A 576,716-nucleotide genomic window follows, 5' to 3' on the forward strand; every position below is an offset into this window, starting at 1 on the left:
GATCCATCTGTATACATATTCAGAGTTCCGAAAGGTATCCTCCTTTCCTCCCATTCTTCCATACTTGGTGTAATATATTTTGGCTTATCGTGATAAATATCCTCACGCTCGCCATATAATGCGTTTCTCTGTAACGCTTGGCAAGAAGTTCCTTATGACTGCAAACAGTGATTTCCAGTGTATCTAAGTCTTACAAGTGTCACCTCTGGTGTTTCTTTATGCGCAAATCGAGTGGGCAGACTCCCTCCTCATAGCGCTTGCCGTATAATAAATGCTATTTAATTTTGATATCGGATTTTGATGGTTCGCGATTGGTCATCAAATGTGGCAGCCATATGTAGCCACAGGTCTTATCACCGCAGTAAAAAGCCAACTAAAAGGGAACGAACGCATTCCCCATCGTTCCCCGACAAATTTTTGACAAGTGTACAATACCGCATAGGCTATCTTTATGCGGTATTTTCCATCCAGTTAAGTTTAGAGTGTAAGAGAACTGCCAAGTGTATTCTATCCTATCCCTCCCCCTCCCGCTAGCAATCCCTATCATTTTCCTATTTCTATTCCTATCCAATCCCTATTCTATCCCTATCCTATCCCTATCCTTTCCCTATCCTATCCCTATTCTATCCCTATCCTATCCCTATCCTATCCCTATCCTATTCCTATCCTATTCCTATCCTATTCCAACCCTATTCCTATCCTATCCCTATCCTATTCCAACCCTATTCCTATCCCTATCCTATTCGACCCTATTCCTATCCTATCCCTATCATATCCCTATCCTATCCCTATCCTATCCCTATCCTATCCTATCCTGTCCTATCCTGTCCTATCCTATCACATTCCTATCCTATCCTATCCCTATCCTATCCCTATCCCTATCCCTATCCCTATCCCTATCCCTATCCCTATCCTATCCCTATCCTATCCCTATCCTATCCCTATCCTATCCCTATCCTATCCCTATCCTATCCCTATCCTATCCCTATCCTATCCCTATCCTATCCCTATCCTATCCCTATCCTATCCCTATCCTATCCCTATCCTATCCCTATCCTATCCCTATCCTATCCCTATCCTATCCTATCCCTATCCTATCCCTATCCTATCCCTATCCTATCCCTATCCTATCCCTATCCTATCCCTATCCTATCCCTATCCTATCCCTATCCTATCCTATCCCTATCCTATCCCTATCCTATCCCTATCCTATCCCTATCCTATCCCTATCCTATCCCTATCCTATCCCTATCCTATCCCTATCCCTATCCTATCCCTATCCTATCCCTATCCTATCCCTATCCTATCCCTATCCTATCCCTATCCTATCCCTATCCTATCCCTATCCTATCCCTATCCTATCCCTATCCTATCCCTATCCTATCCCTATCCTATCCCTATCCTATCCCTATCCTATCCCTATCCTATCCCTATCCTATCCCTATCCTATCCCTATCCTATCCCTATCCTATCACTATCACTACCCTATCCCTATCACTACCCTATCCCTATCATATCCTATCCCTATCCTATCCCTATCCTATCCCTATCCTTTCCCTATCCTATCCTATGTCTATCCTATCCCTATCCTATCCCTATCCTATCCCTATCCGTATCCCTATCCTTTCCCTATCCTATCCTATCCCTATCCTATCTTATCCCTATCCTATCCCTATCCTATCCCTATCCTATCCCTATCCTATCCCTATCCTGTCCCTATCCTATCCCTATCCTATCCCTATCCTATCCCTATCCTATCCCTATCCTATCCCTATCCTATCCCTATCCTATCCCTATCCTATCCCTATCCTATCCCTATCCTATCCCTATCCTATCCCTATCCTATCCCTATCCTATCCCTATCCTATCCCTATCCTATCCCCATCCTATCCCTATCCTATCCCTATTCTATGCCTATCCTATCCCTATCCTATACTATCCATATCCTATCCTTTCCTATCTCAATGCTATTCCTATTTATCTCCTTTCGTATTTCTATGCTATCCCTATCCTATCCTACGTTAGGTTAGGTTAGGTTAGGTGGCAGCCCGATGTATCAGGCTCACTTAGACTATTCAGTCCATTGTGATACCACATTGGTGAACTTCTCTCTTATCACTGAGTGCTGCCCGATTCCACCTCTAACCTATCCCCAGCAAAAAAGCGTCGCCCAAAAAAGTAGTGAAAGTGTTCTTTTTGGATCCGGAAGTGGTGCAAAATTGGCGCAGAAGCGATGAATTTAACATGGGTTTGTCATAGGGCAGATGTCCACCATTTCAACAGCCGTTGCACTGAATTTGCATCATTTCCTAAGGTGTTATTCGAATTCAGTGTTTTGGATGTGAATTAAGCAAATTTGCTATATCTGTTTTTAACCAATTTGAAATAAAAAAATTTTGAATTTCCCATTAAAAATATGAAAAAAGCGAGTTATAAAAAATTGACTTAAATGAACTTAAAATAAAGAACTTCTTTGGGAGAACATTTTTGGAAGTGCTTTTAAAGTTGTCCCTTTAGAAGAACTTCCAAATTTTTTGCTGGGATCCCTATCATTTCCCTATCCTATCTCGATCCTAACCCTATCCTATCGCCATGCTATCTCTATTCTGACTCTATCTTATTCCTATCCTATCCTATCTCTATCATATCCAAATAGCGTATTTCCTAAGACTTGGATGGAGGATCCCAGGGAGTGCTTAAAATTATTGTTTGTGGTACAATTTCACATTTCAACGGTAGCCACCGTGATGCAATGGTTAGTATGCCCCCCTTACATACAAGTAATCTCTGGTTGAAGTTTGCATGTGAATATCTTGACCAATGGTTGGGAAAAGTTAGCTAGGTGGCAGTTTTGTTTCCACATACTCAACATTTCCCTTTTTTAATTGAATTTAGATCACTAATCTCTCACTCAATAAATCGAACCATATTTGTACTCGTCTCAAAGACCAAAAAACAACTATCGAATTGATGTAACCACTTACCGTCACATATATGGAAAAAGTTATGCTTTATTTTTTTTTTGTTTTGTTTTGTTTTGTTTTGTTTTGTTTTTTTTTTTTTAAGAAAAACACCATAGCCATTTAAATAAATGACAAATTTATGTAAATTACCCATCTAAAGCATACCAAACTGTCAAAGCGTTATATATAGCTGTCACTTATGAAATGTCACCATCATCGAATGTTGTCACATTAACAAAAAGGTTAATGGTTGCGAGTAATCTAGAAAAACAAATCTACCACACACAATGCGCATGTGCGCACACGCGCTTTTCCCACACTGACTGACTGTGTACAAATCGAAATATTTAAATCAAATTGAATTAATAAAAAATGTCAAAAATTTGTTTTTTTCGGTATGATGGTATGTTGAGGTTGATCTGGTATTTCAATTTTATGGTTTGGTTTCCCCTGGAAGGAGTGGTGAAAGATATCGAAAGCGAATCGATAGGAGAAGACCATAAGATCAAAAAATAGTTTTTCCCTTAAATACCTGGATTGGGGAGATATCAACCAAAGGTAAACGAGACAATATCACGATAATGGAGTTGGAGAAAAACTTCATCTCACATAAGTGCAACTCAATCATTTTGCTATCAATAATAATAAATTTCGTGTATGGGCACATATAAAAGTTAAGCCGTAAATCCATGCAAATGCATGGATTATGGAGTTAGTTTGCTGTTAGTATTGCGGGAGAAGTGTGGTAATAGAGGAGAAGGTGGAGCAGCGTTGGATATATGTATTTAAAAGGCGAACAAACCTTTTCATTAAGAAACACTTTGTATAAATTATTCCCTCCGATTATTATCGCCATCATCATCATCATCATCGCAGCAAGCTGATCACAATCACCATAAAAGTGAATGATCGTATGCTCTGTCGCTTGGGTTAGTTGGAGCTTTTGCCGGGAATTAGGATGGGGAAAAAATCAAAACACCAAAAAAACATAAATTAAAATGTATTTGGCGTTATCATTTGTATCGAAATGTGATCAATTACAGGCACTTTGTCAAAATCTAAGACAAGAAAACTTATGCAGCGACAATGAACTCTGAAGACGAAAAACAAGTTTGACCAAATACAATCCAACGCTTTTTGTGGGAGAATTTCTTCGAATCGACTGCATTTCGTTTCATTTTCTTTATTGGGCAGATTAATCGTGGAGAAAGGTGCAACAGTGTCTTTAAATTGGGGAAGGATCCTAATAGCGTATACTGATGGACGAGGACCTAACACTGGCAGGAAAAAGGTTTTTTAGGAATCCTAAAAGATGGGTTCTCAATTTTTGGGATAATTTCTTCGAATCGACTGCATTTTGTTTCATTGCCTTTATTGGACAGATTAATCGTGGAGAAAGGTGCGACAGTGTCTTTAATATGGGGAAGGATCCTAATAGCGTATACTGATGGACGGGGACCTAACAGTGGCTGGAAGAAGGCTTTTTAGGAATCCTAAAAGAGGGGTTCTCAATTTTTGGGAGAATTTCTTCGAATCGACTGCATTTCGTTTCATTTCCTTTATTGGACAGATTAATCGTGGAGAAAGGTGCGACAGTGTTTTTAATATGGGGAAGGATCCTAATAGCGTATACTAATGGACGGGGACCTAACAGTGGCTGGAAAAAGGCTTTTTAAGAATCCTAAAAGATGGGTTCTCAATTTTTTATACCCACAATCATAGTGGCTACTCTATAGGTAGTGTCTCTCTTTATGACATGCAAAGTGAATAAAAGCTGTATTTTCCTTGATAGTTCGCTTATCATTCTTCCTTCATGAATATGACTTTACTATTGAACTCTGATGGGCTTTATGCCTGGATAGGGATAGGATATGGATAGGATTGATATAGGATAGGGATAGGATACGGGTAGGGATATGATAGGAATAGTATAAAGATAGGGAGAGGATAGGTATAAAATAGGGAGAGTATAGGCATCGGATGAGAATATGAGAGGAAAGAATATGGCTATGATAGCGATAGGATAGTGATATTATAGGGATCAGATAAGAGTTGAATAGAGATAAAATGGGATATCATGGGGATATGATAGGGATAGGAGAGCGATAGGATAGGGATAGGAAAAGCTTCTTACGAATCATATGGGTTCACAAAGTTTTATACCCACAATCATAGTGGCTTCTCTACAGGTGACTTCATGATAGCTCCTGTACATGAAGTGACTCTGTCACTTTTCATGCCCTAAGAAAAGTGACCACAGCTATCTCTTCCTAGGTAGTTCGCTTATCATTATCCCTTGATTAATATGTAGAGTTGATCATGTCTTTACTATTCAACTCGGATGGGCTTTATATTTGGAAAACCCGCAGTTCATAGCCACGTATTGCGTCTTCATTACAGATGCCTAGTTTATGTATTGTGGTTGCCGTATAACCATGCCAATAGTTTGAAAGCAACAATGAATCAATACTGGTTCTATGGTAGGTTAGGTTAAGGTATAGTGGCTGTCCGTTAATTTTGACAAACTTCTTGGTGTTGAACCCATGACCCTTTGTATGCAAGGCGGCATGTTAAGCATTGTATCACGGTGACTTCTGGATGTTGTCTAGGGAATTGCCCTGTTTACATAGCTTTAAATGTTACATTTCCCTAGAGTGACTAAAATCAGTCTCGGCATTGGGAGTTCGTCTATCAGTCTCCGTATTCCTTGATTAACATTTAGATTTGATAATGCATTTATTATTGAACTTGGGTGGGTTTTATTCCTGTAAAAGCCACAGTCGTAATCATAGATAGGTAATGCACCATCTTCATAGCTGCCCCGTTCATGCAATGAGGTCGCAATATAACTTTCCCAAAAGTTTGCATGTTGTCAGTTTGGAAGCAACCATACAGAAACACCAGAGTCTGAAGAAGGAATAATGATTAATCTGAAGTCCTCCGCTTCCAAGTGACACTCCACATAGCTTTACAATGAACTACATATATAGAAATAAGACATTAGCAATTCAAAATCAATCATAGGAATGACTTCCATTACTAAGTTCTTGGGAATTGCAATTCTTTGGAACTATAGTTCCCCCCTCTGAGTTCGTCGTATCTACAGTTCTACATCTGAGTTCTTGGCATTTACAGTTCCAACACTGATTCCTTTGAAATTGCAGTCTCACCAATGAGTTCATGAAATCTACAATTCCATCACTGAGGTCTTCCGATTTACAGTCACTCCATTGTGTTCTTTCTCGGATTAATGTAATTTCACCTCTTATTTGTTTCCAAGCTGCAGTTCCACCATTGAGTTCGTCGGAACCCTAGTATCAGCACTAAGATTGCCGAATATAAGGTTCCATCATTTGAGACCTATAGTTTGATAACTTAGTTCTCAAAAACTCAATGCCTTCTGATGTATCTGAGTCCTTCGGATGTATGTTTCCACCACTGGAGAACCACTTCTACGGGAAATTGGTGCAAATTGCCATTGACAAACCTATCACAGGACTGGTATCGGTGCTACAGTTTGTCGCAATTTTTAAATAGTCATAATTTATTGATTTCCATACTCGCTTGATACTAAAATTTTATTGCATCTACACTTTTAATGAAATAGAATTATCATCAGATCATGTTTAAAGGATGCTCCTACTAAATTGTTCCAGGACCTGTCCTTTGGAATGTGTCCAAGACGTTACCTAAAGTGTAAATTTACCCCGTCAATAAAAAGCCCTTGTTAAAATGGCCGGTCTCCGCCCTACGTTAGGTTAGATTCGGTTAGGTTATGTGGCAGCTTTATGTATCAGGCTCACTTAGACTATTAAGTCCATTGTGATACCACAGTGGTGAACTTCTCTCTTATCACTGAGTGCTGCCCGATTCCATGTTAAGCTCAATGATAAGGGACCTCCTTTTTATAGCCGAGTCCGAACGCCGTTCCACATTGCAGTGAAACCACTTAGAGAAGCTTTGAAACCCTCAGAAATGTCACCAGCATTACTGAGGTGGGATAATCCACCGCTGAAATACTTTTTGGTGTTCGGTCGTAGCAGGAATCGAACCCACGACTTTGTGTATGCAAGGCGGGCATGCTAACCATTGCACCACGGTGGCCCCCCGCTTGATACTAAAATTTTATTGCATCTACACTTTTAATGAAGTAGAATTATCATCAGATCATGTTTATAGGATGCTCCTACTAAATTGTTCCAGGACATGCTCTTTGGTATGTATCCAAGACGTTACCTAAAGTGTAAATTTACCCCGTCAATAAAAAGCCCTTGTTAAAATGGTCGGTCCCCGCCCTACTTTAGGTTAGATTAGGTTATGTTATGTTAGGTTAGGTTGCAGGCCCATGTATAAGGCTCACTTGGACTATTCAGTCCGGCGGGTATGCTTACCATTGCACCACGGTGGCTCCCTTCCCAACGTTTCGAGCATAACTGGGACTGGTCCATATACACCAGGGACTAGTCTTGTACCGGTCTTGTGATTGATCCATTTCCCGTAGGGACCGTTCTTCAATCTCCAGATCATCACATATACCTGAGTTCCTCGGATTTAAAGTTCTGTTTGAATCATTCGTATTTACAGTTCCGCCACGAAGTCCCTTGAAATTTCAGTTCCACCACTCAAGGTCTTCTGATATACCTGAGTCCTTCGGATCCGTCACTTGAGAACTACCGTCCTTCAAAACTTCAGATCTTCGGATAAACAGTTACACTTCGGAATCCTTCGGATTTACAATTCCATCACTGAGTCCCATGGAATTTAATCTCAATCACTGAGTTCTTTGGAATAATAGTGCAATCACTTTAATTTTCTTATTTGCATCTCCACTGCTGAGTCCTTCTTCAAATATACCTGATATACCATATGAACTACATATACTTTGTGAACCACAGTTCTACATCAGAGTTCTTCGGATTTCCAATTCCACCAATGTTTTTTTCGCATCTACTGCTCTACCACTGAGTCTTTGGGAACTATAATTCCACCACTGGGTTCTCGGGATACAATCCCATCACTTGAGTTCTTCAGGTATACCTGAGTTCATGGGAACTATAGTTACCCCACAGGATACTTCGGATCTACAGTCCTACCACTGAGTCCTTCGGATCTGCAGTTCCACCATTGAGTCGGTCGTAACAATAGTGCCAGCTATGAGATTTCGAATATAACGTTGAGAGTTACAGCTTGACTACGGAGTTCTTCGAAATACCAGCTCTGAAAGTGACATTCGCATCCATAGTTCCATCACTTGAGAACTACAGTTGCAACACTGAGTTCCTCTTATATACAGTTCTACCTCTGAGTCCTCCATCATGGAGTTATTCGGAATTTTAGTGCCGCCACTGTGTTTTTCTTACCTTCAACTCCACTGTTGAGTCCTTTGGAACTACAGAGTCCTTTGGATCTATATTTCCACTACAAAGTTTTTCGAATCTACTGCTCTATTACTGAGTCCATCGGAACTATAGTTCCACCAATGAATTCTTCGAATAAAATTTCACCACTTGGGTTCTTCAAAAGTGAAGTTCTTCAGATATACTCGAGTTCTTGTGAACTATATTTGCCCCACTGAGATCTTGGAATTTAAACTCTTACCACTGAGTCACTGGGATCTACATATCCATAGACGCAACGTCTATCGGAACTAAAGTGCCAGCATTAAGATAGATCCTCAACCGAGTTCTTCGTATCTATAATGCCAGCACTGAGATTTTCGGATCTAAAAAACCATCACTTGAGAACTACAGTTTCACCACTGCGTTCTTCAAAACCCTAGTTTACATTTATATCTTAACCGCCGCCGAGTTTTTCGGAATTATAGTTCCAGTCGGAGATTTGTAGTTCCACTCCTGAGTTTTTTTTTCGGACCTACAGTTCCACCTTTGATTTCTTCGGAACTATAGCGCCAGCACAGAGATTTACGAATCTAAAGTTCCACTACTTGAAAACTACAGTATGGCCATGGAATTCTTTATAACACCAGCCCTTCAGATATACAAATCTCAGAACTGGCCAATTTTCTTCAGATATATCTGAGTTATTTAGAGCTATAGTTGCACCACAGTTATCTTCTGAATTACAGTTTTGCATCTGATTCCAGCTCTACAGATATACAAAACTCAGTACTCTGTGGCGAGTTTTCTTCAGATATATCTGAGTTCTTTGGAACTTTAGTTATCTTCGAAACTGCAGTTCTACATCTGAGTTTTGAAGGTCCCTGGGAATTGCAGTTCCACCACTGAATGTTTCGGATCTACAGCTCCACAACTGAGTCCTACGGAACTATAGTTCTCCTACTGAATTCTCGCTCGAATTTGTAGTTCCACCACTGATTTTTTTCTTCGGGTCTCTTTTTAAACCACTACGTTCTTCGGAAACATTGTGAAAGCATCGAGATTATTGTATCTAAAGTTCTGCCTCTTCAGAACTACAGTTTTACCACGGAGTTCCTTAAAACTCGAGCTCTTCAGATAGTTTGAAGTCGGAACTATTCTTGCATCGCAGAGTTCTGCCTCTGAGTTCTTCGGTATTTCCCTTACTGAGTTCCTCAGAATTGCAGTTCCACCAATGAGGACTTCGGCACTATAAAGGGTGATACGGTCAAAATTTGGTCAATATAAATTTGACGTATTTCTTTCAATTTTGCATTTAAAAATCCTGAACACCCCTCATTTTGAAGGTGTGTGTGTAGAATGTTGCTCCTATTTTGATTTTGGAATTCACTCTTCAGTTGTCAAAATGCCGTCCAAGCAAGAAGAGCAGCGTATCAAAATTTTGCTCACGCATCGCGAAAATCCGAGCTACTCGCACGCAAAGCTGGCAAATCGCTAAAAGTTGCCAAATCAACCGTTACAAATGTAATTAAAGTGTTTGGGGAACGTTTGTCGACAGCCAGGAAGTCTGGATCGGGGGGAAATCGGAAACCGGAAGCCGCTGAGACGACAAAGAGAGTTGCCGGTAGTTTCAAGCGAAACCCTAACCTCTCTCTCCGAGATGCCGCAAATAAGCTGGGTGTATCGTCTACAATCGTGCATCGAGCCAAAAACGAGCCGGACTATCGACTTACAAGAAGGTAGTGACTCCAAATCTCGATGATAAACAAAATACGACGGCCAAAGCACGATCCCGGAGGCTGTACACGACGATGCTGACGAAGTTGGACTGCGTGGTAATGGACGACGAAACATACGTCAAAGCCGACTACAAGCAGCTTCCGGGACAGGAGTTTTATACGGCAAAAGGAAGGGGAAAGGTAGCAGATATTTTCAAGCACATAAAACTGTCAAAGTTCGCAAAGAAATATCTGGTTTGGCAAGCCATCTGTACCTGTGGCTTGAAAAGCAGCATTTTCATAGCTTCCGGGACTATCAACCAAGAAATTTACGTGAAAGAGTGTTTGAATAAACGTCTGCTGCCTTTACTGAAGAAACACGGTTGTTCCGTACTGTTTTGACCGGATTTGGCATCTTGTCATTACGGTAAAAAGGCCATGGAGTGGTACGCCGCCAACAACGTGCAGGCGGTTCCCAAGGACAAGAACCCTCCCAACGCGCCAGAGCTCCGCCCATTTGGGAAAAACTGGGCTATTGTCAAGCGGAACCTAAAGAAGACCAAAAAACTGCTAAGGACGAGCAGCAGTTCAAGGCAAACTGGCTTTCTGCGGCGAAGAAGGTGGACAAGGTGGCTGTACAAAATCTGATGGCAGGTGTCAAGCGTGAGGCCCGGCAATTCGGATTTGGAAAAGCGAAAGCCTAACTGAATATTTTTCCTGAATTTTATACTAATTGAACTTGAAAAAGAAATTTAATTTGATTTTTTAAATAAACGATTTCACCGATTTACACGCGTTTTCCCTTGACCAAATTTTGACCGTATCACCCTTTAGTACCACCATAAAGTTTTTGGGATCTACATCTCTACTACTGATCTTAGGAACTATAGTTCCCCCACCGAGTTGTTCGGATCTACAATTCCACCACTTGGAGTTCTTTCGATATACCTGAGATATTCGGAAATGTAGTTACACAACTGATATCTTCGGATCTACAACCTGTGAGTCCTTCGGGTTCACTACTGAGTTCTTCGGATGAAGATTTCGATCACTTTTATTTTAAGCACAGACAGTTACTTTATTACTCTCGGATTTTAGACTGCAGCTATAGGTGTGTGGTTTCCCACCACTTACCACCTTATATTTCTTTGCAACTAAATTGAGTATTTTATTTTTTCTCATCAATAAATATAACTCACATTAGCCTCTACTGATGTCGGAATGAACCATATTTCCATGAAAACTTTTACAGCAATCTCTGATTTCAATACAAGTGGTGATAATATTAAATAAAAATAAGCATAAATATATGGCTTTTGCAAAATTCGCCTCTGTGTTCCTCGCAAGGGCTAGCCTATTGGCAGGCTTATGGAAAATGAATTGAAATCGTAAAAGATTACACGAACCGAAAGGGCATCGCTAGTAATAAAAATTAAACCTTCAATGTTTTGTTTAATGAAGCTAAAGAACGCCCAGAGAGATTCATTTATTGACAGGCAATGCGCCACTCTCCAAATGGATGGAATTTCGAGGGGTCCTTTATATGGTATTCACATATATGTCGCAACCATCATAAAGAGACCAAAATGAAAACAAAACTCTAGTGATGATGGCGGTGGAGCTGCTGCAGCTGTCGTTGGGCCTTTAAAACTTGGCACAACGAAATGCAACAAATAGACCAGAATTCTATCTGTCCATGGAGCCATTGGTGTTCGATTGTTAATCAGGATTAACATAAAAATCGAAAATCTGGAGTATGATGACCATTGACCAACAAGGAATAACAACAGAAATCGTCAAAAGAATAAAAAAAAACGAATGGGCAATTAAATAGCAAAGCCTTGCTATGTTTAGAATCAGAATGAAGTCCATTAATTTCTCATGAGTTCATGGGTAGACCCACAACAAAAAAAAACACCTGGTTTCATATGAACCAAATGAGTGAGTAGCTTGACTTAATATGCCGCCAATATTCCAAGCCCCACATATAGACCTCAATCTACCTCCTTTACTGCCAGAATTTTTGTGGTTTTTATTTCTTGGGCTCTATCATTTCGTTTCGCATATAAAAATTCTTAGTTTTGGAATTTGTCTCCTGCTGCTTTCTGGAGCATGAAATGTTCAAGTTTCTCACTTAAATGAAGTTATCATTGGCGTTAACAACGAGGATGCTGCCATATATCTTTCTTGGCATTCTTCATGGGCAGTTTTTGTTTTTGTGTGTTTGTAGCGCAATTCTCCTTTTGCCTCATGTTCTTGTTTATGGTATCGATATCATTTTGTTTGTGGTGCCGTTTTTTGTCTTTGGTGACCCTAGTTATGTCTCATAATAAGGCGGAGTGGGATATTATGATGACATGGATACTGAAATGGAGCCTATGCATATGCATCCAATCGTAACAAATGATGTCGTTTAAATGTGGCCTATAATTTAGAGATAGGTTAATCGAAATTTTAGAAAATACACAGAAAAATATTTGGGAATTAGTAGGTAGGTAGTATGTAGACAAAAAAAAGTCGAAAACTTTTGGGAAAGGTTAGAACCATTTGATATTTACTTTTTTTTTTGGGAGTAGTTAACATCATACTCGTGGACTCTATTGAAATGACATTCTGTCAGTTTACCTACTGAGCAGGGATAGAGCAAATCATCCAAAATTCCCCCTGTCCACTGGTCTCCCTGTCTCGGCAATTGTTGACATTTTTGAATTTTCTGCTGCGCCAGACTATCTATGCACCTCTCTTTTGTGTATTTTTCTGGACTTTATCCCATTTGTCCTCCTCTCTATTTGCCCCATCACCATTTCCATGGCCAGTTTCCTAATTTCAACTTTTTCGTGCTTCTTTTTAGTGTACTTTTGACCGTCTCGCTGTCCCATATCCCTTTCTAAATGGTGAGATATGTATCTTATGAAGGAATGCTTCAAGGCATCCTTATATCGCTCGTGGTTAGTCTTGAGTTACTTCGACCGTCTTGCTTTATTGACCTTCCCGTTTATCTCTAAAAGCTTCTAGTAAATTCGGGCTCGATATCACGTCTCTTGTTTCACAGTATTCTTGTCATCCTCTCGACTGGTATTTGCCCCATTACAATTTCCATGGCTAGTTTGCTGATTTCACCACTTTCGGGTCCCTGCTTTTAGTATACTTTCGACCGGCTTGCTATTTCATGTTCCCATGACTTAAACCTTTTTGTGGATTTTATTAACCATTCGTTGTACCCGACGAGACCAGGCTTGCCATCATGTCATTTTCTAAATCACGAGATCTGTACCTTATAGAGGAATGCTTCGAAGCATCATTATGTAGCTTTTGGTTACACTTCTGTTCCTACGCCCGTCTTACTTTATTGACCTCCCCGTTTAATTCCTACAGTTCCCAAGTAAGTACAGACTCGGTATCTCCTCCCAATTGACGAGATTCTATGTATTGGAAGAAAGAGCCAAGTCAAAAGTTCTAGTCGCAAACGTTAGTCAGGCTTATTTATACCAATGCGATCTCTTTCGTCCTGTCCCAAAGAGTCCTTGTCATCCTTTCGTCAGGTCTCTTTGTCGCGGCAATTGTTGAAGTTGTTTGAATTTTCTGCTCCGTCAGACAATTTATGTACCTCCCTTTTAAGTGTTTTCCTGGATTTGATCCCTTTTTTTCCTCCTTACCACATCACCATTTCCATGGTCAGTTTCTCGACTTTACCTCTTTCGGAATCCATTTTAGTGTACCTTCGACCTTATGACTGTTCTATGTTCTAAGGAATAACTTCTCGTGGATTTTATTAATCCTCCTTTTATCTTCTGTTACACCCGACGGGCCCAGGCTCAGCATTATGTCTCTATCTAAATGACGAGATCTGTCTCATATGATAGAACGACAGTATTCTTGTCGTCCTATCGACTGGACTCTCTGTCGACGGACTCGCTTGATTTGAATACCCTCCACCATAGGATGGGGGGTATATTAACATTGTCATTCCGTTTGTAACACATCGAAATATTGCTCTAAGACCCCATAAAGTATATATTCTGGGTCGCGGTGAAATTCTGAGTCGATCTGAGCATGTCCGTCCGTCCGTCTGTTGAAATCACGCTAACTTTCGAACGAAACAAGCTATCGACATGAAACTTGGCACAAGTAGTTGTTATTGATGTAGGTCGGATGGTATTGCAAATGGGCCATATCGGTCCACTTTTACGTATAGCCCCCATATAAACTGACCCCCAAATTTGGCTTGCGATGCCTCTAAGAGAAGCAAATTTCATCCGATCCGGTTGAAATTTGGTACATGGTGTTAGTATATGGTCTCTAACAACCATGTAAAAATTGGGTGACATCGGTCCTTAATTATATATAGCCCCCATATAAACCGATCCCCCGATTTGGCTTGCGAAGCTTCTAAGAGAAGCAAATTTCATCCGATCCGGCTGAAATTTGGTACATGATGTTGGTATATGGTCTCTAATAACCATGCAAAAATTGGGTGACATCGGTCCATAATTATGTATAGCCCCCATATAAACCGTTCCCCCGATTTGGCTTGTGGAGCCTCTTGGAAGACCAAAATTCATCTGATTCAGTTGAAATTTGGTACGTGGTGTTAATATACGGCCTCAAACTCCCATGCAAAAATTGGTTGATATCGGTCCATAATTATATATAGGCCCCATATAAACCGATCCCCAGATTTGACCTCTGGAGCCCCTTGGAAGAGCAAAATTCTTCCCATTCGGTTGAAATTTGGTACGTGATGTTAATATATGGTATCCAACATCCATGCAGGAATTGGTTCCTATCAGTCCATAATTATATATAGCTCCCATATAAACCGATCCCCAGATTTGAACTCCAGTGCCTTTTGGAGAAGCAAAATTCATCCGAGTGAGTTGAAATTTGGTACATTGTGCTAGTATATGGCCGTTAACAACCATGCCTAACTAGGTCCATAGCCCTCAGATAAATCGATCCCCAATCACACAAAAAATGGTCCATATCAAGTTCATAATTGTATATAGCCCCCATATAAGCGATCCCCATATTTCAATTTTGGCTCTCTACGTACCGTGCAAAAAGTCCATATCGATTCGTAATTATTTGTAGACTTAACTATACATAACTTTTTGTCTAATATATACCACGTATGGACTAACTCACAATTTAGAAAACGATGTTAAGAAGTTTTAAGATACCACAACCCAAGTAATTCGATTGTGAATGACAGTCTTTCGTAGAAGTTTCTACGCAATCCATGGTGGAGGGTACATAAGATTCGGCCTGGCCGAACTTACGGCCGTATATACTTGTTCTTCTCTCTATTTGCCCCATCACCATTTCCATGGTCAGTTTCTCGATTTCATCTCTTTCGGAATCCATTTTCGTGTACTTTCGACCGTATGACTGTTCTATGTGCACATTCCTTAAACTTCTCGTGAATTTTATTAATCCCCCATCTATCTTCTGTTACACCCGACAGGTCCAGGCTCGGCATCATGTCTCTGTTTAAATGACGAGATCTGTCTCATATGATAGAACGACAGAATTCTTACGTCTTATCGACTGGACTCTCTGTCGACGGACTCGCTTGATTTTTTTAAGTTTCTGCTCCATCAGACTATCGCGCCACGTATATTAGGGAATATATATTTTAGCTTACTCCAGAGTTATGTTTTTGAAGATCCCACGTTGGGCCTTGAATCCTTTGGCGTAGAAGACGCTTATAAGTCCTAGTATCTTAAATTGTCTGAAGTTTCTTGTGGCATACTTTCGACCCACTTTGTCTGGCTTTATATCATAGAGGTGAAGGTTTATTATTTTAGGTCTTAATGACACGATGCATTTTAGTATCCATCGAAAGTCTGTCGGATTCCCATATCTTTGGAAGGGTTTAGATTGGCAGTTCGGGAGCTTCGAGAACTTCTTCGTTGTGGACGTTGCGTTACCTCAATCCACCGAATCCACAAACTGATTTATGGAAAGATTTAGTGCCAAACTTCGGAAGCATTACAAAGTTTTTCTTATCAATTCAGTGACAGATTTATTTTAGGGATCCCATCGAATAGCGTTAGTCCGACTTTGTAGTTCTGATGAATTAGGTTAGGTTGAAGTCAGTATTCAGCAGTATTGTGCACTCTAACTTCTTCTTTCCATCCTACAATCCATTATTTTCTTCCACGAACTTTGTCTTTAATGAATTTCCCTAATTTGCTTCCAGTCCCTGTTTCCCAGCTGGACCAGCTCCTAAATCACCTCTTCATCGATATCGTTAACTCTTCGCCTACTAATCATTAATTTGCCTTCACGTTTCCTCTTATTCCGGTATTTCCCTGCACATGTATGATGCGGATACTACCGTATACCGAGTATTCGTTTATCATGCTTTTGCATTCCAAATTACCTTCATTGCCCTCGGGAAATGTGGGAAAATATTGTAATTTTCGACCCATTTAACATATTCCTTTATAGCACCCACTTCTGCCTGCAGGATTGTGCTGTGGTCAAGTAATGGTATCTGGGTCATCCACAATAGAGGTGTGCGCGTGACTGAAATTTCACTCACACTCACGCACATTCACGAAGCAAAACGACTTTCAAAGACTCACGCACGATTCATGATAATTCACGCCATTCACGACTCTTTCCAAACGGGAATCAGCAAAGGTAACAAAATTCAAAAATATAATCTAGTTCGTGAGCTAAAATAATTTCAGTTAACAAACGCGTATGAATTAAATCTTGATTTTTTCGTGAGCGTGATTTTGCATAAATTTTATTCACACACATTCATGAAGCTATTTTATTTCTCACGCACGACATATTTATTTTAGTCCCATTCACACACATTCACGAAAGTTGCTTTGGATTTTGTTCACGACTCAAGTGATTCACGTATGAATCACGCGTGCCACGGGAATTTCGTGTCACGCGCACACCACTACTCCACATATACCTCCAGTCTCGTCCACTCCATCTTCCATTTTCGATCCATCTGTTCTGGGGTCCCATTCTACCAGTACCATCTTACTGGCATGGGAATGTCACACTCGGCAGCCATGGTCACATAAGATATACGATCATGGATTGTTGCTGCATCCGCCATTTTACTCACCGTCTCCCTATTATCCTTTGATGGCTCTTCATGTTTCGTATTTCCATCCATTCTACCAACATCTTCAATCTCATCGCAGCTTTCGATCTGAACCTATATAGGTCTTAAGTCGTTTTTACTTCGACTTGGTGTTTCTTGATCTAGTTATTCACATACAACATGTCCGTTGGGCCCGTTATAAAATTTCTATGTTACAGGTATGTCAGGATTGGCCTTATTACGCTCCCATATATCCAGTGCGTCACCTTGGATTCAGTACTATCTAGAGCTCTCATATAGCTAGTGCGTTCCCATGTAGAGCCCACCGCTCTTCTGCACATTGCCCACCATTTGTAGCCTACAGTCCTACCGTAGTGACTCAATTTAATTGTCATTCTAAGGTTACTCCTTTAGTACTTTATTTTACCTGTCACTGGTATCGACTCACCCCAAAACCTCGGCTCGATATATTGGGCAATTTATCGAAGCTTTCTTTCCCTGGTTAACATCCAGGGACTTGAATGTTAACCCGGGAAATAAAGGTTCGATCTTGCCCAGCCATATGCCATCCTCAGGACTCCACATCTCTACTCCACATATACATCCAGTCTCGCCCACTCCATATTCCATTTTCGATCCATCTGTTCTGTGGTCCCATTATGCCAGTACCATCTTACTGGCATGAGAATGTCACACTCGGCAGCCATGGTCACATCAGATATGCGATCATGAATTGAATCTTATCACAGCTTTCGATCTGAACCTCTATAGGTCTTAAGTCGTTTCCGCTTTGACTTGGTGTTCCTTGATCTAGTTATTCTAAGACAACATGCCCGTTGGACTCGTTACAAAATTTCTATGTTGCACTTCCTCTCCATTGATGTTCACCAGACTATCGACGGGTATGGCCGGATTGGCCTTATTACGCTCTCATATATCCAGTACGTCACCTTGAATTCGGTACCATGTAGAGCTCTCATATAGCCAGTGCGTCCCCATGTAGCTCTTCTGCACAGTGCTCACCATTTATAGCCTACAGTCCTCCCTTAGTGGCTCAATTCAGTTGTCAGTCTAAGGTTACTCCTTTAGTACTTTATTTTACCTGACACTGGTATCGACTCACCCCAAAACCTCGGCTCGATATATTGGGCAATTTTATCGAACTTTTCTTTTCCGGGTTAACATTCAGGCGCTTTAATGTTAAACCGGGAAAGAAAGATTCGATCTTGCCCAGCCATATGCCATCCTCAGGACTCTTTTTGCTCTCCTGCAGAGTCTGTTAGGATCCATTCCCTGGCGTATTCATTGAGCCTTGCATGCAAAATGTTTACTATTCATTTTAGGGACATAGTTTACGATTCGTGTTTCGCCTTCCATGTATTTATGGTAAAAATTCTTCTCAGTGTACGTAGTATACTTAACTGAAAGTGTGCCTTTTTCAGCAGTGACCTTATATGTTTTCTTTTCGGACCTTTCCTGCGAAAGTGAAACCATATTTTATGAGGTTGGCTTCGCGGTCTATACCGCGGAATGCTGACGCTTTGGGAAACATACCTTTTCGCACTTAATTAAGAGTATGGATATTCATTTCAAATATTTTTTAATGACCTAAGCATAATCCTTTTTGTATTCCGTTTGATATATTCGTTTATGGCTATGGTCACAGAATACACTAGGAGCTGTCATCTTAAGAGTGATTAACTGTTTCATAACATGAATGGCCATTTAAAATGCCTCAAATGGCAAATGTCTCCCACCACACGTTTTTTGTTTGTCTGTGCGGCTTGTGCCTTAAAGGAATTTGGGTTTTCTTAAAATTCTAATGGATTTGGTCATCAAAATACAAATCAGTAAACATTTAAATCTTTGATATATTTCACGTCATTGATACCTTTAAAAATAATAAACATCATAATCGTCGTCACTTGCAGGACGTCCATTTTGGCTTCTCTCCATCTAGGATGTATGTCCTGCCATCCTTTGCTTCCCGTGTTTTTTTCGATTCACTTTTGAGAGGCGTTAAACTGTTGCTATTCTGCTTTAATTTGTTTGTAATTGAATTTGATTTGATGGATAAAGGCATGCCCATGTCAATGTCCTTTGAGTCCACTAGGCTAGACACTGGCTGTCTAACAGAATAGCTGAGCAGTTTGAGCTGTTAATATGATTATGCTGACAGGCGACAAATTGTATAGCATATTTTAATATAAATAGAATCATTTATGATAGAACGATAAAATGCTGGAGTAGAGGTTGGAAGCTGATGTGAATGACATCATGAAGTCCGTTTAGATGGAAAGGAGTTATTTTTCAGGATCATGCGTGAGGAATGGGGCATTCTAGGTGCTTGAATAGACCTTCGGCATAAGGATTTTACGGTGGGAGCCACCGTGGTGCAATGATTAGCATGCCCGCCTTGCATACACAAGGTCGTGGGTTCGATTCCTGCTTCGACCGAACACCAAAAAAGTTTTTCAGCGGTGGATTATCCCACCTCAGTAATGCTGGTGACATTTCTGAGGGTTTCAAAGCTTCTCTAAGTGGTTTCACTGCAATGTGGAACGCAGTTCGGACTCGGCTATAAAATGAGCTTAACATGGAATCGGGCAGCACTCAGTGATAAGAGAGAAGTTCACCAATGTGGTATCACAATGGACTGAATAGTCTAAGTGAGCCTGATACATCGGGCTGCCACCTAACCTAACCTAGTACTTCGCAATAGTCGCTAGTTCCTTTAATAAGTCTGCGTTGTAGCTTCCTGGCATTTCTTTTGAATAAAGTTCTGACTTAGTCATCTCCTTAAGGAATTTCCATCAAGAATGTAAATGGGAACCGCGAGAAAACGAAATTCCTAAATACATCCAATATTTCTATGCAAGATTTCTATGCACTTATATAGGATGGTAACTCCTAAGACTGGGAGATGATTAGAAAGGCCCTACGAAGGAGAGAACTGTAACGACGTAGAGATTCTGGGCTATGCACTGAAGGGACTATATCAGAAGTTAGGGAGATGTGCCTAGATAATGAAAAGTCTGTACCATGAGAAGATATTGGGGGTGATACTAGGGGATGATATAGATTCCACGGAGCTTCCAACCGAAGTCTGATGAACTAGATGATGTGCAATATGAAGTTTCTCAGAAAGAAGAACGACTTGAGTGTGTCATTTCAGAGAGTAAGCGGGCTGACTCTACTGGATGAATCCAGAGTGAAGTTTGTGTCAGATCTCTTTGGTTCGCAGGGCACACAAAGATATGAGTCGCGATGTGAGGTAAATATCCACATATCGGGAATTCATCTGAAATTGGTGGTCTATATCTGATTTCTCTTGCTTCCAGTACAATGTTGCACTGAAAGGAAGGAATTGCTTTCTGAACAGACGCCGTGGGCAATGTAGCCTCCAATGCCCAAAACCAATCTCGCATCACTGTCATCACCGTTCACCGTTGATCCAACCGAAGTCCCTTCTGAAATCCAACCTGATGGGCTTGGCTGTTGGAAGTGAGATGGTTCGGTGGTTTGCCCTGCATTTTATTCGATGGTTTGACCTGTATTTTATTCGACTCATGCTGCAGATACTGTATCTTAGAATGACATCCAGTATTCTGCATCGTTTGGAGGTACCTCCATTGGGTTTGACATCTTAGGTGTCTCCATCCATTTCGATGAAACGGGTTGCCTCTATTGGATGACTCTAGATGGATGTTGAGTACGCAGGCCATACAACGAGATGCGTTGTAATGTGATTCGAATGGCCTCACTTCGGGATTTCAGCTTGGATTGCTAGTCTACCTCTGAAAGTAGCTGTGGTTGGGTTTCTCTAGCCAGTCGTTTCTTGTCGTCCCTGATAGATGGAGACTTTCCTACCATTACAATGCTGCTCTGAGATTGTCTTCTAACCGTTTATGTGTGCATGGCTTCTAATGCCGCCCTTATTCCCTCATCATTGTCATCGCCGACCACGTTACTAATTGATTGTAAGTCCCATCGGAAATCGAACCGGATGGTCGTGACTCTTTTAAAGGGCATGCCTCTTTTGTAAGAGTCCAGTGTGATGTTGAGTTCACAATCCTCGCGAAGAGATGGCTCGTAAGGTTAGGCGAATGTTCTCACTTCGAGCTTTCATGATGAATTGCTGGGTTCGGAAGTGTTCATATGCCAGAACGGAGCTGAGATAGCAACGATCTGGCCTCTCGAGGTAAACGTCACTGATCGTCGCTAATAGGTGGCAGTCTTATTCTTAGTAAACTACTGCATTGATAGGTAGATATCTGCTTCTGAACCGTTGCCGTGTTCCCAGGCTCCAATACGGCACATATTCCCTCATCACTGTCATAGCCGATTAGGTTACTAATTAATAGTAAGTCTGTGTAATGTTCACAGGCCAAGCGAAAAGATGCCACATGATGTGAGTCAAATGGCCACTCTTCGGGCTTTCATTGGATTTCTGGGTTCAGAAGTGTTCAGATACCGGAGCGGAGCTGGGATAGCACCGATCTGGTCTCTCTAGGCAAACGTCACTCATCGTCGCTGGCGGCCTTGTTTCGAACCGAATGGACTTGACTCTTTCAGATGGTCGGGTGGTTTATCCCCTGCATTATGTGAGGTGCTGTGAGGAGGTCGCAGTCTTGTCTCACCGGAAACACTCATTTGGATTCATGCTGCAGATGCTGTTCCGGTGGCAATACGCATCTCAGCTGCACCGTCGGAGGAGGTGCCAGGTCTTGATTATACTATCAGCCATCATAGCAGTATAATCGATTCGATTCGTACGTTTTTTGAATCGTTCTTTCTTATCTTTCCCCCGAATGCTAGGTTAGGTGGCAGCCCGATATATTAGGCTCACTTAGACTATTCAGTCCATTGTGATACCACAGTGTTGAACTTCTCTCTTATCACTGAGTGCTGCCCGATTCCATACTAAGCTCAATGACAAGGGACCTTCTTTTTATAGCCGCGTCCGAACGGAGTTCAACATTGCAGTGAAACCACTTGGAGAAGCTTTGAAACACTCGGAAACGTCACCAGCATTACTGAGGTGGGATAATCCACCGCTGAAAAACTTTTTGGTGTTCGGTCGAAGCAGGAATCAAACCCACGACCTTGTATATGCAAGGCGGGAATGCTAACCATTGCATCGCGGTGGCTCCCGAATGCTAACAGGCAATGCAATTAAGGATATTGTCTCTACTCCATTTCCGCAAGTTTATCAACGAGGAACAGGCTATCAAACGACACGCCAAGAGCCTTTAGGTTCTTGTTCGTGGGAATATTCTGTCCAAAAACGTAGATGTCGAGCCTCTGATTCACCCCTTTGGTCGATGTTAAAGTGGTTGCTGTCGATTTGGGGGAAGAAAGATTCAGAGACCTGCCGTCAAAGAAGTCTCTAAGTGCTCAAGGATCTAGACATCTCTACCTGATATAACTATGGAAGAATCGTCCAAATAGATAGACGTATATAACCTGTCAGGTTATAGTCAAAATGGAGGGGAATAGTACACATCAGTACATGGTCGTCGTTTTTTGGTTTTGTACTCCTTTGAAGTTCCGTAGCATAGTTTATCCGTTTCGAGGTGCCACAATTGGAGTTCGCTTATACTGTGAGTTAAAATGGGAGTCGCGTAAGCACTAAGGGGGCGACCAATCGACTTTTCAATCGTTATTTCTTATTCTTCCCCCAGGGGGAGCCAACTTGGTGCAATGGTCGTGGGTTCGATTCCTGCTTCGACCGAACACCAACAAGTTTTTCAGCGGTGGATTATCCCACCTCAGTAATGCTGGGGACATTTCTGAGAGTTTCATTGCACTGGGGAACGCCGTCCGGACTCGGCTATAAAATGAAGGTCCCTTGTCATTGACCTTAACATGGAATGGGGCAGCACTTAATGATAAGAGAGAAGTTCACTACTGTGGTATCACAATGGTAAGTGAGCCTGAGACATCGGGCTGCCACCTAACCTAACCTTCCCCAGGTTCTGCTGGCTATGACCTTGAGGATCTTGTTTCTAATCCCAACGTTCTTAGCAACCATTTCCGCGTGTTTACCTATGTGACATTTCTGAGAGTTTCATTGCAATTGGGAACGCCGTTCGGACTCGTCTATAAAATGGAGGTCCCTTGTCATTGAGCTTAACATGGAATCGGGCAGCAATCAATGATAAGAGAGAAGTTCACTACTGTGGTATCACAATGGACTGAATAGTCTAAGTGAGAACATCGGGCTGCCACCGAACCTAACCTTCCCTCCAGGTTCTGCTCGCTATGGCCTTGAGGATCTTGTTTCTAATCCCAACGTTCTTAGCAACCATTTCTGCGTGTTTACCTAAGAAGAACATGTTGTTCTCAATTGTTATTCTAAGAAATTTGGGGTTCTTGCACGTGGATATGTTCTGGTTACGATTAGTCTACAACGTGAAAATGGTTGTTATCGATTTGGGGGCAGAAAGATTTCGATTCCTGCCGATAAAAGAGTCCCTAAGTGTGCGAAGATAGTCATTAATCTTCAACTCAAGCTCCTTGACACCTCTACTCGACGTAACTATGGAACAATGGTCGACATTGGTTATCAGATGAATGTCTAGTGGTGGGACCCCTGTCAAGTAAAAATTAAATCGAAAGGTGACTGTACCCAGTCTACATGAAGTTCACGGGCGCCTTTTTTTAAACCCTCTGATGGAGAATGTGAACCTTGACATACCGGACATACCAGTACCTTCTATCCGGAAGAAGAAGTGGAATAGCACTGTGTGTGGCATGGAATAAAATCGGGTGCCACTTAGTGATAAACCAGAAATTCTACAACTACGGCACCTTAATTGACTTGTCAGTCTAATGGACGGCTTCTCATCCTTCGAGGATAAACAACCGCTTAGAGAAATTTTTGTATAGGATCAGCTGTTTTATCGACAACATTAACTATAGCATGATATGGAGAATTTGGCCAGTTCGGAAGTCGGGTATCTCTTCTAACCTTATAAAACTTATATAGGTTTTTGGAATCCATGGATTGTCTTCTGTGGGTCCTCATAGTATATCCTTCATTAAACTTTGGACACAATGACAACTAGCTAAACAAAAAACAATCACAATAGCCATAACCTGCTATCCACAGATCTTTTTAATCTCTTCTGCTTGGTAGTCGCTCCGTCCGTCCGTCCGTTCATTCATTGGACTAGCCAAAGGCTAAACGGTTCTTGAAAGGAATTCAAAGAAACCCATTGGAATGGATAATAAATGACCACAGCATAATAAAATGCTGTAATGAATTGCTATTTAGGAAAGATTAAACCAATTTCATATTGTTGACCGCATTGTTGTTACCTGCATAATGCCAGGACATAAATCACAATATCACAAAAGTGATTAAATTCCTCATTACAAAGCTTATGGGGGACATCATCATATTTGTGATGGCGAAGGAGTTGTGGGGGAATACATTGAATGCATACACCTATAAATTAAACTTTTACATATACCCAAAGCCATACACAGACATTCCCCATGCGGGAGAGGGAGCATAAAAACGAGATTATATAGGCCTAAGTACTGTAGTAGAAAAATCCTTGTGACATTTTCGTTTTTTTTTTTCAAAAACCCTGTGGTATGGAATTTTGTGACCATACCATTGGCATCATATAATGCGTTTAAAAGGCAATATCGTCTTTTTTGTAATTTGCGTGAATTAATGCTGTAAATCATTATCTTAAGTGGTGGTGGTGGTGCCCTTAAAAGCCTTAAATACTGGGCATTTATATTATTTTTGAACTTGAGAGGTGAATTTTATATGGGGCTTGACAAAGAGAGAGAGAGAAAGAGAGTGGGGAAAAGGTGCAATTGGACATCTTTCCTTTAAGACAGATACCTGAATTCCTATATATATCATTCATAGCTAGATTGAAGGAGTAGGTCGTATATAAGCCATATAACTTTGTCTTTGCAGTAGTAGTTGCCATCATCAGTGCCATTGTCGTCAGTTTCTACTTCTTCTTCACTTCAGTAACTTTTCTTGTTGTCCCTATCTCTCATGCATGTGGAGGAGCCTATCTACCTTGCTTTGGTATCGCTTTGCCTCCGTTCGAAGCTATTGTGACATTTATGTATGAATTCTTAATATTTTGTATTTTAATGTCATATTTTCTGTATTATACGCCTTGGGCGACAATCATTTCTGACAACATGATGCTGCTGCTGCTCCATATAGGTTTTGAGTATTTATATGGATATTAAGGTGGGTACGAAACAAAATATATATTTGCCAGCTTTATCATACAAGCAATAGTCATATCGCTCGAATACTGTTTCCGAATTACTTTGAGTTGTAGACATTCCCAAACTGAAATCGAACCGGATGGTCTTGGCTCTTTCAAAGGGTTTCCTCAAGTGCTGCTGCGTGAGGAGGTTGCAGTGTTGCCTCACTGGAAGCAGTTTGGGCTCATTCTGCAGATGTTGTCCCGGTGGCAATCCGCAGTGCAGCTCCAACGTCTGGAGTTGCTACCTGCGTGTCTTGCCTATACCACGAGTCAAAATGTGAGCCGCGTATTAGATACAGCAATGACCAATTCGTCTCGTGAATGGTTTTTTGATATCTTGCCTCTACTCCAATTCCGCATGTTTACCAACGAGGAACAAGCTATGAAACGATACGTCTTTGGGTTCTTGTATGCCGCTAAATCTGCATAGACTTGTAGCCACGTAGCTTCTAAGAGAAGTCTGCTGAACTGGATGATGTGCACTTGGATGTGGAGAAAGAAGAACTACTTGAGTTTGATATTTTAAGTGTTTTCATCCATTTCAAGGATTTGGGCTGCCTCTATTGGATGAGTCCAGAGTGAGGCTTATATCAGATATATTGAGTTCGCAGGACACGCGAAGAGATGTGATGCCATGTGAGGCGAATGTCCACACTTCGGACATTAATCTTAGGTTAGGTTAAAGTGGCAGCCCGATTAAGATTCAGGCTCACTTAGACTAACCTTCTCGATTATTTTCTTCTGTTGAACCAACCAGATTGTTCCAAAAACATTAGCTGCTTAAGTTAACGTTTTCCACCAGTAATCTGAAGCTATATGCCCCTAAAATTTGCTTACTCCTTACACAAAATGCAGGACACTCACACAAGAAGTGTTTTATTGATTCCTTTTCCTCCGCATCATGACAGCTCATACAATAGCCATTATACTTCGCACCAATAGTTTTTGCAAAATCGCCTATCAGGCAGCGACCCGTTATAGCAGATATCAGGAGTGATATCTGGCGTCTCGAGAAAACTAGCATATCTAGTGTGCGGTTTAAGTTTAAATGGGGTCATATTTGCTTGGTGTCGTTACAACCCTTACAATTCTCCCATCGAACATTTGCCATCATGACAGCCTTCTCACGCTTGCAGGTAGCCAGAGGCATACCAACAGATTCTAGTTCCCCTGGAATATGTAAGGTAGTTCCTAGCCTTGCTAGCTCATCTGCTTCGCAGTTCCCCGGTATGTTCCTATGGCCAGGCACCCATATTAGGTGAATATTGTGCTGCTCAGCCATCTCATTGAGAGATTTTCGGCAGTCGATGGCCGTTTTCGAGTTGAGGAACACAGAGTCCAAGCATTTTATTGCAGGTTGACTGTCTGAGTATATATTAATGCCAATATTGCTTGGAGCATTACTTCTCAGCCAATTCACCACTTCTCTTATTGCTAATATTTCAGCCTGAAAAACACTACAGTGATCAGGTAATCTTTTCGCTATTCGAAGTTCCAGATCTTTAGGATATACTCCGAAACCCACTTGGCCATCCAATTTGGAGCCATCAGTGTAGAAATCTATATATCTTTTATTCCCCGGGGTCCGTGTACACCACGCCTCACTGTTGGAAATTAGAGTCTCAAACTTTTTGTCGAAAAGTGGACTCGACATTAATCTTGAATTGACATTTCTGAGGGTTTCAAAGCTTATCTAAGTGGTTTCACTGCAATGTGGAACGCCGTTCGGACTCGACTATAAAAATGAGGTCCCTTGTCATTGAGCTTAACATGGAATCGGGCAGCACTCAGTGATAAGAGAGAAGTTCACCACTGTGGTATCACAATGGACTGAATAGTCTAAGTGAGCCTGATACATCGGGCTGCCACCTAATCTAACCTAACCTTAGCACCACGGCGGCTTCTGTCCTCATTGAGTTTCATAACTAGTAGAAATCTCAGTTTGTGGACTACAAATCCAAATCCCAGCGACTGAACAACAAGGCGAAACCTGATTATTTCAAATCTAGAGCCAACCCTGTGGGACTGAACTGCGGAGTCTCTTTGGTTGTGTTACCGAGAGAAACCGCAGTAAATGAACTGCCGGTAGAACTCTGTGTTAATGGATATATCGAAATCTCATCGACTAAACAGCAGCGCGTGACCTGTTTATTTCAAATGCAGAACCAAAACTGAGTGACTAAACAGCGAAGTCTCAGGTAATGAAGGGCTGGTAGAAACTGAAGTGAATGGGCTTCAGATCCAGATCTGAGCGACTGAAAAGCAGGGCGGAACCCAATTGTTTCAAATACAGATCCAAATCTGCGTTGCTGAACTGAGGCGTCTCAGTTGTTGAACTGCCGGTAGAAATCTCAGTGTATGGACAGCAGATCCAAATCCCAGCGACTGAACAACAGAGCGAGACCTGATTATTTCAAATGCAGACCCAAATCTGAGTACCTGAACTGCGGCGTCTCATTGATTGAACTGCCGATAGAAACCGCAGTGAATGTATTGCTGGTAGAACTCTGTGTATATGGACAGCGCGTGACCTGTTTATTTCAAATGCAGAACCAAAACTTAGTGACTAAACTGCGAAGTCTCAGGTAATGAAGGGCTGGTAGAAACTGAAGTGAATGGACTTCAGATCCAAATCTAAGCGACTGAACAAATCACACCAACTGAACAACAGTTCGAGACCTGATAGTTTCAAATGCAGTCCATAACCTGAGTTGCAGAGAGTGAACAGCGGGGAATGACTTGATTGTTTCAGTCCTAAACCAGAGTTCTTGGACTGTGGAGTCTCGGTGATTGACTCCGACATCTGAGTTATTTAATTGTGAAAAAGATCAGCGATTGTACTGCAATAGGCCAAAACCTGAGCCTTTCAACTTTAGATCAAAGTCCCAGGATTGAATTTTTAGTAAAAGCCCCTGCGATTGGACTGCAGATAAAAATCTCTGCATGCGCATCAGATCCAAATCACAGAGACTGAACAGCAGGGCGAAGGTAGATTGTTTGAAATGCAGACTCAACTCAAAGACTCGGCGACTTAGTTGCCTTATTAAGTTGCAGTCCAATACCTGAGTAGTTGAACTTCAGACCAAAGGCTTGAGGTTTGAATTGTTTGAAAAATCCTCAGTGCCTCAACTGAAGGTCATAAGGGGTGATACGGTCAAAATTTGGTCAAGGGAAAACGAGTGTAAATCGGTGAAATCGTTTATATGTAAAAAATCAAATTAAATTTCTTTTTCAAGTTCAATTAGTATAAAATTCAGGAAAAATATTCAGTTAGGCTTTCGCTTTTCCAAATCCGAATTGCCGGGCCTCACGCTTGACACCTGCCATCAGATTTTGTACAGCCACCTTGTCCACCTTCTTCGCCGCAGAAAGCCAGTTTGCCTTGAACTGCTGCTCGTCCTTAGCAGTTTTTTTGGTCTTCTTTAGGTTCCGCTTGACAATAGCCCAGTATTTCTCAATTGGGCGGAGCTCTGGCGTGTTGGGAGGGTTCTTGTCCTTGGGAACCACCTGCACGATGTTGGCGGCGTTCCACTCCATGGCCTTTTTACCGTAATGGCAAGATGCCAAATCCGGCCAAAACAGTACGGAACAACCGTGTTTCTTCAGGAAAGGCAGCAGACGTTTATTCAAACACTCCTTCACGTAAATTTCTTGGTTGACCGTCCCGGAAGCTATGAAAATGCTGCTTTTCAAGCCACAGGTACCACATATTTCTTTGCGAACTTTGACAGTTTTATGTGCTTGAAAATATCTGCTACCTTTCCCCTTCTTTTTGCCGTATAAAACTCCTGTCCCGGAAGCTGCTTTTGGTCGGCTTTGACGTAGGTTTCGTCGTCCATTACCACGCAGTCAAACTTCGTCAGCATCGTCGTGTACAGCCTCCGGGATCGCGCTTTGGCCGTCGTATTTTGTTTATCATCGCGATTTGGAGTCACTACCTTCTTGTAAGTCGATAGTCCGGCTCGTTTTTTGGCTGGATGCACGGTTGTAGACGATACACCCAGCTTATTTGCGGCACCTCGGAGAGAGAGGTTAGGGTTTCGCTTGAAACTACCGGCAACTCTCTTTGTCGTCTCAGCGGCTTCCGGTTTTCGATTTCTCCCCGATCCAGACTTCCTGGCTGTCGACAAGCGTTCCCCAAACACTTTAATTACATTTGTAACGGTTGATTTGGCAACTTTTAGCGATTTTGCCAGCTTTGCGTGCGAGTAGCTCGGATTTTCGCGATGCGCGAGCAAAATTTTGATACGCTGCTCTTCTTGCTTGGACGGCATTTTGACAACTGAAGAGTGAATTCCAAAATCAAAATAGGAGCAACATTCTACACACACACACACACCTTCAAAATGAGGGGTGTTTAGGTTTTTTAAATGCAAAATTGAAAGAAATACGTCAAGTTTATATTGACCAAATTTTGACCGTATCACCCTTTACGTTCTCATTGGTCCTTCTCTGTGGTCCATCACGGTTAAATTGGCATTATTGAATCGAATCTACTTTCTTTGCTCCAAATGACTATTGAGTGACAATTTTACTAACCCACATTAATATTCTCCAACCTGCGGTAAAAGTATCCATTGATTCATGCCATGCCACCAGGACGACACGTACGTGTTTATCGTCCATATTCTAGGAACTTTATTAACCAACAACAACAACATCCACATATGCCAGTACTCATGGTCTTCATTTCGTATCTCCAATATCGAAGGCAAACTCAATTTTATTCCCCCTCCCCCCAACGACCCCTATCTCTTTCCCTTAACCACTTACAATGTAGTCAATTATCAATTATTGTTAATATCTTCTTTAAATGACGGTAGCAGCTTCCCATTATGCCATGCTATGGCATTTTACCCCCCTAAAACGCAATCATTCGAAATGAAGATAACACGTAAAGGGAACATGATTTGACTCCTTTCTTGTAATTAAAGTTGAAATGAAATGACATTGCTTTCGATTATGCACTCGTCATCAATAATGTCAAGCTTACGTCCTAGGTGTCCTGCAAATGGGGGGTCTAAAAGTTTTTATATGGCAATAAAAATTGACATTGGCAGAGTATTTAATTGGATTTGAATGGTGACAAATGGAAATGGATGATTGGTGGTCAGGGAGACTAGGATTTTCAATTTAATTTTATTAATTTAAAAAGCAAAATATGAAAATAAACGAAGACTATTTATATTTCCTATATAAATAGTCTTCGTTTATTTTCATCTTTTGCTTTTTAAATTTTCTAAAAATTATTTTTTTTGGAAATTTTCAGAAAATTTTAAAATATATTATAGGAAATTCGTTTTTACAAGAAATTTTGTCACAACACCATTTCTAAGGAAACTTTGGCAAAATTTCATTTCTACAGGAAATTTTCTGAAAATTCCATTTTTTATTGGAACAGTTTTTGAAAAATTTATTCTTATAGGAAATTTTCTAAAAATTTCATTTTTTAGTAAATTTTCTGAAATTTTCATTTCAATGAGAAATTTTCTTAAAAAATCATTTCTATAGGAAGTTTTCTAAATTTCATTTCTATAGGAATTTTTGTCAAAATTTCATTTCTATAGAAAAATTCTCTAAAATGTTCACTGTCATAGGTAATTTGGTGAAAACTTTATTTCTATATAAAAATTTTCTCAAAATTTCATTTTTGTAGGAAATTTTCTGAAATGTTCATTGCCATAGGAAATTTGGTCAAAATTTGATTTCAATATAAGATGTGAAAATTTCATTTCTAAAGGAAATTTTGTCAAAATTTCATTTCTATACGAAATCTTTTCAAAATTTCATTTCTATAGGACATCTTGTAAAAATTTCATGTCTGTAGGAAATTTTGTCAAAATTTCTTTTCTATAGGAAATTTTCTGAAAATTTCATTTCTATAGGAAATTTTCTAAAAATTTCATTTCCATCGCAAATTTTGTCAAAATTTTATTTCTGTAGCAAATTTTCACAAAATTTCACTTCCATAGGAAAATTTGCCAAAATTTAATTTTTATAGGAAAATTTGCTAAAATTTCATTTCAATTTTGTCAAAATTTTTCTTAAAATTTTATTTCAATAAGAAATTTTCTTAAAATTTCAGTTCTATAAGAAATTTTGTCAAAATTTCATTTCTATAGGAAATTTTCTGAAACTTTAATTTCTATAGGAAATTTTCTGAAAATTTCATTTCTATAGGAAATTTTCTAAAAATTTAATTTCTATAAGAAATTTTCTGAAAATTTAATTCCTATTGGTAATTTTTTAAAATTTCATATGCCCAAAGTAATATTATGAAACTTTCATTTCTATAGGAAATTTTCTGAAAATTTCATTTCTATCGCAAATTTTGTCAAAATTTTATTGCTGTAGCAAATTTCCACAAAATTTCATTTCCATAGGAAAATTTGCCAACATTTCATTTTTATAGGAAAATTTGCCAAAATTTCATTTCAATTTTGTCAAAATTTCATTTCTATAGGATATTTTCTTAAAATTTCATTTCAATAAGAAATTTTCTTAAAATTTCAGTTCTATAAGAAATTTTGTCAAAATTTTATTTCTATAGGAAATTTTCTGAAAATTTCATTTCTATAGGAAATTTTCTGAAACTTTAATTTCTATAGGAAATTTTCTGAAAATTTCATTTCTATTGGAAATTTTCTAAAAATTTCATTTCTATAGGACATTTTCTTAAAATGTCTATAGGAAATTTTTTAAAAATTTCATTTTTATAGGAAATTTTCTGAAAATTTAATTTTTTTTTAAATTTCATATATCCAAAGTAATATTATGAAACTTTCATTTCTATAGGAAATTTTCTGAAAATTTCATTTCTATCGCAAATTTTGTCAAAATTTTATTTCTGTAGGAAATTTTGACAAAATTTCATTTCCATCGGAAATTTTGTCAAAATTTCATTTCTATAGTTTTTTTTTTTTTTTTTAATTCATTTCTATAGGAAATTTTCTGAAAATTTCATTCCTATAGGAAATTTTCTGAAAATTTCATTCCTATAGGAAATTTTCTGAAAATTTAATTTCTATTGGAAATTTTCTTAAAATGTCTATTTAAAATTTTATTGCTGTAGCAAATTTTCACAAAATTTCATTTCCATAGGAAAATTTGCCAACATTTCATTTTTATAGGAAAATTTGCCAAAATTTCATTTCAATTTTGTCAAAATTTCATTTCTATGGGATATTTTCTTACAATTTCATTTCAATAAGAAATTTTCTTAAAATTTCAGTTCTATAAGAAATTTTGTCAAAATTTTATTTCTATAGGAAATTTTCTGAAAATTTAATTTCTATAGGAAATTTTCTGAAAATTTCATTTCTATAGGAAATTTTCTGAAAATTTCATTTCTATAGGAAATTTTCTGAAAATTTCATTTCTATAGGAAATTTTCTGAAACCTTAATTTCTATAGGAAATTGTGTGAAAATTTCATTTCTATAGGAAATTTTCTAAAAATTTCATTTCTATAGGACATTTTCTTAAAATGTCTATAGGAAATTTTCTGAAAATTTAATTTTTTTTTTTAAATTTCATATATCCAAAGTAATATTATGAAGCTTTCATTTCTATAGGAAATTTTCTGAAAATCCTATTTCTATAGGAAATTTTCTGAAAATTTCATTTCTATCCCAAATTTTGTCAAAATTTTATTTCTGTAGGAAATTTTGACAAAATTTCATTTCCATAGGAAATTTTGTCAAAATTTCATTTCTATAGGTTGTTTTTTTTAAATTCATTTCTATAGGAAATTTTCTGAAAATTTCATTCCTATAGGAAATTTTCTGAAAATTTAATTTCTATTGGAAATTTTCTTAAAATGTCAATAGGAAATTTTCTAAAAATTTCATTTCTATAGGAAAATTTCATTTCTATAGGAAATTTTCTGAAAATTTAATTCCTATAGGTAATTTTTTTTTTAAATTTCATTTCCAAAGGAAATTTTGTCAAAATTTCATTTCTATAGGATTTTGTTTTTATACCCTCCACCATAGGATGGGGGTATATTAACTTTGTCATTCCGTTTGTAACACATCGAAATATTGCTCTAAGACCCCAGAAAGTATATATATTCTGGGTCGTGGTGAAATTCTGAGTCGATCTGAGCATGTCCGTCCGTCCGTCCATCTGTTGAAATCACGATAACTTCCGAACGAAACAAGCTATCGACTTGAAACTTGGCATACGTAGTTGTTATTGATGTAGGTCGGATGGTATTGGGCCATATCGGTCCACTTTTACGTATAGCCCCCATATAAACGGACCCCCAAATTTGGCTTGCGATTGCTCTAAGAAAAGCAAATTTCATCCGATCCGTCTGAAATTTGGTACGTGGTGTAAGTATATGGTCTCTAATAACCATGCAAAAATTGGTCCACATCGGTCCATAATTACATATAGCCCCCATATAAACGGATTCCAAATTTGGTTTGCGATTGCTTTAAGAGAAGCAAATTTCATCCGATCTGGCTGAAATTTGGTACATGATGTAAGTATATGGTCTCTAACAACCATGCAAAAATTGGTCCACATCGGTCCATAATTACATATAACCCCCATATAAACCGATCCCCCGATTTGGCTTGCGGAGCCTCTAAGAGAAGCAAATTTCATCCGATCCGGCTGAAATTTAGTATATGATGTTAGTATATGGTCTCTAATGACCATGCAAAAATTGGTCCACATCGGTCCATAATTATATAGCCCCCATATAAACCGATCCCCAGATTTGTCCTCCGGATCCGTTTGGAGGAACAAAATTCATCCGATCCGGTTAAAATTTGGTACGTGGTGTTAGTATATGGCCGCTAATAACCATGCCAAAATTGGTCCATATCGGTCTATAGTTATATATAGCTGATCCCCAATCACACAAAAATTGGTCCATATCAGTTTATATCATGGTTGCCGCTCGAGCCAAAAATAATCTACAAAAATTTTATTTCTATAGAAAATTTTTTCAACATTTAATTTCTAAAGAAAATGTTGTCAAACTGAATTATAAACGTATTTAATCGGTAATGTTTTAAAGGACAACGTATGGACTTACTTACAATTTAGAAGACGGTGTTAGGAGGTTTTAAGATACCTTGCCATCGGCAAGTTTTACCGCAACTCAAGTAATTCGATTGTGGATGGCAGTGTTTAGAAGAAGTTTCTACGCAATCCATGGTGGAGGGTATAATATGCGTCCAAGAGCCAAAAGGACCTTAATTCGTGACCACCCCCAAAAAATCAAAATTTCGATGAAAATCCTGAAAAAATTGAAATTTTTATATGAAAAACTTATTTTGGCCATAACTCCTTAAATATGCGTCCTAGAGCCAAAAGGAACTTAATTCGTGACCGCCCCCAAAAATTCAAAATTTCGATGAAAATCCTGAAAAAATTTTAAATTTTTATATGAAAAACTTATTTTGGCAATAACTCCTTAAATATGCGTCCTATAGCCAAAAGGACCTTAATTCGTGACCACCCCCAAAAAATCAAAATTTCGATGAAAATCCTGCAAAAAATTGAAATTTTTGTATGAAAAATTTATTTTGGCCATAACTCCTTAAATATGCGTCCTAGAGCCAAAAGGACCTTAATTCGTGACCACCCCCAAAAAGTCAAAATTTCGAAAAATCCTAAAAAAATTGAAATTTTTATATGAAAAACTTATTTTGACCATAACTCCTTAAATATGCGTCCTAGAGCCAAAAGGACCTAATTCGTGACCACCCCCAAAAAGTCAAAATTTCGATGAAAATCCTGAAAAATTTGAATTTTTTATATGAAAAACTTATTTTGGCCATAACTCCTTAAATATGCGTCCTAGAGCCAAAAGGAACTTAGTTCGTGACCACCCCCAAAAAGTCAAAATTTCGATGAAAATCCTGAAAAATTTGAAATTTTTATATGAAAAACTTATTTTGGCAATAACTCCTTAAATATGCGTCCTAGAGCCAAAAGGACCTTAATTCGTGACCACCTTCAAAAAATCAAAATTTCGATGAAAATCCTAAAACTTACGGCCGTATATAATTGTTTTTCTTTTTTTCAAATTTCAATTCTATAGGAAATTTTTTACAAATTTCATTTCAAAAGAAATTTTCTTAAAATTTCATTTCTATAAGAAATTTTGTCAAAATTTCATTTCAATAGGAAATTTTCTCAAATGTTTATTTTCATAGGAAATTTTGTAAAAATTTGATTTCTATAGGAAATTTTATCAAAATTTCATTGCTATAGAAATGATATTTTGACAATGTTTCCTTTAGCAATGAAATTTTGATAAAATTTCTGATAATTTCATTTCCATAGGAAATTTTTTAAAAATTGATTTCTATAGAAAATTTTATCAAAATTTCCTTGCTATAGGAAATTTTGTCAAATTTTCATTTATATAGGATTTTTTTTAAATTTCATTCCAATAAGATATTTTCTTAAAAATTCATTTCAATAAGAAATTTTCTTAAAACTACATTTCTGTGGGAAATTTTCTAAATTTCATTTCTAAAGGAAATTTAGTCAAAATTTAATTTCTACAGGAAATTTTCTGAAATGTTCATTGCCATAGGAAATGTGGTCAATATTTGATTTCTACATAAAAATTTCGTCAAAATTTGATTTCTCTATAATTTTTTTTTTCAATATTTGATTTCTCTATAAAAATTTTGTCAAAATTTCATTTCTATAGGAGATCTTGTCAAAACTTCATTTCTATAGGAAATCTTATAAAAATTTCATTTCTATAGGATAGTTTGTCAAAATTTCTTGTTTGTAAGAAATTTTTTCAAAATTTATTTTCTATAGAAAATTTTGCCTAAATTTCATTTCTATAGATAATTTTCCCAACATTTCATTTCTATAAGAAATTTTACCAAAATTTAAGTTTTATAGAAAATTTTATCTAAATTTCATTTCTTAGTAAATTTTGTGTAAAATCCATTTCAACAAGAAAATGGTTATCAATATATCCATTTAATTTGAACCATAATAATTTTTGAAACTAGTAGCCAAATCCTGCCAATAAAACATTATTTTTATCCATCTAAAACCCCATGTGATTCCGTTTCTTCATTTGGTGAAAACTAAACCAAAGGGTTTAGTTTTCAAGCAGCAGGTGCCAGCGCTAGTATGAAAATTATTTTTAGCTTCCTTAACAGGAAATAATTATTGGCAGAGTCATGCAAGGGCATATATATGGCATTAACAACCCAAATAAACGTCTAAGAATACTACCGGCAAGCCTGTCTCAAGATTCTGACTCAATTTAAGGGACATTCAGCTATACAACGCAACACACTGATAGCTGTGTCCATTCTATGTCGCTTTACGACATGGATATGAGGATGTGATTTTCTTTTCAAATTTACCGCATCTTATAAACACACAAAAATCAATGCATCCAAAATAACGAAAGTGTTGCTTATAGGCCGGTACTCTGTTCGGTTTTCGCGTTGAAACTCCATACAAAACCACAAAATGCGAAAAACTAGCGAAATTTTTCTATGTGCGAACTAATGGTTTCTATAAAAATTCTTCGCAAGAATGAACATAGTACCGGCCTTATACCATAAATGGCCCAAATGATTCAACATCATTTTCAAAAATGTCACATGCCGACGGTCGGCGTCCTATTATCCCATCCTTATACCCATGAAATGTGAGTTAATTTCTTTGTGGTCACTAAAACGCCAAGTTATGACAGAATCACAGCATCGTGTCGGGCCAAGAGGTATGCCGGTCAACCAAGTTTGCATTTCCTTTCGATTTTCCACAGAAACGGAAAAAAATCCCATAGGAATGAAATTTTGACAAATTTCACATAGAAATGAAATTTTGAGAAAATTTTCATAAAACTTTCCTATATCAATAGGTCTGTTCGCGTACTTTTCCGGTAAAAAAATATCCTGTAAAAACTAGCAAGAGAGTAAGAGTGTATTTTACTCTCTTTGCTTAAAATTGCTGAAAAGTACGCGAACGACATCCAGTAACTATTTGCAAATTCAGAATTTCTGCCTCTAAAACACTAAAAGCAACAAACGAAATCCTGCTTGTTTAACTTCCAATTGTAATTGCGGAACATGTACATTGTATTGGTGCTTTGTTTTTTTTTTAATCAAAAAAACCAGCTGCTAACGTATGCTATGGCTTGCAAGATTTTACTGGGGGAAAAAATCTCTAGCAAAAACTTGCAATTACTCTATCTCATAGTTGTCAAATGTAGTCTCTCTCCGGCTCTCTTTTACTGGCTTTTTGGTGTAAACGGAAGACTTCCAGTAAAAAATTGTGATAATTATCAAAAATTATCGGGTTCTCGAACGGAGCTAATAAAATTTCAGAAAATTTCCTACAGAAATGAAAATTTCAGAAAATTTCCTATAGAATTTAAATTTCCAGAAAATTTTCTATCGAAATAAAATTTTCAGAAAATTTCCCTATGAAATTAAATTTTCAGATAATTTCCAATAGAAATGAATTTTTCAAAAAATAGAAGTAAAATTATGACAAAATTTTCTAAAGAAAAGTAATTGTGATAAAATTTCCTATAGATAAGAAATTTTGATAAAATTTCCTATAGTAAAGAAATTGTGACAAAATTTTTTATAGAAAAGAAATTTTCAGCAAATTTTCTATAGAAATAAAATTTTCAGAAAAATTTCTATAGAAGTGAAAATTTGCATAACTTCCTTTAGAAAGGAATATTTCCTATTCCAGCAAAAAAAGCGTCACCAAAAAAGTAATGAAAATGTTCTTTTTGGATCCGGAAGTGGTGCAAAATTGATGCAGAAGCGATGAATTTAACATGGGCTTGTCATAGGGCGGATGTCCACCATTTCAACAGCCGTTGCATCACTTCTTTAGGTGTGATCCGAATTCAATCTTTTGGATGTAAATTAAAAAATTCTGTGATATTTAGTCAAATAAATAATTTATATAATTTTTGATAATTTTTAATGGATTCTAAGACTATGGTCACACTAGGCAAATATTTGACCAAAATGAGTGTCAAACATTTTCCAGAAGCATTTTCCACATAATTTGATACGGGTTTTGTAAAATAATCCAACCATGATGTTATATATCCAATATTAGCTAAATATCTTTTTTTTTTGGTTTGGCTGTGGCGACGGATTCTTTTTTGATTTCTGTCAAATATTTGCCCATTGTGACCATAGCATAACGCTTGTCTGAAACGTTTGACTTCAAATATTTTCAAAACTTCACAATTTTTTCAGATTGGATTTAGCATTTTTTTTCGACAAAATTTAAATAATTTGTATCATTTTATTAATTCTTAAACAATTTGAAATAAAAAAAAGTTAAAATTACCCATTAACAAGTATATACGGCCGTAAGTTCGACCAGGCCGAATCTTATGTACCCTCCACCATGAATTGCGTAGAAACTTCTAAGAATGACTGTCATCCACAATCGAATTACTTGGGTTGTGGTATCTTAAAACTTCTTAACATCGTTTTCTAAATTGTGAGTTAGTCCATACGTGATATATATTAGACAAAAAAGGTATGTACAGGTAAGTCTACAAATAATTACGAACGATATGGACCTAGTTAGGCATGGTTGTTAACGGTCATATACTAGCACAATGTACCAAATTTTAACTGACTCGGATGAAATTTGCTCCTTCAAGTGGCCCCAAAACCAAATCTCGGGATCGGTTTATATGGGGGCTATATATGATTATGGACTGATAAGGACCACTTTTGGTATGGTTGTTAAATACCATATACTACCACCACGTACTAAATTTCAACTAGATCGGATGAATTTTGCTTCTCCAAACGGCACCGGAGGTCACATCTGGGGATCAGTTTATATGGGGGCTACATATAATTATGGACTGATATGAACCAATTCCTGCATGGTTGTTGGATACCATATACTAACATCACGTACCAAATTTCAACCGAATCGGATGAATTTTGCTCTTCCAAGGGGCTCCGGAGTCAAATCTGGGGATCGGTTTATATGGGGGCTGTATATAATTATGGACCGATTTCGACCAATTTTTGCATGGGTGTTTGAGGCCATATACTAACACCATGTACCACATTTCAGCCGGATAGGATGAAATTTGCTTCTCTTAGAGGCCCTGCAAGCCAAATCGGGGGATCGGATTATATGGGGGCTATATATAATTATGGACCGATTGTGACCAATTTTTGCATGGTCATTAGAGACCATATACTAACACCATGTACCACATTTCAGCCGGATCGGATGAAATTTGCTTCTCTTAGAGGCTCCGCAAGGCAAATCGGGGGATCGGTTTATATGGGGGCTATATATAATTATGGACCGATGTGGACCAATTTTTGCATGGTTGTTAGAGACCATATACTAACACCATGTACAAAATTTCAGCCGGATCGGATGAAATTTCTTTCTCTTAGAGGATCTGCAAGCCAAATTTGGGGTCCGTTTATATGGGGGCTATACGTAGAAGTGGACCGATATGGCCCATTTGCAATTCCATCTGATCTACATCAATAACAACTACTTGTGCCAAGATTAAGTGGACCGATATGGCCCATTTGCAATACCATCCGACCTACATCAATAACAACTACTTGTGCCAAATTTCAAGTCGATAGCTTGTTTCGTTCGGAAGTTAGCGTGATTTCAACAGACGGACGGACGGATGGACATGCTCAGATCGACTCAGAATTTCACCACGACCCAGAATATATATACTTTATGGGGTCTTAGAGCAATATTTCGATGTGTTACAAACGGAATGACAAAGTTAATATACCCCCCATCCTATGGTGGAGGGTATAACAACATTTCCTGTAGACAAGAAAGTTTGATAAAATTTCCTATAGACAAGAAATTTTGACAAAATGTCCTATAGTCTAGAAATTGTGACAACATTTTCTATAGAAAAGAAATTTTCGGAAAATTGTCTATAGGAATAAAATTTTCAGAAAACTTCCTATAGAAGTGAAGATTTGACAATATTTCCTAGAGAAAGGGAAATTTGATAAAATGTCCTATAGAAATGAAATTTTCAAAAAATTTCTAACAGTAATGACATTTTAATTTCATCGTATAGAGATGAAATTTTGAGAAAACTTTTTTATAAAAATAAAATTTTCAGAAAATTTCCTTTAAAAATGGAATTTTGAGAAAGTTTCCTATGGAGATAAAAATTTCCTATAGAAAGTAAATTTTCAGAAACTTTTCCATCCAAAAATTAAATTTTCAGAAAATTTCCTATAGAAATGGAGTTCTCGGAATATTTTCTATAGAAATGAAATTTGTAGAAAATTTTCTACAAACAAGTAATATTAAAAAAAAAATCCTATAGACAAGTGAGTTTGACAAAATTTCCTATAGACAAGAAAATTTGACAAAAATCATATAGACAACAAATTTTGACAAAATTTTCTATAGAAAAAAATTTTCAGCAAAATTTCTATAGGAATGAATTTTTCAGAAAAAAATCCTATAAAAGTGAAAACTTGATAAAATTTCCTATAGAAACGAAAATTTCCTCTAGTAATGGCATTTTAAGAAAATTTCCTACAGAATGAAGTTTTGAGAAACTTTCCTATAGAAATGAAATTTAGAAAATTTTTTTTATAAAAATTACATTTTCAGAAAATTTCCTATAAACATGGAATTTTGAGAAAGTTTCCTATAGCGATGCAATTTTCAGAAAATTACCTATGGAAATGGAATTTTCAAAAAATTTCCTATAGAAATCAAATTTGCAGAAAATTTCCTACAGACAAATAATTTTAACGAAATTTCCTATAGGCAAGAAAGTTTGACAAAATTTCTTATAGACAAGAAAATTTGACAAAAATCATATAGACAAGAAATTTTGACAAAATTTCTTATGGACAAGATATTGTGACAAAATTTTCATACAGTCAAGAAAATTTGACAAAATTTTTTATAGACAAGAAATTTTGATGAAACTTCCTATAGTCAAGAAATTGTGACAAAATTTTCTATAGAAAAGAAATTATGACAAAATGTTCTATAGAAAAGAAAGTTTCAATAATTTTTTTACCTATGGAAATGGAATTTTCACCAATGGAAATGGAATTTTCACCTATGGAAATGGAATTTTCACCTATGGAAATATTTACCTATGGAAATGGAATTTTCAAAAAATTTCCTATAGAAATCAAATTTGCAGAAAAATTCCTACAGACAAGTAATTTTAACGAAATTTCCTATAGGCAAGAAAGTTTGACAAAATTTCTTATAGACAAGAAAATTTGACAAAAATCATATAGACAAGAAATTTTGACAAAATTTCTTATGGACAAGATATTGTGACAAAATTTTCATACAGTCAAGAAAATTTGACAAAATTTTTTATAGACAAGAAATTTTGATGAAACTTTCTATAGTCAAGAAATTGTGACAAAATTTTCTATAGAAAAGAAATTGTGACAAAATGTTCTATAGAAAAGAAATTTTCAATAATTTTTTTACCTATGGAAATGGAATTTTCACCTATGGAAATTTTTACCTATGGAAATGGAATTTTCAAAAAATTTCCTATAGAAATCAAATTTGCAGAAAATTTCCTACAGACAAGTAATTTTAACGAAATTTCCTATAGGCAAGAAAGTTTGACAAAATTTCTTATAGACAAGAAAGTTTGACAAAAATCATATAGACAAGAAATTTTGACAAAATTTCTTATGGACAAGAATTGTGACAAAATTTTCATACAGTCAAGAAAATTTGATAAAATTTTTTATAGAAAAAATTTTGATGAAACTTCCTATAGTCAAGAAATTGTGACAAAATTTTCTATAGAAAAGAAATTGTGACAAAATGTTCTATAGAAAAGAAATTTTCAATAATTTTTTTTTTTAAAAAAAAAAACTCCTATAGAATTGAAAATTTGACAAAATTTCCTATAGAAAAGAAAATTTCCTATAGTAATAGGAATTTGAGAACATATTCTACAGAATTGAAGTTTTGGGAAAGTTTCCTATAGAGATGAAATTTTGAGAAAATTTTTTATAAAAATGAAATTTTCAAAAATTTCCCATAAAAATGGAATTTTGAGAAAATCTTCTATAGGAATGAAATCTTCAGAAAATTTTTTATAGAAATTAAATTTTCAGAAAATGTCCTATCAAAAAATGAAATTTTCAGAAAATTTGTTATAGAAATGAAATTTTTAAAAAATTTTCCCACAGACAAGTAATTTTAACAAAATTTTCTGTAGACAAGAAAGTTTGATAAAATTTCCTATAGACAAGAAATTTTGACAAAATGTCCTATAGTTTAGAAATTGTGGCAAGATTTTCTATAGAAAATAAATTTTCGGAATACAATTTTCAAAAAGAATCATATAGAAGTGAAAATTTGATAAAATTTCCCCTAGAAATGAAATTTTTAGAAAATTTCCTATAGAAATGAAATTTTTAGAAAATTTCCTACAGAATGAAGTTTTGAGAAATTTTCCTATAGAAATGAAATTAAGAGAAAATTTTCTATAAAAATTTAATTTTCAGAAAATTTCCTATAAAAATGGAATTTTGAGAGAGTTTCCTATAGAGATGAAATTTTCAGAAAAATTCCTGCATGAATTAAATTTTCAGAAATTTTCCTACAGACTAGTTATTTTAAAAAAATTTTCTATTGACAAGAAAGTTTGACAAAAATTTCTATAGACAAGAAAAAAAACAAAATCCTGTGGACAAGATATTGTGACAAAATTTTGAATAGGAAAGAAATTTTCAGCAAATTTTTAATAGGAATTAAATTTTCAGAGAAATTCCTATAGAAGTGAAAATTTGACAAAGTTTCCTATGGAAAAGAAAATTTCCTATAGTAATGGCATTTTGAGAAAATATTCTACAGAATTGGAGTTTTGAAAAAGTTTACTATAGAAATGACATTTTCAGAAATTTTCTTGTAGACAAGTAATTTTAACAAAATTTCCTGTAGACAAGAAATTTTGACAAAATTTCCTATAGACAAGAAATTATGATAAAATTTTTTGTAGACAAGAAATTTTGACAAAACTTTCTACAGAAATGAAATTTTGTTCAAATTTTCTAAACATATAAAATTTGGTAAAATTTCCTACCGAAATGAAAATTTCGTCAAAATTTCCTACCGACATAAAATTGTGTTTAAATATCTTCAACAAATATTTTTTAATATCCTAAATGAAATTTGAAAAATTGAAATGAATTCAAATTTGACATTTGTCTTTTTGATACTAAATATATAAAATTTGGTAAAATTTCCTACCGAAAGAAAATTTCGTCAAAATTTCCTACCGACATAAAAATGTGTTTAAATTTCTTCAACAAATATTTTTGTAATATCCTAAATGAATTTTGAAAAATTGAAATGAATTCAAATTTGACATTTGTCTTTTTGATACTAAATATATAAAATTTGGTAAAATTTTCTAACGAAATGATAATTTCCTCAAAATTTCCTACCGACATGAAATTGTGTTTAAATTTCTTAAACACATATTTTTTTGAATATCTATATATATAAAATTCAATCTATGTTTGTTTATTTATTTGTTTGTTTGTTTGTTTGTTTGTTTGTATGAACCGAGTTGGCTCCGAAACGGCTGAACCGATTTACTTGAAACTTTCAGAGATCATAGGGGACGTTCATGTAGTGAAAATAGGGTACCTCATTTTTTGACACCTGGTCGCGGAGGGGGACCTCCCCTTTGTCTGACTTTTTGAAAATTGGACCAAAGTTGACCGATTTGCTTGAAATTTTCATTGAAGGTTGGGGTTGGCAACCAGACAAAGATCCGCTACTTTATATTTCGATATTTGGCGGCGGAGGGGGACCTCCCCTTTGTTCGACTTTTTTTAAAGTACAGTGAAAAAACTAAAATTCTCTAAATTATCTGAGATTTAAAGAGAACATGCGGTGAGGTTATGGAATTAATATGGGGTACCTGATGATTTCATATGCGGACGGGGAGGTGGACCTCCCCCTTGCCTTACTTCTTGAAACTTGGAACAAAATTATGCGATTTGCATGAAATGTTAGGGTTGGCATCTAGACAAAAATCCGCTACATTATTTTTCGATATTTGGTCGGGGAGGGGGGGCACCCCTTTGCCCGACTTTTTTTAAAGTACAGTGAAAACAAAACTAAACTCCCCCGACTGAAATTTTACGGAAAAATGGGTGAGGTTATGAAATTTATATCAGGTTCCTGATTTTTTAATAAAAATAAAAGGGCATAGGGAGACATCCGCTTCTCTTAAGTACATACAGAGAAACAGTTAAACTTTACCGAGTTACTTGCAATTTACAGAGGACTGGGGAGAGATCGTAACCTCTGTCAACCGTAATAGTTGATACCTGATTTTGTGATTTTTGGACGGAAGAGAGGCCGCCCCTTTAGGCTTATAATTTGCTTGACATTTTCTGGGACGTTTACAAAAGATACGCTTTTCGACATTTGGTCGGGGAGGAGGTCCTCCTCTAAAACTGCAAAAAAAATGGCTCTATTAACCATGTTCCTTAATCTATATCTGTCCATAAAGCTCGAAAAATAATTGTATAATTAGATATAATGCATTTGGACGTCAATTGCCTGTTTCGGTCAGGCTAACATGAAATATAAAAAAATTTAAGTTTTCTTGAAATTTACAAAGGAAGCGGGGGAAAATGTTATAAATGAAGAGGCAACCTTCATTGCCCCACACTTGAAGGAAAGTTTCAAGAATTTTCAGGGAAGGTTAGGGGTGCTATTCACTACGGTGTTTGTCGATATTGTATCGGGGAAAGTGACGTCCCTTTAAAACAATAGAGCAAAAATTAAACATCTCCGATCTACTTGAAATTTACAGGGAACGTGGGAGGAGGTGATGAAATTTATACATGATTTTTAAATTAATATATGATTTTTCGATATCTGGTTGGGGAAGGGGAAAATTGAAATAAACTTTGTCGATTTACTTCGATAGAATTTATAGGGACCATTGAGTAGTTGCGAAATTAATATAGGGTACGTGATAGTCCGATATCAGGTCAGAGTGGAGCGAAGGTGGGGAGAGAGTTCCCTTTTGTCGGTTTTTTCTCTTAAATTAAAAGTGGAGGGTTGTCCGTAAATGGGAACTCGGTATATAATTTTATGATTTTTGCACAGGCTTCTTTCTTCCAGACTTCTTATTAGTAAAGAGAGGGTTCCCTTTTGTCAGTTTTTTTTTTCTTAAGTTGAAAGTAGAGGGTTGTCCGTAAATGGGAACTCGGTACATAATTTTATGATTTTTGCACGGGCTTCTGCCAGACTTCTTTTTAGTAAAGAACTTAAATTTACATGAAATTGGCAGCCAACGTAGAGGGTGCATTATTTCCCAACATTTTAGCAAATGTTAATGTGGTAAAATTTTTTACTTCTTTTGCCTTTTCCGATTTATTGGATGGGAAACAGTAATTCTTTGTATGTTATTATAATATAACGCTTAATTTTCAGATATGTTTAGGAGAAGGATACCTTTCCTTGACAAACCACACTTAAAATTCACAAGAAATATAGAAGAAGGTACACCCTCTCCCGCCGTATTTGTACCTATAAACGAAAAATCAAGTAGTCCGATTTGTTTAAAAGAATTCAAATCTTTTCGAATTTGTTTTCAGCACGAAGGATATAGTTGACTAAGTTAACGCAAAATGTTCCTCCAAATACGCTTCGGAAGGCGCAGCGAAGCGGGCCGGGTTACGCTAGTCCTAAATAAAATTTTGAGAAATTGAAGTGAATTCAATTTTGACATTTGCCTTTTTATACCCTCCACCATAGGATGGGGGGTATATTAATTTTGTCATTCCGTTTGTAACACATCGAAATATTGATCTAAGACCCCATAAAGTCTATATATTCTGGGTCGTGGTGAAATTCTGAGTCGATCTGAGCATGTCCGTCCGTCCGTCTGTTGAAATCACGCTAACTTCCGAACGAAACAAGCTATCGACTTGAAACTTGGCACAAGTAGTTGTTATTGCTGTAGGTCGGATGGTATTGCAAATGGGCGATATCGGTCCACTTTTACGTATAGCCCCCATATAAACGGACCCCCAAATTTGGATTGCGATTGCTCTAAGAGAAGCAAATTTCATCCGATCCGGCTGAAATTTGAGACATAGTGTTAGTATATGGTCTCTAACAACCATGCAAAAATTGATCCATATCGGTCCTCTTGTACGTATAGCCCCCATATAAACGGACCCCCAAATTTGGCTTGTGATTGCTCTAAGAGAAGCAAATTTCATCCAATCCGGCTGAAATTTGGTACATGGTAATAGTATATGGTCTCTAACAACCATGCAAAAATTTGTCCATATCGGTCCATAATTACATATAGCCCCCATATAAACCGATCCCCCGATTTGGCTTGCGGAGCCTCTAAGAGAACCAAATTTCATCCGATCCGGCTGAAATTTGGTACATGGTGTAAATATATGGTCTCTAACAACCAATGAAAAATTGGTCCACATCGGTCCATAATTATATATAGCCCTCATATAAACCGATCCCCCGATTTGGCTTGCGGAGCCTCTAAGAGAAGCAAATTTCATCCGATTCGGCTGAAATTTGGTACATGGTATTGATATATGTTCTCTAATGACCATGTAAAAATTGGTCCACATCGGTCCATAATTATATATAGCCCCCATATAAACCGATCCCCCGATTTGGCTTGCGGAGCCTCTAAGAAACGAAAATTTCATCCGTTCCGGCTGAAATTTGGTACATGGTGTTGGTATATGTTCTCTAATGACCATGTAAAAATTGGTCCATATCGGTCCATAATTATATATAGCCCCCATATAAACCGTTCCCCAGATTTGATCTCCGGAGCCTCTTGGAGGAGCAAAATTCATCCGATCCGGTTGAAATTTGCAACGTGGTGTTAGTATAAGGCCGCTAATATCCATGCCAAAATTGGTCCATATCGGTCTATAGTTATATATAGCCGATCCCCAATCACACAAAAATTGGTCCATATCGGTCATCATATCATATTCATGGCTGCCACTCGAGCCAAAAAAAAAAAATCTACCAAAATTTTATTTTTATGGAAAACATTGCCAAAATATTATTTCTATAGAAAATTTTGTCAAAATTTTATTTCTATAGAAAATTTTGTCAAAATTTTATTTCTATAGAAAATTTTGTCAAAATTTTATTTCTATAGAACATTGTTTACAAATTTTGTTTCTATAGAAAATTTTTTTAAAATTTTACTTCCATAGAAAATGTTGTCAAAATTTTATTTCTATAGAAAATTTTGTCAAAATTTTATTTCTATAGAACATTGTTTACAAATTTTATTTCTATAGAAAATTTTCTCAAAATTTTACTTCTATAGAAAATGTTGTCAAAATTTTATTTCTATAGAAACTTTAAACTTAATTATATACGTATTTAATCGGCCTTTTTTAGTTTAATATATACTACGTATGGACTACCTTGTAATTTAGAAGACGGTGTTAGGAAGTTTTAAGATACCTTGCCATCGGCAAGTGTTACCGCAACCCAAGTAATTCGATTGTGGATGACAGTCTCCAGTAGAAGTTTCTACGTAATCCATGGTGGAGGGTACATAAGCTTCGGCCTGGCCGAACTTATGGCCGTTTTTTTTTCAAATTCAATTTAAAATTTTAAATGGAAAATTTTGGTTGTTATTTTTTACAGTGTATGAAAATATAAGTTTAACACTAGAATAGAAATAATAAAATATATTTCTATTCTAGTATAAAAAAACTCAATCAGATGTTCTAGTAATACTACCTTGTTGATACTTACCATCTCCTCCCTCCAATTTAGTAATAAAAAACTATTTATTTTGGTTTAATATTCAGTTTAAATATTGCATTTATTTTTTGAATTTTCATTTATAGTTTTTTTTTCTTCATTTTCTTTTACTCTGTTTATTATTTTAAATTATATAGTTTATTTTAAATCTCGTTTTGTTTGTTTACTATTTTAAATTTGATTTGAGACGTTGAATAGGAAATTATTGATTTATTGATTTTTATTTTAAATTCTCGTTCTTAAGTAGGTTGGTTTGTTTGTTGTGTTTTATTGTTGTTCATATTATTTTATTATTATTATTTTTTAATTGTTATTATAAGACTTAGAGGATTACATTTTATTTAGTATTTTTAATGATTAGCATTTATTTGTTTAGTTTTTATTATACATTGTTTTTTCGGTTTAAGTTTAATGGTATTATTGCTGTTTGGTTTGTTGTTTTCATTATCAATTGCAAAAATTTCCTAGACGAATGAAAGTTATTTTATTTTTTTTTTTTGTTTGAATATTTATTCAATTTATTTATTATTAAATATTTTGTTTTTTTATTTTAATCATTTAATACTGTGTGTATCTCTCTTTCTGTGTATCGGCGTGTGTCTCAATGCATTATAGTTAGAATAATAATATTAGGTTAAAATTCAATTAAACCCATTTGTTGTTATAAGTAATAGAAATAGTAATTAATCATTTAAGTACAGGTAGTTGTTATATATTTGTTTTAGATATTCTTCTGGGGATATTTGTTTCCCTTTTTGGGGATAGGTAAGAAATAGAAGCATGGGTGAAGTTATAAAGATAATGAGAGTTAAAAGGCTTTTCAAAGAAATCTATAGAAAAAAATTATAAAACTCAGTTTTGTTGCATCTTTTCCATGAGAATGAGAATTCAAAGATATAATTTCTAGTTTTATTTAAGTAGTTCTCGTTTCATATCCATTTGATTTTATTATACATTAAAAAAATAAATACATTTTTTTTTTGAAAATAAATGTTTTTTCTTTTCGTTTTTTAAGTTTATTATTATAATTATAGGTATCTAATATATAAGAGCGTTTAACATACTCGTTGAGTATGTAACAAGACTATATGGTGGCAATTTGATTATACAAAATATTTGCATGTGTGAGTAAACTAAAAATAAATAAAAATACATACATACATACATACAAACATAAGTATTACATAAAAAAAATATTATCTACAAAAAATAACTTAATATTAAAGACTAATATAAAAATTTAAAATTACTTAGACTGATCTTTCTATGTATATTGTATATTTATATAGTAGTATAGTTAATTGTATTAAGCAGATGTAAGAAGAGAATAGATAAGTAACAAACATATTGTTTTTGAAATAGAATTTACAAAAGAAAATCGTGTTTTATATTTTTAAAATTTATTTTAAAGGAAAAAAATGTTTGGTTTTTAGTATGGGGGTTTTTTAATGGGTCTTTAGTTTTTAATTTTTTTTTTATAATTAGAACGTTTGTTAAATTTTTCAAATAAAAACGACCCATTTCATTTTATCAAAACGTTCTTTAGCCATTAAAAATAAAAATGTTTGAATTCAATTTGCTTTCAAATATCCAGTGTTTGAAAGAGATTTGAATCCATATATCTCTTTAGTTGTTAACATTAATTCAGTTTTTCAATCAGCTTAATCCAGAGACCTGTGATTATATTCACCTCTCATAAATTAAGAGATCAAATGGCTCTTCATATTCGAGTGTATTGTGAGAGAGCAATGTATGCTAGTATGCAAGTGTTATTACAAGGGAGTCTAGAGATTTGTTGTCTATCTCTTGGGGTTTACAGTACCATAACATTGTAGTTGTAAATAATTGAGTAGTCAATAACGGTATATCGTTGATTATTAGACATTTCTGGGTTTTCTGGTAGTTCTTGTGTTTGGTGGCCATTTTTAAAATCATTTCTTTTAATTGCCATTATTACTTTTGAAATTTTGATATATTTTTATTGATCTGTATGTATAGATAAGATTTTTCTTTATTTTTTTTTTTAATATTTCCCATTTTCAAATTTATTTTTGTGCTATTCCATTCGAATTTTTATATTTATCTTTAGGCTTTTAGTCATTAATACAATTTGTTGATTAAGTTATTTTATTCGAAAGGCACTAATTTTATTTTTTTATATATATATATATTTTTTTTAATCCCTTATTTTATCTCATTATAGTGGTTGGGGTAGCAGCTTAAGTTTTTAATCGATATGTTAAAATGAAAATTTAAAAGACCATTAATATTTAAAATTCATTTAGAACCATTTGTATATAAAAAAAAATAAAAAGTTAAAAATCTATTTGGGCTATTGTAATTGGAATTTTGGATTTTTAAAGGCCATAGATGTAGACCCTAGGAGTCTTAAATTTAATTTAAATTAAATTTAAATTCTCTGTGGACAATATTTATAAAATCGAAAATAATATAAATAATAATAATTATAAATTTAAAAAATATATTTTGCCTATTGTAATTGGTATTTGGGAATTTTGTTTATAAACCTATGGTCCTAAGAGTCTTGAATTTAAATTGTTTACATTTAAAAAAGGGAAATTTACGTCAATTGTTATTGTTTTTTAATACATTTGATAAATTCTGAAAATATTGCTTATTTAAATTTCCCCGTATCAATATTAATTAATTTTCAATTAAACATTTGGAGAATGTTTCAACCTAGCATAACAGCTGAATCGGTCTAATCGATGCTTTCCACCATGTGGTGAAAATAGAGTATTTGGCTTTGTGTATGCATGGGTGTTGCCAGCCGTTGAAAAAAATAAATAGAGTTCTCCGAATTGCTTAAATTATTATGGGAGTGAAAATACACTTGGAAAGAGAATATGATTATCTAATTCAATTCAGAATGACAAATTTATATATGAGAGTTATTTGTATGGATTTCATTGATTTTTTGTTTTTAAATGTATAGCTCGTTTTATTACTTTTTTTTTTAATTAGTTCCTATGTGGATTTTTTGGTGTTCCATCTCATTTTTTTTTTTTAATTTTATAACTGGGGTATATATTTTGTTTTGGTTTTTGCTAATTCCTAATATTTGTCAGCCTAAATATTTTTCGTCTGTAAGTAGTTTAATTTTTGTTCTATTTCCATTTACTTTTATAGAAATTCTAATTTGTTTTTTTTTTGTATTTAAGTTATTATATGTTTAATTTTTTAACTAATTATCATCTGCTATTTTAAATATATTTGTTTATAGTTAATAATTAATTATACAGAATAATAGGAATTTGTTTTGTTATATAATTTTAGCCTGCATGCATTTTTTTATTTTATTTTCTTTTTAATTTTTAAATAATTTCATATAAATTTAGCTCTTGTTTATTGATTGGATTTTATAGGGCCTATTTGATTTTTTCCCCTTATGTGGATAATCATTGTTACTCTCATTTGCTGTTGTATTGTAAATTTATTTAATCAAATTTGTTTGTTCTATTGTTATTTTAATTAATATTTTTTTTCTATATAATTTTTTTCCTCTTTGTTTTAATTCTCATAAAAAATGTAACAACTGGAAGTGGTGTTCAGTGTGCGAATTGTTTTTAATTGATTTTTTTTTCATATATATATTTTTTATATAAACTATTTATGTAAAAAATTCCCATAGTACTTATATTGATAAAATTTAATTGATTTAATTTAATCTCCTATGTTTGTTTCAAAAAATCTATATTTTGTTTGAATATTGAATTAAGAATTTCATAATGAATTCTGATTAAATCGTTGCCAAGTTAAACAGTTTTATATAGCTTTCCAATTATAGAAATGAAAAAACAAAACAAAAATCATAAAAATATAGAGAAATTTTTAAGTAAAAAATATAATTTATTAACATATGTTTTATAATTTTATTTATTTTTTTTATAATTTATGCATGATGATGTTATTGTCTTTGATTTTTATGGCCACCTTTTTTGGTAATTTTGAAATTAAAAAAGTAAATAAATAAAATTATAATAAAAACAAAACTAATAAATAAACACACTCCCACTCAATTTGCTTAAATATTGTATTACAATCTTGATTCCATTTAAAGTCGTATTTTTCCACCCAGTTTTTCAATGCCTGTTTTAGAATGCCTTGACCAGTTTCTTGTCTATACAATGTAGTTTTAGGATCTTTTTGATTTCTATGTAATTTTGTTTTGTTTTTTTTTGTTTCAAATGAATTTTTCTCGATTTTAAAATTCGTTTCGTTTATCAAATTGATGGATATCATGACGATATCTATTCGTTTAATCTAACTAAATAAGTTGTTTTGCCACTAAGTATAAAGGCAGGCAACCCAGACCCAAACGTCTGGCAGATAGCAAGCTAGCAGGTGTGGACTTAATCAATGTTTATTTAATTTATTTTAGTTTAAATATTTTTACGATAGGGGAAAAAAGAAATAATAAAAAAAAATAATGAAATGTGTTATGCGATTCGTAAGAGGATATGCCATGGGAATAAAATTCAAAATGGAATGCTACAAAAAAAAAACAAGAAAATGCCATACTTTTCCACTCTATAGAAATTAATTTAAATATTAATAAAAGATATTTAAAAATCGAATTTTTTTTTCAAAATCGTTTGGCCTATTGCAATAACGGTTACCACAATCTACCAAAAATTGTAGATTTGGTGGATTTGTAGAATGAGATTTTCCAAAATATTCCACCTCAATTAAGAGGTGCTTACATTTTTTATAGAAATAAAATGTTGACCAAATTTTGTAAAGAAATAAAATTGTAAGTAAATTTCCTATAGAAAACACATTTTGTCAAATTCTTTTACAGAAATAAAATTCTGGTAAAATTTCCAGAGAAATAAAATTTTTGTAAAATTCCCATAGAAATTATATTTTGGCAAATTTTCTATAGAGATAAAATTTTGACATTATTTTTGATAGAACTAAAATTTTGGCAAAATCGTCTATAGAAATAAAATTTTGGCAAAATCTTCTACAGAAGTAAAATTTTGGCAGAATATTTTACAAAAATAAAATTTTCCATAGAAATTAAATTTTAGCAAAATTTTCTACAGAAATAAAATTTTGGCAAAACCTTATACAAAAATAAAATTTTGGCATACTTGCCCATAGAAATAAAATCTAAGCAAAATTTTCTATATAAATAAAATTTTGACAAAATTTTCTGTAGAAATAAAATTTTAGCGAAATTTTCTATAGAAATAAAATTTTGGCAAAATTTTCTATAGAAATAAAATTTTATCAAAATTTGCTATAGAAATTAAATTTTGATTTTTTTTATTGAATTAAAATTTTCTAAAAATTTCTATAGAAATAAAATTATGACCAAATTTGTTATAGATATAAAATTTTAGTAAAATTTTCCACAGAAATAAAATTTTAGCAAAATTTTCTATAGAAATAAAATTTTGGTAAAATTTTCCATAGAACTAAAATTTTAGCAAAATCGTTTATAGAAATAACATTTTGGCAAAATCTTCTACAGAAATAAAATTCAGGCGGAATATTTTACAAAAATAAAATTTTGCAAAATTTTCCATAGAAATAAAATTTAGCAAAATTTTCCATAGAAATTAAATTTTGGCAAAATCTTCTACAGAAATAAAATTTTGGCAAAATAAAATCTAAGCAAAATTTTCTATTTAATAAAAATTTTGACAAAATTTTCTATAGAAATAAAATTTTTGCAAAATTTTCTATAGAAATAAAATCTTTGCAAAATTTTCTATAGAAATAAAATTTTAGCAAAATTTTCTATAGAAATAAAATTTTGGTAAAATTTTACCATAGAACTAAAGTTTTAGCAAAACCAGCTATAGAAATAACATTTTGGCAAAATTTTCAACAGAAGTAAAATTTTGGCGGAATATTTTACAAAAATAAAATTTTGCAAAATTTTCCATAGAAATAAAATTTTGAGAAAATTTTTTATAGGAATACAATTTTTGCAAATTTTCCCATAAAAAAAAATAGCAAATTTTTCTATAGAAGTACAATGTTGACACAATTTCCTATAGAAATAAAATTGTGATAAGATTTTCTATGGAACTAAAATTTTGGCAAAATAATCTATAGAAATAAAATTTTGGCAAAATTGTAATAAAATCTAATCAAAATTTTTTATAGATATAACATTTTGACAAAGTTTTCTATAGAAATAAAATTTTGGCAAAATTTTCTATAGAAATAAAATTTTGAAAAAATTTTCGATAGAACTAACATTTTGGCAAAATCTTCTACAGAAATAAAACTTTGGCAGAATATTTTACAAAAATAAAATTTTTGCAAAATTGTCCATAGAAATAAAATTTTAGCAAAAGTTTTCCATAGAAATTAAATTTTGGTAAATTTTTCTACAGAAATAATATTTTGGCAAAATTGACCATAGAAATAAAATCTAAGCAAAATTTTCTATAGAAATAAAATTTTGACAAAGTTTTCTATAGAAATAAAATTTTGACAAAATTTTCTACAGAAATATAATTTTGACAAAATTTTCTATAGACATAAAATTTTGACAAAATTTTCTATAGAAATATATATAAAAATTTTCTATAGAAATTAAATTTTGATTTTTTTGTATTGAAATAAAATTTTCTAAAAATTTCTATAGAAATAAAATTATGGCCAAATTTGTTATAGATATAAAATTTTAGTAAAATTTTCCACCGAAATAAAATCTTAGCAAAATTTTCTATAGAAATAAAATTTTGGTAAAATTTTCCACAGAACTAAAATTTTAGCAAAATCGTCTATAGAAATAACATTTTGCAAAATATTCTACAGAAATAAAATTTTGGCGGAATAATTTACAAAAATAAAATTTTGCAAAGTTTTCCATAGAAATAAAATTTTAGCAAAATTTTCCATAGAAATTAAATTTTGGCAAAATCTTCTACAGAAATTAAATTTAGGCAAAACCTTTAACAAAAATAAAGTTTTGGCAAAATTGTCTATGGAAATAAAATCTAAGCCAAATTTTCTATATAAATTAAATTTTGACAAAATGTTTTTATAGAAATAAAATTTTGACTAAATTATCTATAGAAATAAAATTATGACCAAATTTGTTGTAGAAATAAATTTTAGTAAATTTTTTATAGAACTAGAATTTAAGTAAAATTTTTTATAGAAATAAAATTTTGGCAAAATTTTCCATAGAAATAAAATTATAAGCAAATTGTCTATAGAAAACAAATTTTGGCACAATCTTCTATAGAAATAAAAATTTGGCAAAATTTTCTGTAGAAATAAAATTTTGGCAAAATTTTCGATAGAACTAAAATTTTGGGAAAACTTTCAATGGAATTAAAATTTTGGCAAAATCATCCATAGAAATAAAATTTTGGCAAAATCGTATACAGAAATAAAATTTTGGCCGAATATTTTACAAACATAAAATTTTCCATAGAAATTAAATTTTGGCAAAATTTTCTACAGAAATAAAATTTTGGCAAAATCTTTTACAATAAGAAAATTTAGGCAAAATAAAATATAAGCAAAATTTTCTATATAATAAAAATTTTGACAAAATTTTCTATAGTAATAAAATTTTGGCGAAAATTTCTATAGAAATAAAATTTTTGCAAAATTTTCTATAGAAATAAAATTTTGGCAAAAGTTTGTATAGAAATAAAATTTTGGCAAAATTTTCTATAGAAATAAAATCTTGAGAAATTTTTTATAGGAATACAATTTTTGCAAATTTTCCCACAGAAATAAAATTTTAGCAAATTATTCTATAAAAGTACAATGTTGACACATTTTCCTATAGAACTAAAATTTTGGCAAAATCATCTATAGAAATAAAATTTTGGCAAAATCTTCTATATATTAAAAATTTTGACAAAATGTTCTATAAAAATAAAATTTGGGCAAAATTTTCTATAGAAATAAAGTTTTGGCAAAATTTTCGATAGAACTAAAATTTTGGCAAAATCATCTATAGAAATAAAATTTTGACAAAATCTTCTACAGAAATAAAACTTTGGCAGAATGTTTTACAAAAATAAAATTTTCCATAGAAATAAAATTTTAGCAAAATTTTCCATAGAAATTAAATTTTGGCAAAATTTTCTACAGAAATAAAATGTTGGCAAAATCTTTTACAAAAAGAAAATTTAGGCAAAATTGTCCAAAGAAATAAAATCTAAGCAAAATTTTCTTTACAATAAAAATTTTGGCAAAATTTTCTATAGAAATAAAATTTTGGCAAAATTTTCTATAGAAAGAAAAATGTTTATAGAAATACAATTTTGGCAAATTTTCCCATAGAAATAAAATTTTAGCAAATTATTCTATAGAAGTAAAATGTTGATAAAATTTCCTATAGAAATAAAATTTTAGCAAAATTTTCTATAGAAATAAAATTTTAGCAAAATTTTCTATAAAAATAAAATTTTAGGAAAATTTTCCTAAAATTTCATTTCTATAGAAAATTTTCCACAGAAATAAAATTTTGACGAAATCTTCTATAGAAATAAAATTTTGGCGAAATTTTCTATTAAAATAAAATTTTGGCGAAATCTTCTATAGAAATAAAATCTAAGCAAAATTTTCTTTAGAAATTAAATTTTCACAAAATGTTTTACAGAAATATAATTTTGGCAAAATCTTTTACAAAAATGAAATTTTGGCAAAATTTTCAGTAAAAATAAAATTTTAAAAAAATTTTCTATAGAAATTAAATTTTGACAATTTTTTTTATAGAAATAAAATTTTGACCAAATTTTCTACAGAAATAAAATTATAACCAAATTGCTTTAGAAATAAATTTTTAATAAATTTTTTATTGAAATACGATTTTGGCAACATTTTCTATAGAAATAAAATTTTGACAGAATTTTCTATAGAAATAAAATTTAGCAAAATCTATCACAAAAATAAAATTTTTCTTAGAAATAAAATTTTAGCAAAATTTTCCATAGAAAGTAAATTTTGACAATTTTTTTTTTATAGAAATAAAATTTTAGGAAAATTTTCTATAGAACTAAAATTTTGGTAAAATTTTCTACTGAAATAAAATGTTAGCAAAAAATTCAAAATAAGATTTTTTTTAAGTTGGTAGATTTTTGGTAAAATTCACATCAAATTTTGGTAAATTATTCTTGGGAAGAGTGGCAATCGTGATTGCATTTCAAATAAAAATTTATCATCGAAGTTTAGAATAAATCATCAAAATTTTTGTAATTGAAATTTTTAATACAACTATGACCCTAGGTTAGGTTAGGTAAAAGTGGCAGACCGATTTGATTCAGGCTCACTTAGACTATTCAGTCCATTGTGATACCACATTAACTAAAAGTACCTATTACATATAGGCACTTCTAGTTTTTGTTTGTCGTTGAACCCACCCGATTATTTTCTTCTGTTGAACCAACCTGATTGTTCCAAAAACATATGAGCCTAACCCCCATTTTAATGAAACTCCGTTAGTGCTACATTAGCTACCGAACTTTTAAACTCTATGAACATATCTGTCATCTTCCCTATATATTCCATATGACAGTTAGGAACTTAACAGTTGAAAATTGTTAAGTTAAAGTTAACGGGAATGATGATATTTGCAATTTAATTTCTGTTAACTTGTAGTTAAAGACTAAAGGAGCTACATGAAAATGGTCGTAAGAGTCTTACACTTAAACTGTTTGTATTTTGAAGAAGGAAATGTAAGTCGCTTGTTTTTATTTGTTAATACGGTTGGTAAATGCTAAAAATATTGCCAAATTAATTTTTTTTCTCGGTTTAATATACATTCTTTAAAAATTTAGAGAATAGTTTGCAAATATTTTAACTTAGCATAACAGCTGAATCGGTTTAATAAACTTTTCCCACCATGTGGTGAGGATAGAATATTTGATTTTGTTTATATCAGGGAGTTGCCAGCCTTTGAAAAAGTAAAATAAAGTTCTCCGATAGCCATAAAATGTCAGGGTATGAAAATATTGTAAACTTTCTATTAAATATTAAGAACAAATTGGATTTTACTACTATTAACATAAGGCCTATTATCTTTTATGATTCGACTCAACATTCGAATAAGCTATTCAGAAATTTCGTTGCACTCGTTTTCTATCTAGAACTTCTCATTCGTGAACATCGCGACGGTGTTGCCAGATTGCAATTTGACGTTTCTTTGATTCACAATAGCAATTTATTCCTCCCTGTTCTGGTTTACGAATTCGCAAAACGCAAAATTTTCAATTCCCAATAACTCCTCAACCAATTCGTGTTTAGACATGAAATTTTTACAAATTAGATTCCTTATTGATTGGGACAGTTTTGCGAAAATTTCGTATTATAGTCGTTCGGAAAATAAAGATTAAGAAAATTTTGCGTTTCGCGAATTCGTAAATCAGAACAGGAGGGATTGTGATTAATTTGTCGAATAACATGAAAGTAAATATTAATTACAGTGCATATTAATTACTATTTGAGCAATTCATACAATAAAAATATAAGATTTCCCTTGTTTTCTGTGATTGTCTTTAAACAGCTGATGCCAGTGTTGCACATTTTAGGTCATGTCCAGGATAAAGGCGTACTCAGTTTTCTTTTAGTTCGTAATGGCTAGGGTATTCAGTACTAAAAGGAAACAAGCGTATAGAAACAATTGAAAATTGGTAAACAATGGCAACACTATGACATTAACCGCTAACATATCAAGAAGATCAAATATTAGTTACAATTTTCGCAAGGCAGCCCATAGGATCCACAGCTTTTTCCATATTATCCAGCATTACAATGTTTTCATGTGTGATATAGAATCTGTAAGTAAAGGAATTTTAAGTAAAATGTAAGTTATCGGATGTTAAAAAAATATATATGAGTATTTTCACTTCAAATGAAATCTTTTATAAATCAAAGGAATCCTGTTTCAAATTAAATGAAACCCTTTTCGAATTAAATGAAACCTTTTTTAAATTAAGTGAAACCACATTTGATTTAAAAAAGCTTCGTTTGAAGTGAAAATGCTTTAAATAAAATCTCTAATGCTAGTATACATATGAAAGATTACTTACTTCATTGGATAAATTCCATAGTTGAAAATGATGATACATTATAGCCTTTGGATGGATATATATTTGGATCCACATTCGAATTGCATTAATTGTTGACAATATGCCAAATTTAGTTGTATCCTTATTCTGACGAGGTTGGTGTATACATTCATTACAGATTCCATAAAGTGATGCTCGTATTCCTAGGTTCAGTATCATGGAAAGTTTTCGTCGTCTTGCTAGTAACAGATTCCATATATTGATGCTCATATTCCAAGATATGCACTGACTGCCTTGGAACAAAATGTTTTGATCTTCTTGACGCATGACAAGCTCTTGAAATCAACCAGCTGTTAATTCTAATTATAATCATAGGAGGTGTCTACAGAGCTATTATATTTTAGTGTCAACTACTGGTCGACGTAACGTAAGGGATGACTATATTTCCATTTTTAGGGCTGTTTTCTTTTAGCACTGGATACCCTAAGCCGTGAAGGACTAAAAGAAAACAGAGTACTCGTTTATCCAGGACATCTCCAAAAATATGCAACACTGTCATCAGCTGTTTAAAAACTATCACAGAAAAGAGGTGAAATTTTGCATTTTTAATGTATCAAGTGCCCAAATAGTAATAAATATTTACTACTGGGATTATTTATGACACTGTACCACTTTGAATTTCATGTTTTTCGATAAATTAGTCACAATAAATTGCTATTGTGAATCGAAGAAGCGTCACTTTATCAAAATACAATCTGGCAATATCGGCGCGACTTGCACTGATGAGATGTTCTGGATAGAACACCAGTGCAACGATGTTCTGGATAGCCCATACAAATGTTGCATTCAATGCTGAAAGAAAACAGCCCTTTTGATAATTGTTTTTAATGGAAGTTACGTACAACTACAAAACTAGTAAAAGAGACCAAATTTAACATTTGAGAAATATCTAACAACATACTATTGTGATAAAACAATAATATATTTGGGAAAAATTTTGTTTGCGATCAGGTGTTTTGCATAATAAAATCAATCTGAGTTATTGTGATTTAAGACAAAAAATGTAAAATTCATAATCAGAAAACAGTTTAGACCATTGTTTTTATATGCAGTCGTTGAAATACTTTTTGTTTTAAATATTTTTGATGGACACATAATTCACAATAACATCCTATTGCGTTTCAATTGCAGACGAAAAAGAGCCCTCTACGGTGTGCAGACAAACTACAGCGCTGTGAATTCACTTGAAATGTCTATACTAGAGGTCTGCATCGAATAACCTTTCACTACATGTATGCAATTCGCTGTCGAATATAGTACATACACTGTCTTTCTCTCAGAGCGCAAGTAGTGAAGTGAAGAGAACACTTGCTTGTCAAATACCACCAAGTACTTATCCGAAACAGTATGTGTTCCGAAAAAAAGGAACAATAAAAATGTAAGTACTTGAGAAAAAGTACAACATGGATTCTCTTCACTTCACGTGGTACCACAAGTATTGCTCAGTTATGTACGAAGCAAAACTTTCCATTATTATTAATCATAGATATGTATGTATGTCACATATTTCATATATTTATGTATGTCACACACTTACCTTAACGTTTGCCGTTCTTTATATCAATCTGAAAACATATGTTATGGAGAGAAACTGTTTTCTTGTATTTCTGAAACTGCACGTGGTACATGGAGTACTCTATGAAGTTCTGTTCTCGCAACATACTCGACGTGATCACTCTGAGTACACTTCAATAAGAGAGAAAGAGGAATATGTATTTGTTGGTAGTGAAGATATCAGAGTAGCAACAAGAAGTTACTCGTGGCTTTTGGTGTTCATTAAAATGTGCACCAATTGTTTTGCGACTCTCTCAAATAGATGTACTCATTTAGCAAGTACACGTGTACTCTGCACTTACAAATGGAATTGTGCAGACCTCTAGTCTATACCTTAATTGGTCTATGAACGAACACTCAATCAGATGTTGTAGTAATGCTACCTTATCATTGAGTACAAAAACAAAACCAGGCCTATTATAACAGTTGTTTTATATGACAATAGGGCTGTTTTCTTTTAGGACTGGATATGATAAGCGGTCATGGACTAAAAGAAAACAGAGTACTCGTTTATCCAGGACATCTCCAAAAAATATGCAATACTGTAATCAGCTGTTTAAAAACAATCACCGAAAAGAAGTGAAATCTTGCATTTTTTTAAATATACGAAATGCTCCAATTAGTAATAAATATTTACCGCTGCTATTATTTATGATACTGTGCCACTTTGAATTTCATGTTTTTCGAAAAATTTGTCACAATAAATTGCTATTGTGAATCGATGGAGCGTCACTTTATCAAAATACAATCTGGCAACATCGGCGCGACTTGCACCAGAGAGTATTAAGAAAACAAGAGAACGAAAATTTCTCATCTACAAAAACAACAAATGTCAACCGTATAGATGTCGCAAAATGCCTGCAGTTTTGGTATAACCAACGTTGCGGTCGAAGCGCTGTTTTGAGAAATTCTTTATTAAGGCATCGGCAGTTATAATTTCAAATTGTCTGCCAAAAAAATGAATAGAATGAAAAGATTTATATAAAAGAACATTTGTTACTACAAAGTAGGTAGTATTTTTCTTACGTTTCTTAAGGCCGGCAGAGAACTGAACTGGGTGACGCCGACGCAAAGTGTATGATATTTGAGAGAAGCGCCGACAACAACTGCATGACATTATAAACAAATTTCCTCATGACTGCCGCCTACTGTCGCAGTTTCGCTTGACAGTTTCGTTCTCTTGTTTTCTTAATACTCTCTGCTTGCACTGATGAGATGTTCTGGATAGAACACCAATGCAACGATGTTCTGGATAGCCCATACAAATGTTGCATCCAGTGCAAAAAGAAAACAACCCTAATGTAAATATCATACTAGAATAAAATCGCTTTTGAAAATATTTCTGGAAGAAATCACTAAATAAAGTAGTTTAGTAATCCTACTTTGCCATTCAATACGAAAACTAAAACAGGCCTATTAAAGCAGTTGTTTTATATGAAAAGTAAAATTTTAATACTAGAACAAATTCGCCCTTTAAGATTTTGAAAATATTTATGGAAGAAACACTCTAGTAATACATTTATAGAAATTATAATATCAATTAAAAACATCAATAAAAAAATTTAATTAATACAATTAATTTTTGTGATCGATTTTTGTTTTAATTAAAAATTTGGTTCAATTAATCTTTTCATTAATTTTTTTTTTCAAAATAAATTAAAATTTTAAATAGAAAATTTTGATTGATATTTTTTACAGTGTATGAAAATATAAGTTTAACACTAGAATAGAAATAATAAAATGTATTTCTATTCTAGTATAAAAAAAAAACTCAATCAGATGTTCTAGTAATAATACTACCTTGTTACTGCAGCATTTATTCACCATACCAATCACAGTTGTGGTTAATATGGGAGGTTGCCATTAACTATAACTCACTATGGGTCCTTGCCATGTTTTGAAATAAAATTTAAGAAATTTTAAGGGAAACAATAACTGCAATAGCGAAGGTTATGGTTATATATAACTCTCAAGGAGTCCTTGAGACTATGAAATATATTTTTAGAGATGTTAGGAAAAACATGATTAAATTTTTTTAGGTATTTAAAAAAATATTTTTTAGGCATTTTTTAGGTATTTTAAAAAATATTATAACACCTACTATGATAAGAGAGGATAGGAATTTTCTATTATCTTGAACTGAATATCAAAAAAATAAAATTGTTTACATTTTGATAAGAAATAAAATTTTCGGGTTTTGTTTTTAATATTCTATTACAGATTTGAGGGCAGCAGTTTTAGACCAAGTTTTTTCCAAGTTTGTGTCTTTCTAAATTTTCTTGGTTTCTTCAAATATTTCATCATCGATTTGTATGAAAACTTTTTTTTTCATAAATGTCTAAAGTCTATACAGCTATGTACTTTTGTTACTTGATTTTCTTATTTTCGTTTTTAGTTAATTATATTATGTAAAGTTCGTTTTGGTAATACTTCAGAGTTTAAACAACTTTTTTCTCTTTTCCCTTTTTTTTGTGTGTTTTTGTTTGTCATCATACTTCATTTAACAGTCATATATTATTTACATACATACAATAGATATTCGGAAATTTTTGGTGTTCGATTCGATTTTAAATGGCGTTTGTTTGGCGTTACGCTACATTGACTGACATTACGTTGCGGTTACGTTTACGTTTTAACCTAAATAATAATAGAGATATTTGGAATAGAAGTTTTGCTTTGTTTGCTAAAAAATAAAAACAAAGCAAAAACAAAAATTCAATCAACATCAGTTTTGTTCAATTACCCTAGTTACGCATTATAGCCACCAATATTACGTAAACGTAACATACGTTTACGTTCGCGATTAATTTTAATTTTTGCTATACGTATTGACTCTGGCAATGCCGATGTTGCCGACGATGAGGGAAAATAACCACTAATCATATGAAAACGACTTGTGGGTTTTACTCTATGCAAGTCATCATCTTTGCCATGGCCAGAGGCTGGGGCATTGCCATCATTGTCCATTAGATCGGGATACATGCTTATGTTATCGAGATTATCGATATCAACAATATCACCTCCACCCTCATTGCGAACAAAGGTGAGTTGATGAAATGGTGTTGCCAACAGTCTTTGGGTAGATTTGCGTAATGATTTCCGTGTAGTCGTACTGGAAGGCCATGGAGATGTCGATGTTGTGGTTGCTGTGGTGTGGGTGAGGCTACTTGTGGCCGTGGCGGCCAGTGTGGGTTCAGCATTATCGATATCGCTTACGGTATTATGACTATGTTTGGTATGGACATTTTTTAGAGCTGTCAAAAGTAATTCATCACGTTGATATTCCGTAGGATCTGTGGGACTTATATCGAGCAAGGGATCTTCAGCTCTGACAGTACTTGCTGTTGTTGTGGATGTTGAAGATGTCGCTGTTGTCGCTAAAGATTTTCCCAGATTTCTGGCCGAACTTAAGGATTTCAATTTGTGATGAGGTATCCCTCCTTCCTTTTTACCATTATGATGATGCTGATTATGTTTTCCCGCCGTTGATATATTACCATGGTGACCGTTTCCCTGTCTATGCCTACTTACTTTATGGTGACCAGTATTGGAGTCTGGTGTTCGAGAGGCATTAATATTATCAGTCATGGGATTATTCGTTGCTTGAGGCTCAGTACTTTTTGTGGGTGTTGCCACATTTAAGGCAGACAGGGTTGCATCGCTTACCACTTGGCCAGATGATTCCCAGCTATTGCTCTCTTCCTCTGAATCGTTATCACCAAGGGATTCATCGCTTTCCATGAAAGAAGGAAGGGTGGCTGGGGCCCTAACATTTTCGTTATCTCTAGAGGTTCCATTATTTCTTTCCGGAGAATTTAATTTCCCCCTAAGCTGATGTTCGGAATCTGCCTCGCTGAGAGTTCTGCTATTAGCTGAGGTATTTGTTGTTTTCACTTTCGAATTGTCGTCCATTATCGTTGTTGCAGCCGTCGGCAACGCCGCCACCGTAGCAATTGTCTTTGTTGTAAAACTAGGCAATATGGCAACATTGTGCTGGTTACTAGCTTGCATTTCCATAGATGTAGCTTCGGACCACAATGTCGATGTGGGTAATGGCAGTGGCATTGAGGGCCCCTTCGATTCTTTACTTATATCATAATGTGAAGGCAATGTGGAACCAGAACCAGATGACGAGGATAATGATGATGACGACGATGACGCTGAGGCTGAGGCTATAGAGGAAGTTTCGGTTTCCTCTCGGTTTCCCAAGTTATGGCTCCAACTGGATGACCCTTCCGTTTCCGTAGAACTTGAGGGTGATGTACGGATATTTTCTTCTTCTGCGATTTGTGTTACAGTGGTAGACATCGAGGGATACCAACTTTCCCATGTGGGCAAAGTGGCTGAAGTGGGTTTCACAGATTCTTCGGGCATTGATGGTGATAAATCCCCACTGGTGCCTGTGGAATAATCCGTGGTCATAAATTCACTCTCATCATCGTAGGAGGGTAATGGGGCACTATGACTCTCGCTATGATGTCTCTGATTCGTTTCGCCATTTTTATGATAAGAATGTTTGCGATGAGTTTTTCTTCGTCGGCCTTTACGTTTATGAGTGGTTCTGGTAGAGGCCTCGGTATCATGGGGACCCATAGAGGTTGTCGTCGTCGTCGTCGAGGCTGTTGAGCTAGTACTGGATGTTATGGTTGAGGAATATCTTGATGTCTCAAATTTAGATGTGGAAGTTTTTGTGGTTCGTGGAGTTGTTGTAGGAGCTATAGTTGTTGTTGTTGCTGCTGCTGTGGATGTTGATGTTGTTGGACTAGTTATACGACCCCTATGATGGACTCGATTATTTCGTAGCTTGGCCTCATAATGTTGATGTAGTCTTCTGGAGTCGTTGTTGTGATGATGGCGATTTCCATGATGATATTGAGGTTGTGAATGGTTGTTGTTGTGATGTCTTCCCGTATGACTATTATGGCCACTTAGATGTTGTTGTTGCTGTTGATGACCCGCATTACTATTACCATATTGACTTAATTCTAAAGTTTGCCTAGAACTATTTTTGGGATCTAAAACGTCAACGTTACTGCCACTAATGTGGCCACCACCACCACCACCACGCATCTGTTGCAAACGTTGGCGTTTACGGCTTCCACCATTGCCATTGCCACTACCACCCCCACCACCACCACCACCACTACCATGGACTTTGGTTTTGGATTTGTTATGTTGGCGTCCCCCTTCTTCATTGCGATTATGATTACGATGACGATTGGGTCTAGCACCTGAACCTGAACCGCGACCTCCTAAATGCTGTCCACCGCCGCCACCGCCACCATTGTGCTGATCATCTTCATGCGGCGTTTTTGTAGATGCCACTGTGCCAGCCGAAAAGTGATTGTGTTGATGGAAAAATTGATCTGTTGGAATTTTGGTAAACATATAACAGGCATCGTTTACGGTTTTCTTGGGACCCACAGCTCTACCTCGTTGCGTGAAGCCTATGCGTCGATGTTGATCGACAACAGATCTGAAAACGAAATAACCGTGGCGTATGGCTTCGTTGAAATAGCAGGTATCTTGAAGTTCTTTCTGTAAATACATAACAGAAAAAGAAGGAAAAAAATTAAAGATAAATCAAAGCAAGGAGGTAAGAAAAAAAATAAAATAAAATAAAAAAAAATAGAGGACACGTGTGATTGTTTTAAGAAAATATTTTTTATCAAAACTATAGTACGAGGTTATTTATACTTCCTCCCTTTGTTCCCTTCCTTCCCTCAAACTACAAAAAAAATCATGGAGTGTTGTGTTTTCTGCTTGTCGTCGCTTGCGTTAATTTGAAGAGCGTCTGCGTGAACATTTCAAGTGTCAAAATAGCGCTTGCGTGTTGTTTTTGAGTGATCTAGTCTGGCAACATCACCACCACCACCCATAACACATTTAACTTTGACACTAAACATTCACTGTCAAATTCCCTCTGAATGCATTCCAATACGCACGCAATACGCATGCTAGTTCTTAGGCCTCGTGGAGTGTTTATTTACAATAAAAACACTCAAGAGTTTCCAACAGTTTAGTTTACATAATAGCCCACCATGCACCATCACCCCTCCCCCCATCCCCATCTGAAAACCACAACAAGTAACATCTTGAATAGGCCTCTTAGTTCCTTCCCTAGATTTGTCCTATGTCTTTATGGGAATTGCTCTTGTAACTTTTCCAAATATTTTGATACTGTTTTCGAGTGGCCATAATGAATGAATGAATGAATGAAGAAGAAGCAGAAAAAATCAATAAAAAAAAACTAACCAAAGTACTTAGTTTAGGGCTCATTAGTAGGTAGAAAAGGGTTTCCATACCATCAATTTGAATATTCAATGCTGACTTATCCACTTGCCTTGGGAATATAAGCAAAACAATATTGCTCAAATTCTCCCCTCCCTCCTCTAACGCTATATTAAAAAAACAACAATTGAAACATTATAGGGCTATGGAATGTTAAGGTTTTTTAAATACAATTTGGATTTTTATTATTGGCAACTAGGCTTACATATTTAGTTCAGACCTCTTTGCCATTCGTTTGGGTAATATTTTCAGGCAGAGAAGGTTTTTTTTTAGATGTTTCCTTTTTGAGGGGATGAGAGATATAAACTTTTTCCTTTCATCGAGATTAAATTGTAGAGAGAAATGGGTTGAAGAAATTGTTTCCCCAGAATGTAAATGTCTAGCAGATTTTGCTTCTTCTGTGAAAAAAATCAGCCCTTGAAGTCATGGATAAAGTAAAAGCTTTAAATTGAATTGTATTGTGTGGTTGGTTGGCCCTTATTAAAATGTTAACCAAGCGAAACGATCCATGCAGACCACTAAGTAGAGGGCTTGTTAATAATTCATCCTAAATGTTTAAAGCAATTTTCCGCATCAACTGCCAGATCCCTCAAAAAAAGGGGATACTGATGTCAAATTGTGATTATACATTACGATTGCTATAAGAAAATTATTCTTATCATTGATTAAAAAAAAAAACACAGCATTTTGTGATAATAAAAAAAGGTCAATATGTGAATTGTGAGATCCTATGTCCAATATTTCCATTCTATTTTAAATCAAAGAATTCTGCTTTGTTTTATTTTAAGGAACTCTATCAAAAAGTGAGACTATTTTCGGGGACATAACATATTCAAGTATTTGTCACATTCGGGGACATACCATATTCGGGGACATGCCATATTCAAGGACATATAAATTTCTTTAGATCCTATGGGCATTAATTCAATTGATGTAGATACCTGGTTTTATATTTATGAATCCTATCAAAAAATGAAATTATTTTCGGAGACATATCATAATGGCGAATGTGTCACATTCGGGGACATGTCATATTCCGAGACACATAATTTACCGCAAGGAATTATACTCGGGGACATTTCATATCCGATGATTAAAGACATGTAAGCTACGATATGATAAAACATACTTTTAAGATTTCATTATAGCTGAGTATATTTTCCAATTGTGAATAGATTATATTCGTGCCTGAAAATCAATTTTAGAACATATATTATTCTTGGCGATATGCGGGAAGAGTAATGTGATAAGAGTGTGGTGATTTATCATAATATGGGTAATATATTGAAGGACTTAGCTTACTTAGGGTCATGCCACATTCGGGGACATGTCACATTCGGGGACATGACACATTCGAGGACATGTCATATAGAGAATATGGGGATATTTGCGAGGACAAATTACACGAGAATTCCACATTTTAGCAACGCCCCGAATAAATTGTATTCTTCAACATTTTCAAATTGATAAATTTAGATTTTAAACAATTAGTGAATATAAAGTATTTCATATATTTTAAATTAAATTAATTATCAGTGGCTATCATTTGACCATTTAAAGTTTCAATTGGGTAATAATATGAGACATCCATTCTCACAAAAGAAATGGCCTTAATTTTGGTTTTATATTTTGGTATTGATAGCTTTTAAACTTTTTCAAATTGGAGAGACTTCCACGTTGGAAACTATCAAAGCAAAAATTTTTTTTACAATTCGGGGACATGTTCTATTTTGGTAAAGTATGATTAGGATACCGTTCATATTCATATTCTTATTCATATTCGGCATAATAAATATTTTTTGAATAGAATTAGAGGCAATTTGTTTGTGGAAATGAGTAAATTGTTTTTGAAGTGAATGGGATGAAGTCGCTTTATGATATGTATTGATATTATTTGGAAACATGTCTCCAAAATAATGCGAAAAAAACATGTTCGGGGACATATCATAATCGAGGACATAATTGGTTTCCAAAGACATAAGGCCAAACCATTATGCAAATGAATTTTGTTAGATAAAATCAAAACTGATTTTGATTAATTAAAAAAAATCGAAAATCGATTACTTACATTTGAAGATCATGAAAAATTTTGATTTTTGTTGAGAAAAACTTGCATTTTTTATTGTTAAATTGTGTCTTTTGCCACCATATATTTTACGATAAAGCAAATTTCTTTGGGGATATATGATTTTTGAGAATCTTACTTGTTATATTACTACAATATTGTGGGAAATTCGGGGACATCATCGGCGATGTGTCATATTCGAGGACATGTCACATTTAGACACGTACATTAAGTCCTCTTTTGTGGCTTAATGCCACCATATTTTTTTACGATATAGCTAATTTCTTTGGGGACATATGATTTCTGAGAATCTTATTTGTTAAATTACTATAATACTGTGGGAAATTCGGGAACATATTCAGCGATATGTCATATTCGGGGACATGTCACATTCAGGCACATACATTACTGGGGAGAATTAAATTCGGGGACATGCCTAATTTGAGGGAATGCATTATTTTGGGGACATGTCATATTCGAGAATATATACATTGCTTTAGAGTACAAAATTCTAGAACTTATTTTTTCATTATAGTTAAGTGTATTTGCTAATCGTGAACATTTTATAATAGTTTACAAGTGCCGGCTTTACATCTTAGTATACTATATCCAATTTTTGAGTAGGTTATATTTGGGGACATGCTTTATTTCGGAAAAAGATGAAAAACTTATTCGACAATATAAATATTTTAAAAATGAGGTAGACACAAAATTATTCTTGAAGTGTATGAGTGTAATTCGCTCTTGAAGTGAATAAAATGAAGTCGTTTTATGACATAAACTATTTTTAATTAGGGGACATGTCTTACCCCTTGAAAACCAGTTCTGAGGCAAATCAAATGATATTCGGGGACATAATTTTTTTCCAAATAAATAAGAGTATATCGCTATGCAATATATTATGTTAGATACAGTTAAATATGGTTTCGCACAATACTTAAAATCAATATTTAAAATCGGACTTCTTTAATTAAAATTAAAATAATCAAAACTCAATTACTCATATTTGAAGATCACGAAAAGACGATTTACATTTTTATTGAGAAAAATTCGACTTTCTTTAATTTCGAAATTGTGTTATTGTGTCTTCGGTGATATAGAAAATTTTTTTGGGGACATATGATTTCTGAGAATTATTTGGTATGAACTGATATTATTTGGGAACATGTCCCCAAAGTAATACGAGAAAACACTTTCGGGGACATATTATATTCATATTACATAATTTTTTACCAAATTAATAAGAGTAAATCGCCATGCAATAGACGATTTTTTTCCCATATTTACATTGTCTCTATATTGTATTTTTATGTCTTTGGTGGTCTAATAACGCAATTTTATTATATTGAATTTAATTTAATTATATTGAATTTTTTGCTTACCATTCCAACTAGTTTCCAATGATCGTTGAAACACAGGTACCTTTGTGTTTCCTTCGCATACAGAGCTATTTTGAAATTGTCGTTCACAAAATCCGGGCGGCCGAGTATTGTTATATTTTCTGAAAAAGACAAAAAATAAAACAAAAAATTAAAGTAAAAATTTGAGAAAAGAATTGAAACCAAGACTTTAGATAAGAGAGTTACCAAACTAAACAAAAACTTTAGATACAACGTTACCAAACTTTAAGGTAGATTTTATGTTGTCATTGTAATGTGTCTACATTTCTAAATATTAACATATTTTCTAAATATTGACAATAAAATGTCAGTTTTACCCATTTCCCAAAATGGTTTTGCTAATTTTTATACCAGCTTGCAAGGAGTAAATAACAAAGAGGAAAAATTTACCATTGCGTATCAAATAGTTCACATTCTTAATTTTTCATATTTGAGAATTTTATGGCCTGAGGCATTATTTCTATGGTCCTGTAGTAAGTTTCACCTTATTTTAACCTAACCTATTATCATCGTCAGTAGGATTCATTTCTTTGACCACTTCATAATTTATGTGATCGTCATTTATGCTGTCTAATTTACTTCTTCAGGGGTTATTCATAAATTTTTGAAAAATTACTATTTAATAACTCTATTAATATATAAAATTTATAACTTTTATATGCAAATATCACTCACAAAGATTATGACATTGAAGAGCAAAAAATGCTGCAAGAGGTTTTCTTTGGGGTTCTAGCGTTTGGGTTAACCAAACTTAAAACCAGCAGACCTAAGACCCTAGGAATTAATTCAAACAAAACTGAGCATAGGCCATGGCCAGAAACAGAACAGACCGCAAGTAATTAAATTGTAAAATGTAAATTTACTTTTAAGTTAACATGCATTAAAAACACCAATCTTGGGGAGGCAGAAAAAACAACCATGGCATAGAAAAAACGAAACGAAACCACCAAACTAAAGATGTCTCTGGCACATTGATGTTATGGAAGATGAAAACCTGATACTCTTGTAATACATCGAGTAGAAATCGATGACAACAACTACTACAATTTAATTTGGCTTTCAATAGTTTATTGATCTCTCATAGATCACCAAGTAACCAAGTTAGTCAATCAGTCAGTCAGCCAGCCATATACCCCTGCACTGAGTCAGTTACCCATAGAAACATTTGGTATGTAAAGATCAACTGAGCGAGCATCTCTGTTTTTTTTTTGTTTGGAAGGACAGAGTTCCTCTGCTCCATCCCTACGTCCCTCTTAAATGGCCATATTACTTACACTTATTCACTCAGAAGAAAAAAAAGAGACATGGCAAGAGCTTCAATTTTGCTAAATGGAAGATAAATATTTGTGTTTTTGAAACTGTAGAAATATGCAAATAATTCCATTTTTTTCTACTTAGCCCCTAACATACATACAACGCATGCGCAACTAGTGGTGATCATTATCACAAGTCTCATGATCATGATAGGAATGCTTGGTGTCTCCAAAATATATTCACTTCACAGAGAACGCAAGTGTGTATGGACGATGGGGCCCACCAGAGTAATATGTTGTAGATATCGCCTATGCTTGCCGGCTGGGTTGGGTTGCCTCACTGACCACCCATCGATGTTGGGGCGCAAAAAAATCATTTACGCATGCGCAGTAACACTTACGCGCCCGGCTCGCGTTTTTAACAAGTAATGGGTGGACAGACACATTGGACAACAAATTGTATAGTCAAGCGTCTGTCCGCATACGACCAGAGATACTGGCTTTAGGTTTGGTTTGTTTTATTTTTTTTTTCGATAGCATCAGTAGGCGCGCAACTAGTAAATACCGATGTTGCTGATAATGATGATGATCACTTTGAAGATTGTCATGGATGCCTGGTGTTGTCAATGCTAGTCTCATGATGATGACGGCTGTCTTTTGTGTATGATATGGTGTTGTTGTTGTTGTTGTTGTTAACTTTGGCCCGTTTGCTAGTTGGTTATTGGTCTTAAATAAATAAATAAATACTATAACATGCTGTAGCGGCACACCAGATTCAGCAACCATAATTCATATTTAAATAAAACACATCAACATGCTTTTGAGATAGCCAAAGCCAAAACATTAAAGAAACAAACTGAAATATTGACAGTTGGCAGCTTACAACATATGGGCTATACAGTAGAAAACCGAAAATAATGATCGTAGGATACGAAAGAGATGATATATTTTTTCTATTGAATTTAAAAAAGAGTATCAATGTTAAAAACTTATTTAATAAAATAGTTTTTGATTATATATGCTTAGCATTATATATTTAGCCATCCTACCGTATGATTGATATTAATAGAATATATTGGAAATGTTATAACGTATACGCCTACGGGCTAGCAAATAGAAAAGTGAGAGATATTTTATTAAATTATCTTAGATTAAATTAAGTTAACTAAATTTTAATAAATAACATAAAAATAAATAAAGTAAATAAATTTATGTAGAAATAAATATCAATATATTAAGTGATGTTTAATATTAATAGAACAAAAATTGAAAATGTTATGTTACATTGTAGAATATAAACATGCTGATTTTTTATGAAGCAAATTTACTTAGATAAATTATATAAAGTGAAATAAAATAAATTATATAAAAAATTATCAATTATATAAAATTAACCTATATCGTATAAATCGAAATTAAAAAAATATGTATATTGAGTTAAACGTAAATAAATTAAATTGGAAAATTTATTACGTATACGCCTAAGGGTTATTAAATTGACAAGTAGGAGATGTTTTACTTAAAAAATTTATTTAGATTATAATTAAATAATTAATTGAATTTAAATAAATAAAATCAAACTAAAATAAACTATGGGATAGCAACATTGTATTTGACTAAATTAAATAAATTGAATTTAAATACATAAAATTAATGTGAATAAAATCAAGATAAAAAAATTAATTTGTATTGAACTAAATATAAATAGATGAAATGATGGTTGACATTAATAAAAAAAAAAACAAGTAAGGAAAGTCTAAAGTCGGGCGGGGCCGACTATATTATACCCTGCACCACTTTGTAGATCTAAATTTTCGATACCATGAAGGTTTGTCCCAAATACATACATTTAAATATCACTCGATTTGGACAGAATTTGATAGACTTTTACAAAATCTATAGACTCAAAATTTAAGTCGGCTAATCCACTAGGGTGGAACACAATTTTAGTAAAAAAAATATGGGAAACATTTAAATCTGAAGCAATTTTAAGGAAACTTGGCAAAAGTTTATTTATGATTTATCGCTCGATATATATGTATTAGAAGTTTAGGAAAATTAGAGTAAGTTTTACAACTTTTCGACTAAGCAGTGGCGATTTTACAAGGAAAATGTTGGTATTTTAACCATTTTTGTCGAAATCAGAAAAACATATATATGGGAGCTATATCTAAATCTGAACCGATTTCAACCAAATTTGGCACGCATAGCTACAAGGCTAATTATACTCCCTGTGCAAAATTTCAACTAAATCGGAGTTAAAAATTGGCCTCTGTGGTCATATGAGTGTAAATCGGGCGAAAGCTATATATGGGAGATATATCCAAATCTGAACCGATTTCAACCAAATTTGGCACGCATAGTTACAATGCTAATTCTACTCCCTATGCAAAATTCAACTAAATCGGAGCAAAAAATTGGCCTCTGTGGGCAAATGAGTGTAAATCGGGCGAAAGCTATATATGGGAGCTATATCTAAATCTGAACTGATTTGGCTGATATTTTGCAAGTTTATCGAGACTCATAAAATATTCGGATGTACGGCATTTGAAGAAGATCGGTTGATATACACGCCAATTATGACCAGATCGGTGAAAAATATATATGGCAGCTATATCTAAATCTGAACCGATTTTCTCCAAAATCAATAGGGATCGTCTTTGAGCCGAGGCAAGACCCTATACCAAATTTTAGGACAGTCGGACTAAAACTGCGAGCTTTACTTTGCACACAAAAATACATCAACAGACAGGCAGACAGACGGACGGACAGACAGAATTTAATTCTAAGCCGATCCGTATACTAAAAGGTTGGTCTATGATTACTCCTTCTTGGCGTTACATACAAATGCACAAACTTATTATACCCTGTACCACAGTAGTGGTGAAGGGTATAAAAACAAGTATAAACGGCCGTAAGTTCGGCCAGGTCGAATCTTATGTACCCTCCACCATAGATTGGGTAGAAACTTCTACGAAATCGAATTACTTGGGTTGTGGTATCTTAAATCGTTTTCTAAATTGTGAGTTAGTCCATACGTGGTATACATTAGACAAAAAAAGTATGTGTAGGTAAGTCTACAAATAATTACGAATCGATATGGACTTTTGCACGGTACGTAGGGAGCCAGAATTGAAATATGGGGGTCGCTTATATGGGGGCTATATAGAATTATTGATATGGATCTGAGGTCTATATATAACTATAGACCGATATGGACCTAGTTAGGCATGGTTGTTAACGGCCATATACTAGTACAATGTACAAAATTTCAACTGACTCTGATGAAATTTGCTCCTCCAAGAGGCTCCAAAACCAAATCTCGGGATCGGTTTATATGGGGGCTATATGTGATTATGGACTGATATGGACCACTTTTGGCATGGTTGTTAAATATCATATTCATATCATATATTCATATCATATCATATCATATTCAGCGATGAGGCTCATTTCTGGTTGAATGGCTACGTAAATAAGCAAAATTGCCGCATTTGGAGTGAAGAGCAACCAGAAGCCGTTCAAGAACTGCCCATGCATCCCGAAAAATGCACTGTTTGGTGTGGTTTGTACGCTGGTGGAATCATTGGACCGTATTTTTTCAAAGATGCTGTTGGACGCAACGTTACGGTGAATGGCGATCGCTATCGTTCGATGCTAACAAACTTTTTGTTGCCAAAAATGGAAGAACTGAACTTGGTTGACATGTGGTTTCAACAAGATGGCGCTACATGCCACACAGCTCGCGATGCTATGGCCATTTTGAGGGAAAACTTCGGAGAACAATTCATCTCAAGAAATGGACCGGTAAGTTGGCCACCAAGATCATGCGATTTGACGCCTTTAGACTATTTTTTGTGGGGCTACGTCAAGTCTAAAGTCTACAGAAATAAGCCAGCATCTATTCCAGCTTTGGAAGACAACATTTCCGAAGAAATTCGGGCTATTCCGGCCGAAATGCTCGAAAAAGTTGCCCAAAATTGGACTTTCCGAATGGACCACCTAAGACGCAGCCGCGGTCAACATTTAAATGAAATTATCTTCAAAAAGTAAATGTCATGGACCAATCTAACGTTTCAAATAAAGAACCGATGAGATTTTGCAATTTTTATGCGTTTTTTTAAAAAAAAAAGTTATCAAGCTCTTAACAAATCACCCTTTACTACTACCACGTACAAAATTTCAACCAGATCGGATAAATTTTGCTTCTCCAAAAGGCACCGGAGGTCAAATCTGGGCATCGGTTTATATGGGTGCTATATATAATTATGGACTGATATGAACCAATTCCTGCATGGTTGTTGGATATCATATACTAACATCACGTACCAAATTTCAACCGAATCGGATGAATTTTGCTCTTCCAAGGGGCTCCGGAGGACAAATCTGGGGATCGGTTTATATGGGGGCTATATATAATTATGGGCCGATGTGAACCAATTTTTGCATGGTCATTAGAGAACATATACTAACACCATATACCAAATTTCAGACGGATCGGATGAAATTTGGTTCTCTTAGAGGCTCCGCAAGCCAAATCGGGGGATTGGTTTATATGGGGGCTATATGTAATTATGGACCGATATGGACCAATTTTTGCATGGTTGTTAGAGACCATATACTAACACCATGTACCAAATTTCAGCCGGATCGGATGAAATTTGCTTCTTTTAGAGGCCTCGCAAGCCAAATTTGGGGATCCGTTTATATGGGGGCTATACGTAAAAGTGGACCGATATGGCCCATTTACAATACCATCTGACCTACATCAATAACAACTACTTGTGCCAAGTTTCAAGTCGATAGTTTGTTTCGTGATTTCAGCAGACGGACGGACATGCTCAGATCGACTCAGAATTTCACCACGACCCAGAATATATATAGTTTATGGGGTGTTAGAGCAATATTTCGATGTGTTACAAACGGAATGACAAAGTTAATATACCCCCCATCATATGGTGGAGGGTATAATAATGAAATTAATATTAATTATTGGCATAGAGGGTCCAAATGTAAAATGGCAATATTACCTTAATTAATTTTCTATAGAGTCCTAAGGTAAAATTACCAATTAACTTTTTTTTTCAAGATTTATTAAACTTTTATTATTTATTCTCATAAAAAAACATTTAAATCATTCCATTTCTGTACTACAAAATTAAAAATAATAACTAAATATATTTTCTAAAAGAAGTAAAAAATTCCACATAAATTGACGATTGATTGATTTATAATAACAGAGAAAATCATTAACAATGTGCAGGGTGTCGTATGAGCAACATCATGTCGTATACGTTGCCGTATTAGTAATATAAATAAAATTATTCAAATTGTTATTACTTATACGCAAAGAGGATCCAAATATTAAATTGCTCTACAGAGACCCTTAGTACAAACTCCCCATTAACTCTTTAAGATTTACTCTTTAACTCTTTACTCTTTAACTCTTTAAGATTTTTTGGGATGTCCCGATTTAAATTTATAAGAAATTGTGTGTGTTATTTTGGCTCTGATAATTTTGTTTTGTAGTATTTTTGGGCATTCACTGATTGTTATTAAATAAATTAAAAAATACGATATTTTCCAAATAAAAATTTGAAATTTTAATCATAATGAAAAATTAAGTTTTTTTTTAAAGTTTACTAATTGTTTAATTAATAAAAATTATTTGTATTTTTTTAATTTCTAAATTTATTTTTATTTATTATTATTTTATTAATCCCTTTAATATTTTTTTATTCTACTCTTCCCAATTTCCTAGCCTAAGACTGTAATGTGTCAAACCATGTCTTAGCAAATTAACTAACAGAGCTTCTATGTCATGTAAGTAAATATCAAAGTATCGCTCACAGCAAGTACTCTGGTAAATCTTCATAATACTATTATTCAATAGATGGAAAAAAGCGATAGAGCTCTCAATATCCATGTGCACGTTCGTCTGTTTGTCTGTATGTCCGTCTGTTTGTCAATATGCCTATCACATATAGTGGAGAAAATCCATCGATGATATGTGTCATGGTGTTGAGTTGACAATCTTGCAAATTGCTGCTAACAAATTGGCCTCAAGCTAAGTAAACGAACGTTAGATATTTATAAGAGATTGTGTGTTAGGATATTGTAAATAAACACACACACACAAACAAACACATGGATCTTAACATATTTACTAATACACATATATGTAATGATTTTAAATATCCGTATTATTTATTCCTGTTGAGGTATTTGTGTTGTTTACTTATTACATTGACTTATCAATGCAATAGAAAATCTTTCAATCTTATCTGAGTCTTAATCTTCGATTGATTTTTTTTTATTTTACTTAACAAATTGAAAATTGACGTTATAGTATTTAATGAATCATATTACAAGTGTTGACATATATTTTTGTAGGAAGTTTATGATGATATGATGATGGTGGCATTGAAATTGTTTTAGGAAATTTAATAGAGTTGTGCATATATTAGCATTGTAAAAAAATAATAAAAAAAATGCTATCAGGAAATTTTATAAATTGGGGAATCAAGCTATGTTTGAAGGGCTATGATTTTAATGTGGGAAATATATTCACAATATTCTTAGAAAATATAAAGATTAATTAAATTAGTATATTATTCCTGGAAAATTTTTAAATTAGGATATTCTTCCTGGAACATGTTCAAAGAAATAAAGAAATTCCTTTTATATAAAAGTTGTTTTGAATTTTTCATAATAAATAACAAATGAATTGATAATTGAAAAATGTTTTCACAACTAATCTGCTTAAAGTACCCTTTACAAAGGCATTCGTAAGTCTATTATGTGTGCAATAGCTTTTGGCTTGATTATAAAAATTATTAAACTATGGTATTTGTACTGAAAATTTTCCTCAATGGCCCTTGGCATTATGCTCAAAGAAATGAAGAAATTTTTTACATACGCTGAAACAAAACTAGCACCAATATTTTTTCAATCTAAATCTGGAATTTGAAAAATTATTCAATTAAAAATTTCATTGTTTTAATTATATTTTTTTTAATCAAAATAAAGTTCTATCAAAAACAGTATCAATTAAATTTTTAATTGAAACCACTAATTATACCCTGCGCCACACTGTGGAACAGGGTATTATAAGTTAGTGCATATGTTTGCAACACCCAGAAGGAGAGGAGATAGACACATGGTGTCTTTGGCAAAAATGCTCAGGGTGGGCTCCTGAGTCGATATAGCCATGTCCGTCTGTCCGTCCCTTGACCCAATTTTTCCCCTGACCAAATTTTGACCGTATCACCCTTTAATCTGATCTTTTTAAAACACTAGTTAATGCCGATGTGTGCAATTGATCGTCTGTAAATACACGATCGTCAAATGTTGTCACTTTAATCTTATGTTTTTAGTCTGCTTTTCACTTTAAGCTTCGCGGTAGCTGTTTTCGGATACTTTTCCATGGCTTCTCAAAAACTGAAGTGTGTCCACAATTTTTTACGATACCAATCGAAAGAGAAGTGTAAAAACAGAGGGATCACTGACCGATATTGATTGCATCCGCAAACATTTCAGTTTCCCCACGAGGTATGCACCTAGGTTAGGTTATGTGGCAGCCCGATGTATCAGGCTCACTTAGACTATTCACTCCTTTGTGATACCACATTGGCGAACTTCTCCCTTATCACTGAGTACTGCCCGATTCCATGTTAAGCTCAATGACAAGGGACCTCCGTTTTATAGCCGAGTCCGAACGGCGTTCGACATTGCATTGAGACCACTTAGAGAAGCTTTGAAACCCTCAGAAATGTCACCAGCATTACTGAGGTGGGATAATCCAGCGCTGAAAAACTTTTTGGAGTTCGGTCGAAGCAGGAATCGAACCCACGACCTTGTGTCTGCAAGGCGGGCATGCTAACCATTGCACCACGGTGGCTCCCTAGCGGACCACACTCCTATTTACTAATTGCAATTTTTTATACCCTCCACCATAGGATGGGGGTATATTAACTTTGTCATTCCCTTTGTAACACATCGAAATATTGCTCTAAGACCCCATACAGTATATATATTCTGGGTCGTGGTGAAATTCTGAGTCGATCTGAACATGTCCGTCCGTCCGTCTGTTGAAATCACGCTAACTTCCGAACGAAACAAGGTATCGACTTGAAACTTGGCACAAGTAGTTGTTATTGATGTAGGTCGGATGTTATTGCAAATGGGCCATATCGGTCCACTTTTACGTATAGCCCCCATATAAACGGACCCCCAAATTTGGCTTGCGATTGTTCTAAGAGAAGCAAATTTCATCCGATCCGTCTGAAATTTGGTACATGGTGTTAGTATATGGTCTCTAATAACCATGCAAAAATTGGTCCACATCGGTCCATAATAATATATAGCCCCCATATAAACCGATCCCCCGATTTGGCTTGCGGAGCCTCTAAGAGAAGCGAATTTCATCCGATCCGGTAGAAATTTGGTACTTGGTGTTGGTATATGTTCTCTAATGACCATACAGAAATTGGTCCACATCGACCCATAAATATATATAGCCCCCATATAAGCCGATCCCCAGATTTGACCTCCGGAGCCTCTTAGAGGAGCAAAATTCATCCGAGCCGGTTTAAATTTGGTACATGGTGTTAGTATATGGTCTCTAACAACCATGCAAGAATTGGTCCATATCGGTCCATAATTATATATAGCCCCCATATTAATCGATCCCCAGGTTTGTCCTCCGGAGCCTCTTGGAGGAGCAAAATTCATCCGATCCGGTTGAAATTTGGAACATGGTGTTAGAATGTGGTCTCTAACAAACACGCGAGAATTGGTCCATATCGGTCCATAATTATATATAGACCCCATATAAACCGTTCCCCAGATTTGATCTCCGGAGCCTCTTGGAGGAGCAAAATTCATCCGATCCGGTTGAAATTTGCAACGTGGTGTTAGTATAAGGCCGCTAATAACCATGCCGAAATTGGTCCATATCGGTCTATAGTTATATATTGCCGATCCCCAATTACACAAAAATTGGTCCATATCGGTTCATAATCATGGTTGCCACTCGAGCCAAAAATAATCTACCAAAATTTTATTTTTATAGAAAATATTGTCAAAATGTTATTTCTATAGAAAATTTTGTCAAAATTTTATTTCTATAGAAAATTTTGACAAAATTTTATTTCTATAGAAAATTTTATTAAAATTTTTTTTCTATAGAAACATATGTTAAAATTTTATTTCTATAGAAAATTTGTTCCAAATTTTATTTCTATAGAAAATTTTGTCAAAATTTTACTTCTATAGAAAATGTTGTCAAAATTTTATTTTGTCAAAATTTTATTTCTATAGAAATTTTAAACTTAATTATATACGTATTTAATCGGCCCTTTTGTAGTTTAATATATACCACGTATGGACTATGTGGTATATATTACGTTGTTAGGAAGTTTTAAGATACCATTTTGACAAAATTTTATTTCTATAGAAAATTTTGTTAAAATTTTATCCATTTGTTTTGTTTTGTTATTGTTGGTTTTGTTCTTTAAGCATTGTTGTTGTCTTTTATTGCAGCTTAAAACCATACATTGACTAAACTACCAGTGTAGCTTAACCAACAGAGGAAAAGAATGTTTGTCAAATTTATTTGGGCAAAGCCCTATAGACTGCAAGATGGTTGGATTATTACTATAGAAAATTTTTTCCAAATTTTATTTCTATAGAAAATTTCGTCAAAATTTTAATTCTATAGAGAATGTTGTCAAAATTTTATTTTGTCAAAATTTTATTTCTATAGAAACTTTAAACTTAATTATATACGTATTTAATAGGACCTTTTGTATTTTAATATATACCACGCATGGACTATGTGGTATATATTACGTTGTTAGGAAGTTTTAAGATACCATACCATCGGCTTCAGTAGAAGTTTCTACGCAATCCATGGTGGAGGGTACATAAGCATCGGCCTGGCCGAACTTACGGCCGTGTATACTTGTTTATGCTGAGGATTTGTGATTGTGAGCAGGTGAGAATGGAATTTTCATTACTGCCGATTTGTGAGTATCGATACCAATTTTAAGTTTCCTAAGTTTATGGAATTGATGTAAGGAAATTTTTAGCAATTCTTGTTGTCCTATAATCTTATCTTTTTGAAAAAGTAACACATGTTTATGTGTGCAATGGGTGGTCTGTAAATACACGAACTTGAATTTGTGCCATTTTTGAGTATTCTGGATCTATGGAGGTTCTCTACAAGTAAGACCTAACTTCAACTAGAACAAGGAGGCTTCTTATCATTGAGAAAAAAGAAATGAGCTCCTCTGGAATACAAGGAGGCTCCCTTATCATTGAGAAAAAAGAAATGAGCTCCTCTGGAATACACACTTCATATCTGGGAGTTTATTAACATTTTTCTTATACCCTTTCGAATCTACAAAAACTTTCTCTTCCATCCTCGTTGTTATTATCCTCATCTATCTTTTTTTTCGAAATTGCATAAAACTATTCATTTTATTTACTTTTCTTGATGATCTAGGTCACACTATCCATTGGATGAATTTAATATATTTTGTTCGTTGTTGTTTCCAACTATTAGAGGTCTGATTTTCAACGGCATTCAATTGCATTTCAGTTCAGTTCAGTTTTTGTGATTGCAACTGTCCATCATATATACGGCAACGAAAGACGTACATACTGACCGTACCATTGTCGACAAAACAATCAGTCAAACAAAACTGAACTCTTGAAAAAAAAAAAACAAAGCGGGATATTGAACCTTTAAAAAGATATTTTTGACGAGTGGAAAATTATACTCTCAAGTGGTAAACGAGGTAGTTGTAGGCTCTAGAAGCAATTTTTGCTATTCATTTGTGCTATTGCCATTGACATCGATGGCAATGTGGAATGGAACGGAACAAAAAGCGAAAATACTCGGGAAAAAAGGCTACAGTACAGTAACAACATCAGCAGTAATATTAATAACAACATCGTTTCAATACCAACATTATCAAGAGTTTTCGGTTGGTTAACCGATGGGTGGAGGGAGGCAGGGAGTTCGGGTGGATGGCTGGCACGAAATAAATGAACAGAAAAAAAAACGGCAGCTATTACGGCAGCAACATGGTCAGCACCCCATACTCGAGGTATTCTCATCCTCATTGCCACAGTCAATTATTGTACTAATAAATGAGTGAAATACTTGAAAGCCCCCACTCGAAATGCCTGGCCTGCCTGGTGGATTGATGGTTGCTGCTGCTGCTGACTCGTTCACGCGTTCAAAATCCAAGTCCAAAGCCGAGTACATCAAAAAAACCTGGCCATCTCTTCACTTCAAATATCCAAATGTGCTTAGCTAGCATGATGTTCTGTGATGTGAAGCTCTTGGCGTCAGAAATTTAGAAGCATTTATACATTGTAACAGGGGGCAAATATAACTTGAATGCTCTCATAATATTTCATATTGTGCCATTTGAGGTGGATAGATGGATGGGATGGATGCGATGGATGAATGGATGTTTGGTTGGTTTGTTGGTTGGTCGATTCGCTCAAACAGGTCTTTTAACAGGAGCACCAATAGTAATTCCCTCCAAACCACCAGCTATACGTATTCTAGCTGGACATTGGACATCATTTTTAGAAGAGTTGTTCAATTTATACTTCGTTTAGAGTTTTTAGTCCATCACTTTTATTCGGAGGATTTTTTCCGTCTGTCCCTCGGTCCATCCAACTTCTGTCGTTTGTTATTTTGAGCTTTTGTGGTATTCATAAATGCGGAACAGCAGTAAGGAATAGCATCAGCATCGCAAACCATAGAAATATCGTTGTATATTTTATTTGCAATTGAGAATGCTAGCAAATATTGTACGCACTCAATACTTTGGGCTCGTACATATATCCAAGTATATGATGACTTTTAGCCATTCTGATGGTCTCTTTTGTGGTCTTTGGGACTATGGAGTAGGAAGTAATCTTGAGGACAGTGGTTCGGAATCAAGAGTCATGAAGATAGTTTTAAGAAAAAACAAGTATATACGGCCGTAAGTTCGGCCAGGCCGAAGCTTATGTACCCTCTACCATGGATTGCGTAGAAACTTTTTCTAAACACTGCCATCCACAATCGAATTGAACCGGATCGGATGAATTTTGCTCCTCCAAGAGGCTCCGGGGTTCAAATCTGGAGAATGGTTTATATGGGGGCTATATAAAATTATGCACCGATATGGACCAATTCTGGCACGGTTGTTAGAGACAATATACTAACACCATGTTCCAAATTTCAACCGGATCGGATGAAATATGCTTCTCTTAGAGGCTTCGCAAGCCAAATCTGGGGATCTGTTTATATGGGGGCTATATATAATTGTGAACCGATGTGGACCAATTTTCGCATGGATGTTAGAGACCATATACTAACACCACGTTCCACATTTCAACCAGATCGGATGAATTTTGCTTCTCCAAAAGGCACCGGAGGTCAAATCTGGAGATCGGTTTATATGGGGGCTATATATAATTATAAACTGATATGAACCAATTCCTGCATGGTTGTTGGATTCCATATACTAACATCACGTACCAAATTTCAACCGAATCGGATGAATTTTGCTCTTCCAAGGGGCTCCGTAGGTCAAATCTGGGGATCGGTTTATATGCGGGCTATATATAATTGTAGACCGATTTCGGCCAATTTTTGCATGGGTATTTGATACCATATACTAACACTACGTACCAAATTTCAACTGAATCAGATGAATTTTGGTCTTCCAAGAGGCTCCGGAGGTCAAATCTGGTGATCGGTTTATATGGGGGCTATATATAATTATGCACAGATGTGGACCAATTTTTGCATAGTTGTTAGAGACCATATACACACACCATGTACCAAATTTCAGCCGGATTGGATGAAGTATGCTTCTCTTAGAGGCTCCACAAGCCAAATCGGGGGATCGGTTTATATGGGGACTATATATAATTATGGACCGATGTGGACCAATTTTTGCATGGTTGTTAGAGACCATACACCAACACCATATACCAAATTTCAGCCGGATCGGATGAAGTATGCCTCTCTTAGACGCTCCGCAAGCCAAATCTGAGGGTCCCTTATATGGGGGCTATACGTAAAAGTGGACCGATATGGCCCATTTGCAATACCATCCGACCTACATCAATAACAACTACTTGTGCCAAGTTTCAAGTCGATAGCTTGTTTCATTCGGAAGTTAGCGGGAGCCACCGTGGTGCAATGGTTAGCATGCCCGCCTTGCATACACAATGTTGTGGGTTCGATTCCAGCTTCGACCGAACACCAAAAAAGTTATTCAGCGTTGGATTATCCCACCTCAGTAATGCTGGTAATATTTCTGAGGGTTTCAAAGCTTCTCTAAGTGGTTTCACTGCAATGTGGAACGCCGTTCCGACTCGGCTATAAAAAGGAGGTCCCTTGTCATTGAGCTTAACATGGAATCGGTCAGCACTCAGTGATAAGAGAGAAGTTCACCAATGTGGTATCACAATGGACTGGATAGTCTAAGTGAGCCTGATATATCGGGCTGCCACCTAACCTAACCTAACATGATTTCAACAGACGGGCGGACATGCTTAGATCGACTCAGAATTTCACCACGACCCAGAATATACTTTATGGGGTCTTAGAGCGATATTTCGATGTGTTACAAACGGAATGACAAAGTTAATATACCCCCATCCTATGGTGGAGGGTATAACAATTGCTGGTATATTCTTGGAAAGAATTAGAAGAAAGAGAATGTTAAGCATTCAAGCTTCAAATTTTCTTTTAATAATTTTTTAATAAGGTTAACTGAAGACGAAAATTAATTTTGGTGATGCATATAATGGTCGAGAGTTTCAATATGTGGGACTTCAGAGGGACATGCAATTTTATTGTATCTAGGCGATATCAGCCTCTTCATCGACAATAAAGCAGCTAGAAAGGCCTTGGGTAATGTAGACCTTAGATCTAAGGTAGTCAGCAGCTGTCGTAGAGAAATTAGGGTTCAACATAATGTAACTCTTTGCTGGGTAACTGTGGAATAATGGCAAATGAAGAAGCAGATATACTGGCTAAAGAGGGCGATCTTTGCGGACGTTCTTCCTTCGCTGTCTTTATATCTCTATATGATTCTTGTCAAATATAAGGAACTATAGCGAGGACGTTGGGTTGATATGGGTCGGAAAGAACCGTAGGAATTGCTAAGTTCTGATGGCTTTTCAGCGCCAGGAATTGTGGAAGCAGAAGAGTTCGCGGATTATAAAACAAGAGAAGGTAAATCGCGCAGCATAGTCAGAGAGTTTTTATATGATATCTGCAGAGAGTTTTCTCCATCGATGGCTACCTTAACAAATGGGTCTACGTCTCTTAATAATGATCGAGTGGGTGGGATATCCTGCAGAATTTTTAGGAATGAAAAATATATCGGCACGAAGAGCGCGATGGACTGCACCCGGCTAACTTTGCAGCGACAATCTTATGTCGCTTAGGTTATGTGGCAGCCCGATGTATCAGGCTCACTTAGACTATTCAGTCCATTGTGATACCACAGTGGTGAACTTCTCTCTTATCACTGAGTGCTGCCCGATTCCATGTTAAGCTCAATGACAAGGTACCTCCTTTTTATAGCCGGGTCCGAACGGCGTTCCACATTGCAGTGAAACCACTTAGAGAAGGTCCAGAGCTAAAGGTCCAGAGCTACAATATGTGGGACTTTAGAGGGACATGCAATTTTATTGCATCTAGGCGATATCAGCTTCTTCATCGACAATAAAGCAGCTAGAAAGGCCTTGGGCAATGTAGACCTTAGATCTGAGGTAGTCAGCAGCTGTCGTAGAGAATTTAGGGTTCAGCAAAATGTAACTTTTTGCTGGGTAACTGTGGAATAATAGGAAATGAAGAAGCAGATGTATTGGCTAAGGAAGGCGATCTTTGCGGACGTTCTTCCTTCGCTGTCTTTATATCTCTATATGATTCACGTCAAATATAAGGAACTATAGCGAGGACGTTTGGTCCTTCGGAGAGTTGCGAGCAAACCAAGTTGATATGGGACGAAAAGAACCATAGGAATTGCTAAATTCTGATGGCGTTGAAAAGACAGGAATTGTGGAAGCAGAAGAGTTCGCGGATTATAAAACAAGAGAAGGTAAATCGCGCAGCATAGTCAGAGAGGTTTTATATGTTATCTACAGGGAGTTTTCTCCATCGATGGCTACCTTAACAAATGGGTTTACTTCTCTTAATAATGATCGAGTGGGTGGGATATCCTGCAGAATTTTTAGGAATGAAAAATATATCGACACGAAGAGTGCGATGGACTGCATCCGGCTAACTTTGCGGCGACAATCTTAGTTGCTGAAATGGTGGTTACTATTTTCTGGAATTTACAACATCCAGTCAGACTATAGTTGTCACGATGGAGATGTCTAGTCCAACATCAGGTTTCCTGGCCATCATCAACAAAGTAGCCGCTTGCTTCATACCTGCTGGTCAAATTCTTGAATTTGTAGTTCAAAAAGATAGTCGGAACACCTTAAGTAGTATAACATAGGCTCAGATCAATACTTAGTTGTCGCGCTATTAGGTACAGTGGAAGCTCGGTATTTCAGACACAGGTAGAGTGTCTGAAATATCTTTCTGCCCGATCGTATCCTTAGCTCAATACAGTCTTTATATAAACGGGTCCCAACGGAAACACATCATATTACGGTAAGACTTGGGAGCCACCACGGTGCAATGGTTAGCATGCCCGCCTTGCATACACAAGGTCGATTCCTGCTTCGACCGAACACCAAAAAGTTTTTCAGCGGTGGATTATCCCACCTCAGTAATGCTGGTGACATTTCTGAGGGTTTCAAAGCTTCTCTAAGATGTTTCACTGCAATGTGGAACGCCGTTCGGACTCGGCTATAAAAAGGAGGTCCCTTGCCATTGAGCCTAACATGGAATCGGGCAGCACTCAGTGATAAGAAAGAAGTTCACCACTGTGGTATCACAATGGACTGAATAAAGGGTGATACGGTCAAAATTTGATCAAGGGGAAACGCGTGTAAATCGGTGAAATCGTTTATTTCAAAAATCAAATTAAATTTCTTTTTCAAGTTCAATTAGTATAAAATTCAGGAAAAATATTCAGTTAGGCTTTCGCTTTTCCAAATCCGAATTGCCGGGCCTCACGCTTGACACCTGCCATCAGATTTTGTACAGCCACCTTGTCCACCTTCTTCGCCGCAGAAAGCCAGTTTGCCTTGAACTGAACTAAAGAAGACAGTTTTTTGGTCTTCTTTAGGTTCCGCTTGACAATAGCCCAGTATTTCTCAATTGGGCGGAACTCTGGCGTGTTGGGAGGGTTCTTGTCCTTGGGAACCACCTGCACGTTGTTGGCGGCGTACCACTCCATGACATTTTTACCGTAATGGCAAGATGCCAAATCCGGCCAAAACAGTACGGAACAACCGTGTTTCTTCAGGAAAGGCAGCAGACGTTTATTCAAACACTCTTTCACGTAAATTTCTTGGTTGACAGTCCCGGAAGCTATGAAAATGCTGCTTTTCAAGCCACAGGTACAGATGGCTTGCCAAACCAGATATTTCTTTGCGAACTTTGACAGTTTTATGTGCTTGAAAATATCTGCTACCTTTCCCCTTCCTTTTGCCGTATAAAACTCCTGTCTCGGAAGATGCTTGTAGTCGGCTTTGACGTAGATTTCGCAGTCAAACTTCGTCAGCATCTCTACTATCGACTAAAGGAAATCTCATAAGTTCCCAAGCAATTTGTACGAGCTCTTTGCAAACTTCTTATCATAGAAATTTGCACATTCATTTCTTTTTGTAATTTCGCAACACTGTCCTATCAACCACTAATACACTCCAGACTTAATAAAACTTTTACTATGGAGTTTATGGTAATGGTGAGGGCGGTTAGCTATAAATAGGTAGGCAGAGATTGTGATTATGATGGCTTTTGGTCGATTGTGGTTATATGGTGGGCTATCAAGAAAGGTGTTACTCAAAGTCGTTTACTTAACTATTTACTTATTGGAGTTCATGTTTGAGACTTTATGCTTACAGCGGCAAGCGAATTCTGGAACGCTTCGCTATAACCGCAGTTGAAGCTTCACGCATTAGGACTTGTGGTGGTGGTAATTAAATTTATACTCTTTGGCGCATAAATGTTATATACAAACATACAGAGAGGCCGACATAGGAGTATAAGAACAAGAACAAGCGATCAACCATCCAAGCAAAGAACCTTTCCGCCTGCCAACTATTCCAGTCAGCTATTCATCCATCTATCCAGTTTTGTTGTTGACTCTATGTATATGTAAACATAAGTATGTTCATTACTCTGTCCACATCCATGTATTCCAATATATTTTTTTATTGCCGGTCTTTTTATTGTTGTTGGCGTTGCTGGCTATGCAATGTTGTCGAGTGTTTAAACTAAAAAGTCAGTATTGTAATTGTTTGCACATATCCATAACTATAGGAAGAAGTCTAGATTATGAGATTTTTAGAAGATGACGATGATGATGAGTTGGGAAAGTACACGAGAAGAAATGGTTCCACGGGATAAGGATTTTAAGATATTTTTATAAAAACAAAATCTTGAAAGGAAAAGTTAGGGACAAGTACTCCATCAGCAAGAAATTCTGGATTAAAAGTTCTGTAAACGACTTTTGCGAAAGAATCCTTCAGATTCTCAATCCAAAGTGTTGGAATTGGAATTTAAATTTGTTCACTAGAAGGTATTTTCACTGATCGTTCTTATGTGGGATCCTGAATACTTTCGATAAAAATTTGTGTATTTTTCAAAGTTTTCTTGCCTTAATTCATAGCTTAGGAGTCCGCTGTATAAAAATATGTGTAAGTTTTTTTCCTACATGGTAACTTACGATATAGTTTCTTTAGAATAATTTTGAAAAAATTGAGAGGTCTAATTTTCTAAATTGGATGTTGTTCCACAAACATTTCTTTTAAAGCCTATCCCAGAATCCCCATCGATTTTTACAACGTCCGATGCAGTCCATAAACAGTTCTTCTAAAGCGCATCTTGGGATCACCCAATGATTTTTTTCTACTTCCGATGCAGTCCTTGTGGACAAGTATTAGAAAGTACGCAATCAGGCTATTTTAAGTGCAAATTTGGACAATTAAAAAAAAATAGAAAATTAATAAAAAAGTAAAAATATAATAATAAAAATCCCCGCTGGGATTTGAACCTGTGCCGTTTGACTTTTTCGCTTCCATGGAAGTTCTTTTGGGAAGGTTTTGCAAATTACGAGAATTTTTAATTTTTTTTGTTGATTTTTAATAGAAAAAAATATATTTATACGAAAATATATGCCGAAAATAAAAAATAAAAACGATGCATAACATAATAAAATATTTTTTTTAGAAAAAGTAAATTAAAAATTGCCGCTGGCGAGATTTGGACCTGCGTTTTTTATTTTTTCGTTCATACTAATAAAGAACATCTTGAGAATCAATTAGAATGTTATTTCTTGGTGTCGTATTACGATCATATCACAAACATTTGAATTGACCTTTCGACGCTCAATGGCGTTTGTGGCTGAGTGTGCTAAGGCGTTCTGTTATGGTGCCAGCAAACCCAGGTTCAACCCCTGGTCGGAGCGAAAAAGTTGTAAAAAATTAGATAATAGGAAAATAATAGTGTAATTAAAAATGTGGTCAAAAAAATGAAATTGGTTGAAAATTTTTTTTTTAATTTCTTCATTCAAATTAACTTCCAGGGCACAACTTCTAAAGCAATGCAAAGGATCCAAAAAGGGAGTACTTCCTTCCTATGACAAGCCCATGTAAAATTCATTGGAGATGATCCAAGTTTGAACTACTTCCGGATCACAGATTGGCGATCCAAACTACTATTTTGGAAGCTCTTTTTGTGCTGGGTAGATCCGAAGAATGGTAAGATCTAATCACATCTTATTACTATGGAATTCTGTCTCATCATATCTAGGTAAATCTGCTTAAATTTAAAGTGGCCAATTTTGAGATCTAATTAGATCCCCCAAATTTTACACGGGAAGTTCAAATTTGTTCACCACCTGAGTATCATATTTACGGATCATCCTTATCCTGCCCGATAACTCTTTAAATATGTGTGGACTTCTCCAATGCTGCTTTGAAAAATAAAATCGTGGATGTTTCCTTACATCATATCATCGCTCGGGAGTCGGCTGTATAAAATTGTCGGAATTTAAATTTGTTCTATGGTACACTGAAGGCATTTTCAAATGGAACTGAACGGACGACCATTTCATAATAAAATTAAATATATTTACCATAATATGTACTTATTACGATTTTCAAGTGGGGCGTTAGATCAAGCCACCATGCAGCGAAATACAACGTCGTCCTCTGGGCTGCCAACTTCAGTGTCCAGTGGACGGGTTTTGACTGAAATTGTTAATCTATGATTTGACCAAGAGTTAGGTCCTATTAGTCGACCTGTACACCGGTGGACAGATTGCGACACCTCTTTGGCAAATGGAACCTTTCCTAAGGTACCGACATCAAAAGGTTGTAATCCCTCAAGAAAGAGGTTTAACGAGCGCAGCAATGTTGTGTACATATAAAGAAAGTAGGTTAGGTATAGGCACATTTAGACTATTCAGACCATTGTGATACCACATTGGTGAACTTCTCTTCTCCCGATTTCATGTTAAGCTCAATGACAAGAGACCTCCTTTCTATAGCCGAGTCCGAACGGAGTTCCACATTGCAGTGAAACCACTTAGAGAAGCTTTGAAATCCTCAGAAATGTCACCAGCATTACTGAGGTGGGATAATCCACAGCTGAATAACTTTTTGGTGTTCGGTCGAAGTAGGAATCGAACCCACGACCTTGTGTATGCAAGGCGGGCATGCTAACCATTGTACCACGGTGGCTTCCTTAGGTCAGGCTAAATTATTCAGTACAGCAGGCATATATAATGATATATGCGGAGAGTTCTTTTGGCGACCTAAGGGTTCATGGGATGATCCTTTTATCAAGAGACCTAAGAAAGTCATTAAACGAACTGAGAGATTTTTCAAGGTGAAATTTTCGATTTTTTGGAATTTTCCGATCACATAACAAAGCTCGGCATTCCTTAGCCACAAAATATATCTCTCACATCTATGATCCTATCTTTGATCCTAAGCAACACCGTTTTAGGTGTTTTAAATTCCCTATTCTCTTACTGATTGCTAGCTTCAAATCTCGAAAATTATGATCAGCAACGTTATTGTGAGAGTTCCTGAATCCTGGTTGTATATTTCAAAAAATTGATGGGTTATCAGGCTAACTTATTTAGCCTACCAGACACGCATACGGAATTATTTGGAGAGGCTTTTTGGTGATTCAAGGGTTCATGAATATTCCATTAATATTCCAAGTTATTCAAGAACATGCGAGAAAGTCCTTAAACGACCTGCTTGCTTACGGATTGCTAGTTACAGAACTCTGAGGCTTTGATCAGCAGCGTTATTGTGAGAGTTCCAGACTCCTGGATTTATACTCCGGAAAATTGCTAGCTTATCCGGGTTGTTGTTGTAACAGTTTTTAATGTAGTTTCATCAATTTTGTTCTATGCTTGTGTAGTTCAACTAGTAGCCAGATCAAGGAACCCTGCGACAACGATGGGGTGTGTCAAGAGTGATCTGGTGGTGAGACGGGCAAGCAAAAAGGTGACGAGTGTCATGTGGCCCTTGACTACAGACGGGACACACGTCAGCTACGCTGCTGTCAATCACTGATAAGTATGAATTGAGGCGGCTGCACTTGCCTGATCTTAGTTGGGCCAAAACTACCCTGGTCTGCCGTGGGAGGTCTCTCTCCTCCGTTGCTATGGGCGGCGATCGGACTCCGAGAACATAATTAACATTGTAGCTTCTCACCGCTTCAGCTACAGTATCCTCATGAATCCTGTTCAGACCTGGTCTGCCGTGAGAGTTCTCTCTCCTCCGGTGCTATGGGCGGCGGTCGGACTCCGAGAACAGGATTAACCTTGTAGCTTCTCACCGCTTCAGCTACAGTATCCTCACGAATCCTGTTCAGACCTGTCTGGTATGCTGCCTGATTTAGTGGCTCTCTTTTGTAACGCTGGATCTCGGGCTCTAGAAGGTGAAGATCAACCCTTACATTCCTGGGTGGGGGCTGTCTATCCACAAGATGGTGATTTGGATGACAACTTCGATAGCAACCCAAGAGGTACTGCTTTGACAACATGTAATTGGTCTCCGCATAAAGGTGATCCAGGGGTGTACTGCGGAGACATCCTGTTGTGGTTCTAAGGGCAGCGTTCTGACAGGTCTGTATGTTATTCCACTGCATATCACTCGTTTGAGGTGTCCACACTGTCGCTGCATAGTTTACCACTGACCGGCCAATTGCATTATATGTAGTCAACGAGGTTTCTTTGTCCGCACCCCAAGTACTGCCGGCAAGCGACTTGAGGACCATGTTTCTACCGCGGAGCTTATATTAAAATACAGTGGCATGGGCGGACGACTTAAAAAGGCTGTAGAATGTGAATCTTGGGGTAATTTGAGGGCGGAATTATTTCACCGTCGACTCTGACATTCTAGTGCCTGCGTACTTCCGCCGTCCATGTAGTGAATAGTGTGGCTGAGGATTTGGTGGGAGATATCCTCAAATTTCTTGCAGTGAAATAACTGGTACGATCAGCGAGGTAGACATTCAATCGACCGCAAATGTCATCAACATGGGCTCCGATGACATGATTGTGCAATTGTCTGAAAATTATACAATCTCGACGCCGTAAGGAGGGGATGGAATCGATGACAGGTAGAGATAAAACAGTGCCGGAGATATCACTCCACCCTGGGGAACTCCCTGTTTAACTTTACGGGGTTTTGGCTTCCTGTCCCTGAATTCCACGTACGACTGGCGTCCACACAAATAATTCAGAAACCAACGCTGGGTTCCTGCCGGTAGGGACGTATTCTCAATGTCCTCGAATAGTGTGGCATGGTTAACCATATCAAATGCCTTCGATAGGTCAAGCGCCACGAGGACCGTCCTGTGACATGGCTTGGGCTGTTTGAGTCCCATATTGATGTGTACTGAAATGGCATGCAAGGCTGTCGTTGTGATATGTACCTTACGGAATCCATGTTGATGATGGGCAGCTGGAAATTTCTCCACAAGGCTGGGGAGGAGTATCAGGGAGGGTTATCAGGGTAACTTATTTAGCCTACCAGACGTACATAATGATATATTTGGGGAGGCCTTTTTGTGATTCAAAGGTTCATGAGATGACCCGTTAATATTCCAAATGATTGGAGAACTCGCAAAAAAGTCCCTGGAATTCCCCAGCGAAGTGAAATTTTCTAGTTTTTTGGAATTTTCAAAGCTCTGCAACAAAAAATATTTCTTTTATCTATGTCTACCTCTGATACTAGGTATCATCGTTTCAGGTGTTCCAAATACATTGCTCTCTTACTGATCCTTAGTTTGCGATCTCAGAGTTGAATTCCAGAAAATTTGCCAGGCAGTCAAGTCATCTTAATCTGCAGGCGAGTCCCTGGTCCCTGGTCTTCTCCATTGATATTTTAGAATGAAATTTGTAAGTTTTTGGAATTTTCTGATAACATATCAAAGCTCTGCAATCCGCAGTCACAAAATATATCTTTCCTATATCTACGATAGTCTAAACCATAATAGTGACAGACTAAAGAAAAAAATATTTATCTCCATAAAATATCCAGTTTCTTATCACAAAAAAAAAAATCATTAAATCTCCAAAGAAAAGTCTTAAATAAAACTACAGCCTACTAACATAATTTCTTGATTACACCGCAAAACAAAAAAAAAGAAACAAGAAAAAAAAATACTTTTTATAAATAAAAGTTTAATGATCTTGCTAACAAGTATAATCCTATCAAGCATTTATTTATATACATTTCCGCAACGTCAAATATATTTCATTCATTATCATTTATATTGAATTTATGTTAAAGACGCATTGCTGTGCAAGCCATTGGTGTAGAAACGGTGGCAGAAACAGTGGCGTAGGCCAGTAAGGGGGGGAGATTGGTACGACTGGCATAAAAAAAAAAACTAATTTATTGTGAGTTTTCCTTCACTTTTTGTCCCCCTTAGAAATTCTATTTCTATATATGCCTCTGGTGTTTACCCTCCTTGCGGGAGACCTTTCGTGGACCACATCAACTTTACCAACTACTTAGAGCCGGACTTAGGTGAATAAATAACGGCTTCACGCATTTAAATGTCCAAATTCAAAGACAACAAAGTTGCCACATTACACAATACCGCAGTCGCTTGCAACCACAACATGCTTGCAGAATTTGGGGTGATTTGGCAGCGATCAATTCATACCTGTCAGATTTGGAACATATTTGTGTGCATTTGCAGACAAATCGTCTCAGCTTAACGCCTGACGCCATAAAATTAATTGTCAACTTTGTTTGTTGGAGTACCCAGTGGTGGTGGTGTGATGGTGATTGTCGAGACAGACAGACATACGGATGGATGGATAGTTAGATGGAAAATTGGCTGCCAAAAAAAACTAAAACACATCCAAGTGGAAACAGTTGGTGGTGATTGTGGTAGTAAAAAAGCGGGAAAAACAGAAACCCCTCGGCGAAACTCCTAAAATTATCCCCAAAATGCCACAGTTGCCACATTAATTTACTTTTTCTAAGTGTTTCAAAGAGACAGCACCGCTGTTTTGGGGCCAAAGCCTGTGATAAAGATAGACTAGAAATCACCAAGTATTTGCACACCATAACTTTGAATTGTATGTCTGTCCGTCTGTCCATCAGTTTGTAGGTTCATCTGTCTGTGTAAAAGTTTTACTGGTTGACTGATAACTTGCATTGCAGATTGTTTATGGACAGTCCAAGTGTTGGCAAAAACCGTGCGTAAATGCTTGAAAGGTATCTGCCCGAGTATTAACTTCAACTCCAATCCTGCCATAACAAATAATGCCAGTGTCATATCTGCTGTGCCGCCACATACTTTGAAAGTGTAGATTTGCCTGTAAAATTGATGGACTCATTTTTTTCTTTTTTGTTGACTTTTATGAATTTTTATGTAAGCTTCCATTTCGTTGCATTTAGCGTATGTATGTATGTGTAGCCACATATTTCCCTTGAATTCTTCAATTTCCATTCAATTTTTGTTTGCTTCCCTTTTTTCGCAATCACTGAGCTCATATTTCATAAAAAAAAAAAACATTTTTCTTAGACCCATATGAGGTATTTATTCTTTTTCAATGTGTCATAATAACCAGCACAACCACCATCATTGCTGGATTGACAGACGGAGTAAATGTCACTAACTGAAATGTCAGTCGATTGGCGGCTTATTGTGAATGGGTGCAGGAAAGTAAAAGGGGGTAAAGTCTTAGTATGTTTGAATTTCAAAAAAAAAAAAAAAACCTAGGGAGGAATAAAATTGCAGGGACCTTGTTTCTAAAAATAAGCAAAATAAAATTAATGGAGAAAATACAGAAAATTTCCCATAGCAAAGGAAATTTTTAGAAAAATTCTTATAATAATTATATTTTCACAAAATTTCCTATAGAAATTAAATTTTGACAATATTTCCTAAAAAATTAAATTTTCAGAAAATTTCTTATAAAAATGAAATTTTGAGACATTTTCCTATAAAAATGAAATTTTTAGAAAATTTCCTATTGAAATGAAATTTTCAGAAAATTTCCTATAAAAATGAAATTTTCATAAAATTTCCTATAAAAATGAAATTTTCAGAATATTTGCTAGAGAAATTAAATTTTTAGAACATTTCCTATAGAAACGAAGATTTGAGAAAATTCTCTATAGAAATTAAAATTTTTCTAAATAAATTAAATTTGTTGAAAATTTCCCATAGAACTGAAATTTTGAAAATAAATCATACAAAAATTACATTTTCCGAAAATTCTCAATAGAAATTACATTTTCAGAAAATTTCCTATAGAAAACAAATTAAATAAAACTTCTTAGAAGATACATTTTGAGAAAATTTCCAATCAAAAATAAATTTTCAAAAAATTTACTATAGAAGAAAAAATTAAGAAATATTCCTATAGAAATAAAATTTTGAAAACAAAAATCCTATAAGGACACTTACATATTACGATTTTTTACGAATGAAACTCTTAAAAAATTTTGTATAGAAATAAATTTTCGGAAAATTTCCTACCAAAAAACTTCAGAAAATTTGCCATAGATAGGAAATTTTGAGAAAATTCATTGTAGCACTTAAAACTTGACAAAATTCCATATAGCGATTAAAAACGAGGATATCCTATGGAAATGAAAATTTCCGAAAAATTCGTATTGATAGAAAATTTTCAGAAAATTTCCTTTTTTGGGAGAATTTTGCCTATTGAAATATTTCCTGTAGAAATAAAATTTTGAGAATTTTTTTTCGTTTTTTACAGATTCCTTTGAAGATAAATCTTCAGAAAATTTCCTATAGAAGACAAATTTTCAGAAATATTCAGATAGAAATAACATTTTCAGAAAAATTCCTATATAAATTAAATTTTCAGAAAAATTCCTATAGAAATGAAATATTCAGAAAATTTTCCAATAGAAATGAAATTTTCAGATAATTTCCCATAGAAATAAAATTTTCAGAAAAATTCCTATATAAATTAAATTTTCAGAAAAATTCCTATAGAAATGAAATATTCAGAAAATTTTCCAATAGAAATGAAATTTTCTGAAAATTTCCCATAGAAATAAAATTTTCAGAAAAATTCCTATATAAATTATATTTTCAGAAAAATCCTAAAGAAATGAAATTTTCAGAAAATTTCTTATAGAAATTAAATTTTCAGAAAAATTCCTATAGAATTGAAATATTTAGAAAATTTTCCAATAGAAATGAAATTTTCAGAAAATTTCCCACAGAAATAAAATTTTCAGAAAAATTCCTATATAAATTAAATTTTCAGAAAAATTCCTATAGAAATGAAATATTCAGAAAATTTTCCAATAGAAATGAAATTTTCAGAAAATTTCCCATAGAAATAAAATTTTCAGAAAAATTCCTATATAAATTAAATTTTCAGAAAAATTCCTATAGAAATGAAATATTCAGAAAATTTTCCAATAGAAATGAAATTTTCTGAAAAATTCCCATAGAAATAAAATTTTCAGAAAAATTCCTATATAAATTATATTTTCAGAAAAATCCTAAAGAAATGAAATTTTCAGAAAATTTCTGATAGAAATTAAATTTTCAGAAAAATTCTTATAGAAATGAAATGTTCAGAAAATTTTCCAATAGAAATGAAATTTTCAGAAAATTTCCCACAGAAATAAAATTTTCAGAAAAATTCCTATATAAATTAAATTTTCAGAAAAATTCCTATAGAAATGAAATATTCAGAAAATTTTCCAATAGAAATGACATTTTCTGAAAATTTCCCATAGAAATAAAATTTTCAGAAAAATTCCTATATAAATTATATTTTCAGAAAAATCCTAAAGAAATGAAATTTTCAGAAAATTTCTTATAGAAATTAAATTTTCAGAAAAGTTCCTATAGAAATGAAATATTCAGAAATTTTTCCAATAGAAATGAAATTTTTAAAAAATGTCCTACAAAAATGAAATTTTCACAAAATTTTCTATTAAAATGAAATTTTAAGAAAATTAAAAAATATAAAAATTAAATTTTCAGAAAACTTTCTATAGAAATGAAAATTTGCGAAACTTTTCCTTGAACACACATTTTCCCAATAAATTTTCCCAATCTTTAGTGTCAACCTCATACTCATTATCATTGTTCCGTTTGCTTTATATTTCCATATTTTCCTCTTAACACTCGATTTCTTTGAACGAACTTGGTGGTAACCTCTCGGAAATCTTGTAAGTTGAGTACTCATTGGACTATTTGACTGACTGCATGAGAGAATGATAAGGGCTTTTTGCCGCCTTTGTCTGGATAGGTTTCTTCCAAGCAGACCAAACAAAAATCAATTGAACCAACAAACCAACCGACCGTCAAAGTGATTTTCTTTGAAGGAATTTAGTCTCCGACAGGTAATAAAGATGTGGCCTGGTCTAAAGTGAATCATAGTTGACAATAGACGGTAAAAGTTTATGACTTGCAAGCAAGTACTCGCTTCATATCCACATTCACATTCATGTCGATAACTAAGACTAAACCTCAATGGCCGATGTTGAATGCAAAAAATATTCAGGCTCATTCATTTTTTCTTTACGTGGTAAGTGAGCTTTTTTTTTGCCTTATGATGGTGTATGCGGTCATTTATGATCCCTCATGGGGCTTGTCGTCTGTCATGTATGACACTTCTGTTATGCCTCTTCGTACTAATAAACGTATATTTTTCATTCATTAATCCTATTGATTACGGAGTTTCTTTTTATTTGAGTTTTTGTAATATATCCAAAACTACATAAAAATTTCAAAAAGCTGTGGCCTGGAGAAGAGATTTCCGATACAAAGTAAAATATTACAATTATATTATGGATTTCTAAGAGGGTAACGCAAGTTGAATTTCTATAGGAAAATTTCTTTGCTACAGGCAGTTTTCTGCAGATTTCTTTACTATAGGAAATTTTCTAAAAAATTAATTTCTATAGGAAACCTTCTACAAATATGACATGTATAGGAAATTTTCGGAAAAGTTCATTTCTAGAGGATATTTTCTGAAAATGTAATTTCTATAGAAAGTTTTCTGAAAATTTAATTACTATAGAAAAATTTCTGAAAATCGCATTTCTATAGAAAATTTTCAAAAAACGTTTTTTAAAATTTTTTTTTTTAAATTTTTTTGAAAAATTGTTTGCCACAGGATATTTTCTGAAAATTACTTTGCTATAGGAGATTTTCTGAAAATTTCTTTGCTATAAGAAATTTTCTAAAAATATCTTTGTTTAAAAAATATTGTGAAAATTTTCTATAGCAAAGTCTTTGGAAATATTATGAAAATTTCTTTGCTAAGGAAATTTTCTGAAAATTTTATTTCTATAGGAAATTTTCTGAAAATTTAATTACTATAGAAAATTTTCTGAAAATCGCATTTCTATCGGAAATTTTCAGAAAATTTCTTTGCAATAGGAAATTTTCAGAAAATTTCTTTGCAATAGGAAATTTTCCTAAATTTTTTTTGCCATAGGAAATTTTCTGAAAATTTCATTTCTATAGAAAATTTTATGAAAATTACTTTGTTATAGGAAATTCTCTGAAAATTTCTTTGCTATAGGAAAATTTCTGAAAATTTCTTTGCTGTGGAAAATTTTCTAATTTTTTTTTGAATAGAAAATTTTCTGAAAATTTCCTTGCTATAGAAAATTTTTTAAAAATATATCTTTGTTATAAAAACTATTCTGAACATTTGCCATAGCAAAGTCTTTGCTGTAGAAAATATTCTCTAAATTTCTTTGCTATAAGAAATTTTCTGAAAATTTCTATGCTATAGAAAAGTTGTTGAAAATTTCTTTGCTATAGGACATTTTCTGAAAATTTTATGTCTATAGGAAATTTTCTGAAAATTTTATGTCTATAGGAAATTTTCTGAAGATTTCATTTCTATAAGAAATTTTCTGAAAATTACTTTGCTTTAGGAAATTTTCTAAAAAGTTCATTGATTTAGGACATTTTCTGAAAATGTCTGCTTTAGGAAATATTCTGAAAATTTCTTTGCTTTGGGAATTTTCTAAAAGTTTTAGTTTGATAGGAAATTTTCCGAAAATTTTCTTTACTATAGGAAATTTTCTGAAAAATTTCTTTGCTATAGAATATTTTCTGAAAAATTTCTTTACTATAGAAATTTTCTGAAAATTACTTTGCTGTAGGAAATTTTCTGAAAAGTTCTTTGCTTTAGAACATTTTTTGATAATTTTATTTCTATAGAAATTTTCAGAAAATTTCATTTCAATAAGAAATTTTCTGAAAATTACTTTGCTTTAGGAAATTTTCTAAAAATTACTTTGCCATAGGAAATACTCTGAAAATTTCTTTGCTATAGGAAATTTTCTGAAAAGTTCTTTGCTTTAGGAAATTTTTTGATAATTTTATTTCTATAGAAATTTTCAGAAAATTTCATTTTAATAAGAAATTTTCTGAAAATTACTTTGCTTTAGGAAATTTTCTGAAAATTACTTTGCTATACGAAATTCTCTGAAAATTTCTTTGCTATAGGAAATTTTTTGAAAAGTTCTTTGCTGTGGGAAATTTTCTATATTTTTTTTTATTATAGAAAAATTTCTGAAAATTTCTTTGAGATAGGAAAATGTTCTAAAATTCCTTTCTTTGCTATAGGAAATTTTCTGAAAATTCCTTTGCTATAGGAAATTTTCTGAAAATTTTCTTTGCTATAGAATATTTTCTGAAAAATTTCTTTACTATAGGAAATTTTCTGAAAATTTCATTTCTATAAGAAATTTTCTGAAAATTACTTTGCTGTAGGAAATTTTCTGAAAAGTTCTTTGCTTTAGGAAATTTTTTGATAATTTTATTTCTATAGAAATTTTCAGAAAATTTCATTTCAATAAGAAATTTTCTGAAAATTACTTTGCTTTAGGAAATTTTCTAAAATTTTTTTTGCTATAGGAAATTTTCTGAAAATTTCTCCGCTATAGGAAATTTTCTGAAAATTGTATTTCTATAGGAAATTTTCTGAAAATTTCATTTCTATAAGAATTTTTCTGAAAATTACTTTGCTATAGGAAATTATCTGAAAAGTTCTTTTCTGTGGGATATTTTCTATAATTTTTTTTTTTATTATAATTTTCTGAAAATTTCTTTGAGATAGGAAAATTTTCTAAAATTCCTTTCTTTGCTATAGGAAATTTTCTGAAAATTCCTTTGCTATAGGAAATTTTCTGAAACATTTATTTGTTATAGGAAATTTTCTGAAAAATTTCTTTGCTATAGAATATTTTCTGAAAATTTCATTGTTATAAAAAATTTTTGCAAATTTCTTTGCTATAGGAAATATTTTGAAAATTTCTTTCCTAAGAAATTTTTTAAAAACATCTTTGGTATATGACATTTTCTGAAAATTTGTTTGGTATAGAAAATTTTCTGAAAATTTCCTTGCAACAGGAAATTTTTCTGAATTTTTTGTTTTGCTATAGGAAATTTTCTGAAAGTTCCTTTGCGATAGGAAATTTGCTGAGTTTTTTTTGTTTGCGATAGAAGATTTTCTGAAAATTTCTTTGCTATAGGAAATTTTTTCAATATTGGTTTGTTATAGGAAATTTTCTGAAAAGTTCTTTGCTTTAGGAAATTTTCTAGAAGATTTATTTCTGTAGGAAATTTTCTGAAAATTTTATTTCTATAAGAAATTTTCTGAAAATTACTTTCCTATAGAAAAATTTCTGAAAATTACTTTGCTATAGGAAATTCTCTGAAAATGTCTTCTGAAAATTTCTTTGCTATAGGAAATTTTCTGGAAATTTTATGTCTATAGGAAATTTTCTGAAAATTTTATGTTTTTAGGATATTTTCTGAAAATTTCATTTCTATAAGAAATTTTCTGAAAATTACTTTGCTATAGGAAATTTTCTGAAAAGTTCTTTACTTTAGGAAATTTTCTAAAAATGTCTTCTGAACATTTCTTTGCTATAGGAAATTTTCTAAAAAATTTATTTCTGTAGGAAATTTTCTGAAAATTTTATTTCTATAAGAAATTTTCTGAAAATTACTTTCCTATAGGAAAATTTCTGAAAATTACTTTGCTATAGGAAAATCTCTTAAAATGTCTTCTGAAAATTTTTTTGCTATAGGAAATTTTCTGAAAATTTGATGTCTACAGGAAATTTTCTGAAAATTTCATTTCTATAAGAAATTTTCTGAAAATTTCTTTGAGATAGGAAAATTTTCTACAATTCCTTTCTTTGCTATAGGAAATTTTCTGAAAATTCCTTTTCTATAGGAAATTTTCTGAAACATTTATTTGCTATAGGAAATTTTCTGAAAAATTTCTTTGCTATAGGAAATATTTTTAAAATTTCTTTGCTAAGAAATTTTTTAGAAACATCTTTGGTATATAATATTTTCTGAAAATTTGTTTGGTATAGAAAATTTTCTGAAAATTTCTTTGCAACAGGAAATTTTTCTGAATTTTTTGTTTTGCTTTTGGAAATTTTCTTAAAATTCCTTTGTGATAGTAAATTTTCTGAGTTTTGTTTTTGCTATAGAATATTTTGTTTGCTATAGGAAATTTTTTCAATATTGGTTTGTTATAGGAAATTTCCTGAAAATTTCTTTGCTATAGGAAATTTTCTGAAATTTTTTTGTTTGCTATAGAAAATTTTATAGGAAATTTTCTAAAAATTTTTGTTTTGTTTTTTTTTTTCTTTGCTATATGATATTTTCTGAAACTTTCATTATTATAAGAAACGTTTTGAAAACTTCATTTCTGTAAAAAATATTCTAAAAAATTTAATTTTCATAGGAAATTTCCTAAAAATTTCATTTATATAAGAAATTTTCTGAAAATTTAATATTTTTTCCTAAAGAAAATAGAAAATTGTCTGATTTTTTAGTTTGCTATAGAAAATGTTCTAAATATTTGTTTGTTATAGGTGATTTTCTGAAAATTCTTTCCTATAGAAAATTTTGTGAATTTTTTTGCGTTAGGAAATTTTCTGAAGTTTTTTTGCCATAGGATATTTTTTTTTTTTGAAAATTTCTCTGTTATAGGAAAGTTTCCTATAACAAGGAAATTTTCTGAAAATTCCTTTGCTATAGAAAATTTTCTGAAAATTTCTCTGCTATAGGAAATTTTCTGAACATTTCTTTGCTGTAGGAAATTTTGTGAATTTTTTTTGCCATAGGATATTTTTTTTTTTTTTTGAAAATTTCTCTGTTATAGGAAATTTTCTTAAAATTTCCTTGTTATAGGGAATTTTCTGAAAATTTCTTTGGTATAGGAAATTTTCTGAAAATTCCTTAGCGATAGAAAATTTTCTAAAAATTTCTCTTCTATAGGAAATTTTCGAAACATTTCATTTTGTGATATTTTTTTGCCATAGGATATTTTTTTTTGAAAATTTTCTTAAAATTTCTTTGTTATAGAAAATTTTCTGAAAATTTCCTTGTTATAGGAAATTTTCTGAAAATTCCTTTGTTATAGGAAATTTTCTGAAAATTTCCTTGTTATAGGAAATTTTCTGAAAATTTCCTTGTTATAGGAAATTTTCTAAAAATTTCTCTGCTATAGGAAATTTTCGGAACATTTCATTGCCATAGGAAATTTTCTCAAAGTTTCTTTACTATAGGAAGTTTTCTGAAAATTTCGTGCCTATCAGAAATTTCATTTCTAGGATTCGTTTATTAATTTAATTTCATTCGATTTTGTAATTTTTTCTCTTTTTGTGGTTGTTTTTTTTTATATTTTAATTTATAGTTGTATTTTTTATTTTTCGGTGCACCCTATTATTATGGCCATTATTTGTTGTTTTATTTCATATTTATTACAAACTTTGCAAAATTTTCATTTCAAAGAATTTCATTAAAACTCCGATTATCCATAACGTTTTCCCGGAAATACGGTTTCGATACACACAGACTGGCTTATTTATTTCCCAACCATCGGGTTTTTTAAGGTACGAAAAAGTCACTGGTATGGCAAAAGATGGGCGGCGATAAAACATTCCGTTGCAAAACTACAGCCAAATACCAAATAAATTAAATGAATTAAGTTCTTGTTCCTTTTGTGTTTGATATTTCGCTCTCGTTTGCTTATGCCTCCCATATGTCCAATTGATTGCCATTGACCGACGATCATTGGTCATTTGGGCAAACGTTTGTCACGTCTGTTTCTTAGAACAGATCTTGGCAATTGGTTTTGTGTGTTCTCTCAAGAGGTTTTCGTTTTCCAATTTAAAATTCGATACACCAAACTGGCGGCAGTCAGTGCAATCAGTAGCCGCACCATCAGTAGCAAAAAACTAAAACTTTTGCACTGAAATTCAATATCGTCCGGGAGATATGCTCCATAGCCCAGATACTTTGGGCCCGTTCGTTGTGTCCGTCCACCCTCAATATACAAACATCTGTTAAATGGAAATCAATTTGGAATGAATTCTCTGATTTGACTTGGTGGTCAACAAGCGTCGCAGACTACAACACCCCCCACACCCAGCACACCCCTAAGTGGCTGCAGTCACATGCTAATTAGTTTTACACGTTCCCTCCTTACACGCAAAGAAAAAAAACGTTTGGAAAACGTGTACCGAAAACGTTTTTCTTTTGTTAGAGTTTTTTGAATTGCTTCGAAAATTTTAAACTTTTATCACCAAAAAAATTCGTTTGTTACAAAATTTTTATTTTTTCAATTAAAAAAGTTATTTGTGAAACAACAACAGAGTCCATTTCGTTTATATCAAACACTGTTCTTTTCTGACTTTTGGTCTTTAATAAAACACATTTTACAGTTCAAAATATAATATAGTACAATGTAATGTTGAACATTTTTTTCGGAATCTTCCGAACATATGTAGAATGTGTGTAAAAAAAAAAAAAAAAAAAAAAACTTTGGTCGAAGCAGGGATCGAACCCACGACCCTTGGCATGAGAGTCAGACGTAGCAACCACTGCTCCACGGTGCCAAACTAAATGTTTGTTTCTGTTAAATAAACTTTGTTTATTCGGTTCGTGGGCGCCGCAAGCTATGCTATATAAATATAACTTATATGGATATTTATCTATTGATGACCATAACAGGTACATAGCTCAGTGGTTAGTGCGTTGGCTTACAAAGTGCATGGTCCGCGGTTCGATTCTCCGTCCAGGCGAAAGGTAAAAAAATTTTAAAAATTTATAAAATCGTATAATTTCTTCTACATTGTTTGTATTACAGAGAAAGGTGCTAAGAACTAAAAATCTTCGTGGAAGTGAGAAAGATGTGAGGGAAAATGCAATTAGCCAGAAAAAAATTTTTTTTGAGTTAGTCTTTATGAAATTGTTTTTACATCCTGGAAAAGAATAAACGTTTATCACAAAAAGTATATACTTTTCTTCCAAATACACTTCCTTACAGCGAAAAGCAAATGAGAAACGAACCTTGTTTGTCTAAAATTTCGTTTGGGAGGAAAGAATTATTTTTTTGCGTGTACTTACTGATGGGGGGAGGGCCCCAAAAGAATGGACTAGAGAATGTGTGACTCAAACAAAAACATGTACAACAATTCTTTCTACTTTCTTAATGTCTCGATGGAGAAATAAATGGTCTGACTGAAGGTGCTGGTTTTCTGTGTTTTATGCCCCCAGTTCGTTTAACACTAAATTAGTACTATTTAAAGTGGAGTATTTGAGCTGGAGGCAAGCGATCGATCGATCCATTCGTCGATCCACTTACCATGATGAATAGTTACAGCCTGGGTGGACAACCTATGGCTTCAACAAATTTTCACGCACGATTCTTTGGGGGAGTTGTAGAGATTTGTCTTTGAGGTGGTCATCAAAGTCATGCTGACTTTGTTGACTCCATGATTTGTATTTAACCCCGCAAAACAGGGGCGCAACAGTTAGGGAATGAAAAAGAAATTAATGAAATTAGGACTTAGGCCTATAGAATAAATAGGAACAACATTTTCAAATAATTTTCTTTCGATATGTATTTTTTCTAATTTTCTTATACATAAAAAAAAAATTTGAAACAAAAATTCCCTAGAAAAGAAATCTTCACAAAATATTCAAAACCAAAAAAAAAAATGGAAATTTCTGTAAAATAATAAATTTCCTATAAAAATGAAATTTCTACAATAGCTTTGGAATTTTTTAGAAAATAAATTTTAGGAACATCCTTACAGAAATAAAATTCCCGATTTGTTTTCTAAATCCATTAGAAATTTAACTGTCGAAAAAAAAAATCTATAGATGAAAATACTTAAGAATATTGCCAAAGAAACAAAAAATTCAGAAATTCTACTAAATTTCAGAAAATTTCTTATATAAATAGCATTTGTAGAAAATTTTCTAAAGAAATAAAATTTATAGTAATTTACATTTTATAGTAAGTTTTTTAAGAAATTCCCATTCAGCAGTGAAAATTTTCGAAAATTTCCTGTATGAATGAAATTTTTATTAATGGTGAAATTTAGTGACCCTAACCAACTGGGAAAGTGGCTTAATAGAAAACTCCGAGGTAGTAGACATACGACCAGAATTTTGGAAATACGATTTAAGGGCTTGAGACTTTGCAGTTGGATAGTCTATAGCAGTGGGCATCTGATTTAAAGTTATGAGCGTGATCGGTCAAGTTGATGTTGTCCTTATGGAAAATATTTCTTTTTAATGTTCTATCGAATGCGCAAAACACAGTAGAAGGCTTAACAACGTATTGAAGGTGTCATACAACCAACCTCAATTATATAGAATTGAAATTTTCTGAAAATTGTTTATATAAATGAAATGTTCAAATGTTTTTATAGAATAAAACAAATATAAAGATTTGCTTATTAAATATAATTGAATGCAAAATTTTCCCAACAGAAACTAAATTTCCAGATGTATTTTCTATTGAATAGAAATTTTCAGAAAATTTTCTATAGAAATAAAATTTTTTCGAAAATTTGCCATATCAATAACATTTTCAGAAAATTTTCTATAAAAATAATTTTTTTTAATGGAAAATTTCCTATAGAAAATGAAAATTTTTCAAAATTTTCTAAAAAAAATTTAAAAAAATTAGCATAGAAACGAAACATTTAGTATATTTCGTATAGAAATAATAGAGATGAAAATTTTCAAAAAGTATCCTATAGAAATGATATTTCCTGCAAATTTTCTCATTCCATTTTTACTTTTTTAACGATTCTCCTATGAAGAAAGAATTTTTGAAGAAGAATTTTCTCTAGAAATTAAATTTTCAGAAATTTTCCTATAAAACTAAATTTTCAGAATTTTTTGTTGTATAGAAATTAAATTTAAAAAAAAATTCCTATAGAAATAAAATTTTCCGAAAAATTCCTACTGAAATGAAAGCAACGAAATTTTCAGAAAATTTCCTATATAAATGAAATTTCCATAAAATTTCTTATAGAAATAAAAGTTTTAGAAAATTTCTCATAGAAATAAAATTTTGAGAAAATTTTCTAAAGAAATTCAATTTTACAAAGTAAAATTGTTTACCCTGCAGAAATGGAATTTTCCTATAGAAATGAGTTTTCTAAAATTTTTCCATAGAAATTTAATTTTCAGAAAACTTTTATAGAATAAAATTTTTCTAAATTTTTCCCTATTATGTTAAATAAAACTAAAAGCAAAATTTTCTAATATAAACGAAATTTTCAGAAGAATTTTTTATAGAACTTTTATAGAATAAAATTTTCTAAATTTTTCCCCATTAAATAAAAATACATGCAAAATTTTCTAATAGAAACGAAATTTCCAGAATAATTTTTTATAGAACTTAAAATTTCAGAGAATTTTCGATAGAAATGAAATTTTGAGAAAATTTTCTATAGAAATTAAATTTTCAGAATATTTTCTAAAAAAATGAAATTTTTAGAAAATTTTCTGTAGAAATGAAATGTTCAGAAAGTTTCTGACAGAAATGAAAATTTCAAATAGAAATTTTTAGAAAACTTCCAATAGAAACGAAATTTTCAGAATATTTGCTATAGAAGTGAAATTTTCTGAAAATTTCCTATAGAAATTAAAATTTCAGAAAACTTCCTATAGAAATTAAAATTTTCATAAATCTTTTAATAGAATAAAATTTTCTTAAGTTTTCCCCATTAAATAAAACTAAATGCAAAATTTTCGAATAGAAACAAAATTGTCAGAAGAATTTTCGATAGAACTGAAATTTTCAAAGAATTTTCGATAGAAATGAAATTTTTAGAACATTTTCTAAAACAAATGAAATTTTTAGAAATTTTTCTGTAGAAATGAAATGTTCAGAAAATTTCTTACAGAAATGAAAATTTCCCAAAATTTCCTATAAAAATTTTTTTTTTGAGAAAACTTCCTATAAAAACGAAGTTTTCAGAATATATGCTATAGAAGTGAATTTTCATAAAATTTCCTAAAAAAATTAAAATTTCAGAAAACTTCCTATTGAATTAAAATTTTCAGAAATCTTTTAATAGAATAACATTTTCTAAATTTTTCCCTATTATGTTAAATAAAACTAAATGCAAAATTTTCTAATATAAACGAAATTTTCAGAAGAATTTTTTATAGAACTTTTATAGAATAAAATTTTCTAAATTTTTCCCCATTAAATAAAAATAAATGCAAAATTTTCTAATAGAAACGAAATTTCCAGAATAATTTTTTTTAGAACTTAAAATTTCAGAGAATTTTCGATAGAAATGAAATTTTGAGAAAATTTTCTATAGAAGTTAAATTTTTAGAAAATTTTCTAAAAAAATGAAATTTTTAGAAAATTTCTTACAGAAATGAAATTTTCCCAAAATTTCCTATAAAATAGAAATTTTTAGAAAACTTCCTATAGAAACGAAATTTTCCGAATATTTGCTATAGAAGTGAAATTTTCAGAAAATTACCTATAGAAATTAAAATTTCAGAAAACTTCCTATAGAAATTTAATTTTCAGAAAACTTTTCTACATTTTTCCCCATTAAATAGAACTAAATGCAAAATTTTCTAATAGAAACGAAATTTTCAGAAGAATTTTTTATAGAACTGAAATTCTCAGAGAATTTCCGATAGTAATGAAATCTTGAGAAAATTTTCTATAGAAATGAAATTTTTAGAAAATTTTCTAAAAAAATGAAATTTTCAGAAAATTTTCTGTAGAAATGAAATTTTCAGAAAATTTCCTACAGAAATGAAATTTTCCCAAAATTTCCTATACAAAAGAAATTTTCAGAAAATTTCCTATAGAAATTAAAATTTCAGAAAACTTCCTATAGAAATTTAAATTTCAGAAAACTTTTAATTGAATAAAATTTTACCCATTAAATAAAACGAAATGCAAGATTTTCTAATAGAAACGAAATTTTCAGAAAAAATTTTTATAGAACTTTTATGGAATAAAATTTTCTAAATTTTTCCCCATTAAATAAAACTAAATGCAAAATCTTCTAATAGAAACGAAATTTTCGGAAGAATTTTTATATAGAATTGACAATTTCAGAAAATTTTCTATAGAAATGAAATTTTGAGAAAATTTTCTTTATAGAAATGAAATTTTTAGAAAATTTTCTAAAAAAATGAAATTTCCAGAAAATTTTCTGTAGAAATGAAATGTTCAGAAAATTTCTTACAGAAATGAAATTTTCACAAAATTTCCTATAAAAAAGAAATTTTGAGAAAACTTCCTATAGAAATGAAGTTTTCAGAATATTTGCTATAGAAGTGAAATTTTCGGAAAAATTCAGAAAAATTATATTAATAATTAAAATTTCAGAAAACTTCCTATAGAAATTAAAATTTTCAGAAATCTTTTAATAAAATTTTCTAAATTTTCCCCCATTAAATAAAACTAAATGCAAAATTTTCTAATAGAAACGAAATTTTTAGAAGAATTTTCGATAGAACTGAAATTTTCAAAGAATTTTTGATAGAAATGAAATTTTGAGAAAAATTTCTATAGAAATGAAATTTTTAGAAAATTTTCTAAAAAAATGAAATTTCCAGAAAATTTTCTGTAGAAATGAAATGTTCAGAAAATTTCTTACAGAAATGAAATTTTCACAAAATTTCCTATAAAAAAGAAATTTTTAGAAAACTTCCTATAGAAACGAAATTTTCAGAATATTTGCTGTAGAAGTGAAATTTTCAGAAAAATTCCTATAGAAATTAGAATTTCATAAAACTTCCTATAGAAATTGAAATTTTCAGAAATCTTTTAATAGAATACAATTTTCTAAATTTTCCCCCATTAAATAAAACTAAATGCAAAATTTTCTAATAGAAACGAAATTTTCAGAAGAATTTTTGATAGAACTGAAATTTTCAGATAATTTCCGATAGAAATGAAATTTTGAGAACATTTTCTATAGAAATGAAATTTTTAGAAAATTTTCTAAAAAAAATTAAATTTCCAGAAAATTTTCTGTAGAAATGAAATGTTCAGAAAATTTCCTACAGAAATAAAATTTTCCCAAAATTTCCTATAAAAAAGAAATTTTGAGAAAACTTCCTATAGGAAGAAAATTTTTAGAATATTTGCTATAGAAGTGAACATTTTAGAAAATTTCCTATAGAAATTAAAATTTTCAGAAGTCTTTTAATAGAATAAAATTTTCTAAAGTTTTCTCCATTAAATAAAACTAAATGCAAAATTTGCTAATAGAAACGAAATTTTCAGAAACATTTTTTATAGAACTGAATTTTTAAGAAGAATTTTTATAGAAATGAAATTTTCAGAGAATTTCCGATAGAAATGAAGTTTCCAGAAAACTTTCTATAGAAATTCAATTTTTAAACAATTTTCTAAAGCAAATAAATTTTCAGGGAATTTTCTGTAGAAATTAATTTTTTAGAAAATTTCCTGCAGAAATGAAATTTTCCTAAAATTCCTATAGAAAGAACATTTTCAGAAAATTCCTATAGAAATAAAATTTTCAGGAAAATTCTTAAAGAAATTCAGTGTTTCAAAAATTCCTTATAGAAATTAAAATTTCACAAAATTTTCTGTAGAAATGAATTTTTCTAATAAAAATGAAATATTTAGAAAAATACCCTAGACCAAACGGTTTTTTCATACAAGAAGAATTTTTAGAATTTTCGCCTATCGAAATGAAAGTTTCAAAGAATTTCCGGTAAAAATGCCCAATTTTAAATTGATTTGAAATTTTTAGAAAATTTCAAAGCGAAATAAAATATTGAAAAACAAATCCTTCAGAAAGCAATTAAAAAAACTATTCTACAGAAATTAAAAATAACTTTCTAATTAAACGAATTAAGACAAAGACTACTGCCTATAATGAAATATTGAGAACATTTCGTATAGAATTATTTTTTTATTAAATATTTCCTAAAGAATAACAATTTAAAATAAAATAAAATATTGAAAAAAATCCTTCAGAAAGCAATTTTTCAAAAAAAAAAACTATTCTACAGAAATTATAAATAATTTTATAATTAAACGAATTGAAACAAAGACTTTACTGCCTATAATGAAATATTGAGAAAATTTCGTATAGAATTATTTTTTTATTAAATATTTCCTAAAGAATAACAATTTAAAATAAAATTTTCCAAAAGACGTTCCTAAAATAAAAAAATAGAAATTAAATTTTCAGAATATTTACTATCAAAATAAAATTTGCTTAAATTTTTCTATAGAAATAAAATTGTTAGAAAATTTCCAATGGAAAAAAATTCAAAGCTTTCACCAAAAATTAATTTTTTTGATATAAAAATTTCCATAGGCGTTCGTTTTTTAGTTTTTTTTCGGTACTGTCCTTTTGTGTTTCCTTTGATTTTTATATCTTCCATATGCTCTTCATTTTTAATTGGTTATCCCATGCATCAACCGTCTGATCCTTATCGCATTTAAAAAAAAAACATTTCTACAAAATTTCCTTTATTGATAATGATCTTGCACACACCACGCAGTGAGTGAGTGAGTAGTGACCTACTTGAAAAACATCTCTTGCAAAAATTGTTCCCCCATTAATTTCCACTCACAAATCCGGCTCTGTCAATGAATTCAAATCAATTATAGATATTTTCTGCTCTTTTTTTGTGTTACAAAGTGAATTTTGTGATCTTGTGAAGTCTGATGATGTTTTCGACATCATTCCAAGATCGTGGCGAATGCGTGTTATGGACGTTTGTAGAAATTGGGCGCCATCAATTAATGGGTTACACTACACTTAGCACTCCAAAACATGACTTGGACAATAATGGGCATTTTGTAAAGGCATGCCTCTTTTTCATGTAATATCGTATACCTCTCACAGTGTGTGGGAGTCCAGTTGGATGGATACAATGCAATCCATGTTGGTGGAGCTTATACATCGCTGAGGAGCTGAGGAATATGAGACCGATCTATATGAGTTATGGGTGGCTATGACAATCATCGTTTAGTCGATTGTTCATTTTCTTAGTTGGCCATTAAGCATAAAGTCTATACCAATTAAAGTGGCTAGAGGGGGAGGGGACTGATGAGGAATTCCTCCCTCTAGCTCCTTTGATTGGCTGTGAGGGATTTATGAGCTAAAGGCATGTAGTGTTTTATACTCTAAGATTTAAATAGTTTTAAGGCTTTTAGTCTCGTATTTTTAGCATTGGAATATTTTTTTTTTTTGCTATCCGCTTCCCACTTTGCCCCATTGGGGTGTTCCATTTATATTGTCTTTGGTCATGACATGGTTGACGATAGCTATTGTTATACTCGTTGCTTAGGTTGATATTATTGTTAGCGCATGGCATACAGTGGGAATACTCTAAAAAGTTTTTTTATTTTTAAGAAATTTCCCATAATAAAGACATTTGTAAAAAATCTTTATAAACAATTTTTGAAAAATTTCTTATAATAATGAAATTATAAAAAAAAATCCTATAATAAAAAAATTTCTTATAATAAAGAATTTTTTAAAACATTTCCTATAGTAAAGAATCTTTTTTTTCTATATTAAAAAGAAATTAAATTTCCTGTAGTAAAGAAATTTAAAAAAATATAACAAAATTTACAAAAATTCCTATAGAAAAGACATTTTTAAAAAAATTCCTACAATAAAAAAAATTTTGATAAAATTTTCTAAAACAAAGAAAAATTTCCTCAAATATGACAACATTTTTTATAAAAATAAAATTTTGACAAAATTTCCTACAGAAATGAAATTTTGACAAAATTTCCAATAGCAAAGAAATTCTGATGAAATTTCCCGTAATAAAGAAATTTGTGAAAAAATTCTATATAAAAATTTTTTGAAAAATTGCTTATAATAATGAAATTATTAAAAAATTTCCTATAATAAAAAAATTTCTTATAATAATGAAAAATTTCTTATAATAATGAAATTATAAAAAAAAATTCTATAATAAAAAAATTTCTTATAATAAAGATTTTTTTAAAACATTTCCTATAGTAAAGAATTTTTTTCCTATATTAAAAAGAAATTAAATTTCCTGTAGTAAAGAAATTTAAAAAAATATAACAAAATTTACAAAAATTCCTATAGAAAAGACATTTTTAAAAAAATTCCTACAATAAAAAAATTTTGCTAAAATTTTCTAAAACAAAGAAAAATTTCCTCAAATATGACAAAATTTTTTATAAAAATAAAATTTTGACAAAATTTCCTACAGAAATGAAATTTTGACAAAATTTCCAATAGCAAAGAAATTCTGATGAAATTTCCCGTAATAAAGAAATTTGTGAAAAAATTCTATATAATTTTTTTTTGAAAAATTGCTTATAATAATGAAATTATTAAAAAATTTCCTATAATAAAAAAATTTCTTATAATAATGAAATTATTAAAAAATTTCCTATAGTAAAGTAATTTTTTTCCTATATTAAAAAAATTTTAAATTTCCTATAGTAAAGAAATAAACAAAAAAAAAATTTTTTTAATTCCTATAGAAAAGAATTTTTTTAAAAAATTCCTACAATAAAAAAGAAAAATTGATAAAATCTTCTAAAACAAAGAAAAATTTCCTAAAATATGACAAAATTTCTTATAGAAATAAAATTTTGACAAAATTTCCCACAGAAATGATATTTTGACCAAATTTCCAATAGCAAAGAAATTCTGACAAAATTTCCCATAATAAAGAAATTTGTGAAAAATTCTATGTAAAAAATTTTTGAAAAAATGCTTATAATAATGAAATTATTAAAAAAGTTCCTATAATAAAAAAATGTCTTATAATAAAGAATTTTTTAAAACATTTCCCATAGTAAAGTAATTTTTTTCCTATATTAAAAAAATCAAAGTTCCTATTAAAAAAAATTAATTTCCTATAGAAAAGAAATTTTTAAAAAAATTTCCTACAATAAAAAAATTTTGATACAATTTTCTAAAATAACGAAAAATTTCCTAAAATATGACAAAATTTCCTATAGAAATACAATTTTGACAAAATTTCCTATAGAAATGAAATTTTTAGAAAAATTCCTATAGAAATGAAATATTGCCAAAATTTCTCACATAGAAGAAATTTTGACAATATTTCCCATAGAAACGACATTTTGTGACAAAAATTTCCTATAGACATGAAATTTGCAGAAAATTTCTTCTAGAAATGAAATGAAGTTTCCTTAGAAATGAATTTAAAAAAAATTCATACGAATGACGTTTTGAGGAAATTTCTTTTAGAAATGACATTTTAGAAAATTTTCTATAAAAATAAAATTTTTGAAAATTTTCTATAAAAATGAAATTTTCAGAAATTTTTCTATAAAAATGAATGGAAATGAAAATATTTTAAATTTTCACAAAATTTTCTGTAGAAATGAGGTTTTCAGAAAATTTCCTCTAGAAATGAGATTTTGACAAAATTATCTCTAAAATATAAATTTCCAGAAAATTTTCTATAAAAATTAACTATAAAAAATTAGTTTTCAGAAATTTTCTATAAAAATTAAATTTTCAAAAATTTTTTTAAAAATTTAATTTTTAAAAAATTTTCATATAAAAACGAAATTTTCAGAAAATTTCCTATAAAAATGAAATTTTCTGAAAATTTCCTATAAAAATTAAAATTTTAGAAAACTTTCTAAGAAATTTTTTTTGGGTCAACAAAAACACACACCGCGGTACGGCCTCCCTTCCTATTTGAAAGGAGATTGATTGGACCATGTAGTTTATTGGTTTATTTGGAAAGATATTATGTCTGTCTATTTTAAAATCTTGAGAAATGAGATTTTTACAAAATTTTCTATAAGATACAAATTTCCAGAAATTTTTCTATGAAAATTAACTATAAAAAATTAGTTTTCAGAAAATTTCCTATAAAAATTAAATTTTCCAAAATTTCTTATAAAAATTAAATTTTCAAAAAATTTCATATAAAAATTAAATTTTCAGAAAATTTTTTATAAAAATGAAATTTTCTGAAAATTTCCTATAAAAATTAAAATTTTAGAAAACTTTCTAAGAAATTATTTTTTTAGAAATTTTCCAAAGTTTTGCTATATAAATAGTTTTGCTATATAAATATAGAAATAATTTTTTTAAAAAAACATTTCATACCAATGACGTTTTGAGGAAATTTCTTTTAGAAATGAAATTTTAGAAAATTTTCTATAAAAATGAAATTTTCAGAAATTTTTCTATAAATGAATGGAAGTGAACATTTCAGAAATTTTCCTATAGAATAGAATTTTCACAAAATTTCTTTTAGAAATGAGATTTCCAGAAATTTTTTGTATGAAAATTAACTATATAAAATTAGTTTTCAGAATATTTCCTATAAAAATGAAATTTTCAAAAAATTTCTTATAAAAATGAAATTTTCAAAAAATTTCTTATAAAAATGAAATTTTCAAAAATGTTCATACAAAAACGAAAATTTCAGAAAATTTCTTATAAAAATTAACTTTTCTAAAAATTTCCTATAAAAATTAAAATTTTCTGAAAATTTCCTATAAAAATTTAAATTTTAGAAAACTTTCTAAGAAATTATTTTTTTAGAAATTTTCCTAAGTTTTGCTATATAAATATAGAAATGAATTAACAAAAATTCATACGAATGACGTTTTGAGGAAATTTCTTTTAGAAATTAAATTTTAGAAAATTTTCTGTAAAAATGAAATTTTCAGAAATTTTTCTATAAAAATGAATGGAAATGAACATTTCAGAAATTTTCCTGTAGAAATGAGATTTTCAGAAAACTTCCTCAAGAAATGAGATTTGGACAAAATTTTCTATAAAATATAAATTTCCAGAAATTTTTCTATGAAAATTAGCTATAAAAAATTAGTTTTCAGTAAATGTCCTATAAAAATTAAATTTTCAAAAAATTTCTTATTAAAATTAAATTTAAAAAAAAAATCATATAAAAATTAAAATTTCAGGAAATTTCTTATAAAAATTACATGTTCAGAAAATTTTCTATAAAAATTAAATTTTAGAAAACTTTCTAAGAAAATATTTTTTTTAGAAATTTTCCAAAGTTTTGCTACATAAAAAATTCATACGAATGACGTTTTGAGGAAATTTCTGCTAGAAAAGAAATTTTAGAAAATTTTCTATAAAGATGAAATTTTCAGAAATTTTTCTATAAAAATGAATGGCAATGAACATTTCAGAAATTTTCCTATAGAATAGAATTTTCACAAAATTTCCTGTAGAAATGAGATTTTCAGAAAATTTCCTCTAGAAATGAGATTTTGACAAAATTTCCTAAAGAAATGATTTCTTTAAACATTTTGATTTTGTTAACAATTCCTACAATTCTACAGTGCATTATTGAAATTGTCTTATTTTATAGTAATTTCGGCAGTTTGTAATGATCTTGCCGTGTCGTATGCCATGGCATGGCTATAGGTTGAGGGAATGACATGTGTGGGTGTTTTGCTTAACTATTACTGACACACTGACTAGTGACTGGGGTGCTGGTGGCGGCTGCTTGTTCGACTCTATGGAATGAGGGACTGCCTAGATGGCTGGCTGATCTGACACTTCTAAATCAATGTCTCAACACTACGTTGATATTATATGGTCTCATTTATGTTGGTATAATAGGTGTGTGTTTTGTCTCCAAATGATTTAGACAAAATAAAATGAAATTGGACATTATCAGCAACTTTACACTGAAATTAATTTTCTTGAAAAAAATCAAAAAAAAAAAAATCCAAAGCAAAGGAGATGTAAAGGCATCACACGTCATTTGGGATGGGGGTGGAGCGGACATTGTATGGATAAGTGGGGTGGCTAAACAATCTATCGCTCCATTGAGATTGGCCTTTCGTCTGTCACATTGGGTAGTATGACAAATTTTGGGTCAACAAAAACACACACACCGCGGTACGGCCGCCCTCCCTATTTGAAAGGAGATTGATTGGGCCATGTAATTTATTGGGTTATTTGGAAAGATATTATGCCTGTCTATTTTAAAATCTTAGCCAACATGGATGACTAACAAACTCGAAGTTGGGTAAAAATATTTGTCCCTATATGAACGAAATGAAGCACGACAAATATTTTTTTTTTAATCTCATGGGCCTGTGCATGTCAATAATTCAGAAACTAATAAAGATAGCCCAGGGGGAACTAATAAAATTGATTTGAATATACTTCGATGGCAAGAACAATTTTGGTAACCCTAAAAACAGTTTCCATGAAATTTCGAAGAGATATGGAACTGTAAGAAATTAATTTTTTCCCTATTTTTTTGACTATCATAATTTGTTTCTTTACGAAAAATTTGTTTGGTCCAGATTCCTTGTCTATGAGAAATATTGCCAAATATCCTTATTTATAGGAAACTTTGTCAAAATTTCCTGTCTATAGAAATATTTTTTAAAAATTGTTTTATTGTAGGAATTTTTTCAATATCTATGGGAAATTTTGTCCAAATTTCTTGTCTATGAGAAATTTTGTCAAAATTATGACGGAAATTATGAACAATTTTTTTGTCCGTGGAAATTTTGGAAAAATGTCTTATACGTACGAAATTTTGTGAAAATGTTTTATCTGTAAAAGATTTTGTCAAAACCTATAAACAAGGTTTTTTCATGTCTATAGAAATAAAATTCTTGGAATTTTGGCAACTCTTCCAGTTTGAAGGATTTTGTTCAAAATTTTTTGTCTATAGAAAAATTTTCTGTTTTGAAATAAATTTTTAAACATTTTTCGTCTGCAGGACATTTTTCAAAAATTTTTGTCTATAGGAAATTTTGTAATTTTTTTTTGTATATGGGGAATTTTGCCAAAATTCCATGTCGTTTTAAATTTTTTTTCTGAAGCTGTTTTCTTTATAGGAAATTTTCTGAAAATCTTTTTATCTATAGAAAATTTTGTCTGCATTTCCTGCCTGAAGGAAATTTTATAAAAACTATTGATTATAGAAAATTTTGTTATAAATTCTTGGTGTTTTCTGAAAATTTCTTCTGCATAGGAAATTTTCTTTAAATTTTTTCTCCGAAAAAGTTTTGTCAACATTTTATGTTGTATAGTAAATTGGGTCACAAAATTCTTGTCATTAACAAATTTTCTGAAAATTTTTTCTCCATAAAAAACATTTTGTATAAATTTGCAAAATTGCCTGTTCCAAAAATTTCATTTCTATAGGAAATTTTGTCAAAACTTTTGCAAAATATTTGTGTCAAGAAAAATGTTGTCAAAATTTAATTTCTTTAGAAAATTTTGTCAAAATTTCCTATCCACAGGAAATTTTGTCAAAATTTATTTATAGGAAATTTTGCCAATTTTTTTTTTTAATTTCTATAGGAGATTTTCTGAAAATTTGATTTTTATAGGAAATTTTGTCAAAATTTCATTTCTATAGGAAATTTTGTCAAAATTTCATTTATATATGAAATTTTGTCAAAATTTCATTTATATAGGATATTTTGTCAAAATTTCATTTCTATAGGAAATTTTGTCAAAATTTCATTTCTATAGGAAATTTTGTCAAAATTTCATATCTACAGGAAATTTTGTCAAAATTTCATTTGTATAGGAAAATTAGTAAAATTTCATTCCTATAGGAAATTTTGTGAAATTTTCATTTATTTAGGAAATTTTGTCAAAATTTCATTTCTATAGGAAATTTTGTCAAAATTTCATTTCTATAGGAAATTTTTTCAAAATTTCATTTTTATAGGAAATTTTATCAAAATTTCATTTCTACAGGAAATTTTCTGAAAATTTCATTACTATAGGAAATTTTGTCAAAATTTCATTTCTATAGGAAATTTTGTCAAAATTTCATTTCTATAGGAAATTTTGTCAAAATTTCATTTCTATAGGAAATTTTGTCAAAATTTCATTTCTACAGGAAATTTTGTCAAAATTTCCTTTCTATAGGAAAGTTTGTCAAAATTTCATTTCTATAGGAAATTTTGTCAAAATTTCATTTACGTAGGAAATTTTGTCAAAATTTCATTTCGATAGGAAATTTTCTGAAAATTTCATTTCTATAGGAAATTTTGTCAAAATTTCATTTCTATAGGAAATTTTGTCAAAATTTCATTTCTATAGGAAATTTTGTCAAAATTTCATTTCTATAGGAAATTTTGTCAAAATTTCATTTCTATAGGAAATTTTGTCAAAATTTCATTTCTACAGGAAATTTTGTCAAAATTTCATTTCTATAGGAAATTTTGTCAAAATTTCATTTCTATAGGAAATTTTGTCAAAATTTCATTTCTATAGGAAATTTTGTCAAAATTTCATTTCTACAGGAAATTTTGTCAAAATTTCATTTCTACAGGAAATTTTGTCAAAATTTCCTTTCTATAGGAAAGTTTGTCAAAATTTCATTTCTATAGGAAATTTTGTCAAAATTTCATTTACGTAGGAAATTTTGTCAAAATTTCATTTTTATAGGAAATTTTGTCAAAATTTCATTTATATAGCATATTTTGTCAAAATTTCATTTCTATAGGAAATTTTGTCAAAACTTCAATTCTATAGGAAATTTTGTCAAAATTTCATATCTATAGGAAATTTTATCAAAATTTCATTTCTATAGGAAATTTTGTCAAAATTTCATTTTTATAGGAAATTTTGTCAAAATTTCATTTCTATAGGAAATTTTCTGAAAATTTCATTACTATAGGAAATTTTGTCAACATTTCATTTATATAGGAAATTTTGTCAAAATTTCATTTCTATAGGAAATTTTGTCAAAATTTCATTTCTATAGGAAATTTTGTCAAAATTTCATTTCTACAGGAAATTTTGTCAAAATTTCATTTCTATAGGAAATTTTGTCAAAATTTCATTTCTATAGGAAATTTTGTCAAAATTTCATTTCTATAGGAAATTTTGTCAAAATTTCATTTCTACAGGAAATTTTGTCAAAATTTCATTTCTACAGGAAATTTTGTCAAAATTTCCTTTCTATAGGAAAGTTTGTCAAAATTTCATTTCTATAGGAAATTTTGTCAAAATTTCATTTACGTAGGAAATTTTGTCAAAATTTCATTTTTATAGGAAATTTTGTCAAAATTTCATTTATATAGCATATTTTGTCAAAATTTCATTTCTATAGGAAATTTTGTCAAAACTTCAATTCTATAGGAAATTTTGTCAAAATTTCATATCTATAGGAAATTTTATCAAAATTTCATTTCTATAGGAAATTTTGTCAAAATTTCATTTTTATAGGAAATTTTGTCAAAATTTCATTTCTATAGGAAATTTTCTGAAAATTTCATTACTATAGGAAATTTTGTCAACATTTCATTTATATAGGAAATTTTGTCAAAATTTCATTTCTATAGGAAATTTTGTCAAAATTTCATTTCTATAGGAAATTTTGTCAAAATTTCATTTCTATAGGAAATTTTGTCAAAATTTTATTTCTATAGGAAATTTTGTCAAAATTTCATTTCTATAGGAAATTTTGTCAAAATTTCATTTCTACAGGAAATTTTGTCAAAATTTCATTTCTACAGGAAATTTTGTCAAAATTTCCTTTCTATAGGAAAGTTTGTCAAAATTTCATTTCTATAGGAAATTTTGTCAAAATTTCATTTACGTAGGAAATTTTGTCAAAATTTCATTTTTATAGGAAATTTTGTCAAAATTTCATTTATATAGCATATTTTGTCAAAATTTCATTTCTATAGGAAATTTTGTCAAAACTTCAATTCTATAGGAAATTTTGTCAAAATTTCATATCTATAGGAAATTTTATCAAAATTTCATTTCTATAGGAAATTTTGTCAAAATTTCATTTTTATAGGAAATTTTGTCAAAATTTCATTTCTATAGGAAATTTTCTGAAAATTTCATTACTATAGGAAATTTTGTCAACATTTCATTTATATAGGAAATTTTGTCAAAATTTCATTTCTATAGGAAATTTTGTCAAAATTTCATTTCTATAGGAAATTTTGTCAAAATTTCATTTCTACAGGAAATTTTGTCAAAATTTCATTTCTACAGGAAATTTTGTCAAAATTTCATTTCTATAGGAAATTTTGTCAAAATTTCATTTCTATAGGAAATTTTGTCAAAATTTCATTTCTACAGGAAATTTTGTCAAAATTTCATTTCTACAGGAAATTTTGTCAAAATTTCCTTTCTATAGGAAAGTTTGTCAAAATTTCATTTCTATAGGAAATTTTGTCAAAATTTCATTTACGTAGGAAATTTTGTCAAAATTTCATTTTTATAGGAAATTTTGTCAAAATTTCATTTATATAGCATATTTTGTCAAAATTTCATTTCTATAGGAAATTTTGTCAAAACTTCAATTCTATAGGAAATTTTGTCAAAATTTCATATCTATAGGAAATTTTATCAAAATTTCATTTCTATAGGAAATTTTGTCAAAATTTCATTTTTATAGGAAATTTTGTCAAAATTTCATTTCTATAGGAAATTTTCTGAAAATTTCATTACTATAGGAAATTTTGTCAACATTTCATTTATATAGGAAATTTTGTCAAAATTTCATTTCTATAGGAAATTTTGTCAAAATTTCATTTCTATAGGAAATTTTGTCAAAATTTCATTTCTATAGGAAATTTTTGTCAAAATTTCATTTCCTTAGGAAATTTTTGTCAAAACTTTTGGTTTATAGGAATTTTTTTTCAAAATTTCTGGTTTATAGGAAATTTTGTAAAATTTTCTGGTCTATAAGAAATTTTGACGAAATATATTGTATATAGGAAATTTTGTTAAAATTTTATGTGTGTTGGAAATTTTGTTTAATTTGTACTTTTTTAGGAAATATACTGAAATTTTCATTTCTATAGGAAATTTTGTCAAAATTTCTTGTCCATAGTAAATTTTGTCTGTAGGAAATCATTTTTAAAGAAAATTTTGCCAAAAGATATTTTAACATTGTTTCCAAAATTAAATTTCTATTCTGCCAATGAACATCGAATTGTCTTGCATGTCAAATAAGGTGAGCCAATAAAGCCCGCCTAAAAGTAATTTGCAACACCCCAAGGTAGTGATGTTGCCAACACCATTATCAGCCTCATCATTTCATGACTACTCATTTCCATTACGAAAATTTCTTTAGCTCCCTACTCCTGTGCTTCCATTGTGTTTCATGTTTTGGCCAATTAATATGTAAAAATTCGAAATTTTACTTAAGTTTTCTTTGGTATTCAAATTTTAATGTGTTGTTTTATTTTTCCTTTTTTTGGATGTTTTTGTTTTAACATTCTCGGGTGGTTTTATTCAGATATGCGTGTTATGGCTTTTAAATTCCAGTTTCCAATGGATTTTGCCCTCGAGTAGCGTGATGCCGTGATACCGCCTTTTAAGACTTCCCCAAAAGCAAAATAAAAAAAAAAAAGAAGAAAAATGCCCTACCTTCCCTCTCTTGACTCAAGTACTTAGGGTCCGTTGGATAGCCATCGTCATCACGCTGTGATCCTTTACGTTTTGTCTGACCATTTGGATATGTGTGATTATAACCTTTGCTTTTTTGAATGGCCTGTAGGGAACCTTGTCAATTACTTACGCCGTTTGCGTGTTAATTTGTCTCGCAAAAGTGTTTTTTGCCATTGGTTATTTTGCAAAGAAAAAAGGAAAAAACAAAAAAAAACTCAAATTTGCCTGAGTTTAGTGTAGAGTTTAGTACACTTTTGCTTTAACAGTTAGTTTGCCTTCATTATGAATAATTATGGTGGGTTTTTATGGGGACATTTAATGTTCTTAAAAGTGATTGGTATCTCTCACATTTGAAGAATGTGAAAAAAACGAACGAAAAGTAAATTAATCATTGAGTACAAAAATCCATAGATTTGGTATTAAATGAGATACCGAATTGCGCCAAACTGGATGAATAATTAAAAAATCTTAATGAAATTTTCCTATGTTACTATGCTCGAAATCTTGTTTTTCGAAGATTGCGAGACTTTCGTACAAAAGCGAGATTTTCAATATCAAACAAGCAAAAGTTGTAATTCTCAACACTCTACAAAGACTTTTATTGCACTACGCTGACTTCACAAAGTATTTCTCTATTTGGAGAAAAATCACTTTAAAAAAGCATGGATATCTCTATAGTGAGAGTACATCAGAGCACCACGGTGGTGCTAAACATACCACGGTGGCACTCAACATACCACGGTGCCTCTCTAAACACCACGAGTACATTCCTTGGACTAGGGTGGTTTGTGTAGTCAGCACATTTCTCCGATTGGAGAAAAACATTTAAAGAAAACTTGCTTCACTTCCAAATACTGCCAGCTATATTGAGAGCACGGTTGCCACAGTTGGTATAATTCTACTAAAAATGGTAGATTTTTAGTAGAATAATTTTCTATAGAAATAAAATTTTGACTAAATTTTCAATAGAAATAAAATTTTGAAAAAATTATCTATAGATATAAAATTTTGACAAAATTTTCTATAGAAATAAAATTTTGACAAAATTTTCTATAGAAATAAAATATTGACAAAATTTTCCATAGAAATAAAATTTTGACAAAATTTTCTATAGATATAAAATTTTGACAAAATGTTCTATAGAAATAAATATATAACACAATTTTCTATAGAAATAAAATCTTGACAAAATTTTTCTATAAAAATACAATTTTGACAAAATTTTCTACAGAAATGAAATTTTGACAAAATGTTCTATAGAAATAAAATTTTGACAAAATGTTCTATAGAAATAAAATTTTGACAAAATTTTCTATAGAAATACAATTTTGACAAAATTTTCTATAGAAATAAAATTTTGACAAATTTTTCTATAGAAATAAAATGTTGACAACATTTTCTATAGAAATAAAATTTTGATAAAATTTTGACAAAATAGATATATAGATATAAAATTTTGACAAAATTTTCTATAGATATAAAATTTTGACAAAATTTTCTATAGAAATAAAATTTTGACAAAATTTTCTATAGAAATAAAATTTTGACAAAATTTTCTATAGAAATAAAATTTTGACAAAATTTTCTATAGAAATAAAATTTTGACAAAATTTTCTATAGAAATAAAATTTTGACAAAATTTTCTATAGAAATAAAATTTTGAAAAAAATTTCTATGAAAACAAAATTTTGACAAAGTTTTCTATAGAAATAAAATTTTGACAAAATTTTCTATAAAAATAAAATGTTGATAAAATTTGCTATAGAAAGTAAATTTTGACAAAATTTTCCATAGAAATAAAATTTTGCTAAAATTTTCCATAAATATAAAATTATGACAAAATTTTCCATAAATATAAAATTTTGACAAAATTTTCCATAAATATAAAATTTTGACAAAATTTTCTATAGAAATAAAATTTTGAAAAAATTTTCTATAGAAATAAAAGTTTGACAAAAATTTCTATAGAAATAAGATTTTGACAAAAATTTCCATAGAAATACAATTTTGACAAAGTTTTCTATAGAAATAAATTTTGACAATACTTTCTATAGAAATAAAATTTTGACAAAATTTGCTATAGAAATTAAATTTTGACAAAATTTTCCATAGAAATAAAATTTTGACAAAATTTTCCATATATATAAAATTTTGACAAAATTTTCCATATATATAAAATTTTGACAAAATTTTCCATAAATATAAAATTTTAAAAATCTTTTTATAAATATAAAATTTTGACAATATTTTCTATAGACATAAAATTTTGAGAAACTTTTCTATAGAAATAAAATGTTGACAAAATTTTCTATAGAAATCAAATTTTGACAAAATTTTCTATAGAAAAAGTTTGACAAAAATGTCTATAGAAATAAGATTTTGACAAAATTTTCCATAGAAATACAATTTTGACAAAGTTTTCTACAGAAATAAAATTTTGACAAAACTTTCTATAGAAATAAAATTTTGACAAAATTTTCTTTAGAAATAAAATTTTGACAAAATTTTCTATAGATATAAAATTTTGACAAAATTTTCTATAGAAATAAAATTTTGACAAAATTTTCTATAGAAATAAAATTTTGACAAAATTTTCTATAGAAATAAAATTTTGACAAAATTTTCTATAGAAATAAAATTTTTACAAAATTTTCTATAGAAATAAAAGTTTTACAAAATTTTCTATTGAAATAATTTTCTATAAATATAAATTTTGTAAAAAATTTTTCTATAGAAATAAAATTTTAAAAACATTTTCTGTAGAAATAAAAGTTTGACAACATTTTCTATAGATAAAAAATTTTGACAAAATTTTCTATGGAAATAAAATGTTGAGAAAATGTTCTATAGAAATAAGATTGTGACAAATCTTTCTATAGAAATATAATTTTGAAAAAATTTTCTATAGAAATAAAATTTTGACAAAATTTTCTATAGAAATAAAATCTTGAGAAAATTTTCTATAGAAATAAAATTTTGACAAATTTTTATATAGAAAAAAATGTTGACAAAATTTTCTGCAGAAATAGAAAGAATAAAAAACACAAAATTTTTTTTTTAATTTGGTAGATTTTTTTTTCAAAAAATTTTTGTAGATTATTGTTGGCACAAGTGGCAACCGTGATTGAGATTCGATATCAGTGTTGCAAATATTTTTAGTGCTCGGTCATTATTTAAGTATAAATTCATTACCTTTTGCATGGTGGACATGGTAACAAATACACAACTGGGTCTCTCAATACATCATGGCATTTCTCAAAAAAAGACAAGATAACTCTCACAACACCACGGTTGCACTACATTAATACCACCCATCTTTAAAATTTCCTCCCACGCAAGGTGTATACAGAAATTATCTTTCAATTTCTCTCTCAAAAAAAAACAAACAAACAGCATATTCGTTTCTGCAATTGTTGACAAATTAAAAAGGTGTCCACAACAAATTATCCAAACCTTTTGTATCAATCAATACTTCTCATTCTACTTACAATCTGTCAACGAAGTGTAACACTTGACGATGTCAACAACATGAAGACAACACACGACGACGTAATGCATCTCTTTTGTCACTACAAAGCATTTCGTAATTGTTGTGTCGTCAACCAAAAAAAAAAAGCAACAACAATAAAACAAGGGGGAACTAGGGATCGTGTATTTGTGTAATTGTCACCACGCGGCATAGATAGTAGTAGAAGAGTACATTAAAAAGCTATACACACATCATATGTCATCAACTGTCAACGATAAATGACAGATTTAATGGTGGCTATTCTACATATTACATACTCTCCTGCTCTCTGGCACTTAATCATTCACTCACTCACTGATTCACTTAACATAGATCACCAACCCATAGTCAAAGGCTAATAAGTGTTGACATTTGAGACTATAGTGTTGTGAAGAGAATTAAAATGAAGGGAATAAGAATGGAATCTAAGAGAGAGAGAGAGGGTATGTTATAGTCATTGAAATGCTATGCAATGTTTTATATGGTAGAGGGGGTGGAGACTTTTTCATTTTTATTAGGTTAAATTGCTTAGATAGGAAAAAAAACTTGGAATTGATTTGTATACATTCCAGAGTTGACTGATTTTGTTTTTATTTTGCAATAAATCTTAGTCTAGCCAGACTTAGGAATTTTTATATTCTAGTCTGGGGGAGAGAGAATTAATTCATGGTCACCCCATTGAGGTGTAATCACCTTGTGTTCACCACCTAACAAACAACATTTAACCATTAGCAACAATACAAGTAATCAGTTCAAAGGGCCGCCTCAGCACGATCAGCGGCTACCGAGCTTTTCATCTACGGCTATGGTGTTGACAATTTTTATGTGCTATGCATTTTTAATAAGATTTCGATAAACAATATATTTATTGAAATATTATCTCTGGGTCTTTAAACGAACAAAAAAAAATCCAAGGGTATGCATTTACAAAATGCATCCACATTTGCAGATCACCATTAAGTCCTAACATGGTAGGTTAATAGGTTTCGATTTTTTTATTTAATGTCAGTGTCACCCTATGGAGGCTGATTTTTATGATCGACCTGTCAAAAACCATATGATTACCGTATTGAATTTCACCACTAGGCAAAATCAAATAAAACACTCAATGTATAAATGACAGATATGTGTTGGAAAAAAAAACTAAGCTTGGCTAAATATATGCATTTAACCCGCATTATATGACATCAATAATTCTTGTTATTTAAAATTTTTCAATTGGTTTGAGAAATCGTTATTGAGTTCATTTGGCTAAATGGAAATCAGAAAACTATAACAATGTCACCAACAGTGTTGTATTTATGATATTCACGATGACGGTGACATCGTGACAGATGAATTGTAAATTAGATTAGACATGGAGATTAAGTCACTCAGGCAGGCAGACAGACAGACAGATAGAGTCTATCGTAGAGGTTTCACGGCAATGAAACATTAAATCTTAGCTGAGGTTGACATATTCAAATTAGTCCAATATCCATTTCATGTAGAACAAGAGGAGTGTTCTCGTCATATTCGTGTTCTATTCATATTCTTCATTTGCCAATCAATATGACTAATTGAGTCGATGAATTACTTCACCTTCTAATTGAATATATTGGAAATTTACATATCATGCCCATGATCTACAGAATACTACACCTGCATGTGATGGAAATTTATGCATTTGGGTTTGTTTTTCTATTTTTTTTTTGCGATTTTACAAAACCTTCTCATAAAAGATAAGGAATATAAATCAAATGGTTAAGCTGACAAAAGCCACTGAAGGTTTGTAGAGCAAGGTGCCTATACTCCATTTGGAGATTATGAAGAAATGGCAAGGGAGCTACATAAAAATTAGTCAAGGAAAAAAAATAATGGCTATCTCAAGAGCATAAGTATCAATACCAGCAAATTTTCCCAAGTATATTGAAAGCTTGCCCAGAATTTCCAACTGTAGATTTGACGGTTCCCTAACTACCCACGTGGAGGTTTAAATAAGGAATTCAGAGTTAAACTTCAAGTACTAGCTGAAATAAAGAAGACTGTTCAAAATGTATTATCCCTTCAGGACTCAAGTCTGCTATCAGGGTGCCTCAAGGTGTTTTTTTATCCAACCCATTGATATGGATATTAGCCGCGAGTGGGAGTATATACAGCCCATTCCAGCTAAAGCAACCCTCGTAATTATGCAAAAGTATTGCAGGTCCATTTCAATGTGAATCGTAGCAATTTCGAAGGTGGTTACTTCGGAATTTGTCGGGAAGAATTAAAAATCCAGAATACGAAGTAACAAAATCCCCAAATTATACAGTTTCAGGGAATGTTACTCACAACATCCGACCAAAAATTCAAACCTTTTGCGGTGAATAAATCGTGATGTCATGAGGTTTTTATTATAGACTCCTAGAAATTGCCAGTAGGTCCCAGTGCCTGCTCTTTTGTGGCTTCCATGATATCCTAGAGTAAGGACCTGTAAAAGTTATCATAACTTTCCTGACATCCTCAGAGTTACAAAACGTTTCAGGTTAAGATCTATGAAGTACTCCTCAGCCTTTATCAGTGACATTTCAGAAAGGTGAAAATTATACTGAGGGAGGCGTTGAGGATACTCTTTCTCATTATGGGAACATTATTTGTGAAAGATATGCCACCGTGGTGCAATGGTTAGTATGCCCGCCTTGAAGACACAAGATCGTGGGTTTGATTCCTGCTTCGACCGAACACCAAAAAGTTTTTCAGCGGTGGATTATCCCACCTCAGTAATGCTGGTGACATTTCTGAGGGTTTCAAAGCTTCTCTAAGTGGTTTCACTGCAATGTGGAACGCCGTTCGGACTCGGCTATAAAAAGCTTAACATGGAATCGGGCAGCACTCAGTGATAAGAGAGATGTTCACCACTGTGGTATCACAATGTACTGAATAGTCTAAGTGAGCCTAATACATTGGGCTACCACCTAACCTAACCTATGCCCCTATACCCAGAAACTTCTATAATTTTCTGGCTTCACTATTCAGACATCACTTGTGGGCTTTTTTGGCACCACTTTTATGGCAAATATTTTCTAGTTAGTCAAGAAGAAAAATACTCCAGGTTGGCGAAGAGTATATACACAAATTCGAGAAAACTCTTCTGGTATTTATGTTGGATAGACTAAAAGGAATATAATCTAAAACTAAGGCCCAATAACTCTAGGGTACCAGTATTGGAAGAGATAAATGCAGTAGTTTAATATTCAAAGTTTTCATCCAATCAGGAAGAGAAAGTTTATTTGCGAAGGTAAAGGATGTACCAGGAAATCGGATATTCAGTCAGGTAGTCTTTGACAAATCTTTAGATTTCAGGGATTGAATTCGAACAGGAGGCATCTATAATTCAACCTAATCCATTTCAAAATTTCCACCCAATCAGTTGGAGAAGATTTATTTGCGAAGCCAATGGATGTGCCAGATGATCATATATTCAGTCAGGTAGTCCTTGCCAAACTTTAGATTCCACAACAGGAGGCATCTATAATCTAACCTAACCCATGGCTTTTCGATTATGTCGTCATAAATACCTCTGAAACCAATAATCAAAACGAATGTGAAGTAAACAATTCGACAACTATGGATGTGATGAAGTTATAAGGAAATCCAGGATTAGATTAGGTTAGGTATTGTGGTAGCCCGCGATTTCGGTATCGCAGGGACCAATCCATTTGGATACCACAAATAGCGAACTTCTCTCCCATCAATGAGGAAATCCAAAATGGAATGGAGATGACGAAAATGAATTCGGAAGCTATGACAAAGAATAAGATCTCTTAAAGATAAGAATCGACTTCCGGGAATGATACCCCCATGTTCATGAGGATATTACAGTCTTCAATACTTTATTCTCGAACCTTTTGAATAGAGGTCTTCAAATATCTTGGAAATACCCGGTGCTTTTTCAAATTCAGTTTGTTTAATATTGTTTTATTGTTCCTTCTCCTCCTCCTCCTCCGCCTCCCAAAACTTTGATTGTTCCGCTTAGGTTTTTCTAAATGATCACAAAACTCTTTGCATGGATTTCCTGTGAATATGCACGCTTCAATCGTTTTGAACATCATTAACGGTTCTGGTCTTTTGAGAAGCGTCGTTACACTCTGTTTTTGTTGGCAATGCCGCCAACGTTGCCATCGGGCCACAACGCTCAGCCCAGAGAGAGGCTATTGTGTAGCAGTTTTATGAGGAATCATCAATAATCGCTAAGGTGTCAATAATGTGGGAACTATTTAGCACCATAGACATAGAATGGATGGATGGTTGGTTGGTCAGGGTCGAGAACGGCCAATAGCCCGAAAGTATATATTGCTGTTAAGTGCATTCGTTTTTCGGTGGATTGTTTGCCACGGATGTCATGGATGGACACCAACGCGCCACTGAGGTACATTCACAGGTAGTTTTACATGGCTTAGGAATGTGGTACCTCTTTTGTTTTTTGTTTTCAAAAGTGTAAGAAATTCCAAGAAATCGCACTAACCAAATAAGTGGAATAGACCAAACCCAAAATTCAAATGCACAGAGAAATGGGAACCTGTTGCAAAGTTAAAAAAATCACCAGCAGTTTGGTATGTAAATAAAGGTGAAGGAGGATAGAAGGCTAGGTATAATAGTAACAATGGTATACCTATGGGAGGAAAAATGGTTTATTGATGAACCGATAGTTTAACCATCTATCCGTCCGTCCGTCCTTCCATTTAAGAATTCAGTGGGCTGTCCTCAAAAAGAATTCAATAGCCATACGGATGTAAATGAAAAATTCATGTATACAACATCAATTATCATTAGGCCAAGATATACTGAACTGTCCATACACTTTTTTGGGATAGAAAAAGTGCTTGGAAATTGGAAAACCAATAAAATCATAAATCACATGGAATTTCCTGGCCATGATTTTTCAAAATATGTTTTGGTGCAACAAATCATATACGATTTAGTTCAATGGCATTGGCAAGTGCAGTTTCATTGGAGTTTTATGATCTTCTTCTCTACACCCAGTAAGGTGTCGATTGAGGTAACTCATTGTCCCAAAGAACCTTGGATTAATTTAATTGCTCTTTACATTGAGACCTATTTCACTTTTGCGCTGAACTTGAAAATTTCCCATAGTGTCCGGGGGACAAAGTGAGAAATGTAACCACTTAAAATTTTGGTTACATCCAATCCAAGGGCTCTTTCTTTCTTTTGGGAATAGTAAATCAAATGCTAAATACCCAACAACAAGTGGCTATGAAGATGATATTCTCTGGGTGTTTGTAAATCTTTAAATAAATGCACTGATGTATAAAAATCAATTGTATGGATGGGCAGACGGACGGACTTATTGGATGGCTAGTGAATAGTGAGTTTCCTATAAAATAGCAACAAATCAATATTTGTGAAAGCAATTATCTCTTTACAAGGCCCAAATATGGAGACTCATCATTTACAAGATTGTGATAATGACGTCGATGCTGCTGGTGATCACATGTGAAAAGTTACTCCATAAACCTGTCTTTTGTTGCTTACCTACCGCAGTTCCTAAATTAATTTTTGGTCTTTCAATATGAATGGAAGTAGAAACTTAAGGAGCCATAGAATGAGGGTAAGACGATGACCAATAGGACTGCGAGAATTTTGTCAGGGAGCAAAGGTTTGCGAATATGGGACTCTTGGAGAGGGATTGGAGAGTTTTGAACATATTCAAAGCCAGTATCCTTAAGTAGAATAAGAAGACCACGATCAGTAGGTCAATACATAAGACCAATGTCGACCAAAAGTTACAAGAGATTGTCAATGTAGGGCTGGGTTGCAAACTTCAGGGCTTAATGGACGGGTTCCGACTGAAGTTACCAATTTGGACAATGACCAAGAGTTAGGCTCATTAGTTGACCTGTAGAAGGGACGACATGCTGCTCAAGTAACGCAGAAGTGGGTTGTTTATCCAAAAGAAATTAGGATCAGTCGAGCCAAGGTAAGCATATTCAAAACCAGTATCCTTAAGTAGAAGAAGAAGACCATGATCAGTAGGCCAATGCATAAGACCAATGTCGACCAAAAGATTGTCAATGTAGGGCTGCAAACTTCAGGGCCCAATGGACGGTTTCCGACTGAAGTTACCAATTTGGACAATGACCAAGAGTTAGGCTCATTAGTTGGCCTGTAGAAGGGACGACAGGCTGCTCAAGTAACGCAGAAGTGGGTTGTTTATCCAAAAGAAATTAGGATCAGTCGGCCCAAGGTAAGCAATGCAATTCCCCAAAATGGGCGAAAAGAATTCTTGACGCTGGCAAAATTAAACGATCGCCGGATGAGCTGCCATCTTCCAAAATGGATCAAAGATCGTTTGCCTCACTTGCAAAAAACAGTCTTGCGATGGTTATCATTAACAGGAGAAGGTATGGTTCTAAATCACAAATGGGAAAAATTGAAAATGCTTTATGTGGATTCTACTCACAGCTGCTGGAAAAGTTCCCCGGTACAAATCTTCAACACCAAGAGGTTGTTTGGTACTAAAGACAATTTAAGCTAATTGTTTTTCCTGTCCAGAGGTCTATGGACTAAATCACAAATGGGGGAATTGGGAATGCTTCATCTTGCGCCTACTCACAGTCCAAATCTTTTTCAATAGGCTGGTTGGTACAAAGGACAAAAAACCACAAACGACGATTTAAGCCAATCTTATTAGCCGTCCAGAGGTCCATGGATTATTTTAAAGCTGCTTTGATGCTTTGGTGAGATGTGGTAAGGAGCCGCTCTGCAGTTAGTCGAGAAGAAGGACATATCGGCTAGACCTAGAGCACATCCATGGATACCTGCAAAGCCTCCTGATCCTGAATCTATATTAAATAGGCTAAAAGGATATGATCCAGATCTTCCATCCGCTGATTGGAAGGTTGGCCGTTTGGATGCGGTGGATGAACACTCAGTCTTTGCCACATCTAGCGAAGTCACAGGGTCGTGGTGCAATGACCAGCACGTTCGTCTTGCCTACAAAGGGTCCTGGATTAAATGTCAGTTCCGACGAATAAATGTCAGTACGGCGAATAATTTTCAGCGGTCTTCTATCCTCTTTCATTAATGCCGGCAACATTTCTGAGACTTTCAAAACTTTTTTAATTGGTTTCTTGAAGTGCCAGAATACATGCACGCAGCGAAGGAATATGATCACCAACTAGAGCAAAATGTTATTCTTGGATGGAGAACATGAAACATTTTTCTCACCAAACATAAAATAGTTGTCGAAATGTCGACTTCCAATGCAAATTTGCGATTATTATCAAAAATTACCGGGTACGGGACCAGAGCTAAGAACATCGTAGTCTGTTCGCCAAGCATTTAGACGAATTCGTTGTCATACGCCGGATTTTGAACGTCACCTTCTCAAGTCATTATGCGACACAGAATTCCCCATCATGTGTCTAGAGAGAGAGGGTTTCTTTCATATGATTTTGAATTATTACTAGATAAAATCTGAGTTATCCTAACTATTATCTCGTGCCAAAATATAAGGGAGCAGCAAAACTACTCAACTCGTTGCCAGATGTCGATCTTTTAAAGTCGCCGTTTCAATTCGCTAATTGGCACAGAATTCCCCATAACAAATACACAAAAGCAAGAGTACAGAGAGGGAGAGAGAGAGAAATTATCTCATATCATTTTGAATTATCACTGGGGGGAAAATCAAAATTAGATGTAATTTGCATATTTGATAAGTAATTAAGAATGCTTTAAATAGCAAGTGGAAGGTAATACCATAAAATGTGCAGAATATTCTCTTTTATAAACTATAATCAATAATACAAAAACAATAACTTCATATTCTGTTCGCTAAGCATTTAGACGAATTCGTTGCCAGAAGTTGGATTTCTAACGTCGCCTTCTCAATTCGTTAATCGGCAAAGATTTCCCCATATGAAATGGGGAATAAACAAGAGTCTAGAGAGAGAGAGAGATTCTCTCAGATAATTTTGCTCACAATTACTGTGAAATCCCTTAGCAAATCATTAGACTTGGAATAATCTAAATATTTCATTTATAATATATTTCTCACACTCCCATTCTTCCTCTCTCTCTCTCTCTTTTTTTGCTCCCCACACCCCAAAAAGTGTATTGCCCATTTCTGCTGCTGGGAATGCATTTTTATTACAAATCCCATTAACCATCATACACACAATTTTATCGTTCATTTTCTAATCATATCTCAATGGCTATTTGTCCCATAATACTCTGATGCATTTTCTCCTTAAAACTGTCCAATTCATTTCCATATCGCATTCAAAAATGGTCATTTCGTTCATTACGAAATGTTGTCTGAACTTTTATTTTCGATGCGCCGCATTGCATTGCATTTTACGTTTTAATGACAATCATCGATTTACACTTGTAAAACACTTGAGTTTATGGAGATTTCCCTTCCACCATACACCCAAGTAATACCCCTTTTATTGGAATGTTTGTTGTTGTAGTAGTTGTGTTGTTTTCCTTGTTTGCTGGGGCGTTATCATCATCGTTCAGGTGATGTTTTTGTTTCCCACAGTCTCAAACGATCATTGAACGATGACGATAATATGGTCTTGGGACGGAGGATGGGGATATTAGTAGGAACGATCAATCGATTGATCGTTCTTGGTCATCGTGTACGTACATGTATGCCTACTTTTTAATCGATGTTTATTTACATGTTTTCTCAAATGGTTTATATATGCGTCTGTGTCTGTCTGCTAGAGAGTATTGAAGTGAGAGCATGTGTATGTTTTTATATGTCATGCATATTGAATGGCTGAGAAGAAAAAGAAGAAGATGTACATAGATGTTGAAGAGTTTTTCCTTTAGTCCCTGTATCTCTTACTCATTCCCCATCCCTCCAATGTTTAAGCTATTCCCTTGACATGTTTACTTTCTTGTTGGGCCTATGTATTTTTCCATAAAATTGGTGAGACAGGCAGAGTGATGATGACGATGATGATGGCGGTAGCCTTTATAGTAGTCAAGTAGATTTTGTTGTCTAAGATGAGTATCTCCAATAGTTCTCAATAACTGTAACAACAACAACAGGAGGACAATACGAAGACTACACAAACAACACACATTGTAAAATCGATTGATCGAAAGAGCTACCACTACTACTAGAGTAAGCAACCGTGCAACAGCCACCTCAGCAGCCACTATTACTCTTGCTGCTGTTGTTGTTTTTATTGTTTGGATTTTTGTTATTTCAATAGAGGCGACTACATTAATAGCGATCATATGCCTATCAAGGATTTTTCTTTTATGACTTCTAACAAAATATTTGGAAGTGCAATAGGCAAGGGAATTAATTGGGGGGAAGGCATATTGCCAAAGTTATTGAAAGATATTTATGAACATTTGCCAGGAAATCTATATTCTAAAAGAGATTTTAGACATTAAAGCAAAAGATGATTTAGTTCTATGGGGTGTAGGGGGGAAAATTAAAGTCATTTCCATTGTCATCCTCTCACATTCTAACATTGAAGAAAGAGTATTTCCTTTTCCGTTTTCGACTGAGGAAATTCAGTTTGAGTGGCACGTGTGTCAATTTGAAATAATTGCATCAAATACAATGGAAAAAGTTGAGAATTTCAGAATTCTCATGGGAAGTTGAAAATGGAACAGGATTTTTATCATTTATGCGTTGGATCGAAGAAATCATAGGAATGATGCGAAACGGACTTGGGAAAAGCAAATGGGGAAAATAAAGAAAATAAAAATTTAGCTTATATTGATGCAATATTTAGCATGCCAGCCTCGCATACAAAGGGCTGTGGGTTCAAACAGAGTTTCGAACGAACACCAAGAAGTTTTTCAGTGGTGGATCGCGGTGATTATCATTGAGATTTAATTGCCTTCAGGCACAATATAATTTTTCCCCTTTCCATAGGCTTCGGAGTGATTACAATAGGCAGATAGACGGAAGGACATTTTAGTCACAGTTGCAACAGTTGGTAGAATTCCAAAAATTTTGACAAAATATTCTATATAAATAAAATGTTTACTAACCTTTTCTATGAAAATAAAGTTTTTACAAAATTTTGACAAAATTTCTTATAGAAATAAAATTTTGACAAAGTTTTCTATAGAAATAAAATTTTGACAAAATTTTCTATAGAAATAAAATTTGGACAGATTTTTCTGTAGAAATAACATTTTGACAAAATTTTCTGTAGAAATAAAATTTGGACAAAATTTTCTGTAGAAATAAAATTTGGACAAAATTTTCTATAGACATAAAATTTTGACAGAATTCTCTATAGAAATAAAAAATTGACAAAATTTTCTATAGAAATAAAATTTTGACAAAATTTTCTATAGAAATACAATTTGGACAAAATTTTCTATAGAAATAAAATTTTTACAAAATTTTCTATAGAAATAAAATTTCAACAGAATTTGCTATAGAAATAAAATTTTGAGAAAAATTTCCGATAGAAATAAAATTTGGACAAAATTATATATAGAAATAAAATTTTAACAAAATTTTCTATAGAAATAAAATTTTGACAAAATTTTCTGTAGAAATAAAATTTGGATAAGGTTTTTTATAGAAATAAAATTTTGACAAAAATTTCTATAGAAATAAAATTTTGGCAAATTTTTTTTATAGAAATAAAATTTTGACAGAATTTCTTTAGAAATAAAATGTTGACAGAATTTTCTATAGAAATAAAAACTTGACAAAATTTTCTATAGAAATAAATTTTTGACAACATTTTCTATAGAAATAAAATTTGGACAGAATTTTCTATAGAAATAAAATTTTGACAAAATTTTCTATAGAAATAATATTTTGACAAAATTTTCTACAGAAATAAAATTTTGAGAAAATTTTCTATAGAAATAAAATTTTGACAAAATTTTCTGTAGAAATAAAATTTTGACAAAATTTTCTATAGAAATAAAATTTTTACAAAATTTTCTGTAGAAATAAAATTTTGACAAAATTTTCTATAGAAATAAATTTGGACAGAATTTTCTATAGAAATAACATTTTGACAAAATTTTCTATAGAAATAAAATTAGGACAACATTTTCCAAAGAAATAAAATTTTGACAAAATTTTCTACAGAAATAAAATTTTTACAAAATTTCCTATAGAAATAAAATTTCGACAAAGTTTACTATAGGAATAAAATTTGGACAAAATTATCTATAGAAATAACATTTTGACAAAATTTTCTGTAGAAATAAATGTTGGCAACATTTTCTATAGAAATAAAATTTGGCCAGAATTTGCTATAGAAATAAAATTTTGACGAAATTGTCTATAAAAATAAAAGTTTTTGACAAAATTTTCTATAGAAATAAGATTTTGACAAAATTTTCTATAGAAATAAAATTTCAACAGAATTTTCTACAGCATTAACATTTTAAGAACATTTTCTATAGAAATAAAATTTTTACTAAATTGTCTATAGAAAAATAATTTTGACAAAATTTTATATAGAAATACAAATTTGAAAAAATTTTCTAAAGAAATAACATTTTGAGAAAATTTTCTATAGAAATAAAATTTTTAATAGAAAAAGGCTTAGCTAACCACAATTAAGAGAAATATTTAACTTTTTTATATCTGCTCGCAGATATGAACTTCAGACCGAATCTCTCGATTGATCTTGACATGGATTCGGATAGCATTTAGTGCTAAGAAAGAATTTTGCCGCTATAGTATCCCAATGGCAAATTTCAGGGCGATTATTTGATCAGTTACCATCGCGTTATAACGCGTTATCAAAGGTCTATGATTTGACTATATCAAAACATAGAAGGTCTATGTTTTGACTATATTAAAACATAGACCTATACTGTCCATATGCCATATTGACATACCAGCAACCTAAAATTTTTCTTTGGTTTCCATTCTCCTCCCCAAATACTATGACGGAGTATATAAAAATAGCCTCTCAATATGAAGAGATTACTAAAACCTCTAAAAAATGTGGATCAATTCTCTAAGGAAAACATAAATGCTTAACAATTTCATTGATTTTATGATCGAATGGTGTAGTCATGGCAGATCGTCATGGTTCATCCTCTTTTTTCATTGTTCTACTAAATACTCCTCTTTATGTTCTTTTCATCGATTGAATCTAGCCATCAAATCATCATCATCGTCATCGTCATGATCAGTGATTGTTTTTCGGCATTTTAATTTAATTACAGCCTTTAAATTTGGTTGTTCTATACGCTTGTGCCTTTTATGGCCCCAAAGTGGAGGGAACAAAAATGCAGAGCCCAGAATTCAGTATTCAAGTTCGTTATGATTAACCTCTTAATTGTTGGTTCATCATTTGAAAACTGCGCCAACGATTGATCGCCCTTTAGAGAACGTGTGCGAGTGTGTGTGTGTGGGTCTTTGGGTTCTTGACTGTTTTAATATTCACATGATGCGGCTTCCCCTTTAAGAAATCAAAAGAGATCTTAAATACACAACAAGCACATACATTCATGCATACACTAATAAAATAATAACAAAAACAATATACAAAAGCCCCCACATAATAAAACTCATCATTGTTATCTTTGTTACCCAGCGGGAAATGGAAGCGACGTGGAATCGATGATGGAAGTGCTGTTCGGGTAGCTATAAGGCCTGGGCGCTGGATTACGTGTTCATTTCAAAATAACATTGGATTGGATTGGAGACCAAGGCCTTGCCTCTCGCTTCTATTCGTATGCCTTCTAGAGGTGGTGTCGTCGATGCCATGTTATCAGGCCTTCATACTAAGTACAAAAATCATGCCTTCCAAAGAAGGCCCTCAAAAATGCCTGGACAGGAAGGCATAAAAAAAAGCGTGTAAAAATAAATATTTTGAAGGCAAGGTTGTCTATGAACTGAACATTTGCCCTCATACCTTTTACGTTAGAATTTAATTTGACTTACTTTTCCTATACAGTTTATCTTATTTTTGTGATTTTAATATTTACCTCAAGTGTATTTTTATTTTTCTGCTCCGTCGGGATTTGAACCGGGGTCCTCGTTATTGGTAGTCCTACACTCATCCACTGGCCTACGACACATTTATGTGATGTGGGCGCCAAAAGGTAAACTTAAGCTACACGTGAGGTCATTCCGCGTTCCCTTCTGTTGGAAGTGAACGTATAATGGGTATCGGATCTTTTATATGTTACAGAGAATGTCTTATAGAAGGACAAAGTTAGGAGTAACTAGACATAAGCAAATTAATAGCTTGGCAGCCAACAAAGAATGAGTATAGGATCATTGGTGGGTTCGAACAGATTCTACCATAGGCAAAGTTATAGATTTTTGTTATTATTAATTTTATTATTAATTATTTAGAAAGAATTATGTTTATTTATTTAACAGCACTATACAAATAAGTAAACACGACCGTAATGTCAGGCAGGCCGAGTCTTATGGACCATCCACCATGTATTACGAAGAAAGTTCTACTAAAGACAAGGTATCTTAAAACCTCTTAACATTGCCTTAATTTACATGGAGGTAGATGAAATACCTATATAAGCAAAATCAGTTCTTGATCGGTTAACATAAAATTTCCAATTTCGATTGGATCGTATGAAATATGCCCCTGCAGAAGCGCAGGAAATCAAATATGGAAATTGCTTAGGCCGATAGCCTTTAGTTGCTAGTGCCCGTATAAATAAGTTTATTGTAACATAATTTATAATTATAATAAATTAAATAATAAATAAATAATGGAAATTGCTTTTTATGGAGGCTACATATATTTTTTTTGACCGATATGGGCCACTTTTGCATCGTTATTAGAGGCCAGTTACTAACACCACGTATCACATTTCAACTGGATCGAATGAATTTTTCACCTCCAGAAATAGCAGGAAATAAAATCGGGGGATCGCTTTGGACTAATTTTTGCCTCGTTGTTACAGGCCACGTATCAAATTTCCACCGGATGTGATAAAATTGTCTCCTCCAAGAGGATCGTGGGCTACTCCTAAATGTGGTCCGATATAGCTCATTTGCAATACCATCCGCCCTACATAAATGGTAGCTACTTGTACAAAGTATCCCGTCGCACAGTGGGGTATTTGACCCCCAAACTGGTATTAATTCAAGGGAACAAAACGTTTGCTCTAGTCAATAGTAGTATCTCTGTCAATTTTCAAAGAGATCGTGTCAGGTATATAAATAGCGCCCGTATATCTAATCGTCCGATTTGAGTTTATATCCCATACTACTCAGCCAATTTTTTGAAATTTTGAACAAACATTTTTTTTGAGTGGCAAGCACTTTTTCTATGTTTAGTTCAAACCTGATCGGAGTTATATATACCTCCCCATATTGATATGTAATAAAAAAAGTGCTATACTTTTTATTTTTTTTTAATTTTATTTTTCAAAAGCAAGGGAGAACAAACTATAATAACCATGTAGAGATAAAACTGCACATATACAAAAAAAAATTGAAAAAAGTTCATAATCTTAAATTAAAATCTATTTTATTTAAATTTTGTACACGAATCTTTGAAATGTTCGCGCCTCTATCAAAGTTATAGGACCTTAAAGTAAGGCCAATTTCACTTAATATAAAGAAGAAAAAAAAATGATTTAAGTGAATAATCTTTTAATTAACTGTGATATTGAACCCTTGTATTAAAGATAAAAAAACTTCAAAATAGGCTAATACTTATTTGGAGAATTTTGCATTTTTGGTTAAAAATTTATTTGAAAACATGAAAATATTTGTTGCATTAAAATGTATTTTACATTTGGATTTTTATTCGAAATTTATTTATATATAGCTGTATACCTGTGTTGATATATCGCAAAACGTGAACGAAAATTCAATAAATGAGACCTGTATCCTAGCTTTAAATTCACAGAGCCTAGATCTAGAGCTAGTTAGCTTCCAAAAAAGTGACTTTATATTAAAAAAAAACAATATCTCAGATTCAATAACGAAATCCTTAAGGAAAGGTCAAAAGATTTGATGTCAAATAAATTTTTCTGTGTGTATGCTCTCACAACAACATTACAAAACTGTATTATAACAACAACAACTAATTTAGAAGACAAATAGAAATATCACAATCAAAACAAACGTATAAAGTAAAACCAATGGAAAATATGTGGGTAAATTGATCTACAACTAACTATATGTCCAACTTAATCCAAAAAAATACTCAAATTTTAAGACATCGCCAGAAACGCTGTTTCGAATACAAAACTTCACTTTTCTACTGCTTCTTTTGTTCCTATGGTGGAGGGTATAAAGATATATTCTATTTTAAATACACTGGAAGGCGGGGAGGGATACTCATTTCCAAATTTCTGCCAAATGGATGAGAATAGCGCATTACATGCTCTAGAACTAAAATCAAGAACTATATCTAAATATAAATCATCTTGCGAAATCGGATTAAAACCGTGTCCTGTTAAAAATGTTGATATAAATGTTTGTTTGATGATTATATAAAAAAAAAAACTGAATTTTCGTTCTTATAACAACAATGTAGGGCCTTCTTTTTCCAATTCCAAAAGAAGGCACAGAATAATGTTTGCGGGCATTTTTTAGAAAGGAAGTGCAAGGCATTTTAGCATGCATGATAGGAGAAGGCATATGGGAAGGTGTTAAGGATCCCAAAATCATGGGTTAAGAAGGCATGATTTTTGCGGTACTTCGCAATTTTCCCGCTGGGTATTGATGCATTTTGTTTTGGTTCATGGTATTGGTGTTGATTTCCTTATAACTAAAATCATAAAGGAGGCAAAAGGTATCTGTTTTTCATTGTTGGTTTTTATGATATGAGAAGATGAAGAAGAAGACTAGCTCCCCACTAGAGGTGACTAAAATGAGCGAACAATGTTTGATTGTCTATATGTGTGTGTGTGCGTGTAGCCAAATAAGTTGTGATGCATCTCCCTATTGTAGGGCCTTTGAACCGAAATGCATCAATCGTTGTTGGTGATTGGTAATACCACAGCTACTGCTGCCGTTTTCAATAACAATGGCCCCATCATCATCAATGCCCTAAGAAGTAGCATTGTGGTAGCCAAAAACCCAGCACCTGAACAAAAGAATTCCTTTGGTATTGCAATAAACTCTATTGCCTTTGACTCTACTCAGAGTCACTTTAAATAAATCAATAACAGACACATGCAAAAGAAGAAGAAGACTTCAACTTAACTTCTATGAATACACACTCACATACATGAATACACTTTATTAAATATCATAAACTCTCTTTACGTGATAGTGGTTATTGGAGAGAGTGATAGAGGGTGGGTGGGGTAGAAAATATAGAAAGAGTTGAGTGAATGCAATCACTCAACCTCAACCTCGACACAATCACTACATCAACGAATCATCATTGAATGAAAAATGCCTTCTTTGACTTGATTTTACGAGGGGTTTAAAGAACAATAACCCAATGCGGTTTAAGTTTAACTTTATGGCAAAGAAAATAAACCACAATAAAGAGTGATATTTAAATATAAACAAGAAAATTGCTTAACTCTTTAAACAAAGATTTTAATATGGAGTTTGTTCAGCCTATAACATGTATTTTATGATAGTTTCGGGATTGTGGAAAAGTGAAATTTAAGAATTAAACATGAACAGTAATAATTTAAAGTAAATTAAATTAAAAAAGTTAATGAAAAGACTTGTGCGCATATTGAAAACAATTTATTGATAGTATTTACATGGCCAATGCTAACCTATTGATGACATACATATATTGATATTAAGAAATACTAGTGAAAAAAATGAATTAATTTGGGAGTAAAACCAATCCGCATTGATATCAGGCTAATATGAAAAAATGTTTTCAATAATTCACTTTTTTTGATAATTTTTTTAAATTATTCACTTTTTTTTGATAATTTTTTCTGGACTTTCAAGGTCGTTTTCAAATGCGAATAAAACAACCCAGCAAAAAAAAATTGGAAGTTCTTCCAAAGGCACAACTTTAAAAGCGCTTCCAGAAGATGCACTCCCAATGATGCTCTTTATTTTAACTACCCAGGAAGTTTTTTTAATTCAATTTTTTATAACTTGTTTTTTTCATACTTTTAATGGGTAATTTTAACTTCAAATAGGTTAAAAACAGAGTAAGAATTCATAAAATGGTACAAAACATTTAAATTTTGTCGAAAAACATGCTAAATCCAATCTGAAAAAATGTGAATTTTTGAAAATATTTGAGGTCAAACGCTTCCGACAAGCGTCTAACGCTCCATTAAAATAAAAAATTATAAAAATTATTTATTTGACAAGATATCACAGAATTTTTTAATTTACATCCAAAACATTGAATTCGGATTACACCTAAAGAAGTGATGCAAACTCAGTGCAACGGCTGTTGAAATGGACGACTTCCATCCTATGGCAAGCACATGTTAAATTCATTGCTTCTGCGTCAATTTTGCACCACTTCCGGATCCAAAACGAACATTTTCGTTACTTTTTTGGCGACGCTTTTTTTGCTGGGAAGTATTGCAAAATTGTATTATTCTCATGCTCTTCATCAAAATAAATTTTAAAAAGATTTATTCAAGTTTTTTTAGTTGCTGTAGCATCTTGGAAAACTGGAGTGAAATCCTGTCGATTATTGTGAAAGCTTATTTTCATCACTGCTATATTATGTGAATGTTAAATTAACAATTTCTCTAAATTGTTGAAATGAAATTAATGTTGGTTGCATTTTACCTCTCTTCAGCACTAGAGGCGCTACATGTATTTAGGAGAGCTTTGTATCTCTCTCTCCTGTTTTCGACTGTTTTGTAACCAGGGCTGCCAATTTTGCCGATTAATCGGCATTTTGACGATTTTTTACTCACAAAATGGACAACTCCGATTTTTTCCGATTTTAGTGATATTAGACACATAGTTTATGGAGCTTACATTTTTACATTTTGGAGAAATTTTTGAAAATATTAAAATAAATTTGAAAAATGTTGGGAAAAAATTCGGAGTACTTTGGCTTTTCGAGTTTTGTCAAAATTCGTACAAATAACCATGATTCTTCCAAACTCCACAGCAAACGTAGACATTTTTAAGCAAAAAACAAAAAACTAAAACAACCTAAAATGAAATAACTCAAATTGTTTTAATACCAAAATTGATAATGATTTACACAGAATATGCAATAGAAACTTTTACTAATTATGATAAAATTCTAGTACAGTATAAAAAATAACCACCATAAAAATCACCTGTTTTGGAAAACATGAGACTTTTTCTTTAATTTCAAAATATATAATTAAAAATGTTACTCAATTAATAACAATATTTTAGAAAAATAGATTTTTTATAAAAAAAAATTACGAAATATTTTTGTTTAACAAAAAAAAATGATTTTTATGGTAATGTTATTTGTATACAAAACTGATTTCTTTATATATTTTATTTTTAGTTTACCCAAAAAATACGTTTAATTTTAATTTCCATTTGTTTTGTTTTGTTATTGTTGGTTTTGTTCTTTAAGCATTGTTGTTGTTTTTTTATTTCAGCTTAAAACCATACATTGACTAAACTACAAGAGTAGCTTAACCAACAGAGGAAAAAAATGTTTGTCAAATTTATTTGGGCAAAGCCCTATAGACTGCAAGATGGTTGGATGGACGCACGTTTCGGAATTACCACATTCCTCATCAGCATCCTCTACTTGCAGCAAAACTATCAACCAATTATCAGAATAAATTCAGGCAGTTTATTAAACCCAACAAAAACCACACTTGAACCCTCCGAAAAAAGGTTTTACATTTATTTAATATCATTTATATTGCCGATTTTTTGACGATTTTTAAAATGCAAGTGCCGATTATGACGATTTTTATCGAAAAAAGTGACGATTTTTCTTGAAATTTTATTGGCAGCCCTGTTCGTAACATTTGAAATATTAAAGGACCTCTCTCCATGCCGAAAGAGAATACTCATGCGGTCATAACATAAAGATAGATATAGAGGAAGTCGCAAGAAAATAAAATAAATGCGAACAAAAAAAGTATTGAATTATTTAATTATCCTCATGTTCTTTAACAAATTAAATTTTAAAATGACTTGTTCAAGTTCTTTAGTTGTTGTAGTAGTTTAGAAAACTGGAGTGAAAATCAGTCGATCATTGTGGGAGCGTATTTTCATCACTGGTATATTGTGGGGACGTTAAGTTAACACTTTCTCTTAATTGTTGCAAAAAATGAATGTAGGTGGAATTTTACCTCCCTTCACCACCAAAGACTCTACGTGTATTTAGGAGTGCTTTGCATCACTCTTCTATTTTAAACTTTTTTTGTAGCATTTGAAATACATACCGACATACACACCGACATAATTGAGAGACAGATAGAGGGAATAGCAAGAAAATAAATGCGAATAAAACAATAACGAATAATTACAATTAAATTTTTTTTTGCGTATATTTACCTCTCTAGAGGCACTACGTGTATTTAGGAGTGCCTTTTACCACTCTTCTATTTTAATCTTGTTTGTAACATTTGAAATATTAGAGGACCTCTCTCCATGCCGAAAGAGAATACTCATGTCCACATGACAGAGAAAGAGAGAGGGAGAGAAAAAGATTCGCGAGCGAATAAATTGCATTCCATACTGATAACGGCAAATCTGCATATCATTTTGGCATTTGGCCTACTATCGGGAGAAGTAATAGCATAGACCCAGCCAAGTATAGAAGTTTCATGGCACTATAACAGAACAGTTGTTTGTCTATTCACGGTAGATGGCGTTAGATTCTTCTGTAAAAAATTTATTTATTTTATTATCCTTTTTTAAAAGCAAATTTTTTTTGATATGTAGACAAATAACAATACTATAAATTTTACTTGAGACGTCTATGACATTTTTAAGATACATACTCGTATGTATATATGCCTTTTAGATTTCTCTAGAATATTTTGTTGTTTTCCATTTATTGTTTTTTTTTTTTTTTTAACAGAAGTTATGTCTTAGTTTACACGTGCTGCCCATAAAATCTAATGGACCAAACCAAAAGGCCACTATCATTCAATTTTCTTCATCAAATTGGTAAGAGAAATTACTACGTCATCTATATAGTCATATAGTCATTATAGGGACAAACATGTCATTATTATAAATGACAAATTTCAAATGAAATCTGGGTAAGAAACATTAGACTTTATGATGCGTGGAAAAGGCGACGATATCCTGAAAATTGCAATTGAAATCAAGTAACCATTCATTGATTGAACTAAAAGTTTTTGAATGATGCAGAAAATAAATTGGACTCCATGCTACCCGCATAATATTGCCTGAATCCTGTTTTATTTCAATTATTTAGAAAATATATATTTCCCTTTTTTAATTAATGAAAAAATATTCTCTATCTTTATTGAATAACTAACTTTAGGAAATATTTTCCATAATAATTCACAAATAGTCAATTAACTAATAAATATGTCCCATATTTTTTGACACATGCCATTTTCCAAATGGTCTGTGAAATTGAAATACTTGATAGAGAAACTACATAGACATAAATAAAGTTTTTCCATTCTCTCTCGCTCTCCCCTAAATGACTTCCCAAATAAAAATGTTACTTAAATCATCAATATATTGTAGAAAGTCTAATACATACGGGGCCTAATTAATATCCAAACGATTGATTAGTTTCAATTGAACCAAAACTAAGAAGACGAAAACCCCCCTAACTTAAAAAAAAAAAAAACAAATTAGACACAGAACATTTATACTAAAACAGCCCACTTATAATAACCCCCTGTATATCCTAAATCTAACAATGGCTGTGTTTTTCGATGCCTTCATTAGTTAGCTAAATACCCGTATTTTGTTGAACTATAAAGTTTGTTTTTTTTCGTTTACTCATTTTCCAATTTTTTGTTTTTGGTTTTTCGAAATTCCAATGAAAGTGATGTAGCCTTTATTGCTATTCGGGTGTTCTACCCTTATTTTAATTTTGGTCCCTAAACAGTTTGCTTATTTCAGCAGCAGACTTTCTCTCTAGATACCCAAAAGGTCTGAATATCAACAAAAGACCAATCCCATTGGTCTCCATGTGTTTCCATTTCAAAAACTATAATCATGGTGTAAGGAAGCATGTCGACCAGCCAACAACCAGCCAGTGGAACAAAATCATGCTTAGTATATTCGATATGACCTTCAAACTTAATTGCTGCTGTTTTTAGCACAGGCTGCCAGCCATCCTATCCGCCGCCAAGTCAGACAGCCAGCATTAGTAGAAAGGCTATGAATACAAGTCTTAGTTACAGCCTACCACAGATGAGCACTAAGAACACACAGTGGGGGAAATAGAGATTTTGCAAATTATTGCAAAATTAACATTTTTAAATTAATTAAAATTTTTTTTATGGGAAATTTTTATTAAAACATTTATTTAGATTTTTATATATTTACATTTTTAAATTTTTAATGGGAAATTTTTATTAAAAAATGTTAAAGGGGAAATTTCGTTGAAAAATTTAGAGAAACGTGAAAATTTCCAATTTTGAGATATTTTTTTAAAGAAATAAATTTTTGAATTTTTTTTATAGAAGTTACTGGAAGAAATTTTCTATAGAAATAAAATGTTGATTATGTCGCAATCATTCCAAATTGGGAACTATATATATTTATCCTTAGCTGGCGATATTCTCTTTATATTATATTTTCTTCTCGTTGTAAAATTTCGTATGGAAATGAAATTTAGAGAAAATTTCCAATTTTTTATAATATTTGATATGACACATTTTTTATAGACATTTTTTTATAGAAATTAAATTTTGAAAAAAATTCCTATAGCAATGTTGACTATTTCAACATGGCAACCCTGCACATTTCTCCTACTATTATATCTATTTTTTTATTCTAATCTCTCTTTTTATCTCTTTTTCCATAGTTTAGATAAAATTTCCAATTTTTCTATAATATTAGATAAAATATTTCTAAAGAAATGAATTTTGGACAATTTTTTATAGAAATTAAATTGTGACAAAATTTCCTATAGAAATGTCAATGGCATTTCTTAGAAATGCCATTAAATTTTAAATTAAATTAAATTAAATTAAATAGAAATTAAATTTTGACAAAATTTCCTATAGCAATGTTGACTATATCAACATGGCAACCCTGCACATTTCTTCTGCTCAATGGGTACTATTATATCTATTTTTTTATTCTAATCTCTCTTTTTATTTCTTTTGATCTCCTAGATTTTCCATAGTTTAGATAAAATTTCTAATTTTTCTATAATATTAGATAAAATTTTTCTAATGAAATGAATTTTAGACAATTTTTTATAGAAATTAAACTGTGACAAAATTTCCTATAGAAATGTCAATGGCAACCCTAAAAGTTATTCTACTTATTTGGTCATATTTTCTTGCTTATATTTTCTTCTCTCTTTCTATCTTTTTTTTTTGATTATTGGTAAAAAATATTATTAACATTTGTCAATGTAAAATGGCATATAGAAACGAAATTTAAAGAGAAAGTCAATTTTTTTCTAAAAATTTTGATACAATTTTTCGAAAAAAATTAATTTTTGAATTTTTTGTGTAGAAATTAAATTAAAATTAAATTAAATTTTGACAAAATTTCCTATAAAAACTTTTTCGAAAGGAATGAATTTTTGAAATTTTTTGTTTAGAAAATTTAAATTTTGAAAAATTTCTTCTAAAAACTTTGACTATCTCGCAATTATTCCCATTGACTATATCGCAATTATTCCCATATAACTTGTTTATATTTTCTTCTCTCTTTCCCTCTCTTCGATCTCTTAGATTTTTCATTGTGATTTTAAATTGCTAAAAAAATACTGTTAAAAAAAGTTCGTTGTAATATTTAGTATAGAAATGAGATTTAGATAAAATGTCCAATTTTTCTATAATTTTTTAATTTTTTTTCTAATGAAATGAATTTTTGAAATTTTTTTTAGAAATTAAATTTTGACTAAATTTCGCAATAATGTCAACATGGCAACCCTATGTATTTCTACGACTTAGTTATATTTCCTTTCTATCTCTTTGATCTCCTAGATTTTTCATTGTGATTATGTTCAAAATTTGTAAAATTTCGTATAGAAATGATATTTACACAAAAATTTCCAATTTTTCTATAAATTTTGTAAATACTTTTCAAAAGATATGAATTGTGGACAACATTTGTTTTATAGAAATTATATTTTGATAAAATTTGATTATCTCGCAATCATTCCAACATGTTAAGCCTATATATCTCTCTTACTCAGTTGGTCATATTCTCAGTTGAATATCTCTTGTTAACATTGTTGCTCTTTCTATCTCTTGAATATCCGAATTTTTTATAGAAATATAATTTATATAGAATTTCCAATTTTTCTATAATATTTGATCATATTTATTTTTAGAAATGAATTTTCGATAATTTTGTTTATATAAATTAAATTATGACAATCATTCCAACATGGCAACCTAACATATCTCTCCTACTTCTTTGGTCATATTATCTTGTTTATATTTGCTCCCCTTCTATCACTTTGATCTCCTAGATTTTTCATTGTGATTATATTAAATTAATTTGTAAAATTTCGTATAGAAATGATATTTAGATAAAATTTCCCATTTTTCTATAAATTTTGTAAATACTTTTCAAATGATATGAATTGTGGACAAGTTTTTTTTTTTATAGAAATTATATTTTGATAAAATTTGATTATCTCGCAATCATTCCAACATGATAAGCCTATATATCTCTCTTACTCAGCTGCTCATATTCTCAGTTGAGTATCTCTTGTTAACATTGCTGCTCTTTCTATCTCTTGAATATCCGAATTTTCTATAGAAATATAATTTGGATAGAATTTCCAAATTTTCTACATTATATGATAAAATTTATTTTTTTTTGATTTTTTTTTTTGATAAAATTTGATTATCTCGCAATCATTCCAACATGATAAGCCTATATATCTCTCTTACTCAGTTGGTCATATTCTCAGTTGAATATCTCTTGTTAACATTGTTGCTCTTTCTTTGCTATCTCTTGAATATCCGAATTTTTTATAGAAATATAATTTAGATATAACTTCTAATTTTTCTATAATATTTGATCATAATTATTTTAAGAAATTAATTTTCGATATTTTCGTTTATATACATTAAATTATAACAATCATTCCAACATGGCAACCCAACAGATCTCTCCTAATTCGTTGGTCATATTATCTTGTTTATATTTGCTCTCTTTCTATCTTTTTGATCTCCTAGATTTTCTATTGTGATTATTATTAAAAATTTTTTATTTTATTAGTTTCCTTTAGAAATTATATTTAGATAAAATTTTCAATTTTTCCATAAATTTTGCAAAATTGTTCTGAGGACAGGATAGTTTGAAAAAAAAAACATTTCTCCTAATCAGTTGGTCTTATTCTTTTTTTATAGATGCTGCTCTATGTCTTTTTATCTCTTTTGATCTCTTAGATTTATCGTGAAAATTGTAAAACAAACCTCACAGGGAAGTCAAAAATTAGCGATGCAAGTTTTGCAAAAGGCGTTCATCGTGGTATTGTCAAAAAATGTTATTGTAAAATTTTTCTTAAACATTTTCACTGTGAATATGAAACATTTTTTTTGTGAAATGTTTGCTAAAAAATTACTTAATTTTAAAGAAAATATAACAAATTATATTTTCAGTGTATAAGTTTTATTAAAATATTTCATTGTAAAACTTTACTTTATATAAACATTTCTAATTTTTTTTAATTTTGGTAAACAACGTTTTTAAAACAAAAAAATTCAAATTTGTAAAATTCCTCTACAGTTGTGTCCTTACAATAAAAAAAAAATGAATCGGAATTAACAAAACAACCAAGCAAAACAAAAACATTGCAACATCATCATTTAGCTACCGACACTACTATGGCCACACACACACCCACCCATACACTCAGAACATTTGCCGAAGCAGCAGCTGCTTATTTTCTACAGACATCTGCAATTCATTTGAAATTTATGCTGACCTCATCCTTGCCAACTTGTCTTGCTTCATAGGTATGAAAAATTCGGAACTGAACCTACAGCAAGTCATGGTTGATAAAGGCATACCGACTGACTAACATAGTATAGCATGTCCAAATGCTGTATTTTGTTTTTCAGGTACAATAACAACAACACCAACAAAACGAATATACAACAATGCATTTATTACTACTATCACCATTGGCTAATGTGACTAAAATGTCTATTGTTATTTTTTTTTTTTGGGAGATTTAGCACGAGCTAAAGGACTAAAAACGCACAAGTATTCATACTTGGAACACTCAAATTCATATGCTCACACACACACATACACACACACTCATGGACAATATGTTATAGGCTCTTTCGCATATTTTAGTTATGGCCTTAGGATATCATAAATGTTGGTGCTATATGCATACATTTTACCTACTCATCATCCTAACTAACGGTAGTTGTTGTTCAGCAACAACAACAACAATAAACAATTTGTTGTTGAATACACCTTTAAAAGCCCTAACTAATAAACAACACTGTTATCGACTATGACAACACACGGCCAAAACAGCGGCCTTTTCGTTTTTGTTACCGTTAGATACACAATCAACCACATCTCACTTCCTTAAATGTCAGAAAACTATAGGACAAAAATCAGTGTTGCCAAATATTTGAATTTTGGAGAGAATTTCCTTTAGAAATTAAATTTTGAAAAAATTTCCAACACAAATGAAATTTTGATAAAATATTCGCGATAAATGAAATTTTCATAATGAAATTTTAAGAAAATATCCTATAAAAATGAAATTTTAAGAAAATATCCTATAGAAATGAAATTTTAAGAAAATATCCTATAGAAATGAATTTTAAGAAAAAATCCTATGGAAATGAAATTTTAAGAAAATTTCCTATAGAAATGAAATTTTAAGAAAATATCCTATAGAAATGAAATTTTAAGAAAATATCCTATAGAAATGAAATTTTAAGAAAGTATCCTTTAGAAATGAAATTTTGACAAAATTTCTCGTAAAAATTAAATTTTTACAAAATTTCCTATTGAAAAGAAATTTTGAGAAAGTCTCCTTTAACTAGAAGTAAAATGATTACAAAATTTGAAATTTCGGCAAAATTTCCTATAGAAATATTTTGAAAAAATTAAAACACAACAATTTCCATTGAAAAATCAAGATTTGGAAAAAATTCTTATAGAAATGAAATTTTTAGAAAATTTCCATCAGAAATGAAATTTTGATTACATCTCCTAGACAAATGAAATTGTAATCACATTTCCTATATAAATGGAATTGTGACCAAATTTCGAATAGAAATGAATTTTTCAGGAAAGTTCCTAAAGAAATGAAGTTTGACAAAATTCTCAATAAGAATGAAAGTTTGACAAAATTTTCTGTAGAAATGAAATTTTGACAAAAAATGCTTTGGTAAGGAAATTTTAATAAATTTTTCCTATAGAACTGAAATTTTGACAAAGTTTTCTATAGAAAGAAATTTTGACAAAGTTTTCTATAGAAAGAAATTTTGACAAAATTTCTTAGAGAAAAGAAATTTTGAGTTAATTTCCTATAGAAATATTTTGACAAAATTAAAATCCCTTGAAAGCAAATTTTATAAAAAGTTTCTTTGGGAAATCAAGATTTGATAAAATTTCCTATAGAAAAATTTTAAAAATATTTCCTTTAGAAATTAAAATTTCTTAAAATTTCCTATAGAAATTAAATTTTCAGAAAATTTTCTATAGAAGTAAAATTTCCATCAAATCAATAGAAGTAAAATTGTAGTCATATATCTTAGAGAAATGCAATTGTGACCAAATTTTTTATAGAAATGAAATTTTCAAAAAATTTCCTAAAGAAATGAAATTTCATAAAATTTTCAACAAAAATGAAAGTTTGACAAAATTTCCTGTGGAAATAAAATTTTGACAAAAAAATGCTTTGGGTAGGAAATTTATTTAAAATTCGTATAGAACTGAAATTTTGAACAAATTTCCTATAGAAATGATATTATAACAAAATTTCTTAGAGCAAAGAAATTTTGAGTTAATTTCCTATAAAAATGAAATTTTGACAAAATTCCCTATAGAAATATTTTGACAAAATTAAAACTACTTAAAAGCAAATTTTATAAATATTTTCATTGGAAAATCAAGATTTGATCAATTTTCCAATAGAAATGAAATTTATAGAAAATTTTCTTTAGAAATAAAAATTCGGCACAATTTCTTACAGAAGTGAAATTTTGATAAAATTTTCTTATAGAACAAAAGTTTTGATTAAAATTTCCAATTGAATTGAAATTTTGACAAAATTACCAATTGAATTGAAATTTTGACAAAATTTCCAATACAAACGAAATTTTCAACAAATTTTCTATAGAAATGAAAGTTTCCAAAAAAAAAAAAATCCTATATAAATGAATTTTTTATAAAATTTCTTATAGAAATATAATTTTCAGAAAATTTCTTATAGATATGAAATTTGTAGAAAATGTTTATAGAAAATTTTCCAAAAAGTTTATAAAAATGAATTTGTGGAAGATTTTCTATAGAAATGAAGTTTGTAGAAAATTTTCTATTCCAATGAAATTTTTAGAAAATTTCTTAAGAAATGAAGTTTGTAGAAAATTTTCTATTCCAATGAAATTTTTAGAAAATTTCTTAAGAAATGAAATTTTTAGAAAATTTCTTAAGAAATGAAATTTTTAGAAAATTTCTTAAGAAATTGACAAATTTTCCTAAAAAATAAAATTTTGACAACATTTTCTAAGAAATATTATTTTGACAAAATTTTCTAAGAAATGAAATTTTTATAGAATATTCTATAGAAATTTAATTTTGACAAACTTTTCTATAGAGATGAAATTTTGACAAAATTTCCTATAAAAATTACCTATGGAAATGAAATTTCTAAAAATTTCTTATTGAATTGAAATTTTGACAAAAGTTCCTGTTGAAATTATTAAAAAAACAAGTACATATATACGGCCGAAAGTTCGACCAGGCCGAAGCTTATGTACCCTCCACCATGGATTGCGTAGAAACTTCTTCTAAACACTGCCATCCACAATCGAATTACTTAAGTTGCGGCAACGCTTACCGATGGCAAGGTATTTCAAAACTTCCTAACACCGTCTTCTAAATTGTATGTAAGTCCATACATGGTATATATTAAATCAAAAAAGATCGATTAAATACGTATATAATTCAGTTTAACACAATTTTCAATAGAACTAAAATTTTGACAAAATTTTCTATAGAAATAAAATTTTGATAAAATTTTTTATAGAAATAAAATTTTGGTAGATTATTTTTGGCTCGAGTGGCAACCATGATTATGAACCGATATGGACCAATTTTTGTGTGATTGGAGATCGGCTATATATAACTATAGACCGATATTGACCAATTTTGGTATGGTTGTTAGCGGCCATATACTAACACCACGGATCGGATGAATTTTGCTCCTCCACGAGACTCCGGAGTTCAAATCTGGGAATCGGTTTATATGGAGGCTATATATAATTATGGACTTATGTGGACCAATTTTTGCATGGTTGTTAAAGACCATATACCAACTCCATGTACTCCATGTCAGCCGGATCGGATGAAAATGATTCTTTTAGAGGCTCAGCAAGCCAAACCTGAGGGTCCGTTTATATGGGGGCTATACGTAAAAGTGGACCGATATGGCCCATTTTCAATACCATCCGACCTACATCAATAACAACTTCTTGTGCCAAGTTTCAAGTCGATAGCTTGTTTCGTACGGAAGTTAGCGTGATTTCAAAAGACGGACGGACGGACAGGCTTAGATCAACTCAGAATTTCACCACGACCCAGAATATATATATATATACTTTATGGGGTCTTAGAGCAATATTTCGATGTGTTACAAACGGAATGACAAAGTTAATATACCCCCCATCTTATAGGTTAGGTTAGGTTAATAAGGACTTCATTTAATAAGGAAGCTTTTACCGACATGGTAACCCTACCAATTTCTCCTACTCAGTTTGCATTACCAAAATGAATTTTTATTTTGAACCAACATTTTCCCAAAATTCGTACCAGCGGACCATTTTTCCGAAATATATTAATATAATTTAAAAGTTAAAATTTTCCAAAATTTTTTTCTTCGCTAGAAAATTTTGTCAAATTTTTATTTCAATTCAAAATGTTTATTTATATATTTTGTCAAAATTTTATTTCTATAAAAAATTTTGTAAAAAATTTATTTCTATAAAAAATTTTGTCCAACTTTTATTTCTATAGAAAATTGTGTCCAAATTGTATTTCTAGAGACGATTTTGTCAAAATTCCATCTCTATAGAACATTTTGTTAAAATTTTATTTCTATAGAAATTTTTGTTAAAATTTTATTTGTATAGAAAATTTTGTCCAAATTTTTTTTCTATAGAAAACTTTGTCCAAATTTTGTTTCTATAGAAAACTTTGTCAAAATTTTATTTTTATAGAAAATGTTGTCCAAATTTTATTTTTATAGAAAATTTTGTCCAAAATTTATTTCTATAAAAAATTTTGTCCAACTTTTATTTGTATAGAAAATTGTGTTTAAATTTTATTTCTATAGACGATTTTGTCAAAATTCCATCTCTATAAAAAATTTTGTCAAAATTTTATTTCTATAGAAATTTTTGTTAAAATTTTATTTCTATAGAAATTTTTTGTCCTAATTATATTTCTATAGAAAATTTTGTCAAAATTTTATTTCTATGAAAACTTTGTCAAAATTTTATTTTAATAGAAAATTTTGTCCAAATTTTATTTCTATAGAAAATTTTATGCAAATTGTATTTCCATAGAAAATTTTGTCTAAATTGTATTTCTATAGAAAATTGTGTCCAAATTGTATTTCTAGAGACGATTTTGTCAAAATTCCATCTCTACAGAAAATTTTGTTAAAATTTTATTTCTATAGAAAATTTTGTCCAAATTTTATTTCTATAGAAAATTTTGTCCTAATTTTATTTCTATAGAAAACTTTGCCAAAATTTTATTTTTATAGAAAATTTTGTCCAAATTTTATTTTTATAGAAAATTTTGTCCAAATTTTATTTTTATAGAAAATTTTGTCCAAATTTTATTTCTATAGAAAATTTTGCCCAAATTTTATTTCTATAGAAAACTTTGTCCAAATTTTATTTCTATAGAAAATTTTGTCCAAATTGTATTTCTATAGAAAACTTTGTCCAAATTTTATTTCTATAGAAAATTTTGTCCAAATTGTATTTCTATAGACGATTTTGTCAAAATTCCATCTCTGTAGAAAATTTTGTTAAAATTGTATTTCTATAGAAATTTTTGTTAATATATAGAAATTTTTTGTCCTAATTATATTTCTAGAGAAATTTTTGTCCTAATTTTATTTCTATAGAAAATGTTGTCAAAATTTTATTTCTATAGAAAACTTTGTCAAAATTTTATTTTTATAGAAAATTTTTTCCAAATTCTATTTCCATAGAACATTTTGTCCAAATTTTATTTCTATAGACGATTTTGTCCAAATTTTATTTCTATAGAAAATTTAGCCAAAATTTTATTCTATGGAAAATTTAGCCAACATGATATCTATATAGAAAGTTATCGCAAAATTTTATTTCTATACAAAATTTTGTCAAAATTCCATTTTTATAGAAAATTTAGCCAACATTTTATTTCTATAGTAAATTTTGTTAAAATTTTATTTCTATAGAATTTTTTTTATTTCTACAGAAATTTTTGAAAAATTACCGATTTGACGAAAATGCACCAAAATCAACCAAATTCCATTTGGACCAAATTTAAAATTCAATAATTTTTTGGATCAATTTTGGTCCGATCGGACCAAAATGGCAACACTGGTTGGTTATATTCTCAGTATTAATACATTACTCGTTTATATCTACCTCTCGCTCTCTCTCATTCCATCTCTTTTGATCTCCTAGATTATAGGGTATTTGTGTTTTCTTTTTATGAAAGAACATTTAATCCTCCATTTCTGGCGTAATAGTGACAGCCTCTTGAGACAACAACTATTGTTGCTGTGGGACAGGTGCAAAATATTCTTGTGATACTAATATGGTGGTCCTAAGGATATAACCTTTTTAGCCTTAAGCACTTGAAATTTAAAACATTAAGAAATGCACGTAAAATCCCATAATTTAATTGTGTCCTTGATCCCCCTCTTTCTCTTACCTTGATGGAAGATTTATTGTTTGAATATATTTTTACATATTTATGATGGTGGTTAAGAGCTTAATCCTCCTCAACCAAGGATTTCGGAATATGGTTGAATGGAAAATGGTCTTGTGTGAAAAGTCCTTTTGTCAATTTAACGCCTACAATTGCCACTGGCACTTATAGCCATTTTCACGCTTCGCAAGGCCTTAAATTTAGAGATGTTTATTTTGTGTGTGTTTGTGAATACGAATTTCCACCAATTCAGCTTCGCTTATTTTCGATTTAAATCTTTTAATATTTTTTCAATAGACCTTACCATAGGTCATTCATTGTAGGATAACTACTTAAGTGTCTTAGGTGTGAAATTTGGCAATTGACAATTTTTGTGTAAAAATAAATCCCTTTTATAGATTTATGGTTTTAGGAACCAAACAGAATGCATATGAAGGATAGACATTTTGAAGTATTTCGAAAAAAGGTCTCCGGTATGATTTTATTGAATTTAATTACCTTAATTGTCATAAATTATGATAGCTGTGACCCTAAACGTCTAAAGGACAAAATAATTGAAATATGAAAAATTTTGAAAAATTATTGGAACAAGGTTTTTTTTTTGCAACAATTTTACGGTGCTCATTTGTTTAAGGGATTTTGTTGTAAAATTACAACCCCTCATAATTTATTCCTAACATATCCTCCCTCTCAAGGCAAGGACAATGAATGTCATTATATTATTACAATTTCATTTCGATAAAGTGTGTGGTCTAATATATGTGGGTTTCTGTACAAGTCTACGTAACATATGGATTTTAAGCCAATATCAATTGGGCCATATTTTATTTATTAACCAGATGTTGCCACAAAAATACTGAATTGCCGTTTTAGCTTGGGGTCACCCTTGAAGGAGTGACTTCATATTTCAAGCAATGCCTTACTCAAAATCGAGTATGGTTATTTTTAACTACGCAAAGTCATGATGCTGGCTACAGATGATGGCAAATAGATATAAATTAGACAAAATACGTAAAAGAAAAGAAATTTTGACAAGATTTTCAATAGCAAAGTTATTTTCACGAAATTTTTGCAAAAAAGAAATTTTCGCAAAATTTCCTATAGCAAAAATTTTTGACAAAATTTTCTTTAGCACAGAAATTTTGACAAAATTTTCGATAGCAAAGAAATTTTGAGAAATTTTCCTATAGAAATAAAATTTTGACAAAACTTACTATTGAAATGAAATTTTTCGAAAATTGCTTATAGAAATGAAATTTTGACAGAATTTTCTATAGCAAACAAATGTTGAAGAAATTTGCTATTGGGAGCCACCGTGGTGCAATGGTTAGCATGCCCGCCTTGCATACAGATGGTCGTGGGTTCGATTCCTGCTTCGACCGAACACCAAAAAGTTTTTCAGCGGTGGATTATCCCACCTCAGTAATGCTGGTGACATTTCTGAGGGTTTCAAAGCTTTTCTAAGTGGTTTCACTGCAATGTGGAACGCCGTTCGGACTCGGCTATAAAAAGGAGGTCCCTTGTCATTCAGTCCATTGTGATACCACAGTGGTGAACTTCTCTCTTATCATTGAGTGCTGCCCGATTCCATGTTAAGCTCAATGACAAGGGACCTCCTTTTTATAGCCGAGTCCGAAAGGCGTTCCACATTCCAGTGAAACCTCTTAGAGAAGCTTTGAAACCCTCAGAAATGTCACCAGCATTACTGAGGTGGGATAATCCACCGCTGCAAAACTTTTTGGTGTTCGGTCGTAGCAGGAATCGAACCCACGACCTTGTGTATGCAAGGCGGGCATGCTAACCATTGCACCACTGAATAGTCTAAGTGAGCCTGATACATCGGGCTGCCACCTAACCTAACCTACTACTGAAAAAATAAATTTTTAAAAATTCCTGTTGCAAAGAAATTTTGTATAGTAATGTAAAGATGTCATATAAAAATGAAATTGTGACAAAGTTTTCAATAGAAATTAAAAATAAATGACAAAAATTTCTTTAGGAAGGAAATTTTGACAAAATTTCCTGTAGAAATAAAATTTTCAGAAAATTTCCTACTGAAATGAAATTTTCAGAAAAGTTTCTTTAGAAATTAAATGGTCAGAAAAAATGTTGTTAGGAATTAAATCTTATGAAACTTTTCTGTAGAAATAAAATTTTGACAAAAATTTCCTATCAAAAAGGAATTTTCACAAAATTTCCTACAGAAATTAAATTTCCAGAAAATTTCCTATATAAATGAAGTTTTCAGAAAATTTTCTATAGAAATGAAATTTTCAGAAAATTTTCTATAGAAATGAAATTTTCAGAAAATTTCCTGTAGACATAAAATTTTGACAAAATTTTCCTATCGAAATGGAATTTTTAAAAAATTTTCTATAGAAATGAAATATTCAGAAAATTTCCTGTAAAAATGAAATTTTTTGAAAATATCCTATAGAAATGAAATTTTCAGAAAAAATTCTATAGAAATGATTTTTTTTAGAAAATTTTCTGAAATTGAAATTTAAAAAAAATTCTTATAGAAATGAAATTTAAAAAAATTTCATATAGAAATGATATTTTAAGAAAATTTCCTATAAAAATTAAATTTTCAGAAAATTTCCTGTAGCTAGAAAATTTCTTATAGAAAAGGACTTTTCAAAAAATTTCCTACAGAATTGAAATTTTGAGAAAACTTTCTTTAGGAAGGAAATTTTTACAAAATTTCCTGTATAAATGAAATTTACAGAAAAGATTCTATAGAAATTAAATGGTCAGAAAACATGTTGTTAGGAATTAAATCTTATGAAAATTTTCTGTAGAAATAAAATTTTGACAAAAATGTCCTATGGAAATGGAATTTTCACAAATTTTCCTATAGAAATGAAATTTCCCGAAAATTTTCTCTATATATGAAATTTTCAGAAAATTTTCTATAGAAATGAAATTTTCAGAAAATTTCCTGTAGACATAAACTGTTGACAAAAATTTCCTGTAGAAATGGAATTTTCAAAAAATTTTTTTGTAGAAATGAAAATTTCAGAAAATTTCCTATAAAAATGAAATTTTTAGAAAATATCCTATAGAAATTAAATTTTCAGAAAAAATCCTATAGAAATGATTTTTTAGATTTTCTGATAGAAATTGAAATTTTAAAAAAAAATCTTATAAAAATGAAATTTAAAAAAATTTAATATAAAGATGAAATTTTAAGAAAATTTCCTATAAAAATTAAATTTTCAGAAAATTTCCTATAGCCAGAAAATTTCTTATAGAAAAGAACTTTTCAAAAAATTTTCTACAGATTTGAAATTTTGAGAAAATTTTAACAAAAATTCCTGTTGCAACGAAATTTTGAAACAAATTCTTATATAAATGGAATTGTGACAAATTTATTTATAGAAAAAAATTTTGATGAAAAAATTCCTATAGAAAGAAAGTTTGACGAAATTACCTATAGAAATGAAATTTTTATAATATTTTTTTAAAGAAATGAAAATTTGAAAAAATTTCCTATAGAAATGGAGTTTTTAGAATTTTCTATAGATAGGGAATTTTGACAAAATTTCCAATGACAAAAAAGTTTTGATAAAATTTCCTGCAACAAAAAGATTTGGAAAAAATTTCCTATAACAAAAAAAAAAAATTGAACGAAATATACTAATAACAAATTTGGACAAAATTTCCATCAGAAATGAAATTTTGAAAAAAAAAATCCTATAGAAATGAAATTCGGACAAAACTTCCTATAGAAATGAAATTTTGGCACAGTTTAAAAAAAATCCTATAGAAGGAAAGTTTGACGAAATTACCTATAGAAATTAAATTTTGAGAAAATTTTCTATACAAATGAAATTTTGACAAAATTTTCAATAGAAATGGAATTTAGACAGAATTGTCTATAGATATGGAATTTTGACAAAATTTCCTATGGCAAAAAAAGTTTTGATAAAATTTCCTGCAGCAAATAGATTTAGACAAAATTTCCTATAACAAAAAAAAATTGGACCAACTATCCTAATAACAAAATTTGAACAAAATATCCTAATACAAAATTTGGAATTTCCATAAGAAATGAAATTTTGACAAAATTTCCTATAGAAATGAAATTTCGACTAAAATTCCTTAAAAATTTAAATTTTGACAAAATTTCCTTAAAAAAATAAATTTTGACATAATTTCCAAAAAAATCCTATAGAAAGAATGTTTGACGAAAAATTCCTATGGAAATTAAATTTTTACAAAATTTTCTATATAAATGAAATTGTGACAAAATTTCCTATAGAAATGGAATTTTTAGAACTTTCTATAGATATGGAATTTTGACAATATTTCCTATGACAAAAATGTTTGGATAAAATTTCCTGCAACAAAAAGATTTGGAAAAAATTTCCTATAACAAAAAAATTGAACGAAATATCCTAGTAACAAATTTGGACAAAATTTCCATCAGAAATGAAATTTTGAAAAAAAATTTCCTATAGAAATGAAACTTGGACAGAACTTCCTATAGAAATGAAATTTTGCCATAGTTTTTAAAAAAAAAAAATCCTATAGAAAGAAAGTTTGACAAAATTACCTATAGAAATTAAATTTTGAGAAAATTTTCTATAGAAATGAAATTGTGACAAAATTTCCTATAGAAATGGAATTTAGACAGAATTTTCTATAGATATGGCATTTTGACAAAATTTCCTATGGAAAAAAAAAGTTTTGATAAAATTTCCTGCAGCAAATAGATTTGGACAAAATTTCCTATAACAAAAAAATTGGACAAAATATCCTAATAAAAAATTTGGACAAAACTTCCATAAGAAATGAAATTTTGACAAAATTTCCTAAAAAAATTCAATTTTGACATAATTTCCTAAAAAATCCTATAGAAAGAATGTTTGATAAAAATTCCTATGGAAATGAAATTTTGACAAAATTTTCTATAGAAATGAAATTGTGACAATATTTTCTATAGAAATGGAATTTAGACATAATTTTCTATAGATATGGAATTTTGGCAAAATTTCCTATGGCAAAAGAGTTTTGATTAAATTTCCTGCAGCAAATAGATTTGCACAAAAAAATTTGGACAAAATTCCCATAAGAAATTAAATTTTGACAAAATTTACTATAGAAATGAAATTTCGACAAAATGTTCTATAGAAATGAAATTTTGACACACTTTCCTAAAAAGCTCCTATAGAAAGAAAGTTTGACGAAAACTTCCTATAGAAATGAAATTTTGAGAAAATTTTCTATAGAAATGAAAGTGTGACAAAATTTCCTATAGAAATGGAATTTAGACAGAATTTTCTATAGACATGGAATTTTGACAAAATTTCCTATGGCAAAAAAAAATTGAACGAAATATCCTAATAAAAAATTGGGACAAAATTTCCTATAGAAATGAAATGTTGATAAAATTACCTATAGCAAAGAAATTTGATAAAATTCCCTATAGCAAAGATGTTTTGAAAAATATCCTATGGTAAATAATCTTTGACAAAATTTGATATAATAAAAATTTTTCAGTAAATTTCCTATACAAATCAGATATTTGGAAAATTTCCGACAGAAATGAAATTTTGACAAAATTTTCTATAGTGAAATGTTTTATAAAATTGTCTGTAGTCCTTATATTTTTAAATTATTTCCCTGGCTATCGTAATTATACTATATCTCTGTATATGTTGTTCAATCTCTCTCTCTCTCTCTCTATCTTTCGGCGTGTCTCTTTTGATCTCCCCGATTATAGGGTATTTGAGGTTTCTTTTGAAAATAATGCTCTATTCTCTATTTCTGCTATTGTTGTGGTAAGAGAATAATTTTTGGGTAATTGTTTAAGAATATTATTTTAGGAAAATTAACTTAATTCTAACTATATTAATTTAAGTTTCTGTGGAATGTTTTAGTATTTCTAAGCTCTGGGAAAAGAAGAAATTCCTTTTTATTATTATATGTTAAATAGTGTTAAAATGACTTTCCTCTCTCCTCTGACTTCTCTCATTTTAACTAATCAATATTTCAATTTAATGAATTCACTCTTCATTCATTCAGTGTCATCAAACCACCATCTCTGCTTTGGTTTAAATGAATTCATTCAGTTTTCACTTTCTGACCCTCTTTAAAATCTAAAGAAGACGACCTGATGCTTATTCATATAAATATTTTTGGCCTAAAGATGATTAACGGTTTGTGACCATTAGACGACATGGCATGTTAACGTCTTTTTAAGAGTTCTGCCTTTTTGGGGGGCCTCATCATTCAAAAATTATGTGAGCTTCTCTGGGTTTTTTTTTGGGTAAAAATGACCGACAGCAGCCAACACCCATAAGATGTAAAGGTATGTAAGTAAGGTGCTGCAAGCCCCAAAGACAGTTTGGGTGCTAATGTATTCAACAAATAGAGTGTGGAAATGAAAATTTCTTTCTTGGGCTTTATTCTCCCTCTTATTGTGAAAAGTGCGTGTGTGTGTGTGAGTATGCAAGTCTATGTCTTCAATATTTCAGTATGTGTGTCACGTTAATATGCCTAAATAAGAAAACTTATTGAAAAGCAAATTTAAACGATTTTGTTTATAATTCCCAGGCCTATTAACATTTTTCCATGGTCTTAGGTTTGTCCATGTGTTCTCTTCACTCTCCTCTCCCCTCTAAGATAGTAATGAACATTTAAGAAAAGTGATGATAACCAAAGACCATCTTTAAAATCTTGATTATTGTTCCTTCAAATATTTCTGTTGTTGTTGTTGCTGTCTGTTATTTTTTATGGAAACTCATCAATAAACAATTTTTGTTTTTGTTTTGTTGGAAAAATATTTTAAAGTTTAAATCTTTATTTGTTTTGGTTGCCTGTCATTTTGGCCTTAAATACTAGCTAGGAAATGTGTGGCTTAGAACTTACGTGTTTGTGAGATATCTGTCACTGAGACTGTTCCTTCTGCAGCTAAATATATGGCTTTGTTGTGTGCACACTGTGACATTATTACATAATCTTCTACTGTACATAATGCACCCGAAATCACCACCTGAAATGGAGAGCACAAAAGGAAAATAATTAAATTTAAATAAAGAATAAATCGAAAATACAGTCATGACAATATTTGGACTAAATGTTCAAGAAAATTTAAACTGTGACAAAATCTCTTATACAAATGAAATTTTGAGAAAATGAAAGCTTCAGAAATTCTCCTACACTAATGTACATTTGATAAAAAAAATCCTATGAAAATGAATTTTGACAAAATTTACTAAAGAAATTAAATTTTGGGAAAATTTTATATAGATATGAGTTTTTTTTATTTTTTTCTTTACTGGTCGATCTTTGTGTTCATTTATTTTTTCTATGACAATTAATGTCCCATTTTTGTTGTCAAAAACCTTTTGGCAAAATCCCCTATAGTTTCGACAAAAATTTCCTAAAAAAAATAATATTTTACAAAATTTCGTACAGAACTGAAATTTTCTATAACTCTCAAAATAAACCCAGCCAACTGCACTTAAATCGATGATTTGACGGTGGCAAAGGAAAAGAGATATGTTTGTACGAATTTATTTCGGCATAAGCCGGCTATCATGTAAAACCTTTTTCGGAAGGTTCAAGTGTGGTTTACTTTTGGGTTTAGTGAACTGCCTGAATTTATTCTGATAATTGGTTGATAGGTCTGCAAGTAGAGGATGCTGATGAGGAATGTGGTAATTCCGAAACGTGCGTCCATCCAACCATCTTGCAGTCTATAGGACTTTGCCCAAATAAATTTGACAACCATTATTTTCCTCTGTTGGTTAAGCTACACTTGTAGTTTAGTCAATGCATGGTTTTAAGCTGAAATCAAAAACAACAACAAAATTTTTTATATAGAAATTAAAATTTGACAAAAATTCCTAAAGAAATCACAATTTTGACACAATTTTCTACAGAAATGAGATTTTGACAAAATTTCCTATAGAAATCACAATTTTGACAAATTTTCTAAAGCAATGAAATTTTGTCAAAATTTTCTAAAGCAATGAAATGTTGTCAAAATTTTTAAGGAAATAAAGTTTAAAAAAAAAAAAATTATAAAAATTAAAATTTGACAAAAACTCCTAAAGAACTTAAATGTTGACAAAATTTTCTACAGAAATGAGATGTTGACAAAATTTCCTATAGAAATGAAACTTTTACAAAATTTTCTATAGAAATAAAATTTTGACAAAATTTTCTATAGAAATAAAATTTTGACAAAATTTTCTATAAAATAAAATTTTGACAAGATTTCCTATAGAAATCAAAATTTTGACAAAATTTTTTTATAGAAATGAAATTTTGACAAAATTTTCTATAGAAATAATATTTTGACAAAATTTTCTATAAAATAAAATTTTGACAAAATTTTCTATAAAATAAAATTTTGACAAAATTTTCTATAAAATAAAATTTCGACAAAATTTTCTATGAAATAAAATTTTGACAAAATTTCCTATAGAAATCAAAATTTTGACAAAATTTTCTAAAGCAATGAAATTTTGTCAAAATTTTCTATAGAAATAAAATTTTGACAAAATTTCCAATAGAAATGAATTTTTGAAAAAATTTTCTATAGAAATGAAATTTCGACAAAATTTCCTATAGAAATGAAACTTTGACAACATTTTCTATAGAAATAGGATTTTGACAAAATTTTCCATAAAATAAAATTTTGACAAAATTTCCTATAGAAATGAATTTTTGACAAAATTTTATAGAGAAATGAATTTTTGACAAAATTTCCTATAGAAATGAAAATTTTAAAAAATTTTCTATAGAAATGAATTTCTGAAAAATTTTTTTATAGAAATGAAATTTTGACAAAATTTTCTATAGAAATTATATTTTGACAAAATTTTCTATATAATAAAATTTTGACAAAATTTTCTATGAAATAAAATTTTGACAGAATTTCCTATAGAAATGAATTTTTGATAAAATTTTCTATAGAAATGAATTTTTGAAAAATTTTCTAAAGAAATGAAATTTTGACAAAATTTTCTATAAAATAAAATTTTGACAAAATTTCCTATAGAAAAGAATTTTTGAAAAAATTTTCTATAGAAATGAAATTTTGACAAAATTTTCTATAAAATAAAATTTTGACAAAATTTCCTATAGAAATGAAAATTTGACAAAATTTTCTATAGAAATAAAATTTTGACAAAATTTTTTATATAATTTTCCTATAGAAAATTTCCTATAGAAATGAATTTTTCATAAAATTTTTTGAATTTCTGAAATTTTTTTTTATAGAAATGAAATTTTGACAAATTTTTTTTTAGAAATAATATTTGGACAAAATTTTCTATAGAAATAAAATTTTGACAACATTTTCTATCAAATAAAATTTTGGCAAAATTTCCAATAGAATTGAATTTTTGGAAAATTTTTCTATAGGAATAAAATTTTGGCAAAATTTTCAATAGAAATAAAATTTTGAGAAAATTTTCTATAAAATAAAATTTTGACAAAATTTCGTATAGAAATGAATTTTTGACAAAATTTTCTATAGAAATGAATAATTTTGACAGAATTTTGTATAAACAAAAAAGTTTTGCAAAATTTCGTATAGACAGGCAATTTTGGCAAAATTTCCTATGGCCAAAAAATTTGAGACAATTTCCTATAGACAAGAAATTTGACAAAATTTTCATTAACCAAGAAATTTTAACAAAATTTCTTAGGTAAAGCAAATTTTGGAAAATTTTCCTATAGAAATGAAATTTTGACAAAATTTCCAATAGAATTGAAATTTGGACAAAATTTCCTATAGAAATGCATTTGTGGCAAAATTTCGTATAGAAATTAAATTTTCATAAAAATTTGCTGTAGAAACGAAATTTCGATAAAAATTTCCTATAGAAATGAATATTTGATAAAAATTGCCAATTGAAATGTAATTTTTTCAAAATTTCTTATAGACAAGAAATTTTGGCAAAATTTCCTACGGACAAGAAATTTGACATAAATTCATATAGATGAGAAAGTTGACAAAATTTTCAATAATCAAAAAATTTTGACAAAATTTCCTAAATAAAGCAAATTTTGGAAAATTTTCCTATAGAAATACAATTTTGACAATATATCGTATAGGAATTAAATTTTGGGAAAATTTCCTCTAGAAATGAAAACATCAGAATATATCCTACAGTAATACAATTTTGATAAAAAATTTCCTGTAGAAATAAAATTTCGATAAAAATTTCGTATAGAAATGAATATTTGATAAAAATTACCAATAGAAATGTAATTTTGACAAAATTTTTTATAAACAAAAATTTTCACAACATTTCTTATAGACAAGAAATGTTCACAAAATTTTCTATGGACAAGAAATTTGACAAAATTTTCAATAATAAAATGAAATTTTGACAAAATTTCCAATAGAATTGAAATTTTGAAAGAATTTTCTATAGAAATAATTTTTTTGCAAAATTTCTTACAGAAATTAAATTTTGGGAAAATTTCCTATAGAAATGAAAGCTGCAGAAAATCAGTAATGAAATTTTGATAAAAATTTCCTGTAGAAATGAAATTTTGTCTAAGTTTCTGATGAACATGAATTTTGACCAAATTTCCTAATGAAATTATATTTGGGAAAATTTTCTATAGACATGAAATTTTGTTATTTTTGATTTTTCTTTTCCAACCGACTATGACAATTAATGTCCCATTTTGGTTAACAAAAAACTTTGGGTTCCTTGCTGTACGACAATGGACGCCTGTGCTCTCTCTCTCTCTCTCTGTCCCTTCTCAAAAAATATTGTTGCTCTTTTTGCTTCATATTTTATGCCTACTTAATTTAATAAAGTTCTATAAAATTTTCGTAATTAAAAAGTTTCAATTACCACCCAAAGTCTCTTGAAAACAAAGTTTTTTGTTGGATGGAGCCACTTGCCAACTTTGTTGGGCTCCCACAAAATGTCAAGAATGCCAGAAAAGCCTAAATGACGTTGAATAAAGGATTTACCTTGTCAGAAAATTTAATTAATTTTTTTGTTTTGTGTTGAATCGTTAAACCTCAAATTAAGGCATATTTCACAAGACAATGCCTCAGGCATTCTCGTGACCAAGGAAAACAAAATATTTTAATTTATCATTTTTTAATTTTGTTTTATGACTTTTTTATTAACAATTTCATAATAACTTTAGACTGGAGACACATATGGCATAAACCAGAAGTGTGCTTTAGCCGAAAAACAAAACAGTTCCATATCCTCCCAACTAACTAAAAGGCCAATATCGAGTGTGGTGTAGAGTGTTCACCAACAGCTGCATGGCGTTGGTTCTATTCAAAATCGTTTCTACAAACTGTTATTACCTTTGGGCTATTATGGCCTTCATTGGAGCCACCAAACACAAACAATTCAAATTAGAAATTCCAATAGAATTTTTTGGTCATAAATTTTAAAAATACAACTCCTGTTTTTGTTTAAGAAAAAAAAAATTCAAATATGAATGGTCAGCAAGTCTCTCACACGACTTGTTGTTTTGGCAAATTACGTTATGGCCATTTTACCATTAGGGGTAAATTTAATAACAGAAAAGTTGGCAAGAAATGGAATTTGCTATTGACTGTAGCAGGAACAAGGTAATAAATTGACAAAATTGTGTTGTCACTTGGATAGGAGGTTTTTTGCTTTGATTTCTGGCAAAACAAATCATCCATCTGCCGTTTGGACATAAGGACGTAGAATGAAAAAAAAAACATTAAAGTAAAATGTAAAATAGGCCAATATACATTTTTAATAATTTGAGAAAGTGACATAAATCGGAAATATTTTTGAGCATTTTTTTCCAAAACAAACAAAATCGATTTAAGCCCTTTAACATTTTACCGAAAAAAATTTTAAATCTCAGATCCTTTATTAATTTTTGCTTTTCCGACATTGCTGAAATAGACATTTATGCCGTACGCATACAAAAAAAAACTCATCCCATTGCTTCCAAAATTCCACAAGGCATTATAAGTAGGGAAGCGACCATTCGGTAGACAAAGACTCAGACGAAAACGAATCGAATACAACAAAAAAAAATTGGAGCACTGGCCAGAATTCTTGGAATTTCAGATGAATTGAGTGAGTCGTGTAGCGTTGATAACGAGGCACCATTCTGTGGCAAATAAATCAATATTTTGCTTTTAATTTTATGCCATTGGCAATTGGCCCCAGACAATATTGAGGTTTCAAATTTGATTAGGGTGCTCAGAGTGAGGGAGAGCGATAGAGGGGTAGGGGGAATTTAAAAGACAATGGCTAACCTGAATGCCATTATGAGGATATATGGGGACAGACAAAAAAATCCTAATTCAATAACCTGTTAATGACAGGTCGAAAATGAAAGTGGGCTATAGCTAAGCCATTAAAGTATAAAACGTTAATGTGAAAAATTAAATAATACGATGAATATATAAAATGTCCAAATTTTTTCAATGAAAATAAAATCAATTTCAATAAAAATAAATAAAAAAAATAACATATTGCCAATATCGTAAATAGAACCAACATTTTGAAAAAATCTTGGGAAATTCAAATTTTGACAAAATTTCTCATATACAAAAAATATTTACAAAAATTTCTAAGGAAATAAAATTTTAACAAAATTGCTTATAGAAATTTAGATTTTTTTTTTGGTTTCCAATAGAAATAAAATTTTGGAAAAAAATTCATAGAGGACTAAAACTTTGAGAAAGTTACCTAGGGAAATAAAATTTTTCCATAGAAAATAAAACTTTAACTAGATTTCCAAAAGAAATTAATTTTCATTAGGCGAAAAATTTTGACAAAATTTCGTATATATAAAATTTTGACAATATTTCTGTCAGAAATAAAATTTTGACAAAGATTTCTAGAGAAATAAAATTTTTGAAATAAATTTGTTGAAAGTAAATTTTTTTACAAAAAAAAAATTGCAAAATCTCCTATTAAAATGAAATTTTGACAAAATCTCCTATTAAAATGAAATTTTGACAAAATTTCTCATAAAAATTAAATTTTGACAAAATTTCCTGTTTAAATCAAATTTTCTATAGAAATAGAATTTTGACAAAATTTTCTATCAAAATGAAATTTGGACAAAATTTCCTAGAGACAAGAAATGTTGAGAAAGGAATAAATTTGTTGAAAGTAAATTTTTTGACAAAAAAAAAAAATATGGCAAAATCTCCTATTAAATGAAATTTTGACAAAATTTCTTATAAAAATGAAATTATGACAAAATTTCCTGTTTAAATCAAATTTTCTATAGAAATAGAATTTTGAAAAAATTTTCTATCAAAATGAAATTTGGACAAAATTTCCTAGAGTAAATTTTTTGACAAAAAAAATATGGTAAAATCTCCTATTAAATGAAATTTTGACAAAATTTCTTATAAAAATGAAATTTTGACAAAATTTCTTATAACAATGAAATTTTGACAAAATTTCCTGTTTAAATCAAATTTTCTATAGGAATAGCATTTTGACAAAATTTTCTATTAAAATGAAATTCGGACAAAATTTCCTAGAGACAAGAAATGTTGAGAAAGTTTCCTATAAAAATGAAACTTTGATAAAATTTTTATAAAAATGAAATTTTGATAAAATTTTCTATAAAAATGAAATTTTGACAAAATTTTCTATATATAGAGATTTTTTTTTTAATTCCTACAGAAATAAAATTTTGGAAAAAACTGCATAGAGGACTAAAATTTTAAGAAAGTTACCTACAGAAATAAAATGTTTCCATACAAAATAAAACTTTAACTAGATTTCCAAAAGAAATTAATTTTCATTAGGCGAAAAATTTTGAAAAAATCTCGTATATATAAAATTTTGACAAGATTTCTGTCAGAAATAAAATTTTGCAAAGATTTCTAGAGAAATAAAATTTTTGGAATAAATTCCTTGAAACCACATTTTTTGATAAAACAAAATTTAGCAAAATCTTCTATTAGAATGAAATTTTGACAAAATTTCCTTTAAAAATGAAATTTTGACAAAAATTCCTATAGAAAAAAATTTGACAAAATTTTCTATCAAAATGAAATTTTGATAAAATTTTCTATAAAAATGAAATTTAATGAAAGTTTGACAAAATTTCTTATAAAAATGAAATTTTGACTAAATTTTCTGTTTGAAATTAAATTTTGAAAAAAAAAAAATTATAGAAATGAAATTTTGATAAAATATCCTGTAAAAATTAAATTTTGACAAAATTTTCTATAGAAATGAAATCTTGACAAAATTTCCTTTAAAACTGAAATTTTTACAAAATTTTCTATAAAAATGAAATTTGGACAAAATTTCCTGGATACAAGAAATTTTGAGAAAATTTCCTATAAAAATGAAATTTTGACAAAATTTTCTATAGAAATGAAATTTTGGCAAAATTTCCCGTAGGAATTAAATTTTGACAAAATTTTCTATAGAAATGAAATTTTGACAAAATTTCCTTTAAAACTGAAATTTTAACAAAATTTTCTGTCAAAATTTCCTATAAAAAAGAAATTTTGACAAAATTTCCTATGAACAAGAAATTTTACAAAATGTTATATAAAAATGAAATTTTAACAAAATTTCTTATAAAAATTTAATTTTGACAAAATTTCCCTTTAAAATTAATTTTGACAAAATATGCTATAAAAATTAAATTTTTACAAAATTTCCCATAAAAATAAAATTTTGACAACATTTTCTATAAAAATGAAATTTTAACAAAATTTTCTATAAAAATTTATTTTTTACAAAATTTTCTATAAAAATTAAATTTTTACAAAATTTTCTATAAAAGTGAAATTTTGAGAAAGTTTCCTATAAAAACGAAATTTTCATAAAATTTTCTATAAAAATGAATTTTGACAAAATTTTTTATAAAACTGAAATTTTGAAATTAAATTTTGACAATATTTTCTATAGAAATGAAATTTTGGCAAAATTTCCTGTAGAAATTAAATTTTGACAAAATATTCTATAAAAAAGAAATTTTGACAAAATGTCATATAAAAATGAAATTTTTACAAAATTTCTTAAAAAAAAATTAAATTTTTACAAAATTTATTATAAAAATTAAATTTTACAAAATTTCCTATAAAAATGAAATTTTGAGAAAGTTTCCTATAAAAATGAAATTTTCATAAAATTTCCTATAAGAATGAAGTTTGACAAAATTTCTTATAAAAATGAAATTTTGACAAAATTTCTTATAAAATGAAATTTTGACAAAATTTCCTGTTTGAAAATAAATTTTGACAAAATTTTCTATAGAAATGAAATTTTGACAAAATTTTCTGTAGAAATTTAATTTTGACAAAATTTTCTATAGAAATGAAATTTTGACAAAATTTCCTTTAAAACTGAAATTTTAACAAAATTTTCTATAAAAATGAAATTTTTACAAAATTTCTTATAAAAATTAAATTTTTACAAAATTTCTTATAAAAATTAAATTTTTAGAAAATTTCTTATAAAAATTAAATTTTTACAAAATTTCTTATAAAAATTAAATTTTTACAAAATTTCTTATAAAAATTAAATTTTTACAAAATTTCGTATAAACATTAAATTTTTACAAAATTTCCTATAATATGAAATTGTGACAATATTTCATATAAAAAAGAAATTTTTTCAAAATGTCATATAAAAATGAAATTTTGATAAAATGACACATAAAATTAAAATTTGGACACAAATTCCTATAAAAATGAAGTTTTGACAAAATTTCCAATAAAAAAGAAATTTTGACAAAATTTTCTATAAAAAATAAAATTTTGACAAAATTATCTGTAAAAATTAAATGTTGAGAAAATTTCCTGAAGAAATGAAATTTTGAGAAAATTTCCTGAAGAAAGGAAATTTTGACAAAATTTCCTATCAAATTGAAATTTTGACAAAATTTCCTAAAGAAATGAAATTTTGGCAATTTTTTTTTATCATAATTAAAAATTTTCTATTAACAAATGACAATAATTTTCATTTAAATTAAATATTAAAGACTTAAAATTTTTCATACCCAATCCATTGCAGGTTTTTTGCTATAGTGTGTCACCACATACTGACAACCCTACTACAAATGCCACCCAGACATTGTGATTCCTTCCGTTTTTATGAATATTTGCAAAATTATTTTTTTATTTGTTTGTTTAAGAAATATTTTCAATTATTTGTTTGTTTATTTAAGCGTTAATCTTATTTGGTATTTGAGTGTCAATTTTTAGTATCGTTTTAGGATTTTTACGATTCGTTTTCTACGTTTTTTATCGGTCTACACTTGTTTGTTATGATTTAATAGTTGGTAAACAAATATACAAAAAAAAAAGAAATTTAATGAAATATTGATCAAATATAAAAAAAATGTGTTAATGGTTAATGACTCCATAGAGCTGCTGGCTATGATGATGGTTGGTGGTTTAGGTTTCATGTTACTGCTGCTTCCCTTCGGGCAACCAATAGACGTTCATTCATTTATTTACAGTCGTACTTTAAGGGAATGGAGACTGAAATATAAAACTAACGATATACAAATATGTCTGATACTTCAATCATTCATATTATTGGTGATTTTATTGAACCAGGATATGTTCGGATAAAATATCGTATATTTAGAAAATTGTATTCTTATCGTAAATGGATTTTTTTTTGTTTTTTATTTTGTTGATTGTTGGTTATAATTTTATACAACAGAAGGCATAAGCATTGCGCTATACAATGTTGCCTTTAAAGAAATGGTTTGATTTACAAACAGCCACATGTAAAAAATTTAAACGTAAACTTGCATTTCGAAAAGAAAAATTGTCAATATTTTTTCTTTTAGGAAATTTTGAAAAAAAAAAAATTATTTCTATAATTTTATTTCCAAAATTTGAAAAAAAATCCTATAAATTTCTATAAACAAGAACTTGCCTATAAACAAGAAATTTCTATAAAATTAAAAAAAAATTATAAAACTTCATTTAAAAAAGAAATTTTGTCAAAATTTCTTAACTGTAGGGAATTTTATAAAAACCGTTAATAGGAAAGTTTGTCAAAATTTAATTTTTGTAGAAAGTTCTATTAGTTTTTTTTTTAATTTTGTAGAAATTTCTTTATAGAAGTTTCAACTTTTCTTGTTTATAGGAAATTCAATCAATAGTTAGTTCTAAGCTATGAGAAATTTTGTCAAAATTTCTCGTTTCAAAGTTTTCAATAAAAAATTTTTTTTAATGATAGAAATTTTGTCAAAATTTTTCAAAAGTTCACCATAATACGATATTTTGTCAAAATTAATTGTTTATAGAAATGTTTATAAAATTTATTAATTTAATGAAATTATATAATTTTCTTCATAAGAAATTTAGTTAAAATTTAGATAATTTTCTCAAAATTTCTGGATAATTGGAAATTTTGTCAAAATTATTTAACTATCAAAATTCTGTTTAGAAGATTTGGGGAAATTTTCATTTCTATAGGAAATTTTGTCAAAATGCGTTGTCAATAAAAAATTTTGCAAAAATTACATCTAAAGGGAATTTTGGCAAATTTCTTGTTAAAGGAAAAATTCTCAAAACTTCATGTCAATAGAAAATTTTGTCAAAATTTCTTAACTATAGTAAATTTTGTCAAAAATTTTTGTTTATAAGAAATTGTATCAATAGTTCTTAACAATGGGACATTTTGTCAAAAAAATTTGTCAATCATAACGTTTATCGCAATTTCTTTTATATAAGCAATTTTGTCAAAACTTCTTGTTTATAGGAAGATTTTTAAATTTTTTGCAAACATACAGGAAATTTTGCAAACATTTTTGTTAATTAAGAACTTTTACAAAATTTCTTTGCTTTAGGAAATTTTGTTAAAATTGATTGTAGGAAATTTTTTTAAATTCATTTTTATAGAAAATTTGTGTCGTAATTTTGAGTTTGTAGGAAATTTTGTCAAAATTTCTCGGTTATGCGAAATTCCACCAAAATTTTTTTTTTTATGGTAAATTGTATCAAATATTGTTAGCTCTAGGAAATTTTATCTAAATTTCATTTTTTAGATTTTTTTTTACAATTTATTAATTATAGAAAATTTTGTAAAAAATTATTTTTTATAAAGAATTTAGTTAAGATTTAGGCAATTTTGTCAAAATTTCTTTTTTAAGTATAAGAAATGTTATCAAAACATTTTGTTTATGGGATTTTTTAATCTATTAGCTATAGGAATTATTATCACAATTTCATTTTTAAAGACAATTTTATTAAAATTTCGGGCAATTTTTCCAAAATTCTTCTCAATAGAAACTTTTGTCAAAATTTTTTTTATTTATAGGAAATTTTGTCAAGCTTTAATTTCTATAGGAAATTTTCCAAAACTTTCGTTCCTTTAGAGAATTTTGCGAAATTTCTTATTTAAAGGAAAACATTTCAATACTTCATGTCAGAATTTCTATTTGATGGGAAATTTAGTCAAATTTTATTGAAAATAAAATATTTTAACAAAGTTTTTCCTCAATAATAAATTTTATTAAATATAATTTTGTAAAAATTTCTTCTTAATAGGATTTTTTTAATCTATTAACTATAACAATAAAAAATGTGTATCAAATTTTCTTGTCAATAGGCAATTTTTTAATTTTTTTTTGTTTATGCGAAAATCGTTCATAATCTCTTGACTATAGGAAATTTTATCAAAATTTCATTTCTTTTGAAAATTTTGCAAAAATCTATTTTTTTTTTTGGAAATTTTCAAATTTCTTATTTACAAGAATTTTTTCAAAATTTTGTGTTTATAGGTAACTACGTCCAAATTTCTTGTTTATATGATTTTTTTTTTTTTGTAATCCATTTACATTCATTAAATTTTATCAAAATTTAATTTCTATAAGAAATTTTGTAAAAATTTTATTTCTATAGGAAATTTTTTTTCAATATTTCTTGCCAATAATGAATTTTGTCATAATTTCTCGTCTATAGGGGATTTGTCAAAATTGTTTGCCCTTAGGATTTTTTATCAAAATTTCTGGATACATAATTTGGCAGAAATTTCGTGATTATAGCCAATTTTGTAAATTTTTTGCCAATGGAAATTTTGTAAAAATATATTTTTTCAAAATTTCTTATTTACAGGAATTTTTTCAAAATTTTTTGTTTATAGGTAATTACGTCAAAATTTCTTGCTTATATGAAAATTATTTCAAAATCCATTTACATTTATTAAATTTTATCAAAATCTCATTTCTATAAGAAAATTTGTAAAAATTCTTATTTACAGGAATTTTTTTTAGGATTTTTTTTATCAAAATTTCTTGATACATAATTTGGCAGAAATTTCGTGATTATAGCCAATTTTGTCAATTTTTTGCCAATGAAAATTTTGTAAAAATATCTTTTTTTTGAAAATTTTCAAAATTTCTTATTTACAGGAATTTTTTAAAAATTTTTTGTTTATAGGTAATTACGTCAAAATTTCTTGCTTATATGAAAATTATTTCAAAATCCATTTACTTTTATTAAATTTTATCAAAATCTCATTTCTATAAGAAATTTTGTAAACAGTTTATATCTATAGGAAATTTTGTCAATATTTCTTGCCAATAGTGAATTTTGTCATAATTTCTCTTCTATAGGGGATTTGTTAAAATTTCTTGCCCATAGGATTTTTTTGACAAAATTTCTTGATACACAATTTGGCCAAAATTTCGTCATTATAGTCAATTTTGTAAATTTATTGCCAAAAGGAAATTTTGTAAAAATTTCTTGTCTATAGACAATTTTGAATAAGAAAATTTAGCAAATTTTTTTAAAAATATAACTTTTTCTCAAATTATTTTCTCTGTAGCAAAATTTCTTTTCATCCATATGTATTTATTAAATTTTATCAACATTTAATTTTTATAAGAAATTTTACCAAAATATCTTTATTATAGAAAATTAAGTCAAAATTTGATGTTGGTATAAAATTTGTCGAAATTTCTTGTTTATAGATAAGTTAGTGCAAATTTCGTGATTATATGCAATTTTGTCAAAATTTCTTATCATTAGCGAATTTTGTCATAATTTCTCGTCTATAGGGAATTTTGTTAAAATTTCTTGTTTAAAGGATTTTTTCTTTCAAATTTTTTTAGCAATAGGAAATTTTCTCAAATTTTCTTGTTTTTAGGAAATTTTCAAACAATTTCTCGCACAGAAAAAAAAGTGCCTCGTAAATTTAAGAAGATTTTTACAATAATTTATTACAAGAATTTTCCAGAATTTTAGTTCATTTTTCGTATCTTCAACGAAAATTAACTACTCGAAAGGAAATTTTACAAATTCTAAGTAGCAATCGTTTAGTTCATGTCCTACAAAATACGATGGAAATTTCCTTAAAAATTTTCTTAACAGGTAGTTAAAAATTCGTTTGTCATGCTATAAAACTACTTGTGAAATGTATAGTATTTTCTAAATAATAAGTGCAATTTACTATAAGATTTTTTTGTATGAGAAAATATTTTTGTACGAAAAATGAACTTGAAAGTGGATAGCAATTTCTTACTGACAATTCCTATAGTTAATAATTGTTGGTAAAAAATTACCCAATGAAATATTTTTAGTTCACATGTAATTAAATTTATAGACATTTTCGTCAAAAATGGTAGATAACATTTCTTGAAAATTTTGCAAATTTTAAGTTAAACGTTTCATTGTTCGTAAACTGGTGTGCCTTTACGAATATTATTCTTAGAGTAAATTGTCAGCAGATGCGATGAACTAATGCATAGTACAGAGATCTTTCTCGGCATAGTGCAATGTGATTAATGTAAAGATGATGTTACTTGAGTTTTGTTGTGTATACATGAGCGTGGGGTTGTTTTTATTTTTGTATTTAGTGGTTTGTGTGTGTGTGTGTATTTGTTATTCGCGGATGGTTTATTTGGCTGGATGAGGTGTTGTTTTCAATAAAGGCACATGTGTTTTTGTTGTTGTAGGAATGTTTTGGCTTTGCTTGGTTTTGTTTGGCATGCTTCAGTTGTATAGTTGGCGTTGGCGTGGGCTGTTGCATCTTTTAAGTAGGTATGCAACAAGGGAGTATAAAGGCATGGAATATTTTGGATTTTTGAGACATATATTGGTGTTTGTTTATTAAACCTTTTAAATGAAAGTTATTAATATTTTATCGGTAGTTTAGAAAAAAGTTATTACGAATATTTAGGAAAATATGTTGAAATTGAAAGTGTATTGAAATTTTTATTATTCTATGTAAAAAATTAATATTCAATTCCAGATGAATTTGAATTTTTGTTATATCTCAGCGTATAGTTTATTCATAAATTGGTAAGTATTTTTTTAATATGACTTTCTTTTAAAAAGAATATTTTTTATGTATATTATTATTTGTTAATTAATTAATGTTTTTCTTTGTTGTAAAAACAATATTTAATTTCAGAGCAACTCCAGATGGATTCGAACAAATAAAAAATAGAGAATTGGTAAGTTTTCTTTTAAAAATTGGCTTTATTTTAACTAGAATATTTACGTTTTTGTGACCTTTTTATCATCAAAATTACAGGTTTTTAATGCCTTATCTTAGTATTTCTTTAATCAAATTTTTTTGGAAACCAATGTAATATTTTTAATGTAAAAACAAATATTTAATTTCAGAATAACCCCTTAAACATTTGGACAACTTTTTAGTACTCCTTTGCCTGTAATTTAATAGTGAATTGGTAAGGATTCTTTAACTTTCTTTTAGCCCTGGACAGTCATCCTTATTTTTTGTACATTAACGTCAGCCTTCGTCATTTTGACTACGGCTCATTTCAAGACGCTAAAATTTTCATCGTGAGCGAAAAAGTGAACCAAACTTGAGTTTATTTTCTTATTCAATTTGGTTTTAAGTAGTTAAAACAAAAATTCATAAAACGGTCGAATTAGTATAACTTAAATTCACCATTTCCCAATAGACTAAAATGCATTTTAAATCGAAAATGAAATTACGTGTCGTCATTTTGACGAATGATGACTGTCTAGGGTTATCAATAATATTTGGTTTTTAATGCATATTATTATTTTTTTCATTAGATATTTTGAAAACTTATTTAATAATTTTATTTAATATTTAATTTCAGAGTAACCCAAATAAATTTGGACAACTTTTTATATTTCCCCTCAGCGTACAATTTAATTGGTAAGTTTTATATTAAAACTTTGGCTTTCTTTCAACTAGAATATTTATTTTATTATATCCTTCACATCGATAACAACACAGTTTTATGAGTTTATTTAGAATACTTCATTATTTCTCTAATTGTTTCAGGTACAAATTTTATGAGATACGTTTTCCAAAGAAAAGTTGAATTCTTTACACCATTTGATAAAATGCCCCAAATATGGTAAGTTACAAGCTAAAATGAAGAATTAAAAATTATATTTCATTACATGGTGTTAATTTTTAACAATTTTCATTTTTGTTTCCATTTTTTCCAGCAAGATATCACAAACTACCTACGATGAATAAAAAAAGGATAAGTCAAAATGTCCAAACAACGGGTTCAAATGAACTACTCTCTGTTCCACGTGGTCATAATTTTTATTCACAAAAAACATTGTATTAAGAACTTTCATCATAAGTTTTTATAATAAAGTACTTTTGCTTAAAGAAAGTTTAATTTTAATGTATGAACATTTTCATAATAGTAAAACGGTTTGTTGTTCCTTTAATTATTTAATTTCTCTGTACTGTGGAATGATTGATTTAAAAATAGTTCAGTCGTCCACATTTTAAAGAGACTGTTAACCAATTTTTATTATCGGGTTTCCCACAAAATAAGCAAGTAAACCAAAATAATACTGACTTTTTAACTTGGTAGGGGTATATAAATCTTATGGTGTTGTAAAAATGAACTAAAATACAATGTTATAGATGAACTAAAATTTAAGAGAATTATAAACTAGACAAGTTGAAAAAAATCTTAAGGGCTAAATCATGGTCAATATTACTACAGTTTAGTTCATTTTGCAATGGAAAAGGGTTCACTGTTTTTTCAGTGCGTCCTTAGGAAATTGTACAAATTTTTTATTTATATTTCCTTTCTATCGGAAATTTTCCTAAGTGTATGATAAACTGAGGGAGCTAGAGATAGAACAACGTATCAACTATGTATACATGTAAAACCTTAATGACGATTATTTATGACTTACTGCTGCGGTATACTATTTAGTATTTCCTAACCGAAATAACCTCGTTTTCAACACTAAAAACCTATACCCCATAAACGAAACACACTTATAGACACACACACACACTCTTCTATACATATTCACCCATAAACTCTTAGTTTTCGGTTACCTTAGGAATGTCAAGTGTTGGCACAGGGAGAGTAATATACAATTGAGAAAGGTATTATAGAAAAGGAATGACAGGAGGAAGAGTGTGTTGGGGAGGGGTGGTGGTGGGGGAGACCATAGTAGTAACGTAAACAAATAAACTGTGTAAGAAAACGCATTATTTGGTAATTATCGACAAAATTCTAATAAACAATCAACAAATCAATGTAACCAGCGTCACACCACCATATAGCCAGCATAACAGCAAGCAATATCAGCAGCACCAGCACCCTCTCCACAACTAACACCACACCCTTGAGTAGTAAAAAATACACTGCTCCGTTTATTGAGAGAGTGTGAGAAAGAGAGTAGGGGGGTTTTTATGGTCTTCTTTGGTGTTTTGCTCATACGGTAGTGAAATCTACAAAAAAAAAATCAATTGTCTTTCATTCACCCATTTTTTTTTTTTTTGGAGAAGAAGAGTCCATAAACCCATTTGCAGAACGTGGCATATCAGTGATAATGGCTATGAGATTACATTCACATGGATATAAAAATGCTGTTATCTCCACAATTGGGTGAACAGTATTTGGCTCCGTTGTTTTTGGTGCTATTCGGAAAATTGCACTGACAAAAGGAAGATGGGTAATGTCATTGTAGTATTTATTGGTCCTCGTTAAATGATTTCTTGTGTAGTTTTCGTGTTGTCGGAAAGGAAAAGTTTTCAAATTCCGTTAGGACTTTAGTTAGGCGAACTAACATTATCCTATTATCCTTTTAGTAACACGAGGGAGGGGTTGTGACAATAGTTTTTGATCATTGATTAAAGTGGTAATGTATGTTAGATTTTGGCGATTTTGTTCTCTGGGACTAAATGGCTTTTCATGTCATCGGAAGATAGCTTAATGATTTTTATCACTGCGAGGATAACTTAAGGGAAACATTTCTAGAAGATAGTTAATAGAATGATGGATAGGAGTAAATGTATCCCTATATATATAGAAGACTATTAAGGGTGTGCTGGTATACTCATTTCACCAGAAGTATCCATTGAGTAATGGAAAAACTACAAGGCTATGGCAAGATTTTGACCCATATCACTATTCTTTGCTAATTTTATATAAAGGAAGGAAGAGATTGATATCACCAAACATATGAAAGTTGTAACCCCAAAAGAAGATTACATAAAATCCATTACATATTTTCTTGAAACGAAAGGCATATTTCCATCCGTCTATCTATATTGAAACTCTTTCTTTCAAAGGAATGAATTCATTCACCTCAAATAACATATGAACAGGCCATTTCGATTATTTTTTATACCCTGCGCCATGCTGTGGGTGCATATGTTTGCAACACCCAGAAGGAGACGAGATAGACACATGGTGTCTTTGGCAAAAATGCTCAGGTTGGGCTTCTGAGTCGATATAGCCATGTCCGTCTGTCTGTGAACACATTTTTGTGATCAAAGTATAGCTCGCAATTTAAGTCCAATCGCCTTCAAATTTGGCACATATTCCTAATTTGGGTCAGAATATAACCCTATTGATTTTGGAAGAAACCGATTTAGATTTAGATATAGCTTCCATATATATCTTTCGCCCGATATGCACTAATATGGACCCAGCAGCCAGAGTTTTATACCGATTTGCTTGAAATTTTGTACAAACATAGCACTTAGTCGTATAGTCAAGGGTGCAAAATTTGATTGAAATCGGTTCAGATTTAGATATAGATCCCGTATATATCTTTCGACCGATATGGACTAATATGGTCCCACAAACCAGAGTTTTATCCCAATTTGGTTGAAATTTTGCACTAGGAGTACAATTAGTAGTATAGTCAAGTGTACCAAATTTTATTGAAATCGGTTCAGATTTAGATATAGCTCCCATATATATCGTTCGACCGATTTACACTCATATGACCACAGTGGCCAATTTTTTACCTCGATTTACTTGCAATTTTGCACAGGAAGTAGAATTAATATTCTAACTGTCTGTATCAAATTTGGTTGAAATCGGTTCAGATTTAGATATAGCTCCCATATATAGCTTTCGTCTGATTTACACTCATACGACCACAGAGACCAATTTTTTACTCCGATTTAGTTGAAATTTTGCACAGGGAGTAGAATTACCATTGCAGCTATGCGTGCCTAATTTGGTTGAAATCGGTTCAGGTTTAGATATAACTCCCATATATATCGTTCGACCGATTTAAACTCATATGCCCACAGAGACCAATTTTTTACTCCGATTTAGTTGAAATTTTGCACAGAGAGTAGAATTACCATTGTAGCTATGCGTGCCTAATTTGGTGGAAATCGGCTCAGATTTAGATATAGCTCCCATATATATCGTTCGACCGATTTACACTCATATGACCACAGTGGCCAATCTTTTACTGCGATTTACTTTAAATTTTGCATAGGAAGTAGAATTAATATTCCAACTGTCTGTACCAAATTTGGTTGAAATCGGTTCAGATTTAGATATAGCTCCCATATATAGCTTTCGCCTGATTTACACTCATACAACCACAGAGGCCAATTTTTTACTCCGATTTAGTTGAAATTTTGCACAGGGAGTAGAATTACCGTTGTAGCTATGCGTGCCTTATTTGGTTGAAATCGGTTCAGATTTAGATATAGCTCCCATATATATGTTTTTCTGATTTCGATAAAAATGGTCAAAATACCAACATTTTCCTTGTAAAATCGTCTCTGCTTAGTCGAAAAGTAATAAAAATTACTTTAATTTTCCTAAATTTCTAATACATATATATCGAGCGATAAATCACAAATAAACTTTTGAGAAGTTTCCTTAAAATTGCTTCAGATTTAAATGTTTCCCATATTTTTGTTTTCTAACATTGTGTTCCACCCTAGTGTCTTAGCCGACTTAAATTTTGAGTCTATAGATTTTGTAGAAGTCTATCAAATTCTGTCCAGATCGAGTGATATTTAACTGTATGTATTTGGGACAAACCTTTATATAGCACCCAACACACTGGACGGATGTGATATAGTATCGAAAATTTAGATCTACAAAGTAATGCATGGTATAATATAGTCGGTCCCGCCAGACTTTTGACTTTCCTTATTTGTTTTAGGTTGATTTAAGACTATTTTACATTTCTAGAACATTTAAAGAAGAAAATTTTTGCATAGACGTTAAAAGTAATGACATAGAAATAACTTACATTTTTTTTTTGCATAAGAACCTATTACGGAGATCATGCTGTAATAGGTTCTTATTGCGAATTACCCAGCAAAACAATGGAAAGGTGTCACTTTTAATGAATACCCTAAAATTGTCTTCAAGAGATTGACTATCCATTTTAGTGCTCCGAAGTCATTATAATTTTCAAAGGAATGAATCCGTTCACCTCAAATATGAACACGACATTTCGTAATAGGTTCTTATGTAGAATTATCCAACACGTAATGGGAGGTTATTACTTTTAAAGAACATCTATAAATTATCTTCTGGATATGGACTTCTCCTGCTGTAAATAAAATTTAAAGGAATAAATCCATTTACCTCAAATATGAACAGCACAATTTTTTGGTTGACTTAAGAATTTTTTAGGTCTATGTAAAATTCATTGCTACCGACCCCATATTGCACTACTTCCTGATCCTCATAATATTTTTATTGCTTGTTTAGCTACAAAGTTTTTGCTGGGTACAAGTATGGTATCCGTAATAGGTACTTTTCTAAAATGAACCACCGTGGTGCAATGGTTAGCATGCCCGCCTTGCATACACAAGGTCGTGGGTTCGATTCCTGCTACGACCGAACACCTAAAAAAATTTTCAGCGGTGGATTATCCCACCTCAGTAATGCTGGTGACATTTTTGAGGGTTTCAAAGCTTCTCTAAGTGGTTTCACTGGAATGTGGAACGCCGTTCGGACTCGGCTATAAAAAGGAGGTCCCTTGTCATTGAGCTTAACATGGAATCGGGCAGCACTCAGTGATAAGAGAGAAGTTCACCACTGTGGTATCACAATGGACTGAATAGTCTAAGTGAGCCTGATACATCGGGCTGCCACATAACCTAACCTAAAATGACCTGGGTAAAAAGACAGCAAACCTAGATAAATCATGGACACTACAAACATTTCTTGTTTATTTCTCGCAAACTATTGTGTGTGCTCATACCATCTCATATGCCTAAAATGTAGCTCCTGCTACTGCTTTAGAGAAGTACTTTTTTATAGAGACTGTCTTTGAGAAAGTTAGCAAGATTTCCATTTAACTGAAATTGGTTACCTATGTTGAACTACATCTAAGATTATTTGGTAATGAGAGTTTTCAACAGGAAGTTCTTATGTCGAATTATCAGTATGTTCACCGTAATAGGTAGCTAATAGCGTTTTTTAAGACAACAAGCCTAAATAACGTATATTCAGTGGGCTGCAAAATTTAGGAATCTACGCTTTGATGGTTTGATGGACTATGATTTCACAATTTTAATTGAATAAAATTTGTTAATATTGTGACTAGAACCGTTAGAGGCCCCTATTACAAATCTCTAGGCCCAGTTGAGGATTTTTTTGCAGTGTCCCTAGAGTCATGTCAGAGTTTTTCCCAAGCCAACAGTTTCCTACTGAGCCCCATTGGCAGACCTCTTTATGGGTTGGCAGAGTATCATTTCAAACTGATTTAAGTTTATCTCTATACGTCAATTTTTTTTAATATTAGGGTCAGACCAATTAACAGTACCTATTACGAATATCTTGTGTGTCAACCGTAATAGGTACCTAATAGGATTTTCTTTACGAGACTTTCTGGCATGGCAAATTCCTGTTACAGTGGATGTTTTTAGCGGATGTCTTTTTTTAAATTGGCGTAAATAATTGCTCAAGTTGCATAAGCGTCGAAAGGCCTCTGGGGGGATGGCTTCGCCCGCTCCAGATATATGTTAGCTTTCCTTAGAGTTTGAAAATCTCAAAACTCATATGAATCGGTGATTAGAAATCTAATCTTCAAAAATTGGCCAAAGGGAAGGAAATATCCCTACACTCAAAAAACATTGACCTAATATAAAATATCTGCAAACTAAATTTTAGGACACACAGGAAGACAAATAAATTTTAATTAAAAGAAATTTCATAATCTTTGTTTTAATTTTTATTTTCGTTAAAATTAGGACACAAATCTGTAAATTTTGGGTCCCTTTGTTAAAGTGGTATGCCTTTGAAGTAGGGCAAATTTTCTTTGAAATAGAGAAAAACATTTTTGATTTAAATAAATAATTTTAAAATTAACTTAAATGGTGCATTAGATATAAAAAAGCTTCAACTATAGGCTAAGACCTACTTTGGGGATTTTTCATCTGTGGTGATTTTTTTTTTAATTTAAAATACATTTTTTGAAGTCTGACAATTATTTGAATGTGAATACCTTTGGTAATATAAAGCTCCTACAAATGTTTAAAAAAGCTGCATCTTTCGAATCAATACCAAACTCTTTAAGGGAAGGTTAAAAACTTTGGATACAAGTTAACTTTTTCTGGGTAATGATTATAAATTTAAAACGAAATTAAAAAAATTCTGTTTGAAATATAATAAAAAAGGTTGGACTATGGGTAGACCCAATCCAGGGCAAGGTATCAAATAAATTCAGTACAGAATTTATGTTTTCTCCATTATCTTTTACTAAATTCTGTTTTTTTTTCATCACCTTCGGGTTCCCAGAAAATCTGTTCATCAGTTTTCAAAATAAAAACTCGTTTCAATAAATACAAAAATTTTGAAAAAAAAAAATATTTTTTTAATAATAAAAAATATTGTAATACTTACAACTAAAAATAACAGCGTTAACTGATTCGTCATTCATTCGATTAAAATTTAACATAGTTTTTTAGCCATTCACTGCTTGGCAGTAAATTCAATATTTTCCTGTGGATGCTGGTAATCTTTACAGTAAAACGTAAAACGTTTGTAACGGTTACGTTATAAATTTGTTTAATTGCTTAGAATACAAAATTGCTGGGCTTCGCTTTGGTTAATTTGATTTTTGTTTTAATTTTTTTTGTTCTTTAATTTAGTCTAAAGAGTTAGTGTGAGAATGGCTCAACACTGCTCAAAAGAACATGAACATGGGCATAAAACTCTAATAAATGGCAACGATACTGTTTACAGCTGATGGCCATAAGAATAACGATAGATGACAATTAATGTCATTTTAGTTTTTTTTTTTTTGTTACAAATAATTTGATATTGAGTATTTTTAGTTTTGTATGTTTTCACGGATTTTTCCACATTTTTGTTTTATATTTTTAGCTTTTCAAAATTTTTCGTCACTTTTTTCACCACTTGTTTATTTTCACTTTTATGTAATATGCCTATGTTTGATTACTTTTTTATTATAGGCCATTATTATTATTTATTTTGTTATTTTATTTATTTATATTCTTTTCACACTTGTTCTATGCTAATATGTGTGCTTGGTTTTATTTTATTTATTTTTGTTGCCTACTTTCAAAAGCACTTCCGTTTCCTTCTCGTGATGGGCTAGCTCTTCTTCTTCTTATTGTTGAAGAATTTTTTATTCGCATTTCATCATATCGCGTGTTTTGTTAGTTTAACTTTGTTTTTGTTGTACTCATAAAAAAATGCAGTTAGCGTTAATGTATTACATTGACAATGGCCAGAGACTCACTGACTATTCGCACGCACTCACTTATCCCACGAGAGCGAGAGAGGGGAAAAAAGCCAAGAATTACAAATTCATTACACCATAGGGATGGGAGAGAATCTAAGCTTTTGGTTATCACTAGCTCGTTTGTTGTTATTATTGTTTTCGTTGCGGATTAACGGATGTTATTTTAATGTTTGAGTAAACCGTCTAAACGTTGTGGTAGAACTGTCACGACTAACACAAACATTGATTTCAATACTTTTGAATCTTGCACTAAACAGCAGTAGCAGCGCAGCAGTCATCAGCCATCAGAGAATAGCAGAAGCCATGCGACAGAGCAACGAACATGAGTGTCGTCAAAAAATAACAAACAAATGCAGCACCATTACATTGCTGTTGTAACTAAAAGAGCAGAGATGCTGATGGCTAGATGACAAGATTTTTGTCTTGTTTATGAGAACTGTGTACTATACTAAAGCATAGATGTGTGTGAGTGCATGTATATGTCGTCTCTGCCTGTAAAAGGTCTCTGTTACAGCTATACAGCTGCTAAAATGCCTATGGCCTACACAATGTCTAACATAATTTGTATTTAAAACATAGTTAATATACCACACACATACCGTTAGTTAGTCTTGCTCTCTCTCTCATCGACTCTCTTTTATTTTAGTTTCTTCTTTATATTCTCTTTAAATCACCCACATTATGGAAGTCTCTTATTTTTACCTATACAACCAATGAAATTGCAAACTTGCTCACTGAGAACATCTGCAACATGTCATAACATTAGAAATGTTGTTGTTTGCTTTAACGTATTTATTTGTTTTTTTTTTTTTCTTGTGCTAAATTTTGAGTATATGGTCGCGTGCTATAACAATACATGTTGTTTTTTCTTTCTTTCAAAATATCTTGTTATTGTTGCTGCTTTTTGTGTTGTAGCAGGATTAAAGAGAATTATCACACATTTGCATGTGAGCAATAAATCTGAACAATGGGTTTTGTGTTTGTTCGTGTGTGTGTGTGTGTGTGTGTTGGAAAAGAGTATTTTGTTATTAAGTTCCGTTTTGGGAGATTTCGAACATAGCAAATAATAATAGATGTGTGGGATTTTGTAAATTCTGATATGAATTGGATTATATTGGATAATATTGGAAACATTTTTTTGGCAGGTTTTTATGGGCAATATCATGTCTTAGGGGAAATTTTATGGCATTTATATTAAAAGATTGAAATGAATTATAGTGGCAAGAGGTTATCATTGAAGATTGGAAGGAAATTCAAAAGCTCATACACATGTATAATAATTAGGCAATGCCAACATAATTTTTTAAAATAATTTTGACATAATTCCATAGAAAAGAAAATTTGAAATCATTTCTTATTGAAATTAAAGTTTGATTAAACTTTCTATACCAATGTAATTTTGAGCAAACTTCTTAGACAAATGAAGTTTTGAGCAAAAATCCTAGCGAAATTAAATTGTGAAATCTTTTTTTAGCGAATTGACATTTTGACAAAATTTCATAAATCTGTGTAAACTTTGGAGGATCTAATTTAATATGACCGTATCTGACCAGATCCAAATTTTATAATGAAATTTTAACAAAATTCCAATAGGCAAAATATAGAGAAATAATTATTTAATAAAATTTCTTAGAGAAATAAAATTTTGACAATATAATAAAATTTATAGAAAAATTCCTAAATACAATTCCTAGTACAATTCAAAAATGTACTCTATTTTCTACACTAAAAAAAAACATTGAACCCACCAGGAAGAAAACTTTTGGTTAGTTTTTAAAAATTTTTAATATCTTTAGAAAATTTTAACTAAACAATATTACAAACGCTGGCATCACGCCGATATCACAAAAATAAGTAAATATTTTTCGACAAATTCAAGAAAATTTATTAGACATAATTAATTTTTTTCACTTCTTAAAGAAAATTTTGTAGTTTGAAGGAAAAATTTGGAGTTCAAGTAGTAAAAGTTAAAAATTTAAAGAAATAATAAACTATTTTGTGAGAAATACGAATTTAATCTTTATGCTTAATTTTTGTATAATTTTTTTCCGTTTTTTAGTTAATTTAACTAACGTACGCAAAAAAGTTTCTCCAAACATAATAATTTCATTAACTAAAATAAAGTTAAATTGGCTTTAGTGAAATAGAGAGTTCACTTTTTTTTGAGTGTAGACAAAAATTTTTTGTTGAGTGTAGACATTTCTTAGAGAAATTAATTTTTAAAAAAAATCTCTAAGATAAAAGAAATTTGTAAAAAAAAAATCTTTTAGGCAAGAAGCATTTACAACATTTCTTACTGAAATTAAAATTTGTCAAAAATTCTTATAGAGAAAAAATTGTGAAAAAGAACGAGAAAAAATTGACAAAACTTCCAAAACTTTCCAAAACAGAAGAAATTTTGACATAATATCCTCAAGAGAAGATATTGTAGTAAAATATCCTAAATTGATGAAATTTTGGCAAAATTTCCTAAAGAGACAAAATTGAAGAAAAATTGGCAAAATTTCCAATTGACAAAATTTTCTTAAATAGAAGAAATTTCGACAAAATTTCCAAAACAGAAGAAATTTTGACATAATCTCCTCAAGATAAGATATTGTAGTAAAATATCCTGAATTGATGAAATTTTAGCAAAATTTCCTATGGAGAATAAATTTTGACAAAATTTCCTAAAGAAAAAAATAGAAGAAAATTTGGCACAATTGACAAAATTTTGACAAAATTTTCTTAAATAGAAGAAATTTCGAAATTTCCAAAACAGAAGAAATTTTGACATAATATCCTCAAGAGAAGATATTGTAGTAAAATATCCTAAATTGAAGAAATTTTGGCAAAATTTCCTATGGAGAATAAATTTCCTAAAGAGACGAAACCGAAGAAAATTTGGCAAAATTTCCTAATAGAGAAGTAATTTTGAAAAAATTTATTAGAAAAATCAAATATTGAAAAAAATTCTTGATATAAGAATTTTTAATAAAATTTCCTATAAAAAAGCAATTGTGACGGAATTTTCTGGAATAATGAAAATATGATGAAATTTTCTAATAACACACAAAAAAAAATTTTTCAGATTCAATCACGAAATTAATTGATCCAATTAATTTTTTAATTGAAATATCTTCAATGACGAAAATGATAGTATCAATCACAGTTTTAATTGGAAATTAAAAAAAAATACTTGATTAAAAAATTAATTGATTTCATTAGCAAATTTCAGTTAATTTTTTAATTGATTGAATTAAAAATTTAATTATTGTTGAATGCAAAACTCAATTAATTTTTTCCATTAAAAACGTAAATATTTTCAATTACTTATGTGTTTTTGGGTTTTTAGTTTGATTAAAAAATTGATTGTTTGAAATAAATTTTTATTTAAAAATTAAAAAAAAATCCATCACTTTTTTTAACTGACTTTGTTCTTCGAGTATGATTAAAAAGTTAAAAGTATCAATTAATTTTTGAATTAAAAATTTAAAAATTTTCAATCACTGACTTAATAAACTTAATGCTTCTATCTTGATTAAAAAGTTATTTGTATCAATTAATTTATTAATTGAAAATTTTTTCAACTTCAGTTAACTTTTTAAGTGGAAATATTTTGGTGATATTTTTTTCTGTGAACAGAAGAATTTTTTTTATAAATGAATTAAGGTTTGGAAAAACTTTTTAGAGAAATGAAATTTTGATCAAATTTTCTAAAGCGAGGAAATTTGACAAAATTTTCTAATAGGAAAAAATTTGCCAAAATTTCCTAAAGAGAAGAAAAAATAAATAATTTTATAAGAAGAAGAAATTTTGACAGAATTTCATATAGAGAAAAACTGTTGACAAAATTTCCTAATGAAAACGAATTTTGACACAAGTTAAAAAAATTATAAATTTTGAAAGGGAACGTGGACAGAATTTCTTTAAGAAATGCAACTTTAAAAATATTTCTTAGGGAAATTTATATATGACAAAATTTCCTATAGAGAAGAGATTGTGACAAACTCTTCTAAAGGAAAGACATTTTGATAGAAGAAATTTTGTGAAAATTTCCTTAAACAAGAAATTTTGACATAATTTCCTTAAGAGAAGAGATTTTGACAAAATCTCCTAATATGAAGAAAATTTGGCAAACTTTCCTATAGAAAAGTAATTTTAACAAAATTTCTTAGAGAAATGCAGTTCTGATATAATTTCCTATACAAAAAGATATTGTGACAAATTTATTTAAAAAACTGAAATTTTGATATAATTCTGAGATTTTATCAAAATTTCAGAAGAAGAAATTTTGACGAAATTTTTTGTAGATGACATCAATTATGATAAAATTTTCTAAAGTGTAGGTTAGGTTAGGTGGCAGCCCGATGTATCAGGCTGACTTAGACTATTCAGTCCATTGTTATACCACATTGGTGATCTTCTCTCTTATCACTGAGTGCTGCCCGATTCCATGTTAAGCTCAATGACAAGGGATCTTCTTTTTTTAGCCGAGTCCGAACGGCTTTCCACTTTGCAGTGAAACCACTTAGATAAGCTTTGAAACCCTTAGAAATGTCACCAGCATCACTGAGGTGGGATAATCCACCGCTGAAAAACTTTTGGTGGTCGGTCGAAGCAGGAATCGAACCAACGAAATTATGTATGCAAGGCGGACATTCTAACCATTGTACCACGGTGGCATCCTTCTAAAGGGTAGAAATTTGACAAAATTTTCTAATAGAAAGAAATTTTGACAGAATTCCCTAGAGAGAAAAAATGTTCACAAAATTTCCTAATGAGAAAGAAATTTGAAAAATTTAAAAAAAAAAATTAATTTTTTATATTTTTATTTTATTTTATTTTACACGGCTAATTTCAGCCAAAATTTTTTTAAGGAATTGCAACTTTAAAAATATTTCTTAGGGAAATTTTGATTTAATAAAATTTCCTATAGAGAAGAAATTTTCTACAGACAAAATTTTGACAAACATTCATAAAGAGAAAAGATTTTGACACAATTTTCGAAAGAGAAGGAATGTTTACAAAAGTTCCCAAAGAGAAATGAAACTTTGCAAAACATTTCGTAGAAAAAAAATTGCTAAAATTTACACAGAAGACATTTTGATACAAATTCCTCAAGGGAAGATATTGTGACAAAATTTTCTAAATTAAAGAAATTTTGACAAAATTTCCTAAATTAAAGACATTTTGACAAAGTTTCCTAAATTAAAGAAGTTTTGAAATAATTTTCTAAATTGAAGAGATTATGACAAAATTTCCCAAATTAAAGAAATGTTGGCAAAATTTCCTAAAAAGAAGAAAATTTCCTAAAAAGAGAAAATTTCCTAAAGAGAAGAGATTTTGACAAAATTTCCTAAATTGAAGAAATTTTTGCAAAATTTCACTTGGAGAAGACATTTTGATATAATTTTCTAAAGAGAAGAGATTATAACAAAATTTCCTAAATTGAAGAAATTTTTGCAAAATTTCATTTGGAGACGAAATTTTGACAAATTTTTTACAATAAGAAGTATTTTTTTTAGAATTTCTTGACAAGTGAATTTTTGATAAAATTTCCTATAGAAGAAATATTGTGACAAAATTCTTTAGAAAATTTAAATTTTGATAAAATGTTAGACAAAAATGGAATTTTGACGAAATTTTCTAAAGAAAAGGAACTTTGAAAAAATTTTGTGGAAAAACTATATTTTAATATGATTTCCTAACGAAATGGAACATGTGCGAAATATCATAGAGAAATGGAGTTTTGAAAATATGTTATACCCTAAAGGGAAGAAATTGTTGCAAAATCGTTTAAAGGGAAGAAAAGTTTTATAAAATGAAGAGATATTAACGAAATTTACTAAAAAGGATAAATTTTAACAAAATATCCTAATAGAAAATACATTTTGACATAATTTTATAAGATTCCTATAGAGAAGAAAATTCGATACAATTTTCTATAAAAAACCTCTATGAAAAAGAATTTTAACAAAAATTTCCCATATATAAGAATTTTTGATAAAATTTTCTAAAGGAACAAATTTTGACAAAATTTCCTGAAGTGAAGAACTTTTGAAGGATAGTGACAAAATTTATAAGAGAATGAAATTTTTGACAAATTTATTAGAGAATTTAAAATTTGATCCTAAGTAGAAGAAATTTCTATTAAATTTTCTATAAAAATGAATTTCTAAATACTTTTGTAGAAAATTTATATTTTGATATAATTTTTGATAAAATTTCTTATAGAAGAAATATTGTGGAAAAATTCTTTAGAAAAGTGAAATTTTGATAAAAATTTTAGACAAAAAAGGAATTTTGTCGAAATTTTCTAAAGAAAAGGAACTTTGACAAAATTTAGAAAAATTGTATTTTTATATAATTTTTGATAAAATTTCCTATAGAAGAAATATTGTGACAAAATTCTTTAGAAAAGTGAAATTTTGATAAAAATTTTAGGCAAAAAAGGAATTTTGACGAAATTTTCTAAAGAAAATGAACTTTGACAAAATTTTGTAGAAAAATTATATTTTGATATGATTTCCTAACGAAATGGAACATGAAAGAAATATCATAGAAAAATGGAGTTTTGAAAAAACTCCCTATAGAGAAAAAATTGTTGAAAAATCTTTTGAAAGGAAAATATTTTGACAAAGTTGTAAACAATGAAGAAATATTGATAAAATTTACTAAAAAGGATAAATTTTAACAAAATATCCTAATAGAAAATACCTTTTTAACATAATTTTCTAAGATTCCTATAGAGAAGAAATTTCGATACAATTTTTTATAAAAACCCCCTATGGAAAAGAACTTTAACAAAAATTTCCTTAATATAAGAAATTTTGATAAAATTTTCTAAAGGGAAAAATTTTGACAAAATTTCCTGAAGTGAAGAAATTTTGAAAGATTGTGACAAAATATAAGAAAATGGAATTTTTAACAAATTTACTAGAGAATTTGGAATTTGGTTCCTAAATAGAAATAGAAATTTCTATTAAATTTTCTATAAAAATGAATTCCTAAAAATTTTGTAGAAAATTTATATTTTGATATAATTTTTGATAAAATTTCCTATAGAAGAAATATTGTGACAACAAATCTTTAGAAAAGTGAAATTTTGATAAAATTTTAGACAAAAAAGGAATTTTGACGAAATTTTCTAAAGAAAAGGAACTTTGACAAAATTTTGTAGAAAAATTATATTTTGATATGATTTCCTAACGAAATGGAACATGAACGAAATATCATAGAAAAATGGAGTTTTGAAAAAATTCCCTGAAGAGAAAAAATTGTTGCAAAATCTTTTAAAGGGAAGATATTTTGACAAAGTTTTAAACAATGAAGAAATATTGACGAAATTTACTAAAAAGGATAAATTTTTACAAAATATCCTAATAGAAAATAGATTTTGACATAATTTTCTAAGATTCCTATAGAGAGACATTTCGATACAATTTTCTGTAAAAACCCCTTATGGAAAAAACTTTAACAAAAATTTCCTAAACATAAGAAAATTTGATAAAATTTTCTAAAGGGAAAAATTTTGAAAAATTTCCTGAAGTGAAGAAATTTTGAAAGATTGTGACAAATTTTATAAGAGAATAAAATTTTTATCAAATTTATTAGAGAATTTGGAATTTGATTCCTAAATAGAAGAAATTTCTATAAAATTTTCTATAAAAATGAATTTCTACAAATTTTGTAGAAAATTTATATTTTGATATAATTTTTGATAAAATTTCCTATAGAAGAAATATTGTGACAAAATTCTTTAGAAAAGTTATATTTTGATAAAAAATTTTAGACAAACAAGGAATTTTGACGAAATTTTCTAAAGAAAAGGAACTTTGACAAAATTTAGAAAAATTGTATTTTGATATAATTTTTGATCAAATTTCCTATAGAAGAAATATTGTGACAAAATTCATTAGAAAATTTAAATTTGACAAAATGTTAGACAAAAATGGAATTTTCACGAAATTTTCTAAAGAAAAGGAACTTTGAAAAAATTTTGTAGAAAAATTATATTTTGATATAATTTCCTAACGAAATGGAGCATGGACGAAGTATCATAGAAAAATGGAGTTTTGAAAAAATTCCCTATAGAGAAAAAATTGTTGCAAAATCTTTTAAAGGGAAGACATTTTGACAAAGCTTTAAACAATGAAGAAATATTGACAAAATTTTTGTAAATTTAAAATAAAGCATAAATTTTAACAAAATATCCTAAAAGAATATACATTTTGACATAATTTTCTAAGAAAAAAAAAAAAACCTTATGAAAAAGAATTTTAACAAAAATTTCCTAAATATAAGAAATTTTGATAAAATTATGGACTGATATGAACCAATTCCTTCATGGTTATGGGATACCATATACTGACATCACGTACCAAATTTCAACCGGATCGGATGAAATTTGCTCCTCCAAGAGACTCCGGAGATCAAATCAGGGATCGGTTTATATGGGGGCTATATATAATTATGGACCGATGTGGACCATTTTTTGCATGGTCATTAGAGACCATATACTAACACCGTGTACCAAATTTCAACCGGATCGGATGAAATTTGCTTCTCTTAGAGGCTCCGCAAGCCAAATCAGGGGATCGGTTTATATGGGGGCTACATATAATTATGGACTGATATGAACCAATTCCTGCATGGTTGTTGGATACCATATACTGACGTCACGTACCAAATTTTAACTGAATCAAATGAATTTTGGTCTTCGAAGAGACTCCGGAGTTCAAATCTGGTGATCGGTTTATATGGGGGCTATATATAATTATGGACCGATGTGGTCCATTTTTTGCATGGTCATTAGAGACCATATGCTAACAGCATGTACCAAATTTCAGCCGGATCGGGTGAAAGTTACATCTCTTAGAGGCTCCGAAAGCCAAATCAGGAGATCGGTTTATATGGGGGCTATATATAATTATGGACCGATGTGAACCAATTTTTGCATGGTTGTCAGAGATCATATTGTGACACCATGTACCAAATTTTATCCGGATCGGATGAAATTTGCAAGCCAAATTTGGGGGTCCGTTTATATGGGGTTATACGTAAAAGTGGACCGATATGGCCCAATACCATCCGACCTACATCAATAACAACTACTTGTGCCACGTTTCAAGTCGATAGCTTGTTTCGTTCGGAAGTTATCGTGATTTCAACAGACGGACTTTCAACAGGACGGACGGACATGCTCAGATCGACTCAGAATTTCACCACGACCCAGAATATATATACTTTATGGGGTCTTAGAACAATATTTCGATGTGTTACAAACGGAATGACAAAGTTAATATACCCCCATCCTATGGTGGAGGGTATAAAAATGATACCTAAATAGAAGAAATTTCTATAAAATTTTCTATGAAAAAGAATTTCTATCAAAATTTTTTTTATAGAAATGAAATTAATAAAAAAAAAACTGCTGTAGGAAAAGAATTTTGACAAAATTTCCTCTAAAAGTAAAATTTTATATAAAAAAGCATGGGAGCATTTTCTTCTTGCTTACCAAAGACACTTGTTTGTCTTTTCGCCACATGAGTAACAACAAATCATCCACTAAATTTCCAGATCAATCTAGGGGTCTCTAGCTGTAGGCTCACTAGAGACTTCTTACCCCCTAATGTTCACAACATGAATGATAGAAGATGCTGCAATGGCAGATGTTTCCAACCCTAACATTACGAATTCATTCTGTTTATAACATGTTCGTTAAAGACCACCATCAAACATGTTGGTTTCGAACATTACAATTTTACCGTTTTATTGTTAGAAGTTCGATGTAATATCTCCACATTTTACGTTTGGTTGCAACATGTTTGAAGCTAGCTTCTGACATATTCGTGACACAAAATTGATGGCGCTTCTGTGCTATTAAACTCTATATTAAGGTGGGTATTAATATGGGATTTTTAGAGTAAGATCATATGGAATGTATTAAAATGTAATAATGGTTTTTTTATATACTGAAAAGTTTTATATTTCTCCTCTCAAACAGCTTTTATCTTTCCCCCTTGAAGTTTGGGAGTTTGAGGGAATTTTTTCATTCAATTTAAACTCGTTCGATTTATACCCACCTTTATGTGAGAACATTTGCTATGCGGTGACAATATTATCATGGTTATTCTGCCGCCTACTTCCGTGGCCGTGTTGCTTTATTTGCTGATTTAATCAATCTTATTTTCAATTTCGGCATAAATCCTCTTAAGCAAAATTGTGTGGAAATCTTTGATAGGCCATTGTAATCCCTCCATGAAAGACATACAGATGGCAGTGTGCTCCTTAGAATAAAATATGGCCCTAGGAGATATGCTACAACAGACCGCTACATGAAAGAGTGTGATATATGAGGGGTGATACGTGTGTCATTGGTGGTATATGAAGGCCCATTTATCACCCATAAGAAATCTTTGGGGTCTTTGGAATGACAGATGTAAATACCACCCCCACCCCCTATCATATTCAAATTTTGCGGAATAAATTTCAAAGCGAAAATTTTTCTCGTAGACTAAAAGAACAAAAAGAAAATCCAAGTGTTAATTGCGGAAATCCTCTTCGCAGTAGTCTGCAAAATGTAATACCCCAAGCCTTTGGTCTTGGAAAAGCAACGACGGTTGTTTATCAGTGCATACCAAACAACAATACAGTAGCAGACTACCTACCACCAGCCCAGTGATAACCAAAGTTTATTGACTTACTGTGAGGTAGCAGGTTGGCGGGAGCTGGGAAGCTTTTTTTTGGCGTTAACGAAAACAAATTGATCAAATTTTTCTTGGCAAGGTCATGGACGATAGGAATTTTTCTTTGGGGCTTTTATTTTATCAACAACACAAAAAGTAGGTTGACGCTCTATTACGCAGAACTAATTAAATTTGCAAGTTTGGAACAACAACCATGGACTATAAAAACTGTTAAAAGACAGTTAAGACTAGTAAACATGCACAAGGCCAAAATAAAAGCAATGAACAAAAAATAAAGTTAAAGTTAAACTAAAGTTATTTAATTTTTATAAAATCTATGAAAATCTTATTACAAAATTTTCTGAGAAAATAAAATTTTAGCAAATGTTTCTAAAGAAATTTGACAACATTTTCATACAGAAATGAAATTTTCTGAATTTTTTTTCTAAAAGTGAAACTTTGCAAATCTTTTTAAAGAAATTAAATTACAATATTAAAAAAATTATATTTTTATAACATTTCCTACAGCAAAGAGATTTTGAAAAAAAAATCCTTTAACAAAAATTCGTGTAGAAATGAATTTCTGACAAAAGTTCCCAAAGAGGAGAAATTCTGAAATTTAAAAAAAAAATTAAATTTTTATAAAATTTCCTATATAGAGAGAATTATTGACAAAATTTCCTTTAAACAAGAAAAACAAAATTTACAAAATTTACAAAATTTGCTATAAACAAGAAATTTTTGACAAAAATTCCTATAGTGAAGTGAAATCTGACACAATTATCAATAAGAAAGAAATTTTTTAAAAATAAATTAGAAATTAAATTTTTATAAAATTTCCTATATAGGGAGAATTATTGACAAAATTTTCTATAAATAAAAAAATGGACAAACTTTTCTATAGACAAGAAATTTTTTGACAAAAATTCCTATAGAAATGAAATTCTGACACAATTACCTATAAGCTAGTAATTTAAAAAAAATTTTATAATTTAAAAAATTTGTATATCACATTTCAATAATATTTCCTACAGCAAAGAGATTTTGAAAAAAAAAATCCTGTAACAAAAATTCGTGAAGAAATGAATTTCTTACAAAATTTCCCAAAGAGAGGAAATTCTGAAATTTAAAAAAAAAATTAAATTAAAAATTAAATTTTTATAAAATTTCTTATATAAATTCTCTCTATATAAGAAATTTTATAAAAATAGACAAAATTTCCTATAAACAAGAAATTTTTGACATAAATTCCTATAATGAAATGAAATCTGACACAATTACCAATATGAAAGAAATTTTTAAAATATTAAATTAGAAATTAAATTTTTATAAGATTTCCTATATTGAGAGAATTATTGACAAAATTTCCTATAAATAAAAAAAATTACAAAATTTTCTATAGACAAGAAATTTTTTGACAAAAATTCCTATAGAAATGAAATTCTGACACAATTACCTATAAGCTAGTAATTTTAAAAAATTTTTATAATTTAAAAAATTTTTATATCACATTTCAATAATATTTCCTACAGCAAAGATATTTTGAAAAAAAAAATCCTGTAACAAAAATTCGTGAAGAAATGAATTTCTAACAAAATTTCCCAAAGAGAGGAAATTCTGAAATTAAAAAAAAAATAAATAAATTAGAAATTAAATTTTTATAAAATTTCCTATATAGAGATAATTATTGAAAAAATTTCCTATAAACAAGAAATTTTGATAAAATTTACAAAATTTGCTTTAAACAATAAATTTTTTTGACAAAAATTCCTATAGTAAAGTGAAATCTGACATAATTACCAATAAGAAAGAAATTTTTAAAAAATTAAATTAGAAATTAAATTTTTATAAGATTTCCTATATTGAGAGAATTATTGACAAAATTTCCTATAAATAAAAAAAATTACAAAATTTTCTATAGACAAGAAATTTTTTGACAGAAATTCCTATAGAAATTAAATTCTGACAAAATTACCTATAAGCTAGTAATTAAAAAAAAAAATAAATAATTAGAAATTAAATGTTTATATCACATTTCAATAATATTTCCTACAGCAAAGAGATTTTGAAAAAAAAATCCTATAACAAAAATTCGTGAAGAAATGAATTTCTGACAAAATTTCCCAAAGAGAGGAAATTCTGAAATTAAAAAAAAAAATTAAATTAGAAATTAAATTTTTATAAAATTTCCTATATAGAGAGAATTATTGACAAAATTTCCTATAAACAAGAAATTTTGACAAAATTTACAAAATTTGCTTTAAACAAGAAATTTTTTGACAAAAATTCCTATAGTGAAATTAAATCTGACACAATTACCAATATGAAAGAAATTTTTAAAATATTAAATTAGAAATTAAATTTTTATAAAATTTCCTATATTGAGAGAATTATTGACAAAATTTCCCATAAATAACAAAAATTGGCAAAATTTTCTACAGAGCAGAAATTTTTGACAAAAATTCCTATAGAAATGAAATTCTGACACAATTTCCTATAAGCTAGGAATTAAAAAACAAATTAATTAGAAATTAAATTTTTATACCACATTTCAATAATATTTCCTACAGCAAAGAGATTTTGAAAAAAAACTATAACAAAAATTCGTGTAGAAATTAATTCTGACAAAATTCCCCAAAGAGAGGAAATTCGGAAAATGTATAAAAAATTAAATTAGAAATTAAATTCTTATAAAATTTCCTATATAGCGAGAATTATTGACAAAATGTCCTATAAACAAGAAATATTGAGAAAATTTACAATCTTTGCTATAAACAAGACATTTTTTGACATACTTTTCTATAGTGAAGTGAAATCTGACACAATTACCAATAAGAAAGATTTGTTTTTAATTAAATTAGAAATTACATTTTTATAAGATTTCCAATATTGAGAGATTTATTGACAAAATTTCCCATAAATAAAACAATTGACAAAAATTTAATTAGAAATTAAATTTTTATATCACATTACAATAATTAATTAGAAATTAAATTTTTATATCACATTTCAATAATATTTTCTACAGCAAAGAGATTTTGCAAAAAAATACTATAACAAAAATTCGTGTAGAAATTAATTTCTGACAAAATTCCCCAAAGAGGAGAAATTCTTCAATTTTTAAAAAAATTAAATTTTTTTAAAATTTCCTATATAGAGAGAATTATTGACAAAATTTCCTTTAAACACGAAATTTTGACAAAATTTACAAAATTTGCTTTAAACAAGAAATTTTTTGACAAAAATTCCTATAGTGAAGTGAAATCTGACACAATTACCAATAAGAAAGACATTTTTTAAAAACTAAATTAGAAATTAAAGTTTTATAAGTTTTCCTATATTGAGAGAATTACTACCAAAATTTCCTATAAATAAAAAACTTGACAATATTTGCTATAGACAAGAAATTTTTGACAAAAATTTCTAAAGAAACGAAATTCTAACACAATTGAGGGAGCCACCGTGGTGCAATGGTTAGCATGCCCGCCTTGCATACACAAGGTCGTGGGTTCGATTCCTGCTTCGACCGAACACCAAAAAGTTTTTCAGCGGTGGATTATCCCACCTCAGTAATGTTGGTGACATTTCTGAGGACTTCAAAGCTTCTCTAAGTGGTTTCACTGCAATGTGGAACGCCGTTCGGACTCGGCTATAAAAAGGAGGTCCCTTGTCTTTGAGCTTAACATGGAATCGGGCAGCACTCAGTGATAAGAGAGAAGTTCACCAATGTGGTATCACATTGGACTGAATAGTCTAAGTGAGCCTGATACATCGGGCTGCCACCTAACCTAACCTAACACAATTACCTATAAACTAGAAAATTAAAAAAAAAAATAAATAAGAAATTAAGTTATTATAAAATTTCCTATGTAGAGAATATTATTGACAGAATTTCCTATAAAAAAGAAATTTTGACAAAATTTCCCATAAGTAAACAAAAATGACAAAATTTCCTATAGACAAGAAACTTTGACAAAAATTCCCATAGAAATGAAATCTTGACAATATTTCCTATAGAAAATAAATTTTGACAAAATTTTCTATTGAAATTAAATTTTGTTACAAAATTTCCAATGAAAAAGAGTTTTGACAAAGAAAAGAAAATTTGAGACAATTTCTTATAAAAAATACATTTTACGGAATTCACGATAGATACGAAATTTTGACAAACTTTCCTACAGTGAAACTTTGAATAAATAAAGCAATGCAATTTTAACAAAAAAAGAGAAAGGGAAGGCATTTGACCAAATTTCAAATTTAAAGAAGAAATATTGGTAACATTTTTTATGGACAAAAAACATGTCAGGAGAAAAAACAAGTATATACGGCAGTAAGTTCGGCCAGGGCGAATCTTATGTACCCTCCACCACGGATTGCGTAGAAACTTCTGCGAAAGACTGTCATCCACAATCGAATTACTTGCGTTTTGGTAATACTTACCGATGGTAAGATATCATAAAATTTCTTAACATCGTTTTCTAAATTGTGAGTTAGTCCATACGTGGTATATATTAGACAAAAAAGTTATGTATAGGTAAGTCTACAAATAATTACGAATCGATATGGACTTTTGCACGGTACGTGGAGAGCCAGAATTGAAATATGGAGGCTATATACAATTATGAACTTGATATGGACAAATTTTTTGTGATTGGGGATCGATTTATCTGAGGGCTATATATAACTATAGACCGATATGGACTTAGTTAGGCATGGTTGTTAACGGTCATATACTAGCACAATGTACCAAACTTCAACTGACTCGGATGAAATATGCTCCTCCATGAGGCTCCAAAACCAAATCTCGGGATCGGTTTATATGGGGGCTGTATATGATTATGGACTGATATGAACCAATTCCTGCATGGTTGTTGGATACCATATACTAACATCATGTACCAAATTTCAACCGAATCGGATGAATTTTTCTCTTCCAAGGGGCTCCAGAGGTCAAATCTGGGGATCGGTTTATATGGGGGCTATATATAATTATGGACCGATTTCGACCAATTTTTGCATGGTTATTAGAGACCATATATTAAGACCATGTACCAAATTTCCGGCAGATTGGATGAAATTTGTTTGTTTGTTGGAGGCTCCGGATGAATCGGATGAATTTTGCTCTTCCAAGGGGCTCCAGAGGTCAAATCTGGGGATCGGTTTATATGGGGGCTATATATAATTATGGACCGATTTCGACCAATTTTTGCATGGTTATTAGAGACCATATACTAAGACCATGTACCAAATTTGTTTGTTGGAGGCTCCGCAAGCCAAATCTGGGGATCGGTTTATATGGGGGGCTATATATAATTATGGACCGATGTGAACCAATTTTTGCATGGTTGTTAGAGATCATATACTAACACCATGTACCAAATTTCAGCCGGATCGGATGAAATTTGCTTCTCTTAGAGGCCTCGCAAGCCAAATTTGGGGGTCCGTTTATATGGGGGTTATACGTAAAAGTGGACTGATATGGCCCATTTGCAATACCATCCGACCTACATCAATAACAACTTCTTGTGTCAAGTTTCAACCCGATAGCTTGTTTCGTTCGGAAGGTAGCGTGATTTCAACTCAGATCGACTCAGAATTTCAACACGACCCAGAATATATATACTTTATAGGGTCTTAGAGCAATATTTCGATGTGTTACAAACGGAATGACAAAGTTAATATACCCCCATCCTATGGTGGAGGGTATAATAAGTAACAAAATTCCCTATAGAGATACAATGTTGTCAAGTTTCCTACAGAAATGGAATTTTGATATTAATTTCTTGGAGAAAATTTTTTGACAAAATTTCATTCAGAAAAAAATTTTTGACAAAACTTCTTATAAAAATTGGAATTTTCTATAGAAATTAAATTTTAAGTAAAGTTTCCTTTAGACAATGAATTTTTGACAAAATTGTCTAAATACAAGAAATTTTGACAACATTTTCTATAGAAAAGAAATTTTGACAAAATTTCCTAAAGACAAGAAATTTTGACAAAATTTCTATAGACAAGAAATTTTGACAAATTTTTCTATAGACCAGAAATTTTGACAAGTTTTTCTATAGACAAGAAATTTTGACAAAATTTCCTATAGATAAGAAATTTTGATAAAATTGTCTATAGACAAGAAATTTTCACAAAATTTTCTATAGACAAAAAATTTTGACAAAATTTCCTATAGACAAGAAATTTTGACAAATTTTTCTATAAACAAGGATTTTTCACAAAATTTCCTTTAGACAAGAAATTTTTACAAAATTGTTTATAGAAAAGAAAGTTTCATAAAATTTATTATAGACAAGAAATTTTAACAAAATTTCTTATAGACAAGAAATTTTGACGAAATTTCTTATAGATAAGAAATTTTGATAAAATGGTCTATAGATAAAATTTATTTTGAAAAAAATTATTATAGACTAGAAATTCTGACAACATTTTCTATAAATAGAGAATAAATTTTGACAAAATTTCCTGTGGACATAAATTTTGACAAAACTTCTTATAGACAAAAATTTTGATAAAATTTCTTATTGAAATGAAATTTTGAAAAAAAACCCTATTATAATGAAATTTTGACAAAATTTTCTATAGACAAGAAATTTTGACAATTTTTTCTATAGACAAGAAATTTTGACAATTTTTTCTATAGACAAGAAATTTTGACAAAATTTCCTATAGACAAAAAATTTTGACAAAATTTCGTATAGACTAGTAATTTTGAAAATTTTTCTATAGACAAGGATTTTTCACAATATTTCCTTTAGACAAGAAATTTTTACAAAATTGTCTATAGAAAAGAAAGTTTCATAAAATTTATTATAGACAAGAAATTTGAACAAACTTTCTTATAGACAAGAAATTTTGACGAAATTTCCTATAGATAAGAAAATTTGATAAAATTGTCTATAGAAAAAATTTATTTTGAAAAAAATTATTACAGACTAGAAATTCTGACATCATTTTCTATAGAGAATAAATTTTGACAAAATTTTCTGTGGACATGAAATTTTGACAAAACTTCTTATAGAAAACAATTTTGATAAAATTTCTTATTGAAATGAAATTTTGAAAAAAAAAATCATATTATAATGAAATTTTGACAAACTTTCCGATAGACAAGAAATTTACACAAAATTGTCTATAGTCAAAAAAGTGTGAAAAAATTTCCTATAGACCAAAAATGTTGACAAAATTTCTTATAGTCTAGTAATTTTGAAAATTTTTTTATAGACTATTAATTTTTACAACATTTTCTATACACAAGGATTTTTCACAAAATTTCCTTTAGACAAGAAATTTTTACAAAATTGTCTATAGAAAAGAAAGTTTGATAAAATTTCTTATAGACAAGAAATTTTAACAAAATTTCTTATAGACAAGAAATTTTGACGAAATTTCCTATAGACAAGAAATTTTGACGAAATTTCCTATAGGTAAGAAATTTTGATAAAATTTTTTAGACAACATTTATTATAGACTAGAAATTTTGACAACATTTTCTATAGAGAATAAATTTTGACAAAATTTCCTGTGGACATGAAATTTTGACAAAACTTCTTATATGACAAAATTTCTTTCATAAAATTTCTTATTCAAATGAAATTTTGCAAAAAATCCTATTATTATGAAATTTTGACAAATTTTCGGATAGACAAGAAATGTTGACAAAATTTCCTATAGAAAAATTTGCTATATGACAAAATTTGCTATAGGCAAGAAATTTTGATTTAAAGCTTACAGAAGTAAACAAAAAATTTTGATAAAATTTCATATAGACTAGAAATTTAGATAAAATTTTCTATGGAAAAGATATTGTGACAAAAAGCAATTTTGACAAAATTTTCTATAGAAATGAAATGTGTCAAAAATTTCCTTCCGAAAAAAATGTCATATTATTAAAAAAAAAAATAATTTAAATTTCATGTAGCTATAATTTTAAAATCAATATTTTATTGATCTTGTAATTTGATTCATTCACCACAATTGCTTAAACATCGTAATTGAAATTACTGGCTGTTACTATAATATCAAATTTGTGAATCTTATAGCCATTTAGGGGCCTTTAGAAAGTTTACACTTGAGTGAAAAACAATTCGGATGTTTTGCAATTTTAAACTTTTGCGGTGAAAATCTCTTACATGACAATGTCGTTCATTTAAGACAAATGTCAAACAGATGTCAAATTTCCTATACATCTAACAATACGAAATCATGACATGTGACAGTTACAACAGCCATCGAATATATTTCAACTGCCTTATGCAGGCTTTCATTTCATCTCAATCGAATTGAATATTGAAAATGAATTAATTTCCATGTTGCGGTTTTTTGGTTGATATACTGTAGCTATTGTTTGTTTTTTGTGTTTATTAACAACAGGGAAAATTTATTTCACCCTACAAAAAAAAAAAACACGGTTCGCTTGTATCAATGATGCTTTGTAAGAATATGCGATTAAAGGCTTAAAGCAATAAAAATTAAATATACATCACAAAGATCGCCATATAGACATTTTCTGTGTGTTTAAACAGACTTATGTGTTTATTTATTTTTTATTATAGATATTTATATATGTCAGTCGGTGTTTTGTGTGTAAATATTTTGGGCTGTGATAAAAAGTCGAGAAGACAAAAAAAACAATAACAGCAAAAGTGAAAAAAACCCCAACCATTAAATAGGAATGGACGGACGGTTAAGTAAAGGGTTTTCCATTTTCTAACTTACATAGATCGATAAATTTAAGCGGAAAATCTTTGGACTTAAATGATTTCACTTTATGAATGTATCATAAGCACATATTGTTAAAATACCATCCAAAACTAAATAAATAAAATAATTTATATTTTAAATCTTATTAACATTTTTCATGTGAATGTCATAACAATAATAGTTACAGCAGCCACGCACAGTGTTACGAAATAATTTTCAAAATAAAAGACAGCTTCAATATTTTTATTGTTTTGTACATATTGTTGCATATTTTCTTTAAACCATCGTGGTGGATATTTAAGAATCGGCCCAGCCAAACTTATGGCCATATATTTTTATCTCCATAAAAACTTAGTTCCCACTCCATGAGCTTCTTCTCTTATATTATTTAAGAATCGGCCCAGCCTAACTTATGGCCATATATTTTTATATCCATAAAAACTTAGTTCCCACTCTTTGAGCTTCTTCTCTTATGAAATTTCTAAATAAAGAATAAGAATTTCTATATTTAATTTTTATTTTAGGTCATCGCAAATATTTTTTCTTAAGTGGCAGTAACAAATGTTACGTTTCTCTAAATAAAAAAAAAACCAACACATTTCTCAGGCTCTTTCACAACCTCTTAGAAGGCAATCAATGAAACTGGAATGAAGCCTCAAGAATGTGATAAAGAAGAGGCTCCTTGACATTTAAGTGTTTAAATGACTCTCTTTAAGCTTTCTCAATTGTTGGCAATGACTTTGTCAATTTGCTATAGCAATTCCAATCTCCTCACACAGCCACCAAATGGTCAAGAGCAAAATAATGATGGACTCAGAGAGTGAGTGAGAGTAAGAGGGCACAGTCACACATTTGTGGATTTTTTGTGTGCATGATGATTTTGACCAATGCAATTAAACTCACCACAATGAGATGTTACAATTCAATTTTGAAAAAAAAAAAAATAAATTGTTATTGAAATTCTTTGAGTTATGAGACTATTAGAAGATGTTTGCATGAATTGTTAGATTTATTGATAGATTCATTGTTGTTCTGGAGACAATTGCAATTCAATCAAAATTATTTCCCATAAATGTCAAGTACTGTAAAGAATTTTAGAATATTAATGAACAGTAAGTGAGCAATATGTCAAACTTGAAATTTGAACAAAAAAAAATTTAATCATTGAAAATTACTTTATTTTTGTCGAAATTTTTTATAGTAATATAATTTTGACAAATTTTTTTATAGAAATAACATTTTTGACAAAAGTTTTTGTAGAAATACAATTTTTGACAAAATTTTCTACACAGAAAAAAATATCACCAAAATATTTCCAATTAAAAAGTTAATTGAAGTTGAAATTTTTTTCAATTAATAAATTAATTGATACAATTAACTTTTTAATCATGATAGATACATTAAGTTAATTAAGTCAATGATTGAAATTTTTAAAATGTTTAATTAAAAAATTAATTGATACAATTAACTTTTTAATCAAATTCGGAAGACTAATTCAGTTAAAAAAAGTGCTGATTTTTTTGTTACTTTTTTAATTAAAAATGTATTTCAAACAATCATTTGTTAATCCAAATAAAAACTCTAAGCCAATCTAACTAAGTAATTAAAAATAGTTACCTTTTTTAATTAATAAATTAATTACGTTTTGCAATCAACATCAATTAAATTTTTAATTGAATCAATTAAAAAATTAATTGAATTTTGCTGAAAAAATCAATTAATTTTTTAATCAAAATTTTTTCTATGCCCAATTAAAACTGTGATTGATACTATCATTTTCGTGATTGAAGACATTTCAATTAAAAAATTAATTGGATCAATCAATTTGGTGATTGAATCAGAGAAAAAATTTTTTGTGTGTATAGAAATAAAATGTTGACAAAATTTTCTACAGGAATCAAATTTTACAAAATTTTCTATAGGAATAAAATTTTAACAAAATTTTCAATGGAAATAAAATTTTCTAAAGAAATAAAATTTTGTTGTTGTTTTTATTGCAGCTTAAAACCATAAATTGACTAAACTACAAGTGTAGCTTAACCAACAGAGGAAAAGAATGTTTGTCAAATTTATTTGGGCAAAGCCCTATAGACTGCAAGATGGTTGGATGGACGCACGTTTCGGAATTACCACATTCCTCATCAGCATCCTCTACTTGCAGCAAAACTATCAACCAATTATCAGAATAAATTCAGGCAGTTCATTAAACCCAACAATGAACCACACTTGAATCTCCCGGAAAAAGGTTTTGTATGATAGCCGGCTTATGCCGAAATAAATTCAAAACAAACATATCTCTTTTCCTATGCCACTGTCAAATCATCGATTTGAATTCAGTTGGCTGGGTTTATTTTGAGTGTGCTTCCTCTTCTTTTTCTGTTGGTTAATCTACACTTGTAGTTTAGTCAATGTATGGTTTTAAGCTGCAATAAAAACAACAACAATGCTTAAAGAACAAAACCAACAATAACAAAACAAAAAGAAGTGAAATAAAATTTTGACAACATACATTTAGGTCAAAAAAAAAAATAAAAAAATTTTTTGACCTAAAATTTTGCAAAAATTTTCTATAGAAATAAAATTTTGACAACATTTTCTTTAAAAATACAATTTTGACAAAATTTTCCATAGAATCAATATTTTGACAAAATTTTCTACAGAAAAAAATTTGACAAATTTGTCTATATACAAGAAATTTTGCCAAAAATTCTTATATACAAGAAATTTTGACGAAATTTCATAAAAACAACAAATATTTTGAAAAAATCTTCTATAACAATAAAATTTTGACAAAATTTTATGTAGAATTAAATTTAAAAAAATATCTATTGAAATAAAATATTGACAAAATTTTCGATAGAAATAAAATTTGACAAATAGAACTAAACTTTTAACAAAATTTCGATAGAAATAAAATTTTGACAAAAATTTCTGTGGAAATAAAATTTTGACAAAATTTTCTATAGAAATAAAATTTTGACAAAAAAAAAACTATGGAAATAAAATTTGACAAATAGAACTAAAATTTTGAAAAAAATTTCTGTGGAAATAAAATTTTGACAAAACTTTCTATAGAAATAAAATTTTGACAAAATTTCTTACAGAAATAAAATTTTGACAAAATTTTTTACAGAAATAAAATTTTGACTAAATTTTCTATAGAATTAAAATGTTGACAAACTTTTCTATAGAAATGAAATTTTCACAAAAATTATCTATAGAAACAAAATTTTGACAACATTTTTTTTCAGAAATAAAATTTTTACCAAAATTTTCCATAGAAATAAAATTTTGGAAATTTTCTATAGAAATACAATTTTGACAAATTTTTTTTGAAACAAAATTTTGACAAAATTTGTTATAGAAATAAAATTTTGACAAAATTTCCTACAGAACTAAAATCTTGACAATAATTTTCAATAGAATCAAAATTTTGACAAAATTTTTTACAGAAATAAAATTTTCTATAGAAATAAGATGTTGACAAAATTTTCTATAGAAATGAAATATTGACAAAATTTCCTATAGAAACAATATTTTGACAACATTTTTTACAGAAATAAAATTTTGACAAAATTTTCTATAGAAATGAAATTTTGACAAAAATTTTCTTTAGAAATAAAATGTTGACAAAATTTTCTATAGAAGTAAAATTTTGAAAAAATTTTCCACGGAAATAAAATTTTCTACAGAACTAAAATTTTGACAACAATTTTCTATAGAAATAAAATTTTACAAAATTTTCTATAGAAATAAAATTGTGACAAAATTTTCTAAAGAAATAAAATGTTGAAAACATTTTCAATAGAAATAAAACTTTGACAAAATTTCCTACAAAACTAAAATTTTGACAAAAATTTTCAATAGAATCAAAATTTTGACAAAATTTTTTACAGAAATAAAATTTTCTATAGAAATAAGATGTTGACAAAATTTTCTATAGAAATGAAATGTTGACAAAATTTCCTATAGAAACAATATTTTGACAACATTTTTTACAGAAATAAAATTTCGACAAAATTTTCTATTGAAATAAAATTTTGAAAATTTTCTTTAGAAATAAAATTTTTACAAAATTTCCTATAGAAATAAATTTTTGATAAAATTTCCTATAGAAATAAAATCTTGACAAAGTTTTCTATAGAAATAAAATTTTGACAAAAGTTTCTATAGAAATAAAATTTTGACAAAATTTTCTATAGAAATGAAATTTTGACAAAATTTTCTATAGAAATGAAATTTTGACAAAATTTTCTATAGAAGTAAAATTTTGAAAAAATTTTCCACGGAAATAAAATTTTCTACAGAACTAAAATTTTGACAACAATTTTCTATAGAAATAAAATTTTACAAAATTTTCTAAAGAAATAAAATGTTGAAAACATTTTCAATAGAAATAAAACTTTGACAAAATTTTGACAAAATTTCCTACAAAACTAAAATTTTGACAAAAATTTTCAATAGAATCAAAATTTTGACAAAATTTTTTACAGAAACAAAATTTTCTATAGAAATAAGATGTTGACAAAATTTTCTATAGAAATGAAATATTGACAAAATTTCCTACAGAAACAATATTTTGACAACATTTTTTACAGAAATAAAATTTTGACAAAATTTTCTATTGAAATAAAATTTTGCAAATTTTCTTTAGAAATAAAATTTTTCCTATAGAAATAAAATTTTGATAAAATTTCCTATAGAAATAAAATCTTGACAAAGTTTTCTATAGAAATAAAATTTTGACAAAATTTTCTATAGAAATAAAATTTTGACAAAATTTTCTATAGAAATAAAATTTTGACAAAATTTTCTATAGAAATGAAATTTTGACAAAAATTTTCTTTAGAAATAAAATGTTGACAAAATTTTCTATAGAAATAAAATTTTGAAAAAATTTTCCACAGAAATAAATCTTTGCAAAATTTTCTACAGAATTTTTACAAAATTTTCTATAGAAATAAAATTGTGACAAAATTTTCTAAAGAAATAAAATTTTGAAAACATTTTCAATAAAATTTTCTATAGAATTAAAATTTTGACAAAATTTTCTATAGAAATTAAAATTTTGACAAAATTTTCTATAGAAATTAAAATTTTGACAAAATTTTGTGACAATATTTGGGAATATTTTCACAACAATAAAATTTTAACCATTTTTTTATAATAATAAAATTGTGACAAAACTTTCTTTAGAAATAAAATATTTATAAAATTTTCTATGTAAATTAAGTTTTGACAACAGTTTTTATAGAAATCATTTTTTAAAATAATTTTGACATGATTTTCTATAGAAATAAAACTGTGGCTAGATTTTCTATAAAAATAGAATTTTGACAAAATTTTCTATAGAAATGAAATTTTGAGAATATTTCCCTTGTATGGCGCACTTGAAATTTATGAGAAAAATTAAGATATTGTATTTTTTTCGAAATGAATAGATGGACGGACGGGGCATATAATGTTGTTAGAAGTATCTTCAGACCTTTGGCCACATAATAGAATCGCAATGCGCAATTAACAAGGCAAATGTTATCAGTTCATAGAGCACTCGTTTTTTATACCCACCACCATAGAATGGTGACGGGGGTATAATAAGTTTGTCATTCCGTTTGTAACACATCGAAATATCGATTTCCTACTATATAAAGTATACATATTCTTGATCAGGGAGAAATTCTAAGACGATATAACGATGTCCGTCTGTCCGTCTGTCCGTCTGTCTGTCTGTCTGTCTGTCTGTCTGTCTGTCTGTCTGTCTGTCTGTTGTAATCACGCTACAGTCTTCAATAATGAAGCAATCGTGCTGAAATTTTGTACAAACTCGTCTTTTGTCTGCAGGCAGGTCAAGTTCGAAGATGGGCTATATCGGTCCAGGTTTTGATATAGTCCACATATAAAACAACCTCCCGATTTGGGGTCTTGGGCTGATCGAAATCGTAGTTTTTATCCAATTTGCCTGAAAAATTGTAATCTAGAGGTATTTTATGACCATAAAGAGGTGTGCCAAAAATTGTGAGTATCGGTCCATGTTTTGGTATAGCCCCCATATAGACCGATCTCCCGATTTTACTTCTTGGGCTTATAGAAACCGCAGTTTTTATTCAATTTACCTGAAATTAGAAATCTAGAGGTATTGTAGGACCACAAATACGTGTGCCAAAAATTGTGAGTATCGGTCCATATTTTGGTATAGCCCCCATATAGACCGATCTCCCGATTTTACTTCATGGGCTTATATAAACCGCAGTTTTTATTCAATTTACCTGAAATTGGAAATCTAGAGGTATTGCGGAACCACAAATACGTTTGCCAAAAATTGTGGGTATAGGTCCATGTTTTGGTATGGTCCCCATATAAAACGACCTCCCGATTTGGGGTCTTGGGCTTATAGAAACCGTAGTTTTTACCCAATTTGTCTGAAATTGGAAATCTAGAGGTATTTTAGGACCATAAAGAGGTGTGCCGAAAATGGTGAGTATCGGTCCATATTTTGGTATAGCTCCCATATAGACCGATATCCCGATTTTACTTCTTGGGCTTCTAGAATCCGAAGTTTTTATCCTATTTGCCTGAAATTGGAAATCTTTTCGGGTCATAAAGAGGTGTGCCGAAAACGGTGAGTATCGGTCCATATTTTAGTATAGCCCCCATAAGAACGATCTCCCGATTCAACTCCTTGGGTTTCTAGAAACCGTAGTTTTTATCTGATTTGCCTTAAATTGTAAATATTCTGGTATTTTAGACTCACAAAAACGTGTATCGGATAAGTTTTTATCGGTCCATTTGGTAATGCCTCCATATAGACCGACTGCACTTCTTGAGGGTGTAGAAGGCGCACTGATCATGAAAATTGCTTGAAACTCAATGTAAAATTTCCAGATTTTACTTCTACAGATTTAAGATTTCAAATCAAGACGTTATTTTATAATTTTCTTGCACACTTACAAGAGATGTTAATGATTCCTCTAAAACTCAAACAAAAATGGTTCTTATAAATCCAGAATCTGGTACAGTCCTCATAGGTGACATCTTTAAATTTATCTTCGGGAAGTGTCCTCAAGTCCTCAAGCCCTCCTGAAATTTCAAAAGAGACTCTAATATTTGGTTCATGGTGGTGGGTATTTAAGATTCGGCCCGGCCGAACTTAGTGCTGTATATACTTGTTTTTTGTTATTTTTTGTTTGTTGTGTGAAGGTATGTGCCACAATTATCATATTTTTTTGAGAGGGCCTCTTGATATCACTTGTCATCACATCATACAGACGGACGGACACATAAACTTCACTTGCGTAGTTTGGGAATTCCCACCCAATCTCAAATATGGTTATGGCTAATGGAATGTGTATCTTTTGAATTTATTAACTGATTTCATAGTGGCGTTTCATATCAGTTTTTTCCGCTTAGTTCTATATAAGAGGGCTATATTTAAATCAACCTCAAGGCGGAGGAAATTCAGACTTCAAAAGGGTTTTTTGCTGTTCTACCACAAAGACTGTGAGAGTCACATTGCCATAAGTCGACCATAAACCATAATTATAATGAGCCTTAATAAAACAAAACCTAATAAAAATTTTATTTTTAAACAAAACAAGAATATCTGAAAGACAGGTGATCCTCTGTTATCACAGATAGAGAAGGCACAATACAGAAAAGGTCTCATTTGTTTTTATTTTGGGGTAGGTTTCCTCATAAACACCTTCACTCATCACTCTTGACACCCATTGGTTTTGTTTATTTTGCCCGCAAAAACAAACACACAACTCTACCAGGGTGATGGTGCTACAGTTTAGTCCGTGCCATAAATTTGTGCCTTATTTAAAAGTCCAGTGGTGGTCTGGCCGGGACTTCTTGTTCTCCCTTACCTGATGTCAATTGTCACACGTAACTCGGCTAGTGGTCCTATCTTTTATTGGAAATCAACGCTCAGCGTGTCAAAATCATAAAAATATTTGACAAAAAAATGCTCACGACAATATTGCATAGAATTTGCGAATACATCTATCGTCACAGGTGAAATTCATTGGAACAGGTACATTTGATAGTAATGAACACAAAAAAAAATTAAGCTGCCCAGATTAGTTGAGAAGCCATAAAAATTTAATTGCCTTGAGAAAGGTGTCAATTTTTGCCATCTATGAATAATAGGGGCAAGAGAGACAGGTAGTTAAATGACAGTTGACGCAGCAAGTGATTTAAAAAAGACATGAATTTCGTGATGAAATAAATGTTTCACATAACTAAACCTTTGGGGGATTAAAATAAAATGGAGGACATATGTACCCAAAACAATAAGCAAAATTGGCAACACTGACATCAGCAGTTCAATTCTAATCGCAATGTTAGATTAGTCTCTCAGCAGAGGAGAAGCTACCTTAGGGATTGACACGTCCATGCTATAGTTGTGCGCAATTTTGTATCAGAGGAGGATATAGAGACTCAGGAAAGGTTAGAACCCACTGATCGCAACTTTTTGGTGTTCGGTCCTAGCAGGAATCGAACCCACGACCTTGTGTATGCAAGGCGGGCATGCTAACCATTGCACCACGGTGGCTCCCGGACGTCATACATGTGTGGGTAATTTAGCACTTGTAGTTTCAGGAAAGTGTTACAAGCCAATCTTCTACAGTTGTGGACAACTTTGTACCTGACGTTGAAGGTCATGCTACTAAAAATTACAGGTGAAGGACTATCGACAGCACTATCCTCAAGGAAAGGTTAAGACCCACCCATCCTCGAGAAAGAGGACTATATTATACCCTGCCGACTATATTATACCCTACACCACTTTGTAGATCTACATTTTCGATACCATATCATATCCGTCAAATGTGTTGGGGGCTATATATAAAGGTTTGTCCCAAATACATACATTTAAATATCACTCGATCTGGAAGAATTTGATAGACTTCTACAAAATCTATAGACTCAAAATGTAAGTCGGCTAATGCACTAGGGTGGAACATAATGTTAGTAAAAAACAAGAAAGGAAAGTCTAAAGTCGGGCGGGGCCGACTATATTATACCCTGCACCACTTGGTAGATCTAAATTTTGGATACCATATCATATCCGTTAAATGTGATGGGGGCTATATATAAAGGTTTGTCCCAAATACATACATTTAAATATCACTCGATCTGGACAGAATTTGACTTCTACAAAATCGGCTAATGGACTAGGGTGGAACACTATGTTAGTAGAAAAATATGGGAAACATTTAAATCTGAAGCAATTTTAAGGAAACTTCGCAAAAGTTTATTTATGATTTATCGCTCGATATATATGTATTAGAAGTTTAAGAAAATTAGAATAATTTTTACAACTTTTCGACTAAGCAGTGGCGATTTTAGTTACAAGGAAAATGTTGGAATTTTGACCATTTTTGTCGAAATCAGAAAACATATATATGGGAGCTATATCTAAATCTGAACCGATTTCAACCTAATTTGGCACGCATAGCTACAATGCTAATTCTACTCTCTGTTCAAAATTTCAACTAAATCGGAGTTAAAAATTGGCCTCTGTGGTCATATGAGTGTAAATCGGGCGAAAGCTTTATATGGGAGCTATATCTAAATCTGAACCGATTTCAACCAAATTTGGCACACATAGCTACAATGCTAATTCTACTCCCTGTGCAAAATTTCAACTAAATCGGAGCAAAAAATTGGCCTCTGTGGTCATTTGAGTGTAAATCGGGCGAAAGCTATATATGGGAGCTATATCTAAATCTGAACCGATTTCCACCAAATTTGACACGCATAGCTATAATGCTAATTCTACTCCCTGTGCAAAATTTCAACTAAATCGGAGCAATAAATTGGCCTCTGTGGGCAAATGAGTGTAAATCGGGCGAAAGCTATATATGGGAGCTATATCTAAATCTTAACCGATTTTGCTGATATTTTGCAAGTTTTTCGAGACTCATAAAATATTCGGATGTACGGAATTTGAGGAAGATCGATTGATATACACGCCAATTATGACCAGATCGGTGAAAAATATATATGGCAGCTATATCTAAATCTGAACCGATTTTTTCCAAAATCAATAGGGATCGTCTTTGAGCCGAAACAGGATCCTATACCAAATTTTAGGACAATCGGATTAAAACTGCGAGCTGTACTTTGCACACAAAAATACATCAACAGACAGACAGACGGACAGACAGACAGACGGACATCGCTAAATCGACTCAGAATTTAATTCTAAGCCGATCCGTATACTAAAAGGTTGGTCTATGATTACTCCTTCTTGGCGTTACATACAAATGCACAAACTTATTATACCCTGTACCACAGTAGTGGTGAAGGGTATAAAAATTGAAAAGATAATACTCTTATCGCGCAAGGGGGTAGTCCCAGTGCCTTCAGCCAGTGATCGATCCATGAGTCACAAAGCTTCGAGATCTTGCAATCGTGGCCATCATACAAGTGTGCAAAATTTGGCACTTGTAGTTGAGGAAAGTGTTGCGAGCTTAGCTTCCAGAGTTGTGGGCGCCTTTGTATCTGACGTGGAAGGTCATGCTACTAGAAATTATAGGTGGAGGACTATCGATAAAACTATCGTCAACTATCGATAGTTTTGATATTGCCATCGATGCCACCGACAATCGACTCCTCCACTACATGAGAGTTCAATATAGTAACCACTGGAAAATAGTTTGAGGAGGATGAAGAGACTCAGGAAAAGTTAGGACCCACCTACCCTCGAGAAGGAAGTAGCGAATCTGATTCCAAGCCAGCTGTTCAATTAAAATCACAGACAAATGATTGATGAGTATCCTACCGGCTGGTTCCTTAGATGATAAAAAGCCACTTTAGGAAATGTCAAGTCCATATCGGAAGACATCTTGGAGTCTCTCTCGCCAACCAAACTGAATAATAAAATTGAAAGAATAATACGTTTATCGCGTAAGGGGGAGGTGACCTATTAATTGAAGCCAGTGAAGCAATGCAATCGTGGACTTCATGCAATTGTGGGTAATTTGCCACTTGTAGTTGAGGAAAGTGTTACGAGTCAAGATTCTAGAGTTGTGGGAAACTTCGTACTTGACGTCGAAGGTCTTGTTACTCAAAAGTTGAGGTGGAGTGCTATCTATAGCACTTTCGTCAACTATCGATGGTGCCGACAATCTATAGTTCTCCACCTCTACAAAAAAGTCCAATACAGTAAACACCGGCAAAAATCTTGAGGAGCATGAAGAAACTCAGAGACTGGAAAGGTTAGGAACTACACTCCAGAAGTAAGCAGCGACTCTGTTTCCTATCTGTAATCGCTTAAAAAAAATGGTACCTTAGACTCCTAATGGCAGTGTCCCTAAGTGATAAAAAGACGCTTTAGGGAATGGTATATCCGGGCGTGCGGAAATCCTGAGACGAAACGTAAAAGCATCTTGCTTTCAAATATAGTGGCAAGCCCAATTACTGCCTTCAAGGGAATCTCAACTAAGCCGATTATCAGGCTTAGTTGAGATTCGCGAAGGAAACACATTATGGGAAAACCATTTTTATAGTAGAGGAATCGGGAAGGGTACAGTCCCACCATCCTACGCCAACGGATCTAAGAGGCGCTACTGGGAGGAGTTACGTCTTGCAGCGATTAAGCGAAATAACTCGTCTGACAAACATCCTAAAGGCAAACACTCGAAGACCTATCTGGACAATAGTGAAAGGTGGGTCATTCACAGAAAGGGGGATATAGACGAAAGCCTACTTGTGTTGGGCCTTGTCCAGGTCACTTTTTTCACCCCAACCAAATCCAGCATGACATTCTTCCTGATCAGCTATGTTTTTTAGATGGGAAAGGCAAAGATCAGCTAAGCCTCCCTCTACACCGAAAGTCTCCGAGGCTACATTGAAAGATGATGAATCGGCACCAAATGAAAAATAGGTGAACGTGGTACCGCTCAAGAAGTAGAAGTAAGTATATGACCGACGTTTTGCCAAAATGTCCGCCCGTCTGTCAATCTGTTCATCTGTTTATGATGTTCATGTTTGGTCCGTCCTTCAGTCAATCTGTCCGTCCGTCAGACTATCTGTTTCGCTAGATTTATGGCGTATATAGGCCAACGGATCTAAGAGGCGCTACTGGGAGGAGTTACGTCTTGCAGCGATTAAGCGAAATAACTCGTCTGACAAACATCCTAAAGGCAAACACTCGAAGACCTATCTGGACAATAGTGAAAGGTGGGTTATTCACAGAAAGGGGATATAGACGGAAGCCTACTTGTGTTGGGCCTTGGCCAGGTCTCTTTTTTCACCCCAACCAAATCCAGCATGACATTCTTCCTGATCAGCTATGTTTTTTAGATGGGAAAGTCAAGGATCAGCCAAGCCTCCCTCCCAAGAAGTCTACAACGAAAGTCGCTGAGGCTACATTGAAAGATGATGAATCGGCACCAAATGAAAAATAGGTGAACGTGGTACCGCTCAAGAATCAAATAAGATAGATAATAAGGATAAATCGGAGTTGAAGGAACACACCCTAGGGGATAACAAAAAAAAAATACTCCGGGTGGAGAGGAAATCGGCGAGGAAGGAAATTCCCCTAATCTCAAGCATGGGGATTGTAACATGATGGTAAGTTAGGTTAGGTTAGGTGGCAGCCCGATGTATCAGGCTCACTTAGACTATTCAGTCCATTGTGATACCACAGTGGTGAACTTCTCTCTTATCACTGAGTGCTACCCGATTCCATGTTAAGCTCAATGGCAAGGTACCTCATTTTTATAGCCGAGTCCGAACGGCGTTCCACATTCCAGTGAAACCACTTAGAGAAGCTTTGAAACCCTCAGAAATGTCACCAGCATTACTGAGGTGGGATAATCCATCGCTGAAAAACTTTTTGGTGTTCGGTCGTAGCAGGAATCGCAACCACGACCTTGTGTATGCAAGGCGGGCATGCTATCCATTGCACTACGGTAGCTCCCGGACGTCATACATGTGTGGGTAATTTAGCACTTGTAGTTTCAGGAAAGTGTTACAAGCCCATCTTCTACAGTTGTGGACATCTTTGTATCCTCAACTATAGACGGCGACAACAATCGATAGTTCTCCACCTCTACAGGGAAGTTCAATACAGTAGACACTGACACACAGCTTGTCTGGTCCGTCCTTCGGTCAATCTATCCGTCCGTCATACTATCTGTTTCGCTAGATTTATGGCGTATATAGATCTCAGATCCTCAATATTCATGGTTGTCAGAACAACCTCAGACATATTTTGTCAGTCCATTTCTATGATGTCCGCAAGTTTTTTGGAGGGGGTATTTGAGTCTCGGCTTGACTGTGGTCGAGCTAGCTAGTTTATATCTAAATTGGTCAACCTAAATTACTGGCTATTTTGCAGCTATATCTGGTCCGTCCTTCAGCTGATCTGGCCGTCCGTCCTTCTATATTTGTTCACAATAGTTATGGCGGAAGGTATTCATGCATCTCCAAAGATGTCATTGATTTTCATTGATCTAGCTTCACTTTTATAATTTGCTAAATATTTAATTTCAATTTAAGGGATCTTAAATATCCGATTTAAAGTCTGCCATAATTTTCAATGACATTTTTTTTTCGCCCACATAAAAATCGAAATTAATGGCGTTTTCTGTTTGTTCACCCAAGGCTGTCGGCCAGAGACAAACATTTCTTGTTGATTGGCCTGATGTCAATGCTTAAACTTTCCCAAATATTTTATGTTGCAATCTTTAGATTTCACCGACTGACAGACAGACAGACAAAAACTTTTGCATAATGATCCAGGCGTCAGGTTAGCATACGGGCAAACGTTTAACTAAAACCCAACTAAGCATATAAGCCATCACTCGCTTATGTCCGGGGAGGGGGGTTGCGGGCACAGATCCAATTGGACAACTGAAAGTGATGCTGCATCTGAGACCTGGGCTACAACAAAATGCACTAAAAATTACCGTTATTGTTAGCTTCACATGTTGTGTTGTTTTTTTTTGTTTTCATCTTCTTCTTAAACATTGTCCAAAATTTACGAGGCCATAAATTAAAATTCTATAAAATGTACAACAACAACAGCAACTACAAAAATAACAACATATCACTCTGAACAAGTACAACAGGAAATGAAAAAAAAAAAAAAACACGAAGAACATTTGAATATGGCCAAGATAAGATAAGCAAAGACCCCACCCTATGAGCCAAGTGACACAAAGTCTCTAAAACGGGAGGAGGGTGGTTGGTATTGGAAGAAAGGAGCTTGGTTAGGTTAGAATGCCTCTGGTCCAATGACAAGGAATATTAAAAAATAAAAATTGTTGGATCTTTTCAACGAAAAAAACAAAAACGACCTGAGAAACAAACATCTGATCTTTGCTAATTTACAACCCCATTAAATATTGTTGTTAATAAAATGTTGTTAACTAATTAAAAAATAAAACCAAAAAAAAAAAAACGAAAACGATCGATCCATGCCTCCCTCCATGGCTCCTACCTTCTATTGAAGTGAATGGAATGAGGTGGAACATTCCGTTCCATCGCATTCCATAAACTTTGCCTCATCATCTTGGTCAACAACTGGCCGATATTTATTGATGGGCAATGAAGCATGGACCATGTCATAAATTTTGCCTCTGGGAATTCCGTTCTTTATGGTTTATTTAGCCAGCAGTAATATCAGAGGCTGCCAATAATTAATTAAGCGGAGGATAAGATGATAGATTGTCATGTTTAATTTTATGTAAAAAAATAACCATTTAAAAAAACCTATCATCAATTTAAGTAAAAAATAAATGAATAATAATAAAATAATTTTTAATTACAAAATTTCCCAAAATTAAATAAAGCCATAAAATAATATATATTAAATATAAAAATTATATAAAATAAAAAAAAATATAAAATAAAAATATGTTGAATTACAAAATTTGAAAAAAGCCGTAAACAAATAGATTGTCATGTTTAATTTTATGTAAAAAAAATAACCATTAAAAAAATCTATCATCAATTTAAGTTGAAAATAAATGAATAATAGTAAAAAAATTTTTTAATTACAAAATTTCCCAAAATTAAATAAACCCATAAAACAATATATATTAAATATAAAAATTATATAAAATAAAAAACTAAAAAAAAATATGTTGAACTACAAAAATTGAGAAAACCCGGAAACAAATGAAATTTTCAGAAAGAAATGAAATTTTCAGAAAATTTCCTATAAAAAAAAGGAAAAAAAGGAAAAAATTTTCAGAATTTTTTCAATTAAAACGAAATTTTTAAAAAATTTACTATAGAAATGGGCTTTTAAGAAAATTTTCTGTAAAAATGAAATTTTCAGAAAATTTTCGATACAAATTAAATTTTCAGAAAATTTTCGATAGAAATTAAATTTTCAAAAAAAAAATCCTACAGGAATGGAATTTTCAAAAAATTTCCTAAAAAACCGAAATTAAATAAAATATCTGATAAAACTGATTAAATAAAATATCTTATAAATCTGACATTTAAAAAAAAATATCCTATAAAAATGAAATTTTCAGAAAATTTCCTGTAACAATTAAATTTTCAGAAAATTTCCAAAAGAAATAAAATCTTCAGAAAATTTGCTATAGAAATTAAATTTTCAGGAAATTTCCTATAAAAATGTTTTTTCTTTCAGAAATTTTCCTATAGAAATAAAATTTTCAGAAAATTTCCACAAGAAATAAAAACTTCAGAAAATTTCTTGTAAAAATTGAATTTTCTGAAAATTTCCTATAGAAAAGAAAATTTTCCAAAACCCAGCAAAAAAAGCGTCGCCAAAAATGTATTGAAAATGTTCTTTTTGGATCCGGAGGTGGTGCAAAATTGACGCAGAAGCGATGAATTTAACATGGACTTGTCATAGGACGGAAGTCCTCCATTTCAACAGCCGTTTCACTGAATTTGCATCACTTCTTTAGTTGTGATCCGAATTCAATATTTTGGATGTAAATTAAAAAATTCTGTAAAATTTTGTCAAATAAATAATTTTTATATTTTTTTTTATAATTTTTAATGGATTCTAACGCTTGTCTGAAACGTTTGACCACAAATATTTTCAAAAATTCACAATTTTTTCAGATCGGATTTAGCATTTTTTCGACAAAATTTAAATAATTTTTACCGTTTTATGAATTCTTACTCTGTTTTTAACCTATTTGAAACAAAAAAAGTTAAAATTACCCATTAAAAGTATGAAAAAAAACATGCTACAAAAAATTGAATGAAAAGAACTTCCTGGGTAGTTAAAATAAAGAACATCATTGGGAGTGCATCCTCTGGAAGTGCTTTTAAAGTTGTGCCTTTGGAAGAACTTCCAAAGTTTTTTTTTTGCTGGGAACTTAACTAACGACATTGAATTTTGCGAAAATATTCTACAAAAATTACGTTTTCAGAAAATTTTCTATAGAAATGAAATTTTAAGAAAAATATTTGTTGAAATGAAATTTCAGAAATTTTTCTAGAGAAATGAAATTTTATAGAAATTTTCTATTATAGAAATTAAATTTTTAGGAAATTTTCTATAGGAATGAAAATTTCGGAAAAATTCCTATAGAAATTAAATTTTCTGAAAATTTCCTACAGGAAAGAAAATTTCCGATAGAAATTAAGTTTTTAGGAAATTTCCTATAGGAATGAAAATTTCGGAAAAAATCCTATAGAAATTAAATTTTCTGAAAATTTCCTATAAAAATTATATATTCAAAAAATTTCCTATAGAAATGAAATTTCAGAAAAATTCCTATAGATAAGAAATTTTGATAAAATTGTCTATAGACAAAATTTATTTTGAAAAAAATTATTTTAGACTAGAAATTTTGACAACATTTTCTATAGACTAGTAATTTTTACACCACTTTCTATAGACAAGAAATTTTGACAAAATTTCCTATAGACTAAAAGTTTTGATAAAATTTCTTATAGACTAGTTATTTAGAAAATTTTCTATAGACTAGTAATTTTTACAACATTTTCTATAGACAAGGATTTTTCACAAAATTTCCTTTAGACAAGAAATTTTTACAAAATTGTCTATAGAAAAGAAAGTTTCATAAAAGTTCTTATAGACAAGAAATTTAAAAAAAAAATTCTTATAGACAAGAAATTTTGACGAAATTTCCTATAGGTAAGAAATTTTGATAAAATTTTTTATAGACTAGAAATTTTGACAACATTTTCTATAGAGAATAAATTTTAACAAAATTTTCTGTGGACATGAAATTTTGACAAAACTTCTTATAGAAAAAAATTTTGATAAAATTTCTTATTGAAATGAAATTTTGAAAAAAAACTATTATAATGAAATTTTGACAAATTTTCCGATAGACAATAAAATTTGGACAAAATTTCCTATAGACAAGACATTTTGACAAAATTTTCTATAGACAAGAAATTTTGACAAAACTTTCTATAGATTAGAAATTTTGACAACATTTCCTATAGATTAGAAATTTTGACAAAATTTCCCTTAGGGGAGAATAAATTTTGACACAATTTTCTTTAGTAAACGAATTTTGACAAAATTTCTTATAGAAATGAAATTTTATGCACAATAGCCACAGAAATATTTTTATACCCTCCATCATAGGATGGGGGTATATTAACTTTGTCATTCCTTTTGTAACACATCGAAATATTGCTCTAAGACCCCATAAAGTATATATATTCTGGGTCGTGGTGAAATTCTGAGTCGATCTGAGCATGTCCGTCCGTCCGTCTGTTGAAATCACGCTAACTTCCGAACAAAACAAGCTATCGACTTGAAACTTGGCACAAGTAGTTGTTATTGGTGTAGGTCGGATGGTATTGCAAATGGGCCACATTGGTCCACTTTTACGTATAGCCCCCATATAAACGGACCCCCAAATTTGGCTTGCGATTGCTCCAAGAGAAGCAAATTTCATCCTATCCGGCTGAAATTTGGTACATGGTGTTTGTATATGGTCTCTAACAACCATGCAAAAATTGGTCCTTACCGGTCCACTTTTACATATAGTCCCCATATAAACGGACCCCCAAATTTGGCTTGCGATTGCTCTAAGAGAAGCAAATTTCATCCGATCCGGCTGAAATTTGGTACATAGTGTTAGTATATGGTCTCTAACAACCACGTAAAAATTGGTCCACATCGATCCATAATTATATATAGCCCCCATATAAACCGATCCCCCGATTTGGCTTGCAGAGACTCTAAGAGAAGCAAATTTCATCTGATCCGGCTGAAATTTGGTACATGGTGTTAGAATATTGTCTCTAACAACCATGCAAAATTTGGTTCACATCGGTCCATAATTATATATAGCCCCCATATAAACCGATCCCCCGATTTGGCTTGCGGAGCCTCTAAGAGAAGCAAATTTCAGCCGATCCGGTTGTATCAATTAGTTTAGTAATTGAAAAAAAATTTCAACTTCAATTAACTTTTTAATTCAAAATATTTTGGTGATATTTTTTTCTGTGTATGGAAATGATTTTTTGGCAAAGTGAAATTTTAAAATTTCTATAGAATTAGACGGTTGACAAAATTTGCTGTACAAAATTAAAGCTTGACACAATAACGTACAGAAATGAAATTTGCAAAAAATATCCTATAGAAATGAAATTTGAAATTTTCTATTAAAATGGAATTTTGACAAAATTTCCTATAGAAATGAAATTTTGATAAAATATCCTGAAGGAATTAAATTTTGATAAAATTCCCTATAGTTACTACGTTTTGACAAAGTTCCCTATAGAAATAAAATTTGCTGTACAAAATTAAAGTTTGACACAATAACGTACAGAAATGAAATTTGCAAAAAATATCCTATAGAAATGAAATTTAAAATTTTCTATTGAAATGGAATTTTGACAAAATTTCCTATAGAAATGAAATTTTGATAAAATATCCTGAAGGAATTAAATTTTCATAAAATTCCCTACAGTAACTACATTTTGACAAAGTTTCCTATAGAAATAATTTTTTTTTTGAAAATTTCCTATTGAGAAGAAATTTTGACAAAATTTCCTATAGAGAGGAAATTTCAACAAAATTTAATATAGAAATATAAGTTTTACAAAATTTTCTATAAAGAAAAAATTTTGACAAAATTTTCTATTGAAATTAAACTTTCATAAAATTTCCTATTGAAATTTAATTTTGACAAAATTTCCTATATAAATAAAATTTTCAGAAAATTTCGTATATAAATAAAAATTTTAAAAATTTCTTATGGAAAAGAAATTGTTACAGAATGAAATTTTCAGAAAATTTTTAAAATCTCCTATAGAAAGGCAATTTTGAGAAATTTTCCTATAAAAATGAAATTTTCAGAAAATTTTCCTATAGAAATGAAATTGTGAGAAAATTTCCTATGGAAATGAAATTTTCAGAAAATTGCTATAAAAATGAAATTTTCGGAAAATTTCTTATGGAAAAGAAGTTGTGACAAAATTTACCATAGAAGTGAAATTTTCAATAAATTTTCTATAGAAAAAAAGTTTTCAGAAAATTTCCTATAGAAATGTGATTTTCGAAAAATTTCCTATGGAAAAGAAATTGTGACACAATTTGAGGTTTTTAGTAAATTTTCTATAGAATAGAAGTTTTCAGAAAATTTCCTATAGAAATGCAATTTTGAGAAATTTTCTTATAAAAATGAAATTTTCAAAAAATATCCTATAGAAATGAAATTTAAAATTTTCTATTGAAATGGAATTTTGAAAAAATTTCCTATAGAAATGAAATTTTGATAAAATATCCTGAAGGAATTAAATTTTCATAAAATTCCCTATAGTAACTGCATATTGACAAAGTTTCCTATAGAAATAATTTTTTTTTTTTAAGTTTATATAGAAATAAATTTTTTACAAAATTTCCTATAAAGAAAATATTTTGACAAAATTTTCTATTGAAATTAAACTTTCATAAAATTTCCTATTGAAATTTAATTTTGACAAAATTTCCTATATAAAGAAAATTTTCAGAAAATGTCGTATATAAATAAAAATTTTAAAAATTTCCTATGGAAAAGTAATTGTTACAGATTGAAATTTTCAGAAATGAATTTTTCAGAAAATTTTCAAAATTTCCTATAGAAATGCAATTTTCAGAAATTTTCCCTATAAAAATGAAATTTTCAGAAAATGTTCCTATAGAAATGAAATTATGAGAAAATTTCCTATGGAAATGAAATTGTTAAAAATTTTGCTATAGAAATGAAATTTTCAATAGATTTTCTATAGAAAATAAGTTTTCAGAAAATTTCCTTTAGAAATGAGATTTTCGGAAAATTTCCTATGGAAAAGAAATTGTGACACAATTTGAAGTTTTTAGTAAATTTTCTATAGAAAATAAATTTTTAGAAAATTTCCTATAGAAATGCAATTTTGAGAAATTTTCGTATAAAAATGAAATTTTCAGTAAATTTTCTATAGAAATGAAATTATGAGAACATTTCCTATGGAAATTTAAATTTGCAAAAATTTCCTATAGAAATTAAATTTTCAAAAAATTTCCTATCAAATTAAAATTTTCATTTTAAATTTTCTATAGAAATTAAATTTTTAGAAAATTTCTTATAGAAATGAAATTTTTAGAAAATTTCTTATTAAAATAAAGTTTAAAGAAAATGTCCTATAGAAGTGGCATTTACAACAAATTTCCTATAGAAATTAAATTCCGCATTAAACCATTTTTTTAATGAAATTCTTCAAAGCTTTTCCAAAAAATTTCATTATTGGCTAGTATACCATTATTGGATAACTTTACACAGATTTTGATTATTTTAGAAAAAAAGTAAGAAAACAAAAACATTAACAAAAATCTGTTAGTAAATAAAGAGATAAGATTTAAAGTCTACTTCATTTAATTTTTGGTGGTGGATTTTGGACAAGTTGAACGATCGATGAGTTAGGCCAATATCATAAATCGTAAAAAAAAATAAAAATGCTAGAGTTTCATTTATTTATTATTTTTGTAAAAGAGAAATATCTCCAGTATGAGGAAGGCGGCAAGGAGTTTTGACAGACGAAGAATATTTTTTTTTTTGCTGGAAATGTCTTACTAAGCATTTGATTATAAAAATAAATAAAAATTCAAGAGGTTGTGGTGTCCATTGTAACCAGTAACTTCTTCAAAACAAGAGAACTTAATTGAAGATGCTTCACAAACGCAGCAGCAAATGGAATGGCTTCTTATACTATCCTCAAAGCTTTCGATCATGACATATTACTATTGTGCACTCAAAAAAAAAGTTTGTAAAATTTGCCGGAAAAAAATAAAATTCACAAAAAATAGAATGGAAATGTTTACAACATTTCGTAGTGAAACGAAATTTTGACAAAATTTTTTATAGAGAAGAAATTTTGAAAAAAGTTCCAATAGGAAAGAAATCTTGACGAAATTTCTTGTGGGAAGAAATTTTCTCAAAATTTTGTATAAAAAGGAAAGTTTGATAAAAAGACCGATAGATAAGAAGTTTTGACAAAAACTTTTTATGGGGAAGAACTTTTGACAAAATTGCCTATGGAGAAGAAATTTTTACGAAATTTCCTATAAAAAAGAAACTTACAAAACATTCTCTATGGAGAAAAAAATTTGACAAAATTTCGTATAGTCAAGAAATTTTGTCAAAATTTCCGATAGACAAGAAATGTTGAAGAATTTTCAGATAAACATCAGTTTCCGACAAAATTTGCTTTAGAAATGAAATTGTGACAAAATTGCCTATAGAAATTAAATTTTGTCAAAATTCCGTATAGAAATGTAATTTTGACTATATTCTGTATAGAAATGAAATTTTGATAAAATTTCCTATATAAATGAAACTTTGATAAAATTTCTTGTAGAGAAGAAATGTTGATAAAATTTACAATATATGAAAAATTTTAGCAATATTTCTCATAGAGGAGAAATTTTGACAAAATTTTTCAAAGATTCTAAATTTTGACAAAATTTCCTATAGAAGTGAAATTGTAACAAAACTTCCTGCGAAGAAGAAATTTTAAAAATTTCCTTTAGACTTTTTTTCTTTACTTGGATAAAATCTCCTGTAGAGAAGAAATTTTGATAAAATTTCCTATATAGAAAAAATTTTAGCAACATTTCCTCTAGAAGAGAAATTTTTGCAAAATTTTTTACAGAATCTCCAATGAACAAGCAATTTTGACAAAATGTTCCTATAGAAATGAAATTGTAACAAGCTTTCCTATTAAGAAGAAATTTTAAAAATTTCCTTTAGAGAAAAAATTTGGACAGAATTTTTTATAGAGAAGAAATTTCGACAAAATTTCCTGTAGATCATAAATTTTGACAAAATTTCCTATAGATCATAAATGTTGACAAAATTTCCTATAGAGAAGAAATTATGACGAAATTTCCCATAGAAAAGAAATTTAGACAACATTTCCTATACAAATGAAATTTGGTAAAATTCAAAATAGATAAGAAATTTTAACAAAATAGGAATGAAATTGTAAAAAACTTTCCTATTAAAAAAAAATTTTTAAATTTTTCTTTGGAGAAAAAATTTGGACAGAATTTTTTATAGAGAAGAAATTTTTACAAAATTTCCTGTAGATCATAAATTTTGACAAAATGTCCTATAGAGAAGAAATTTTGACGAGATTTCCCATAGAAAAGAAATTAAGACAACATTTCCTATAGAAATGAAATGTGGTAAAATTTCCAATATATAAGAAATTTTGACAAAATGTCCTATAGACAAGAAATTTTGGCAAAATTTCCTATAGACAAAAAATTTTGCGCAAATTTTCTTATAGAAAAAAGTTTTAGGCAGAATATTGACAAAAATTTCCAAAGATACGAAATTTTGACAAGATTTGCTATAGAAATAAAATTGTAACAAAATTTCCTATTAAGAAGAAATTTTGATAAAATTTCTTGTAGAGAACAAATTTTGAGAAAATTTCTTATAGAAAAGAAATTTCTTATAGGCAAGAAATTTTGACAAAATTTCCTATAAGGAAGTAATTTTGAAAAATTTTCTATAGAAATGAAATTTTGTCAAAATTTCCATTGGACAAAATTTATGACAGAATTTCCTATACATAAGAAATTTTGACAAAATTTTCCAAAGATACTAAATTTCCTATAGAAGTAAAATTGTAACAAAATTTCCTATTAAGAAGAAATTTTCACAAAATTTCCTTTAGAGAAGAAATTTTGACACACTTTCGTATAGACAAGAAATTTCTGATAAAATTTCCGATAGACCAGAAATTTTGACAAAATTTCTGTTAGACAAAGCTTTTTGAAAGAATTTGCTATTTTAACAAAATTTCCTATAGACCAGAAATTTTGACCAAATGTTCTATAGACAACAAATTTTGACAAATTTCCTATAGAAATGAAATTGTGACTAAATTCCTATAGAAATGAAATTGTGACTAATTTAAATTATGACAAAATTGTCAATAGAAATTAAATTTTCAAAAAATTCCGTAGAGAAATGAAATGGTGGCAAAATTTCCTATAAAAATGAAACATTGGTAAACATTTTCTGTAGAAATGAAATTTTGATAAAATTTCTTATACGGAAGTAATTTTGAAAAATTTTCTATATAGACAAAATTTTAGCAAAATTTCCTGAAGAAATTTTGACAAAATTTCCTACAGAAAATATTTTTCGACAGAATTTTCTATGCACAAGATATTTTCACAAAATTTTCCAAAGATACGAAATCTTGACAAGATGTGCTATAGAAATAAAATTGTAACAAGATTTGGTAAAATTTCTTATAGAGAAGAAATTTTGAGAAAATTTCCTATAGGCAAGAAATTCTGACAAAATTTCCTATAAGGAAGTAATTTTGAAAATGTTTCTATAGAAATGAAATTTTGAAAAAAATTTGCAATAAAACAAAATGTTTTTACAAAATTTTCCAAAGATACAAAATTTTGACAGGATTTCCTATAGAAATGAAATTGTAAAAAAATTTCCTATTAAGAAGAAATTTAAAAAAATGTTAACAAAATTTCCTATAGACAAGAAATTTTGATAAAATTTCCAATAGAAATGAAATTTTGACAAATTTTCTAGATAAACGAAATATTGACAACATTTTTAAGTGTATAGTTACTGTATGTAGGCAAGAAATTTTGACAAAATTTCCTATAGACAAGAAATTTTGACAAAATTTCCTATAGACAAGAAATTATGACAAAATTGCCAATAGAAATTAAATTTTCAAAAAATTTCCTATTGAAAAAAAATTTTGACAGAATTTCCTAGGCACAAGAAATATTGAAAAAAATTTCCAAAGATACGAAATTGTGACAAGATTTCCTATAGAAATAAAATTGTAACAAAATTTCCTATTAAGAAGAAATTTGGAGAAAATTTCGTATAGAGAAGAAATTTTGAGAAAATTTCTTATAGGCAAGAAATATTGACAAAATTTCTTATAGGCAAGACATTTTTACAAAAAATTTCCTATAAAAAAGTAATTTTGAAAAATTTTCTATAGAAATGAAATTTTAAAAAAATTTCCCATAAAACAAAATTTTTGACAGAATTTCCTATACACAAAAAATTTTGACAAAATGTTCCAAAGATATTAAAATTTTGACAAGATTTCCTATAGAAATGAAATTGTAACAAAATTTCCTATTAGGAAGAAATTTTAAAAAATGTTAACAAAATTTCCTATAGACAAGAAATTTTGACAATATTACCTATAGGGAAGAAATTTTGATAAAATTTCCAATAGGAATGAAATTTTGATAAAATTTTTTAGATAAAAGAAATGTTGACAATATTTTTTTAAGTGTAAAGTTACTGTAATATGTCCAGACGTCGTTCAATTTCTTATAGAGAAGACATTTTGAGAAAATTTCTTATAGGCAAGAAATTTTGACAAAATTTCCTATGGACAAGAAATTTTGACAAAATTTCCTATAGACAAGAAATTATGACAAAATTTGCCAATAGAAATTAAATTTTCAAAAAATTTCCTATTGAAAAAAAAAAAAATTGGCAGAATTTCCTATGCACAAGAAATATTGAAAAATATTTTCCAAAGATACGAAATTGTGACAAGATTTTCTATAGAAATAAAATTGTAACAAAATTTCCTATTATTTAAGAAGAAATTTTTATATAATTTCTTGTAGAGAATAAATTTTGAGAACATTTCTTATAGAGAAGAAATTTTGAGAAAATTTCTTATAGGCAAGAAATATTGACAAAATTTTTTATAGGCAAGAAATTTTGACAAAAAATTTCCTATAAAGAAGTAATTTTGAACAATTTTCTATAGAAATGAAATTTTGAAAAAAATTCCCATAAAACAAAATTTTTGACAGATTTTCCTATATACAAAAAATTTTGACAAAATTTTCCAAAGATACTAAATTTTGACAAAATTTTCCAAAGATATTAAATTTTTGACAAGATTTCCTATAGAAATTAAATTGTAACAAAATTTCCTATTAAGAAGAAATTTAAAAAAATGTTAACAACATTTCCCATAGAACAAAATTTTTGACAGAATTTCCTATAGGGAAGAAATTTTGATAAAATTTCCAATAGAAATGAAATTTTGATAAAATTTTTTAGATAAACGAAATTTTGACAATATTTTTTAAGTGTATAGTTATGTCCAGACGTCATTCAATCCTGGCAAAATGCCCTATCACTGGTCATTCACATGCCAATACAATACATCATTGTTGCAATCAAAATAATCATTGAAAGCCAATAAAAGCTATCGATTTAAAGCAAAACAAAAGAAGGAGTTTTTGAAAATACATTTTTATATTGTGATGATGATGGCGATGGCGATGTCTTTATTGGACACCGTGTTTATTGATATTTTGATCTAGGGATGGCTTTTAGTCAGCATTCAATACCACTTGTGGAAATTGAATACCATGGACACTAACAAAAGGGCAGAGTAAGTAGCCATTGGTTAGGGATGAGGTCAATGTCCTCTGGGACATTTTTGTATTATAATGGGGAATTATTTTCCAGGGGATCTTGAGACTTATTTAATATTTTTTTTAATAATATGAAATACTGGGATTTTTCAGAGTTCTAATCTCCGAGTCTAAAAATACACAATACCTGCTTCTTTAAATATATTTCCATGGTAATGAATTTATGATTTAGATTCTTAAAACTTGAATTTGTAAATCCCCTCGTTTGCCATTAATTCTTCTTACACCGGAAATCATAAAAAATTGGCATTTCTAGAATTTGTAATTGTACTCAAATTCTTTGAAAGATTTCCCAAAAAGTGGGCCATATAAGGCGGTTTATCTTTCTTTTATCGTTGTTGTTCGTATTTTTGTTCTTTATTGCTGCATGCATTCTGTTGGCTTTTTTTATTATTGGAGAATATCTGTCAATTATGTTTAAATAAAAAAATATATATATTGTTAAGCTTTCTGTACATATTCGTATGGCCCAGAAAGGCCCATAGGCCTGCTTCATACAGAGACCCCCACAATTGACACACGCACACACACACACACTCGTACACACCCTTCAAAGATATGTCGATGGGGAAAGAGAGTGAGAGCCATTTGCTAATGGGTTAATTGTTTTAACTTTAATCTTATCACAATATTTTTGTTGTTTTTTTTGTTGTATTCTTTCGTTTATTATTGATTAAAAAAAACATTAAGTGCCAATAGTGTTTGTAATGTGTAAAGAACGTCGAAGACAATTTCCAAAAGCGAGAATCCCATTGCCCGGGGAGAAAATGAAGCCCATACGAATCTGAAGAGAAGAAAAACAAAATTGATGAAGAGGCTATATCAAAAATATTTATTAATTTCCCATTCCCAAAATGAAACTTGAAAATGTATACGCTCAAAGAAAAAATTAAGCCTGATTACATATATCAAACAGAGATATTACCTCCATAGAATTTTTGACACAATTCTGTTTTTTTTTAACTTTTTTTTAACAAAATTCATTTTCATTCTTAACTTTCCCTTTGCTCTAAACAAATTAACGCGAAGCACACATAACATGGCATTTTTTCATTTGAATTGTTTGGTCCCTTTACATTCCCAAAACAAAAATCTTAGGATAGCCCATGATTTATCAAAAGGGGATAAGTGGCGCTATAGCCGGATATACATCAAAGATACCAGTACACCATTTAATTTCCCACACTGATGGTCTTAAGATCATGGATATTTGATAAATGTGAAACATTTAAGCTTTATGAGCTATGTGCTCTTATTCATGGCGTTGCATTTCTGGCCATAAACTTCTCCTCACCTCTGTCACTTCCTATCTTTCCGGCAATCAACTAAAGAGGTGCAGTGTTCAAACAATGGAGATAAGCTTTTTTCTGTGACAAGCCATTTGTTATTGTATGGCGAGGTCATATTTCATTTTAACACCATCACCAATCATCATGTAAAAAAAAAACAAATTTTCATAAACTATTTTCTTGGTATTTGGGGTCTTTTAAAATTAAGTTACCAAATTCCCATAGACTAGAATTTTCGACACAATTTCTCGTAGATAACAAACGCAAACTTTCTTAAACACAAAAAAAATTTGGCAAAGTCATACAAATTGGAAATTTTTATAAAGAAATATTGGAAAATTTTTCTACAAATAATAAAATTTAAGCAAAATTTTCTTCAAATAAAAAACCTGGTTAAGATTTTCTATAGACAAAAAAATTCTAGAAAATTTCCGATAGATAAGAAATGTTGACAAAATTTCCTACAGAAATAAAATTTTAACAAAATTTCTTATAGACAAGAATTTTTGACCAAAAAATTAAATTTTGACAAAATTTCCTAAAGCAATGACATTTTGTCTAAATTTTTTAAAGAAATAACATTTTGACAACATTTTTTATAGAAATTAAAATTTGACAAAATTGCCTAAAGAAATAAAATTTTGACAAAATTTTTCAAAGAAATTAATATTTGACAAAAAATCTTAAAGAAATAAAAATCAAAAATAACAAAATTTTCTACAGAAATTAAATTTTGACCAAATTTCCTATAACATAAAATTTTGATAAAATTTTCTACAGAAATAAAATTTTTACAAAATTTCCTAGAAAATAAAATTTTGACAAAATTTCCTTTAGAAATGGAATTTTGACAAAATTTCCTATAGAAATCAAAATGTTGACAAAATTTCGAATAGAAATGACATTTTGACAAAATTTCCCATAGAAATGAAATGTTGACCAAATGTTCTATAGAAATGAAATTTTGACAAAATTTCCCATAGAAATGAAATTTTGACAAAATTTCCCATAGAAATGAAATGTTGATAAAATTTCCTATAGAAATGAAATTTTGATACTATTTTCTATAGAAATGAAATTTTGACAAAATTTCGTATAAAAATGAAATTTTGACAAAATTTCCTATAGAAACTAATTTTGACAAAATTTTGTATAGAAATGAAATTTTGACAAAATCTCCTATAGAAATGAAATATTGATAAAATTTCCTATAGAGAAGAAATTTCGACGAAAATTACTATAGCAAATAACTTTTGCCACCATTTCCTAAAGGAAAGGCATTTTGACAAAATTTCCTATAGGCAAGGAATTTTGACAAAATTTCCTATACAAATCTAAATTTTGTCAAAATTTTCTAAAGAAATAAAGTTGTGAAAAAAATTTTATATACATTAAAATTTGACAAAAATTCCTAAAGAAATTAAATTGTGACAAAATTTTCTACAGAAATCAAAATTTTGACAAAATTTCCTATAGAAATTAAATTTTGACAAAATTTAATTTCTATAGAAATGAGATTTTGACAAAATTTCCTATAGAAATCAAAATTTTGACAAAATTTTCTAAAGCAATGAAATTTTGACAAAAATTCCTATAGAAATGAAATTTTGACAAAATTTCCTATAGAAATCAAAATTTTGACAAAAAATCCTAGAGAAATGAAATTTTGACAAAATTTCCAATACAAATGAAATTTTGACAAAATTTTCAATACAAATGAAATTTTGACAAAATTTCATATAGAAACGAAGCTTCGACAAAATTTCTTAAAGAATTGAAATTTTTACAAATTTCCTATACAAATGAAATTTTGACCAAATGAAATATAGAATATAGACCAAATGAAATATAGAAATGAAATTTTGACAAAATTTCCTATAGAAATGAAATTTTGACAAAATTTCCCATAGAAATGAAATGTTGATAAAATTTCCTACAGAAATGAAATTTTGATAAAATTTTCTATAGAAATGAAATTTTGACAAAATAGAAATGAAATTTTAACAATATGTTCTATAGAAATCAAAATTTTGACAACATTTTCTAAAGCATTGAAATTTTGTCAAAATTTTGTAAAGAAATAAAGTTGTGAAAAAATTTTTATTGAAATTAAAATTTGACAAAAAATCCAAAAGAAATTAAATTTTGACAACATTTTCTACAGAAGCGAGATTTTGGCAAAATTTCCTATAGAAATTAAAATTTTGACAAAATTTCCTATAGAAATTAAATTTTGACAAAATTTTCTATAGAAATGAGATTTTGACAAAATTTCCTATAGAAATAAAAATTTTGACAAAATTTCCTAAAGAAATCAAAATTTTGACAAAAATTCCTATAGAAATTAAATTTTGACAAAATTTCCTATAAATATGAGACTTTGACAAAATTTCCTATAGAAATTAAATTTTGACAAAATTTCCTATAGAAATGAAATTTTGACTAAATTTCCTATAGAAATGAAATTTTAACAAAATCTCCTATAGAAATGAAATTTTGATAAAATTTCCTATAGAGAAGAAATTTCGACCAAAGTTACTATAGATAAGAACTTTTGTCAACATTTCCTATAGGAAAGGCATTTTGACAAAATTTGCTATAGATATGAATGAAATGTTGACAAAATTTGCTATAGAAGTGAAATTTGGCAAAATTTCCTATGAAAATGAAATTTTTACAAAATTTCCTATAGAAATTTTGACAAATTACCTATAGAAATTTTCACAAAATTTCCTATAGAAATGAAATTTTGACAAAATTTACTTCAGCTATGAAATGTTGACAGAATTTCCTAAAGCAATGAAATTTTGACAGAATTTCCTTAAGCAAGGAAATTTGACAAAATTTCTCATAGGCAAAAAGTTTGACAAAATTTCTTATAGGCATGAAATTTTGACAAAATTTCCTATAGCAAGAAATGTTGACAAAATTTCCTATAGACAAGAAATTTTGGCAAACCTTCCTATAGACAAGAAATTTTGACAAAATTTCCTATAGGCAAGAAATTTTGACAAAATTTCCTATAGACAAGAAATGTTTACAAAATTTCCTATAGAGATTTTTACAAAATTTGATATATAAATGAAATTTTTGCAAATTTTCCGATAGAGGAGAAATTTTAATAAAATTTCCTATAGAAATGAAATTTTGACAAAATATCCGATAGAAATGGAATTCTGATATAATTTCCTATAGATAAGAAATTTGGACAAAATTTCCAATAGATAAGAAATTATGAAAAAAAATCCTATAGACAAGTAATTTTGACAAAATTTTCTATCGTAATTAAATTTTGATATAGAAATGAAATTTTGATAGGCAAAATTTTGATAGACAGAATTTCCTTAAGCAAGGAAGTTTTGACAAAATTTCCCATAGGCAAAAATTTTGACAAAATTTCTTATAGGTATGACATTTTGACAAAATTTCCTATATAAATGAAATTTTTGCAAAATGTCGGATAGAGGAGAAATTTTGATAAAATTTCCTATAGAAATGAATTTTTGACAAAATTTCTGATAGAGGAGAAATTTTGTTTAAATTTCTTATAGAAATGAAATTTTGACAAAATTTCCTATAGAAATGAAATTTTGACAAAATTTCCGATAGAGGAGAAAATTTGTTTAAATTTCGTATAGAAATGAAATTTTGATAAAATTTCCGATAGATATGAAATTTTGACAAAATTTCCTATAAAATGAAATTTTGACAAAATTTCCTATAAAATGAAATTTTGACAAAATTTCCTATAAAATGAAATTTTGACAAAATTTCCTACCGACAAGAAATTGTGACAAAAATTTCCTATTGGTTAGGTTAGGTTAGGTGGCAGCCCGATGTATCAGGTTCACTTAGATTGGTGAACTTCTCCCTTATCACTGAGTGCTGCTCGATTCCATGTTAAGCTCAATGACAAGGGACCTCCTTTTTATAGCCGAGTCCGAACGGCGTTTCACATTGCAGTGAAACCACTTAGAGAAGTTCTGAAACCCTCAGAAATGTCACCAGCATTACTGAGGTGGGATAATCCCCCGCTGAAAAACTTTTTGGTGTTCGGTCGAAGCAGGAATCGAACCCACGACCTTGTGTATGCAAGGCGGGCATGCTAACCATTGCACCACGGTGGCTCCCAAAAAAAAAAAATCCTATAGACCAGAAATTTTGACAAAATTTGCTCAGACACGGAATTTTGAAAACATTTGCTCAGACACGAAATTTTGAAAAATTTCCTATAGAAATGAAATTTTGAGAAAATTTTGACATAGTTTCCTATAGCCAAGAAATTTTAACATAATTTCCTATAGAAATTAAGTTTTGTTAAAATTTCCTACATACAAGAAATTTTTACAAAAATTCCTTTAGACAAGAAATTTTGACAAAATTTCCTTTAGACAAGAAATTTTAACAAAATTTCTTATAGACAAGAAATTTTGACAAAATTTCCCATAGAAATTAAATTTTGCCAAAATTGGGCACTGTGATAATTTTTTCTTTAAATAGGAAATTTTGATAGAAATTAAATTTTTATAAACATTTCCTATAGAAATGAAATTTTGACAAAATTTCCTAAATAGAATCACATTTGAGAAGATTTGCTATAGATAAGAAATTTTGACTAAATATCTTACGAAATGACATTTTTACAAAATTGTCTACGAAAAAGCAATTTTGACAAAATTTCCTATAGACCAAAAATGTTGACCAAATTTCCTATGGAGAAAATATTTTGACCAAATTTTCTATAAAGACGACAAATTTTCTATAAAAAAAATTTGATCAAATTCCCTATGGGCAAAAATTTGACAAAACTTCCAGTCGACAAGCAAGTTGGACTAAACGTTATAAAGACACGAAATTTTGACAAAAATTTCTGTTTTAAAATGCAATTTTGACAAAATTTGTTTAGAAATTCATTGCAATTTTTATAAATTTTTTGTAGTCCATACATTTGTGACAAATCGTGAACAAGGATTTTGCCACAATTACATATGAGCAAATATTTTTGAAAACATTTTCTATAGAAAAATATTTTTGAGAAAATTTAGTATGGGCAAGAAATTATGATAATATTAAAAAAAAAATATCATAAAATTTTGACAAAATTTTCATTATGCAAGGCATAGACAAGAAGTTATGACAAAACTTTCTATAGACATGGAGAAATATTGACAATACTCCCTAAAGAGAAGGAATTTTGGCAAAATTCTTATATAAAAAAAATTTAGTCGAGAATTTTTGACCAATAACGGAAATTTTATCTGTTGGCAGGTTAAAAAAATTAAAATTTCAAGAATTTCATATAAAAAGAAATTTTGAAGAAAAAAAAACTTTATAAAGAAATTTTGAAAATTTTACAAAATAACCTATCGAAATATAATTTATCGGTAATAGTAAACGGAATCATATAAAACAAATTTTAAAATTAAATTGCGCTTTGTGCCCCTGCCTGAATTAGCCAATAAAATAATTTCCTTTACATTTTATACTCAATGGTCACTTAGTTCTTTCACAATATTTGCATGAATTTCTTTATTTTGTGAATGGAATTTTGTAGACGTTCTACTTCATTCATTGACTCGTAAAGATTACGTTGTTTCATGGGGACGGACGAACTTAAGAGTTTATTTCTAAAAAAAATAAATTTTTCGAATTCTTTTCACGTGAATAATAATCAGGTTGTAAATAACCAGTCACTTTTGCGAAGGTTCATTCATGATTTCATTCATTTATACTATCATCGATTTGCTAATGGCTGATAAGGAAAAAATCAATAGGAAGCGATAATTCATCATCCCTTGTTCTTAGTATTTCCGTTTAATTGAAACGGCGGTTGATTTTTCCGTGGGCTTAGTAACAACATTAAAACTCACATGGCAGGGGAATTCTGGCAAGAGTTCTCAAATTTTGGAAAAATTTCCCATAGACAAGAATTTTGAACAAACAAAATTTAATGGAAAAAAATTTCGAAAAAAATTCTTACATTAAAGAAATTGTGAAAAAAAAATATTTCTACAGAGAATATTTTTTTACTATATTTTCCATAGACAAGACATTTTTACAAAATTTCCTACAGGAAAGAAATTTTGAAAAAATCCCACAGAGAAGAAATTTGGACAAAATTTCTAATAGAGAAAAAATTGTGACAAAAAATTCTATAGAGAAGAAATTTAGACAAAATTTCCGATAGAGAACAAATTTTGACAAACATTTTCTGCAGAGAAGGAATTTTGAAAAAATTTTGAATAGAGAAGATTTTTTTTCAAAATTTTGAAAAAATCCGATAGAGAAGAAATTTTGACAAAATTTCTAATAGAGAAAAATTGTGACAACAAAATTCTATAGAGAAGAAATTTAGACAAAATTTCCAATAGAGAACAAATTTTGACAAACATTTTGAAATTTTGAAAACATTTTTAATAGAGAAGATTTTTTAACAAAATTTCTTATAGAGAGACATTTTTACAATATCTTCGGTATTGCGGAATTTTGGCAATTTTTTTATAATGAAGAAATTTTGACAAAATTTCCTATAAAGAAGAAATTTTACCAAAATTTCTTACAAAAAAAAAACAACAACAACAAATTAAATTTCCTATTCAGATGTAATCTTGATAAAATTTCTTATACAAAAGAAGTTTTAACAAAATTTCCTATGTAAAAAAAATTGACCAAATAACCTATAGAGAAAAATTAAAAAAAATATTTATGTATTTTGGAGTGAAAATTTTGATAAAAATTCCTATAGAAAAGAAATTTTGACAAAATTTCCAATAGAGATAAAACAGAAATTTTAACAAAATTTTCTATAGTAATGAAAATGTGATAAAATTGCCTATAGGGAAGACAATTTTACAATTTTTTTTACAGAGATGAAATTTTGACTAAATTTCGCACATAGAAGAAATTTCGCCAAAATTTCCTATAGAGAAGAAATTTTGCCAAAATTTTCTATAGAGGAAAAATTGTTACAAAATTTCTTATAGAAACGAAACTTTAACTAAATTTCCTTTGGAGAAAAAATTTTAACAAAATTTCCTCTGAAATAGAAATTTCGACAAAATTTCTACGGAGTGAAAATTTTGACAAAATTTTCTGTAGAATAGAAATTTTGGCAAAATTTTCTATAGGGGAGAAATTTTGACTAAATTTGTTGTGTTGAAGGAATTTTGACTACATTTTTTTATAGAGGAGAAATTTTTACAAAATTTTATATAGAGGAGATTTTTTTTTAAAAAATTTCCTACAGAGAAGAAATTTTGACAAATTTTCCTATAGAGAAGATATTTTGACTAAATTTCCTATAGAGAAGAAATTTTGACAAAATTTCTAATAGTGAATAAATTTCGACAAAATGTCTAACAAAGAAGTAATTTTGACAAATTTTCGGTAGATTACAAATTTTTACGAAATCTCGTATAGAGAAGAATTTTTAATAAAATTTCATATAGAGAGAAACTTTGACAACATTTCCTATAGGGAAGAAAGTTTGACAAAACTTCTTATAAAAAATAAATTTTAACAAAATTTTCTATAAAGAAGGAATTTTGAAAAAAAATCGTATAGAGAAGAAGAAAGATCAATTTCTTATAGAAAAGAAATTTTAGCAAAATTTTCTATAGGGGAGAAATTTTGATTTAATTCCCTGTAGAAAAGAAATGTTGACTAGATTTCCTATAGAGGAGAAATTTTTACAAAATTTTTTATAGAGTAGAAATTTTGACTAAATTTTCTATAGAGAAGAAATTTTGACAAAATTTCTTATAGAGGAGAAATTTTGACCAAATTTTCTATAGAGAAGAAATTTTGACAAAATTTCGTATAGAGAAGAAGAAAAAAATCTTATAAAAAAGAAATTTTTCTATAGAGTAGAAATCTCATAGGAAAGAAATTTTAACTAAATTATCTGTGGAGAAAAAATTGTAAGAAAATTTCCTTTAAAGTAGAAATTTTGACAAAATTTCTTATGTAGTAAAAATGTTGACCAACTTTCTATGGAGTGAAAATTTTAACAAAAATGCTTTAGAAGAAAAATTAAAATGTGAACAAATTTTGACTAAATTTTCTATAGGGACAAATTTTTAGAAAATTTTCTATTGAGGAGAAATTTTTACAAAATTTTCTTAGATAAGATATTTTGACTAAATTTCCTATAGGGAAGAAATTTTGACAAAATTCCTAATAGATAATAAATTATGACAAAATGTCTGACAAAGAAGAAATTTTGATAAATATTCCATAGATTCGAAATTTTTACCAAATTTCTTATAAAGAAGAATTTATGATAACATTTCGTATAGAGAAGAAATTTTGATAAAATTTCCTATAGAAAAGAAATTTTGATAAAATTTCTAATAGGGAATAAATTTTAGCAAATTTCCCATAGATTAGAAAGAAAGAAAGAAATTTTGATAAATTTGCTATAGGTTAGACATTTTTAGCAAATTTCTTATAAAGAAGAATTTTTGATAACATTTCCTATAGAGAAGAAATTTTGATAAAATTTCCTATAGAAAAGAAATTTTGATAAAATTACTAATAGAGAATAAATTTTAGAAAATTTCCCATAGATTAGAAAGAAAGAAAGAAATTTTGATAAATTTGCCATAGGTTAGAAATTTTTACCAAATTTCTTATAAAGAAGAATTTTTGATAAAATTTCCTATAGAAAAGAAGTTTTAATACAATTTCCTTTAGGGAAGAAGTTTTGACAACATTTCTTAGATAAAAGAAATTTTAACAAAATTTCTTAGATAAAAGAAATTTTGACTAAATTTCCTATATAGAAGAAATTTTGACAACATTGTCGATAGAGGAGAAATGTTGACTAAATTTCATGTATGTTAGAGAAGAAATTTTGACTAAATTTCCTATAGGGGAGAGATTTTTACAAAATTTCCTATAGAGAAGTAATTTTGACTAAATTTCCTATAGAGAAGATATTTTGACTAAATTTCCTATAGAAAAGAAATTTTGACTAAATTTCTTATAGAGAAGAAATTTTGACAAAATGTCTGACAAAGAAGAAATTGTGAGAAATTTCCCATGGATTAGAAATTTTGACCAAATTTCTTATAGAGAAGAAATTTTAATAATATTTCCTATGGAGAAGAAATTTTGATAAAATTTTCTATGGAGAAGAAATTTTGACAAACTTTCCTATAGAGAAGAAGTTTTGACAAAATTTTCTATTTTCTAAAAGAAATTGTTATATAGAAAACAAATATATACAAAATATTTTATACAAAAGTAATTTTGACAAAATTTCCTATAGAGAGGAAATTTTAACAAAATATCATAGAAAGAAGAACTTTTGAAGAAATTTCCTTTAGAAATAAAACTGTGACAAAATTTTCCATAATCAAAAATTCTGGTAAAATTTCATTTTCAACAAGAAATTGTGACGAATAATTAAATACAAATAAATTTTTTAAAACTTTTGTGACAATTTCGTTGAATATTATTGAAACAAGTTTACATTCTTTAAGGCTGACACGTGCCTCTTGAGTTTAATTTTAAATGACATATTTTCCCAACAAGTGATTGTAAAATTCCTGCAAAAATTGTATCAAAATGGATTCAAGTGGTGTGGGTTTAAGTGGAATTATAGAGTTTTTTTTCTTGAAGGTTTCTTATGAAAAAATCTCGATCAAACCAGTATAAACAGTAAAGGCAAAATTAAAGAAAATTTTTGAATAGTCCACAGATATCAATAGTTGTGAAATGTCTTGTTATAGAAATTATGCAAGTACTTAAGTGCTCTCCATTTCTTACTTTAAAGTGGCTGGCAATGATTCAGTTGTGTTTGCTCACTTCATGAAAACTTACCATCATACAACAGGAAGTGCATACACACCATTTTTTTGTTTTTGAAGATTATCTAGCAACATACTCTAGTTTACTTGAGGTGATATCAGTTCACGAAATGTTCAACCTAATTTCATAATATTTACCACATTATAATAACTCTGTAGTCAGTGTTGAAAAATTCTTAGAATTTTCTATAATTTCGTCTTTTTAGTGCGAATTGCTATCATGATAAAAATAAAAAATAACCAAAGTCCGAATATTATCGGTATCATCATCATAATGATGATGATGATCTTCATTATGATTGTCAACCTACATTTTTTATTTTTAGGAATTTTTAGGCGAATTGATTGATCATCATTTCCTGCCAATGTTCTGAATTGCCGTGTGCCTGGTCTCTACAGTATTTTTGCAATTGCCATTGTGTTGTGTGAAATATTTATTAATTTTATTTATTATTTTTTATTTCACTATTTTTTTTTTTTTTAATTGATAATATTGATGTATTCGGAGTGAAGTGGCTTGAAATGAAGTATTGAAACGACCTCACTCACAAAAGAAATCATTGATAAAATTCCATTGTATTTCAATTTCATTATAACAAACATAAGAAAATCGTAATACACAATACAAAATAATAACAAAAGAAATTGAGAATAATTAAAAAAAAAAAAACATGCCCTTTAAAATGAAGGAAAACGAAATTTTGATTTAATTTTATAAAGAAATGTATTTTGAGAAAATTTCCAATAGAAATTAAATTTTCACAAAATTTCTTATAGAATTAATATTTTTAGAAAATTGTCTATAGAAATGAAATTTTTAGAAAATTTTCTATAGAAATTAAATTTTTAGAAAATTTTCTAGAGAAATGAAATTTTTAGAAAATTGTCTATAGAAATGAAATTTTTAGAAAATTTTCTATAGAAATTAAATTTTTAGAAAATTTTCTAGAGAAATGCAATTTTTAGAAAATTTTCTATAAAATTTAACTTTTTAGAAAATTTTCTAAAGAAATGAAATTTTGAGAAAATTTTCTATAGAAATTAAATTTTTAGAAAAAATTTTTTTTTGACAAAATTTCCTGTAGAAATTTTCAGAAAATTTTTTGTAGAAATGATATTTTTACAAAATTTCTTATAGAAATTAAATTTTTAGAAAAATTTCTAAAGAAATGACATTTTGACAAGATTTCCTATAGACGAAAAATTTTAGCAAAAATTTCCCTAGACTAGAACTTGTGACAAAATATCTTACAGAAATTAACTTTTTAGAAAATTTTCTATAGAAATGAAATTTTGCAAATATTTCATATAAAAATAAAATTTTGCAAAAATAAAAATGAAAACAATTTTCAAAAATTTCCTATAAAAAGGGAATTTTCAAAAATTTCCTATAAAAATAAAATTTTCAAAAATTTCCTATAGAAATAAAATTTTGACAAAATTTCCGATAGAAATAAAAATTTCCACTAGAAATAAAATTTTGCAATAATTTTCTATAGATATGAAACTTTGACAAAATTTCCTATAGAAATGAATTTTGACAAAAGTTTCTGTAGATATGAAATTATAACAAAATTTCCTATAGAAATTATAGTTTGAAAAAATTTCAAACAGAAATAAAATTTTCAAATATTTCCTATGAAACAGAAATTATGACAAAATTTCCTATAGAAATAAAATTTTGAAAAAATTTACTACGGAAATGAAATTTTTACAAAATTTCCTGTAGAAATGAAATTTTGACAAAATTTCCTATAGAAATGACATTTTGACAGAATTTTCTATAGAAATGAAATTTTGACTAAAGTTCCTATAGATATGAAATTTTGGCAAAATTTTCTATAGAAATTAAATTATGACTAAAGTTCCTAAAGATATGAAATTTTAAAAAAATTTTGTATGGAAATGAAATTTTGACAAATTTTCCTATAGATATGAAATTTTGGCAAAATTTCCTATAAAAATTAAATTTTGACAAAATTTCGTATAAAAATGAAATTTCTTATAGAAATTAAGTGTTTAGAAAAATTTCTATAGAAATGAAATTTTGACAAAATTTCCTGTAAAAATGAAATTTTAATAAAATTTCCTATAGAAATGAAATTTTGATAAAAGTTCCTGTAGATATGAAATTATGACAAAATTTCCTATAGAAATAAAATTTTCAAAATTTTTTTATAGAAATTAAATTTTGACAAAATTTCCTACAAAAATAAAATTTAGACTAAATTTCCTATAGAAATGAAATTTAGACAAAATTTCCTATAGAAATAACATTTTAACAGAATTTTCTATAAAATGAAATTTTGGAAAAATTTACTATAGAAATTAAATTTTGACTAAATTTTCTATAAAAATTAAATTTTGACAAAATTTCGTATAAAAATGAAATTTCCTATAGAAATTAAATTTTTAGAAAATTTTCTATAGAAATTAAATTTTGACAAAATTTCCTGTAGAAATAACATTTTTACAGAATTTTCTATAAAATGAAATTTTGGAAAAATTTACTATAGAAATAAAATTTTGACTAAAGGGCCTATAGATATGAAATTTTGACAAAATTTTCTACAGGAATGAAATTTTGACAAATTTTCCTATTGATATGAAATTTTGGCAAAATTTCCTATAAAAATGAAATTTTGACAAAATTTCGTATAAAAATGAAATTTCCTGTAGAAATTAAGTGTTTAGAAATTTTTCTATAGAAATGAAATTTTGACAAAATTTCCTATAGAAATGACATTTTGACACAATTTCCTATAGAAATGACATTTTGACAGAATTTTCTATAGAAATGAAATTTTGACAAAATTTCCTATAGAAATGGAATTTTGCAAAAATTTCCTATAGAAATGAAATTTTGACAGTTTTATTATAGAAATAAAATTTTGCAAAATTTTCTATAGATATAAAACTTTGACAAAATTTCTTACAGAAATGAAATTTTGACAAAAGTTCCTGTAGATATAAAATTACGACAAAATGAAATTATGAGAAAATTTCCTATAAAAATTAAATTTTGCAAAAATTTCCTATAAAAATTAAATTTTGCAAAAGTTTCCTATAGAAACAAAATTGTGAAAATTTTTCTATAGATATGAAATTTTGACAAAATTTCGTAAATGATGAAATTTGTAGAAAATTTCCTATAGAAGTTACGTTTTTAGAAAATTTTAATAAAATTTCGTATAGAAATGGAATTTTGACTAAAGTTCCTGTAGATATTAAATTTTCCTATAGAAATTATATTTTGCAAAAATTTCCTATAGAAATAAAATTTTCAAAAATTTCCTATAGGAATGAAATTTTGACAAAATTTCCTACAAAAATGAAATTTAGACAAAATTTCCTATAGAAATGAAATTTTGACAAAATTTCCTATAGAGATAACATTTTGACAGAATTTTCTATAAAATGAAATTTTGGAAAAATTTCCTATAGAAATTAAATTTTGACTAAATTTTCTATAAAAATGAAATTTCGACAAATTTTCCTATATGTTAGGTATGAAATTTTGAAAAATTTTCCTATAGTTATGAAATTTTGGCAAAATTTCCTATAAAAATGAAATTATAGATAGAAATGAAAATTTGCAAAAATTTCCAATAGAAATAAAATTTTGCGAAAATTTTCTACAGATATGAAACTTTGACAAAATTTTCTATAGAAATGAAATTTTGACAAAAGTTCCTGTAGATATTAAATTATGACAAAATTTCCTATAGAAATTATATTTTATTATTTATTTGGATTGTTGACTTGTGTTTAACTGTATTTTTGGTTTTAGTCCAGCTCATTTTTGTTATATATTTGTTAATACCTGGCCCTGATGAAGATTGACGATGTCAAATCGAAATATTGGCTTCAATAAAGTAAAACTCGAATAAAAAACATCTGGAGTTTTTTCATTAATGACCTTGAGCTGGACTAAAACCAAAAGTAAAATGAAATTATATTTTGCCAAAAAAAAAAACTTTTAAAAAATTCCTATAGAAATGAAATTTTACACAATTTCCTTCAGAAATTAAATTCTGACAAAATTTCTTATAGAATTAAAATTTTTATAAAATTTTCTGAAGAAATGAAATTTTTAGAAAATTTTCTTAGAAATGAAGTTTTAAGAAAATTTCTATAGAAATGAAATTTTGACAAATTTTCCTATAGATATGAAATTGTGGATAAATTTCCTATAAAAGGTAAATTTTGACAAAATTTCGTATAAAAATGAAATTTCCTATAGAAATTAAGTTTTTAGAAAATTTTTTACAGAAATTAAATTTTGGCAAAATTTCCTATAGAAATTATATTTTGCAAACATTTTCCATGAAACAGAAATTTAGACAAAATTTCCTATAGGAATGAAATTTTTACAAAATTTCCTAGAAATAACATTTTGACAGAATTTTCAATAGAAATGAAATTTTTGAAAAATTTACTATAGAAATTAAATTTTGAGTAAATTTTCTATAAAAATAAAATTTTGACAAATTTTCCTATAGATATGAAATTTTGGCAATACTTCCTATAAAAATGAAATATTTGACAAAATTTCGTATAAAAATTAAATTTCCTATAGAAATTAAGTTTTTAGAAAATTTTCTATAGAAATGAAATTTTGGAAAAAATTCCTATAGATATGAAATTTTGGCAATATTTTCTATAAAAATGAAATTTTGACAAAATTTCGTATAAAAATGAAATTTCCTATAGAAATTAAGTTTTTAGAAAATGTTCTACAGAAATTAAATTTTGACAAAATTTCCTGTAGAAATGAAATTATGACAAAATTTCCTGTAGAAATAACATTTTGACAGTATTTTCTATAAAATTAAATTTTGGAAAAATTTACTATAGAAATTAAATTTTGAGTAAATTTTCTATAAAAATGAAATTTTGGAAAAATTTCCTATAGATATGAAATTTTGGCAATATTTCCTATAAAAATGAAATTTTGACAAAATTTCTTATAAAAATGAAATTTCCTGTAGAAATTAAGTTTTTAGAAAAATTTCTATAGAAATTAAATTTTGACAAAATTTTCTGTAGAAATGAAATTATTACAAAATTTCCTATAGAAATTCTATGTTACCAAAATTTTCTATGAAACAGAAATTTTGATAAAATTTCCTGTAGAAATACAATTTTTACAGAATTTTCTATAGAACGAAATTTTGGAAAAAATTTACTATAGAAATTAAATTTTGACTAAATTTTCTATAAAAATGAAATTTTGACAAATCTTCCTATAGATATGAAATTTTGGAAAAATTTCCTACAAAAATGAAATTTTGACAAAATTTCGTATTAAAATGAAATTTCCTATAGAAATTAAATTTTTAGAAAATTTTCTATAGAAACTAAATTTTGACAAAAGTTCCTGTAGAAATGAAATTATGACAAAATTTCTTATAGAAATTATATTTTTCAAACATTTTCTATGAAACAGAAATTTAGACAAAATTTCCTATAGAAATAACATTTTGACAGAATTATCTATAAAATGAACTTTTGGAAAAATTTACTATAGAAATTAAATTTTGAGTAAATTTTCTATAAAAATGAAATTTCGAAAAATTTTCCTATAGATATGAAATTTTAAAAAATTTTCCTATAGATATGAAATTTTGGCAAAATTTCCTATAAAAATGAAATTATAGATAGAAATGAAAATTTGCAAAAATGTCCAATAGAAATAAAATTTTGCGAAAATTTTCTACAGATATGAAACTTTGACAAAATTTTCTATAGAATTAAATTTTGACAAAATTTCCGGTAGAAATGAAATTATGACAAAATTTCCTATAGAAATTATATTTTGCAAATATTTTTTATGAAACCGAAATTTAGACAAAATTTCCTATAGAAATGAAATTTTGACAAAATTTCCTATAGAAATGAAATTTTGACAGAATTTTCTAGAAATTAAATGTTGACTAAATTTTCTATAAAAATGAAATTTTGAAAATTTTTAGAAAATGTCCTATACAAATTAAAATTTTGACAAAATTTCGTATAAAAATGAAATTTTTTGAAAATTTCCTATAGAAATGACATTTTTAGAAAATTTTCTATAGAAATGAAATTTTCAGAAAATTTCGTATAGAAATGAAATTTTTAGAAAATTTCGTATAGAAGTGAAATTTTCAGGCAATTTTCTATAAAAGTGAAATTTTCAGAAAATTTATTATAAACGAATTGCGAATTGACGAAAGGAAATTTAACACAATTTACTAAAGACAGCAAATTTTGACAAAGTTGCGTATAGAAATGAAATTTTGACAAAGGTTACTACAAAAATTAAAATTTGAGAAAATTTCCTACAAAAATTAAATTTTAATAAAATTTTCTATGCAAATGAATTTGTTGGACAAATTTCTATAGAAGTGAAAATTTTCAGAAAATTTCCTATAGACGAAAGGAAATTTAACACAATTTACTAAAGACTGTAAATTTTGGTTAAATTTTCTTATACATTTCAATTTTCATTCATTAGAAAGGTTTGTAAAAATACCTTCTGTATATTGCCTATAAAAAATTGTAATAATTTTACTTAAGAATTTTCTATGGTGTATTCCATTGTTCATTCTACTTAATACTGTCGTTGAGTTTTGTGAAAATTTCTTTTATTATTAATAATTTAATAAATATTTGTTAAGTACTTGTTCAGCTTTGTCTACAAATCAAAGTCTAAATAGTTTGCACACTTCGCCAGATCACATTCCCACACCTCCTTATTGAACAAAAATTGCCAGGCCAATTTGTTCCATATCTTGAAATTTCAAATCGAATTTTTTTCAATGGTAGTTTTTTTTTTTTGTGAATGGGTGCGGGGTGTTGTTATCTCAATCGTTCAATGCTTGAATGGGGTGGCAGGCAGGTGGAATTTGTTTCATTTGTTGTTCTTTTATTAATTGAATTGTCAATTTTTGTGTGTTCGAACATTAAACGATTGTTTAGTAATTAACTTTGCTAACTGCTTACTTGGAATTGTTGTTAGTAATCAATCAAAAAATAACAATAATAACAAAGAAACAAAAAAAAAAAAAGATCATTTATGTAGAAAAATTGACGTTTGCGATGGGGCGTGGTGAGGAGCTGTTGTTACTATGATGTATGTACTCTTCGAAATTGTAACGACATGTGTCAATTCTATTTCATTTATTTCTCAAGTGAGATTTTCAAGTAAATTGTAAAAGACTGGCCCTTAATTATGTATTGAAAAAATATATGTACTCGTATTGAAAATTTTGAAAAACCTTTTTTTTGTTTATAGAAATTTTCATTACTTGTCTCAAAAATTTCGCGACAATTTTTTGTCTACAGGAAATTTCGTCAAAATTTCTTGTCTATGGGAAACTTTTTCAAAATTTGTTGTGTATAGGATATTTTGGAAAGATTTCTCGACTTTAGAAAATTTTGTCAAAAATTCTTGTCTATTGGACATTTTGTCAAAATTTCTTGTCTATTGGACATTTTGTCAAAATTTCTTGTCTATAAAAAAATTTGTCACAAAATTTATATAGGAAATTTCTATTGGAAATTTAATCAAATAGTAATTGCCCATCGAAAATTTGTCAAAATTTCTTGTCTACAGAAAACTTTGTTAACTTTTTTTGTCTACAGCAAATTTTTCCAAATTTTTAATCTATTGGAAATTTTGTCAAACTTTCTTATCTATAGGAAATTTTGTTAAAATTTCTTGTCTATTGGAAATTTTGTAAGAATTTCTTGTCTATTGGAAGTTTCCCAAATTTCTTGTCTATAGGAAATTTTGTCAAAATGTATTTCCAATGTGAAATTTTGTTGAAATTTGTTGTCTATACGAAATTTTGTCAAAATTTCGTGTCTATAGGAAATTTCATCAACATTTCTTTGCTACAGGACATTTTTTCAAAATTTCTTGTATATACGAAATTCTGTCAAAATTTCCTGTCTCAGATCAATTTTGTCAAAATTTCTTTGCAATGGGAAATTTTGTCAAAATTTCTTTGCAATGGGAAATTTTGTTAAAATTTCTTTGCAATGGGAAATTTTGTCAAAATTTCTTTGCAGTGGGAAATTTTGTTAAAGTTTCTTGTCTGTAGGAAATATTTTCAAAACTTCTGGTCTGTAGGAAATTTTGTCAAAATTTCGTGTCTATCGGAAATGTTTGTTCATGTCTATAGGAAATTTTGTCAAAACTTCTTTTCTTTATGGAATTTTGTTAAACTTTCTTTGCTAAAGGAAATTTTGTTAATTTTTTTTTTGCTACAGGAATTTTTGTCAAAATTTCTTTGCTATGGGAAATTTTGTTGAAATTTCTTGACTAGAGGAAATCTTGTCAAAAAATCTTCTCTATAGGAAAGTTTTCAACATTTCTTGTCCATAGGAAATTTCGTCAACATTTCTTCTCCATAGGAAATTTTGTCAAAATTTCTTTGCTATAGGAAATTTTGTCAAAATTTCTTTGCTATGGGAAATTTTTTTGAAATTTCTTGACTAGGGGAAACTTCTCTATAGGAAAAAACTTCTCTATAGGAAAGTTTGTCAACATTTCTTGTCCATAGGAAATTTCGTCAACATTTCTTCTCCATAGGAAATTTTGGGAAAATTTCTTGTCTATAGGGAATTTTGTCAGAATTTCTTGTCTATTGAAAGTTTCCCAAGCTTCTAGTCTATAGGAAATTTTGTCAAAATTTCTTTGCTGTGAGAAATGTTGTCAAAATTTCTTGTCTATAGGAAATTTTGTCAAAATTTATTTCCAATGGGAAATTTTGTTGAAATTATTTGTCTATACGAAATTTTGTCAAAATTTCGTTTCTATAGCAAATTTCATCAACATTTCTTGGCTATAGGACATTTTGTCAAAATTTCCTGTCTCAGATCAATTTTGTCAAAATTTCTTTGCAATGGGAAATTTTGTTAAAGTTTCTTGTCTATAGGAAATATTTTCAAAACATCTTGTCTGTAGGAAATTTTGTCAAAATTTCGTGCCTATCGGAAATGTTTTTTCATGTCTATAGGAAATATTGTCAACATTTCTTTTCTTTAGGGAATTTTGTTAAACTTTCTTTGCTATAGGAAATTTGGTTAATTTTTTTTTTTGCTACAGGAAATTCTGTCAAAATGTCTTTGCTATGGAAAATTTTGTTGAAATTTCTTGACTAGAGGAAATCTTGTCAACACATCTTCTCTATAGGAAAGTTTGTCAACATTTCTTGTCCATAGGAAATTTCGTCAACATTTCTTCTCCATAGGAAATTTTGGGAAAATTTCTTGTCTATAGGAAAATTTGTCAAAATTTCTTGTCTTTAGGAAATTTTGTCTAGTATTGCTTAAATATACGAAATTTTGTTAAAATTTCTTGTCCATGGGAAATTTTGTCAGAATTTCTTGTCTATTGAAAGTTTCACAAATTTCTTGTCTGTAGGAAATTTTGTCAAAATTTATTTCCAATGGGGAATTTTGTTGACATTTTTTGTCTATACGAAATTTTGTCAACATTTCGTGTCTATAGGAAATTTCATCAACATTTCTTGGCTATAGGACATTTTGTCAAAATTTCTTGTCTATACGAAATTTTGTCAAAAGTTCCTGTCTCAGATCAATTTTGTCAAAATTTCTTTGCAATGGGAAATTTTGTTAAAGTTTCTTGTCTATAGGAAATATTTTCAAAACTTCTTGTCTGTAGGAAATTTTGTCAAAATTTCGTGTCTCTCGGAAATGTTTGTTCATGTCTATAGGAAATTTTGTCAAAACTTCTTTTCGTTAGGGAATTTTGTTAAACTTTCTTTGCTAAAAGAAATTTTGTCAAAATTTCTTTGCTATGGCAATTTTGTTGAAATTTCTTGACTAGAGGAAATCTTGTCAAAAAATCTTCTCTATAGGAAAGTTTGTCAACATTTCTTCTCCATTGTCAAAATTTCGTTGCGATAGGAAATTTCTTTGCTATAGGAAATTTTGTCAAAATTTCTTATCTACAGGAAATTTTGTCCAAATTTCGTTTCTATCGGATATTTTGTCAAATATTCTTGTCTTTAAAAAATTTTGTAAAAATTTCTTTTCTAAAGGAAATTTTATCAAGAATTTCTTGTCTTCAGGAAATTTTTCAAAATTTCTTGTTTTCAGGATTTTTTCTTCACAATTTCTCATCGATAAGATTTTTTCTTTTCTATAGGTTATTTTAGAAATATTTCTTATCTGTAGGAACTTTTTTAAAAATTCCTTCTTTAAAGAAAATATTGTCAAATTATATTTTTTATTGCATTTTTTTCCATGTCGATAGGAAATATTGTCAAAATTTCTTTTCTTTAGGGAATTTTGTTAAACTTTCTTTGCTATAGGAAATTTTGTTAATTTTTTTTTGCTACAGGAAATTTTGTCAAAATTTCTTTGCTATGGAAATTTTGTTGAAATTTCTTGACTAGAGGAAATCTTGTCAAAAAATCTTCTCTATAGGAAAGTTTGTCAACATTTCTCGTCCATAGGAAATTTCGTCAACATTTCTTCTCCATAGGAAATTTTGGGAAAATTTCTTGTCTATAGGAAATTTTGTCAGAATTTCTTGTCTATTGAAAGTTTCCCAAATTTCTTGTCTATAGGAAATTTTGTCAAAATTTATTTCCAATGGGAAATTTTGTTGAAATTTTTTGTCTATACGAAATTCTGTCAAAATTTCCTGTCTCAGATCAATTTTGTCAAAATTTCTTTTGCTTAGGGAATTTTGTTAAACTTTCTTTCCTATAGGAAATTTTGTTAATTTTTTTTTTGCTACAGTAAATTTTGTCAAAATTTCTTTGCTATGGGAAATTTTGTTGAAATTTCTTGTCTAGAGGAAATTTTGTCAAAAAATCTTCTCTATAGGAAAGTTTGTCAACATTTCTTGTCCATTGGAAATTTCGTCAACATTTCTTGTCCATAGGAAATTTTGGGAAAATTTCTTGTCTATACGAAATTCTGTCAAAATTTCCTGTATCAGATCAAATTTGTCAAAATTTCTTTTGCTTTAGGGAATTTTGTTAAACTTTCTTTGCTATAGGAAATTTTGTTAATTTTTTTTTTTGCTACAGTAAATTTTGTCAAAATTTCTTTGCTATGGGAAATTTTGTTCAAATTTCTTGACTAGAGGAAATTTTGTCAAAAAATCTTCTCTATATGAAAGTTTGTCAACATTTCTTGTCCATATGAAATTTTGGGAAAATTTCTTGTCTATAGGAAATTATGTCAGAATTTCTTGTCTATAGAAAATTTTGTCAAAATTTATTTTCTTGTCTTCAGGAAATTTTTCACACAATGTGTCATCGATAAGAATTTCTTTTTTTTATAGTTTTTTTTTTTTTTTTTGGAATTATTTCTTATCTATTGGAACTTTTTTAAGAGTTTCTTCTGTATAGAAATTTCATATCTCTGGACAATTTTGTCAAAATTTCGTTGCGATAGGAAATTTCTTTGCTATAGAAAATTTTGTCAAAATTTCTTATCTTTCTATCGGAAATTTTGTCAAATATTCTTGTCTATAGAAAATTTTGTCAAAATTTCTTTTCTAAAGGAAATTTTATCAAGAATTTCTTGTCTTCAGGAAATTTTTCAAAATTTCTTGTCTTCAGGAAATTTTTCACTCAATGTGTCATCAATAAGATTTTTTTTTCTTTTCTATAGGTTTTTTTGGAATTATTTCTTATCTATTGGAACTTTTTTAAAAGTTTCTTCTGTATAGAAATTGCATATCTCTGGACAATTTTGACAAAATTTCATTGCGATAGGAAATTTCTTTGCTATAGAAAATTTTGTCAAAATTTCTTATCCACAGGAAATTTGGTTCCAATTTCGTTTCTATTGGAAATTTTGTCAAATAACATATTCTTGTCTATAGAAAATTTTGTCAAAATTTCTTTTCTAAATAAAGAAAATTTTATCAAAATTTCGTGTCGTCAGGAATTGTTCTAAATTTCTTGTCTTCAGGAAATTTTTCACACAATTTGTCATCGATAAGAATTTTTTTTCTTTTCTATAGTTTTTTTTTTGGAATTATTTCTTATCTGTGGGAACTTTTTTAAAAGTTTCTTCTGTATAGAAAATATTGTCAAATTATATTTTCTATAGATTTTTCTCCAAATTTATTTTCGATATGAAATTTTATCTCAATTTCTTATCTATAAGAAATTTTGTTAATATTTCGTGTCTATAGAAAATTTTGTGAAAAATTATTCTCAATAGGATTTTTTTCAATATTTCTTGTCTACAGGAAATTTTGTCAAAATATCTTGTCGATATGACATGTTGTCAAAATTTCTTGTATTTAGAAAGTTTTGTCAGAATTTTTTGTCTATAGGAAATTTTTTCCAATTTTTTTCAGTAGAAAATTTATCAAAAAATTCTTGTCAAGAGAATTTTCTTTCTGGGCTATTAGAAATTTCGTCAAATTTTCTTGTCTATAAGAAATTTTGTCAAAATTGATTGCCTATTAACAAAATTTATTGGTTATAGGAAATTTTGTAAAATTTCTTGGCAATAGGGAATTGTGCCAAAATTTTTTGTATATTGTCCAAATTTTTAAAATATTTCTAGTCTATAGGAAATATTGTAAAAATTTCATTTCTAAAGCAAATTATGTCAAAATTTCTTGTCTCTAGGAACATTGGTTAAAAATTTCTTCTCCATAGGAAATTTTGTCGAAATTTAGGATATTTTTTCAAATTTTTATTTCTATGGGAAATTTTGTCACAGCTTCATTTCCCTAGAATATTTTGTCGCAATTTCATCTATAGGAAATTTTGTCGAAATTTCATTTATAGTAAATTTTGTCGAAATTTCATTTACAGGAAATTTTGTCAAAATTTCGTGCCTTAGCAAATTTTGCCAAAATTTCTCGTCGATAGGAAATTTGGTCATAGGAAATTTTGTCACAGTTTCATTTCTCTAGATACTGTAAAAATTTTATTTCTAAAGCAAATTATGTCAAAATTTCTTCTCCATAGGAAATTTTGTCGAAATTTAGGAAATGTTTTAAAATTTTTACTTCTATCGGAAATTTTGTCACAGTTTCATTTCTCTAGAATATTTTGTCGCAATTTCATTTATAGAAAATTTTGTCGAAATTTCATTTATAGGAAATTTTGTCAAAATTTCATTTATAGGAAATTTTATCAAAATTTCGTGCCTATAGGAAATTTTGTCAAAATTTCTCGTCTATAGGAAATTTGGTTATAGGAAATTTTGTCATATTTTCGTTTCTAAAGGAAATTTATTAAAAATTTCTTCTCCATATAAATTTCATGTTTTTTTTTTTTGGAAATTTTTTCAAAGTTCTATTTATTTCCGGATATTTCTTTTCCTTTCAAATAGGAAATTTTATTCGAAGTGCTATCAATTGTCATACAATTTTTATCATCATTAAACTTGTAGAGTAAACGTCAGTTTTGGATTAGTTTCTGTTTACCTATGCATTTAGAAAGTTCCTATAGCAAATCATACTATCGTAGACTATAGACGAGCCCAATGTTCCATATATTGGAAAAGTTTTATAAAATGTGGACTTTGACACTAATGGCTGGTGTTAGTTGGGGTAGGGCTTTACAAGATTATTATTTTTATAGGTGAGCAATACCACTTCAAAATTAATCCAAAGCTTTAAAAATTTTTGCAAGAATATCGTTATTTCCTGATTGGAATATTTGCTCAACTTGTCCATGTTAATGTTATCAAATGTGGACATTTTTTTTCTAAAACAAAATTGCCAATGACAAGTTGTGATAAGAGTTTTCGTGGAAACGAATTTTTTTGATATTTGTGGAAAAAATAGTTGATACTTACCATCAGGAGGTAAATAATCTTGGCATAGACCGTAAGCTGTGGTAACCTGAGAAATGGGGGAAAAATGAGAAATAATTTAATAGAATTAAAATATTATATGATAGGGAATATATTTTATTATAGAAATTTTTAATACTAATATTCTGCACACAAAGGAAATTTATAATAAAGATAAAAGTTGTGAGAGTGGGCATATTTCAGCTTTTTAAAGTTTTTTTGCTATCAATTTCGTAATACTTTTAAATTAGTTATGATTTTTTGACTGATATTGGTCCATTGGTGGGTATAAGTACTTTTAATAGGTATGCGTATGATTAACAATGCTTAGCATAACTCATACCACTCCATGTCTTTATTTAAACATGTTCTAAGCATAAATAAAATTGTATGAATATATATTCTGATAATTGTTTTTTTTTTGTTTTTGTACATTCATTTGTTTTAATTGTTTTTTTTATAAATATTATTTATAAATAAACACATTAGTTCGGAACAATTATTGAACCTTCGTTTTGTTTTTCAGGTATTCTATCAGTTACCAAGTGTAATTGGACTTGAATTTTATATTTCTTTTTAATAATAAATTAATGTTTTAATAATTGTTTTGTTTTTTTTTTGGTAATTATATACTTTTTTATTATAACTTTGTTTTTAATTTTTATACCCTCCACCATAGGATGGGGGTATATTAACTTTGTCATTCCGTTTGTAACACATCGAAATATTGCTCTAAGACCCCATAAAGTATATATATTCTGGGTCGTGGTGAAATTCTGAGTCGATCTAAGCATGTCCGTCCGTCTGTCCGTCTGTCCGGCTGTCCGTCCGTCTGTGGAAATCACGCTAACTTCCGAACGAAACTAGCTATCGACTTGAAACTTGGCACAAGTAGTTGTTATTGATGTAGGTCGGATGGTATTGGAAATGGGCCATATCGGCCCACGTTTACGTATAGCCCCCATATAAACCGATCCCCAAATTTGGCCTGCGGAGCCTTCCGGAGCAGCAAAATTCATCCGATCCGGTTGAAATTTGGTACGTGGTCTAAGTATACGGTCTCTAACAACCATGCAAAAATTGGTCCATATCGGTCCATAATTATATATAGCCCCCATATAAACCGATCCCCAGATTTGACCTCCGGAGCCTCTTGGAGGGGGAAAATTCATCCGATCCGGTTGAAATTTGGTACCTGATGTTAGTATACGGTCTCTAACAACCATGCAAAAATTGGTCCATATCGGTCCATAAATATATATAGCTCCCATATAAACCGATCCCCAGATTTGACCTCCGGAGCCTCTTGGAGGAGCAAACTTCATCCTACCCGATTGAAATTTAGTACGTGGTGTTAGTATATGGTCTCTAACAACCATGCAAAAACTGGTCCATATCGGTCCATAATTATATATAGCTCCCATATAAACCGATCCCCAGATTTGACCTCCGGAGCCTCTTGGAGGGGCAACATTCATCCGATCCGTTTGAAATTGGGTACCTGATGTTAGTATACGGTCTCTAACAAGCATGCAAAAATTGGTCCATATCGGTCCATATTTATATATAGATCCCATATAAACCGATCCCCAGATTTGAACTCTGGAGCCTCTTGGATGAGCAAAATTCATCCGATCCAATTGAAATTTAGTACGTGGTGTTAGTATATGGTCTCTAACAACCATGCAAAAATTGGTCCATATCGGTCCATAATTATATATAGCTCCCATATTAACCGATCCCCAGATTTGACCTCCGGAGCCTCTTGGAGGAGCAAAAGTCATCCGATGGGGTTGAAATTTGGTACATTTCGTTAGTATATGGCCTCTAACAGCCATGTAAAAATTGTCAAATTTTACTACTATAGAAAGTTTTGTCAAAATTTCATTTCTATAGAAAGTTTTGTAAAAAGTTTATTTCTATAGCAATGTTTGTCAACATTTTATTTCCATAGAAAATTTTGTCAAAATTTTATTTCTATAGAAAATTTTGTAAAAAAATTATTTCTGTAGAAAATTTTGTCAACATTTTATTTCTATAGACAATTTTGTCAACATTTTATTTCTATAGAACATTTTGTCAACATTTTATTTCTATAGAAAATTTTGTCAACATTTTATTTCTATAGAAAATTTTGTCAACATTTCACTTCCATAGAAAATTTTGTCAACATTTTATTTCTATAGAAAATTTTGTCAAGTTTTTATTTCTATAGAAAATTTTGTCAAAATTTTATTTCTATAGAAAATTTTGTCAAACTGAATTATATACGTATTTAATCGGCCTTTTTTTTTGTTTAATATATACCCCTTATGGACTAACTTACAATTTAGAAGACAGTGTTAAAAAGTTTTACGATACCTTGCCATCGGCAAGTGTTATCGCAACCCAAGTAATTCGATTGTGGATGACAGCCTTTAGTAGAAGTTCCTACGCAATCCATGGTGGAGGGTACATAAGATTCGGCCTGGCCGAACTTACGGCCGTATATACTTGTTTTTCTTTAATTATTTAATTATAAGTTGAATGCAATTTTTTATGGCCGCAAAGTTAGAAAGTCCACTTTTATGAAATTTTAAAAAGTCGAAATATCGGGAAAATTCAGAATTTTGCAAAGGTCGAAGAGTTGAAAATGTACACCCTCAAATAATCGCTTCTCTATTATATGTTCAAACCAGCTTTGCAAGAAATATCTATTAATTTGGATACTTGAGCAACATTATATTTGTTCTATATGATCGTATTATATGTTTGGATGCAGTTTGACCCAAACAAAACAATAGGGTTGTCCATGCACGCAATTCTCCGCTCAAGCCAAAAGCCCGGCTGATTGTTTTCCATTATCTTTGTTGCTCTCTCTTTTCTCTGAATACACGTCTTAATATGCTAACTAAATAATATTTCGATATAAGCATGTCAAATTATTGGGAAGGACTCATCAAAAAAGCCAAATCTAATGCACTCATAACAGGTTGGCTGATAAGTCCCCGGTCCGACACATAGATGGCGTCGCTAGTATTAAATGTATATCATTTTTATATAGTACCAACCTTCAAATGATTCGTGTTAAAATTTGACGTCTGTAAGTCAATTACGTTGTGAGATAGAGCGTCTTTTGTGAAGCAACTTTTTGAAAAAAAGGAATTTCGTGTTTTGATAAAATACTGTTTTCTGAAGGGAAAAAAATACGGTGGAAGCAAAAACTTGGCTTGATAATGAGTTTCCGGACTCTGCCCCAGGGAAATCAACAATAATTGATTGGTATGCAAAATTCAAGCGTGGTAAAATGAGCACGGAGGACGGTGAACGCAGTGTACGCCCGAAAGAGGTGGTTACCGACGAAAACATCAAAACAATTCACAAAGTGATTTTGAATGACCGTAAAATGAAGTTTATCGAGATAGCAGAGGCCTTAAAGATATCAAAGGAACGTGTTGGTCATATCATTCATCAATATTTGGATATGCGAAAGCTCTGTGCAAAGTGGGTGCCGCGCGAGCTCACATTTGGCCAAAAACAACAACGTGTTGATGATTCTGTTTGCAGCTGTTAACTCGTAATACACCCGAGTTTTTCCGTCGATATGTGACAATAGATGAAACATGGCTCCATCACTACACTCCTGAATCCAATCGACAGTCGGCTGAGTGGACAGCGACCGGTGAACCGTCTCCGAAGCGTGGATAGACTCAAAAGTCCGCTGGCAAAGTAATGGCCTCTGTTTTTTGGGATGCGCATGGAATAATTTTTATCGATTATCTTGAGAAGGGCGTTATTGGAGCGTTTGAAGGTCGAAGAAGTAAAAAGTGTTGTTCCACCAAGACAACACACCGTGCCACAAGTCATTGAGAACGATGGCAAAAATTCACGAATTGGGCTTCGAATTGCTTCCCCACCCACTGTATTCTCCAGATCTGGCCCCCAGCGACTTTTTCTTGTACTCAGACCTCAAAAGGATGCTCGCAGGGAAAAAATTTGGCTGCAATGAAGAGGTGATCGCCGAAACTGAGGCCTATTTTGAGGCAAAACCGAAGGAGTACTACCAAAATGGTATCAAAAAAGTGGAAGGTCGCTATAATCGTTGTATCGTTCTTGAAGGGAACTACGTTTAATAACAAAAACGAATTTTGACAAAAAATGTGTTTTTCTTTGTTAGACCGGGGACTTATCAGCCAACCTGTTACAAGCACAAATTTCCGCAACAACATACAAGCAGTTGAAGTGTAATAGCAAATAGCTCTTATTTCATTATCTCTCCCCCCCCCCCTCTCTCTCACCCTCTCTCTGTTTTATGTTGATGTCTATCATCAAAAATCTAGGTCTACGTCTTTATTTTATTCTCTACACACGCAATATCTCTCTTTCTCTCTGAGTAACATATCTCAACATGTGTATGTTTACTCGAAATTTCTAAATAAATATATATTTACGCCCCAACATTTTATGTTTATTTAGGAACATTACATTTTTGCACTGAAAAATATTGACTATTTGGTTTTCATTCCTAGTGTTTGTAGTGTTTCTTTTAATTGGAAAAAGCCAATTGTCTTCTTTTGAAAAAAAAAAAATTAACAATTCAAATTTTCCGAATTTGAAAAACATAAAAATTTGAAAAGTCGACTTTTTCGATTCTAATCACTTGTTTGTGTTTAACGTGTTCGGGTAGAGTGCCTCCAACTTCTTTGAGGTTCTCTAAACATTGCGGATTTCCTTTATCTTCTACATCGAGGCTTTACCAAAATTTTACAATTGATTTTGGTTAGGAAAATCCGTTTTTTTTCTAGCGCCACACTGTGGCGCTAGAAAAAAATTGTTAGGGGGCGGACCCTGAGTCGATGTTGCCATTTCCGTCTATCCGCCCACCGTCTATCTGTGAAAACATTTTTGTGATCAAAGTCTACGTTATAGTTTTAATACAAACGACTTCAAATTTAACACAAGTATTTGCGTTTGGCGTTATATTCTAAACGCTATTGAAATCCGTTCAAATTTAGACATATCTTTCATTTATATCTTTCGCCCGATATGCACATATATGACCTTAGAACCCATAGTTTTACGCTGATTTGCTTTAAATTTTGCACAAAGAGTACAATTAATGGAGCCTTACAATGTGCCAAATTTGTACGAAATCAGTTCGGATTCAGATATAGCTCCCGTATATATCATTCGCCCGACATACTCTCATATGACCACCGGAGGTTAAAATTTCACTTCGATTTACTTATAATTTTGCACAGCTAGTAGAATTACCATTCGGTCAAATTCGCTTCAGATTTAGATACAGCTCCCATATTTTATATCTTTCACTCGATTTAGATTCATATGGCCACGAAGGCCAAAGTTTCACTTCATAAAATTTTCAAATTGTGTCAAAATTTATTTCTATAGAAAATTGTGTCAAAAATTTATTTCTATAGAAAATTTTGTCAAAAGTTTATTTCTATAGAAAATATTGCCACAATTTTATTTCTATATAAAATTTTGCCAATTTTTTTTCTGTAGAAAATTTTATTTCTTTGTCAAAATTTTAATTTTATTTCTATAGAAAATTTTGTCGAAATTTTATTTCTATAGAAAATTTTGTTAAAATTTTATTTCTATAAAAATTTTTGTCAACATTTTATTTCTATAGAAAATTTTGTTAAAATTTTATTTCTATAAAAATTTTTGTCAAAATTTTATTTCTATAGAAAATTTTGTCAAAATTTTATTTCTATAAAAAATTTTGTCAAAAGTTTAATTCTATAGAAAATTTTGCCAAAATTTTATTTCTATATAAAATTTTGCCAAAATTTTATTTCTGTAGAAAATTTTGTCAAAATTGTATTTCTTTGTCAAAATTTTAATTTTATTTCTATAGAAAATTTTGTCAAAATTTTATTTCTATAGAAAATTTTGTCAAAATTTTATTTCTATAGAAAATTTTGTCGAAATTTTATTTCTATAGAAAATTTTGTTAAAATTTTATTTCTATAAAAATTTTTTTCAAAATTTTATTTCTATAGAAAACTTTGTCAAAATTTTATTTCTATAAAAAATTTTGTCAAAAGTTTAATTCTATAGAAAATTTTGCCAAAATTTTTTTTTTTAATTTTGCACAGCTAGTAGAATTACCATTCGGTCAAAATCGCTTCAGATTTAGATACAGCTCCCATATTTTATATCTTTCATTCGATTTAGATTCATATGGCCACGAAGGCCAAAGTTTCACTTCATAAAATTTTCAAATTGTGTCAAAATTTATTTCTATAGGAAATTGTGTCAAAAATTTATTTCTATAGAACATTTTGTCAAAAGTTTATTTCTATAGAAAATATTGCCAAAATTTTATTTTTATATAAAATTTTGCCATTTTTTTTCTGCAGAAAATTTTGTCAAAATTGTATTTCTTTGTCAAAATTTTAATTTTATTTCTATAGAAAATTTTGTCGAAATTTTATTTCTATAGAAAATTTTGTTAAAATTTTATTTCTATAAAAATTTTTGTCAAAATTTTATTTCTATAGAAAATTTTGTCGAAATTTTATTTCTATAGAAAATTTTGTTAAAATTTTATTTCTATAAAAATTTTTGTCAAAATTTTATTTCTATAGAAAATTTTGTCAAAATTTTATTTCTATAAAAAATTTTGTCAAAGGTTTAATTCTATAGAAAATGTAGCCAAAATTTTATTTCTATATAAAATTTTGCCAAAATTTTTTTTCTGTAGAAAATTTTATCAAAATTGTATTTCTTTGTCAAAATTTTAGTATTATTTCTATAGCAAATTTTGTCAAAAGTTTAATTCTATAGAAAATTTTGCCAAAATTTAAATTTTATAGAAAATTTTGTCAAAATTTTATTTCTATAGAAAATTCTGTCAAAATTTTATTTCTACAAAAATTTTTGTCAAAATTTTATTTCTATAGAAAATTTTGTCAAAATTTTATTTCTATAGAAAATTTTGTCGAAATTTTATTTCTATAGAAAATTTTGTCAAAATTTTATTTCTATAAAAATTTTTGTCAACATTTTATTTCTATAGAAAATTTTGTCAACAATTTATTTCTATAGAAAATTATGTCAAAATTTATTTCTATAGAAAATTGTGTCAAAAATTTATTTCTATAGAAAATTGTGTCAAAAATTTATTTCTATAGAAAATTTTGTCAAAATTTTATTTCTATGTAAAATTGTGTCCAAATTTTTTTTTCTATAGAAAATTTCGTCAAAATTTTATTTCTATAAAAATTTTTGTCAAAATTTTATTTCTATAGAAAACTAGCGTAACCCGGCCCGCTTCGCTGCGCCTTCCGAAGCGTATTTGGAGGAACATTTTGCATTAACTTAGTCAACTATATCCTTCGTGCTGAAAACAAATTCGATAAGATTTCAATTCTTTTAATCAAATCGGACTACTTGATTTTTCGTTTATAGGTACAAATACGGCGGGAGAGGGTGTACCCTTTCCTCCAAATTTTTTTAATAATGTTCTGTATTCAAGCAGTTGGACAATCTTCTATATTTCTTGTGAATTTTAAGTGGGGTTTGTCAAGGAAAGGTATCCTTCTCCTCAACATATCTGAAAATTAAGCACTATATTATAATAACATACAAAGAATTACTGTTTCCCATCCAATAAATCGGAAAAAGCAAAAGTAGTAAAAAAATTTACCACATTAGCATGGGAGCCACCGTGGTGCAATGGTTAGCATGCCCGCCTTGCATACACAAGGTCGTGGGTTCGATTCCTGCTTCGACCGAACACCAAAAAGTTTTCCAGCGGTGGATTTTCCCACCTCAGTAATGGTGGTGACATTTCTGAGGGTTTCAAAGCTTCTCTAAGTGGTTTCACTGCAATGTGGAACGCCGTTCGGACTCGGCTATAAAAAGGAGGTCCCTTGTCATTGAGCTTAACATGGAATCGGGCAGCACTCAGTGATAAGAGAGAAGTTCACCAATGTGGTATCACAGTGGACTGAATAGTCTAAGTGAGCCTGATACATCAGGCTGCCACCTAACCTAACCTAACCTAACCTACCACATTAGCATTTGCTAAAATGTTGGAAAATGATGTACCCTCTACGTTGGCTGCCAATTTCATGTAAATTTAAGTTCTTTACTAAAAAGAAGTCTGGCAGAAGCCTGTACAAAAATCATAAAATTATGTACCGAGTTCCCATTTACGGACAACCCTCTACTTTCAATTTAAGAAAAAAAAACGGACAAAACGGAACCCTCTCCCCACCTTCGCTCCACTCCGACCTGATATCGGACTATCACGTACCCTATATTAATTTTGCAACTACTCAATGGTCCCTATAAATTCTATCGAAGTAAATCGATAAAGTTTATTTCAATTTTCCCCTTCCCCAACCAGATATCGAAAAATCATATACTAATTTAAAAATTATGTATAAATTTAATCACCTCCTGCCATGTCCCTGTAAATTTCAAGTAGATCGGAGATGTTTAAATTTTGCTCTATTGTTTTAAAGGGACGTCACTTTCCCCGATACAATATCGACACCCCTAACCTTCCCTGAAAATTCTTGAAACTTTCCTTCAAGTGTGGGGCAAGGAAGGTTGCCTCTTCGTTCGTAACCTTCCCCCACTGCTTTTGTAAATTTCAAGAAAACTTAAATTTTTTTTTTGTAGTTTTAGAGGAGGACCTCCTCCCCGACCAAATGTCGAAAAGCGTATCTTTTGTAAACGTCCCAGAAAATGTCAAGCAAATTATAAGCCTAAAGGGGCGGCCTCTCTTCCGTCCAAATATCACAAAATCAGGTATCAACTATTACGGTTGACGGAGGTTACGATCTCTCCCCAGTCCTCTGTAAATTTCAAGTAACTCGGTAAAGTTTAATTGTTTCTCTGTATGTACTTAAGAGAAGCGGATGTCTCCCTATGCCCTTTTATTTTTATTAAAAAATCAGGAACCTGATATAAATTTCGTAACCCATTTTTTCTGTAAAATTTCAGTCGGGGGAGTTTAGTTTTGTTTGAACTTCAAAAAAAAAAAACAAAATTTGGGCAAAGGGGTGGTCCCTCTCCCCGATCAAATATCGGAAAATAATGTAGCGGATTTTTGTCTACATGCCAACCCCAACATTCAATGAAAATTTCAAGCAAATCGCATAATTTTGTTCCAAGTTTCAAAACGTAGGGCAAGGGGGAGGTCCCCCTCCCCATCCACATATGAAATCATCGGGTACCCCATATTAATTCCATAACCTCACCACATATTCTCTGTAGATCTCAGATAATTTAGAGAATTTTAGTTTTTTCACTGTACTTTAAAAAAAGTCGAACAAAGGAGTGGCCCCCCTCCGCCACCAAATATCGAAATAAAAAGTAGCGGATCATTGTCTAGATGCCAACCCCAATCTTCAACGAAAATTTCAACCAAATCGGTCAACTTTGGTCCAATTTTCAAAAAGTCCGACAAAGGGGAGGTGTCAAAAAATGAGGTACCCTATTTTCACCACATGAACGCCCCCTACGATCTCTGAAAGTTTCAAGTAAATCGGTTCAGCCGTTTCGGAGCCAACTCGGTACATACAAACAAACAAACATAAATTGAATTTTATATATATAGATTTTGTCAAAATTTTATTTCTATAGAAAATTTTGTCAAAATTTTATTTCAATAGAAAATTTTGTCAAATTTTATTTCTAGAAAATTTGTGAAGTACCAACAAGTTGGAGAGTAATATTTTTTAAAATCTACCAACACATCAACAATTCCACCAATCTATCAAACAATAAATAATATACCATTTTTGGTAGAATTCTAACAACTGCGGCAACCGTGCTGCATTTCCGATTATAATATTAAGTTTAGAGATTTTGTAGAAGTCTTAAAATTTTGCCAAATTCGAATCAGATTTAATATGGTGCCATATATAAGCCTTTATTTGTGGCACCCAAAAAATTTTAACATTTTTAGATGGGGTCCAAAAATTTGATTTACAAAATGGTGCAGATTATAATAGACTTTTTTTATTTGTTTTTTTCTTTTTTTTTTGAAAACTGTGAGTTTTAAACTCACTTTATTCAGAAGCTAGAGTGATCCTCACAATATTTATAGGGGCTTGTGAAAAACTCATATTACTTTTTATATAATTTTTTTATTTAAAACATATTCATGTAAATACAAATAATACCAATTTTGTGATTATTGAAAATATCCAATAATCACAAAAAATAATTTGAAAAAACCCCAACACCCAAAAAGATATACATATAGTAAATAAATTTATGGTCGATATATACACAGAAGAAAATTTTACGAAAATTTTTCCAATTAAAATCTTAATTGAGTTTTAAAAAATATTCAATTAAAATTCAATTGATTTAATAAATTTTTTTTAATTGGAACAAAAATCAATCACAAAAATTTATAGTATCAATTAATGTTTTAATTGGATAAATTAATGTTTTAATTGGATCAATTATTTTTTTAATTGATACTATCATTTCTGTGATTGAAGACATTTCAATTAAAAAATTAATTGGATCAATTAATTTCGTGATTGAATCATAAAAAAAGATTTTTTGTGTGTATGGAAACTCTTGGTTATAAATATCCTAATAAATTTTCAAATCCAATTTCAAACGACAAACCATATCGAAACTTTTACTATTGCGTTTGCCATAATAGTTCACCGCCACCATTCTATAATCACCGGGCCTTAGAAATACAGGAACACTATTCGAATCCATGCGATAATTACGAATACTATAACGATCCTATTGGAAATAAGAAATAAATTTCTATAAATTAAAAATTATATATATAAAAAATTAAGTAAAAAGTTATATATAAAATAAAACTAAATCAAATAAAATAAAATAAAATAAAATAAGATAAAATAAAATCAAATAAAATAAAACAATAAAAAATAAAAATAATGTATACAATGAATCTGTCAAAAGTGGACAGCAAGGACGGCCTCAATTTTGTCCAAATTTGGGAGGTGTCCACATATGAGAGATATAAGATTTTAATTTTATTGTGATAACATATCTAATGTGTCTTCACAATTGTCCCCTTTAAGGAGGTTTCACTGTATTGTAAAATTTCCATTAATTTCGTCATTGAACTCACCGGAGCCATGGGACAATTTTCCATTATATTCCCATTTTTTAGAGCCATACGAAACCATGAAGTGATCATACTTTCACGTGAAAGTTCACTTAAAAATTTGCACACATCAAAATCATAGGAAAATAGAGTTTGATACGATTCTGAATTATCAATACGCAGTTGTATACCAACTTGACCACGTAAACCATAATTCAAAGGTTTAATGACAACGGCATCAATATTGAAGGAGCCCTCATTAATCCAGGCAGTTAAATTGCTCATATATATTTTGCCAAACACAGATGTTACACCAGTGAAGTTTGATGAACGGCCTAGGATTATGATGATTATTTGAAAATTGCTTCCAATTGCTTAACGAAATTGCAAAAACTATTCTTAGATTTACCCAAAGTGAGATCCATATGTCCGCAGGTGAATAAAAGAAGGCCTAAGATTTTTAAAAATTCCATTTTCCTTGGCAAAAATAGTAAATTTTGATTACGTCTTGTTAAAGCTTGAATTTATTATAAAATTTTTATTGAAAATTAGACTTTATATAAGATATAAAGGATAATTATGAATTTTCTATGGCTCATTTACAAAAAGTTTTAGTGATTTGCTGATATTGATTACAGTGGAAAATTAGGTAGAAATAAAATAAAAACTGCAATTATTGATTCTCTCATTATAATCAAATTTTATTATCACATCATAGCCTTTTATTTCTACGTGGTAGTTTTTGTATAGCTTGGAGAAATGGAATTTTGACAAAATTATCTATAGAAATAAAATTTTTCTATATAGAAATACAATTTTGACAAAATGTTCTATGTAAATAAAATGTTTGTTTTTTATTGTTGGTTTCTACTTCAATCATATTTGTTGTTTTGATCTCAGCTTTAAAACTGTTGCGTTGACTAAACCACAAAAGTAGCTTAACCAACAGAGGAAAAGAAAGTTTGTCAAATTTATTTGGGCACACCCTATAGACTGCAAGATGGTTCAATGGACGCAAAACTTTATTTCTATAGAAATTTTCAGTCTATAGGGCTTTGCCCAAATAAATTTGACAAACATTCTTTTCCTCTGTTGGCTAAGCTACACTTGCAGTTAAGTCAACGCAGTGGTTTTAAAGCTGAGATCAAAACAACAAATAAAATTTTGACAATATTTTCTATAGAAATAAAATTTTGACAAAATTTTCTAGAGAAATAAAATTTTGACAAAATTTTCTATACAAATAAAATTTTGACAAAATTTTCTATACAAATAAAATTTTGACAAAGAAATAACATTTTTACAAAATTTTCTATACAAATTAAAATTTGACAAATTTTCTTTGGAAAAAAAATTTTGAAAAAAAAAATTTTTATAAACGTAATATTTTGACAAAATTTTCTACAGAAATAAAATTTTGACAACATTTTCTATAGATATAAAATTTTGAAAAAAAAATTCTAAAAAAATAGAATTTTGACAAAATTTTATATAGAAATAAAATTTTGACAAAAGTTTCTATAGAAATACAATTTTGACAAAATTTTCCATAGAAATAAACTGTTTAAGTGTGGTTCAATCAAGTGTGGTTTAAACTATTCAAGTGTGGTTTATTGTTGGGTTTAATGAACTACCCGAATTTTTTCTCCCAAATAAATTGGAAATAAAATTTTGACCAATGTTTCTATAAAAATAAAATTTTGACAAATATTTCTATAGAAATAAAATTTTGACAAAATTTTCAATGAACTAAAATTGTCACAAAATTTTCTATGGAAATAAAATTTTGACAAAAATATCTATAGAAATAAAATTTTGACAAAGTTTTCTATATAGAAATAAAACTTCGACAAATTTGACAAAAGGTTTTACATGATTTTGTCAAAATTTTATTTCTATAGAAAATTTTGTCAACATTTTTTTTCTATAGAAAATTTTGTCAAGATTTTATTTCTATAGAAAATTTTGTCAAAATTTTATTTCTATAGAAAATTTTGTCAAAATGTTATTTCTATAGAAAATTTTGTCAAAATTTTATTTCTATACAACATTTTGTAAAAATTTTATTTCTATAGAAAATTTTGTCAAAATTTTATTTCTATACAACATTTTGTCAAGATTTTTGTTTCTATAGGAAATTATATCAAAAATTTATTTCTATAGAAAATTTTGTCAAACTTTTATTTCTATAGAAAATTTTGTCAATTTGTTTTCTATAGAAAATTGTGCTAAATTTTATTCCATCGAAAATTTTGTCAAAATTTTATTTCTCTAAGAATTTTGTAAAAATTGTATTTCTATAGAAAATTTTGTCAAAATTTTATTTCTATAGAAAATTTTGTCAAAATTTTATTTCTATAGAAAATTTTGTCAAAATTTTTGTTTCTATAGGAAATTATATCAAAAATGTATTTCTATAGAAAATTTTGTGAAAATTTTATTTTTATAGAAAATTTTGTCAAAATTTTATTTCTATAGGAAATTTTGTCAAACTTTTATTTCTATAGAAAATTTTGTCAAAATTTTTGTTTCTATAGGAAATTTAGTCAAAATTTTATTTCAATAAGAATTTTCTCAAAATTTTTGTTTCTATAGGAAAGTTTGTCAAAATTGTATTTCTACCGGGTGGTTAAATTGTAAGGGCCGATGTTGAATGTGAACCACACCTAAACGCCATTTTTTTTTTCGAATTTTATTTGACATTTCTCTATCTCAGACTTACTCAATTTGAACCATGGAGAGATACACAATCCAACAACGTGTTAAATGGTTCCAAGAAATGGCAACAGTGGATGGTCAATTTTCGAAGAAAATCATCTTCAGTGATGAGGCACATTTTCACCTCAGTGGATTCGTCAACACGTGAACAGAATTGCCGCAATTGGGCGAATGAGAATCCAAGAGTGATTGTCGAAAAACCAATGCACCCACAAAGAGTGACTGTTTGGTGCGGTTTATGGTCTGGCGGCATCATCGGGCCGTATTTTTTCCAAAATGGGATCGGTCAGGCAGTTACTGTGAATGGTGTTCGCTATCGTGAGATGATAACGAACTTTTTATGGTCCGAATTGGAAGATATGGATGTGGACGATATGTGGTTTCAGCAGGACGGTGCCACTTGCCACACAGCTAACGAAACAATGCGCAACAAATCCAATGGCCGTGTTATCTCACGTAATGGCGATGTCAATTGGCCGCCAATATCATGTGATTTGACACCGTTGGACTTTTTTCTTTGGGATTATTTGAAAGAAAAGGTGTACGTCGATAAGCCAGCAACAATACAAGAGCTAAAGGATGAGATAATTCGGCACATTAACGGCATAGAACCTCCATAATGCCTCAGCGTCATCGAAAATTTGGACCACCGGATGGAGGTGTGCCACCGAGGTCGCGGCGCACATTTGTCTGATATTTTGCTCCATACATAATTGAGCAATACCAATATATCATAATAAAATAAAATTACAAAAATTTCCTAAATAGTTTGTGTTTTATTCAAAATCAACATCGGCCCTTGAAATTTTAACCACCCCTTTATAAGAATTTTGTCAAAATTTTTGTTTCTATAGGAAATTTTGTCAAAATTTAATTTCTATAGAAAATTTTGTCAAAATTTCATTTGTATAGAAAATTTTGTCAAAATTTCATTTCTATAGAAAATTTTGTCAAAATTTTATTTCTATAGAAAATTTTGTCAACATTTTAATTTCTATAGAAAATGTTGTCAAAATTTTATTGCTGTAGAGAATTTTGTCAAAATTTTATTTCTATAGAAAATTTTGTCAAAATTTTATTTCTATAGAAAATGTTGTCAAAACTTTATTTCTATAGGAAATTATATAAAAATTTTATTTCTATAGAAAATTTTGTCAACATTTTATTTCTATAGAAAATTTTGTCAAAATTTCATTTCTATAGAAAATTTTATCAAAATTTTATTTTTATAGAAAATTTGGGCAACATTTTAATTTCTATAGAAAATGTTGTCAAAATTTCTATAGAAAATTTTGTCAAAATTTTATTTCTATAGAAAATTTTGTCAAAATTTTGTTCTATAGAAAATTTTGTCAACATTTTAATTTCTATAGAAAATGTAGTCAAAATTTTATTTCTATAGAAAATGTTGTCAAAATTTTATTTCTATAGGAAATTATATCAAAATTTTATTTCTATAGAAAATGTTGTCAAAACTTTATTTCTATAGGAAATTATATCAAAATTTTATTTCTATAGAAAATTTTGTCAACATTTTATTTCTATAGAAAATTTTGTCAAAATTTCATTTCTATAGAAAATTTTATCAAAATTTTATTTTTATAGAAAATTTGGGCAACATTTTAATTTCTATAGAAAATGTTGTCAAAATTTTATTTCTGTAGAGAATTTTGTCAAAATTTTATTTCTATAGACAATAAGTTGAAACTTGTAAAACTGACTTAAATTTTCCTATACCTCAACATATATCTATCAAGCAATAGATCATAAATGCAAAATTTGAGAAAATGATTAAAAACTATATCAGATTTTATTATTTGTCATATTGTTTTACTAACATAGTGATCCGCCCAGACTATAATCCGATTTAAATTTTAAGTCTAGAGATTTTGTAGAAGTCTTCAAATTTTTTCCAACTCGAATCCAATTTAATATGACACCGAACAAATTTGAAGGATATGAGATGGGGTCGCAAAAGTAGATCTACAAAGTTGTGCAGGTTTTAATAGGCATTCTTTATTTTTTTTTTTAACTGAGAGTTTAAATTCACTTTATTTAGTGAGAGTAATTCTTAAAGAATTTGTATTTTGTCAAGAGTTAAAAAAAAGTCATAATACATTTTGTATAATTTATTTATTTAAAACACATTTAAGTAATTACAAAAAAAAAATCCCAACAACCAAAAAAATATACATATAATAAATAAATCCATGGTCGATATATATATGGTCATAAATATCCTAATATATTTTCAAATCCACTTTCAAACGATAAACCATATCGAAACTTTTACTATTGCGTTTGCCATAATAATTCACCGCCAACATTCTATAATCACCGGGCCTTAGAAATACAGGAATGCTATTCGAATCCATGCGATAATTACGAATACTATAACGATCCTATTAGAAATAAGAAATAAAATTAGATACAAAAAAATCAAGTAAACAAATTATATATAAAATTAAACAAAATAAAATAAAATAAAATAAAATAAAAAGAAATAAAATAAAAAGAAATAAAATAAAATAAAATAAAATAAAATAAAATAAAATAAAATAAAAAAAAAATAAAATAAAAAAAAAAATAAAATAAAATAAAATAAAATAAAGTAAAATAAAATAAAACAAGATAAAGTAAAATAAAATAAAATAAAATAAAACAAAATGAAAATAAAATAAAATAAAATTTGAAAAATAATGTATACAGTGAATCTGTCAAAAGTGGACAACAATGGTAGCCTCAATTTTGTCCAAATTTGGGAGATGCCCACATATGGGAGATATAAGGGTTTAATAGCGAATGTGTCTTCACAATTGTCCCCTTTAGAGAGATTTCACTGTATTGTAAAATCTCCATTAATTTCTTCATTGAACTCACCGGAGCCATGGGACAATTTTCCATTATATTCCCATTTTTTAGAGCCACACGAAACCATGATGTGATCATACTTTCACGTGAAAGTTCACTTAATAATTTGCACACATCAAAATCATACGACAATAGAGTTTGATAGGTTTCTGAGTTTTCAATACGCAGTTGTATACCAACTTGACCACGTAAACCATAATCCAAAGGTTTAATGACAACTGCACCAAGATTGAAGGAACCCTCATTAACCCATGCGGTGAAATTGCTCATATATTTATTGCCAAACATATAGGTTACACCAGTGAAATTTGATAAACGGCCTAGGATTATGATGATTATTTGAAAATTTTAAAGAAATTGCAAAATATATTCTTTGATGTACCCAAAGTGAAATCCAAATGTCCGCAGATAATTAATAGAAGTCCTACGATTTTAAAAAATTCCATTTTCCTTGGCAAAAAGAGAAAATTTTGTTACGTCTTGTTAAAGTTTGAATTTATAATAAAATTTTTAGTGAAAATTAGACTTTATATAGGATATAAAGGACAATTATGAATTCTTTATGGCTCATTTACCAAAAAATTTTAATGATTTTCTGATATTGATTACAGTGAAAAACTAGGTAAAATAAGCCAACGAAATATTCCAATTTTTGATTGTCTTATTAAAATCAAATTTTATTCTTACATCATAGCTTTTTATTTCTACGTCGTAGTTTTTGTATAGCTTGGATATATTGGTCTGATACTTCGTAATTTATGGTTTCTTGTGAAAATCCGAGTCGATTTAGCCATGGCATTTTGACCATCCAACATTTTCTATAGAAACAAAATTTTTACAAAATATCCTATAGAATTAAAATTTTGACAAAATTTTCTTATGGAAATAAAATTTTGACAAAATTTTCCTATAGAAATAAAATTTTGACAAAATTTTGCAATAGAAATAAAATATTGACAAAGTTTTCTATAGAAATAAAATTTTGACAAAATTTTCCTATAGAAATAAAATTTTGAAAAAATTTTCCTATAGAAATAAAATTTTGACAAAATTTTGCTATAGAAATAAAATTTCGACAAAATTTTTTATAGAAATAAAATTTTGACAAAATGTTGCTATAGAAATAAAATTTTGACAAAATTTTCTAAAGAAATAAAATTTTGACAAATTTTTCCTATAGAAATAAAATTTTGACAAAATTTTGCAATAGAAATAAAATTTTGACAAAATGTTCTATAGAAATAAAATTTTGACAAAATTTTCTAAAGAAATAAATTTTTGACAAAATTTTCTATAGAAAAAAAATTTAACAAAATTTTCTAAAGAAATAACATTTTGACAAAATTTTCTATAGAAACGAAATTTTGACATTTTCTATAGAAAAAAAATTGACAAAATTTTCTATAGAAAAAAAAAATTGACAAAATTTTTCTATAGAAATAAAATTTTCCCAACATTTTCTACAAAACTAACATTTTGAAAAATTTTTCGATAAAAATAAATAGTTGACAAAATTATCGATAAAAGTAAAATGTTAACAAAATGTTGCTATAGAAATAAAAATTTTGACAAAATTTTCCCATAGAAATAAAATCTTGACAAAATTTTGTTATAGAAATAAAATTTTGACAAAATTTTTTATAAAAATAAAATTTTTATAACATTTTCTAAAGAAATAAAATAGTGACAAAATTTTTTATAGAAATAAAATTTTTATAAAATTATTTAAAGAAATAAAATGTTGACAACATTTTCTATAGAAATGAAATTTTGACAGCATTTTCTATAGAAAAAAATTTGACAAAATTTTCTAAAGAAATAAAATTTTGACAAAATTTTCTATAGAAATAAAATTTTGACAAAATTTCTCTTGAAATAAACTGTTGACAAAATTTTGCAAAGAAATAAAATTTTCTATTGAAATAAAATTTTGACAAAATTTTCTATAGAAATAAAATTTTGACAAAATGTTGCTATAGACAAAAATTTCGACAAAATTTTCTATAGAAATAAAATTTTGACAAAATTTTGCTATAGAAATAAAATTTTGACAAAATTTTCTATAGAAATAAAATTCTGAAAAAATTTTCTATAGAAATAAAATTTTTGTCGTTTTTTTATTTCAGCTTAAAACCATACATTGACTAAACTACAAGAGTAGCTTAACCAACAGAGGAAAAGAATGTTTGTCAAATTTATTTGGGCAAAGCCCTATAGACTGCAAGATGGTTGGATGGACGCACGTTTCGGAATTACCACATTCCTCATCAGCATCCTCTACTTGCAGCAAAACTATCAACCAATTATCAGAATAAATTCAGGCAGTTTATTAAACCCAACAAAAACCACACTTGAACCCTCCGAAAAAAGGTTTTACATTGATAGCCGGCTTATGCCAAATAAATTCGAAACAAACATATCTCTTTTCCTATGCCACTGTCAAACATTCTTTTCCTCTGTTGGTTAAGCTACTCTTGTAGTTTAGTCAATGTATGGTTTTAAGCTGAAATAAAAAAACGACAACAATGCTTAAAGAACAAAACCAACAATAACAAAACAAAACAAATGGAAAAAGAAGAGGAGGCACGCTCAAAATAAACCCAGCCATGTGAATTCAAATCGATGATTTGACAGTGGCATAGGAAAAGAGATATGTTTGTTTCGAATTTATTTGGCATAAGCCGGCTATCAATGTAAAACCTTTTTTCGGAGGGTTCAAGTGTGGTTTTTGTTGGGTTTAATAAACTGCCTGAATTTATTCTGATAATTGGTTGATAGTTTTGCTGCAAGTAGAGGATGCTGATGAGGAATGTGGTAATTCCGAAACGTGCGTCCATCCAACCATCTTGCAGTCTATAGGGCTTTGCCCAAATAAATTTGACAAACATTCTTTTCCTCTGTTGGTTAAGCTACTCTTGTAGTTTAGTCAATGTATGGTTTTAAGCTGAAATAAAAAAACGACAACAATGCTTAAAGAACAAAACCAACAATAACAAAACAAAACAAATGAAAAAATAAAATTTTGACAAAATTTTTTATAGAAATAAAATTTTTATAATATTATCTAAAGAAATAAAATGTTGACAAAATTTTCTATAGAAATAAAATGTTGACAAAATTTTCTAAAGAAATAAAACTTTGACAAAATTTTCTAAAGAAATAAAATGTTGACAAGATTTTCTAAAGAAATACATTTTTGACAAAATTTTCTATAGAAAAAAAAAAATTTGACAACATTTTCTTTAGAAATAAAATTTTGACAAAATTTTCTATAGAAATAAAATTTTGACAAAATTTTCTATAAAAATAAAATTTTGACAAAATTTTCTGTAGAAATAAAATTTTGACGAAATTTCCTACAGAAATAAAATTTTGACAAAATTTTCTATAGAAATAAAATTTTGACAAAATTGTCTATAAAAATAAAATTTTGACAAAATTTTCTATTGAAATAAAATTTTGACAAAATTTTCTATAGAAATTTTGAGAAAATTTTCTGTAGAAATAAAATGTTGACAAAATTTTTCTATAGAAATAAAATGTTGACAAAATTTTCCATAGAAAGAAACTGTTGACAAAATTTTCCATAGAAATAAAATTTTGACAAAATTTTCTATTAAAATAAAATTCTGACAAAATTTTCTATCGAAATAAAATTTTGCTATAGAAATAAAATTTTGACAAAATTTTGCTATAGAAATAAAATTTTAACAAAATTTTTTATAAAAATAAAATTCTTATACAATTTTCTAAAAAATAAAATGTTGACAAAATTTTTTATAGAAATAAAATTTTGACAACATTTTCTATAGAAATAAAATTTTGACAAAATTTTCTATAAAAATAAAATGGTGATCAAATTTTGCTATAAAAATAAAATTTTTACAAAATTTTCTATAGAAACAAAATTTTGACAAAATTTTCTAAAGAAATAAAATTTTGACAACATTTTCTATAGAAATAAAATTTTGACAAAATTTTCTATAGAAATAAAATTTTGACAAAATTTTCTAAAGAAATAAAATGTTGACAAAATTTTTTATAGATATAAAATTTTTATAAAATTATCTAAAGAAATAAAATGTTGACAACATTTTCTATAGAAATAAAATTTTGACATCATTTTCTATAGAAATAAAATTTTGACAAAATTTTCTATAAAAATAAAATTTTGACAAAATTTTCTATAGAAATAAAATTTTGACAACATTTTCTTTAGAAATAAAATTTTGACAACATTTTCTTTAGAAATAAAATTTTGACAAAATTTTCTATAGAAATAAAATTTTGACAAAATTTTCTATAGAAATAAAATTTTGACAAAATTTTTTAAAGAAATAAAATTTTGACGAAATTTCCTATAGAAATAAAATTTTGACAAAATTTTCTATAGAAATAAAATTTTGACAAAATTGTCTATAAAAATAAAATTTTGACAAAATTTTCTATTGAAATAAAATTTTGACAAAATTTTCTATAGAAATTTTGAGAAAATTTTCTATAGAAATAAAATTTTGACAAAATTTTTCTATAGAAATAAAATGTTGACAAAATTTTCCATAGAAATAAACAGTGGACAAAATTTTCCATAGAAATAAAATTTTGACAAAATTTTCTATCAAAATAAAATTCTGACAAAATTTTCTATAGAAATAAAATTTTGACAAAATTTGGTATAGAAATAAAATTTTGACAACATTTTGCTATGGAAATTAAATTTTGACAAAATTTTGCTATAGAAATAAAATTTTGACAAAATTTTTTATAAAAATAAAATTCTTATACAATTTTCTAAAAAATAAAATGTTGACAAAATTTTTTATAGAAATAAAATTTTGACAACATTTTCTATAGAAATAAAATTTTGACAAAATTTTCTATAAAAATAAAATGTTGACCAAATTTTGCTATAGAAATAAAATTTTTACAAAATTTTCTATAGAAATAAAATTTTGACAAAAATTTTCTACAGAAATAAAATGTTGACACCATTTTCTATAGAAATAAAATTTTGACAACATTTTCTATAGAAATAAAATTTTGACAAAATTTTCTAAAGAAATAAAATTTTGACAACATTTTCTATAAAACTAAAATTTTGAAAAAATTTTCGATAGAAATAAAAATTTGACAAAATTATCTTAAAAGTAAAATGTTAATAAAATTTTCTGTAGAAATAAAATTTTGATAAACTTCAAAATACGTTTTTTTAAGTTTGTAGATTTTTGGTAAAATTTTCTGAAATTTTTTGTAGACTATATTTGGCACGAGCGGCAACCGTGCTGAAGCACCGGCACTGAGCAATATTACCTATTGTGTCTTTGGTAATATTGCTCAGTGCCGGTGCTTGAGCACTGTTGCCACTCGTGCCTAAAATAGTCTACCAAAATTTTAAGAAAATTTTTCCAAATCTCTAACAACTTAAAGAACAATGTATTTTGAAGTTTGTCAAAATTGTATTTCTACAGAAAATTTTATCTTCTGCTGGGTGTTGCAAATATATGCGCACTAACTGTTCTACGGCATAAACACGAAACTAATTTTTTAGGTTTAGCAAAGAGTTGCGGATATTTTTTAACCTTTATTTCGGGGCATTAGCGTCTTTTACAGGCTGTTGGTTTAGGAAAATCTGAATATGTAAAAGAGATATCTGAAATATATGGTAATTAAACAACCATTGAATATTTTTTGTTTTGAAAATAAGGAGTCGTAAGTAAGCTCCCTTTATTCAGAAGTTAGAATAATCAAACCAAAAATATTTATATATTTACCAGAGGGCTCTTAAAGACAATTCCTTTTAATTGTTTAAATAATTTATTTATTTAAAACACATTAAAGTAAATAAAAATAATAATAATACCCAAAAATAGTAAGCTAGATATGTGTTTAATAATCAAATAAAATTATTTAAAAAATAACCCCAACACCAGAAAAATATATGTACATGTAGTTAGAAATCCATGGGTGATATATATGGAAATACTTGGTCATTAATTTCCTAATAGATTTTCAAATCCAATTTCAAACGACAAACCAAATCGAAACTTTTAGTATTACGTTTGCCATAATAGTTCAACGCCAATATTCTATAATCGCCGGGCCTTAGAAATACAGGAATACTATTCGAATCCATGCGATAATTGCGAATACTGTAACGATCCTATTAGAAATAAGAAAGAAATTTCTATAAATTAAAAATTATATATACAAAAAAAAATTATTGCATCATATGTAAGAAAATTATATATAAAATAAAATAAAATTAAATTAAATAAAACGAAATAAAACAAAATAGAACGAAATAAAATAAAAGTAAAAATAAAAATAAAATAAAATAAAACGAAATTAAATAAAAATAATATAATATAAAATGAAATAAACAAAATAAAATAAAATAAAAATTAAATGAAATAAAATGAAACAAAATAAAATAAAAATAATGTAAAATAAAATAAAATAAACAAAATAAAATTAAATGAAATAAAATAAAATAAAATAAAATAAAATAAAATGAAACAATATAAAATAAAAATAATGTAAAATAAAATAAAATAAAAGTGGTTTTCAATTTATAGACAATAAAAATCCTCTGATAAAGTCGACATACATCGACGAAACGTTGGGAAACGTGTAATTAAAATTGTTTTATTTACGCGCTAGGTCCTATTAGCTAAAGAAACATCATCCAAAAAAGTATATTTAAAAAAGCGATCCAAATTATCATAATTGAAATAAAATAAAATAAAATAAAATAAAATAAAATAAAATAAAATAAAATAAAATATCATAAAATAAAATAAAACATAAAAATAAAAGTAAAATAAAATAAAATTAAAATTAAAATTAAAATTAAAATTAAAATTAAAATTAAAATTAAAGTTAAAATTAAAATTAAAATTAAAATTAAAATTAAAATTAAAATTAAAATTAAAATTAAAATTAAAATTAAAATTAAAATTAAAATTAAAATTAAAATTAAAATTAAAATTAAAGTTAAAGTTAAAATTAAAATTAAAATAAAAATAAAATAAAATAAAATAAAACGAAATAAAATAAAATAAAAATAAAATAAAATAAACTAAAATAATATAAAATAAAATGAAATAAAATAAAATTTAAAAATAAAATAAAATAAAATAAAATAAAATGAAAATAAAACTAAAATGAAATAAAATAATATATTATGAAACGAAATAAAACAAAAATTAACTAAAATAAAATAAAATTGTCTATAAATTGTTTTTCAATTTATAGACAATAAAAAATCCCTTGATAATGTCGACATACATCGACGAAACGTTGGGAAACGTGTAATTAAAAATTGTTCTATTTACGCGCTAGGCCCTATTAACTACAGAGACGTCATCCAAAAAAGTACATTTTAAAAAGTGACTAAAAATTATCATAATTGAAATAAAATAAAATAAAATAAAATAAAATAAAATAAAATAAAACAAAAAAATAAAATAAAATAAAACAAAAATAAAATAAAATAAAATAAAAAATACATAAAAATAAAATAAAATTGTTTATAAATTGTTTTTTTTTTTTTTTCAATTTATAGGCAATAAAAAATCCCTTGATAATGTCGACATACACCGACGAAATGTTGGAAAAAATGTAATTAAAAATTATTTAATTTACGCGCTAGGCCATATTAACTAAAGGAACATCATCCAAAAAAGTATATATAACAAGTATATACGGCCGTAAGTTCGGCCAGGCCGAATCTTATGTACCCTCCACCGTGGATTGCGTAGGAACTTCTACTAAAGGCTGCCATCCACAATCGAATTACTTGGGTTGCGATAACACTTGCCAATGGCAAGGTATCGTAAAACTTTTTAACACTGTCTTCTAAATTGTAAGTTAGCCCATACGGGGTATATATTAAACAAAAAAAGGCCGATTAAATACGTATATAATCTAGTTTGACAAAATTTTCTATAGAAATAAAATTTTGACAAAATTTTCTATAGAAATGAAACCTTGACAAAATTTTCTATAGAAATAAAATTTTGACAAATTTTTCTATAGAAATAAAAATTTGACAAAATTTTCTATAGAAATAAAAACTTGACAAAATTTTCTATAGAAATAAAATGTTGACAAAATTTTCTATGGAAGTAAAATGTTGACAAAATTTTCTATAGCAATACAATTTTGACAAAAATTTCTATAGAAATAAAATGTTGACAAAATTTTGTATAGAAATAAAACTTTGACAAAATTTTGTATAGAAATAAAATGTTGACAAAATTTTCTACAGAAATAAATTTTTTACAAAATTTTCTATAGAAATAAACTTTTGACAAACATTTCTATAGAATAAACTTTTGACAAAACTTTCTATAGAAATGCAATTTTAACAAAACTTTCTATAGTAATAAAATTTGACAAAATTTTCTATGGAAATAAAGTTTTGGTAGATTACAAAAATTTTCTATAGAAATAAAATTTTGACAAAATTTTCTATGGAAATAAAATTTTGACAAACATTTGTATAGAAATAAACTTTTGACAAAACTTTCTATAGAAATGAAATTTTGACAAAACTTTCTATAGTAATAAAATTTGACAAAATTTTCTATGGAAATAAAGTTTTGGTAGATTATTTTTGGCGATATGGACCAATTTTTGTGTAATAAGTCATCGGCTATATATAACTTAAGACCGATATGGACCAATTTTTACATGGCTGTTAGAGGCCATATATTGACAAAATGTACCAAATTTCAACCGTATCGGATGAATTTTGCTCTTCCAAGAGGCTCTTGAGGTCAAATCTGGGGATCGGTTTATATGGGGGCTATATATAATTATGGACCGATATGGACCAATTTTTGCATGGTTGTTAGAGGCCGTATACTAACATCAGGTACCAAATTTCAACCGGATCGGATGAATTTGGCCCCTCCAAAAGTCTCCGGAGGTCAAATCTGGGGATCGGTTTATATGGGGGCTATATATAATTATTGACCGATATGGATCAATTTTTGCATGGTTGTTAGAGACCATATACTAACATCAGGTACCAAATTTCAATCGGATCGGATGAATTTTGCCCCTCCAAGAGGCTCCGGAGGTCAAATCTGGGGATCGGTTTATATGGGGGCTATATATAATTATGGACCGATATGGACCAATTTTTGCATGGTTGTTAGAGACCGTATACTAAGACCACGTACCAAATTTCAACAGGATCGGATGAATTTTGCTGCTCCGGGAGGCTCCCCAAGCCAAATTTGGGGATCGGTTTATATGGGGGCTATACGTAAACGTGGTCCGATATGGCCCATTTTCAATACCATCCGACCTACATCAATAACAACTACTTGTGCCAAGTTTCAAGTCGATAGCTTGTTTCGTTCGGAAGTTAGCGTGATTTCCACAGACGGACGGACAGCCGGACAGACGGACGGACGGACGGACAGACGGACAGACGGACGGACGGACGGACGGACATGCTTAGATCGACTCAGAATTTCACCACGACCCAGAATATATATACTTTATGGGGTCTTAGAGCAATATTTCGATGTGTTACAAACGGAATGACAAAGTTAATATACCCCCATCCTATGGTGGAGGGTATAAAAAGGTGGTCAGAAATTATCATAATTAAAATAAAATAAAATAAAATAAATATATACAGTGAAACCCGTCAAATGTGGACATTCATGATGGTTTCAATTTATCCACCGTATGAGAACTTAATTTTATTGTGATAATATGGCAAACGTCTCTTCACAATGGTCCATTTTTTTTGAGCGGTATCCTCTCAGAGTGTTTGAGAGATTTCACTGTATCAAAATATCCCTTCAATCTCTTCATTGAACTTACCGCCGGAACAGGACAATTTTCCATCATATTACCATATTTTAGAGCAATACGCAACCATGAGTTGATCATAGTATCTCGTGATATTTCATTTAAAAGTTTACACAAATCAAAATCATGCGAAAATAGAGTTTGATATTTTTGGGAATTTTCAATACGCAATTGTATACCAACTTGACCACGTAAACCATAATCCAACGGTTTGGCAATAATGGCATCAACATTGAAGGCACCCTCATTAATCCACATCGTTAAATTGCTCATATATTTATTGCCAAACATAGAGCTTACACCAGTGAAATTTGATAAACGGCCTAGGATTTAGGATTATTTAACACATATTTCAATTGTTAAAAAAATGCCAAAATTATAAAAAAAATTGCCAAAAATATTCTAAGATTTACCCAAAGCAAAATCCAAATGACCGCCGATGATTAATAGAAGACTTAAGATTTTAGAAAAATCCATTTTATGTGGCACGAATAGAAAAATTTTCGAACATTTTATTGAAGCTTGAATTTGTTATTAAATTTAGTAAAATTAGTGAAAATGAGACTATATAGTCAATAATTATATTATGCTTCATTTACTAAATAATACTAGAGATTTTATAATTTTGATTACTGTGAAAAATTAGATAGCAATAAGCCAAAAAAATTGTTTTTCAATTGCAAAACCATTAAAAAAATCATTAAAATCAAATTTTATTGACAAATTAAAGTTGTTTAGTTCTACTTAGCAATTTTATACGGCTTGAAAATATTACTCTGTTATCCCATGAATTATATTTTCTGGTTTCATGAAAATTTGGGTCGTTTGTGCCATGGCCTTTTGTCCGTCCATTTGGGACCATAAAATCCCATCCCCCAGATTTGAATTCTTCATGAATTTTTAATAGCCATCACCAAAGGAAGATGATGGCAATGTTGACATTATTTTTCTAACCCTTTTTCCAAAATTGGAATAATTTCCACAAATCCACAAATCCCAAATTTGAAATAAAGTTCCTCACAAAAATCCCCAATAAATTTTTTACAAGTTTATATAAAAAACTGAACCAATAGCCTGCTGAAGAAAATCAGTAAAATTTTAAAAATTGGTAAAATTTTTGTCATACCATCTAGCGAGTTACAATAGGCTCAAGATGTCGAAACACAAAACCAGGATACCGGTGATTGTCTTTCAAAATGCTCGAGAAATTAAAATGGATGAACTTATGAATGAAAATTGAATTCGAAATACTCAAGGGATAAAATTGGGTGGTAGACCAGTATGACGGTGAACCATTATCATCATTTCTATATTTATGGGATATGTTGTTCGAACCAGAAGAGGGGATAATATTTAGACCCGAGTCCTTAAGAAAATTTTTCACAAATGTCGAAAAATTTCTTAGCCAAGCTGAGTAAAATTATAAATTAGCTCATGAACCTTCAAAACAAAAGTAAAACAAGTAAGGAAAGTCTAAAGTCGGGCGGGCCGACTATATTATACCCTGCACCACTTTGTAGATCTAAATTTTCGATACCTTCAAATGTGTTGGGGGCTATATAAGGTTTGTCCCAAATACATACATTTAAATATCACTCGATCTGGACAGAATTCGATAGACTTCTACAAAATCTATAGACTCAAAATTTAAGTCGGCTAATGCACTAGGGTGGAACACAATGTTAGTAAAAAAATATGGAAAACATTTAAATCTGAAGCAACTTTAAGGAAACTTCACAAAAGTTTATTTATGATTTATCGCTCGATATATATGTATTAGAAGTTTAGGAAAATTAGAGTCATTTTTACAAATTTTCGACTAAGCAGTGGCGATTTTACAAGGAAAGTGTTGGTATTTTGACCATTTTTGTCGAAATCAGAAAAACATATATATGGGAGCTATATCTAAATCTGAACCGATTTCAACCAAATTTGGCTCGCATAGCTACAATGCTTATTCTACACCCTGTGCAAAATTTCAACTAAATCGGAGTTAAAAATTGGCCTCTGTGGTCATATGAGTGTAAATCGGGCGAAAGCTATATATAAGAGCTATATCTAAATCTGAACCGATTCTAACCAAATTTGGCACGCATAGCTACAATACTAATTCTACTCCTTGTGTAAAATTTCAATTAAATCCAAGAAAAAGATTGGCCACCGTGGTCATATGAGTGTAAATCGGGCGAACGATATATATGGGAGCTATATCTAAATCTGAACCGATTTCAATAAAATTTGGCACCCTTGACTACACTACTGGAAAAGTTTGTCAAATTTTATTTCTATGGAAAAGTTTGTCAAATTTTATTTCTATGGAAAATTGTATTTCTATAGAAAATTTTGTCAACATTTTATTACTATAAAAATTTTTTTTCAAAATTTTAATTCTATAGAAAATTTGTCAAAATAATTTTATTTCTTTAGATAATTTTGTCAAGATTTTATTTCTATAGAAAATTTTGTCAAAACTTTATTTCTATAGAAAATTTTGTCAACATTTTATTGATATAGAAAATTTTGTCAAAACTTTATTTCTAGAACTTTATTTATAGAAAATGTTGTCAAAATTTTATTTCCATAAAAAATTTTGTCAAGAATTTTATATCTATAGAAAATTTTCTCAAAATTTTATTTCTATAGCAAATTTTGTCAAAATTTTACTTTGTCAAAACAATGTTATTTCTGTAGCCAATTTTGTCAAAATTTTATTTCAATAGAAAATTTTGTCAAAATTTTATTTCTATGGAAAATTTTATCAACATTTTATTTCTATAGAAAATTTTGTCAATATTTTATTTCTATAGAAAATTTTGTCAAAATTTTATTTCTTTAGAAAATTTTGTCAAAATTTTATTTCTTTAGAAAATTTTGTCAAAATTTTATTTCTATGGAAAATGTTGTCGAAATTTTATTTCTATGAAAAATTTTGTCAAAATTTTATTTCTATGGAAAATTTTGTCAACATTTTATTTCTACAGAAAATTTTGTCAAAATTTTATTTCTATAGAAAATTCTGTCAAAATTTTATTTCTATAGAAAATTTTTCAAAATAATTTAATTTCTTTAGAAAATTGTGTCAAAATTTTGTGCCTATAGGAAATTTTTTCAACATTTTAGTTCTATAGAATAATTTGTCAAAATTTTATTTCTATAGAAAATTTTGTCATAATTTTATTTCTAAAGAAAATTTTGTCAAAATAATTTTATTTCTTTAGACAATTTTGTCAAGATTTTATTTCTATAGAAAATTTTGTCAAAATAATTTTATTTCTTTAGACAATTTTGTCAAAATTTTATTTCTATAGAAAATTTTGTCAAAATTTTATTTCTATAGAAAATTTTGTCAAAATTTTATTTCTATTGGAAATTTTGTCAAAATTTTATTTCTATAGAATATTTTGTCAAAATTTTATTTCTATAGAAAATTTTGTCAAAATTTTATTTCTGTGGAAAATTTTGTCAAAATTTTATTTCTAAAGAAAATTTTGTCAAAATAATTTTATTTCTTTAGACAATTTTGTCAAAATTTTATTTCTATAGAAAATTTTGTCAAAATTTTATTTCTATAAAAAATTTTGTCAAAATTTTATTTCTATTGGAAATTTTGTCAAAATTTTATTTCTATAGAAAATTTTGTCAAAATTTTATTTCTATAGAAAATTTTGTCAAAATTTAATTTCTATAGAAAATTTTGTCAAAATTTAATTTCTATAGAAAATTTTGTCAAAATTTTATTTCTATAGAAAATTTTGTCAAAATTTTATTTCTTTAGAAAATTTTGTCAAAATTTTATTTCTTTAGAAAATTTAGTCAAAATTTTATTTCTATAGAAAATTTTGTCAACATTTTATTTATATAGAAAATTTTGTCAAAATTTTATTTCTATAGAAAATTTTGTTAAAATTTTATTTCTATTGAAAGTTTTGTCAAAATTTTATTTCTTTAGAAAATTGTGTTAAAATTTTATTTCTATAGAAAATTTTGTCAAAAATTTATTTCTGTAGAAAATTTTCTCAAAAATTGTCAAAAATTTATTTCTCTAGAAAATTTTCTCAAAATTTTATTTCTATAGAAAATTTTGTCAAAATTTTATTTCTATAGAAAATTTTGTCAAAATTTTATTTCTATAGAACATTTTGTAAAAATTTTATTTCTATAGAAAATGTTGTCAAAATTTTATTTCTATAGAAAATTTTGCCAAAATTTTATTTCTATAGAAAAATTAGCTAAAATTTTATTTCTATAGAAAATTTTGCCAAAATTTTATTTCTATAGAAAATTTTGCCAAAATTTTATTTCTATAGAAAATTTTGTCAACATTTGATTTCTTTAAAAAAAATTGTCAAAATAATTTTATTTTTTTAGAAAATTTTGTCAAAAGTTTATTTCTATAGAAAATTTGTGAAGTACCTCTTGATTGGAATAATTTTGCAAAATCTACCAAAACGTCAAGAATTCTACCAATCTACCAAAGGGTAAAAAATCTACCAATTGTGATAAAATTCTACCAACTGTGGCAACCGTGCCCGTATGCCGTGGAAAAAAGAGAAGCAAAGTTTTCTGTTTTAAATTTTGTCGATCATTATTTTAAATTTGATTTATTATAATGAACCGAATTGGAGAAATCCCCGATGTCCCAATTTCTCCACCAAATCCCCCAAAAAAATATTGCCAATTTGGGGAAAAATACCAAGCCCCCGTAATAAAATCCTTTGTCTGTTCCTGGTCCAAATGTTTGCAGCTTTTCGTATGCCGTGAAATAAAGAGGAGCAAAGTTTGTTTATTTTTTTCTAAATTTTGTCGATTGGTTCTTTTTTTTTTTTAATGATCATGTAAAAAAAAAAAAAAGAATTTAATCTAAACCATTATGGTAAATCTGATTTGTTATAATGTACCAATGTGGAAAACATCTCCGCAAAAATCCCCAATTTTATGGAATATCTCTAAAAAATACCCAAGTCCCCAAATCAAAATTTTCGTACGCATCCACCCGAAAAAATATCCCTTATTTGGGGAAAAATTCCAATACAGACCATTTCTGGACCAAGCTGAGTAAAATTATAAATTAGCGCATAGGCCCCCAAAATAAAATCCTGTGTCCGTTTCTAGTCTAAATGCTTTAGTTGTAGTTTTTTGTATGGCAAGGTATAAAGAAGAGCAAATTTTTCTTTCTTAAATTTTCACGATTCGTTGTTCTTTTTTTGAATAATCATGTAAAAATAAAAAGAATTTAATCTAAGCCATTATAGTAAATCTGATTTATTATAATGAACCAGTTTGGAAAAAATCTCCGCAAAAATCCCCAGATTAATGGAAATTCTCTACCAAATTACCAAGTCCCAAATCCAATATTTCGTCTGCATCGATTCGAAAAAATATCCTTAATTACGGGAAAAATCCCAATACAGACAATTTCTGAGCCAAGCTGAATAAAATTATAAATTAGCTCTTGAGCCTTCAAAATAAAATCCTGCGTCCGTTTCAAGTCCAAATGCTCCAGTGCCAAGGAAAAAAGAGGAGCAAAGTTTTTTTTAATTTGACGATTGGCTCTCTTTTTTAACAATCATGTAAAAATAAAAAGAATTTAATCTAAACCATTATTAAAAACCTAATTTTTTATAATGAACCGATTTGGTAAACGAAATCTCCGCAAAAATCCCCAAATTTATGGAAATTCTCCACCGAATTCCCAAATGCCCAAATCAAAAACTTCGTCGCCATCTATTCGAAAAAAATCCTTAATTTCGGGAAAAATCCCAATACAGACATTTTCTGAGCCAAGCTGAGTAAAATTATAAATTAGAACTTGAGCCTCAAAAATGCTCCAGTTGCATCTATCGTATGCCATGAAATAAAGAGAAGCAAAGTTTTCTTTTTAAAATTTTGACGATTGTCCTTTTTTAATAATCATTTAAAAATAAAAATAATTTAATTTAATCCATTATGGTGGACTTGATTTATTATAATAAACCGATTTGAAAAACAAAAACAAAAATTTCGAAAAAATTCAAAGATTTCGAAAAATATTCCCTATTTAGGGAAAAATTCCCAATGGGTGATAGGGTTGCAATAAAAATGTTAGTTTGTTTTTAACACATTGAACTATCGATTTCCGACTGTATGAAATATATAAATTCTTGATCGGGGAGAAATTTCGAATTATGCCCGTCTTACTGCCTGTTATAATTACGCTATAGCCTTCAATAATGGAGCTTTTTGAATTTTTGGCATATACAGTGAAACCTCTGAAAAGTGAACATCCACGGTTGTCTATATTTTGTCCACATTTCGGAGGTGTTCAGTTATGAGAAGTTAATTTTAATGTGCTAATATAGCAAACGTCCCCAAACAAATGCGCACTTTTGGAAGATGTCCGGTCTTCAGAGCTCAATGTATTCTTTAGTTTTTTTTTGTCCGCAAGCAAGTCAATTCGCAGATATATAAATAATATATATGTATATTTTTTTATATTTTATATAATAAATAAATAATTATAAATTTTTTCTATAATCTTTGTTTTTTTTTTTTCAACTCACCGCAGTCATTGGACAATTTTCCATTATATTGCCATATTTAAAAGCCACACGAAACCATGATCCGATCATACTATCTCGCGATATATCATTTAACAGCTTACACACATCAAAATCATATGTGAAGAGAGTTTGATATTTTTGTGAATTTTCAATACGCAGTTGAATACCAATTTGTTCACGTAAACCATAATCCAAAGGTTTAACGATAAATGCTTCAAAATTGAAGGCACCCTCAGTAATCCATGCGGTCAAATTCCTGATATGTTTATTGCCAAACACAGACTCTACACCAGTGAAATTTGATAAACGGCCTAAGATGATGGTTATTTAAGAAAAATCTAATTATTTAATATCACTGCAAAAATATTCTTGGATTTACCCCAAGTGTAATCCAAATGACTGCAGATGATTAAAAGAAGACCTAAGATTTTAGAAAATTCCATTTTACTTGAAAAAAAAAAAAAAACAATTGTAAAATGTTGGAACTTCTTCGTAAAGCTTAAATTGTATACTGAGTTTGAAAGTTAAACCATAGAATGTATAGAATAATCATGAATTCTTTATGGCTCATTTACAAAAAAAAAAAAAATACTAACGATTCTATAAGTTTGATTTGACAGTGAAAAATAAGCCGAATAATTTGTGTTTTTCAAATTACTGTACACTTTTTAAAATCAAATTAGATAGCCACATCAACGCTTTTTATTTTTATTTTTTTGTTTTATAGAAATATATCTCTGATACCCCGTTAATTATGTATTTCTGTTTTTTTATACCCTTCACCACTACTGTGGTACAGGGTATAATAAGTTTGTGCATTTGTATGTAACGCCAAGAAGGAAAAGTCTGAGACCCATCGTTTAGTATACCGATCGTCTTAGAATTAAATTCTGAGTCGATTTAGCGATGTCCGTCTGTCTGTCTGTCTGTCTGTCTGTCTGTCTGTCTGTTGATGTATTTTTGTGTGCAAAGTACAGCTCGCAGTTTTAGTCCGATTGTCCTAAAATTTGGTATAGGGTCCTGTTTCGGCTCAAAGACGATCCCTATTGATTTTGGAAAAAATCGGTTCAGATTTAGATATAGCTGCCATATATATTTTTCACCGATCTGGTCATAATTGGCGTGTATATCAACCGATCCTCCTCAAATTCCGTACATCCGAATATTTTATGAGTCTCGAAAAACTTGCAAAATATCAGCCAAATCGGTTCAGATTTAGATATAGCTCCCATATATATCGTTCGCCCGATTTACACTCATATGACCACAGAGGCCAATTTTTCGCTCCGATTTAGTTGAAATTTTGCACAGGGAGTAGAATTAGCATCATAGCTATGCATGCCAAATTTGGTTGAAATCGGTTCAGATTTAGATATAGCTCCCATATATAGCTTTCGCCCGATTTACACTCATATGACCACAGAGGCCAATTTGTTGCTCTGATTTAGTTGAAATTTTGCACAGGGAGTAGAATTAGCATTGTAGCTATGCGTGCAAAATTTGGTTGAAATCGGTTCAGATTTAGATATATATCCCATATATAGCTTTCGCCCGATTTACACTCATATGACCACAGAGGCCAATTTTTTGCTCCGATTTAGTTGAAATTTTGCACAGGGAGTAGAATTAGCATTGTAGCTATGCGTGCCAATTTTGGTTGAAATCGGTTCAGATTTAGATATAGATCCCATATATATGTTTTTCTGATTTCGACAAAAATGGTCAAAATACCAACATTTCCCTTGTAAAATCGCCACTGCTTAGTCGAAAAGCTGTTAAAATTACTTTAATTTTCCTAAACTTCTATTACATATATATTGAGCGATAAATCATAAATAAATTTTTGCAAAGTTTCCTTAAAATTGTTTCAGATTTAAATTTATCCCATATTTTTTTACTAACATTGTGTTCCACCTTAAGGCTTTAGCCGACTTAAATTTTGAGTCTATAGATTTTGTACAAGTCTATCAAATTCTGTCCAGATCGAGTGATAGTTAAATGTATGTATTTGGGACAAACCTTTATATATAGCACCCAACACATTTGACGTAATGTGATATGGTATCGAAAATTTAGATCTACAAAGTGGTGCAGGGTATAATATAGCCGGCCCCGCCCGACTTTAGACTTTCTTACTTGTTATTTTTATTTTTTTGTTTTATAGAAATATATCTCTGATACCCCGTTAATTATGTATTTCTGTTTTTTTATACCCTTCACCACTACTGTGGTACAGGGTATAATAAGTTTGTGCATTTGTATGTAACGCCAAGAAGGAAAAGTCTGAGACCCATCGTTTAGTATACCGATCGTCTTAGAATTAAATTCTGAGTCGATTTAGCGATGTCCGTCTGTCTGTCTGTCTGTCTGTCTGTCTGTCTGTCCGTCTGTCTGTCTGTCTGTTGATGTATTTTTGTGTGCAAAGTACAGCTCGCAGTTTTAGTCCGATTGTCCTAAAATTTGGTATAGGGTCCTGTTTCGGCTCAAAGATGATCCCTATTGATTTTGGAAAAAATCGGTTCAGATTTAGATATAGCTGCCATATATATTTTTCACCGATCTGGTCATAATTGGCGTGTATATCAACCGATCCTCCTCAAATTCCGTACATCCGAATATTTTATGAGTCTCGAAAAACTTGCAAAATATCAGCCAAATCGGTTCAGATTTAGATATAGCTCCCATATATAGCTTTCGCCCGATTTACACTCATTTGCCCACAGAGGCCAATTTTTTGCTCCGATTTAGTTGAAATTTTGCACAGGGAGTAGAATTAGCATTGTAGCTATGCCTACCAAATTTAGTTGAAATCGGTTCAGATTTAGATATAGCTCCCATATATAGCTTTCGCCCGATTTACACTCATATGACCACAGAGGCCAATTTTTTGCTCCGATTTAGTTGAAATTTTGCACAGGGAGTAGAATTAGCATTGTAGCTATGCGTGCCAAATTTGCCTGAAATCGGTTCAGATTTAGATATATCTCCCATATATAGCTTTCGCCCGATTTACACTCATATGACCGTAGAGGCCAATTTTTAACTCCGATTTAGTTGAAATTTTACACAGGGAGTAGAATTAGCATTGTAGCTATGCGTGCGAAATTTGGTTGAAATCGGTTCAGATTTAGATATAGCTCCCATATATAGCTTTCGCCCGATTTACACTCATATGACCACAGAGGCCAATTTTTTGCTCCGATGTAGTTGAAATTTTGCACAGGGAGTAGAATTAGCATTGTAGCTATGCGTGCCAAATTTGGTTGAAATCGGTTCAGATTTAGATATATCTCCCATATATAGCTTTCGCCCGATTTACACTCATATGACCATAGAGGCCAATTTTTAACTCCGATTTAGTTGAAATTTTACACAGGGAGTAGAATTAGCATTGTAGCTATTCGTGCCAAATTTGGTTGAAATCGGTTCAGATTTAGATATAGCTCCCATATATATGTTTTTCTGATTTCGACAAAAATGGTCAAAATACCAACATTTTCCTTGTAAAATCGCCACTGCTTAGTCGAAAAGTTGTAAAAATGACTCCAATTTTCCTAAACTTCTAATGCATATATATCGAGCGATAAATCATAAATAAACTTTTGCGAAGTTTTCTTAAAATTGCTCCAGATTTAAATGTTTCCCATATTTTATTTTACTAACATTGTGTTCCACCCTAGTGCATTAGCCGACTTAAATTTTGAGTCTGGTTTTTTATACAAAAACAAGTAAGGAAAGTCTAAAGTCGGGCGGGGCTGACTATATTATACCCTGCACCACTTTGTACATCTAAATTTTCGATACCATATCACATCCGTCAAATGTGTTGGGTGCTATATATAAAGGTTTGTCCCAAACACATACATTTAAATATCACTCGATTTGGACAGAATTTGATAGACTTTTACAAAATCTATAGACTCAAAATTTAAGTTGTCTAATGCACTAGGGTGGAACCCAATTTTAGGAAAAACAAGTATATACAGCACTAAGTTCGGCCTGGCCGAATCTTAAATACCCACCACCATGAACCAAATATTAGGGTTTCCTTTGAAATTTCAGGAGGACTTGAGGACACTTCCCGAAGATAAATTTAAAGATTTCACCTATGAGGACTATATCAGATTCTGGATTTATAAGAACCATTTTCGAGGAATCATTAACATCTCATGTAAGTGTGCAAGAAAATTATAAAATAACGTCTTGATTTGAAATCTTAAATCTGTAGAAGTAAAATCTTACATTGAGTTTCAAGCAATTTTCAGGGAGCCATCGTGGTGCAATGGTTAGCATACCCGCCTTGCATACACAAGGTCGTGGGTTCGATTCCTGCTACGACCGAACACCAAAAAGTTTTTCAGCGGTGGATTATCCCACCTCAGTAATGCTGGTGACATTTCTGAGGGTTTCAAAGCTTCTCTAAGTGGTTTCATTGGAATGTGGAACGCCGTTCGGACTCGGAAACATAACCTAATCTAACCTAAGCAATTTTCATGATCAGTGCGCTTTCTACACCCTCAAGAAGTGAAGTCGGTCTATATGCAGGCATTACCAAATGGACCGATAAAAACTTAATCCGATACACGTTTTTGTGAGCCTAAAATACCAGAATATTTACAATTTCAGGCAAATCAAATAAAAACTACGGTTTCTAGAAACCCAAGGAGTTAAATCGGGAGATCGTTCTTATGGGGACTATACTAAATAATGGACCGATACTCACCGTTTTCGACACACCTCTTTATGACCCGAAAATGCCTCTAGATTTCCAATTTCAGGCAAATAGGATAAACACTTCGGATTCTAGAAGCCCAGGAAGTAAAATCGGGAAATCGGTCTATATGGGGGCTATACCAAAATATGGACCGATACTCACCATTTTCGGCACACCTCTTTATGGTCCTAAAAAATCATTTGTGGTCCTACAATACCTCTAGATTTCCAATTTCAGGTAAATTGAATAAAAACTGCGGTTTCTATTAGTCCAAAAATAAGATCGGTCTATATGGGGGCTATACCAAAATATGGACCGATACTCACAATTTTTGGCGCACATTTTTGTGGTCTTACAATACCTCTAGATTTCCAATTGCAGGTAAATTGAATAAAAACTGCGGTTTCTATAAGCCCAAGAAGTAAAATCGAGAGATCGGTCTATTTGGGGGCTATACCAAAACATGGACCGATACTCACCATTTTTGGCACACCTCTTTATGGTAATAAAATACCTCTAGATTTCAAATTTCAGGCAAATTGGATAAAAACTACGATTTCTATAAGCCGCAGACCCCACATCGGGAGGTCGGTTTATATGGGGACTATATCAAAACCTCTTCGAACTTGACCTGCCTGCAGACAAAAGACGAGTTTGTGCAAAATTTCAGCACGCTTGCTTCATTATTGAAGACAGACAGACATACGGACTGATCAAGAATATATATACTTTATATAGTCGGAAATCGATATTTCGATGTGTTACAAACGGAATGACAAACTTATTATTATCCCCGTCACCTTTCTATGGTGGTGGGTATAATAACTTATAATACCCTGTTCCACAGTGTGGCGCAGGATATAAATATGGGAAACATTTAAATCTGAAGCAATTTTAAGGAAATTTCGCAAAAGTTTGTTTATGATTTATCGCTCGATATATATGTATTAGAAGTTTAGGAAAATTAGAGTCATTTTTACAACTTTTCGGCTAAGCAGTGGCGATTTAACAAGGAAAATGTTGGTATTTTGACCATTTTTGTCGATATCAGAAAAACATATATATGGGAGCTATATCTAAATCTGAACCGATTTCAATCAATTTGGCACACATGACTATACTACCAATTGTACTCCTTGTACAAAATTTCAAGCTAATCGGGATAAAACTCTAGCTTCTGGGTCCATATAAGTACATATCGGGCGAAAAATATATATGGGAGCTATATCTACATCTGACTCGATTTCAACCAAATTTGGCAGGCATAAGTATAAAGCTAAATCTACTCCCTGTGCAAAATTTCAATCAATTTGGGCAAAAACTCTGGCTTTTATGACCATATTAGTCCATATCGGGCGAAAGATATATATGGGAGCTATATCTGAATCTGAACCGATTTCAATCAAATTTTGCACACTTGACTATACTACTAATTGTACTCCTAGTGCAAAATTTCAACCAAATTCGGCCAAAAATCTGGCTTCTGGGGCCATATAAGTCCATATCGGGCGAAAGATATATATAGGAGCTATATCTAAATCTGAACCGATTTCAATCAAATTTTTCACACTTGACTATAGGACTAAGTGTTATGTTTGTGCAAAATTTCAAGCTAAGCGGTATAAAACTCCGGCTGCTGGGAGCTATATCTAAATCTGAACCGATTTCTTCCAAAATTAATAGGGTTCTATTCAGACCCAAATTAGGAGCATGTGCCAAATTTGAAGGCGATTGGACTTAAATTGCGACCTAGACTTTGATCACAAAAATGTGTTCACAAACAGACGGACAGACGGACATGGTTATATCGACTCAGGGACCCACCCTAAGCATTATTGCCAAAGACACCATGTGTCTATCTCGTCTCCTTCTGGGTGTTACAAACATATGTACTAACTTATAATACCCTGTTCCACAGTGTGGCGTATAAAAAGCACATGGCTTAAACAGTGGCATAATTTTTCATGATTTTTTTGTATGACATTGTGAAACAATTTTTATACCATCCACCATAGGATGGAGGAGTATATTAACTTTGTCATTCCGTTTGTAATACATCGAAATATTTCTCTCAGACCCCATAAAGTATATATATTCTGGGTCGTGGTGAAATTCTGAGTCGATCTAAGCATGTCCGTCCGTCCGTCTGTTGAAATCACGCTAACTTCCGAACGAAACAAGCTATCGACTTGAAACTTGGCACAAGTAGTTGTTATTGATGTAGGTCGGATGGTATTGCAAATGGACATTATCGGATCACTTTTACGTATAAGCCCCATATAAACGGACCCCAAAATTTGGCTTGCCGATCCTCTAAGAGAAGCAAATTTCATCCGATCCGGCTGAAATTTAGTACATGGTGTTGGTATATGGTCTCTAACAACCATGCAAAAATTGGTAGACATCGGTGCATAATTATATATAGCCCCCATATAAACCGATCCCCAGATTTGGCTTGCGGAGCCTCTAAGAGAAGCAAATTTCATCCGATCCGGCTGAAATTTGGTACATGGTGTAAGTATATGGTCTCTAATGGCCATGCAAAAATTGGTCGAAATCGGTCCATAATTATATATATAAACCGGTCCCCAGATTTGACCTACGGAGCCCTTTGGAAGACCAAAATTCATCTGATTCAGTTGAAATTTAGTACGTGGTGTTAATATATGGCTCAAACACCCATGCAAACATTGGTCGAAATCGGTCAATAATTATATATAGCCCCCATATAAACCGATCCCCAGATTTGACCTCCGGAGCCTCTTGCAAGGCCAAAACTCATCTGATTCAGTTGAAATTTGGTACGTGGTGTTAATATATGGCCTCAAACACCCATGCAAAAATTGGTCCACATGGGTCCATAATTATATATAGCCCCCATATAAACCGATCCCCAGATTTGACATCCGGAGCCCCTTGGAAGAGCAAAATTCATCCGATTCGATTGAAATTTGGTACGTGATGTTAGTATAAAGTATCCAACAACCATGCAGGAATTGGTTCATATCAGTCTATATATATATGTAGCCCCTATATAAACCGATCCTCAGATTTGACCTCCGGTGCCTTTTGGAGAAGCCAAATACATCCGATCTGGTTGAAATTTGGTACATGGTGGTAGTATATGATATTTAACAACCATGCCAAAAGTGGTCCATATCAGTCCATAATCATATATAGCCCCCATATAAACTGATCCCGAGATTTGGTTTTGGAGCCTCTTGGAGGAGCAAATTTCATCCAAGTCAGTTGAAATTTGGTACATTGTGCTAGTAGATGGCCGTTAACAAGCATGCCTAACTAGGTCCATATCGGTCTATAGTTATATATAGCCCTCAGATAAATCGATCCCCAGTCACACAAAAATTCCATATCATATCAATAATTGTATATAGCCCCCATATAAGCGACCCCCATATTTCAATTCTGGTTCCCTACACCCTCATAAAAAATCGCTTCTGTAACATATACTCCCAAACATATTTTGCTTCAAGCATATACATTTTTGGGTATTGCCCAAACATTTATATGTTTGATCTCTTCCAATATATAATATGTTTGAAAGCATATTGGTCTAAACAATATATGTTTGGGTAGTCTAAGTTCCAAACATTTTGTATTTTTGCATCCAAATTCAATAATGTTGTCTTCCAAAAAACAATATGTTATTTTGTGAACATATAATATGTTTGGAAGCATTTTGCACCCAAAAATATTATATGCTTAAAAAAATTCTCCCAAACAATATTGTGCTCAAAATTTTATTTATTTATTTATATATTTACAATCATAATGAATTATGAAAATAAACAGGTAATATAGGTGCTAACAACATAGGTTTTCGACCTGAATGCTCAAAATTTTTTTTCTGCCTAATTGTATATTCCCCCACATCTTTCTCACTTCCACGAGATTTTTTAGTTCTTAGCACCTTTTTCTGTAATACAAACATTGTAGAAGAAATTATTCAATTTTATGATTTTTTTTATTTTAATTTTACCTTTTGCCGGACGGGGATTCGAACAGCGGACCACACAGTTTGTAAGGATCAAAGAAGTAGCTGATCAATTGCCCAAGGAAAAATAAAATGTTAATTTTGTAAGAACAAGCAACAACCACCAACTTAATTCAATATCGCTCCCTGTTAAATAGCGCTCCAAGCTACTAAACACATATATGTTTATAGGCTATTTCTAAATTAATATATGTTTGCATCCAAGCATATTATATTTACAAACATTTTATGTCCCAAACATAATATGTTCTAACATATTAACATATATGTCCCAAACATGTTATGCTAGTTTATGAACATTATATGCTTGCACTCAAAAATATTGTGTTTAAAAATTTGTGTTCCAAACATATAATGTTTATAGCCAAACATATGAAAAACAGTCTTTTTCATCCGTGTACGTTCCATGCAAAAGTCCATATTGATTCGTAATTATTTGTAGACTTACCTATACATACCTTTTTTGTCTAATATATACCACGTATGGCCTAACTCACAATTTAGAAAACGATGTTAAGAAGTTTTAAGATACCACAACCCAATTAATTCGAATGTGGATGACAGTATTTCGTAGAAGTTTCTACGCAATCCATGGTGGAGGGTACATAAGATTCGGCCTGGCCGAACTTACGGCCGTTTATACTTGTTCCAATGTAAACTACCGAAAAACTGACTTTTTTCTGTAGAATCCGGTCATTTGCCTCATAATGCAATCTACCAAACAGTAAAAAATCCCCCATTTTTGTAAAATCGTGTTCATAATTGTATATAGCCCCCATATAAAGCGACCCCATATTTGAATTCTGGCTTTATAATTTCTACACAAATGTTCATATCGGTTCGTAATTATTTCTTCGCCATATATGTACCGGTCAAGAACTGAATATATTCGTATTTATTCGGCCTTTGTTTTGCCTTATATATATCCCGCATGGACTAACTCACAATTTAAAAGATGATGTAAAGAAGTTTTAAGATGCCTTGTCATCGGCCGCAACCCAAGTAATTCGATTGTGGATGACAGTCTTTCGTAGAAGTTTCTACGCAATCCATGGTGGAGGCTACATAAGATTCGGCCTGGCCGAACTTACGGCCGTATATACTGGTTTTTATTGAGAATATTTATTTGATTATCTAAAACAATTTCAATAAATTTTTATATCAAATTTAAAACGACAAACCATTTCTTTGGGTTGCGATTTTGGATTACCGTAATAATGTAAACTCCTAATACGATAGTTTCCAGGTCTTAAGAAAACGGGAATACTACTTGATTCCAAAATCATGTTACGTATATAATAATGATGCTGCAATTAAAATAAAAAAAAAAATATATAATATAGAAAAATACCCACCCTCAGTTTCTTCATTTACCTCTGGCATTGGACAATTTTCCATAAAATTTCCATATTTCAAAACATTTCGATACCATGACCTTAATAAACTATCACGTTCATGCAATAGAAGACATACATCATAGTCATAAGAGAAAAGAGTTTGATATTTCTGAGAATTGGCAATTTTAATTTGTATTCCCAGACGACCCCTTAGACCATAATTTAGTAGACGTATGGTGGTGACTTCAACATTTAAAAGACCTGCATCTATCCACGATGTTAAATTGCTTAGATATTTTTTATTATAGAATGATACGACACTGGAGAAATTTGCCAAACGTCCTATTGTAAACAAAAAAAAATATTTTGAAATATTCTCGAAATGATTTAATTTTGAAATATTTGTTGTTTTATGTGGTTTTCTCACCTAATGAAAAATTATTTTGGATTAGAAATACTAAGAAGATTGTTAGCAACTTTATATTTTTCATTCTTGTTGGAAATATGTTAAAAGCTATAATGAGATATTTTTTTCATTTTAAAGTTTCCAAAAAAATATATTATAATAATAATAATTGCTCAAATATATTTATGGCATGTGTGGAAACGCTTGGTGGGTTTCACACTACGTTAAGTATTTAAGAATAGATGGAAAAAATATATTTAAATTTTTTACATAAAACACTTCAGAATTTTGAAAATTGAAAAATTTGTTTTGCTTATATTTCCTAAACAAGGCATCTTATAGAAAAAAGAGGTGAGAATTTGTCACCATACTTCCGAATGTTCGATTGAGTTATGAATTTCGTATATTTAGTATAGAGAGAAGTTCTCCTACTGGCCTAGAAAATATTTTTTGTTTTGTTTCCAATCACGGAATTAATTGATCCAATTTTTAATTTTGGTTGGTTAAACTACACTTGTAGTTTAGTCAATGCATGGTTTTAAGATGAAATCAAAAACAACAATAAATTTTGTTCCTTTAGAAAATTTTGTCAAAATTTTGTTCCTTTAGAAAATTTTGTCAAAATTTTGTTCCTGTACAAAATTTTTGCAAAAATTTGTCAAAATGTTATTCCTATAGAAAATTTTGTCAAAATATTTTTCTTGTAGAAAATATTTGTAAAATGTTATTTTTAAAGAAAACTTTTGCAAACTTTTTTTCTTTAAAAATTTTTGCAAAATTTTATTTCTATAGAAAATTTTGTCAAAAATTTTATTTCTATAGAAAATATTGTTAAAATTTTATTTCTAAAGAAAATTTTCTTAAAATTTTATTTCTATAGAAAATTCTGTCAAAATTTTATTTCTATAAAAAATTTTCTCAAAATTTTAAAATTATGTCAAAATTTTATTTCTATAGAAAATTTTGTCAAAATTTTATTCCTGTAGAACATTTTTGCAAACATTTTTTCTGTAGAAAAGTTTGTCACAATTTTATTTCTATAGAAAATTTAGTCAAAATTTTACTTCTGTAGAAAATTTTGTCATTTTTTTTTCTATAGATAATTTTGCAAAAATGTATTTCTATAGAAAATTTTGTCAAAATTTTATTTCATTCGTTTTGTTTGTTATTGCTGGTTTATTCTTCAATCATTATTGTTGTTTTTGATTTCAGCTTTAAACCATGCATTGTCTAAACTACAAGTGTAGATTAACAAACAGAGGAAAAGTATGCTTGTCAAATTTATTTGGGCAAAACCCTATAGACTGCAAGATGGTTGGATGGGCGCACGTTTCGGAATTACCACATTCCTCATCAGCATCCTCTACTTGCAGCAAAACTATCAACCAATTATCAGAATAAATTCAGGCAGTTCATTAAACCCCACAATGAACCACACTTGAACCTTCCGAAAAAAGGTTTGTATGATAGCCGGCTTATGACGAAATAAATTCGAAACAAACATTAAAAAAACAACAAATTTTATTTCTGTAGAAATTTTTGTCAAAATTTTATTTCTATAGAAAATTTTGTCAAAATTTTATTTCTATAGAAAATTCTCTCAATATTGTACGTTAAGTATTTAAGAATAGATGGAAAAAATATATTTAAATTTTTTACATAAAACACTTCAGAATTTTGAAAATTGAAAAATTTGTTTTGCTTATATTTCCTAAACAAGGCATCTTATAGAAAAAAGAGGTGAGAATTTGTCACCATACTTCCGAATGTTCGATTGAGTTATGAATTTCGTATATTTAGTATAGAGAGAAGTTCTCCTACTGGCCTAGAAAATATTTTTTGTTTTGTTTCCAATCACGGAATTAATTGATCCAATTTTTAATTTTGGTTGGTTAAACTACACTTGTAGTTTAGTCAATGCATGGTTTTAAGATGAAATCAAAAACAACAATAAATTTTGTTCCTTTAGAAAATTTTGTCAAAATTTTGTTCCTTTAGAAAATTTTGTCAAAATTTTGTTCCTGTACAAAATTTTTGCAAAAATTTGTCAAAATGTTATTCCTATAGAAAATTTTGTCAAAATATTTTTCTTGTAGAAAATATTTGTAAAATGTTATTTTTAAAGAAAACTTTTGCAAACTTTTTTTCTTTAAAAATTTTTGCAAAATTTTATTTCTATAGAAAATTTTGTCAAAAATTTTATTTCTATAGAAAATATTGTTAAAATTTTATTTCTAAAGAAAATTTTCTTAAAATTTTATTTCTATAGAAAATTCTGTCAAAATTTTATTTCTATAAAAAATTTTCTCAAAATTTTAAAATTATGTCAAAATTTTATTTCTATAGAAAATTTTGTCAAAATTTTATTCCTGTAGAACATTTTTGCAAACATTTTTTCTGTAGAAAAGTTTGTCACAATTTTATTTCTATAGAAAATTTAGTCAAAATTTTACTTCTGTAGAAAATTTTGTCATTTTTTTTTCTATAGATAATTTTGCAAAAATGTATTTCTATAGAAAATTTTGTCAAAATTTTATTTCATTCGTTTTGTTTGTTATTGCTGGTTTATTCTTCAATCATTATTGTTGTTTTTGATTTCAGCTTTAAACCATGCATTGTCTAAACTACAAGTGTAGATTAACAAACAGAGGAAAAGTATGCTTGTCAAATTTATTTGGGCAAAACCCTATAGACTGCAAGATGGTTGGATGGGCGCACGTTTCGGAATTACCACATTCCTCATCAGCATCCTCTACTTGCAGCAAAACTATCAACCAATTATCAGAATAAATTCAGGCAGTTCATTAAACCCCACAATGAACCACACTTGAACCTTCCGAAAAAAGGTTTGTATGATAGCCGGCTTATGACGAAATAAATTCGAAACAAACATTAAAAAAACAACAAATTTTATTTCTGTAGAAATTTTTGTCAAAATTTTATTTCTATAGAAAATTTTGTCAAAATTTTATTTCTATAGAAAATTCTCTCAATATTGAATGTTTATAGAATATTTTGTAAAAATTTTATTCCTGTAGAAAATTTTTGCAAACATTTATTTCTGTAGAAAATTTTGTCACAATTTTATTTTATGGAAACTTTTGTCAAAATTTTATTTCTATAGAAAATTTTGTTAAAATTTTATATCTATAGAAAATTAAGTCAAAATTTCATTTCTGACAAAAATGTAGTCTAAATTTTATTTTTATAGAAATTTTTGTCAAAATTTTATTTCTATAGAAGATTTTGTCAAAATTTTATTTCTATAGAAAATTTTTGTCAAAATTTTATTTCTATATAAAATTCTCTCAGTATTGCATTTCTATAGAAAATTTAGTCAAAATTTTATTTCTGTAGAGAATTTTTTTTTTCAGAATTTTGTTTCTATAGAAAATGTTGTCAATTTTTTTTCTATACAAAATTTAGTCAAAATTTTATTTCTTTAGAAAATTTTGTCAATATCTTATTTCTGTAGAAAATTTTGTCAATATCCTATTTCTATAGAAAGTTTTATCAAAATTTAATTTCTGTAGTAAAATGTTGTTGCTTTTTTTTAATTGTTATTTTTATCAATTTTTTCCTATAACAAATTGTTGCAAAATTTTAATCTAATTTCTATAGAAAATTTTGTCAAAATCGTATTTTTATAGAAAATTTCGTCAAAATTTCATTCCTGTAGAAAATTTTTGCAAAAATTTATTTCTGTAGAAAATTTTGTCACTATTTTATTGCTATAGAAAATTTAGCCAAAGTTTCATTTCTACAGAAAATTTTGTCAATATCTTATTTCTATATAAAATTTTATCATCATTTTATTTCTATAAAAAATTTTGTCATCATTTTATTTCTGTAGAAAATTTTTGTCAAAATTTTATTTCTATAGAAAGTAAATTTTTGTCAAAATTTTATTTCTATAGAAAGTGTATGAAGTACATCTTTTTTGTAGAGTATTACTTTGTAAAATCTACCAAAGCCTTATGAATTTTACCAATCTAATAAAGAATAAAAAATTCACCATTTTTGGTAGAATTTTAACAACTGCGGCAACCTTATATAGTAATTTTAATTACTTCAAAATTCAAAGTAAAATTGTATATACCCTTCACCAAAGGATGGGGGATATATTAATCGTCCTTCCATTTGGAACACATCTGTATGTTGAAATCACACCATCTTCCGAACGAAACAAACTATCGACTTGAAACTTTCTACAAAACGTTGTTATTGATGTAGTCGGATGGTTGTGCAAATGGGCCATATCGGACCGCCACCAAAACAAGACTTCTAAAACCTCATGGAGGAAATGAGTTCCATTCGAAATTGGTTCATATCGGTTCATAATTATTTATAAACATATAAAAAACTAAGGAGATTCGATTCGCCCGAACTTTATGCTGGTTTTATTTAGTAATCTATTTAATTCAATATTTAATTTAATTTAATTTAATTTAATTTTAATATATATACAATTTTCAATGAATTTGCAAATAATTAGAAAACTTTTTGCTGGTAGTATTTTTAGGTTGAACTTAGGTACTAATGTGTATATTCTAATGTCCATTAGAAAAATTTCTGTCATTATTCCAAATATATAATATTAACAAAATAGTAATTCTTATGGCTTCCATTTGTAGAAATTGTTTTTCGTCATCACTATTAGCAAATCGCAATCTTGATTTGTGATCTAATTTCCAAAAAAATACAAAAAAAAAAAAAACTCTTTCACAGCGCAATTAAGCAGTAATGATATGATCAAACCTCCCAATATCTTTATACACTTCACAAATGTCATTTAGGATACAATGTAGCCATTGTAGCAAATTATAGTAGTTTTTTGGGTTATTGGTTTTTGAAATTGCTATGGCAAAAAAAAAAACAAAATAATCAACAAAAATTATTCACGATTAGCCAATGAGATTAATTAATCATGTCATTAGCAAAAGCAGTGCGATTTAGATTAATGTTGTCATCGTTATGGTGCAGCTGGTTTTGGATTGCCACCATTGGACATCAAAGTTTTGGCAAATGTATGGTAATGATAACTTCTGGATTTCGCCATGAAGTTGGCTTGTTACTCATTTTTGTTTTTTGGGGGGTTGCTCAGAGGCCAATTATTAATGATATGAATAAAATTGCTGGCACTCATTATTACCTCGTTATTGGCTAAAATCAAGATTTATGGCTATGATTAGCCTAAATCAACAAAAATGCTTGCGAAAAAGGCGGGCATATTTAAATTCACATAAAGAATTTTTCAAATTTCCCATATTCAAAATACGCGGAAAATCCAAGCCCCAAATTTCTTAGCCAAAATAATTGGACCTATGGTGGCCACAATAATTTCATTGTTGTGATGCGGGTTTAGTTGTTGTCGTGTACATGATGGTTGGCATCAAATGCCTGCTTGTTATTGCCTGGCTACTTAGGCCATATCATTTTTTATGTCAACAATGTCGTTGGGCCAGTAGTCATCAATATTGACGACTAATTGAGTTGTTTGCCACTACCCAACAGCAGGCAACAGCAACAGCAATAACAACAGAAGGCTATATCACAACTGCCAACCACCAGCAACAACCAATAATCGAGCTAAAACTGAAGATTGTCAACAAGCATAGCTAGATCCTTTGCAAGCCGCACAGTGGGGAACACAGAAAAAATATCATCAAATTATTGCAATTAAAATTTTAATTGGATTCTTTCAAATATTCAATTAAAAATTCAATTGATTCAAAAATTTTTTTAATTGCAACCAATTACAAAATTAATTGTATCAAGTATTTTTTTTTTTTGTATTGGATGATACTATTATTTCCGTGATTGAAGAAATTTGAATTAGAAATTAATTGGATAATTTAATTTCATGATTGAAGACAGAAAAATATTTTTTCTGTATACGTTTACATGGTAAAGAGTAAGGCGTTTTAAACTAAATTTTTTAAGACTCAAGGGATTGTAAAGAGAATCTAAATGTGAAAAAGTCGTCTTATCGTTTTTTATTAATAAAACTGCTCATTCCATTTGTTTATTTTTTTCCAAATTTAAAAAATCTTTTCGTTCCCATTTTAATTTTTCAACATTATTCCAACTTACGATTTTATTAACTCTTGATAAAAGCTGATTTATTAGAATTGTGAAATTAAAAAAAAAAATAATGTTTAAATAGTATACAAATTTTAAAAATTATAAAAATTCAATTTTTCAATCTTTTCGTTCCCATTTTAATTTTTCAACATTATTCCAACTTACGATTTTATTAACTCTTGATAAAAGCTGATTTATTAGAATTGTGAAATTAAAAAAAAATAATGTTTAAATAGTATACAAATTTTAAAAATTATAAAAATTCAATTTTTTTAAAAAAATTAAAAATCGAAATATCAATAAACCAAATTTTTGATATTTAAATTTTTCTATTTTTTTCATATTCAGCAAAAATAATATTATTATTTTTCTGAATTTTAATTATTTTTTTTTAAATTTAAATAAGATGATTTGCCGACTATTTAAAAATTCGAAATTGTATTAAATTTTTTTTGAATTTTATTATGTCGAAGTCACAATTTGTTTGTTTTACTTCTGGTTTTATCAAAATTTTATAAAAGTAAACTTTTCAAAATTTCAAAACATGAAGACAATTATTTTTAATTTTTTTTTTATCAAAATCATTCAAGATTTGACAGCTTCAACTGCTGATTAAAGTTGAACATGAAAAATTGATTTTCCAAACATAGAAAAAGGTCGAATAGTCGACATTCTCAAACCTTGATAATATTGACAATTTGAAAATATAGAAAAATTAAAAAAAAAATCTTATAGGTTTTTAAAAGAATGAAAAGTTGATATTTTTAAATTTTAGAAAAATAGAAAAGCCTATTCAAATTAAAAAAAAGGAAAGGAAAAGTATCATATCTTTGGATATGTCAGATTTTCTAAATTTGAACAAATTTACTTTTTAATATTTGAAGCTTGCATTTTTTTTATACCCTCCACCATAGGATGGGGGTATATTAACTTTGTCATTCCGTTTGCGACACATCGAAATATTGCTCTAAGACCCCATAAAGTATATTCTGGGTCGTGGTGAAATTCTGAGTCGATCTGAGCATGTCCGTCCGTCCGTCTGTTGAAATCACGCTAACTTCCGAACGAAACAAGCTATCAACTTGAAACTTGGCACAAATAGTCGTTATTGATGTAGGTCGGATGGTATTGAAAATGGGCCATATCGGTCCACTTTTAAGTATAGCCCCTATATAAACGCACCCCCAAAAATGGCTTGCAGACCCCCTAAGAGAAGCAAATTTCATCCGATCCGGCTGAAATTTGGTACATGGTGTAAGTATATGGTCTCTAACAACCATGCAGAAATTGGTACACATCGGTCCATAATTATATATAGCCCTCATATAAACCGATCTCCCGATTTGGCTTTCGGAGCCTCTAAGAGAAGCAAATTTCATCCTATCCGGCTGAAATTTGGTACATGGTGTTAGTATATGGTCTTTAACAACCGTGCAAAAATTGGTCCATATCGGTCCGTAATTATATATAGCCCCCATATAAACCGATCCCCCGATTTGGCTTGCGGAGCCTCTAAGAGAAGAAAATTTCATCCGATCCGGCTGAAATTTGGTACATGGTGTTAGTATATGGTCTCTAATGACCATGCAATTATGCAAAAGTTGGTCCACATCGGCCCATAATTATATATAGCCCCCATATAATCCGATCACCAGATTTGACCTCCGGAGCCTCTTGGAGGACCAAAATTCATTTGATTCAGTTGAAATTTGGTACGTGGTCTTAATGTATGGCCTCAAACACCCATGCAAACATTGGTCGAAATCGGTCCATAATTATATATAGCCCCTATATAAACCGATCCCCAGATTTGACCCCGGGTGCCCGGGTCGGAGAAGCAAAATTCATCCGATCTGGTTGAAATTTGGCACGTGGTAGTAGTATATGATATTTAACAACCATGCCAAAAGTGGTCCATATCAGTCCATAATCATATATAGTCCACATATAAACCGATCCCGAGATTTGGTTTTGGAGCCACTTGGAGGAGCAAATTTCATCCGAGTCAGTTGAAATTTGGTTTATTGTGCTAGTATATGGCCGTAAACAACCATGCCTAACTAGGTCCATATCGGTATATAGTTATATATAGCCCTCAGATAAATCGATCCCCAATCACAAAAAATTGGTCCACATCAAGTTCATAATTGTATATAGCCCACATATAAGCGACCCCCATATTTCAATACTGGCTTTCTACGTACCGTGCAAAAGTCCATATCGATTCGTGATTATTTGTAGATTTACCTACACATACCTTTTTTGTCTAATATATACCACTCACAGTTTAGAAAACGATGTTAAGAAGTTTTAAGATACCACAACCCAAGTATTTCGATTGTGGATGACAGTGTTTCGTAGAAGTTTCTACACGTAGAGAAGATACATGATTGCCACAATCATATTCGAAGAGCAAAATAATATGATAGCAGCTATTTTTGCGGCGACCATGTAACATTTTAACCTGCAACCATGTTGGCTCAGTGAACATGGTTCTAAGAAAAAGACAATGGTCACGATCTAAAATGTTATGGTATTCGTCAAAAATGTTTTTCTTCTAGTTAAAAGAACATGGTCACAACCTAAAATGTTTTGATTTTTATGAAAAAACTTTTTTCGTCGTCGAAAAAAGGACGCCACTTGAGAAAAGAAAACACAAAATCAACTTTATTTATTTGTTTTTATTTATTTATAAATTAATTCATTGTTTATTTGTATTTATAATGTCGTGTAAGCAAACTTCACATATTTTTACACACTCTAGTGTGATTCAATTTCAACAATAAGTAATCATTCCATATTTACTTCGTGCCCATCAAATGTACAAACGCAGACATCATGTAACTGCAAATAAAAATAAATTATACCATATATTAAAATGCAGAACAAAAACCAGGTATATTTTTTTCAATTACACTTTCCTTTTTTGTATTCACATAAAACCACGTGCCATTTCTGAATAAATAAATTAACACAAAACACAATAATTCCGAATTCTCCGTCCATTCCAAGAAACAATCAACACACGACTGACGCGCAAAATGAAAATCGTGTGTACCTGCTCAATGTTTTTATAAAATTCTTGTCGCTGCAAAAAAATTAAAAAATTAAATGGTCACGAAAACAATGTACATGGTCTTTATAGCCATGTAATGGTTGTAGACATGTCTATACGTAAACTATAAAAATACTTTTTTCTCTGCAAAAAAGTAAAAAAATTGAATGGTCAGATACATGATTTTCCTGACCATATAATGGTCTCAAATTCTATTATTTAAATAATAGAACATGTTTGCGGCATTTGAGAACCATTTAAATGCTTATTGCCAACATATATTTTTCTCCGCTCGAAAATTATTTTTACAAAGACAAAATACATGGTTTTCGCGACAATTACATACTCTAAATAAGCATTAAATGGATGCGGCAACCATGTCCAAACATGTTTTTTCTGTGCGTGTACGCAATCCATGGTGGAGGGTACATAAAATTCGGCCTGGCCGAACTTACGGCCGTATATACTTGTTATTCTTTGGCTTCTATAAACCGTATTTATTACCCGATTTGCCTGAAATTGGAAATCTAGAGGTATTTTGGGACTCCAAATATGTGTGCCGGTGAGGTATATCGGTCCATTTTTTTGGTATAACCCCCATATAGACCGATCTCTCGGTTTTACTTCTTGTTCGTCTAGAGACTATATTTTCTAGCCGATTTGCTTGAAATTGAAAATCTACAGGTATTTTAAGATCACAAATAGGTGTGTCGCAAATGGTGCCTATTGATCCGTATTTTAGTATAGCCCCCATATAGACCTATCTCCCGACTTTATTCCTGGGGCTTCTAGAATCCGTAGTTTTTATCCAATTTGCCGGAAATTAGAAATCTAGAGGTATTTAGGACCATAAAGAGGTGTGTCGAAAATGGTCCATGTATTGGTATAGCCCCTATATAGACTGATCTCCCGATCTTACTTCTTGGGCTTTTAGAATTCGAAATTTTCACCCAATTCGTCTGAAAGTGGAATTCTAGAGGTATTTGAGGAACATTAAGGGGTGGTGAGTATTGGTCCATGTTTTGGTATAGTCCCCATATAGACCTAACTACCGAATTTATCTGTAGGGTTTCTGGAATCCGGCTGACCACAAATAGGTCAGCCGAATATGGTGTGTGTCGACCCATGTTTTAGTATAGCCTCAACATAAAGCGATCTCCAGATTTAACTCCTTGTTTTTATCCGATTTGCACATAAATGTTAATATACTGGAATGTTAGACCCTCAAAAATCTGTATCGCATTTATTTTTACCGGCCCGTTTGGTAAAGCATCGATATAGACCGATTTAAGTTCTAGAGGGTACACCCAAAGAAAAAAATATTTTCCTCCGAAATGAAATTTTAGACAAACGAAATTTCCCTTTCGTATAAAGTATTTTCGTTTAGAGCAAACTAATCCGAATTTTTGATAAGCGATTCAATGATTGTCTCTAAAATATGTGTCAAAAGAAAACTTTGCTTGTTTAAAATTTTCTCATCGTATTCATTTAAATAATGGCGGAAAATCAAAAATCATATACACGATATGTTTATGATGTCTCTAAAACTCAAACAAGTATATACGGCCGTAAGTTCGGCCAGGCCGAAGCTTATGTACCCTCCATCATGGATTGCATAGAAACTTCATCTAAACACTGCCATCGACAATCGAATTACTTAAGTTGCGTTAACGCTTGCCGATGGCAAGGTATCTTAGAACCTCCTAACACCATCTTCTAAATTGTATGTAAGTCCATACGTGGTATATATTAAATCAAAAAAGATCGATCCAATACGTATATAATTCAGTTTGACAAAGTAGACATAAAATTTTGACAAAATTTTCTACAGAAATAAAATTTTAACAAAATTTTCTATAGAAATAAAATTTTCACAAAATTTTCTATAGAAATAAAAATTTTGACAAAATTTTCTATAGAAAGAAAATTTTGACAAATATTTCTACAGAAATAAAATTTTAACAAAATTTTCTATAGAAATAAACTTTTGACAACATTTTCTATAGAAATAAAATCTTGGTAGATTATTTTTGGCTCGAGTGGCAACCATGATTATGAACCGAATAAAATTTGAACAAAATTTTCTATAGAAATAAAATTTTGACAAAATTTTCTATAGAAATAAAATTTTGACAATGATGAAAATTTTATTATGAACCGAATAAAATTTTAACAAAATTTTCTCTAGAAATAAAATTTTGATAAAATTTTCTATAGAAATAAAATTTTGGTAGATTATTTTTGGCTCTAGTGGCAACCATGATTATGAACCGATATGGACCAATTTTTGTGTGATTGGACCAATTTTGGTATGGTTGTTAGCGACCATATACTAACACCACGTGCCTAATTTGAACCGGATCGGATGAATTTTGCTCCTCCAAGAGGTCAAATCTGGAGAATGTTTTATATGGGGGCTATATATAATTATGGACCGATATGGACCAATTCTGGCACGGTTGTTAAAGATCATATACTAACACCATGTTCCAAATTACAACCGGATTGGATGAAATTTGCTTCTCTTGGAGACTTCGCAAGCCAAATATGGGGATCGGTTTATATGGGGGCTATATATAATTATGAACCGATGTGGACCAATTTTTGCATGGTTGTTAGAGACCATATATTAATATCATGTACCAAATTTCAGGCGGATCGGATGAAATTTGCTTCTCTTTGAGGCTTCGCAAGCCAAATCTGGAGATCGGTTTATATGGGGTATATATATAATTATGGACCGATGTAGACCAATTTTTGCATGGTTGTTAGAGACCATATACCAACACCATATACCAAATTTCAGCCGGATCGGATGAAATATGCTTCTGTTAGAGGCTCCACAAGCCAAATCTGAAGGTCCCTTTATATGGGGGCTATACGTAAAAGTGGACCGATATGGCCCATTTTCAATACCATCCGACCTACATCGATAAAAACTACTTGTGCCAAGTTTCAAGTCAATAGCTTGTTTCGTTCGGAAGTTAGCGTGATTTCAACAGACGGACGGACGGACATGCTTAGATCGACTCAGAATTTCACCACGACCCAGAATATATATACTTTATGGGGTCTTAGAGCCATATTTCGATGTGTTACAAACGGAATGACAAAGTTAATATACCCCCATCCTATGATGGAGGGTATAACAAAATTGGTTCTCATAAATCCAGAATCTGATTTAGTCTTTATAGGTAGAATCTGGTTGAACTGATTTGTTTGGGAGAAAATGTGTCTAAAATTCAAGAAACCCGCTGCGACGAAGAGTTTTCAAAGTAAACTATTATATTTGATTCATGGTGGTGGGTATTTAAGATTCGGCCTGGCCGAACTTACTGCTGTATATACTTGTTTTTAAAATAATTGTATGCATATTTCCCACAATTTGTGATTTCCCTCCCACTGTGTGTTCACCTAGAGCAATAGAAATAAAAATCTACAAAACTCTAAGCAATTTACAGATAATCTTTACAATGAAAACTCTGGTATACCACCAGAGAGGAGGTCTCAGGGGTCTACATAGCCTTAGAACAAAAATTCTTGCTGTCACCAAATCGCACCGATCACACCATACCTCTGAAGTTGGATGAAGAGAAAAGAAAAATGCTATTCCCACAGAGACTTCACCACATCTTCACCACCATCGTCATCATCATATCATGCTGTAGCTTGTCCACACTCAAGTTTGACCAGCTTCAAGGCGATCTCTTTAAGCATAAAACAGTTCGTCTAATCCTAATAAAATTAGCTGGCAAAAAAAAAAACACAAAACCGGCAACATCCATGGCTAATATGAAATTGCAACAATGATGATGACAAGCAGCTAAATATGAAGAATATGAATGTCTATAAGAGAGGGTAGCGAGAGAGAAGAGCGCGACAACGGGCTTTGTCATAGGCATCGTGAAGCATTGAAGCGAACGGTACGTGGACCATATGGACATGTGAATGTGGTTTCGGCACGTCAACATCATAGCTAATCGCTGTCATTTGCAGCTTAAAATTTATCAGCGAATTAATAATGGTGTTTGCACACATCACAAACGCACACACACACTACTCACACACACGGAGATACGCACAGATCTAGAGCCCAGCGAAAAAAAGAAACACCCGGAACGTTTGCTATGCTGGTTGTTGTAACTCTGGGGATTTCTTGCCACACGTTATAAACGTTCAGCACTTTCAATTGCTTTTGTCCATTTCATTTCCTAAATATCCGTCCGTCTATCTAACCCCAACCAACCATACGTCTGTATGTCTGTCATCTTTCTATGCGCCTGCGTACTTACTTGTCTGGCTGTTGCTTACTTTTATGCCTTCCTAGTGTAACCCATTGGCTTGGGTGCGTTCGTTATCTTTGTATTGGATTTTCTTTTCAATTTTATTTTTGTCTTCCCCTCTTAATTTTGCAGTTAATATGTTTATGTAATTTAATTAAGTTTTTCTTAACGCCGTTTTTCTATTTTGTCTCATCGCATAAAACGAAAACATAGCAGAAATTTCAAATTCCAGTTGCATGCGATTAATAAATGCTTGGATATGCGATAATTGGATAATTACTATGAATACCATCTCGTATATTGGTGGGATTAGGAAGCCATAAACAGTGGTTCCATAATGATTTTCTTTTTTGGAGTGAAGTCTATTACAATTAAAAAAAAAAAAATATAAAAATAAATATTAGAGGATTTTTATGTGAAATTAAATTCAATTAAAAAATATCTATACTTGGGGTTGGGAGAGAAAATATTCTCTTCCGATATATCATCGGAAATGAGAAAATCAAATATTTGACACACTTCTTGGTTGCAAAATTGTCAAACAAATTTAAATAAACACATACAAGGAATGTCTAAAGTCGGGTGGGGCTGACTATATTATACTCAACTCCACTTTAAAGATCTACACACAAAAAAAATCTGATTCAATCACGAAATTAATTGATCCAATTAATTTTTTAATTGAAATGTCATCAGTCACAAAAATGATAGTATCAATTTAAAAAAATTAATTGAAGGTCAATTAAAAAATTAATTGAGCCAATTAAAAAATTAATTAATGATTTTTGTTTCAATTAAAAAAAATGTTGAATCAATTCAATTTTTAATTGAATATTTTTTTTAAATCTATTAAAATTTTAATTGAAAAAATTTTCGTGAAATTATTTTCGGTGTACTGTTTTAAAAATTATATTCCCAGAGACATATATCAAAATCTGTATCGATTTTTACCGATATTTTTTTTTTTTTTTTGCAAAATTTTACGTAAATCAGAGTAAAACTTTAGCCTCTTGGGTGAAATCAAATTGGGATAAAATCAAATCAATAGGATTTTATTCTAAACCAAATTAAAAATCTGTGCAAAATTTGAAGTTGATTGAACTAAGTCTGCGACCTAATATTGGATTTTAAAAATATTTTCATAGACAGCGGACATGGCTGGATCAACTCAGGAGCATGGTTGCCGCAGTTTTTAGAATTCTACCAAAAAGTTGGTAGTTTTTTTTTACTGTTTGGTAGATTAGCCGAAATTATTAAGTTTTAATAGATTTTGCAAAATATTCCTCTCCATCTACGAGGTACATCATAAATTTTCTATAAAAAACGAAACGTTGACAAAAATGAATAAAAATATGAATAGAAATAGAAATAAAATTTTGACAATAATTTCTATAGAAATAAAATTTTGAAAAAAAATTTCTATAGAAATAAAATTTTGGTAAAAATTTCTACAGAAATTTTTTTTTCTATAGAAAAAAAGTTTAACCAAATTTACAATGGAAACAAAATTTTCTATAGACAAAAAAATTTGACAAATTTTTCTAAAAAAAATAAAATTTTTCATTTCGTTTGTTATTGTTTGTTTATTCTTCATACATTATTGTTGTTTTTGATTTCAGCTTAAAATCATGCACTGACTAAACTACAAGTGTAGCTTAACCAACAGAGGAAAAGAAATTTTAACAAATTTTTTATAGAAAAAAAAAAATTGGCTAAATTTTTTCTAGAAATAAAGAAAAAAGAAAAAAGAAGAAAAAGAAATAAAATTTTGACAAAATTTACTTAGAAATTCAATTTTGACAAAATTTTCTATAAAAATCAAATTTTGGCATAATTTTCTATAGAATTAAAATTTTGACAAAATTTTCTATAGATAAAAATTTTTGAAAAAATTTACTATAGAAATAAAATTTTGATAAAATTTTCTATAGAAATACAATTTTGACGAAATTTTCAATTGAACTAAAATTTTGACAAAATTTTCTATAGACAAAATTTTTTGAAAAAATTTACTATAGAAATAAAATTTTGACACAATTTTCTATAAAAATAAAATTTTGACAAAATTTTGGCAAACTTTTCTATAGAAATAAGAGTTTGACAAAATTTTCTATAGAAATAAAATTTTGACAAAATATTGTATAGAAATAAAATTAAGACTAAATTTTCTATAGAAATAAAATTTTGACAAAATTTTCTATAGATAAAAAATTTTACAAAATTTACTATAGAACTAAAATTTTTGAAAAAGTTTGACAAAATATTCTATAGAAATAAAATTAAGACTATATTTTCTATAGAAATAAAATTTTGATAAAATTTTCTATAGAACTAAAATTTTGACAAAATTTTCTAAAGATAAAAATTTTTGACAAAATTTCCTATAGAAATAAAATTTTGACAAAATTTTCAATAGAAATAAAATTTTGACAAAATTTTCTATACAAATAAAATCTTGACAAAATATTCTATAGAAATAAAATTAAGACTAAATTTTCTATAGAAATAAAATGTTGACAAGTGTTGCTATAGAAAAAACATTTTGACAAAATTTTCAAGAGAAATGAAATTTTGACAACATTTTCTGTAGAAATAAAATTTTTACAAAATTTTCTATATAAATAAAAGTTTGACAAAAATTTCTATAGAAATAAGATTTTGACAAAATTTTCCATGGAAATACAATTTTGACAAAGTTTTCTATAGAAATAAAATTTTGACAAAACTTTCTATAGAAATAAAATTTTGACAAAATTTTCTATAGAAATAAGATTTTGACAAAATTTTCTATAGAAATAAAATTTTTACAAAATTTTCTATAGAAATAAGATTTTGACAAAATTTTCTATAGAAATAAAATTTTGACAAAATTTTTCATAGTAATAAAATTTTGACAAAATTTTCTATATAAATATAATTTTGATAAGGTCTTGTGTAGAGCAAGTATATTAAAATATTTCTTTTTTTACTATTAAATTATCAAATTGAAAATATATGTTTGTTTTGAATTAGATAATCTTCTGCATGCATGTTAATTTTCAACAATATTTGACTTTTGTTTAATTTCATATAAAGGTATTTAGCCTGTTTTTGCCTTTAATAATATGTATCTTAAATGACATAGCTTATATTTCCAGCCAGAGTCTCATTTGTTGTAATATCTACTGTGATAAAATCTCATTAAATGAATTGTATTTAAAAATCAAATTAATAAAGAAGAATTTGAAAAATCAAAAAAAAAATGACAAAATTTTCTATAGACAAAAGTTTTTGAAAAATTTCCTATAGAAATAAAATTTTGACAACATTTTTTACAGAAGTAAAATTTTGACAAAATTTTCTATACAAATAAAATGTGGACAAAATATTCTATAGAAATAAAATTAAGATTAAATTTTCTATAGAAATAAAATTTTGCCAAAATTTTCTATAGAACTAAAATTTTGACAAAATTTTCTATAGATAAACAGTTTTGACAAAATTTACTATAGAAATAAAATTTTGTCAAAATTTTCTATAGAAATAAAATTTTGGCAAAATTTTCGATAGAATTAAAATTTTTTCAAAATTTTCTATAGAAATAAAATGTTGACAAAATTTTCTATAGAAATAAAATTTTGACAAAATTTTCTATAGAAAACAATTTTTGACAAAATTTACTATAAAAATAAAACTTTGACAAAATTTACTATAAAAATAAAATTTTGACAAAGTTTACTATAAAAATAAAATTTTGACAAAACTTTCTATAGAAATAAAAGTTTGACAAAATTTTCTATAGAAACAAAATTTTGACAAAAATTTCTATCGAAATGGAATTTTGACAAAATTTTCTATAGAAATAAAATTTTGACAAAATTTTTTATAGAAATAAAATTTTGTCAAAATTTTCTATAGAAATAAAATTTTGACAAAATTTTCTATAGAACTAAAATGTTGACAAAATTTTCTATAGATAAAAATTTTTGACAAAATTTACTATAGAAATAAAATTTTGACAAAATTTTCAATAGAAATAAAATTTTGACAAAATTTTCTATAAAAATAAAATGTTGACAAAATATTCTTTAGAAATAAAATTAAGACTAAATTTTTTATAGAAATAACATTTTGACAAAATTTTCTATAGATAAAAATTTTTGACAAAATTTACTATAGAAAAAAAATTTGAGAAAATTTTCTATAGAAACAAAATGTTGACAAAAGCTTCTATAGAAACAAAAGTTTGACAAAAATTTCTATCGAAATGGAATTTTGAGAAAATTTTCTATATAAATAAAATGTTGACAAAATTTTCTATAGAAATAAAATTTTGACAAAATTTTCTATAGAACTACATTTTTTACAAAATTTTCTATAGAAATAAGAATTTGACAAAAGCTTCTATAGAAACAAAATTTTGACAAAAATTTCTATCGAAATGGAATTTTGAAAAATTTACTATAAAAATTAAATTTTGACAAAATTTTCTATAGAAATAAAATTTTGAAAAATTTTTTTTGTAGAATAAAATTTTGAAAGAAAAAAAATTCTATAAAAATAAAATTTTGGCAAAATTTTCAATAGAAATAAAATTCTGACAAAATTTTTATAGAAATAAGATTTTGACAAAATTTTCTACAGAAATAAAATTGAGACAAAATTTTCTATAGAAATAAAATTTTAACAAAATTTTCTATAGAAATAAATTTAAAATGTATTCACAGACAGGCGGACGTGATTCAAGAGCACGGTTACCAAAGATCGTACAATTCTATCGAAAACTGTAGTTTTTTGTTGTTGTTTGGTAGATTAGAGGAATTCATGATGGCTTGATTTTGCAATATGTTGTTCTCCAACTAAGAGGTACTTCATAAATTTTCTGTAACAATTTTTTTATAGAAATAAAATTTTGAGAAAATTTTCTATAGAAATAAAATGTGGCAAAATTTTCTATAAAAATATTGTTTCTATAGAAAAAAAAATAAAATTTTGACAAAATATTCTATATAAATAAAACTTTAACGAAATTTTCTATAGAAATAAAATTTTAATAAAAGTTTCTATAGAAATGAAATTTTAACAAAATTTCCAATAGAAATAAAATTTTGACAAATTTTTCCATAGAAATGAAATTTTGAAAAAAATTTCTACAGAAATAAAATTTTGACAATAATTTCTATAGAAACGAAATGTTAACAAAATTTTCTAAAGAAATGAAATTTTGGCAGAATTTTGTATAGAAACAAAATTTTTTATAGAAATAAAATTGACACAACATTTTTTATAGAAATAAAATTTTGACAAAATTTTCTACAGAAATAAAATGTTGACAAATTTTTCTATAGACAAAATTTTTTGACAAAATTTTCTATAGAAGTAAAATTTTGACAAAATTTTCTATGGAAATAAAATTTTGATAAAATTTTCTATAGAAACAAAATGTTGACTAATTTTCTATGGAAGTAAAATTTTACGAACATTTTCTATAGAAAAAAATCAAACTTGTATCATGCCGCAGCCATGCAACATTTAATGTGAATGAGTTTGAAGCAATTTACTCTGACTCTGATTAAGGTGTGCATTCTGAGCGCATCAATCGTTTCTTTAGGTGTCGCAAAACGTTGACACATCATTTTAAGTTTTACGTACGGGAACACGCAGAGAAGGGACATGATCACCCCAACCATGTTCCAAGAAAAGAAGAAATTATGTATCTGATTGCGGAAAGCATGTTATGTTTGACGATAAAATAATATTTTTGCGACAAAAATGCTACATGGTCGCTGTGAAAAAGTAACATGGTGCTCTTGAAACATGTTTGAGGTGATCATATTCATTCTCTGGGTGTATAAAAAGATGTCATTCTGTGGCAAGTCAGAACTATACGGCGGATGACCCATCACATGTATTTTTTGAATGTTGTAAACTGCAGGTGTTGGAGCCGATGTTTGGGTCGGCCACTATACCTAACATATTTTTGTGGGTTGCCCTAACAGCCGATGGTCGCTCTTCGTTCGTATTTATCGATCCTGGGGTTAAAATAAATGCTGAGTATTCTAGGGGAAACTATGTTCTAAAAACAGTAAAGTCCTGGGCATAAAAAGTTTTCTGCTGCAGACATTGGACACTCTAACAAACAAAGGAAGCCCTTCATTTTTACCGATCAAAGTCCACCAAAATCCGAGTAACTCAAACCGTTGAACTTTTGTGACCAGGGGCTACACAAGACACAAAAGTTGGTACTAAAAAATACCAAAGTGTCGATCATTTCAAGATAGCATTTCAAAAAATACGGCAGAGCCATTTTTGTGCAACGTATGATGGCTTTGTCGGACGTTTGAGGGTCATTTTGTCAAATTGACAAAGGTAGCCAATTTGATAACATTTAAACTGATTCTAAAATTTAATGTTATTTGCGATATATTTGCGATGAAGAAAGTAGCCAATTTTAATAAATGTAAAATCTTAAAAATTCGGCTACAACAGCACTCGGCACCATCGCAGTCAGCAAGCGTCAACAAAGAATGGCTAAAAACGGATGTTTCTTGCTACATTTAATTTGGTGGCCACCAAAATATCCGGATTTCAATCCGTTGGAATTTTGTAGCCTAGAGCATTTTGGAGGATAATAATGCCCGGCGCTTCTACGGGAATGGGAAAATAACCGCAAAGCCAATTTCGTGCAGCATGTGGTGGTCATAATTCGTGCCAAAGGTAGCCAATTGGAAGAAATCTAAAATTTTATGTTATCCCCGATTTTTTTTTTGCTTTTGAACAATAATTTCCTGTAAATCGGATAAAAATTGCGGTTTCTATAAGTTCAAAAAGTGAAATCGGGAGATCGGTCTATATGGGGGTCTATACCAAAACATCGACCTATACACACCATATTCGGTATACCTATATGTGGACCTAAAGTACCGCTAGATTTTTTCCAGATTTCAGGCAAATCAGACAAAATGTCAGTGTCTAGATGTTCAAGACCCCAAATCAGGAGATCTATCCATATGGGGATTATACCAATACATGGACCATGTTTGGCAAATTTCGACCGATCACCACCATATACGGCATACTTGTTAATAGACGTAGAATATTTTCAGATATTCATTTTCGGGCATATTGAATAAAATGGAGTTGTCCAAACGCACATAAAATCAAATCGGAAGATCAGTTTATGGGAGCTTTACCAAAAAATATGAGCATATACAAATCAAATTCGACCCAGGCTTTTGTGGATCTAAAGTACCCCTAAATTTTGAATTTCAGGTAAATCGGATAAAACGTGCGGCGTATAGAAAACCAACAATTCAAATCGGGAGGTCGATCTATATTGGACCAATATACACACTATATACGACATGCTTATTTGTGGACCTAAAATACTTCTAGGTTATCGTTTTCAGGTCAAACGCCCAAAAAATTGCCACATCACACCTCACATCTTTAGATATCCATTTTCAGGAAAATCGAATAAAAATTTAGGTGGCCAAAATCAGGAGATCGCTCTATATGAGGCTATACCAAATCATGGATCGATACACACCACAGTCGGTATGCTTATTTGTGGACCTAAAATATATTTAGGTTTTCAATTTCAAGCAAATCGGATAAGGACAAGAACCCAAATCGGGTGGTCGGTTTATATGGGGCCTATATCAAAACCGATCATGATCTGCTTATAGTCCAACAACTAATCTGTGCCAAATTTCAGAACGATTGGCTCATTATTGAAGCCAATCGCGTATGTCTGTATGTTGGAATCAACCACATACAGACATACGCGTATGGTTATATCATCTTAAAATTTCTCCCTGATCAAGAAAATATAAGTTATATAGTCGGAAATCGATATATCGATATGTTACAAGCGTAATGGAAAACTTATTATTATATCCCCATCACCATTCTGTGGTGATGGGTAGAAAAAATGTAAATAAATATAGCGCTTGGCTTTGTTTCACTACATATCAGCCACCCTGTATAGCGTGGCTGCTATTGATGCCCTCAACTGAAAGTAGTATAAAACGCTACTCACCCATACACTAATAGGAAATCCTTGCTAATATTAACGAAATTTTTTCATTAAAATTGTATCAGCGAAACCAATTCATAAGAGCAATGAAAATGTTCCTTATTGTGATGAATTTTCTGAAGACAAATCGAACATCTCAAATTTTGTCAAAGTCGTGAAAAAAATGTCGTTGGTTAAATTTTAAGCAAATATTGAGCATAGAGTGAATTTAATCTAATTCTTTTTATGGAGGCCTAGTGTGCGTATGATTAATTTGATAATAAAAATATTTTTCATACGACACCTGGTACCTTAAGTACATAAATAAATTGTAAGGGCCGATGTTGAATGTAAACCACACCTAAACGCCAAGTTTTTTTCCGAATTTTATTTGACATTTCTCTATTTCAAACTTACTCAATTTGAACCATGGAGAGATACACAATCCAACAATGTGTTAAAGTTATCCAGACTTATTATGAAAATGGGCGTTCAAATCAAAATGCATATCGTGCACTTCGTGATTTTTTTGGTCAATTTGATCGTCCAAATGTGCGTACAATCGCAAAAATCGTGGAAAAATTCGAGCAAACCGGGTCTGTAGAAGATGTGGGAGCACCAGTGCATGCTTGTACAGCTCGTACTGCAGAAAATATTGCTGTTGTTCGCGATAGTGTTGCTGAAGAGCCGTCCACCTCAACTCGTCGTCGTGCCCAACAATTGCACCTCTCACGCTCGTCGTTGATGAACATTATGCATAAAAACTTGCATTTACACCCTTACAAGGTGCAATTGGCTCAAGAACTAAAGCCTCTTGACCATTCCAAACGTCGTGAATGGGCAGAATGGTTCCAAGAAATGGCAACAGTGGATGATCAATTTTCGAAGAAAATCATCTTCAATGATGAGGCACATATTCACCTCAGTGGATTCGTTAATAAACAGAATTGCCGCATTTGGGCGAATGAGAATCCAAGAGTGATTGTCGAAAAACCAATGCACCCACAAAGAGTGACTGTTTGGTGCGGTTTATGGGCTGGCGGCATCATCAGGCCGTATTTTTTCTAAAATGAGTCCGGTCAGGCAGTTACTGTGAATGGTGTTCGCTATCGTGAGATGATAACGATCTATTTATGGCCCGAATTGGAAGATATGGATGTGGACGATATGTGGTTTCAGCAGGACGGTGCACTTGCCACACAGCTAACGAAACAATGGCTCCTTTTCGCAACAAATTCAATGGCCGTGTTATCTCACGTAATGGCGATGTCAATTGGCCGCCAAGATCATGTGATTTGACACCGTTTGAATTTTTCTTTGGGGTTATTTGAAAGAAAAGGTGTACGTCGATAAGCCAGCAACAATTCACGAGCTAAAGGATGAGATAATTCGGCACATTAACGGCATAGAACCTCCATTATGCCTCAGCGTCATCGAAAATTTGGACCATCGGGTGAAGGTGTGCCACCGAGGTCGCGGCCGATATTTTGTTTCATACATAATTGAGTAATACCAATATATCATAATAAAATAAAATTACAATAATTTCCTAAATAGTTTGTGTTTTATTCAACATCAACATCGGCCCTTGAAATTTAGAAGTACTTGGAAGTTTAGCAAAAAAAATATTTTTAGTTGTTTTTTTCGCCACTTGAACCACTGTAAAACTAATCCATAAACATTTCTAGTGTTCTAAGTCCACATTCCACATTACTCAAGCCATCTGACAATATTGGTCGAATCTCATGAAGTTTATAAAAAGCCATTAATTGCTACACAACATGGATCCACCCAATAGGCCTTCAATAACACCTTCATTGGTGTAAAGTCTTTGAGTATGAATGCCAATGAATATGATGGTAAAAAGAAATTTGCAAATCATTGCAGTCTATAACCATGGCATTATTTAAGGCTCACTAAGGAAAAAAGCTAATCCCAAAAAACCAAGGCTAAGAGAGACTAGGTTGAAATTAATGGTCCCCTATGGTAACTAACATAGCCTACATTCTTTGTGATTATCATACAAGGTCTTCTTCTTTTGTCTAGCTTTAATGGACAAATTATCGTACAGCAAACAAACAAACAAAAAAGGGGGCAATTTTGATTGGCATCATTGCCATGGAAGACCATGAGGGTATTCACGGACAGACCAGTGATTTGTCTTTGTCTTGTTAAACGTTTGCTACAATTTAACCGAGATTTTTTTTTTCGTTTTAATTTAAGCCATTCTAACACGTACTTCAGTGGCTATGCTGACTGGTACCAAAGGCTAGATCCCCTTCTCTTATCGATTGTGTGTACCACACTAATCCAAAATGTTTTGTATTACACAAGTAAATGGTTAACAATAATTGTGCAATTTCCTTTTTCATGGAGTCCAGATTATAGTCAAGAACAACAACAACAGCAGCAACTACATATGTAAATTACCTTTTATCACACATATACTCATAGAACTCCATTGGCACTTCACACCACCATGCCATGATAATCCCTCCCAAAACACCTAACATTAGTTGACGCAAATATTTTTTTTTTTGCTATTATCCAACTTTAAAGTGAAGTCAACACGCACTGCAGGTAGTCCACTGGCCAATATTGGCATTGGATTTCAAGGGGGCCCTGGGGCGACACGGGAGTCGGGTCTGTATTTACGCATTCTAAGTCTCATCGGCTTTTAGAATCGATTAAAAATAATTGAGGCGTTTAGATATCTCATAGTGGTGGTGGTGGTGATGATGGTGGTGTTTGGTTCCTTCTCCTTGGAGGCCTTACTGGTAATGGTCATGTGCAACCATTGTGGTATATGATTTAAATACTTGATAAACTGACCATGCAATCGTCAAGATTACGTGATTCAGGTTTGCTAAGGAATACACGAAAAAGCTTCATGAAATATTAATAGCTAGAAAATTATTTAACAACATAACACCCTGGAATTGGATATGTTAGCATCAATGATTGAGAATAGATATGATAATAATTGATAAACAAATAAAATCCAATATAAATAGACTAAATAGTAATTTAGTGAAGAAAGAATTTTATATTAAATTATATATAATAAAAAAATTATATTTATTGTATTTATTATAATTATTTTTTATTGTTATAATAAAAATTTTAAATGATTTAGAATTAAAGTAATATGTAATATGTAAATTTCATATTAAAAAAACGATGTTAAATTAAATTAATTAAAAAAAAAATAATAATTATAACGAAAAATTACTATAAAATGAAATTTTGAGAAAATTTCCCATAAAAATGAAATTTTGAGAAAATTTCCTATAGAAATGAAATTTTGAGAAAATTTCCTACAGAAATGAAATTTTGAGGAATTTTCCTATAGAAATTAAATTTTGACAAAATTTTCTATAGAAATGAAATTTTGAGAAAATTTCCTATAGAAATAAAATTCTTACAAAATTTTCTATAGAAATGAAATTTTGAGAGAATTTCCTATAGAAATGAAATTTTGACAAAATTTCCTATAGAAATAAAATTTTGAAAAAATTTCTTATACAAAGGAAATTATGACAAATTTCCCTACAGAAATGAAATTTTGACACAATTTCCTATAGAAATTAAATTTTGACCACATTTCATACAGAAATGAAATTTTGAGAAAATTTCATATAGAAATGAAATTTTGACAAAATTGCCTACAGAAATAAAATTTTGACAAAATTTCGTACAGAAATGAAATTATGACAAAATTTTCTATGGAAGTGAAAGCTTGACAAAATTTTCTCTATAGAGATGGAATTTTGGGAAATTTTTCCCTATTGAGATGAAATTTTTAGAAAATTTCCTATAGAGATGAAATTTTGATAAAATACCTATAGAAATGAAATTTTGACAACATTTCCTATAGAAATGAAATTTTGACAAAATTTCCTATAGAAATGAAATTTTGTTAAAATTTCCTATAGAAATGGAATTTTGACAAAATTTTTTATAGAAATGAAATTTTGAGAAAATTTCCTATAGAAATGAAATTTTGATAAAATTTTTAATAGAAACGAAATTTTGACAAAATTACCTACAAAAATAAAATTTTGACAAAATTTCGTACAGAAATGAAATTCTGACAAAATTTTCTATAGAAATGAAAGTTTGACAAAAATTCCTATAGAAATGAAATTTTGACTAAATTTCCTATAGAAATGGAATTTTGACAAAATTTCCTATAGAAATGAAATTTTGACAAAATTTCCTATAAAAATAAAATTTTGACAAAATTTCTTATACAAAGAATGTTATGACAAAATTTCCTATAAAAATCTTGACAAAATTTCCTACAGAAATTAAATTTTGACAAAATTTTCTATAGAACTAAAATGTTGACAGCATTTTCTATAGAAATGAAAAATTGACAATATTTCTTATAGAAGTGAAATTTTGAGAAAATTTTCTATAGTGACGAAATTTTAACAAAATTTTCTATGAAAATAAATTTGACAAACATTCTTTTCCTCTGTTGGTTAAGCTACTCTTGTAGTTTAGTCAATGTATGGTTTTAAGCTGAAATAAAAAAACAACAACAATGCTTAAAGAACAAAACCAACAATAACAAAACAAAACAAATGGAAAAAGAAGAGGAGGCACGCTCAAAATAAACCCAGCCATGTGAATTCAAATCGATGATTTGACAGTGGCATAGGAAAAGAGATATGTTTGTTTCGAATTTATTTCGGCATAAGCCGGCTATCAATATAACACCTTTTTTCGGAGGGTTCAAGTGTGGTTTTTGTTGGGTTTAATAAACTGCCTGAATTTATTCTGATAATTGGTTGATAGTTTTGCTGCAAGTAGAGGATGCTGATGAGGAATGTGGTAATTCCGAAACGTGCGTCCATCCAACCATCTTGCAGTCTATAGGGCTTTGCCCAAATAAATTTGACAAACATTCTTTTCCTCTGTTGGTTAAGCTACTCTTGTAGTTTAGTCAATGTATGGTTTTAAGCTGAAATAAAAAAACAACAACAATGCTTAAAGAACAAAACCAACAATAACAAAACAAAACAAATGGGAAAATGAAAGTTTTAAAAAATTTCTTATGGAAATTAAATTTTGAAAAATTTTCTATAGAAATGAAAGTTGGACAAAAATTTCTATGGAAATGAAAGTTTGACAAAATTTCCTATGCAAATGAAATTTTGAGAAAATTTTCTATAGAGATGAAATTTTGAGAAAATTTTCTAAAGAGATTAAATTTTGACGAAGTTTCTTATAGAAATGAAATTTTCACAAAATTTCCTTTAAAAATAAAATTTTAATAACATTTTCTATACAAATGAAATTCTGACAAAGTATCCTATAGAAATGAAATTTTTGACAAAATTTCCATAGAAATGAAATTTTGGCAAAATTTTCTTTAGAAATAAAATTTTGACAGCATTTTCTGTGGACATGAAATTTTGGCAAAATTTCCTATAGAAATGAAAAATTGCTAAAAATTTATATGGAAATGAAAGTATGACAAAGTTTCTTATGAAAATGAAAATTTCAGTAAATTTTCTATAGAGATGAAATTTTGATAAAATTTCCCACAGAAATAAAATTTTGACAAAATTTCCTGTAGAAATAAAATTCGGACAACATTTCCTATACAAATGAAATTATGAGAAAATTTCCTATGCAAATGAAATTTTGGGAAAATTTTCTAAAGAGATGAAATTTTGAGAAAATTTCCCATAGAAATGAAATTCTGACAAAATTTCCTATACAAATGGATTTTTGAGAAAATTTTGTATAGAGATGAAATTTTGACAAAATTTCCTATACAAATAAAAGTTTGACAAAATTTCCTATAGTGAAGAAATTTTGAGAAAATTTCCTATAGAAATGAAATTTTGGGAAAATTTCCTACAGAAATGAAATTTTGACCCAATATCCTATGCAAATGAATTTTTGAGAAAATTTTGTATAGAGATCAAGTTTTGACAAAATTTCCTATAGAAAAAAAAAGTTTGACAAAATTTCCTATAGAGATGAAATTTTGAGAAAATTTCCTATAGAAGTGAAATGTTGGGAAAATTTCCTATAAGATGAAATTTTGAGAAAATGTCCTATAGAAATGAAAATTTGAGTCAATTTCCCATAGAAATCAAATTTTGAGAAAATATCAAAAAAAAATACAATTTGGCAAAGTTTGCTATAGAAAATACATTTTGATAAAATTTCCTATAGAAATGAAATGTTGACAATATTTTCTATAGAAATAAAATTTAGAAATGAAAATTTGACAAAATTTCCTATGCAAATGAATTTTTGAGAAAATTTCCTATAGGAATGATGGTAGAAAGAAATAGGAAAAAAAATTAAACTAATTTAATTTAAAATATTGTACTTCTATTTTAGATTTAATAAATTTATTTTTCTTAATATTATACAGGTAAAAATAAACTTAAAATTAATATACAATTTATATTAAACTAAATTCATTAAAATTAAAATAAAAATGAATTATTGAAAATTAAAATAAAAATAAGATAATAGTTTAATGGAAAAAATACATCATTTCTGATTTGATTGAATATCGTTCTATTTTATCTATTTAAAGTTATTTTTAGTTAATAAATAAGGTTTTTTATTTCGATTCAAAATAAAATTACTAACCTAACAACAAAAAATTTTATTTATTTAAAAAAATCTATGTTGGCTAATTTTAATATCTACTAATAAGTTTCTTTTGTAGCAGTCTCCTTGATTAAGAAAATTTATGGTATTTTGAGGATATATAGATTAAAAACTCCACAAAAACTAATATAAATAGACAACTTATAGTGATGAAAAACTTATAAGAAATTAATTATTATTATTATTAGTTTATTTAAAATCACAATAAATTATGAATATAAATACAAAACCCCATAAAGGTCTTAACAACTAAGGTTTTCGACTCAATAAGAAATCAATTAAAATTAAAGTTAATTTTTTTGATAAAAAATTAAATATTAATTCTTTCTTTTATTAATTTTCCACTTTTACTTTAGCTTAATAATTTGGTTAATTATTTGGAGAAAATTTCCTATAGAAAAGGAATTTGGGCAAAATTTACTACAGAAATGAAATTTTGACAAAATTTTCTATAGTAATAAAATTGTGACAGCATTTTCTATGGAAATGAAATTTTAACAAAATTTCCTATAGCAATGAAATTTTGACAAAATTTCTTATAGAAATGAAATTTTGACAAAATTTCCAATAGAAATTAAATTTGGCAAAATTTCCTATAGAAATGAAATTTTGACAAAATATCCTATAGAAATAAAATTTTGACAAAATTTCCTATTAAAATGAAATTTGGCAAAATTTCCTATAGAAATACAATTTTGACTAAATTTCGTACAGAAATGAAATTCTGACAAAATTTTCTATAGAAATGAAATTTTGACACAATTTCCAATAGAAACGAAAGTTGGCAAAATTTCCTATAGAAATACAATTTTTACAAAATTTCCTATAGAAATGAAATTTTGACAAAATTTCCTATAGAAATGAAATTATGACAAAATTTTGACAAAATTTCCTATAGAAATGAAATTTTGACAAAATTTTTTATAGAAATGAAATTTTGACAAAATTGCCAATAGAAATGAAATCTGGCAAAATTTCCTATAGAAATGAAATTTTGACAAAATTTCCTATAGAAATAAAATTTTGACAAAATTTCCTATAGAAATGAAATTTGGTAAAATTTCCTATAGAAATACAATTTTGACAAAATTTCGTACAGAAATGAAATTCTGACAAAATTTTCTATCGAAATGAAATTTTGACAAAATTTCCTATAGAAATAAAATTTTTACAAAATTTCCTATAGAAATGAAATTTCCTATAGAAATACAATTTTGACAACATTTCCTATAGAAATTAAATTTGACAAAATTTCCTATAGAAATGAAATTTTGACAAAATTACCTACAGAAATAAAATTTTGACAAAATTTCGTATAGAAATGAATTCTGACAAAATTTTCTAGGGAAATCACATTTTGACAAAATTTCCTATAGAAATGAAATTTTGACAAAATTTTCTTATAGAAATGAAAGTTTGACAAAATTTCCTATAGAAATTAAAGTTTGACAAAAATTCCTATGCAAATGAAATTTTCAGAAAAGTTTCTGTAGAAATGAAATTTTGACGAAATTTCCTACAGAAAATGAAATTTGGCAAAATTTCCTATAGAAATGAAAGTTTACTTTTGCTTAATAATTTGGTTAATTATTTTTGTTTTATTTTAATTAATTATAAATGTATATAAAATAAAATTCATTAAAAATAAATTAGTTAAAATGAAAATAAAAATAAAAAAAACAGTTAAATGAAAAAATAAAAAATTTTTGTTTGATTCTCGATTTAATTATTTTCTTTGTTTATTTTTTTAATTTAAATCTTAATAAAAATTTAACTTAAATTTAAGATAATATTAATATTTATATTAAAATTAATGGTAAATTTAAAATCAAATCGAAATTAAAATACATTTTATTTAAATTTAAAATAAAAAATAAAATTATAAATATAAATATAATTAAACTAAACCATATTAACAATTTTGTTTATTGCTTAACCCTCATTACATCATTGTATCATAAGATTCCCTCTTATTAACAAATCATTATTTCCTTGGAAATACTCTTATGTATGTGACCAAGTATTAGATTTCTATGTCCATGGTGCTATAGTTGTTTGTTTTTATTTTATCACTGAAGAAAACTGATGCCTTTTCCAAGGGAGCATAAACCATTGAAATTCTACAGAATAACAACAACAACGATAACTGTTCCATGTGAAGGCAGGTCGGAAAAAAGGCAGGAACAAAAAAAATGGCAACTTAAGAAGCAAAAATAATGGGGTTCAATACACTTTGTAATGCAAACAAATAAATGAATGAACCAACCAACCAACCAACCGACCAACCATCCAACGAATGAACAAATAAACATTGGCATTTGCTATCGCATTTTGTTGACGTGTTTTTGTTTTTTTCTTAGCTACTCTGAGTTATGTGTTCATAAAATAAAATAAAATCGTAGAAAAAGGGTTAGTCCCCCATATGGACATAAAGAAGCATGCTATGGCGAGGGGCTCTTAGTGTTCTTTAATGACATTAGAAGGGAAATTTGCAAAAAACAAAATGACCCTAGAATTCTGCTAATACTAAATGGACAAACTGAAGGATGTTAAAAGGATTCCTTTGGTTAAGGATTGGGGGAGCTTAGGCAAACACAGGAACTATCAAAACCGACATTAACTTAGATTTTCTGGGTGGGTTTAAGATATTCTTAGAAAACAGATACAGACATTGTTGTTAATATGGGCAATTAATGAAGAAAATAACCTCAAAACATCGACTTTTCAAAATTGATTTTTCGAGCAGTATTTTTATACCCTCCACCATAGGAGATAACACATCAAAATATTGCTCTAAGACCCCATAAAGTATATATATTCTGGGTTGCGGTGAAATTCTGAGTCGATCTAAACATGTCCGTCCGTCCGTCCGTCTGTTCAAATAACGCTAACTTCCGAACGAAAAAAGCTATCGACATCGGTCCATAATTATATATAGCCCCCATATAAACCGATCCCCAGATTTGGCTTGCGGATCCTCAAAGAGAAGCAAATTGGATCCGATCTGGCTGAAATTTGGTGCATAGTTTTTGTATATGGTCTCTAACAACCAAGTAAAAATTGGTCCACATCTGTCCGTAATTATATATAGCCCCCATATAAACCGATCCCCAGATTTGACCTCCGGAGCCTCTTGGAAGAGCAAAATTCATCCGATCCGGCTGAAATTTTGTGCATGGTGTTAGTATATGACCGATAACAACCATGCCAGAATTTTTCCACATCGGTCCATAATTGTATATAGCCCCCATATAAACCGATCCCCAGATTTGACCTCCGGAGCCTTTTGGAGGAGCAAAATTCATCCGATCCGGCTGAAATTTTGTGCATGATGTTAGTATATGGTGTCTACCAATCATGACAGAATTTTTCCATACCGGTCTATAATTATATATAGCCCCCATATAAACCGATCCCCAGATTTGACCTCCGGAGCCTTTTGGAGGAGCAAAATTCATCCGATCCGGTTGAAATTTGGTACGTGGTGTTAGTATATGGTCTTTAACAACCATACCAGAATTTTTCCACATTGGTCCATAATTATATGTAGCCCCCATATAAACCAATCCCCATATTTGACCTCCGGAGCCTCTTGCAGGAGCAAAATTCATCCGATCCGAATGAAATTTGGTACGTGGTTTTAGTATATGGTTACTAATAACCATGCCAGAATTGGTCCACATCGGTCCATAAATATATATAGCCCCCATATAAACCGATCCCCAGATTTGACCTCCGGAGCCTTTTGGAGGAGCAAAATTCATCCGATCCGGCTGAAATTTTGTACATAGTGTTGGTATATGGTATCTAACTACCAAGTAAAAATTGGTTCACATCGGTCTATAATTATATATAGCCCCCATATAAACCGATCCCCAGATTTGGCCTCCGGAGCCTCTTGGAGGAGCAAAATTCATCCGATCCGGTTGAAATTTGGTACGTAGTGTTAGTATATGGTCTCTAACAACCATGCCAGAATTGGTCCACATCGGTCCCTAAATATATATAGCCCCCATATAAACCGATCCCCAGATTTGGCTTGCGGATCCTCAAAGAGAAGCAAATTGAATCCGATCCGGCAGAGATTTTGTACATAGTGTTGGTATATGGTCTCTAACAACCAAGTAAAAATTGGTTCACATCGGTCCATAATTATATATAGTCCCAATATAAACCGATCCCCAGATTTGACCTCCGGTGCCTTTTGGAGGAGCAAAATTCATCCGATCCGGTTGAAATTTGGTACGTGGTGTTAGTATATGGTTTCTAATAACCATGCCAGAATTTTTCCACATCAGTCCATAATTATAAAAAGCCCCATATAAACCGATCCCCAGATTTGACCTCCAGAGCCTCTTGAAGGAGTAAATTTCATCCGATCCGGTTGAAATTTGGTACGTGGTGTTAGTATGTGGCCTCTAGGTTAGGTTAGGTTAGGTTAGGTTAGGTTAGGTTAGGTTAGGTTAGATTAGGTTAGGTTAGATGGCAGCCCGACGTATCAGGCTCACTTAGACTATTCAGTCCATTGTGATACCACATTGGTGAACTTCTCTCTTATCACTGAGTGTTGCCCGATTCCGTTTTAAGCTCAATGACAAGGGACCTCCTTTTTATAGCCGAGTCCGAACGGCGTTCCACATTGCAGTGAAACCACTTAGAGAAGCTTTGAATCCCTCAGAAATGTCACAAGCATTACTGAGGTGGAATAATCCACCGCTGAAAATCTTTTTGGTGTTCGGTCGAAGGAGGAATCGAACCCACGACCTTGTGTGTGGAAGGCGGGCATGCTAACCATTGCACCATTTGGTCTCTAACAACCATGCCAAAATTGGTCCATATCGGTCCATAATTATATATAGCCCCCATATAAACCGATCCCCAGATTTGACCCCGGAGCCTTTTGGAGGAGCAAAATTCATCTGATCCGATTAAAATTTGGTACATTGCGCTAGTATATGACCGATGCCAAAATTGGTCCGTATCAATCTATATTTATATATAGCCCCGAGATAAGCCCATCCCCAATAACAGAAAAATTTCCCCTTTGCGGTTCATAATCACAATTGCCAATCGAGCCAAAAATAATCTACCAAAATTTTATTGCCATAGAAAATGTTGTCAAAACTTTATTTCTATAGAAAATTTTGTGAAAATTTTATTTCTATAGAAAATTTTGTCAAAATTGTATATTTCTATAGAAAATTTTGTCAATTTATTATGCTTGATCCAGAGTATATTTATCATATATGCATGTTTATCGTGTTCTGTGTTCAATAACAAACTATGTAGTAAAAATGTGGGTAAGTGTGCATTTGACCACTTTTAATTAGGTTTGTAAGAAATTAATAGAATACAGGTGTATAGCAATTAATTAAAAAGTCCTCAAGGATGCCGTAAGTAAGTAGATATAACAACGAGATTCGAGAATATAGAGTGAAAAAAATGTACAATGTTTTTGGTGGAGTTAAATGTCCTTCATTCAGGTCAGTACTTTGGTCGGTTGAAAATTAAATTTATAAATGAAAACAAATAAATACCTTTTACATTTTGATAAAATCTAAGCGAAAAAGAATGAACCTATGGCTCGAATTATGGTCTTCACAAGGCCAACAAAAGTCATCACCAAAAAATATCGGAAATAACATCAAATTTAGGAATCAATTTAAATTCTTTGTGATTTTTTGTCCAATTTTTTTAAGAACTTTTAAAGAACAAAAAATTTTTTTTTGTTAAAAATTGCAAAACTTTCAATTTTTTCAAAACTTGAACGATATCTCTAAAACTACTTAGAAAATTGGAAAACAATGTAGGCACGGCTTAAAGAGAATATTGTTTGGAATTTTCGAATTTTTATACCTTCCACCAAAGGATGGGGGGTATATTAACTTTGTCATTCCGTTTGTAACACATCGAAATATTGCTCTAAGACCCCATAAAGTATATATATTCTGGATCGTGGTGAAATTCTGAGTCGATCTGAGCATGTCCGTCCGTCCGTCCGTCCGTCCGTCTGTTGAAATCACGCTAACTTCCGAACGAAACAAGCTATCGACTTGAAACATGGCACGAGTAGTTGTTATTGATATAGGTCGGATGGTATTGCAAATGGGCCATATCGGTCGACTTTTACGTATAGCCCCCATATAAACAGACTCCCAAATTTGGCTTGCGATTGCTCTAAGAGAAGCAAATTTCATCCGATCCGGCTGAAATTTGGTACATGGTGTTAGTATATGGTCTCTAACAACCATGCAAAAATTGGTCCACATCGGTCCATAATTATATATAGCCCCCGTATAAACCGATCCCCCGATTTGGCTTGCAGAGCCTCTAAGAGAAACAATTTTCATCCGATCCGGGTGAAATTTGGTACTTGGTGTTAGTATATGGTATCTAACAACCATGCAAAAATTGGTTTACATCGGTTCATAATTATATATAGCCCCCATATAAACCGATCCCCCGATTTGGCTTGCGGAGCCTCTAAGAGAAGCAAATTTCATCCGATCCGGCTGAAATTTGGTACATGGTGTTAGTATATGGTCTTTAACAACCATGTAAAAATTGGTCCATATCGGTCCATAATTATATATAGCCCCCATATAAACCTATCACCAGATTTGACCTCCGGAGCCTCTTGGAAGGGCAACATTCTTCCCATTCGGTTGAAATTTGGTACGTGATGTTAGTATAGGGTATCCAACAACCATGCAAGTATTGGTTCCTATCAGTCCATAATAATATATAGCTCCCAGATAAACCGATCCCCAAATTTGACCTCCGGTGCCGTTTGGAGGAGCAAAATTCATCCGATCTGGTTGAAATTTGGTACGTGGTGGTAGTATATGATATTTAACAACCATGTGAGTTGAAATATGTGGATGACAGTCTTTCGTAGAAGTTTCTACGTAATCCATGGTGGAACTTACGGATGAAGTACGAATCGGCCGAACTTACGGCCGTATATACTTGTTTTTATTTAATATGGTGAGCCGTTTTCAAGTGCCTTAAGTTTGAACATATCTAGAAAAGTCGGACTGCTAAAAAAAAAACCAAGTGCAGATTTGGATTCAGCGACCACAAATTACTAAAAATTTACTTTAAATTTCAAATCAACACAAAAAAGTTCAATTGTGTTCCCATGTGTAATCGGACATTACGGTGACCCACACCATTGCATAGGCTGCAGTTGAGTTTTGTTGGCCAAACCTCTTCGGCAAGTACACACAAAGAAAATTTCATTAAAAGTCTGCCAACGATAACGATAACATTGATATAACGAAACGTTTACATTACTGTAATGAACATATTCGTTAATAGTACGAAACGTTACGTTGATTTGCAGAAAATTCGTTATATTAACGAAAAAATTCGTTGTATTAACGAATTTGTTTCATTGGCTGACTTTTAACGACATATTTCGTTAATATAACGAAACTTTTTCTATTAGTGTAAACTGGTAAGAAGAAAAGCAATTCCTTGGCTCTTCCCAGTCTAACTTTTTTTGCGCTTTAATATGCTCTTGCAATTTCGGAACTTCAATGACTTTAGTCCAAAGTTATTTTATGTATTTCATCCATTCTCGTGATATGTTGAGCTCACGAGCAAGTTTTCTATAATTGCTACGTGAATTTCGATCAAATCTGGTCTTCACTTTTCGAAGACCAGATAGACAAATGGAGTCTTTGGCAATACTGCTCATGGTCGGCCCCTGAGTCAATCTAGTAATGTCAGTCTGCCTGTCCCTGATATGCACTTACGTGGCCCCATAAACCAAAGATTTACTCTGATTTGCTTCATATTTTGCACAATGAGTACAAGTGATAGTGTCGTAAAGTGTGCTGAATTTGTTTGAATTCGGTTCAGATTCAGATGTAACTCCCATATATATTTTTCGCCCGAGACCTCGACCAAAATCTCACTCCAAAAATTCTGAATTGTTTTGTGCGCCAAATTTAGTTAAAATTGGTTCAGCTTTAAATAAAATCCCAAATATATGTTTATTCGATGGAGGAAATATAACTACACAGAAAAAAATTCACGAAAAATTTTCCAATTAAAGTCTTAATTGTGTTGTAAAAAATATTTAATTAAAAATTTCAATGATTCAACAAATTTTTTAATTTTCAATTAATTTGTATACCCTCCACCATAGGATGGGTGGTATATTAACTTTGTCATTCCGTTTGTAACACGTCGAAATATTGCTCTAAGACCCCATAAAGTATATATATATACTGGGTCGTGGTGAAATTCTGAGTCGATCTGAGCATGTCCGTTCGTCACGCTAACTTCCGAACGAAACAAGCTATCGACTTGAAACTTGGCACAAGTAGTTGTTATTGATGTAGGTCGGATGGTATTGCAAATGGGCCATATCGGTTCACTTTTACGTATAGCCCCCATATAAACGGACCCCCAAATTTAGCTCGCAGACCCTCTAAGAGAAGCAAATTTCATCCGATCCGGCTGAAATTTGGTACATGGTGTTAGTATATGGTCTCTAACAACCGTGCAAAAATTGGTCCATATCGGTCAATAATTATATATAGCCCCCATATAAACCGATCCCCCGATTTGGCTTGCAGAGCCTCTAAGAGAAGCAAATTTCATCCGATCCGGCTGAAATTTGGTACATGGTGTTAGTATATGGTATCTAATGACCACGTAAAAATTGGTCCACATCTGTGCGTAATTATATATAGCCCCCATATAAACCGATCCCCCGATTTGACCTCCGGAGCCCCTTGGAAGAGCAAAATTCCTCCGATTCGCTTGAAATTTGGTACTTGATGTTTGTATATGGTATCCAACAATCTTGCCGGAATTGGTTCATATGAGTCCATAATTAAAGGGTGATTTGTTAAGAGCTTGATAACTTTTTTAAAAAAAAAAACGCATAAAATTTGCAAAATCTCATCGGTTCTTTATTTGAAACGTTAGATTGGTCCATGATATTTACTTTTTGAAGATAATTTCATTTAAATGTTGACCGCGGCTGCGTCTTAGGTGGTCCATTCGGAAATTCCAATTTTGGGCAACTTTTTCGAGCATTTCGGCCGGAATAGCCCGAATTTCTTCGGAAATGTTGTCTTCCAAAGCTGGAATAGTTGCTGGCTTATTTCTGTAGACTTTAGACTTGACGTAGCCCCACAAAAAATAGTCTAAAGGCGTCAAATCGCATGATCTTGGTGGCCAACTTACCGGTCCATTTCTTGAGATGAATTGTTCTCCGAAGTTTTCCCTCAAAATGGCCATAGAATCGCGAGCTGTGTGGCATGTAGCGCCATCTTGTTGAAACCGCATGTCAACCAAGTTCAGTTCTTCCATTTTTGGCAACAAAAAGTTTGTTAGCATCGAACGATAGCGATCGCCATTCACCGTAACGTTGCGTCCAACAGCATCTTTGAAAAAATACGGTCCAATGATTCCACCAGCGTACAAACCACACCAAACAGTGCATTTTTCGGGATGCATGGGCAGTTCTTGAACGGCTTCTGGTTGTTCTTCACTCCAAATGCGGCAATTTTGCTTATTTACGTAGCCATTCAACCAGAAATGAGCCTCATCGCTGAACAAAATTTGTCGATAAAAAAGCGGATTTTCTGCCAACTTTTCTAGGGCCCATTCACTGAAAATTCGACGTTGTGGCAGATCGTTCGGCTTCAGTTCTTGCACGAGCTGTATTTTATACGGTTTTACATCAAGATCTTTGCGTAAAATCTTCCATGTGGTCGAATAACACAAACCCAATTGCTGCGACATTTCATTCATCGACATTTCACGGTCTTCAGCAACACTCTCAGAAACAGACGCAATATTCTCTTCTGTACGCACTGTACGCATTCGTGTGGTTGGTTTAATGTCCAATAAAGTAAACTGAGTGCGAAACTTGGTCACAATCGCATTAATTGTTTGCTCACTTGGTCGATTATGTAGACCATAAATCGGACGTAAAGCGCGAAACACATTTCGAACCGAACACTGATTTTGGTAATAAAATTCAATGATTTGCAAGCGTTGCTCGTTAGTAAGTCTATTCATGATGAAATGTCAAAGCATACTGAGCATCTTTCTCTTTGACACCATGTCTGAAATCCCACGTGATCTGTCAAATACTAATGCATGAAAATCCTAACCTCAAAAGAATCACCCTTTATATATAACCCCCATATAAACCGATCCCCAAATTTGACGCCCGGTGCCTTTTGGAGAAGCAAAATTCATCCGATCTGGTTGAAATTTGGTTAGTGGTGATAGTATAGTTATAGTTTAACAACCATGCCAATAGTGGTCCATATCAGTCCCGATCCCGAGATTTGGTTTTGGAGCCTCGTGGAGGAGCAAATTTCATCCGAGTCAGTTAAAATTTGGTACATTGTGCTAGTATATGGCCGTTAACAACCATGACTAACTAGGTCCATATCTGTCTATAGTTATATATAGCCCCAAATCGATTAAGATTAAGATAAAGCCCGTCATATGTATGTTTTTCGGATTTGGGGAAGCTATGACCAGAATACCCAAATGTTGCACCCAATTTCAATGATGATGTACACATATTGTAGTCATATCCTATAGGCAGCAATTTCAAACTTTCCATAGAGAAATTATAACCATCGAAAGTTGGTTGCCATACATATCAGCCATCCTGTATCATCAATTGCGTTAAAAAAAGTAACCGCAAAATTCTCAAGATGAAAACTGAACATAGTACCAGTCTTTAAGAAGGGAAATTGTGTCCCGGCAACCAAATCATAACTATTCCAAACCATCCCAATTCAATCTTCACAAGGATTTTAGTTGTTCTAGGTATCCATGTTTCAAAAAAATTTTGTGTTAACATAAATTTTACATTTACTGCTCGTATCACTAAACTAAACAGTCCATTAGGCATAATCTAGCATAACAATCATCATCCATGATATTTTATTTCCCAGCAAAAAATAAGAAAATCATATGAAACCGCCCAAAAAAATGAAAATTATTCAAATGCATTTTTAATGCCGCAATAAACTGCAATAAATCTGCATTTAAAAAACATTTACAAAAGCACACAGAGGAAAAAGATCTAACACAGACAGATAGACAGACTGTCTGGAAGCTCAGAGGGTGGTGCTATCACCAGAGAAAAAAAAGCAACACTAGAAAAATAAAACGGAAAAACTCCTGAATGAGAAAAATAGACATTGTGGTTTTTATTTTTCTCAAAAAGAAAGAAAAAACACACAAGATAAAAACCAAGACACTTTGGTGATTAAGTTCAGAGCATTAGTGAAATACACATAGAATGCTATACACACATGCACACACTTATAAAGGGTGATTCTTTTGAGGTTAGGATTTTCATGCATTAGTATTTGACAGATCACGTGGGATTTCAGACATGGTGTCAAAGAGAAAGATGCTCAGTATGCTTTGACATTTCATCATGAATAGACTTACTAACGAGCCACAACGTCGAATTTTCAGTGAATGGGCCCTAGAAAAGTTGGCAGAAAATCCGCTTTTTTATCGACAAATTTTGTTCAGCGATGAGGCTCATTTCTGGTTGAATGGCTACGTAAATAAGCAAAATTGCCGCATTTGGAGTGAAGAGCAACCAGAAGCCGTTCAAGAACTGCCCATGCATCCCGAAAAATGCACTGTTTGGTGTGGTTTGTACGCTGGTGGAATCATTGGACCGTATTTTTTCAAAGATGCTGTTGGACGCAACGTTACGGTGAATGGCGATCGCTATCGTTCGATGCTAACAAACTTTTTGTTGCCAAAAATGGAAGAACTGAACTTGGTTGACATGTGGTTTCAACAAGATGGCGCTACATGCCACACAGCTCGCGATTCTATGGCCATTTTGAGGGAAAACTTCGGAGAACAATTCATCTCAAGAAATGGACCGGTAAGTTGGCCACCAAGATCATGCGATTTGACGCCTTTAGACTATTTTTTGTGGGGCTACGTCAAGTCTAAAGTCTACAGAAATAAGCCAGCAACTATTCCAGCTTTGGAAGACAACATTTCCGAAGAAATTCGGGCTATTCCGGCCGAAATGCTCGAAAAAGTTGCCCAAAATTGGACTTTCCGAATGGACCACCTAAGACGCAGCCGCGGTCAACATTTAAATGAAATTATCTTCAAAAAGTAAATGTCATGGACCAATCTAACGTTTCAAATAAAGAACCGATGAGATTTTGCAAATTTTATGCGTTTTTTTTTTAAAAAAAGTTATCAAGCTCTTAACAAATCACCCTTTAGAAGGGCAAAAACAAAATCGTTTCATATCCGTTTTGGTCTTTGTCACACGGATGTCGTTGTTGGTAAGGTTTTGGCATTTCCTTTTTCATTCATCCATTGTCTACTAAGTTTTGAGAAATAAACATGCACACTATGCACTCACACTCAAATAGAAATACATTAGCACACACTCATATATCCACATGAATAAATAAAATGTCTATGAAAAACTATTTCTTCATTCAGACTTTGTGGGGTCGACCTACAAAAATTTTGTCGAAGACACAAACCGCATAATCTACACATACACACACAAACATATATACACATGTTCTCAAATATCCATTAGACATAGGCTTATAATCAAGCCAACTTTCGGATACTACTTTCGGCTAATCAGTACGATGTGTAAGAGGGTCTATGCTTATAGGCTTTGCCTACGCTCTGGCTCTCTTACTCTCCGTCTTCTCCTATAAAGGAAAGTTGAGGTGTAACTATAGTGTTGAATTCTAAGGTAAACTTAAACTATAAACCCAATAGAGAAAGAGAGAGTGAGAGAGTGTTGGACCCATTAATGCAGGAGATCTCTTATTATACCTTTAGATAATGTGTTATAGCCTTTTGGATATATGTATGTAAGTTTGTATTTTTTTTTTATATATATGTATGTATGATTGTACTTACATCGTATTTATTTGGCCTCATTGTACCCATTTATTTTGCATGTAATTTGGATTCGCATTCGGCTACGGTTTGTAATGGATACCAGCGGACAACAACATTTAAGAAATTTTGTCGAAATAAGTTCGATAGGATTTTTGCGATATTTGTTTTTTATTTTTATTTTTTTTACGATTACAAACGACTACAATTAGCCAAACTACCAAAACACATTGTGATTTTATTTCAAGATCTTAGAAAAAATACTCGTTTCGGCTTATATCAAATACCGTATACCGCCATTCAATTTCGATTTATCCGATAATGTCAAAGTTTCCCGTTTATCTATAAAATAGGCATATCTGAATATTTCAAATATGGTAATGCCGTAACACGACCCGTTAGATTCATTTAGATTAGGACTAAATGTTGTCCATAGGCTGGTAGCTAGTGGGTTTAGTTTTTCCTTCTTTTTTTAGTTCACTAGTGTTTGGTTTATTTTCTTCTTTTTCAGTTAACTATAAATAATTTATTGATATAGTTTTTGTTTTTTGTATTTTTTTATAGTTGTTATTAAATTTTTATTTTTTTTTTTTTGTAATTTGTGCAAATAGAGAACTTTGGATTATTGTTTTTTTTCTTTTGTTTTATTTTATTTGGTTTTTCCTCGAATGAACACTCTCTGAAAAGAAAAAAACAAAAGATAAATATTTAAATTAGGTGACATAATTGACTAATAGTTTTTATATTAATAACCTAGCATAACAAAATGGTAGCTTGTTGAACAATTATTATCCACATCCAGGGTGGCTCTAACCAAAGTTTTACACCCAGAGAAGGAATATGATCACCTCAAACATGTTTTAAGAGCAAAATGTTATTTTTGGGTGGTAACCATGTAACATGGTTTTCGCAACCATGTTATTTTCTCGGAAATCATGTATCTGATTTCGGCAAGCAGGTTATATTTGACGATAAAATAACATTTTAGTGACAAACATGTTACATGGTCACCCTACAAAAATAACATTTTGCTCTGGAAACATGTTTGAGGTGATCATATTCCTTCTCGGCGTGTACATTTAATATACGGAATAAAATATTTCCAATTAAAAATTGATTGTAGTTGAAAACGTTTGTCATCAACTAAATATTGGCACAATTAAAATGTTAATGAAATTAAACAGGCAGGAAAAGTATAATGTCGTGCGGTCCGATTATTATTATAGACACGAATATCTTAAAAAACGACCAGCCGCCATGGCTGCGATGAAATTGACAATGTTGGGAGAATGGACGGAAACACGGAACGTGACGAACCATCATAGTATAATAAAGACCGCAATAAGATGGGTGAAGGGACAGTACTGGGCGTATATATGGAGAACCCAGGCACCGAGATCCTATTACGATAGAATAATCCTTCGGACAGAAGAGCATGCCATAACGGAACGGACATTGAAATGAAAAGCATGATCAACGAATACCTGGAATAAGATACGTAGGGAAGTGAACTTAGAAAACGCAAAGCCAATAGAGGTAATGCGGGCCGAGTAGGATTAACGGGTACATATAAAGCGTTTCAAACCAATGAAATAATCCATAAATAAGTGTGCCAAATATGGTGTGAATCGATCTATATATATATATATGGTGTAGACCCCATATAGCCCGATCTTCCAATTTGACTTCTTGGCCTTCTGGACACCGCAAATTTTATCCCATTTGAGAAAAATATCTCTAGAAATAAAATGTTGATAACATTTTCTATAGAAATAAAATTCTGAGAAAATTTTCTATAGGAATAAAATTTTGTGAAAATTTTCTATAGAAATAAAATTTTGACAAAATTTTCTATAGAAATAACATTTTGAAAAAAATTTCTATAGAAATAAAATTTTGAGAAAAATTTCTAGAAAATTTTTTTAGAAAATTTTCTGTAGAAATAGAATTTTGACAAAATTTTCTATAGAAATAAAATTTTGACAAAATTGTCTATATAAATAAAATTTTGACAAAATTTTCTATGGAAATACAATTTTGACAAAATTTTCTATGGAAATACAATTTTGATAAAATTTTCTATGGAAATAAAATTTTGACAAAATTTTCTATAGAAATAAAATTTTGAAAAAGTTGGCTATAGAAATAAAATTTTCAATAAAAATAAATCTTTGACAAAATTTTCTATAGAAATAATATTTTGACAAAATTTTCTCTAGCAATAAAATTTTCTATAGAAATAACATTTTGAGAAAAATTTCTATAGAAATAAAATTTTAAGAAAATTTTCTACAGAAATAAAATTAGAAGAAAATTTTGTATAGAAATAAAATTTTGACAAAATTTTCTGTAGAAATAAAATTTTGACAAAATTTTCTATAAAAATAAAATTTTGACAAAGTTGACTATAGAAATAAAATTTTCAATAAAAATAAATCTTTGATAAAATTTTCTATAGAAATAAAATTTTGACAAAATTTCCCTAGCAACAAAATTTTCTATAGAAATAAAATTTGGATAAAATTTCCTATAGAAATAAAATTAGAAGAAAACTTTCTTTATAAATAAATTTTGCGAAAATTATCTTTAGAAATAACATTTCGAAACAATTTTCCATAGAAATAAAATTTTGACAAAATGTTCTAAAAAAATAAAATTTTGACAACATGTTCTATAGAAATAAAATTTTGACAAATTTTTCTATAGAAATGAAATTTTGGCAATATTTTCAATAGAATTCTTAGAAAATTTTCTATAGGAATAAAATGATTACATTTTGACAAAATTTTCTGTAGATATAAAATTTTGACAATTTTTTTTTTTTAAACTAAAATCTTGACAAAATTATCTATAGAAATAAAATTTTCAATAAAAATAAATCTTTGACAAAATTTCTATAGAAATAAAATTTTGACACAATTTTCTATAGATATAAAATTTTGACACAATTTTCTATAGGAATACAATTTTGACAAAATTTTCTATGGAAATACAATTTTTACAAAATTTTCTTTAGAAATAAAATTTTGACAAAATTGTCTTTAGAAACAAAATTTTGCGAAAATTATCATATAGAATTTCTGGTATACATCCGAGACTAAGGAACAGTCGAATCAGTGGATTGTATCCGGTGAAAGCCCTCCAAAGAAAATGAATCGTCTTCGGTTGGACTTGACCTCTAGATTTGGCTTGTGGAATAAAATTAGAAGAAAATTTTCTATAGAAATAAAAGTTTCTACTGAAATAAACTTTTTACAAAATTTTCTTTAGAAATAAATTTTGCGAAAATTATCAGTAGAAGTAACGAAAATTATCTGTAGAAGTAACGTTTCTAAAGAAATAAAATTTTGTCAACATTTTCTATAACAATACAATTTTGACAAAATTTTCTAAAAAAATAAAATTTTGACATTTTTATAGAAATAAAATTCTGAAAAATTTTTCTATAGAAATGAAATTTTGACAAAATTTTTTATAGAATTCTAAGAAACTTTTCTACTTTTCGTTTTGACAAAATTTTCTAAAGTAATAACATTTTGTCAACATTTTCTATAACAATAAAATTCTGACAAATTTTTCTATAGAATCGAAATTTTGACAAATTTTTCTATAGAATCGAAATTTTGACAAAATTTTCTATAGAATTCTTAGAAACTTTTCTATAGGAATAAAATTGTTACGAAATTTTCTATAAAAATAAAAATTTGACAAAATTTTCTGTAGATATAAAATTTTGACAAAATTATTTTTGATATAAAATCTTGACAAAATTATCTATAGAAATAAAATTTTGACAAAATTTTCTATAGAAACAAAATTTTGACAAAAATTGGATGTAGAATTAAAATTTTCAATAAAAATAAATCTTTGACAAAATTTTCTATAGAAATAAAATTTTGAGAAAATATTCTATAGAAATAAAATTTTGACAAAATTTTCTATGGAAATACAATTTTGACAAAATTTTTTATGGAAATAAAATTTTGACAAAATTTTCTATAGAAGAAAATTTTCTATAGAAATAAAAGTTTCTACTGAAATAATTTTTTTACAAAATTTTCTTTCGAAATAAAATTTTGTCAAAATTGTTTTTAGAACCAAAATTTTGCGAAAATTATCATATGGAGTTTCTGGTATACATCGGAGACTAAGGACTTGGACTTGAAGGTGATGGCAATTACAATCGAGAGAAGGGTAAAACAATAACAGGTAGATAAAATGCCGAAATATTTGAAGATCATTTTTTAAAAAATATGGTCCACATGGAGAAAAAAGTGATATTTCATTGCAATAATTTACTGGCTCAGTCCCCCCCACAGTCAAAGTTATCCAATTTGGTGTACAAACTGCCATTCCATTCATCGAATCCTTATTGTTTTAAACCGCCAGAGAGTCGATCACTAGGCACTACGTTATTTCTTTTAAATTGCTTCTATATAAAAATTAAATTAAACTATTTCGCAACACATTTCCCAGTTAATTTCCATTTCCGTTTTCGCCTTTAAATTTGTCCCATTAGCATTGCACTTCTCATAGTTAATATTTTTATGTTTTATGGTTTGTAACAAAATTCCAAATTATTTAATAGGCTTATTAAAGCACAATTAAATTTCATTTCAGTTCACACAATGCTTTGTTGTGTGTAAGCATGAAAAGGATTTTCAGACCACCCTGGGCGTAGGGTTGGTCTATGACATATTTGCTTTAAATTTATATGGGTCATCATCGTCATCAGCTTTGGACATTGGCCACTGCAGACATTAGACGTCCATATGTCGGACAACAGTAAACAGAAATGCCGCATTTAAATACAACAACAACAAAATGGGTTTTAAATTCATACAGTGGGAGATAAAAATTGTGACATACCAAAAACTCATACCGGTCAAGAACTGAATTATATACGTTTTTAATCTGAATTTTTTTGTCTGATATATATACCCCGCATGAACTAACTTCCAATTTAGAAGATGATTTTAAGGAGTTTTAAGATACCTTGCCATCGGCATGTATTACCACAACCCAATTAATTCGATTGTGGATGACAGTCGTTAGTAGAAGTTTGTACACAATCCATGGTGGAGGGTACATAAGATTCGGCCTGGCCGAATATACGGCCGTATATACTTATTTTTATTTCAGATACTTTACAGACCATTTTGCTTTTTTGCAAAGACTAATATTCTGCGAAGAATATGGTTGAACTATGGAGACGATACTGGACTTAAGACCTACAGAGGTACAGATAGCCGCCATGGCTGCAATGAAATTGACAAATTTGGAGAATGGACGGGAACACGAAACAATCCACGATCGTATAGCTGAGTTGGCCATAGCTACCGAGTGTGATATTCTGACGCCAGTAAAATGGTCCTGGGTACAGAATATATACCAGAGGAAAATAACTTATACAAAGATGGATCTAAGGTGGGTGAAGGGACAGTACTGGGCTTATATATGGAGAATCCAGGCACCGAGATCCTATTACGATTACGGGACCATAGAATAATCCTTCGGGCAGAAGAGGTTGCCATAAAGGAACGAGCATTGAAATAAAAAGCATTATCAACGAATACTCGGAATACGGCAGAATCCGCATCATATGGGTGCCGGAAAAAGAGAAAGCGTAAAATGAAATAAACTGGCAATAAGAGCAAGGATACATAGGGAAATGAACTTAGAGAACGCAAAGCCAATATAGATAATGTGGACCGAGTAGTATTAACGGGCACGGGAAACATAAAAAGCGATGTGGACCAATGAAATAATCTATAAATAAGTGTGTCAAATATGGTGTGAATCCGTCTATGTATATATGGTATATACCCCATATAGTCCGATCTCCCAATTTGATTTCTTGGCCCTCTAGCAACCGCAATATTCATCAGATCTAACAAAAATCTCTCTAGAAATGAAATTTTGACAAAATTTTCTGTAGATATAAAATTTTGACAAAATTTTCCATAGAAATAAAATTTTGACAAAATTTTCTATAGAAATAAAATTTTGACAAAATTTGTTGTAGATATAAAATTTTGAGAAAATTTTCTATAGAAATAAAATTATGAGAAAATTTTCTATAGAAATAAAATTTTGACAAAATTGGCTAAAGAAATAAAATTTTCAAAAAAAATAAATCTTTGGCAAAATTTTCTATAGAAATAAAATTTTGACAAAACTTCTTATATAAAATTTTATATAGAAATAAAATTTTAAACAATTTTCTATAGAAATAAAATATTGACAAAATTTTCTATAGAAATAAAATTTTGAGATAATTTTCTATAGAAATAAAATTTTGAAAAAATTTTCTATGGAAATAAAAGTTTGATAAAATTTTCTATAAAAATAAAATTTTGAGAAAATTTTCTATAAAAATAAAATTTTGTGAAAATTTTCTATAAAAATAAAATTTTGACAAAATAGGCTATAGAAATAAAATTTTGACAAAATTGTCTGTAACAATAAAATTTTCAATAAAAATAAATCTTTGACATAATATTATATAGAAATAAAATTTTGACAAAATATTCTAAAGAAATAAAATTTTGACAAAATTTTCTATAGAAATAAAATTTTGAGAAAAAATTTATTGAAAGAAAATTTTCTATAAAAATAAAATTTGAGAAAATTTTCTATAAAAATCAAATTTTGACAAAATTTTTTGCAGATATTCAATTTTGACAAAATTTTCTATAGATATAAAATTTTTACAAAATTTTCTATAAGAATAAAATTTTGACAAAATTGTCTATAGCAATAAAATTTTGACAAAATTTTCTATAGAAGTAAAATTTTAATAAAATTTTCTATAGAAATAAAATTAGAAGAAAATTTTTTATAGAATTAAAAGTTTCTAATGAAATATTTTTTTTACAAAATTTTCTTTAGAAATAAAATTTTGACAAAATATTCCTTAGGAACAAAATTTTGCGAAAATTATCTGTAGTAATAACATTTTGACAAAATTTTCTACACAAATAAAATTTTGACAAAATTGTCCATAGAAAAAAAATTTCAAAAAAATAAATCTTTGACAAAATTATCTATAGAAATAAAATTTTGTCAAAATTTTCTGTAGATATAAAAGTTTTACAAAATTTTCTATAGAAATAAAATTTTAATAAAATTTTCTATAGACATAAAATTTTGAGAAAATTTTCTATAGAAATAAAATTTTGAGAAAATTTTCTATAGAAATAAACTTTTGACTAAATTTTCTGTAGCTATAAAATTTTGACAAAATAAAAATAAAATTTCGACAAAATTTTCTATAGAAATAAAATTTTAATAAAATTGTCTATAGAAATAAAATTTTAATAAAATTTTCTATAGAAATAAAATTAGAAGAAAATTTTTTATAGAATTAAAAGTTTCTAATGAAATATTTTTTTTTTACAAAATTTTCTTTAGAAATAAAATTTTGACAAAATATTCCTTAGGAACAAAATTTTGCGAAAATTATCTGTAGTAATATCATTTTGACAAAATTTTCTATACAAATAAAATTTTGACAAAATTGTCCATAGAAAAAACATTTCAATAAAAATAAATCTTTGAGAAATAAAGAAATAAAAAAAAAAGAAATAAAATTTTGTCAAAATTTTCTGTAGATATAAAAGTTTTACAAAATTTTCTATAGAAATAAAATTTTAATAAAATTTTCTATAGACATAAAATTTTGAGAAAATTTTCTATAGAAATAAAATTTTGAGAAAATTTTCTATAGAAATAAACTTTTGACTAAATTTTCTGTAGCTATAAAATTTTTCAAAATTTTTTATAGAAATAAAATCTTGACTAAATTATCTCTAGAAATTAAATTTTGACAAAATTTGCTATAGAAATAAAATTTTGAGAAAATTTTCTTTAGAAATAAAATTTGACAAAATTGGAAGAAAATTTTCTATAGAAATAAAAGTTTTTAATGAAATAATTTGTTTACAAAATTTTGACAAAAATGTCTTAAAATTTTGGCAAAAATGTCTTTAAGGTGAGTATTAAGTTCGAGTTTAGCCGCTAATTTTCACTAAAGTGAAAACTAAATCAGTAAAAAAAAGTCATAAAATTATACATATTTGTTGCAGATTTCATTATAACTTGATGGGGAATATCCCAAAGCAAATTTTCGCAAAGTTTGTATTCCTTAAAATGGATTATTAAAGGAAAGTAATCGTGGAAAAATGACGCTTTTAGCGGCTAAACTCGAACTTAATACCCACCTTTAGAAACAAAATTTTAACAAAATTTTTCGGTAGAAATAAAATTTTTGACAAAATTTTCTATAGAAATAAATTTTTGACTAAATTTTCCATATACATAAAAATTTGGGAGAAATTTTCTATATAAATAAAATTTTGACAAAATTTTCTATAGAAATAAAATTTTGAGAAAATTTTTATAGAAAAAAAATTTTGACAAAATTTTCTATAGAAATAAAATGTTGAGAAAATTTTCTATAGAAATAAAATGTTGAGAAAATTTTCTATAGAAATAAAATTTTGACAAAATTTTCTATGGAAAAAAAATTGAGAAAATTTTCGATAGAAATAAATTTTTGACAAAATTTTCTATAGAAATAAAATTTTGACAAAATTTTCTATATAAATAAAATTTTGACAAACTTTTCTATAGAAATAAAATTTTGACAAAATTTTTTATAGAAATAAAATGTTGACAAAATTTTCTATAGAAATAAAATTTTGGTAAAATTTTCTATAGAAAAAAAATTTGAGAAAATTTTCTATAGAAATAAATTTTTGACAAAATTTTCTATAGAAATAAAATTTTGACAAAATTTTTTATATAAATAAAATTTTGACAAAATTTTCCATATAAATAAAATTTTGACAAACTTTTCTATATAAAAATAAAATTTTGACAAAATGTTCTATAGAAATAAAATTTGACACAATTTTCTATAGAAATAAAATTTTGAGAAAATTTCTATAGAAATAATATTTTGAGAAAATTTTCTAAAGAAATAAAATTTGAGAAAAAATTCTATAAAAATAAAATTTTGACAAAATTTTCTGTAGATATAAAATTTTGACAAAATTTTCAATAGATATACAATTTTTACAAAATTTTCTATAAAAATAAAATTTTGAAAAAATTTTCTATAGAAATAAAATTTTCTATAGAATTAAAAGTTTCTAATGAAATATTTTTTTTTTTACAAAATTTTCTTTAGAAATGAAATTGTCTTTAGAAACAAAATTTTGCGAAAATTATCTGCAGAAATAACATTTTGACAAAATTTTCTATAGAGATAAAATTTTGTCAACATTTTCTATAGAATAAAATTTTGACAAAATGTTCTTAAAAAATAAAACTTAGACAACATTTTTTATTGAAATAAAATTTTAAGAAAATTTAATATAGAAATGAAATTTTGACAAATTTTTCTATAGGATTCTTAGAAAATTTCATGTAAAAATAAAATTGTTACAATATTTTCTATAGAAATAAAATTTTAACAAAATTTTCAGTAGACATAAAATTTTGACAAAATTTTCTATAGCAATAAAATTTTGACAAAATTATCTATTGAAATAAAATTTTGACAAAATTATCTATAGAAATAAAATTTTGACAAAATTTTCTATAGAAATCACATTTTGACAAAATTAGAAGAAAATTTTCTATAGAAATAAAAGTTTGTAATGAAATAAAATTTTTACGAAATTTTCTTTAGAAATAAAATTATGACAAAATTGTCTTTAGAAACAAATTTTGCGAAAATTATCTGTAGAAATAACGTTTTGACAAATTTTTCTATAGAAATCAAATTTTGTCAACATTTTCTATAGAAATAAAATTTTGACAAAATGTTCTAAAGAAATAAAATTTTGACAAAATAAAATTTTGAGAAAATTTTCTATAGAAATGATATTTTGAGAAAATTTTCTATAGAAATAAAATTTTCACAAATTTTCTATGAAATAAAATGTTGACAAAATTTTGTTTATAGAAATAAAATTTTGTTGGGTTGTTTGTTGGTAAATGTTTTTTTTTCAAATTTTGCTAGAATATTGTTGGCTCGTATAGCAACTGTGACTCCAACCGCTTCTTTCTTTGTCGTTGAGTTTTTCTTTAATTTATGCTAAAATATTTGATTATATTTCACTATCAATTTCAAAAATTTCAATTATAACGTATCGAAATACATTTTCTTACTTTATATACCATTATTTGTTACTCACTGTAACTTTGGGGTTTTTTCAACCATTCATATGTGTAAGAAAATCATTTTTTTATTTATTCATCCATATTTCTCACTGTCTCTCACACCACCCCTTCTGTGTCTTTTTTGTATTTTCATTATATTTGAGTGGAAAATGTAAAACACGTTACACGCAATTCGGTCGATAGGTCAAACTGTCAACAGCCAACGAAAGAAACAAGAAAAAAACGGAATAACCTCCATACTCAAAAGAAAAACAAAAAAGAGGCGGCTTAAAAGCCCAAATTAATTTCAATGAAAATATGCTCTCTTAATGGTGTGACCAAATCAACCATCTACCCATCCACCCACCTACCCATTCAGTTCAGACCATTCGAGCCCAGTCCAGTCATCCTTTGGCGTTTCATCCTATTCTCTGTACATTTCACCCTCCCCGCCCCCTCAACCACAATGACTAGCAGTTCAAATACAAAGTCTAACAGACCGTCTAGGCCATCGTAAGTATCTGCCGGTCTTTTTAGACCCCATGCTAGACACCAAGGCAGCAGCAGCAGCAGCAGAATTAGCAACAAATAGAAAGTCAGTTGCCTTACGTTTGGTGTTTTCTTGGCCGTTTGGAGCGTTTCACTTGAGAGCGTGTTATCATCCGTTTTATTGATTACATTCATAGTTTTCCATTAATTATGGCCATCTAAGATCTGCGGTAGATTTCGTTTTTCCATTTACTTTCACTTAAAATGTTTTCGTGTTTTTCTAAAAGGGGAAGGGGCCAACCAAGAGGAAATGCTAAAAGGATATAACCAAGCTCCTTTCAGGCCCCCTCCACCACACACCAAAGAAGTGAGTGAGTACTCCACAAAAGGTTATACCATTAAAATAGCGGAAATAAAGTCTAGGGCGATGGATGAAGCACCCCAAAGTTCTTGAGTACAATCAAAGAATCATGAAAAAGAAGAAGAAGAAGAGGAAAGGAACACCATTGGCAGCACTTAAAAGTATAACCCTCCTTACTTATGCGGTTTGGTGTTTTGTGGTTCGGTGTTTTTTTTCTGTCCATGATGTCTACTGCAATGCCTGGTTATAGCCAAGGAACACAGAAAACGCAGAGTGTCTGTCCTGAATTTGATGTTCATTCAATGCAGCAAGTTGATCGGTCACCCAAATGTGTGGTCAATTTTCAGGCAAATATGAAATTCTCCTTATTTTGGATAGGGGGGGATGAGATATTTTAAAGGCCATTATGGATATCAGCAATGGGCTAATGGAATTGGATTGATTTCGCAATGGTTAGGTTTCTTTGAAGTCATTAAGTCATTGACATTTTGATTGACAATTGCGTTGTTTTATATGAAGGTATTGGACTGAATTATCAATATTGAGGGAAGAAATTTTTGGACATGAAACATTGACATGAAATTTTTTCCAGACATATAAGATTCCTTAAAAGATTGGAATATTTCCAGGCATATAGAATCTATACCACTGGCTCCAAATTAGATGAACGAGTGGGGTTTGGAGTCTATTCGAAAGACCTGGAACTAAAAATGGAGAAAAGTTTACCTGTAGGGCAGCACTCAGTGATAAGAGAGAAGTTTACTAATGTGGTATCACATGGACTGACTAGCCAGCAAAATCGGGCAATATTTGCAATGAAGGAGGTGGCAAATTGGCCAACAAGTGTATACTCAGATACTCAACGTGCAATAGAATCCCTGGACTCTGTACTCCTTAATTCGACAAAGGCCACAGACTGCAGCAAATCTCTAAACGAGATGGCTGAGCAGTACAATATTTACCTAATATGGGTGCCTGGTCACAGTAACTTACCAAGGCAACTAGAAAATGTTGATAGGCCTCTGGCTATCTGCAAGCTAATAATGACCGAAAAGGCGAATGCCCGATGGGAAAACTACAAGGGGTGCAATGACACCAAGCAAATGTGCCCCATCTAAATTTAAACCGCATACTAGGCAAGATACAAGACGTCATATATCACTCATTATTCTTGTCAATGAGTGCTGCGCGATTCTGTGTTTAGCTCAATGGTATAGGATCTTCTTGTTATTGCCGAGTTCGAACGGTGTTTCAGCTTGCGATGAAACCACCGGCATTACTGAGAAGGAATAATCGACTACTGAAAATTTGTTTGGTGTTCCATCGAGACTGGGATTGAACTCAGTACCATTTATATGCAAGGCGAGCATGGTAACCATTGTGCGATGGTGGCTATCAAAGTGGCAGAACAGTAGCCTGTGAGCTGAAATATTGAAAAATGAGCTTCAACTAAAGCCATTGAATTTCCAAAATTTCCAAAGAGATCACCCAGCAATTGTTTCGCAAGCATGAAAGTGATCAGTTACCGAATTTGGCTTTTTTCCGTGAGAGAAGCCGTTCCAAATTGAGCAGTTTGTAAATCAACAAACTCATCGTGTTTAGATGATAAGGTTAGCTGAAAATATACACCTTCGATTGGCCACCAGAACTCATGCGCCGCCGATTATAATAGAGTGGCCACCATACACGGTTGCTGAAATTGGTAGAATTCTACCAAAACTGGTAGATTTTTTTACTGTTTGTAGATAGGTAGAATACTTGATGTATGCAAAACATTCCTCTCCAACTAAGAGGTACTTCGATTTTCTATATACATACAATTTTGAAAAAACTATCTATGGAAATAAAATTTTGAAAAGATTTTCTATAGAAATAAAATTTTGAAAAAAAAATTTCTGTAGAAATAAAATTTTGAGAAATTTTTCTCTAAAATAAAATTTTGGTAAAATTTTCTATAGAAATAAAAATTTGATAAAATTTTCGATAGGAATAAAAGTTTGAGAAAATTTCTTGCAGAAATAAAATTTTGAAAACATTTTTTGTAGAAATAAACTTTTGATACAATTTTCTATAGAAATAAAATTTTGAGAAAGTTTCCTATGGGAATAAAACTTTGAGAAAATTTTTTTATAAAATTTTGAGAACAATTTCTATATAAAAATTTTGAGAAAATTTTCTATAGAAATAAATTTTTGAAAAAACTTTCGATAGAAATAAAAGTTTTAGAAAATTTTCTGTAGAAATAAAATTTTGTAAAAATTTTCTATAGAAATAAAATAAAACAAAAATCTACAAATAAAATGTTGAGACAATTTTTTAAAGAAATACAATTTTGAGAAAATTTTCTATTGAAATAAAAATTTTAGAAAATTGTAGAAATAAAATTTTGAGAAATTTTTCTATAGAAATTAATTTTTTAAAAAATTTTCTGTAGAGAATAAAATTTTGAAAACATTTTCTATAGAAATCAAAATTTTAAGAAAATTTTCTATAGAAATAAAATTTTGAGAAATTTTTCTATAGAAATACAATTTTTAGAAATTGTTTTAGAAATAAAATTTTCACAAAATTGTCTATAGAAATAAAATGTTAATAAAATTGTTTATAAATTCAATGCCTCTAAACATTTTAATTTTCATGTTATTTCATACCTAAAAATTTTTTTAAGAATATTTTCTATATAGAAATAAAATTTAGAGAAAATTTAAATAAAATGTAACATGTTGGCCACATTTTCTATATAAATAAAATTTTGACAAAATTTTCTATAAAAATAAATTTTTGAAAAAATTTTCTATAGAAATAGATTTTTGAGAAAATTTTCTATAGAAATTCACTTTTAACAAAATATTCTATAAAAATAAAATTTTGAGTCAATTTGCAATAGAAATATAATTTTGAGAAAATTTTCTTTAAAATTCTGAGAAGATGTTCTATAGAAATAAAATATTGGGAAAATTTTATATAGAAATAAAATTTTGGGAAAAAAATGTAACATGTTGGCCACATTTTCTATATAAATAAAATTTTGACAAAATTCTCTATAAAAATAAATTTTTGAAAAAATTTTCTATAGAAATAAAATTTTGGGAAAATTTTCTATAGAAATAACATTTTTAACAAAATATTCTATAGAAATATAATTTTGAGTCAATTTGCAATAGAAATATAATTTTGAGAAAATTTTCTAAAAAATTTTGAGAAAATGTTTTTAATTTCCAATTTTCGTGTTATTTCATACCTAAAAAAAAATTAAAAATAGAAATAAAATTTTGAGAAAATTTTCTATATAAATAAAATGACCACACTTTCTGTAAAAATAACATGTTGGCCATATTTTCTATATAAAGAAAATTTTGAGAAAATTTTGAAAAAAAATCTACAGAAATACACTTTTAAGAAAATACTCTATAGAAATAAAATTTTGAGTCAATTTGCAATATAAATATAAGTTTGAGAAAATTGTCCATACAATTTTCAGAAAATGTTCTATAGAAATAAAATTTTGAGAAAATTTTATATAGAAACACAATTTTGGGAAAATTTTTCTATAGAAATAACATTTTGAGTAAATTTTCTATAGAAATCAAAAATTTGAGAAAGTTTTCTATAGAAATAAAATTTTGAGAAATTTTTCTATAGAAATAAAACTTTGATACATTTTTCTATAGAAATACAATTTTTAGAAAATTTTCTTTAGAAATAAAATTTTCACAAAATTGTCTATAGAAATAAAATGTTTATAAATTCAATGTCTTTAAACATTTTAATTTTCATGTTATTTCATACCTAAAAAAAAATATTTACGAATATTTTCTATAGAAATAAAATTTTGAGAAATTTTTCTATAAAAATAAAATTTTGAAAAAATGTTATACAGAAATAAAATTTTGAGCCAATTTGCAATAGAAATATAATTTTGAGAAAATTTTCTATAAAATTTTGAGAAAATGGTCTATAGAAATAAAATCTTGAGAAAACTTTATATAGAAATAAAATTTTGGGAAAATGTTCTATAGAAATAAAATTTTGAGAAAATTTTCTATAGAAATAAAATTTTGGGAAAATGTTTTATAGAAACTAAAATTTTGAGAAAATTTTTTATAGAAATAAAATTTTGAAAATTTTTTCGATAGAAATAAAATTTTGAAAATTTTTTTCGATAGAAATAAAGTTTTGAGAACATTTTCTATAGAAATACAATTTTGAGAAATTTTTCGAAAGAAAATTTTTGAAAAAAAAACAACAACAATGATGAAAGAAAAAAATCAACAATAACAAAACAAAATTTTAAAAAATTTTCTGTACAAGTAAAATTTTGTAAACATTTTCTATAGAATTAAAATTTTTAGAAAATTTTATATAGAATTAGAAAATTTTCCGAAACAGCTGTACATCCAACCATCTTGCAGTCTATAGGGCTTTGCCCAAATAAATTTGACGAGCATACTTTTCCTCTGTTGGTTAAGCTACACTTGTAGTTTAGTCAATGCATGGCTTTAAGCTGAAATCAAAACCAACAATAATGATTGAAGAGTAAACCAACAATAACAAACAAAAAGAATTAAATTAAAATTAAATTTTTAGAAAATTTTCTATAGAAATTAATTTTTTTTAGAAATTTTTCTCTATAGAAATAAAATTTTGGGAAAATTTGACAAATTTTCTATAGAAATAGAATTTTTGGAAAGTTTGCCAAGATTTTCTACAGCAATAAAATTTTGCGAAATAAGATTTGGTTGTTTGGTAGTTTTTTTGGTAAAATTTTTCTCGAAATTTTTGGTAGATTATTTTTGGCTCGAGTGGCAACCGTAACGGCCAATAGGCGCTCCCCTCTCGTATTTAGTGGCCTTGGTGTTTAAATATTTGTGGAATATTAACGGGAAAATGTCACAAAGACATTATTGAAGCCCTACACTGACAAAAATATTGTTGAAAAGCCAAAGATTTAAGGTCCTTAAAATACGAATGCGAATTTTGCTTAGATATAAGGTGAGGTTAGGTTAGGTTAGGTGGCAGCCCGATGTATCAGGTTCACTTAGACTATTCAGTCCATTGTGATACCACATTGGTGAAGTTCTCTATTATCACTGAGTGCTGCCCGATTCCATGTTAAGCTCAATGACAAGGGACCTCCTTTTTATAGCCGAGTCCGAACGGCGTTCCACATTGCAGTGAAACCACTTAGAGAAGCTTTGAAACCCTCAGAAATGTCACCAGCATTACTGAGGTGGGTTAATCCACCGCTGAAAAAAAACTTTTTGGTGTTCGGTCGAAGCAGGAATCGAACCCACGACCTTTTTTATGCAAGGCGGGCATGCTAACCATTGCACTACGGTGGCTCCCTGCTTAGATATAAAGTTTTTTCCCTAGTCCAATTTTTCAATGATGTCCTTTTGTCCTTATAGTTTAGGGAGCCACCGTGCTGCAATGGTTAGCATGCCCGATCGAACACCAAAACGTTTTTCAGCGGTGGATTATCCCACCTCAGTAATGCTGGTGACATTTCTGAGGGTTTCAAAGCTTATCTAAGTACTTTCATTGTGGAACGCCGTTCGGACTCGTCTATAAAAAGGAGGTCCCTTGTCATTGAGCTTAACATGGAATCGGGCAGCACTCAGTGATAATAGAGTAGTTCACCAATGTGGTATCACAATGGACTGAATATTCTAAGTGAGTCTGATACATCGGGCTGCCACCTAACCTAAGTGATTCTACATAAAACTAATTATCTTTACATAAAATAAAAATTTTGCTTGACTAAGGTTAACTTGGCTTTAATAATTCTTCATTTCAAACATATCATAATTTCATTTACCAATAATTTCTCGGAATCAATACCAAAATCATTAGTGTAAAGACAAAATCTTTGAAACCCGGTTTTTCAATGTAGACAAAACAAAAATTTTTGTCGTGAGGCCAAAGGTTCCATGCCTTTAAAATGCGAATGCTAATTTTGTTTAGCATAGAAGACGCATTTCTCTGATACAAAGTTTTTTCCTTGTCCAAAAGAAAAAGCAAAGTTTTTTTTTTTTTAATAAAACATAATAAACAATAATAGAAATTTATTTTAGTAATTATATATTTAATTTTATCTGATTTATATATAACTGATTTCTGTGACCTAGTTTGTTGGGTTATATGTAAATTCCGATAGCCCTATTTTTTTTTAATTACTTGCCTTTAGGTCGGTTTATTTTCGATTAATGGGTCACCCTGAATTTATATTTCGATTATGACAAAATTATATCTGATTTTCTATTTTAACCCAAACCTACATTTGCAATGTAATTTTTTTTTCGGCGAAACAATTTTCACAATTTCCAATAAAATTTAACATTTATAGGGTGACCATTAACGGGACTTGGGATTTTGGGATATAACGGCGAAAGAAACACTTTGTAACCGCTCTTATATCCTCTCTATGCTCCCACCACAACACACCACTCAACACAACTGACTCACTAAAGAAATGTGCTCTAGTTTTTTGGACGTTTTTTTTTGTTCATGGAGGTTATTTAAAAATTCCACGTTTTTTTTCTATGTCTGTTTTCATCATCACGGGATATGGTCGTAAAACAAGTTTCTGGTGAATTCCAGAGAGTAGTGTTTTTTCGATTTTTTATAACACTTCCGTTGAACCAGGAAGTTTCCACATTAGATTTTCACATTTTGCTAAACTAAAGACGTGCTTTATCGCGTGTATCACAAAGTGGGGGTATTTGCTTTTTTATACTCGAGAGTTTTGTATTTAGTTTGGACCTGGTGTTGTGCTGTGCTGACTGAAGGAAAAAAAATTCACGTAATAATTGATTTGTGTGTCACGAATGTCACAAGTGTCACAAAAAAATTGACAATTCTCTATGAAGAAAACAAAAAAAAAAACAAAGAGACCGAGAGAGATAGAGAGAAAATTAAACACACAATACTCTCTAGAACACAGATACTTAACACATACATTTATGCTTCATATAAAAACTTAAGAGGCCACTCTCTCTCAAGAGACCGTTAGAACAATACTCACACGAGAGTAGAAAAATGAGAGTAGTATTAGTAAAGAACTATAAAACCATGTGCTAGTTGCCAATGTGACAGGTGCCTCAATATTAATTCATAAGAGCTTAAGAGAGCAAGAGAGTATAGCTTTATCAAATAATGATGAAAACTACTTGGCCTAATGGGTAGCTATGGAGAGAGAGAGAGAGTAGTAGTGTGATATGGAGACGTAAAAGTTGAGAGCTTTTTATGCCGTATTTCAATGGTTTAGGGGGTAACTATAACTGTGGGGGTTGCTTATTTCGCCTCATACGTACAACAACGTGTGATGTGGTGGTGTGTGAAGGGGGAGGCCATATTAGCTGTTCGTCATTGTCACTTTAGGTTTCCCGTAGAAGCATTTTAATTTATTTAATTTTAATAAGATTTTTTCATTAAAATTCTTTTTAATATTAAAATTTTAAAATTTTGGGGTTTTTAATATTTATTAGATTTTTCTTTTTCCCCTTATTTTAGAAAAAAGCTTACCCAATATATATCTGCTGCAAAATTTCGTTGTTGGCATATCCCTTTTGCTACGAGATTAGGACCTCAAAAACGACAACGTTAAACCACTATGAAGATTTCCTCTAGGCTTAACACTTAAGGTGTTTGTTGTGCTGTTATATAATGAAAGTATGAATGAACTCTTTTTTTCGCAAATTAGCCGAAAGCCTTAAGTAACCGAATACCATGAAACACACACTCAATGGACTCAATCGAAACTAAAGCACGTGTGGAAAATGGAAAATCATAAAAAAATAACCAAAGAAAAGAACAAAAAAAACGAGAGACGATTAACCAAAATATCGGAAAATTTAGAGGAAAAATCCTTTTAGCCTTAAAGGTTGACCAAAAGAAAAAGACAAAACAAAAACCGTAACACTTAAACGGCCTTAATTTCGTGGAACAATTGTCCCGTTTACCATACACTCGGTACGCTCACACTGCTGCGGCGAACGAAATAAAAACACACACGATTTCCCGTCGACAACGAGTCGCTCAAAGAACCTAAAATCGAAGAACAACAATCCGACAATCCTCTTTAGCGCTTCAAGCTCAGATGGGTGTTGTGAACCCAACCGAATGCGATACGTAACTGAGGCATGGACAACGTGTAATTGCCTAGCTCCACATGATGCAGTCGTAAAACAAAAACACTCGTCTACTAACAAACTCCAGCAGTGATGGAGAGTCTCTCTCTATAGAAGGGAGAGAGAGAGAGTTTAAAACTAAGAGAGTATTAAATACAAGGCAGAGACTTTGCCACAACTTAAATACGCAGGCAGCAAAAAACCTTGCCGCAAACATGCATGGGCTTTTCTTGGCTATCTCTGTTGTAGGACTTTTTTCTCATTTTGCATTTTATGCTTCATTTTCGCAAACATTGTTGGCACAGTGGGGCATGGAGGAAAAAAAGAAGCTTTTATGTCGCACAATAAACTCTTGCAAAAGGCTGATAATAATAGGAGTGGATAAATGGTGGATCCACCGAAAGTTCTGTCAGGACGAATCTTATTCACCCTCAACCATTGATTGTGTACAAAGTTCTACTGTCATCTGTGGGTGAAAGTGGAACTTTCTATTGTAATCGAATGCCAATGACAAGGTATCTTCAAACTTCTTAATATTGTTAGATAATAAGGCAGATTAAATACGAATATAAGCCATTTTAGTTCGTGGTCGAACTGTACGGATGACATTTGTCCCTCCATAAAGTACAACAACCGGCGAATCAGTGAGGGCTTCTTATAACTATGGATCGTTATGGACGATTTTTTGAAAAGTTATTAAAGAGCAAATACTGACATCACTTACTAAACCGGATCGGATGAAATTCGATCCTCCAGGAGGCTCCTGAAGTCTAAGCTGGAGCTCAGTTTATATATGGTGGCCTATTTATAGTTATGAACCGACATGGATACATTTTTGGATGATTGGTAAAATACATATACTAACACCATGTACAAAATTTCAAGCAGATAAGATGAAATGTGCTCTTCCAGGAGACTTGGGAATTCAACTCTGGGGTTCGGTTTATATGAGGGCTATGCCTAAAAGTGGACCATACAGCCCATTTACAATAACATCCGACCTACAGCGATAGCAATGCCAATTTCCAACATCGCTAGATCGACTCGCAATCTCATCACAACCTATTCATGGCTGTCGTGTTTTTAGGTACTCGAAAAGTTGCCTCGTAATGTGAAACGAATTTTCACACTTCCAGTATAAATCTCTCTAGAGGGAAGCCTGATATGGTCTCTCTAGAGGGCGGGAGCCACCGTGGTGCAATGGTTAGCATGCCCGCCTTGCATTCACAAGGTCGTGGGTTCGATTCCTGCTACGACCGAACACCAAAAAAGTTTTTCAGCGGTGGATTATCCCACCTCAGTAATGCTGGTGACATTTCTGAGGTTTTAAAAGCTTCTCTAAGTGGTTTCACTGGAATGTGGAACGCCGTTCGGACTCGGCTACAAAAAAGGAGGTCCCTTGTCATTGAGCTTAACATGGAATCGGGCAGCACTCAGTGATAAGAGAGAAGTTCACCACTGTGGTATCACAATGGACTGAATAGTCCAAGTGAGCCTGATACATCGGGCTGCCACATAACCTAACCTAACCTAACCTATAGGGCTGTATCTCAACGACTAGTGCTAGTGATTCTCACTCTATCACAATACTGCACTGGTAGGGAAGCTATGAAGCTATGCGGTAAGCGCTCCAAAGCTCACCTAATTCTCTGATCACTGATGTGGCCGATCGACTTTTTGATTGATATTTTATCCTATCTGATTCAGAAGATAGGCTTCTTGAAGTAGCATATATCGGGTGGTTATCCCACATATCAATATCAGGTGCTAACGGGTGAGGAGTTCACAAAGTAACCGAGAATATCTTGGACTAAAGCTGCGGATGCTGTGCTAATGTCTCGGAGTGGCAATCGATGACAATCCGCAGAACAGTAATCTTCACTTTCATAAGTTTCCTCCCAATGGAGGAACCGAGGTCCTTGGAGAGACCACATATCACTCCTTCCCAATGGAAGATTTGTACGACCGGGTCGACACCATCGGTATAGTCATGTCAATCTATCCGTTCTAATGAGTAACGGCTACTAATTAGAGTTGGGCGATCCCGGCTCACTAAAGTGATCGTTCTTTTTAGACCTAACAAGTATATACGGCCGTAAGTTCGGCCAGGCCGAATCTTATGTACCCTCCACCATGGATTGCATAGAAACTGGTACTAAAGACTGTCATCCACAATCGAACAATCGTAACACTTGCCGATGGCAAGGTATCTTCAAACTTCTTAGTTAGTCCATATGGGGTATATATTAAACAAAACAAGTATATACGGCCGTAAGTTCGGCCAGGCCGAAGCTTATGTACCCTCCATCATGGATTGCGTAGAAACTTCTTCTAAACACTGCTATCCACAATCGAATTACTTAAGATGCGGTAATGCTTGCCGATGGCAAGGTATCTTAAAGCCTCCTAACACCATCTTCTAAATTGTATGTAAGTCCATACGTGGTATATATTAAATCAAAAAAGATCGATCCAATACGTATATAATTCAGTTTGACAAAGTAGACATAAACTTTTGACAAAATTTTCTGCAGAAATAAAATTTTAACAAAATTTTCTATAGAAATAGAATTTTCACAAAATTTTCTATAGAAATAAAAATTTTGACAAAATTTTCTATAGAAACAAAATGTTAACAAAATTTTCTATAGAAATAAACTTTTGACAAAATTTTCTATAGAAATAAACTTTTGACAAAATTTTCTATAGAAATAAAATCTTGGTAGATTATTTTTGGCTCGAGTGGCAACCATGATTATGAACCGAATAAAATTTGAACCAAATTTTCTATAGAAATAAAATTTTGGCAAAATTTTTCTATAGAAATAAAATTTTGAAAATGATGAAAATTTTATTATGAACCGAATAAAATTTTAACAAAATTTTCTCTAGAAATAAAATTTTGACAAAATTTTCTATAGAAATAAAATTTTGACAAAATTTTCTATAGAAATAAAATTTTGGTAGATTATTTTTGGCTTTAGTGGCAACCATGATTATGAACCGATATGGACCAGTTTTTGTGTGATTGGACCAATTTTGGTATGGTTGTTAGCGACCATATACTAACACCACGTTCCTAATTTGAACCGGATCGGATGAATTTTGCTCCTCCAAGAGGCTCCGGAGGTCAAATCTGGAGAACGTTTTATATGGGGGCTATATATTATTATGGACCGATATGGACCAATTATGGCACGGTTGTTAAAGATTATATACTAACACCATGTTCCAAATTACAACCGGATTGGATGAAATTTGCTTCTCTTGGAGACTTCGCAAGCCAAATCTGCGGATCGGTTTATATCGGGGCTATATATAATTATGAACCGATGTGGACCAATTTTTGCATGGTTGTTAGAGACTTATACCAATATCATGTACCAAATTTCAGGCGGATCGGATGAAATTTGCTTCTCTTTGAGGTTCCGCAACCCAAATCTGGGGATCGGTTTATATGGGCGCTATATATAATTATGGACCGATGTGGACCAATTTTTGCAATTTTTGCTCCGCAACCCAAATCTGGCAAAATTTGGCAAAATTTTCTATAGACAGATATGAACCAATTTTGGCATGATTGTTAGCGGCCATATACTAGCGCATTGTACCAAATTTCTCCACATACCTAATTTCAACCGGATCGGATGAATTTTGCTACGGAGGTCAAATCTGGGATCGGTTTAAATGGGGGTTACATATAATTAAGACCGCTATGGACCATGTTTCGCATGGTTGTTAGAAACCATATACTAACACCACGTACCAAATTTCAACTGGATCGGATGAATTTTGCTCTTCCAAGGGGCTCCGGAGGTCAAATCTGGGGATCGGTTTAAATGGGGGTTACATATAATTATGGACCGATATGGACCAATTCCTGCATGGTTGTTAGATACCATATACTAACACCACGTACCCAATTTCAAACGAATCGGATGAATTTTGCTCATCCATGAGGCTTTGGAGGTCAAATCTGGGGATCGGTTTATATGGGAGCTATATATAATTATGGACCGATGTGGACTAATTTTGGCATGGTTATTAGAGACCATATACTAACACCACATACCAAATGTCCACCGGATCGGGTGAATTGCTCTTCTAAGGGGCTCCGGAGGTCACATCTGGGGATCGGTTTATATGGGGGCTACATATAATTATGGACCGATGTGGACCAATTTTTGCATGGTTTTTAGAGACCATATACTAACACCATGTACCAAATTTCAGCCGGATCGGTGCCCTTAGAAATTTTCCCTGATCAAGAACATAATAATTTGTACAACTGGAAATGGATATTTCGATGTGTTAAAAATGGAAGGACAAATTAATTGTACCTCCATTAACATTCTATGGTGAAAGATATAATGAAAATTTTTTTTTCAAATCGAATGAAACCATCTACACTTCAAGTGAGCCTTTGTTTCTGTGAATATGACTTTTAATTTTCGTTTTATTTTATCATTTTCTTTCGAATAAAAATGCTTTAAATTACTCAAGAATTTTCCAGTCAAATTAATTCCTTGTTTTTCACCACATCATTCACTTGCTTGGAATTACCTCAATGGTATTCAGATACCAATGTGCCTAATGCGCTGCGGCACACATGAGAATTATGTGGCAAGCAAAAGTCCACTCAAATTTCCCACCGGTAACGTAACCACAACGTGACGTTATCGTAAATTGCCAACGACATAGTCTCTGCCAACGTATTTCATTTATTTTTCTTCAATTCTCACTCTTTCTCTCTCGCTCTCTCTTCTCTTCAGCTCTTAAAGGTCGATTTTGCGATTAATTTCTTTTAGTCTTTCGCATGGCAAATGAGTGAGTGATATTTGCTAGTGTTATTGGTTCAAAGCTCTCATGTGGTCTGACAGAAGAATTTCTTCTTTTAGGGAAATTTAACACGAGACCATTCAACCAGACACCAAAAAAAAAAAAAACTTAGATGGACGACACTACAGCAATAGCAATAACAACAACAACAAGTAAATGACCACTTGGTTGGTTGCTTGCCGTTTAGTAAATACGAATGAGCGTGTATATGTGTGCGTGTGTGTGTGTGGGGATTGTGCCAAGCACAAATAAATGTCCCACGGCGATGGCTACTCCTGTGCGAAATTCATACGGTGGTTAAATGAAAATGAAAAATATTTGTAGGACAATACAAAAAAAAAAACTAAACCATAACGAACACTGGCTAGTGGCTAATAACAAGTTATAAGCCAAAAAGGAGTCACAGCTAATAGCTTTGGGCAAAGTGCTCCCAGTTGCAAAACTTATGACTAACGGATGACAAGCTGGCCAAATATCATGGCTCGTATGGCAAGTGTGGGCAATAACGCATAATGGGAACTCTGCTCTAAAGCTGTTATCAGGAGTTTAGGTTAATCTGTGGCACAGTTTGGAGCTCAAGTGGCATTAGATGGTCAAGTGGTGTTAATGGATGGCTTGGATGGCTGGGAGGCACGAGAGGTGCTATGTTGGTCAGCAATTTAATGAAATGTCCCAATGCCCAAAATGTCGAAGTGATACACGTTTGTCTATGATAGTAATATTAAGAGAGAAACATGTTAAAAGAGAGAGTGAGAGAGAGAACAAGAAGAACTCTTTTAATAGAAATATGAAAATTCTCTTATTTAATTCTCCTTGAATAGGAAAGAGAGCAATTGTATCGGTAAAGTAGGCTAGAATATTAACACGTAAACGTGTGGTAAATGTATCGTAACGTTACACACATCAAAGTACTGTACAAATCAGATGTTATGTTCACATATCAGGATTAATAAAAAAAAACGAGTGTTTTCTTATTCTGTTTTGTAAAACAGACACCGCTATGAGATAATTTTCTTTGACGTTTAATACAAAAACAAGAATGAAAGATGAATTTAGAAATCCCAAAATCTACGTACGATTTGCTACTATATATTTTACTACAACAGATTTTCTAAAATGTCTAAAAATGTTGTCCAAATTGGTTCAGGTTTAAATAAAATATGGGAACATAAAAATTTATATAAATCCCAACAAATTTGTAGGAAATGTAGATCTACAATATGGTGCAGGGTATAACAGGTTGGCTGATAAGTCCCCGGTCTGACACATAGAGGCGTGTTTAGTATTGAATGCATATTCTTTTTATATACACGCTCACAAAAAATCGCTTCTGTAACATATACTCCCAAACATATTTTGCTTCAAGCATATATATTTTTGGGCATTGCCCAAACATTTATATGTTTGATCTCTTCCAATATATAATATGTTTGAAAGCATATTGGTCTAAACAATATATGTTTGGGTAGTCTAAGTTCCAAACATTTTGTATTTTTGCATCCAAATTCAATAATGTTGTCTTCCAAAAAGCAATATGTTATTATGTGAACATATAATATGTTTGGAAGCATTTTGCACCCAAAAATATTATATGCTTAAAAAAATTCTCCCAAACAATATTGTGCTCAAAATTTTATTTATTTATTTATATATTTACAATCATAATGAATTATGAAAATAAACAGGTAATATAGGTGCTAACAACATAGGTTTTCGACCTGAATGCTCAAAATTTTGTTTCTGCCCAATTGTATATTCCCCCACATCTTTCTCACTTCCACGAGATGTTTTAGTTCTTAGCACCTTTTTCTGTAATACAAACATTGTAGAAGAAATTATTCAATTGTATGATTTTTTTATTTTAATTTTACCTTTTGCCGGACGGGGATTCGAACAGCGGACCACACAGTTTGTAAGGATCAAAGAAGCAGCTGATCAATTGCCTAAGGAAAAATAAAATGTAAATTTTGTAATAACAAGCAACAACCACCAACTTAATTCAATATCGCTCCCTGTTAAATAGCGCTCCAAGCTACTAAACACATATATGTTTATAGACTATTTCTAAATTAATATATGTTTGCATCCAAACATAATATGTTCTAACATATTAACATATGTGTCCCAAACATGTTATGCTAGTTTATGAACAATATATGCTGGCACTCAAAAATATTGTGTTTAAAAATTTGTGTTCCAAACATATAATGTTTATAGCCAAACATATGAAAAACAGTCTTTTTCATCCGTGTAGTACCAACCTTCAAATGATTCGTGTAAGTCAATTAGTTTGTGAGATAGAGCGTCTTTTGTGAAGAAACTTTTGTTACTGTAAAAAAATGGAAAAAAGGAATTTCGTGTTTTGATAAATACTGTTTTCTGAAGGGGAAAAATACGGTGGAAGCAAAAACTTAGCTTGATATTGAGTTTCCGGACTCTGCTCCAGGGAAATCAACAATAATTGATTGGTATGCAAAATTCAAGCGTGGTGAAATGAGCACGGAGGACGGTGAACGCAGTGGACGCCCGAAAGAGGTGGTTACCGACGAAAACATCAAAAAAATCCACAAAATGATTTTGAATGACCGTAAAATGAAGTTGATCGAGATAGCAGAGGCCTTAAAGATATCAAAGGAACATGTTGGTCATATCATTCATCAATATTTGGATATGCGGAAGCTTTGTGCAAAATGGGTGCCGCGCGAGCTCACATTTGACCAAAAACAACAACGTGTTGATGATTCTGAGCGGTGTTTGCAGCTGTTAACTCGTAATACACCCGAGTTTTTCCGTCGATATGTGACAATGGACGAAACATGGCTACATCACTACACTCCTGAGTCCAATCGACAGTCGGCTCAGTGGACAGCGACCGGTGAACCGTCTCCGAAGCGTGGAAAGACTCAAAAGTCCGCTGGCCAAGTAATGGCCTCTGTTTTTTGGGATGCGCATGGAATAATTGTTATCGATTATCTTGAGAAGGGAAAAACCATCAACAGTGAGTATTATATGGCATTATTGGAGCGTTTGAAGGTCGAAATCGCGGTAAAACGGCCCCGTATGAAGAAGAAAAAAGTGTTGTTCCACCAAGACAACGCACCGTGCCACAAGTCATTGAGAACGATGGCAAAAATTCATGAATTGGGCTTCGAATTGCTTCCCCACCCACCGTATTCTCCAGATCTGGCCCCCAACGACGTTTTCTTGTTCTCAGACCTCAAAAGGATGCTCGCAGGGTAAAAATTTGGCTGCAATGAAGAGGTGTTCGCCGAATCTGAAGCCTATTTTGAGGCAAAACCGAAGAAGTACTACCAAAATGGTATCAAAAAATTGGAAGGTCGTTATAATCGTTGTATCGCTCTTGAAGGGAACTATGTTGAATAATAAAAACGAATTTAGACAAAAAAATGTGTTTTTATACCCTCCACCATAGGATGAGGGGTATATTAACTTTGTCATTCCGTTTGTAACACATCGAAATATTGCTCTAAGACCCAATAAAGTATATATATTCTGGGTCGTGGTGAAATTCTGAGTCGATCAGAGCATGTCCGTCCGTCCGTCCGTCTGTTGAAATCACGCTAACTTCCGAACGAAACAAGCTATCTACTTGAAACTTGGCACAAGTAGTTGTTATTGATGTAGGTCGGATGGTATTGCAAATGGCCCATATCGGTCCACTTTTACGTATAGCCCCCATATAAACGGACCCCCAAATTTGGCTTACGAGGCCCCTAAGAGAAGCAAATTTCATCCGATCTGGCTGAAATTTGGTACATGGTGTTAGTATATGGTTTCTAATAACCATGCAAAAATTGGTCCACATCGGTCCATAATTATATATAGCCCCCATATAAACCGATCCCCCGATTTAGCTTGCGAGGCCTCTAAGAGAAGCAAATTTCATCCGATCCTGCTGAAATTTGGTACATGGTGTTAGTATATGGTCTCTAATAACCATGCAAAAATTGGTCCACATCGGTCTATAATTATATATAGCCCCCATATAAACCGATCCCCCGATTTGGCTTGCGAAGCCGCTAAGAGAAGCAAATTTCATCCGATCCGGCTGAAATTTGGTACATGGTGTTAGTATATGGTCTCAAACAACCATGCAAAAATTGGTCCACATCGGTCCATAATTATATATACCCACCATATAAACCGATCACCAGATTTGACCTTCGAAGCCTCTTGGAAGACCAAAATTAATGCGATTCAGTTGAAATTTGGTACGTATTGTTAATATATGGCCTCAAACTCCCATGCAAAAATTGGTCGATATCGGTCCATAATTATATATAGGCCCCATATAAACCGATCCCCAGATTTGACCTCCAGAGCCCCTTGGAAGAGCAAAATTCTTCCCATTCGGTTGAAATTTGGTACATGATGAGGAATTGGTTCAGTCCATAATTATATATAGCTCCCATATAAACCGATTCCCAGATTTGACCTCTGGTGCCTTTTGGAGAAGCAAAATTCATCCGATTTGCTTGAAATTTGGTACGTGGTGGTAGTATATGATATTTAAAAACCATGCCAAAAGTGGTCCATATCAGTCCATAATCATACATAGCCCCATATAAACCGATCCCGAGATTTGGTTTTGGAGCCTCTTGGAGGAGCAAATTTCATCCGAGTGAGTTGAAATTTGGTACATTGTGCTAGTATATGGTCGTTAACAACCATGCCTAACTAGGTCCATATCGGTCTATAGTTATATATGGCCCTCAGATAAATCGATCCCCAATCACACAAAAATTGGTCCATATCAAGTTCATAATTGTATATAGCCCCCATATAATTCTGGCTCTCTACGTACCGTGCATATCGATTCGTAATTATTTGTAGACTTAACTATACATAACTTTTGTGTCTAATATATACCACGTATGGACTAACTCATAATTTAGAAAACGATGTTAATAAGTTTTAAGATACCACAACCCAAGTAATTCGATTGTGGATGACAGCCACAATCTACGCAATCCATGGTGGAGGGTACATAAGATTCGGCCTGGCCGAACTTACGGCCATATATACTTGTTCTTTGTTAGACCGGGGACTTATCAGCCAACCTGTTAATATAGTCGGTCCCATCTGACCTTAGACTTTCCTTACTTGTTTATTCATGTATTAAAATCGTGTTAACGAAAATTTAAATTTCCAAATTCAGACTTCAAGTATAGTCTTGGACAAAATCGTTCACCGTAGTTATGAACTAGTTCCTTTAAATCGTTCCTTCGTTCCATCTCGTTATAATAATTCGTAAGTGTTTAATATGTGTCCTCATCACAGTCGTCTATTACCATCAGAGGAACTAGTGCTGGGATAGAAAATAAAATTTTTAAGAAAGTACAAAAAACGTAAACAACGAAAAAGTACTTTTCACTAAATTTCAACAAAAAATCCAATGGAAGATTATTCTTAAGAGCTCCTTTAGGCTGAAATTTAAAGAAAATAAAATTTTATTTGTCAACTCCTCAATTTTAAATATTTGTTTTAGTTTTATATCCCCTTACAAAGGCTACCGTAGTATGGTAATCATGGTTGCCACAGTTGTACAAAATTTTCTATAGAAATAAAATTGTGATAAAATAAATAGAAATGAAATTTTGACAAAATTTTCTATAGAAATAAAATTTTGACAAAATTTGATATAGAAATAAAATTTGGAAAAAATCGTTTGTAGAAATAAAATTTGGACAACATTTTCTATAGAAATAAAAATTCGACTAAGTTTTCTATAGAAATAAAATTTGGAAAAATCCTCTATAAAAATAAAAATTGGACAAAATTTTCTATAGAAATAAAATTTTGGCAAAATTTTCTATAAAAATAAAATTTTGATAAAATTTTCTATAGAAATAAAAAATCAAATCAATCAATCAAAATCATCTATGAAATAACATTTTAACAAAATTGTCTATATAAATAAAATTTTGACAAAATTTTCTATAAAAATAAAATTTGTTGTTGTTGTTTTTTTTTAACCATGCATTGACAATTATTAAAGAACAAAACCAACAATAACAAAACAAAACGAAATAAAATTTGGACAAAATTTTCTATAGAAATTAAATTTGGACAACATTTTCTATAGAAATAAAAATTGGACTAAGTTTTCTATAGAAATAAAATTTGGAAAAAATCCTCTATAGAAATAAAATTTTGACAAAATTTTCTATAGAAATAAAAAATCAAATCAATCAATCAAAATCATCTATGAAATAAAATTTTAACAAAATTGTCTATATAAAGGGTCATACGGTCAAAATTTGGTCAATATAAACTTGACGTATTTCTTTCAATTTTGTACTTAAAAGACCTGAACACCCCTCATTTTGAAGGTGTGTGTGTGTAGAATGTTGCTCCCATTTTGATTTTGGAATTCACTCTTCAGTTGTCAAAATGCCGTCCAAGCAAGAAGATCAGCGTATCAAAATTTTGCTCGCGCATTGCGAAAATCCGAGCTACTCGCACGCAAAGCTGGCAAAATCGCTAAAAGTTGCCAAATCAACCGTTACAAATGTAATTAAAGTGTTTGGGGAACGTTTGTCGACAGCCAGGAAGTCTGGATAGGGGGGAAATCGAAAACCGGAAGCCGCTGAGACGACAAAGAGAGTTGCCGGTAGTTTCAAGCGAAACCCCAACCTCTCTCTCCGAGATGCCGCAAATAAGCTGGGTGTATCGTCTACAACCGTGCATCGAGCCAAAAAACGAGCCGGACTATCGACTTACAAGAAGGTAGTGACTCCAAATCGCGATGATAAACAAAATACGACGGCCAAAGCGCGATCCCGGAGGCTGTACACGACGATGCTGACGAAGTTTGACTGCGTGGTAATGGACGACGAAACCTACGTCAAAGCCGACTACAAGCAGCTTCCGGGACAGGAGTTTTATACGGCAAAAGGAAGGGGAAATGTAGCAGATATTTTCAAGCACATCAAACTGTCAAAGTTCGCAAAGAAATATCTGGTTTGGCAAGCCATCTGTACCTGTGGCTTGAAAAGCAGCATTTTTATAGCTTCCGGGACTGTCAACCACGAAATTTACGTGAAAGAGTGTTTGAATAAACGTCTGCTGCCTTTCCTGAAGAAACACGGTTGTTCCGTAGTGTTTTGGCCGGATTTGGCATCTTGCCATTACGGTAAAAAGGCCATGAAGTGGTACGCCGCCAACAACGTGCAGGTGGTTCCCAAGGACAAGAACCCTCCCAACACGCCAGAGCTCCGCCCAATTGAGAAATACTGGGCTATTGTCAAGCGGAACCTAAAGAAGACCAAAAAAACTGCTAAGGACGAACAGCAGTTCAAGGCAAACTGGCTTTCTGCGGCGAACAAGGTGGACAAGGTGGCTGTACAAAATCTGATGGCAGGTGTCAAGCGTGAGGCCCGGCAATTCGGATTTGGAAAAGCGAAAGCCTAACTGAATATTTTTCCTGAATTTTATACTAATTGAACTTGAAAAAGAAATTTAATTTGATTTTTTAAATAAACGATTCCACCGATTTACACGCGTTTTCCCTTGACCAAATTTTGACCGTATCACCCTTTAAATAAAATGTTGACAAAATTTTCTATAAAAATAAAATTTGTTGTTTTTTTTTTTTTTTTTTAACCATGCATTGACAATTAAAGAACAAAACCAACAATAACAAAACAAAACGAAATAAAATTTGGACAAAATTTTCTATAGAAATAAAATTTGGACAACATTTTCTATACACCCTCAAAAAAAATCGCTTCTTTAACATATGTTCCAAACATATTTTGCAGGAAGCACATATATTATTGCATACTGCCGAAACATTAATATGTTTGTTTTATGTGAACATATTATATGTTTGGAAGCATTTTGAGCCAAAAATATTATATGCTTGGAAGAATTTCTCCCAAACACGATTGTGCTCATTCCCTAACATACTCGTAATTTTCACTTCCACGAAATTTTTTAGTTAATGGCACCTTTTTCTGTAATACAAATAATGTTGAAGAAATTATTCACTTTTATAAATTTTTTAAATTTTACCTTTCGCCTGCACGGAGAATCGAACCGAGGACCATACAGTTTGTAAGCCAACACACTATCCACTGGGCTACGTAGCTGTTATAGTCACCAGTAGATAATTATCGTTTTAAGTTACATTTATATAGCATAGTTTGCAGCGCCCACGAGCCCATGCAAACATAACATTATTTAACAGAAACATACATTTGTTTGCCACGTGGAGCAGTGGTTAGCATGTCTGCCTTGCATGCAAAGGGTCGTGGGTTCAATCCCTGCTCCGACCGAACATTTTTTTGTTTTTTTTTTTTTTAATTTACACATTTATATTTATACTATATTATTTTTTTAAATGAAACTTCGAAATATGCGTTATTAAAGATTTATAGTCAGTAACAGTGCTTGATATAAACGAAATTGACTGATTTTTGGATAAAATATTATTTTTTATTGCAAAAATAACAATCTTGTAATAAAAAACTGTTTTTGTACAAAACTTTAAAATTTGGAAGGAATTCAAAAACTAACAAAAGAAGAACGTGGAGTCGAGTATAAACATACATACATAATTTTATAATATAAACATAAATTTATTTAGGAGTGAACAGTTTTTTACTAGCATTTAACACCATCGCTCTAAAATGCCTTTTATTTTTCTTTAATAATTCATTTTAAAGAAAATAAACTTTTTAAAACTCGAACTTAATGCCCGCTTTTATATTTGATGGTGTCCGTCAACTCTTCGTGGGCTACTTTTTAATAAAGAAGAACTAAAGTTTGTTTTTTTACATTTTACTGTGTAATTTTTCACTATTTCCTCCTTATTTCATTTTACTGTCACTAAAGGGCACTATACTCTAAAAAGAGTATAGTGCCCTTTCGTTATTTTTATGAAGACCCCTGATTTCTTTTAACGAACCAAGAAAAAAATTGTGCCCATAATGCCAAAATGATAAACAAAACACATGTCCACACATACATAAAATGCTGCTCTCAAGGCGAAAACATAAGCTGTTTGTTTTTCAAATGTCTATTCTCTTGGTTCAGAATGTATATTTTCTTTATTTAAATTAAATAATATTTAGACTTAAACATATCAAATTGTTGGCCTTATCATAAAACAGTTTTCCGAAACAACATACAAGCGGTTTCACAGAAATTGTTCTCTTTTGACTCTTTTGCTGTGTTATATTGATATCTTTCGTCAACTCTCCCGGTTTCCATCTCTATTTCTTTCTCTATACTCTCTCTGTCACTTTGAATAAAATATCACAACATATGTATGTTTAGTCGAAATTTGTAAATTTATATATGTTTGTATTCACACATATGATTTTTATGAAACATTCATACCCCAAACATAATATATTCTAACATATTAACATAGATGTCCCAAACATTTAGTGTTAGTTTAGGAACATTACATGTTTGCACTTAAATATATTGTGGTTTAAAATCGTGCCCGAAACACATTTTGTTTAAATCGGAACATATGAAAAACATATTTTTCTAACAGTGTAGAAATAAAAATTGGACTAAGTTTTCTATAGAAATAAAATTTGGAAAAAATCCTCTATAGAAATAAAATTTTAACAAAATTGTCTATATAAATAAAATTTTGACAAAATTTTCTATAAAAATAAAATTTGTTGTGTTTTTTTTTTTTTTTTTAACCATGCATTGACAATTAAAGAACAAAACCAACAATAACAAAACAAAACGAAATAAAATTTGGACAAAATTTTCTATAGAAATAAAATTTGGACAACTTTTTCTATAGAAATAAAAATTGGACTAAGTTTTCTATAGAAATAAAATTTGGAAAAAATCCTCTATAGAAATAAAATTTTGGCAAAATTTTCTATAGAAATAAAATTTTGACAAAATTTTCTATAGAAATAAAATTTTGATAAACTTTTCTATAGAAATAAAATTTGGACAAAATTTTCTATAGAAATAAAACTTTGACAAACTTTTCTATAGAAATAAGATTTTGATAAAATTTTCTATAGAAATAATATTTGGACAAAATTTTCTATAGAAATAATATTTGGACAAAATTTTCTATAGAAATAAAATTTTGACAACATTTTCTAGAAATAATATTTGGACAAAATTTCTTATAGGAATAGAATTTGGACAAACTTTTCTATAGAAATAAAATTTTGACAAAATTGTCTATATAAATAAAATTTTGACAAAATTTTCTATGCAAATAAAATTTGGAAAAAATGTCTATAGAAATAAAATTTGGACAAAATTGTCTATTGTCTATATAAATAAAAGTTTGACAAAATGTTCTATAAAAATAAAATTTGGGCAAAATTTTCTATAGAAATAAAACTTTGACAAACTTTTCTATAGAAATAAGATTTTGATAAAATTTTCTATAGAAATAATATTTGGACAAAATTTTCTATAGAAATGAAATTTTGACAAAATTGTCTATACACCCTCAAAAAAAATCGCTTTTCTAACATATGTTCCAAACATATTTTGCAGGAAGCACATATATTATTGGATATTGCCGAAACATTATTATGTTTGTTTTATGTGAACATATATGTTTGGAAGCATTTTGAGCCCAAAAATATTATATGCTTGGAAGAATTTTCTCCCCAAGAAGATTGTGCTCATTCCCTCACATAATTTTCACTTCCACGAAATTTTTAATTCTTGGCACCTTTTTCTGTAATATAAATAATGTTGAAGAAATTATTCAATTTTATAATTTTTTTTTAAATTTTACCTTTCGCCTGGACGGAGAATCGAACCGGGAACCATGCAATTTGCAAGCCAACACACTACCACTGGGCTACGTAGCTGTTATAGTCACCAATAGACAATTATCGTTATAAGTTACATTTATTTAGCATCCCAGCAAAAAAAGCGTCGCCAGAAAAGTAGTGAAAATTTTCTTTTTGGATTCGGAAGTGGTGCAAAATTGGCGCAGAAGCGATGATTTTAACATGGGCTTGTCATAGGATGGAAGTCCTCCATTTCAACTGTCGTTGCACTGAATTTGCATCACTTCCTAAGGTGTGATGCGCATCCAGTGATTTGGATGTGAATAAAGAAATTTTGTGATATTTTGACAAATAAATAATTTTTACAATTTTTGTATGATTTTTAACGCATTATAACGCTTGTCTAGAACGTTTGACATCAAATATTTTTAAAAATTCGCAATTTTTCTAGAAAGGATTTAGCATTTTTTTCGACAAAATTTGAATATGCAATATTTTATTAATTTTTAATCTGTTTCTAACCCATTTGAAACAATAAAATTTTAAATTTCCCATTAAAAATATGAAAAAATCGAGTTATAAAAAAGTGACTCAAATGAACTTCATGTGCAGTTAAAATAAAGAACATCTTTGGGAGGACATTTTTGGAAGTGCTTTTAAAGTTGTGCCTTAAGAAGAACTTCCAAATTTTTTTATTGGGATAGTTTGCAGCGCCCACCAGCCCATGCAAACATAACATTATTTAACATTATATTATTAGCATACGTTCCGATTTCTTTTAACGAACCAAGAAAAAAAATTGTGCCATTAATGCCAAAATGATAAACAAAACACATGTCCACACATACATAAAATGCTGCTCTCAAGACGAAAACACACGCTGTTTCTTTTTCAAATGTCCATTCTCTTGGTTCCGAATGTCTATTCTCTTTACTCCGAATACTCATCCTAATATTCAAATTAAATAATATTTAGACTTAAGCATATAAAATTTTTGGCCTTATAAAACATTTTTCCGAAACAACATACAAGCGGTTTCACAGAAATTGCTCTCTTTTCATTCTCTCGCTGTGTTATGTTGATATCTTTCGTCAACCCTCCCGGTTTCCATCTCTATTTCTTTCTCTATACTCTCTCTCTTTCTCTCTCTCTGTCGCTCTCTGAATAAAATATCACAACATATATATGTTTACTCGAAATTTGTAAATTTATATATGTTTACATTCACACATATTATTTTTATAAAACATTCATGCCCCAAACATAATATATTCTAACATATTAACATATGTGTCCCAAACATTTAGTGTTAGTTTAGGAACATTACATGTTTGCACTTAAATATATTGTGTTTAAAAATTGTGCCCGAAACACATTGTGTTTATATCGGAACATATGAAAAACATATTTTTCCAACAGTGTATAAATAAAATTTTGACAAAATTTTCTATGCAAATAAAATTTGGAAAAAAATGTCTATAGAAATAAAATTTGGACAAAATTGTCTATTGTCTATATAAATAAAAGTTTGACAAAATTTTCTATAAAAATAAAATTTGGGCAAAATTTTCTATAGAAATAAAATTCTGACAAAATTGTCTATATAAATAAAATTTTGACAAAATTTTCTATGAAAATAAATTTTGGAAAAAAATGTCTATAGAAATAAAATTTGGACAAAATTGTCTATTGTCTATATAAATAAAAGTTTGACAAAATGTTCTATAAAAATAAAATTTGGACAAAATTTTCTATAGAAATAAAATTTTGACAAAATTGTCTATATAAATAAAATTTTGACAAAATTTTCTATGCAAATAAAATTTGGAAAAAAATGTCTATAGAAATAAAATTTGGACAAAATTGTCTTTTGTCTATATAAATAAAAGTTTGACAAAATGTTCTATAAAAATAAAATTTGGGCAAAATTTTCTATAGAAATAAAATTCTGACAAAATTTTCTATAGAAATAAAATTTTGACAAAATTTTCCATAGAAATAAAATTTTAACAAAATTTTCTATAGAAATAAAATGTTGACAATATTTTCTATAGAAATAAAAATTTGACAAAATTTTCTATCGAAGGAAAAAGTTTTGGAAAAATTTTCACTTTTAAATTATATTAATGTAATTTGGAAAAATGGTTCGCTGATACGAATTTTGGTCCAATTTTGGAAAAATGTTGGTCCAAAATAAAAATTAATTGTGGCAACGCTGCTGTTGATTCTCTTTCAAGAGCAAGTAATGCAAGAAGAAGAAGAAGTAGCTCATTTATAAAGGGTGATTTGTTAAGAGCTTGATAACTTTTTTTTTTTTAAAAACGCATAAAATTTGCAAAATCTCATCGGTTCTTTATTTGAAACGTTAGATTGGTCCATGACATTTACTTTTTGAAGATAATTTCATTTAAATGTTGACCGCGGCTGCGTCTTAGGTGGTCCATTCGGAAAGTCCAATTTTGGGCAACTTTTTCGAGCATTTCGGCCGGAATAGCCCGAATTTCTTCGGAAATGTTGTCTTCCAAAGCTGGAATAGTTGCTGGCTTATTTCTGTAGACTTTAGACTTGACGTAGCCCCACAAAAAATAGTCTAAAGGCGTCAAATCGCATGATCTTGGTGGCCAACTTACCGGTCCATTTCTTGAGATGAATTGTTCTCCGAAGTTTTCCCTCAAAATGGCCATAGAATCGCGAGCTGTGTGGCATGTAGCGCCATCTTGTTGAAACCACATGTCAACCAAGTTCAGTTCTTCCATTTTTGGCAACAAAAAGTTTGTTAGCATCGAACGATAGCGATCGCCATTCACCGTAACGTTGCGTCCAACAGCATCTTTGAAAAAATACGGTCCAATGATTCCACCAGCGTACAAACCACACCAAACAGTGCATTTTTCGGGATGCATGGGATGCATGGATTTGATAGACTTCTACAAAATCTATAGACTCAAAATTTAAGTCGGCTTATGCACTAGGGTGGAACACAATGTTAGTAAAAAATATGGGAAACATTTAAATCTGAAGCAATTTTAAGGAAACTTCGAAAAAGTTTATTTATGATTTATCGCTCGATATATAAGTATTACAAGTTTAGGAAAATTAGAGTCATTTTTACATCTTTTCGACTAAGCAGTGAATATTTTACAAGGAAAATGTTACCAACATTGACCATTTTTGTCGAAATCAGAAAAACATATATATGGGAGCTATATCTAAATCTGAACCGATTTCAACCAAATTTGGCACGCATAGCTACAATGCTAATTCTACTCCCTGTGCAAAATTTCAACTAAATCGGAGTTAAAAATTGGCCTCTGAGTGTAAATCGGGCGAAAGCTATATATGGGAGCTATATCTAAATCTTTACGATTTTAACCAAATTTGGCACGCATAGCTACAATGCTAATTCTACTCCCTGTGCAAAATTTCAACTAAATCGGAGTTAAAAATTGGCCTCTGTGGTCATATGAGTGTAAATCGGGTGAAAGCTATATATGGGAGATATATCTAAATCTGAACCGATTTCAACCAAATTTCGCACGCATAGCTACAATGCTAATTCTACTCCTTGTGCAAAATTTCAACTAAATCGGAGCAAAAGATTGGCCTCTGTGGTCATATATGTGTAAATCGGGCGAAAGCTATATATGGGAGCTATATATAAATCTGAACCGATTTCAACCAAATTTGGCACGCATAGCTGTAATGCTAATTCTACTTCCTGTGCAAAATTTCAAATAAATAGGAGCAAAAAATTGGTCTTTGTGGTCATATATGTGTAAATCGGGCGAAAGCTATATATGGGAGCTATATATAAATCTGAACCGATTTCAACCAAATTTGGCACGCATAGCTACAATGCTAATTCTACTTCCTGTGCAAAATTTCAAATAAATCGGAGCAAAAAATTGGTCTTTGTGGTCATATGAGTGTAAATCGGGCGAAAGCTATATATGGGAGCTATATCTAAATCTGAACCGATCTCAATAAAATTTGGCACACTAGACTACACCACTAATTGAACTCCTAGTGCAAAATTTCAACCAAATTGGGGTAAAACTCTGGCTCCTGGGACCGTATTAGTCCATATCGGGCGAAAGATATATATGGGAGCTATATCTAAATCTGAACCGATTCCTTCCAAAATCAATAGGTATCTATTCTGATCCAAAACACATACTTGTCCCAAATTTGAAGTCGATTGGACTAAAACTGCAACCTAGACTTTGATTACAAAAATGTGTTCACGGACAGACGGACAGGCGGACATCGCTATATCGACTCAGGAGCCCACCCTGAGCATTTTTGCCAAAGACACCATGTGTCTATCTCGTCTCCTTCTGGGTGTTGCAAACATATGCACTACCTTATAATACCCTGTTCCACAGTGTGGAGCAGGGTATAAAAATCAAATCAATCAATCAAAATCATCTATGAAATAAAATTTTAACAAAATTGTCTATATAAATAAAATTTTGACAAAATTTTCTATAAAATTAAAATTTGTTGTTGTTGTTTTTTTTTTAACCATGCATTGACAATTATTAAAGAACAAAACCAACAATAACAAAACAAAACGAAATAAAATTTGGACAAAATTTTCTATAGAACTAAAATTTGGACAACATTTTCGATAGAAATAAAAATTGGACTAAGTTTTCTATAGAAATAAAATTTGGAAAAAATCCTCTATAGAAATAAAATTTTGACAAAATTTTCTATAGAAATAAAATTTTGATAAACTTTTCTATAGAAATAAAATTTGGAAAAAATTTTCTATAGAAATAAAACTTTGACAAACTTTTCTATAGAAATAAGATTTTGATAAAATTTTCTATAGAAATAATATTTGGACAAAATTTTCTATAGAAATAATATTTGGACAAAATTTTCTATAGAAATGAAATTTTGACAAAATTTTCTATAGAAGTAAAATTTGGACAAAATTTTCTATAGAAATAAAATTTTGACAAAATTTTCTATAGAAATAAAATTTTGACAAAATTTTCTATAGAAATAATATTTGGACAAAATTGTCTATTGTCTATATAAATAAAAGTTTGACAAAATGTTCTATAAAAATAAAATTTGGGCAAAATTTTCTATAGAAATAAAATTCTGACAAAATTGTCTATATAAATAAAATTTTGACAACATTTTCTATGCAAATAAAATTTGGAAAAAAAATGTCTATAGAAATAAAATTTGGACAAAATTGTCTATATAAATAAAAGTTTGACAAAATGTTCTATAAAAATAAAATTTGGACAAAATTTTCTATAGAAATAAAATTTTGACAAAATTGTCTATATAAATAAAATTTTGACAAAATTTTCTATGCAAATAAAATTTGGAAAAAAATGTCTATAGAAATAAAATTTGGACAAAATTGTCTATTGTCTATATAAATAAAAGTTTGACAAAATGTTCTATAAAAATAAAATTTGGGCAAAATTTTCTATAGAAATAAAATTCTGACAAAATTGTCTATATAAATAAAATTTTGACAAAATTTTCTATAGAAATAAAATTTTGACAAAATTTTCTATAGAAATACAATTTTGACAAAATTTTCTATAGAAATTAAATGTTGACAATATTTTCTATAGAAATAAAAATTTGACAAAATTTTCTATAGAAATAAAATTTTGACAAAATTGTCTATATAAATAAAATTTTGACAAAATTTTCTATGCAAATAAAATTTGGAAAAAAATGTCTATAGAAATAAAATTTGGACAAAATTGTCTATTGTCTATATAAATAAAAGTTTGACAAAATGTTCTATAAAAATAAAATTTGGGCAAAATTTTCTATAGAAATAAAATTCTGGCAAAATTGTCTATATAAATAAAATTTTAACAAAATTTTCTATGCAAATAAAATTTGGAAAAAAATGTCTATAGAAATAAAATTTGGACAAAATTGTCTATTGTCTATATAAATAAAAGTTTGACAAAATGTTCTATAAAAATAAAATTTGGACAAAATTTTCTATAGAAATAAAATTTTGACAAAATTGTCTATATAAATAAAATTTTGACAAAATTTTCTATGCAAATAAAATTTGGAAAAAAAATGTCTATAGAAATAAAATTTGGACAAAATTGTCTATTGTCTATATAAATAAAAGTTTGACAAAATGTTCTATAAAAATAAAATTTGGGCAAAATTTTCTATAGAAATAAAATTCTGACAAAATTTTTTATAGAAATAAAATTTTGACAAAATTTTCTATAGAAATAAAATTTTGACAAAATTTTCTATAGAAATACAATTTTGACAAAATTTTCTATAGAAATTAAATTTTGACAATATTTTCTATAGAAATAAAAATTTGACAACATTTTCTATCGAAGGAAAAAGTTTTGGAAAATTTTGCACTTTTAAATTATATTAATGTAATTTGGAAAAATGGTTCGCTGATACGAATTTTAGTCCAATTTTGGAAAAATGTTAGTCCAAAATAAAAATTAATTGTGGCAACGCTGCTGTTGATTCTCTTTCAAGAGCAAGTAATGCAAGAAGGAGAAGTAGCTCATTTATATGAAGGAATATAAAGGGTGATTCTTTTGAGGTTAGGATTTTCATGCATTAGTATTTGACAGATCACGTGGGATTTCAGACATGGTGTCAAAGAGAAAGATGCTCAGTATGCTTTGACATTTCATCATGAATAGACTTACTAACGAGCCACAACGTCGAATTTTCAGTGAATGGGCCCTAGAAAAGTTGGCAGAAAATCCGCTTTTTTATCGACAAATTTTGTTCAGCGATGAGGCTCATTTCTGGTTGAATGGCTACGTAAATAAGCAAAATTGCCGCATTTGGAGTGAAGAGCAACCAGAAGCCGTTCAAGAACTGCCCATGCATCCCGAAAAATGCACTGTTTGGTGTGGTTTGTACGCTGGTGGAATCATTGGACCGTATTTTTTCAAAGATGCTGTTGGACGCAACGTTACGGTGAATGGCGATCGCTATCGTTCGATGCTAACAAACTTTTTGTTGCCAAAAATGGAAGAACTGAACTTGGTTGACATGTGGTTTCAACAAGATGGCGCTACATGCCACACAGCTCGCGATTCTATGGCCATTTTGAGGGAAAACTTCGGAGAACAATTCATCTCAAGAAATGGACCGGTAAGTTGGCCACCAAGATCATGCGATTTGACGCCTTTAGACTATTTTTTGTGGGGCTACGTCAAGTCTAAAGTCTACAGAAATAAGCCAGCAACTATTCCAGCTTTGGAAGACAACATTTCCGAAGAAATTCGGGCTATTCCGGCCGAAATGCTCGAAAAAGTTGCCCAAAATTGGACTTTCCGAATGGACCACCTAAGACGCAGCCGCGGTCAACATTTAAAGAAATTATCTTCAAAAAGTAAATGTCATGGACCAATCTAACGTTTCAAATAAAGAACCGATGAGATTTTGCAAATTTTATGCGTTTTTTTTTTTAAAAAAGTTATCAAGCTCTTAACAAATCACCCTTTATAAGTTTCTATTAATATTCCGTATTCGATGTATTTTTAAAGCGAATTAGTTTTTTTTAATATATGCAGCTTAAATGGTCCGTTTTATTAGTATCTTTTCACATTTGTTTTCTCTCTAACATTCTCTCAGAGAGTATATGCTTTTGATGCTATCAAACAGCTGACCAAAGTGGATTGAGGCATAAAATAAGAAAATGAACTATAGGAACGAAGGTGACGGAACTAGTACCGGTCGTTCCATTTGGTGAACCTTTCATTGGAACTAGTTCGTTGCGGAATGACACAATACTATTCAAGTAGAAATTATGTTATGTATGAAGTTAAATACGTCGAAATTGCAGTCGAATTTTAAGGACATGATCTTATCTTTGGCCTCACGACAAGTGAAGTGTGCACCGCACTTCACCATTGGAAATTAGTACTCAAATTTCTTCATACTACAGAATTCGGACAAGTGGTCCATTTTTGCATTTTTGAGTACTCAAAACATCGATTTGATGGGTCATCCGCCTTATAGTCCTGACTTGGAACCGAATGATTTCGTTTTTTACATACGCAAAAACTAAAATGAGAGGTCAACATTTTTTCGACACCTGAAAAAGCGGTGGCAAAAGTGCTTCGACAATTAGTTCAAACACATGCAAAGTTTATAAATGTTACATTTAACTACTGTCTATTGGTGATGATGTAAGTAAAGCCAAATTCGAATTCTTTTCATTATTTATCATCATACCTTCAAAGAAGTAGCATATGATACATTCGACGATGTTGCATATACAACAATAATGTTTTTTCCAATGCAACCATGTAATCGGTATGAAATCCAACTCATACTTGTTGTTTTGTAAACCTCTTACATTTGGTATCAACAATTATAACAGAATAACATCTGAGTTGCTTGAGAGATGTAGCTCATTCAGTGCATGCGGGTAGTTAGAAAATTAAGCGAAAAATAAAATAAAAGGAAATTAAGAATTTAATTTTAAGTAAAAAACACAATTCAAAATTAAGTGAAAATCGAATAAAATAAAAAAAAATAATTAACTTAAGCAAGCCTATCATACAAAAGGCGATAAAAAAAGAATTCTATACCGTGAAACCATTCACATCATTGCATTTTATCACATTTAAATTAACTTCCCACAAGTGATCACTTTTCAAATGAGGGCAAAATTTTGCCGACCATTGGCGAATTTCCATATTGAGTTTTAATAAAATGATCAAACTGAAGGTCGCCCAAAAATATTTATTATTTTGATTTAATTGCCGAAATTAAAATATTATAAAGCTATGAAATTGAAAATAAACTTAAACAAAATGTATAAGTATAAATATATTTTTTTTGTTCATATCGAATTTTAATAAATTGCAGATGGCCAGCAAACTAATACAAAATTTTCAATAAAAGTAAAATATATTTATTATAAATAAATGCGGAAATATAATTTAAAATATTACCAAATTGCTTTTACAGATCTTTTATTTATTTTGTACATTTTGTCATGGGCTTAAAGAATTGTTAAGACTTATTTTTTAATTGTAAAAAATTTCCATATCATATTGTAATAAAATCTTCATTACTTTCAAAAAAAAAAAAAAAAAAAAAAACAAACAAAAAAATATTTACCCGTGTAAAAATTCGAGAATCTAGTTAGATATGATTAAATCTCAAAATTTCCTCTTTAGATCTAAGCAGATTTACCCAGATATGATGGGACAAAATTAGTTACAATTATTGGATCTGATGTTAGATTTCCTCGTATATGGAACTATTTCCATATACGAGGAAATCTAACATCAGATCCAACTATATATAGGAACAGATATAATTATATCTAACACATTAGATCTAGGCCAATATTGAGATCTGATCAGATCTAATTCCATAGTAATTAGATGATTTTACTCGGGTATTCATTATTTCTTTATTTTAATTTAGAAGTTAAAATATTTGAAACAACAAATAACAGAAACAAAATTTGTAATATGTGTAAAATATGTTTATTATAGGTAAATTTATTAAATAACATTTAAATTAAAATTTTCGTATTGGAATATTTCCATTTTTTATAGATATTTTATTTATATTGTAAATTTTATTAAGGGGTTTATAAGAATTTTTTGAAGACTCGTAATATGAAATTATAATAATAAAATAATAATTTTTTTTTCTTTAAAAAATAGTTTTTATTTATTTTGTTCAAAACTGAAACAGAATCAGAATTTGTAATAAATGTAAAATATGTTTATTGTAAGAAAATTAAGAAACAATTAAACCAACATTTTGGAATATTATCATTTTTTATAGGTTTTTAGACACTCCACCATAGGATGGGGGGTACATTAACTTTGTCATTCCGTTTGTAACACATCGAAATATTGCTCTAAGACCCCATAAAGTATATATATTCTGGGTCGTGGTGAAATTCTGAGTCGATCTAAGCATGTCCGTCCGTCCGTCCGTTCATCTGTTGAAATCACGCTAACTTCCGAACGAAACAAGCTATCGACTTCAAACTTGGCACAAGTTATTGTTATTGATGTAGGTCCGATGGTATTGCAAATGGGCCATATCGGTCCACTTTTACGTATAGCCCCCATATAAACGGACCCCCAGATTTGGCTTGGGGAGCCTCTAAAAGTAGCATATTTCATCCGATCTGGCTGAAATTTGGTAAATGGTATAAGTATATGGTCTCTAGCAACCATGCAAAAATTGGTGCATATCGGTCCATAATTATATATAGCCCCCATATAAACCGTTCCCAGATTTGATCTCCGGAGCCTCTTGGAGGAGCAAATTTCATACGATCCGGCTGAAATTTGATACATGGTATTAGCATATGATCTCTAACAACCATGAAAAATTGGTCCATAAATCGGTCCATAAATATATATAGCCCCCATATAAACCGATCCCCAGATTTGACCTCCGGAGCCTCTTGCAGGAACAAAATTCATCCGATCTGGTTGAAATTTAGTACGTGGTGTTAGTATATGGTCTCTAACAACCATGCAAAAATTGGTCTATATTCATCCGATCCGGTTGAAATTTGGAACGTGGTGTTACTAAAACCATGCCAATATTGGTCCATATCGGTCTATAGTTATATATTGCCGATCCCCAATCACACAAAAATTGGTCCATATCGGTTAATAATCATGTTTGCCACTCGCGCCAAAAATAATCTACCAAAATTTTATTTCTATAGAAAATTTTGTCAAAATTTTATTTCTACAGAAAATTTTGTCAAAAATTTATTCCTATAGAAAATTTTGTCAAAATTTTATTCCTATAGTAAATTTTGTCAACTACTATTTCTTTAAACAATTTTGGCAAAATTTTTTTTCTATAGAACATAATGTCAAAATTTTAATTTTATAGAGAATGTTGTCAAAAATTGGTCCATATCGGTTCATAATCATGGTTGCCACCCGCGCCAAAAATAATCTACCAAAATTTTATTTCTATAGAAAATTTTATCAAAAGTTTATTTCTACAGAAAATTTTGTCAAAATTTTATTCCTATAGAAAATTTTGTCAAAATTTTATTCCTATAGAAAATTTTGTCAACTACTATTTCTATAAACAATTTTGGCAAAATTTTATTTGTATAGAACCTAATGTCAAAATTTTAATTTTATAGAAAATGTTGTCAAAATTTTATTTCTATAGAAAATTTTGTCAAAATTTTATTCCTATAGAAAATTTTGTCAATTTTTTTTCGTATAGAAAATTTTGTCAAATATTATTTCTATAGAAAATTTTGGCAATATTTTAATTCTATTGAAAATTTTGTTTTTATAGAAATATTTGTCAAAATTTTATTTCTATAGAAAATTTTGTCAAAATTTTATTCCTATAGAAAATTTTGTCAAAATTTTATTTCTAAAGAAAATTTTGTCAAAATTTTATTTCTATAGAAAATTTTGTCAAAATTTTATTCCTATAGAAAATTTTGTCAAATATTATTTCTATAGAAAATTTTGTCGAAATGTTATTCCTATAGAACATTTTTTCAAAATTTTATTTCTAAAGAAAATTTTGTCAAAATTTTATTTCTATAGAAAATTTTGTCAAAATTTTATTCCTATAGAAAATTTTGTCAACATTTTTTCCTATAGAAAATTTTGTCAAAATTTTATTCCTATAGAACATAATGTCAAAATTTTAATTCTATAGAGAATGTTGTCAAAATTTTAATTATATTGAAAATTTTATTTCTATAGAAATATTTGTCAAAATTTTATTTCTATAGAAAATTTTGTCAAAATTTTATTTCTATAGAAAATTTTGTCAAAATTTTATTTCTATAGAAAATTTTGTCAAAATTTATTTCTATATAAAATTTTGTCAAAATTTTATTCCTATAGAAAATGTTGTCAAAATTTTATTTCTATAGAAAATTTTGTCAAAATTTTATTTCTATAGAAAATTTTGTCAAAATTTTATTTCTATAGAAAATTTTGTCAAAATTTTTTTTCTATAGAAAACTTTGTCAAAATTTTATTTCTATAGAAAATTTTGTCAAAAATTTATTTCTATAGAAAATTTTGTTAAAATTTTATTTCTGTAAAATTTTTTGTCAAAATTTTCTTTCTATAGAAAATTTTGTCAAAATTTTATTTCTATAGAACTTTTTATCAAGATTTTATTCCTATAGAAAATTTTGTCAAAATTTTATTCCTAAAGAAGATTTTGTCAAAATTTTATTCCTATAGAATTTTTTGTCAAAATTTTATTCCTATAGAAAATTTTGTCAAACATTATTTCTATAGAAAATTTTGGCAAAATTTTATGTCTGTAGAAAATTGTGGCAAAATTTTATTTCTATAGAACATAATGTCAAGATTTTAATTCTATTGAAAATTTTGTCAAAATTTTGTTTCTATAGAACATAATGTCAAGATTTTAATTCTATTGAAAATTTTGTCAAAATTTTGTTTCTATAGAAAATTTTGTCAAAATTTTATTCCTATAGATAATTTTGTCAAAATTTTTTCCTATAGAAAATTTTGTCAAATATTATTTCTATAAAAAATTTTGGCAAAATTTTATTTCTATAGAACGTAATATCAAAATTTTAATTCTATAGAGAATGTTGTCAAAATTTTAATTATATTGAAAATTTTGTCAAAATTTTGTTTCTATAGAAAATTTTGTCAAAATTTTATTTCTATAGCAAATTTTGTCAAAATTTTATTTCTATAGAAAATTTTGTCCAAATTTTAGTTCTATAGAAAATTTTGTCAAAATTTTATTTCTATAGAAAATTTTGTCCAAATTTAACTTCTACAGAAAATGTTGTCAAAATTTTATTTTGTCAACATTTTATTTCTGTAGAAAAGTTTGTTAAACTTAATTATATACGTATTTAATCGGCCTTTTTTAGTTTAATATATACCACGTATGGCCTACCTTACAATTTAGAAGACGGTATTAGGAAGTTTTAAGATACGTTGCCATCGGCAAGTGTTACCGCAACCCAAGTAACTCGATTGTGGATGACAGTCTTCAATAGAAGTTTCTACGCAATCCATGGTGGAGAATACATAAGCTTCGGCCTGACCGAACTTACGGTCGTATATACTTGTTTTAATTTTGTTTTATTAATTTTTCGTTGTGATTCCAAAAAATAAAAAAAAATTTTCGATGATTCCTGAAGATATTCAGTTGAGCTGATATATATTACTGACATTAAATTTAGGCCATTAAAATGTAATTATTGATATTTTAATATTATAAATATTTATATGTTATATTTTGATATTGTAAATATTTATATATAAATTTTAAAAAATTTTTTCCCTAATTTTTTTTTTTAATTTTTGTTATGATTTATTTATTAAATAATTTTTTAGTTGAATTTTTGGTGAAATACGTCCCCAACATTTGCATGTTATTTTATTTAGCAAAATGATATCCTTCAAAGATTCCTGTGGATATCCCTAAGAGTTGATATATACCCCTGACGTTAAATTGAGGCCATTAAAAATTTACCAATTGACATTTTTTATAACAACATTCATGTGTTTTTAACAAGGCGCGATAAACAACAAATTAATGAGGTATCTCAGCAATGTCATCGTCCATTTGCTTGCATGCATGGATGCTGGGCGCCCAAGTGCCCAAAAGGGTTTCTCACATCATCTCTTACTAGAGCTCACTAGACTAACAGCCAATGCCTGAAGTGGACAGATGGACATATGAAGTTGTCTCTGTATGTGAAAAGTTGAAGTTTCCAAAGGAATCATCTTTCTTGACTATTGACTGACCATGGCCAATTCATAATTGTCATGTATTAATAGTGGTGTTTTACACCCGGTTATTAAAAGGCACATTCTAGCCAACGATGGCCCTCTTTCTTATGAAATTCCAAAGAAGCACCCTCATACAAAGAATTTTAGTTTCTTTTTGTTTCTTTAATGTTCTTTGCTGATAGAGGGCCAAAAAGAACTTCAGAAGATCAGAGACATTAGTCTGGATATCTATGTGGATATCTACGGATGGATATCTCATTGTTGAGGCAACCTGATAGCCAATTTGATCGAAGGCTGTGATAGGTGAAGCTTTCAACTGGCAGCTGATGTTGTTTTGGCATTGAAATGCAATTTTCTAGGAATACAACAGAAACAACAAATGTTGTATTAAAATTTGAAAAAAAACGCAATACAAAAATAAATTTTTTTTACAAGTGGCCGGATGACGAATATTATTCACCTTTCTTCAAGGTATTAAAAATTTCATACAGTAAAGAAATTTTGATAAAATTCCAACATAAATGAAATTTTATTAAAATTTCTCATAGAAATGAAATTTTGACAAAATATGCAATAACATTGACATTTTGACAAAATTTGCTAAAGCAATAAAATTTTAACAAAATTTCCTATAGAAATGAAAATTTCGACAAATTTTCCTATAGCCAAGAAATTTTGACAAAATATTCTATAAAAATGAAATTTTTGAAAAATTTCCTATAAAAATACAATTTTGACAAAATATTTTGATTTTTTTCTAAAAATTCATTTCCATAGGAAATATTTCCTAATGAATTTTTGGAAAAAAATCCTATAGAACGGAAATTTTAACAAAATTTCCTATAGGAGTGAAAATTTTGACAAATTTTCCTGTAAAAATGAAAACTTGAAAAATTTGCTATAAAAATAAAATTTTGACAAAATTTCCTATAGAAATGAATTTTTGGGAAAAAATTCCTATTGGAAAGAAATTTTCACAAAATTTCTTAAAGAAGTGAAAATTTGACAAAATTTCCTTTAGGAATGAAAATTTTGACAAATTTCCAATAGAAATGAAATTTGTAAAAAACTTCCTATAAAAATACAATTTTGACAAAATATCCCAAAAATACGAATTTTTGGAAAAAATCCTATAGAAAGAAAATTTTAACAAAATATCCTATAGTTGTGAAAATTTTGACAAATTTTCCTATGGCAAAGAAATCTTCTAAAAATTTCTTATAAAAATGAAATTTTATTAAAATTTCTCATAGAGATGAAATTTTGAGAAAATTTGCAATAACAATGAAATTTTGACAAAATTTGCTATAGCAATGAAATTTTAACAAAATTTCCTATAGAAATGAAAATTTCGACAAATTTTACTATAGCAAAGAAATTTTGGCAAAATTTCCTATAGAAATGAAATTTGTGAAAGATTTCCTATAAAAATGAAATTTTGACAAAATTTCCTATAGAAATGAATTTTTGGAAAAAAATCCTATAGAAAGGAAATTTTAACAAAATTTCTTATAGAAATGAAAATTTTGACAAATTTTCCTGTAGCAAATAAATCTTGACAACATTTCCTATAAAAATGAAATTTTGGAAAAATTTCCTATAAAAATAAAATTTTGACATAATTTCCTATAGAAATGAATTTTTGAAAAAAAAACCTATAAAAATACAATTTTGACAAAATTTCCTATAGAAATGAATTTTTGAAAAAAAAAATTCCCGTAGAAATGAAAATTTGACAAAATTTCCTATAGGAATGAAAATTTTGAAAAATTTCCCTATAGCAAAGAAATCTTGACAAAATTTCCTATAAAAACCAAATTTTTGAAAAATTTCCTATAGAAATGAATTTTTGGAACAAAATTCCTATACACGGTTGAAAAAGACTGTTTTTCATATGTTTGGCTATAAACATTATATGTTTGGAACACAAATTTTTAAACACAATATTTTTGAGTGCAAGCATATAATGTTCATAAACTAGCATAACATGTTTGGGACATATATGTTAATATGTTAGAACATATAATGTTTGGGACATAAAATGTTTGTAAATATAATATGCTTGAATGCAAACATATATTAATTTAGAAATAGCCTATAAACATATATGTGTTTAGTAGATTGGAGCGCTATTTAACAGGGAGCGATATTGAATTAAGTTGGTGGTTGTTGCTTGTTATTACAAAATTAACATTTTATTTTTCCTTGGGCAATTGATCAGCTACTTCTTTGATCCTTACAAACTGTGTGGTCCGCTGTTCGAATCCCCGTCCGGCAAAAGGTAAAATTAAAATAAAAAAATCATAAAATTGAATAATTTCTTCTACAATGTTTGTATTACAGAAAAAGGTGCTAAGAACTAAAAAATCTCGTGGAAGTGAGAAAGATGTCGGGGAATATACAATTGGGCAGAAACAAAATTTTGAGCATTCAGGTCGAAAACCTATGTTGTTAGCACCTATATTACCTGTTTATTTTCATAATTCATTATGATTGTAAATATATAAATAAATAAGTAAAATTTTGAGCACAATATTGTTTGGGAGAATTTTTTTAAGCATTTAATATTTTTGGGTGCAAAATGCTTCCAAACATATTATATGTTGACATAATAACATATTGTTTTTTGGAAGACAACATTATTGAATTTGGATGCAAAAATACAAAATGTTTGGAAATTGACTACCCAAACATATATTGTTTAGACCAATATGCTTTCAAACATATTATATATTGGAAGAGATCAAACATATAAATGTTTGGGCAATAGCCAAAAATGTATATGCTTGAAGCAAAATATGTTTGGGAGTATATGTTACAGAAGCGATTTTTTGTGAGCGTGTAGAAAGGAAATTTTGACAAAATTTCTTAAAGAAGTGAACATGTGACAAAATTTCCTAGAGGAATGAAATTTTGACAAATTTTCTTATAAAAATGACATTTTATTAAAATTTCTCATACAGATGACATTTTGACAAAATTTGCAATAACAATGAAATTTTGTCAAAATTTCCTATAAAAATTAAAATTTCGACAAATTTTCCTAAAGCAAAGAAATTTTGACATAATTTCCTACAAAAATGACATTTTTGAAAAATGTTGGCAAAATTTCCTGTAGAAATGAATTTTTGGAAAAAATTCTACAGAAAGGAAATTTTAACAAAATTTCCTATAGAAATGAAAATTTTAACAAATTTTCCTGTAGCACAGAAATCTTGACAAAATTTCTTATAAAAATGAAATTTTGGAAAAATTTCCTATAAAAATAAAATGTTGACAAAACTTCCTATAGAAATTTCCTATAGAAATAGAAATTTTTGGAAAAAAATTCCTATGGAAAGAAAATGTTGACAAAATTTTTTAAAGAAGTGATAATTTGACTAAATTTCCTGTCAAAATGAAATTTTTGAATAATTTCCTATAAAAATAAAATTTTGACAAAATTACCTATAGAAACGAATTTTTGGAAAAAAATTCCTATAGAAACAAAATTTTGACAAAATTTTTTAAAGAAGTGATAATTTGACAAAATTTCCTATAAAAATGAAATTTGGGGAAAAAATCCGATAAAAATGAAACTTTGACAAAATTTCTTAAAGAGGTAATATTTTTATCAAAAATTCTATAAAAATATAATTATTACAAAATTTCCTATAGAAATGAAATTTGGAAAAAAAAAATCAGATAGAAATGAAATTTTGACAAATTTTCTTAAAGAGGTGAAATTTTGACAAAAAATCCTATAGAAATGGAAATTTTGACAAAAATTCCTATAGAAATTTCTTGTCGTAATGAAATTTTGACAAAATTTCATATAGTGGTGAAATTGTGAAAAAAATCTCATAGAAATGAAATTTTAACAAAATTTCCTATCGAAATTAAATTAAAAAAAAAACAAACTTCTTACAGAAATCAAATTTTAACAAAAAATGTCCTAAAAAGTTAAATTTTGGTAAAATTTGTTATCGTAATGAAATTTTGACAAAATTTCCTATAGTAGTGAAATTCTATAGGAAATTTTGTCAAAATTTAATTTTTAAGGCATTTTTTGTTAAAATTTGATCAGAATTTAATTTTGTTAAAATTTAATTTCTATAAAAAATATTTTCATAATTTCACAACTATAGGAAATTTTGTCAAAATTTCATTAAGATACGAAATGTTGTCAAAATTCCATTTCTATAGGATATTTTGTCAAAATTCCATTTCTATAGGTTATTTCAATTCTTTAATAAATTTTGTCAAAATTGCATTTCTATCGGAATTTTAACAAAATTTCCTATAGAAGTGAAATTTCCTGTAGAAATGAAATTTTAATAAAATTTCTTATCGAAATGAATTTTCAGAAATTTTCTTATCCAATAGAAATGAATTCTTCGCCAAAGTTTTTATAGAAATGAGATTTTGACAAAATTTCATATAGAAATGAAATTTTCTGAAAATCTCCTATAAAAATGGTATTCTGACAAAATTTCCTGTAATAATGAAATTTTGAAATGAAATTTCTTATAGTAATAAAAATGTGACAAAATTTCCTCCAGAAATTATATTTTCCGGAAATTTTTGTATAGAAGTGAAATTTGCAGAAAATGTCCTATAGAAATGAAATTTTTGACAAATTTCCTATAGTAAGGAAATTTTTGCCAAATTTCCTATAGAAATGAAATTTTCAGAAAATTTGCTATAGAAATGAAATTTTGACAAAATTTCCTATAGAAATGAAATTTTCAGAAAATTTTCTATAGAAATGAAATTTGGACAAAATTTCCTATAGAAATTAAATGTTACAAACTTTCTTATAAAAATCAAATTGAAATATTGAAATGAAATGGTGACAAAATTTTCTATACAAATGAAAGTTTGACAAAATTTCCTATAGAAATAAAATTTTGACAAAATTTTCTATAGAAGTGAAATTTTTGAGGAAAATTTCTATAGAAATGAAATTTTGACAAAAGTTCTTATATAAAGAAAATTTTGACAAAATTTCCTATGCAAATGAATGTTTGACAAAATTTCCTATCAAAATGCAATTTTGACAAAAATTCCTATATAAAAGAAATTTTGACTAAATGTCCAATATCAAAGAAATTTTGACAAAATTTCGTATAGCAAAGAAAAAATTTACAAAATTTCTTTAGGAAAGATATTTTGTCAAAATTTCAAATAACAAAAAAAAAATTAACAAAATTTTCTATAGCAAAGATATTTTGCCAAAATTTCCTATAGCAAAGACATTTTGCCAAAATTTCTAATAGCTAAGAAATTTTAAAAAAATTTCCTATAGCAACGAAATTTTGACAAAATTTCCTATAATAAAACAATTCTGATTAAATTTTCGATAGAAATTAAATTTTGACACAAAATGATCTATAAAATGAAATTTTGAGAAAATTTCCTTAAGCAAAGAATTTTTAACAAAAAATCCAATAGAAAAGAAATTTTGATATAAATTCCAATAGAAAAGAAATTTTGACAAAATTTCCACTTGCAAAGAAATTTTGACAAAATTTCCTATAGCATAGAAATTTTCACTAAATTTTCGATGGTAACGAAAGATTTTTTAAATTTCCCGTGGAACAGAAATTGTGACAAAATTTCGTATAGATATGAAATTTTGACAAAATATCCAAGAAACTTAAATGAAAAACTTGCAAAGAAATTTTGACAAAAATTTTCTTAGCAAAGAACTTCTGACAAAATTTTCGATAGATATGAAATTTTGACAAAATTAACTATAGCAAAGAAATTTTGACATATTTTTCGATGGTAAAGAAAGATTTTTTAAATTTCCCGTGGAACAAAAATTGTGACAAAATTTCGCAAAGATATGAAATTTTGACAAAATATCCTAGAAAACTGACATTTTGTCAAAATTTCCTATAGAAATTAAATTTCGACAAAATTTAAATAAAAAATAAAATCTTGAGAAAATCTAAATTTTTGTCAAAAGTATTGACGAATTTAGTATGCATTCTAAATTCTTCTGATAGGGGAGGGGAACTATAAAAACTTTACTATGTAAAATTTGGATCGTAAAAAAGTAATAGTTTGATGTCCACTAACACACATATACAAATAGTGGACAAGCGTTCCATGTTTTGTTTTTCGTTTTTTTTTTTTTAGATCTATCTACATGTCCACCAAATCATCTGTGGCGGTGGTGTGGTTGGTTCTTGTTCTCATGATGCACATCCCATGTCAAGTTTTTTGAATATCAGTGGGTACATGCATGATATGGTTTTGGTAAACGCCGTCATAGTGGCTGGCCATCGGACCGACCTATTGTGGTGGTTTTTGTTGTTGGAACTGTCTTTTATTATTACTTTAATGCCACCCGCTGAGCAGTTATGGCAGGCTGCTTGGTGTAATACTGCTAACTCCATTGAATGAATGTGGAGCTTATGATTACAGCTTGTTTTCCAGAGTTTACCCAGTTCATTGTCGGCTATGAAACTACGAATGCCAACAGCGTCATAGTCCAGAGATCTGAAGATTATCCATCCATAAATAACACAAGCCAATCGTAGAATTCGACAATGATAAGTCACCAATTGCAACTGCATCAAAGATCATCACAAAATTTTCATCAATAATGTCGTTTAGTTCATAGCCTTTCAAGCAACATCAGAGGCGGCTAGAGGCCAATATTCCTCAGACCTCCTGGGTCATCATCAGAAGTCGTATAGTCATTATATGGCTGAAATCATAGGGCGATGAAAATGATGATGACACCATTTATAATTGCAAATCATGGGCCATGGGCCATTTATAATTGCAAATCATGGGCCATGAATAATGATTTGTTGGAGCAATTCAATTTCGAAAGGAAATACTCTGGTTTTATTTCTGTAGGGGATTTTTCCAAAATTTTATTTTGTCGAAATTTCATTTGGAGAGAAATTTCTTTTTAATTTTTCAAGTTTTATTTTTATATAAAATTTTCTGAAAATTTCATTTCAATAACAAATTTTGTCCAAATTATATTCTATAAAATTTTCACTAAATTTTATTTCCAGTCAATGCATGGTTTTAAGCTGAAATTAAAAACAACAATAATAGGATATTTTCTAAAAATTTCTTTTCTATAAGAATTTTTGTACAAATTTCATTCCTATATTTAGGAAATTTCGTCAAAATTTAATTTCTTTGGGAAATTTTCTCAAAATTCAACTTCAAAAGGAAATTTTGTCCAATTTTCATATCGACAAGAAATTTTATCAAAATTTTCTATAAAATTTTTTCAAGATTATATTTCAGTAAGAAATTTTGTCAATATTTCTTTGCTATGGGAAACTTTAGTAAACTTTGTTTGTTCCAAATTTTATTAAAAAATTGAAAATGCTTATTTATGGTGAAATGAATGAATGAAGAAAAGTAACCGTGAAAACTGGCCAATTTAGCACGATAATGCCAACTTAAATCTGGTCTTAAAAGAAATTTTCTCAAGATTCCATATCTTTCGGAAATTTTGTCAAAATTTTATTTCATTTCTTTAGGAAAATTTGATATCTATTAAAAAATTTGTTACCATGTTATTTCTGAAGGAAATTTTCTCAAAATTTCATTTCTAAAGGAAGTTTTCTCAACATTTCATATCTAGAGGGAATTTTGTCAAAATTTCATTTCTATAGGAGATTTTGTAAAAAATTCATTTCTAAAGGAAATTTTGTCAAATTTTCATTTCTACAGAAAATTTTGTCAAACTATCATTTCTATAGGAAATTTTATCAAAATTTCATTTCTGTAGGAAATGTTGTCAAAATTTCATTTCTATAGGAAATTTTCTTAAAATTTCATTTCTAAGGAAATTATGTGAAATTTTCAGTTCTATGGGAAATTTACTAAAAATTTTATTTCTATGGAAAATTTACTAAAAATTTCGTTTCTATAGGAAATTTTGTCAAAATATCATTTCGATAGGAAATTTTGGCAAAATTTCATTTCTATAGGAAATTTTTCAAAATTCATTTATGTAGGATATTTTGCCAAATTTTCATTTCTATAGGAAATTTTGTCAAAATTTCATTTCTATAGAATTTTGTGAAATTTTCATTTCTATAGGATATTTTGCCAAAATTCCATTTCAAAGGAAATTTTCTCAAAATTTAATTTCTAAAGGAAGTTTTCTCAACATTTCATATCTAGAGGGAATTTTGTCAAAATTTAATTTCTATAGGAGATTTTGTAAAAAATTCATTTCTAAAGGAAATTTTGTCAAATTTTCATTTCTACAGAAAATTTTGTCAAACTATCATTTCTATAGGAAATTTTCTCAAAATTTCATTTCTGTAGGAAATTTTCTTAAAATTTCATTTCTAAGGAAATTATGTGAAATTTTCACTTCTATGGGAAATTTACTAAAAATTTTATTTCTATGGAAAATTTACTAAAAATTTCGTTTCTATAGGAAATTTTGTCAAAATATCACTTCGATAGGAAATTTTGGCAAAATTTCATTTCTATAGGAAATTTTTCAAAATTCATTTATGTAGGATATTTTGCCAAATTTTCATTTCTATAGGAAATTTTTTCAAAATTTCATTTCTATAGAATTTTGTGAAATTTTCATTTCTATAGGATATTTTGCCAAAATTCCATTTCAAAGGAAATTACCTGAAAATTTTACTTGTATGGGAAATTTACTAAAAATTTTATTTCTATGGGAAATTTACTAAAAAAATCTATAGGAAATGTTGTCAAAATTTCATCTTGATAGGAAATTTTGTCAAAATTTCATTTCGATAGAAAATTTTGGCAAAATTTCATTTCAACAGGAAATTTTTTCAAAATTCATCTGTGTAGGATATTTTCATTTCTGTAGGAAAATTTGTCAAAATTTCATTTCTATAGGAAATTTTTTCAAAATTCATTTGTGTAGGATATTTTGTCAAATTTTCATTTCTATAGGAAATTTTGCCAAAATTCCATTTCTATAGGAAATTGTCTCAAAATTTAATTTCTGTAGGAAATTTAGTCAAAATTTCATTTCTAAGGAAATTATCTGAAAATTTCACTTCTATGGGAAATTTAATAAAAATTTTATTTCCATGGGAAATTTACTCAAAATTTCAATTCGATAGGAAATTTTGGCAAAATTTCATTTCTGTAGGAAATTTTTTCAATTTTCATTTCTGTAGGAATGTTGTCAAAATTTCATTTCTATAGGAAATTTTGTCAAAATTTCATTTCTAAGGAAATTATCTGAAAATTTCACTTCTATGGGAATTTTACTAGAAATTTTATTTCTATGGGAAATTTGCTAAAAATTTCGTTTCTATAGGAAATTTTGTCAAAATTTCATTTCGATAGGAAATTTTGTCAAAATTTTATTTCGATAGGAAATTTTGTCAAAATTTCATTTCGATAAGAAATTTAATTTATCAAAATTCATTTGTGTAGGATATTTTGTCAAATTTTCATTTCTATAGGAAATTTTGTCAAAATTCCATTTCTAAGGAAATTATCTGAAAATTTCACTTCTATGGGAATTTTACTAGAAATTTTATTTCTATGGGAAATTTGCTAAAAATTTCGTTTCTATAGGAAATTTTGTCAAAATTGCATATCGATAGGATATTTTGTCAAAATTTCATTTCTGTAGGAAATTTAGTCAAAATTTCATTTCTATAGAACATTTTGTCAAAATTCATTTGTGTAGGATATTTTGTGAGATTTTCATTTCTGTAGGAAATTTGGCAAAATTTAATTTCTATATGCAATTTTTTCAAAATTCATTTATGTAGGATATTTTGGCAAATTTTCATTTCTATAGGAAATTTTGTCAAAATTTCATATCTATAGAAAGTTTTGCCGAAATTCCATTTCTAAGGAAATTATTTGAAAATTTCACTTCTATAGGAAATTTACTAAAAATTTTATTTCTATGGGAAATTTACTAAAAGTTTCGTTTCTATAGGAAATTTTGTCAAAATTTCATTTCGATAGGAAATTTTGTCAAAATTTCATTGCGATAGGAAATTTTGCCAAAATTTAATTTCTGTAGGAAATTTAGTCAAAATTTCATTTCTATAGAAAATTTTTTCAAAATTTATTTGTGTAGGATATTTTGTCAAATTTTCATTTCTATAGGAAATTTTGCCAAAATTCCATTTCTAAGGAAATTATTTGAAAATTTCACTTCTATAGGAAATTTACTAAAAATTTTATTTCTATGGGAAATTTAACAAAAATTTCGTTTCTATAGGAAATTTTGTCAAAATTTCATTTCTGTAGGAAATTTAGTCAAAATTTCATTTCTATAGAAAATTTTTTCAAAATTCATTTGTGTAGGATATTTTGTCAGATTTTAATTTCTGTAGGAATTTTGTCAAATTTTCATTTCTATAGGAAATTTTGCCAAAATTCCATTTCTAAGGAAATTATTTGAAAATTTCATTTCTATAGGAAATTTACTAAAAATTGTATTTCTCTGGGAAATTTACTAAAAATTTCGTTTTCTATAGAAAATTTTGTCAAAATTTCATTAGGAAATTTTGTCAAAATTTCATTTCGATAGGAAATTTAATTTATCAAAATTCATTGGTGTAGGATATTTTGTCAAATTTTTTCATCTATAGGAAATTTTGTCAAAATTTCTTTTCTATAGGAAATTTTTTAAAAATTCTTTTGACTAGGATATTTTGTCAAATTTTCATTTCTATAGGAAATTTTGTCAAAACTCCATTTCTAAGGAAATTATCTGAAAATTTCATTTCTATGGAAAATTTACTAGAAATTTTATTTCTATGGGAAATTTACTAAAAATTTCGTTTTTAAAGGCAGTTTTGTCAAAATTTCATTTTTATAGGAAATTTTGTAAAATTTTCATTTCTATAGGAAATTTTGCCAAAATTCCATTTCTAAGGAAATTATCTGAAAATTTCACTTCTATAGGAAATTTACTAAACATTTTATTTCTATGGGAAATTTACTAAAAATTTCGTTTCCATAGGAAATTTTGTCAAAATTTCATTTCTATAGGAAATTTTGTCAAATTTTCATTTCTATAGGAAATTTTGTCAAAATTTCATTTCGATAGAAAATTTTGTCAAAATTTCATTTCGATAGGAAATTTTGTCAAAATTTCATTTCGATAAGAAATTTTATTTACAAAAATTCATTGGTGTAGTATATTTTGTCAAATTTTCTCATCTATAGGAAATTTTGTCAAAATTTCATTTCTATAGGAAATTTTTTCAAAATTGATTTGTGTAGGATATTTTATCAAAATTTTCATTTCTATAGGGAATTTTGTCAAAATTTTCATTTCTTAGGGAATTTTGTCAAAATTTCATTTCTATAGGAAATTTTGTCAAAATATCATTTCTATAGGAAATTTTGAAAAAATATCATTTCTATAGAAAATTTTGTCAAAATATCATTTCTATAGAAAATTTTGTCAAAATATCATTTCTATAGGAAATTTAATTTCTATAAGAAATTTTGTGAAAATTTCATTTCTATAGGAAATTTTTTCAAAATTCATTTGTGTAGGATATTTTGTCAAATTTTCATTTCTATAGGAAGTTTTTTCAAAATTCCATTTCTACACCCAGATGTTTCAAGAATGTTTCAAGAACACCATGTTACCATGTTACACGGCGACCATGTGACATGTTGGTCGCAAAAATATTGTTTTCTCGTCACACATAACATGCTTTCCGAAATCAAATATATTATTTCCGAGAAAATAACATGGTTTCGGCAAACATGTTACATGTTTTCCGTGAAAAAGTAACATTATGCTCATGAAATATGGGTGGGGATGATCATATTCGTTCTCTGAGTGTAAGGGAAATTTTGTCAAATTACTATTTTTCTAAGAAAATTGCATAAAGTTTCTTTGCTAGAAAAAATTTTGTCAGAATTTTATTTCTGAAGGAAATTTTGTCAAAAATTCGTTGGTATAGGAAATTTTAGCAACATTTAGTTTTTAGAGGATTTTTTTTTTTCGATTTCTTCTTTAAAGGTAATTTTGTCAGGATTTCATTTCTATTGGAAATTTTGTCAAAAATTCGTTGGTATAGGAAATTTTAACATTTAATTTTTAGAGGATTTTTTTTTTTAATTTCTTCTTTAGAGGTAATTTTGTCAGGATTTCATTTCTATTGGAAATTTTGTCAAAATTTCTTCGAAAGAACATATTTCGTCGAAATTTCATTTCTGTAGAAAATTTATTTGCTCTATGAAATTTTGTCAAAATTTATTTTCTTAGAAAAATTCGTTTCTATAGTAAATTTTGTCAAAATTTTATCTTGATATAAATTTTGTTTTAAAATTTGTTGAGAGTTTAATTTTCATAGGAAATTTTCTGAATTAAAAATAATTTCTATAGAAAATTTTCCAAGAACTTTATTTTTACATGTAATCTATAGAAATATTAGTTTTCAAAGTTTTTTCTTCTTTTTATTTCTATTCTTGAAGATTTTTTTTTGTGGTTTAGATTTTTTCTCCTGCTTCGAAAGCTTCTTTTATATGGTATTTTTTATGGATTTATTACCTATAGTCTTTGTTTAGTGTCTTTATTGCATGCCTAGGCTAATTAATTCAACAATTTGTAGATGATTTGTTGATCAGCATGAAGAGGCCAAAAGTTTATTTTGTGTTTCTTGAATTGAACATCGTCAAATGCAGGACCCATAAATTGGGTCTGTGTTTAGTGGTGGTTTTCGGAGTTTCATTTTCTTTTAAACGACATAAAATTTAATGTTGGACATTTACATTTTTACTATTTTGTATGGGCTAGTTTTCTTTTACATGGTTAAAATGGACTCCTCCCCTCCACTCACATCATGGAGAAGCTACTTACAATTCTTTGGGAATATTTCGTAGGTTCATGGTTCTCATTGTTCATTGTGGATACGTAAACCTTTAAGGGTCGTAGCCATCAACTTGTGGCAAAATAGGAAGAAAAAAACACTAAATAAATAAGGAGAAATATTTTAACTTTACTGTTTGCCATAAATTAACAAAATTACGATTTAGTGTGCTTAGGTTGTTATTTGAGCTCTCAGATGGTACAAAAACTATAGGCGAATATTTCGCATTGCGGTTGAATGATTGTTGACTGCAGGCAAACAAACACCAGCACCATCACCAGTTAATTACACTGGTTGGAAGAGAAGGCTGATTGCTTAGCGTTGGAGGTTATGGTGACTGGAGCTGATGCTAAGTAACGCCTGACATACAGATTGGCGCCTGCATTTAAATCTCACTCGAAACTTTATTGCTTACTGGCCCATTTCGAATTTGCTTCGAATGCTTCGGTCTGCTAAGAATCTGTGCTATTCGTATTATTTTTGGCTATAGATGGGAACATAAAAAATTGGGAATTTCTCTAGGTAAAGACCCATAAAAAAATATTTTTTATTATTTCAAATGAAGTTAACACTTTTGGGCGTATATGTAATAAATATAATCCACGAATGTTAGGGAAATTTTTTTAAAACATATTTCACACATTTTATATACGAAAGAATTTCATACCCGGATATTTTTGCAATGACAGTTAAAACGAAGAAGGAAAAGCCTGGGGCTTAAAACTACACATAATAACGAAAAGAAATTTTAAAATAAATAATTTTTAATAATTCGTTTTTTTAATAATTTTCAAAAAAGTTTCTATAGGAAAAACATGTTGCAAAAATTTCCTGTGGACATGCAATTTTCAGAAAATTTCCAGTAAAATGAAGTTTTCAGAAAATTTCCTATAGAAAGAAAAATTTATGAAAATTTCCACAAAAAAAAAATCAGAAAATTTCATATAGAGATGAAATTTTCAGAAAATTTTCTATAGAACAAATATTTGCAGACAATTTCTTATAGAAATTAAATCTTAGAAAATTTCTTATAGAAATTAAATTTTGATAAAATTTCCTATAGAAGTGAAATTTTTAGAAAATTTTGTATAGAAAGAAAATTTTAAGAAAATTTCCTGCAAAAACGAAATTTGCAGAAAATTTCCTATAGCATTGCATATTTTCATAAAATTTCCCACAGATATTAAATTTTCAGAAAAGTTTCTTATAGAAGTTAAATTTTGAGAAACTTTCAGAATATTCCTAAAGAATTGCAAATTTTCAGAAAATATCTTATAAAAATGGAACTGTCACAACATTTTCTACAGAAATTGAATTTTTAGAAAATTTCTCATAGAGTTGCAAATTTTCTAAAAATTTCCTATAGAAACGAAATTTTCTAAAAATTTCAAATAAGGTTTTCAGAAATTTTTCAATAGATATTTTCATAAAATTTTCCACAGATATAAAATTTTCAGACAATTTTCTTATAGAAATTCATTTTTGAGAAACTTTCAGAATATTGCTAAAAATTGCAAATTTTCAGAAAATTTCTTATAAAAATGAAATTGTCACAAAATTTCCTATAGAATTGAAAATTTTCTACAGATACGAAATTTTTAGAAAATTTCTCAAAGAGCTGAAAATTTTCAAAAAATTTCCTATTAAAATGAAATTTTCAGAATATTTTCTATAGAAAAAAATTAAGAACTTTTCCTGTAAAATGAAATTTTTAGAAAATTTCCTAAAGAAATTAAATTTTCAGAAAATTTCTTTTAGAAAAAATATTTGCAGAAAATTTCTTATAGAAATTAAATTTTGAGAAAATTTCCTATAGAAGTGAAATTTTTAGAAAATTTTGTAAGAAAGAAAAATTAAAAAAATTTCCTGCAAAAACAAATTTTACAGAAAATTTCCTATAGCATTGCAACTTTCCCACAGTTATGAAATTTTCAGAAAATTTCTTATAGAAATTAAATTTTGAGAAACTTTCAGAATATGCCTATAGGCTACTGCCTAAACAAATTTGCAAGCATATCTCTTTTCCTTTGCCAAACTCAAATCATCGATTCGACTATCAAACCCTTTTTCGGGAGGTTCAAGTGTAGTTCACTTTGGGTTGAGTGAATTACCCGAATTTATTCCGATAATTGGTTGATAGTTTTGCTGCAAGTAGAGGATGCTGATGAGGAATGTGGTAATTCCGAAACAGCTGTACATCCAACCATCTTGCAGTCTATAGGGCTTTGCCCTAATAAATTTGACAAGCATACTTTTCCTCTGTTGGTTAAGCTACACTTGTAGTTTAGTCAATGCATGGCTTTAAGCTGAGATCAAAAACAACAATAACGATTGAAGAGAAGACAACAACAACAAACAAAACAAAATTTCCTATAGAAAAAAATTTTAAGAAAATTTCCTAAAAAAATAAATTTTCAGAAAATTTTCTATAGAAATTAAATTTTCAGAAAATTTTCTATAGAAAAAAATATTTGCAGAAAATTTCTTATAGAAATTAAATTTTGAGAAAATTTCCTATAGAAGTGAAATTTTTAGAAAATTTTGTATTGAAAGAAAATTTCCTGCAAAAACGAAATTTGCAGAAAATTTCCTATAGAATTGCATATTTTTATAAAATTTCCCACAGATATGAAATTTTCAGAAAATTTCTTATAGAAATTAAATTTTGAGAAACTTCCAGAATATGCACATTTTCAGAAAATTTTTTATAAAACTGGAAGGAATTGTCACAAGATTTCCCAGCAAAAAAAATTCGAAGTTCTTCTCAAGGAACAATTTTAAAAGATCTTCCAAAAATTCCCTCCCAAAGAAGTTATTTATTTTAACCGACCAGGAATTTAATTTGAGTTAATTTTATTATTATTATTATTCTATTATTTTTAATAAGAAATTTTTTTTCCGAATAGGTTAAAAATATATTAAGAATTAATAAAATGGTGCAAATTATTTAAATTTAGCCAAAAAAAATGTTCAATCCTTTCTAGAAAAATTGAAATTTTTTGAAAATATTTGATGGCAAACGTTCCAGACAAGCGTTAGAATGCATTAAAAAATCATAAAAAAATTTTAAAAATCATTTAAATGTAAAAATATCACAAAAATTCTTAATTCACATCCAAAACACTGAATTCACCTCAGGCCTTAAGAATTGATGCATATTCAGTGCAGCAGCTGGTGGACATCCGTCGTATGACAAGCCCATGTTAAATTCATCGCTTCTGCGTCAATTTGGCACCACTTCCGGATCCAAAATAACATTTTCACTACTTTCTTGAGGACGCTTTTTTGCTGGGTTCCTATAGAATTATAAATTTATACAGATAAAAACGAAAATTATAAATGAAATTTTCAGAAAATTATGGAATGTTGTGAAAAATTTGCTATAGAAATTTTCCCAATATAAATTAAATTTTCAGAAAATTGAGAAAAGCTGTGAAAAACTTCCTTTAAAAATTAAAATTTAGGGTATTTTCTATAGAATTGCAAATTTTGTGTAAATTTCCTATAGAAATGAAATTTTCAGAAAATTTTCCATACACGTGAAATTTCCAGTAAATGGTCTATAGAAAGATATTATTCTGAAAAAAAAAACTCCTACAGAAAATTTTCTAGACAAATTTTCCAAAAATGTTCTATTGAAATAAAATTTTCAGAAACAAACAAAAAACAAAATTTTCTGTAGAAATAAAATTTTGACAAAGTCATCTATAGAAATTAAATTTTTTGAAAATTTCTTTTTGAATTAGAAATCTTCAGAAAAATTTCTATAGTATTGCAAATTTTGACAAAAATATATAAATGAAAATTTCAGAAAATTCTGGAATGTTGTGGAAAATTTCCTATAATAATTAAAATTTAGGAAATTTTCTATATAATTGCAAATTTTCTAAAAATTTCATATAGAAATGAATTTTTCAGAAAATTTTAGATAGAAATTAAATTTCAGATAATTTTCCATAGAAGTAAAATTTTTAGAAAATTGCCCATAGAAATTTATTTTTTTGATAAAATTCCTATAGCAATGAAATTTTCCGAGACTTTCCTTTAGAAATGGAATTTTTAGAAAATTTCCTTTAGGAGAGAATTTTTCAGAAAATATTCTATAGCAATGAAATAATTCCTATTGAAATGAAATTTCAATAGGAATTCCTATAGAACTGAAGTTTTTCGTATTTTCGTATAGAAATGGAATTTTCTGAAAAACTTAAATGAATTTTCTGAAAATTTCATTTCTATAGAAATGCAATTTTGTAGAAATAAAATTTTGACAAAATTTCCTAAAGAAATGCAATTTTCAGAAAATTTCCTATAGAAGTCGAAATCTTAAAAAAAATCCTATAGAATTGCAAATTTTGACAAAATTTTCTATGAGATTTTAGAAAAATTTCTTAAAGGAATCAAATTTTTATAAAAAAATCTACATAAATGAATTTTTCAAAATTTCGTACGAAAATTAAATGTTGTGAAAATTTTCCTACAGAAGTAAATTTTCATAAATTTACATAAATGAATTTTTCAAAACTTCATACGAAAATTAAATTTTTTGAAAAATTTCCTACAGAGGTAAATTTTCAGATATTTTCTTATCGAAATGAAATTTTCTGCAAATTTACTATAGAAATGAAATTTTCAGAAAGTTTCCTGTGAAATGAAATTTTCAGAATTTTTTTACGAAATGAAATTTTGAGAAAATTTACTAATGAAATGAAGTTTTTAGAAAACTTCCTATAGAAAGAAAATTTTCTGAAAAATTTCCTATATATATATTTCCTGTATAATTTTCAAAAAATTCACTATAGAAATGAAATTTTCCGAAAATTTCCTATAGAAATTAAAATTTAGAAAATTTCCTATTTTATACATTTATTTATTTATTTATAACAAATCCATGATAATACAAAAAGTATAAATTTATAAGTCTACTAAGCAAAAATGCCGTTTCAAAATTTTGTATGCAATTCTTTTTTTGATATTAGTGTTATATATTTATTACAAAAATACAATAAAAATTGAAAAGTACTTATTAAAAAAAAAATAAATAAAATAAACTAATCATTTTCAAAATTTTTTTTTTTTTAAATTTTCATTTTCAGAAAATTTCCTATTGAAATGCAATTTTTCTGAAAATTTCCTATTGCATTGCGATTTTTCTGAAAATTTCCTTTGGAATAAAATGTTTTAGAAAATTTCCTTTAGAATAAAATTTTTTAGAAAGTTTCATTTAGAATAAAATTTTTTAGAAAATTTCCTTTAGAATAAAATTTTTTAGAAAATTTCCTATAGAAATAAAATTTTCGAAAATTTTCCCATAGAAATTAAAATTTGAGGAAATTTTTTATAGAAATTAAGGTTTCAGAAAATTTCCTATAGAAATTAAGTTTCTGAAAAATTTTCATATTATTGAAATTTTTAGAAAATTTTCAAGAAAAAATATGAAAAAATACTCTCACATATTTTTAATTAAATTAATTAATTGTCAAAAAAGCGACTTGCAAAAAATATTCAATTTTTATAGACAACCGCAGTTTGTAAATATTTTTTGTATATTTATTTGTTTTGTGCTATGCCTATTGACAGAAAGAGAACTGCTGAAAAAAATCATAAGATATTGTCTTATGGATTTTTTCAGCATTATGCATTTTTTTTCATTTCCTCAATTTAATGTCTCTGTGTATAGATAATTGACTGATTTAGGAATTCTGACAACAAAAAATCTTAAAATGACGTTTTAGTGTGAAATTTCGCATGTCTACTGGAAAAATTGATTAGAACTTTTAAATGGGGGGTTTTCCAAGAATATGCCAGATTGCTGTTGATAATTTTTGTGTTCAGAGTAGATGAGAGGCATATGCCGGGTGAGGAAGTTGAATCTTAGGCAGATATTGGGAAAATTTAAAATTTATTAAATATGTTTGTTTTGTATTTATTTAGCAGCAGCAAAAAAACGGCTTAAAAATTAATTAGCATATTTAAAAGCTGACTTGACTAAATGAATTAGAGCTTAATTTTATTCCGTATTAATTTCTCTACTCTATGATTGAGACTATTAACCCAGTTGGAATTTATTATTATTGGAAATTATATAGCCCCAGCTATAATATCTAGCTCCAATTTTATAACATTTCCTGATAAAAAATCCATCTATCTGTCTACTAAGATGGAGATTTTTTTCGAGTTGGAGATTTTTGTTTAACATCTCAATTCCCCGACTATACAACCTAATCCCAATCATCAATTTTTCATATGGCCGTTAACACCTCATAGTCCAGTAAGCTACTAATGGTGGTGCTGATGCTGCTGATGTTGCTGCTGCCGCAGTAAAGCCTAAATCCTGATGCTTTTAGCCCAAGATGGAAGACCTGACAGTCGAAACGTCTGACCGAGTGAGGCTGTCATATGTGGTTTTGAGTGGCATGATTGTTAGATGGCGTTGTCGTGCTGTTATTGTTTTTATGACCATGTTTTTTATAATTTTCATTATTTAATAACAAAGTCCATTATATCGTTACGTTATGGCCGTAAATAATTCTCTTAATTTATTGCTTATTGATTTTGCAAAAAAAAAAAAAAATAAATAAATAAAAAAATCTCAAGTGCCAAATAGCAAAAATGTCGATTGCAAAATACCAACAAACCAGCTAGAGGCAGTCCCAGCCAACCACCCCAAGTAGTGAGTGATTTGTAATGACACTCTGGTGGCAAACAAGTGCTTCAATCGGATTGCTTTAAATCACTCAACTTGAATCGCTTTGCCTTCATTTCCCCTTAACCAATAGACAAAAATGTAGATGTTGTAATGTAGGGTGACGAGGTTTTTTCGTCGACTATGGTAAGCTCTGGAGGCCACTGAGTCGCTGTAAGGATCTTAAGGACACAAAACACAATGATGATCTCTCCAAAATAGGGTCTGGATCTGATAGGAGAAGGTTTCAGGGAACTTCAGGTCTTCTATCTTAGACACAGGCTCTAAAGAAGGAGGAGGTTTCAGGGAACTTCAAGTCTTTTATCTTAGACACAAACTCTGAAGTCTACTGAGTCGTTGTAAGGACCTTTCGGAATAAGAACACAAAGCTAAATAATGATCTCTCTACTATGATCAGGATCTGATAGGAGAAGGCTTCAGGGAACTTCAGGAAGTCTTTTACTTATAGTTGATCGGAAACTTGTGTCTAACATAAAATTAAAACGATCAGACATTGAAAAGCTCTTCAATTCGGTTTTCAGTTTTATAGGTCTTGATTGGTTTCCAGATCTAGATGGAGTGGTTTCCAGTTGATGAGAACTTCGATAAATCGATAACTGCCTATTGTTAAATCCCTGATATATAGATGACAGATCCTTTATAAGAATTTCGGTGGGAAGATGAACGAATTCGACGATTTGTAGGTGGTGCGTTCTTGGTGATAAGGAGTTGGCTGCCGATCTGTTCAAAACTCTGTTCAAAAATTATTCTGATTATTTGTAACTGTTGAAAGAATACTGGATAATCACATAAGGAATCAACTGAACGGGAGTTTATCGAGCTGCCAACATGCCTATTTAAAGGGCAGCTCTGTGGACTCTGCACTACTCTGTAGTGCACTATATTGAGAGCTAAATGGCATATAGGGAACATAGTCTTAGTGGCGGCTTTTCTGGATATTGAAGGAGCTTTCAATAGTACGAAGATCGAAATGGTTCTACTTGCATTGGAGAGAATTGGTGTAAGTAACTATATAATAGACTGGATCGATGGAATGTTATTGCACAGGAATATAGAAGCGGAATTAGTGAATACTACAAGAAACGCGACTACGATTAGAAGACTACCTCCGGGAGGAGTTATATCGCCTTTACTCTGGCTACTAGTAGTAGACGAGATCCTCACTGTTCTGTACAACAAAGGGATAAAGATAGTGGCGTATGCGGATGATATTATCATAATGACATTAGGCAAATTTCTGGACACGATCTCGGATATAATGAGTGAAGCCATGCAAATTTTATCCGACTGGGCAATGAGGTGCGGATTGGGCATTAACCCTAGGAAGACGGAGCTAGTGCTCTTCACTAGGGGGAGGAAACTGACCGGGTATAAGGATCCGCAATTTCAAGGGACGAGATTGAGTCTTTCGAAATCGGCTAAGTACTTAGGAGTTGTCCTGGATTCCAAACTAAACTGGCTGGAGAAGAAGCTAGTGCTCTTCACTAGGGGGAGGAAAATGACCGGGTATAAGGATCCGCAATTTCAAGGGACGAGATTGAGTATCTTTCGAAATCGGCTAAGTACTTAGGAGTTGTCCTGGATTCCAAACTAAACTGGCTGGAGAACACGGCAGTTAGACTGAAGAAAACCTACGCGGTACTTTACGCGTGTCAAAAGCTTGTCGGGGAGGTTGGGGAATGAAAGCCTCCCTCTTCCACTGGCTGTTCACGGCAGTTGTGAGACCTGTGGCCACCTACGGGTGCCACGTCTGGAGGACGATTACGAACCATCAGAATCATATACACAAGTTCAACAGGATAACTAGGACGGCCCTGATTTACATGACTGGTACAATGACGACAACTGCCACGGCGGCACTAGAGGTACTGATGTGAGTCATCCCGCTGGATCTGTATATCAGAAGAACAGCGGAGATTATACTCATGAGGCTGAAGGGCCTAGACTCGCTCGGAAAAGCGGTAAGCAGAAACATGGAACTTGTTGCTTCAGTTGGGCGAGATATTACGACGGACTTTATGGCGACTCAGCATGTGTATGAGGGACAGCTGAGGTCGATTATAACAAGTATAGAGGAATGGAGGGAAGGACGCATCCATTTTGGACACCTGAACATATATACGGACGGCTCGAAGGTGGATGAGGGCACGGGCAGTGGTATCTACTGCAAAGAGCGATTCATACAAGATGAATGACGGATGCAGCATCTTTCAGGCAGAGGTATTCGCCATTGCGAAGGTTGCAGAACTACTGTTGATGAGGCCGATATTCAGGAGAAATATCAGCTTCTTCATCGACAGCCAGGCAGCAATAAAGGCCTTAGGAAACCCGAACATAACATTAAACCCGAACATAACATTAAGACAGCGGTCGTAGAGAGCTTAAAGTTCTCACTGAACAGCACAATATCACTCTGTGCTGGGTACCTGGACATTATGGAATAAGGGGAAATGAGGAGGCGGATGTGTTGGCTAAAGAAGGCGCATGCGGGACGAACGACATCGTTACAGATGTCTTCCCCCCGCTATCCTTATATACTTACAGGATTAATAAAAGATATGAGGATTTATGGAAGAAACGCTGGGCTTCATCTGCGACCTGCGAGCAAACCAAGTTGATTTGGGACGACAAGAGCCGCAAGAACTCTGATTTCCTGATGGCGACCCGCAGAGATGATCTGAGAGCACTGATAGGCATCTTAACAGGACACAACACCCTTGGAAAACATATGGTAAGGATTGGCTTAATGACTGATGATATTTGCAGATGGTGTCTGGACCCAGAGGCAACAGAAGACTCCTACCATTTTCTGTGCCAGTGTCCAGCATTATCCCTTAGAAGAAACAAGATACTGGGCTCTTTTTTCTTTCAGGATATAATGGACGTACGGAACTGCAACATGAAGGATATACTTGCCTCCATAAAGGCCCCGGGATGGAAAATCTGGGAAAACTTTTTCTGGAACTCGCCTGCAAACTCAAATGATTGAGGAGGACGAAGAAGAACAACAATGAGGAAACACAATGGATCAACGGGGTCTAAGTGTGAGACCATCCCTTCAGTTACGGGCTGGTCTCATCCTCCATAACCTAACCTAACTGTTGACTTTTTCTACTTATAAATGATCGGTGAAACTTGCGCGATCAAGAGTTGATTACCACTTTGGCTTTCAGATAGTGTCTGGTGTCTAAAGTGATTAAAGTGGCAGTCAGATTTATTTCAGGCTCACTTAGACTATTCAGTCCATTGCGATGTCTGATGTCTAGCTTTAAATCTTGAATGGTTTCCAGATGATCGGTAGCTGGTGATAACTTTGGTTCGTCCATAAAAGGAAGCTGTTTAATTCCTTGATGTATAGATAACAGATCCTTTATAAGAAGTTCGGTTGGTAGATGTTAGAAAACTGTTGAATTCGACGATTTGCAATTGAACTTCTGTGCTCTAGGTGATAGGGAGTTGATGAGGTCTCCTGGAGTTGACTGCTTTCCCGATGATTAGTAATTGATGAAAACTCGGTTTGTTAACTATTCCAGTTGTAATTGATCGGTGATACTTGGGTGATGGATAAGCTCTTTGGAAACCACCGTGGTGCAATGGTTAGCATGCCCGCCTTGCTTACACAAGGTCGTAGGTTCAATTCATGCATCGACCGAACACCAAAAAGTTTTTCAGCGGTGGATTATCCCACCTCGGTAATGCTGGTGACATTTCTGGGGGTTTCAAAGCTTCTTTAAGTGATTTCACTGCAATGTGGACTCGGCTATAAAAACGAGGTCCCTTGTCATTGAGCTTAACATGGAATCGGGCAGCACACAGTGATAAGAGAGAAGTTCACCAATGTGATATCACAATGGACTGAATAGTCTAAGTGAGCCTAATACATTGGACTGCCACCTAACCTAAGCTCTTTGGCTTTTATGGTAGATAGCTTCAGATATATAGAGTTGGTTGGTGTGATTGCCTTGTTGGCCTCAACTAGATCCGAAAAAATGTGTGGTGGGTCTTTAGTTCCCACGAACTCGGCCATGGAATATAGCGAATAAGCAATGGACTCAGATGTGGATATGTAGATCCAAAAGCTCAGATGTGTAAAAAAAAGCCTGAGTGAAATGTTGATCGGATAATTCAAAGCTGGATCTATAGATCTGAAAAACTCAACGGTGGAACGTTAGGTCTAAAGAACTCAGTCGAAGAACTGTTTGCTTGCAGAAGTTAGTTGTGGAACTATTAATCCGAAGGACTCAGCGTCGCCAATGTGGATCAGATGAACTCAGTAGTGGAACTGTGGATCCGACGAACTCAGTAGTGGGACTGTTGATCCAATACATTCAGTGTGGGGATCTGCAGATCCGAAGAACAATAAAAAAGTGCAACAAAAAAGAACTCAACAGAGGAACACAAGATCTGAATAACTCATCGATGGAGCTGTATACCCGAAGATCTGAAAGGTAGAATTTTAGATGCGAAATGTTGATCCAAGGAATTCAGTACGGAAACAATAGATCCGCTGGACTTAGTGGGAAAAATGTAGAACTGAACAACTCAGTAGTAGAACTATGGATCCGAAGAACTCAGTAATGGGACTGTAGATGAGAGACTCAGTGGTGGAAGTGTAGAACCGAGGGACATAATGGTTGAACTGAAAATTTAAAGAACTGTGCAAGAAACAAGGAACTGTAGATCTGAATAACACACTGATAGAGCTGTAGAGCCAACGACCTCAGAAGTACAAATTAGATGCGAAGGGTTTCAAAGCTTCTCTAAGTGGTTTCACTGTAATGTGGAACGCCGTTCGGACTCGGCTATAAAAAGGAGGTCCCTTGTCATTGAGCTTAACATGGAATCGGGCAGCACTCAGTGATAAGAGAGAAGTTCACCAATGTGGTATCACAATGGACTGAATAGTCTAAGTGAGCCTGATACATCGGGCTGCCACCTAACCTAACCTAACCTAACCTAGATGCGAAGAACTGAAACTGTTGATCCAAAGATCTCAGTACGGGAGTTGGAGATCCGAGGAACTCAGTGGTGGAACTGCACATTGAACTGTATATCTGAATAATTCACCACTGTAGACCAAACTGTAGACCCGGAGACCTTAGAATTGTTGATGCGAAGAACTCAGTACGGGAACTGTAGATCAGAAAAACTCAATGAAGAAACTATGGATTCAATGGACTCAGTGGTGAACTGTAGATGCGAGCAATTTACTGGTTGAACTGAACATTGAAATACTGAACATGAAAACAGTTCAAGAAAGAAGACTTCAGTGCTGGAACTATAGACCGATGGAACGCAGACCCTAAAACCTAGGTGGTGGAATTTCAGATGCCAAGGGTTCATTGGGAGAACTGTCGTCTCAATGGTGGAACTGTAGAATGCCGACTTGAAATCTCAATTGTGGAACTGTTGATGCAATGAGCTCTGTGTGGGAACTTTAGATCCAAGGAACGTAGAAGTTGAACTGCTCATTGAAATGCACGGGTATGTATATCAGAAGAACTCTGTGGGGTTTCTGTCGATTCGAAGAATTCAATGGCGGAACTGAAGGACTCATTCGTGGAACTGTTGGCTGAAAGGACTGGGTAAGAAAGAAGAACTCTGTGCTGGAGCTGTATACCTGAAGAACTCGGTGATGCAACTATAGATCCGAAGATCTCAAAAGGGTTTCTGTTGATTCGATGGTGGGACTATATGTGTGATTGGTGTGTTCACCAATGTGGTATCACTATAGACTGAATAGTCTAAGTGAGCCTGATATATCGGGCTGCCACCTAACCTAACCATAGGTGTGAAGGGCTTAGTTGTGGAACAGTGGGCTCAGAGAACTCAGTGGTTGGACAATAGATCCGAGGAACTTAGTCGTTGAACTGTACAATGAATGAGCTGCAATAGAGATAAGAACTCAATGCTATATAGATGTGGCAGAAGAATTAGTCAGGGATTAAACATCCAAAGAAATGTCTGGTGCAACTGTAGATTTGAAGAACTCTGGGAGGGAACACTTGGTAGCAGCAGTGGTACTGTGGTCCCTAAGAACTCAATGATGCAAATTTTGATTCGAAGGACTTAGTATAGAACTGTATGCCCGAGAAACTGGTTGTACATTGATCTCAGTTAACTATAATTGCGTAGAACTCAGTGCTGGAGCTGTTTATCCGATGGGCTTAGTGGGGGAACTATAGATCCGAGAAACTTAGTGGTTGAACTGTACATTGAAAGAGCTATAGATGCGATGAACTTTAGAACACAATGCTGTGATGAACATCCGACGAACTTGGCAAAATTACCAATTTGATGATTTCAGTAGTGGAACTGTTGATACGAAGGACTGAGTGAGGGAACTGTCGATTCCTAGAACACAATGGTGGAACTCTGTGGCGAAACTGTCGATTCGATGGAATCAGTGGGGGAATCGTTGATCCGAGGATGTTAGTGGTTGAGCTGTTCCGTGAATGAATCTGAAGAGCGCAGTGGGAGAACTGTTTATGTGATAACTCAATGCTGGGACTATAGATCCGAAGAACTCAGGGGTGGAATTGGAGACCAGAGAACTCAGTGGTGTAACTGTAGGTCTGAAGAGCCCTGTGGTTCAACTGTAGATCTGAAGAAACAATGGATCGCTGATACTATAGATCCGAAGAGAGCACAGTGGTGCTACTGTAGATTTGAAGAGCGCAGTGAGAAAACTTTTGATGGGATAACTCAATGCTGGAACTGTATGTCTGCAGTGCTCACTTGTGGCACTGTCGATTTGAAGCACTCAGGGAAGGTTCTATTAATCGGAAAAATCAATGCTGGTACTATAGATCCGAAACACTTAGCAATGGAACGGTAGATAGGAAGATCACTTGTCAAACTGTTAGTTCGAAAAAATCAGATGTGAAACAGATGATCTGAAGGACTCAGTAGATTCAAGGAACTTAGTGATTGAACTGTGCATTGAAAAAACTGTACAAGAAAGAGGAACAAAGTGTTGGGACTATATATGTCATGAACTTAGTTCAAGAATTGTAGATCTGAATAACTCACTGTTGGAATTGTAGACCCGTAGACTTCGTTGGTAGAATTTTGGATAAGAGAGGGAGAACTGTCGATTCGAAAAGCTCAATGGTGAACCTGTAGATCCGAAGAACTAATTGCATGACATATTTGCTCGAAGAACAATTGCGGATCTGTAGGTTCGAAGAAATCGGTGGGGGAAGAGTTGATCCGAAGGACCCAGTAGATACAAGGAACGTAGTGGTTGAACTGTACAAGAAAAAGGAAGACAGTGGTGGAACTATAGATGCGATAAAGGTCTGGGTGGACTGAATAGACTAAGTAAGTCTGAATTAAATCAGGCGAGTAACCTAACCTACGGTCTGGAACTGTATATCTGAATAATTCGCTGATGGAATTGTAGAACCAAAGACCGCGGCTCTAGAATATTGGATGCGAAGGGCTCAGTGGGCGAACTGAGAAGATCAGCGGTGGAACTATATCCGAGCTCTTGATCCGATAACTCTATGCTGGAGCTTCAGTTTAACTAAAACTCAGTGATGGAACTATAGACCCAAAGAACTCTGCGAAATGTTTCGGATTTTTATCTGAAGTACTTTTTGGAAATTTTCATTTCTGTATGAAAATTGCTGATACCTCCTTTTCTGTAAGACACTTTTTTATCGAAATATAATTTCTCCTAACCACTGTCTAATCAACAGCTACAAGTTTGTCTAATAAAGTGTTAATGCAATTTAACGGTCATCTTGACCAAATATCTCTCTGACAGACGAAAGTTTTCTCTATGATTGGTCAGCTAACACATCAGCCAACAAAAGTCAAAACAAAAGATGATAGACTTGACGATGATGTCTGGCACTGATGGAAATTTGTAATGCTAGCTAGGCTCATTCGCAAGTGTTTGACATTGGTAATTGCCATGAATGGCATAGATAAAATGCTGATGTTGTCACAGTGCTGTTTTGCTGATAAAACATCGTCAATGACATGCTATGAAATGTTATTTGGTCGATGGTGACAGTTCCATTGCCATGGTCTCCAGTGGCCAATATTTGTTTTTGAAGATCACTAATGGGAGATCTGTGTTGAAGTGTCGTTGTTAAAAGAGGTCCATTCAAAGACTTTCATTTTAGTATTTTGAATACTTTGTATAGCACAAATGAAGTGTTAACCGAATGGCTTCATTTATTCTTTTAATAATCATCAATATTTTCCAATTATCCATCGTTGGACCGTGTTATTCAACACCAATGTACCCTCAAGACAATTAGGGGCTCCATGTCTTGATACAATCCTCTGATTCATGTTTCAAAGTTTCCGCTTTCTAGGGGAGTCTGTCGAATATTGTAGCAGGTTTGATCTGATTTGGCCTCTCCGCCTTCTATGGAATTCTACCGAAGAGAATATTCCTAGGATGTCGGTGTGGCAAAAATACAGAAATGTCTTCATATAATCAAAGTTTCCGCTTTCTAGGGGAGTCTGTCGAATATTGTGAGAGGTTTGATCTGATTTGGCCTCTCCGCCTTCTATAGAATTCTACCGAAGAGAATATTCCTAAGATGCCAAATTTGACTTCCAAGGTGTTCCAGAATGATATTCTGTACTTTTGCTGTTGTGGCAATATTTAGTTCTTCCTGAGATCGGTTTCCCTTTCCTTTTCCCTTCAGATTGCAAAACCTCTCAGATTTTTCCTTCAGAACATCCTGCTGTATTTGGAGAGGAAAGGATGAACCAAATAAAGCATGAAAAGGATTTTCTTTCTGAGCGTACTGACTCCCGATTTTCTATCCTTATCGACAATCTCGCTACGCCATGTAACGTTGAACTCCTCGACCATCTTGCCTTCCTTGCTTTTTCTTGAATTCTAAACGCATCTCATATTAAGGCGTTGATGTAGAATTAGATTTTAAATCTAATTTCCGATATTCTCTTCATATCCCTCACTCCTGTTAGCAGTGGCTTATATTGGATCAAAGTCAGGATCAGGGTTCACGATCCTGATTCCTTCAACTGTAGGTGCCAAATCTAAAATTTCTGTAACTATTGTCAAACCATCCATCTCCTCTCGACAACGGGAAGATCAAAATTTTGCAACTCCACCTATAAGAGAGTTCCGAAATTTTGATCTTCTCAAGACCGGATTGGGAAAGCGGTAGAAGTTCCATAGTCTCTTGCTGTTTCTTCATAGAGTGGAGCTCAACTATTGTCAAACCATCCATTTCCTCTGGACAACGGGAAGATCAAAATTTAGGAACTCCACGTATAAGGGAGTTCCAAAATTTTGATCTTCCCAAAACCGGATTGGCGAAGAGTTCTGAGATTTTTCTTTCGAAGCATATTGCTCCTGAATTGACTATCCTTTTTGGATGATTTCACCACGCTATGCGTTCGTATACAATCTTGTCGACTTTAGTTAGACGATATTCGTTAACATCGTCGTCTAAAATTAGAACCATCGTTTAGTCCTGTGTCAGAATCAGGTTTACTACCCACATTCCGAATGCCAGGAGGATTTTACTTCTTTATTTTCAATCCTTTCGCCAGTTACTATTATTTTCTAGACTACAGCACCCGTAACTCTCGCCAACATGGTTTCCTTTGGGACTTGCAACAATTCACTTATCTATAAGTAACACGTCAGCAATTTCTAAAGAGGGTCCATAGTGGCTTAGCTTCTTTCTTCAGAGAGTAGTGACCAACTATCGTCAAAGCATCCATCTCCTTCTATAAATGTCACACCACTTCTTCTGCCGGGCGATTTTGTTTGCGATCTGGACTTGTAATGTTTTGTTCTTCTCGTGATCGAATTCTGGTTAGGTTAGGTTAAGTGGCAGCCCGATGTATCAGGCTCACTTAGACTATTCAGTCCATTGTGATACCACATTGGTGAACTTCTCTCTTATCACCGAGTGCTGCCCGATTCCATGTTAAGCTCAATGACAAGGGACCTCCTTTTTATAGCCGAGTCCGAACGGCGTTCCACATTGCAGTGAAACCACTTAGAGAAGCTTTGTAACCCTCAGAAATGTCACCAGCATTACTGAGGTAGGATAATCCACCGCTGAAAAAACTTTTTGGTGTTCGGTCGAAGCAGGAATCGAACCCACGACCTTGTGTATGCAAGGCGGGCATGCTAACCATTGCACCACGGTGGCTCCATCGGATTCTGGAAGAAGTCTTTGATTTTACTTTCGAAGGATATTGTCATCTCAACTTTCCATCCTTGCCGACAATCTCCCTACGCTATGCATTCGTTGACCTCCTCCAATATCTTGTCGTCTTTTTTTGGATTTTTAGTTCAAGCAGATCTAAACTTCCATTATTCTCGTCATACGCCTGAACCTTTTTGCCAGTGGCTTATATTGGGGTCTTTTGTTTTGTAGAATAACGATCAAAGGACCAAAGCCATCATCGTCAAAAGGGTTTCGTTTTTGGGATTTGAAGCAATTCCCCCAAATATTTCCATAGAGGGCTCATTATTTTTTAGTTTCATTCTTCAGGGAGTGGAGACCAACTGTTTTTAAACCTCCTCACACTATTCCCGAAATTGGCTTGGCCATAACCGCCACACTTCTCTTTCTACATGGACGATTTTGTTTCCGAACTGGAGTTGCAATGTTGTGTTCTTCTCGAGATCTGTTTATGGAAGAAGTCTTTAATTTTAATGTCGGAGCATATTGCTTTCTCAACTTTCCATCCGTTCCGAAAATTTCGCTAAGCTATGTATACGCTGATCTCCTCGAATAACTTGTTGTCCTTCTTTGATTTTAAGTTCAAAAGGATTTAACCTTCCAATATTCTCTTCATAGTTGAAGAAGATCCTGAATCCTCTTGGCAGGCGCTAATATAGGGGTATTTTTATAGCATTACTCACGACTACATGATCAAATCCACCCGCGTCAATACGGTTACGGTTTTGGGACTTAAAACAATTTCCTCGACTATAGGAGCCAAGTAAACTATTTCCATAGAGGGTTCACAGTTTCTTAGCTTCTGCAGACCAACGGTCATCAAACCATCCATCTCTTCCCGAAATTGACTTGGTCATAATTGCCACACCTCTCTTCTACATGGGTGATTTTGTTTCTGATCTGGAGTCGCAAAGTTGTGGTTTTTCGGACATCCCATTGGGCAAGAGTTCTCTCATATTTCCTTCGACAATCTTACTGACCTTGTTTTGTCTTGAGTTGTATACGGTTCTCTTGTAACGCAATCGTTTAATTTCTATCTACTTGCATAATGCGGGGAGAATTACATCTTTTTTATTCTCTTCACACTCCTCAATCCTTTTGCCACGGGCTAATATTATGGTTTTCCTTATTGTATTGACCTCGACTGCAAGATCAAAGCCATTCGAACCAACAGGGTTTCTTTTATGACTTGTAGCATTTCCCTGAACTCGACACTTTCGACCTCAAAGAAGTTGTCGGCCCAGTTCTGTCTTGAGTTCTTTAGGGTTCGTAGGAATCGGAATCAGATTGTCTATCTCCCTTCGGAGGGCGCTAACCACTTAACCTCCCCTGCCTTCTCCTCCTCAATTTTTTGATAGTCCCAATAATTTAGGGTTTTCTTAAACATGAGTGCGGATGCAACTCTGAATATGTATACAGAGTTATTTAAATGGATGAAGGAGCTTGTAGCGGAATTGCAGTATCTTAGATATTTCTGCAATCGCAAAAACTGCTGAGTCGCTGTTGATGAGGCCGTTATTCAGAAGCGATATCAGGGTTTTCATCGACACTCAAGCTGCTATAAAGGTCTTGGGTAATGCAAACATAGGATCATAGGTAATCATCCACTGTCATAGAGATCTTAGAGTTTTCACTGATCAGCATAATGTAACTATATGCTAGGTACCTGGGCATTGGGGAATAATCGGAAATGTAGAAGCAGATGTGCAGGCTAAGGAGGGCGCTCGTGAAACGACTATTGTCCTTGAGGACGTAATTCCTCTGTTGTCTTCATATATTCGTAGGATTTATGTCAAATATGAGGAGCTATGCCAAGGAGATCTTGGACGATGCAAATATAATGTCGTAGGTAGTCAGCCGCTGGGCATTGTGGAGTAATAACAAATGAAGAAGCAGATGTCCTGGCTAAGGAGGGCGCTTGTGGAACAAGTAATGTCCCTGCGGACGTTTTTCCTCTGCTGTTGTTATATTTTTACAGGATTCATGTCAAACATGAGGAACTAAGCCGTTGGGTCTCTTCGGAAGGTTGCAAGCAAACCAAGTTGTTATGGAGCGAAAAGAACCATACGAAATTCTGATGGCGATGAACATACAGGAACTGAGGCCTTTAATTGACATTCTAACTGAGCATAACACACTTGGGAAACATATGGTAAGAATTGGCCTTAAAGGTGATGACTTCTGCAGATGGTTTCTGAACTCGAAAGTTACGATAAACTCGTACCACATCATGTGCCAGTGTCGTACATTACCCTTTGGAAGAAACAAGATACTGGGCTCCTTTTTCTTTCAGGCTCTCAACGATCTGCGGGAGTGTAGCTTAGGGAATGTACTCGCCAGGATTCATGTCAAATATGAGGAACTATGCCGAGGACGTTGGGTATCTTCGGAAGGTTGCAAGCAAACCAAGTTGTTATGGAGCGAAAAGAACCATACGAAATTCTGATGGCGATGAACATACAGGAACTGAGGCCTTTAATTGGCATTCTAACTGAGCATAACACACTTGGGAAACATATGGTAAGAATTGGCCTTAAAGGTGATGACTTCTGCAGATGGTTTCTGAACTCGGAAAGTTACGATAAACTCGTACCACATCATGTGCCAGTGTCGTGCATTATACTTTGGAAGAAACAAGATACTGGGCTCCTGTTTCTTTCAGGCTCTCCACGATCTGCGGGAGTGTAGCTTAAGGAACGTACTCGCCTTCATCAGGGCCTCTGGTTGGATGTTTTAATCAACTCTACAGAAGACGGATAAATGGAAGTTCTTGAGCGACTCTAAAGGAGGCCACCTCACGAGGAAGGAGTTGAGGAATCAAAATGGACCTATAGTGGTTCACAACTTACACAAAGATCTTAGTGAAAATAAATTTAGAAGAAGAAACTGTTTGTTCCCATTTTTTTCTCCAGCCTCAGTTTCTTGATTCTGTCTTCGGCAGGATTCATCCAAAAATCTCATCGAGCTCGAGTCATATGGCTTTTGTCCTATGACATTTGCAGATGGTTTCTGAACGCGGAAAATAAAGGGTGATACGGTCATAATTTGGTCAATATAAACTTGACATATTTCTTTCAATTTTGCATTTAAAAAACCTGAACACGCTTCATTTTGAAGGTGTGTGTGTAGAATGTTGCTCCTATTTTGATTTTGGAATTCACTCTTCAGTTGTCAAAATGCCGTCCAAGCAAGAAGAGCAGCGTATCAAAATTTTGCTCGCGCATCGCGAAAATCCGAGCTACTCGCACGCAAAGCTGGCAAAATCGCTAAAAGTTGCCAAATCAACCGTTACAAATGTAATTAAAGTGTTTGGGGAACGTTTGTCGACAGCCAGGAAGTCTGGATCGGAGGGAAATCGAAAACCGGAAGCCGCTGAGACGACAAAGAGAGTTGCCGATAGTTTCAAGCGAAACCCTAACCTCTCTCTCCGAGATGCCGCAAATAAGCTTGGTGTATCGTCTACAACCGTGCATCGAGCCAAAAAAAGAGCCGGACTATCGACTTACAAGAAGGTAGTGACTCCAAATCGCGATGATAAACAAAATACGACGGCCAAAGCGCGATCTCGGAGGCTGTACACGACGATGCTGACGAAGTCTGACTGCGTGGTAATGGACGACGAAACCTACGTCAAAGCAGCTTCCGGGACAGGAGTTTTATACGGCAAAAGGAAGGGAAAAGGTAGCAGATATTTTCAAGCACATAAAACTGTCAAAGTTCGCAAAGAAATATTTGGGTTGGCAAGCCATCTGTACCTGTGGCTTGAAAAGCGACATTTTCATAGCTTCCGAAACGGTCAACCAAGAAATTTACGTGAAAGAGTGTTTGAATAAACGTCTGCTGCTTTTCCTGAAGAAACACGGTTGTTCCGTATTGTTTTGGCCGGATTTGGCATCTTGCCATTACGGTAAAAAGGCCATGGAGTGGTACGCCGCCAACAACGTGCAGGTGGTTCCCAAGGACAAGAACCCTCCCAACACGCCAGAGCTCCGCCCAATTGAGAAATACTGGGCTATTGTCAAGCGGAACCTAAAGAAGACCAAAAAAACTGCTAAGGACGAGCAGCAGTTCAAGGCAAACTGGCTTTCTGCGGCGAAGAAGGTGGACAAGGTGGCTGTACAAAATCTGATGGCAGGTGTCAAGCGTGAGAACCGGCAATTCGGATTTGGAAAAGCGAAAGCCTAACTGAATATTTTTCCTGAATTTTATACTAATTGAACTTGAAAAAGAAATTTAATTTGATTTTTTAAATAAACGATTTCACCGATTTACACGCGTTTTCCCTTGACCAAATTTTGACCGTATCACCCTTTACGGAAAATTCGTACCTTTTCCTGTGCCAACGTCCTGCATTATCCTGCCTAGGTTAGGTTAGGTTAGGTGGCAGCCCGATGTATCAGGCTCACTTAGACTATTCAGTCCATTGTGATACCACATTGGTGAACTTCTCTCTTATCACTGAGTGCTGCCCGATTCCATGTTAAGCTCAATGACAAGGGACCTCCTTTTTATAGCCGAGTCCGAACGGCGTTCCACATTGTAGTGAAACCACTTAGAGAAGTTTTGAAACCCTCAGAAATGTCACCAACATTACTGAGGTGGGATAATCCACCGCTGAAAAACTTTTTGGTGTTCGGTCGAAGCAGGAATCGAACCCACGACCTTGTGTATGCAAGGCGGGCATGCTAACCATTGCACCACGGTGGCTCCCTGTCTAACAATATACTGAGCTCCTTTTGTCTTTGAAGACGGATAAATGGATGTGCAACTTGAGCGACTTTAAAGAAGACCAACTCGCGACGAAGAAGTTGCGAAAATTACCTCGATAAATCACAATGGACCTATAGCTGCCCAAGTGCACATCAATTCGATCTCCGGAATGGTGTCATCCCCTAAACCCAACATAACCTTCAAATTTTTTATTAAGAATCCCATTCCATTGATTTTTTGAATTTGGCGATATTTCCACTATAATTTTTAGTTTCTACTCGCAAAGAAATCCCCATTGCTTTGTGGCCATGACATCTCAATGTAAGACTTCACGTTTCACATCAATAAACTCAAAAGACCAGATTTGTGTATTTTAAAAATTTGCGGTTTCTTAAGAGACCAAAAGGATGCATCGTGTAAATATGGTTTTGTTTATTTTTGAAGGTGGTGTTGGAATGTAGCAGGATATGCATCAGAGTCAAAGCACGAGACGGTGTTGTTTTCATTTTGCCAGCATTCTTGAGATGTCATAAAATTTTTAAATAGAAATTTCCATATTTGCGTTCCACTTAAATAGCCGACAAAACAAACTAAATTGCAACACCACAACAACATCCAATAGACACTCAATTTTCAGGAAAGACACAGACAATAGCGTCAACAAAAGCGGCAGCAGTTACCATCAGTGCGATTCCACAATAAACTCCTAAAGCCTCATCATGGAATCATACTTTTATTGCTGAACGAACAACGTTAGCTTCAAATGGTCGGACAAAAGATGGGAATCTCCCACTATCAACATTGCCGAAAGCAGCCCTGAAAGAAAGAGGTAGGTTGACGATACTGGTGGTTAACTACTCCAAGAAACCTCTATCTTTTCTAAAACCGAAAACAAGAAATAGATTCACCATATGAATGATGGAACAAATGAACTTGTATTCACTGATGAATCTGCATCAGCATCTATTCGTTGATTGTATGCATAGTCACATTCGCTGCCAAGGAAATTAAAGTTGCCACACATGCCTACAAATCACAAAGAGAAAAGATTTCGTTATGATTGCTGGGTTGAATGGGCGGTAGGAAGGGAACTAGAGAAGCAGTCAAAGAATTCCAACCATAGCACAATTCGAAACGAGCGAATATCTATGGAAGGCTTACCCAGAAGATGACAAGCAACCGGCAGCATAGTATTTCTGCAATCAGACATAGCCAAGTATTTGTTTTGGCTGGGCATTGAAGTAGAATGTTGCGTCTAAACGAGTGTAAAATATGCACAATCATGAGTCAAAAATTGCGCATTGTTTAAAGGAAAACATCTCAATTCTAATAGCGATGGGAAAGCAAACGCAAAATGCCTGTAAATAAATCGCAAAAATTTGACAACATTGTGACAAGGTTAGGTTAGGTTGAGTTTCAGGAAAAGAAAGGTACTTCGGGCTTCCTTAGGGAAGTTGTACATTGAGATACCATATTACGACTAACTCATCATAGTCATCGTACCATTCTCTTCTTCTGGGAACAAGCCACCTGTAGCGAATTCCTCAAATTCTTCCCATTTCCTTTTTCCAAGCTGAACCATGTTCTGTATATCGACAAGGTTAGGTTAGGTTAAGTTTCAGGGAAAGAAAGGTACTTCGGGCTTACTTAGGGAAATGGTACATTAGGATAACATGTTACGACTAATTCATAGTAGTCATGGTACCCTTGTCATATTCTGGGAACCAACCGCCTGTTACGAATTTCTCAAACTCTTCCCAGTTAGTGTTTCCAAGCTGAACCACGTTCTGCCTAGCTTTTTCTCACATATATTAGGTGGCAGCCTTAGACCTTCCGCCTCATGGAATACCAAAGTTTGCGAATTTTTCTCTTATTATTGAGAGCCGTTAATCGCTGAAAGTAATCAGTCGGTATTCAGCATCATCGTCCAGTCCGTAGAAATCTTGACGTCCTTTATCCCTAAGAAGACATACTCCAGAGTCATATATTGTCTTCACCTAGACGTTCGTACCGAAGTCACGGATGGTACGCCTGAGCATGCTTGGTTTGGGGTACTGGCGTTGTCGTATGGATTTCATTTTCCTCCCATTTTGATATTTCATAGATTCTTAACGATACTCCAGAGTCAGATCTCGGATCCAAAATTCTGGACGACAAGCTGACCGCTTTCTTTAAAGTTAATCGCTGCAGTGGATCTCATCTAACCCTTATGCCAACATAAATGCTTTAGTGAGAAAATGCCAACGGATGTCTAGTATTCGACACTTCGGAATGCTCCTTTTTCATGCATTAGTGAGGACAACACTTGAAGAATTTTTGTCCCGCCGGTGTTGGTAGATATGCGCTGACAAATTCCTTTCCAGCTGGCTTTACCAAAATTCAAAGTCGTCCATTTACTGCCATTTTTGTTGTAGTTCCTGGGAATTGACGTATGAAACAAATAAATGAAGTTTAAGAAGACAAACCAATTACAAAGATTAGATATTTAAACTTATACATCCAGGAGCCACCGTGGTGCAATGGTTAGCATGCCCGCCTTGCATACACAATGTCGTGGGTTCGATTCCTGCTTCGACCGAACACCAAAAAGTTTTTCAGCGGTGGATTATCCCAACTCAGTAATGCTGGTGACATTTCTGAGGGTTTCAAAGCTTCTCTGAGTGGTTTCAATGTAATGTGGAAAGCCGTTCGGACTCGGCTATAAAAAGGAGGTCCCTTGTCATTGAGCTTAACATGGAATCGGGCAGCACTCAGTGATGAGAGAGAAGTTCACCAATGTGGTATCGCAATGGACTGAATAGTCTAAGTGAGCCTGATACATTGGGCTGCCACCTAACCTAACCTAACCTACATCCAGTTTGAGGAAGCGAGCTGCATCTAGGATGAGACCAGAGTGAAGTAGGTGTCAGGTCTTTTGGTATTACAGAACAGGCATATAGATGCCTCGTGATGTGAGGCGAATATCCAAAATTCGGACGGACTATTCGAATACTTGGAGATGCTGGATCTCAGCTGAGACAGCATCGTTCTGGTTCCTCTAGGCAGCCGTTACTCGTCATCGCTGACAGGTGGTGGTTTTCCATCCAGTACAACGCGGCACTGGTAGGAAAATATTGCCTTCTGAACCCCTGCCGTGTGCGCGGTCCAAAGCCACTCTTATTCCCTCATCACAGTTATCGCCTAGTAGGTGATACATTGAATGTCGGTCTGATTTGATGTCGAACCGGATGGGTTTGGGTCATTCATATGCTGCCCTCCTGGTTTTGGATTATTTTGGGTGGCTCTTACACTTTACCTGGTGCTGCCGGGTGAGGAGTGTTGCCTCACCGAGAACTTTTCGGACTCATCCTGTTCTGGTGTCTTGGAGTGTCATCCCGTGTCAATCCGCAGCGTAGTATTCTGCACTGTTTGAATATTTGTCCATTGGATCTCGCTAATAGTGGGAGCCCAACTGGGGACCACTAAATCGATGAAGGGACGACCAATAGGACTTTTGAGTCGTCTCCTTTGCTTTCCCCCCAAGTGTTACCAGCCAAAATGCCTTCAAGATCTTCCTTCTACTCTTCGAAAGTAGTAGCAGAAAGTGTTAGATTCACCTCCAGCTCTTTGATGCATCTACCTGAAGTAACAATGGAAGAGTCATCCGCATATGTTATCAGATAAACATCTGGTGGTGGAAGAGGAGTTCCGGTCACATAAAACTTAAAACGGAGGGGGACGTTACAGTGACATGAGATACCACTTGTTTATTCCTCATGGGTTAAGATGAATTTCCTCTGAACTCAACATGGGACTGTCTGCCTGTTATATAATTCACCAACATACCCTTAAGCAGGTCCAACGTTAGGAGAATCTAATTTTTATACGGCCTCTTACTATTCAATCCTCTGCAATGCTGGTTGTTAATTCATATAACGCAGGTCCGAGCGAAAACTATACCGATGTTCTGCCACCATTCAGTGTTTTGTAAAGTAGACCAGCAAAATAGCTTCAAGATTATTTGGGACGGGGGAAAATCCACAACTAGTAGATTTCAAATTCGAAATATTTTTGACAAAATTTTCTCTAAGAATAAAATTTTTACGAAATTTTCTATAGACACAAAACTTTTAATAAAATTTTCTATATAGACAAAATTTTATCAAAATTTTCTATAGAGATAATATTTTGTCAAAATTTTCTATTTGAAAAAAAAAAATAGAAAATTTTCTATTGAAAAAAAATTGACAACTTTTTCTATTGAAAAAAAGAATGTTGACAAAATTTTCTATAGAAATAAAATTTTCACAAAATTTTCTATAGAGATAATATTTTGTCAAAATTTTCTATTGAAAAAAAATGACAATTTTTCTATTTAAAAAAAGAATGTTGACAAAAATTTTCTGTAGAAATCAAATTTTCTATAGAAATAAAATTTTGACAAAATTTTCTATGAAAATAAAATTTTGACAAAAGTTTATCTAGGAATAAAATTTTGACGAAATTTTCTATAGAAATAAAATGTTGACAAAATTTTCGATTGAAATAAAATGTTGAAAACATTTTCTATGGGAATAAAATTTTGACAAAATTTTCAATTGAAGTAAAATTTTGACAAAATTTTCAATAGGAATAAAAAGTTGACAAATTTTCCATAGGAATAAAATTTTTATAGAAATAAAATGTTAAATTTAAAATTTTAAAATTTCTATTGAAAAATTTTATAGAAATAAAATTTTGACAAAATTTTCTATAGGAATAAAATTTTGACAAAATTTCCTATAAAACAAGTATGTTAAGTCTAAAGTCGGGCGGGGCCGACTATATCATACCCCTCACCACTATGTACACCAAAATGTGTGTTACCATCTAAACTCCTTTAAATTTGTTATTATGAAGATTTATATCCCCATATTAAAATATATATATCTTAACAGATTTGCAGATATGTGGTCTATTGTGGGTTATGATATATTATTTGGCCAAGTCGGGCAATATTTCCACAAGTCGGAGCCTTATTTAAAACTCAACCATTCTGTGGAAAGCCTGGCATTACAGGATATGATTACGATATTGGGAAATCATCACAGAATTTTGTGTAAAATGTGGGTATTTTGGCCATATTTTTACAAACCGGAAGAACAACTATATTGAGGATTTGTTTAAATCAGAACCAAATTAGATCACACTTGACACACATAAACAGCGAACTAAATATATTTTCTGTAGAAACTATCAAGTCAATTGGAGGAAAATGCCATTAAAAATGGGATTAAAGTATGAAACATTCTACCATATATCCCCAACTCTGACGTAGACATACATGGGAGCTGTATCTAAATCTGAACTGATTTTGACCAAATTTAACATACATAGTTAGAATAATAATTCTACAATCTCTGCAAAATTTTACGTAATTGGGAGTATAACTTTGGCCTCCGTGGTCATATGAGTGTAAATCGGGCGAAAGCTATATATGGGAGCTATATCTAAATCTGAACCGATTTCAACCAAATTTGGCACAATTAACGAAACTATTAAACGTACTTCTTGTGCAAAATTTGAAGCATGTCATGGCAATATTGTGGCTTTTGAGGTCATATAAGTTCAAACCGGAGCTGTATGTAAATCGAAACCGATTTAAATCAAATTTACCAAGCATTGGTAGAATATCAATACTGCTCTCTACACGCAAAGAAAAAAAAACGTTTGGAAAACGTGTACCGAAAACGTTTTTCTTTTGTTAGAGTTTTTTGAATTGCTTCGAAAAGTATATACTTTTATCACCAAAAAAATTCGTTTGTTACAAAATTTTTATTTTTTCAATAAAAAAAGTTATTTTTGAACCAAAAACACAGTTCATAGTAAAAATTTAATATAGTAGAATGTAATGTTGAACATTTTTTCGGAATCTTCCGACCTTATCTGGAATATATGTAAAAAAAAAAACTTTGGTCGAAGCAGGGATCGAACCCACGACCCTTGGCATGCAAGTCGGACGTAGCAACCACTGCTCCACGGTGTCCAACTAAATGTATTTTTCTGTAAAATAAACTTTGTTTAATCGGCTTGTGGGCGCCGCAAGCTATGCTATATAAATATAACTTATATGGGTAATTGTCTATTGATGACAATAACGACTACATAGCTCAGTGGATAGTATGTTGGCTTACAAATTACTTGGTCCGCGGTTCGATTCTCCGTCCAGGCGAAAGGTGAAAAAAATTAAATATTTATAAAATGGTATAATTTCTTCTACATTGTTTGTATTACAGAAAAAGGTAGTAAGAACTAAAAAACTTCGTGGAAGTGAGAAAGATGTGAGGTAAAATCCAATTAGCCAGAAAAAATTTTTTTTTTAAGTTAGTCCTTATGAAATTGTTATTACATCCTGGAAATGAATAAACGTTTATCACAAAATGTATATACTTTTCTTCCAAATACACTTCGTTTCAACGAAAAGCAAATGAGAAACGAACTTTGTTTGTCTAAAATTTCGTTTGGGAGGAAAGAATTATTTTTTTGCGTGTATGCAAAATTTCACGAAAATCGCTAGTAAACGTTGGCCGTCGTGGTCATATTAGTCTAAATCGGACGAAAGATATATATGGGAGCTATATCTAAATCTGAACCAATTTGGATGATATTTTGCATGTTTTTCGAGACTCATAAAAAATTTGGATGTACGTAATTTGAATTTGATAAACACGCCAACTATGACCAGATCGGGGATAAATATATAACATATGGGAGCTATATCTAAATCGGAACCGATTTTTTCCAAAATCAATAGCGATTGTCTCTGTCCCAAAAAAAAAAAAACACCCTATGCCAAATTTGAGGACGATCGGACTTAATACATGAACAGACAAACAGACGGACGGATAGACAGACGGACATCGCTAAATCGACTCAGAATTTGATTCTAAGACGATCGGTATACTAAACGATGGGTCTCAGGCTTTTCCTTCTTGGCGTTACATACAAATGCACAAACTTATTATACCCTGTACCACAGTAGTGGTGAAGGGTACAAAAATTGACAAAATTTTCTCCAGGAAAAAAAGTTTGACAAATTTTTCAGTAGAAAAATTTGACAAAATTTCCTTTTTATGCCCTCCACCATAGGATGGAGGTATAGTAACTTTGTTATACCCTCCACCATAGGATGGGGGTATATTAACTTTGTCATTCCGTTTGTAACACATCGAAATATTGCTCTAAGACCCCATAAAGTATATATATTCTGGGTCGTGGTGAAATTCTGACTCGATCTAAGCATGTCCGTCCGTCTGTGGAAATCACGCTAACTTCCGAACGAAACTAGCTATCGACTTGAAACTTGGCACAAGTAGTTGTTATTGACGTAGGTCAGATGGTATTGAAAATGGGCCATATCGGCCCACGTTTACGTATAGCCCCCATATAAACCGATCCCCAAATTTGGCTTGCGGAGCCTTCCGGAGCAGCAAATTTCATCCGATCCGGTTGAAATTTGGTACGTGGTCTAAGTATACGGTCTCTAACAACCATGCAAAAATTGGTCCATATCGGTCCATAATTATATATAGCCCCCATATAAACCGATCCCCAGATTTGACCTCCGGAGCCTCTTGGAGGAGCAAACTTCATCCTACCCGATTGAAATTTGGTACGTGGTGTTAGTATATGGTCTCTAACAACCATGCAAAAACTGGTCCATATCGGTCCATAATTATATATAGCTCCCATATAAACCGATCCCCAGATTTGACCTCCGGAGCCTCTTGGAGGGGCAAAATTCATCCGATCCGTTTGAAATTGGGTACCTGATGTTAGTATACGGTCTCTAACAAGCATGCAAAAATTGGTCCATATCGGTCCATAATTATATATAGCCCCCATATAAACCGATCCCCAGATTTGAACTCTGGAGCCTCTTGGATGAGCAAAATTCATCCGATCCAATTGAAATTTAGTACGTGGTGTTAGTATATGGTCTCTAACAACCATGCAAAAATTGGTCCATATCGGTCCATAATTATATATAGCTCCCATATAAACCGATCCCCAGATTTGACCTCCGGAGCCTCTTGGAGGAGCAAAAGTCATCCGATGCGGTTGAAATTTGGTACATTTCGTTAGTATATGGCCTCTAACAGCCATGTAAAAATTGTCAAATTTTATTACTATAGAAAGTTTTGTCAAAATTTCATTTCTATAGAAAGTTTTGTAAAAAGTTTATTTCTATAGCAATGTTTGTCAACATTTTATTTCCATAGAAAATTTTGTCAAAATTTTATTTCTATAGAAAATTTTGTAAAAAATTTATTTCTGTAGAAAATTTTGTCAACATTTTATTTCTATAGACAATTTTGTCAACATTTTATTTTTATAGAACATTTTGTCAACATTTTATTTCTATAGAAAATTTTGTCAACATTTTTTTTCTATAGAAAATTTTGTCAAAATTTTATTTCTATAGAAAATTTTGTCAAACTGAATTATATACGTATTTAATCGGCCTTTTTTTTTGTTTAATATTCTTCTTCTTCTAGTGGGCTTTGTCTTGTTATACTTCACACCTAACACCACGATGATGGCCGATATCTCGCTATTGGATTTTCTTTAAGACATTCTAGCTTAAATGAAGATTTTCATAATGCATATCCTGTTCGATCTCCTTCGACAGTCTCGCCCAACTCTATGGTGTACGCGAGTCACCATAGAGTTGTGACTCTTCTTTTATGTATGTTCATCAGTTAATAGACCTTAAAAGATGACAAAATTAAGCAATTTTCATTTTTCTTATTTATATCCTAATTGGAATTTATGTATTTCCGGATCCCTAAAGAGCTAAATCAAAATTCTCTCAATAAAGGAGAACTGTGAACTCATTGTTCATCAGTACAGGATCCCAATACACATCTATATTAATAAGCTCAAATTCCAATAAATTTTTCTATGTTTCTAAAATATTGCAAAATATATTGTTTGCAATCTTATCCATTGACTGGATCTTTCCCATTACGAATCGATTAAGATGAAAGTCAAATTCGTAAGAGTTATTATTTGAATGAAACAAAAATGAAATAAAAAACAACCCTCATAGCAAATTATCATTTAAGAACCGTTTTATAGATAAAATCCAATTACTGATTGGATTATTATCTAATTGGTTATCTAAATAACAGACAATGATGGAAGAAGGATGGAATATTAGCTGGTTGAAATTGGACCCATTACCTGTTCAAAGTAGCCAATGCGGCAGCATCATAGGCTTCAAATGAGAAACAAGCCCATTTTTGAGATAAGACATCTGGTGAAATCCATGCTACACCGCAACAACAGGAAGGAAAGGTAATTCAATAATTTTTACTTTTGGTTGGTAATGCGAACAAAGTAGCCAGCTAAAATGGTAAAAAGTTAAGGATATTTCATAGATGCTTCAAAGTAAAACAACTTCACATTGTGTTTAATTCAGTTTCGCAGTTTTTTTTTCTCTTCTTTCGAAACAAAATAAAACTAAAACTAAGAGCCAACTTAGAGATCCCATTAGTATTGAAATATCTGATACTAATCTCTAATCTAATTGTAGACTTAACACAAAAACTTTTTTCTTAAACGCGTGGAAAAAACATCTCATTACATCTCAGCATAAAACCCAATTGAGCCTCGGACATTAAAGCATTAGGTGGAACATTTCAATAGAGCGAATGCAGTTGCAACAAGTATGCGCCGCACAGTGGCATATTTCAAATGTTAATATTTCCAAGGGAATAAAGAGGTATTTCGAATCGACCCCGGTAAGTAGGACCGACTGAAGTGAAGACTTGGCTATGAAGATGCTGAAGCTTATTGGAGAGAATGGTACTGGATACCTTACCCATACCTTCTGGTTGTAGTTCAACACCTTTCAAATACTAGATATCTGAAAAATAAGAAACATTTTTGTGGTGCTGAAACCTCTTGAAATAGGCACATATTGTTTGCAAAAATTTTATTTCTATTATGTCCAGTTTTTTTTTTTCTACAGAAAATTTTATTTCTATAAATAATTTTGTCAAAATTTTATTTCGTTTTGTTATTGTTGGTTTATTCTTCCATCATGTTGTTGTTTTTGATGTCAGCTTAAAACCATGCATTGACTAAACTGCAAGTGTAGCTTAACCAACAGAGGAAAAGAATGCTTCTCCCTATAGACTGCAAGATGGTTGGACGGACGCTCGTTTTTTTAGTGAACTACCCGAATTTATTCTGATAATTGGTTGATAGTTTTGCTACAAGTAGAGGATGCTGATGGGGAATGTGGTAATTCCGAAACGTGCGTCCATCCAACCATCTTGCAGTCTATAGGGCTTTGCCCAAATAAATTTGACAAACATTCTATTCCTCTGTTGGTTAAGCTACACTTGTAGTTTAGTCAATGCATGGTTTTAAGCTGAAATCAAAAACAACAAAATTTTATTTGTATAGAAAAATTTTATTTCTATAGAAAAATGTTATTTCTTTTGGAAAAAATTCTTATTTATATAGAACATTTTGTTAAAATTTTGTTTATATACAAAATTTTGTCAAAATTTTAATTATGTAGAAAATTTTATGAAAATTGTATTTCAATAGAAAATTTTGTCAACATTTTATTTCAATTGAAAAGTTTGTCAAAATGTTATTTCTATAGCAAATTTTGTCAAAATTAATTTTTGTCTACAGAAAATTTTATCAATTTTTTTTCTATAGAAAATGTAGTCAACACTTTATTTCTATAGAAAATTTTGTCAAAATTTTATTTTTATAGAAAATTTTGCGAAAATTTTATTTTATAGACAAATTTGCCACAAATGTATTACAATAGAAAATTTTGTCAAAGTTTTATTTCTGTTGAAAATTTTGCAAAATTTTTTTCTACAGAAAATTTTGTCAACATTGTATTCTATAGACAAATTTGTCAAAACTTTATTTCTACAGAAAATTTTCTGAAAATTTTATTTCTACAGAAAATTTTCTCACAATTTTATTTCTATAGAAAATTTTCTCAAAATTTTATTTCTGTGGAAAATTTTCTCAAAATTTTATTTCTATAGAAAATTTTGTTGAAATTTTATTCCTATAGAATTTTTTTCAAAATTTTATTTCTATGGCAAATTTTTTCAAAATTTTATTTCTACGGAAAATTTTGTTAAAATTTAATTTCTATAGAAAAATTTTTCAAAACTTTATTTTTATAGAAACCTTTGTCATTTTTTTTGTCTACAGACAATTTTGTCAAAATTTTATTTCTACACAAAAATTTTTTCAAAATTTTATTTCTATAGAAAAATTTTTCAAAATTGTATTTCTATAGAAAATTCTGTCCAAGTTTTATTTCTATAGAAAATGTTTGCAATTTTTTTGGTCAAAATTTTATTTCCATAGAAAATTATTTCTATGAAAATTTTTCTCAAAATTTTATTTCTATAGAAAATTTTGTCAAAATTTTTTTCTACAGAAAACTTTCTCAAAATTTTAGTCCTATAGAAAATTTGGCAACACTTTTTCAAAGTTTTATTTCTATGGCTATTTTTTTCAAAATTTTATTTCTACAGAAATTTTTACCAAAATTTTATTTCTATAGAAAATGTTGGCAATGTTTTATTTTCCTACAGAAAATTTTGTCAAAATTTTACTCTATAGACCAATTTGTCAAAACTTTATTTCTACAGAAAATATTGTCAAAACTTTATTTCTATAGAAAATTTTCTCAAAAGTTTATTTCTTTAGAAAGTTTTCTCAAAATTCTATTTCTATGGAAATTTTTCTCAAAATTTTATTTCTATAGAAAATTTTGTCAAAACTGTAATTCCATAGAAAGTTTTGTCAAAATTTTTTTTCTATAGAAAATTTTCTCAAAATTTTATTCCTATAGAAAATTTGGCAACACTTTTTCAAAATTCTATTTCTATGGCTAATTTTTTCAAAATTTTAAATTTTGTTAAAATTTTATTTCTATAGAAAATTGTGCAAAAACTTTATTTTTATAGAAACTTTTGTCAATTTTTGTTTTATCTACAGAAAATTTTGTCAAAGTTTTATTTCTACCGAAATTTTTACCAAAATTTTATTTCTATAGAAAATTATGTCGAAGTTTTATTTCTATAGAAAATGTTGGCAATTTTTTTTCCTACAGAAAATTTTGTCAACATATTATTTCTACAGAAAATTTTATCAAAATTTTACTCTATAGACAAATTTGTCAAAACTTTATTTCAACATAAAATATTTGCAAAACTTTATTTCTATAGAAAATGTTCTCAAAAGTTTATTTCTTCAGAAAGTTTTCTCAAAATTCTACTTCTATGGAAATTTTTCTCAAAATTTTATTTTTATAGAAAATTTTGTCAAACCTGTAATTCCATAGAAAGTTTTGTCAAAATTGTTTTTTTTCTATAGAAAATTTTCTCAAAATTTTATTTGGCAAACTTTTTTCAAAATTTTATTTCTATGGCAAATGTTGTCAAAATTTTATTTCTACAGAAAATTTTGTTAAAATTTTGTTTCTATAGAAAATTTTGCTAAAACTTTATTTTTATAGGAACTTTTGTCAATTTTTTTTTTTGTCTACAGAAAAATTTTCCAAAACTTTATTTCTATAGACAATTTTGTCAACATTTTATTTCTACAAAATTTTATTTCTGTAGAAAATTTTACCAAAATTTTATTTCTATAGAAAATTTTGTCAAAATTTTATTTCTACAGAAATTTTTATCAAAATTGTATTTCCATAGAAAATTTTGTCGAAATTTTATTTCTATAGAAAATGTTGTCAATTTTTTTTTCTACAGAAAATTTTGTCAAAATTTTATTTCCATAGAAAATTTTGTCAAAACTCTATTTCTACTGAAAATTTTGTCATTTTTTTTTTCTACAGAAAATTTTGTCAAAATTGTATTTCTATAGAAAATTTTGTCAAAACTTTAGTTCTGTGGAAAATTTTGTCAACATTTTATTTCTACAGAAAATTTTATCAAAATTTTACTTTATAGACAAATTTGTCAAAACTTTATTTCTACAGAAAATTTTCTCAAAATGTTATTTCTTTAGAAAATTTTCTCAAAATTTTATTTCTATCGAAATTTTTTCTCAAAATTTTATTTCTATGGAAAACTTTTTCAAAATTGCAATTCCAGAGAAAGTTTTGTCAAAATTTTGTTTCTATAAAAAATTTTCTCAAATTTTTATTTCTATAGAAAATTTTGCAAAATTTTATTTCTATGGCAAATTTTGTCAAAATTTTATTTCTACAGAAAATTTTGTTGAAATTGTATTTCTATAGAAAATTTTGTTAAAATTTTATTTCTATAGAAAATTTTGCTAAAACTTTATTTTTATAGAAACTTTTGTCAATTTTTTTTTGTCTACAGAAAATTTCTACAAAATTTTATTTCTATATAAAATTTTGTCAAAATTTTATTTCTGTAGAAAATTTTATCAAAATTTTATTTCTACAGACATTTTTATCAAAATTTTATTTCTATAGAAAATTTTGTGAATTTTTTTTTTTTTCGATTTCTATGTCCATAGTTAGAAACTTTTCATATACATGAAGACTGAGCTTGGTAACGTTAGATAACATGTTTCTCTTTACTACATACTCGGCAAAGGCCGTGATGACATTAACTGGTAGCATTTGATCGAATATATAAGAAGTCGATGCAAAACACCTTCGAGGCCGCCTCGTTTTCGGTTATGCTGCCCATTTGGAGTTCCAGTATCACTGGAACCCAAAGGAAAAATTCCAAAGCAGATTATATGCTAGTTTTTACTCTGAGACCAGCACCTGCATCATGAGTTCAAATGCTCCCTATGGAGGAGAACTGTGAGTTCATCATTCACAAGCATACCACCATACTATCTTCTTCAAGGGCCAGGACCATCCGGCTCGTTGTAAGAAGAGATGAAGGAACTAAGGTTGCATTTTGAGTTCAAAATGCTCACAATAAAGTAGAACTGTTAACTCATCTTCCATTAACACCTGAAGAAGGACACCAAAGAACCTTCTTAATGAACCAAACCTATCGCGCTGAATGTCACAAGGAATTAGTTACATTGTAGACTATAGATATGAACCAGGAGATCGATATCCACATCCCTAGCCAGAGTGTTCCCATGTCACTCCGGAAAAGTACCTGAGGCATGTTTCCAAAAAAAAGCAAACAAAAATTGTGAGGTATCAGAAAGGACCAGAAATCAATCACAAGATCAGTGGTGAGGCCACGGGCCAGGATAGCATACCAACTCAAGTACGGAACCTGGCCGAGCCACACCTATACGGCTCGATTTTAAAAGAGGCTGGGCCTGCACTGCTCCGATCAGGAATCAATGACATGATCAGCGATCAGGGAACTAAGACGACACTGCGGACGGCACATAGCCGCGCAGGAAAACAACCGCGTAGAAGCGTCTATTAAGGTAGACCAGATCTTAGCAAGCCCCGTATCGATCAGGTATCCCTAGGTACGGAAAAACTTACCTCTAACTTCAAAACCAAGCAATACCAACTTTATACCTAAATTGTGGACTTATGCCTCACACCGTCGTATGGCATGTGAACTGAATTGAAGCGATCTGAATTGTCATATTTTTCGTTTACCATTTGATCCTCTCTCTTACCTTTACAACTTCCTGAATATTTTGATCACCTTTAAATATGGTCTTCTCTTTCAACTCCTGTAGGAACCACTGTCCTTAGGCATAAGCAGCATGATCTTAGAGGCGATGATCGCAATAACGATGAAATCGATCGTTAAGAATTAAACGCCACAAGATTTATCTTGTAGATTGATAAGTAGATCGATAAATTGCAAGGTTCGTTCAATCGATGCAACCATTGAAGCAAGCCATAAGCCTCCCAAAAAAAACTAAGACCAACTCAACAATAATCGTTAATAGAGAAACAAAAGTGTATGCGCAGGCGCTCAAGCTTACCATTCCACTTGCCTAGTCCGAAGTCTGCGTCTTCAACAATTATTTCATGTTTTGCAAATGTAATACAAAATCCCAAACAAAAAAACAAAACTGGGTTGACTATGGTCTTTACCTTGTTTTGGTCTAGGCATTCGTATGTGGATCGTTTTGTTCATTCTGCCTACTGAGATTTCACCTGGATTCTATGTCCAAGTTTTTTATTTTGTTTTTTTCCTTTTTGCAAACTGGCCAACTTTAACTTGTCGATTGTAAGGTATGGACATAGCTCTTTTACGAGAAGATTTCAAAGGTATTTTCTGGAAGCATTTTTTTGCTTCTATTGTCTGGATATGAGGTTGCTTCGATGGTGGTGGAATGATGGTGGCTACCTTCCTCTTATTTGGGTTGCAAAGTGTTACTGATTGGCTTAAACTTTGGCAGCCACGTTCATATGAAGAATGCGCCATGTGTAGTGGAATGGAATGGGTGAAGTGTGTGCCTGTCTTCTCTATAGGCCTATAACCAGGTATTTTTCTAAAATCCATTTCTAGATCTCATTTGAGCTGAATAGAATTTTCCATGATGAGGGTAGTGAGATGAGGTGAGCTGTAGGAAAGACGTCACTCAATGGATACTCATTTTCCTTGTAACAGGCTAAGGAAAGGCACTGTTATGGACGAAGGTACTGGCAAGCAGTAGATCAGCAAGCCTTACGATAGTATGAGGAGATCTTGAGGCATTATCTATGTCACTGCCCCACATGTCCAAGATAGCTTCTAGTTGTCAAACTAAAACGCCGAAAAATCTCCAGAACTAAGCCAACAAACCAACTTCCTACTAGGACAAATCCATCCGGTTCGATTTCATAAACGAACTATACCAACTCAATGAGTGTATCTTCAAATCCATTCGGCACGATTTCAGAAAGGACCACAAATCAATCACATGATCAGTGATGAGTTAGCGGGCCATGCCATCTCAAGCAGGAATGACACCTTCTGAACAAGCCAACGATTTCAAAAAGGACTGGGTTATGAAGGAAAATATTAACAGTCATGCTCTCGATGAAAGTGAACTGTTACGTCATCATCCATCAGATCCTGAAAAAGCCTTCCGAACCAGACCTCCTTCGCAATGAGGCAAACCCATCCGACTCGATTTCAGAAAGTATAAGGGAATTAAAAACTGCCTGTTCGTGCCATTTTCGTTCGCCTCGAGACGAACGATTCGTCAAAAATCACATATTGATATCTCGAAAACCAGAGTCTGTGGAATCCCAATTGTTTCGGTGTTCGACAGTAAATCATAAATAATGAGTTCAGGAAAAAACTCAGGGTTTTCTAGAAAATATATCTAAAGTTATTTTAGTTTTAATGTAGACGAACGATTCGTCTCGAGTCGATTTTGTGTTTCATGAACAGGCAGTAAAAGGCGATTGTGGACTAAATAGGTGAACGAGAAGCTCGATATTCACATCTCTTGATAGAGCCTTCCTACATCCTCGGCTCCCAGTGTTAACGGCATAAGTCGAAAATACTCTCGGTGGAAAAGGCGGTTATGCATCGGGTTACACCACCCGAACCATATATTACGGCAATCGTGGAGTAAAGATGTGAACCAATATCCACATCTCTAGCTAGAGCTTTTCCTTGGCAAGTATTAACGGGAACGAGAAAATTTCAGGTGGTCACTCTGGACGCACTATTGTCACTCCGATTAGCAGACCACCTTCCTAGTCGTGTAAAACCATCTGCTAAACTCAGTTAAAGCGAGCGTGGGCTAAATATGTGAACCAAAAGCTCGATATTCACATCCCTAGCTCGAGCATTCCCATGTCCATGAATTGCCAATATTAATGGAAGAAATTTCCAGGTGGTCACATTGGAAGCACTTTTGCCACTCCTGCCAGCAAACCACCATCCTAATGGGCAAACCCATCTGGCTTGATTTTGGCATAATCGATACTGCTGCATGTGATCGATAACACATTTACCGATTATTTAGTCATCGCCGACAAGTCGTATCGATTCGACACACTGTAAGATTCTTTACAAACACCGGCATTCTGTGCGGAATAACTGATAGTATGTAAAGCGCATAAAGAAGTAAACCAGAATCTCGATATCAACATCCCTAGCTAGAACCTTCCCATGTCCAAGAAGTCCCAGTATTAACGGGAACACTCGGTGGTTGGTGAAGCGTGTTATACCATCCGAGTGCATCTGAATCAAGCCAACAGACCACCATCCGGCTCGATATCAGGAGCAAACCCTTCCGGCTCGATTACAGAAAGGGATTACGATTTAGGCGATCGTGGCCTAAAGAGGTGAACCATAAGCTCAATATCTAGGTGAATGGGAAGCTCGATATACACCTTCCTAGCTAGAACCTTCCCATGTCGAAGAACTCCCAGTATTAACGGGAGAATTTTCCAGGTCCTCACACTGCAAGCAGTATTGTAACTACGGAAAAGTACCTGCGGCATGAGTCAGATACACTTTCGATGGAAAAGAATTGTGCAGCGAGTTATACCACCCGAGCCATACCAACTCAATGAGTGCATCCTCAAAACCATTCGGGACGATTTTAGGACCAGAAATCAATCACATGACCAGCGATGAGGCAGAGAGCCACTAGACTTGTTGTAAGGATGAGGGGACCTTAAGGCACTACCTATACCCACTGCCCTACTTTGCAACGGCATATAGCCTCTAGTTGTCACTCTAAAACGCCGGAACAGCATCTGCATCATGAACTCAAAAGGCTCTTGATGGAGGTAAACTATTAGCTAATCGTCCACCAACATCTGAAAAAACCACCGATCGTAGACTAAAGAAGTGAACCCAAAGCTCAATATCCCCACCCCGAGCTAGAGCCTTCTCATATCCATGAATTCCCAATATTAACCGTTGTGCAATGGTTAGCAAGCCCGCCTTGCATACACAAGGTCGTGGGTTCGATTCCTGCTTCGACCGAACACCAAAAAGGTTTTCAGCGGTGGATTATCCCACCTCAGTAATGCTGGTGACATTTCTGAGGGTTTCAAAACTTCTCTATGTGGTTTAACTGCAATATGAAACGCCGTTCGGACTCAGCTATAAAAAGGAGGTCCCTTGTCATTGAGCTTAACATGGAATCGGGCAGCACTCAGTGATACGAGAGAAGTTCACCAATGTGGTATCACAATGGACTGAACAGTCTAAGTGAGCCTGATACATTGAGCTGCCACCTAACCGAACCTAATGAGACAAAACCATCCGAATCGATTTCAGAAAGTATAAGGGAATTAAAGCGATCGTGGACTAAAGAGGTGAACCAGAAGATCAATACCCACATCCCTAGCTCGAGCATCTCCATGTCAAAGAAGTCCCAATATTATTGGGAACGACAAATTTCCAGGTTGTCACACTGGAAGCACTATTGTCACTTAAGAAAAGAACCTGTGGCATGAGTCCAAAATGCTCTCTGTGAAAAAAGATTGTACTGCGGAGGGCACCTTCATATCCTTTCGGAACGATTTCAGAACCAGAAATCAATCACATGATCAGTGATGAAGCAGCGAGCCATGAGGCTTGCTATAAAGATGAGCAGACCTTGAGATACCTACCTATGCCATTGCCCTACATTACCAAGACAGATAGCCTCTGGTTGTCACTCCAAAAATGTCGGAACAGCACCTGCATCAGGAACTCGAAAATGCTCTTAGCTCATCAACTACCAGCACCTGAAAACACCCATCCGAATCCAACGATCGTGGACTAAAGAGGTGAACCAGAAGCTCGATATCCACATCCCCAGCTAATGCCTTGTGCAGCGGGTTATACCATCCGAATCATACCAACTTTGTGAGGGCACCTTCAAATCCATTCCGAACAATTTTAGAAAGGAACAGAAATCAATCACATGTTCAGCGATGGGTTAGCTTCCACATTATCATGAGGCTTGCTGAAATGATTATGAGACCCTGAGACACTACCTATGTTATGTATACCACTGCCCTACATTACTGAGACAGATAGCATCTGGTTGTCACTCTAAATTTCCAAGTGGTCACACTGGAAGCACTAATAGGCCAAACCCATCCGGCTCGATGTCAGAAAGTATACGAGAATTGAAGCGATCGTGGACTAAAGAGGTGAACCAGAAGATCGATACTCGATCTACAGCCTTCCCATGTTTAAGAATTTGCAGTATTAACAGGAACGAGAAATTTCCAGGTGGACACACAGGAAGCACTATTGTCACTCCGGAAAAGTACCTTCGGCGTGAGTCCAAAATGCTCTCAGTGGGAAAGGATAGTACTGCGGGTTTACCAAATGAACCATGTCAACTTAATGAGGGAAACTTCAAATCCATTCGGAACTATTTCAGACTAGAAATCAGTCGCGTGATCAGTGATGAAGCCGCGAGTCATGAGACTTGCTGTAAGGATGAGGAGACTTTGAGGCACTACCTATGCCATTGTCCTACTTTAACAAGACAGATAGCCTCTGGTGGTTGTCACTCCAAAAATGTCGGAACAGCACCTGCATCAGGAACTCGAAAATGCTCTCGATGAAGGAGAGCTGTTAGCCCATCAACCACCAGCACCTGAAAACACCCAGCACCTGAAAATATCGTGGACTAAAGAGGTGAACCAGAAGCTCGATATCCACATCCCCAGCTAATGCCTTGTGCAGCGGGTTATACCAACCGAATCATACCAACTTTGTGGGGGCACCTTCAAATCCATTCCGAACGATTTTAGAAAGGAACAGAAATCAATCACATGTTCATCGATGGGTTAGCTTCCACATTATCATGAGGCTTGCTGAAATGATTATGAGACCCTGAGGCACTACCTATGGTTGTCACTCTAAATTTCCAAATGGTCACACTGGAAGCACTGTTGTCACTCCGGTCAGCAATCACCTTCCTAATAGGGCAAACCCATCCGACTCGATGTCAGAAAGTATAAGAGAATTAAAGCGATCGTGGTTAGTCCACGTGGTGAACCAGAAGATCGATACTCGCATTTCTATCTACAGCCTTCCCATGTCTAAGAATTTGCAGTATTTACAGGAACGAGAAATTTCCAGGTGGACACACAGGAAGCACTATTGTCATTCCGGAAAAGTACCTTCTGCATGAGTCCAAAATGCTCTCAGTGGGAAAGGATTGTACTGCGGGTTATACCAAATGAACCATGCCAACTTAATGAGGGAACCTTCAAATCCATTCGGAACGATTTCAGACTAGAAATCAGTCGCTTGATCAGTTATGAGGCCGCGAGTCATGAGACTTGCTGTAAGGGTTAGGAGACCTAAAGGCTCTACCTATGGTCATACTAGAAGCACTGTTGTCACTTCTTCCTTATGGGCAAACCCATCCGGCTTGATTTTGGAAAGGATAAGGGAATTAAATAAATATCTCCACTAAAGCCTTCCCATGTCCAAGAACTCCCAGTATTAACGGGAGAATTTTCCAGGTGGTCACACTGAAAGCACTATTTGCACTCCGGAAAAGTACATGTGGCATAAGTACAAAAGGCTCTCGGTGGAAAATGATTTTGCTGCGAGTTATATCAAACGGACAATGCCAACATAATAAGGGCACCTTCAAATCCATTCGGAACGATTTCAGAATAGAAATCAGTCGCGTGATCAGTGATGAGGCCGCGAGTCATGAGACTTGCTGTAAGGATTAGGAGACCTAAAGGCTCTACCTATGGTCATACTAGAAGCACTGTTGTCACTTCCTCCTTATGGACAAACCCAGCCGGCATGATTTTGGAAAGGATAAGGGAATTAAATAAATATTCACATCTCCAGCTAAAGCCTTCCCATGTCCAAGAACTCCCAGTATTAACGGGAGAATTTTCCAGGTGGTCACACTGAAAGCACTGTTCGCACTCCGGAAAAGAATTTGCAGCATGTGTCCCAAATGTTCTCGGTGGAAAATAATTTTGCTGCGAGTTATACCAAACGGACCATGTCAACTTATTGAGGGCACCTTCAAATCCAATCGGTAAATCTATTCGGCTTGCATTCAATTTTGTCTCCCTAGTTGGTCGTCCCTCATAATCCTCACTAGGGGTTGGCTTCCCTGCTAATACAAAGTTGATCTGGTGCGACGATATAGCTATGGTGCTGTTCATAATTCAATCACATGATCAGCGATGGGGGAGCTAAGGCAACACTGGGGACGGTGCATACCTGTAAAGTTCAGATAACAATATCGCCCCACCAGTTCAACTTTGCATTAAGAGGAAAATCACCGGCTAGTAGCGTCTATTTAGGGAGACCAGAATAATTCCATGAAATATGGAGCTGGTTTCTCAGAGTCTAAATCAGCTCGAAAATAAGAACTGCAAACAAATTTTTGGGGAAAACACGAAAATGAGACAGACAAACCTGGATTCTCGCCTTTATATCACTTTACTTAGGCAACATCAGTTTGAAAACGGGAATCACAAATTCGGTAAAACCTAAAGGACTATTGGCTGGAAAAAGTCGGAAATCGATTTTTATACCCTCCACCATAGGATGGGGGTATATTAACTTTGTCATTCCGTTTGTAACACATCGAAATATTGCTCTAAGACCCCATAAAGTATATATATTCTGGGTCGTGGTGAAATTCTGAGTCGATCTGAGCATGTCCGTCCGTCCGTCCGTCTGTTGAAATCACGCTAACTTCCGAACGAAACAAGCTATCGACTTGAAACTTGGCACAAGTAGTTGCTATTGATGTAGGTCGGATGGTATTGCAAATGGGCCATATCGGTCCACTTTTACGTATAGCCCCCATATAAACGGACCCCCAAATTTGGCTTGCAGAGCCTATAAGAGAAGCAAATTTCATCCGATCCGGCTGAAATTTGGTACATCGTGTTAGTATATGGTCTCTAACAACCATGCAAAAATTGGTCCATATCGGTCCATTTTACGTATAGCCCCCAATATAAACGGAGCCCCAAATTTGGCTTGCGATTGCTCTAAGAGAAGCAAATTTCATCCGATCCGGCTGAAATTTGGTACATGGTGTTAGTATATGGTCTCTAACAACCATGCAAAAATTGGTCCATATCGGTCCACTTTTACGTATAGCCCTCATATAAACGGACCCCCAAATTTTGCTTGCGATTGCTCTAAGAGAAGCAAATTTCATCCGATCCGGCTGAAATTTGGTACATGGTGTAAGTATATGGTCTCTAACAACCATGCAAAAATTGGTCCATATCGGTCCATAATTATATATAGCCCCCATATAAACCGATCCCCAGATTTGAACTCCGGAGCCTCTTAGAGGAGCAAAATTCATCCGATCCGGTTGAAATTTGGTACGTGGTGTTAGTATATGGTCTCTAACAATCAAGCAAACATTGGTCCATATCGGTCCATAATTATATATAGCCCCCATATAAACCGATTCCCAGATTTGGTTTGCGGAGAAGCAAATTTCATCCGATCCGGCTGAAATTTGGTACATGATATTAGTATATAGTCTCTAAGAACCATTCAAAAATTGGTCCAAATCAGTCCATAATTATACATAGCCCCTATATAAACCGATCCCCAGATTTGAACTCCGGAGCCACTTGGACGAGCAAAATTCATCCGATCCGGTTGAAATTTGCAACGTGGTGTTAATATATGGCCGCTAATAACCATGCCAAAATTGGTCCATATCGGTCTATAGTTATATATAGCCGATCCCCAATCACACAAAAATTGGTCCATATCGGTTCATAATCATGGTTGCCACTCGAGCAAAAATATCTAGCAAAATTTGTCGAAATTTTATTCCTAAGAAAATTTTGTCAAATTTTATTTCTATAGAAAATTTTGGCAAAATTTTATTTCTGTAGAAAATGTTTTCAAAATTTTAATTCTGTAGAGACTGTTGTCAAAATTTTAAATCTTTTGAAAATTTAGTAAAAAATTTATTTCTATAGAAAATTTTGTTAAAATGTTATTTCTATAGACAATTTTGTTAAAATCGTATTTCTATAGAAAATTTTGTCCAAATATTAGTTCAATAGAAAATGTTGTCAAAATTTAATTTGGTCAAAATTTTATTTCTATACAAAATTTTGTCAAACTTAATTATATACGTTTTTAATCCGCCATTTTAAGTTTAATATATACCACGTATGGACTACGTGGTATATATTACGGTATTAGGAAGTTTTAAGATACCTTGTCATCGGCAAAAGTTACCGCAACCCAAGTAAATCGATTGTGGATGACAGTCTTCAGTAGAAGTTTCTACGCAATCCATGGTGGAGGGTACATAAGCTTCGGCCTGGCCGAACTTACGGCCGTATATACTTGTTTGCTTTCACATTATCATCAATTTCACAATATAGTGAAATCTCGGAGAATGGCCTAAATTGCGTGAACATTTCGAAGGTTAATTTTAATGTGATAATGTAGCAGATGTCTCACCAATGTTGTCCACGTTACAGAGGTATCCGCTTTTCGTAATGTTAAAGTTTGCGAAGCTTCACTGTAATTAAAATACCACCCACCTTAGAAATGTTTCTACAAATGGAACATGGCATTTTAACAAGTCTTAAGAACTTGGGGAACATATAAAACTGCAACAACAAAATCTATGGCATAAAATTCAACCGGGGGAACATTTGGCCGATTAGTAGGTGCGTGTTAAAGTCAGCAGTCGATGCTCCAGTGTTGGTGTTGGTGGTGGCGGTAGTAACGATGACGATGGCCACTGGCCACAATTCTACACCTGCAATAGGCATTACAGCAATGCCGCCAGACTTTCAATCCGTTTTGGAACAACAAGTGAGCAAGACTCTAATCTGGAAGAGATAAAGCAGGATATTTACTAATTTAATAATTCAAAAGCATTTAAATTCCTAATCATATCTCGTAAAAGCGGCCGCCTTCTAAATCCCAAAGCAATGTAATGCTTGGAAAAAAAAACATGGACAGCAGCACAAACCAATACAGGGAGAAATCGCTGTCTCAGAAGATAATGGGGGTAACAAGAAGAAGTTTAAGAGGCCTTTATAGGAGCATAGCATAAAAATCCTAGCATAGGATATAAGCAAGACCTTGGGACCTGAATACAAACCCGCAGAATATAGAACTATGCCTGCTCACCAGATAACACAATTTTTCGAACCGATTTTTGTTTTGCAATTACCTTAGGTAGAAAATCTACTTCGTTGGTGTTACTTCAAAGGAAAATCTATGAAATGTTGAGCAATATAGAGAAGAGCACTTGGCTCCAAATAATTATGTCCTCGAAATGGTGTCACACATTATATATGACACATCTTTTGTATTCAGCTATACTTACTCCTTCTTTGAAAACAGAAACTGCTAACTCCAGGGCCTGTTAAATTCCTCTACCACAATGAATGAGAATACATAGAGCTCTACTCTACTCTCTGCCAATTGATCTTTTTTGCAAGTGTTTGACTCAATCAACATAAAGTTGAATCTTAGCTATGGACACGGTTGCCACCGTTGGTAGAATTCTACCAAAAAATGTTTGACTTTTTTTTATTTTTTGGAAGATTGGTAGAATGTTTTGGTAGATTTTGCTAAATATCCATTTCCGACTAACGGCCAATTTCATGTAGCTCCGTTAAGCTTTAACTCCCAGTTAACGGGAAGTAAATTGCAAATATCTTCTCTCCGGTTAATTTTAACTGAAAATTTTTCGGCAGTTAAGTTCCTAACTGGGATATGGAATATATAGGCAAGACGACAGTTATGTCCATAATACGGTTTAAAAGTTCGTTAGTTAACGGAGCACTAACGGAGCTTCATGAAAATCGGGGTATAAGGTATTTCCATTAGAGATGTGCACGTGAGTAATATTTTACTCACACTCACGACGGAAAAATCGTACTCACGCACGATATTGTTTCGTAGGACTCACGCTCACGTGCACTCACGAAAAGAAAATTTGTACTTACGAAAAATACCGTGACTCACAAAAAATACCGTTACTCACGAAAAATGTAGTAACTCACGTATAATTTTATCACTAATTTACTTTTGGGATGTGTTTGAAAACATAAGCATGATTAAAATCGAGAGCGCTATTAAACTCGTAACATCCCAGGTGTCACTAAAATTGTGAATGAATTCATCTCGCAAGCGTTTTATGTCCGTGGGCGGAATTTTTTTCGTGAGCGTATTTTTCCGAAATTCGTTACTCACACACACTCACGAAGAAATTCTTTTCATGACTCACGCTCACGCACGACTTTTGGTTTGTTAATCACGCACACTCACGCCGTTGCCTTCCGCCTGACTCACGACACACGCGTGAGTCACGAAATTTTTTGTTATTCACGACAATTTCGTGTCACGTTCAGACTTCTTATTTCACTATGCTATAGCAATAAAATTTTGACACAATTTTCTCTAGGAATAAAATTTCGACAAAATTTTCTATAGAAATACAATTTTGACAAAATTTTCTCTAGAAAAAAAAATTTTACAATTTTTTTTCTAGGAATAAAATTTTGACAAAATTTGCTCAACGGATCAAATTTTGAAAAAAAATTGCTCAAAGGATCAAATTTTGACAAAATTTTCCATAGAAATAAAATTTTGAAAAAAATTTCTATTAAAAAAAATTTAACAAAATTTTCTCTAGAAATAAAATTTTGCCAAAATGTTCTCTAGGCATACAAATTTTCTATAGGAATAATGTTTTGAAGAAAACCTATAGAAAAAAGTTCAAAATTTTCGATAGATATATACTTTTTATAAAATTTTTCTAGGATTAAAATTTTGTCAAAATTTTCTCTGGGAATAAAATTTCAAAAAAATTTTCTATAAGAATAAAATTTTGACAAAATTTTCTATACAAATAAATTTTTTACAAAATTTTCTATAAAATTAAAATTTTGCCAAAATTTTCTATAAAAATAAAATTTCAACATAATTTGCTTACAAATAAAATTTTCTATAGAAATAATATTGAGACAGAATGTTCATTAGAAATAAAATTTTGACAAAATTTTCTACAGAAATAAAAATTTGACACAAGTCTCACTAAGAATAACACGTTTACAAAATTTTACCTGTGCATAAAAATTTAGCAAATATTTCTATAGAAATAAAATTTTAACAAAATTTTCGTAAGAATAACATTTTGAAAAACAAAATACTATAGAAATAAAGCTTTAAAAAATGTTTGTCACAATTTCTTGTAAAAAGAATATTGGCAAAGTTTTCTATAGAAATAAAATATTGACAAAATTTTCTCTAGAAATAAAATTTTTACAACATTTTTTCTAGGAACAAAATCTTGACAAAATTTTCTGAAAAAATCAAATTTTGACAAAATTTTTTATAGAAATAAAATTTTTACAAAATATTCTTTAAAAATAAAATTTTAACAAAATTTTTAAAAAATTTTCTATAGAAATAAAACTGAGACAAATTGTTCTTTAGAAATAAAATTTTGACAAAATTTCCTATAGAAATATAATTTTAACAAAATTTTCTATAGAAGAAGTTTTGAAAAATAATCCTAAAAAATAAAATTTCCTATAGCAATAAAATGTCGACAAAATTTTTGAAAAAATTTCCAATAGAAATAACTACAAAACTAACATTTGGATATAATTGTCTATAGAAATAAACTTTTGACAAAACTTTGTGTAGGAGTAATGTTTTGAGAAAAAATTCTATAGGAATTTTGAAGAAAACTTTGACAAAATTTACAATAGAAAAAATTTCTCAAAATTTTCTGTAGAATTAAAGTAAAGTAAAAAATTTTCTATAGAAATAAAACTGAGACAAATTGTTCTTTAGAAATAAAATTTTGACAAAATTTCCTATAGAAATATAATTTTAACAAAATTTTCTATAGAAGAAGTTTTGAAAAAAAATCCTAAAAAATAAAATTTCCTATAGCAATAAAATGTCGACAAAATTTTTGAAAAAATTTCCAATAGAAATAACTACAAAACTAACATTTGGATATAACTGTCTATAGAAATAAACTTTTGACAAAACTTTGTCTAGGAGTAATGTTTTGAGAAAAAATTCTATAGGAATTTTGAAGAAAACTTTGACAAAATTTACAATAGAAAAAATTTCTCAAAATTTTCTGTAGAATTAAAGTTTTTATAAAATTTCCTATAGAAATGAAATTGTGAAAACAAAATTGACAATAAAAATAAAATTTTTTACAATTTTCTATAGAAATAATATTGAGACAAAATTATCTTTAGAAATAAAATATTGACAAAATTTTCTACAGAAATAAATATTTGACAAAGGTCTCACTAAAAATCACAACATTTTACCTGTGTATAAAAATTTAGCAAAATTTTCTCTAGGTATAATATTTTAACAAAATTTTCGTGAGGAATAACATTTTCAAAAACAAAATACTATAGAAATAAAGTTTTAAAAACATTTCCTATAGAAATTAAATTTTGTCAAAATTTTCTATAGAAATAAAATTTTGACAACATCGTCTGTAGGAATAAATTTTTTACAACATTTTCTCTAGAAAAAAATATTGGCAAAATTTTCTGAAGAAATCAAATTTTGACAAAATTTTCTCTAGAAATAAAATTTTGACAAAATTTTCTGAAGAAATCAAATTTTGACAAAAATTTTTATAGATATAAAATGTTTACAAAATATTCTATAAAAATAACATTTTAACAAAATTTTCCTTAAACATAAAATTTGTAAAAAAATTTTTATAGAAATAAAATTTTTAAAAAATTTTTTATAGAAATAAAATTTTTAAAAAATTTTCTGTAGAAATAAAATTGAGACAAAATTTTCTTTAGAAATAAAATGTTGACAAAATTTTTTCTAGGAATAAAATTTTGACAACATTTCCTGAAGAACTCAAATTTTGACAAAATTTTTTATAGAAATAAAATTTTTACAACATATTCTATAAAAATAAAATTTTAACAAAATTTTCCTTAAAAATAAAACTTTTAAAACATTTTCTATAGAAATAAAATTTTTAAAAAATTTTCTATAGAAATAAAATTTTTAAAAAATTTTCTATAGAAATAAAATTGAGACAAAATTTTCTTTAGAAATAAAATTTTGACAAAATTTCCTATAGAAATATGTTTGTTTCGAATTTATTACGGCATAAGCCGGCTATCATACAAAACCTTTTTTCGGAAGGTTCAAGTGTGGTTCATTGTTGGGTTTAAGGAACTGCCTGAATTTATTCTGATAATTGGTTGATAGTTTTGCTGCAAGTAGAGGATGCTGATGAGGAATGTGGTAATTCCCAAACGTGCGTCCATCCAACCATCTTGCAGTCTATAGGGCTTTGCCCAAATAAATTTGACAAACATTCTTTTCCTCTGTTGGTTAAGCTACACTTGTAGTGTAGTCATTGTATGGTTTTAAGCTGAAATGAAAAAAAAAAAAAAAAAACAACAACAATAAAATTTTAACAAAATTTTCCTTACAAATAAAATTTTTAAACAATTTTATATAGAAATAAAATTGAGACAAAATTTTCATTAGAAATAAAATTTTGACAAAATTTCCTATAGAAATATAATTTTAACCAAATTTTCTATAGAAGAAGAAAAAGTCCTAAAAAATAAAATTTCCTATAGCAATAAAATGTTAACAAAATTTAAAAAAAAAAAAATCCAATAGAAATTTCTACAAAAATAACAATTGGACAATAACATTCTATAGACAATAGAAATAAAAAACTTTGACAAAATTTACAATAGAAATAAAATGTTCACAAAATTTTCTGTAGAAATAAAGTTTTTATAAAATTTTCTGTAGAAATGAAATTGTGAAAAAAATTGACAAAATTTTCTATAAAAATAAAATTTTAACATAATTTTCCTTAAAAATATTTTTTTTTAATTTTCTATAGAAATAATATTGAGACAAAATTTTCTTTAGAAATAAAATATTGACAAAATTTTCTACAGAAATAAAAATTTGACAAAGGTCTCACTAAAAATAACAAAATTTTACCTGTGTATAAAAATTTAGCAAAATTTTCTCTAGGTAAATATTTTAACAAAATTTTTGTTATTAATAACATTTTGAAAAACCAAATACTATAAAAAAAAAGTTTTAAAAAAATTTCCTATAGAAATAAAATTTTGTTTAAATTTTCTATAGTAATTAAAATTTTGACAAAATTTTCTGTAGGAATAATTTTTTTACAACATTTTCTCTAGACAAAAAAATGGTGGCAAAATTTTCTATAGAAATAAAATTTTGACAAAATTGTCTCTAGAAATAAAATTTTGACAAAATTTTTTCTAGGAATAAAATTTTGACAACATTTTCTGAAGAAATCAAATTTTGACAAAATTTTTTATAGAAATAGAATTTTTACAAAATATTCTATAAAAATAAAATTTGTAAAAAAATTTTCTATAGAAATAAAACTGAGACAAAATTTCCTTTTGAAATAAAATTTTGACAAAATTTATAAAAATATAATTTTAACAAAATTTTCTATAGAAATAAAATTTTGACAAAATTATCTCTAGAAATAAAATTTTGATAAAATTTCCTCAAGGAATAAAATTTTGACAAATTTTTTTGTGGGAATAAAATTTTGAAAAAAAAAATCCTATAAAAATAATTAAAAAAGTTCCATTAGAAATAAAGTTTGGAAAAAAATCCTACAGATCAAAAATTTTGTCAAAATTTTCGATAAATATAAAATTTTGTCAAAATTTTCTCTCGGAATAAATGAAGTTTTGAAAAAAAAATCCTAAAAAAATAAAATTTCCTATAGCAATAAAATGTTGACAACATTTTTGAAAAAATTTCTAGTAGAAATAAAAGTTTAACAAAATTTCCTACAAAAATAACATTTGGACAAAATAGTCTTTAGAAATTAACTTTTGAGAAAACTTTGTCTAGGAGTAATGTTTTGAGAAAAAATTCTATAGGAATAAAATTTTGAAAAAACTTAATAAAATTTTGATAAAATTTCCTATAGAAATGAAATTGTGACAAAATTTTCAATATTAATTCAACAACCAAAAGCTGCAAAATATGTATTTATTTATTTTATTTATTTATTTATTTTTTTTTATTTTGTGTGTGTGTGTTTTTTTGACAAAATTGTCTTTAATTTGTAGATTATTTTTGGTTCGAATGGTAACCATGGCTATCTATAGCCTCTAGCCTCTAGAAGTAAGAAGTAGTAATCTTACTGGTATGTAGTAGTAGAAGGAGATCATAAGCAGGCAACTATTCTATTAAAGCTTCTATTCGCTTTTGGAGGAGGCCAAGCTGTTTTTTGTTTTTTTTTTCATCTCATCCAAATATTCCCACCATTACATTGTACCCAAAATGCCATAAGCTTTCAAGACTAGATTAAAGGAATATATTGTCCATCGTGTAAGTTCTATATTTACTAAAATGCCTATGCTATCAAGTTTTGTTTTGTTTTTTTTTTCTCTCTTTTCGATTAACCGGCCTACTGCATACACCAATGAACTTAACTGAGCTTCATTGTGCCTACTGCTGGCCCACTATTTATTACTGACGATGCTAACTGAGATTTCGATAAGCTTGTAGCAATTTGTTGGCCAACAAGTTGCAATATGTTAGCTATTTTAATCTTGCTGTGCTGGCCTCCCTCTAAACTACTGCAGCCACCAAATGGTAAGGTGTGGTGTAAGGCACAGTGGTTCAGAGGGTAAGGTTTCAGGTGGATTAGAATTTTAGGTGAATTTGATAAAATAGTCCCTCATCGGGAAGATCGGTTCAATCTACATCTGATTTTGGATTCTGAATTGTTGTTAATCATAGGAGCACGAGAAGTATAATCATGAAATTTTTCTTTTAGATTCGGCCAAGTTTCTGCCAACACGGGAAGATATAGCATACAAACAAAACTTTGCCAAAATTTTATATTTAGAAATAAAATTTTGACACAATTTTATATAGAAATAAAATTTTGATAAAATTTTCTCTAGAAATAAAATCTTGAAAAAATTTCTAATAGAAAACAAGTAAGAAAAGTAGAAAGTCGGGCGGGGCCGACTATATCATACCCTAAACCACCATTACAGAATTAGTAATCATAAGCATTTGTGGGGTAACATATAGGTCTGGGAGATAAACCGCAGTTGCATATTTAAGAAAATTAAGGGGTACATGTCTATGGGTGCTTCGTGTCAATCTGACTATAGCTCATAGTCAATGTTGCAGGGAAAATGTTCGGTTTACCCTACAAGGACAAAAAAAGTTCCCTACTTTCCCATACATTCCCAAACAATTTTCCCCACTATATTTATCGTTAAATTTAAAAAAATTTACAAAACAAAAATGGTTCTAAGTACTTTATTATCTTAAAACATGAATATGCAACGTACATAACTTAGAAAATAAATTTGTATTACCACCACGGTTGCCACAATTGGTAGAATTCTACCCAAATTAGTAATCTTTTTTGTTAAATCTTTATAAGAATAAAATTTTGGAAAAAGTTTCTATAAACAAATTTTTGTGAGAAATTTTTCTATAGAAATAAAATTTTGAGAAAAAATTCCACAGAGATAAAATTTTGAAAAAAATTTCTATAGAAACACAATTTTGACAAAATGTTCTATAGAAATAAAATGTTGACAAAATTTTCTACAGGATAAAGTTTACTACACATTGTTAAAGATCAAGCCTTGCCGGCTTCTAATTTCCTCCCCTAGAGCTACCAAAATGTAAAAATTATTACAAATTGTGTTGAGTGAAAATGTCCTACATTGTGGCCCTACGTTCCTACAAGACGCCAAATATTAGAAAAACCCTACATATAGGGAATTTCCCCTACTTCTAGCAACACTGGCTGTGTTGATATTGCACCTACGGAGTTAGTATGCCACATATATTGAGCCCATTATTAAAAAAAAGAAAATAGTTAAATTAGTGTGGGTAATAAATACAAATTTGTAAAAATCGAGCAATATTCTTATGTAAGAGCTACAAATACGTATAAGTACGATCGGCTAGTACATCAAAATTTGAAATTTGAGTAATATTGGTTAATAAATAAGAGTACTATGGCCAAATTTGGGAAAATCGAGCGATACATATATATGGAAGCTATATCTAAATCTGAACCAATTTGCATAATATTTTGCGGGTTTGATTAATACCACAAAAGGTTACCTTGTGCAAGATTTGAGTAAGATCAGTTAAGAAATGAGGCCTGTATGGTCAAACATATGGTTATTATGGGCGAATTTTTCAAAATCGGGTGATACATATATGGGAGCTATATCTACATCTGAACCGATTTCGATGAAATTTTGCACATATAGTTAGTACTATAGAGGACTGGATCTAGCCAACTTTTAGTAAGATCGGTTAATAAATAAGGGTTCTACGGCCACATTTGGGAAAATCGGGCTATACATATATATGGGAGCTATTTCTAAATCTGAACCGATTTCGATGAGTTTTTGCACATATAGTAAGTGCTATAGAAGACTACATTTAGCCAAATTTGAGTAAGATCGTTATCAACCGAAGGTTTTTATGGCCAAATTTAGAAAAATCGGGCGGTACATATATATGGGAGCTATAGCTAAATCTGAACCGATTTCGATTATTTTTTCACATATAGTTAGTGCTATAGAAGATTATATTTAGCCAACTTTGAGTAAGATCGGTTGATAAATAAAGGTGTTGTGGCCAAATTTGGGAAAATCGGGCGATACATATATATGAGAGCTATATCTAAATCTGAACCGATTTGGATGAAATTTTGCAGACTTTAAGGGCGATGGAAAAGATTACCTTTTGCCAAATTTGGTGACGATCCGTTTGGAAAAAAGCGTAACGTGACCCCATTTGTCGAAATCGGGCGATACATATATATGGGAGCTATATCTAAATTTGATCCGATTTCTTCCAAATTCAATAGCGTTCGTCCTTGTGCCCAAAAAACTCCCTGTACCAAATTTCATCAAAATCGGGTAATAATTGCGACCGGAATCCTGTGAACAACAAATACATGGACAGACGGACGGACGGACACCAAGCGCTAGATCGACTCAGGAGGTGATTCTGAGTCGATCGGTATATATTTTATGGGGTCTAAAATCAATATTTCTGGTAGGCACATTTTTAGGCCGATCAAACTTATTATACCCTGACCACTATGTGGTTTAGGGTATAAAAAAATTTTACAAAATTTTCTTTAGAAAAAAATCAATTGACAAAATTTTCTATAGAAGCAAAACGTTGACAAAATTTTGGTATAGAAATAAAATTTTGACAAAATTTTCTATAGAAATAAAATTTTGACAAAATTTTCTATAGAAATAAAATTTTTACAAAATTTTCTATAGAAATCAAATCTTGAAAAAAATTTCCTATACAAAAAAAATGTTGACAAAATTTGCTATAGGAAAAATAATTGACAAAATTTTCTATAGAAATAAAACGTTGACAAAATTTTGCTATAGAAATAAAATTTTGCCAAAATTTTCTCTAGAAATAAAATTTTGACAAAATCTTCTACAGAAATAAACATTTGATAAATTTTTCTATACAAATAAAATTTTGACAAAATTTTCAAGAAATATTAAATTTTGTCAAAATTTTCTATAAAAATAAAATTTTTAAAAAATTTTCTATAGAAATAAAATTTTCCATTCATTTTGTTTTGTTATTGTTGGTTTTGTTCTTTAAGCATTGTTGTTGTTTTTTGATTTCAGCTTAAAACCATGCATTGACTAAACTACAAGTGTAGCTTAACCAACAGAGGAAAAGAATGTTTGTCAAATTTATTTGGGCAAAGCCCTATAGACTGCAAAATGGTTGGATGGACGCACGTTTCGGAATTACCACATTCCTCATCAGCATCCTCTACTTGCAGCAAAACTATCAACCAATTATCAGAATAAATTCAGGCAGTTCATTAAACCCAACAATGAACCACACTTGAACCTTCCGAAAAAAGGTTTTGCATGATAGCCGGCTAATGCCGAAATAAATTCGCAACAAACATATCTCTTTTCCTATACCACTGTCAAATCATCGATTTGAGTGAAAAATAAAATTTTGACAAAATTTTCTATAGAAATAAAATGTTGACAAAATTTTCTACAGAAAAAACAATTGACAAAACTTTCTGTAAAAATAAAACGTTGACAAAATTTTGCTATAGAAATAAAATTTTGCCAAAATTTTCTCTAGAAATAAAATTTTGACAAAATCTTCTACAGAAATAAACATTTGATAAATTTTTCTATACAAATAAAATTTTGACAAAATTTTCAAGAAATATTAAATTTTGTCAAAATTTTCTATAAAAATAAAATTTTTAAAAAATTTTCTATAGAAATAAAATTTTCCATTCATTTTGTTTTGTTATTGTTGGTTTTGTTCTTTAAGCATTGTTGTTGTTTTTTGATTTCAGCTTAAAACCATGCATTGACTAAACTACAAGTGTAGCTTAACCAACAGAGGAAAAGAATGTTTGTCAAATTTATTTGGGCAAAGCCCTATAGACTGCAAAATGGTTGGATGGACGCACGTTTCGGAATTACCACATTCCTCATCAGCATCCTCTACTTGCAGCAAAACTATCAACCAATTATCAGAATAAATTCAGGCAGTTCATTAAACCCAACAATGAACCACACTTGAACCTTCCGAAAAAAGGTTTTGCATGATAGCCGGCTAATGCCGAAATAAATTCGCAACAAACATATCTCTTTTCCTATACCACTGTCAAATCATCGATTTGAGTGAAAAATAAAATTTTGACAAAATTTTCTATAGAAATAAAATGTTGACAAAATTTTCTACAGAAAAAACAATTGACAAAACTTTCTGTAAAAATAAAACGTTGACAAAATTTTGCTATAGAAATAAAATTTTGCCAAAATTTTCTCTAGAAATAAAATTTTGACAAAATCTTCTACATATATAAACTTTTGATAAATTTTTCTATAGAAATAAAATTTTGACAAAATTTTCTATAGAAATAAAATTTTGACAAAATTTTCTATAGAAATAAAATTTTGACAAAATTTTCTATTAAAATAAAATTTTGACAAAATTTTCTAAAGAAAAAAAAAATATTGGCAAAATTTTTTATAGAAATTTTGACAAAATTTAGCTATAGGCTGTGGCAATCACTAACAGAAAGACGGAAGATTTTCTATAGAAATAAAAGTTTGACACAATTTTCTCTAGAAATAAAATTTTGACAACATTTTCTATAGAAATAAAATTTTGACAAAATTTTCTAAAGAAATACAATTGTGACAAAATTCTCTAAAGAAAAAAATTGAAAAAAATTTCTATAGAAATAAAATTTTTACAAAATTTTCTATAGAAATAAAATTTTGACAAAATTTTCTATAGAAATAAAATCTTGAAACAATTTCCTATAGAAATAAAATTTTGATAAAAATTTTTATAGAAAAAAACAATAGACAAAATTTTCTATAGAAAAAAAAAATTTGAAAAAAAAATTTCGATAGAAATAAAATTTTGACAACACATAGAAATAAAATTTTTACAAAATTTCCTAAAGAAATACAATTTTGACAAAATTCTCTAAAAAAAAATTGACAAAATTTTCGATTTGAGTGAAAAATAAAATATTGACAAAATTTTCTATAGAAATAAAATGTTGACAAAATTTTCTACAGAAAAAACAATTGACAAAACTTTCTGTAAAAATAAAACGTTGACAAAATTTTGCTATAGGAGTAAAATTTTGCCAAAAATTTCTATAGAAATAAAATCTTGACAAAATCTTCTACAGAAATAAACTTTTGATAAATTTTTCTATAGAAATAAAATTTTGACACAATTTTCTCTAGAAATAAAATTTTGACAACATTTTCTATAGAAATAAAATTTTGACAAAATTTTCTAAAGAAATACAATTGTGATAAAATTCTCTAAAGAAAAAAATTGAAAAAATTTTCTACAGAAATAAAATTTTTACAAAATTTTCTATAGAAATAAAATTTTGACAAAATTTTCTATAGAAATAAAATCTTGAAACAATTTCCTATAGAAATAAAATTTTGATAAAAATTTTTATAGAAAAAAACAATAGACAAAATTTTCTATAGAAAAAAAAAATTGAAAAAAAATTTTCTGTAGAAATAAAATTTTGACAAAATTTTCTATAGAAATAAAATTTTGACAACATTTTCTACAGAAATAAACTTTTGACGCATTTTTCTATAGAAATAAAATTTTGACAAAATTTTGTATAGAAATAAAATTTTGACAAAATCTTCTACTAAATAAACTTTTGACAAATTTTTCTATAGAAATAAATATTTTACAACATTTTCTATAGAAATAGAATTTTTACAAAATTTTCTAAAGAAATAAAATGTTGACAAAATTTTCTAAAGAAATAAAATTTTGACAACATTTTCTAGAGAAATAAAATTTTGACAAATGTTGGCAAAATTTTTTATAGAAATTGTGACAAAATTTAGCTATAGGCTGTGGCAATCACTGACAGACAGACGGAAGATATGAGAACGTTTCACTCAAAAAATTCTATTATTTTTTGTTAATTTCTTTTGAGTTTTCATTGCATTTTAACCACTGTGCTTGATGATCTGTAAAGTTGGATGAATAACGATGCCTTGGAAAGTTTGTTATTTTGACCAAATGAACTTTCAAATGTCTATTAGTATGGTCGGGCGGGTAAATATCATGGTAAACATGCTATGGTAGCACCATAGCCAGCCACATTACGCTTAGTTTCCCGCACTTTTTTTTTGATACAAGAAGCTCAAATCTTGATGAAGTGAAATTTAGGTATTTAACCCATGTTTTTCCACAAATGGGATCCTACTCTATAATTTGGCCTAACATCACGTGCCACCATAAGGTTTACCGCCTCCATTTGGTTTGACCTGATGGATGTACGTGTGAGTTGGCAAAATATCGTTTATATGATATTTATTGGCAGGATTTTTTTTTTTTAGCAAGAAACCATTATGTGAGTCATCTTTTATGTTTTTCACCTTTCATAATTTTTTTATTGTCTAGGGTAAAAATATTTTCAATAAATGTGCAAATATTGCATATTGATAGTTGGAAAAAAATATGGAAAACAGACAAATATTTGCAGAGATTAGCAATAAATGTGGCAAAATTTTTTTCCAAGGATCCCAGCATGAGATAAAAATCAAAAGAAATTCATAACCACAATTAGTGCCATATTTTTTTTTTTTTTTTTGATGAGGGTTAGGGCCAGAGGTCTGCTCTTCATGCACGTGACAATCAATTGAATTTGCAACTTCCCAATATATTTATATACTAAGTGAAGATGTTAACAAAGTCCACAAATCATTAGAGTCATACAGAGCTCACATCACATCATCATCCTAATTGACATGTCCAAGCACTGACATAAATGAAGTCATTGGTGGCAGTTGCTGGGGTCTGATTTGGTTGTTTTTTTTTTTTCTCTCGTTACGAAAACGGATGGGTTTGTTGGTGATGGTGATTATCAGCTTGGATAGTTGCCAAAAATAAAGCCAAATTTTTTGTTTTTAGCAAAACGTGCCTCAACTTTTGTTTTCCGTTTTGGGATTTTGATTTGTTTTTGCAATTTTTTCCGTTTTTTGCTGCCTTGTCTGTGTTTTGTGTTAATTGACAGGAAGTCATTTTAGCGCAACACACAATCACTGGTATTGAATAAATATCCTAAATGAGAGCCAGAGAGTGAGAAAGATGAGTCAATATTTGCCCAACTAAAGATGTGAGTTTGTATGGAAAATTTGTATAACCTATCCCCCACCCCTTGCAAAAAACATATTCAAATAAAAGGTAAATAAGAGTTGTGTTTTTTGGAATGCATATGTATGTAATCAAAAAATAATTATTCTCTTTTAGATCATGATGACACGTGCTTATAGTTTGCCCTAAATGAAACTGAAACTGTTGCCAATCAAATGCAATTGGAATTGTTGCCAACGACAATTTTATAGCTTACATATGCAAGGTGTAGGAAGACCGTTAGTTTGGGCAAATGGATCCTAAATGAGAAGGAGAGAGCTAGAGGGAGATGATTCAATGTTTGCAGAACAAAATTTTTTGTGCTCGGTTGTGTTTTTTGGAATATGAAATAAAAAATAATTAAATATTATTATTAGATGATGGTGGCACATTCTTAGAATTTGCCCTAAATGAAACTGAAACTATTGTCAATCAAACAAAACTGAAACTGAAATTGTTGACAGTTTCATAACCATTCATATAGCGTATTTGAGGGATGAAGGCAGATCATCAGTTTCGGGAAAAAGATCTTAAATTAGAAGGAGAGAGTGTATGGGAGAGTTGATTCAATATAAAGATATAAGTTTGAATGGAAAATTTTTATAACATATCTTCTGATCCACCCATAAATATAGAAATGAAATGTAAATAATGACTGTATTTTGTTGGAATATCAAACAACAAAAATAATTAAATATTATCAAATAGATCATAATGGCATAATGCTTAAAATTTGCCCTAAATAATACTGAAGATATTGCCAATCAAATGAAACTAAAATTACTGTCAACCGAAAATTCACATAATTGATATGGAACATGTAAAGGATTTAGTAACATCAAATTCAGCAAAGAGAGAACTTAAATTTTTATACCCTTCACCACTACTGTGGTACAGGGTATAATAAGTTTGTGCGTTTGTATGTAACGCCAAGAAGGAAAAGTCGGAGACCCATCGATTAGTATACCGATCGTCTTAGAATTAAATTCTGAGTCGAAAAACTTGCAAAATATTATCCAAATCGGTTCAGATTTAGATATAGCTCCCATATATAACTTTCGTCCGATTTTGACTCACATGGCAACAGAGGCCAAAGTTTACTACCGATTTTCATGAAATTTTGCACAGAGAGTAGAGTTGGCATTCTACCAATTGATAAATTTGATTGAAATCGGTTCATATTTAGATATAGCTCCCATATATATCTTTCGTCCAATTTGCACTTATATGATTTACACTTATATGACTCCTATTTAAGTGAAATTGAACTGGGAGTAGAATTAACATTGTACCTATGCATGCCAAATTTGGTTGAAATCGGTTCAGAGTTAGATATAGCTATATCTAAAACTGAACCCATTTCTTCCAAAATCAATAGGGTTATATTCTGATCCAAAACACTTACTTGTGTCAAATTTGAAGTAGACTGGACTTAAATTGCGACCTAGACTTTGATCACAAAAATGTGTTCACAGACTGAAGGACGGACGGACGGACAGGGCTAGATCGACTATGGGACTGGCCCTTTTGGGTGCTGCAACCATATCCACTAACTTATAATACCCTGTTCCACAGTGTGGCGCAGGGTATAAAAATCGGGCAACTAATTTTAATTTTAGAAATTTGAGAAATTCAAATTTAGAAAATTTTTAATATAAGCTAAGTTTCACAAATATTTTCTATAGAAAATCTAAAAAAAAAAAAAACAAGTAAGGAAAGTCTAAAGTCGGGCGGGGCCGACTATATTATACCCTGCACCACTTTGTAGATCTAAATTTTCGATACCATATCACATCCGTCAATCGTGTTGGGGGCTATATATAAATACATACATTTAAATACCATTCGATCTGGACAGAATTTGATAGACTTCTACAAAATCTATAGACTCAAAATTTAAGTCGGCTAATGCACTAGGGTGGAATACAATGTTAGGATTTTGCAAATAATTTCGTAAGCTTATATTATTTTTGTACTTTTATTTTTGGTTTTCTCTTGTGAAATGTAAGCTTAACACCGCCCGTTTATACATATATAAAATATCACATGGATTTTAAAAATAGTTGTTTGTGGCTTGAATGATTTTTGTGTAAATTTCATATTCTATGAGACTTCCGTGGAATAGCACAAAGTTAAGATTTAAATACATTAGAAGAAATAGAAAAGGAGATCGTTCAATTAGTGTGGTAATATAGCCAAATTCGTTAAAAAATAATTTGGGGTGTAGGGTTTTTAATTATACCAATAAATCTAAAAAAAAATTTAGGCGATTTTACAAGGAAAACGTTGGTATTTGCAACCAAATTTGGTACAGACAGTTAGAATGTTAATTCTACTTCCTGTGCAAAATTTCAAGTAAATCGGTTTAAAAGATTTGTCACTTTTGTCATTTGAATGTAAATCGAACGAACGATATATATGGGAGCTATATCTAAATCTGAACTGATTTCAATCAAACTTGGTACACTTGACTACACTACTAGTTGTACTCTTAGTGCAAAATTTCAACCAAATTGGCCCAAAATTCTGGCTTCTGGGGCCAAATAAGTCCATATCGGGCGAAAGATATATATGGGAGCTATATCTAAATTTGAACCGATTTCAATAAAATGTAGCACAAGTGATAACACTACTAATTGTACTCCTAGTGCGAAATTTCAACCAAATTGGGCCAAAACTCTGGCTTCTAGGACCATATTAGTCCATATCGGGCGAATGTTATATATGGGAGCTATATCGAAATCTGAACCGATTTCAATCAAATTTGGCACACATGACTATATTACTAATTATACTCCTAGTGCAAAATTTCAACCAATTTGGGCCAAAACTCTGGCTTCTGGTGCCATATAAGTCCATATCGGGCGAAAAATATATATGGAAGCTATATCTAAATCTGAACCGATTTTAATCAAATTTGGCACACATGACTATACTACCAATTGTACTATTTGTGCAAAATTTCAAGCTAATCGGGATAAAACTCTGGCTTCTGGGTCCATATAAGTGCATATCGGGCGAAAGATATATATGTGAGCTATATCTAAATCTGAATTGATTTCAACCAAATTTGGCACACATAGCTACAATGCTAAATCTACTCCCTGTGCAAAATTTCAACCAAATTAGGCCAAAACTCTGGCTTTTAGGACCATATTAGTCCATATCGGGCGAAAGATATATATGGGAGCTATATCTAAATAGCTCCCATATATATTTCAATCAAATTTTGCACACTTGACTATACTACTAATTGTACTCCTAGTGCAAAATTTCAACCAAATTCGGGCAAAAATCTGGCTTCTGGGGCCATGTAAGTCCATATCGGGCGAAATATATATATGGGACCTATATCTAAATCTGAACCGATTTCAATCAAATTTTGCACACTTGACTATACGACTAAGTATTATGTTTGTACAAAATTTCACGCAAATCAGTATAAAACTCTGGCTGATGGGTCCATATTAGTGCATATCGGGCGAAATATATATATGGAAGCTATATCTTAATCTGAACCGATTTCGTCCAAAATCAATAGGGTTCTATTCTGACCCAAATTAGGAACATATGCCAAATTTGAAGGCGATTGGACTTAAATTGCGACCTAGACTTTGATCACAAAAGTGTATTCACAGACAGACGGACGGACAGACGGACATGGTTATATCGACTCAGGGACCCACCCTGAGCATTATTGCCAATGACACCATGTGTCTATCTCGTCTCCTTCTGAGTGTTACAAACATATGCACTAACTTATAATACCCTGTTCCACAGTGTGGCGTAGGGTATAAAAATAATTGGCAACTAATATAATAATTTTAATTAAAGTTATAATAATAATTTTATATATATTTTATAAAAGTTTTTAAAATTAATGTTTACATGTTTCCTAGGTAATACAAAATTTTCGAAAATTTAAATACAACAATAGTTTCATAAATATTTCCTATAGAAAAACAACCTGACAGACAATCAGATTTTTTTTTCTGTCAATCCATAAACTGCCTAAGGTCATTAAAAGAAGACAGGAAGCAAGCAGATACCACTTGGTTATCAAAAAGCTTTGTTGTTATTTTTAACTCAATTTATCTTAGAAATTTCTTTTTAATATTGACCGCTATTACAGCGATTGGAGTCAGCCCATTTGTTTTTTTTTTTTTTTTTGTGAGAAAAATTTTCTTTCTTTCATTTTCACTCGAAAGTATTTTCAATAAATTTCAAATATGTTTGACTTTTTGTCTTTCTTTTTTTTTAGTTGGAATAATACACGTTTTGCTCTTTTTATGGCCTTCTTTCCCAAAATGTTTGGTGGTACTGTTGACCATCGGTCAAATTGATTTTCAAGTGGCTCCGCCAAAAACCGAAAAAAGCCAATCTCTTCTTTCATTGGTATTTCCGATAAGAGACATGCTGCCAATAGCAGCGTTGGTGGCGGCATCAAGTCACATAGGACCCATGGCTTTTAAGTCATCGAAGATCACATTGGTGGTAATGGTGACGCTTGTCGTTCGCTTGCAATCCACTTCAGCCTAGGGATGAAATGCAGCAGAAATCTCCAAGACTTAACAGAAGAAGATCAGGTATTTGGTTTTGCTTTTTTGTTATTGATGGGTTCTGTTTATGGTTTCAGTGAAGTTTTGAGAAATGTCCATTGGTTCGTCTGTTGATATGTCCGTCCAATGTTCGTCATTCCTTTTTTCTTTTTCTTTATTTTTCAGAGGAATTTAAAAGACAAATACGTGCTTTTGCTGCCGGTTTTGTTTTACCATTCTGCCGCATGATAACAAATATTTTATGTAAATTTAGGTTTCCACTTCTTAACAAAAATTATTGAAAGATCTCTATATTCTATAGTTATATGTTGTATTGATATTAATTTGTAGAAAGAAATGAATAATGTTTGTAGTTAAGTTAAAATGAAATAAAAAAATGAATCAAATAAAAAAATAGTAAATAAAAAATAATAATTTATTTAAATAATAGAGAAAAAATATGTAATAAAGATAAAATATTAAAGAAATAAATAAATTAAATTACATTGAAGAAATTTTTAATTAAGTTTTATTTATTTTTAATTAATATTTCATATAATTTAAATTGTATTTGTTTTTTTTATACCCTCCACCATAGGATGGGGGTATATTAACTTTGTCATTCCGTTTGTAACACATCGAAATATTGCTCTAAGACCCCATAAAGTATATATATTCTGGGTCGTGGTGAAATTCTGAGTCGATCTAAGCATGTCCGTCCGTCCGTCCGTCTGTCCGTCCGTCCGTCTGTCCGTCTGTCCGGCTGTCCGTCCGTCTGTGGAAATCACGCTAACTTCCGAACGAAACAAGCTATCGACTTGAAACTTGGCACAAGTAGTTGTTATTGATGTAGGTCGGATGGTATTGAAAATGGGCCATATCGGACCACGTTTACGTATAGCCCCCATATAAACCGATCCCCAAATTTGGCTTGGGGAGCCTCCCGGAGCAGCAAAATTCATCCGATCCTGTTGAAATTTGGTACGTGGTCTTAGTATACGGTCTCTAACAACCACGCAAAAATTGGTCCATATCGGTCCATAATTATATATAGCCCCCATATAAACCGATCCCCAGATTTGACCTCCGGAGCCTCTTGGAGGGGCAAAATTCATCCGATCCGATTGAAATTTGGTACCTGATGTTAGTATATGGTCTCTAACAACCATGCAAAAATTGGTCCATATCGGCCAATAATTATATAGCCCCCATATAAACCGATCCCCAGATTTGACCTCCGGAGACTTTTGGAGGGGCAAAATTCATCCGATCCGGTTGAAATTTGGTACCTGATGTTAGTATACGGCCTCTAACAACCATGCAAAAAGTGGTCCATATCGGTCCATAATTATATATAGCCCCCATATAAACCGATCCCCAGATTTGACCTCCGGAGCCTCTTGGAAGAGCAAAATTCATCCGATACGGTTGAAATTTGGTAAATTTTGTCAATATATGGCCTCTAACAGCCATGTAAAAATTGGTCCATATCGGTCTTAAGTTATATATAGCCGATGACTTATTACACAAAAATTGGTCCATATCGCCAAAAATAATCTACCAAAACTTTATTTCCATAGAAAATTTTGTCAAATTTTATTACTATAGAAAGTTTTGTCAAAATTTCATTTCTATAGAAAGTTTTGTCAAAAGTTTATTTCTATACAAATGTTTGTCAAAATTTTATTTCCATAGAAAATTTTGTCAAAATTTTATTTCTATAGAAAATTTTTGTAATCTACCAAAACTTTATTTCCATAGAAAATTTTGTCAAATTTTATTACTATAGAAAGTTTTGTTAAAATTTCATTTCTATAGAAAGTTTTGTCAAAAGTTTATTTCTATAGAAATGTTTGTCAAAAGTTTATTTCTATAGAAAATTTTGTAAAAAATTTATTTCTGTAGAAAATTTTGTCAACATTTTATTTCTATACAAAATTTTGTCAAAATTTTATTTCTATACAAAATTTTGTCAACATTTTATTTCTATAGAAATTTTTGTCAAAATTGTATTGCTATAGAAAATTTTGTCAACATTTTACTTCCATAGAAAATTTTGTCAACATTTTATTTCTATAGAAAATTTTGTCAAGTTTTTATTTCTATAGAAAATTTTGTCAAATTTTTATTTCTATAGAAAAATTTGTCAAAATTTTATTTCTATAGAAAATTTTGTCAAGGTTTCATTTCTATAGAAAATTTTGTCAAAATTTTATTTCTATAGAAAATTTTGTCAAACTAGATTATATACGTATTTAATCGGCCTTTTTTTGTTTAATATATACCCCGTATGGGCTAACTTACAATTTAGAAGACAGTGTTAAAAAGTTTTACGATACCTTGCCATTGGCAAGTGTTATCGCAACCCAAGTAATTCGATTGTGGATGGCAGCCTTCAGTAGAAGTTCCTACGCAATCCATGGTGGAGGGTACATAAGATTCGGCCTGGCCGAACTTACGGCCGTATATACTTGTTTATTATTCAATTTTAATGTAATGTAATATAACGTAATTTAATATAACAATTTTATTTAAATTATTTTGTGCCGTATATTTGTTTTAATGAAATAATTTGTTTCATTTATTTAATGGAACCATATGATTTAAATGAAATTAATATTAAATTTAAGTATATACAATTTAATTAATTTTAAAACATTGTATACAATAAAATTAAATTTTAATACAGCTTGGTTAAATTTCTTTTATATAAATAGGTTTATGGCGGAAATGAATTTTTTAAATAAGACCAATTGGCTTTATTTAGTTAATTATTTGAAAAAATTAACAACTTATTTGTATTCAATTATTTAGTACCTTAAGTTTACATAATGTATTTTGTAATTTTCAAACTATATATGATTTTATTGGAAAATCACGATGAAAATTTAGATAATATTTATTAATTTTTATGAAATTAATTAATGATGTAATATCAATTACGAGTATAATTTTATATAATTTATTATTTATAATTTTAATATAATTTTATATAATTTATTATAAAACAATTAAATTTAATTTTATACAATTTAATTTAATATAATTTATATAATTAATTAAAAAATGAATTTAATTTATATAAGTAGAATTGGATTAAATTTATTGGACTAATTTAATTAGTATCAAATAATCTAATGCAACTATTTTTATACCCTCCACCATATGATGGGCTTTGTCATTCCGTTTGTAACCCATCGAAATATTGCTCTAAGACCCCATAAAGTATATATATTCTGGGTCGTGGTGAAATTCTGAGTCGATCTGAGCATGTCCGTCCGTCCGTCCGTCTGTTGAAATCACGCTAACTTCCGAACGAAACAAGCTATCGACTTGAAACTTGGCACAAGTAGTTGTTATTGATGTAGGTCGGATGGTATTGAAATTGGGCCATATCGGTCCACTTTTACGTATAGCCCCCATATAAACGGACCCCAAATTTGGCTTGCAGGCCCTCTAAGAGGAGCAAATTTCATCCGATTCGGCTGAAATTTGGTACAAGGTATTAGTATATGGTCTCTAAAAACTATGCAAAAATTGGTCCACATCGGTCCATAATTATATATAGCCCCCATATAAACCGATCCCCAGATTTGGCTTGCGGAGCCTCTAAGAGAAGAAAATTTCATCCGATCCGGCTGAAATTTGATACATGGTGTTAGTATATGGTCTCTACCAACTATGCAAAAATTGGTCCACATCGGTCAATAATTATATATAGCCCCCATATAAACCGATCCCCCGATTTGGCTTGCGAAGCCTCCAAGAGAAGAAAATTTCATCCGATTTGGTTGAAATTTGGTACGTGATGTTAGTACATGATATTTAACAACCATGCCAAAAGTGATCCATATCAGTCCATAATCATATATAGCCCCCATATAAACCGATCCCGTGCAAAAGTCCATATTGATTCGTAATTATTTGTAGACTTACCTATACATACATTTTTTGTCTAATATTTAACACATATGGACTAACTCACAATTTAGAAAACGATGTTAAGAAGTTTTAATAAACCACAACCCAATTAATTCGATTGTGGATGACAGTCTTTCGTAGAAGTTTCTACGCAATCCATGGTGGAGGGTACATAAGATTCGGCCTGGCCGAACTTACGACCGTATATACTTGTTAAATTTAAATTTTACTAAAATAAAATTAATTAGTTTTTATGAAATGAAAAATGACTAAATTGATATCAGTCTAACGTAAAAAATAGAAAAAAATATGTAATTAATTATATAATATTAATTGTGAGTATTTAATTTTATATAATTTACACAGAAAAAAATATCACCAAACTATTTCCAATTAAAAAGTTAATTGAAATTGAAAATTTTTTCAATTAATAAATTAATTGATACAATTAACTTTTTAATCATGATAGGAACATTAAGTTAATTAAGTCAATGATTGAAAATTTTAAAATTTTTAATTAAAAAATTAATTGATACAATAAACTTTTTAATCAAATTCGGAAGACTAATTCAGTTAAAAAAAGTGCTGATTTTTTTTTTATTTTTAATTAAAAATGTATTTCAAACAATCATTTGTTAATCCAAATAAAAGCTCTAAGCCAATTCAGAAAGTAATTAAAAATAGTTACCTTTTTTAATTAATAAATTAATTGAGTTTTGCAATCAACATCAATTAAATTTTTAATTGAATCAATTAAACAATTAATTGAAATTTGCTGAAAAAAATCAATTAATTTTTTAATCAAGAATTTTTTCTATGCCCAATTAAAACTGTGATTGATACTATCATTTTCGTGATTGAAGACATTTCAATTAAAAAATTAATTGGATCAATTAATTTGGCGATTGAATCAGAAAAAAATGTTCAAATAACATAACTTTTTACAATTATTTTTAAATATTTCTAAAATAAAATTAATTTAATTGATACTAATTAAATTAAATTTACTACCCATATAAACTAATTTTAACTAGTCCATATTAAAAATATTTAAGTTGTATTAAATTAAATTAAATTGTATTAGACTAAATTACATAAAATTAGGTACATTTTTTTAAAATTTAGTTCAATAAAATTAAATTTATACTCACAATGAATATTATATAATTAAATTCACATATGTTTTATTTGTAAGTTAGCCTGATATCAATGCAGTGTGGTATTTTGTTTTTTATTTAATAAAAGAACTATTAAATAAAAAAAAACTACCAGACTGCATTGATATGAGGCTAACTTACAAATAAAAAATATGTGAATTTAATTATATAATATTAATGGTAAGTATAAATTTAAATTTATTGAACTAAATTTAAAAAAAATTTACCTAATTTTATGTAATTTAATCTAATACAATTTAATTTAATTTAATTTAATACAACTTTAATATTTTTAATATGGAGTAGTTAAATTTAGTTTATATGGGTAGTAAATTTAATTTAATTAGTATCAATTAAATTAACTTCACAGCAAAAAGGCGTCGCCAAAAAAAGTAGTGAAAATGTTCTTTCCGGATCCGGAAGTGATGCAAAATTGGCGCAGAAGCGATGAATTTAACATGGGTTTGTCATAGGACGGATGTCCACCATTTTAACAGCCGTTGCACTGAATTTGCCTCACTTCTATTGGTGCGAAGTATAATGACTATTGTATGAGCTGTCATGATGCGGAGGAAAAGGAATCAATAAAACACCTCTTGTGTGAGTGTCCTGCATTTTGTGTAAGGCGTAAGCAAATTTTAGGGGCATATAGCTTCAGATTACTGGCGGACCTGGAAAACGTTAACTTAAGCAGTCTGCTAATGTTTTTGGAACAATCTGGTTGGTTCAACAGAAGAAAATAATCGAGAAGGTTCAACGGTTAAAACTAGAAGTGCCCATATGTAATAGGTACTTTTAGTTAATGTGGTATCACAATGGACTGAATAGTCTAAGTGAGCCTGAATCTTAATCGGGCTGCCACTTTAACCTAACCTAACCTAAGGTGTGATGCGAATTCAGTGTTTTGGATGTGAATTAAGAAATTTTATTATATTTTCACAAATAAATAATTTTTAGTTTTTTTTTATGAGTTGTATGCATTCTTACGCTTATTTGGAACGTTTGACATTCAACATTGCCAAAAATTTGCAATGTTTCTAGAATGGATTTGGAAAAAAATTTAAATAATTTTTACAATTTTATTAATTCCTAATATATTGTTAACCTATTTGAAACAAAAAATTGTAAATTTTCCATTAAAAATATGAAAAAAGCGTGTTATAAAAAACTGACTCAAATAAACTTCCTGTGCAGCTAAAATAAAGAACTTCTTTGGGAGGACATTTTTGAAAATGCTTTTAAAGTTGTACCTTAAGAAGAACCTCCAAATTTTTTGCTGGGTTATTATAAATATTTTTAAATTTTAACTTTAAATATGTACAGTTAAATATTTTTTTTTATTTTTATATTAATTGTGAGTATAAATTTAATTTTATTGAACTAAATTAAATAAAATGTACTTAATTTTTTTATGTAGAGTAGTTAAATTTAATGTATATGGATTTATATTTATAAATTAAATTTTATGAACTAAACTAAATAATACTACTTTTTTAATAAATGTTATACAATTTAATTTAATTTTATGCAATTCAACTAGTTTTAATTTCAATATGGATTATTTAAATTTACTTTTATATAGATTGAATTAAATTTTAGACAAACAACTCGTAGTTAATATTTATAAGGTTAACTTTAATAAATTTATATCAATTATGTGTATAAATTTAATTAAAACAATTTAACTAATTTTAGTGTAGAATAGTTAAATTTAATTTATATATATTGAATTAAATTTAATATATTTTAATTAGTATCATTTAACTTCACTTATTTTAAGTATGTTATTCAAATTATTTAATAGATTATTAATAGAATACTAATATTAACAAATTATTAATATTAATAGAAAATAATTTAAATTTTTTAGATTTCTTATTTAAAATAGATTTTTTTAATTTAATGTATCACTTAACTTAATTTAGATAATTTATTCATATTGTGTATTTTAAATTAATTTAAATCATAAACATATTTTATTTGAATACGTTGTATTAATTTAATTATATGTTATTAACTTACTTTATGGAACCATAAAAATAAATTCAAAATAGCATTTAAATAATAACAATTGATTATGTTGAAACACCTTGTTTTTTCTTTCAAATATTTTTTTTTGTCATTTGATGAAACTATTCCTCCGGCAGATGTTCCATTAAAATTTAATTTATATTTCAATTCCAATTAAGCGAGAAATATAGGGCGTTTAAATAATTTTCCAAGAAAATATGTATGATTTTATTATAAAATTAAATAGTCTGTTGGTTCCTCCTCTCCGCACAAAAACTCCCAATGGTTTTTGGCAAATTGCCATGAAAATTTCATTTGTTTTAAAATTAAACCATGAACTAAGCCTGGTGGTGTCTGTGTGTAGAGATGGCCCACCACAAACCAAAAACCGAAAACAAGAGACACAAGGAATTGCTTTAATTTTCAATGAAAGCCACCAACTAACCAATCATCCAAAAGAATACAAACAAAGCCCCCTTTTTAGCTCTACGAGGGATGGACACAACTGGACTCTACCCAGGCCCAGGGTTTTATAGACATCTGTTCGCGCAAATCTACGCCTACCAAAAATTCACACAAAAATGAAAGAAAGCAACACTTTTTGACAGCAAAAAAAAATTATTTACACTTTCCCCTCGGGCAAATGTATCCATTGAGAAGTTATGGCATGAACTACTGGACAATTCTTCCTAAAATTATAAACTCTTTTGTTTAACAATCCATATATCCTTTGAACATGGGCGGCAATTAGAGAGCAATAGAAAGAGAGAGTGAGAGAGTGTGTGTGTGTGTTAAAACAAATGACAGCTGAAATGTTTTGCCATAGATCCCTAATCCTATATTTCGATGAGAGCAGAGCTATTAGGAAGCAAATGAGTAAAGTGACCTAAGCCGATGAAAGAATTGGAAAACAATTAGATGGCAATTGTCTCCTTCAAAATTGCCATGGATTATGTGGTTGTAATAGGACTCGTGTTTTGGAAAAAGAAACGGAAATACCAAGGACATTACACCCATTTCCTTTCTAGCCAAAGGCTATCATTCTGTGTGTATTTGAGTAGTAAATTGCCACAGTGGGTTTTGACCCACCCATCCAAAGAGACCCACAACTTTCAGGTTTACAATGAGATTTAATTGTCCACTCCCGCCTAGGTGGGTGTAGCCCTCACACACACACACACTTTGGCTTATTGTTTATGATGGTTTTGGCAGACATGTGTATTGTACCAAACCACCTTTTGTTATAGATTGCGGTTATGGAAGATAGAATGTTGCCTTTATTTAGTCCTTGTGTCGAATTATTTTTTTTTTCAGTTTTTTGTGATGGCCAGGTAAGGAATTTCGATATATACTCGGTCATTAGGCAAACAGGCGCTTCAATTGCGATGATGGAAAACTGGAGACATTTCGATAATAACTCATTGGTTGGAGACAAATATATTCTGCAGTAAAACTTAATGTGCTATACTTAACATCCGTTTAGATTAATTATGACATTTTTTTCTCGAACCCACGGAAACTTTGGAAGACATTTCATGGCAGTAATATAAACCTGTAACAGCCAAAAACATACTAAATTTTCAGAAGCCTTGTAACGTAGGTTAGGTTAGGTGCCTGCCCGATGAATCACTCTCACATAGACTATTCAGTCCATTGTGATACCACAGTGGTGAACTGAACGTAATGTAAATAAAATGTAATCGGCGCTTACCTCTGCAAGGAACTCACTGATGATTTGGTAAGCAAATGTCCCACTTGAGTGCGCTACTTCGTTGTATGAGTTTCAGTACTTCCAGAGCAAATTTGGATAAGAAAATCATTGACAATTTAGATCGCAAATACACACAACAATTTCGACGAAATATTGGACCCATAATAGCGCTTTGGTAATCTCAATCATATACAGTGAAATTTCTCAAACTTGGACGCTCTGAAAACCGGACACCTCTAAAAAATGGACAATTGCCGTGAGACGTTTGTTATATTAACATATTAAAATTAACCTCTCATAACTGGACACCTTCTAAACAAAAATCAGATGGCCTTGGGTGTAAACTTTTGAGATATTTCATCGCATATAATTTTAAATACGGGGTGGCTGATATGTTAATCAAGAAAATAAAGTGCTACATTTTTTTAACCAAAAAAAAAATTGAAAAAATTTAAAAAAAAAATGTCTATAGAAAAAAAAATTGAAAAAAATTTCTATAAAAATAAAATTTTGACAAAATTTTCTATAGAAATAAAATTTCGACAACATCTTCTATAGAAATAAAATTTTCTATAGATATAAAATTTTGACGAAAATTTCTATAGAAATAAAATTTTTACAAAATTTTCTAGAGATATAACATTTTGACAAAATTTTCTATAGAAATAAAATTTTTACAAAATTTTCTATATAACAAAACTGACAAAATTTTCTGTAGAAAAAAAAAATTTACAAAATTTTTTTATAAATAAAATTTTGACAAAATTTTCTATAGAAATAAAATTTTGACAAAATTTTCTATAGAAATAAAATTTAGACCAAATTTTCTATAGAAATAAAATTTTGACAAAATTTAATATAGAAATAAAATTTTGATAAAATTTAATCGAGATATAAAATTTTGACAAAATTTTCAATAGAAACAAAATTTTGACAAAATTTTCTATAGAAATAAAATTTTGACAAAATTTTCTATAGAAATAAAATTTTGACAAAATTTTCTATAGAAATAAAATTTTGACAAAATTTAATATAGAAATAAAATTTTGATAAAATTTTCTAGAGACATAAAATTTTGACAAAATTTTCTATAGAAATAAAATTTTGACAAAATTTTTAAAAGAAATAAAATGTTGACAAAATTTTTAGAGAAATAAAATTTTGACTAAATTTTCTATAGAAACAAAATTTTGACAAAATTTTCTGTATACATAAAATTTTGACAAAATTTTCTATAGAAACAAAATTTTGACAAAATTTTCAATAGACATAAAATTTTGACAAAATTTTCTATAGACATAAAATTTTGACCAAATTTTCTATGGAAACAAAATTTTCTATGGAAATAAAATTTTGACAAAATTTTCTATAGAAATCAAATTTTTACAAAATTTTCTGTAGGAATAAAATTTTGACAAAATTTTCTATAGAAATAAAATTGTGACAAAATTTTCGATAGAAATAAAATTTTGACAAAATTTTCTAGAGATATAAAATTTTGACAAAATTTTCTATAGAAATAAAATTGTGACAAAATTTTCTATGGAAAAAAAATTGACAAAATTTTCTATAGAAAAAAAAATTGACAAAATTTTCTAGAGATATAAAATTGTGACAAAATTTTCTATAAAGATTAAATTTTAACAAAATTTTCTATAGAAATAAAATATTGACAAAATTTTCTATAGAAATAAAATTTTGACAAAATTTTCTATAGAAATAAAATTTTCTATAGAAATAAAATTTTAACAAAATTTTCTATAGAAAAAAATGACAAAATTATCTATAGAAATAAAATTTTGAAAAAATTTTTTAGAGATATAAAATTTTGACAAAATTTTCTTCTGTTTAATCACATCTTATATTATCTTATTTTTATACCCTCCAGCATAGGATGGGGGGTATATTAACTTTGTCATTCCGTTTGTAACACATCGAAATATTGCTCTAAGACCCCATAAAGTATAAATATTCTGGGTCGTGGTGAAATTCTGAGTCTATCTAAGCATGTCCGTCCGTCCGTCCGTCCGACTTGAAACTTGGCACAAGTAGTTGTTATTGATGTAGGTCGGATGGTATTGCAAATGGACCATATCGGTCCACTTTTACGTATAGTCCCCATATAAACGAACCCTCAGATTTGGCTTGCCGAGCTTCTAAGAGAAGCATATTTCATAGTATATGGTCTCTAACAACCGTGCGAGAATTGGTCCATAGAAGTCCATTACTATATATAGTCCACATATAAACCGATCTCCAGATTTGAACTCCGGAGCCTCTTGAAGGAGCAAAATTCATCCGATCCGGTTCAAATGTGGAACGTGGTGTTAGTGTATGGTCTCTAACATCCGTGCAAAAATTGATCCACATCGGTGCACAATTATATATAGCCCCCATATAAACCGATCCCCTGATTTGGCTTGCGGATCCCCTAAGAGAAGCAAATTTTATTCGATCCGGTTGAAATTTGGAACATGGTGTTAGTATATGGCCACTAACAACCATACCAAAATTGGTCCATATGGGTCTATAGTTATATATAGCCTATCTCCAATCACACAAAACGTGGTCCTTATCGGTTCATAATCATGGTTGCCACTCGAACCAAAAATAATCTACCAAAATTTTATTTCTATAGAAACTTTTGTCAAAATTTTATTTCCATAGAAAATTTTGTCAAAATTGTGTTTCTATAGAAAATGTTGTTAAAATTTTATTTCTATAGAAAATTTTGTGAAAATGTTATTTCTGTAGACAACTTTGTCAAACTGAATTATATACGTATTTAATCGGTATTTTCTGATTTAATATATACAACGTATGGACTTACTTACAATTTAGAAGACGGTGTTAAGAGGTTTTAAGATACCTTGCCATCGGCAAGCGTTACCGCAGCTCAAGTAATTCGATTGTGGATGGCAGTTTTTAGAAGAAGTTTATACACAATCCATGGTGGAGGGTACAAAAGCTTCGGCCTGGCCGAACTTACTGCCGTATATACTTGTTTTTACTAACATTGTGTTCCACCCCAGGGCATTAACCGACCCAACAAATTTGAAGAATTTCAAATGGTATCGAAAATGTAGATCCACAAAGTGGTGCAGGGTATAATATAGTCGGCCCCACCCGACTTTTGACTTTCCTTACTTGTTTTATTTATTTATTTATTTTCTGAATAATTTATTTAATTTAATTTAATTCAGGTTTGGATATACCCCATAAATATATTGCCCGGTTTTTACAAGTTTGGCGAGCCACCGTGGTGCAATGGTTAGCATGCCCGCCTTGCATACACAAGGTCGTGGGTTCGATTCCTGCTACGACCGAACACCAAAAAGTTTTTCAGCGGTGGATTATCCCACCTCAGTAATGATGGTGACATTTCTGAGGTTTTCAAAGCTTCTCTAAGTGGTTTCACTGGAATGTGGAACGCCGTTCGGACTCGGCTATAAAAAGGAGGTCCCTTGTCATTGAGCTTAACATGGAATCGGGCAGCACTCAGTGATAAGAGAGAAGTTCACCACTGTGGTATCACAATGGACTGAATAGTCTAAGTGAGCCTGATACATCGGGCTGCCACATAACCTAACCTAACCTAACCTACAAGTTTGGCTATATAACCTACGATAATCGAGTGATTTCCTCGTTTTTAATAATGGACTCAGTTTTAGAAGAATATTAAGTCTGGAAGTGCCCACCACATTGGTGAACTTCTCTCTTATCACTAAGTGCTGCTCGATACAACTTGCGCCCATGTGACCATATTTCTCTCACCTATGAAGCAATGTAACTTATTATATATTTTATAATTTTGTTTTATCATTTCTTTTTTACACTTTATTTTTATACCCTTCACCACTATTGTGGTACAGGGTATAATAAGTTTGTGCATTTGTATGTAACGCCAAGAAGGAAAAGTCTGAGACCCATCGTTTAGTATACCGATCGGCTTAGAATTAAATTCTGAGTCGATTTAGCGATGTCCGTCTGTCTGTCTGTCTGTCCGTCCGTCTGTCTGTCTGTCTGTTCATGTATTTTTGTGCGCAAAGTACAGGTCGCAGTTTAAGTCCGGTCGTCCTCATATTTGGCATAGGGTCGTTCTTTGGGACAAAGACAATCGCTATTGATTTTGGAAAAATCGGTTCAGATTTAGATATAGCTGCCATATATATTTATCCCCGATCTGGTCATAATTGGCGAATTTATCAACCGATGTTCTTCAAATTCAGTACATTCGAATATTTTATGAGTTTCGAAAAACTTGCAAAATATCAGCTAAATCGGTTCAGATTTAGATATAGCTCCCATATATATCTTTCGTCCGATTTAGACTCATATGACCACAGAGGCCAAAGGTTACTACCGATTTTCGTGAAATTTTGCATAAGGAGTAGAATTGACATTCTACCAATGCTTGGTAAATTTGATTCAAATCGGTTCAGATTTAGATATAGCTCCCATATATATCTCTCGTCCGATTTAGACTCATATGACCACAGAGGCCAAAGTTTGCTACCGATTTAAGTGAAATTTTGCATAAAGAGTAGAATTGACATTCTACCAATGCTTGGTAAACTTGATTGAAATCGGTTCAGATTTTGATATAGCTCCCATATATATCTTTCGTCCGATTTGCACTTATATGGCCTCAAAGGCCAAAGTTTTGTCTTGATTTAGTTCAAATTTTGCACAAAGAGTACGTTTAATAGTATCGATAAGTGTACCAAATTTGGTTGAAATCGATTCAAATTTAGATATAGCTCCCATATATATATTTCGTCCGATTTGAACTTATATGGTCTCAAAAGCCAGAGTTTTGCCGTGATTTGGTTCAAATTTTGCACAAGGAGTACGTTTAACAATATCGGTAAATGTGCCAAATTTGGTTGAAATCGGTTCAGATTTAGATATAACTCCCATATATATCTTTCGCCCGATTTAGACTCAAATGACTACGGGGGCCAAAGTTAAACTCCCATTTACGTGAAATTTTGCAGAGATAACAGAATTATTATTCTAACTATGCATGTCAAATTTAGTCGAAATCGGTTCAGATTATATATAGCTCCCGTTATATGTACACAAGAGTTGGGAAAATATGGTAGACTATTTCATATTTTAGACCCATTTTCAATGGGATTTTCCTCCAATTGACTGCATAGTTTCCACGGAGAATATATTTAATATGATATTTAAGTGTGTCAAGTTTAATCTAATTTGGTTCAGAATTAGATAAAGCCTCCATATATTCGTTTTTCCGGTTTATACAAATATGGCCAAAATTCCCACACTTTACACAAAATTCTGTGATAATTTCCCCATATCTTAGTCATATCCTACACACTGTAATGCCAGACTTTCCACAGAACGGCTGAGTTTTAAATGAGGCTCCAAGTCGCCCGACTTGACCAAATAATATATCACAACCCACACTTGACCACATATCTTGGCAAGATCTAACCAATATCCTTGTAAAATCGTCACTGCTGAGTAGCAAAAATTGTAAATGTTACTCAAATTGTCCTATATCTCGAGTACATAAGTATCGCCTGATAAATCGCAAATGCTCTTTTGTACAATTGCCTCAAAATTTCTCTCGCTTCATATTTCCCATATATTTTTTTTTTATTAACATTGTGTTTCATTCCAGGGCGTTAGCCGATTTCAATTTTAATTCTAGAGATTTTGTAGAAGTACAAAAAATTGTCTCCATTATAAGTATTTGTATCTGGAAATGCAAACCTTTATATAGCTTCCAGCAAATCTGAAGTAGTTGAGATGGTAACACCAATGTTGGTCTACATAGTGGTGAAGGGTATAATATAGTCGGCCCCGCCCGACTTTAGACTTTACTTACTTGTTTATTATTTAATTTTTACAATTTAAAAACTTGGGATTGAATTTGATATGGGTGCAATTGAATTAACGTAAAATTTAAATTTAAAAGAAAATTAATATGAAAATTAATAATAAGTCAATTAGACTCAATTTAATCAAGTTTAATATTAAATGTATTTATAATAATTTTAATTTTATTTAATACCTTAAGCATTAAGATTCACTTTAATTAAGTTTAATATTAAATGTATTTATAATAATTTTAATTTTATTTAATAACCTAAACATTAAACATTTTATATATTTTTTCACAATTTGTAATAATTTTTAATATAGTTTATTCAATTGTTTTAAATATTTTTTCATTAAACTCTTTTCACAATTTCTAATATTTTCCAAATTCTTTTAGTCTATGCACTATGGACCTCCTTGTTAAATTCCTCAATACCCACATTTAATATTGCGTCTTTAGCTAGTTATGACTTTTAGATCTTAGAAAATTGATTAAAAACAAACTAAATGTTTATCGATTTAAGAGAAGACTACTCCCCCCTCATGCCATCACATCTGCTTTAAAAAAAAAAACGAAAAACGTTATAGCTGCTACATTCCAACATCTGTTCATCTGATGATCATTGCAGGCGGCCATAGTGGCGGTATTATTGGTTGATGAAGTTTTTGTAATGTCATTTGCCAGGACCTGTAATTATGAAGTCTCAATGGAACAAAAAATCGACACCCAGGAGTAAAAAACCCACACTGGCTGTGAAACTATTTAAAATACCCGGCAAGATGACGGATGCCAAGGAATTTCAATATCAACAAAAAAAATGAAACTTCCATGTGAGAGAGTGGAAAATGATACCGAAAAAAGGGGGAAGTCCATCGTAGGAATCTAAAGATCCCAGAGCCGCCAATGAAGACGAAAGGGGCAACAAATTTATTAAAGCATCCATTGGGAGATGTTATCAGAAAATCAGATCTATAAAGTGATAAGCATCAGCTGCCAGCCTGCTTCGAAAAGACAGAGTTAAACACACCAACGATGGCGTTGCTGATGGTCATACTCAATGATGGTGATCTTCGATTTCTTTAAAGACAAATATACATACCATCAAATGAACACCAAAAGTATAAAGAAAAAAAAATTTTTTCTTAAAACGCATGCGCGTTGTCGTTTCATTTTTTCCAGAATCAATTATCTGAAAAAGAGAGAGACCATATGAAACACCAAGAAATACCAAATGCCTTGGAATTAATTTTGCTGTGTTGTTATTATTAATTAAAAATCCAAAAAAAAACGAAACGAAACTAAACTAAACTAAACTAAACTAAACTAAACCCAGAGAACCACTAAACTAAAATGTATGAAGAATACCGGTCCTTGGGTGACCACCAAAGAAACAGGTTTACCTCCTAACCAATATCCCAAATAGCCTGTTAAGGAGTATCACCACCATCACTACCACCATCACCACCGCTATCCATAATCACCATTAAGGGAATTGCTTGGATTTTTTGAAAACTCAATTTATAGCGGTAGGTTGTCCTTGTGTATTGGCATAAGGGCTGATATTGGTAATTTAGACATTGAGAGAGCATAAGCCAGGAGAATGCCAGGATCGAAAAAATTCAAAATCATAAGAGCTTCATTAGTACAGAGGCAATGCTGGTTTCAGCAAATTAATGGGAAATTATTGCTTATTTATAGATGGAAAATATTTAGAATAAAAAAAAACAATTTCGCTTGATAGAATCAAAAATGTGATCACAAAGACAAAAATGAACAATATTTGAAAAACTTCATAGTTCTCTCTTCAAGATAGCACTTCAAATTTAATTACTACTATAAGTATATTTTTAAATATTTAATGGTAACACGTTTTTTTAGGGTTTAAATTCAGATTAGTTACTGCACGCAAAGAAAATATTTTTTTTTGAACAAATGTTTAACAGAAATCAAACAAGTATATACACCCGTAAGTTCGGCCCGGCCGAAGCTTATGTACCCTCCACCATGGATTGCGTAGAAACTTCTACACGCAAAAAAATAATTCTTTCCTCCCAAATGAAATTTTAGACAAACAAAGTTCGTTTCTCATTTCCTTTTAGTTGAAAGGAAGTGTACTTGGAAGAAAAGTATATACTTTTTGTGATAAACGTTTATTCTTTTCCAGGATGTAAAAACAATTTCATAAAGACTAACTAAAAATTTTTTTTCCTGGCTAATTGCATTTGTCCTCGCATCTTTCTCATTTCCACGAAGTTTTTTAGTTCTTAGCACCTTTTTCTGTAATACAAACAATGTAGAAGAAATTATACGATTTTATACATTTTTAATTTTTTTTACCTTTCGCCTGGACGGGGAATCGAACCGCGGACCACCCAATTTGTAAGCCAACACACTATCCACTGAGCTATGTAGCCGTTATTGTCATCAATAGACAATTACCCATATAAGTTAAATTTATATAGCATAGATTGCGGCGCCCACGAGCCGATTAAACAAAGTTTATTTAACAGAAAAATACATTTAGTTTGGCACCGTGGAGCAGTGGTTGCTACGTCCGACTTGCATGCCAAGGGTCGTGGGTTCGATCCCTGCTTCGACCAAACTTTTTTTTTTACATATATTCCAGATATGTTCTGAAGATTCCGAAAAAATGTTCAACATTACATTGTGCTATATTAAATTTTGAACTGTAAAATGTGTCTTATTAAAGACCTAAAGTCAGAAAAGAACAGTGTTTGATATAAACGAAATGGACTGTGTTGTTGTTTCAAAAATAACTTTTTTTATTGAAAAAATAAAAATTTTGTAACAAACGAATTTTTTTGGTGATAAAAGTTTAAAATTTTCGAAGCAATTCAAAAAACTCTAACAAAAGAAAAACGTTTTCGGTACACGTTTTCCAAACGTTTTTTTCTTTGCGTGTACTGAAGCCGATGGCAAGGTATCTTAAAACTGCCTAACACCGTAATATATACCACATAGTCCATACGTGGTATATATTAAACTAAAAAAGGCCGATTAAATACATATATAATTAAGTTTAAAGTATCTATGGAAATAAAAGTTTTGACAAAATAAAATTTTGACAACATTTTCTCTAGAAGTAAAATTTTGACAAAATTTTCTATAGAAATAAAATTTGGAAAAATTTTTCTATAGAAATAAAATTTTCACAAAATTTTCTATAGAAATAAAATTTGGAAAAAATTTTCTATAGAAATACAATTTTGACAAAATTTTCTATAGAAATAAAATTCTATAGAACATAGAAATAAAATTTTGACAAAATTTTCTATAGAAATAACATTTTGACAATGTTTTCTATAAAAATAAAATTTTGGTAGATTATTTTTGGCTCGAGTGGCAACCAAGATTATGAACCGATATGGACCAATTTTTGTGTGATTGGGGATCGGCTATATATAACTATAGACCAATATGGACCCATTTTGGCATGGTTATTAGCGGCCTTATACTAACACCACGTTGCAAATTTCAACCGGATCGGATGAATTTTGCTCCTCCAAGAGGCTCCGGAGATCAAATCTGGGGAACGGTTTATATGGAGGCTATATATAATTATGGACCGATATGGACCAATTCTTGCGTGTTTGTTAGAGACCACATTCTAACACCATGTTCCAAATTTCAACCGGATCGGATGAAATTTGGTTCTCTTAGAGGCTCCGCAAGCCAAATCGGGGGATCGGTTTATATGGGGGCTATATATAATTATGGACCGATATAGACCAATTCTTGCATGGTTGTTAGAGACCATATACTAACACCACGTACCAAATTTCAACCGGATCGGATGAATTTTGCTCCCCTAAGAGGCTCCGGAGGTGAAATCTGGGGATCGGCTTATATGGGGGCTATATATAATTATGGGCCGATGTGGACAAATTTTTGCAAGGTTGTTAGAGACCATATACTTACACCATGTACCAAATTCCAGCCGGATCGGATGAAATTTGGTTCTCTTAGAGGCTCCACTAGCCAAATCGGGGGATCGGTTTATATGGGGGCTATATGTAATTATGGACCGATATGGACCAATTTTTGCATGGTTGTTAGAGACCATATACTTACACCATGTACCAAATTTCAGCCGGATCGGATATATATATATATATATATATATATATATATATATATATATATATATATATATATATATATATATATATATATATATATATATATATATATATATATATATATATATATATATATATATATATATGAGTGGCAAACTTTTCTTCAGAAGCATTTATGAAATATGTGGACACCGCTTTTGGAAAACCCCCCTATTGTGATGTTATAGATCCAATATGAGCTAAAAATGTTTGGTGGTTTGACTATGACTACTATATATATATATATATATATATATATATATATATATATATATATATATATATATATATATATATATATATATATATATATATATATATATATATATATATATATATATATATATATATATATATATATATATATATATATATATATATATATATATATATATATATATATATATATATATATATATATATATATATATATATATATATATATATATATATATATATATATATATATATATATATATTTCGCCCGATATGGACTTATATGGCCCCAGAAGCCAGATTTTTACCCTAATTTACTTAAAATTTTGCACAAGAAGAACAATTAGTACTATAGTCAAGTGTGCCAAATTTTATTGAAATCGGTTCAGATTTAAATTTAGCTCCCATATATATCTTTCGCCCGATATGGACTAATACGGTCCCAGAAGCCAGAGTTTTACCCCAATTTGGTTGAAATTTTGCAGAGGGAGTAGAATTAGCATTGTAGCTATGCGTGCGTTGGTTAAAATCGGTTCTGATTTCGACAAAAATGGTCAAAATACCAACATTTTCTTGTAAAATCGCCACTGCTTAGTCGAAAAGTTGTAAAAATGACTCTAATTTTTCTAAACTTCTAATACATATATATCGAGCGATAAATCATAAATAAACTTTTGCGAAGTTTCCTTAAAATTGCTTCAGATTTAAATGTTTCCCATATTTCTTTTTACTAACATTGTGTTCCACCCTAGTGCATTAGCCGACTTAAATTTTGAGTCTATAGATTTTGTAGAAGTCCATCAAATTCTGTCCAGATCGAGTGATATTTAAATGTATGTATTTGTGACAAACATTTACGTATACCCCCCAACATATTTGACGGATGTGATATGGTATCGAAAATTTAGATCTACAAAGTGGTGCAGGGTATAATATTGTCGGCCCCGCCCGACTTTAGACTTTCCTTACTTGTTTTAAATCGTTTTCACATCTATTAAAAGAATCAACGTTTATTCCAAAAACAAATTGAATAACAGCGAAAAGCAAATGCTATAGTTAAGGTTGTTTGTCTAAAATTTCATTTGGTAGGAGAGAATTAGCTTTTTACGTGTATACATTATAGTACTTTTCAATAGGAATCGGTTTGGCTGTCTACAAAATTTACTAAGTCTATTTTAAACAATGAAACTATACGGGCAATATAAAACTTTATGGAATTTTGGGCAAGGAAAAAACTTTATATCAGTTAAATACGTCTTCTATGCTAAACAAAAGTCGATTTCGTTATTTATAGACATAAAATCTTTGGCTTCACGACACTAATTTGTTCAGTGTAGAGCTTCTAAAACACGGTTAACACAGTAGAATTCTATCAAAAATTGGTAGATTTTTTTTTACTGATTGGTAGATGGGTAGAATTCTTGATCTTTTTGGTAGATTTTGCAAAATATACCTCTCTATAAAAATAATAAAAAAATTTTGACAAAGTTTTCTATAGAAATAAAATTTTGACAAAAATTTTCTATAGAAATAAAATTGTGGCAAAATTTTCTACAGAAATAAAATTGTGGCAAATTTTCTATAGAAATAAAATTTTATCAAACATTTTCTATTGAAATAAAATTTTGACAAAATTTTTAATATATATATTATTTCTATAGAAAATTTTGCCAACATTTTATTTGGTTTTGGCAAATTTTCTATAGAAATAGAAATATAGCAAACATTTCTACAGAAATAAAAATATTCCCAAATTTTCTATAGAAATAAAATTTTTCCAAAATTTCCTATAGAAATAAAGTATTCGCAAAATTTTCTATAGAAATAAAATTTTCGCAAAATTTTCTATAGAAATAAAATTTTAGCAAAATTTCCTATAGAAATAAAGTTTTGGCAAAATTTCCTAAATTTTAAAATATTGACAAAATTTTCGCACAATTTTCTATAGAAATAAAGTTTTGGCTAAATTTTATATAGAAAAATGTTTTAGCAAAATTTTCTATAGAACAAGTATATACAACACTAAGTTCGGCCGGGCCGAATTTTAAATACCCACCACCATGAACCCAAATATTAGGGTTTCCTTTGAAATTTCAGGAGGGCTTGAGGACTTGAGGACACTTCCCGAAGATAAATTTAAAGATTTCACCTATGAGGACTATATCAGATTCTGGATTTATAAGAACCATTCTTGTTTGAGTTTTAGAGGAATCATTAACATCTCTTGTAAGTGTGCAAGAAATTTTTAAAATAACGTCTTAATTTGAAATCTTAAATCTGTGGAAGTAAAATCTGAAAATTTTACATTGAGTTTCAAGCAATTTTCATGATCAGTGCGCCTTCTACACCGTCAAGAAGTGAAGTCGGTCTATATGGAGGCATTATCAAATGGACCGATAAAAACTTAATCCGATACACGTTTTTGTGAGCCTAAAATATCAGAATATTTACAAATTCAGGCAAATCAGATAAAAACTACGGTTTCTAGAAACCCAAGGAGATAAATCGGGAGATCGTTCTTATGGGGGCTATACTAAAATATGGACCGATACTCACCGTTTTCGACACACCTCTTTATGACCCGAAAATACCTCTAGATTTCCAATTTCAGGCAAATAGGATAAAAACTTCGGATTCTAGAAGCCCAAGAAGTAAAATCGGGAATCGGTCTATATGGGTGCTATACCAAAATGTGGACCGATACTCACATTTTTCGGTACACCTCTTTATGGCCATAAAATACCTCTAGATTTCAAATTTCAGGCAAATTGGATAAAAACTACGATTTCTATAAGCCCAAGACCCCCAATCGGGAGGTCGTTTTATATGGGGACCATACCAAAACATGGACCGATACTCACAATTTTTGGCACACGTATTTGTGGTCCTACAATACCTCTAGATTTCCAATTTCAAATAAATTGAATAAGAAACTGCGGTTTCTATAAGCCCAAGAAGTAAAATCGGGAGATCGGTCTATATGGGGGCTATACCAAAACATGGACCGATACTAACCATTTTTGGCACACCTCTTTATGGTCATAAAATACCTCTAGATTTCAAATTTCAGGCAAATTGGATAAAAACTACGATTTCTATAAGCCCACGACCCCAAATCGGGAGGTCGGTTTATATGGGGACTATATCAAAACCTGGACCGATATAGCCCATCTTCGAACTTGACCTGCCTGCAGACGAAAGACGAGTTTGTGCAAAATTTCAGCACGATTGCTTCATTATTGAAGACTGTAGCGTGATTACAACAGACAGACAGACAGACAGACGGACAGACGGACATCGTTATATCGTCTTAGAATTTCTCCCTGATCAAGAATATATATACTTTATATAGTCGGAAATCGATATTTCGATGTGTTACAAACGGAATGACAAACTTATTATACCCCCATCACCATTCTATGGTGGTGGGTATAAAAAGGTTTTTGCAAAATTGTCTATAGAAATAATATTTTGGCAAAAATTTTTATAGAATAAAATTTAAGCAAAATTTTCTATAGAAATAATAGAAATAAATAGAAATAAAAATATAGCAAAATTTTCTACAGAAATACAAATTTTGGCAAAATTTTCTACACAAATCAAATTTTCCCAAATTTTCTATAGAAATAAAATTTTGGCAAAATTTTTGATAGAATAAAATTTTGGCTAAATTTTTTATAGAATAAAATTTTAGCAAAATTTTCTATAGAAATAAAGTTTTGGCAAAATTTTCTATAGAAATAAAATTTTGGCAAAAATTTTTATAGAACAAAATTTAAGCAAAATTTTCTATAAAAATAAAGTTTTGGCAAAATTTTTTATAAAAAATGTTTTTGCAAAATTTTCTATAGAAATAAAATTTTGGCAAAATTTTCTAAAGAAATAAAAGTTTGCCAAAATTTTCTAAAGAAATAAAAGTTTGCAAAAATTTTCTATTGAAATAAAATTCTGGACAAATTTTCTACAAAAAAAAGGTTTTGGCAGAATTTCTATAGAAATAAAATTTTGGCAAAATTTTCTGTATAAATAAAAATATAGCAAATTTTTTTACAGAAATAAAAATTTTGGCAAAAATTTCTACGCAAATAAAATTTTCCCAAATTTTCTATAGAAATAAAATTTTGGCAAAATTTTTGATAGAATAAAATTTTGGCTATATTTTTTATAGAATATAATTTTAACAAAATTTTCTATAGAAATAAAAAATTTCGATAGAAACAAAATTTTCGATAGAAACAAAATTTTGGCAAAATTTTCTATAGAAATAAAGTTTTGGCAAAATTTTCTATAGAAATAAAGTTTTGGCAAACTTTTCTATAGAAAAATGTTTTTGCAAAGTTTTCTATAGAAATAAAATTTTGGCAAAATTTTCTAAAGAAATAAAAGTTTGGCAAAATTTTCTGTAGAAAAAAGTTTTGGCAAAATTTTCTCTAGAAATAAAGTTTTGGCAAAATTTTCTATAGCAAAAGGTTTTGGCAAATTTTTCTATAGAAATAAAATTTCGACAAAATTTTCTATAAAAATACAATTTTGACAGAATTTTCTACATAAAGAAAATTTTGGCAAAATTTTCTACAGAAATAAAATTTTCTATAGAAATAACATTTTTGCAAAATATTCTATAGAAATAACATTTTGGCTAAATTTTCTATAGAAATAAAATTGTGGCTAAATTTTCCAGAGAAATAAAATTTTGACAAAAATTTCTACAGAAATAAAATTTTGGCAAAAAATTTCCATAGGAATAAAATTTTGGCAAAATTTTCTATAGAAATAAAATGTTGACAAAATCTTCTATGGAAAAACTTTTTGACGAAATTTTCTATAGAAAATTTTTTAGTTTGGTAATTTATTGGTAGAATTTTCTCCAAATTTTGGTAGATTATTTTTGGCTCGAGTGGTAACCGTGTTCTAAAGATGTTAATAAAGGGTGATTTGTTAAGAGCTTGATAACTTTTAAAAAAAAAAAAAACGCATAAAATTTGCAAAATCTCATCGGTTCTTTATTTGAAACGTTAGATTGGTCCATGACATTTACTTTTTGAAGATAATTTCATTTAAATGTTGACCGTGGCTGCGTCTTAGGTGGTCCATTCGGAAAGTCCAATTTTGGGCAACTTTTTCGAGCATTTCGGCCGGAATAGCCCGAATTTCTTCGGAAATGTTGTCTTCCAAAGCTGGAATAGTTGCTGGCTTATTTCTGTAGACTTTAGACTTGACGTAGCCCCACAAAAAATAGTCTAAAGGCGTCAAATCGCATGATCTTGGTGGCCAACTTACCGGTCCATTTCTTGAGATGAATTGTTCTCCGAAGTTTTCCCTCAAAATGGCCATAGAATCGCGAGCTGTGTGGCATGTAGCGCCATCTTGTTGAAACCACATGTCAACCAAGTTCAGTTCTTCCATTTTTGGCAACAAAAAGTTTGTTAGCATCGAACGATAGCGATCGCCATTCACCGTAACGTTGCGTCCAACAGCATCTTTGAAAAAATACGGTCCAATGATTCCACCAGCGTACAAACCACACCAAACAGTGCATTTTTCGGGATGCATGGGCAGTTCTTGAACGGCTTCTGGTTGCTCTTCACTCCAAATGCGGCAATTTTGCTTATTTACGTAGCCATTCAACCAGAAATGAGCCTCATCGCTGAACAAAATTTGTCGATAAAAAAGCGGATTTTCTGCCAACTTTTCTAGGGCCCATTCACTGAAAATTCGACGTTGTGGCAGATCGTTCGGCTTCAGTTCTTGCACGAGCTGTATTTTATACGGTTTTACACCAAGATCTTTGCGTAAAATCTTCCATGTGGTCGAATAACACAAACCCAATTGCTGCGAACGGCGACGAATCGACATTCCACGGTCTTCAGCAACACTCTCAGAAACAGACGCAATATTCTCTTCTGTACACACTGTACGCATTCGTGTGGTTGGTTTAATGTCCAATAAAGTAAACTGAGTGCGAAACTTGGTCACAATCGCATTAATTGTTTGCTCACTTGGTCGATTATGTAGACCATAAATCGGACGTAAAGCGCGAAACACATTTCGAACCGAACACTGATTTTGGTAATAAAATTCAATGATTTGCAAGCGTTGCTCGTTAGTAAGTCTATTCATGATGAAATGTCAAAGCATACTGAGCATCTTTCTCTTTGACACCATGTCTGAAATCCCACGTGATCTGTCAAATACTAATGCATGAAAATCCTAACCTCAAAAGAATCACCCTTTATATAGCAACTTAATATGTATGCGATATAATATTTTTTCATATTTTACGAGAAATGCACAAATAAAACAATTTTCTAATACCCATCGTCGAATGAAATAAAGTTTGAAACTTTCGTTAACAATTTAAAACGGATGATTTATAAGTGTTGATCTGTGCAAAATTTCTATTGGATTAAAAAATTTAACAATAATTGAGGTTATATAATAAAAGCATGCAAATAAATCCGCCATGTTTTATATTTTTTTATAGTTTGAAAACCATTGATTTGTTCTGTTAAAAAATGTCTACAATAAATTTTTTATTAATGGTTTGGCCAACTGAGCCATCACATATACTCTGTATATATGTGTGGCAATTTTTTTACCACCATTGACATATTCATAATTTGTGATAATTATCGATGCGAACATTTTTTTTTAACTTAATTCAAGTTTATATCAAAAATATCCCTAAATCGATTTTGAAATAACCAAAAATTAAGTGAAATGGTATTTATTGGAATTGGTATTACCCAGCAAAAAAAGCGTCGGCAAAAAAGTGGTGAAAATGTTCTTTTTGGATCTGGAAGTGGTGCAAAATTGGCGCAGAAGCGATGGATTTAATATGGGCTTGTCATAGGACGGGAGCCACCGTGGTGCAATGGTTAGCATGCCCGCCTTGCATACACAAGGTCGTGGGTTCGATTCCTGCTACGACCGAACACCAAAAAAGTTTTTCAGCGGTGGATTATCCCACCTCAGTAATGCTGGTGACATTTCTGAGGGTTACAAAGCTTCTCTAAGTGGTTTCACTGCAATGTGGAACGCCGTTCGGACTCGGCTATAAAAAGGAGGTCCCTTGTCATTGAGCTTAACATGGAATCGGGCAGCACTCAGTGATAAGAGAGAAGTTCACCACTGTGGTATCACAATGGACTGAATAGTCTAAGTGAGCCTGATACATCGGGCTGCCACATAACCTAACCTAACCTAACCTAGGACGGCTGTCCACCATTTCCACAGCTGGTGCACTAAATTCGCATCACTTCTTAAGGTGGTATGCAAATTCAGTTTTTTTGATGTGCATTAAGAAATTTTGTGATATTTTGATAAATAAATAATTTGTAAAAAATATTTATGATTTTTAGTGCATTCCAACGCTTGTCTGGGACAGTAACATGAAATATTTTCAAAAAATTAAAATTTTCTAGAATGGATTCAGCATGTCCTTCGGCCAAATTTAAATAATTTGTACCATTTTATTAATCCTTAATCTGTTTTTAAACTATTTGAAATAAAAAAATTAAATTTCCCGTTAAAATTATGAAAAAATTTTCCGTTAAAATTATAAAATGTACTTCCTGTGCAGTTAAAATAAAGAACATCTTTGAGAGGACATTTTTGGAAGTGCTTTTAAGGTTGTGCCTATAGAAGAACTTCCAAAGTTTTTGCTGGGTAGTTAATAAAAACATACAAAGAAATTCTGTGTATTAAGTCCCCTTTATTGTTTCAAAACCAGTGATGTGTGCAGTTCTAAAATTTCTATAACAAATTTTCTATTGAATTTTTCTTTCATTTCTAATCAAGCTATTAGGAAAATTAGTCAGCACATATATTTTGTATAAGTGTGTGTACATTTTTCTTACATTACATTTAGAACATTTTTATACCCTCCACCATAGGATGGGGGTATATTAACTTTGTCATTCCGTTTGTAACACATCGAAATATTGATTTAAGACCCCATAAAGTATATATATTCTGGGTCGTGGTGAAATTCTGAGTCGATCAGAGCATGTCCGTCCGTCCGTCCGTCCGTCCGTCCGTCTGTTGAAATCACGCTAACTTCCGAACGAAACAAGCTATCGACTTGAAACTTGGCACAAGTAGTTGTTATTGATGTAGGTCGGATGGTATTGCAAATGGGCCATATCGGTCCACTTTTACGTATAGCCCCCATATAAACGGACCCCAAATTTGGCTTGCGAGGCCTCTAAGAGAAGCAAATTTCATCCGATCCGGCTGAAATTTGGTACATGGTGTTAGTATATGGTCTCTAACAACCATGCAAAAATTGGTTCACATCGGTCCATAATAATATATAGCCCCCATATAAACCGATCTGCCGATTTGGCTTGCGGAGCCTCTAATAGAAGCAATCGGTCCATAATTATATATAGCCCCCATATAAACCGATCCCCCGATTTGGCTTGCAGAGCCTCTAAGAGAAACAAATTTCATCCGATCCGGCTGAAATTTGGTACATGATGTTAGTATATGGTCTCTAATGGCCATGCAAAAATTGGTCCATATCGGTCCAGAATTATATATAGCCCCCATATAAACCGATCACAAGATTTGGCTTGCGGAGCCTTTAAGAGAAGCAAATTTCATCCGATCCGGCTGAAATTTGGTACATGATGTTAATATATGGTCTCTAATGACCATGCAAAAGTTGGTCCACATCGGTCCATAATTATATATAGCCCCCATATAAACCGATCCCCAGATTTGACCTCCGGAGCACCTTGGAAGAGCAAAATTCTTCCCATTCGGTTGAAATTTGGTACATGATGTTAGTATATGGTTTCTAATGACCATGCAAAAATTGGTCCATATCGGTCCATAATTATATATAGCCCCCATATAAACCGATCCCCAGATTTGACCTCCGGAGCCTCTTGGAGGAGCAAAATTCATCCGAGCCGGTCTAAATTTGGAACGTGGTGTTAGAATGTGGTCTCCAACAAACACGCAAGAATTGGACCATATCGGTCCATAATTATATATAGCCCCCATATAAACCGTTTCCCAGATTTGATCTCCGGAACCTCTTAGCGGAGCAAAATTCATCCGATCCGCTTGAAATTTGCAACGTGGTGTTAGTATAAGGCCGCTAATAACCATGCCAAAATTGGTCCATATCGGTCTATAGTTATATATAGGCGATCCCCAATGACAACTCGAGCCAAAAATAATCTACCAAAATTTTATTTTTATAGAAAACATTGTCAAAATGTTATTTCTATAGAAAATTTTGTCAAAATTTTATTTCTATAGAAAATTTTGTCAAAATTTTATTTCTATAGAATATTTTGTCAAAATTTTATTTCTATAGAAAATTTTGTCAAAATTTTATTTCTATAGAAAATTTTGTCAGAATTTTATTTCTATAGAAAATTTTATCCAAATTTTATTTCTATAGAAATTTTTTTTCAAATTTTACTTCTATAGAAAATGTTGTCAAAATTTTATTTTGTCAAAATTGTATTTCTATAGAAACTTTAAACTTAATTATATACGTATTTAATCGGCCTTTTTAGTTTAATATATACCACGTATGGACTATGTGGTATATATTACGATGTTAGGAAGTTTTAAGATACCTTGCCATCGGCAAGTGTTACTTCAACCCAAGTAATTCGATTGTGGATGACAATCTATGATACAAGTTTCTATGCAATCCATGGTGGAGGGTACATAAGATTCGGCCTGGCCGAATCAATATAGTTTCTGAAACTATATTGAAATGAAGAGAATTCAATTGCAAAATGTCTATAAAAATTGATATTAGTTAAACAAGTCATACAAACAAATTCTGTATCTTTAGTCTCTTTAATAGTTTAAAAACCATTGATGTGTGCAGCTGAAAAAAACAATATATTTCTATAATAAATTTTCTATTAAATTTTTCTCTCATTTCTAATCAAGCTCTTAGCCACCTAAGCCATTACATATAATTTTGTATATGTGTGTGGCCATTTTTCTTATCTGGACCAGTGACATAGACATATTTAATTTAGAATTGTTTTTATTTTTTTTTTATCGAATTCAAGAGCTCCTCTAAAAATGAATGATAATGGGGCATCGTTTTCCCACGTTGTTGTCAACGATATATGGCTAAGGTTACACTATATACCCCGGCAATGAATTTCTGGGGCCAACTGTTGATAAAAAAACAGCAACAACAACAACAATAAAACACATATTTACAACACTCCAAAATGATTTATGTCCAGCATATCATTGGGATACAAGTACAACAAAACTTTTAATATTCAAGCAAAGGGACAGACAGACGGGTGGACAGTCGAATACGTTTTGGGAAATAGTTTTCGGTAATTTCTCTTTAACTGTTGTTAGTTATTTTTGTTGTTGTTTCTGTTTACTGCTAGCCGTAAGTATTGTTAAAATTAGAACGATAATTTATATTGAAGCGTTTGCTTTGCGGTTCCCCATTTACTTAAGTTTGTGTGTAAATGTGTGAAGTGAATTAAGGTCAAATATATCAAAAAATTATGATTTACGGCTCTAGACCCATCAACCAGAGAAATATGAGGACATAACATTAAAGCCAAAAACATTCATTCATTCATTCATTCGCTTACTAACATTTCATTGAAGGTGGCCACAACAATGCCATTAGTCAGAAATTAAAGAAAAATCACTTCAATCATCAACAATGGCGATGGAGAAACCACGTCATAACTCTTTGTTAGAAGGTTCAAAATATTTATAGTTTTTTTTGTGGTCAAAGGACACAATGGCTAAGTTAGCCAAGTAGGAAAACAAAAATGTCACAATAACAAAAGAAAATATTCTTTATTGCTATTCCCTGCCATTATCCTCCTACAAATCGCTAGTCATTCTAAATAGAATAATGGTTTACAGACTTAGCTCTCTCACATGCTCTCTATCTCTCTCTTCAACTATAAACTCTATGAACTAGGACACTAGGAAATAATATAAATTCCTTTTCTTGGTTCCCTTAATTTTTGTTATTATTGAAAAACAAAACACACACACACAAAAATTATGATTTATGACGTCCATATTTTCCACATGACCATCTAACAATATTTTCTTCTTCTCATTGTTCATGTGAAACTGTTTTCTAGAATCACAAGGTGTGTACTTGAATGAACTACAATTTCAAGAATATCTTGATGTTGTATATTTCTAAAGTCAACAAATTAAATATAAGACCAGAGCAAAACACAAAAACAAAAAAAATGAAAAAACAAATCGAATCTATCTATATTTATAATTGAGTTTTTATCTAATCTAAATTGTAGTACATCCCACGGCAATAAATGAAGACGCCTCAAAATTTCTTCAATGGGATCAAAGTCCAATTAGCTTTTTATTACTTCATTAAATGGAAAATGTTGATTTTTTTGTTTGTTGGTGAAATTCGTATGATAATCCTTTTTAATAAAGCTAAAGAAATAAATATACGAAAAATATTCACGAATGGTTTTCTCTGAAAAGAATCTGAGAGAGAGAGAGAGAGAGAGAGAGCGCGGGAGAGAGAGTTAATTACCCACTATTAGGCTATGAATGGCAGCTCCAGTTACTATATGGTTTTCATCGATGCCAAAACAAATTTTTATTTTGGACTAAAACTTCTCAAAAATAATATCAAAATTTCCTCCAGCGGACCAATTTCGAAGGTATACGCCTTTAAAAGAAAGAAAATGCTAATTTTGTTAGTGAAATTCGGAATAAATATACGCAAATACCTTTCATGAAAATAATGAGAGAGAGACAGTTAATTGCCCACTGTTAGGCTATTAATGGAAGATGCAATTACGATATGGTTTTAAGCATTGCCAAGACGAATTTTTATTTTGGACCAAAACTTTGAATTTTGTCCACATATGGGAGGTTAATTTTAATGTGTTGATATAGCAAACGTTCTCATGCAACTGTCCACTTTGGGGAGGTGTCGGCTTTGTCCAAGTTTGAGAAGTTTTATTGTAATACAATTTCCAATTTCGTAGCCATATGCCTTTAGAAAAAGGAAAATGTTGGTGCTTTAGTCAAATTCGAATGATAATCCTTTTAAATAAAGCCAAAGAAATATATACGCAACTGACTTTCTTGGAAAAGAATATTAGAGAGAGAGGGAGCGAGAGTTACTTACCCACTATAGGATCAGTGATGACGGTTGCCATTCGAGCCAACAATAATCTACCACAATTTGGAGAAAATTCTACCAAAAAACCACCTAACAAAAATATCTTTTGAAGAAATGTTTGTCAAAATGTTATTTCTATAATTTTTTTTTTAATTTTATTTCCATAGAAAATTTTAACAAAATTGTATTTCTATAGAAAATTTTGTCAAAATTTTATTTCTATAGAAAATTTTAACAAAATTTTATTTCTATAGAAAATTTTGTCAAAATTTTATTTCTATAGAAAATTTTGTCAAAATTTTATTTCTATCGAAAATTTTGTTAAAATTTAATTTCTATAGAAAATTTTGCCAACATTTTATTTCTATAGAAAATTTTGTTGAAATTTTATTTCTATAGAAAATTTTACCAAAAATGTTCTATATAAATTAAATTTTTTCAAAATTTTCTATATAAATTACATTTTTTCAAAATTTTCTATAGAAATTTTATTTTTTCAAAATTTTCTATAGAAATAAAATTTTAACAAAATTTTCTATAGAAATAAAATTTTGACAAAATTTTCTATAGAAATAAAATTTTGACAATATTTTGTATACAAATAAAATTTTGGCAATCTTTTCTATAGAAATAAAATTTTGACAAAATGTTCCATAGTAATAAAATTTTTGATAGAATTTTCTCTAGAAATTAAATTTTAACAACATTTTCTATAGAAATACAATTTTGACAAAATTTTGTATAGAAATACAATTTTACCAAAAATGTATTTCTATAGAAAATTTTGTCAATATCGAAATAAAATGTTGACAAAATTTTCTATATAAATTACATTTTTTCAAAATTTTCTATATAAATTACATTTTTTCAAAATTTTCTATATAAATTACATTTTTTCAAAATTTTCTATAGAAATTAAATTTTAACAAAATTTTCTATAGAAATAAAATTTTGACAAAATTTTCTATAGAAATAAAGTTTTGACAATATTTTCTATAGAAATAAAATTTTGGCAATCTTTGCTATAGAAATAAAATTTTGACAAAATGTTCCATAGTAATAAAATAATTGATAGAATTTTCTATAGAAATAAAATTTTAACAACATTTTTTATAGAAATACAATTTTGACAAAATTTTCTAAAGAAATACAATTTTGACAAAATTTTCTATAGAAACACAATTTTAACAAAATTTACTATAGAAATACAATTTTGGTAAAATTTTCTATAAAAATAAAATTTTAACCATTTTGTTAAAATTTTGTTTCTATAGAAAAATTTGTTAAAATTTAATTTCTTTGGAAAATTTTATTTCTATAGAAAATTTTGACAAAATGAAATTTATTCGTTTTGTTTTGTTATTGTTGGTTTTTTCTTTTAATCATTGTTGTTGTTTTTTTTTTTTTTTTGATTTCAGCTTAAAACCATGCATTGACTAAACTACAAGTGTAGCTTAACCAACAGAGAAAAAAATTTATTTGGGCAAAGCCCTATAGACAGCAAGATGGTTGGATGGACGCACGTTTCGGAATTACCACATTCCTCATCAGATGCAAGTAGAGGATGCTGATGAGGAATGTGGCAATTCCGAAACGTGCGTCCATCCAACCCTCTTGCAGTCTATAGGGCTTTGCCCAAATAAATTTGACAAACATTATTTTCCTCTGTTGGTTAAGCTACACTTGTAGTTTAGTCAATACATGGTTTTAAACTGAAATCAAAAAACAACAACAATGATTAAAATGTAATTTACATATATAGAATATTTTGCCAAAATTTTATTTTATAGAAAATGTTGTCAAAATTTTATTTTATAGAAAATTTTGTCAAAATTTAAGTTTTATAGGAAAATTTGTCAAAATTTTATTTCTCTAGAAAATTTTGTCAAAATTTTATTTCTATAGAAAATTTTGTCAAAATTTTATTTCTATAGAAAATTTTGTCAGAATTTTATTTCTATAGAAAATTTTGTCAAAATTTTATTTCTATAGAAAATTTTGTCAAAATTTTATTTCTATAGAAAATTTTGTCAAAATTTTATTTCTATAGAAAATATTGTCAACATTTTATTTCTATAGAAAATTTTGTCAAATTTTTATTTCTCAATTTAGGGATTATTCGTTTGACTTGAGGTCATGGACTAATGGGAAATGCTAGTGTTGTTGTTTTTCATTACTTTTTTATTGAAATGTTGCTATTCTCGGATATTTCGATACACCATCGGTGATCATCTTCGGCGAGATATTATCTATAAATTGTAATAATTTAAATATTTAACAGTATTAACTTTTACAATATTTAGCAACAAAAATATAACATTAATTGTATTTACATTTTACAAAGTTATGGACTTTCTCCTTGATATGACCTTTTCAGCAAAACTAAAACTAAGATAATAATGGAAGACAAATCGAATGTAGTGTATAAAATAAAATGCGATGGGGACGAAAACAATCCATGTCCAATGGCTTATGTTAGCACCACTAGAACCAAATTAAACACAAGACTTTCTGCCCACAAATCTGACCAAAAGATGAAAGACAAGCCCTTAGAACAAAAAAGGGCCCTTGCAGCACATTGCACAACCACAGGACACATACCAAATTTCAAAAATGTTGAAATACTGACGATGGAAGAGAATTCAAAGCGGAGATATACATTGGAGATGCTCCATATAATAAATACTCCCACTGATGAACGCATGAACTTCAAAACCGACACAGACCACTGTGCACAGATTTACAGAAATCTATTACAAAATCACAAACACAATTAAGATAATCAATCAGTTAGACATGAGCCTTGTAAGGAGAAAGTCCATAACTTTGTAAAATGTAAATACAATTAATGTTATAGTTTTGTTGCTAAACATTGTAAAAGTTAATACTGTTAAATACTTAAATTATAACAATTTATAGATAATATCTCGCTGAAGATGATCACCGATGGTGTATCGAAATATCCGAGAACAACAACATTTCAATAAAAAAAGTAATGAAAAACAACAACACTGGCATTTTCATTAATCCATGACCTCAAGCCAAACGAATAATCTCAACATTTTAAAATTCCAAAGGTCAACTAACAAAACTACACAAATTTTATTTCTATAAAAAAATTTTAACAAAGTTTAATTTATATAGAAAATTTTGTCAAAATTTTATTTCTATAGAAAATTTAGTCAAAATTTTATTTCTATAGAAAATGTTGCCAAAACTCCTTAAAGAAAATTTGACCAACATTTTATTTGTATAGAAAATTTTACCAAAATTTTATTTCTATCGAAAATTTTACCAAAATTTTATTTCTATAGAAAATTTTGCCAAAATTTTATTTCTGCAGAAAATTTTACCGCAAATTTTATTTCTATAGAAAATTTAGCCAAAACTTTATTTCTATAGAAAATTTTGTAAAATTTTTTTTTGTCTACAAAAAATTTTGCCAAAATTTTATTTCTGTAGAAAACTTTATCAACATTTTATTTCTATAGAAAATTTTGCCAAAACTTTATTTCTATAGAAAATTTTGTCAAAACTTCTTAAAAGAATTTTGGCCAAAATTTTATTTCTATAGAAAATTTTCCCAAAATTTTATTTCTATAGAAAAATTTTGTAATTTTTTTTTTCTACAAAAAATTTTGCCAAAATTTTATTTCTGTAGAAAACTTTATCAACATTTTATTTCTATAGAAAATTTTGCCAAAACTTTATTTCTATAGAAAATTTTGCCAAAATTTTATTTCTATAGAAAATTCTGCCAAAATTTTATTTCTGTAGAAAATTTTATCACAAATTTTATTTCTATAAAAAATTTTGGGAAAATTTTATTTTGATTTGACAAAATTTAATTTATATAGAAAAATTTATCAAAATTTTATTTCTATAGAAAATTTTATCAAAATTTTATTTCAAGCCAAACGAATAATCCCAAAATTGTAAAACTTAATTTCTATAGAAAATTTTGTTAATATTTTATTTCTATAGAAAAATTTGCCAAAATTTTATTTCTATCGAAAATTTTGTTTTTGATTTCAGCTTAAAACCATGCGTTGACTAAAGTAAAGGGTGATACGGTCAAAATTTGGTCAATATAAACTTGTCGTATTTCTTTCAATTTTGCATTTAAAAAACCTGAACACCCCTCATTTTAAAGGTGTGTGTGTGTGTAGAATGTTGCTCCTATTTTGATTTTGGAATCCACTCTTCAGTTGTCAAAATGCCGTCCAAGCAAGAAGAGCAGCGTATCAAAATTTTGCTCGCGCATCGTGAAAATCCGAGCTACTCGCACACAAAGCTAAAAGTTGCCAAATCAACCGTTACAAATGTAATTAAAGTGTTTGGGGAACGTTTGTCGACAGCCAGGAAGTCTGGATCGGGGGGAAATCGAAAACCGGAAGCCGCTGAGACGACAAAGAGAGTTGCCGGTAGTTTCAAGCGAAACCCTAACCTCTCTCTCCGAGATGCCGCAAATAAGCTGGGTGTATCGTCTACAACCGTGCATCGAGCCAAAAAACGAGCCGGACTATCGACTTAAAAGGAGGTAGTGACTCCAAATCACGATGAAAAACAAAATACGACGGCCAAAGCGCGATCCCGGAGGCTGTGCACGACGATGCTGACGAAGTTTGACTGCGTGGTAATGGACGACGAAACCTACGTCGAAGCCGACTACAAGCAGCTTCCGGGACAGGAGTTTTATACGGCAAAAGGAAGGGGAAATGTAGCAGATATTTTCAAGCACATAAAACTGTCAAATTTGGCAAAGAAATATCTGGTTTGGCAAGCCATCTGTACCTGTGGCTTGAAAAGCAGCATTTTCATAGCTTCCGGGACTGTCAACCAAGAAATTTACGTGTAAGAGTGTTTGAATAAACGTCTGCTGCCTTTCCTGAAGAAACACGGTTGTTCCGTACTGTTTTGGCCGGATTTGGCATCTTGGCATTACGGTAAAAAGGCCATGGAGTGGTACGCCGCCAACAACGTACAGGTGGTTCCCAAGGACAAGAACCCTCCCGACACGCCAGAGCTCCGCCCAATTGAGAATACTGGGCTATTGTCAAGCGGAACCTAAAGAAGACCAAAAAAACTGCTAAGGACGAGCAGCAGTTCAAGGCAAACTGCGGCGAACAGGGTGGACAAGGTGGCTGTACAAAATCTGATGGCAGGTGTCAAGCGTGAGGCCCGGCAATTCGGATTTGGAAAAGCGAAAGCCTAACTGAATATTTTTCCTGAATTTTATACTAATTGAACTTGAAAAAGAAATTTAATTTGATTTTTTAAATAGACGATTTCACCGATTTACACGCGTTTTCCCTTGACCAAATTTTGACCCATCACCCTTTATACGTAAAAGTGGACCGATGTGGACCAATTTTTGCATGATTGTTAGAGACCATATACTAACACCAGGTACCAAATTTCAGCCGGATCTGATGAAATTTGCTTCTCTTAGAGGATTCGCAAACCAAATTTGTGGGTCCGTTTATATGGGGGCTATACGTAAAAGTGGACCGATATGGCCCATTTGCAATACCATTCGACCTACATCAATAACAAGTACAAAGTGAAAAGTTTCAAGCCGATTGCTTGTTTCGTTCGGAAGTTAGCGTGATTTCAACAGACGGACGGACGGACGGACATGCTCAGATCGACTCAGCATTACACCACGACCCATAATATATAAACTTTATGGGGTCTTAGAGCAATATTTCGATGTATTACAAACGGAATGACAAAGTTAATATACCCTCATCCTATGGTGGAGGGTATAATAATATATATATATATTGTTTCCAGTTATAGGTCAATCGGTATCAGTTCGTTTAAAAATTCGCGAAGCAATATAAAAATGAGCTATGAGTTGAAATGTTCGCGGTTACATAGTACCCATCCTAAAGAAGGGATAATAATTTCTCACATTTTAATGTATACTGTAAATAAATATCATTCCGTGTAGTAAAATGTCATTGTCATCTTGCATTTGTCAATAGTGATTTTTTTTTTCAAATATGATCCCAATTCACATTATCATCGCAGTTCTTCCCTTACTAAGACTGTCGTTCAGACTCACAATATTTAATCTCCGTTCGATGTTACCGCAAATTGTATTTGGCCCTTCCCTCTCTAAATATATGTACATATATTCTCTTCCCAATTGATGACTATTTTATGTCCCTACAATTTGCTTTCAGAGCCCAATTATATCTCTTCACCACAGCTCATATGTGCACATTTCTTTTGATCATGACCATGACCATACCATAGGAAATTTAACTAAATTAAATAATTATACAAATATGTCCCGTAAAGATTTAACTGATAACACAAACTCTATGCCATAGCAAGTAAAAATTTCTTACCCCTAGATAAAATGAGAATCTCCAACTTTGTTTAATTTTAGTCTCTGGGATACTTCAACCTTTCAACGTTGGTGGCCAGCTGGACATCAATACATCATATTCAAACTAAACTTATATCTGTAAAGATCGTCATCTTTTCCATCTATCCCAAAATATAGGGAATAATTTTTTATAAAAATAAATTTAAATGAAAAATGTTTAAGAAAACCAAAAATAAAAATGTGTTACCGCCCATTGTATCTTAATTGCTGAAAATCGTCTTGGAATTTTTAATAAGGTGCCATTGCCATCAGCAGGAAGAACTGCAACAACCAGCCGCCAGACTTCATTTTTCTTCGGCTATATGGAGACACACAAAACAGTTCCCGTCCATCAAGTTTCGAAAGGTATGCTCATTTTGTGTGTGTGTGTGTGTCTCCCTTTTATATGGCCTTTTAACCTAAACTGCTCTTCGGACTCCCCCGAAAAACAAAAACGTCAAAGAAAACAAAGGCAAACAAAACTCCATTATACAAAATCTGTGCAAATATATCGATCGATGACGAGGATGCCACCACAACCAGCACTACCACCATCTCCACAATATCCCCCATCTTTTGTGAAGCTCCTTTGGCTCCTTCATTTGCGGCCACTCATCCTGGGTGATCTGTCAAAATAATGCCATAATAAAATGTAAGTCCATCACATCTTTTACGAGCCTGAGACTACACATGTCCATAGACACATGATATATTAAAGCTAAAGATGCCGCCAGTCATCATCCTCCAATGATGTCCACCGTTGGGGCTTGGGCACAAAAAACAAAAACAGAAGAACGACTTGTGCTTCCCATTTTAGGAAATTGCCTTGAGGATTCGGTCGCTATTAAAATATCTGCTGTGTGTAGAAGTGGTTTAAAAATTTTAGGTTTTTTTTTTGTATAACCCTCATTTCAAAAAAGTAAAATTCTCTTAATTTGGTTGTTGTTTTTTTTTTTTTCATTTTTAAGCATTTAAAATTTATGATTATTTAAACTTTACATTTTAGAATATGTGTATTTTGTTACTAATTTCATTAACTTTCCGATATTTATGACATTGGCGGTAGAGCGAAGATGGCCATCAATTATTGAGAAAAATCAAAAACAAACGAGGTATGTATGAATGGAGAGGGAATAGTATGATCTTACAACTAACGGCATTTGTTCCAACACGCAGTAGGCAGCGAAATAGACCCATTGGCCACTGTGGTATCACAATGGACTGAATAGTCTAAGTGAGCCTGATACATCGGGCTGCCACATAACCTAACCTAACCTATTGGTCAGTTTCTTAACGAGTTCATGTTGTCCGTCTGTCTGCAGGCAGTTGCTTTGTAATCAAAATCATTTCATTCAACCGTCAAATTCAATATTGCAATATTTTAACAACATCGCTATTCCTACGACCTATTACAAAATTTTGTTATGATTATACCTATTACGAATTTCTATTATGAGGGTACCTATTACGAATTTCTTAGTGGGGTGATACAAAGACCAACACCAGGTTGCCAACTTCCGATTTCATTGAACGGCTAAAATTTGTACCTAAACTGTCTAAACCTGTTTGATTGTTCGGAATATTAAACAACATCCTTAGGTTAGGTTAGGTGGCAGCCCGATGTATCAGGCTCACTTAGACTATTCAGTCCATTGTGATACCACATTGGTGAACTTCTCTCTTATCACTGAGTGCTGCCCGATTCCATGTTAAGCTCAATGACAAGGGACCTCCTTTTTATAGCCGAGTCCGAACGGCGTTCCACATTGAAGTGAAACCACTTAGAGAAGCTTTGAAACCCTCAGAAATGTCACCAGCATTACTGAGGTGGGATAATCCACCGCTGAAAAACTTTTTGGTGTTCGGTCGAAGCAGGAATCGAACCCACGACCTTGTGTGTGCAAGGCGGGCATGCTAACCATTGCACTACGGCGGCTCCCAACAACATCCTTATTCTTATTACGAACTTCTTGTATGATTTTTATACCCTTCACCATAGCATGGGGGTATATTACCTTTATCATTCCGTTTTTAACACATCGAAATATTGCTCTAAGACCCCATAAAGTACATATATTCTGGGTCGTGGTGAAATTCTGAGTCGATCTGAGCATGTCCGTCCGTCTGTTGAAATCACGCTAACTTCCGAACGAAACAAGCTATCGACTTGAAACTTGGCACAAATATTTGTTATTGATGTAGGTCGAATGCTATTGCAAATGGACCGCATCGGTCCACTTTTACGTATAGCCCCCATATAAGCGGACCCCCAAATTTGGCTTGCCGATCCTCTAAGAGAAGCAAATTTCATCCGATCCTGCTGAAATTTGGTATATGGTGTTGGTATATAGTCTCTAACAACTATGCAAAAATTGGTCCACATCGGTACATAATTATATATAGCCCCCATATAAACCGATCCCCAGATTTGGCTTGCGGAGCATCAACGAGAAGCAAATTTCACCCGATCCGGCTGAAATTTTGTACATGGTTTTGGTCAATGGTATCTAACAACCATTGGTCCATATCGGTCCATAATTACATATAGCCCCCATATAAACCGATCCCCAGATTTGGCTTGGAGCCTCAACGAAAAGCAAATTTCACCCGATACGGCTGAAATTTTGTACATGGTTTTGGTCAATGGTATCTAACAACCATGCAAAAATTGGTCCATATAGGTCCATAATTATATATAGCCCCCATATAAACCGATCCCCAGATATGGCTTGTGGATCCTCTAAGAGAAGCAAATTTCATCCGATCTGGTTGAAATTTGGAACATGGTGTTAGTATATGGTCTCTAACAACAGTGCCAAAATTGGTCGATATCGATCCATAATTATATATAGCCCCATATAAACCGATTCCTAGATTTGGCTTGCGGAGCCTCTAAGAGAAGCAAATTTCATCCGATCTGGTTGAAATTTGGATCATGGTGTTAGTATATGGTCTCTAACAACAGTGCCAAAATTGGTCGATATCGATCCATAATTATATATAGCCCCCATATAAACCGTTCTCCAGATTTGGCATGCGGAGCCTCAAAGAGAAGAAAATTTGGTACATGATGTTGGTATATGGTATCTAACAATCATGCAAAAATTGGTCCATATCAGTCCTTAATTATATATAGCTCCCATATAAACCGATCCCAGATATGGCTTGTGGATCCTCTAAGGGAAGCAAATTTCATCCGATCCGGTTGAAATTTGGAAGATGGTGTTAATATATGGTCTCCAACAACAGTGCCAGAATTGGTCCATATCGGTCCATAATTATATATAGCCCCCATATAAAACGTTCTCCAGATTTGACCTCCGGAGCCTCTTGGAGGAGCAAAATTCATCCGATCCGGTTCACATTTGGAACGTGGTTTTAGTATATGGCCGCTAACAACCATACCAAAAATTGTCCATATCGGTCTATAGTTATATATAGCCGATCTCCAATCACAAAAAATTGGTCCACATCTGTTCATAATCATGATTGCCACTCGTGCCGAAGATAATCTATCTGAATTTTATTTCGATAGAAAATTTTGTCAAAATTTTATTTCTATAGAAAATTTTGTCAAAATTTTATTTCTATAGAAAATTTTGTCAAAACTTTATTTCTATAGAAAATTTTGTCAAAATTTTATTTCTATAGAAAATTTTGTGAAAATTTTATTTCTATAGAAAATTTTGTTAAAATTTTATTTTTATAGAAAATTTTGTTAAAATTTTATTTCTATACAAAATTTTGTCAAACTGAATTATAGACATATTTAATCGGTCTTTTTATACCATGCGCCACACTGTGGAACAGGGTATTATAAGTTAGTGCATATGTTTGTAACACCCAGAAGGAGACGAGATAGACACATGGTGTCTTTGGCAATAATGCTCAGTGTGGGTCCCTGAGTCGATATCACCATGTCCGTCTGTCCGTCCGTCTGTCTATGAACACATTTTTGTGATCAAAGTCTAGGTAGCAATTTTAGTCCAATCGCCTTCAAATTTGGCACATGTTCCTAATTTCGGTTAGAATAGAACCCTATTGATTTTGGAAGAAATCGGTTCAGATTTAGATATAGCTCCCATATATATCTTTCGCCCGATATAGTCGTATAGTCAAGTGTGCAAAATTTGATTGAAATCGGTTCAGATTTAGATATAGCTCCCATATATATGTTTTTCTGATTTCGATAAAAATACCAACATTTTCCTTGTAAAATCGCCACTGCTTAGTCGAAAAGTTGTAAAAATGACTCTAATTTTCCTAAACTTCTAATACATATATATCGAGCGATATATCATAAATAAACTTTTGCGAAGTTTCCTTAAAATTGCTTCAGATTTGAATGTTTCCCATATTTTTATACCCACCACCATAGAATGGTGACGGGGTATAATAAGTTTGTCATTCCGTTTGTAACGCATCGAAATATCGATTTCCGACTATATAAAGTATATATATTCTTGATCAGGGAGAAATTCTAAGACGATATAAGCATGTCCGCCTGTCCGTCTGTCTGTCTGTCTGGCTGTCTGTTGTAATCACGCTACAGCATTCAATAATGGAGCTATCGTCCTGAAATTTGGCACAGAATCGTCTTTTGTCTGCGCGCAGGTCAAGTTCGAAGATGGGCTATATCGGCCCATGTTTTGGTATAGCCCCCATATAAACCGACCTCCCGATTTGGGGTCTTTCGCTTATAGAAACCGTAGTTTTCATCCAATTTGCGCGAAATTGAAAATCTAGAGATATTTTGGGACCTTGAAGAGGTGTGCCAAAAATGGTGAGTGTCGGTCCATGTTTTGGTATAACCCCCATATAAACCGACCTCCCGATTTGGGGTCTTTCGCTTATAGAAACCGTAGTTTTCATCCAATTTGCGCGAAATTGAAAATCCAGAGGTATTTTAGGACCATAAAGAGGTGTGCCGAAAATGGTGAGTTTCGGTCCATATTTTCGTATAGCCTCCATATAGACCGATTTCCCGATTTTACTTCTTGGGCTTCTAGAATCCGAAGTTTTTATCCTATTTGCCTGAAATTGGAAATCTAGAGGTATTTTCGGGTCATAAAGAGGTGTGCCGAAAACGGTGAGTATCGGTCCATATTTTAGTATAGCCCCCATAAGAACGATCTCCCGATTTAACTCCTTGGGTTTCTAGAAACCGTAGTTTTTATCTGATTTGCCTTAAATTGTAAATATTCTGGTATTTTAGGCTCACAAAAACGTGTATCGGATTAAGTTTTTATCGGTCCATTTGGTAATGCCATATATAGTAATGCTACATATAGACCGACTTCACTTCTTGAGGGTGTAGAAAGCGCACTTATCATGAAAATTGCTTGAAACTCAATGTAAAATTTCCAGATTTTACTTCTACAGATTTAAGATTTCAAATCAAGACGTTATTTTATAATTTTCTTGCACACTTACAAGAGATGTTAATGATTCCTCTAAAACTCAAACAAAAATGGTTCTTATAAATCCAGAATCTGATATAGTCCTCATAGGTGAAATCTTTAAATTTATCTTCGGGAAGTGTCCTCAAGTCCTCAAGCCCTCCTGAAATTTCAAAGGAACACCTAATATTTGGTTCATGGTGGTGGGTATTTAAGATTCGGCCCGGCCGAACTTACTGCTGTTTATACTTGTTTTTTACTAAAAATGTGTTCCAGCCTAGTGCATTAGCCAACTTAAATTTTGAGTCCATAGATTTTGTAAAAGTCTATCAAAGTCTGTCCAAATCGAGTGATATTTTAATGTATGTATTTGGGACAAACCTTCATATATAGCACCCAACACATTTGACGGATGTGATATGGTATCGGCCCCGCCCGACTTTAGACTTTCCTTACTTGTTTGTATTTAAAATCATTTCAGTCAACCGTCAAGTTCAATATTATAATCTTTTACAACATCACTATTCCTACGACCTATTACAAAATTTTGTTATGATAATACCTATTACAAATTTCTATTATGATTGCACCTATTACGAATTCCTAGTAGGGTGATACAAAGACCAACACCAGGTTGCCATCTTCCGATTTTATTGAAACCTGTTTGATTGTTCGGAATATTAAACAACATCCTTATACCTATTACGAATTTTGTTGTATGCTTTTTACTTACATTAGGGCTCCTGATTAACGACATAAAATTGTGCAGTGACCAAGATTTAGACATCGTTATTCTTATAGTCTATTACGAATTGTTATGGTACTTATTACAAACTAGGCTGCCAACTTCAAATCGGTCAATAACTAAAATTTAGACCCTTAGGAACATTTCTGTGAAAAGCTTATACTATTCCCCAGTGAGCTAGTGTTACCTATTACAAATTTCTAGAATGATGATACCTCTTACGAATTTCTAATATGACGGTATAAAGGGCTATGTTAGGCTATCAACTTAAGGGCCCATTAAACAGTTTGTACTAAAGCTAAAAAATCGAGCAATGATAAAAATTTAGACACCAAGTAATTTCAATCGTGCTATACCGAAAACTGGTATATGGACCCGATGTAACCTTGTTGTCGCCCAAGTATAGCAAATCATTAAATAGGGCTAAGGAATCGCTTTAGCTCACTTTGTACGCTGTCCACAAGAGAAATTTTCAGCCTTCGCCCGAAGACCGTTTTTGGAATAGGGTTAGCCCACTAGGACTCTGTCCACAGTAAAATGACTTAACTTCGCTGAAGCCGGTCTCTTTGAAATCGCGTTAGCCAACTTCGGACTCTGTCCACGTGAAAAATCTGAAGCCTCGTTGGAATAATGTTATTCCACTATGGACCCTATTCACAGGGAAAAATCTCAAAACCCGAACGAAGCCGGGCACTTTGGAATAGCGTTAGTATAATTCGGACTCTATTCATGGGAAAGAGTCTCAACTATGCCGAAGCAGGCCCATGTGGAATCGCGTTAATCCACTCTGGACTCTGTCCACAGGAAAAAAAATTTCAAACCCATTCGAAGCTGTGCACATAGGAATCTCACAACCCGGCTTCTCTGGAATATGGCTAGCTCTATCCAGACCCTATTCACAGAAGAAGAAAAAACGGACGAAGCCGGGCACTTTCGAATAGCGTTAGCCTACTTCGGTATATATCCATAGGAAAGAGTATCAACAATGCCGAAGCGGGCCACTTTGCAATCGCGTTAGCCTGCTCTGGACTCTATCAGCAGGAAAAAATCTCAAACCCTAGCCGACGCCGGGTACATTGGAATCGGCTTAGGTTAGGAAAAAGCTCACCACGCCCAAGCCGTTCTCTTTGGAATCGTGTTAACCCACTCTGGACTCTGTCTACAGGAGCTAGCTTCAGACCTCAGCGGAAGGCCGTCTACTTATATAACTTTAGAATCGAGTTAGACCACTCGGACTCTGTCCATAGGAAAAAGGCCCAACCTATTTGGAATCGAGTTAGCACATTCTGGACTCGGTCCACAGGAACATAATTTCAAATCCTAGGACAAAACAATTCCCATTGGAATCACGTTAGCCTAATTCAGACTCTGTCCGTAGGAGAAAGTCTCCACCGTGCCGACGTCGGCGTCTTTGGATTTGCATTAGCTAATTCTGGACTTTGTCCAAAGAAAAAAATCCCAAGTCCTGGCCGAAGTCGCCCTCGATTAGTCCACTCGGATTCTGAGACTCAACCTCGCCACAGCCGACCTCTTTGGAATCGAGTTAGCACACTCTGCACTCTGGAACAAAATAACAAACCCTAGGTTAGGTTAGGTGGCAGCCCGATGTATCACGCTCACTTAGACTATTCAGTCCATTGTGATACCACATTGGTGAACTTCTCTCTTATCACTGAGTGCTGCCCGATTCCATGTTAAGCTCAATGACAAGGGACTTCCTTTTTATAGCCGAGTCCGAACGGCGTTCCACATTGCAGTGAAACCACTTAGAGAAGCTTTGAAACCCTCAGAAATGTCACCAGCATTACTGAGGTGGGATAATCCACCGCTGAAAAACTTTTTGGTGTTCGGTCGAAGCAGGAATCGAACCCACGACCTTCTGTATGCAAGGCGGGCTAACCATTGCACCACGGTGGCTCCCATCTCAAACCCTAAACAAAGGCGTGCACTTTGGAATGGAGTTAGCCCACTTCGCATTGTGTCCATAGGAAAAAGTCTAAACCGCGGTGAAGTCGGCGACTTTGGAAGCTTGTTAACCCACTCTGAACACTGTCCACAGCAAAAAAATCTCAAACCCCACCAAAGCTGGGCATATTGGAATTATGCCCGGATTCATTGGAATTACGTTAGCTCTCTCTGGACCCTATTCGCAGAAAAACAAACGGATTAAGCCGGGCACTTTCGAATAGCGTTAGTCCACTTCGGTCTCTGTCCATAGGAGAAAAAGTCTAAACCTCGGCGAAGCCGGCGTCTTTGGAATCGGGTTAGCCCACTCTGGACTCTGTCCATAGAAAAAAATCTCAAATCCCTGCCGAATCCGAGCACTTTGGAATGGAGTTAGTCCACTTCGCACTCTGTCTACAGAAAAAGGTCTCGACCACGTCGAAACCGGTCTCTTTGGAATAGCGTTTGCCAACTCTGAACTCAGTCCATAAGGAAAAATCATTAACCCCGGACGGAGCCGGACACTTTGGATTCGCGTTAGCCCACTTCGGACTCTTTCTACAGGAAAAAGTCCGAAGATTCCTTTTTGGAATAGTATTAGTTGCAAAGCACAAACCCAGAAGGCCGACCACTTAAATTGCTTTGAAATCCCTTTAGCATGGTAGTAAGTCCCAAACTTATATCACTTTGGAATGTGGTAGCCCAAATTCCGAAATAGGCCTTATTTCCAAAAGAAGTACAATCTCAAAAAGGAAATTAGGGATATATTGGGGTTTATTATTTTTTGGTGTTGTTAATCCCATAACTTTTTGTATCCCATTTCAATTTGGGGTTTTGGGGCTCATTTTCATGGGACCCTTATTCATAACGCCCAAACGCCAGTTTAAAACGAAAATCCTCAAAAGTGAATAAATCCTTTACAACGATTACAAAAGTCTACTAGCCTCATCTAATGAGTGAATTTAAATTTCCCCAAATTTTTTCAGTTAACCCCCTCTAAAATATCTCAATTTCCATATTCCAACAAGATGATATTTTATTGGGATCACTTCGTGCTCCATGGTCATGAAACAATAAACAACCATAACAGTCCATTGAAAATTCCGGCTTTTACTACATGATCTGATATTGATTCATTTACGAATCTTCATCAACGATTTTTCTTCTTTAGAAAACAAAATGTCTTATTCAGCCTCTTTTATGGAGAACTGTCAACGAACAATTCAGAATAGTCATTTATATGTAAAATAAGATATTTTCTCAATGATATCTATCTTCACAAAAAAACTAAAAAAAATACGTTGATGATGGTGATGAAGATCACGACCAAAAGGTTTTACTTAAGGTTACATAAAAAATAACTAAAAATCGATATTGTGAATGGACCCAATATTTTGGAGAAATAGTTTATAAAATGAAAAATCAAAAACATGAAATTAAAATCGATGTTTTTATAATTGGTGGCCACAAAATCTGTATCCGACAATCGAAAGTTCGTTCAATTTTCAAAAAAAAAATGTTCTCATTCCAATACAATTTTTTTCATGGGAGTAAAACTAAGTTCTCCCTTCACTTTTACAAAATTCCTAAGCTGTTCTAACTCTTCTCAATCTTCCTTCTCTTACACGGACTTTGATTGTTGCTTTTTGTCATTTAAAAGTGTCTCATCAAGAACTTTTTCGTTGTTGTTCTTAATTATGGGCATTCTTTGTCATATTAACCTTTAACTTGGCAGTTGCGTCTCACACAATTCAATTATGTTTGTAGAAAAAAAGTTTCAACAATTTCTTTTAAATATCTCACGAAGCACAGTGGTATCGTAACACCGATTTAAGGTCAAACTTATACATAACTCTAATGTGGCAGTCAAGGACCAATTTGCAGCATCCACTGGCGTAGGATTGGAAACTACCCCATTATTCCCGGAGCTACAATTGACAATATTTTTAAATCATCTGCATATGTAACAGGTTGGCTGATAAGTCCCCGGTCTGACACATAGATGGCGTCGCTAGTATTACATGCATATTATTTTTATATAGTACCAACCTTCAAATGATTCGTGTCAAAATTTGACGTCTGTAAGTCAATTAATTTGTGAGATAGAGCGTCTTTTGTGAAGCAACTTTTATTATTGTGAAAAAAATGGGAAAAAAGGAATTTCGTGTTTTGATAAAATACTGTTTTCTGAAGGGAAAAATACGGTGGAAGCAAAAACTTGGCTTGATAATGAGTTTCCGGACTCTGTCCAGGGAAATCAACAATAATTGATTGGTATGCAATTCAAGCGTGTTGAAATGAGCACGGACAACGGTGAACGCAGTGGACGCCCGAAATAGGTGGTTACCGACGAAAACATCAAAAAAATCCACAAAATGATTTAGAATGACCGTAAAATGAAGTTGATCGAGATAGCAGAGGCCTTAAAGTTATCAACGGAACGTGTTGGTCATATCATTCATCAATATTTGGATATGCGGAAGCTCTGTGCAAAATGGGTGCCGCGCGAGCTCACATTTGACCAAAAACAACAACGTGTTGATGATGTTTGCAGCTGTTAACTCGTAATACACCCGAGTTTTTCCGTCGATATGTGACAATGAATGAAACATGGCTCCATCACTACACTCCTGAGTCCAATCGACAGTCGGCTGAGTGGACAGCGACCGGTGAACCGTCTCCGAAGCGTGGAAAAAATCAAAAGTCCGCTGGCCTCTGTTTTTTGGGATGCGTATGGAATAATTTTTGTCGATTATCTTGAGAAGGGAAAAACCATCAACAGTGACTATTATATGGCGTTATTGGAGCGTTTGAAGGTCGAAATCGCGGCAAAACGGCCCCATATGAAGAAGAAACAAGTATATACGGCCGTAAGTTCGGCCAGGCTTATGTAACCTCCACCATGGATTGCGTAGAAACTTCTACTGAAGACTGTCAATTACTTGGGTTGCGGTAACACTTGCCGATGGCAAGGTATCTTAAAACTTCCTAACACCGTCTTCTAAATTGCAAGGTAGTCCATACGTAGTATATATTAAACATAATAAGCCGATTAAATACGTATATCATTAAGTTTAAAGTTTCTATAGTAATAAAATTTTGACAAAATAAAATTTTGACAACATTTTCTATAGAAATAAAATTTGGAAAAAATTTTCTATAGAAATAAAATTTTGACAAAATTTTCTATAGAAATAAAATTTTGACAACATTTTCTATAGAAATAAAATTTGGAAAAAATTTTCTATAGAAATAAAATTTGGAAAAAATTTTCTATAGAAATAAAATTTTGACAAAATTTTCTATAGAAATAAAATTTTGACAAAATTTTCTATAGAAATAAAATTTTGACAAAATTTTCTATAGAAATAAAATTTTGACAAAATTTTCTATAGAACTAACATTTTGACAATGTTTTCCATAAAAATAAAATTTTGGTAGATTATTTTTGGCTCGAGTGGCAACCATGAATATGAACCGATATAGACCAATTTTTGTGTGATTGGGGATGGGCTATATATAACTATAGACCGATATGGACCAATTTTGGCAGGGATATTAGCGGCCTTATACTAACACCACGTTGCAAATTTCAACCAAATCGGATGAATTTTGCTTCTCCAAAAGGCACCGGAGGTCAAATCTGGCGATCGGTTTATATGGGAGCTATATATAATTATGGACAGATATGAACCAATTCCTGCATGGTTGTTGGATACCATATATTAACATCACGTACCAAATTTCAACCGAATGGGAAGAATATTGCTCTTCCAAGATGCTCCGGAGGTCAAATCTGGGGATCGGTTTATATGGGGCCTATATATAATTATGGACCGATATCGACCAATTTTTGCATGGGTGTTTGAGGCCATATATTAACATCACGTACCAAATTTCAACTGAATCAGATGTATTTTGGTCTTCCAAGAGGCTCCGGAGGTCAAATCTGGTGATCGGTTTATATGGGGCCTATATATAATTATGGACCGATATCGACCAATTTTTGCATGGGTGTTTGAGGCCATATATTAACATGACGTACCAAATTTCAACTGAATCAGATGAATTTTGGTCTTCCAAGAGGCTCCGGAGGTCAAATCTGGTGATCGGTTTATATGGGGGCTATATATAATTACGGACCAATATGGACCAATTTTTGCATGGTCATTAGAGACCATATACTAACATCATGTACCAAATTTCAGCCGGATCGGATGAAATTTGTTTCTCTTAGAGCGGTCGCAAGCCAAATCGGGGGATCGGTTTATATGGGGGCTATATATAATTATGGACCGATGTGGACCAAGTTTTGCATGGTTGTTATACACCATATACTAACATCATGTACCAAATTTCAGCCGGATCGGATGAAATTTGCTTCTCTTAGAGGCTCCGCAAACCAAATCGGGGGATCGGTTTATATGGGGGCTATATATAATTATGGACCGATGTGGACCAATTTTTGCATGGTTTTTAGAAACCATATACTAACACCATGTACCGAATTTCAGCCGGATCGGATGAAATTTGCTTCTATTAGAGGCCTCGCAAGCCAAATTTGGGGGTCCGTTTATATGGGGGCTATACGTAAAAGTGGACCGATATGGCCCATTTGCAATACCATCCGACCTACATCAGTAACAACTACTTGTGCCAAGTTTCAAGTCGATAGCTTGTTTCGTTCGGAAGTTAGCGTGATTTCAACAGACGTACGGACGGACATGCTCAGATCGAATCAGAATTTCACCACGATCCAGAATATATATACTTTATGGGGTCTTAGAGCAATATTTCGATGTGTTACAAACGGAATGACAAAGTTAATATACCCCCTACCCTATCCACCCACCGTATTCTCCAGATCTGGCCCCCATCGACTTTTTCTTGTTCTCAGACCTCAAAAGAATGCTCGCAGGGAAAAAATTTGGCTGCAATGAAGAGGTGATCGCCGAAACTGAGGCTTATTTTGAGGCAAAACCGAAGGAGTACTACCAAAATGGTATCAAAAAATTGGAAGGTCGTTATAATCGTTGTATCGCTCTTGAAGGGAACTATGTTGAATAATAAAAACGAATTTTGACAAAAAAAATGAGTTTTTCTTTGTTAGACCGGGGACTTATCAGCCAACCTGTTAGCTGTTGATTGTTATAAGTTCCTAGGTAGAAACTGGATCCTAATGTCCCTGGCAATAGAATTTCATAGACAAGCGACATACGGAGCCTACATACCTGTCAGATCGATGCTCTTAGAACTGTAACAGGACCATTACTATGTGGTCCTCAAGATTCTTCCTGTACGTAGATATAAATTCGTGTCTCGCAATGACCATCCAAATCATCATAGATAACACCTACTCAGGAAAGTCAGAGGCCGATCTTAATTTTCTAGGGTCTGCTGTGCAGAGCTACAAAAGATAGCCTATAAGTCAGGCAGCGCACAAGACATTTATGAATAAGAGTCATGAGGACACAGTAGCTGAAGTGATGAACAGCTACAATGTTAATCCTGTTCTCAGAGTTCGACCGTCTCCTATGGCACAGGAGAAAGATATCCAGATCAGCTGCTGCTTCAACTCCTAGAAATTCATAGAAGGATCCAAATTTTGTCCCATCTGTAGCCAAGGAAGCCATTGTGCTTCAACATTTAGCATGTCCGTCTTCAATTCCAGTTTTGGCCGAACACCAAAAATATTCTCATCAGTGGTTTATATTCCTCGGTGTTTCAATGCTTCTGTAAGTGGGAAACACTGTTCGTACTCGGCCATAAAAAGGTCCCTTTTCATTAAGCTTAACGTTCACGAATAGGATGGGATAGGACAAAGACCTTCTCTGGTACTATGAGTGCACATATGATAACTCAGATCCAGACTGTGTAGCTTAGCCCTCCTACAGCTTATATTGGGAGTTTAATTCCTCTGAATCCGATACTGGGAGCTTAACTTCTCTAAATCCACCATTGGGAGCTTAATTCCCCTAAATTCACTACCGGAAGCTTAACTCCTCTCAATCTTTACTTAACTTCTCTAACTCCACTTCTGGGAACCTTACTTCCCTAAATCCGCTACCGAAAGCTTATCCAATACTGGGAACTTCACTCCACTAAATCCACCACTGAGAGCTTAACTCCACTAAATCCACTACCGAAAGCTTAACTCTTCTAGATCCACATATTGGAACTTCATTCCTCCAAATCTACTACAGCGAGCTTAACGCTTCTAAATAACCTATTTGAAGCTTAACTCTTCAAAATCCTAGCTTAAATTCTCTAAATCCACTACAGGGAGTTTCACTCCTCTAAATCAACTACTGGGAACTTAACGCTTCTACATCCCCTACAGGGAGCTTAACTATTCTAAATCGTTACTTAACTGCTCTAAATCCCCTACAGGGAGCATCACTCCTCTAAGTCCACCACTGAGAACATAACTCTTCTAAATCTACTACCGAAAGCTTATACAATACTGGGAACTTCACTCCTCTAAATCCACTACTGGGAGGTTTACGCTTCTACATCCTTACTTAACTTCTCTAAATCCATCGCTGAGAGCTTAACTCCTCTGCATCCTTATTTAACTCCTCTAAATCCACTCCCGGGAGCTGGACTCCTCTAAATCCACTACTGGGTGCTTAACTCCACTAACCTTCCAGAATTTTCTTGACTTGACTTTGGTTCCACTCACGACTCGCGTTAGTCAACTCTGGACTCTGTCCACACAAAAAAATCTCAAAACCCCGCCGAAGTCAGGCAAATCGGAATCGCGTTAGCCCACCTCAGACTCTGCTCATGGGAAAGATCCTCTTTGGAATTGCATTAGACCACCTGACTCTATCCATAGGAAAAAGTCTCAAAACCCCGCCAAAGTAGGGCACATCGGATTCGCATTTAAAACACACCGAATCCAGCCTCTTTGGAATCGCGGTAGCCCATTCAGGATTATGTCCACAGGGGCAAGGCCCATGACCCTGCCGAAATTCCATTCCTCCAAATCTACTACTGGAAGCTTAATGCTTCTAAATAACCTACTGGAAGCTTAACTCTTCAAAATCCTAGCTTAAATTCTCTAAATCCACTACAGGGAGTTTCACTTCTCTAAATCCACCACTGGGTACTTAACGCTTCTACATCTCCTACAGGGAGCTTAACTATTCTAAATCCTTATTTAACTGCTCTAAATCCACTACTGGACTTACTCCTCTAAGTCCACCACTGAGATCATAACTCTTCTAAATCTCCTACCGAAAGCTTATACAATACTGGGAACTTCACTCCTCTAAATCCACTACTGGGAGGTTAACGCTTCTACATCCTTACTTAACTTCTCTAAATCCATCACTGAGAGCTTAACTCCTCTACATCCTAACTTAACTTCTCTAAATCCATCGTTGAGAGCTTAACTCCTCTACATCCTTACTTAACTTCTCTAAATCCACTACCGGGAGTTTGACTCCTCTAAATCCACTACTGCGTGCTTAACTCCACTAACCTTCCAGAATTTTCTTGACTTGACTTTGGTTCAACTTACGACTCGCGTTAGCCAACTCTGGACTCTGTCCACAGGAAAAAAATCTCAAAACCCCGCCGAAGTCAGGCAAATTGGAATCACGTTAGCCCACCTGGGGCTCTGCTCATGGGAAATAACTTTGGAATTGCATTAGACCACCCTGACTCCATCCACAGGAAAAAGTCTCAAAACCCCGCCAAAGTAGGGCACATCGGGTTCGCGTTAGCTCACTTCGGACTCTGTACATAGGAAAAAGTCTAAACCACGCCGAATTCGGCCTCTTTGGAATCGCTGTAGCCCATTAAGGATTATGTCCACATGGGCAAGACCCAAGACCCCGCAGAAGGCTCTCTACTTATATCATTTTCGAATCTCTTTGGCACACTTTGTCCGTAATATTCAAATCCCGATCATGAGGCCGGTCACTTATATCTCCTCTTTGCACTTTGTCTATAGAAGCAAGGTTCATACCCCAGCCGAAGGTCTGGCACATATGTCACTTTGGAATCGCTTTAGCCTAAATTCCTAAATAGAACTCAATTGAATATGTAAATTCACTATTGTGAGCTTTTCTCTTCTATATCCACCACCGGGAACTTATCTTCTCTAAATCCACTACTGAGTACTGAGAACTCGTCTAAATCCACTACTGGGAGCTTAGGTTAGGTTAGGTGGCAGCCCGATGTATCAGGCTCACTTAGACTATTCAGTCCATTGTGATACCACATTGGTGAACTTCTCTCTTATCACTGAGTGCTGCCCGATTCCATGTTAAGCTCAATGACAAGGGACCTCCTTTTTATAGCCGAGTCCGAACGGCGTTCCACATTGCAGTGAAACCACTTAGAGAAGTTTTGAAACCCTCAGAAATGTCACCAGCATTACTGAGGTGGGATAATACACCGCTGAAAAACTTTTTGGTGTTCGGTCGAAGCAGGAATCGAACTCACGACCTTGTGTATGCACGGCGGACATGCTAACCATTGCACCACGGTGGCTCCCTACTGGGAGCTTAACTCTTCCAAATCCTTAATTAACTCCTCTAAATCCACTACTGGGAGCTTAACTCTACTAACCTTCCAGAATTTCCTTATTTAAATTTAGCTCAACAGCACACAAGACTTCTTGCCTGCTCACCTGCAGCACACCATACCACGGAAAGCATACATAAAGTCTGTCTGGGTAATTATCCCTTATAATGTCCTCATTATATGATGCATAGTTGGAAATGCGTCTATGAAACTATTAATCAATTTTGGATCCTTGTGCACTTACCTCTCTCAAAGGGTAATCTTGGGTGTTCTATTAAACTACACTTGAGTATTTTCAGTATTCGCAGATAGAATTTTGAACTCATGTTGCAAGTGCTGCTCCGACCCTAGAGATTTATCCATAGGGTCTCACTAATACTAGGAGTATAATCGATGAGAAGACTCTTAGTATAGAAAATATTATAATAGTTAGGAGGACCCCAGGATGATCTCACTCTCTAGAGTAAGCATCCTACTTTATGCGTAAGATGTAAGGCAACTATGGGGTCTATTGCCCTATAGAACCTAGGGGTAGAACCCAGGGCCTATAAAACAGTGCTTCTAAGCTTCAACTTATACGAATTCGAATCGATCGAATATTATTGTTTTCATCCCGAAATTCATTACCTTTCACACTCATATCATTTTAAAGCACAGTAGATTGAAGTCAAGCCTTATGTCTAGAGACCTAGGAACCAAGAGATTTATCCATAGGGTCTCGCTAATACTAGGAGCCTATACGGAGATTTTGTAATCGATGAGAAGGCTCTTAGGATAGAAAATAATCCAAAAGTTAGGAGGACCTCACCCTCAAGAGTGAGGATCCTACTTTATGCTTAAGATGTGCGGCAACTATTGGTTGTATTGCCTTATAGAGTCTAGGGATAGAACCCAGGACCTTTAAAACAGTGCTTCTAAGCTTCATCATATATGAATTTTAGATCCAATATTTTTGTTTTTATACAGAAATTCATAACTTTTTACAATCATTTTAAACCACAGTACATTGAAGTCAAGCCGTGTGTCTACCCCAATCCATTCATTCATGGGACTAACTGTGAATGAGTACGCAATCCAAGTGGCGCTGTCATCAGGCTAAATAACTGGGTGAGCCCTCTTGGTTTAATTCTTCGTATTTGTAATTTTCTGGTTGTGGTTGTTGATTAATGAATGGAACGATCCGACTAACTAACTGATGCTCCATGTATAGTGACCACCAAGCGGAGATCTTCTCATCTCATTTTTGTTGATAGAATGACCTGGTGATGAAGAACACCCCATAACATGAAAACAATAGCTGCCGTAAACGCGTCTAGGGAATTTCATTTAAAGCTATCTTTTACCTCCGCCCCCATTCATCTTGGCAGTTGAAGGTTAAAGACAGATTCAGACGAAATCTACAGCCAAAGTGGCTGGAGTTACTCTATATTTTAGAAGACATCAGTAACCAAAGACGAAGAAGTCGACGAACAATCTAAATGGAATTTATTATTATCAATATTTCCATCTAGTCACTTGAACTCTTGAACAAAACGTCTTCGTTGTCAGCTACATTCTAACATTCTTCTCAATTCTATTGGAATGGGGGACCCTAGAGGGAGTACTCATAAGAATATAAATATGTCTCCATGGTTGGAGATATTCTTGTTTAGATGTTTTGTTCTGTTTTTGTTTTTATGACTTGAAACAAATTCTAAGTTTTTTTATATCTTAGTTTCATCCAATTTTAATTTTTCTTTTGTAATTTTCTCTGGGAGCCTTGTTTCTTTTGGGAAGCGCCAAGATCATTTACCGCCATCCAAGAACTTGTTCTTCATCTAATCATTGAATGTCAGTGGCCACATAGATGGGGCGGTGACCGGCAGCTTGTATTAATAGAAATAGATTCAACCACGCCCTCACCATGCAAAAAGGTGATCTCATGCTCTCCTCGATCAATTATTATTTGTATGCAAGGAAAATGGAAATCCTCCTCAAGGTCCTAACAATTACATCGTTGACAAAGTCATTTGTTAGCAACTTACAGTGTTGCTCTATCTTCGCTAGCCATAGGAAGGGGGAAAACTCATAGATTTTCTTTTTTAAACTAGAGGAAAACATTGTAAACTGATATGAAACCAGAGACGTAAGAGGTGGAAGAATTCGCAATTATCCAGAGAAAAACGATCTTCTGCAAAAGTTGTTGAATAAGCCCAGATTGGTTTCAGGTCTGTTGGGTTCAGAGCACATGTGAAGAGATGCATCGTAATGTGAGATGAATGTCCACACTTCGTAGGTTTATCTTAAATTGCTGGTTGAGAGAAGTGGGAGGTAACTGATCAAGTACCTCAAGATACCAGATCGTAGCTGAGATCTGGTTTCTCTAGGCAATGCTAAACTGATAGGAAGATCGCCTTCTGAACTCATACCGTTTGCACAGCATCCAATGTCACTCGTATTCCCTTATCACTATCATCGCCATCAGGTGATTAATTGATTGTAAGTCCCTTCTAAAATCGAAGCGATGAGCTTGGATCTTACAGAGAGTATCCTCCTGGAGGTGGCATGGTTCGTGTGATTTACTCCCCTCCGCGTGTCTACCAAAGAGGAACAGGCAAACGCCACACTACCAAATTGAATGTCGAGCTCCATAACCAATAAAATAGTTGCTGTTGATTTGGGAGCAGAAATCTTTAGAATCCTGTCGACCAAGAAGTCCCTAAGTTCGGGGGTATAACATCTTCTATGGCACAAACGTCCGCACAGGTTATCAGATCTCGTAATTCTGTGGTTCACATGGATAATTTTTGTTTAGGAAAATATGGGTCTGGAGTACTAAGAAAGCGCAAATGGCTCTCCTTTTCGCTATATCCATCTCGGGATGTTAAAATTCTTTGCGTATGTTTTTCGCTCAGTTTTTTTTTCACCAGCCGGAGATCGGGGGTGCTCTTACCGTAATCCACAAGTTATTTGAACCTGAGCCTAAGCTACATTTTTTCACGTGCTTGTTTTGGAGCTATCTGGTTTCGCTAGACAGCCGTCACTCATCGTCGGTGACTGGTGGTGATCCTCCTCCCAGTACAATAATGCCATGTTTGGAAGAGATCGCCTTCTAAACAGAATCTGGTCCGGTGTCATGGAGTGATATCTAGTGGCAATGCTTAGCTCAAGTTACTCCATTGTATCTCGCTTATACTGAAAGTCCACACGGCCTTTTAAGTCTTTTGAATTTTCTCCTTGCTGGCGATGTGGGAGCAGAATATTTTATATTCCTGTCGACAAAAAGTCCCTAAGTTCGGGGATGTGGTCTCTTATCTTCGCCTCAAGCTCCTTGACATCTCTACCTGACTTATGGAACAATCGCCCAAATAGGTCATCAGATGGACCTCTGGTGGTTATGTTAGCTATAGTGGTAGCACGATATTTTCGGCTCACTTCGACTAATCAGTCCATTGGGATACACACAGTGGTGAACTTCTCTCTTTTCACTGAGTCCTGCGCAATTCCACGTTTAGCTTAATGATAAAGGACCTCCGAGTTCGAAAGGCGTTTCACATTGCTGTGAAACCACTTAGAAATATCACTAGCATTTCGGGCGGTTCTTATGATGGCATCGGTAAATTTTGGCTGTGTTGATCATATCGGTAACTTTGGATTATAAATTTATTGGTGCTCAAATATAGTGCGCATCGCTTTGATCACTGAAATGCCATTGTCCAAACTTCCGAATCTTATGGTGTCCCATCTACTCCTATACACAACTCTCGGTGGGGTTCCGCTAACTCTATATGCGCTCTCCAATTTCTCACGAACCTATTGTTTGTCGTGTTAGTGCCCTTCAAGAGATTCCTGGCAGTGAACTCACGGGTGGACACCAATTGTGATTTTTTGGTCCTCCCGGCCATCTTGCTGTTGTTCGACTTGTCCCAGTCCCCACCAAGCCTGTAGCCAAACGAGCAACATGGGCTCGAATTTTTGCTTGCCTTCAGTAGCAAAACCACTCTACACATTCCCAGGGTATTAGGGATTTAGTCAGGTAATACTCTCTCTCGATGTGTTTAGATGTTTAAACATCCTCAAGATTTCTATGGGTCAAGCGCTGTTGATGACATCGGTAGCTTTGGCTTAGGTAAATTGTGGCGTGGCGTCGGCTTGATGAATACGAATGCGGAAGATGGCTCTGCTTGTCGCTCTTTCAAACTAGGAAAGTTAGGTTAGGTGGCAGCCCGATGTATCAGGCTCACTTAGACTATTCAGTCCATTTTGATACCACATTCTCTCTTATCACTGAGTGCTGCCCGATTCCATGTTAAGCTCAATGACAAGGGACCTCCTTTTTATAGCCGAGTCCGAAAGGCGTTCCACATTGCAGTGAAACCACTTAGAGAAGCTTTGAAACCCTCTGAAATGTCACCAGCATTACTGAGGTGGGATAATCACCGCTGAAAAATTGTTTGGTGTTCGGTCGAAGCAGGAATCGAACCATTGCACCACGGTGGCTAGGAATGCTCAATATATTTGAGCACATCTCTTTGGATCAGTCGTCGTTCATTTGGAATTGAAGAGGACTCGTATGGTGATCTATTTTTACCTGAGCCTATGTTAAATTCCAAGGTAAGAAAAATTACCATCTTCGATATTTTATGGCGTCGAACGTCGTAGTTTGGTTCTTTGGTTTATTTAAATTACGGCGTAGCTTAGGTTCGAGAACAAAAAGCGTCGCAAATGGCACCCCTTTGTTCTATCATATATCTCTATGCATAGGACACGATCACTTTGCTAATGACTGAAGTGCCATTCCACCTACCAAAGTTTAAGGGGGATCTTATGGTGCTCCACAATTTATTTCCACCCAAGTTTAGTCCATGTTTATTTCATGTAGCGTCCTGTATCCTACCGTCAGCTAATTGGCTATCACGTTTCTGTTATTCCGGTATAACCTGGCACCTGGCGCCCTGGCGGTTGTTAGAATGAAAAAAAATACTGCCCCGTATTGCCTGCGCAAAATAGCTGAACCAGTATACATTTCAGGGAGATTCAATATCATTTCGTGGCAGTAAACGTAACATGTTAACATGGATCCATTGATCTATACCGGAGACCAAGGAAGAGGCACAGGGAGGTGTATGCAGTTAACATGTTAACATGGATCCATTGATCTATATCAGAGACCAAGGAAGAGACACAAGGAGGTGTATGCAGTCTGCGACGATGCTGGCACTAGTTTTCTATGGTTCAAAATGTGTGATGCACATCGACTCCAAGAGAGAGTGTAGAACGAGCTCACGAGACTTTATGAGGCAGATTCGAACGGAACATCGAATAGTCGGAATACTGAACAACATCAGACGAACCTTATCCGAAGAAGGTGTGCACAGTTTGGAAAGATTGGCAACACTATTGCCTACGAGGAAAAGGATAACTTGACACAGTCCCCGGAAGTTTTAATGAACGCAACATGGAATCATTAAACCATATCAAAGATCAAGGTACTGTTGCAATAGTGGTCAGAACGGGGCGATCGTTATCCGAAGAAAGAGTTGAAAGTACGAAAAGATGATGGCTACAGTTTTCTGAGTTTCACAAGGTGTAATCCACACCGCCTACATGGTAGGAGTTGACTATTCGATTTGACACAATCCCAGGTAGTTTCAAGGTAAGAAACAAGGATCCATTGATCCATACCAGGTATCAAGGAATAGTCGCAATAATAGATAGAACCGGGCGAATATGCTGCGAAGAAGGTGTGAACAGTAAGGGCAACAGTTTTATGGGATACACAAGTTGTGATGCACACCGCCTAGATTGGAGAGAGAGAGAGAGAGTAAAACGAGCAGAGGACTTTAGGGGGGATTCCACAGTTCGATTTGAAACAGTCCCAGGAAGTTTCAATGAACAAATCATGGATCCATTGATCCATATCAGAGACCAAGGAATAGTCACAATAGTGGACAGAACCGAGCGAACGTTATCCGAAGAAGGAGTTGAAAGTGCGAAAAGATAATGGCAACAGTCCTCTGAGTTGCACAAGGTGTGATGAACATCGACTACATGGGAATGGGTAAAACGACCTTAGGGTACGATTTCACAATTCGATTTGACACAATCCCTAGGAGTTTCAGTGAACGAAACATGGATCCATTGATCCATGCCTGATACCAAGGAATATTCGCAATTGTGGATAGCACGTTATCCGAAAAAGGTGTAGACAGTCCAGAACGATGATGACAACAGTTTTCTGGGACTCACAAGGTGTGATGCACACCGACTACGTGGGAATAGGTAACACAAGCACAGGGTTGGAGCCGATACCACTATTCGACACAATCTCAGGGAGTTTCAGTGAACGAAACATGGATCCATTGATATCTGAGACCAAGGAATAGTCACAAAATTGTATTTCTATCCGGGCGACCGTTATCCGAGAAAGGTATAGATAGTCTGGAAAGATGATGACAACACTTTTCTGGATATCACAAGGTGTGATGCACATCACCTAGATAATAGGGAGTAAAACTATCAGAGTACTTTAGGGGTCGGTTCTATTTGACACAGTCCCAGGGAGTTTCAATAAAAGAAACATGGATCCATTGATTCATACCAGAAACCAACGAATAGTCGCAATAATGGACAGAACCATTCAAGTGTGGTGGTAATAAAACACCTCTTGTGTGAGTGTCCTGCATTTTGTGTAAGGCGTAAGCAAATTTTAGGGTCATATAGCTTCAGATTACTGGCGGACCTGGAAAACGTTAACTTAAGCAGTCTGCTAATGTTTTTGGAACAATCTGGTTGGTTCAACAGAAGAAAATAATCGAGAAGGTTCAACGGTTAAAACTAGAAGTGCCCATATGTAATAGGTACTTTTAGTTAATGTGGTATCACAATGGACTGAATAGTCTAAGTGAGCCTGAATCTTAATCGGGCTGCCACTTTAACCTAACCTAACCTAAGTGTGGTGCAAAGAAGGTATAGGCAGTCCGGAAAGATTATAGCGACATGCACATCACCTACATGGGAAAGGGTAAAACGAAAACAGTGATCAACGAAACATGGATCCATTGATCCATCCCAGAGACCAAGAAACTGTCGTAATATTGGACAGAACCAGGCGAACGTTATCCGAAAAACGATGATGACAACAATATTCTGGGATTCGGAATGTGAGATGCACATCACCAACATGAAAAAGGGTAAAACGAGCACAGGGCTTTAGGGGGCCTATTCCATGATTCAATTTGAGATAAAAGGATGACTTAGCGTAGAAAAGTAGACATTCATCCTTCAACACGCACCGGCTTACACCATCCCCTTTGCTATGACAATTTCAGTCATGATCTGTTATTCTCCATTCCCTTGATTTTATACCAGGTGATTTTTGGTTTTGTTTTCAAATGGGACTTGAGAAACCGTACTTTTCAGAAAGGTTCCAAGCGACAAACCATTGCTGGCCAAGTTGATCATGCTACACGTAGACTAAATTAAAAAATTCCCATTTTTTCCAAAATTTCATTCACATTTTCCCAACAGCATGATGTTGTTCATGCCGATCCTAACGATTGATTTATTAAAATTCTGGGTATTTCCTTGGACACAGCAGCAGATACTTGTTGCTGAACTAAATGTTTTTCTTTCACATTAAAGCGCCAGCTTTATCTAAACCATAGGATTTGAACAAAAGGACTCGTAAACAATAGAAATTTCGAGGTCACGCAAAATATAAGGCTCATTTGATTTCATTTTGCAATAGCATGAAATTCTTTTATTTACTGCTCTCAGAGAATTTTGGCCTAAGTTTAGGCTGCTGGTAGATTTTGGGAAAAATCTTATTAAAATGTTAACAAGTAACCTTTCACCTTCTCCAAAGAACACCAATGGTGGCAGCGATAAACAACAGACCGCCTGCTGTAATCAACGTGACCAAAACAAAGGAATTTTCTTTAGCACAACAGGGTATTCACCAAAAGAAAAAAAGCCAGAAGTGATTAACCTTTTCTTCTATCTAAAGAGCTAAAGAAATGGCAGGGCCACGATGACTCCTACGAACAAGTGTAATAGGCAGAAGACTTAGGAACACCAGCTACCTGTAGTGACTAACGTTGAATGCCGTGTTTTAATTGTAGGGTTTTTGCTAAATACCCTTAACTAAGATAACCGTGGAATTGGTATCAAGGCTACTATGGTAAGGTTTGGTTGTTTTTTTTTTTCGTCCAATTCCTTCCGAAAAAGGTATGCCATTTGTTTTAATGAAAAAAATTACCATTAGTTGGTAACCTTTTATTTTTTCTTATTTTTTAAATGCTGATGCTGTTTACAATTTTCTTGGAATTTTGGACCGTATGTTACCTTGAGGTATCATTGAAAAATATTACGTTTAGACAAATTCGCCTTTTGTTATTTTTCTACACCTACTAGTCCGGGAAATGAAGGAGATACGTTTTTATAAAGTAAAGTGGCAGTTTTATTTTAATCACTTTTGTATATTAAAATATTATCAACATCTGTTTACTTCCTGCCACATTGTGGATGCACAAATGGGGTTTCAAGTGAACGAAGAGGTTTCCATTGTTTCTGTGAGTAGCTTAATTTCTTTTTTTAATTTGTTTAAGTACAGCAAAAATGCAATTTATTGATATACTGTAGAATGCATTAGCTCTAATAGCTGCTGTTTTCTTGGTTGTTGGGAAAATAGTTAGAGAGTCATAACATATAGAGAAAAACTTCATTTTTCTTCATTTCTCCAACTCAGAAATGAAATGTTCTCCGAGACATCCAAAAAATGCAATTTGTTATGAGGCTCTAGTCTTGATTTAGTTTGAATAGCATCGCTTGTTGGGGTGGGGAAAATAGTTTGAGAGTCATGACATGTAGAAATTTAATTTTTTTCATTTCTCAAATTCATAAATGAAATGTCCTCCTAGATATTAAAAAAAATGCAAATGTAAGAGTCATGACATGGGAAATTTCATTTTTTTTTAATTTTTCCAGCCAAGCAATAAAAATTTTGACAAAATTTTCTATAGAAATAAAATTTTGACCAAATTTTCTATAGATATAAAACGTTGACAAAATTTTCTATGGCAATAAAATTTTGACAAAATTTTCTATAGAAATGAAATTTTGGCAACATTTTCTATAGAAATAAAATTTTGATAAAATTTTCTATAAAAAAAAAGTTTTAACAAAATTTTTTATAGAAATAAAATTTTAACAAAATTTTCAATAGAAATAAAATTTTTACAAAATTTTCTTTAAAACTACAATTTTGACAAAGTTTTCTACAGAAATAAAATTTTGACCAAATTTTCTATAGATATAAAATTTTGACAAAATTTTCTATAGAAATAACATTTTGACAAAATTATCTATAGAAATAAAATTTTGACAAAATTGTCTATAGTAATAAAATTTTGAAAAAATTTTCTATAGAAATAAAATTGTGACGAAATAAAATTTTAAGAAATTTGTCTGTAGAAATAAAATTTTGACAAAATTTTCTATAGAAATTAAATTTTGACAAAATTTGTTATAGATATAAAATTTTGACAAAATTTTCTATAGAAATAAAATTTTGACAAAATTTTCTTTTTAATGTGGATATAATAGTTTGAGAGTCATGACATGGCAAATTTCATTTTTTCAATTTGTTAAGAGGCTCTAGTGTTGAATTAGTTTGAATAGCTACTCAGCGAAAAATTTTGGAAGTTCTTCTAAAGGCACAACTTTAAAAGCTCTTCCAAAAATGTCCTCCCAAAGAAGTTCTTTATTTTAGCTGCACAGGAAGTTCTTTTAATACAATTTTTTATAACTCGCTTTTTCATATTTTTAATAGAAAATTTAAAATTTTTTGTTTCAAATAGGTTAAAAATAGATTAAGAATTCTATAGAAAAAACAAAGTTTTGACAAAATGTTCTATAGAAATAAAATGTTCTATAGAAATAAAATTTTGACAAAATTTTCAATGGAAATACATTTTTGTCAAAATTTTCTATAGCAATAAAATGTTGATAAAATTTTCTATAGAAAAACAACCTTGACAAAATTTTCTATGTCAAAAAGTTGGCAAAATTTTCTATAGAAAGGAAATTTTGACAAAATTTTGTATAGAAATGAGATTTTGACAAAATTGTCTATAGAAATAAAATTTTGACAAAATTTTCTATAGAAATGAAATTTTGGCAACATTTTCTATAAAATGCAGCTTTTTGACAAAATTTTCAATAGAAATAAAATGTTCTATAGAAATAAAATTTTAACAACATTTTCAATAGAAATGAAATTTTGGCAAAATTTTGTATAGAAATGAAATTTTAGCAAAATTTTCTATAGAAATGAAATTTTGGCAACATTTCCTATAGAAATAAAATTTTGACAAAATTTTCTATAAAAAAAAACACAGTTTTGACACAATTTTCTATAGAAATAAAATGTTCTATAGAAATAAAATTTTAACACAATTTTCAATAGAAATAAATTTTTGGCAAAATTTTCTTCAAAACTACAATTTTGACAAAATTTTCTACAGAAATGAAATTTTGACCAAATTTTCTATAGATATAAAATTTTGACAAAATTTTCTATAAAAAAAACACAGTTTTGAAAAAATTTTCTATAGAAATAAAATGTTCTATATAAATAAAATTTTAACAAAATTTTCAATAGAAATAAAATTTTGACAAAATTTTCTTTAAAACTACAATTTTGACAAAGTTTTCTACAGAAATGAAATTTTGACCAAATTTTCTATAGATATAAAATTTTGACAAAATTATCTACAGAAACAAAATTTTGACAAAATTTTCTATAGAAATAAAATTTTGACAAAATTTTCTATAGAAATAAAATTTCGACAAAATTTTCTATAGAAATAAAATTTTGAAAAAATTTTCTATAGAAATAAAATTTTAAGAAATTTCTGTAGAAATAAAATTTTGACAAAATTGTCTATAGAAATTAAATTTTGACAAAATTTTCAATAGAAATAAAATTTTGACAAAATTTTCTACGGAAATGAAACTTTGACCAAATTTTATATAGAATTAGAATTTTGACAAATTTTTCTATAGAAATAAATTTTTGACAAAATTTTCTATAGAAATAAATTGTTGATAAAAATTTCTATAGAAAAAAAACGTTGACAAAATTCTCTATGGAAAAAAGTTGGCAAAATTTTCTATAGAAATGAGATTTTGACAAAATTGTCTACAGAAATAAAATTTTGAGAACATTTTCTATAGAAAAAAATTTTGACAAAATTTTCCATAGAAATAAAATGTTGACTAAATTTACTATAGAAATAAAATTGTGACGAAAAAAAATTTTAAGAAAATTTTCTGTAGAAATGAAATTTTGAAAAAAATTTCTATAGAAATAAAATTTTGACAAAATTTTCTACAGAAATGAGATTTTGACCAAATTTTATATAGACAAAATAAAATGTTGACTAAATTTACTATAGAAATAAAATTGTGACGAAAAAAAATTTTAAGAAAATTTTCTGTAGAAATGAAATTTTGAAAAAAATTTCTATAGAAATAAAATTTTGACAAAATTTTCTACAGAAATGAGATTTTGACCAAATTTTATATAGACATAGAATTTTGACAAATTTTTCTATAGAAATAAAATTTTGACAACATTTTCTACAGAAATGAAATTTTGACCAAATTTTATATATAGAAATAGAATTTTGACAAATTTTTCTATACAAATAAATTTTTGACAAAATTTTCTATAATAATAAAATGTTGATAAAGTTTTCTATAGAAAAAAGTTGGCAAAATTTTCTATAGAAATGAGATTTTTACAAAATTTTCTATAGAAATGAGATTTTGACAAAATTGTCTATAGAAATAAAATTTTGAGAACATTTTCTATAGAAAAAAATTGGCAAAATTTTATATAGAAATAAAATTTTGGCAAAATTTACTATAGAAATAAAATTGTGACGAAGAAAAATTTTAAGAAAATTTTCTGTAGAAAAGAAATTTTGGAAAAATTTTCTATAGAAATAAAATTTTGACAAAATTTTCTACAGAAATGAAATTTTGACCACATTTGATATAGAAATAGAATTTGACAAATTTTTCTATAGAAATAAAATTTTGGCAAAATTTTCTATAGAAATAAAATTTTGACAAAATTTTCTATAGAAATAAAATTGTGACGAAATAAAATTTTAAGAAATTTGTCTGTAGAAATAAATTTTTGACAAAATTTTCTATAGAAATAAAATGTTGACAAAATTTTCTTTTTAATGTGGAGATAATAGTTTGAGAGTCATAACATGGGAAATTTCATTTTTCAATTTGTTAAGAGGCTCTAGTGTTGAATTAGTTTGGATAGCTACCCAGTGAAAAATTTTGGAAGTTCTTCTAAAGGCACAACTTTAAAAGCACTTCCAAAAAGTCCTCCCAAAGAAGTTCTTTATTTTAGCTGCACAGGAAGTTCTTTTAATTCAATTTTTTATAACTCGCTTTTTTCATATTTTTAATAGAAAATTTAACATTTTTTGTTTCAAATAGGTTAAAAATAGATTAAGAATTAATAAAATGGTAAAAATTGTTTAGATTTTTCTGAAAAAAAAATGCCAAACCCATTCCAAAAATGGCAAATTTTTGAAAATATTTGATGTCAAACGTTCCACACAAGCGTAAGAATGCATTAAAACTCATAAAAATGTTTTTAAATTCTTTATTTGTCAAAATATCACAAAATTTCTTAATTCACATCCAAAACACTGTATTCGCATCACACCTTAAAAAGTGATGCAAATCCAGTGCAACGGCTGTTAAAATGGCGTACATCCGTCCTATGCACACAAAAAATTTTTTTTCTGATTCAATCACCAAATTAATTGATCCAATTAATTTTTTAATTGAAATGTCTTCAATCACGAAAATGATAGTATCAATCACAGCTTTAATTGGGCATAGAAACAATTCTTGATTAAAAAATTAATTGACTTTTTAGCAAATTTCAATTAATGTTTTAATTGATTCAATTAAAAATTTACTTGAGTTGATTTCAAAACTCAATTAATTTATTTTAAAAAAGGTAACTATTTTTAATTACTTTCTGAATTGGCTTAGAGTTTTTATTTGGATTAACAAATGATTGTTTAAAATACATTTTTAATTAAAAAAATCAACACTTTTTTAACTGAATTAGTCTTCCGAATTTGATTAAAAAGTTAATTGTATCAATTAATTTTTTAATTAAAATTTTTGAAATTTTCAATCATTGACTCAATTAACTTAATGTTTCTATCATGATTAAAAAGTTAATTGTATCAATTAATTTATTAATTAAAAAAATTTTCAACTTTACTTAACTTTTTAATTGGAAATATTTTGGTGATATTTTTTCTGTGTGACAAGCCCATGTTAAACTCATCGCTTCTGTGCCAATTTTGCACCACTTCCGGATCCAAAAAGAACATTTTCAATACTTTTTTGGCGACGCTTTTTTTTGCTAGGTATTGGTTGTTGGGGTGGGGAAAATAGTTTAAGAGCCATGACATGGGAAATTTCTTTTTTTTCATTTTTCAAACTTAGAAATTGCGTGACCTCCTTTACATTACAGTCTTCTTGGAGTCTTTACCGTATTTTACTTGTAGGTATAATTGAGTAAAATTACACTTAGACAAATTTTGAAAGAAAAACACATTTTAATAACATTTAAAATTAAAATATTATCAATATTTGCTTACTTGCTGCCATATTGTGTATGAACCATAAAGATTTCAAGCGAAAAAATTTGTTTCGTTTTAAATTTTTGCTTTCCTCTCATTTTTAGTTCACGTTATTAAAGGATGCAAAAAAAGAAAATCAACAATTTTTTTGGCTGTTTTGGGGGAAGGTGGACTCCGAATTTCCCCGCGTCTCATTGTATACAGTGCCACACACACGCATTGGCTGGCACAGTACCCTAAACCACATAGTGGTGGGGGTATCTGCAAGAAATTGTGCATACCAAAATATTGATTTTAAGCCCGATAAAAAATATACCGATCGACTCAGAGTTACCTCCTGGGTAGGTTTAACGCTTGATGTCCGTCCGTCCGTCTGTCCATGTATTTGTTGTTCGCAGTATTCCGGTAGGTATTTTTAACCGATTTTGATGAAATTTGGTACAGTTTTGTTGAAAGAATGGGGTAATATAAATACAGATACAACAAAAAATTAGTTTATTGAAAATTTTAACAAAATTTTCTATAGACATAAAAGTTTGACAAAATTTTCTATAGAAATAAAATTTTGACAAAATTTTCTAAAGACATAAAATTTTGACAAAATTTTCTATAGAAATAAAATTTTGACAAAATAAATAACATTTTGACAATATGAATAAAACTTTGACAAATTTTCCTATAGTAATAAAATTTTGACAAAATTTTCTATAGAAATAAAATTTTGACAAAATAAATAACATTTTGACAATATGAATAGAACTTTGACAAATTTTCCTCTAGTAATAAAATTTTGACAAAGTTTTCTATAGAAATAAAATTTTTACAAAATTTTCTACAGAAATAAAATTTAGACAAAATTTTCTATAGAAAAATTAAAATTTTGACAAAATTTTCTACACAAATAAAATTTTGACAAAATTTTCTATACAAATAAAATTTTAACAAAATTTCCTATAGAAATAAAATTTCGACAAAATTTTCTATAGAAATAAAATTTTGACAAAATAAATAACATTTTGACAAAATTAATAAAACTTTGAAAAATTTTCCTATAGAAATAAAATTTTGACAAAATTTACTATAGAAATAAAATTTTGACAAAATTTTCTATAGAAATAAAATTTTTAAAACATTTTCTATAGAAATGAAATTTTGACACAATTTTCTGTAGAAATAAAATATTGACAAAATTTTCTTTAGAAACAAAATTTTGACAAAATTTTCCTTAGAAATTAAATTTTGACAAAATTTTCTATACAAATAAAATTTTGAAAAAAAATTTCTACAGAAATTAAATTTGAGCAAAATTTTTATATAGAAATAAAATTTTGACAAGATTTTCTATAGCAATAGAATTTTGACAAAATTGGCTATAGAAATAAAATTTTCACAAAATTTTCTGTAGAAATAAAATTTCGACAAAATTTTCTATAGAAAAAAAATTTTGACAAAATAAATAACATTTTGACAAAATTAATAAAACTTTGACAAATTTTCCTATAGCAATACAATTTTGACAAAATTTTCTATAGAAATAAAATTTTGACAAAATTTTCTATAGAAATAAAATTTTGACCAAATTTTCTATAGAAATAAAATTTTGACAAAATTTTCTGTAGAAATAAAATTTTGACAAAATTTTCTATAGAAATAAAATTTTGACAAAATAAATAACATTTTGACAAAATTAATAAAACTTTGACAAATTTTCCTATAGTAATAAAATTTTGACAAAATTTTCTATAGAATTTTGACAAAATTTTCTATAGAAATAAAATTTTGACCAAATTTTCTATAAAAATAAAATTTAGACAAAATTTTCTATAGAAAAAATAAAAATGTGACAAAATTTTCTGCAGAAATAAACTTTTGACAAAATAAATAACATTTTGACAAAATTAATAAAATTTTGACAAATTTTCCTATAGTAATAAAATTTTGACAAACATTTCTATTGTAATAAGATTTTGACAAAATTTTCTATAGAAATAAATTTTTGACAAAATTTTCTATAGAAATAAAATTTTGACAAAATTTTCTATAGAAAAATTAAAATTTTGACAAAGTTTTCTATACAAACAAAATTTTCTGTAGAAATAAAATTTTGACAAAATTTTCTATAAAAATAAAATTTTGACAAAATTTTCTATAAAAATAAAATTTTGACAAAATTTTCTATAGAAATAAAATTTTGTCAAAATAAATAACATTTTGACAAAATCAATAAAACTTTGACAAATTTTCCTAAAGTAATAAAATTTTGACAAATTTTCTATAAGTATAAAATTTAGACAAAATTTTCTATAGAAAAATTAAATTTTGACAAAATTTTCTATACAAATAAAATTTTAACACAATTTTCTATTCAAATAAAATTTTCTATAGAAATAAAATTTTGCAAAATAATTGTTTGATAGTTTTTTGGTAAATTTTCTCCAATTGATATGTCACAAACGGAATGCGAATCTTGTTATACTCCCCATCCCCCATGAAGTGTATAAAAGTGTATAAAGTTTCTTTATTGGCTCGGAATCAATACCAAAATCCTTAGGGGAAGGTCAAAATTCTTGGAATCAAGTAAATTTTATTTTTACATATTTTAAATTTTCTTTTACTTTTTATTACTATCCCCAAATTAATATTTCGCTGGTGGGCTTGATGAATACTTTAAATTAATTGATTTATCCAAAGCTATTAAAAATAAATAAAAATACATATCGAATGAAAATATTTTTTTTTTCTCCATTAATGTATAGACCTATGCATACAATTGTCAACTATGCCCATCAACGACAGCAGTTACATACGTAATTATGTCCCCGATAACCAATGACAATGACATCCAAAAGCAGGGAGCCAGAGAGAGGAGAGAGATCAACTACAGAACTAGCACTCCATCGAACAATAATAGACCCAAGCGACCAAACTCGACCAGTGCTAAAGCTCATTACATTGTTTCAATGGCCAAAGGCAGTAGTTGGCTAGCACAAGGAGTAATTCAATGACTGACTGGAATGGAATGGAGTGGCTAATGGTGGTGCTGGTGATGATGGTGTTGCAATGCATGGCACGTAGCTAAGTGAGGCATAATTAAGCCAAGCCAAAGTGTTTCCACACGTCTGAATTTTGAGCGACATCATCCTGGGTGGGCGCAGACCGTGTAGAAGCTTGTAAACAATTGTTTCGAACTCCTCTCCTTGGCCTTCCTGGAAAGACACATGCCCATATACCACATTGATATTGTGCATCTCAGACACCTTGTGTATGGTCAAACATTGCAGCAATGGTGGTTATAGTGGTCAAAATCGGTGCAATGGATATGGTGATTGAGATACACTTTTGTGTGGTTTCCCCCTTCACCGTCACTCAATGGCAATTGAAGACAAGGTGATGCAGTGTGGTCTTGATTATTTCCTTATTAACTTTGGACTTTAGTCAAAGCACAAACACATAAACCCTTGCTTGATTCCATTTCCCCATTTTTGTCGTCGCCAAAATGGGACATTTATAATTATGGCCCAAGACATTGTGGCGCTTTGTTAACTTCTTCATTTGTTTGGGATTTGAAGACAAAATACACAAGAAAAATTATGCGATGGTGTAATTTGCTCGGAGTAAAGTGAAATTATAGGAAAAACCAGTATATACGGCCGTAAGTTCGGCCAGGCCGTATCTTATGTACCCTCCATCATGGATTGCGTAGAAACGTCTACGAAAGACTGTCATCCACATCGTTTTCTAAATTGTGAGTTAGTCCATACGTGCAGAATTGAAATATGAGGGTCGCTTATATGGGGGCTACATACAATTATGAACTTGATATTTATTTAAATTTTTGACAACGTTCTCTATAGAATTAAAATTTTGACAACATTTTCTATAGAAATACAATTTTGCCAAAATTTTCTATAGAAATAAAACTTGACAAAATTTTCTATAGGAATAAAATTTCGACAAAATTCTCTATAGAAATAAAATTTTGCTAGATTATTTTTGCTCGAGCATGATTATCAACCGATATGGATTGGGGATCGGCTACATATAACTATAGACCGATATGGACCAATTTTTGCTTGGTTGTTAGTGACCATATACTAACACCATGTACCAAATTTCAGCCGGATCGGATGAAATTTGCTGCTCTTAGAGGCTCCGTAAGCCAAATCGGGGGATCGGTTTATATGGGGGCTATATAAAATTATGGACCGATGTGGACCAATTTTTGCATGGTTGTTAGAGACCATATACCAACACCATGTACCAAATTTCAGCCGGATCGGATGAAATTTGCTTCTCTTAGAGGATCGGCAAGCCAAATTTGGGGGTCCGTTTATATGGCGGCTATACGTAAAAGTGGACCGATATGGCCCATTTGCAATACTATCCGACCTACATCAATAACAACTACTTGTGCCAAGTTTCAAGTCGATAGCTTGCTTCGTTCGGAAGTTAGCGTGATTTCAGCAGACGGACGGACATGCTCAGATCGACTCAGAATTTCACCACGACCCAGAATATATATACTTTATGGGGTCTTAGAGCAGTATTTCGATGTGTTACAAACGGAATAACAAAGTTAATATACCCCCATCCTATGGAGGAGGGTATAAAAAAATAAAAGTGTAACACAAAATACTGATAAAAATAAAAAGTGAAATTGGGAAAAATATTTTCTTTTTTAATTTTTTAAATTTCTTCATCCAAATGCACTTCCATGGCACAACTTGTAAGCAATGCAGCCACCGTGGTTCAATGGTTAGCATGCCCGCCTTGCATACACAAGGTCGTGGGTTCGATACCTGCCTCGACCGAACACCAAAAAGTTTTTCAGCGGTGGATTATCCCACTTCAGTAATGCTGGTGACATTTCTGAGGGTTTCAAAGCTTCCCTAAGTGGTTTCACTGTAATGTGGAACGCCGTTCGGACTCGGCTATAAAAAGGAGGTCCCTTGTCATTGAGCTTAACATGGAATCGGGCAGCACTCAGTGATAAGAGAGAAGTTCACCAATGTGGTATCACACTGGACTGAATAGTCTAAGTAAGCCTGATGCATCGGGCTGCCACCTAACCTAAACTAACCTAAAGCAATGCAAAGGAGCCAAAAATGGAGTACTTCCGTCCTATGACAAGCCCACGTAAAATTCATTAGAGATGATCCAAGTTTGCACTACTTCCGTATAACAAATTGGGGATCCAAACTATTTTTTATACCCTCCACCATAGGATAGGGGTGTATTAACATTGTCATTCCGTTTGTAACACATCGAAATATTGCTCTAAGACCCCATAACGTATATATATATTCTGGGTCGTGGTGAAATTCTGAGTCGATCTAAGCATGTCCGTCCATCCGTCCGTCTGTTGAAACCACGCTAACTTTCGAACGAAACAAGCTATCACCTTGAAACTTGGCACAAGTAGTTGTTATTGATGTAGGTCGAATGGTATTGCAAATGGGCCATATCAGTCCACTTTTACGTATAGCCCCCATATAAACGGACCCCCAAATTTGGCTTGCGATTCCTCTAAGAGAAGCAAATTTCATCCGATCCGGCTGAAATTTGGTACATGAAGTAAGTATATGTTCTCTAACAACCATGCAAAAAATGGTCCACATCGGTCCATAATTATATATAGCCCCCATATAAACCGACCCCCCGATTTGGCTTGCGGAGGCTCTAAGAGAAGCAAATTTCATCCGATCAGGCTGAAATTTGGTATATGATGTTAGTATATGGTATCTAACAACCACGCAAAAATTAGTCCATATCGGTCCATAATTATATATAGCTCCCATATAAACCGATCCCCCGATTTGGCTTGCGGAGCCTCTAAGAGAAGCAAATTTCATCCCATCTGGTTGAAATTTGGTACGTGGTGGTAGTATATGTATTATACTTAACAACCATGCCAAAAATGGTCCATATCAGTCCATAATCATATATAGCCCCTATATAAACCGATCCTGAGATTTGTTTTTGTAGCCTCTTGGAGGAGCAAATTTCATCCGAGTCAGTTGAAATTTGGTACATTGTTCTAGTATATGGCCGTTAACAACCATGCCTAACTAGGTCCATATCGGTCTATAGTTATATATAGCCCTCAGATAAATCGATACCCAATCACACAAAAATTGGTCTATATCAGGTTCATAAATCTATATAGCCCCCATATAAGCGACCCCCATATTTCAATTCTGGCTCTCTACGTACCGTGCAAAAGTCCATATCGATTCGTAATTATTTGTAGACTTACCTATACATACCTTTTTTGTCTAATATATACCACGTATGGACTAATTCACAATTTAGGATAACATCGTTTCCTAAGATACCACAACCCAAGTAATTTGATTATGGATGACAGTCTTTCGTAGAAGTTTCTACGCAATCCATGGTGGAGGGTACATAAGATTCGGCCTGGCCGAACTTACAGCCGTATATACTTGTTTTGAAGGTCATCTTTGGATAGGGTTTTATAAAAACAAAACTTCTAAAATTTATTTAAAAAATAAGATTTTAGATAATTTTCCCATGAAATTAAAGTTTTTGAAAATTTCTTAGAGTAGACACATTTATTTAAGAAATTTTCGAAAACTTTCGCTATAGAAATTAAATAATCCCCAAAGAATGTCAATTTTCAAAAATTTTTAAAGAAATTAAATTTTTCGAACATTTTCTAAGGGGAAAGTTCCTAAAGAAATTACAATTTCCTAAGAAGAAAATAAATTAGAATTTATCTATATCTATAAAATTCAATCTATGTTTGTTTATTTGTTTGTTTGTTTGATTGTTTGTTTGTATGTTCCGAGTTGGCTCCGAAACGGCTGAACCAATTTACTTGAAACTTTCAGAGATCGTAGGGGGCGTTCATGTGGTGAAAATAGGGTACCTAATTTTTTGACACTTGGTCACGGAGGGGGACCTCCCCTTTGTCGGACTTTTTGAAAATTGGACCAAAGTTGACCGATTTGCTTGAAATTTTCATTGAAGGTTGGGGTTGGCATCTAGACAAAGATCCGCTACTTTATATTTCGATATTTGGTGGCGGAGGGGGGCCTCCCCTTTGTTCGACTTTTTTTAAAGTACAGTGAAAAAACTAAAATTCTCTAAATTATCTGAGATTTACAGAGAACATGCGGTGAGGTTATGGAATTAATATGGGGTACCTGATGATTTCATATGTGGACGGGGGAGGTCCCCCCTTGCCATACTTTTTGAAACTTGGAACAAAATTATGCGATTTGCTTGTAATTTTCATTGAATGTTGGGGTTGGCATCTAGAAAAAATCCGCTACATTATTTTTCGATATTTGGTCGGGGAGGGGCGCCACCCCTTTGCCCGACTTTTTTTTTAAGTACAGTGAAAACAAAACTAAACTCCCCGGACTGAAATTTTACGGAACAAATGGGTGAGGTTATGAAATTTATATCAGGTTCCTGATTTTTTAATAAAAATAAAAGGGCATAGGGAGACATCCGCTTATTAAGTACATACAGAGCAACAATTAAACTTTACCGAGTTACTTGAAATTTACAGAGGGCTGGGGAGAGGTTACGATATTAATAGTTGATACCTGATATTTGAATGGAAGAGAGTTCGCCCCTTTAGACTTATAATTTGCTTGACATTTTCTGGGACGTTTACAAATGATACACAGAAAAAAATTTCACGAAAATTTTTCCAATTAAAATCTTAATTGAGTTTTAAAAAATATTCAATTAAAAATGTAATTGATTCAACAAATTCTTTAATTGAAATAAAAATCAATCACACAAATTAATAGTATCAATTAAATATTTAATTGGATCAATTAATTTGTTAATTGACTGTCAATTAATTTTTTAATTGATACTATCAATTCTGTGATTGAAGACATTTCAATTAAAAAATTAATTGGATCAATTAATTTCGTGATTGAATCAAAAAAAAATTTTTTTGTGTGTACGCTACATCACTTTTCGATATTTGGTCGGGGAGGAGGTCCTCCTCTAAAGCTGCAAAAAAAAAACAAAAATTCTTGAGTTTTCTTGAAATTAACAAAGGCAATGGGGGAAGGTTATGAACGAAGAGACAACCTTCCTTGCCCCACACTTGAAGGAAAGTTTCAAGAATTTTCAGGGAAAGTTAGGGGTGCTATTCACAACGGTGATTGTCGATATTGTATCGGGGAAAGTGACGTCCCTTTAAAACAATAGAGCAAAATTTAAACATCTACGATCTACTTGAAATTTACAGGGAACGTGGGAGGAGGTGATTAAATGTATACATGATTTTTAAATTAGTATATGATTTTTCGATATCTGGTTGGGGAAGGGGAAAATTGAAATAGACTTTGTCGATTTTCTTCGATAGAATTTATAGGGACCATTGAATAGTTTGTGAAATTAATATAGGGTACGTGATAGTCCGATATCAGGTCGGAGTAGAGCGAAGGTGGGGAGTTGGTTCCTTTTTGTCCGTTTTTTTTTTTTTCTTAAATTGAAAGTAGAGGGTTTTCTGTAAATGGGAACTCGGTACATAATTTTATGAAATATTTTATGCACATGCTTCTGCCAGACTTCTTTTTAGTAAGGAACTTAAATTTCCATGAAATTGACAGCCAACGTAGAGGGTGCATCATCATTTTCCAACATTTTAGCAAATGTTAATGTGGTAAAATTTTTTACTATTTTTGCTTTTTCCGATTTATTGGATGGGAAACAGTAATTCTTTGTATGTTATTATAATAAAGGGTGATTTGTTAAGAGCTTGATAACTTTTTTTTTTTTTTAAAAAACGCATAAAATTTGCAAAATCTCATCGGTTCTTTATTTGAAACGTTAGATTGGTCCATGACATTTACTTTTTGAAGATAATTTCATTTAAATGTTGACCGCGGCTGCGTCTTAGGTGGTCCATTCGGAAAGTCCAATTTTGGGCAACTTTTTCGAGCATTTCGGCCGGAATAGCCCGAATTTCTTCGGAAATGTTGTCTTCCAAAGCTGGAATAGTTGCTGGCTTATTTCTGTAGACTTTAGACTTGACGTAGCCCCACAAAAAATAGTCTAAAGGCGTCAAATCGCATGATCTTGGTGGCCAACTTACCGGTCCATTTCTTGAGATGAATTGTTCTCCGAAGTTTTCCCTCAAAATGGCCATAGAATCGCGAGCTGTGTGGCATGTAGCGCCATCTTGTTGAAACCACATGTCAACCAAGTTCAGTTCTTCCATTTTTGGCAACAAAAAGTTTGTTAGCATCGAACGATAGCGATCGCCATTCACCGTAACGTTGCGTCCAACAGCATCTTTGAAAAAATACGGTCCAATGATTCCACCAGCGTACAAACCACACCAAACAGTGCATTTTTCGGGATGCATGGGCAGTTCTTGAACGGCTTCTGGTTGCTCTTCACTCCAAATGCGGCAATTTTGCTTATTTACGTAGCCATTCAACCAGAAATGAGCCTCATCGCTGAACAAAATTTGTCGATAAAAAAGCGGATTTTCTGCCAACTTTTCTAGGGCCCATTCACTGAAAATTCGACGTTGTGGCAGATCGTTCGGCTATTCATGATGAAATGTCAAAGCATACTGAGCATCTTTCTCTTTGACACCATGTCTGAAATCCCACGTGATCTGTCAAATACTAATGCATGAAAATCCTAACCTCAAAAGAATCACCCTTTATAATGCTTAATTTTCAGATATGTTGAGGAGAAGGCTACATTTCCTTGACAAACCACACTTAAAATTCACAAGAAATATAGAAGATTGTCCAACTACTTGAATACAGAACATTATTTAAAACATTTGGAGGAAAGGGTACACCTTCTCCCCGACATTTTTTAGGACGAACCGTTTTACATATGCATATCCGTCGTATTTGTACCTATAAACGAAAAAGCACGTAGTCGGATTTGTTTGAGAGAATTCAAATCTTTTCGAATTTGTTTTCAGCAGGAAGGATATGGTTGACTAAGTTAATGCAAAATATTCCTACAAATAGGCTTTGGAAGGCGCAGCGAAGCGGGCCGGGTTACGCTAGTAAAGAAATAAATTGTTTGATTATTTCCTAAAAAATTATTAAAAATTTTATTATATATTTTTGAAAATTTATTCAAAAATAAGATTTTAGATAATTTTCCAAAGATATACAAGTTTTCGAAAATTTCTTAGAGAAATGTTGCTTTTTTAACATTAGAAATACAATATTCCCCAAGGAATCTCATTTTCAAAAATTATTAAAGAAAGTACATTTTCTTAAACTTTTCTGAAGAAAAAATTCTTAAAGCAATACAATTTTTCGAAAAATTGTAAAAGAAATAAATTGTTCGATTATTTCCTAAACAACTAAATTACTTTAAAATTTTATTAAAATATGAATATTCCTACCACATATTTCCATGCGTGACTCCATGCGTTAGACATAACGCAAATCCCTATTACTAGAATGTTCCATTGGAATTGGCTATACGTTTAGAAGCTTCCTTTTTTCCTTTATAGAAATATTTCGCTTGTCAGCCGTTTGCTATGGACTCCTCATAAAGTTCCGAGACAAAAAATTAAAATAAAAAAAAAACATTTTTCCTTCCGGATATTTTTCACAAATTGCAGGAAGTATGTCCGGCTGTGACATAATTGATAACTGCATGCAAGTTCCTCACATTCATATCCTCTCTGTCCATCCTGTCCACGTGTCCCAAAATGAAACCTTACAGATGTCCATCCATCCACCCAGTTGGCCAATATGGAAAAATGTTTGCTTAACGGTTACTGCTACTGTTATTGTTACGATTACTGTTACGGTTATTATTAAAGTTATTGTTTAAAAAAAAATAAAGATAGTCAGCGATGCAGTCTTGCTTTGTTTGCATTTTGGCTTGGACTAGGTTCTCCTTTTTTATGCTGTCTGCATACAAAATGGGTGAGGGTTTTTGTTTTCAGTTTTGTCTTCTCGCTTTTTCAAAAATATCCTTCCTATTTAGTTCGACTTTGAAGGAAAACCGCAAAAATGTTGTGTCAAATTATATGACAGTGCACAAGAGATTCTTCTAGAACAAGAAGGACTGAGGATACTGGGAAGCCATACATTTTGCCAACTACCATGATTTGGCAATTGCAAAATAATTTTTGTTGTTTGAAATTGCTTGAAAAGACTGTATAATTTTCCATAGTGTCGTGTGTCATTTGCCAAAAAAAAAATCCTGCTGCTTTATGCATAGCCTTATTGAACAGGATATTCAAATCAGTTTCGCTTTCAGGCATATTGACAATCAATATGAGTTTCAGGCAAATGCAATATCATGACAGTGAAACCAATGGGGGATAACAAGAATGTGATTTTGTGGTCGGAAGCAGCTGTTCACATATTCTGCAATGATCCAAGCCGGCATTTTGTGGCATTGCGAAAAAGCAACAAAAAATGATATTACATTCCAAATTTCAAAAATTATAAGAGAAATAAGCAACTCATTATTTTAAAATTTGTCATTCGCATTAAAAATTCCTAAAATGTTGAATTGTAATTTTTCCGAAAAATTTCTATAAAAGTAAAATTTTTCTATACAAGCGAAAAAAAAATTGTTATAATGTAATATGAAAATATTATTTATTTATTTATTTATTATTTAATTACTAGAGCAACTAGAGGATATCGGACTAAGTATAATAATATATAACAAGTATATAAGGCCGTAAGTTCGGCCAGGCCGAATCTTATGTACCCTCCACCATGGATTGCATATAATCTTGTACTAAAGACTGTCATCCACAATCGAATTACTTGGGTTGCGGTAACACTTGCCGATGGCAAGGTATCTTAAAACTTCTTAACACCGTCTTCTCAATAAGTTCATACGGGGTGTATATTAAACAAAAAAGGCCGATTAAATACGTATATAATTCAGTTTGACAAAATTAAAATAAAATTTTGACAAAATTTTCCATAGAAATAAAATTTTGACAAAATTTTCTATAGAAATCAAATTTTGACAAAATTTTCTATAGAAATAAAATTTTGACAATATTTTCTACAGAAATAAAATTTTGACAAAATTTTTTATAGAAATAAAATCTTGACAAAATTTTCTTTAGAAATAAAATTTTGACAAAATTTTCTATAGAAATAAAATTTTGACAAAATTTTCTACAGAAATAAAATTTTGACAAAATTTTCCATAGAAATAAAATTTTGACAAAATTTTCTATAGTAATAAAATTTTATTTGTTGTTTTGATCTCAGCTTTAAAACCATTTTGTTGACTAAACTACAGGAGTAGCTTAACCAACAGAGGAAAAGAATGTTTGTCAAATTTATTTGGGCAAAACCCTATAGACTACAAGATGGTTGGATGGACGCACGTTTCGGAATTACCACATTCCTCATCAGCATCCTCTACTATCTACCGATTATCAGAATAAATTCAGGCAGTTCACTAAACCCATGGTAATAAAATTTTGACAAAATTTTCTATAGTAATAAAATATTGAGAAAATTTTTTTATAGAAATAAAATTTTGGTAGATTATTATATGGACCAATTTTGGCATGGTTGTTAGCAGCCATATACTAGCGCAATGTACCAAATTTCACCACGTACCAAATTTCAACCGGATCGGATGAGCTTCGGAGGTAAAATCTGGGGATCGGTTTAAATGGGGGTTATACATAATTAAGCCCGGTATTGACCAATTTTTGCATGGTTGTTAGAGACCATATGCTAACACCACGTACCAAATTTCAACCGAATCGGATGAATTTTGCTCATCCATGAAGATCCGGAGGTCAAATCTGGGGATCGGTTTATATGGGGGCTATATATAATTATGGACCGATGTGGACCAATTTTTGCATGGTTGTTAGAGACCATATACTGACACCATGTACCAAATTTCAACCAAATCGGATGAATTTTGCTCATCCATGAGGCTCCGGAGGTCAAATCTGGGGATCGGTTTATATGGGGGCTATATATAATTATGGACCGATGTGGACCAATTTTTGCATGGTTATTAGAGACCATATACTAACACCATGTACCAAATTTCAACCGGATCGGATGAAATTTGCTTCTCTTGGAGGCTCCGCAAGCCAAATCTGGGAATCGGTTTATATGGGGGCTATATATGATTATTTGCGTATTTATTAAAGACCATATAAAGGGTGATACGGTCCAAATTTGGTCAATATAAACTTGACGTATTTCTTTCAATTTTGCATTTAAAAAACCTGAACGCCCCTCATTTTGAAGGTGTGTGTGTGTAGAATGTTGCTCCTATTTTGATTTTGGAATTCACTCTTCAGTTGTCAAAATGCCGTCCAAGCAAGAAGAGCAGCGTACCAAAATTTTGCTCGCGCATCGCGAAATTCCGAGCTACTCGCACGCAAAGCTGGCAAAATCGCTAAAAGTTGCCAAATCAACCGTTACAAATGTAATTAAAGTGTTTGGGGAACGTTTGTCGACAGCCAGGAAGTCTGGATCGGGGGGAAATCGAAAACCGGTAGCCGCTGAGACGACAAAGAGAGTTGCCGGTAGTTTCAAGCGAAACCCTAACCTCTCTCCGAGATGCCGCAAATAAGCTGGGTGTATCGTCTACAACCGTGCATCGAGCCAAAAAACGAGCCGGACTATCGACTTACAAGAAGGTAGTGACTCCAAATCGCGATGATAAACAAAATACGACGGCCAAAGCGCGATCCCGGAGGCTGTACACGACGATGCTGACGAAGTTTGACTGCGTGGTAATGGACGACGAAACCTACGCCAAAGCCGACTACAAGCAGCTTCCGGGACAGGACTTTTATACGGCAAAAGGAAGGGGAAAGGTAGCAGATATTTTCAAGCACATAAAACTGTCAAAGTTCGCAAAGAAATATCTGGTTTGGCAAGCCATCTGTACCTGTAGCTTGAAAAGCAGCATTTTCATAGCTTCCGGGACTGTCAACCAAGAAATTTACGTGAAAGAGTGTTTGAATAAACGTCTGCTGCCTTTCCTGAAGAAACACGGTTGTTCTGTACTGTTTTGGCCGGATTTGGCATCTTGCCATTAGAGTAAAAAGGCCATGGAGTGGTACGCCGCCAACAAAGTGCAAGTGGTTCCCAAGGACAAGAACCCTCCCAACATGCCAGAGCTCCGCCCAATTGAGAAATACTGGGCTATTGTCAAGCGGAACCTAAAGAAGACCAAAAAAACTGCTAAGGACGAGCAGCAGTTCAAGGCAAACTGGCTTACTGCGGCGAAGAAGGTGGACAAGGTGGCTGTACAAAATCTGATGGCAGGTGTCAAGCGTGAGGCCCGGCAATTCGGATTTGGAAAAGCGAAAGCCTAACTGAATATTTTTCCTGAATGTTATACTAATTGAACTTGAAAAAGAAATTTAATTTGATTTTTTAAATAAACGATTTCACCGATTTACACGCGTTTTCCCTTGACCAAATTTTGACCGTATCACCCTTTATTCGAGAATTTTCTAAAGCACCCAAGTACTCAGAAAATAGATTAATAATTTAAATTTTTTTAGAAATTTTCTAAAGGAACGAAAATTTCTGATATTTTCCTTAAAATTAAATTTCGGAGAATTTTGTAACGAAATCAATATTTTCTTAGAGAAATGTCTCTTTTTCAGAAATTGGCTGTGGAAACTCAAATTTCAAAAAATTCTTTAAAAAATTAAAACTTCCGAACATTTACTAACCAAATCAAAATTTCTTAACAAACTGAAAATTTTTCGAAAGTTTTATAAATAATTTAAGTTATTGAAAAAATTACTATAAGAATGAAATTCTCAGAAAATTCCTAAATTAATTAAATTTCCCAAAATCTCCTAAAATAATTAATCTTTGAAAAATTTTTAATTTTCTCAAATAGAAATGAAAGATTGGCTGAAGAAATTAAATTTCTCCAAAAGTTTAAACAAAGTTTGAAAAATTTTCGAAAGTTTTATAAATAATTTAAATTCGTTTTGTTTGCTATTGTTGGTTTCTCTTCAATCAACATTGTTGTTTTGATCTCAGCTTAAAACCATGCATTGACTAAACTACAAGTGTAGCTTAACCAACAGAGGAAAAGTATGCTTGTCAAATTTATTTGGGCAAAGCCCTACAGACGGCAAGATGGTTGGATGTACAGCTGTTTCGGAATTTCCACATTCCTCATCAGCATTCTCCACTTGCAGCAAAACTATCAACCAATTATCAGAATAATTGATTTGATAGTTTTGCTGAAAGAGGAAATTTTCAAAAAAAAAAAAATGATCCCAAAAATATCTTAATTGTTAAAAAAATGATTTCCTAACGAAATAGAAAATTTTATAAAATCAAAAATTCTATACGAAAATAAATTTTGTGAAAAAGTTTTCGATATTTTCACTTACACAGGAAAACAAATATAACTTTTGAAAACTTCCTATATAAATGCTAAATTTTTATAGGATTTCCTGCAGTGACGAAATATTCCAAAAATTGTCTAATAAATTAAATTTGCAGAGTTACATTTTTCAAAAACTCTTTAAGGGAACGAAATTTTCTTACTTCTTCTTTTTATCTTCTTCTTATTAAGATGTTTATCGGTTTGTGTTTCGGTATAGTCCCTATATAGACCGATCTGCCGATTTTATTTCTTGGGCATATAGAAACCGCTCATTTCAAAAAATGTATAAAGAAGTAAATTTTTGAAGGTTTCCTAATTATCTGAAAATTATCTGAAAAATTTTTCATGCCAACGAAATTTGTAGAAATTTTCTACATTAATTAAATTTTCCAAATTTCTTAGAGAAAAAAAATTCAAACAAAAAATTCCACAAAAGTTTAAATATTACAAAAAAATCAATAAATTCCTAAAGAAACTAAATAACTCCAAAACTTCATAAAAAATTCATGAAGTTTCCTGTACATAAGAAAATTACGAAAAATTTCTATTGCAATGAGAAATTTTCATAAAATCTCGAAATATTCCAAAACTTCTCTAAAGGAATGAAAAATTCTTAAGATTTATGTAGTATATAGGTTCTTGTTTTAATATTGGTCCCATATAGACCGATCTCTCTATTTGAATTCTTGGGCATATAGAAACCGCATATTTCGAAAAATTTAGAAAGTAATATTATTTTTATACCCACCACCATAGGATGGGGGGTATATTAACTTTGTCATTCCGTTTGTAACACATCGAAATATTGCTCTAAGACCCCATAAAGTATATATATTCTGGGTCGTGGTGAAATTCTGAGTCGATCTGAGCATGTCCGTCCGTCCGTCCGTCTGTTGAAATCACGCTAACTTCCGAACGAAACAAGCTATCGACTTGAAACTTGGCACAAGTAGTTGTTATTGATGTAGGTCGGATGGTATTGCAAATGGGCCATATCGGTCCACTTTTACGTATAGCCCCCATATAAAGGGACCCCAAAATTTGGCTTGCGAGGCCTCTAAGAGAAGGAAATTTCATCCGATCCGGCTGAAATTTGGTACATGGTGTTAGTATATGGTCTCTAACAACCATGCAAAAATCGGTCCACATCGGTCCATAATTATATATAGCCCCCATATAAACCGATCCCCCGATTTGGCTTGCGAGGCCCCTAAGAAAGGCAAATTTCATCCGATCCGGCTGAAATTTGGTGCATGGTGGCAGTATATGGTATCTTACAACCATGCAAAAATTGGTCCACAGCGGTCCATAATTATATATAGCCCCCATATAAACCGATCCCCCGATTTGGCTTGCGAGGCCTCTAAGAGAAGCAAATTTCATCCGATCCGGTTGAAATTTGGCACATGGTGTTAGTATATGGTCTCTAACAACCATGTAAAAATTGGTCGACATCGGTCCATAATTATATATAGCCCCCATATAAACCGATCCCCCGATTTGGCTTGCGAGGCCTCTAAGAGAAGCAAATTTCATCCGATCTGGCTGAAACTTGGTACATGGTGTTAGTATATGGTCTCTAACAACCATGCAAAAATTGGTGCACATCGGTCCATAATTATATATAGCCCCCATATAAACCGATACCCCGATTTGGCTTGCGAGGCCTCTAAGAGAAGCTAATTTCATCCGATCCGGCTGAAATTTGGTACGTGATGTTAGTATATGGTCTCTAACAACCATGCAAAAATTGGTCCACATCGGTTCATAATTATATATAACCCCCATATAAACCGATCACCACATTTGGCCTCCGGAACCTCTTGGAAGACCAAAATTCATCTGATTCAGTTGGAATTTGGTACGTGGTGTTAATATATGGCCTCAATTTCCCATGCAAAAATTGGTCGATATCGGTCCATAATTATATATAGGCCCCATATAAACCGATCCCCAGATTTGACCTCCAGAGCCCCTTGGAAGAGAAAAATTCTTCCCATTCGGTTGGAATTTGGTACGTGATGTTAGTATATGGTATCCAACAACCATGTAGGAATTGGTTCCTATCAGTCCATAATTATATATAGCTCCCATATAAACCGATCCCCAGATTTGACCTCCGGTGCCTTTTGGAGAAGCAAAATGCATCCGATTTGCTTGAAATTTGGTACATTGTACTAGTATATGGTCGTTAACAACCATGCCTAACTAGGTCCATATCGGTCTATAGTTATATATGGCCCTCAGATAAATCGATCGCCAATCACACAAAAATTGGTCCATATCAAGTTCATAATTGTATATATTTAGCCCACATATAAGCGACCCCCATATTAAAATTCTAGCTCTCTACGTACCGTGCAAAAGTCCATATCAATTCGAAATTATTTGTAGACTTATCTATACATACCTTTTGTCTAATATATACCACGTATGGACTAACTCAAAATTTAGAAAACGATGTTAAGAAGTTTTAAGATACCACAGCCCAAGTAATTCGATTGTGGACGACAGTCTTTCGTAGAAGTTTCTACGCAATCCATGGTGGTGGGTACATAAGATTCGGCCTGGCCGAACTTGCGGCCGTATATACTTGTTTTTGAATGTTTCCCAATGAAATTAAATTATCTGCAAAATTTGATATGAAATGAAATTCTCAGAAAATTTCAAATAAAAAAAATTCAAACAAGTATAAACGGCCGTAAGTTCGGCCAGGCCGAATCTTATGTACCCTCCACCATGGATTGCGTAGAAACTTCTACGAAAGACTGTTATACACAATCGAATTACTTGGTATGTGGTATCTTAAATCGTTTTCTAAATTGTGAGTTAGTCCACACGTGGTATATATTAGACAAAAAGGTATGTAAGTCTACAAATAATTACGAATCGATATGGACTTTTGCACGGTACGTAGGGAGCCAGAATTGAAATATGGGGGTCGTTTATATGGGGGCTATATACAATTATGAACTTGATATGGACCAATTTTTATGTGATTGGGGATCGATTTATCTGAGGGCTATATATAACTATAGACCGATATGGATCTAGTTAGGCATGGTTATTAACGGCCATGTACTAGCACAATATACCAAATTTCAACTGACTAGGAGGAAATTTACTCCTCCAAGAGGCTCCAAAACCAAATCTCGGGATCGGTTTATATGGGGGCTATATATGATTATGGACTGATATGGACCACTTTAGGCATGGTTGTTCAATATCATATACTACCACCACGTACCAAATTTCAACCAGATCGGATGAATTTTGCTTCTCCACAAGGCACCGGTGGTCAAATTTGGGGATCGGTTTATATGGGGGCTATATATAATTATGGACTGATATGAACCAATTCATGCATGGTTGTTGGATACCATATACTAACATCACGTACCAAATTTCAACCGAATCGGATGAATTTTGCTCTTCCAAGGGGCTCCGGAGGTCAAATCTGGGGATCGGTTTATATGGGGTCTATACATAATTATGGACCGATTTCGACCAATTTTTGCATGGGTGTTTGAGGCCTTATACTAACACCACGCACCAAATATCAACTGAATCAGATGAATTTTGGTCTTCCACTGATATGGACCACTTTAGGCATGGTTGTTCAATATCATATACTACCACCACGTACCAAATTTCAACCAGATCGGATGAATTTTGCTTCTCCACAAGGCACCGGTGGTCAAATTTGGGGATCGGTTTATATGGGGGCTATATATAATTATGGACTGATATGAACCAATTCATGCATGGTTGTTGGATACCATATACTAACATCACGTACCAAATTTCAACCGAATCGGATGAATTTTGCTCTTCCAAGGGGCTCCGGAGGTCAAATCTGGGGATCGGTTTATATGGGGTCTATACATAATTATGGACCGATTTCGACCAATTTTTGCATGGGTGTTTGAGGCCTTATACTAACACCACGCACCAAATATCAACTGAATCAGATGAATTTTGGTCTTCCAAGAGGCTCCCGAGGTCAAATCTGGCGATCGGTTTATATGGAGCTATATATAACCGATGTGGACCAATTTTGCATGGTCATTAGAGACCATATACTAACACCATGTACCACATTTCAGCCGGATATGATGAAATTTGCTTCTCTTAGAGGCTCCGCAAGCCAAATCTAGGGATCGGTTTATATGGGGGCTATATATAATTATGAACCGATATGGACCAATTTTTGCATGGTTGTTAAAGACCATATACTAACACAATGTACCAAATTTCAGCCGGATAGGATGAAATTTGCTTCTCTTAGAGGCTCCGCAAGCCAAATCTGGGGATCGGTTTATATGGGGGCTATATATAATTATGGACCGATGTGGACCAATTTTTGCATGGTTGTTAGAGACCATATACTGACACCATGTACCAAAATTCAGCCCGATCGGATGAAATTTGCTTCTCTTAGGGGCCTCGCAAGCCAAATCGGGGGATCGGTTTATATGGGGGCTATATATAATTATGGACCGATGTGGACCAATTTTTGCATAGTTGTTAGACACTATATACTAACACCATGTACCAAATTTCAGCCGGATCGGATGAAATTTTCTTCTCTTAGAAGCTGCGCAAGCCAAATCTGGGGATCGGTTTATATGGGGGCTATATATAATTATGGACCGATGTGGACCAATTTTTGCATGGTTGTTAGCGACCATATACTAACACCATGTACCAAATTTCAGCCGAATCGGATGAAATTTGCCTCTCTTAGAGGGTCTGCAAGCCAAATTTGGGGGTCCGTTTATATGGGGGCTATATGTAAAAGTGGACCGATATGGCCCATTTGCAATACCATCCGACCTACATCAATAACAACTATTTGTGCCAAGTTTCAAGTCGATAGCTTGTTTCGTTCGGAAGTTAGCGTGATTTCAACAGACGGACGGACGGACATGCTCAGATCGACTCAGAATTTCACCACGACCCAGAATATATATACTTTATGGGGTCTTAGAGCAATATTTCGATGTGTTACAAGCGGAATGATAAAGTTAATATACCCCCCATCCTAGGGTGGAGGGTATAAAAAGTTAAATATTAAAGAAATCAATAACTTCCTGCAGAAATTAAACAAATCAAAAATTTCATAAAAAAATTTCAAGAAGTTTCCTATGCCTAGGAAAATTTTAAAAAGTCTCTACTAAAATGAGAAATTTTCATACAATTCCGACATATTCCAAATATTTTTAAAAAAATTTAATTTCCAGAGTAAGATTTTTCAAAAATTCTCTAAGGGAATGAAAATATCGTATAATTTATGGAGTGTATCGGTTAGTGTTTTGTTATAGCCCCCATATTTGAATTTTTGGGCACTTGGAAACACACATTTCGAAAATTTTATAAAAAATGTTTTTTTTTTTATTAATTCCAAAAGAAATTAAAGTGTCATTAAATTTCCAATGCAAATTTTCTACATTAAGTGAAATTTCCGAAATTTTTAGAAATGAAAATTAAAAAAAAATCCTAAAAAATCTAATTATTAAAAAAATCTAAATAAAATATTATAACAAGTATATACGGCCGTAAGTTCGGCCAGGCCGAAGCTTATGTACCCTCCATCATGGATTGCGTAGAAACTTCTTCTAAACACTGCCATCCACAATCGAATTACTTAAGTTGCGGTAACGCTTGCCGATGGCAAGGCATCTTAAAACCTCCTAACACCATCTTCCCAATTGTATGACAAAATTTTCTATAGAAAGAAAATTTTAACAAAATTTTCTATAGAAATAAACTTTTGACAAAATTTTCTATAGAAATAAAATCTTGGTAGATTATTTTTGGCTCGAGTGGCAACCATGATTATGAACCGAATAAAATTTGAACAAAATTTTCTATAGAAATAAAATTTTGACAAAATTTTCTATAGAAATAAAATTTTGACAATGATGAAAATTTTATTATGAACCGAATAATATTCTAACAAAATTTTCTCTAGAAATAAAATTTTGACAAAATTTTCTATAGAAATAAAATTTTGACAAAATTTTCTATAGAAAAAAATTTTGGTAGATTATTTTTGGCTCTAGTGGCAACCATGATTATGGACCGATATGGACCAATTTTTGTGTGATTGGACCAATTTTGGTATGGTTGTTAGCGACCATATACTAACACCACGTTCCTAATTTGAACCGGATCGGATGAATTTTGCTCCTCCAAGAAGCTCCGGAGGTCAAATCTGGAGAACGCTTTATATGGGGGCTATATATAATTATGGACCGATATGGACCAATTCTGGCACGGTTGTTAAAGATCATATACTAACACCATGTTCCAAATTACAACCGGATTGGATGAAATTTGCTTCTCTTGGAGATTTCGCAAGCCAAATCTGGGGATCGTTTTATATGGGGGCTATACATAATTATGAACCGATGTGGACCAATTTTTGCATGGTTGTTAGAGACCATATACCAATATCATGTACCAAATTTCAGGCGGATCGGATGAAATTTGCTTCTCTTTGAGGCTCCGCAACCCAAATCTGGGGATCGGTTTATATGGGCGCTTTATATAATTATGGACCGATGTGGACCAATTTCTGCATGGTTGTTAGCGACCATATACCAATACCATGTACCAAATTTCAGCCAGATCGGATGCAATTTGCTTCTCTTTGAGGCTTTGCAAGCCAAATCTGGAGATCGGTTTATATGGGGGCTATATATAATTATGAACCGATATGGACCAATTTTTGCATGGTTGTTAGAGACCATATACCAACACCATATACCAAATTTCAGCCGGATCGGATGAAATATGCTTCTGTTAGAGGCTCCGCAAGGCAAATCTGGGGATCGGTTTATATGGGGGCTATATATAATTAAGGACCGATATGGACCAATTTTTGCATGGTTGTTAGAGACCATATACCAACATCATGTACCAAATTTCAGCCGGATCGGATGAAATTTGCTTCTCTTTTAGGCTCCGCAAGCCAGATCTGGGGATCGGCTTATATGGGGGCTATATACAATTATGGACCGATGTGGACCAATTTTTGCACGGTTATTAGAGACCATATACCAACACCATGTACCAAATTTCAGCCGGATCGGATGAAATTTGCTTCTCTTAGAGGCTCCACAAGCCAAATCTGGGGATCGGTTTATATGGGGGCTATATATAATTATGTACCGATATGGACCAATTTTTGCATGGTTATAAGAGACCATATACCAACATTATGTACAAAATTGCAGCCGAATCGGATGAAATTTGCTTCTCTTTTCGGCTCCGCAAGCCAAATCTGGGGATCGGTTTATATGGGGGCTATATATAATTATGGACCGATGTGGACCAATTTTTGCATGGTTGGTAGAGACTATATACTAACAGCATGTACCAAATTTCAGCCGGATCGGATGAAATTTGCTTCTCTTAGAGCAATCGCAAGCCAAATTTGGGGGTCCGTTTATATGGGGGCTATACGTAAAAGTGGACCGATATGGACCAATTTTCGCATGGTTGTTAGAGACCATATACCAACACCATGTACCAAATTTCAGCCTGATCGGATGAAATTTTCTTCTTTTAGAGCAATCGCAAGCCAAATTTGGGGGTCCGTTAATATGGGGGCTATACGTAAAAGTGGACCGATATGAACCAATTTTTGCATGGTTGTTAGAGACCATATACCAACATAATATACCAAATTTCAGCCGGATTGAATGAAATATGCTTCTGTTAGAGGCTCTACAAGCCAAATCTGAGGGTCCCTTTATATGGGGGCTATACGTAAAAGTGGACCGATATGGCCCATTTTCAATACCATCCGACCTACATCGATAACAACTACTTGTGCCAAGTTTCAAGTCGATAGCTTGTTTCGTTCGGAAGTTAGCGTGATTTCAACAGACGGACGGACGGACGGACGGACATGCTTAGATCGACTCAGAATTTCACCACGACCCAGAATATATATACTTTATGGGGTCTTAGAGCAATATTTCGATGTGTTACAAACGGAATGACAAAGTTAATATACCCCCATCCTATGATGGAGGGTATAAAAATATTAAATCACTGATTTCCTAAAGAAATTAAATTATTCTAAAATTTCATAAAAACTTAATACATTTTTCTTGTGTAAATGATAATTTTGAAAACTTCTTATAGAAATGAGACATTTTTATATGATTTCCCAGAGTAATGAAATAGTCTAAAAATTTTATAAAAATGTTATTTCCATAGTTCCAGAGTTATAAATCTGGGCAATGACCAAGAGTTAGGCCCAATTAGTCGACCTGTAGACGGGTCGACAGGTGGCGACACTCTGACAAGTCGAACTTTTTCTAAGGTAACGACATCAAAAGGAGGTAATCCCTCACGAAAGAGATTCAAGGAACGCAGAAATGCTTTGTTTATCCTAAAGAAGTTATGATCAGTCGACCCAAGCACGCTGTCGGCTAAACAAAGCGATTCCTTAAAATGGGCTCAAGGAATTCTTGAGACTGGAAAAAGGGAACGATCGCCGGATGAGCTGCCATCCTCCAAAAGGGATCAAAGATCGTTTGCCTCAGTTGCTAAAGATAGCCTTGTGATGGCTATCATTAATAAAGGAGCATTGGACGGTATGGTTCCAAAGCAAAAATGGGGGGAAATTGAGAATGCTCTGTCTGTCGTCTACTCACAGGTGCTGGAAAAGTTTCCCGGCCCAGATCCTCGACACCAAGAGGCTGGTTGGTATCAAGGACGATTTAAGCTAGTCGCATTTGAGGACCAGAGGTCTATAGAATGTTTTAAAGCTGCTCTGATACTAATTGGTGAAGTTTGGGAAGGAGCTGCTCTAGAGTTAGTCGAGAAGAAAGACATACCGGCTAGACCTAGAGCACATGCCTGGATACCTGCAAACCCTTCTGACCCTGAATCTATTTTAAATAGACTGAAACGATGCAATCCAGATCTTCCAACAGCTGATTGGAAGGTTGGCCGTTTGGATGAAGTGGATGGACCAAGACGGCATGCAGTGTTTATATTGAACACTCAGTCTTTGCCACATCTGGCAAAGTCCCAGGGCCGTGTATGTTATGGCTTTCATTATATCCAAATGAAGGTGTATAAAAACGATCAGCTAAAGGATTCAGAAATGGACAAGCCTCTGTCTGAATCAGAAGTAAGCGGATCCTCTTGCGAAGTCGAGGGAGATACCAAAGTTGAAGACATGGATAGATACCGTATGCGTGAGGAGGCTTCTATTGCCTCAGAACTCACCAAAGTCGAACCTATGGTTATTGCGAGAGTCACCGATATCTCTGAAGAGGACATTCTTGATGACTCGATTGAAGCGGCTGATGTGACGGTTGTTGAAAATCTCGATGGTCCTACGGATCCTCCAGATAAATCTTCATCATTGTAAGGCTGCATGTGCTGCCTTAAAAGTTCTCCTGATGAAAGGGGACATAGACATAGTTCTTATTCAAGAACAATATGTTTATAGAAACAAAATATGTGAATTAAGTACTCCGGGGTTCAAACTATTGCAGTATACTGGTAATGATGTAATTCGAGCCTGTATAATTGCTAAAAACGAGCTTAACTTGTTTCTGCTTCCTTCAATGTGCAATGCAGACACTGTCGTTGCCAATTTAGAAATAGCCAAATGCAAATATTGGGTATCTTCGGTCTATATGGGACATGACAGGGAGATGCCTCCATGTGCCGTTAAGACCTTAGTTGAGGAGTCACTGAAAACAAAGACGAAACTCATTATGGGATGCGATGCGAATGCGCATCATAGTATTTGGGGAAGTAGTGATACTAATGCAAGGGGAGAGTCGCTAATATAGTTTATTTTGCGTACTAATCTGGTAGTTTGCAACAAGGGAGATGCCCCAACCTTTGTCACTAAAAACAGGCAAGAGGTTTTGGACATCACCTTGGCCTCGCAAGAACTGAATGAAATGATATCTGAGTGGCATGTTTTAAGTGAACACAGCTTCTCAGATCATCGCTACATCAGTTTCAAATTTGATGTTCATATCACCAAGACCATATTTTCGCCAAATGTTAGGAAAGCTGACTGGAATAGGTATAGGGAATCGTTCAATATGATGATACCGGAAATAACAGAGACAAATATGAGAAATGTGCAAGATATCGAACACGCAGTGGAGCGGATTACTAAGGCCTTCAACATCTCACTGAAAGCTGCATGCCCTAGAGGAAAGCCAAGGGGGAAACATCGACCACCATGGTGGTCTACGGAATTAAGTAATATGAGGAAATCCTGCAGGAAGCTCTTTAACAAGGCAAAGTCCACCAGAGCCCCTGAGGACTGGGACGCTTACAAGAGGAATCTGAGAGGATACAAGCGAGAACTGAGAAAGGCTCAGCATAACTCTTGGAATGACTACTGCAGCAGTATTGAGAATACGTCCGAGGCTTCCAGACTACGGAAGGTTCTAGCATCCACCAACTCCGCTCCAGGTTTCATTAAAACATCGGAGGGAAATTGGACAACGTCCAGTGAGGAGACGCTGGAGGTACTATTGGACACACATTTTCCTGGAAATCAGACGGTTGAACCATGTACTGGCGGTGCCACAGTTGCTCAGCGGTCGTTTCCTGTCGAGGAAATTGTGTCGGAAACTAGAATAAGATGGGCGCTAAATAGCTTTGGACCATTCAAATCCCCCGGACCTGATGGAATTACTCCGGCGGAGTTACAAGCTGTAACTGACAAAATTATCCCCTGGTTGTCAGTGATATATAAAGGATGTATCAACTTATCATACATCCCAGGAAAGTGGAGGGAAACAAAAGTCGTTTTCATACCTAAAGCGGGAAAAGCCTCTCACTCGAGGGCGAAGGATTTCCGACCAATCAGCTTATCCTCATTCCTACTTAAGACTCTGGAGAGGATGATAGATATTTATCTTAGAACTAGCATCGATTCAAGGTTGTTCTCGAAAGGACAGCATGCATACTCGAAGGGCAGGTCTACTGAGACCGCACTACATGAACTAGTCAGCTTTATTGAAAGCTCACTATCTGTCAAAGAATACACAATCGTGGCGTTTCTAGACATCGAAGGGGCGTTCAATAATGTCCATCCGAGCTCGATATTAAATGGACTGACAACTCTGAATGTTGATCCATGTATACTTAGGCTGTTAGACGAACTGCTAACGAAGAGACGTATTTCAGCCACACTAGGACAAGCAAACATACAAAGGTATGTGAACAGAGGCACTCCCCAAGGAGGAGTTCTATCACCTCTTCTTTGGAATGTTGCTATAAATAGCCTTCTGGTTACTCTAGAAAAAGAAAGGATTAAAGTGGTGGCATACGCAGATGATGTGGCTCTGGCAGTCAGGGGAAAATTCCCATCCACAATCAGAGATATTATTCAGAGGGCCCTCCGGATGACTGAGAAATGGGCGAAAGACAATGGTCTTGGGGTAAATCCTGCAAAGACAGAATTAGTCATGTACTGCAACGATCGCAAAACTCCCACGGTTAGGCCTATTTCCTTAGGGGGTATTGAAATTCCCTTTGGTGAATGTGCAAAATACCTTGGCGTTATTTTGGACAGGAAGCTGAACTTTAAGCTTAATATTGAAGAAAGGGCGAGAAAGGCAACTGTAGCTTTGTACTCGTGCAAAAAGGCAATAGGAAAAAAGTGGGGACTGAAACCAAAAATTGTGCATTGGCTATACACGGCAGTGGTTAGACCTATAATGCTATATGGTGTTGTAGTCTGGTGGCCGGCACTTCAGAAACCGACTTGTTTAGATAAAGTTCAGCGTATAGCGTGTTTGTGTATTTCAGGCGCATTCAGCAAGACAGGAACAAATTCCCTTAATGTCGTGCTGCATCTATTGCCTTTAGACATTTTGGCCAAACAGTCAGCTGCAACAACGGCTGTGCGGTTGCGCGAACTATCGCTGTGGTCGGAAAAAGGTTACGGTCACAGTTCTGTCCTCAAAATAATGCCAGATGTGCCTAACGTAGTGGATTACACTTTGGCGAGTCCACTTTTCGACAAGAAGTTTGAGACTCTAATCCCCAACAGTGAGGCGTGGTGCACACAGACCCCGGGGAATAAAGAATATATAGATTTCTACACTGATGGGTCCAAATTGGATGGACAAGTGGGGTTCGGAGTATATTCTAATGATCTGGAACTTCGAATAGCGAAAAGATTACCTAATCACTGTAGTGTTTTTCAGGCTGAAATATTAGCAATAAGAGAGGTGGCGAATTGGCTGAGAAGTAATGTTCCAAAAAATGTGGGCATTAATATATACTCAGACAGTCAACCTGCAATAAAATCCTTGGACTCTGTGTTCCTCAACTCGAAAACGGCCATCGACTGCCGCAAATCTCTCAATGAGATGGCTGAGCAGTACAATATTCACCTAATATGGGTGCCTGGCCATAGGAACATACCGGGGAACTGCGAAGCGGATGAGTTGGCAAGGCTAGGGACTACCTTACATATTCCAGGGGAACTAGAATTTGTTGGTATGCCCCTAGCTACCTGCAAGCTCATGCTACGTGAGAAGGCTGTTATGATGGCAAATGTTCGATGGGAGAATTGCAAGGGTTGTAACGACACCAAGCAAATATGGCCCCATTTCAACTTAAACCGCACACTAGATATGCTAATGTTCTCGAGACATCAGATATCACTCCTGATATCTGCTATAACGGGTCGCTGCCTGATAGGCGATTTTGCAAAAACTATTGGCGCGAAGTATAATGACTATTGTATGAGCTGTCATGATGCGGAGGAAAAAGAATCAATTAAACACCTCTTGTGTGAGTGTCCTGCATTTTGTGTAAAGCGCAAGCAACTTTTAGGAGCATATAGCTTCAGATTGCTGGCGGACCTGGAAAACGTTAACTTAAGCAGTCTGCTACTGTTTTTGGAACAATCTGGTTGGTTCAACAAAGAAAAATAATCAAGAAGGTTCAGCGGTTAAAACTAGAAGTGCCCATATGTAATAGGTACTTTTAGTTAATGTGGTATCACAATGGACTGAATAGTCTAAGTGAGCCTGAATCTTAATCGGGCTGCCACTTTAACCTAACCTAACCTATTTCCATAGTTAAATTTTTTCCAAAATTTAAAGATTTTGTTTTTTATGAGAAATGCGAAATTTTCATAGAATAACGAAATACATTTTTCATGAAGTTTCTTGTGTAAATGATAATTTCGAAAACTTCTTATAGAAATGATACATTTTTATAGGATTTCCTCGAGCAAGGAAATATTCCAAAAATTTTATAAAAATTTTATTTCCAGAGGTTAATTTTGTCCAAAATTTAAAGATTTTGTTTTTTTTTTCATGAGAAATGCGAAGAAATACGAAATATTCCAAAAATTTTCTAAAAATATTAAATTCTAAGAGTTAAAATTTTCAAAAACTCTCTAAAATTTTTTTCCGATTTATGATGTGTATCGGTTCATATTTTCGTATAGCCCCCTCAAATATTGATCTGCCGATTTGAATTTTTTGACATCTAGAAAATATAAATTTCCTATGCTTTTATTTCCCCTACATTTTCTGCAGCTTTCTTCAATTTTCTTGGCGTTTTCACATATCAGTGATTCATATCTCAATGGCATGTCTAACCAGAAGACATATGCTATTTTCCAATTTCCATTTGGCCATGGAAATATGCGAAAATATACCAAATATTTATGTAAATTCGTTACGTCTATCTGGTGGGTGACAAGATTTCCTTGAGCCACAAAATCTCAAGGAATTGGCACCCACAGCGTAACTGATGGGAGTGTGAGGAGGATTGCTATAATAGCTGGTGGTGCTGGTAATGGTGGCCATATTAGTTAGGCTTTTCAAAAATCTGACAAGGCTGCCTAGCTGGTGATGCTGGTGGATATTATGGCTATAGCTACGCTGATGATGATGACGACGATTGCGATGATGATGATGATGACATAGATACATTGAAATTCAGTCAGTAAGTCACTCATTCAGTCACTGTACCTCTAAGTAAATCCACTTGGAAAGTGGCTATTATTTTTGTTGTTGTTATTGTTGTTCTGATTGCTATTCACTGAGATGCGCTAAAGCTTGAAACTGCTGGCCGTATTGACATCTGAATTAATTTATTTCATTTTTATTATTTATGAGCATTTATTAGAAAACATAAACTGTTGCAAACTTTGTTAGGGGGAGATATTCTCATTTTGTAGTCGTTTTTTTTTGCTGTTAAAGCCATACTATGGAATTTCTAGCTTGTTTTCTAACAACAACAACAACAACAATCAAATAAGACATCAAATCAAATAATAAACGGAAATTCCATAGGATTTAGCTGGGGGAGAACAAAAACCCAAATCTCCAAATACAAGCCCGAAACACAAAAGGCAGAAACAAATAAACAAATTTATATCCATATATCTTTGGGAATTAAATTTTTGAAGATCCATACCACACATGACAATCCTAATGACCAAAGCAATACTTCTTAGGCTTTAAGCCAAGTTGGGACCAGGGATGCCAATATAGAATCTAGAGGGATTAAGTCGAGGTACTACAACTTTGACAAAATTTTCTATAGAAATAAAATTTTGACAAAATTTTTAATAGAAATAAAATAAAATTTTGACAAAATTTTCTACAGAAATAAAATTTTGACAAAATATTCTATAGAAATAAAATTTCGACAAAATTTTTAATAGAAATAAAATAAAATTTTGACAAAATTTTCTACAGAAATAAAATAAAATTTTGACAAAATTTTCCATAGAAATAAAATTCAAAAAAAAATTTTTATAGAAATAAAAATTTGGCAAAATTTTCTATAGAAATAAAATTTTGACAAAATCTTCCATAGAAATAAAATTTTGACAAAATTATCTATAGAAATAAAATTTTAACAAAATTTTCTATAGAAATAAAATTTTGACAAAATTTACTTTCGAAGTAAAATTTTGTCAGAATTTTCAATTGAAACAAAATATAAACAAAATTTTCTATCAAAATAAAATTTTGACAAAATTTTCTATAGCAATAAAATTTTGACAAATTTTTTTTTAGAAATAAAATATTGACAAAATTTACTTTCGAAGTAAAATTTTGTCAGAATTTTCTATTGAAACAAAATATTAACAAAATTTTCTATTTTTAAAAATTTTCAAAAAAAATAAAATTTTCTAAAGAAATACATTTTTGACAAAATTTTCTATAGAAATAAAATTTTGACAAAATTTTCTAAAGAAATAACAATTTGACAAAATTTTCTATAGAAATAAAGTTTTGACAAAATTTTCTAAAGAAATAAAATTTTGACCAAATTTTCTATAGAAATAAAATTTTGACAAAAATTTTAACAAAATTTTCTACAGAAATAAAATTTTGACAAAATTTTCTGTAGAAATAAAATTTACTTTCAAAGTAAAATTTTGTCAGAATTTTCAATTGAAACAAAATATAAACAAAATTTTCTATCAAAATAAAATTTTGACAAAATTTTCTATAGCAATAAAATTTTGACAAATTTTTTTTAGAAATAAAATATTGACAAAATTTACTATCGAAGTAAAATTTTGTCAGAATTTTCTATTGAAACAAAATATTAACAAAATTTTCTATAAAAAATAAAATTTTCTAAAGAAATACATTTTTGACAAAATTTTCTATAGAAATAAAATTTTGACAAAATTTTCTAAAGAAATAACAATTTGACAAAATTTTCTATAGAAATAAAGTTTTGACAAAATTTTCTAAAGAAATAAAATTTTGACCAAATTTTCTATAGAAATAAAATTTTGACAAAAATTTTAACAAAATTTTCTACAGAAATAAAATGTTGACAAAATTTTCTGTAGAAATAAAATTTACTTTCAAAGTAAAATTTTGTCAGAATTTTCAATTGAAACAAAATATAAACAAAATTTTCTGTCAAAATAAAATTTTGACAAAATTTTCTATAGAAATAAAATTTTACCAAAATTTTCTATAGAAATAAAGTTTTGACAAAATTTTCTATAGAAATAAAACAAAATTTACTTTCGAAGTAAAATTTTGTCAAAATTTTCTATTGAAACAAAATATTAACAAAATTTTCTATCAAAATAAAATTTTGACAAAATTTTCTATAGAAATAAAATTTTAACAAAATTTTCTACAGAAATAAAATTTTGACAAAATTTTCTATAGAAATAAAATTTTTACAAAATTTTCTAAAGAAATAAACTTTTGACAAAATTTTCTATAGAAACAAAATTTTGACAAAATTTTCTATAGAAATAAAATTTTGACAATATTTGCTATAGAAATAAAATTTTGACAAAATTTTCTTTAGAAATAAAATATTGACAAAATTTACTTTCGAAGTAAAATTTTGTCAGAATTTTCTATTGAAACAAAATATTAACAACATTTTCTATCAAAATAAAATTTTGACAAAATTTTCTATAGAAATAAAATTTTAACAAAATTTTCTATAGAAATAAAATTTTGAGAAAATTTTCTATAGAAATAAAATTTCGACAAAATTTTCTAGAGAAATAAAATTTTGACAAAATTTTCTATAGAAATAAAATTTTTCAAAATTTTCTTTAGAAATAAAATGTTGACAAAATTTTCTAAAGAAATAAAATATTGACAAAATTTTCTATAGAAATAAAATATTGCCAAAACTTTCTATAGAAATAAAATTTTGCCAAAAGTTTCTATAGAAATAAAATTTTGACCAAATTTTCTACAGAAATAGATTTTTTTGTATAGAAATAAAATGTTGACAAAATTTTCTATAGAAATAAAATTTTGACAAAATTTTCTTTAGAAATAAAATGTTGACAAAATTTTCTAAAGAAATAAAATATTGACCAAATTTTCTATAGAAATAAAATATTGACAAAATTTTCTATAGAAATAAAATTTTGCCAAAACTTTCTATAGAAATAAAATTTTGCCAAAAGTTTCTATAGAAATAAAATTTTTACAAAATTTTCTATAGAAATAAAATTTTTTCATTTCTTTCGAATAAAACCACATTTTGTATACTAACAAAAAATTTATCAAAAATTGATCGGGCGTAACGGCCGACAATCGCTCCCCGCTTGAATTTATCGACCGTGGGGTCAAAACTAATGTCAAAAAAATTATCTGGAAAATGACCTAAAGGCAGACAAAATTTCGATCGCAGACCATTGACAATCCAACAGGACTCAACATGCGTATCCCGCGTCATTCTACCGCACAATGGGCAACAAAATCTCCGGATCTCAATTCCTTTGACTTTTGCACATGAGGCATTTTGGAGAGAAAGGGAATGAGCCACGAAACTAATATAAAAATTGCGCTGCCTAGACGTTCAAAACGTCTCCCTAAATGACTTTATGGGTGCTATAACAATACATGGACCGATAAATCGGCCCGGATAAAAATAGCGGTGTCTGAAAGCCCAAGAAATCTATTCGGATGGTCGGTTTATAGTAAGGTCAATGGCAGAAGGGTGCGGCTGAACCCGATGACCTAGGTCCCCATGAAATTTGTTTAGAACCCATAGAAAAATTTCTTAGCTAAGCAGAGATCTGAATTAGGCTCCCAGAAACAGATTCTGTATTCCTCCCTTATGGGAGCAATATAAAAACCTGGCCTGAGGTAGCATTTTTTCGAATTCAACATCGGACTTGGCTTTCAGACACAAAACAAAATTAATCTGTGCCCAATTTTAGACCGATAGTCCATTTACTGAAGGCTGTTGGGTGATTATAGGCAGAGGAATGTAAACAATCATGGTAGAGGGTATAAAAATTGAAAATTACTGAGCGTTCTCTTCAAACTGCCAGGTGCTAAAGTTTCAGGTAAAACCCCCAATTTTAACTGTAACATATCTTTATTTCAATACTGCTGGTGATATATTCATATGTTTCAAACTCGCCTGTAAACTTGACACTGTAAATGTTGACACTGTCCTACACTCCTCCAAATTGGCATCCCTATCTTTATAACCCTATAATGAAAGCCATAAAAATATTACCAGTTCTGGTTGTAGCTGCCATTATTATAGTTATGATATTTGTGTTGTTGTTGTTTTTTCACTCCCTCTTCCAATCGATGAATATTTGGCGTCTACAACTGATTGGTATTTGAGGTTTTTGTTATGCAAATTTTCTTAGAAAATAATGACCATTAAAATTTGAATTTGAGTTGTCGTTTTTCTCGCTCTATAGATAGACGACAAATTAATTAACACTTAAAACGACATATTTATTTGGTTTGGTCGGGCTTGTTTTTGCATTTGGGATTTTTTGGTGGTATTTCTCCTATGGCGCCGCGCCATATTGTTAAGATTTTTTGTGTTTTATTTGACTAAGCTCTAAGATTAAGCCGTAACGGTCTCGGCTAATCCCCTCCATTAAATACAGTCAATGGATAAATATATGATGACACTTAAAATAATTTAGAAATTCTGTGGAAGATAAAAGATTAAAAAGGGGGAAAGTTGAAGAAACTTTTTTTTTGGAAAGATTAAGAGAAAATATTGGAGAAGGAGAAGAGATCAAAGAGAGTTTTAGTTGTCACTAAATTTTACTGATTTTTTATGGATTTTCGACCGAGGGAATTGGAGAATCCAACTCAAAACCAACTTCTTCCGTATCACCGCCATTACGAACGTTTCAAAGCTTCTCCAAGTGGTTTCACCGCAATGTGGAACGTCGTTCGGACTTGGTTATAAAAAGGAGGTCCCTTGTCATTGAGCTTCACATAGAATCGGGCAACACTCAGAGATAAGAGTTCACCACTGTGGTATCACAATGGACTGAAAAGCCTAAGTGAGTTTGAAATATCGGAAATATCGGATTGCCACTAACTTATAATACTGAACACAATCTAATCAACTTATCCACAAAACCACTGAACACTTTTTAATTCAAATTTTGCATTTATTGTATTTTAATCCACCACCACTGCACTCCTTTCGTACACCAACACCACTGAACAAACTCTAGAACAAAACCACTGAAACTACTTCTACATCACTGAACATTCTCAAATTCAACTTATCCACTAAACAACTGATCACTCTCTAATCCAAATCCAAATCCAGCATCACTGAAAGGCTTTCCTACACCTACATCACTGAACAAATTCTAATCCAACACCACTAAACTCTCTCTAATTCAACTTCTCCACTTATTGCCCTTTAATCCAACACCACTGAACACCTCCCCTACTACCTATATCACTGAATACACTCTAATCCAACATCACTAGACACTCTCTAATCTAATTTATTCACTCAATGTCATTTAATCAGCCACCACATAAGACATTTCCTGCATCACTAGACTAAATCTACTCAACCTAAATTTACGAGATGTTAACCAATGGTAGTTTTCCCGCAATCTCAATTCCTGCCATCGAAGCAAAACCTGCAGAATTAGGCACCGATTCGAACCCTAGGTCCTAAAGAAGTGATAGTTTTTAAAGAGAATAGAAGAACTTGTGTTAAGAGTAACTTGAAGACCACCATTGTGCAATGTTTAGCGTACTCGCCTTGCATAAAATGAAATGTTTTTCACTGTGGTAATTTTTCTAAGAGTTCAAAGTTTCTTTAGGTAGTTTCACTGGAGGTCCTTTGTCATTGAGCTTAACATAGAATAGGAGAGCATTCATTGAGAAAAGTTCAACATCTTCGAAATCAAAATGGAGTGAATAGTTTACTTGGTTAGGATGAAAACAGGCCAACATAACAGGTTGGTTCATAAGTCCCAGGTCTGACAGATGGCGCCGCTAGTATTAAATGCATATTATTATTATATTGTACCAACCTTCAAATGATTCGTGTCAAAATTTGACGTCTGTAAGTCAATTAGTTTGTGAGATAGAGCGCCTTTTGTGAAGCAACTTTTGTTATTGTGAAAAAAATGGAAAAAAAAGGAATTTCGTGTTTTGATAAAATACTGTTTTCTGAAGGGGAAAAAATACGGTGGAAGCAAAAACTTGGCTTGATAATAAGTTTCCGGACTCTGCTCCAGGGAAATCAACAATAATTGATTGGTATGCAAAATTCAAGCGTGTTGAAATGAGCACGGAGGACGGTGAACGCAGTGGACGCCCGAAAGAGGTGGTTACCGACGAAAACATCAAAAAAATCCACAAAATGATTTTGAATCATTCAATATTTGGATATGCGGAAGCTCTGTGCAAAATGGGTGCCGAGCGAGCTCACATTTGACCAAAAACAACAACGTGTTGATGATTCTGAGCGGTGTTTGCAGCTGTTAACTCGTAATACACCCGAGTTTTTCCGTCGATATGTGGCAATGGATGAAACATGTCTCCATCACTACACTCCTGAATCCAATCGACAGTCGGCTGAGTGGACAGCGACCGGTGAACCGTCTCCGAAGCGTGGAAAGACTCAAAAGTCCGCTGGCAAAGTAATGGCCTCTGTTTTTTGGGATGCGCATGGAATAATTTTTATCGATTATCTTGAGAAGGGAAAAACCATCAACAGTGACTATTACATGGCGTTATTGGAGCGTGTGAAGGTCGAAATTGCGGCAAAACGGCCCCATATGAAGAAGAAAAAAGTGTTGTTCCACCAAGACAACGCACCGTGCCACAAGTCATTGAGAACGATGGCAAAAATTCATGAATTGGGCTTCGAATTGCTTCCCCACCCACCGTATTCTCCATATCTGGCCCCCAGCGACTTTTTCTTGTTCTCAGACCTCAAAAGGATGCTCGCAGGGAAAAAATTTGGCTGCAATGAAGAGGTGATCGCCGAAACTGAGGCCTATTATCAGCCAACCTGTTACACCGACGTCAATATTCGGCTTGTTGTGCACTCTAAATCTCTAATTTGCACTCAAAGTCTCTAATTAGTCTCCAATCCCTCACCTCTTCACCGATATGGTTGACTAGTAAAAGCCGAGCAGTGAGTGACAAAGGTAGTGTTGCAATGCCCCAGAATCCTCAAAACTAGCCCTACATGCACCATTCTCTACTGATCCTATGCGGCACAGATGTCATCTCAATTCTAGGTATCCGGTCATTATTCCCACAATCCTCCTGATTGCCGTCCTACTCTCCTTGAGTAGTTTTCCATTAATTTTCTTACCTGTGTTACCCCATAGAATTTTCGTCACCGTGGTCCACATCGCTTCTGCCTAGAATAGAAATAGAATGTCGGGGTCTGAGTCCTCCACATATACGCCCAATTCCGACCTCTCGCCCATCTTAGTCTATGTGATGCTAAAATTTCGGACTGCCACTATAATTAACTTAATCTTCCTGGAAAATTAAAGCCTTTGACTTCCAGTTAAGAAGAGAATTAGAAGAATTCTTTATGCATGCCTTCATTTACCGGAATTAAATTTACAGCGGTGGCAATGCGATCTCTAAGGTTGGTTGCGAATTTTTTTCGAACACCATTTGTAGCATGGGTCCAAAATGCCTCGGCTGAGGACATAATGTGAACTCGACACCCACATGTTGCCCTCTTTCTGAGGGATCCAAAGCCATTCTTTTTGTTTTCAGAAAGGAAAAATCAGCTATGCATCATTTAAACGGTGATATCGGTGAGAAGGGAATCAGGACGACGATTAGTGAGAAGGGAATCAGGACGATTTTAGCAACTTCTTTGTTGGCAGAAGTCTACAATTGCAGTATTAGAGGAACACAATAGACTCTGAATAAATCTGCACCAAGAATTGCCACCGTATGTCACTTTTAGATGTCCGGACAGCATGTGTAACATGATTCCAAAATAGCGTCTGTGAGAAAACACTCTGACATCTTCACCCACCAGCACCTGATAAAATATCGTACGACCATACGAACCATACGAACTGTGACACCATCGTTTCGATTTAAGAAAGGAAACGTCGGCAATTAATAATCTGTTCGCCGAAAACAGTAAATAGGGAACCAAGAGAAAATGTTTGTTGGCTGAAATCCGCAAGTTTCTATCTGCAAATCGTGAAATAGGTGAACCAGGAATTCGAAATTCACATCCATGTCGGAGCATTCCCAAATCCAAGATTTCTACGTTTTAAAGGGTCTATTCTGGAAAATTAAAGCCTTTGACTTCCAACTAAAAAGGGAATAAAAAGAAATCTTTATGCATACCATCACGATTCCCATTAATTTACCGGAATTAAAACGAGAGGGTGTGGCAATGCGGAAGAGTAACCCAACTTGCAGATAAAACTCACACACGCACAAAGCAATTCCCAAAATGTAACTTCCGCTCTAATGGAATTCCATAGATGATCACACACCATTCAATGCCGTACAATATCCCAATAGGCGTGTGTGTGGTAAAGTGATGGTACGTTCGTCTATTGTCCAATTGATATGGAACATTGTAGCTGATTGACATCTTAACTACCGCTTTAACGTTTGATGGAAAGTGTCAGCGATTTGTCAAAATCTAAGATTTATTTATTTGTTCATCAAGCCGCTACATTTCTTTCACAATGTCTGCATGTCCGTCCGTCCGTCCATCCGTCCGTTCATCCACTCGCCTATCTACCTCATCAGCCATGGGTCTATGGCATCACTGGGATCAACAGCGGCAACAGCAGCACCATTTCACCATTAAATGTTGAATTTGGGATTGGGTTGTATGAATGGATAGTTGGTACGTTCGTTTCGGATGTCCATTGTCTTTGAAAAGTGTTGACGACACATCGTGTTATTGATGTGAGGAGATTAATCATGATTGAGGAGTCAAGCAGTCAACCAACCAGACGACGAAAAGATATCCCACCATTAAATACATACTACGAAGTAGTCCAGATCAAAGGTGATGATGTGGCCATTGTAATTGATGTTGAAAATGTGTTTCAGCTCCTTCACAGACTTCTTTATGAACACATCCATAGACCATTGATATAAGGAGTTGGGAGATTTGGACGATTTGTGATATGTTAGGGATTGGTCAACGGAATTAGAATGGATGGATACTCATATTTATGGACACTGTGAAAGATTATGGTTTTGACTTTTTTTGGGGGGTTGAAATATCCAGGAAACTTCTAAGGTTCAGCATCTTCTTCTGTTGTTGAAAAGAAAGATTGGAAATGTGTGCAAATCTACATCCAATTCTCTATTTGACAGGATACGTGAAGAGGTGCCACATGGCATGAGGCTAAAGACCAGGCATTTATTCCGAGAGTTTAGAAGTGAGAGGCAACAGTTTAAGTATTTGAAACGAAGCTGGGACATCGGTGAAGTCTCGTCTCTCTATAGCATTCCCCCGTGCCATCGAGAAAGATGATTTAGCCTTTCTCTTTACCTTGTTGGCGATCTGGTGATTAATTTCTGATTTTTTTCCTTATTGAAATTGAAACGAAGGGATTTGGCCTCATTTTGTTGACCCCACAACTTTTTATCAGGTACTGGTAGATGAGGAGTTCACAGCGTTCCCTCAAAGTGAGCATTATGGCCTAATGCTACAGATGCGGTTCGGGCATCTTTAAGTGACAGTCGGTGGTAATTCGCGGCGCAGCATTTTGTACCATCCAATGGGTTCCTCGAATGCTGCCAGCTAAACCCTTGAAATTCGGAATATGTTTCCCCTTTCCTGAACCTTCGATTTGGATCCAAACCATGGATCTGGATTTCGAGATCCTGGTTTACCTATATAGACCACGGGGTGAAAATGGTGGCTATCGCTTTGCAGATAGAAAGTTGCGGATTTCTCTCTAAGATTTTCTCGCTGATTCCCTCTTCACTGGTGTCGGCGGTCAGGTTATTAATGGCTGATTTTCCAATCTGAAATCGATACGTAGTTGTCCTCTTTATGGTGCCACAGTTCGTTTCGTTGATCATACGATATTTTTTCAGGTGCTGGTGGGTAAGAAGTTCTGAGTGTTTCTTCACCGACACCATTTTGGCCTCATTCTACATATGCGGTCCGGGTATCTAAATGTTAGATTCGCTGCGAAAATTTGTTCACGACCTAAGGAATTCTCCATTATGCTCCTCTAAGGTTCAGCATCTTCTTCTGTTCTTGAAAAGAAGGTTGGAAATGTGTGCAAATCTACATCTAATTCTCTATTTGACAGGATACGTGGAGTGGTGCCACATGACATGAGGCTAAAGACCAGGCATTTATTCCGAGAGTTTAGAAGTGAGAGATAACAGTTTAAGTATTTGAAACGAAGCTGGGACATCGGTGATGTCTCGTCTCTCTATAGCATTCCCCCGTGCCATCGAGAAAGATGATTTAGCCTTTCTCTTTACCGTGTTGGCAATTTGGTGAGTAATTGCTGATTTTTTCCTTATTGAAATTGAAACGAAGGTATTTGGCCTCGTTTTGTGGACCCCACGATTTTTTATCAGATACTGGTAAATGAGGAGTTCACAGCGTTCCCTCAACGTGAGCATTATGGCCTAATGCTACAGATGCGGTTCGGGCATCTTTAAGTGACAGTCGGTGGTAAATCGCGGCGCAACATTTTCTAAACCATCCATTAGGTTCCTCGAATAATGCCAGCTAATCTCTTCAAATTCAGAATATTTTTCCGCTTTCCTGAACCTACCATAGAGATCTTCGATTTGGAAATGCTCCAAACCATGGATCTGGATTTCGAGATCCTGGTTCACCTATTTAGACAGCGGTGTGTATGTTGGCTATCGATTTGCGGATAGAAAGTTGCGGATTTCTGCTAACTAAGCAGTTTCTAAGATTTTCTCGCCGATACCCTCATCATTGGAGTCGGTGATCAGGTTATTAATAGCTGATGTTATGGTGTCACAGTTAGTTTCGTTGGTCATACAATATTTTATCAGGTGCTGGTGGATAAGAGTGTTTCCTCACCACCGACACCATTTTGGACTCATACTACACATGCGATCCGGGCATCTAAAAGTGAAATGCGGTTGCAATTCGTGGCGAAAATTTGTTCACGGCCTGAGGAATTCTCCATTATGCTCCTCTAATATTTCAGTTGCAGGTTTCTACCAACAAAAAAATCCCTAAGATTTTCGTGTTAATTCCCTTCTCACAGATATCACCGATGAGGTGATTGATTGCCCTCAGAATATCTTTTCCGTTTACAAAAAATTTTCGCAACCAAACTAAGAGATCTAAAAGTTTTTCAGCGGTGAATATCCCACCTCAGTAATGCTGGTGAAATTTCTGTGGGTTTCAAAGTTTCTCTAAGTGGTTTCACTGCCATGTGAAAAGCCGTTCGGATTCGTTCGGAGGGCCCTTGTCATTGAGCTTAATATAGAATCGGGCAGTACTCAGTGATAAGAGAGAAGTTCACCACTGTGGTATCACAATGGACTGAATAGTCTAAGTGAGCCTGAAATATCGGGCTACCACTATGCCTAAACTAAGAGATCTTGGATTTGGGAATGATCCGACCATCGATATGGATGTCGAGTTCCTGTTTGAGCTCTAAAGTTCACAACATGAAGATGTTGGCTACTGATGCGATTTAGGCGTCTTGGAGTGATAGTCAGTTATAATTCGTGGCACAAAATTTTGCGTCGCTTCAGGAATTTTCCATTGTATTCCACTAATTTTGCAAGTCTTTAAATAATTTTAGGTTCACCTCTTTAGTCCACGTGGAGTAGTTGCCGATTTGAACGCAGAAAACTGCCAACAAAGAGTCCCTAAGATTGTCATCCTGATTCGCTGATATCGCCTATTAGGAGATTGCTGAATTATCCCTTCTGAAATCCGACCGAACGGCTTTGGATCGTTCAGAATTATAACATTCTTGCGTTGGGTTGCGTTATACCACTCTCACCGAGAGTATTTCGGACTCATTGTGAAGGTGCAATTCCGATGTATTGGAGTAACAGCCGATGATAAACCGCAGCGCAGTATATTACAGCGTCTTGAGACTTCTTCATTGGAAACTGCTTATAATTCGGTTGTAACGGGGACCGTCAAGCGAACGAGCAATGAAATTGCAGGTCTTTAAGTCATCCATGATCTACTTCTCCTCACAATACGCCCCACATTTACTATCTTCCGTTGATCCTATAGAGGTGCCCCCAACTTTAGTTGATTTCCATAGCCCTTCTCTTCCCCTGTATTGGTTCATTAATCTTTATTCTTCCGACTATTGCCCAGTTCTATGTGTTTTCAGTGTCCGTTCATTAAACTCAGCCCACAGGACCTGT

The 576,716-nt window shown here is 31.1% G+C and overlaps 3 protein-coding genes and 1 long non-coding RNA gene across 7 annotated transcripts; 1 reads left to right on the forward strand and 3 right to left on the reverse strand.

Moving 5' to 3' along the window:
* Positions 1–57,232: 57,232 nt before the first annotated feature.
* On the reverse strand, positions 57,233–62,083 carry LOC142238885 (uncharacterized). The gene is made up of 2 exons (XM_075310612.1): positions 59,174–62,083; positions 57,233–58,919 (listed from the first exon to the last, which is right to left on the reverse strand). The coding sequence occupies exons 1-2, from the start codon at positions 59,477–59,479 to the stop codon at positions 58,902–58,904; spliced, it is 324 nt and encodes a 107-aa protein (XP_075166727.1). The 5' UTR covers positions 59,480–62,083; the 3' UTR covers positions 57,233–58,901.
* Positions 62,084–62,899: 816 nt separating this feature from the next.
* Positions 62,900–361,472, reverse strand: ths (thisbe). Of its 4 annotated transcripts, none has more exons than XM_075312366.1 (7): positions 361,327–361,472; positions 360,885–361,015; positions 342,362–343,019; positions 257,885–257,930; positions 164,661–164,784; positions 70,505–70,623; positions 62,900–66,304 (listed from the first exon to the last, which is right to left on the reverse strand). In XM_075312366.1, coding segments are annotated over exons 3-7 (3,081 nt in total). In that variant the 5' UTR covers positions 342,364–343,019; positions 360,885–361,015; positions 361,327–361,472; the 3' UTR covers positions 62,900–63,514. The 4 variants fall into 4 exon arrangements, with proteins under 4 accessions (XP_075168481.1, XP_075168480.1, XP_075168478.1 ...); XM_075312365.1 differs by having other exon boundaries at positions 360,885–361,070; XM_075312363.1 differs by having other exon boundaries at positions 360,885–361,120.
* LOC142238216 (uncharacterized) lies at positions 179,123–180,102 on the forward strand. The gene is made up of 4 exons (XR_012722681.1): positions 179,123–179,174; positions 179,347–179,411; positions 179,814–179,872; positions 180,002–180,102. It is a non-coding gene; the product is annotated as an uncharacterized LOC142238216 (long non-coding RNA).
* On the reverse strand, positions 280,537–284,846 carry LOC142237688 (uncharacterized). Its single transcript, XM_075309080.1, has 3 exons — positions 284,783–284,846; positions 284,382–284,692; positions 280,537–280,698 (listed from the first exon to the last, which is right to left on the reverse strand). Exons 1-3 carry the CDS (start codon positions 284,844–284,846, stop codon positions 280,537–280,539), a joined length of 537 nt encoding a protein of 178 aa, XP_075165195.1.
* Positions 361,473–576,716: the final 215,244 nt, after the last annotated feature.

The sequence above is a fragment of the Haematobia irritans genome, chromosome 5 (genome assembly GCF_050003625.1).
Source record: "Haematobia irritans isolate KBUSLIRL chromosome 5, ASM5000362v1, whole genome shotgun sequence".
Lineage (NCBI taxonomy): Eukaryota > Metazoa > Arthropoda > Insecta > Diptera > Muscidae > Haematobia > Haematobia irritans.

Excerpts from the sequence above, each read along its gene's own strand:
- LOC142237688 (XM_075309080.1), bottom strand. The coding sequence starts at position 284,846 with ATGGATTTTTCTAAAATCTTAAGTCTTCTATTAATCATCGGCGGTCAT. Across the intron at positions 284,693-284,782 it reads TCATTTGGATTTTGCTTTGG|GCCGTTTATCAAATTTCACT; the intron begins GTAAATCTTAGA and ends CCTAAATCCTAG. Across the intron at positions 280,699-284,381 it reads AAAATTGTCCTGTTCCGGCG|GATCGTTACAGTATTCGCAA; the intron begins GTAAGTTCAATG and ends TATTTCTAATAG.
- ths (XM_075312366.1), bottom strand. Across the intron at positions 164,785-257,884 it reads AGATTATTTACCTCCTGATG|GTGGTGATTTCGGGTGCATT; the intron begins GTAAGTATCAAC and ends TCTCCATTTCAG. Across the intron at positions 70,624-164,660 it reads GACAGATATCTCACAAACAC|AAAATATAACAATACTCGGC; the intron begins GTAAGTTCTAAG and ends TGTCTTTTTCAG.
- LOC142238885 (XM_075310612.1), bottom strand. The coding sequence starts at position 59,479 with ATGCGTCAAGAAGATCAAAACATTTTGTTCCAAGGCAGTCAGTGCATA.